Source organism: Gymnodraco acuticeps, unplaced genomic scaffold (assembly GCF_902827175.1).
Source record: "Gymnodraco acuticeps unplaced genomic scaffold, fGymAcu1.1, whole genome shotgun sequence".
Classification (NCBI taxonomy): domain Eukaryota; kingdom Metazoa; phylum Chordata; class Actinopteri; order Perciformes; family Bathydraconidae; genus Gymnodraco; species Gymnodraco acuticeps.
In genome coordinates this window covers 2,528,812-3,101,709 of record NW_022989800.1, presented here as the reverse complement: position 1 = coordinate 3,101,709, position 572,898 = coordinate 2,528,812, and the positions used below count along the sequence as shown (strand labels likewise).

The window sequence follows — 572,898 nt, the reverse complement described above, 5'->3', positions numbered from 1 at the left end:
GCTTCGGCACAGTGATAAATGCTTCCAACAGAAGGTTATACATTTCAGAGTGGAGGATGTTTCGCCACTGCCACTGTTTAGACAGGCCTTTATGGGGTAATCGTCACAACGGTAATTATAATTCATTATTGTAATGAAAAGGGTGAGGCCTGGCTCTCTCCTGCATAGCTCACACGGCATCACTGTTAATAATGGGGAGCTTATCATGGCTGTTCTGACATTGTGAGACGTGGTGTGAATGGGTGTTGCATGGCTGTGGACGAACAGGCGCAGTGAGAAGCCTGGACTTTGAAAGTTGGTTCAATAGGAGTTCTGTAAGCGGTGCCATTGCAAAATTAAATGAAAACAACAATGTGGGGAGTCTCGAAGAGTCTGTTCATCTATCAATCTCAGGATCCATCAGCAATCGGTCTGATGATTATTTAGCCTCTGGGAGCAATGGCCAAAATGTCTTTGGTTTCGGTGTACCTGTCTGATATCCGTATCACTAGGCCACCAGGGTGGGTGGAGGAGGACGGGACTGAGCTGACCGCCCAGGAGCACAGCAGAGGACCAGGAAGGGATCTCGGGCGGACGGCCCGGGGGCAAGGCAGAGTTCAAGGAGGGGTTCTCGGGCGGCCGGCCCGGGGGCAAGGCAGAGTTCAAAAATGGGTATTCGGGCGGACGGCCCGGGGGCAAGGCAGAGTTCAAAAAGGGGTATTCGGGCGGACGGCCCGGGGGCAAGGCAGAGTCCAAGGTGGGGGTTATGGAGGGGCGAAGGCCATCGCGGGCGAACTCAGGGGGCCGAGCATGAGGACGACGACCGCGGCCGGGAAAGTCAGGGGGCCGGGCTCGAGGGCGAAGGCCGTGGCTCTCAGGGGGCCGGGATCGAGGGTGAAGACTGCGGCTCTCAGAGGGCCGGGCTCGAGGGCGAAGACCAGACAGCTCCGGAGGCCGGGCAGGAACCGGTGTCGGAGCTGGTGGGACAGGCCTCGGCAGGATCCCCCACGGAAAAGGACCAGGACACGGGATTGGCAGGACCCCCGGCAGGAGAGCAGTCGGCGGGACCTCCAACGGGACAGGACATAGGATTGGCAGGACCCCCGGCAGGAGAGTAGACGGCGGGACCTCCAACGAGACAGGACAAAGGGTTGGCAGGAACCCCGGCAGGAGAGTGGACGGCGGGACCTCCAACGGGACAGGACAAAGGGTTGGCAGGACCCCCGGCAGGAGAGTAGACGGCGGGACCTCCAACTGGACAGGACAAAGGGTTGGCAGGACCCCCGGCAGGAGAGTAGTCGGCGGGGCCTCCAACGGGACAGGACAAAGGGTTGGCAGGACCCCCGGCAGGAGAGTAGTCGGCGGGGCCTCCAACGGCACAGGACATAGGATTGGCAGGACCCCCGACAGGAGAGTAGACGGCGGGACCTCCAACGAGACGGGACAAAGGGTTGGCAGGACCTCCAACGGGACAGGACAAAGGGTTGGCAGGACCCCCGGCAGGAGAGTAGTCGGCGGGGCCTCCAACGGCACAGGACAAAGGGTTGGCATGACCCCCGGCAGGAGAGTAGTCGGCGGGACCTCCAACGGGACAGACATACGATTGGTAGGACCCCCGGCAGAGGAGTAGTCGACGGGGCCTCCAACGGGACAGTACATGGAGTTGGCAGGACCCCCAACGGACCAGGACATTGGGTAGGGACTTGAGACGGGACTCGAGAGGGGAACCAAGGGGGAACTCGAGAGGGGAACCAAGGGGGAACTCGAGAGGAGACTCGAGAGGGGAACCAAGGGGGAACTCGAGAGGGGACTCGAGAGGGGAACCAAGGGGGAACTCGAGAGGGGACTCGAGAGGGGACTAGAGGAGGAACTAGAGAAGGGAACTCGAGAGGGGACTCGCGAGGGGAACTAGAGGAGGGACTAGAGGAGGGACTAGAGGAGGGAACTCGAGAGGGGACTCGAGAGGGGACTTGAGAGGGGACCTGAGAGGGAACTGGAGAGGAGACTCGAGAGGAGACTGGAGAGGGGACTCGAGAGGAGACTGGAGAGGGAACTGGAGAGGGGACTCGAGAGGGGACCCGAGAGGGGACCCGAGAGGGGACCCGAGAGGGGACCCGAGAGGGAACTCGGGTAGGAACTGGAGAGGGGACTCGGGTAGGAACTTGAGAGGGGACTCGGGTAGGAACTTGAGAGGGGACTTGAGAGGGAACTTGTGTCGGTCGGTACGCCGACAGGACACGGGGAGCTGGCGTCGTCTGGGGAGCCAGCAGGAGACGAGGTGCTGGAGTCGGCCGGTACGCCGACAAGACTCGGGGAGCTGGTGTTGGCTGGAGAGCCAACAGGAGACGAGGTGCTGGAGTCGGCCGGTACGCCGACAAGACTCGGGGAGCTGGCGTCGGCTGGGGAACCAGCAGGAGACGAGGTGCTGGAGTCGGGACCATGACTGCTGGAGCCGGTACTTGAGCCGGAACCATGGCTGGAACTGGGGCCGGAACCATGGCTGTATGGGCCAGCTCTGGTGCAGGGACCACGGTTGTAAGATCCAGTTCTGGAGCCGGAAACATGGCTGTAAGGTCCGGAGCTGAAGCCTGGATCATGGCTGTGTGGGCCGGTTTTGGAGCCGGAAACATGGCTGCTGGGGCCGGCACTGGAGCCGGAACCATGGCTGCTGGGCAAGGAACCGGAACACGGATCCATGGCTGTGTGGGGTGGTACTGGAGCACGGTACCATGGCTATGTGGGATGGTACTGGAGCACAGAACCATGGCTGCTGGGTCCGGCACTGGAGCCGGAACCATGGCTGTTGGGGCCTGTACTGGAGCCAGAACCATGGCTGCTGGGGCTCGGGCTGCTAGCCTGGCCTTGCGACGACTCCTCTTAGCAGCCTCCTGAATACTCCGTGGACCTCCATAAGCCTGACGAGTTCCGGAATACGACTCCTGGACAGGAGCAGGACCTGGGGCAGAAGCACGGGTTGACTTCAGGCGGAACCCACCAAGGCGTATGGTGCCAGGTTGGGAATTGGGAGACAGGGAGTTAGCATGCCTGGAATCACATGCTTGAAGGAAGTCCAAAATCCAGTCAGGTAAAAACTCAACAAAACATGGTTTCTCTGCTGCCAACCGGAGCGCCTCTACCAGAGCGGCCCTCTTCTGCCGAACACTGGACGCTCCCTTCCACCAATCGAAGCAGCAAGCCAGATAGAAGGTTAAATGCTGTAATTCAACCTCCCATGGATCATCTGCTGGGTCCATTTTGTGGTCGGTTCGTTCTGTCACGGTAAAGCGAAGGAAGCAGGACCCAAATGCAGATTAAACTGATAATACCTTTATTTCAAGGATAATGAAATAGAACTTGGACAGACAGAACACTCACCGGTGAACACAGTCAACAACGAAAGACGAACCGACAAAGACAGACAGAAAAACCAGAACTTAAATACACACAAGACTAATCACACAAACAAGACACAGGTGAGGAGGGAGGAGAAAACACAGGGGCCACAGGTGAACACAATCGGGTAATCAGACACACCAGGGAAACTAACGACAGGGAACCACAGACAGATCCAAACAAGACAAAACACAACGCAGACAGAAAACCAAAAACAGATCTAGACAAGACAAAACACCACAAAGACAGATCGTGACACATATACATAATTGATTACCAACAGGTATTCTACAATGACAGTTAAAACAACACTGGCTGCAATTAATGTTTTATAGTTTGTCCATAAAATGTCTGAAAAACACAAAAATCATCGTTGAAAAACTACAGTTAAGACATAATTGCTATAGTCCACAGTTTGTGATGTATGGGCATGCACACATGCTTCCTTTGTTCTCTCCCCTGTTTTCAGCGAGTCTCTGTAGTATACTCTTCACTCTTTATCATTCTCTACATCGTCCCTGTGCTTGTGCTAATCTTGTTGCTTCATCGTTGAGGAGGGAGTGATGACCGAGGACTGTTTGAAAGTGAAGCTGCCTCAGAGAGCTCTGCATTAAACCTTTTCCCTGGCAGCTCACACTCTATCTCCAGTTTATGCCCACAATACAGTCCCCTCTCTCTCTATCCCCCCTCCCTACTCCCCCACTCTTCTTTTTATAAAGGTGACAGCTGTTTTTACCAGTGGTCCACATGGTGTTGCAATCATTATAAAGGGGCTGTATATGCATGCAAACGCTGGAATTTATCTTGCATCTGTCACGGTGTGCTGTGAAGAAATCCGCTCCACTTTATTGGACTCTTCCTTTACACAAGTATACATTGTTAAAAACAGAGTTAAAGTTGCGTCTCCCTTCCTCTCGCTTTCTGTCTGTCTGTATCTCCGTTGTCTGGGTGGTCGGGAGGTAATAGAAACAGTAACTGTTCAATCCTGTCGGCAGGCAGCAGTCGCTGTGAGCACCCCCACCTGCTCGTTAATGGTTTAGAGAAATAAAGCAGTCGTAAACGTGCACTCGCCATCGCCATTACACTAAAGTGTCCGCAGTAAAAACACACACAGCTCCAATCAGCCCCCGCAGGTGCACCAGGTCACAGCTGGGAGACATCTAGAGGTGCGCTTAGTAGGTGTAGGTAAGGGAATTTGCATCTTGTCTCTGCCTTGTGTCCGATATGGAAATTATGAGGACATTGGTTTTGTTGAAGGAGTACCTGTTAAGGACATGTGATGATTATTGGAGACATCTCTGAATAGCCTCTGAGTGGTGTCAAGAGTTTCTGTGCTTTGCCCAGTCTGCTGCTTTGCTCAGAGTCTTCCTCTGTAGTATTGAACAGAAATACTAACAGGTGTATATTAGGACAGCAACCAAAAGGTTTATGGGATTAAAAATCCAAGTTTGTTTAATTACTTCATTCACCTCTTCCATTCAGTTGACTTCTCCTCTGTACATAGTATTTGTCATAACCACACCCACATGTAGACCAAAACATTTTGTTTGCTGAAAAAGTTTCCCCTAGTCCAACTCACAATAAAGACTTCTTCCATTGCAAAGAAAAATAACAAACAGTGCAGTCTTTGTATGAATTAAGTATATAAATGAATTGGATCTTAAATATATTAAGATCAAGTCCAGGCGAAGCCAATATGAGGCTTCAGGAGTTTGAGTTAGAGAACTCAACTTGCAAGGTTTTCCATGCAAACTTGAAAAGATTTAAAAAGCAGAGACCCGCTCCATCTGCTTCACTCAGACTTCTGTAACCTTTACTGGCCTTTTAGCTTTAGTCAACGTTTTTAAAGCACTTTAGCACAGAACAACTGTGGATTTTGGATCCCTGTCTCTTACAATGAAATGGTTAAGAAAATATCTCTGTGCAAGCGTTATGGACAAGACAAACAATTACAGGAACCAATGATTAGATTATTGTACATACAGCCATGAAAGTATAGTCGGATTGACTTGACCCTTTAATCTACGACAAAGCTCTTTTCATCACTTTTGCATATTCTTTTGAATATGCACTGAGCGGACATGATTTGTAGAGAAATGGTGTGCTTGAGTTGTCTGGATTCACCTCAAATCTCTGAGATGTTGTGGTGCTTTATTCAGCACAAGTTACAGCATGGAATATGTCATATGATTCTGCTTTGTGCGTCACACAAACACTACTATATACTGTATGCAAAGTGATAACACGACAGGGCTCATTCAAAGGCCAAGTGTTTCCCACTTGTGTAGCCTTTCTGAAGATTGATCTTGATACAGAAATTAGAGCGAGTGAGACAGAGAGCCTTTAAAAAGATAACCTGACAACCGTGTCCTCATCATCCTGTGTGTGTGTGTGTGTGTGTGTGTGTGTGTGTGTGTGTGTGTGTGTGTGTGTGTGTGTGTGTGTGTGTGTGTGTGTGTGTGTGTGTGTGTGTGTGTGTGTGTGTGTGTGTGTGTGTGTGTGTGTGTGTGTGTGTGTGTTTATCTACTCTTTGTGATTGTGTTTAGGTGTGCAACACTGAGACAGAGGGGGTTGTCTGTGTTTGGACTGAGGGTCATCTCTATTTTGACAGCGGGCTTTGACAGCCAGTAATTGGTTTCCTTTTCCATGCCACTCGAAGCTCCAGCAGAAAAAGCAATTTTAGGAGCCAATCAATTCAAATTCCAGCTCACTAACGATAGAGAAGCCTGTACAGCTTTAACCTCCCATCGCTGTCCAAGAGATAGCTAGGCCGATAATCTGCTCCTGTAGCCCCTCAAACACGACCCCAGTTTACACACACAGGCACACACCCACACACAGACACACACACTACCCCTGTCTTTCTCACGCCATACGACGGGAAGGTCTCAAATCTGCCTTTTCTTGAAAAGCAATTGCGTGTGATAATAGAAGTTTATACTGGAAATGGTTGGGGTGCATATTTACCCAAAGGCTGACTTTATCATGACACAGGGTGCATCTCTGTTCATGTGTGTCCATGTTACATACACATAAACCTATACACACTACATTTTGCACCCAATAATGCTCCAATCATAGCACTCAAACTTTCACACTGCCATTAACAGGCATGCACACACAAAATTGAGCACACTAGTATACTGGTACAACAAAAATATATACAGACATGTACACACACACACACACACATTGTTTGCCTGCTGGCTTTACCTCTCTGAAGGTAGGAAACACATCATTTAACCAAACTGGTCAACTGAGAACTAATTTCTCTTTTGTAGTTACTGCCTGAGGACCCTAGGGTTTGCCGACTTTATATTGGCAATCAGCAGAGCCCTGACTCTTTGACAACTTAGTTTGGATTTTGAACACTGACTGATACCTGATGTACTGCCAGTGTATCATCGCTGTGCATCTGGACAAGAGAGCAGGTCATCAATCACCAGGGTGTTGTATCATATTAGTCAATGACAATGTGCATCCTCCATACTTTATTTGGTATTCTTTCAGTTACTAGGAGGTTGGCTTTATGAATCCATCAGCTATACCTATTTGGCATGAAACTATTTATTCCAGCAAAAACATTGCAGTCATTTAAATGCTTGTTGTCATTGTCAGTGAGGTTATTAGACACATTAGTCAGGCACATTGCCCAGCTTATATTACCACGTCACTTTTTTTTCCTCATTAAGTCATACACTCTCCCTGTGCTCTCCACCTCGCCAACTTTTCAGTCACCTCCAACTCCCCAAGCGAAAAAAAGTTGAAGCTCTCATGTCGATAGGGAACAAATGCATAATACCCTGGTGTCAAGGATCTGGGCCCATGGTCTTTAAGTTAGTTCAAACCCCTACACAAACTAATCTATTCATCTGCTTCGGGCCTTCTGCGTCTAAAGTTAAAGGTTTTTTTTTTGGGGGCGGGGTGTCTATCGTCTCAGTCTGTCTCACTCTCCTTCTCTCGGTCTGTCGTTATGGTGAAAGTGGCTCGGCCGCAGAATCAGTGGCTTTATGAGCTCCCAGGCTCCTGTCACCGCCTCGATAGCTGTCACGCTAACACCCGCGCCACTATCATTGGAGCACTTATGGGCCTGTCACTCACCTGGGAGAGAGGGAGCAAAGGAGGGAGGGAGGCGTCGAGGGAGAAGAGTGTGCTAAGGGAGATATGTAGAGGAGAGGGGAGACAGAGGAGGAAGAGGCGGAGCTCGGGATGCTGGGAGGAAAGTGAGGTAAAGACAGAAAGGCAAAGATAAAGAAGGAGGGGGATGGGAAAGGAATTCAAAAAGAGAGGGGGCGAAGCAATTGAGTGGCATTAAATGATGAGGTCATCGAGACATGACAGATAAAAACTCAAAGGTTAATGTAAGAACCTGACTGGAGTCCCAAACACCTCACATGTAGTTAGTGTCCCACTTTCTCCTCAAGATGTGCTTCAGTGCACTTGACAACAAAGCAAGGGCCGTTTGGACATTAAAAAGAACCATCGATTGGCCGTACAGGACGATGTAGTGGGAGCTCCCTGAAATTACGGGCTTGAGCTAAACAGCATGGTGTGATTCTGAGGAGGAAAAAACACATTGATAGCTCCAGCCGTTGTTCCGTCTGTGGGAGGCATTCGAAATGGACACACACAAACACACATAACCATAAAGGTGTTCAATTTGAAATGCAAAGATAATTCCTAACAGATTGACATGCATCCACATTCACAGGCCAAAAAAGAGCACACATTTGTACCTATTGGTGAATATAGATCACATCAGGCATCATTCACAACCACATGCAAACACTCACATACCACACACACACACACACACACACACACACACACACACACACACACACACACACACACACACACACACACACACACACACGCCTACATAATAAGGTCGGTATCAGGGCATCAGTGAATCACAGTGCTCAGCACCGTGGTTGACAGAGCAGGCTGCAGACACGTTCCAGTTCGGCCCTTCAACTGACTGCAGAGCCACTCAAGTGAAACTCTATTACAACAGCTTCTCCAGCCACGATCCATCAGCCGCGACACAACAGGCCGCGTGTCAGTGCACGGTGCGCAGTGCACAGGCGCATGCATGTGCTTACAAAGACAGATTGAGGTTTCATAAAGTACAAGATTCCTGGAAGTGTTGCTCTTTATGTTGCATTCCTTTGACACCATTTTTATCTGCAAAACGTATGACAGCAGTTGTTGCTGCTTTTTCAGGCGCCATGTAGATCGTTATCAGATTACATCCAATCAACACCTCCGAGTGAGGCATGTCTTGCATGTTTTATCATAAAGTGGTACATTAAGTGACAGCTGTTGGGGTGAGACATTTGGGAAACTGAGGATAAAACTCTGTCAGTGACAGGATTTTATGCTATTCTTACGTATGATAACTGTTAGTCTATATTATGTCATTAAAGACATGGTAGAACGGTAGAACACACACACATACACACAGGCACACCCAAAGGTAAAAAGTTGACTCAAATCCATTTCCCCATCTGTGCATATGCTACCTTTTAACCTTTGGATATTTAACGTTTTCACTTTATAAACTTAGGTTAAGATCTACAAACAAATACTATGAAGTTGCATTCCATGAACAACTTTGTTTTTCAATGGTTACATTAGCCTTTGAAGACAGCTACTCTCAAATAACATTTAACATAAAACTTGAATAAAGGAGCCCTATTATCCTAATTTTCAGGTTTCATATTTGTATTTTGTGCTCTACTGTGACATGTTTACATGCTTTACACTTTCAAAAAGTGCTTCCTTATTTTTCTTATACTGACTGTGCTGCAGCATCTCTCACAAACAAAACAAATCTAAATCGGAATGAGAAACACAATATGGATGTGCTGTAAAAACGTACAAGATAATAATGATAAACATTTCATTTGTTCGTGTCTTTCAGGCAACAGACGGAGATGCAGGCACTTTTGGGATTGTGCGTTACTACTTCAGTGACGAGCCAGACCAGTAAGACACGGCTACATGCTCTTAAACAGTCCACACAAACACACGCTCACATAAATGTTTCATTTATTTGGCCACTAGTGAACAATTATACCGCACAATTCTTGCCTCACAGCCTCGCCAGAGACAGCTGAGCTACAATGATGGCTGGCGTTATTCTCTGTGCCTTCTCTCTTCGTGCCACACATTTACAGAAACACACACACAGAGTAATACACAATGACGTATTCTGTTCTTCATTATCTTTAGAAAAAAAAAACACTATCAGTTTGGCCCTTTATATATATATATATATATATATATATATATATAGTCTATGGTTTGGCTGCTTACATTTTAGTTTCCCTGTCTCCCATTACTGAGCATTCTTACTTAAGATGGTAGAGACACAGCTAGAGAAAAGTCTCCATTAGGTTTATCTTTTATGATGGCAATAGCATTACATTAAAGTATTAAGTTACAATGACAAAAACATCTCATCATAACCCTCCACATAGTCTTTTGTAATAACCTGTCTCTAATTTCCTCTTATTTGCGTCTCACAGGTTTTCCGTGGACGATGAGACAGGCTGGGTCATCCTGCGGGCCGCTCTGGATTACGAGCTGATGCGGCGCTTCACGCTGACCATTCTGGCGAAGGACGGCGGCGGTGAAGAAACAACGGGAAGGATCCGTGTTAACGTTTTGGATGTCAATGACAACGCTCCGCTCTTCCAGAAGGAGGCGTACGTGGGCTCCCTGAGAGAGAACGAACAGGCCGTCCAGCCGGTGGCACGCGTCAGGGTGAGGCGGGTTTAAAACAAGCTCAGACAAAGGCTCAGACTACCCTTGTTACTCAGCAGTTATCTGACCTGTTTATAGTGGATGTAATATACCCTGTGAACATAGCCCTGTGACCGTCACTTACTTTAAGACCAGTATAAACAATAATAACAGACCAAAATAAATGTACGACATTTCTAGACAGACATTCTTTTTTTTATTGATTTAAAGGGACAGTTCAACCCCATTTGGGGAAAAGAATATCCTTCTACTTTTTGTCAATCTTAAATTATTTTGGTGTGATTTGCCAAGTGTTGGAATCATCTCTACAATAAATTGGGCTAAATAGCCCAAAAAATGGTTTTCAAGATTCAAAAACATTCAAGAGCAATGTCTCTTCCCAGAAATGATTACCCTGTTACTCAAGATAATCCACAGACCTTGTTTTTCTTTTCTTTGTATCAAACTTCTCCCGCCAACTTTTTCACTACGAAGCATCCAACTACTCATGGATGCAAATCTGTCCTTAACGGTGGGGGAAGTTTGGTAGAAAGAAAATATTTCCTTTATGAAACCGCTCTAAACTGCATTTAAAAATACACTCATGCACATTAATAGGTATAGCAAACTGCAGAAAGTCAAAGTGTGTACACATTCACATGTACAGTACAGGTTTTGCTGCCCTCCTTCCATTTGTTCTCTGTTTCTCTGTGTTGCTATGTTCATGCAGCAGTGTGTTTGTGTGCACTGTATCCAAGAAGAACAGGTCAGCGCGGTGTGTTGGCCATCAGTCACTGCCAAACAAAAGGCAGAGGTACACAGGCACAGTTGTAACTAATGGCTCAGCGTTTCTTTTGATTGCGCCCCGGAGAGAAAGACTATTAAGCCCCTCGTGGCAGCGGGTACAGCAGTGGCTTACCCCGCCACGCTGCACTCTGGCGCTTGCCTTTGCATTGTGGGAGCTGAGCTGATGACTGGGCTCAACGCTTGGCTCACTGTGTTTGATTAGTCTGAGCTAACCTTAAACGCCGCTGATATTAATACGCCGCCCGAGAGGACCAGAGAAGCCAGTCGCACAATTCTGTGTCAGCGATTTTCCCTCGAAGCTAATACACACAAACACACACATATACTCTGGAAACCAAAGAGAGCAGGAGGGAAAATATTGATATTGATAGAAGTAGAGGATGTGTTGAGAGATAAAGCAAGAAAGTGCCTTTGCTTTATTCTTTTTAGAAACAAATCCTTCTTTTACGGTCCTAATGCTTTCTAACAGCTAAAACTAATTTCATTTTCTCCCCACTTCTTATTCCTTTTCTTCCTCGCCTATTGGATTTGTTGCCCCCTAACTCCTCTTACCTTAGCGGTAAAGGACCGTCAAATATGAGACTAGTTGTTGAAATTGGATATAGGAAGGCAGTCTGGAAGAGAAAAGCCACAGTTTAGGAAGTTGTGGGGGAAGAAAGGTATTGCTTACTCAACACTTTGGCATGGCATCAGAGAGTAGAGATATGCGTGTTGTGGTGAGATACAAGTGAGTGTTTCTGACAACCTGTCCAGCCTTTAATGATGCCAGTGAGGCCCAGTAGACTCTCCGCACAGCCGGAGGACTCATGTACAAGTTCCTGCCAGATCCAGAATAATGAGGGGGTGTCATTATTGTTGTTGATGTTGTTGTGGATTAGCCCCACAAAAGCATAGCTTCATCTGTCCTCTGCCATGCTTAGCTTGTCTCCTCTCGGTTGGTGTTCCTCCAGCATTGACGCCCGCGCCACTAATAGCCAGAATCAGCTTTAATCTGTCCAACAACATGCCGCTACTGACTGACAACCTCCTGGCTCCACACATATGCACGGACTCACACCCTCACATGCTGCGCGAATGTACACATATAAATATTAACACTGTCTACTGCAGCATCTGTCCCCTTACACTGCCCGTCCTCATGTCTCACTCAAAACTCTCTGCCCACCCCACAGGCTACAGATGACGATTCTCCACCCAACAACTTCCTGACATACACCATCACTTCAGCCTCGGCCTTCCTCAGTTACTTCAGCATCGTCATGGTGGAGGGCTACGCAGGTACTCTCACTTTTTTGGAAACTGTCCACAATCTTTCATTTTTATCTGGATAAGGATGTTTAAACAAGTTCATTTGTACAACTCATATCAGTGATGTGGTTTCCAATGTCCCCCGAAGAAGATAGTCATTTGGTTTCCCCAATAAAACGAGTGTTTTTCAATCAATTGTATGTTAGATTTGATATGGTCATAAATAAGGTTATGTGTAACAAATTAAAATCCTGAATCTAGATTTAAAAAACGTTTTATAAATATGATAGAATAATGCAGAGAGTCATCCACCACTGAAATTAGTTTAGTTCTTACATTTGTAATCCTGATTTCCATACTCCTTCACTCAGTTCTTACAACATTGTTAAATATACTGGATTTAATTAGAGAGAGACTAAAAAAAACATTTAAACCTCTGATTTTAACTTGTATAAAAAAAATGTAATTCTATGTTTATTTTGGTTATCATACCATTTGCTAAAATATTATGCTGTTGCAGGTCGAAGGTAAACATAAATAGCCCAAAATCCCACTTTCTATTTCTATCTCTCCTTCCATCAGTCATCAGTGTGACCAGGCCTCTGGATTATGAGCAAGTTCCCAAAGGGATGGTCTACCTGACAGTGATGGCTAAAGATGGAGGAAACCCCGCCCTCAACAGCACCGTCCCTGTCACGGTGGAAGTGATTGTAAGTACAACCCTGCAAAATATGCATGGTAACACTTTTAACATTAAACAACGCTTACTTGTTTTGACTGCTTTGTCATGATATGCAACCACGCCAAAAGTCAAGTAGCAGTGCAATTTTAAATGTGGAGTCAGCAGCTGCAGACACAGAGCACCACCATGCAAGGACATTAGTCTTTTTTTCATGACACCTCTCTCATCTGCAGAACACTTTCCACCAGCCTTTGAGATTAAAATATAAACATTAGCAGTCTGCATTCATATTCCAGCTGTGAGAGAGCACTTTTGACAAGCTGCTTCTTTGTAAGTGAGAAACAACTCCCACAGGCTGTGGTCAAAAGAACAGCTTACCTTAAAAACAAATACTTGTCTTCTGTTCTCATTATAAATGACAACATCTGGTGTGTTAGTAGGAAGGTTGAAAAACACATTCAAATGTTGGATGTGTAGTTTAGGTCTCAGGAATGCTAATACATTTTCTCTACTGTTGTGTTTTATTGATTACGTATCATTGTTACGTAAAACACCTATTCACAAGTCCTGCATTAACTGTAAAAAAGTTAATATTGATTGCATAGTATCACGAATAGCAAGTATTCCCTGTAGTTTGAAACCATTCCAGTATCCTTGTTAATGTTGATGTACTGACAGCTGTTTTTTGTAAATGAATAGTTATGCTACTGACATGGATCAGGTGTTAGTTTAAAGCGGCCCTATTATGCTAATTGTCTGCCTCTAATGTGACATGTCGACATGCTTTAATGTTCAAAAAGCTCTTTATTTTTCTCATACTACTTCTTTTTACCCTCTGTTTGAAATCAGTCCGCTCTTATTTGTTAGCTGGCTGGCTCTGTTGTGATTGGTCAACCGTTTAGAGATGTCCCGCCCTTAGCGTATCATGTACAATGTGGTGCAGCGCTAGCAAATAGAAGCGCAAGCGTTACATAGTGATGATACTATGTTACCGAAGTTAATAAAAGAGTCCACTGGAGGCGTTTCAGGCAGGGGGAGAGAAACTCCCTTTGGAGGGAACTTTGGGATTTTAGCCTTTGCATTTACATGCACAAAAACCTATATAATAATAATAATAATACTACATGGGATTTTTATATTGCTTTTCCTCATGTTCAAAGACTGCTTATATAACACAGTACTACTACTTAGACCTCAGCCTCCTGTCCAGTGTCATTTATCATCACATGTTCATGGGACAGTCTATTTCTCCATACAGTCCCTTTATAAACACATACATAGCTAATTGTTTATACAAACAGTTTATTACATTATATACAAAACAAATAGATTGTCCTGCAGTTGACATAGTCTTACATTTTCATCATAAATAGATTTACTGTTCTCCATATCAGTCAAATGATCTCTCGTTACCCAAATGCACTTCAAGGGATAAAAACGGATCCTTTTTTTATCAAGTCGCCTTAAACTTACGGTGTAATACTGAAGTTAGGCTCTCAGTATATGGCTTTGTGTTTGATCATAGCCTTTCTGCAGGAATCATCTTGTATGTTTTTTGGTTCAAGAAAGGTAGCCAAATAGTACAAAAAAAAAACTTGTTTGTTGGTTGCTCTTTTCCTCTTAGCTGAGAATCTCTCCAATTTACACTTTCTTAAATATATCTTCAAGCGTGGTGTTTTTGCAGGAAGTATTTAATGACTCTCGGCACTGCAGCAGACACTCCCAATTCAAAGGCAACATCTCCAAACTTTTACAGAAATCTTCTCATTTAAGTTCCTCTCAGATGTAACGCTGAAATGTAGCCTGAGACTTGGTAGAGGAACTAATGTAGCTGTTTCATCATGTGCACTGAATACAAATTAAGATGTCTTCATATTTATTTCAATGCCGATACCAGTGTGTGACAGAGTCAGCAGCCTCGTCCACTCCTGACCTTCACTTACATATTGGATTTCACAATTGTTCCTTTCTCTCTGAATTATTCTAAGTTCCTTTTGATCCATGTCTGACTTCAGCTTTTGTTTGCAGTTTTATCACACTGTGCCGCTATCAGAGCTTCCAGTTCAGTTGCTTTTGTCATTCTTATCACTAAATGTCTTCTTTTAAGACACTAGAGAAAGTCACAGCCGTGTTCATGAACCCACAGAGCAACAGAGATACTTTAATATATAGAAGTTGAAAAAAATAATGAACTCTGCACAAGGTTCTGGGCTCTTATTCCACAAGATATTATGTTGCTTGTTTGCCCAAACACTTGGTTGCATTCACTTGCACTTTTACTTTTGTAGATGTCATGTTATTTGTCTTTTCTCATGTTTAAAAGATGTCATGATGTTGTGCTATTGCAGTCTCCTGTCTCATGGTTTCGTTTGAATGCTTTTCCATGTTCTCTACACTATGTAAGGCAGTGCTAACACCCTGTAATGCATGTCTGATTACAGATATGTATGAATGTTTTCTGATAGTGTTGCTTTTAATTAGCCAAAGGCTGTGAACTGATCATGTCTGCTTGCTCTACGCGACTGAACCAACATGTTTTTATTCTTACTTTATACACATGTATGACACATCAGATTCATATCAAGTTATATACCATGTTTCATATGAGTTTGAATATTTTGTTGGTCCTACAATGACAAATTCACAACACCCTATGATGCATATTCAACCGCCGCAGTTTTTTTATAATGTATCTTATCACTATAAACTGAATTTGGCATCTTTTTAATGAGAAGTCTATCCCAGAATAGAGGACGAGAAATATAACAATATAATCTGCGTATAATTAAAAGTTTCCAACTTGATGCAATCCATCTAAAGCATTTGTAATAGAAATGTGTTGTACATCATGTACTCCAGCCTTTTTCAACAGACTAGGTGTTATTTTTCTGTATTTCAAATAGCGAACACGAATGTTGATCTTTACTAAGATACAATAAATACGGCAGTAAAAAATATAATGAGCAACCAGAACTCATAAACAGCATCTCTACTGGCTCTCACGCTCATCTCCCCTGATGGAAATCCATTATGCAAGTAACTTTTAGTCATAAAAGAAGAAATGACAGAGTAGAATAGATGAATCCAGCTGGAATATTCCTGAATATTATATGCAAGGACAGTACGCAATATCTATACGCATCCTACATGAGGGATAAATATTGTGTGAAAGAATGAAGGCAATCTGCGCTGGAATGCAAAAGAGATTGTGTATTCCTTCTATGTCTCCCTCTCTGTCCTCCACAGTGTCGTGACTCACACCACAGGGGTTTATCAGTGGCTGGCAGCATCACACACACACAATGCTTTACACCAGTGTAACACAGAGCCCCGATAGATAATGGTGCCAGTGACTGTTGTTAAAGTGTTAACATTTCTCAGCCGCTCACGCAGTGGGGAGTCTCTCTGTGAATAGCCACACAACTGGATGAGTTGGTGTGAAAAGATTCTAATTCAACGAGTGGGACGTTGTGAGAAATATATAAACGCTCTGAGGAAGGCTGTGTGACAGTGGATGCTGATCCATGCTGTAGTCATTCATCGCTGTCAAATTACAGCTCTTGATTACCCTTTGTTTTACGTAATGACGTTACTAATAATGTTTGAAATGATTTTATTTCAAATGCGTCTTTGTTTTTAATATCCACCTCAGCTTTTGCACTAATACTCTTCTTGTCCAGGTCTAGTTTGTTTTCTCTCCTGCATTACTAAAGCAGTGAATGTGATTAACTACATTGCACAGTTTGAGGCTATAAATCCAACTGGCCCAAGAAGATTTCAGTTTAATCAGCTGACTGGATGTGTCTACTACTGCTACGACAGTTTTACTGCTGCTAACATGTTGTTCTTCTTAATGTCTTGATTCTCAAATAGTGTAATCTCATTGCTAATTATAAATGGCCGACTATTCAAACAAAGCTTTTATTTTATGGGGAATCAATTTGAGCTGTTGTTGATGTTTCTACCTCCTCCAGGATGAAAATGACAACCCACCAGAGTTCAGCAAGCCGTCTTACATCGTCAAAATCCCAGAGAACATTATTGCAGGTGAGTCACTTTACACTATACATTTGGGGTAACAGTTTAGCTTCTAGAAGGCATTTCCTGGTGCAGGACCAACACAGCACTTACACACTCCAAACACCATGTGCAGCACATGCAGTCCCCTTTTACTTGAATTGCCTCTCTATTAGCATATTCCCACTAATGGCTCTGCATTCCTCTTGGGGGCATGTTGTTTTGTATATGCTTCCCCTGGCCTCTTCCTCTTACTATCTTATTTGTTATGATTTTGCATAATGTTTTAAATTCTCTATCAGAATGCAGGATATTGGCTATTCAAGGCAAAATCACAGGCTGCTCTATTCATTCTCATGCATGCATTCAGAAGAGTCTTTTATCCCAGACAATAGATTAGCTTCCAGTCGCTAGAGGTAAATGAGATGTTTGACCGCCCCTTTCTCTCTCCGAGCTCCAGCATACGCCGTTTATTTTTGTTTCTCGGACCCGCTTTAAAGGGGCACATAGCTGAGCGGCTTGGGCCAGGGCTGAGGTTCAGGGGACTGTGGCTAAAGTGCTTGGCCCCGAGCTGCGGGCCTCAGGCTCGGGCAGCAAAGCTGAGCTCAGGGCTAGCCTCTCATCCCCCTGTCTGCCTGGGTATTGATCAAGGCTGTGCCAAGTATAGGCTGTGCCAAACAAGCCAATAATCCACTAATCCATAAACCCACTCACTGCCATGCCATGAGTTGAGCTGTGGATGGGGGCGGAGAAGAAATTAGCTCTCTGAATGCCATTTCAGTCTGTCTCTGCAGCTAGACTTCACATATGTATTCCATGACTGTCTCTCAGTTCACTTTATTTCTTTATTTCTCCCCCTCCACGAGTTGTAACTTTCTTTCTGTCTCGCTCCCCTTCATCCCCCGCTCTCCTCCACAGGGGCGACAGTGCTGCTTGTGAATGCTACTGATTTGGACGCCTCGCGGGAGTTTGGCCAGGCCTCACTCATCTACTCCCTGGAGGGCTCCTCTCAGTTCCGTCTCAACTCGCGCTCAGGTGTGTGTGTGTGTTCCTGCTTGTACAAGTGGGTGCATTTACTGAAAGTGTACTTGTCATTGGAGATCTGATTCCATTTATCTTTCAAATTAGATTTTTTGGCCTGAAAATGATTCTTTCATATCTGTGCTTATTTACATCAGTGTCTGAAAAACCCTTTTTCTAAATCCTTCTTTAGCTCTTTACTTTGCTTGATGCACATCATGGCTGGGTTTATTCTAACTTTGAACTAAATTCATCCTGACACGAGACAAGATTCGCTTTGTAAAAACATATCTGGCCTTCACTTGGGTGTCCATATGATGTGATCCTGTGTGTGTTTCAGGAGAGATCACCACCACAGCCCTGCTGGACCGAGAGCTGAAGTCAGAGTATATTCTGATAGTCAGAGCTGTGGATGGAGGTGTGGGCCCTCAGCAGAAAACAGGCATAGCCACGGTAACCAATGTATTTCTGATCCTAGCCCGTGTCCAATCAATTATAATTAGTTATAAAGACATATTCTATCACTTTTCTATTAAATTATGACTTTCTTGCTTGTTGGCCACAATGATCAAAGGTCTTCTTATTTAGCTGACATCATGAATTAACTCCCACTTTCTTTAGGTGAACATCACCATCCTGGACATCAATGACAATGTCCCTATGTGGAGGGAAGATCCATACCATACCAACGTAGTGGAGATGAGTCCAATCAACACTGATGTTATCTCTGTATGTACACTAAGCCCAACTTTTTAAACTTTACATTATACATAGATTAATGGCTGATGGTTGAGAAAATGATAAGGTGTACAGTGCAAATAAACCGATCAGACTAATAAATATTAGCATAGAATTGATGGTTGCTGAACATCAGATTGAAATCATTAGTTTACTCTGTAATTTGATGTTATTACTCAGTTTGAAAACTTGTAGGCAAAAGATGAGTTTTAATTAAAAATAAACTTTGTTCAGAGTGATCAACATTGGAAGGTCATTAAAGACATAGTATACATGAAAAACAGATGCATGTGCACGCATAGTCCTTCATTCTCAATGAACAAATTGCCATAACTGCGTAGGTCATCACAAAGTAAACACTCTGATATTACCCCAAACTCTCTCATCGTCCTGCTGCTGTCTCTGGCAATGTGTTGTTGTTAATTAAGCCCTGATTGTCCATTAATTAAAGAGGCGTCAGTGAGTGTAATTAAGGGAGTCCGATTGCTAATTAAAATGTAGCCTGCAGTCATACGCATAGCAAATGATTCAGCTGCTACGCAGGAAAGAAGGCGAGAACCCATCTTGCAGAGCAGGAGAGAGCGGGATGGAGAAATGGTGAGGAAAGTGAAATGAAAGATACAAGTGTTACGCTGCTAAAAAGTCGCTACATTTTACACTCGGTCCTGATCTCTCGTAGCCATTCCTCAGTTGAGTCCATTCATGGTGCATCCAGTGATGCGACGCATAGCGTATGTGACTCTCCGTGCTCGCTGGACAGACTGTTGCCCCTCTGACCATTTTTTAATAAATCGGACCACCCAAGCTTAAAGTCCTGTAATTGGCCCCAATGTAGCCCTGGCCCAACCAGTGTTTCCATGGAGACAAGGGGCCACCTGCTGCGTTCTCCTGGAGGTGTCCAGCCAGGCGATGAATTTGGTGGCTGTGCCCAGTGCAAGGATCATCCCACCTAAATCTCTAAATGCCCCCCTACCATTGCCGCTGCAGGCCTTAACATTCAGCAGCTCTACACATACAGTACAGTCAGCCTCTAATATCTCATTTCAAAACACTATTCTCCTTTCTGCCTCTCTGCAGTCAGGCAGGGGCCACAGTTCAATAGACAAGGCTAATATATTTGCTCACCATCTTTTAATGTGCTCCGCTCAGGCCAGAATTGATTAGCTCAACTGGCCCCGGCCCGACACTTCCACACATCTTATATCACCTACCTTTGTGTGTGCAGTTGCTAATCAATGGGCCTAGGAGATGCCTGCCTACCATGTCCCCTAAATAATTAAATACCTGCAAAACCTTTGTTCCTCTAATGACCAATTAACCAGTTTCCAGCGTTTTTTTGTCAGTGCACTGAATAATTGATCAGCTCTTTAAGAATCAGCCAGTGTTTTTGCCAGGCTCCCGGCTTCACGCATTCATCACCCATTTCCACTTTGTGTCAGAAAAGTGACGTTAACATTTTTCTTTGCGCTGACTTATGTGTTGAACAGTTGGAAAGTGTTGTGGGTGGAGAAGCTCTAGGGGTGGGATAGGGGTGTTCTTGTTGCTGTAACAACTTATATTGCTGTTTCCTTATTGTGTATTTCCTCCTTCCTCCCCTTTTCTCTCCTTACATTCCTCTTCCGGTATACTACACTTTGCTTATACCTTTAGAATTCCTATATACAGTGCATTGAAAACATACCTCTGTGTTGGGAGTTTATTAAAACTTCACGGCAAAGAATATAAAGGGAGTATTTTCCTGTCTCTCATCTGTCCAGGTGTTGGCTGTTGACCCTGACAATGGGCTGAATGGGACAGTGAGGTACAGTATCAGTCCAGAAAACCCCTTCTACACCATCAGCAGCAGCACAGGGAAGATCCGCACCAGTGGGTTAACTCTGGACAGGGAGAGCTCCAACCCCAAGGACGCAGTACTCATGAGGACTATCATCATCTCAGCTGTTGACCGTGGGTATTCTGTGTGTGTGCGGTGGGATGTCAATTTGCACCCGTATTTGCCTTTTGCTGTGTAAATGTACCCGTCTCATGAAACACCTAAACCATGTAAGCAAGATTAAATCACTTTATGTGATCCTCAGCAGAGGGCTTTCAATTCTGACCGATTAACCTCTTTCTTCAAGCCTCATCCCTCAAGTTTTATGTTGACCATGAAACTTTTACTGTGGCTAATAAACCCCTCTGACCGGGAGATGTGGGGCGCGTGTGTCTTTGTGTTCTCTGGTGCCCTCTCCAGGTGGTACACCTCCACTGCATGCATCAGTGAGCACCACTGTGTTTGTCAACCTGCTGGATCTCAACGACAACGACCCCACCTTCCTCAACCTGCCCTTTGTGGCTGAAGTGCCAGAGGGACTGCCCATCGGATCCTCCGTTTTTAAGGTAAAATATAAGACTATATCCATTTCTGATGGAATAAAAAAAAAGAAGAATTATTCCTCTCATCTCATCTTTAATGAGATTGACTTTTCACTAACCTTCTCTACCTTTCTCTGTATCTTTCTGCTCCAGGTCCAGGTGGAGGATCCAGACGAAGATAAGAACGGATTGATAACAATGGCGTTACAGATGGGAATGCCTCGCCTCAACTTCGTCCTGAACACCTCCACCGGCGTCCTCTCCTCCATGGCAGTCCTGGACCGGGAGCAGATTGGACAGTACCACTTGAGAATCATTGCATTCGACGCAGGGAAGTTCCCCCGCACCTCCACTTCAACCCTCACTGTCACAGGTCAGAGTCTGTAGATGTGGCTGATGATGATGATGATGATGATGATGAGAAGCTGAGTTTGATTTCCCTTTTGCTCTCTCTGAAATTACCCTACATGCTAAACTGCCAAGCCACGATATCATTGGATTCTGATATGGAGAGTTACTTCATTATGACAGATAGTTAACCACTGACTTCTCAGGAGTCTGCTGAGAATGAGGCTACCACCTGCTGGTGGGACCTGAAAATCCATCAGGAAAGGGAAATAAAAAAGGCAATGTTCAAACTGAATTTAACATGTTTTTTTCGAATCAGTCAGAAGCATCAACATATCCTAAACAGTTTTGGGTCTTACTTTTAGCTTCACCAGGAAAAACAGGATCAGCACCCTATAGCTACTAAATATGTAATATCCTCTGTTTTAACAAGTATTAATATTCCCTGCACCACCCTGCTGCCTTATTTGTCCTCATGTACATCTATCTGTGTGTCCACATGTCTCTTTGTCTGTGTGTGTGTTTGTGTGTGTGGGTCAGTTCTGGATGTAAATGATGAGACGCCCACCTTCAACCCCAGCGTGTACAATGTTTCCCTGAAGGAGAGTGTCCCTAGAGACCACATTGTATCGCGCCTCAGCTGCTCTGACAACGACGCCGGCCTCAACGCCGAACTTAGCTACTTCATCACAGGTCAGAGGTCACAGTGGGAGTTGTGTTATGTCTGTCCGTGAGCTACAGTGTTGTACAGCTATTGGGAATATGTGCATGTACAGTACCTTTGTCCATCCATCCGTCTCTGTGTGAGTTTGTGTCAGCTGGGCTCCTCTTGCATGCTTCTTTTAGAATTAAAGCTGCACTGTATGTGCATTGGCGTATTTTACTTATATTCTGTAAATTAATTTGGAACCTTTTTATGGTTTGTATTTTTAGGTGGTAATCAGGATGGCAAATTCAGCGTGGGCTTCAGAGATGGAGTAGTTCGGACTGTGGTTGGCCTGGACAGAGAGACCCAGGCAGCATACACTCTGGTAGTAGAAGCTATAGGTATGTCAGTTTTATACAAATCCTCTTTATTTTTACACATTCTGTGTCTGCTTTTGTTATGACAGGACTTGTATTATTATGTTTTTGATCTTCAAAGCTGCCCCTTTCGACTTTTGCTCCACAATGATGTAAAAGAAAAGTGATGCATGCACATGTGCAGTGATTTCAGTGTGTTGCTCAACTGCCTTTGTTCCTGATTGAAAAGAAAGAACAAAAACTCTGAGGTTTTCCTGTTTTGGAAACCATTGAGTCAGGGTGGCTTATCTGTTGAGGGGGCCAGCAACACAAGGGAGAGGAGAAAAGGCAGAGATAATGTAAAACTGTGCAAGAGAACAGGATAACACATTTTGTTCTAATTCACAAGAAAAGTACCTGATGAGCCAACATTGTTCCAGTCAAGCTAATTTTGGTTTATTTTCACAAGATTAATGTATCTTTTAAGGTAACATATTAATACAGAGCCAGTTCCATTGTGTGTATACTTTGTAATGATGTATTTACGGCCTTAGCCTGTGAGATGTACAGCCATGAAATTAAAGCCAAGTCTATTTCCGGTGTCCTGGCGTCTACACTAAAATGTACCATTAACCTGAAGGATTGCAGCTGATGTGTTGGAATGCCTCTGCTTCTGCACATAGACAATGGTCCAGCGGGCAGCCGGAGGACAGGCACAGCCACTGTGTTTGTGGAGGTGCAGGACGTTAATGACAACAGACCCATCTTCCTACAAAACAGCTATGAGACCAGCATTCTGGAGAGTGTGACCCAAGGAACCAGCATCCTCCAGGTAGAAAACACACAAACACAGCTGAACACATTTAGTAACAAACTTCACTCAGCAGTCACACTTAAACATCATTTAATTTCATAACAAACACAAAGAATCAGAGTGGTATCTTTTGGCTCAGGTTGCATTTCTACATATAGTGCAGAGCTCTGCTGCAAAGAAAATCAATGCCCAACAACATAACCTTCTATAAAGGAGGACAAAATCCAAAAAAGGGTAAACCCTGCTACAGTCACTTTTTGATTTGATTTTGTAAACACTTGTTTAGTTGCAAACCTGCTCCAGCTAGCATTCAAAGTAAACACGTTATCTTCATGTACTCTTCACCCACAGCTGTTATTAGTAATGTTTAGCACCATCCATGAGATAGTCAGTCAGTCCGTCCTGAGATCAGATTTCAGTGACATAGTCAAATAAACAAGGCATGGTGATATGGGGCTCCACACTTGCTTCTGGCTGTGCTGTCTGTCGGGTTGGAGTCCGGGCTGTGTTTAGGCTCTCGCGCCAGTGTGGCCTGCGAAGCGGCGGTCGTCTGAACGAAATGTTGTATGAACGCCGATACGATCCTAGTCTCCTCCACACCTTCAGCTGCGGCTCGCTGGACCCGTTTCCCCCGCAGGTCAAACTCTCCCCGCATCTCGCCTCCGAGTCCCCGTCCGGCTCTGAGGGCCTGCACACTGCCAGGAAGGCGGCTAACCCCGCCAGCAGCAGCGATAGTCCCAGCACCACCATGATGGTGTATTCTGGGTCGTGGATATCTGAGGAATAGGATGGAGGCTGAGGGATGGTGGTGGTTGTGGTTGGGGTGGTTGTGGTGAAAATTAGACTGGACAGGGTGACATTTTCTGTGTAGGATGCCAAGGTGGAGTTGAAGTCTGAGACGGTGGTGTTCATTTTGTCTTGCCTCTGAATAAAGAAAACAACACTATTAGATTACATCACATTTGTACATATAATTTAGCTGAGGTTTTTATCCAAAGCAACTTGCATTCACTACAATATCATAGACATGCCTATAAAAGCATTTTAATGTGGGTTTAAATATCTTGCCTGAGGTGCCCCTTTACTAGTTAACCCCCTTAGCCATGTCCGATTGGAAGTTGATGTCAGGAGGTTTTGTGTGCAGTGTGTGTGTGTGTGTGTGTGTGTGTGTGTGTGTGTGTGTGTGTGTGTGTGTGTGTGTGTGTGTGTGTGTGTGTGTGTGTGTGTGTGTGTGTGTGTGTGTGTGTGTGTGTGTGTGTGTGTGTGTGTGTGTGTGTGTGTGTGTGTGTGTGTGTGTGTGTGTGTGTGTGTGTGTGTGCCACAGCCGCTCTCCGCGTCACTAGCCAAGCTGAGTAGGTTTATTTTCACTTTATTGGGATCATACTCAAGGGCTTATAATAAACATGCACAAATGTACACAGAAACGCACGCATGCACATGCAGATACGTTGAGTGTTTGGCATTTGCGGCAATTATGCAGCTATTAAATCAAGGACTACAAAACAGTCAATGCTTGACAGGCTTTCTTCAATGTAAAACAAATTGGGTTTATTAGAATGCCCCTTGTAAAATGAAAAGCACCCACCTCTACTACCCCGGTCTCCAATTATCCCCCCCCCCCAGCTTTCATTCCGTGCACCCCCATCTCCAGCATAGTAACATTTGTAAATGTCATCGTCCTTAATTCAGCGGAGACAAAGCATGGCTTATCGGTTTAAGGGAAACACATTGGGACGTGAAATTATTTTTAAGACCAAATGCCAGGAAGGCTGTGAAAAGGCCAGTGGAGCGGGATGGCTCGTTAGAGAGTCAGTTCATTAGTCAGCGCCTCCAAGCACATATGGCACATATGCACGCACACACACATACACACAGCTATTCAAAGACAAACTTTCTTTCTCACCCGCACACACACTGTAGACGGTGCTGCACATATTCGTGATTAGGCACACTGCTCTTAAGCTTGGCAGCTTAGCTGTAAGGTACCCTCCCTCTCTATCGCCCCACATTGTTGCTCCTCCAGATCTGTCTGCTCAGCGAGTTGGGAAACAGTCAAACTCTTTTCTTATCTCTTTTACCAGCACACTTCACATAACCTGTTAACATTTGTAAAGTTAATTTCTTTGTAACATTCTTGCATATTGTTATTTTTAGATTTTTTTACTTTAATCGCATCTTGATTGCTCGATGAAAGTATATTCACCATATCTTCTCTTCTTTTCTTTCTACATAGTGAAAGAAAATATGAACGGGTAATACACTAACAGTTTATCGATGTCAGATGTGTAGCCTCTATTTGTTTATATTCAAAACTACCTTCCAGATAAGTCGTAACTCAATGTGTACAACAGTCCCTTCTTGCTCTCTTAGACAATGTGCACTTGCTCAAGCACATGTCAAGCAGCTCACATGTTTGAAATGCTGGTTTTAGGAGTTTAACTCCAAAAGACTCCACAGCAGACATAACAAACTTTTAAGAATAATGGTATGGTACAATTAATGAGATTGTTAGCCATCTTTGACACTTAAGATTTGGAAAAACAACATCATATTTACCTCTAAAATGTTAAGAAATAAACAGTTCTTCTTCTGACTGAACCTAAAAGTAATTTGTCATAAAACTCATTAAAATAAATATACTCACATCCACACTTTAGGGACTCTTTAAAACAACGCCTTGCTTAGTTCCAGTAACTGAGGTCAGACCTTGGCTCCACGCACTTGTTTTCCCCCCTTAAACTGCTGCTTTCCCAGAGACAGAGGGGAAAACGCTGGGGAGGAAGAGGGCAGCAAGTAGGAAAAGGGGGTAAAATGTGGGGAACAGGGAGCAACATCTCACTGCTGTTTTAATTCCAGGGAGCCAAAGACAATACTGAGTTTCCTCAGCCATGCAGAGGCTTAGTGAATAATCTCTCAGTGCTTACACTCCACATGCTAACACTTACAACATCTGGCTCTGCAAAGTCGTCTTACAGTTTATACACCCCCTTTTATGGCCTAAGTGGTGCGGTCCGCTGTGTAATGCCCTATTCATCACTCCCCAATCTGACCCCCCAGCCCCTTTTCTCTCCCGTCTCCCCCTCCCCTATCCTCCTCTTTTCTACTCCTCTCTCCACATTTCTTTATAAAGCTAATGAGACTGAAGTTGGGCCCCTCTTCACAGGGGGAGCGAGAGAGAGCAAAGGAGGACACACAGGGGCAGGGAAGAGAGAGAGTGTGTGTGTGTGTGTGTGTGTGTGTGTGTGTGTGTGTGTGTGTGTGTGTGTGTGTGTGTGTGTGTGTGTGTGTGTGTGTGTGTGTGTGTGTGTGTGTGTGTGTGTGTGTGTGTGTGTGTGTGTGTGTGTGTGTGTGTGTGTGTGTGTGTGTGTGTGTGTGTGTGTATGTGTGTATGTTTGTGCGTACCTGAGTGCACGTACATGTGCTCGAGTCTCTCTGAGTGTGTGTCTCTGTATGCCATCGAATATGCACTTTGTGGGCACCTCCAGGGGGACTGACACATCCTCAGAGGAGCGGGCTGTGACATGCAGTCAGTCTCCTCCAGTGCCAGCGGCTCTGCGCCTCTCTGGATTCAGAAGTCAGTCTTATGACACGGCCCATTCAGCAGCAGCCCAGCATGCTCCACTATTTATCTGCTGTGCTCTTTGGAGCCGTGCTCTTTGGAGCCGTGCTCTTTGGAGCCGTGCTGTCTGCGCCGGGTTTGGGTTTTCTGGGCTGCTGCTGGCTCTCTGCCTGTGACACAGAGAGAGGAGTTCTGCCATTACACTGACTGCCAAGCCATGTTGGGTTGTTGTGGCAACAAGACACTGAGCACCAGTGTGTGTGTGTGTGTGTGTGTGTGTGTGTGTGTGTGTGTGTGTGTGTGTGTGTGTGTGTGTGTGTGTGTGTGTGTGTGTGTGTGTGTGTGTGTGTGTGTGTGTGTGTGTGTGTGTGTGTGTGTGTGTGTGTGTGTGTGTGTGTGTGTGTGTGTGTGTGTGTGTGTGTGTGTGTGTGGGGAATGAGAAAAATACTGATTTCTCCATCTTGTTTGTAGAAAGCATTGAATCGATTCATTCTTTTATGAAAAGTAATGTCAATCGCATGAACTTCGGGAGATCAACACACTGGTCAATTATTTCATAATTATATGCATATCTTGGAAGAACTATCAACTATTATCAGTCTGAAAAGTAAAAAATAACATTGTTATGGTACAAGTTTTTTCTTTTCATTATACTTTTTCAGTGGAACACTAAAGTATTTACAAAACTAAAAGTTTCCACAACAAACATAAATAATACTCATACATAATAAAAAAGATATAATGCAATAATTATGATTATTTAAACAAAAACAAAAATAGGCAAAAAGAAAAGAAAAGAAAAGAGACACAAAGAGTATAGATGAAAGTGTATTGTGCTACTTTATTATTAGAAATGGTTTCGTCATTAGAATGGATTATATTGTCTTTTAAGTTTGAAGAAAGCTGTTCCAGGTTTTCATGATCTGTTTAAAGATTGAGCTTGTGGTTAATTGCTATTTTAGTACTGTCTTCGCAATTGATTATGGTACCAGTTGCACATGGAGATGTATATTTTTCCAGATTTTTGTTTAAATATTGTAGTTTTGTTTGTTTGGTGTCTGTCAAGTTTTATGCAATAACAGCTGTTTGCTGGTGTTTGTCTGTCCAGGTTCAAGCTACAGATGCAGACCAGGGGGAAAATGGCGGGGTTCTGTATAGGATTCTCACTGGTAAGTTTTGCTTATCTTTGATTTTCCCTCCGTATGGCCTTCACATATGGTCTCCTCTCACAAATAAATAAGTGAAAGAGCAGGCTCCAAGTAAATTAAAGCATTACATTCATTTTGGTAGCGTTGGTAATCCACATATTCAAAATGGGTGCAAACCACAGAAACATTTTCAGAACATTGTGTTTTATTAATTCTTGAGGAATGGTTTGATGGTTGATTTCGTGTTTGGCTTAATGATGGTTAAAAGGATGATCATTTTTGTTTCACTTCCGTGCTTCGTTGAGTTGTTTTCCTTATATTCGTTTGTTGTATTTATGCTGCTATAGCGTGTAAATCATGGTGTAAATGCATGTTTGAATTTATATATACAGTCTATGGTTTGAATGTATGCCGTTGGGTTGGACCCCAGGAAGAATAGCCAAAGCTCATGTTAGTGCTAATGGGGATCCTAATGAAAAAAAAAAGAAAAAAAAGCAGTCGGTGTTAATAATTCAGATCTTACCACAGTAAATATATACCATTTGTGACAGGTTCTTAAATCAAGTTTAATTTTCATTGAAAGCCACTTAAATTATCTCACCCAATTTGCAAATGCCAATTGCCTCTAAATAATCTGTGTATCTACCGTCCATTTGTTTTTCTTTATTAAACAAGTAAACGGAAGAGCGTCTGCGAGGCCTTTTTGCTTTTTGCTTTTTACCTTACTAAATGGTCTAATGGTCATTGGAGCTAGGGGCGGGGCGAAACTCACGGAAGTGATTTCAAAACAAAAGCACTCGTTTGCTTGGAACTGTGATAATATTATAAACAAGGTGAATTTAGAGATCACAACGAAAACAGCCAAGACACATTTTGAGCCCTGAAAACTAATGTTATTAAGGGCTGTAAATATAACTAGAGAATGCAATTCCTGAAGAAATTGCTAGTGGGAATGCTTTATGCTGAAAATCTGATGCTAAACTGCTATGCTGAAATGTAATGTGTGAGAAGAAAGTGAAGAATTTAGATTAAAATGAAATGTGTAAGAAGAAAGTGAAGAATTTAGATTAAAATGAAATGTGTAAGAAGAAAGTGAAGAATTTAGATTGAAATGATACATGAACACAGGGGGCTTGAATGTGTGATGAGAGAAGAAAAGAAAGTAAAAAGGCTTGGAAAAGCAGCAGAATATTTGAACTGCAAACTTCTGAACTAACTTGATGGCGAATGATCTGTCGCCATGGCAACGGCATTTGATGACACCCCATAATACGCTTAGATGCGTTGATGGCTGCATTGTTACCAAACCTGTGAAGTTTTGGGGCGTTTGGAGCAGTTTCACTGAAGTTATGAGAAAACCGTGTTTCATGGCGAGCATTGTGTTGCCATGGCAACGGCATTTGAAGAAATCTCAAAACTGTCCCATAGATGTCTTCACGGCTGGACTGTTAGCACAAATGTGAAGTTTGAGCACTTTTGAAACATTTTCATAGGAGTTATAGCGACATCATGTTTTATGGCGAGGGATGTGTTTCCATGGAAACGGCATATGGTGAGATCTCAGATTTGGCGTAGAGCTCTTGAGGCATGGACCGGTGATATACAAGTGAAGATTGGGGGACGATTGGACCGTGTCCATTGGACTTATAGCGACATCCTGTTTTATGGCGAGGGCTGCGTTTCCATGGAAACGGCATATGGTGAGATCTCAGATTTGGCGTAGAGCTGTTGAGGCATAGACCGGTGATATACAAGTGAAGATTGGGGGACGATTGGACCGTGTCCATTGGACTTAAAGCGACATCATGTTTTATGGCGAGGGATGCGTTTCCATGGAAACGGCATATAGTGAGATCTCAGATTTGGCGTAGAGCTGTTGAGGCATGGACCGGTGATATACAAGTGAAGATTGGGGGACGATTGGACCGTGTCCATTGGATTTATAGCGACATCATGTTTTATGGCGAGGGATGCGTTTCCATGGAAACGGCATATGGTGAGATCTCAGATTTGGCATAGAGCTGTTGAGGCATGGACCGGTGATATACAAGTGAAGATTGGGGGACGATTGGACCGTGTCCATTGGGCTTATAGCGACATCATGTTTTATGGCGAGGGATACGTTTCCATGGAAACGGCATATGGTGAGATCTCAGATTTGGCATAGAGCTGTTGAGGCATGGACCGGTGATATACAAGTGAAGATTAGGGGACGATTGGACAGTGTCCATTGGACTTATAGCGACATCATGTTTTATGGCGAGGGATGCGTTTCCATGGAAACGGCATATGGTGAGATCTCAGATTTGGCGTAGAGCTGTTGAGGCATAGACCGGTGATATACAAGTGAAGATTGGGGGACGATTGGACCGTGTCCATTGGACTTACATCGACATCATGTTTTATGGCGAGGGATGTGTTTCCATGGAAACGGCATATGGTGAGATCTCAGATTTGGCGTAGAGCTGTTGAGGCATGGACCGGTGATATACAAGTGAAGATTGGGGGACGATTGGACCGTGTCCATTGGACTTATAGCGATATCATGTTTTATGGCGAGGGATGCGTTTCCATGGAAACGGCATATGGTGAGATCTCAGATTTGGCATAGAGCTGTTGAGGCATGGACCGGTGATATACAAGTGAAGATTGGGGGACGATTGGACCGTGTCCATTGGGCTTATAGCGACATCATGTTTTATGGCGAGGGATGCGTTTCCATGGAAACGGCATATGGTGAGATCTCAGATTTGGCGTAGAGCTGTTGAGGCATGGACCGGTGATATACAAGTGAAGATTAGGGGACGATTGGACCGTGTCCATTGGACTTACAGCCTCATCGTGTTTCATGGCGAGTGGTCTGTCGCCATGGCAACGGCATTTCATGACACCCCATACTACGCTTAGATGCATTGATGGCTGCATCGTTATCAAACCTGTGAAGTTCTGGGCTGTTTGGAGTATTTTCACTGAAGCTATGAGAAAACCGTGTTTCAAGGCGAGCATTGTGTTGCCATGGCAACGGCATTTGAAGAAATCTCAAAACTGTCCCGAAGATGTCTTCACAGCTGGACTGTTGAAGTCTGCTGCATGTCAGTTGGAGTGATGACATCATCGTGTTCCATTACACAGGTGTTTATAGTCAGGGCTGCACATAACTGGTGCGCAGGTGCGCATGCGCACCTCCGCCAAAAAAAGAGCACCGGGTCATTTGAAACAAAGCGCATTTGCGTACCAACATTGAGAGAGGGAGAGAGAGAAGGGAGAAGAGAAAAGAGAAAATAGAGGAGAGAGGAGAGATGAGAGAGAGAGAAGAGAGAGAGAGAGAAAGATATTTGCGAGTTGCATACATGTATGAACCATGATATGAACTCAGGGCCGGCCCGTAGCACTGGCTAGATGTTCGCCTAGGGCGCCAGATCTGTGGAGGCGCTGCGCTGGCAGTTCTGGGAGGGAAAAAAAACATTTTGACCGTTGGGGCTCTTCCTAATTTTCGGCCTTGATGTAACAATATTCATAATTAAGTAAATGTAACACCCTTTTCACCCCGGTTACACGTTTCATTTGACCTGTACGATGGGCGCTGTAAGTGATGAAAATGGGGGATGTTGGCTTATCTGGCGCCCGCAGCTCACAGACAAAATGCGAGGGAGGTACCAGCGCTGTTGTTATTAGAATCTGGTGCTAGCTGCTCTAACGGATATAATAAGAAGATGTTTCTACAATAATGTGGAGGGAGAGTCCTCTCCAGTCAGACTGAGAGGCTGATACTACAGCTCAGTGAGGTAAGGACTCTTAGTCTAAGTTCAAACGGTTTGGTCGCAATTTATGTAAACACATATTTCCAAGGCACTCCTTTATAATTATTGGGATAAACAGGTTTTAAATCATTCCAATGTATACTATAGGACAGTAACCAAAAATATCCTTTAAAACTGGAGAGATAAAAAAAAATGCATAAATAAATGTTAAGGTAAAATGTGAATGAATGAACAACACAAATAAAATAAGTTACATTCATTTGTTATTGGCTATGGTAGGTTATTGGTTATGTTCACATACTTATTTGATTACATCCACTTGTCTAAGATCACAACAGAGACTTTCGACCCAAAACCAGCTGCTGACTTGTGGATGCAAGCATCTAATCGCAGACTCAACCAGAGAGAAAGAAGTAGGCCTACATCATCAGCTACCATGTCTGACAGAGAGGAAGACAGTGAGGAGAACAGTCAGGAGGGAGTGATGACAGCTTGTAGGATTACTGCTCGTGCTAATGTTGTCTTGTGTTCACCTCTGCATGTGTGTTCAGTGTTCACCTCTGCATGTGTGTTCTGTGTTCACCTCTGCATGTGTGTTCTGTGTTCACCTCTGCATGTGTGTTCTGTGTTCACCTCTGCATGTGTGTTCTGTGTTCACCTCTGCATGTGTGTTCTGTGTTCACCTCTGCATGTGTGTTCTGTGTTCACCTCTGCATGTGTGTTCTGTGTTCACCTCTGCATGTGTGTTCTGTGTTCACCTCTGCATGTGTGTTCTGTGTTCACCTCTGCATGTGTGTTCTGTGTTCACCTCTGCATGTGTGTTCAGTGCCGTGTGTCTGGCAAATAAAGTCAAGACCCCCTCAAAAGTTACGGTTTATTTCATTTTAAGGATGAGCACCAAGCAACATCTCCAGGTGCTCCTTTGAGAACCAGGGCAAAAAAGTTATGTGCACCCCTGTTTATAGTTGAGCTAACGAGATGCCTAGACTTCAAAGGCTTCATTGTTCTGAATGAGAGATGAACCTCTTACATGTGAACGTTTTGTGGAAGAACCGTAACAGATATCTGTGAAATTTCAAAACGTGAAGCATGTCAAGGAAGTTGAGTATCTGAAGTGTAATTTTTGTGTAGTTTCGGGTTAATAATGTGGCCTTTTTGGTAGTTTAACTAAAGGTGTGCGGCTGCTACCGTGAGGAAATATCTGCCTGAAATTACAATGGGCTTCAATGGAGGAATTTTGGACGTTTTTGTCACTTCATGCCCTCAAGAGGCATTTTGTTGAATTATTTTTTGCTTAATTATTTGTCATTTTTCAAGCTACGAGATGTTTTCCTACGTTTATCATGAAAAATGATGTCCCAGGAATGTAGAGTTTGGGAATTATGGCAGTTTAAAAAATATATATGAAGGCACATTTCAAGATTTTCTATCCTCTAGCTGTGACATCACGCACTCTAGTTAATGTTAAAATCTGAAGAAAACCTCTAAAACAAGGTCTGAACAAATGTTAATATCTCTAAAAGTAAGAATCAGATTTAAAAGTTTTTGTACACGAATAATGTCAGAAAGATTTGTAACATTTTAAAGTTGGAATGAGGTTTCTGAGTGAAAGTATGAATGAACAGTTAGCAGTTGAAGTCGCATGAAGATTTGTTGAAGTTGAAGATTTCCTCCATTGACTTCAATGTTAAAAATGTGATGTATTATGGGATGTATCTCTGGAATTATGAAAGTTATGAATGAGAAAAGTAATAGCCATCGATTCCCGACCGAGCTGAACGTTTTGATGTTTGAACTGAGTTTCTGCGATGTTCAATGCGGGAGGAGAAGAGGGCCAAAATAAGTCGGCGGAATAATAATAAACTTTTCGTCCGTAGAATAACAGTTAGTTGGAATGCTGTTAACAGCATTCCCACTAAATAAGCCTATATCTAAAATGGACAACATTGTAAGGAGATTTAAACTACAGCGATTCTGCACTGCAGTCACCTCAGCCGTCTCTCGCGTTTGTTTTTTCAAATCAGCTGCTCTTCATTTTTTTCCCTGCTATATTCAATGAGTGATACAAATATTCTTTACCACAAGTTCTTAATAAAACTGACACTGTTGGACTCGGTACTAGTTTGACTTTTACCAGAAATAAAATGAAGTACTTTTACTGTGTACTTTGTGAGTAATCCTCTGTCAGAGTCCCCTCCATAGTACATAATGCATGTTTTTCTGCTATCTTTGATGAGTGATACAAATACAATTTTACCATTAGTTCTTAATGAAATTGATACTGTTTGACTTTGTATTAGTTAGCCTGCTACTAACAATACATTAAAGTACTTTTACTGTGTATTTTTTGAGAAATGTCAAAGTCCCCTGCTGAGAACAAAATCAAGCCACTTCTGCTAAGTTTGATGAGAGAATTATTTTTTGTTTCCATTAGTTATTCGTGAGATTGATCCTGTTGGACTCAGTACTAGTGAAACTACCCTCACAAGTACTATGAAGTACTTACCGTGTACTTTTCCAGTAATCCTCTGTCAATGTCCCCTCCCGACTACAAGAATGCATGTTTTTCTTTTAATAAGCATTAAAAAACATTTCTTCCTGAGACTGATATTGTTGGACATAGTATTTTAAGAGGATGGTAGACATGATATCAGCAATACTTCCAGTCAGTACTCAGGCAGCAGCATTTTACACCTTGGAAAGTCTTTAGAGTCTGGCCTGGATAGCTGGTCCCAACTATCCTTCAGCAAAGTGACACAGTTAACTGTAAAGTCCTTTTCCTGCACCATTTTAAGGCTTCAAAACAGGTATTTTTACTGTATGTTTTTGGAGAAATAACACAATCAATGGCCCAGAATTGTACTTTATAAACTATGAATCTTGTGGTGCTTGAAAAAATACACACTGGCTAAGCCGGCCAGGATATATATATATATATGCCTTTTTTGGAGCCCTTTTTTTCAATATGTATTCAAATGTCACTAGTTATTTAAACAAACCACTATCTGAGGATAATACAAGCAACCATAAAACGCCCTTTATCTAGAGAGCCATTGAAGCCCATGAAGAATGTATCCTTCCACAAATCTTTTCATCTGCTGTATTAATAAAGTTGCCACGTGTTTTCAAATTCAAGTTAAGGCACTATCTGTGCAGAACATTACAAATATTCTTCATTTGCAGTATTTTATTTTAAAAGTGTTCAGAAAGACTGCATCAATGATATGCTATATATCTATATAATATCAATATTGTTATTAACTTCAACCAAAGTCAATTTAAATAGTGGGCAAAAATTGGTTAATTGCCATGGATGTGGTGTTTGATATAGTTTACGTTCAATTCAAACTATTTTAGGCAGAAAAAACGTATATAGACTAAACCCTTTTTTAATAATTTACTATGATTTAGAAAGGTTTTTGTGAGAAATCATTTCAAAAGTAAACTTTTTTCCTTTTGTATTTAAATTTGAAATGTTTGCAGGACTTTGCACACAACATTATTAATGTATACATTTTTATCAATTTTTTAAAATTATGAATCCATTTATTTTATTGTATTTCCTTGAGGCTAGGGAAGATATCCAGCATGTAGTTCAACATGCAAATGTTGTAATACAAGTAAGTATATAAGTACAACATGGACAAGTAAATAAAATAAATTTAGTAGGAAGATGTGGATTTATTTTCTCTCACCTTGTAATTAAACAATCAAACAATCTATAATTTAGCTCTGACCTTCACTCACAAAAAACATTTTGTTGAATTGGACACATTTTTCGAAGCTCTATTGACTGACATGCAATGACTGAGACTGATGGAAGAATCTGAGAGGAATGAACTAGGGGCAGAGAAATAATCCTATTTAAAAGACAGCAGCTTCATAAGAGGCCAACAAGAGTGACAAGGGTTGTCTCTTTGCTGAAGGATAGTTGTGACCAGCTATCCAGGCCAGACTCTAAATACTTTCCAAGGTGTAAAATGCTGCTGCCGGAGTACTGACTGGAAGTATTGCTGATATCATGTCCACCATATCCTCTTAAAATACTCTGTCCAACAATATAAGTCTCATGAAGAAAGGTGTTTTAACGCTTATTCACAATAGCAAAGAAACATGCATTCTTGTATTCAGGAGGGGACATTGACAGAGGATTACTCAAAAAGTACACAGTAAAAGTACTTCATAGTACTTGTGGGAGTAGTTTCATTAGTACTGAGTCCAACAGTGTCAATCTCAAGAAGAACTAATAACAAACTCGAGAGACGGCTGAGTTGACCGCAGTGCGGAATCGCTGCATAGTTGAAATCTCCTAACAATGTTGTCCATTTTAGACAGACTTATTATATTTACAGCCCGTCATAACATTCATGTTCTGGGCTCAATATGTGTCTTGGCTGTTTTCGTTGTGATCGCTAAATTCACCTTGTTTATAATATTGAGTGCTTTTGTTGAAATCACTTCCGTGAGTTTCCCCCCGCCCCTCGCTCCAATGACCATTAGACCATTTAGTAAGGTAGAAAGCAAAAAGGCCTCTCAGACGCTCTTCCCTTTACTTGTTTAATAAAGAAAAACAGATGGATGGTAGATACACGGATTGCCTCTAAACCCATAAATTAGATTGAATGTTTTACTAAAATGTGTTTTCTCTTGCTCTGACTCTCCCTCTGCACACAGGCAACAGCAACAGTCTGTTCAGCATTGACAGGCACAGCGGGCTGCTGACCAGAGGCCGCAGGACGCTGGACAGAGAGACCAGCAGCTCCCATGTGTTGGAGGTGGAGGCCTACAACAGTGACGAGGGCAGCATGAGGAGCCTCGTCAGGGTGAGGAAGAGGCTGTAACAAGTGCAATTGTCATCCAGTTGCTTCATGCTTAACGTGTAGCATAATTATTTGGAAATACTTCTTTATTTCTATTTTTATATAGAGTTCTTCAAATTTAATTTTGTATCACTCTCTGGCATAGGATTTTCTATTTGGATTAATAATGTTTTGTTTTAGCTTCTTTTGATATAGCATAAATGTTTCTACATTTAAATGAAACATTTCTTGTATTTGAAAATGGTCCTGAGTCCCAAAAGATAATTTGGCAAGAAATGTGGACTTTATAGAGCCCCTTCAGTGGGCCTATAATGTTGGTACTATTACGTAATAGTTACAAAACAAGGCCCCTCCCAGAAAGTATGAATAGGTCACAAAGATGTTAATGTGCCACATATCCTTCCTCTGCAGGTGATCATTTATGTTGACGATGCCAATGATGAGGCCCCCGTGTTTACCCAGCAACAATACAACCGTCTGGGCCTGAGGGAGACGGCTGGTGTCGGCACCTCTGTGATTGTGGTGCGCGCCACAGACCCCGACACTGGTGAGTGCAGCCTCAGATCAATCTAAAGACCTGAGCGGAGGGAGTAGTGTCAATTCCTGTTGATCAGTATCTGCCATAACACTAAAATAAATATGTTGCTGACTGTGGCCACTTCTGCTCTGCAGGCACTCCGCAGTTGTTTACAGCTCACCACTTACCCTGACACATCCGTGTACCACTCCAAAGACCAACATCAAACCTCTTTAACACATCTGTTTAACACGTGTTATATCTAGTGTGCCTATAAGGCTTTTTGGGGTTTCCCTTTCCTGTAGTGTTCTATCTAGGTTTGTGTGCATGTAAATGGTCTGCAAAGGCTAAAATCCCAAAGTTCCCAAAAGAGGGAGTGTCTCTCCCACACTCGACCCCCCTGCCTGAAATACCTCCATTGGACCCCTTTGTTTACTTACTGTAGCATAGTGACATCACTACGTAACACTTGTGCTTCTATTGCCTAGCTCTCCAATCCATTGTACTTAATAGGCTAAAGGCAAAGGACATTTCTAAGCAGTTGACCAATCACAACAGAGCCGACCAGCTAACCAATCAGAGCAGACTGGGCTCTGGTTTCAGAGGGTGAAAAGAGGTGCTGCAGCACAGGCAGTATGAGAAAAATAAAGACCTTTTTGAACATTAAAGCATGTCACAGTGAACATTCTAAAAAACATGACAGTGTAGCACTCAAATGTGTCCCAATGGCTTTGATGACCTGCTTTGTCATGGAAATATGTCACATTTATTTATGTGTAATTTAATTACATGATGCTCTTTCATGTCTCCCCAATGCTGTATAACATGGGTATATACATAAACGTAAAAATTGGCATTTACTGTAACTGACATTTAAATCTTTACTTCTGCTCCACAGTACAGACTTCCTCTTTTCACTTCCCGTGGTGTAAAGTGTTTCTTAGACTCCTTGTGATACATCTGGTGCTGTGACATACATTTTCCAAAACATGAGAGCAAGCTTATAACTAAGATAAACACAACAGAGTGCCTACAACTGTGTTCAATCAAATATAGAATAGAGGAAGCTGTGCAAAATGTTTACAATATGTGTCCAGTTGTTTATCCAAGTTACTGTGTTACTACCTCTCACAGAAGTTTGCAATTGCATGTTTTCAGACTGGTTATTGTAAGCTTTTCCTATCCCTTCGTCCCACTCAGGTGATGGTGGAGCCGTTGCTTACGCCCTTGTGACCGGCTCAGACCGCAAGTTTGAGGTGGATGTGAGCACTGGCCTGGTAACCACTGTGGACTACCTGGACTACGAGACCAAGACCACCTATCTGATGAACGTCTCTGTCACTGACCAAGCCCCCCCTTTCCACAAAGGCTTCTGCACCGTCTACGTCACGCTGCTCAATGAGCTGGACGAGGCCGTGGCCTTCTTATCCGCCGGGTACGAGGTTTCGCTTCGTGAGAACATCGCCACGGGGACCCAGGTGACCCAGGTGCAGGCCCAGTCAGCTGACAACCTGAACCAGTTGACTTACCGCTTTGACCCTGACACATCGCCTTCCGCTCTGGCCCTCTTCAAGATAGACAGCGTCACGGTGAGTTGGAGGAGCAGTGGAAGAGGAGGAGCAGTGGAAGAAGATATCAATACAATGTACATTTTTGTTCACTAACAAGACTACACCCACCTTCTGACAAAAATGCTTCATCCATTAACCAGTGTGTGATTCAATGACACCTCTCCCCCTGTGATTTAAGATTGCCGCTGTATGACTGTAAACTGATCAAAGAGCTTGTTTGCTTTGAAGTCATTTGATTCCTTTTGTAGATGAGAAATGGGATGTTTTCTGTTGTGGTGACTTGTATGATACTGTTAGTCTATGGCTTTGTTACATTAGTAGACATCTATCTTATAGGATGTGACAATGTGTGTGTTGTTTCAGGGCCGTATCACAGTGACCGGCCTGCTGGACAGAGAGAAAGGCGATATGTACACCTTAACTGTTGTCGCTGATGATGGAGGACCCAAAAAGGACTCCACTGTGGTATGCTTTATTCTGAATTTGATTATTTAATCTCCCTTCTTCTGTGTACAACGTTCTTTTTAATACAGCGTGTGTCATGTTTACTCTGTTGTAGAAAACCTAATGGCATTCCTCTTTCTGCATTCTGATTTTATTCATTGCATCTCTCATTGGAAGTGCAGAAGGTAAGACTTCTGATCTTTTAAGATGGCAACATGAAATGTATTCATCTGCATGATTTTACTTTCTTTAGTTATTTCATATATCGCAAAGGTAAGTATTTATTTGATTTTGAAAGTTATGGAGCCCATATTTTATATTACCTCTATACAGGTTTCGATCACAATCCTGGATGAGAATGACAACAGTCCAGAGTTTGACATCACATCCGATACTTCAGTGGACATCCGAGAGAACACAGCCTTGGGGAAAAAAGTGGCAGTCGTGCTGGGAAGGGACAGAGATGCTGGATTCAACGGAATGGTGAGGATAACTAAAAGAAAGATGGAAACACATGGACTAGTGACAGATTTAATTATAATGTGTGGCTCTTAAACATAAATGGATATACACTGCTTTACAGCAATTAGCCAAATGAATAACATCACAAAACACAAACATATTCCCGGAACTGAAAACTATGCCGGATTGTACAGCTTTTAAACATAACATGTTGATTTAAATGAGGTCAACTACATCAACCAAGTATGTTTAAATGAGGAACTTGACTCTGGCATTTCCAATAACAAGTTCAGGAAGTTTAGCACCACATTTTTCTTCTTACACTCTGCATGTGTTACTTTTCTCCTAACCAACACAGCCCCTTGTGTCCCTCAGTCAAAAAACGCAGTTGCATTACTTGGGTATTTGTCTCCTCTTGGTTCTGTTACTCAATGAGGGGTCTCATTTGTGCTCCCCATGTATTCTTTAACATGTGCTGTGATTTATTCTGGATTTATAACCTGCACAGCCACATTAGGGTGATCCTTAAAATTGAAAGTCGGAAAGTCTAAGCTCCAACCCCCAGAATTCAATTCCGACTTTCAATTTTCAATTTTAAGGACCACCCTACGTGAGGCTAAACTTCAAGGGTGATGAGGGAGGGGTAAATATTGTTGGAATTTGAATAAAATTCACCAGGAGAGTTCTCTTGACGAGTATAACGAATTCCGGTGGCTGAAGCTTAAAATAAATGAATTCAAAAAATGTACCTCTCACGAAGGACCACCCTAAGCCAACAACTATCTTTCTCTCTCTCTCTCTCTCTCTCTCTCTCTCTCTCTCTCTCTCTCTCTCTCTCTCTCTCTCTCTCTCTCTCTCTCTCTCTCTCTCTCTCTCTCTCTCTCTCCTGTCTTATTCTGACTCATTACTCTCTCTCAGGTCAATTTCACTCTGGTGGCAGGCAACATGGAGGACGTGTTCAAGATCAAGACTGTGAACAACACCTATGGGGAGGTTTTTGTCAACGCTCCTCTGGACAGGGAGTCAGTAGACCGCTACCTGCTGAAGGTCAGGCAGCAATCCACATGTTATGATGATATCACTCGCCATAAAAAGATATATTTTCTGGTCATATACACATTTAACATTTAAACCATAACCTTGAATTACTGTCCAACATCAGCACAAAAATAACCCGATGCCTTGTAACACTTGTTTCATGAAAAAATACTTTGTTACAACATAGTGGACAATGCAAGTAATGTGTTGTAGTTTTCAAACTCACATGATCATATCAAAATATGAATATTAATACAAACATAAAGGACAGCACTGTGTTTTTATGAGGCAAGGTGCATGTCAGACTTACTTACTAGTATAAACCGGTGCATGTGTATGTTGTTACAGGTTCGTGCCATTGACGGTGGCTCACCTCCTAGATACTCTGACCACTCCCTCACCATCAACATCCTGGACATCAATGACAACGCACCTGTCATAGAAAGCTTGAAGGGCTACAACGTCAGCATCAGTGAAGTAGGGATGCATTACCACATTTTAATCTTTCTGTTATCCACACATGATTTACAGGTTTCTATTGTTTTGTATGTATCTAAAGCAGTGGTTCCCAACCTGGGGGGCGCCAAAGATCGCAGGGGGGGCGCCAGGCCTCAGATGATTTGAGGCCTTTTTAATTGATTAATTAATTTGAATACAAATTCAAGTTAGTAGCTAATAAAGACTATAAAAAGACAGAAATGTATAATTCTTTCTTTAATAGAAATGTTTCTTCTGCCCGTAAAGTGTCCAAACCGGGCTTTTCTGGATAAGCGCATTTTTAAAACATAGTCATTGTCCATGCTGGTTTCAGTTGGTTTATTTGTCACAGTTGCTCCGATCAGATCGGTCTCCTCCATTTTGTAGATTATTTACGACTTTTGAATTCACATAACCACTTTGGTAAAATCCGGCTTCCTTTGAGCATGTGTTTTAAACAGTTTAATCCCTTTGTGAATTGTTTCCACTTGCGCCGTCCTTTAATGTCTTCATACAGCGGGAATCCAAATGAATTAATCCTGAGTCCAATAACCATCAAAGTCACTCCAATAGTGCTCCTTAATTACGCTTTTGTCCTCCATTAACAAAAGACTTCACATTCATCCAGTTTGTGACAGTAGTTGTAGCATTTTGAGACTTTTAAACTTTAATTACCACTGTTGCGACCCCCCCCCCCCCCCCCTGTGTGTGTGTGGGGGGGGGCGCAACTTCCAACAGGAGTCATTTGGGGGGGCTCTTGGGAAAAAAGGTTGGGAACCCCTGATCTAAAGTAATGTGATCAGTTCTAATTTGTGATCACATGGTTTGTGTTTTTGGCCTTCTTTGTATTATGTGTATTGTAGAATGTTGGCGGAGGTACATCAGTGCTCCGTGTGATAGCTACAGACCAAGACATCGGGCCCAACGCCATGCTGTTCTATTACATCACTGCTGGAAACCAGGACCTGACCTTCCGCATGGACCGTGTCACCGGAGAGATGGTGACACGGCCGGCCCCCCCCGACCGAGAGCGCCAGCAAGAGTACCGACTTACTGTCACTGTGGAAGACGACGGCACGCCACCTCTGTCGGTAAGATACAGGCAACAGCAACCAAAACGTTCATTGACCAACTTAATACACCCTTTTTCACAAAGTAAAATCCAGAAACCTCTACAAAGGGATGACTTCCTCTTGGCAAAGAGGGGTCATTTGGGGGACTCAGCATCACATCTTCTAAAAGAGCCCTTCTTTCGCGGTTGTTGTACAATCTGGAAGATGTACTTATTCCTGGAAGGCTGTATATCTGTTACCTGCCTTTTCTATACCTGCCTTAAATCAAGATACAGCATAAATTAGATATGAAACAAACATGCCCAGCAAATTAAATGCAATGGTTGGTTGATCTTCTGTAGTAACTGATCAGCTGTGAAGGCACAGGAAACAACTTAGTTTGTAAACAGGAAAGCCACAAGTCATATTTCCATGTCGCTTTTCCTGTTGTCTGTCTCATTTTAAAGGCTTTTGAAAACAGGTTTATGTTGCACCTGTATTCGTTTTTAAAACCGTAAGATGTGTAGAACCAACCTATAATAATGCAGCTCTTGTTAATGTAAGATATAAAATCAACTGTAAAAAACTGGAGAGGAAATATCCAGCAACAGCCCCCCCCCCCTCCTCCCATCTAGCTCTCTGTCTCCTCTCATAAAGCAAGATACCAAGATTGTTTTATCATTTTCTCCCCTCAATGCCAGTCTCCCTCTGGTGTGCACCATCTTAGAGGCACACAAGCAGAACAACCTTGTTCCGTCTGTAATGGCTCCCTAGGCATGAAGTGCAGCACAGCCTTGTGTGGTGATAGTTTTGGAGACCCGCCAGCTGAAAGGAACAATGATTTCAAAGACTAGACACATGGCTTTAAGGTTTTAAGAGCTCCACTTTATTATACAAGCTACAACCAACGCTATTCAAATGCAATATAAACTGTGAAACAAAAAGGCTATTTCAGCACTCCTCCATGTCTGCATCCAATGCAAGCTTTGCACAGTATAAAACACGCTTTCAAACATTCAGATGCAGAATTGCATGCAAGTATGCACACACAGACCACCAAACCACAAACCTATTCTTGAAACTTCAACCCAATTACACACACATACACACATACTCAAATTCACACATTTAAAAACCTTGATTACTCTTTATCAAAGAATTCAAATTTAAAACAGAAAGATACCCTGTCCTACTTACCTGCTACATATCATTTTGAGATGATTTCCGCTGAGCACCTGCTGTACACATTTAACCTCAATATGAAATAACCACCAGTGGTTTCTCACAGTCACACGCAGCCTACGTAATAGGCATTCACATAACAGTCATTACCAATCACTTCTTGTTCTCTCTCAATCGACCTCAATATGATATGGTTAGCAATTTGAATGCCATTAAGCCATGTTTGCTTAATAGTATTTACTCGTTAACATCACATTGCATGCTCACACATATGAATGAACACTTATATACACATCACATCTATGATACTGTTTTCTTATAGCAATCTGTTACATTCAGGACAAAAATAATCATCATTTTATTCATGATCTCTTAACTTTACATGAGCAGGAATGAGATTCATGAACAATTATTAATACAAAAACATTTGAATGTTTAAAGCCACTGTGAAGTGCTGCGTTTCTGATAGTAGGAAGTAATGAGAGTATTTAGAGCAGCAGAGCTGACAGTAACTGAGGTAGCAAAGAGGGAAGAGAAAATAAGCTGGGGCCTAGTGGAATGATACAGAGGAAGTCTGTAATGCTTTAAAAACACTTTGTATCCTCCTTTGGTATGAAGCTATTGAAGCACTTTGCTATAAAGATAGGGATCATAGAGAGCCTTTGGCAACTTACTAGAAAAATAAATATGAATTGTTGTTTCGGTCCTTTTGGTGTTCCTAATGACCCCTTGAAGAGTTTAAGTGATTGTCATTATTTATTGGCATTGGTAAAAAAACTAGTTTACTCCATTATCTGACAGCCAGTGATAAATAATATGTATTCAACGTCGTAATGTAGGAATCATTATGTTTACCAAATCCTTCTACGTCTTATATTATTAGATCGTTTCTTTGACAGTTTCATCCATCAAATGGATTATGTCAATTTGGTCACGTTATTGAGATTATTGTCATTTACTTTCTATCACATAATTGTATGTTTGGTTGTCTTTGCATCCGCACCACAGACAAACCGCACCAGAGCAGATTGGGTCTGCACCAGATTGAATCACAGAGCGCACACCAGCCTAAATAAACGACACAGACAAGCAATATCATACTAGGTGCTCTTTGAATCCACAGAACAAGTTTTATCCCTTTTGACATGCCACCCCTCACATGGTGGACCCCCATCCCCTCTGGATTTTTCTCAAGCAGCGGGCACCTGTCGGTCCCGGAGTCATTGTCAGTGTGTAGAAGTAACATCACACACAAACCAATATCTCAACTGCACACCGGCAGAAGTATGCTTTTGGCCTCCAGCTGTTGTTGCAGGTGGAAATAGTTTTTAAATAAAAACCGCAGTCTGATCCCTCCAGCGGTCCAGACAATGTACAGACGAAGATCCCAGCAGAGGTTATTGTGAGACAGCTGATAAGGGCAACATCCCACCGGAGGCAGCAAGAAGAGGAAGAGAGTAGCAGGACTGTTTCCAGGTCAGCAGGTTCCAGCCCCCTTTAAACCTGCATGAAGTCTTGAGTTTCAAAGATGGTGTCTGTAATAGAGAATAGAGCATGTCAGAGAGAGCATAGAGAAGGCAGTGGGTGATCTACGTGCATCAACCCACACAAATGAACATTTTATGTCTTTGTGCTGATCTTTGAAAATGTAGATATGTGAGAGTTAACATCTTAAATACTGCACTTCCTGCCCGAAAATAGGGACAAATCTTGTCAAAATGCGCACGATAGCATTTCTTTTTCCACTCCTCTTAGTACAAATAAACAGAGACCAATAGGTTCCTCAGAATAAGATATTTTTGCTCGGAACCCATTGAAAAGCAGAACAAAGAGGCCTATTGTTTTTGTTGCGAAACATTGACGATAAGAGGGAACTGCTGCAAGTTAAATTCCTCAAAGCTAAAGGTCAGTGAGCCAAAAAGATGACCAAGGCAGCTGAAATGTGGATTCTATCCATGTTACACAGAACCACAGACAAGAAACAACGCTTCTGGATCATTTTGAAGACTGATAAAGGAAATAAGCTTACACTGCAAAGATAAAAGATATCAGGGGTTTGATGGTTTTATGAGTCAATTACATACAAACATAGATGTAGCTAGATATGAAACCAAGAATATTCTATCAGGACCCAATGTTTAAGGTCACAGGAACAGCATATGCCATGGTTAAGGGTTGGTTTTCAGACTTGTTTTGTTCTTTCCTCTGTACCATCATAGACACGGCTGCCAGGAAGCAGGGCAATCCAGCTCAGTATGCCTGGAATGTCTGCACAGGTGCCCCGGGAATCGGTAGAAAAACACTCAGAATTGAAGCTCTTCACCGTAACTAATGTTTCAGTATTATTTCAAGTCGAGTCTGAGCGAAAGGCTGAAGGGCCCATTAGTGTTAAATGAGAGTGCTGATGGGTGGAGAATGACTTACGAGTGAGGCAAGACAAGAATTCAGAGGATGACAGCGTAAGAAGGAGCTTTCAATTGTGTGGAGGAGCGAAATTAAATTCCTACACAGAATATTTGTTAGTCATATAAGACTCAATGCAGCTGGTTTGAGTGTGAGCGTGCACTTTTGCACAAGAATGTGCGCATTCTCCCCGCCAACACTTTACCACACGCAGGATGTTTCAGCAGAAGCGCAAAGCCATGGTTCTTCTTTGATTGCATCACATACCGGTTGTGCATTTGGAAATGAGTATTTCCAGAACTCCTTGTGCAATACTGTTACGTGCCTCTAGTCAAGTACTTTAGTCATTGTAGTATCAAACAAGAATGTGAAGGAAGTCAAGTGTATGCATTCAGAGTGAAGTCAATAAGTTGTGACTTACGATTAGATATAGTACACACTCACAGCTTAACTTAAAGTGAGTTATCTCATATGCTGGTTTTTATTGTGTTATGATGCTAGTCATAGTGAGATTTTGGGGAAAACTGAACATAATAGGTTAGAGATTGGTATGTGCCAGCCTGTGCTGAGTCATTTAGGCTGCAGTCAAAAAGTATTTCTAACTGAGTGGAATGTGCTGGAAGTGGCAGCCGTGATAAGCACTAGTCGAACTCTCTAAAGCAGGGCTCTCCAACACGTCGATCCGGCAGCTTTTCAGTAGCTCGCCGCTCGATTATCGATTTATAGCGTAGTAAGGTTGCTTCTTGATTTTTTGGCCGCGGCAGGACAATAACGTTTTTTATTTTAGAAATGTTTCTGTCACACGAATATCAAATTGTTCGCTGACGCAGAGATCAAGGAACAGATGTGACAGCGGCACAGCGACACCACACACGGAGCAGCAACACCAGTCCAGAACCAACAGCAGAATGACCCGCTCTGAATCAGGCCTGTGTCGCTGCGGCTCAGAGACACACAGGGAGGGATTTGTGTTTTTTTAAAACACTCGTTATCGTCATGTCAGGTTTTTGGTGGATTTAATCAAGTCTTGGATCGCAGAGTATGAATGTCCTCTTGCTATTTTCAGTTGATAAATACTTGTGTGAAGTTTGTGAAGGCAGGAGGAAAGCTTCCGCGATCACGTCTCCTCTCCGTTCCACCAAACCCCGCCCCCTCCCTGAAAATAATGAGTGACAGGCTGATAGTGACCCGATAGAAACTTTATTATTCACTTAATCACTGATTGAGATATGATGAAGCTAATTTAGTCTCATACATTCATGGGAGTAAGACAACAGTAAGACAGAGAATGTGAGTGTGCCCACATGCAGTATTTTGGTTTTTATAATGCTGTTGTCTGCTGTGTTCAGACTCAAGTCATGTGTGTGATGCCACATTGAAGACATTCAGTGTCTTTTTTTAACAGAAGACCGTAGCTAGAAGCTGCAGCTAGACTGCAGAAGTATTCATTTTTTGTTTTTGAGGATGGAACAACTTCACACACAGATATAGGGAGGCTAGACCTACACAATTTATTTATTATGGTTTATAATTTCATGTCAAGACGATGAAGAAGAAGAAAAAGATGTCTGAACTGTTCAGTGTCAATCCTGTGGAGATGGAGGTTATACATCTCCAAAGTCATGTTCAGCTTAAGTCTCAGCAAAACTCACAACATTTCTGGAGCCTTGTAGACCCAGAAAACTATAAGAACATCACCAAGCAGCACTGAACATACTGCTTTATTTGGCTCTACAGACCTTTGTGAAGCAGCTTTTTCTGGCATGAATGTCATGAAATCTAAATAAAGAACAAGACTGACTGATCAACATTTAAATGACTATTAGAGTGAACCTAAGTGGGTCCAGCCTCTATGGTGGACTCCATGCAGTGCCATTCATCTCACTGACTGTACAAAAGAGTGAATGCACTTATTTGACCATAAGTGCATAAGATGCTTGTAAGGTGGCGATTAAGGACATGTATGTGAATTCTCAGTGAAGTACTTACTATGTGGGCCATAATAATATGTGAGACATTTTCGTTTTCTTGGACCTTGATGTGAAGATTTTTGATAAGCTTTAGGTATCAATTTCACACGTGTACAAAAGTATAGCTTAATTCAACTGATGAGTGCTATGTGAATAAATGTAAGCGATGTGATGGAAGTAGCTCTTGGCCACTTTCATTTTTTCAAAGTAGCTCTCAGATGAAGAAAGGTTGGAGACCCCTGCTCTAAAGGCTAAGGAAAAGTGCCTCAGCGCTTTTTTATCTCCTTCAGATAGGGAACACTGGACCAACCTTTTTCCAAAAGAAGAACAGAAATTGGTCACAACTTCTGTTTTTTTAGAAAAAGACATTTCTACTCTTCTACTGCAGCATTAGTGTCCATGTCCATAAGCTTGTATCAATTCCTATATTTTGGCCCTAGTATCGTGTTCCCTTTAGTATGAGTTGCTTTTGTTTTGTCGGGTTGTATATTTGTGTGTGTGTGTCCTACCTTCTATTGGGAAGAATACATCCCCATGTGCAGGAGGAGAGAGGGGGGTTCCGGGCTCGGACAACAGGTGGCGTCCTGTCTCTGAGGATTGCCTGGTCATGATTTGAGAAACTGTCCGGGTCTTAATCTGCGGAGATCCTCCAAGAAACACAGGGTTCTCATGTCCAAGAGCCTCACTGAAAACATGCAAAGAACACACCACAAAAGGGAAGCATAACGATGAGTACGACATTGCCAGAATGACCCAATAAACTGTTTCAACACTTATCTGTTGCTCAAGACCTCAAATACTCAAATTCTTCCTGTTGTAAGCCATTAAACTGTCCCCCACTGCGCTGTTAAATAAGCCATCAGATTTTCCGCTAAATAACATCCATTGTTACATAAAATGACATACTGTGTACAGCCAATTAAAGACTGCCAATGTTCTGGCAGAAGTCCTTTTTGTAGTAGTGTTATGTCTCAAAAGGACTCTAGTAATGATTTGTTGATTTACTGAAGCTGTTTCTAGATCTTTACCAAACAAAGGTTCATGGATATGATGCTTATTTTGGTCTAATCTACCTAGTGGAGGAAAACGGTTGTCTGTATTGGAATATCCATGTACTCAGTGTTATTATTCTGGAACGCAGCTGTGTTTTGAACCTCGCCTAGACTGTGGGAAAACGTACCTGTCCATCCTCACCAGCTCCTGTGCACCTGTGAGAGAGGAAATAGGAAATGGGCCATTGTGAGTGAATTGAAACGGAGCGGAACACTTTAGATAGAGTGTGAATGGGCTTCCTAATGTGTGTGTGTGTGTGTGTGTGTGTGTGTGTGTGTGTGTGTGTGTGTGTGTGTGTGTGTGTGTGTGTGTGTGTGTGTGTGTGTGTGTGTGTGTGTGTGTGTGTGTGTGTGTGTGTGTGTGTGTGTGTGTGTGTGTGTGTGTGTGTGTGTGTGTGTGTGTGTGTGTGTGTGTGTGTGTGTGTGTGTGTGTGTGATACTTACGTCTGCTCGAATGGCTGCTCTGCCTCTGTTTGTACACAAGCACCATAATAAGAGGCAGGAAAAGCAGAGTCAAGATGAAGGCTGCTATGGCCCCGGCCACTGGAGCGAAGCCTTGGGGAAGCAACAGAGGCTGTGTGTTAAACCGACAGTATACCCAGCCAGTCATATATTTGCTATGAAGGCTTGAATAAGGTGCCATACCTCCAGTTTGAGAGGGATCCTGGACAGTGCAGTTTAGAGATCCATTGCTTCCTGGAAAGAAAAAAAGACAAATACATTGTTTCTCACATGTAGGAAATCACATTGTAGGATTAGTCTGGGTTTTTTAATTGCAACATCAGCAGTTTATAATATGATAACTTACTACAAATTCACAAAGGGCTGGGCAATATAAAGAAAATCATATATCACAACTTTTTTTGATTGATATACATTTTTGGACGATATTCTAGTATTGTCAATTAATGCTTTCTCAAAATATTTACACAGAGTATTTAGATAAATTATCATCAGTAATGTGGATTTAATGACTAAGAAGGTTAAGCCAATTAAAATAACTTTTGGAACAGGATGGTAAAATATGAAAATTACTTAATGCATGAAAAGACAACACTTTGATATTACGATATCCAAAACCAAGACAAGTCTAATATCACCATATTAAAGTGATATATTTCCCAGCCCTACATTCACACCCATACATTTGATGTGCTTACGTGGTGTTACTTGGAGGGTGATGTGGCTGTGGGGTCTCTGCACGATGGTGCCGTGTTTGTGGCCCTTCTCTATGTCCAGCACCATACAGCAGTAACGACCTTGGTCGGCGTGGGTCAAATTCTGCAGAACGACCCAGAAGTTGAGCTCTGATGATCCAAATTTAAGCCCTGCCGGCAAGCTGTGGTTGCCATGGTAATGACCGCCCACGACAATATGGCGCGGGCCCGTCCGTCCCGTACACTGCTGCTCTCTGTGGGGGGTGTAGAGCCAGGCATGCTTCAAGACATCGCTGTGGTGCAAGGCGGCTCCTTTCTGGGCGCACACCATCTGGACCGTAGCACCCTCGGGACAGATGTAGTTCAGGTGGGTCGCTAAAACACTGAGGGTGGGGTGGGCACGGGACATCTCGCCTTCACCTAAAGAGAAAATACATGTATGAAAGGATGTAAGTAAATCCTAAGACTGTTTTATCAGCTTTCATTCCCTCGGTTAGACCTTTTAATCAGACCTCCCTGTCTGTGTACCACCACTAAAAGCTGTACAATGAAAAGGTAAGAGATGATAATGTTTTAGAACCTGCCAATCCTGGTGAAGGACGTGCTGTTTGTATGCAGTAAAAGCTACAGGAAGTGCCTGCAAAGCTCAACACAGGGAAGCTATCTTTATTAAAAATTACAATTATAACCAGAGGAAAGAACTACATGGCTTCTAGATTTTCCAAGGAACAAAATCCAAGAGACTTATATTCTGAATCTGCATGAAACATTACATACCCTTGGAATATTACAGCTTTCTGTTTGGTAAAGATATAGCCCTGATAACATAAGATACCCTTAAACATTCAAACAGGAAATTGCTTGGTAAATCACATTTCCATTCAAATGATTTGGTTTTTGGTTTGGCTTAAGCTGTGTGGGATCAAGTTCATGACTGGTACCACGGGTCGTAACACAAATAACCACAGTGCAAAAACTAAATAAAGCAGCTAGCAATCTCCACGTGGATTCAAGCCGAAGTCAGACAATTTCCCATGGGCTATTTCTGCACACGACGTGCGTCCTTGATTTCTGTGCATTTTGAGACAGCACAGTATGTTTCCAGTTCTGTTTATTCATACCGTGGTTAAAGATAGTATGCTGGCTAAACTAAATAAACTAACCCCCAGTGGGATATAAATGGCCTGTTCCTGTCAGAAAGTGACACGCAAGCCAATTTATACAAGATCTTATGTTAAACCAGGGAAATTCTTGATCTTGTTGGACTGAGGTTTTTGTTTTAAAAATGTCTGCAATAAACACTGACGGTTGCTATGTGGTATCATGCAGGGGGGTTGCAGAGAAATAGCTCTTTGGGTTTCAGAAAGCTAAGATTATCTGCACATACCTTTTCTGTACATTCAGGAAACCAAAAAGTCAGCTGTGAGATGTTTCTTTACGCATTGCACAAAACCTCTCACTCTGACATGCAACCTTTAACCACATCCTGTTCTGACTTCTTTACTGTGGCAGTAGAATGGACCAATAGATGAAGTCTTTAATGTGTGCGCTTAGTGGCTTTGCGCTTAGTGGCTTTGCGCTTAGTGATTATTTCAATAAAGCAACACAATTAAACAAACATTTTCTCTGGTTAAGTCTGAACGCACTCTCCACACATAAATGCAGTTCAACATCATGCCCCAATATTACGCAGACCACAATAGAGCCTCAACAGACATAATGACTGACTTATATCCAGGATGAAAAGCAACAGGACAACTCTCTGTCTGCTTAAATAGATCAATACCATTCTTTGTATGCAACAGATTGTGCCTTAGCATCCAAGAATGCTTAGCACTGCAGAAATGACAGGAAGGCTTTTTGTGAATCACAAGTATATATGGGGGTGGACTGCATGCAAATGTAGTTTTGCAGTTTGCACCAGGGATAAGAGATTTTGCACCAAAATCTTGTGTGACTGGTGAGTGCCAGGAACTGGGGAGTGGACTTCCTTCCGGAGTCTTCCCAGTCAAGGGAACACTGCTCCCACTCCTCCATCTCTGGCTCCATACCACTCAAGACTACATTTGAAGGGCTACAGCTGCTGTTACATGCACTGATCATTTTAAACAGATTGGACCTCAACCCACACCTCAATCTGTAATGATGGCACTGCAGGTGTTTTCAATCTTCCGTCAAAAGGCACAGTACATGCTGCTACATCACAGATTGGACAGCAACAAGCTTGAAAGTCTATTTTACAGAACAACAGTCTTTTGTATAAGCCAGAAGAAATGAGGAAGCACATAAGTTGTTTCTGTATAAATGTCAACAGTAGAGTAGTTGCTTTTCATTCTTCTGATTAGGAGATCCAGTAGCTGCCCACAAAATGACCTTTGCTATTTGATTAGCTCTGCAAGTCTTCATATTCAGTATGCATCCGGTGTATTTGTCAAACAGTGAGAGGTAAGGGCCGTGTTCCTGTGTGTGCTTTGAGCGCTGCAATAGCCATTGTGAACTAGGAAAAGCAATAGGAAGAGCAGGGAGGGCGATTAAAGTGAAACTGTTGCCCCCATGGCTGTTCCGGCCTGTGTGGTGGTGGGACAATGGGGGGGAGGAAACCCTTCTGCTCTCCTGTTTCACACCCGCCCTGCCCACCCCCTGTTTCCTATGTTATCACCCTTCAATGGTTTGAGAAGCCCTAATTACACTTGGAGATGTTTCAGAATCCGGTTTATATGCAGAAACACAGAATATTCTCTGGTGTATTCCGCATGGACCAACAAAACATTACTACAATAAAAAAAGATGTATAATTCAAACTTTTAAATACAAAAGTTAAGCAGGAATGTGAAAACTATATTAGTGAATGTGCAAAGGTTCATATTATTTACTGAGTTACCAATTTGAGAAAAATACAAACAAAATAAAAAAAACATAGATATGCTACCTTTGATATTCTGTTTTTTGTTGCTGTGTTGTTTGAATAGACTTTGCCTTTGCTCTAAAGTGATGACTCCTTTAAATGCACAAATTGAATTTGAAAATGTATGCATGCAGTTAATTCTCACTTAAGCCCGAGAGCCAAACAAAGTTAATGCTAGGTTGTCAGCTATGAAACCCCGTTATACCCATCAGATGTATTTCAGGTATGGGTTACTGACAAGACCAGACCTTATTAAAATATGTTGTATGTTCCTTTTATCAAATGTTGTGCCAATTTGGGTGGGGTTACCACAGTGTCAGCACTATCTCAACTGTGGCGCAGTGGATAGAGCCTTCGTGTTGGGATCAGGGGGTCACAGGTTCAAACCCCACTGCAGTCAGCATGTCGTTGTGTCCCTGGGCAAGACACTTCACCCCAAATTGCTCCTGTGGGGATTGCCCACAGTATTGAATGTATGTAAGTCGCTTTGGATGAAAGCGTCTAACAAGTAATGTAATGTTTATACCAGGTGTAAACCGACAGCTTTGCTTCGCCTCGGTCTGGAACAAACAGGACTTCTTCTACTTGTGTACACCACACATCTGTGTTTTGGCTGCATTATGGATCTAAGTTTCCTCCTCTGATCTCGGCTCTCAGGATCCTGATAGCCCCTCAGGGCCCAGAAACAGGCCTTCCTTTGTTTTAAGCTTGAATGCCACCTGTTTAGGAAATGCTGCCTCCGACAGCTTTTACATAGCAAAATAGCCTGAGTGAATTAATTAAACATGTCTTTATATATTTGTAAAATACAGAGTTTAACCATTTATACTTATTTTTTGCAAGAGTAGGTTGTATTCTCTTCTGGTTTGAAGAAGTGGAGACTACTAACCAAAACGTACTGGTAAATCCGCTGTCCTTTCACTTGCATCACTTCTCTACCTGTGTTTGTACAAGCTGCCCCCACATGCACCTCAAACTCCACCCTCTTTCACACCTAATGTAATGATAATGATTATCTAACTCATTACAGGGTGTTAATGAAACCAGCAGGAGGATCCCAGATTAGCCCTGACACAAACAAACACACACACACAGAAACTGTTCCAGAGTTTCATTTAAAGCTTGTGGCATCTTTCTGCAACAGGAAGTGATCAAATGTGGCACTACAGGCTGTACCTGGTAAAGCAGCGTTCAGTTATTATGCTCCAAATATCTGGAACAAACTCCCAGAAACCTGCAGGTCCGCTGCAACTCTGACTACTTTTAAATCCAGGCTGAAGACTTTTCTTTTTGTCGCTGCTTTTAATTGAACTATTCATATCTTAGACTGCACTGTAACTTTTATTCATGTATTTTTTCTTTTAATGTTTATTTTAATATCTTTTCTTTTTAATGACTGATTTTAAATGCCATTTTCTTAATGTCTTTCATTTTTTGTAAAGCACTTTGAATTGCCTTGTGTTGAAAAGTGCTATATAAATAAACTTGCCTTGCCTTAACGTGAACAAGGAAGTTGTTAAGGGTCAATGATGCCGGTCACTATTCTCAGGTATCCATGACATTCAATTACAGTCGTTTGATGAGTCTTTTACTTTGGGAGCCAATTTGCTAGAAACCTGTTTGTGTTTGTGTTCTTTAAATAATGGGAACACTCAGTTTCTCATAGTTTTAACCTTCCTGTTCCTCTAAATGTTCTTCAAACATTTAGCCATTTCACTTAAGGGTTGTGTAATGACAGCCTAACATGTTTACAACATAATTGTTCATTTAACTGTTGCAACAAGGCAGCGGAAATATTGTTTTGAAAGTGTAAATGGCCCTTTTTGTAATTTGGAAACACATGCACGTCCATCATTTCAACAAAGTGACTTAATTGGTATCAACTAGTTTGCCAGCTTCCTCTCTCTTCATGGATCCTGTCTGTTTTTTAATAATGTGATGATGTTGTTAAACTGTTTCTTTTAGAGACACACATTGGATTGTTACTAACCAAAGATAGCTGTTCCTCTGTTTTGACTAGAAGCAGAGTCAAGGCTCTGTGAGTTACTGGCAATGGTGTATCCTTGGGCTGTATAGATAATCACCAGTGTGGGAGACACAACGTTACCAGAAGGCCACTGGTGTTTGGGTATTTTTTAGTCTTACTCACTGCATGTCAAACATCAGACACCTTAAAAACCAACACATATTTGTCAGACATTTACGTTTTTAAAGATCTTACAAGGTCAAAGAAGAAAGAGGGGGACTCCCCTTCCACCATTATCTTCCTATTAATCATGCACATGCAGTATGCCCACACAACTGCTGCACATAAACACCTACAGACTGTGTGTCCCGGGCCAGGCCCGTTCCTGTCGACTATATTGATGCTGCACTCTTTTAATGATTTATTCATTTAGTACAGGGGATCAATGCAAGCTCTGACAGAACAGGAGGAGAAGCAGTGTAAAATGCGAGAGTGAGCCTAAGCATCCTGTGGACTTTATTGAACATGTTTTGACTGTGCTATTGTCCTTCAGGGAGTTGTATCTAGACCAAGGGGAAGAGACTAGAGGTGCTGATTATTGCCCTGTTTATCCCAAGTCCTGTTTTGTGGAGGAGAAACCCATTATTGGCAGGGTGGCACAAACAGCTGTTGTCTTATAGGCTGGAAGGAAGGAAACCTCCAAACAAAGAAGATACAACAGGCCAAAGGGAGGGCACTGTGAAGTCCTAAAGTTAGATTTTAGTCTTTTTATTGCAGCCTTCAAGTTTACAGGCCTGTATAAATATCTCAAAATACAATATACTTTAAAACATTACAACACAGTCTTCAAATTAGTTTTCAATGGGCATCTTAGTACCTGCAAACATTTTCTTTAGATTTTGTCCATGATGGGTCAGCCTAAATTTCAGTAAACACCATTAGTTGCCTTTGACGGACTTATCTCCAGAGCTTATCTCAACAGACCAAATCCTAAATCGAAAAGTGATAACCTCAGCGAGGTCTCCGAGGCGTTTGAAGTGCAGCAGCCCGGAGGCAACAGCTGTTTCTGACTTCTCCTCCTGCGTCAGTTGCCTCAACATCAAGCAGTGCCAAAGTCATTGAAATAATAAATTCCCGCATTTGATTAGAGCTCCCACGAAACGCGAGATTTCTGTAAAATGTAGCAACAACATTTCAGTCGGAAAATGTAAATTACTGGAAACCCCTGAACGCATCCTGTGTAGACGCACATAGCGTAGGAAAGCGTTCTTGATACATGTTGTGTACGTCGGCTAAGTTGTGTATAGGTTTACATTTCCGACCATTTTAAGACTCCTCAGTCTAAAAACGACAACGACCACTGTCTAATTTGCTGCGGTGTTATAAAGCTAAGTTTAGAGTGGCTTTACACTCCACTACATCCCATGGGGTGGGGCTTTAAAACAGCTTCACACCAGATGTTCCGTCTCAAAACAACAACAGCAGCGACCGAAGCAAAGCTTAAAACTGTGTTCCCGGCATAAATGTTTACAGAGACAACATGCATGTCAATAGAATAATATAAATATGCACGTGCAGTATTGTTCTTCTTAAAAGCATGCAAAATGAGCCAAATCACATTCGTGCACTTGGCTACGAATAAGTCAGACAAAAGTTTCCGTCTGTTAAATTGACCGAAGTTTCAGGTAATATTATGTGAAATAAACGTGATGGCTGTCTTGACACCGTACAGATCAGGCGAATTGAGTTTCTATTGGAAGTCAATTCATGAATTTGTCCCGCTATATTTCAACGCAACTTGCACTTTTACACATTAAAATGTACTGAAAGATAACTTCATCTAGGCTATCTTTAACCATGTGTCAATGAGTTTCGTTCCGTACCAAAAACAAATACTACTGTTCCCCATCAATGAGCTCAGTTAATTGGTTTGTAGAATTGTCAACAAGTTCCCACATGCCATGCCGCTCAGTTAGCCAGTTTTACAGCTCTAAATAGATGAGTGATCTTTTCGAACTTACCTCCACTAATGCAGAGCAAAACTGAGAAAACCCAAAAAACGGACTTCTTTCCCCAGAGTGATGTCCGACAGAGTAGTCCCCTCTCCATGGCTGTCTGGATGTTTAATTAAAAAAAAGTAGCAGAAAAGTGTTTGACTTATCAACTATAACTGGCTTACTGGAAATCTTTTTTTCTCTCGCTTAAACTATGCACACTCTGCTAACGCTACACCAAAACACACAGAAGTGGTTGACATTCCCTTTTCTCAAAGTTGACTTGATCCTTCTGAACTTTGAAGCGCAAAGCAACGTGATACCAGGCATCAGCTCCTCCCCTTCTGTCAGTCTCACTCTCTCCCTCCCTCCCTCCTTGTGCCCCACCCCCATGAGTGTAGCAGTGATGAAGACAACTTTCAAAATCGAATTAAATACATAATAATTACACCGGAAAACATTCTTAGTCCTGGTTTTATAAAAATGTAATTTGATAGGTACTTTACACAAAATCAAGAATTCTGAGTGTTGTTTTTAAAAATCGTGGTCATGAAGAGACGTGTTGAAAATAATGGTTACATTGAGATATTCTAAAGTTTAGTTTAAAAGCGTAGACCTCACTGTTCAAAACGTTTCCCATAATGCAACTTAATTTATCTTTCAATAGAGCCCCCAGTGTAGTAAATGCCGAAGCACTTTTTGATAACATCACAAGAGGTATTTCTTGACTTGACAAAGCTTCTTCAGAATGTGTTAGTCTAATTCTAATTATTTGTCGTCTTTCACTCTCCTAAACACTCATGAACATACAATTTACAGCTTATTAATGTTGTGACATTCCAAGACCTGTTATACCTCTAACCGTCACAGCCAGTCAGTTGGACTGGGAGGACAACTCGGGGGGGGGGGGGGACAAGGAGGTCCGACTGGTGGAGCAGGAACTGATTTAAAAACCTGAATTCCACATGATGATACTTTTGCTTTTGTATTAACATTTTTAAATGGTTTGAAATGACTTTTTAGTTATACACTTCTGTCTTCTTTCCACTTACACTGCAGATTAGCAGTGAACACTGCTAATCTTAAGATTTCCTTTTGGTTTTCTCAAGATATCTTCCCCTGTGTGTCACAAAGAACACTCCTACTATCTTTTCTCATCGTCCAATGTTAAATGAACCCTCAAATCATGTTTCAACATGCACATAATGAGTGAAGACAGCAAATCCTGTGTTTCCTTTCTAGCAGAATACCTTATACTGTAAGTCACAATGGCCGTGAACACTATCAAAAAAACATAATTAACAGACAATCTTGCTGGTGTGGGGTTTACTTGCTTGAGCTTTACTCTTTAATATGATGATAAATCACTGTAGGATCTTTCACATTACAGTGATGAATGGACTACATGTTCACACTTACACTTAGCTGCACACCCAGCTGACACCCTATGCTGAAATTGGAAACATATTGTCAGCTGAGTTTAACACAATAACCCATAAATAGTAGATGCATCAGTAAAAGTTGTCTCTGTTTCTCACACAGACCTCCACCACCATCTATGTTCACATCGTGGATGAGAACGATAACGCTCCAGAGTTTCCGGAGGAGGAGTACGTCACGGTGTTAAGTGAGGGTCCGGAAACAGTGGGTGCCACCATCGCCACGGTAACAGCCATCGACCCAGACGAGGGTCTGAACGGCACCTTGAGATATGCTATCGCTCAGGGAAACCTGATCCAGACCTTTAATATAAACAACATCACGGTGAGACACAATGACTGTTATACTGTAGTTTTACTTCTGCAATAAAACACACTTTTTGTGTATAATGTGTTTGTGTGTCTGTGTGTGTGTGTGTATTTAGGGGAGGATTACAGCCGTAAAGGAGCTGGACTACGAGATCAGCAAAGGACACTACGCGCTGGTTGTTACAGCAACAGACCAGTGTAAAAATCCTGCTCTTCGTCTGACCTCAAGCACAACAGTAAATACCAAAGAAAAAAACACCTTTTAAACTATTGACTTAAATAGGTTGAACATTTCAGAGCTAAGAAAATAAATGCTTAATTTTTATTTATTTATTTCTAACCAGAGAAAATCAACTGTCAATGTTGATTCTCATTCAGCTATGAAAGGAGCAAGAATGCTAAAGATGAGTTGGTTCCTGCTACTCCAATGGTAGTTTGCTATGGTTTGCAAACAAAATAATTGAACTGACAGGACAGCCAAGACATCCCCTTAAAACTTTGTAAACTAGCTTATTAGCAGTTATTGGTTTCTTGTAAAAATAGAGAGATTTAACAACAATGGTTCTCAACTGCAAGAAATCCCAGAACTTTTAATTGAGGACTGTGAAACCTGCAGAAACTCCAATAGAACATGTATATATGTGCTCAGTTCAGTTGATGATTCCACAATCCATTATCTCTACTTCACATGCATAGTGAAGTCCTTTTAGTTTATGTGTAATATAATGTGTGCATCTGGATCACCAGCTCCAACATTTGAATTGAATTTTCAAGTGGGGAAATCCTTTACATATACAATTCTCTCTTCCTCATTCTTTAGGTGCTGGTAAGTGTCCTCGATGTGAACGATGTGACACCAACTTTCCCCAGAGCCTTTGAGGGACCCTTCGAGGTGACTGAGGGACAGCCGGGTCCTCGGGTCTGGACTCTTAAAGCCAGCGATGAAGACTCTGGGCTCAACGGGAAAGTGGAGTACAGCATCACCGGCGGAGATCCCCAGAGTTAGTACCGTATTCTCCTGTATTCTGTAATACTTCTATTAAATCCTCACTATGTGTCCCTAAGCCTGTCTCTTTCTCTCTCTGTCAGATGAGTTCATGGTTTCTCCAGTCGAGGGGGAGCTTCGGGTGAGGAAGGATGTAGAGCTGGACCGAGAGACAACAGCCTTCTATAACATCACCGTCACAGCACGAGACCTGGGCACCCCGTCTCGCAACACCTCGGTGGGCCTTCATTACACAAACACACACAAACACATTCAAGCAGCCGCACTCTCGTCAGATCCTCTTTAACAATCAGGATCTTGTAAGCTTCACTTTTGTGCTGCAATCGGCTGGCAATCCTGTTTCTTACAAAATATGTTCCATACATTCTAATACATACAATTAGACCACATTTTCTAATACAATTCGAAGAAAACTTGTGTTCTCATGGAGTAAATGGAAATAAAAAAATATGCAAGTACTTATTTCATGTAACGTGAAATAAGTACTTTGTTAGGTTTAGTTAGAAAAACATCATGGTTTGGCTTAAAATAAGTATGTTAATTGAAAAATGTAAACATTGACATTTGGTTTCACAAGGGACATGAACAGCTGTCTCCTGGGTGAAAGTCCTGTGTTTGTTTTACCCAGCCATCCCGCAAAACCTCTGTGATACATGAATGTTTGTGGAGTGTGATGACGTATTTGTGTGTCTTTAAAAACAAACACAGTCTGGGAAGAAATGACTTTGCTTTAAGTGATAATGTAGTATCTTTGTGTGAGAACGCAATTTTTAGGAGACAAGATACATACACTACACGTGTAAATATACTGAAGTTAAATGTATATTTTATGTTTCATTTATGAGCAGTGTCACCAAGACATTTATTTTTTGTGTTGTTTTGTGAACTGTCATGAGTTTGAAGTTGTATTCTTCTCTTGCCGTGTTTTTTCTTCAGGTGGTGGTGGGAGTCAATGTCCGAGACATCAACGACAACGACCCAGTCCTCTTGAACCTGCCTTACAACACCAGTGTGAGGGAAGGAGCCACCATACACACCGCTGTGGCCCGGGTCCAAGCCCGAGATGCAGACAGCGGACGCAATGCTCTGCTCACTTACAACATCACCGCGGGCAACCAGGATGGAGCCTTCTACATCAATGACACGGTGAGAAAAAGGGGTGGTGTGTTTTAAAGTTGAGTAATTTCAAAACCCCTGTCCTCCAGTGTTTTCACTTTTCACTATGCAGGCACACAGGCTCAAAACTAAGCCTGATCTTAATTTACTTAGAAACATAAAAATCTGACCTTGACTAATGCGGTAAAGCTATAGCAGCAGGTGGTGAAAAAGGGGAAGCACGGTGCGAGACATTTCTCGTGACTGGAAGGAGCCAGATTTAAACGTGCATTATGCTCCATGCTTTAATGTTCAAAAAGCTCTTTATTCTGATGGTGCAGCATCATCTTCTTTCACCCTCTGTCTGAAACCAGAGCCCAGTCTGCTCTGTCAACCACTTAGAAATGTCCCGCCCCTTAGCCTATCACGTACAAAGTGTTGGAGCGCTAGCCATTAGAAGCGTGAGTGTTACATAGTGATGTCAAAAATGTTATGGAAGTAAACAAAAGAGTCCAATTGAGGCGTTTCTGGCAGGGGGGTACGAGAGAAACTCCCTCTGGAGGGAGCACAGGGATTTTAACTTCTGGAGACCATTAACATTCACAAAAACCCACTACAGGAAAGTGAAAAGCCGAAAAGCATTATAGGGCCTGTTCAAATGTCTTCCAGCTACCATTAATGTTAAGTCTGCACCTAACACTGCTACACCATTGCTAGACACATTTGTGGACTCACAGAATAAATATATACCAGAGAATACTGATACCTCATTTAGAGCTTTAGAGAAGGTAAAACACTTGTACCGTGTTAGCATCAGGGTTTACATGGGCATTATGAAATAAAACATACTGTCATACGGAGAATGAATCTGTAAGCACACTCACAGCTTCCCTCTTCCCTTTGTGTCTGTCAGACAGGTGTGGTGCAGGTGAACAGACCCCTGGACAGAGAGCGGGTGTCAGAGTACAGACTCACCATCACCGTCAAAGACAACCCCGAGAACCCCCGCATCGCTCGCAGGGTAATCCCACTCTCATGTGCACACATACTGCTAGAACTCACACCTGTTTTTATAACAGAGAGATCTTTGGTATATTTTCATGTCACTTTTTTATGAATTAATAACAGGCAGTCTTGAATTTCAGGGGCTACTGTAGTAAAAGTAATACATTGGATTAAAATCCCTTTTTACTCCAAAATATTTTTACCATAATGTAAATAAGCTGCCTTAAAGGTGGGGTAGGTAATTCACTTCAGAAACACTTTGTGTTATATTCCATGGATTGCTCTTAACATCCCGATAGCAATGAATAAATTAAATGCTTTGACAATAAATATATACAAATATTTCATCTGTGGAAGCCGTAGCACTGTAAAAAGCACGACCAATCATTTTAGCCGGCCCGGCTGAAGTAACTGGATGGCCTACCTGCCTGTCAGCCTTCCATCTGTGCACAAACTTATCTCGTGCCCTCATTGGTCATGTGCGCGTTCGTGTGTGTTGGAGGAGGGGCTCTGTAAGGAAGTGGCAGATTTGTTCCGGTTGTGTATTTTCAAATTCTAGCGCACTCGAGCTGGTTTCTCCATTCTTACCTACCCTACCTTTAAGTCAAGCAATACACAATACTCATTGTACAATGTCATATTTATGTGGGGATTTTCTTCAGATTTTCTACAGTAGAAGTTAATTTTTGAAAAACTGGATTTTATACATATTTCCTTTTGCAGGCGTTTTGTCATTTGTGACCTGTCTTGTACTATTGTGTTTTTTGGCTAGATTGTATGGGCCGTGTCATGTATCTTCCTAATTATAAGAATGTGAATCACACCTAAAAAGATGAGAACCACCCAAAATACAGCTGCAAGGTTTTTTCTATAACAACAATGTGGCCTGCTTAAGATGTTGCTTTTGTGGGAGAGGTGAGAAACTGTTCTCAATCAGAGCTGCAGGTGAGGCAACCACTAGCACTGTGAGAGCAGCGTGCAGCACAGAAACTGCAAAACACATCAGCAATTTGACTCTTTGAGTGCCAATGACTACGTTTCACTCCTCCTCACTCTTGATCTCCTGTTTACACATAATCCTTTGCTCATATCATTGTTTATTTTTCCTTCCACTCCGCCAGGATTCAGACCTCTTGGTGATCAGCATTCTGGATGAGAATGACAACAGGCCCGTGTTCACCAGGACCAGCTACAGGGCTGAGATCATGGAGAACTCGGCAGCAGGTAGCTCTTTCCCCTGGGGTGGGGGCAATCTGTTATGCAGCGCAGGGCAACGTGCCAAGCAATGTCTGAAACACTGTCTACTCCACTTCCTGACTTTGTTTACATGCGGCTTATATTCAGAGACAGGTTTCTTTCACCATGAAAGTTAGAAATCAGTTGGAGACAACTGAAAACGTTTGCATTTGCGATGAGCAGTCAGTGAGATTATTATTGCATAATATGAGTCATAGTTTCCTTATTATCAATTATAATGGCAATTTGTTTATATAGAAAGCAAAATGTGCATTTGTGACAATTCTAATTTAATGCTTGCTGACTTCTAACCTGACTGTGATCATATAACTTCTCCACCTGGCCCTCTCTGTCTCTCCCGCCCTTCAGGCAGTAAAGTATCAGTGTTAAATGGGCCAGTCCTGGCAGAGGATAAAGACATCGGACCCAACGCTGTAGTGAAGTACCGCCTGCTGGGAGCAAGGGTGGACCTCTTCACTGTGGATGCCAATTCTGGTAACATTATAACTCCTTAGCAAGTTGACAGAGAGAGTCGTTTGGATACAGTTGTTAATGTCTCTGTTTCAGGTGTGATCCAGGTGCGTCAGGGGGCTCAGTTGGACCGCGAGGCGTTTCAGGAGCCTCGTGTTGAGCTGTTTCTGGTTGGGGAGGACATAGGTGGTTTAAACATCAGCGTCCCTCTCACAGTCACCATCCTGGACCAGAATGACAACCCCCCCATCTTCAGCCCGGCCAGCTTCAGCGTCCGACTCCCTGAGAACAGCCCCACTGGTGTGTGTTGGCTCAGGCCTGACTAAGCCTCTGTGTGTGAGAGAGAAATATGTATATCAAATAGTTTTTCACTCCTTAGCTTTAAGTTCTGTCTCTGAAAAAAAAGTGTTTTGAATGATCACAAATGCAACAATGGGGGCATTTGGGGATTTTTAATGTTTTTAAATTAGAATGAGTAGAATTACACAATGAGTAAAGGCATATTGCATAAATTCTGGCAAATGTTTTTTTTTTATACATTTTGGGACTTAGTAGTGGGAATAAGTGTATAAAAACTGTGTAAAGAAATACACAAACTCGACCCTTAAAGATATTCGCCATGTAACCCCTTAGCCAGCATTCTCTTCCAAAGTGTTTAACTCTTTTCCACTAGATTGAGCTTTTTTCTCATGTTTGGCATGTTGGGCAAATACATGCTATTTTTCTGGTTTCCCCTCGGGACATTGCTGCTGTATTATAGAGCACTGCAGTGTTGGATGATATGCATCAAAATCACTATTGATGCATATCATATACATCCCAGACTGTGAAAACTATTCCCCCTGGCATTTAGTATACAGAATATCATGCATAATAATAAATAATTTTTAAAAGGTTTTCAAATAATAATCAACATTGACATTTTGTAGGGGCGGTGTTGGCGAAGTCCTTAGGGACTTGGCTTGGCAACTGGAAGGTCACCAGTTCAAGTCCCGGAAAGACCAAGTGCTACCGAGGTGTCCCTGAGCAAGGCACCGTTCCCTACACTGCTCCCCGGGCGCCGTACATAATGGCAGCCCACTGCTCCTAACACTAGGATGGGTCAAATGCAGAGAAACCGTTTCGTTACATAGTACCTGTACTACGTAATGACAATAAGTTGAATCTTCAATCTTCTTCAATTTAAGGGTTCTGAACATAAATAAATATTTAGCTTTTTGCTATTTTTGAACACCAAAGACACTTTTTTAGGTTACAAATTTAAAGTGATTAACTACGATTATATACTCTAACATACATTCCTCTCTGTGAAGGTTAAAGGTTTACATTTAAAAAAATGTGTATAAATGGTCATAAAAATGCAAATATGTGTCCCTTGTCTCTCAGGTGTGGTGGTGACTCAGCTGTCTGCCACTGACGCTGACTCGGGCTCCAATGGCTGGCTGACGTATCGTCTGGAGAGCGGTGCTCAGGACCGCTTTCTGGTCGATTCGCTCTCTGGCACCGTCCTGGTCGGCAACACCACCCTCGATAGAGAAGAGCGCGGGTCCTACCGCCTGGTTGTCATGGCAACCGATCGAGGCACTCCCTCAATGTCCGGCACAGCCACGCTGACGGTCATCCTGGACGATGTGAATGACTCCCGGCCCCGTTTCATAGAGCCCATCACCATGATAAACGTCAACGAGTCCACACCGCCGGGCGTGGTGGTGGCCACGCTGACCGCTGAAGACCCTGATCTGCACCCCCGACTGGAGTATTACATCATCTCAGTGGAGGCCAAGGATGATGGGAACAATGCAGTGGATGGCCTGCAGGAGTCCTTCGGCATTGATTTACACACTGGTGAGAGACCTCAACCAGATTCAATGTTATCGATATTGTTAGATATACTGAATAAATACATTTTATTTTCAGGGGCAGTGTTCGTACGCAACCCAATCAACAGAGAGCTGGTAGCGACGTTCGAGATCATTGTGTCGGTCCACGACAATGCCAGCGAGGTTATTGACAAATCAGGAAGTGTTCCTAATGGTAAATCTATTTTCTAACATGAAGCTTATCTTGCGTTTCATTTGTTTTTTTCACTTTGCATCGCTCCAATCTACAATCCTTTTTCTCTTCAGCGAGACTCACCATCAATGTGTTGGATATAAATGACAACGCCCCTCGTTTCCGGCCCTTCGGAGTGACCAACTTCACAGAGCAGATTTTGGAAGGAGCTCAGCCAGGCACTACACTGCTCTCAGTGTCAGCTGTAGACCCCGATAAAGGTCCCAACGGCCAGGTCATCTACCAGCTGCTCCACCTGCCCCGGGGGGGGTACGTCAGACTGGAGGACCCCTCTACTGGTATGACACAGCACAGGCTAAAAACTTAAACAGCAGAAAATTATCAAATACTGAATGTTATGTCATGAATGTGTCTATATAATTTTTTGTTTAATAGAGAAACATTGTGTTGCATGTAAATCAATGTTTTTAGTGTGATTGTTTTTAGTGTAGCTGCTCAGGGACTGCAGTTGATATAGCATATGGATCAATCTGGCATAACTCTGAGTGTTTGTCTCGTTTGTGGAATAATAATTTTGAATATTTGTATAAGTCGCATGAACCCTAACTGTAACCATCACTGTCTTACAAATGTCTTAGGTAAGATTGTAGCAAACCAGACGGTGGATTTTGAGCAGATTCAGTGGCTGAATTTCACGATTCGGGGCCGAGACCACGGCACTCCTCCGAGAATCGCTGAGCTGCCAGTTTATCTGCGTATAGTGGACGTGAATGACAACAACCCCGTCTTCCTACAACCATCCTACCAGGTACTCCACAGAATGATAATTACATTGTGCACACCAAAGCACAATCAAAGATATTTACATTATGGTAAAAATATTTTGGAGTAAAAAGGCATTTTAATCCAATGTATTACTTGTTATGACTCTATGGCTGCCATCACAGTTTACATTGTGGCCTGTCATGGGATTAGACCTGTGTAAAAGTGAAATTAAAATAACTACCAGTAGTTAACTTGAGACAAGACAAACCAAAACTGGTTGTACTCTATATGTACCTTTGATAGAACTTTAGCAGGTATATTCTTTTTTCAAAATGAGTTAACAGAGAACATTGTTTGTTGTTTCATTGTTGCAAGGTCATTTTTAGCCAAGTATTCTGTCAGAAATACTTTTTTCATATAAAAGATTGGCTATTAAACAACATAACTCAACACAAGATCATCACAAGTCATATGTTTCTGCATCTGTGTTTGTAGGAGCCCGTGTTTGAGAACGTGAACCTGGGCACCACCATAGTGCGTGTGAGCGCTACTGACGCTGACTCGGGCCTCTTTGCCGTCATTGAGTACAGCCTGGTAGACGGGGAAGGCAAGTTTGCCATCAAACCATTAACTGTGAGTTAACCTAAACACAACACATCAGCCATCACAACTACACCCTACTCCCGATCAGAGCTGGGCGTCAACATTGAACATCATCCTGCCGGGATATGAAAGTTTAAACAAAGCATGCTAAAGATAAAGACTCCATTAACTCCATGCTCCATTTCTGTCACACTCTCAAATAAATATCTTGATGCAAACACCACTCCCATCAGCCTGTACTTCCTTCCTAATGCTCCCCTCTCCTCTGTGTCAGGGAGAGATCTACATCCTTTCCCCTCTGGACAGAGAGACAAAGGATCATTACACTTTAACCGCTGTTGCCCGTGACAACCCCGGCGGCACCTCCAACAACAGACGAGAGAACTCTGTCCAGGTAGAGATCAGAGGCGTTACTGACACAAGAATATATAATATAATGATCTACCTTTTTTGAGTTAGCACTTAATACCATCTACAGTGAAACAATGAGTAAAGGAGAGGCCTCAATATGCCTGTAGAAAATGGGTCTTACGGTCCATAAAAAACGTGTTCTACTTTGATTACATTTCTGTCATCTGTAAAGGATGTCGCTAAAGTAGAAACCTGCATTTGTGGCTGATAAATAAAGGTTGTTAACATTACAATTCAAATGTATTTAGGCCCAACAATACTGTATTTTTGAGGAAAATACTTACCATTGAAAGTTTAAAAAGTATATCAGCTTCTATATCAAACTGTTTAATAGTGATAAGCTTTAAAAAGGCTTTTCCTACATTATAACCTAATGGTAGGATTATTTCGTATTTTAAACTTGAACTCTGTCCTTGCCTCTCAGGTCCTGGTGACAGTTGTGGATATCAACGATTATCGTCCACGCTTTTCGGAGCGAATGTACAACACCAGCGTGTTTGAGAACGAGCCCAGTGGAACGTCTGTGATCACAGTCAGGGCGACGGACCTGGATGAGGGAGAGAATGGAGCGGTGCTCTACAGCCTGCTGGGTGCCCACTCAGGTCTGAATACATTACTATAAACCTAAATGAACTGAATATTCTCAGTGAACTGATCTTTGAATGTATACTTATCCACTTTATTAGAATGCAAACATCCATTCATGTTCTTTACGAAGTATTTTGCTACTGGAAGAATTGTTGCTCTCACTTTGAAATGATGGTGTATTCGTGATCCTTCTCTGTAGACGCATTCTCCCTGGATCCAAACGCGGGGCTGATCCGCTCTCGCCGCCTGCTCCAGTCTTCTGAGCGTTTCAACCTGACGGTGGTGGCTACAGATCAGGGGCGCCCCCCCCTGTGGGGCACTGCAGACCTGTTCATTGTGGTCATAGACGTCAATGACAACAGGCCAGTGTTTGTCCGGCCCGCCAACGGAACCATCATTCATATCTCGGAGGTATATGCATTCATGTAATCCTTTTCATTGTCTTCTTTTTTGTGTGTCGTAAGCATTCTTCCTTCATTTTCAAATTGCAGTCAAAAACCTTTCTCTCTGTAACTAAAATGAACCAATCGTATGTTTTTGTTATCTGCTTTGCTTTGTGGGTCTCATTGCAAAATTGAACACCAAGTAATGCTTTGGTGCTTAGAAAATAAATCAGTGGCACACTGGGATTAATCAAATATACATTTGACCTGAAAAAAGTCAATGATGATGACTCAAGGCCTAGTGTTTGAGTTTGACTTTTTAGTTCTGCATGGCTGATGAAGTTATTCATTAGCTGGTCAACATAGTGTAGCATTCAGCTGTTGAAGAGAGATGAAAGCAAAGCAGAACTAAAAGAAGAGTAAATATTAAACTGACCTTCATCAGGACACAAACATGGTATAGAAATATACAATGGGATGATAATGGGCCTGCATGTCCACTGGATATAAACCGCAGCTGTTTGCTAAGTTCTCCATATAAACTTAATGACATTTGTTTCTGCTTCCCCCAGGTAACCAGAATTAACTTGTTCCCGGTTTAAATTCTATAATTACTCCTACACTTTCTGCAATGACATGTACAAATATCTGTGGGGCAAAGAGTTCAGATTAGACTGACATTTGAAACACCATCTGTAAAACCTGTAAACCTTTCTGTAAAAGTTGACCTCTAAGATCAAAGATGGCAAGTTCACACTGACACTGACTGTCTTTTCTCCTCCATGTAGGAGCAGCCCCCAGGCCTGCCGGTGTACGAGGTGCACGCAACCGACTCTGACGAGGGTCTCAACGGGGAGGTCCGCTACGGCTTCCTGCAGACTGGAGCCGGGAACAGAGACTGGGAGAACTTCCACATCGATGCCACGTCTGGAGTCATCACCACTACTGTGAAACTGGACCGAGAGAAACAGGCCCTCCACAGCGTGAGTTTGTGTGTAAAGTGTGTGCAGTTGATTAAGTGCTTCGTTTTATATGGCTCTAACTAAGTGAAAACGCCTCTCTCAGTTTATCATTGTGGCCCGGGACATGGGCCAGCCCGTGCCTTACGAGACCACTCAGCCCCTGCAGGTGGCGCTGTTGGACGTCGATGACAATGAGCCCGTCTTCCTTAAACCGCCGGTGAGAAGGAAGCTCCCAGAATGCATTCTAATTTATAAACATTCACAGAGCTGCCGTTTGTGACGTTTTATTTTCACTCTGTGTGTGTATGCACTGCAGCGTGGCAGCTTGCCTTACCAGAAGCTGACCGTGCTGGAGCATTCCCGCCCAGGAACTGTGGTGGGGAACATCACCAGAGCTGTGGACGCAGATGAGGGCACCAACGCCATCGTCTACTACTTTATTGCAGGTGAAACAGAGCCCTACAGGGGCAGGAACATGTTTGATTTTCTTGTTCATGTTAAATCAGTTTAAGTATTTACGTTAGTCCAGTGGTTCCCAACCTGGGGTGCGCGCCGCCCTTGGGGGGTCGCCAAATATCGCAGGGGGGGGCGCCAGGCCTCAGATGATTTGAGGCCAAATATCTTCTTTTTTTTTTCTTTTTTTTTACATATAGTTGTAACGCAATACGTTAGTAGCTATTATAGGCATAAAAAGACAGAAATGTATAATTCTTTCATTAAAGGTGGGGTAGGTAAGTTTCAGAAACCGGCTCGAGTGCACTAAAATTTGAAAGTACACAGCCAAAAATAATCCGCCCCTTCCTTCAGACTTCCTTACAGAGCACCTCCTCCAACACACATGAACGCGCACATGACGTCAGCAGACTGGTGAAAGTGGCTGCCTGTTGCTGGCGAGTCATTGAAGTACTGCTGCAATGCACGCCCAATGAGGGCACGAGATACATTTGTGCGTGCACGAGATGGAAGGCTGACAGACAGGGCGGCAATTCAATCCGTTTAGCCGGCCCGGCTAAACGGATTGGATTGCCCGTTGTACTTTTTACAGTATTACGGCTTCCACAGATGACATTTTTTAATGGATTTGTTGTCAAAGCACTTAAGATATTCATTGCTATCGGGATGTTAAGAGCATTCCATGGAATATAACAAAAAGTGTATCTCGAGCCGGTTTCTCAAACTTACCTACCCCACCTTTAATATAAATGTTTCTTCTGCCCGCAAAGTGTCCAAACCGGGCTTGTCTGGATAAGCGCATTTTTAAAACATAGTCATTGTCCATGCCGGTTTCAGTTGGATTATTTGTCACAGTTGCTCCGATCAGATCGGTCTCCTCCATTTTGTAGATTATTTACGACTTTTGAATCTACATAAACACATCGGCAAAGTCCGGCTTACTTTGAGCATGTGTTTTAAACAGTTTAATCCCTTTGTGAATTGTTTCCACTTGTGCCGTCCTTTCATTTCTTCATACAGCGGGAATCCAAATGAATTAATCCTGAGTCCAATAACCATCAAAGTCACTCCAATTGTGCTCCTTAATTACGCTTTCATCCTCCTTTAACAAAATACTTCACATTCATCCAGTTTGTGACAGTAATTGTAGCATTTTTGAGACTTTGAAACTTTAATTACCGCTGTTGTGCCCCCCCCCTTGTGTGTGTGTGGGGGGGGGGGGCGCAACTTCCAACAGGAGTCATTTGGGGGGGCCCATGGGAAAAAAGGTTGGGAACCCCTGCGTTAGACAATCTAAAAATCCTGGAGATCAGGCGTAGAGAATAACATGATTTTCATGTGTGTCCTCTTACTTTAAAAACCCAGGAATATTGATAATAATATATCCATCTGTCTTTCTTTTCTATTTCAAGCTGTTTCCTTCAGTGTTTTTAGATGACTCACATTCTCTCCATGTCTTTCTCCAGGGGGGAACAGTGATGGAAACTTTGGCTTGCGTCTGGATGGAGAGCTGAAGGTGCACAAGGATCTGGATCGAGAGGAGGTCCCGGTCTACTCCATCATCATCAAGGCTTCCAGCAACAGGAGCTGGACCCCTCCCCGGGGCCAGAGGGCAGCGAGGACCAGAGCCCTGGACCCTGCCCGGGACCCCAGCCTGCTGGAGGTCCGCATCGAACTGGAAGACATCAATGACCAGAAACCACGCTTCACTAAGGCCGAGTACACTGCAGGTAGTCTGCGCTCCTGTGTGTGTGTGTGTGTGTGTGTGTGTGTGTGTGTGTGTGTGTGTGTGTGTGTGTGTGTGTGTGTGTGTGTGTGTGTGTGTGTGTGTGTGTGTGTGTGTGTGTGTGTGTGTGTGTGTGTGTGTGTGTGTGTGTGTGTGTGTGTGTGTGTGTGTGTGTGTGTGTGTGTGTGTTAACCAACATAACCGTCCGTCTTTGCTTTCAGGAGTTGCAGCGAATGCCAAAGTGGGCTCAGACCTGATCAAGGTGGTGGCTTTAGATAATGACATTGGTAACAACAGCTTGGTTCAGTACCACATCGTTACCATCCGCTACTTCCAGTCACAGAGCAATGGCAGCGAGGACGTCGGCAGCATCTTCACCATCGGTGAGTTTAACTTTGATATTAAATAAATGTTTACCTCTTACTACATGGCCTGAAAATAATCTCGGACAGGTAGTATTGGAAGCATGACAAATAAGCAGGGCAATATTAAGTTTAGGCAAAACCAACAACACTTTGTCAATGCTTTCTGACTTGATTTTTAACAAAAATGGAGCACACAAGCAGTATTAGGCTTTGGATACACAGAAAATACTTGTTATTAGGATAAAGTGATTGTTTTATGGGGAAACTACGGAAAATCACCACACTTATGCTATTTCATCATCACATATATTAATTTATTTTTAATTAGAATTAAATACATATTTTCAAATGCATCATTGGCTTAACAAAGACTACAAAATATAGCTATAAAGACTAAAGTCTATCAACATGAATTGAGTCTCACACTTAGGCCCTTTTTGCCTGATTTTACAGAAATAATACATAACATAGAATGCAGTCCCACATTGTAATAGTCTTTTTACATTTGAAGGGCATGTTTGCCATTGAATCCAATAGATTTCTTATCAGGAACCACATACTACCCCATGATTTCCCACAGGTTTGACAGATGGTATCATCCGAACATACGACCTCTTCACCGCCTACAACCCCGGCTACTTCCAGCTGGAGATTCTGGCGTGTGATTACGCCGGACACAGTACAACCACCAACGTGAACATCTACATTCTCCGAGATGACCAGAGGGTTAAGATAGTCTTCAATGAGATCCCTGATGTGGTGCGGGAAAACCAGGAAGATTTCATCAACCTGCTGTCCAACATTACTGGAGCCATTGTCAACTTAGATGACATACAGGTAAAGACATATACTATATAAAGCATTTGTATTCTTTCTGTTTTTGTTTATCTCAATCTTTGTCTCAATCTCCTTTATGCAGTTCCATGTGGACAAGAAGGGCAGGGTCAGTTATGCTCAGACAGACATGCTCATCCACGTTGTCAACAATCAGACCAACACCATCCTAGATGTTGAAAGGTAAACCCTCCTGATGAAAATATTGTTATTCACTGCAATAGATTGTGTTGTGGCCTGAGTTTAAATGTGTCCTCCTGGTGCTCCATGTTTCACAGGGTGATCCAGATGATAGATGAGAACAAGGAGCAGCTGAGAAACCTGTTCAGGAAACATACAGTGGTGGACGTTCAGCCTGCCATCAGTGACAAGCTGCCCGACGACATCACCACACTACAGGTCTGCGAGGCCCGGACCCCCGCAAACCTACAGGCTGCTGACGATGTGTGTTTTTAAAACTTCTTCTCCTTTTCACAGCTGGTCATCATCATCCTGGCTGTTCTGCTGTGCTTGGCAGGAATTCTGTTTGTCACAATGAACTGGCACTACCGCAGAGTGTAAGAACCCTTAGGCAATCCTGCATTTATTTTGAGTCATTTGAAATATGCTCAGTCATGGTAAATGTGTTTATGCTGTGAATCTGATCAACATGTTTACCTTCTCGTGTCTGTGTTGCAGACACGAGAGGAAGCTGAAAGCCATAGTCGCAGGATCAACAGGTGAGAGGCCGCTCCGCTGGGGGGGGAGGGTCCCAGCAGCTGTTAGCTTCAGGATGTGGCTTTAACAGCTCTCAGCAGATGTTCAACATGTCAGTTTACTGCTCAGACTGTTTTTCTTAAACGTATCTGTCCTCTACTATCCAGGGAACCAGGGTCTGATGGATATCCTGGACATGCCCAACACTAACAAGTACTCTTTTGAGGGGTGAGATAATAGCTGCATTCTCACACTTGTTTGAGACATATTGCCTAAAATGAATTCCCACCAAATACAACGAAGTGTTATACAAGTATATAAGTTATACAAGTTAACAATTTCTTCAGCAAATTCAACAAGAAAACCCCTTGTAAGAAAAGAAACTGATGGTCCAACTCTGATCCAAACCGTTCTCTCCGCTGTGTTTATGACATAAATAACAATGTACAATAACAAATCATATCAAACTGGAAAATGGTTCAGAAATTCCTGCAGTAATTTTTCCAGCACCTTTGATTTATTAGCTCTGAATATCAATGAAAGGTAAAAATGTTTACTTTAAGAAGTTTGATGTTCTGTAGCCAGGCAACAAGCGGAGACTCCAAAAAGTCAATGCACTCAAGCATGAAATATTTCCAACCCCCCATAAAACCATGTATTGTTTTAACAATGTGTTAATTAGTGAGATTTAAAGAAGCTGGTTTGCATTGTTACAGTGGGAAGACAAGTAAAGCCTCTCCTAGCTGTACATGTAGCATACACACAAAAGGAAAGGGTATCTAACTTCTCATTAAGTCCCATAATATTAGTCTTATACAACAGCTAAAAACTAGCTTGTCATACTGCACCTGCATTTTGCAGGGCTAATCCTGTGTGGCTGGATCCGTTCTGCCGCAACCTGGAGTTGGCTGCTCAGGCGGACCACGAGGACGACCTGCCGGAGAACCTGAACGAGATCACGGACCTGTGGAACAGCCCGGCACGCACGCATGTCAGTACCAACGTTAATCTGAGGTTGTTTATACAATAAAACAATACCCTGAGAAACGGATGTAACCCCATATAAAGCTGACGAAAGCATGTCTCTCCCACAGGGCACATTTGGTCGAGAGCCTCAAGCGAAGCCTGAAGATGATCGTTACTTGAGGGCAGCCATCCAGGAGTACGACAACATCGCTAAACTGGGCCAGATCATGAGGGAGGGGCCCATCAAGGTAAGATACTTGTATGTCATAATATCCAAGACACCCATCAAGACTTCCAAATCCAAAAGCCTCACAAAACGCTTTGAGGACATCATCAGAGGAAATACCTCCTTCAGTGTGTCCTAAGAAGTATACAGAGAGACTCCAAGGACAGAAGACAGGAAGACGCTCCTGCAGTGGATTCTCATTCATGCTGTGTGTATCAGTGAGGGTGTGTGTAGCCTCTGTTTGATCCTAACTGCCATCCTGTCAGGGTTCCCTGCTCAATGTGGTGCTGGACGACTACATGAGGCTGAAAAAGCTCTTTGCAGCCCGACTGGTCACAGTGTCCACCAGCCAGGGTGATCAGTCATCCGTCACTGAGGTGGGCGAGGGTAACCTGATGGTGTCTCTACACCTGCTGCTGCTGTGTGCTTCCTGTCTGACACCTGCGGAGAGTGATCGTCCCTGAACACACCTTCCATTTCTCCATCTCTGACACTCGCCGCTGTGACTTCTCACTACTGCTGCTATCTCTGCTCCCTCGAGACATCTCGTTTCTGCTCTTATTTAAACATGTCAAGCTAAGAATGGTGTGCAGTAATTGAACCCATGTCTGGCAAGCAGTGTTCTTCTCTGCTGCTCTATTGTTTCTCTACATTTCCAAGTTGTTACTCCAAGTGATCTGATTTCTCTCCACTTTGTCCAGCTCTTCCTCAGAGTTCTCTCTTACAAGCTACCATGTTGTCAATCAATCAAACCAGAGGTTTTCAAAGTGGGAAGTGGGCCTTCCAAGGGGGTGCAAACTGTTTAAGTTGGACATTATACATATTAATTATCAAAATATAAAACATTGAATAGTCTACATTTATTTGATTTGGTTGAAGGACAGACTTTTTTTATGTATTTATTGTTGTCTGAGGTCATGTTCAACAGCAATATCAGGCTCAATAGTTGAGTGTCCAAGGGATCAAATAACTGAATTAGCCAAGGCCCAAAATCTCAGCATTCAAAACCCCGGGTATTTACTTTCAGTGCGTGAGTTTATTCTCCCTCTCCTCCCTCCACAGCTGATCCAGAGCGACCTGGACGACGATGAGGACGAGTGTCTGGGCATGGGGGGGGGCCGTGGCACACTGCGCTTCAAGCACAAGCTCCCAGTGGAGCTGAAGGGTCCCGAAGGAGTGCACGTGGTCCACGGCAGCACAGGCACCCTCCTGACCTCTGACCTCAGCAGCCTGCCAGAGGACGACCAGCGGGCCCTGGCGCGCTCTCTGGAGGCGCTGAACGCTGACGGGGGGCTCTACGCGGAGCGCAACGCCCGCACAGAGTCAGCCAAGTCCACCCCCATGCACCGCCACAAGGACGGGGACACCCTGTCCCAGAGCCCCCTGGAGATCACAGAGTTATGACTAGCCGAGGCCTCGCTGGTATGAGCTCAAGCATGACTCGTGTGTGTCCTTGTGCCTCCACACCGCCTCTCTGACGTGGACTGGGGGAGGAGTGTGTGTAGTCTAGGAAACCTCATCAGCCAACCTCAGGGCATCAGGGAGACGACCTGCAGGAAGACCCACTTACCATTGGGTTGGATTGAGCGGGTCTTATGTTAGGTGGTCCCACATTAGGTGCTTCAAGAGAATAAAAAAAGACCATAAGGAAATTTAAAATCATAAGCAGGGCACTTTTTCTTCAGCAAGACAAAAACAAACGGGGTCATCGGCTTACATCCAAAGAGCTGAGTCTGAATCTCCCTGTGGGAGCAGCTTGTTGAACCGGGACCTTATAATCGTCTAAAGGTGCCTCACTCTCACTAATCCTTTTGATGTCATACCTGGACTGCATACACAAGCACAAATATACATACTCAAAAAAAAGCTACACACACTCAGACCAGCGGATGGCCATCAATGGGACTTTGAGAAAATGTTGCAAATGTTGTTATCACGAAATTATAGATGGATATTTAATGCAGACAGAGCACTTCGAGTATTGTCCCCAGAGACGCTCACACCACGATCAAGAGAGGCCTGTGTGCAATTGTTTAAGTACTTTAGTAGTTAGATTTTATGGATGAATGGCAAAAAGAGGAAACACTCCAGGACAATCGGAGGATGGTGCAAGAAGAATCAAACAACGTCCAAGACTGGAGCTACATGAATTTAAAAAAAATACAAAACTTTGAATGTTTTGGGATACATTTGATATCAAAGGCCGTTGGTAAGGACTCGTAGATGGAATTTAAAAAAAGTATGAATTATACAATTTTTATAGACATGAAGATGGCATTGTGCCCACAGAGACTTTACACTGCCACCTGAAGGACTAAAAGAGTCATGCTCAAAATGAGCAATGTTTGCTTTATTTTTTTATTTTCTAGAAAATGTGATGGAATAAAAAATATTTTTGAAGAAAAATGCTGGCTTACCAAAATAGGTAGGGAATGCTTTTGGATGTTTGGAGTATGTGTATATCGTGCTATGGTGACATGTTGTTTCTGATGAGTGGTGTGATTTTTAAGATTATTTTTTTATATTCCCATTTGTAAGTTTTGATTTGTTTGTCATTGTCCTGAGATCTGTGTTGGGAAATGTTGGATGATCTGTGATAATAAAGAAGAAATATGCAACGGCCTTTGACCCCGAGTCAGTGGGATGATGAGTGGCAAAGAACAACATGGAAACTGGTGCCGCGGGAAATTAAAAGATCCACAGACACCAGGAAGTCTGGGAAAATAAGAAACTGTAATTACCCACCGCAAATGTGTCTCATAATAAGGAAAAAGCCTTGTTCCTTACACTCAATTCAGTGCCTGAGGCTGTCTTGACCCAGTGTTACAGATTGGTAAATACTGCCCTCTAGTGGTTGTTACGGGTCAACACTTGATAAGTAAGAAAAAAAAACTATATTTGTAGCACACCACTCCATCACTTTATTGTTGCCAGGTTACATACAAAAGTTTTCATTAATAATAGCTGTCTTCACTGCTGTTGGTCAGACGGCCCGGGCTACTGCTGGCGTCGCAGTCGCAGCGGCAGCGGCAGCGGTAGCGGTGGTTGGCGGCTTCTTCAGGGTCTTATTCAGCTGGAAGGAGACAGAAGCACTTTTTATACAGTCTGTTCAGGAAAAGTCTGTGTGTGCGGAAGAGTGTTTTGGGGGGACTTTTTTTATATTGCTGACATTGCTTTAAGGTTCTAACATCAAACATTTAGCGATAAGTCTGCACTTTAACATTGCTTGCTTGAGGCATGTTGGATCACTACTCACCTCTTCAAACTTGTGGATCTGTCTGATGAAAAAGTCTCCGTACCGACGAGCAACTTTGGTGTCGGCGATGTGGATCATGTCCTGTGTAATGGATGCAGAAGAAAAGCTTTAGAAAAACAGTACTACCACTTCTACTTGAACCAACATAACAGTGAACAACATCAATTGTAACTGTAAGTAGAAAAGTTATTACAGAAGATTACACACCTTGTCAATGTAGAAGTCGACCTCAGAGGCAGACTGGAACTCTCCGTCCAGAGCCGAGACGCCGCTGGTCCACACCAGGTTCTTCATCTTGTGTTTGAAGACGAGCAGCTGAATGCGGAACTCCTGCTCCGTCATGTCCAGGAATCCTGCCAGCTTGGAGACCGGCATCGTGGTGTAGAGCTTCAGGAAGCTGAAGGACACATTGGGACTTAGATGAGTAAACAGGTCTACAGAGACCGTATAAAGCAGGGGTGGGGAACCTTTTTCCTCTCAAGGGCCATTTCCATTTTTACAACATCCTCCGAGGGCCGTACAAATTATTGACCTCAACGTCTGCTTAAAAACCTAAAATCACAGCCCATTCATTTGGCCTTTCTTTCATGCTGTGCAAAGAAAAAGCAACCTCTTAATCCAGATATTTGACCATGACCCGTGGCATGACCACAAAACAGAAATATATGGACACAAGATGTGTGCAAATATATTTAGTTTCATATCCATGTGGACATGATTTAAGTGGGGGGGGATCTAACCTCATCTAGGGGGTTCCAGGGGCATGCACCACCAGGAAGATTTTTTTTTAAATGTTGAAGTTCAAAGCATCAATCTGGTGCACTTTGAGAGTAAAATGAATAGATCTATGGAAACATCTCTCAACACCCAGATGAAACGGAACTGGAAGCAGATTTTTTTCTTTATGAATATTTGACAAATCACTCAAACTCTATTCTTGTTTATTAATAACAACTTATTTTTACTGTCATATAGTATTTTATACCTGTTTACTTTATTCTCTTATTTTTTGTATAACTATAATGATCATATAAAGATGTGCCTCCTTTACCTCACTGGTTGGAGAAAAAGCTTGTTTAATTATTTTGCGGTCTAGATTTCTTGAATTTTTTGCGCGTTTTTATAAATTACCTCGAGGGCCAAACCAAATGGCCTCGCGGGCCGTATACGGCCTGGAGGCCCCCCACCCCTGGTATAAAGGAAAAGGATTGAGGGGGCGGAGTCTAGAGGAGAGATAAACTGCATCCAAAATGTTTTTGCCTGGGTCCTCTATGCATTACATCATAGGTTCCCTGTGGAGTCTAAAGAGGTGCACAATAAGACGCAGTGTGCCAGGTAGGGTTGGGAACCGAAACTCGGTTCCAGATGAGAACCGATAAGAAAATGCCGGGTACCGGGTACCCATACAAAATACACAATTTCGGTTCTGCTTAACGGTTCCTAAACGCGGTAGACCCTGTATTCCAGCGGGTCCGTCTGCACCGCGGTGCTGCGGTGACCCGGTGGAATACAGGGCGGACCTGGAGAATCACAGAACGGCCGGTCGTCAGCGGGCCGTTGACGGCCGGCTCGGTACGCTGACGGCCGGCACCGCCCTTCATTTTTTTAAACGGCATCATATAAATTGCGCTGACAGGCGACAGAGGTCCACAGTTGCCCCGCAGCGATGCTCCCCCGCCCTCCCGTAGACATTTCACGAGCTCAGTCACTTCATAACACCAAAGATAGGTCGCGGTAAACACTCTGAAGTGAGGCTCCACTACACTAAAAAAGAAAAAGAAAAGGCAAAGTGTAATGCCTGTTAATAGCTTGCCACAGGCATAGCTCAGTTAAAATAAAGCACAGCTATTGTGCAATACATTTGTATTGCATGTATATTTTTTAGTAACAATTTCAGTTAAAGCTTTTAAGAATAAATATATTTTTGTTATCTAAACGTTTGACCTCTTTATTTTACAATTTTGGAATCGAAACGGGGAATCGATAAGAACCGGAATCGATAAGCAGAACCGGAATCGAAATCGATACATTTCAAACGATACCCATCCCTAGTGCCAGGGGAAGATGTTATTAATGATGGTATGCTGTACCTGCGGATAGTGGAGAGCTGGGCCTGCTGCTGCACCTCCTCAGCGAACACCTTCAGCTGCTGCTGGAAGGGCTCTTTGTGGTAGTTGGGGTGCACGTTGTCATAGTTTGGCACCACAGGGGACAGGAACTTGGGACAGGCGAAGCTGAACTGCTCCTCAAACACCTGCAGGTCTCTGAGATAACAAAAATAGAACATGTGCGTCAGGTTGCTGCCTAAGGGTGCCACAGTAAATACCAACACTACATTTAAAACAACTTATTGGAGCTATACGTTTAGACCCACAAACACACAGATACATGTTTTTCATTGTACAGTGTCATAACATTACAGTTCATTATCAGGCTTTCTGACCAATATAACAAAAATCAAATATACACACAAATTAAATGAAGGCAATAAACATTGACACAGTGAGACAAGTTGCTCCATCACAGTGCCATGAGTCGCCCTCTCACCCTTTCTGCATCCTCAGCATCTTGTCTCCGTACTTCTCCCTCAGCTGGGTGTGGATGCTCTCATCGATACGCATCGGGTACATGGTGAGAGCGATGGCCAGCAGACCATGCATCTGCTCGTTTTGTTTGTTAACCTAAAAAACACATCATACAAGTATTATGACACCTGTTTCAACTCAAATACTATTGTCCTCAGGGGTTTAAAGACTTCAGAGAATTAATGTTTATGCATCACAGAATGTTGGAGGAAATCGACGACTACATTTCAGCTTTAGTCCAAACTTAACAACAATGAGTACTTTTATGAACATGGAATTCATAGGAGATTCCACAGCTAAAGCTAAATACAAGTGTTCTAAGAAGCACAGCTGTGACTGACCATCTCATATTTATACGTGGACCTCTGGAACATGTTTCTCGTCCTCTGGATGTAGAGCAGGATGTTGGCAAATACTCGAATGGCATCCTGGTAACGCCTCATCATCAGGTAGGCAAAACCCACATAGTAATAAGTGGTGATCTGGCACTCAGGCACACGGGAGTACATACTCTGAAAGACAGGGAAGTAAATGTATGAAGGGATGCACTCTAAACCAAGAGATCATAGGTCAAAGAATACTGAAAAAAGATCTATAGTGGGCTCAGCGTATTCTGTAGTATCATTATTAGTAATGCTCCAGTGTGTCAGTCTCTACTTTCAGCGCCTTACCTTCTTGTTGAGCTCGATGTTCTCCAGGACTTTGATGGCCTGGTAATAATCCCCGAGCAGAGAGTGAAGTCTCAGCAGCCCCACCAAGCTGAAGTATCCCAACATCTTGTACAGGGAGTGACGCCCGTACTCTCCGGCCACACTCTCTGGGTCTCCTGCGACACACATAAAAAACATGTTAGCTGCCTGGTGTGACACACACACACACACACACACACACACACACACACACACACACACACACACACACACACACACACACACACACACACACACACACACACACACACACACACACACACACACACACACACACACACACACACACACACACACACACACACACACACACACACACACACACACACACACACACACACACACACACATTTTCTCAGAGGAAGCAGGAAACAATATAGGGAACTTTAACTGCACATTTAAATAATTCAGTATCTGAGCTTCACCATATATTGCCATCTACCAATGTCTACAGAACATCCTCTTTACCTCCGCTGGTGTAGATCTCCAGCTGGCGGTTAATGTTGCTCTTGTCCACAAGGGAGTGGAGAACGTTGAGGACACTGTGGACGTTCCAGATCTTTGGGTTGTTTCTCAGGAACTCGATCTCCTCCTCTGACTTTTTGGCCGTCTTGCAGCGGTACTGACTGAAGGACTGGAACTGTAGGGGAAAGAGTGTCATTCATATTGTTGTTGAATAGAATATATACCTGCTTTCTTTGTGACATTGACCGTATCAATAAGCATAAAAAAGAAACCATGAGAGAAGTATGATGAAGTCAGTTTGAAATACCGCACATCTAGTACAAATCCTGGAAAAGACTGGCAACTACTATTCGGTCTGGTTTTTATTCTTGCGATTCTTACTTGTGTGCGTATGTGTTCTGAACTGAGGTAACATTACAACATTTTAAATTGCAGTGTACCTGGTAGATGAACTCATCGATGATGTCCCACAGCCATTGGTTAGGCAGCTCCAGGGGGGCGGGGCCCTCAGCATCTGTTAAAGTCAGGCACATTCTCATTTGACTTGTCATTCATTGGGCGTTATTTTACACTGATAATACAGGGGAGAGGGGAGAAAGGGTTGTTCTGGTTACTTACTGAGAATGTAATTGAAGAGGTTGCAGTAGTTGTAGTAAGACTCAAAACGCTGGTCCAAAGTTGGTCCACCCTGATGATGAAAGAAACAATGCTTAGAACAAAATACTGAAGATGTTTTCTAACATTTGGAAGGCTCATTAATCTAGATGGAGATTTGTATTGATCGGTTACTCACGCTGACTTTAGCATAAACGTGTCTGTAGTACAGCTCCTTATAGAGGATGAGGAACACAGCATCTGTAGGAGGCAACAGGCGGTCAATGACATTCAACATTTTCACCATAGCACTTCAAATAGATTTAAAAAAATCAAAATGTACACACAGAGGGCAATATCCAGCACATGGAACTGTCTAGATATGCTTAAAGGTGGGGTAGGTAATTTTGGAGAAACCAGCTCGAGTGCGCTAGAATTTGAAAATACACAGCCGGAAAAAATCTGCCACTTCCTTACAGAGCCCCTCCTCCAACACACACGAACGCGCACATGACCAATGAGGGCACGAGATAAGTTTGTGCACAGATGGAAGGCTGACAGGCAGGTAGGCCATCCAGTCATTTTAGCCGGGCCGGCTAAAATGATTGGTCGTGCTTTTTACAGTATTACGGCTTCCACAGAAGACATTTATTTATGGATTTTTTGTCAAAGCACTTAAGATATTTATTGCTATCGGGATGTTAAGAGCATTCCATGGAATATAACACAAAGTGTATCTCGAGCCGGTTTCTAAAACTTACCTACCCCACCTTTAAAGAAATTATTTTTTAACATAATTTGTCTTATTTCCTCAGCTAGAATAATGGCCGATGAATAAAGGTTACGAGTTGGAGAAGGTGGGCCAAACTTCACGAAAATATCAGATTTAACTTCAGTACATTTCTCACACTTTTTGTAAAACAATTTAAGAATGATCAAATAAATGTTACAATAAGAAATTTGATGTCTATGCAAAAGGCAAAACCAATATAGGTGAACTATGACAAACTCACCATTGCCAACCAGTGCTGCGATGGCCTCAGCCTCTGGCCAGGGAGTATTCTTGAAGAAACGGTCAGTCAACTTGTTCCAGCTGCACAGGATCAAAAAGACAAGGATGAGATGCTCATCACTCACAGTCTTAACGTCTCTTAAAGGATGCAGCAGCATAACCACCACAGGGAGAGTTGAGTTTACCTGTTCTCGTAGACGTCCTGGATCTCATAGATCTTCTGCTCGATGCTCTCGCTTGACACACGGTTGGACTGCAGCTCATAAACCTTCTGGTCGATTAAGTCAGAGGTGGTTTTGTGGAAGTACTGCAGAAAGTTCTTGATCACCTCTGGGATGACACTGTAGGTCTGCTGCTCATACTGCCTCTCATAGGCCAGGTCAGCTTTGGGGTCACCTGCAAGGAGATGGGAGAATGAGCAAGAGACACCAACACAGAGAGGTGATCTCATACATTTAGATAAACACTTGAGGGTATACTAACCGGTGTGCAGGTCGGGGTCGTTTGAGAACGCGTACGGATCATATGGTCCAGCAGCAACAGGGGTCTAAAACATAATGTTACAGATGCTCAGTTAACATCTGTCAATGAGGCAGTCATTATAATCATTGAGAAACTAACCTAAAACGCTTCCCTTTACCCCAAAAACAACACAACGTTACATAAGTGATGTTATGGTTGTATTCTCTTCAGAGACCAGGCTACAACAATCAATAATATCATGCTGGCTCATCGAAAGCTAACGTTACTGTTATGCCGGTGTTGGTAAGCTAGCTATGCAGTTAGCTTTCTAGCTAGCTAGCGGCCTACCGCTGCTTGGCGTATCGTTGTTATTATCATAATAACATTTATATATCTTTAAAACAACAATGTATACTGACTTCCTCCTCCTCTTGGTACGACATGGTGCTGTTTTTTAGTCCAAGCTCATATGACGGTGGAGTGAAAAACGAGGACGTGTGCTCGTTTAGCTAAAGCCGCTAAACCACGCAGCCGATGTGGAAAGAGACCGGAAGCGGAAAGACAAGGCCGTGAAACCACGAGAAAAATAATAGAGTGAAGCATTGTGGGAGATTGAGTGTCTGGAATATACATTAGAATCGTTGGGTCCGTGAACAGGTTTTGAGCGTTGGGTTTGAGATTTATGTTTTCATTTCTGTACTGCAAATGAAAAAGTGGGTTACAATTCCTTCAAAAAGTATGAAAGATAACATTGTGCTGGTTGGACAAAAAGAACGAAAATATTTATATATTTAGTTTTGATTTGTTGTGGTCGCGAGCATCATTGGTTTTTATGTTTTGTCTGTATCCACACACGTTTTGTCTGTATCCACACACGGTTTTTTGCTCTCTGAATAGTCTGAATAGTCTGTACTAACCAGTACAGACTGTTTGTGTATTGTGGTGACTTAAATGATTGTGTGGAACTTTCTTTGTAGAATGTTATACTAAACTGAGAGAGAGTCGATAGCACTCTTCGACTTGCTTAACCTCCCTTATTTAAATATCCCTAAATGATTTACTGCCGTTGAAAAAAAGTTTTCAAAAAAGTGTGATTTAGAAAAAGTATAGCGTTCAATTGGGAAATGGTTATACAATTATAGCAGCTCATAGAATAGAAAGTAAATGTGAAAAATGGAAATGGGTGAAGGTATTGTAGTTAACATGCCCATGGATGTGAAAGCTTGTAATTGCCTTTGCATTCCGTCAGGTGGCGTTATAGTAGCAATGTAGCCGACCAATCTCTCCATTAGCCTACTATAATGAAGGCACATATTTGTGAAAACTGAAGTCAACAAGAGCCTTTAGAATCAACCCTAAATTAAATATGCCTCTTCAAATATACCTTAATATTGATCATTGTATTAATATAATCACAGCTCTAGTGCAATATGTGGTTTAAATAACCTACATTTAAATTGCATGTTGCTAAATTTGTGTTACTGATATGACCTATACCAGATTGTATATTGTTTGTGTATTGTGGTGACTTAAATGATTGTGTGGAACTTTCTTTGTAGAATGTTATACTAAACTGAGAGATAGTCGAGAAAAATCTAAATTGTATATTGAAGTGCGTGTGCGCGTATGTGTGTGTCTGGTATGAGAGTGTGCGCGCAGACAGTATTCTTCTTGCTGAGGCTCCCAGCAGACAGTATAGCCTGTCTGATCCCCTCTCTCGAACATCCTCACAACAAAAGTATATTACTTGCTGCTGTTTTTTAAGGAGAAGCAAAATAAAAGAATACCTGACGTGTTTGCCTCAGCTACCAGCAGCAGACGCAGTCCCTCTAAACCTACACCTGACGGCTATACGGAACTACCTGCATCCGATAAGGAATCTAGTCGACAAAATCAAGTGTGGAGGGAGGGGGTGTGGAGAAAAGAAGTCGAATGGGAGAGAGGGAAAAGGGAGAAGAGACATCGAGGGAGGGGAAAAGGTCAGGGACACGGGGGGTTTATCACACTGCCAGAATTAAGGAGAGTGTCTACACCAACGGTTTGGCAGTCGAAACCAAGGAGACGAAGTGAAATACATCAGCAGTCCAACACTTACTGTTTTCCGCAAGCACTACTGTGGATTTTTAAACCTTATCGACAACTTCCAAAAACTATTTGTGTGCTTTGTTGAGGTCCAGGCAACACAGAGGACACTTTTGGACCGTGCGTAATTTGGAGTGTATTGCCACACTGCGTCAGGATGCACGTCTGCCCGCTGCTGTTCATCCTCTGTCTGCTGTGCGCTGGACGCGCTCAGAAGTTCTCTGCTCTCACGGTAGGAAGAAGAGCCATTCAACTTGCAGAATACGTCTCACTAATGTCCAGGGTTAAAAGAAAGTATTTGAGTAAAGGATATGCTCCTTCATGCGTAATATTTCAGAAATCCCTTTTGTCAAGGTTTTTTTTTCTTAATCAGTAAGTACATATGACAGGCATTTATCCTCCTTTTTGTATTTATTGTCAGTGTTACCTCTGATAACTTTTATTAAAATGATCAAACTTTTATTGAAACTATTTAACAAACATAATTATATATTAACAGCATTATGGTCCATGCAGACACTATGATTTTTAGGTAATCTCTCTTCAAGTATTTTAATGTTTCACAATTTTTTCATATCTGACAGATTTCAGGCTGGTTATAAAATAGATTAAAAAACCTAATAGATTCCGAGGAAGTACTGGGAAAAGTTTAAATATTTAAACTCCATTTCACTGTGTTTTAAGGTCTCTGCAGGCAGAGGCTGTAATCTGTTCAGAGCCTCGACCTGCCTGCCTCCCTGTGCTGCTGAGCACTCTCCTGTAGTGCCAGGGCTCTGCAGGTTACTCTGCCAGTCAGCAGGTCTGCTGCTCCAAAGCACATGGCACTGTTTACAGCAGCAGCAGAGCTTTGCATATAGAGTCCATTCACTGCATGAGAAAGTGCATCTTTAGATAAGGGGAATTTCATGGCCACTATCAAGTGCAGGTACAGTGCTGAAGGAGGAATAATAGAGAGCGGAATGTGCACTGTCAGAGCCTCCCCCGGCATCGTTATTTATGGTCCGGGTAAGGATGCCTTAATATCCAATTGGAGACAAATGGCCATGAGTCGTTAACCTGCAGGTGAGGGGTCGGAGATCCTCTCTCCCTGACGGCACTATGGAGATGTGGAATGTGGGAGGAAGTGTTGTACTGAGCAGATGCTCCCCCTGTATTTTCACCATGACACACACATTTACACATGTATGTTTCTTTATTGAGATGGCATGGGTAATACTTAGCCATTTGTGTAAAGTTAACACAGATACGACACAGAGTCCACACTTCTCAAGACTGCAAGAATGAGAAACCTATTTATTTTCATTGCAGTGGTAACTGTGTCTGCGTTATACCTCCCCACTGTGGTTCATTTGTTGGAATGGCACATGGAGCGCTGAACTTTTTTTTATAGTACTTTGTGCGAGATTAATTGCTTATTGTATGACACAGGAGAGGTTATTGTTGGTTTCAAGGAAATGTCTCCATGTGATATTTTGTGCATATTTGAGGTCGAACAGGCAGTTAAATATATGGATGAATGCCCAGGTTATTCATGAGGCAGACTTTTCCATGGTTTATGGAAGTCTGAAATAGTATTTGAAATGATGAGGGAGCATTGGCTGCCTCTCTTTCAAACCTTGTGAAAGCCATTTCAGTATAACATATGGACTCCATTGCCCCCTATGCTTTCACACAATTGTGCACCTGCTCAGTGATTTTTCTTTGTCACTTGACTATCACTGGCCTTTCACACCCCCTTCTTTTCTTCTTAACATCTTTCACAGCAATTAAATGGCTTTTCCTTTGATTGAGTTAGTAGCCTGGTTAAAGGCTGTCACTTCCTTCCCTTTCCACCATGCTGGAAACTAATGATCCCCTTTGCATCCTCGCGTCCACGCAGGAAACTCCCGCCAAGGCCATTTAACACGTTTGCCATGGCTCTCAGCTTGGGCCCCTATTGACCCTGCGGGGCTGTGGTGTGAGGGGCCTCTCGGGGCGCTGGAAGCGGGGGCCTCCTAGCCCAGAGGGCCCTTATCAGCCCACAATGTGCTCACTGCTGGAGTCTCGCCTTCTCCGTACTCCTTTCAATCCCACAATGCTGCAGAACCAGGGGGAGGTAATTGGATTTGATTTGTATGCTGGTTTGTCTTGGAAGAAGAAAAAAGTTTCCCTTACACTCCGCCAGTCTCGCCCTCTCTCGCCCGTCTCTTGTTCCTTCGCCAACCTCTTGTATTATTTGAGCAGATTTAGAAAGCATCATCCAAAGAGAGATCACGCAAAGAATACAAAAATATTCCTGAAAACAGAAAAATAAAGAGAAAGAAAAACAGAGATGGAGAGCCAGCTGTCTGAAAGTGAAAGAGTTGAGTCATGAGTTCTGTCTTCTATGATAAATCGGGGTGTATGCTTGTGATGCATGTTGCCGAGGTGTAGACCATCGATCACTCTCCACCATGTTGCTGTGCATGGTGATGTTGCTGGCCTGGAGAGGAAGGAATGAGACATCATGGGAATGTCAGGGCTCTGCCGCGGCCTCGCCCATCCATCACCACAGGCCAAACACTAAGAGATGTGCAACCGACAGCTAACTGCCATTAGCAGTACACAAGAGGAAGAGGTCCTCAACACACCATCCGTCTCACGCTTCTTCCTCTCACTGGCTCTCACATCTTATTTGTTCTCCTCCTCTAGTGTGGCCAACTGTGCTTTTGAAATAAACACTTGATAGAGAATCTGGGTGGCGGAGTTCATAACTACACTGAACAAAAATATGAACGCAACACTTTGTTCATGAGATGAACTCAAAGATCTAAAACATTTTCTATATACACAAAATAACCATTTCTCTCAAATATTGTTCACAAATCTGAAAAAATCTGTGATAGTGAGCACTTTTCCTTTGCCGAGATAATCCATCATATCAAGATGCTGATTAGACAGCATGATTATTGCACAGGTGTGCCTTAGGCTGGCCACAATAAAAGGCCACTCTGAAACGTGCAGTTTTGCTTTATTGGGGGGGTCTGGGGGGGTCCGAAAACCAGTCAGTATCTGGTGTGACCACCATTTGCCTCACGCAGTGCAAAACATCTCCTTCGCATAGAGTTGATCAGGTTGTTGATTGTGGCCTGTGGAATGTTGGTCCACTCCTCTTCAATGGCTGTGCCAAGTTGCTGGATATTGGCAGGAACTGGAACACGCTGTCGTATACGCCGATCCAGAGCATTCCAAACATGCTCAATGGGTGACATGTCCGGTGAGTATGCTGGCCATGCAAGAACTGGGATGTTTTCAGCCTCCAGGAATTGTGTACAGATCCTTGCAACATGGGGCCGTGCATTATCATGCTGCAACATGAGGTGATGGTCGTGGATGAATGGCACAACAATGGGCCTCAGGATCTCGTCACGGTATCTCTGTGCATTCACAATGCCATCAATAAAATGCACCTGTGTTCGTCGTCCATAACATACGCCTGCCCATACCATAACCCCACCATGGGCCACTCGATTCACAACATTGACATCAGAAAACCGCTCACCCACACGACGCCACACACGCTGTCTGCCATCTGCCCTGAACAGTGAAAACCGGGATTCATCCGTGAAGAGAACACCTCTCCAACGTGCCAGACGCCATCGAATGTAATCATTTGCCCACTCAAGTCGGTTACGACGACGAACCGGAGTCAGGTCGAGACCCCGATGACGACGACGAGCATGCAGATGAGCTTCCCTGAGACGGTTTCTGACAGTTTGTGCAGAAATTATTTGGTTATGCAAACCGATTGTTGCAGCAGCTGTCCGAGTGGCTGGTCTCAGACGATCTTGGAGGTGAACATGCTGGATGTGGAGGTCCTGGGCTGGTGTGGTTACACGTGGTCTGCGGTTGTGAGGCCGGTTGGATGTATTGCCAAATTCTCTGAAACGCATTTGGAGACGGCTTATGGTAGATAAATGAACATTCAATTCACGGGCAACAGCTCTGGTGGACATTCCTGCTGTCAGCATGCCAATTGCACGCTCCCTCAAAATCTGCGACATCTGTGGCATTGTGCTGTGTGATAAAACTGAACATTTCAGAGTGGCCTTTTATTGTGGCCAGCCTAAGGCACACCTGTGCAATAATCATGCTGTCTAATCAGCATCTTGATATGCCACACCTGTGAGGTGAGATGGATTATCTCGGCAAAGGAGAAGTGCTCACTATCACAGATTTTTTCAGATTTGTCAACAATATTTGAGAGAAATGGTTATTTTGTGTATATAGAAAATGTTTTAGATCTTTGAGTTCATCTCATGAAAAATGGGAGCAAAAACAAAAGTGTTGCATTTATATTTTTGTTCAGTGTAACTGTGTTTTGTCCACACTGTGTTCTTGGAGCTTTATCGTCAACATGCAGGCGCTCAGTTGTGTGCTTTGCAGTGGACATCTAGCAGGATTCTGGGCGGCTGAATTAATCAGTTTGGGTTGTCAGTCTGCTGGCTTGCGGGGGCTTATGCCGACCGTGCTGGTGTAGTGTGTAGTAGTACGAGCCGCGGCGAGACTGGCGGACCACCACCAACCATAGCTGGACGCACTCAGACTCCATCAGAGCAGAGACTGGCTGCAGTCAAACACCCTCACACCAGCCTGTCACGCCTGCTAGACTTTATGTGAAGGGGTGAGCTGTGAGCGACAGAGTGGAGGGTGAGAGGAGGTCAACGCTGCACAGGGATGTCCTAACTGTTGTGGGAGGACAGGGGGAGAGGGAGGGGGGTACCGACGGGAAACTGTCAGTCAGATGCAATGAAGCAAACAATCCAAGAAACTCAGAGACACTAACAAGCAGGGGCAGGGAGATGTTAAACTCCTAGTGTTTCCAGATGAATGGACAAAGAAATGTTTAGCTGGAAAAAGAGAAATAAAGTGTCCCTATTACAAAGCACTATAATAATGAAAACTGTTGCTTAGTTAATGAAAGTCAATTTGGCATTTGTTGGTCACCCAAGTTGGTTAGAAGTCTTCAAACCAACCCCTCTCCCATTCAAAGACAGGAATTGACAGTTTCTTCAGGAATTAAGTGTATATTGTTTAAAAACAGCATACCTGTCATCCAGTGGTACCCAACCTGTTTGGCCCTTAAACAAAAGCAATTTCTTCATTACAGATAGTGGCCTTAATCTGGAGAAGAAAGGGATTTTTGTACCTCTCATATTGTTCAATTTGAATGATTTCAGAGGCTAAGAAACTCGTTTTCCGGGGTGTTGGCCTAGCAATTAAAGATTTGGTAGGCAGCTTTTATTTTGGGCAAACATTCCATAATAACCTTTCACATTATAAATCATGTTGTCGGAAAGTTATGTGCTTCCTCTTGTTTCCATGTCAAGCCCTTAACAGGACTCTTCTCGGGTCACAGGTGACCAATCACAGGTCGTTTCGGAGAGACAGCGTTCCTTTTGCTGTTCTGCTGCAGAAGAGCATACGTCCTTCAGATGGTGAAAGCGTGATAAATGTTTGGAAATACTGCAGAAAAAGTTGCTGTTGCACTCCAAAGCAAAGGCATTTATAAAGGCAATCAAACATGTGTCAATGTCGGTGAAGCACTTCACAGATTGAAGGGAAATGTTGCTAACATTTGAGCTTTCTGCCAAAGGTTCAAGGCCGTGGCTAAATTACGTCGATGAAGAGCCTTGGATCCAAGTAAATAATGGCTGGATGAAAATCTAAATTTGGATGATGTGAAATGAATTACTTATACTATAAGATATTTCTGTATGAAGTGCATGAGTGGTAGGCTTAAGAAACCATCAATTGGGATTCTTGTTCATAACCCCCCTTTCTCTCTGTCCCATTTCCTATCATTACGTTTTTGTTGCTATCAAATACAGGCAGGAAAAGCCTTGAAAAACAACATGACCCCCATCGTTTTCTTTTACTTTCACATCTTGTGAACCCTCAGATTTAACTTGGGACCTTTTAGCGGATCCCAGACGACTAAAGGGGCTGAAGACAAACATGAACCCTACTGCTGTGCCCAAAATAAATGCAATACTTCATAAGTTCCCTTTAACCACTGGAAATAGAAGCATTCAGCATTCATATACTGTTAACCCCAAAGGAGGAAGAGGGATTACTCTCCATATTTCTGTCTAGAAAGATGGATGAGTCTTGAGACTTGGACACAGGCTGTTCTTGTGAGGCAAACTGCTTTCCAGGATGCTTTTTGTCTTCTTCTCATGACAACACATCATTTTAAAAAGCCTGGGAAGTAAGAGCTTCTAAAGAATAAGTGTTTTGAAAAATATTATTCAATTGAAAAGATTCATCTTCCCCTCCCTCGCGGCTCCTCTTCCGATGTGTTTGAACGGGCCTCTCCTCTCTGATCCCCCCCGGGAAGATTTATGAGTGGGGTTGACAGAGTGGGTTGTAACCCCCCCCCCCCCCGGCCCAGGGCGATGCTGCCTTCACTGCCAACCCTCTTCCAGGTGCATGCAGCCCTGCAGCCCTGCTGGTCTGAGTGCAGGGGGCTGCCATCAAACGTCATCTCTCACTTCATTTGTAAGATGTCAGACATAACAAATTTCTTTATTGGTGATCATCCCACCCTTTTCATGGATGTGTTTTTTTTTCTTGCCATACTTTATCTTGCCATGCCCTTTCTTTTGATAACGCATAACAGATTTTTATGGCTTACCTTTAATTGAGGGCTTTGATTCTCTGCTTTGTGCCATAGATTGATGAGCTGTGTGCGTGTACATGTGTGTGCATCCACTGAATGAAAAAGGACAGTTTTTCTTTTGTGCAAATGTTACCATCATAACAGAAGTCAAAAAGAGAGCAGATAGGTGTTACTCTTTAGATATGACTGACTTAAGACAGCACCTGCGTCAGCATATAGTTTGTTTTTTTCCGCTCAATCCAGGTCATTATATCACCCAAATGAATGAATCAAGCAAACTTTATGAAAACCCAACACTCAAACTGTAGCAGCACAAAGCTCCTTGACATCTAGTTGATTCAGCCACTCATCATTCAACGTCTTTTCATTCATTGTAGCAGTCACAGCTTGTTGCCAACCCCCTTCACCACCGCCGCCGCCCCCCATTGTGTGGCCTGGCGAGGGGGTTTCATACCACGGTGGCAGATACAATGGTGGCATTGACACAGGTGATCCGATGCGTACAGCCAGGAGTCTCTGTCCTTGTTTCTCTTTTCATGGCTGAGTAAAACATCCTCAGGAGCGATTCCAGGTGAATACATGTGCAGGTGTTGGCACAGACAAAGAGAAGGGGAAGCGTCAGTCAAGACTTCTCCAGCCCTTGAGACGGAGACAAAGCATGGCTGCACCCTGACAGGCGTGTAGTAACACACTGCCTCATCTCTCTGTCTGTGTGTTGCAATGCTTTCTAGTGTATTCATGGGAAAAAATTGCTTATGAATGTCCTGATAAAAGTTGAACAGAATTAACCATTTGTATGGCTTTGGAAATGGACACCTGTTTTTATAGAATGCATTTTCTCCTACACATGTCAAACCTTAGTCTTCATGAATCCCTCCAGTATCCCACCTGTTGTTGTTGAGATTAAAGTGTTTTCATTAATTTCCCAGTCTTATTACACAACTGTTTTCTTACTCCTGCAGTTCCTGCGGGTGGATCAGGACAAGGAGTGCAACATGGAATGCAGCGGAGCTCCTCGCAAGCCCCTGTGCGCCTCCGACGGCAGGACCTTCACATCTCGCTGCGAGTTCCTCCGAGCCAAGTGCCGCGACCCCCAGCTGGAGGTCATCCGAGGGCCATGCAAAGGTCAGGTCATGAGTCACGCTTCAGCGCCGCCTGCCTCTCTCGAATGCGCAGAGGGGGGTCACAGGAGAAACTTGTGGCTTAAATTCATTTCAGCATAATTGATTCTTTGAGTGCTGGGACGACGAGTGGGGTTGACACAGTGAGAGCTGGAGGGGGGGTTTGTTGCTCCATGGCTGGTTTCATCACTTCACACCAATTGTACTGATAAAGAAATCGTATGTTGATTTGTCAAATGAATTAGATTGAATGGAAATGATTTATTTATACTTTGTTAGAAATTCGAGGACCTACGACTTCCTCAGTGATATGAAATGGCTTGTGCTTTCTAAAATCAAATTATTATGCAAAGTCAAGGGCATCTGAATGAAATCTCTTGACAATAATTAATGGCTTCATTTTCAGCATACTAGATGTAAAGCCGTATGTATGTGACCGATGGAAGAGTGGAGATGAAAAGCAAAATGGGAAGGAGAGCCAATGAGGTCAGGCGGCTCACAGACTCCCTCATTGTTGGACCCTTACACCCCAATGCTGAGGGCCCGAACCTTCTCACCCCCGCCCCACTGACTAACTCTATACTGCGACTTCATCGCTCTACAGACTGGGGACAATGCCCCATTCTTACACATTTCAATATTATATCACTAATGCAGGGATCGAGTGCGAAAGGGTTTGCTTAAAAAGAAGTCTCCACGATTTTATGCCCGTTCTGGGTCACTATGGCGACGTCTCTAAGCGGACATCTGGATGTGGCGGACAGCGCCTTGACACAGAATAGAGGATTCCAGCTAGGAAGCTGAAAGGGACGAGAGTCCATGAAAGTCGTATTGTATACGTCAATAACATCGGGTCTATAAGAGCTCGGGCCCCCCTCTGCTTCTGGAGGGCCGGGGTGAAAGACACAGCACAGAGATGGGATTGTGTTTGAGGATGGTGAGACTGGTACCACATTTGTTTTCTATCACTGCGCTTGAATGATTCAAGTGTCCTGTCATTTTTTCCACCCGTTTTTTTGTCCGAGCCCCCAGAGAAAGACGATGGTTTGGGGTTTTTCCACTGCAGCTAACTTTAGAGCTCCTCAACTTGCTGTTTTCCTCCATCCGGAACATCCAGTGACAATGATACACACAGAGACACACACACACACTAGACTGAGAGAAACCAGTGCACATTCCCCTGCCTGAGTCTAATGGCTAATCTACTGTTGGCTCTGCCAGCGCCATGCAGCCTCCTGACCAAACTGTTTTTTAACTTGGCATGAGTCGTTGTTTTAATGTCATCTGAACCTGCCAGGCCCTGACTGGCATCTCAGCTTATGTGTCACACCAAGTTCCCATCAAACCCATCGCTGCCCAACATTTCCTGAGAGTTTGAACAGCTGGTGTTTTGGCCAGGTGAGATGAAGCAGCTGTAGAATGACAGGATGAGCCATGGCTTTGACAGAGAGATGCGAAAATACATGAGGTGCTTATAGGTGAAAAGTTGCTGACCAATATTTATGTCGACAAATAGTTAGAGGACATCTCGAACTGTACAGAGCAGACGGTCGAGGTTTTTAAACAGACATTAAGGAAGGGTCATGTTTTCCTCGTGCATCAGCCCTTTTCTTGGGTGCCTGGAATGTTCTACAGGAGCTCAGTAATGGCTTTACCACCAGGCACTGAGCAGGCTTGTCTGACTTGCTCCTAATGAGGCCGGGGGTGTTGGTTCTATTCCCAGCCACACAAGTATCGCACGCTTCCGAAATGTCTTGAATTGTTTCCCCTCCATCTTTCCTCTCTCCCTGCATATTTATTTCATTCCCCACCATCTGTGAGATTCAACAAATCTTCTCCTGACTTTTCAAAGTATGTGGGGTTTAATAGTTCATAGAAAACAGTTGAGCTGTGGATGGAATCATGGATTTCTGTGATATTTAGTGATACCGGTGATTTGTGGTGCTCCTCAGATACGTCCAGATGTGTTGCAGAGAAGAAGTACACAGAGCAGCAGGCCAAGAAGCTCTTCCCGCAGGTCTTTGTGCCTGTGTGCAACCCTGATGGCACATATAGCGAGGTAACAAAAAAACTCAACATCAATTATGTTCGTAACTTCTTTTTTTAATATGAGGCAAAGCTCTCAACTTCTGAGACCCCTGCAGGAATTGAATTGTATATTATGAATTTATTTGATTTCAAGGCAGATTTCACTATTTATGTTGTGAATGTTATTGTGAAAAATGGTGACATATTATGAGAAAAATGTAATTCTTGAATCCCATGTTTACACCGTCCAATATTTTATTCTCCTAGATTCCAGCTAGTGCTGACTTTGTTTACATGCTGTTTGATTACAGGTTCAGTGCCACAGCTACACTGGATACTGCTGGTGTGTCAACCCCAACGGCCGACCCATCAGTGGCTCAGCAGTGGCCAATAAAAAACCCCGCTGCCAAGGTGGGTAAAAAAAAGTCTTATAAAGCAAAATGTAAATAGTTATGCACACTGTATTTACGCATTTTGTAACAAGACCGATGTATGACATGAAAAAGAATGGCTGATCTACACCAGTACGCGGTTTCTGTAATTGTGTAAAACAAGGACGATAAATTGTTGTGTTTGTGGGGGGTGTAATCGTGAGTCCTGTGGGAAAGTGGTCAGTGACTGGACTGACGGCCACAGGGTTGGAGGGGCCACCCGAGGACTGAGTGTTGCTCAAGGCCTGGAGCTGCGTGTGTGTAAATAAGACTGGTAGAAAATCCCTGCTGCAGAGTTGAGCAAGAAAGCTAAACTGTAAGGAATGTAAGTGTTCTCCGAGGATGCCAAACAATCAAATAACCAATGCCACATGTCGGCCCCGTTCGTCTCCATGGGGCTGCCTTGGAAGTTGATGCCGTCTTGATAGTGAAAAAGTGCCAGAGGTAGCAGCAGTAGATGTATTGTTAGTATGAAAATGTCATAAAATGCATCTTGATCAACATGCAGTGTATTTAGCCACTTCCAATTAAATGTATAACATTTGGAAATACTAAATGTTTTTTTGCTGTGTCATTCCCTACATTACTTGATTTATGCATTTTTAATATTGATGATAACATAAAATGGGTGTGTGTTGTTGAACTTTTAATTAATTTCAACATGTTGCCTTGCAGCTTCAAAACAAGAGAGAGCTACTACAAGAGAGCCAGGTAAAGCAGGTGAGCCTTTTATTCGAGAAGAAAATCCTCTCAGGGACACATTGAATCTTTTGCATGCATGCTTTTATGTTTGTCTGTGTGTGTATCATCTAAGCATGCATGTACATGTGAGTGTGTATTCATTTGTTTCTCTGTCTGTTTGCCTGCATCTGTGTTGGAGATGTGCAGGGCGGGTCTCCTGTTAAGGCTTGCCTTTCTAATATTTTTTCAATTTGAGAGAGTGCGAGCAGCCCGAAGGCTGATATAAAAGCAGACTGCAGACTAAGGAGAGGCTGGGGAGAGCTTTGATGCACACCGACGGCAGATACAACAGCCTGCTGTCTTTAGAACAGCAGGGAGCAGCCAGAATGAAGGAAAACTGACTTTTCATTCTCCTTCTCTAACTTGATTTATCTTGGTTTCCTTCTTTTTCAGCAAGGAACAAGGAAATGTTCTCACTTAATCCACTCTTCTTTCTCTCTGTGTCTCATCAACATTTACCCCTCTTCCAGATATGAGACCACTCGACTCCAGATACTGTATTTCTTTCTCTCATTTTGTAAAAGATGATTTGTTTAACTGCTGTTACTTGAAGGCTCAGAAAGCTAACGTGTAATTTGGGTTGATTCCAATTCTTTCCTTATGTGATCGTCTGTGTATGTTGCATGTGTGTGTGAGAGAGAAAGTATGCATCCAGTTGTTTTTGTCACATGGATTATTCCCGTCAGTGTGACGTTTAGGTCTTTCTCTCTGTAAACACTCTTGGGTATAGTGTCTGTCTGAGCCCAGCCAACTCATTACACATAGATCAAGTGGGAATGCAACATTTGAGAGAGGAGGAGGGATGGTGGGAGAGGGAAATAACTGGTTGGATAAACAGGGTGGTGAAAAGCAGAATAAACTGTAGATTTGTGGTGTGCCAGCACTGAAAATAGCAGCGATTGCATCAATATTTGGATTCAGCCAAAGTCCTTCAGTACCGAAGCAGTTCACTGCAGCCATAGCTCCTCTTTTATGATCAGAATATTGGTCATGTTAAACACCAAATGCTTTGCCCTAAAACCCATTTTACAAATTCATTCACATGCCGGAATCATATGCAGCCGACGACTGACAAACAGCAGTTAAACTAATGCCGTATGACCACAAATAGCGCGGGGGTTTCCTGGCAGATGCTAAAAGAGGTGTTACAGTCATGTAAACGGCCGCAAAGTAAAGATCGGTCATTAGTGGTTTATCGTAAATCCGCATCATAAATACGCTTTTTGAAATGGCATTTCCATCCGTTAAGTGAGCAGGGTAATAACATGTCTGCCCCAGTCATTCACACTGACTGTATGTATTTTTATCCACCAAGCATGCTTAAGAAGATGAATGGCTGGCTTAAAATACTTGCATTTAATGTAAGATCCTGATTTTGCAATGGAGAATTCATTGTTAAAGCAAATGAGTTTAAGCTGGAGCCACCCATTCTAGATGCCCTGACTCATGCACTAACAGAGCTTTACTTTGAGCAGAATGAGTGACCTACACTGAGGTTAACCACACCTACAGCCTTGGTTTTACCCTAAGCGTCTCAAGACCTCCATCCCCGTCTCCCTCCCACCACAAATTAAACAAACATAGTCCAAACAAACACTGAGCTCGATTCTCCCACTGTTAATTGGTTTCTCTCAGACTTGGCTACTGGGTTCTTCACCCCTTGTATCTCTCCCACCTTCAAATAGCTCTCGTGACTCAAATGCAGGCGATGGATGGATGGAGAAAAGCATCAGGGGCAACTGCTCCTCATCTTCTCATTTATTTTAACTGACCTCAATCTGTCCTCCATAGCATAATCATCTCCCTTGTTGCATGAAGGGAAACCATGGGAATATATGACCACTAAACTTCTGATTTTGCTCCCTTTTTCTCTTACTGTAAGACACACCTTCTTTCAGCTTTCAACACACACACACACGCACACACACACACACACACACACACACACACACACACACACACACACACACACACACACACACACACACACACACACACACACACAACTCTCTCTTTTTCCTTCTCCTCTCCTCTACTTCTGATTCCATCCTTCTTAGCCGGGCAAAGTGCAAATCTCACTCAGTTAAGTGTTCTTAAGCTTACTCTCGTAATTGTAGTCTCCTTGCAAATATTCTCCATTCTAAATGCAGATGAGACCGGCCTAGTGGTGGATCCGCAGCCTGCCGGCGACGAAGAAGGTGAGATATTGTTTGTGCGTTTAATGCGATACCACTGAGTGACTCAATTGTTAATTGTTAGGATGTTTATGTATGGAAAACTAAAAAGACAACTTCAGCATGACTTGTATGCTCTTAAGCCTCCATAAGTTACTGGTAATGCCATCAAGCAAGCCAGTAACAAAGAGCGGCAGTCATGAAAAGTTGTGTCATTCTATAAGAATTTCACTTTTAGCTTTTCTTTTACTTATTTACACAAGGTATTTACTTAGGTGCTTAGGTACACATGCTTAGCTTTGGTTAATTCATGCTTCAAATCCACTACATGTTGGGAGAACTATTGTGCTTTCTACTCAGCTAAATTATCTAAAAGCTTGATTTACTGGCTACATTTCAAAATTAAAACATCCCCCCCATGTAAACTAGTTCAAGGGGCCCTATTATGCTCATTTTCAGGTTCATATTTATATTGTGTGCCTCTACTGTGACATGTTTCTGAGAGCCCAGTCTGCTCTGATTGGTTAGCTGGCCGGCTCTGTTGTGATTGGTCAACTGATTAGAGATGTCACGCGCCTTAGTGTGTCACGTACAATGGGTTGGAGCTCTAGCCAATAGAAGCACTAGTGTAACATAGGGATGTCACTATGTTACTGAAGTAAACAAAGGAGTCCAATGGAGGCGATTTTAAGCAGGGGTGGGCGATAAACTCCTTCTGGGGAACTTTGGGATTTTAGCCTTTGCAGACCATTTACATGCGCAAAAACCTATTTAATACAGTACAGGAAAGGGAAAACCACAAAAAGCATAAAAGGGGCTATTTAATATCAGCTCTAGCTCAACAAGCTGCAACATTCAAATGTTTTTTAATTTAAATAATCTACAAATATAAACCTCTCAAAAGGGTAAATCTGTTTTAAGGGTTGAGTTTAGTTATGATACTTAAAATAAGCTAATACATCTGTGAGTATTTTTATGTTATGATATCCGTTGAACTTCAAATGGTAGAGAAACCACTTCCTACATTTCAAGTTCAATTAAGATACTCTCCATCACTGTGAATTGGAAGCAGATGATCACATTGAACTAAGATGCACTTTTATATTGTGAAGGAATTGTGATCGCCAGATAATACAGTGGGCTACTTGCAGACTCTTGTCGCTGCTTTATTTCTGGTCACAGCTATCATATACGATGTATTTCCCACCTGCACTGCAGCAGTTTGAGAAACGATAACCTTGATGTGCATTTTACAGTCTGTGAGTTTTGGAACCCCCAGCTTTGGCTCAGATGATATACGAGTGTGTTTTCTATTGGAGCTAATAAAGCTGTCTTGGTGATTTCTTTCAGACATCATTTCCCAGTACCCCACTCTGTGGACGGAGCAGGTCCGCAGCCGACAGAACAATAGAACACGAGCACCATGTGAGTTTCAAAGACCATTTTTTATTTAATGACGGCGATCGGGTGGTAGCAAACCTCAACTGAAAGCACGCTCTGTGTTTTTTCCGACTTGTGTGAGCAATCATGGTTTGAGGCTGTTCTTGTCTTTTAAGGACAGATGGTGGGTTGTGAAAGCAATACATCTTGGTGTTGGAGTGCGTCAGGCTTGATCTGCTTCTCTGTGGTTCCTCGCGTTGCAGCGTATCTGTAATTATCAGCACATGGCACAAACACAGGATCTCCTATTCTTCTGCCTGGTCGCTTCTGGTCTCCTCTTACACACATGCCCGTTTATCTCATTGTACAGATCAGTTGCCTCTTGGCTCTTAGGGGAAATATGTGGCTTTCCGAATAAAACAATGCTATTTTGAGGCTTGCCTGGAGATGAGAAGCCTGCGTGCATTTGTGTGTGAATACCATTATCATAATTTACAGCCAATAAAAAAACCCTGAGAAATGCAGCATTGATGGTTTTGATTACCATGTGCTCTTTGGGGTATTGGGGTGAAGAAAAAACACCCGCCTCAACAAAGAGAGCCCATACGGATGAACTGGAGCGAAGAGAGTCGGTTGAGAAAGCGGGGAGGCATTTCATTTGGTCGCTTTTGTGTGGGTAAAGAGCTCTAATGAAAATAAACAAAGAAAAGGGATATTCATAATCCCGCAGTAGCTTCCGAGCCTCGAGGGCGAAGCAGTGAAGGGAGGGAGAGATTGTTGATGAAAGGCCTCATGGCCAGAAGAGCAACTTTCATCCCTGAGTTTAATGCTCAAATCTCAGTTGGAGAGCTGCACGGCAGAGAAGGAGGCTGCTGCGGAGGAACGTCTGATTAGATCCTGCTGAGACTCTGCAAAACCCCATGGAAGCCGCTGCATTCTCCATACGTACGGATAAAAGAAAGGATCATGAAGCATTGCATTTTCCCCTGGAATTCTGAACATGTAAACATATAGATCCCTGGTGCCTTACAGTACCCTGCAGTGGTGTGTCAGTGAGTGTGGGTGTTTGGAGGCGAAGGCCCCGACTGACCACCGCTATGCGTTTGTCTTGTCTGTTTCAGGGCAGCCGTGTGTCCAAATATTTACTTAACTTGGGGCATAGGGAGCTGTACTTAGTCATTAGCCTGTTAATGTGCGTAAACAGTGCCACGGGGGGCTGATATCACAGTCTACACACACTGTCTCAGAGCGCTCCACCCCTTTGTCTTCTCCAGCCTCCTCCACTGCTTCAGGCACGTTAGAGTGTAATGAGAGAGCAGTGCATGTATTTAGTTTTAAACAGAAATTAATTTAAACACACTGTAATTTGTATAAATCCAAAATGTGTAAGCCATATCTGATTGGAAGTCATTCTTAACATTAAACAAACCCTCTTCTTCACGTCAAGTGTGTGTGTCTGGGGCGTGTGGTTGCCAAGTCACACAACCAAGACCACCTAGGTGCATGCTGTCTTTATGGGTGGTGAGTGTGTGTTTGGATGACCAACCTCTGCCTCCCACTGATTCCTTTAAAGAGATGCATTGTTTATTCGACTAATCGATAAGTGGATCAAACAAAAATGTTTTCCTACTATGCTAAGAATTATTCTTTAAAAAAGGCAGAAAATGCTGTAGCCTCTCACATATGAAGATTTCCTGCTTTTATATATTTTTAATATGTTTTGGGTTTTGATCTGACGATCAATCTAGAAAATATTTAGCACACATATCCAAATAAAAAATGAAATACTGGTTTCCAGTCCTCATCTCTGACCCCTCTTCCCAGCCTCAACATGTGACCAGGAGCAGCAGTCCGCCCAGGAAGAGGCTAGGCAGCACAAGAACGATGCTGTGTTCATACCCGACTGTGCCCAAGGAGGACTCTACAAGGCGGTCCAATGTCACCCCTCCACCGGCTACTGCTGGTGTGTGCTGGTGGACACTGGACGGCCCATACCTGGGACCTCCACCAGGTGGGAGAGACCTCACCTATGGTACTTTCACCCTCATTTACACAAATTCTTTTATTGCTTGGTTCTTTGTGACAGACAAACCAGACAGTTGTTAAACAGGTAAGAGATCATTAGCGAACCAAACACAGAAAAATTGACAATTGAGAAAACCTGGGTGACCCTGCTTCATGACCTTTGTTGGAAAATGTGTAAACTAGACGTACTAAGGCGTAATTGAGCATGATCTCTATTGCAGGTCCAACAACCATGTAAACATACCTCTATTTAGAAGAAACTGTCAGAACTCAAGCAATAAAAAGAAAATGCACATTAGTCTGCCATTAGCAGACGGATAGACATGCCCATTGGCCATGAAACAGAGTGACTCAGTGGTCTGCAGAGCGGCAGGTCAAAGGTCAGTCAGGCTGGCATAGTTGGGCACTGGTACACTCTTACTGAGCAGCGAGGCTGGGTATCAGATTAACAAGGCTTCAGGCAGAGTGCCAGACAGCACATTAGCACACATATGGAAGCGTGGATTTCCCCCCCCCCCCCCTTGTCTCCCCTTGTCCCAGCCCAGCTTTTGGCCCAGTGGCACGGCGGCAATCGAGGTTCCGCCGGCTCGCCAAGGGAGGCCGTGACAGCTTCCTTGTGTCCCACGCTCCCTGTCTGCCTCTATCTCTCATTCTCACCCTCCCTCCCCCTTTTTCTGTTCCTCATCCAAGCCCCAAATCCTACCCTGCTTTGTGGATGTGATTCACAGCCTCTGGTTTGCCACAAAACAATTATTTGAATCCCTGAGATTTAACTGTACACCGGTAATTGGAAAACATTGCATTCCGCTCTGATTGTACAAACAGGATAGTTTTACTGAAATTAACAATGTGTTTTATCCATTTCATTTCAAGTGAATTGGCATTTTCTGATGTGGCGTATTCTGTGTCACAGGTATGAACAGCCAAAGTGTGACGGCAATGCCAGGGCCCACCCAACTAAACCTAAGGACCATTACAGAAGCAGACATCTCCAAGGTAGGTCTCTAAATCCTGGACCCAGTCTCTGTTTATCCTCTCTGCTCAGACCACATGGAGAAGTTCTTCGGCAGTCGACCTCCAACTGCTACCGTGCTTCCAAGGTTGTGATAACATTGCGGGTGTGTGTGTGTGTGTGTGTGTGTGTGTGTGTGTGTGTGTGTGTGTGTGTGTGTGTGTGTGTGTGTGTGTGTGTGTGTGTGTGTGTGTGTGTGTGTGTGTGTGTGTGTGTGTGTGTGTGTGTTTGTTGACATCATTAGCACTGTTGGTCAAGGAGATGCTTGATAAAGAGTTGAGGATTGCCAGATACCGCCCCTCAATGGTCAATAAGCACGGAGACAGAGACGGATTGGGGGGAGGATTCATCTCAACTGACATGGGAGATGAAAGATAGTGGGATGATAGCAAGGAGGAGAAACAGCAGGCAGCAGAGGTAGAGATAAATGGATAATAGGATGCCAGAGACAGATAGTGATAGAAAGACTGACAACTGTTTGGATAACTTAATTGAGTTGGTGGGTGGTGGTCATGGGGTGGGCTTAGGTGTAACGGGTGAGACTATGTTTGTGGTCAAGAATGCAGAACTTAAATCTTTCTATATTCTAGTGGTATTTACAAATGGGAAGCACTACAAATGGATTAAAGGATCGCATCATTTTGAGGGAAACTTTAACAACAAAGCAGCACTCTGTGTGTTCTTCTAAGAAAAACAACCAAAGTAGTATTTTCAGAAAATGCTACCAAAACAATGATGTTTACACTCAAATGATAAAGCAGGAGGTTGCATGGGTCAATAGAACCTCAGACTATGACATGAACACCATGCGTTTCCCATGTATTACCATGTTGGTTTCGCTTATACATGACCACCTTCAATCGTTAATCGGAGTCATGTATTTCTTTTTCTTTTTTTACCAAAACCCTGTTCTTCACCCTAACCCTAATCCTAACCCAAACAAACAATAACCTTATTGATATTACATAACTAAATGTATTGGTTTGGCATTGATAAGATGTGTCCTGTCAATGTGGGGTGTTAGATCATCAGTGTTATTTTTGAAGGGCCATTACACAATGTATTTCAATTTGAGGGACTTTAATATGCTTTGTTTTATGGCCATTATTCCACCAACTGATCTAATGCAGAATCATACAAGCACTTTGCTTAGCTTTACAGTGGAGCCCACATGAATGATTAAAACTACTAATTAAAACAACTTAGAACAAGCTTATTGGTATCTTACTATACCAATTTAAAAAAAAAGTTAAAACTGTTAACAAAACCATTATAAATGTCCACTTTATTTTGCTGAGCATCTTCCAATTTTAACTTTCACCAATTCCACTGACCGTAGTTTGCACTTTGACAGTTTTACAATGCAGTGGATGGAGTGCCTTTACCTTTGTTTTTATTACATTTATAAATATGCAATGACTTGTCCTCCTCATAAAACCAATGATAGGCAAAGTAGAGTTATTGCTCTCAGGTGCTGAATACAACCAAATCACAGTTAAAAGCTTAACAGTGCTTGGCAAATTTGTTGTTTTTTTGGAGGTTTGGTAAACATGTTAATAATCCTCCAGCAAATGAACAGAGCTGCCACTGTTCCCGTCCCATCCACGAGTGTTTATGTAAGAATGTGCCTGGCCAGAGCTGCCCTCTGCTCGCAGGTGCTGCATTTAGCAGCAGAGCAGCACTCTGTACACTGGCATCGAGGACTTCTGTACAGTGTGTATTAAACATTGGGATAGACAGTTATGGATGAGTGCTCCTGAGACTAACACATGTTACTCATCTTAGCCAGTGGCACTGCTGGTGTGTGTTATTGGAAGATATTGAACAGGAATAATTACAGTGTGTAACTGCGGAAAGTGTGAAGTGGCGATGGGGTGGAGAACAGCCACAACCGTCCCATGAGAAAGACTTGAGGTCCCAACCAAACACCTCCTAAACACATAGTGGAAGGACAGAAAACAATATACTCCTTCAGCCATGCAATCACCTAACACACGCTCAAACCAGAACACAGACTTCATTCTATACGTGTCAAAAAACCTGCACCGTATCAACCAGGTCTCCCATTATAAAACACGCACGGTCAAAAAACACAGCGTCTTGTTTTCTTTATGAGCAATTGCGTCAACGGCTGTAAACCGTGTTACTGTATCAACCGGGGATAATTATAAATGTTGCCTTCACATTGCTGCAGCCCCATTTGCTGTTGAAGCGCTGGTGTTGAGAGGTTTATGGGGCGAGATGCGAGAAAGGAGAACTTTGGAGGAGGAAAGCGGAGAATTTGGCAAGCTTTCTCCCCAGAGCGGGGTCATGGGATAGCACTGGGTCAGCCATTGGGAGCTGCGGCTGTGAGTGCTGACAGGACTCTGCCCCATGTGGCTCTGTAGAAAAACACTGCTTCTTATTGACAGTAGCATACGGGCGCACACATGCAAACATGCACTTACTGGCCAACTTTTCACAGGCAGCAGATATATGGAGGCGTATGAATACTGGTGCTGACCTTAGCTTTTCAACAAGAAAACTCTTTAATCACTTGAGGCTTTCTTAACTTCATTCCATCCTGCAGCTGTCAAATGTGGGCATTACATAATTATAATCATTATGGAGTAAGACAGTAGTCTTATTTTGCTGCAACCATGAAGGGAATGGAAAATGGCCTCAATTTCCTCTGAATGACAGCAGGAACATTTGTGTCCTTTAGCTAAACGACATCCAGACAGACATAAGCTGATCTGTCCCGCCACAAGAAAAATCTTCTGTTGCCAGAGGACGGGACTGTAGCCTAACCTGATGGCTTCCCATTATGAATGGAAAACTGCAGACATTCACAGATTCCTGCAGCATTACGGAGAGGACGTGCGCTCTCCATGAAAAACACTAATCCTCAAACAAGTCCCACTGCATCCCACAAATCTCTTTTCAGCCAGATAAAAACACTTTGCCTTCTGAGGGTGCAATTGTATGACTGTCTAGACAAATGTACCACAAGAGCCTCCACAAGGCACCGGTTTAGCCATCAACAGGTGGTCGGATATTTTACTGGGCTTGGACTAGGGAGGGCCCACTAAAACTTAGGCGCAGGTCTGTTCAATATGTAAATGAGGCTGTGGAACAGTTTGGACATGTGGATGTTTCAACCCCCTTGGCCCGGTGCAGACAGCTAAAGCTCCGCGCTAGTTGTGAAAGGTGGAGTGGAGGTGGAATGGAGGTGGAGAGGAGGTGCAGTGTCGGGTGTTTATGCCGATGCTGGTCGCCACCTGTTAGAGAGGAGCAAAGCATGCTATTATCTCCAACTCAGGAGAATCTGGCCCCGCAGGCCTGGGCCATAAAAACAAAGTGTAGCAAACTGGAGAATTTCTTCTTCTCCACAGGCAGAATAGCAGAGGGAAGCCGGACTGTGAGAAAGCAGAGGGGAGTCGAGGAGAGGAATCTCTCTCAGGCCTGCGTAGCCTTCAGCTCTTCCAGAACAGGCTCAGCCTCCTCACTCTTAAAACTATATGGCCACACGCACAATTACTATCATTAGGGTCTTTCCACCCCAGTTGTCTCTCATTTTAATTTGTTTTCTGCCGTTCTGCGAGTAATAATGCTTCTCTGTTGGTTTTAGCTTGGTAGGTAATGATAGATTTTAGTCTCTTCTCAAATAGTAATCCCACCTCACACAGAAGATCAGGTGTTGAGTTGTGTCTCTGGATGCATACCTTTTAAATCCGACATCCCTCAGACTAAATCCAGGACCAGTGTCTGTCAGGATTGTATTTGGACCCCTTGATGTCTCAGGTGAGTCTCAGGAGCTTCTTGTCCATACATACAAGATTAAGTAACATCTTCTCTGCTCCAGCTGTCAAAGCCACTCGGGGGCCTCCAGCATGATTGGCAGGTACCCTCTTCCTCCTCCAGATAAGGGGAGGTTTGACACTTTATGAGAGGGAGTAAAAGACGACTCAGAGAGTCATGTTTGGGTTTATTTCCCTCCTCTGCCGTCTTGTTCTCTCTAAAACTACAGTGCCTTTTACATGACGTCCCTCCCCAAACATTTATTAGGCCACCTAAGACTGCAGCATTCCACATTGTAGTAATGCTGTTGACTAAGGGATACTTTTTCCATGTTTGCTGACATATGAGTACATTTATTTCCATATGATTCAGGTATCTGTGGTTTTATTTTCCAGGCTGTCCTGGGGCAAAGAAAACAGAGTTCCTGACAAGTGTACTTGACGCGCTGTCAACAGACATGGTGCACGCCGTCACAGATCCAGCATCAGCCGGAAGGTATGGCCTTCGGAAATAGATTTGTCCATCTTACAATTATTAATGGACACCCGTGGGTTTGTTTGTGCTGTGCTGCACCTGATTTTAACAAAGCTTTTGATTGATCTCCAGTGACAATACTTATTTCACACAGTTAGATAAAGTGATTATTAGCTCATGAACTGATATCTGTCATTTAGGATGGCAGAGCCGGACCCCAGCCACACCCTGGAGGAGAGGGTGGTCCACTGGTATTTCAGTCAGCTCGACAAAAATTCCAGCGGGGACATTGGAAAGAAGGAGATCAAGCCCTTCAAACGCTTCCTGCGCAAGAAATCCAAGCCAAAGAAGTGTGTGAAGAAGTTTGTGGAGTACTGCGACATCAGCAACGACAAGGCGCTGTCTCTGCAGGAGCTGATGGGCTGCCTCGGGGTGACCAAAGAAGAGGGTGAGCTAAACAACACGTCTGCTTGTGTTCTCCTGCAGCATATGTATCTTCTCACTTGCACATTGAGGGATACAATTGAATCATGACCGCAGTCAGATGATATATGAGAAACAGGGATGCAAGGTTTTTATTTAAATTGACTGTTAAATATCCCAAAACTGACACGCATTGATCGTATGGTTGTTGAGGGTTTTTTTCTGTCTCATAGGGGCCAAGCCAGGAGAGAGTTTACCTTCCAGTAAACTAGTAAGTAAACCATTCTTCCTATACTAGTGGATACAATGGCTTCTTCTGCAGTCCAATAGTATCATTGTTTTATTTCAAACTGTCAAAAGTGCGAAGAAAAACAAAGGCATGTTTGAAACTCACTTTAATTTCCTCTCCTCAGAATCCCTCGAAGAAGCAAGGCTAAGCATCTGAGATTTCCCCTCCAGCACGGAGTACCTGCCCTCACCAATCGGCAATAATGGAAACCATAGTATTTGCACTTTGTACTTTAAAATAAAAATGTAAATTCACTTTGTAGAAATAAGGTATTTAAACAGACTGCTGAATCTGTGAATGATGTAGTTAGCTTTTTATGTCCTGACAAGCAAAAATTATTTAACACATACAATGTATGTGTCATTTGTGTGTCTAAAAAGTATACTTTTTAGAGTTGTACAAGTTTTGATGTTTGATGTTGCATTTTGTGCCCCTTCCCCGAGTGTAATTTTCTCCTTACTTTGATGATGGTAATACGGATATATGGATAGTTTGCTACAATAACTTAGACCACGCCATCTGACCTATAGCTTCTTCTCTTGTGCTTTGTACAGCAGTTTGCAAGAATGTTTTAAACAGACATCATAAAAACGTCCTCCATGTCCACATGTAATCGTGTTTATTAGAAATAAAGAACTCTTTTATACATTTTGTTCTCTGTGCGTCTGCCAGTCTTAGTTTATCCGAGGTTAATTGGGTAAGCAAATTCCTTTGTTTCTCTCTAATCCAATTAGTGTTCCTAGTTTTCCTTCTCATTTCATAAATCATGTCATGTCGGCCGTTTAGTGTTTTCTCGCTGTGTCTCTAATAAAACACCTTGTTGACACAGTCTTTATGGGCCAAGTATTAGTCATACATAGCAAACGTCGTGTATCATCTTATTTTCAGACTCTTGCCAATTCCCCTGAGGCAACATTTGAGAATTGGAAAAACGGATGGTACTTATGTTTGTTCTCGTCACAGATTTCCCACGTAGACTGAAGACAGATAAATGGTCCAATTTCTGCTGTGTGTACTACGGGTGCCCATTAAAAGGGTGTTATATGAGCCTGTGCGTGAGTGTGAACATGTGTATTTGCATAAGGTATACTTACATGTACAGTATACAGTAAATGTACACTTGAGCAGTAGCTTAGGTGTGAATGGATTCTTTCTTAAAGAACAACGCTCGGCTCAGGGCTGCCTCGGCACATTACACTACTGTACATTGTTCATGCCTGATTATGTTGGGTCTTCTAAGTGGTATGCCGTGGCTTTTCACACAGAAAGTCCCCTATAGTGCTGAGCGACTGACCTCAGACTGACCTGCTCACTCAGGCAAAGCCTCTAATTTATGATTAATAGATCAGCCTTCTTTCTGCGATATAATCCAACCAAATGGTCTGGTTTTAACACCCCAGGGGAACACAGAGGAGAGATTATGACTGTCTGCTCTGAAATGGTGGATTAGAGATGGATAACCTATGGCCTTCTTAAGCACTTTCACAGCACAGTGAAAGTTAAATCTGAAGCAACAAGTGCTCCCCCTGAAAACCCACTCATAAGAACAGCCTATCCAAGCCTTAATGCATCTAAAATCATTCAGTGTTTAATATGTTCTTGCTAAAACAAAGTCTTCTCATTATAAACTTGCAATTCAGCTCCATCTCATTGCTACATGCCTAATTTACACCCATGTTCCTGCTCTAAATCCCACTGAAGGACCAAGAACAACATTTGCTTTTCCCAAACTGTTAATGTGGCTGTGATGGTTACAGGTGTATGAGCGCAGAAGCTTACTGCTGCTTTCCTCGTCCAACAAACTGCTCAACCTTCCACGAAACCTCCAGCCAACCTCTCGACTGCTGCTGGAGCTCCAGCACCCGCCCAACACAACGCTCAACCCTTGTCATGTGTGATTTCTACTCCCCTGGGCTGAGATGCACGTAAACACCTTTTACGATTTGGCTGGATGTCAACGCATGGTTTTCTGAATATGTTCCCCTGATGGCTTGGACTCTTGCCTGAACTGATGGAGTAGCTGAAGAAAAGCATCCAAGCCTTTTGGCCCGGTTACCAGGACACTCTCACGATTGGCTCAGCCTCCCCCTCTCCAGCTCCTCGGTCCTGCGTCCTCACTTCTCTCCCTCACACATGCACAAACACACTCCCTGAGCACAGAGATACCATTGAGCGGGATTTGTGGGCATAGTTTGTGTGCTTTAATGGCCGAGAGGAGGCACCCGATCTCACCACTGGCAGGCCCCTGGGCTGTGGACTCTGTGGAAATTACTGTCAAAAGCCATCAGGGCTTTATAGTCTCTGGCCCTTAGAGGGGCTCTGGTCTGTGGGTAAACAGCGTGAGGAAGGCCTGCACCCTGGGACCCTCTCTCACGCTCTCACTGCTTCCCCTGGTGTGGCCCAAACACCCCAGCCAACGCCGCAGGACATTGCCGGCCATAACACTCAAACAAATTAATTGCTAGAGGAGGTGTGACTTTGTAATGGATGGGGTGCAGAAGAAAAACAAGTGGTTTGTAAGGGGCAAGGCGCGCTAACACAAGGAGCCTTTTCACAAACTGCCTCTCTCCTCAAAATGACCTTATTGGTTACGGGTCAGCAATAGTTTGATATTTTACACATATTTGCTTTGCAGTTAAAAATGAAATAAATCTTCCGACTCACATTTCTGTATTATATAAAGGCTATGGCAGATTAGATTAGCATAACGAAAAACACTTAGCCTGGCTCGGTCCAAAAGTTAAAAAATGTTTATCGTCTTTGTTTATTCGTACATAACCAAATAACAGCTTGTGCTTTTTTTATGAGCCAGATCATTTGGCTCAGCTCAGCGATAAGAGCCGGCTTTTCCAGCTCCAAAATGGCTTTTCATATAACACTTTTAGACTTCTGACTTTTATAATTTAGTCAAATTTAACACTAATATGATTGGTATGTGTGCCCAATGCCCATATAACACTTACATTTGTCAATGTAATTATACCTAACTTTATAATTTCCTAAACACCATCATTTTACATAGAAAAATCTCACGATGCTTGGATCTTCATTTGATTGCCAAAGTGAGACGTTTCTTATCAAACAATAAAGTTATAGGATCATCCTATCATTCTGCCTTATATTAATTGAACCGAACCATTACTTGTGTTTGTTCAAGAGTGGGTCTACTCCTTGGCTGTATGGGGACCGTTTTCTATTCCTTTTTTTTAGACTAAACAAAAAGTTATCATGATTATATAGTAATCTTAAAATGCTTGTTAGGCATTTTAATATTCTTTCAATGCAAACACAACTAGACCTTTGTGCAAACCACATAATATGCCATCAATGGTTTTGTCTTGAATAGAAAAATGTCTAAAAGAAGTACTGTATATATTAAAAAATTATACATAGATATACGAGCCATCTAAATATTTTTCCTATTCCGTGCATCAAATGCCTAGAAACTACTGTTGTTTTCCAGATTGCTGCTCAGTTATATCAGCCTTCCTGGCTTGGGAGCATTCAGTCATTCCTGACAAACAGCCAACGGAGCAAGATAAAATGATATGCTGGAGATAGAGTGTCTGCAGTCCCCGGGGGAACAGCGAAGGGAACGTCATCCCCTGCGCTTGTCGGGTGAATTGTGCAGCTTTTCTCATTTATGTGTTCCAGCTGAATGGGGTAGCTGCCAAGTTCAGGATCTGGCCTGCCATCAGAATTTCCCGGCTTGATAAAGAGACTCTTGTGTGAATCATGGTTAATAGACAGTGGGACAGAAGAAACTGTGATTCTGAGAGAGTGATATGGGCAATTAGAGGAGTGAAATTTCCAGTTGACAAGAGAAAGAGCTGTGTATGTGTGCATGGCCTTCACACCTCCAAACACCCACTAATTGGACCACATTGACAGAGTAAGTAGCAAACAACTGTGAATTGCAAATGAATAATGTCACAGTAAGAACGTGTGAAAGTGTGATATACATGACTGAGCAACCACAAATCTTTGACATTTCTGTCCAAAACAGATCTTTACATCTGGACATAACAATATCTGCTTTCATTCTTGAATATTTGGGCGGATTAAAACCTCTGGGCCTGGGAGCTGGAGGGGGGGGGGGTGTGCATGTGGGGGGTACTCGTTCTTTAATCTCATTCTCACAGTGTCTACCTTTGACATAGCAGTATCCCATTTGAGCCTGACCAGGGCTGAGAGGGAGCGCCGTGAGGAAGGGGCAACGATGGGAGAAAGGGAGAGAAGCAATGAGGGGTACTGGAGGTATAAGGAGGGAGGGAAGGAGGCGGGGGGGGGTCTGTCTGTTGGGCCTAAACCCAAGGGATTAACGGGGTGACTTCTCCTCTGGAATGTTCCACTGACAGCCAAGACCCGCCCACCCACAGCTGCCTGCTACAGGTGCACGGCAGAGGCGAGGCGGGTGGTGGGTGGATGGGTGAGGCTGAGGTGGTGGGGAGGAAAACAGACTTCCATACCACCGACTGACAAGTATATCAATAAACAATTAGGCAAAATATCCTCTCGATAGTGTTTCAAAGCAATCTCAGCTGTGGTGTGGAGAGATAATACCGCCTTAAAAACTTCAATCTGTGCCTTAAATCCTAAAATAGTCAACAACTCAAAAAACAAATAAGCTACAAATTCGGATCAAAATGCTCACAAACAACTTTCTAAGCAGCTTTAAGAGCCAGCTGAGCCTGTGACCTTGTAAATGTAGAAACTCCTAAGCCTCCCTGAACAAGCTGAATAAGTTACAGATCAACCTCTCTCACACACACAGACACACACACACACACACACACACACACACACACACACACACACACACACAGACACACAACACACACACACACACACACACACACACACACACACACACAGACACACACACACACACACACACACACACACACACACACACACACACACACACACACACACACACACACACACACACACACACACACACACACACACACACACCTCTGTGGATCCTGACACCAGAACAATGCATGTGTATCTCAGTCCAGTAATTTAAGCATTGTGCTGTATACAAAGCAGACATGGCAGCTTTCAGTAACACACACAACAGTAGGTGAATTCATTGGTCCACCATAATTTATGTTTGGGAATGTACGAGAGCTTGCTCATGCTTGCTGCGCTGCACTCATAAGTATTACTTAGCATGCATTGAAGACAAAGGATACATTTTTTGCACTATTATTTCCACGTTGAATGAATTCCCTCTAGGTAAATGCAACACTAACACCGTCAGGTTGTGTCAAGTAGTAAAAAAGGACAATAAACACTGCTTCTGAGCTGTAACAATCCCATCTTCAGAAGCAAGGTAAAATCCCTCACAATGTTCCCTTTGAAGCCGGTGGGATTCCTGTAGGTAGTGTGAGCACGATTGTGCTTCTAAGATGTTTGATTGATAGAGGGTCTGTGAAATCTGACTCTTTGTTTTGCTCTCTCTGTGGTGACCTGCCCTGCCATGTCTCTCCTGTTTTGAGAATGGTAGTCTATCCAAACATCAGGTGAACACCGGGGCACAATACAGCGCTCAGGTGGTGGGACTCCAGCCTCTGAGAGGTCAAAGGTCATACTCCGGGGTCATTCTGACATCCAGGTGGATGTTCTGGTTTCTAAGATACCAGAAGCAAAAAAAACAAAAGGAAAAACACAGGTGGGGTGAAAAATATGTGATCTTGCAAATAATTGAAGATGTGCATGTTACTTTATATAGTCCACTTTAATGTCAATTTGATGTGGGCTTTGCATTTTCAAACTAGAAATTGTAATTTCATTCATCCGTCACCAGCCTTATGTATATCTCTACAAGTATCAGATGGATTGACATTCAATTGTGTTCATGGTTCTCAGAGGATACATAGCTACTACTGACTTTCATGAGTCTCTTCATGTCTAGCTCCACCAATGGGTGAAAATTAACTGAAACATCTCAAAATGGACTTCATGGATATGCAGAACAATGTATAGTAGCCTATAGTATTCATGTTCCCATGCAGGTGATTAATCATATTGACTTAAATTATCCTCTTCCTTTTTGATAGCACCTTTTATGAATTAGACGTTAAGGATTGCAGATAATGCAGATTAATTATATTGTAATTGCTGATTCAGTACCAACATTTTGCCAGAGTTATCAGTTGATTTCGTATTTTTTTCATTTCTATATCCTTATTTTACAAGTAGCTTACAACAGGAAATGAAAGATCTCCACACCTGTATCAAATTCAGTGTTCTTTCCGATTGAGTATTCTAAAACCGAGGCTACTTCAAATCTATGGTGCCTTACAGTCTTTGCAATTATAGAGGATGGATTGTCAGTTGGCCGCAGTAGTGAGGAAGATGGTATTGACAAAGCAGGTGTGTCTCTGCCACCCCACCATCCAGGCTGTTTTGGGCAGATCATGCAGGCATGTGTGCAGACCACCGGGCAAGGCTTTGTACTTTCCCTGGAGGAGTCTGACTGTTGAGCTCCGGGCTTAAAACAAGTCCGGGATAAAAGCTGAGTAGGCTACTCATCGCATAACTCTCCTCCAGTCACTCACTGCCACCAGAACAACACAGAAGTAAATTAATAGATCTCTAAATCACAACAGTCACAAACAAGCCAGATGCAAGAAGAAAGCAAGTCGACGGGCCAGCAGTAAACACATCTCATGATCATTAATCCTGCTAACTTGCTCTGCATCTGCTTGGTGCCCTCTGTTGTTTATTGGTCGGAAGTCAACTCCTTCTACTACATCAATATGTGAATCTACCCAAATTCTAGCTTATCACATGAATCCTGAGTGTAATATGTATGAGTAAGACAGTGAGCGTAACTCCTCCTCCTCGCCCGCCCACTTCCTTCCTGTCTGCATATGGTTCTCATGCTACTCTAATCTTTCTTCCTTCTTTTTATTTAATAAGGTGATTTAATGATTTATTAGTTCTGCAGAACCCAGCAAAGCTACAAATCATGAAGGCCTTGTGGTCACATTGTTCAGACGTGGGGAGCAGTCAGCCGCTGTAATCCGCGCTGAAATGCCCCTGAAAGAGGCTCTTGTTGCCGCTCCCCCCCCCCCTCTCTTCACCGGCTAGAAAACGTTAGAAGTCAGGTTATGTGAATGTCCAGTGTCAGAGGCCTGCTTAAATGGCATTAGTTTTGAATGTCTGTATCAGAGAAAAGACTCGCCATTCTACCGAAGCTGCCTCAGATCTGGGAGCTGAGAATGGGACCGGGGTTAGATAAAGGGACAACGCTAAAGAAAGGAAGGACTTATTTCTCAGCAAGTCAAAGGAAAACCTGCTCACAGATTGGTCCTTAGTAGGCTCAACTATTGAAATGCTGTCTATACATGTCTCTCTACATGCCAGTATTCAGAACGCTGCTGCCTGAATCCTCACTAACACCAAGAAAGTGGACCACATCGTCATGGTTCTCAGATCTTCGGCCTCATGTTCATCAAATAATTATTCTACTGTTTTAACTTAATGGTTTAGAGCCAACTTACTTTCCTGTTCTCTCTCTCTCTTCGCTCTGTTATGAACCACCGCATTTAGATCATCTGGGAAATTAAGTAGAAGTCCCTAAATGCAACATTGAACATGGATACATTTAGTTTTGAGATAACTGCATTTGATCTGGGAATGAATGTACATTTTGACCTTTGCCAATTAAGACAACAGCCAGAAGTTAGCAGGTGTTAGCCGGGTTTTCGTCAAATGGAAAGGGTCTTTGGATACAGATTGAGAAAAAGTCAAGAAAATTAGCATTTAATATGCCAAGGAATGTGATGTATACAACATATGAAACATATAGAATATGTCGGATTAAAATCGAAAGAGTTGATCATAATATCTTTTACTACTCAAATCTGTTTTCTACCCACCACCTCTCCAGTCTGACTGAAGAGCAACAGAGGCTTGGTGAATCCTCCCTTAAAGGTAGACAGGGGATGTCAGCGAATGGCAAAGCATGTTATGACAAATTAGACGAGGCGATTGTGGCACTATAATGGCATGATTATTGCACACAAAGCGCTTCTTTGAGAAACATTTTTTTTCTTCTTAACTTGGCAAGGGATTCATTCACATCCTTTCAGAGCAGGTCCTGGGGAGCCACTGACACCCCGACCCACCATCACACATCACCCTCCACCCCCACCGCTCCCATGCCCCCCACCACCATCCCTATCAAAGGCTGATCTGAGGACAGATGAAGGGGAAAATGTGATTTTGTAGAAAGGGGTCTGAGAATAGAAGTGAGTGCAAGTGTTGATGGAACTGGGCGATTATGAATCAAACAAAAAGGCTGGTTGAACATAATTCAACACATTTCTGAATGTACTAGGCTGAGAAAATAGAAAAACGACTGTCAAAGAAAATGATGCACAGCTTGAGGTCACTTTTGACCCTTCTTTATATATTTATGTGCCAAAACGGACATAAATACAAAGCAATGATAGAAAAAAAAAACTTTTTAAAGGAGTTAAGAAGGACAAACAAAAAGGTGTGGGGGTGGGGGATGATGAGGATGATGGCGAGGATGAGAGATGTGTTGTTGAAGGAGACAGCATCCGAGGTGTCAAAGCAAACAGGACTAAGCACAGGGGCCACAGGTGTGCAGTGTGCTCGCCTGACTGCAGACAGGCTGCGGCACAGACAGCCCGAAGCGCGCAGCGTGCATACCACACAGCCGGGGGCCCGGACTGCCCGGCCTCTCCATCCACCTGGACGGGCTGCACAACCAGCAGAGGAGGGGAAAAAAGCCAACACACCCTTGTTGTGAGGTTCAAAATGACACATTACAACACAGAGAAAAAATGTGAGGGGCCTTTTCCCATTAACATTGAGATGTTTGTGTCTCGTATATAATGAGGGGATTAAAGATTACCGGTACGAATGTTTTGTATTATTTTCTCCCTTACTTAGAAACAGATTTTTTGGCTTTTCCCAAAAGTTACAAAGTTAAGTTTTCAGGGAGAATTCTTTTTCTAGCAAGGCTTTTTTCTTACCAAATATAAATGTAAAAGTATACAAATACATAGAATAAATGTGATTTACCCTTTATTTTTTAGCGCCTCTAGATAACGCTGTATGTTAAAGAGTGATATATAAATACAATTCTTTATTATTATTGAATTACTTAACTATCCTGTTATTTTCCATGAGAGAAATTAAGCAAGATTACAGAAAATGTAATCAAATTATTACTAATTATTGTAATATTTTACAAATATATGTATGTAATTATTCAAATGTACGTTAAAAGTTGTGTTTTCCTTTTTTATTTGACCCTAATAGGAAAATAGACTGAACTGCTGTATTTATTGTCAAAGAGACCATACAAATAGTATTTTCCTGTCCTGCCAATATTTCATCCTTGACTCACGTCTCCAGTTCCTAAACCTACACTTCACCTGAAGCTTTCAGTCTCAGACTTTTTTGCGCTCCAGCACTCTATGATGATTTCTCTCTCCCTCTTTTCTCTCACACTCCTTCTTTTTCTCACCGCCACTCTGCGCCCCCCCCCCCCCCTCCACCTCCCCATCCGAGGATAAGCTGTGGTTGGGCCCTGACATCCCAAGTAATTTACTAAGTCAACACAGAGTGAAGAGGGCCCGTGTGCTGCAGAGAAAGACCCTCTATGCAACCGCCGCGGTCCCTGAGGAGACATGGCACACCACAGCACAAGGCTGCCATGTTGGGAATCATTTAAAAAAGACTGAAAGGACTAATATAAAATATGTATGTAAATGCAAAGTAAATAGATAATGAAAATATATAATTTATATGTTTGAAATGTTTACTAATCCACACAAATGGACAGTTTATCAAACATTTAATGCAATAACTAATTTCTGCTCTTTTGGCACTTCAGGTCTATTTTATTGTGCACATAATCAACTTTGAAGTTGATCATTTTGATTTGTATTCTTCTGGGAAATGAGAGAAGAGTTATGAGATATTTCAAGAGTAAAAGTGGTCAGTAGGGTGAAATGCATTAGGGCCCCTGTCCGGCACCAACAGGACCATGTGGTTATGCAGTATTATATTACTCTAACTAATGGTCGTGACATAAAGTCATTAGGGAATAGGCTTGACCATTATCACATAAATCGAATGCAATGTTCCTGAAACAATATTTCACCAGGTTCATGTTAAGTTATAAAGTAAATAAATCTGGATTGGATCTTTTCAAATAAAACAGAGGGACCCTTGTCTCAATAATGTTTTACAAATGTTCCTAATCTTAACAAATAAAAAGACACTATCATAATACATTTCTTCTTTATTCATATTTACATACACTTAAGTGTAAAGAAATGTGTTAGAAATGTGGAAATGTCTGCTCTAAATAGAACAATTACTCCAATATACGGATTAATACTAGGAAATGTGTAAGAATGTAACAGTTCTGTAGACTATAATTGATACGAGGCAAAACCCTGCTCATTTACTCATATAGTGAAGGTCATACTCAAAATTAAGTTAAATTATGCGTGAACTCGTTAAGATGCAGTCAACTCCAATTACACGCACTACTTGAACATGAATGCACACCACACACACACACACACACACACACACACACACACACACACACATGCTTGTTCAGGTGCAGCAGTCCACTCTCACTGCAGGCTGTTCCTTGTAAAGGGGCCTTGGTAATCACTGTGTTTGCTTTCCCATTAGGCCACTCTTCAGATGTGAGGGCTACCGGGGCCCTTCACTCCCCGGGGAGAGCTTTTCACTCCTCTCCAAAATGCATTATGAAGAATTAGCCACATAAACACCTGCACATTAAGAGCCAGACGACAACACTCACCGGAGGCTAGTTACCTCCAGACAAAGTTTATCTTTCACCCAAATGCCCAGAGCATCACTGGATTCAGAGTAGAGTTGCCGAAACCCGCAAAATAAAGCAAAAGTCGAGACAACTTGAAAGGATATGGCGTTCCACTAAACTTGAAGAATCTCGTTTAATTTGGCATATTACTCTCAATGAATATAAGAAAGCACTGTGTAAAGCGAGAGCAGCCTACTACTCTTCATTAATAGATGAGAATAAGAATAATGCAAGATTTCTTTTCAGCACTGTAGCCAGGCTGAGAGAGAGCCATAGCTCGATTGAGCCTTCTATTCCCATAGCACTCAGTAGCAATGATTTTATGTGCTTTTTTAAGGATAAAATTGTTACTCTTAGAAACAAAATTAATGACCTCTTGCCTTTGACCAGTATAGTGTTATCAACAGCTCCCGGAAACGTAAGTTCTAATATTACACTAGATAGTAAACTAGAATGCTTTTCAGCCATAAACCTTGAACAATTAAATTCAATGATTCTCTCTTCTAAACCATCAACGTGTATGTTAGACCCAATTCCAACTAAGCTGTTGAAGGAAGTTTTTCCATTAATTAGCACTTCTTTATTAAATATTATGAATATGTCTTTATTATCAGGCTATGTTCCATAATCATTCAAAGTAGCAGTGATAAAACCACTTCTTAAAAAGCACAACCTCGATCCAGAGGTTTTAGCCAACTATAGACCTATTTCTAATCTTCCGTTCCTCTCAAAAATTCTTGAGAAAGCGGTCGCAAAACAGCTGTGTGATTACTTAAAAAACAATGATTTATTTGAAGATTTTCAGTCTGGCTTTAGAACACATCATAGCACAGAGACAGCTCTGGTTAAAGTCACAAATGACATTCTAATAGCCTCAGACAAGGGACTTGTCTCTATTCTTGTCTTGCTCGATCTCAGTGCTGCATTTGATACTATCGACCATGATATCCTATTGCAAAGACTAGAGCACTTAGTTGGCATAAAGGGAACTGCTTTAGGCTGGTTTAGGTCCTATCTATCTGAACGCTCTCAGTTTGTACGTGTCAACGATGAATCTTCCACGCAAACCAAAGTTAGCCATGGAGTGCCACAGGGCTCAGTGCTCGGACCTATTTTGTTCACATTATATATGCTTCCGTTAGGCAATATCATAAGGAATCATTCTGTAAACTTTCATTGTTATGCGGATGATACTCAACAATATTTATCAATCAAGCCTGATGAAATTAATCATCTAAATAAAATTCAAGACTGCCTCAAGGACTTAAAAACGTTTTGATGTTAAACACGACCAAAACTGAAGTTATTGTACTTGGCCCGAAGAATCTACGAAACAAATTATCTAAAGATATACTAACTATGGATGGCATTAATTTGGCCTCCAGTGAGACTGTAAGGAATCTTGGTGTTATATTTGATCAGGATTTATCCTTTACCGCCCACTTAAAATCAATTTCAAGGACCGCCTACTTCCATCTACGTAACATTGCAAAAATCAGGCATATCTTGCCTCAAAACGATGCAGAGAAACTAGTCCATGCATTTGTTACTTCAAGGCTGGATTATTGTAACTCCTTATTATCAGGGTGTACCAAGAAGTCAGTCAAGTCGCTTCAGCTGATTCAAAATGCTGCAGCTCGTGTACTAACCAGAGTTAGGAAAAGGGACCACATTACTCCTGTTCTGGCTGCCTTACACTGGCTCCCTATAGAACACAGGATAGAATTTAAAATTCTTCTTCTCGCCTACAAAGCCCTTAATGGGCAGGCGCCATCTTACCTTAAAGAACTCATTATACCCTACTATCCTACTAGGGCATTGCGTTCCAAGAATGCAGGGTTGTTGGTTGTTCCTAGAGTCTCTAAAAGTACACAATGGGAGCCAGAGCCCTTTCTTATCAAGCTCCACATTTGTGGAATCAGCTTCCAGTTTGTGTTCGGGCGGCAGACACCCTATCCGTTTTTAAGAGTGCGCTTAAGACCTTCCTTTTTGATAACGCTTATAGTTAGGGCTGATTACATTCAGCCCCTAGTTTTGCTGATATAGGCTTAGTTTGTTGGGGGACATCTTACTTCTTCCTTCTCTCTGTCCATACCTGTGTACTCTCATGTTCCGATTAACCCAGCTTCCCCAAATTTCTTTCTTTTTGGTGTCTATATACGCCGGGATCCGGAGTCATGGATAATCCTGCGGTCCTGTGTCCTGGATCGCGAGCCCTGGATCTTGAGTCGTGGCTGTGGTCCTGGATCATAGGTCCTGGATGGATATCCTTGTGGATTCATCTTCCTATTATACACACATGCATTTCCAAACATTTGGACTACCTATGTTGCAAATGTATTATCTTTTCAATTTACACACGGCATCTATTGCACGTCTGTCCATCCTGGGAGAGGGATCCCTCCTCTGTTGCTCTCCCTGAGGTTTCTCCCATTTTCCCCTTTAAACTGTGTTTTTTTTCCGGAAGTTTTTCCTTGTACGATGTGAGGGTCTAAGGACAGAGGGTGTCGTATTGTCATACTGATATTCTGTACAAACTGTGAAGTCCACTGAGACAAATGTAACATTTGTGATATTGGGCAATATAAATAAACATTGATTGATTGATTGATTGATTGATTGAGTTGAATATATACCTCAATGATTTTCACTTTCCTCTTTCCAAGTGCCCTTGAGCAAGGCACCTTCCTGTACAGCTGCTCAGCAACCGTGTTTTTACTGTGAAGCTCCCAGGTGTAGTTACACCAAATGCTGCTGAGCTTGCAGACTCAGTACTACAATCCTTAGATAAATACATGTTAAAAAAAGGACTTGCTTGTCTGAGTTCAAACTTCTTTTGGTTGATTTTGTCCGAGTTTGGTTTCAGTTTCAGCTTGGCACAAAGAGAGTTGTTCTGATTCAGTGGCAAACACAATACAGGTGTTTGCTTTAGATTCCTTTTATATGATAATTTACGAGTTTGTCTGGAGAGAGGTGAACACAGATGCTTCAGCGCCAGTCATGCGTGCACTGTGGGTCATCGCCGCTGCAGATGTTCATAAGAGGTGGATTAAGGGAGATAGAGGCATCTAGGGAGGTGATGGAGCTTTCAACGGTGAGGGCCCAGAGAATTTACTGCCCGGCTCACCATGGACAGAAGAATGGGTTACTTCACAAGCCGAGAGTGGGCTTTATGCGGTGACGGACGATGAGTCAAGAAGAACCTCGTCCTGAACTCAGCGTGGAATGTTTCATTTACAGTCGCCCACATAGACACCCCGGCCTGTACCTCGTCTGCCAAGACACAAGAGGGATAGGGATTTTAAACAATGTAGATAATTCAGAGCTAAAACTTTCCCCCCCCCCACTGTACAAAAGGTTCATGTGCACTCAGATAATATGCCTTGCTTCCCACACACTCCCGGTTACTCTCTGTTATCTCATGTCTCTGTCTCTATGCTTCACCATTGATTTGTCATCTTTAAATGATTCCACCAAAAGAATTCCAGGCCCAAACTCTTCATGACATCGCTTTTAACAAAATTATTAAAGACAACATTTGCAGTGTAAGCAAACAGGATTTTTACCCACAAACCTTTCCTTGTGTACATTACATGTTACGTATTTAGTTTACACCCTGAACCTTATGGTTTCTCAGGGTTAGAGACAATATTTTGACTGTAGTAATTGCAGTATAAGAAATGCAATCATTATAGTTGTCAATGAAATCAGGTGTGACGCTCACAGTTGGCGCCTGAAGATGGAGTTTCGAGGTTGCCATGTTGGGATTGAACCCAGCAGAACCAAGGCTTATCTTTGTGAAAACACCATAATTTATGTTGCAACTCTGATGAATGTCTGGCTTACACCAGCTGAAATCAACACCACGAAAGAGACTTCAACCCAGGTTTGTTTTTCCATGCTCAAGTTCAAACTCCCCACTTAATCCATCCGGTTCAAGATGTACGTTTTACGAGTCCTTGCCGACAGTATGCTGGATCAAAGCCCACCGTCTCAAGGTGCGTACTTGTTTTGCCCTCAAGAAAATATCAACATTCGAGAACTATGGGGCTAGATTATGGCTCTGTTTACCAATGATGTAAACTGAGTAAACCGTGTAGTGTTTAGTGTTGGTCAGTGCTTGGAAGGCTTCTCACTGGGCTAGGTCATGTACAAGCCATGGTCATCAATCACAAACAGCAGGGACTGCGTAGCGACGAGCTGGCGAAAGGACTTGACGGCTTGACATGACTTGGCCTTCGGTGCCTCCTCGAATTCCAGGCCATCGCTGACTGAAAGGATTACTTGCATAATCTAATATTTGGTGGCACAAGAAAGCATTCATGCCTCATTTTGCTAAGTTTATATTGGCTTTTTATATGTGATTTAGTTATGTGTGGCTTCCCAATCCGCTTCCAATTCTGATATTTGTCTTTGCATATCATTAATACTTTTAAATGTGTCGAGAACATCCAATTTACCTTACTGAGACCTACCTTATGAAGTCTATTCATTCTCTAGGCAGTACAAGCCCTTATTCCCCTATGCAAAGCCCCTATTCCACGCTCTCGATTGTTGTTGGATAACTCTTCCATGCAAATAAACTCACAAAAAAAAAATCCTCTGTCGTCTGACTGTAATAGAGCCAAGTTAGTGAGTGATGTAACCATGCAGTGCCACAGGGTCTTTAACTTGGAGCAGGACCAATGGAACACAATCAACAAGCCCTCTCTTAAAACACTTAACTAGAGTTTAAATTGTGGTGCAAGTTGTTTTGTGTTTGGTGATATTTATCTGGGATGGACATGAGGTAATTATTCCGGGTTAAAACAATACAACCTGTTATGAAAAGCAGGAAATCTAGCTCTTGGCTGTAGTTTGTACTCACTTGAACTGGCACAACTCGATGGTAAATTATTTTTGTCGAGTTGTAACAAGATCATGAAGTTTATGGTATTGACATTCTTCAATGTTGCCTTTAATGACTGGTTTTCTGAGATTACATGTTACTTGTTACATTACATGTTACTTGTTAGACGCTTTGTGATGTGATGAATACTTATGTTTTGATTACTCTCAAACTTGTATTGCATCGTCTTAAGGTTGACTAAGAAATAAACAGTCATGATAAAGCTGTGAGAGTAATCTGTTATGCTCTACCTTTGCCATCTTCTTGTGTGGAACAGAAGGCAAGTTGTTACGCCATGACCCACAGCGGTGAGTTTACATAGCTCAGATACCCAAAGAGATACCAAGGCCTCACCCTGTGCACATCGCTGTCACATGGAGAACTGATAGGAACTAATCAGTAAATGGCGGTTTTAACTGGCAGGGGGATCTGACGTGAACTGGACCTCACAGAAGCTCCACCATGTTGTCTGAAGGTGGAACAGATTCTATCGAAACAAAACCTGCTTCCGTCCACTGTGTGGGCTGCTTTTAACAATCACTTTTTATGATTCAGTTTTACATAAATAAACATCAATGTAAGCTCAAATGTTACTCTTGTTAAATAAGGCCTCATTGCTTTTGTGTTTTGTCTACTTCTTAGCAAAATAACAGCCACAGTAGCAGCTCTGAGAGGCTTAACTTATGTACAGCGTTACTTTGAGTTAAATGCTAGTTTCAGAATGCTAACATCATCGCAATGAGAGTGCTCAGCTTTAAACATCAGCATACTTTACAAGGCTTTCATTTCTCAGCATGCTAACATTTGTTCGTCAGCACCAAACAGAAAGAACTGCTGAGGCTAATAGGAATGTCAATTGTTTTGAGCAACATTTTATTCTATTTGATAATAAAAAAAAACCTTGACAGTGTTGCAAGATGGGGACCCAAGATAAAAGTGGCAAACAAATAGAGCTCCAAAAATTCCAAAACAGATCTGGATTTTGAGATTAAGATAGATGTCAACTCTAATGAGCTTTATTAGTTGAGGAAATCAGTATACAAATATTCTATTCTAATACAAAACGTGTGTTGCTCAAACAGCTGGTTACCAGGCCTTGTACAGTATAGTGCTTGAACTGAGGTAGAACAAAACAATGACAAAGCTTTCCAAACTATTTCTCTCAGACATTTTAAGATGCATACGCTTCTGCAAGATCATGCCTTGAACTTTACAACTTTTAAAGATTATTTGATTGATTATTGCTTTTCTGAATTGACATTAATCCATTAACATTTGGTTTAAAAGTTTTCCGAGTCTAAGCTCGATCAATACTACTTTCATGTCTGTACAATAAATATAAAACTAAAGCCAACAGCTAGTGGATGTAGCCTACATAAAGACTGAAAACAGGTGTAAAACAGCAAGCCTATCCATCTCAAAATATTCTTAACAGCACCTCTAAATGGGTCACTAATTGATACATCATAAGATTTGTGTTCCATCTGGACCAAAATGGGTTGTATTGGCATTGATCGTGAATGTGTCATAGGGCACTGCCTACTAGCCTTTCTTACAGTTTTGCCCACAAATCATACGATATAACATTATGAGCTAACATTTGGGCTAACTTTGGAAGTGTCGGTAGGCGGATTTAGTTACTTTAAGACAGCATAGCTGTTATCCCACCAGTAAGCTAAGCTTAGTGTTAGCACAGGTTTCCTATTAAGCGTATATTGACCATCTCATCTTACTCTCCGTAAAAGAGCAAATTAGTTTTCTTCTTTTGAGGTTAACCATGACAATAATAGTATTTACAGTAGCAAAAGATAGATTTTTGGCAAACTCACAGTTTTTTGATCAATAGCAGCAATTATATGTAAACATGTGTGAAACAAAATGCAGGTAAAGCTTCACAAATTAAAAAAGTCCACATGTGGCTGTTGTGGGACGCTGTTAGCGACAGTGTATAGGGGTTTCCACGCAGCGCAGAGAGGTGACAGAGTTTCTATGGTTGGCTCACCACACAGACCTGCTCTGTCCATGCCCGCGGAGCGTCGGGCTCCCTGCGTCAGAACTGGCCTTGGAGAGAAGGGCTATATTATGGGGCCTTGGCCCCTTCCTCTCCCCTGTAGTTCACAACTTTTTCACTTCAAGAAAATGTCAGAGATGGAGTTTTTTATTTCACCTTAAAAATTTCCCTTTCTAATCACGCGTCTCAACCCCTGGCTCGAGCAGCAGGGAAACTCACCACCCTGTCGTGTCCAGAAACACGTCTGTGCTATCAGCCACTCCATCAAAAACTATTTGCCATCCAAACACAGCGATACATTTATTCTGTGCTGGGACACTGATTTAAATAATCGTCTGGCTGTACCCTTTTAAATACCTGTGCTGATATGTGATACTGGGAGGATTTACATAAGTGCTTTGTAGGCCTGGACAGGAAAAACATATGCCCAATAAAGACATCAGAGTCCTCTTACCACCTTTCCTCATGACATCTCTCAGGCCTCGTACTGCACTGGAATGGCCCTGAATTTGTTTGTTTTTCTAACTTAACATAATGCGAGCTGTAGTGTACCTTCAAAGTAGAAAGGACAAGCAGTTATAGAGGATTTAAGATATCCAACGATAGAACTTTCCCACAGCTACTCTAGCATTTCTTAAATGGCTCCATGTGCTCCACAGCTTGACCTTTGACTCCCTCTATTTAAGGTGTCATGTCCTGGTCAAAGGAGGATATCATTCAGTATAAAGCAAGACTTTAACAGTCTCCAAGTACAGTTCAGTGCGCTCATTGTTCAAGTATGTGAGGAGTGCTTCACTAAGAGGAATTTGCAAACATTTGCTGCACATTATCTTGTTACAAACACTCCTAATCCGCACTCTCTCCCTGATAGAGGAGAAAGATAATTGCTCCTTCTCGGGGAGAGATTCATGGCAATTGTTTCTCTTATTGTGTCAGGTCCTGTTTGCCAGATTCATTGTACCTTAGATAAACTGGTTGATTTAATGTTTGTTCGTTGGCTTCTGAGATGAGAATACAATGAAATAACAGTCTTGGGAAAGAAAATGCTGCAGAGAGATCCTGTCTGCTTATAAATTCAATGACACGCAAAGTTGCAAAGGTTGCGGGTGAAACGCCTCAGGAACAAAAGGTACAGTGGACTTTCGCTCTATGATGGCTCTGGGAAAACAGCCCTGAGTCTTTGTTTGCGCAAAATCAAACTTTAATCTGGAGCTTTTGATAGATGTAGCCTTTTATTTCAAATGTTTATGAAATACCCAACAACAGTCTTGTGTGGTCCTTTGTCTAATGAATCACGTACGCCTCCTGTAGCCATCAGATCACTGGCCAGCACAGTGTTCATCGGGTTGTGTGGTTTCTGAAAAGGCGAGCACATGGCGGGCTTGGGGCATAACAAGTGGGTTTCCCTCCGCTTCGGGACCATCACATCTGTGGACGTGGGTGCCATGGGAGGCTTCCAGTCCCAGCTCTCGGCTCCACAGGCCAGCTGTGTTGGTGCTGTCAGCCTCATCCTCCTCCGGTCCATCTCCTCTGGGCCACATGAGCTCCCACGGAGGGCTTCAGGAGGATTAGCACACCAGAGGAGGGGATGAAGGGTTCAGGAGCAAGTGTTCAGGGGTCAGCCCGGGGTTTTACATTTGATCTCCCCTCGAGTACAAATTAATGTGTTCTGATGTATTATTTTGATTGAACCGGCTTACGCTGATATGAGCCTCAGTTCTTCAACCTATCAAGTGTAATTTGTTCACACAAAGGCTCACAGTGGGGATTCTGTTTGTCTGAGGGGCACAACATCACCTGAATCTGGAGTTTTCCTGTCCAGTGCAACTGAAGAGAGAGCTTTAGGTTGTTTTGGTTTGGGTTGACGGATGGGGGTTTGGTTTGGTGATCAAAACCCGCACAATACATTGGTTTGCCTCTGGTTGGGTCTACGTTGGGTTACGTTGAAACGTAGTCAATTACTTAATACAAATGTATTGGACATTTTTCTAATTAGAATTGTAACATATTCGATAAAAAAAAGGACTCTAATCTGAATACTTTTGGATATCTGTTAAAACACTTACACTCAAACTTATACCTAAAAGAACTATAGACGTAGCCAAAATATAAATGCGAGCTCCACAAAATTCAAGAAATATAATTTTTCCCAAAAATAATGTAATGCAAATAAAATGTATTTTGTATATTAGAATGTACATGTTGTCGAAATATACTATCCCTACAAAAACTACGGGTATACGGTGTGTATTCTATAAGAATACCTTGACAATGTAACTCAAATCTAATTACACATGTTTTTAATGTAATCTGTGCTAATTATAGTTACTTTTTTATATATTTATGTAATCCAGGTTACATATAAGCAGTTATTACCCAACCATGGAATCAAGAGTTTGCCCATGCCTTTCCTAAATAAGGAAACTTGGGCAGTTGTGTGCACATTCAATCACAATTCTGTGTGGACAGATGGATTGTAATGCCACCCTAAGGGCACTGCCATAATTCCACAGGTGAAAAAACTTCAGTTGATTCTGCAAATAAAGAGGCCTCTTAAAGTTGCACACCTGCGTGGAGACTGCAGCATTTCATAGCTTAACCTGCATAGCCTGTGGTTATACTCCTATGAACCCAAACCCCAAGGCTAAATATCTCAGCACAAACTCATCTCAGGAAGATTTGATGCCAGGATCAGATGCTGATCAGACATGAGGGACGTTTAGACAAGAGAGTTTGCTTTTCCTGAGTCTGTGTTGCAACTGCATTGTGATAGCTTTATTGGATCTCTAAAGCCACGTCTACTGGTGTTCCTGTGTGCAAGAAAAAACTTGCACCGACAAAAAAGCTTCCCTTCTAAAGGAGGAAAGGAGATTTAGTTGTTACAGCCAAACCAGCCTTTCATGTCTATGCCACCATCTTGATAAACGTACATAAACAGTGCACACTGGACAAAGGACACAACAAGTGACATAGTATGTTGGTGCTCCATGACAACAGAGCTTCCCTTCACTGGATGGTGCTCTCAGATGCAGGGTCGGACAACAGACTTCCTCTCTACGTGTGCATCAGTTGTACGTGAGAGGGTAGATAAGGGACTGTTTATTTTAAAACATCCAACCACCCCCCTCCCCCTCCCAACCAATATGATTGCCACGATTGGTACATTTTGACTAGCAGTTTGGAAATTCCATGTTGTGTGCAAGGCCTCCTTTCATGTATTAGGGGCACAAACAATACAGTCTATATTTCTTACAATACAAGACCATTTTCAACAATGTATTTATAAATGAGAGATGTTGTGGATTTTTCACAGGTTTACATGTCATTAAAAAATTAGAGTTGTTAGGATAGAGATGACAACAATATGCTAGATGAGCTCCCCAACACTCCCTTGTGGACACACTACAGTAGCATTCAGTTTGATGGTTCTGAATGTTGGTCTGTCAGTCCATTGCTTTGATCCAGGCTGAAAACTGCTTAGATTCTCATCAAATGTGGCTATTCGTGGTGCTAATGGATGAACCCTAATGAGTTTGAATATCCTCTGACTTTCCTTTTGCACTAACATGAGTTAAACATTTGGGATTTTCTGTTTGTTATGTTACATATATGTTTTAGAATGGTTAATGTAGGCAACTTTGGAGAAACCAACAAGGGCAAGCTAGATTTAGTTATACCAAACTGAAAAAAATCCATCTCTCCCGAAACAATCCTTCAGTTCCTCACACAACTTTTCACAAAGAATGTCTTTGGGAAGCTCCACTGAGCCACATTTGTGCTACCCGAAATTTTCTGACCCAACTATTGTTGCACAATGAACATCTTTGACCAAAAGAAGAAATGTCAGTGCCCTTCAGTACATTCTTTGTGAGACTGTTGCTCAACTCTGTTGCCAATAACAAAGGGCCACCTTAAGGGTTGTAACAATAAACTGTTTAAGATGAATGCTCTATTCTGCTGTTTGGACAAAAACAGGGCAGAGACCAGAAAACCGCAAGAGGAGGTGATATTGTGTCATCATTTAAATCTGATTGAGAAACAGTCTTCATTTTATTAACAGATGTAGAATTCAGTTTAGTCCATACTCAGCAGAGGCTGCCGGGTAGCGTGGGTGTCCAGTTCTCTGCAGACACGGTCAGGGTACGATGTCCAAGTCATACACAGCTCAGACGTGCGTCTCCTATGAAAAGATATGGGCCATTTGAGACTCCCCATAATGAGTCTCTCTTATATGGACTTTGACACTTTTACATCTACACATGAAATGCAGCCTGTCCTAGGTGGTAAATGATGTCTTTCAGACTTGTTTCTAGTTATTTATGTTTTTCTCCATCTGAAGCCCAAACAGACACACATAAGTTATCTCAAACTGCTATAAAATACTTGAGGGTGAAGCAGGTGTAAATATATAAATATGATAAAAACTTCACATCACATTCACGCCAACAGTGCCCCTTGAAAAATCCTCTTGGGGTTACACAGGGAGGGGGGGCATTTTCCAAACAGCTCCCCCAGCTTGTCACACAAGACGCATAGACCATCTATTGCTTTAAATTCTCCATGAGAACTTGGCTGAATACATCACACTGCATTCATAGGTAAGGCAATGCTAAATCAGGTAATTTAGACTGATGTCTTTATGATTTGTAGGAGTATAGCATGGAAGCCACTGCCAGTCTCCCTCACTTGCTGGATAAACAGAAATGTGTTCAGCTCAAATAAAATTTGATGAGGAGATAATTTTGCGAGCCTGTAGTATAAAGGTCTCTCTCATATGCAGTATGAGGTGCTACACTCTGAGGGCAAATCAACCGAAAGTCTGGAGAGGTAGTTCAGCACACAGGGGACAAGATGATAGAGAGAGATATGGCTGATCCAGTCGACCAATAGGGAAAGGCCTACACTGGTCCACATACCGTCTGGCGTCTGCTATCAAAATATTATTATTATTATATTATTATTATAAACGAAAATGAGTAGTCGTGAATATTATGAACTGAAACTGAAATAAAAACAATATCCTTAGGAAAAACTTGACTAAAACATTCTTGCCTGGTTTAAGAATCAATACAAATAACATAAAAATGAATGTATTGTCATTTGAGTTTTAGTTTCTTAGTAACACTAAACACATACAATAAAAGAAGATTGCATACATTTCCGTGAACTCTTGAGACATTTAATTGACCTACAGGAAATTGTGCTATGTCACAATTGCTTCACAACTAATCCCTATTGTTTTTTACATGCAGTCCAGTAAAATGAAGAACTTGAATCAGATCAGATCTAACTAAGCTTTTCAGCTCAGGTCTAATGTTCAACAAATGGGGATGGAATGCAGGAGACAAGGTCTCTTCTGAGTGTGCCAGTCAAAACTTTCATACCCTGCTGAGGACACTATACGCTTCTCACAATGGGTCTGGTCTTTCTAAAGAAGCCACATTTTACGAGTGCTTTAAAATGAATTGCCCCGTGTATTATTTAATCAAATGTCAACATTGGATAAGTTAAGTAACCGTAAAGAAAATTCCAACAACATCAGACAGTTCATTCAACATTTTTTGGCATGAACAACTCTGAATCAAAGCGAAAACCCACAGAAACAAGCCTCTAATCTGGGATTTCATCAGGAGATAAATCCTGGAGCTGCTCCACTGACAATGAATTGGAAACTGACATGGTGGATTGTGCAGTCTGAGCTTTTGCTCTCCACTAGGTTTGACAGTATCTGTAGACACTACCAGTTATGAAAGAAAACATATCTGAAAAACCCTGTTAAACCCTGGGACCTGCCAACGGAAACTAGTTATTAGTCAGTGTCAAAAGCAGTGACGAGTTATATTTCTTGAATGCAGCTTTGACGATGGGTTTCGCTGGACATTTTTAATACATTTAGAACAACAACTGCTTTCTGTCTCAGGAACAATGACTTCCCATCAGACCTAGCTCAGATTTGAACCATGGGTGAGATGAAGTTGAAGTGTTTTAGATAAAAAATCACTTGGGGCATTAAAAATAAGTCTACGGTTTCAAAACACCTAAAACCATTGCAAGCCTTTCTTTTCAAAGGACATAGGAGTATACGCTGCAGATAAAGAACAGATGCATTTTACTGCCAGTAAAAGTCTCTTGGAAATAAAATGTAATTCCATAATATCCCTCAGATACTCAGGAGCACAGATCTAAGAGATCAACTTGTGAGTGCTCACATGTGAACATCTTTTTTTCCCAAAGTCAAGTCAAGACTGACAAGTCCCAAGTCAAGTCCCAAGTCAAGTCCCAAGTCCAGACTGTCCACTTCTAAGTCAAGAACCAAGTCCAGACTGTCCAATTCTAAGTCAAGAACCAAGTCATGTCCCAAGTCAAGTCCCATGTCCAGACTGTCCAATTCTAAGTCCAGAACAAGTCATGTCCCAAGTCAAGTCCCAAGTCAAGTCCCAAGTCAAGTCCCAAGTCCAGACTGTCCAATTCTAAGTAAAAAACCAAGTCAAGTCCCAAGTCCCAAGTCCCAAGTCAAGTCCCAAGTCAAGTCCCAAGTCAAGTCCCAAGTCCAGACTGTCCAATTCTAAGTCAAGAACCAAGTCCAGACTGTCCAATTCTAAGTCAAGAACCAAGTCATGTCCCAAGTCAAGTCCCATGTCCAGACTGTCCAATTCTAAGTCAAGAACCAAGTCCAGACTGTCCAATTCTAAGTCCAGAACAAGTCATGTCCCAAGTCAAGTCCCGAGTCAAGTCCCAAGTCAAGTCCCAAGTCCAGACTGTCCAATTCTAAGTCAAGAACCAAGTCCAGACTGTCCAATTCTAAGTCAAGAACCAAGTCAAGTCCCAAGTCAAGTCCCAAGTCCAGACTGTCCAATTCTAAGTCAAGAACCAAGTCCAGACTGTCCAATTCTAAGTCCAGAACAAGTCATGTCCCAAGTCAAGTCCCGAGTCAAGTCCCAAGTCAAGTCCCAAGTCCAGACTGTCCAATTCTAAGTCAAAAACCAAGTCAAGTCCCAAGTCCCAAGTCCCAAGTCCCAAGTCAAGTACCAAGTCAAGTCCCAATGAAGAGACATTCATTTATTTGTGTTCAATTTTTTTAATAGTTTTACATTTTTTGGCCTGGGATAAACTAATCAAGTATCTTCAAGTCGAGTATAAAGTCATCAAATGTGTGATTTAAGAGATTCAAGTCTGGATAAATGTGTTAGTACTGCAGTGTGGCATAGTGATAGAGGTGCTGTTGTCAGACACAAAAGGCCACTTTGAACTCTCTTTACTCCGTCTTTTGTTGATGACAGAATACCTGGACAAAGGAGTTTCAATCAGAGGACCTGCATGGGAATCCCCTGACACGCAGCAAGAGGAACACAGACATATGTAACAATAAACACCCCCTAACCCCCCTCGGAAATTGCGGAAAATCAACAAAACCCATAATGGGAATCCTGCTTCTTTTCAAGCAAGCATCGGAGTGTCTTCTGTATGATATCAGATGTAGCTCCTTTGAAGTTGTAAGCTCATAATACCTAAATGGGAAAAGGCTCGGGTTTTTTCCATGCATCACAGAGCTGACAACAGATTCACTCCCTGGCTCTTCCTCTCACACATACACACACAGTCCCACATATGACAACACCCCTTGTTTACCCTTCTGACTTCCATCCCATGCATCCTGTTTGTGGCAGCATCTTCTATTGTTCCCGTATGTGTGTACCTGAGCAGGTTCAAAACCTCTAGCACGCTCTTTCCATTGCTGCTGTTCAGAACAAGTAGAATTGAAGTGATCCGTGCCCGTTGCTTTTGTTTTGTTATCAACATTTGGCCGCTTTATCTTTCTTTAAGTGGGCGGAAAAAGAGGAGGGAAGATGGAAAGACTACTGATAAATGCAGAACACAAAGAAGAAGCCACACAAAGAGAAATATCCTGTGAGAGCAAGATGTGGAGTTAGCATGCAAGGTAAAAGAGTATATTTGGTTATTTTTAAAAAGCCTGGTTTGAGTGAAAAACCCACTCTTGCTTGCTCAATAGAGTACAGCTGATGTCACCCTGAAGGAAGTGCTTTGAAGGGGATGGGGGCAGAGGGACATCACAATGCAGCGTTGTATGCCAGCAGCATCACAAGGATATGACGCTATCCCTGTGAGGAGTGGGCTTCACAATGCACTATATATAATGTGAGCATCTTGATGTGGGGGGCCTACCATCAAAATGATGGGGATGTGCTTTTGCAATCAGGGATAGGTAAACAAGTGACTTAGCTCCATATCTCCGTAAAAAATCAGCAAATAGCACGATAAGCTGCAAAGTGAATGGATACAGCAGCTTCAGCTTGCACCCAATGTAATTAATTTTACATTTATATAAATTGTACAGCCTATCTACCAACAATATATCCAAATATTAAATGAATGTCACAAGATTGAAGTAGTGTGACACTGCCCTCTAGTGTCTAAGGTTAATAGTTTGAAATTAATTGTGTGTTATCTGTGAATAATGCGCCTTAATTAAATGTATACAGAATGCAAACCACACGTTTTTTAGCAGACAATTATATGATTTAGCTTTTATTTAGAATTCTTTAACAGCTTTATCTTTAAACAGCCATATGTGAGTGAGTGAGTGAGTGTGTGTGTGTGTGTGTGTGTGTGTGTGTGTGTGTGTGTGTGTGTGTGTGTGTGTGTGTGGTGTGTGTGTGTGTGTGTGTGTGTGTGTGTGTGTGTGTGTGTGTGTGTGTGTGTGTGTGTGTGTGTGTGTGTGTGTGTGTGTGTGTGTGTGTGTGTGTGTGTGTGTGTGTGTGTGTGTGTGTGTGTGTGTGTGTGTGTGTGTGTGTGTGTCAAAGAGACATACTCACACAGGTGTACACCCCTCCTGGCATTTTGGTATTTCCTTTGAACTCTGGCTTCAAGATAGCTGCAGATATCAGCATGAAATAATCTCCCCACCTGTGATGCAGTGCAAACAGCAGCAGTAGGTGAATAGTCTGCAGCCTACCTCATGTTGATTCTATGATGAGGGCTCAATCATTCCCATTTTCACTTGTTATCAGATTATTGACAACGAGAGCAAATGCTTCCTTGGTCGCATCTACTGTAGATGAATCACAGCTGAGGTGGAAAGTAAAAATAATGACTCATATTGTTGTGAGGAAGAGATTAAAAGAATGAACAAATGAGATCAGTGGCATGATTTTATGAGGCATATAGGGTCTAAATGGCTGAAATAGTCATATTGCAAAGTAGTTGCACCGATGTTACACTGATAACAATATTTAGACAAAGTAAATACATGAATGTTAACTTTAAAAAACATTTTAAGATACATCTGTTGATTCTTGACATTAAATACAGTTTGTAGGAGCTTTTAAACAAACCATGGTCGGTATCTTTTTATTTTGACACTTATAACCTTATAACTGACACTGAAGTTCATTTTTGCAGAAAAATCTTAAGTAATTTGCAATTGTACTGTCATACATTTCACTTTGTGGACTTGTTTCAGCCATTGAGTACAACAAAGTATGGAAAGTACTCAAGTAAATAATGTACTCAGGGACTGTACTTAAGAGCAATTTTGAGTAAATTATTTTCTTAAGTATTTCCATTCTCTGCAACCTTACACTTTAAAATAAGGATTAGGCAGATATTGTACTTTACTCCAGTATTCATTTTTTGATACTTACTGTGATGTCCACAGCCTCGCAGGGTAAAGCAATAACACTGCACCCTCACCTCCAACAGTGTTACCTCATTTAAGTTGCAGTCATCCACATCAACAATTAACACCTTTTGACCCTTTTGATTTAAATAGTAAACTGTTTATTTGCCTTACACCTGACATTATTTCATTTATTTGCAAATATTTTAGCACAGGTATGTGTTTGTATTCATAATGATGAGTTACCGTGGTCGGTAGGTTACTTCCTGCAGCAAAAGGCTTATTGGGGACAAATTGGGACAAACCATGTGCTTCATGTCAAAGGGGGGATTTGGGTGTCTGAGTCTTTTTGTATTTTCTTCATCTTAATTACCCTTTGTTTTGCTATTAGGTTTGGCCATGCCACTATATATGTTCAATTTTGTAATTTTGGCAGGTTGGTTTGTTCACTTAACACCTGTTTAGTTGCTGTCATATTTATTACAGTCATTTTCTGTTGACCACTTCATAGGCCTATATTGAAGACTTGTTTTTTCAATGTGTGGGTTAATAAAGAAAACTGTTTCTTCAAACAATTCCTCTGTCCTGTTGCCTTTCTGCTTGATCCCTGACACATTTTTTGCAGATTAAGAATAATAATTTTAAAAACATAGTCGGCAGATAATGATGATTTGTCATATTAGATCATATTGTATTGATCACAAAGGGTAAATTCACTGGACACTGACACTAAATGCGGATACCATTGACCTAATGTTCAGCGTCCAATCAGATCATTCAAACACATCTTTCAATGCTATGAGTGTCTTTATTGGTAGATCTTTCCTCATCTGGTCCATAACAATTATATATCGCTATAATTCTTAATATTTCTCTTACATAATCTTTGGCTATTTCAGCCAACAACATTCTATGAATATGGGGACATTATGTGTTACATTCAACCACTGAAATACGGTTCTGTTATCACATTTTAATAATTAAGAAACATTATTACGATGGCCCTGAAGTGCAAGACACCACAGCATTTCACAAAACGCAACAGCATTTCACAAAACACAACAGCATTTCACAAAACGCCGCAGCATTTCACAAAACACAACAGCATTTCACAAAACACAACAGCATTTCACAAAAGGCCGCAGCATTTCACAAAACACCACAGCATTTCAGAAAACTCCACAGCATTTCACAAAACACAACAGCATTTCACAAAACACAACAGCATTTCACAAAACTCAACAGCATTTCACAAAACTCAACAGCATTTCACAAAACGCCGCAGCATTTCACAAAACACAACAGCATTTCACAAAACACAACAGCATTTCACAAAAGGCCGCAGCATTTCACAAACACCACAGCATTTCAGAAAACTCCACAGCATTTCACAAAACTCAACAGCATTTCACAAAACGCCGCAGCATTTCACAAAACACCACAGCATTTCAGAAAACTCCACAGCATTTCACAAAACACAACAGCATTTCACAAAACACAACAGCATTTCACATTGGACGGAAAGGGTATTCCTTAGGGAGAACACTTCTTGTTTGTGATTGGACAGAGCCAGCCATAGAAGCACTGCTGTGATTGGTTGTTTTTGCTGCCAGTCAAGAAATGACGCTTCGTGATTGGCCCAACACATCAGCCGTTAGCTGTTAGCACACACTCAGAGCTCACAGCTCCTCATATCTGTTCAGAAACTGGACAAAAGTTCAACATATACAAAACACAGACTGTCTATATCATGGTGAATACAGTCGCTGCTTTATTTATGTCTGTATGACGTTGTTGTGAGTGTGGACGGAGCAGCTACAGGTTAGTTTAGCCTGATCGATCCGATTCCAATAGGATTTACATGGAGATACGGCCGGCCCGCCCCCTCTCCAGCGTCTTGTTTGAATGACAGGAGTAAACACAGAATTAATGCTTTATTAATTCATGGTTTTTAAGGGGCTTATCTCCATGTAAATACTATGGTAGACCACCCAATATTCGCATTGCTCTAATCGCTCGAGTTTCACCGCGGCTGTCAGCTGTGTTTGCTCCTGTCATTCAAACAAGAGGCGCGGAGAGGGGGCGGGGCGTATCTCCAAGTAAATCCTATGGGAGATACCAACTACAACAAAATGAACATATTTGACCGTGATTTAATTGTAATACACGTTTCAAATTGATGCCGAAGTAACTACATACTGATAACGGTTAGTAAAAACCATGAATTAACGCTTTGACAAGTCTGCAGATAAGACGGCAGGCGAAAAGCTTTTAAAATGCGTGTTTTCTGAATGGAATCGGATCCATCAGGCTAAACTAACCTGTAGCTGCTCCGTCCACTCTCACAACAATGTCATACAGACATAAATAAAGCAGTGACTGTATTCGCCATGACACAGACAGTCTGTGGTTTGTACATGTTTAACTTTTGTCCAGTTTCTGAACAGATATGAGGAGCTGTGAGCTCTGAGTGTGTGCTAACGGCTGATGTGTTGGGACATATTTCGCTGTCGGGTGTTGACCAATCACGTAGCGTCATTTCTTGACTGGCAGAAAAAACAACCAATCACAGCAGTGCTTCTCTGGCTGGCTCTGTCCAATCACAAACAAGAAGTGTTCTCCCTAAAGGAATACCCTTTCCGTCCAATGTGAAATGCTGTGGTGTTTTCTGAAATGCTGTTGTGTTTTGTGAAATGCTGTTGTGTTTGTGAAATGCTGTGGCGTTTTCTGAAATGCTGTGGTGTTTTCTGAAATGCTGCGGCGTTTTGTGAAATGCTGTAGTGTTTTGTGAAATGCTGTAGTGTTTTGTGAAATGCTGTAGTGTTTTGTGAAATGCTGTTGTGTTTTGTGAAATGCTGTGGTATTTTCTGAAATGCTGTAGTGTCTTGCACTTCAGGGCCACCGTACTTTATAAAGTAATTTTGTTTCTGTTTTTAGTGTCACTCAAATTCATTTCCCTACTCACTCTTTGTGTTGCTTTGCATTTAAATGTGACACCTCAGCAAAACCTTGAAGGTCCCATGTCATGCTTTTCCGGTTATTACCCGTCCCCTTGTGTGTTATGAAGGTTTTTATGTAAACGGTCTGCAAAGTCACAAACCCTGCGAGTAAAACTCTAACACAGAAAACACCTGTCTATGCTGCCCCAGAACGCCTCGTTGGAGATTTCTCTTTTTCTTCCTGGGTACAGTGACGTGCCCATACCCAAATGGACCCATTGGTCCAAATGGACCAATCCGCGGAGCCGTTACGTCCGCGGAGCCGTTACGTTAACGCACACACACACTCAATATTTTCTCAGCTGCAGCTCCGCCGATTTCTCCTGACCCCTAGTTTCCACCGGGTCCGTCTGCGGCGCGTTACGGGCGCGTTGCGGCTGCGCCGCGGCGTCCGCAAGAATCGCGGCCACTCTAGTCAATGGGTGCTATTCCACCAGACGTGCCGCGTTACGGCTCAGAAGCGTCCCAGAAGCGTCTCGCCACTGGGCTCCGCTCGAAATAGGATTGAAGTCTATTTTTCGACGCGACGCAGCCGTAAGGTAATGTCGGGCAGGAAGTGAAACGGTGACAGCATCCTATGAAGGGCCGTGTAGGCCAAAATTCAAACTCACCTCGCACACACACTACTGAAAACCTCTGGCCTTGCACACACACTACTGAAATACTCTCACATTCACTACTGAACACCTCACACACACACTACTGAAAACATCTGAGTTTGAATTTTGGCCTACACGGCCCCTCATCATAGCATCCGGCCCATCCCCCAAATAAACTAATTTGCAGACCCCCCTTCACATCACTATATCGTCTCCACAACGACATGCACAATGGACGACGAAGTTTTTATATTGGAAGTGGAAAAACACTTGATTGTATATGACACAACGCATCTTTTTTACAAGGACAACACCAGCGTTCTCCTTCAGTTTACAGACACTGTGTGTAAATTATATAGAATAATTATGATGATGAATGCATTTTTTTTACCACTAAAATACAGCAACCCATCTTTGATTCATGTTGTTTTTAACTGGACTATTACAATTATTATTAATTATGTCTGTAGTCTACAACACAACAAAATAGGAAATAACAACAATAAACACGATTTAAACAGACACAAAAATAAACCATTTAACTATGTAGCCTACTTATTTCTTGTAGAAGTACAAATGTCCAGGAAATATGCCCAAATCAACAAGAACTGCGAGCCGGCATGCACGACACTCCGCTTCCGTAATGCTTCTGAAACGCTCGTGAAACGCGTCCGGTAGGGTATGACGCCGGAGGAGGCCGGACCAAAACCGCGCCGCAGCCGTAACACGCCGCAGACGGACCCGGTGGAAGGGGTGAGGCGGCGGGACGCGGCGAGGCTGTGTGTCGGTGTGTGAGCACACACACAAACTCCCAGCCAGGCTGCGGTTGTGTGTGTGTGTTCGGGCTGGTTTCGGGCTGGGTTTTGCTGTGTCTCGCAGACGGCCACTGGGCTCAAGGGTGGGAGCTCCAACAAGCCGTTTAGGACAGAGAGTGAATACACATACTATACAGAGATGCTGTATGAGAAACCAATGTGATTTTGGAAAATTGCACAATATAAATCTATTTTTAGTATACCTCAACAATGGAATTATGATCAGTAGAATGTTGCAGGTCAACCAAATGTGGTATTCTTTACAACCACCAGGAGGCGTCATTCATCTATTACTCGTCTATACTGTCCCTAACATCTCTCTAATCTCTATTTCCAAGACAAAATAGATACAATTCTACTGAAACAGTTTGTTAAGGAGTAACCTTAAATGAAGGACTATGTTATGTTGACAAATACAAAAAGTGATTGATGTAGGCTACTTATTGGAAATGTGATTTAAAAGTTGAGTGTGTACAGAACTGGGATTATAGCCTCAAACTCAACCCTTGTACAAAACAATATGAATTTCTTGATGTTCAAGTAATTGAATTGTTTGTTTTTATGTGGCGAGTGTTTTTTTCATGATTATAAGAGGCCATGCTATATTATTGCCCTGGAATCTCCTATACTCAAAGTTGATCACATATCTCTGGGTAGCCTAGACTAATACTAGAATAACAAAAATAATGGTGTAAATAGCATAATAATATGCCCATCATGGCATGTGGTATTATGCAGATGAATTTAGTAGGCTACATGCCTGGGCAGCTTCAGTGAGGACTTGAATGGAGGAGATTAGTACCAGATGTTGGGTCTCAGCAGCCAGCCAATCAGGAGGAGGGCCGTTTGGTCTGTGGGAGGGGCTCCGGCTCTCTGAGCTCAACATTTATTCTAACAGGTAGTTTATAAACCAAACTCGTCAACAGCAGCAGCAGCAACACTAGCAAGACAGTGACTAACGAAGTCTGAGCGGAGGACGGTTTCTTTAACAGCATCTTATTTCTGGATATGCCCTGACGCCGCTCTTCAGCATGCTGAGCAGGAAGGGGTCTTGTGCGGGGATGATGAGCGCTGCAGCCGGGGTGGACCGCAGCAGGGTCGGGGAGAGGCTGCAGGCTGCTCTGGCCGGGCTGCAGGAGCTTCATCTGCTGAAGGACAGACAGAGCGACATGGTGAGCTGGGCTCTGAGGATGGACCGAGAGGAGCCGGTCACTGCTGCCCACACCGGCCCGGAGAGTCTCATGATGATGGGGGCCGAGGAACAGCGCCTGGAGGCAACCCTAACAACCCTGAAGCAACAGCTGGTAGGAAGCAATTTATAAAGCCATAAAACAAAATCATTAAAATGCCTCTCAAGAGATACTAATCTGCAGGCAGTTGGTTGGTGTCACCATAATTGTGCCTTTATTATACATTTTTAAAACGATTGCACACTTTTTTTAATTGTTAATTATCCTTGGAATAAAGTCGTCAGTCAGCTGATGCTCATGTGCATTCCGTCTTCAATTATTAGCAGTCACACTTTCATGATCTCAGCTGGGGGTAGGAAGTAAGATAGGTGTCATAAATCAAGGTTCACTGCAGGACCAAGAGGACTTTGAGTTGTGTATGTGCGCGCACACAGTGCATGTGCAGACTGCAGGGGGGCAAACCTCAATCATTAACCACTAATGCCAGGGAATCTAACAAAAAAAACCTGGTACGTTTTTTAAGGTGGTTAATTTGCTGTGAATGACAGTCAGTCATGAGAGGCCCCTGAGTGGCCCCTGAGTGTTTGAAACAACTGGCTGAGTTTTCCGTGACAAGCTTTTTCCATGAAGGCTGCTGTTATAACCACAGGAAGTGCAGGGATTAAGGTGCTCGGCTTGAATTTAAGTAAAACTGGGAATAATATACACTGTAAAGTATATGACAACATATGGTTTTGTTTTACATATGTGCAAAATGGTTCACACTCACATCACCCCATATTTAAGAAAACACCACCAGCTAGAAATAGCCTTAATGGCCCAAAAACACTTTCCAATAGCTTGTTTTTTGCCACAGTCTGAAGGAAGTCAACCAAACTAACTCTATTTTACAAGAGAATAAAAAATGGAGTAAATAGTGAATTTTGCAGGCAATGACCCCAAGCCCTTATTTTAAGAGCCACTGTAACAGTAAATGCCCAGCCCGAGCTGCAAAGCAAACAGTCCTTCATCCCAACCCCCAAGCTTTCCTCCTCTATTAGTTTACACAATGGCCAGGCCCTCGCTGTGGGGGAGAAATGAGTTACCCACCACTGCTTCTTCCATGCTCCCCCATGTCCTGCTGGGGTTAATCATCAGCCACAGCTGAGACTCCTTTGTTTTTCTGATAGCTGTACATTAGAGCATCTTTATCCGAACAACAGGCCCCTTCTTAATGTAATTATAGAGTTGCTAACGTGCATTTACTAGGAAGTTTCACTTGTTCAAAGAAATCCTGTGCAATCACCTGTATTTTTGTGCATGAGTAACTCTATTGCATAACCATAATCATTCGTGAACTCCCTTCCAAATCAAACCAGGCTTGCCGTTTGTTTCACGTTGTATCACACGCTTTTGGGAAGTTGGCTAAAATGTTGTGTGTTGTTTGTTTTACAGTCTCGTCTTCGGAAACAGGACGTAGGCCTTAAATCTCACTTGCAGCAGCTGGATCAACAGATCAGTGAGCTGAAGCTGGATGTGAACAAGGCTTCCACAGACCAGCTGGAGAGTGACAGCAGGCCAAGTTCAGGTGTGTAAGCAAACACTGGCACTAAAAGCCCTACGCTTGTTTACTTTATAGCGAGTCATAAAGCATCCACCCAAGATTCTATCACACGATGCTGAGAAAAATACTTTTTATATATACACATTTTACTAATAATACACATTTTTTTCCTGCTCTTTCTCCAGGTTTCTATGAGCTAAGCGATGGTGGCTCTTGCTCATTGTCCAACTCCTGCACCTCTGTGTACAGCGAGTGTCTGTCTTCCTCCCAGACGAGCCTTCTCCTCCTTCCCACAAGCCCTGCTAATTCCCACATCGGCCAACAGTTACAAGTAGACGTATGCCGGCGGCGTTCTGCTGATGAGAGCACTTCCCAGCCCAACCCTCCACGGGCCACCGGCCTTCATCTAGGCAGCAGCAGGATCAGAGCAAGCACCGAAAAGGCTCGCCCAAGGCCTGTGTCCACAGGTAACAAAACCTCTCAATCTCTCATGTAATAATGGGAATCACACTACTGTTGTTACTCAACATGCACATGTCATTTTTTAGGGTTGTGTCTAGCTGGTAGCCTGAGATGCGCAAACTCTTGTGAGACTTGTTGCCTTGTCCATTCAAGGTCAATTGCCCAACCGCTAGCATCTCGCAAGAGTTTCGTAAATTCCGGGTTACCATTTAGAAACAGACGCTTTTAAGGGATTTGAAAGGCTAATCACATTTTTGTGTTTGTGTTTATTAGGTGATCTCGATAGGATGATGGGCCAAGGACTGAGCCACTACCGACCTGTCGATGCAAAGAAACCCCCAATGTGCTCAAACCTAAAGACCTCCACAGTGGACTCCAAGTTCCACAGCAACCTGGTGTCCCGCAGTGGGACGGAAGTGTACCACTACCCCAGCCCCCTGCACGCTGTGGCTCTTCAGAGCCCGATCTTTTCCCAAGGGGGTGACCCAGCCACACCTAGACTTCTTGAGGGCCAAGCAAATGGTTCTGAAACCCTCCAGAGGACGCAAATGTTTTATGACACCAAAACCCTGGGTTACATTGACAAGCTCCTCCTGCGCAGCTCAAGCAAAATCCAAAGTGACTCAGAGACTCTGCAGAGACACAGTGACTATCACAGGAGGCCCACTGAGGTTTTAACTGCATTCCCTGAAGTGTCTCAGAAAGAGGTGCCTGTGGTGAAGCCTCCTCCAGCACAGACCACAAACATTACCCCACATGATAGCAACCAGAAGAGACACTGCATGACATTCCCTAGCCAAGAGCCAGCTGATAACACACACCACAATCAGTCAGCGAAAGCCCCTGAGCTTTCATACCGATACTCCTATCCTGTTGCCAGTAGGGAGTACAGCTCTGATGAGGTCACCACTTTATCTCTGAGGAAGAATGGTAAACCCAGAGGAGAATATGCTAGTGGAGCAAGAAGCAATTCAGAGAATAGATTTGGGGATCATCTAGGGTCAATGCCACAAGAGAGGAACGGCTATAGGCAAAGATCTACGATGGCCCACAGCTCGAGCATGGAGGAGAGTCAAACCTTTCAAGTTCACACTGCCCCCACAGCTTCCCCTGAGTTTGTCCACGCTGAATTTGTCCCTGCTGGGTCACAGAGGGTCAAGGTGAGACAGGCGGACCGTAAAATCAAAGCCCTGAAATTGAAAAGGAAAAACACAGAGAAGCCTCGAGCAATCAAGCAGCAACATGGCTGCTCCTCTGGTGAAAAGACCAGAGAGGGCAGCGGCGCAGCAAAGGGGGAACAGAGAAGATCAGGGAAAGGAAAAGTGACCCAGAAAACAAGCATTTCTTACACAGAGGAGCGCATACAGGGCTCAGGCTCTGACTCCAGCCACTGTAGTCCTGGACTCATGAACACCTACAAGGTCCATGCAAAGCCACATCCAATCCCTGCTGTCACAAAGTCCAGCAGAAGCCGCAAAATGCAGTGCCCAGAGTATGATCAGCCTGTGGAGCAGAGGAAGAGGAGGCAGGGGGCGGCCAAATGGCAGTCAGAAGTGGAAATGCTCCAGGCCTCGTATGTTCAGCGTCAGAGGTCCAAAGAGTCCCAGGTTCAGGCACATGGAAGCATGAAGATGGTCCGCAGTATGAGTGCCAGAACCGGCCAGTGGGTTGGACCTCCTCGCCCCTTCCAATCATCCATTTCCTCTAACTCTTTCCTCCAAAATCTCAATGCCAGATACCCTCCAGCAGCCTTTGTCATGTCCTGCCACTACCCACCCAGATGTGAGTCTGAGTACTCAGCCGAATGCGCCTCACTGTTTCACTCCACCATTGCAGAAAGCAGCGAGGGGGAGATGAGCGATAACACCACCAACCGCTTTGGTGATAGCGAGTCCAGCCAGAGCTCCCAGTCTTTCTCGGACTCTGACAGCAGCTTGTCCCTGGATGAGGAGGACCAGGTGGGAAGCCAGGAGGAAAAGGGCCTGGTGTGGGCTGAGGCTGCTCTGGGGCCCACCGCAGCTGGACAGCCCCTCCAGCAGCTCCCACGGCCCGAACCATCAGCCTGCCGCATCAAAGCTTCCCGAGCCCTGAAGAAGAAGATCCGTCGGTTCCAGCCGGCCTCCATGAAGGTCATGACCCTGGTGTAGAAGTGTTCCCCCTGGGCAGAGGGAGAACTGTTGGGAAAACAGAAATCAAGGAAAATGCTTTCAAAACTGTTTGCAGGTCTTAGGGCTCAGCATCTGTGCACTGATTGTTTTGTTAAAACTAAAAAGATAAGTTATGTTATGGTTGAAACTGAAACTGTACAAAATGGTAAATCGTGTAAAAGCATGTTTTAACAATTATTACTTAATTTGTAAATATTTATCTTGTAATTAAAGTTTCCCATAGCATGTGGCTGCATTTGACAATTCCATGGACATTTATGTCATATCATTGTATTTACCTGAAAAATAAAAATAATTTCTTTAAATATCTCAAATACGTGTTCATTTTCAGTTAATCTGTTAATTTTTCTTATTAACTATATTAAATGTATTTCATATATGCTGGGTTAGTTTGAGTTTGTATGTATTAGTTACTTTTCTTTAATATGTTACCAAATCCAAATCATATGCTTTTCTCATAGACTGTATATATATAAGTAGGTGAGTATATAGTGAGTAGGCAATGTCAAATGAAATCTCATAGTCCAACCCCTATTTTGTTGACTATTAGGCAGACATGTTAAAAACAATCTCCATTTAATCCTCAAACGTCCCACTGAGAGGGACCAATTTAGCACTGATAGTGCTAACGGCTCCTTATCTGGTTTCCTGCCCAGCTGTTGGTTTAATAAGTTGCGTCTTCAACACCAAACCCAGACAGTCTTGTTTAATTAGAGGGTGAAACTTATCAGCCTCAGTCATTTAAATGTAAGTAAACACTTACACCAAAGTACTAAAGCACACAGTCACACTCCTACAATTCACAGACATTAAGACGATGGCAGCAGAAGCTCAGGTTTCTGAGGAAAAACAGTTGGTGTGTATGTCAAGGGACACATGGGATTTAGAAGGAATGACAAATGATAAGAGACTTCTCATTTCTGAGCTGTCATGAAGAGATTAAAAAGCGGGCAGTTGCACAGAGTTGCCCAATAATCTCATTAAAAAAATCTGCCTTGGTATCTTTCCATTAAAATTCTTTCAAAGACGGGGTGAGCAAAAGGACACTCGTGAAGGTAAGCAGTCCCTGCCTGGCCTTCCACACATCAGCACGCTCTCCCCTGGTCAAACATAATAATGTTATCTCCCATCAGAAAGCTCTGACCTTAAAGTTCCCCAACTAAGAAGCTTATAGAGCTGACAAACATTTTCAGCATTTCACCAAATTCTTACTTTGAAGTTTTGTTCCTTGCAGATGTAATCACTTTTAAGTCTCTTGGATACTTCCTTTAATTTTCTCTCTTTTAACTAGACATGTTCAGTTAAAGAAAGGGCGTCATTCTTTGAATTCAATTTCTCACTAAAAAGGCATATGTTAATTCAGCAGCACTCTTTTCTATTCTCATCAAAACACGAGACAGGTCTCGAGGGCACACACATCAAAGATAGCATTTTGGGTTTAGAGAGTTACAATTGAATCAACCTATTAGGATTTGTACAACCAGCTGACCCCTGTCCTTTGAGAAAGAGTGGTCGGTGGGATTAGTGCTGCTGTTTTCGACCCGGCTCAGAGTGATCATGACAGGCACTGGACTTGTCTTTGATGTTGAATATAGCTGGACCATGTCGGCTTGACCTTGGGCGCTGGGTGACCTTTGCAGCTGTAGGGCTGGCTCATCTCTGAGGGCACCTCTCCCCACAATAGAGGGGTCAGGGGCCTTTTTGTACCCGCGCTGTCTCTGGTTTTGTCTTTTTTGTGTTCAACATTTCTGCTATTTGCTTCCCTTTGACTGGTTGTTTGAGCTTGTTGTAAGAAAGTGAGTCCACCTGTCCAGCAACACTTTCTGATACAGTTTATATCTTTCAAAATCAATACATTGATCCAGTATATTATAGGTAGAGGAAAGTCTTAATTGCTGCATATCTTGGCTCCTACCATTGCCACCCACCCTAGATCAAGGGCAGATGAGTTAATTAAAGATTAGATTAGATAAGATAAAGCCTTATTAACACCATGTAGGGAAATGTAGGTGTCATTGTAGCAACATCAGTGACAATGAAACAATTAAGAGAATAGGTAAGAGTACCAAACACACAATGACAATGAAACTATAACTGTAACACATGTTTTTTAACTGATAGGCTACTTTATTCATAATTTTAGATTGCCACTGTGATAAGTTGCTGTAATGATTTAGTAGGGAATTTGGCCAAGTCCTCTGCTCCTTTTAAAGGTATTATTATTATTAGACTCCTCTCTTTATGCAATACAAATGTTCTCACAATTGTTGCTGAACTCTGATATTTACATTTTCTTCTGACAAAGACTGCCATGTATAATTCCAATGTACATAATTATGAATACATATTGTATTTAAGAAAAATCAAATGCATTGTTCATTATATTTTTATTTTGCAGAATAAGGTCCCTAACACCTACATAAAGTAATTGGATGATGGATAAAGCTAATTCAGCTAGGGACTGGAACCTCTCGGGGGGCGAATTTGAAACAGCAGGTGAACAGGTGCACACCTGCGAAAAGCATTCGGTCATGATATTTTATAGGGTGTAAAATTGACTACAGTGTGGGGCGTTCATGAACATACTCCCTATGGATGTCTGTCAAGTCTTACTGGAGGACTACAGGTGTCGTGTGGGATCTGATTACACAGAAGTGCTCTGACTTTGGCATCAAATAAATGAGAACACATGGGCCAACGACTCGCATCTAATCAGGATCCCACAATTTCAGCTGACACCACAACCGCAGATAAAAGTAATTGAGGCGTTTTAACCTTAACAAAGACTGAGCCGTGATGACTTTTTGACAGAGATCCATGAAGAGAGTTGTATTTTTATTTATTACACAACAGTCTGGATACTGAAAGTGAAATGTAAACATAGGGTGTCTAAGCAGTCATGGTTCTGATAGTTCACACTCAGCTTTCCTCACACGCTACTTCTAAAACAGTCTGCAGAAGAAAACGCTCCAGTGAGATTTAAATAGGTGGAAGTGTCGTACCAAACTAATTTAAGTAGGCTACTTGGACAGGTAAACAGTGAGTTAATGCAGAGAACACATGCCTCTGAGCTGCTTTGGACATTGATATAATTAAGTTCACCTACTCTTTCTCTGCTAACACGCACCTTAATTGATTGATCAACATTTTATTCACATCTCTAAGGTAATTAAAAAAATATTAAATCCAGTAGTTGTCAGTAGATTTACCAATTTTGTGTAAATTCTACATCTACAATAAAGAAGAACATGTGAGAAAGTGAAAGCAGAGAAAGGAGTTCAAATAACAAAGGGTGTGCCGCAGACAGGTGTCGATTAAACTTTGACTTGGTTCACTTTAGGTCACAGTTGGGGGAGGGGTTCTCATTTTACGTGTGCATGAGGTAATCCCAAAACACACACATCCTTCCCAGTCTGCCTCCATGCGCAAAACACATAATACCATCAAGCTGTCTGTGTTTTCTCTTTTCCTCAGTCTATGTATTACTCAGTTTTTCTTATATTTACAATAAGAATAACATTGCTTGTCTTATAATTGCCTTCAGTTCATTGTCTGTGTATCTTCACCCTGTAGTCATAAATATTTTCGACATGACTTCTTGAAGCTGTGTTGCTTCCCTGATGCGAAAACTGGAGAGAGGGTGCTGCCCGGGCCTCATATATAAAATGAGGATATATTATGTTGACAAGTGGGAGCTCAGGAACTCATTACCACCCCGATGATAGGAGCTTTCCACTCCTACCCACAATGCACTGGAAACACAGAGGTGGCCGCTTCTCTCGGTTCCTGTGTTTGGCATGTTAAATATCCACATTTACTCAAAGAAACATATGAAGTTGTTCGTGACTTCAAACAGGGCTTAAAATGACATGCTATTTTTTTTAACTGCAAAATTACAAAGTGTATTACATTTACATTGCAATAAAGTAGTGATACAACTGAGATTCACCCAGCTCCTCTGCCTCCCTTTACACGGGGGATGGGCTCTATAGTGTGTGAGGTGGCTTTTGTCCCTTTGCTTACTGTACATATGAATGGGGTTGGACCGGAATGTCCAACCTCATGAATGTCAACTGTCTGCGTCCAGAGTTAAAGAGGCAGCTTCTCTGGTTGTGTCCAAGAGGACAGTGGAGATAGAGAGCGGGGAGAAGAGATAGAAAGCGAGGGAACTGAACAGGAAGAGATGAGCTAACTGAGGACAAGTGTGGAAGATCGAGAGCAATTGAGACAGAGCATGAAGATGAGAGAAATTGATAAATTAGGGAGATGCATGATGTCCCATCCCTGCAGAGGCTTAGCAGGCCCTTCCTCAACCACCACCTGCCCCTCTTTAAGCACATCCTGTCATTTAATACCTAATCCCTTCATTCACTCCAGTATGTTTACTAACCATTGTCTCAACTCTCTTCAAGCTGTGGTCAAGAGGTGGTTCAAGAGTTCGCAGTGTATGGGGAGCACGCACTCGCAGTAACAGAGGCCATTGTGGATTTATTCGCTCCTGCCAAGCAATTGTCTGAAACAGAGGGAAATCCCTGTGAAATCCCAAGGAGTCTCTGGGCCCTGGCTTTTGAGGCCAACATCAGAAACCTTCGTTGACAAGAACAAACCAATATTTAGGGACAGATCATTGAACCACAGTGCACTGACATGCCCTGTATTACCAGCGAGTTAAATTAAAATATACGTGTTTTATGTTTTTCTACGTATCTAGCCATCACCTTAATCATGATGTAATCATTTAATAAAGCCAGTATGCTTTCAACTGTAGTTCTTTGCTAGGGCATTTAACAAACAAGCTAGGGTTGAGTTGTTAAATGTTTTTGCTTTATTCATGATGACTTTAAAATGACAAGACTAATATATTTTTCCTTTGCATGGCTCTTCTCGTCTCAGTCTTTTTTGTCTTTCATGAGCAAAAGCTGCGGATAGAACATGGTCCTGTTTTCGTTACCATGTCTGTCTTGGTTTGAGGTGTGCTAAGCCGATACTAGGAGCCGCAGATAAAACCCTGCAGACCACTGATTGGTCAGAGAGAATCCTCACATTTACAACATGAATAATTGTTTGTACAAATTCAATATCAGTCAGTGGGAACTTCCACTGGTTGCAGAAATAAGTCGGATTCTATAGGAGTCAAAATTGAAAATGATCTGATTCATCTCCTGATTTATTACATCAGTGAACATTTTCCTTATGACTTTATTGTCTGAATCACTAGTGTTTAGTCTTCTCCTATGTGTGCATTTTTTCCATGGTGTGCATTTTTGTAAATTATGGTCCCATTTGTAGTAAAATAGGAATTTCTATTTAAAAAAAAAGTCATCCTAATCCGTCCAATGTTAAGATATTTCAAGACAAAGGAGACCAAGCATGCCACACACAGATGTGGCCACATTTAAGGCATTACTTACTCACTGGTGTGTGGTTAGTAGTGCCCAAAGGAAAAGAAAGTAGGGAGAGCAGAAAGCAGAAGGCAGTCATGCTCCCAAATAAACAAAACAAAAAATGGTTGGGCAACAACATTATACAAATGAATAGGATCTAAAAAGAAATAACAGACATCTTTCAAATATGTGAATGTACTGGTAATTGTCTGAAACATGTTGTTGCTACTTTGAACTCAAACTTTATTTTATTTTTTTAAATCAGTAAAGCTGTCTCTTATAACAAGCTTTCGTGCTTGGGTAGGCCAAAATAATCACTACACAGTCTCCCTGCAGATTACTGGAGTCTACACAAAGTGTGCAATTTTCAAAGGAAGACATGAGCTCCTGAAGGACAGTGGCAAGTGCATTTGTGATTGAGATGAATACAGTGTTTCCCCTTGTATCAGTCCCAGTGTCTCTGTGAGGATGTCCTGGCTGTTTTATGAGCAGGATGTCCTGTGTCAGCTCAGAGGAGTGCCTCTCTTTTGTCAAGCCTCTGGCTCTAAGCGGCTAAATTGAACTGCCCCTGCCCCACATATCCTCAGAAAGCTGTAACTATCTCGCTTTATCTTGATTTTTCTTTCTACTGCGGGGCTTGTCCACTGGCTCACCAACAAAGCCACCAAACCTCAGTATCAACAAAAACAAGCCTTGACTCTTCTGAAGTGGTGTGTGTGATCTCTGAAGTGGGACATCAAAAGAGTGGGGAGAGTGACAGCTGGTCCTCCTCTTGGTCGGGCCCCCTGATAAGATCAGAGCGACAGGAGAACATGGGACCCAACAGGTACCTCCCTCCCGCCACAGCACCCGCTTTGCTGCTCCCATATGGCCCCTAACAAGTCCCTCTTCAACAAACATGTCAATTCCCTCTTGACTCCTCAGCCTTTTTTATTGCTTCCTAAAATGTGAAGGTCAGATTCTTGAGCATTTATTTACATTGAAAACATGCCGGTGACAAATGTGTTGTGAAGTGAGAATTCTGTGTTTATACTATCAATATTATTACTTAATTATTTCATTTGTATTGTTATCTTGTTTTCTGTTTCATGTGTATTGTAATATTGAGTTTTTAGTGGGAACAATTCATTTATTTAAAAAAAATGAAAAAATATATCTCAAAAATACACACAACAACAATACACATGTATTTATTTTCTTATCACATATAGTTAAATGCTGATTTGTATCTTTTTGTTGGAGCTTTTCTACTTATCACTTCCACACTGTTTGTCTGCCCTTCGTGTTTGACTGCTCTGCTTCTCCCAGCAGCCATAAAGCCGTTGGGAGTGTGCTCACAATGACCACTTGAAAGCTGGGGCTTCCTCCAGCTCCCAGCCTAATGGACTCTAGCCTAACACCTATAAAAAATGTTTTAGCAAAGACTCCCACTCGTCTCTCTGTATTGCATGTGCTCCAGTTAAAAGACAGGCTCAGCTGGCATGTCTGAAAGGGTCAATATTCTATTAATTTTATGAGTACGACCCTGTTTGTTAAGCTCACAGTTTTATGGCACCTTCGTCCTCTTTTTTCACTTCCGTGGTTTTCCTTTTCAAACTGTGTTTTTAATTGCTTCTTTTGGGATGTAGGAGGGAGAAAAAAAAAGAATCATCATTTTTCCAAAGCATCGTAGGCCGTCCAATTAAATGTAGTCAGCTGGGGGAAATGGTTTGTTGTGGGGGAAACTGCAGCATTCCCTTGGGGTCAGTGGTTTGCTGTTTGGTTTGTTTGCCTTTGTCTCCCATGTATAGTTAGTGGTTAGCTTGTGCTCCCCCATGAGGGACAGGTCCCAGCTCACAGGTGTAGTGGAAATTATCCATAGAGAAACTGTGGAAGATAATAAGGCTCAGTACAACCTGAATTAGAATTGTGTCTCCTTTCTATCCTCTTGTATTGCATTTGGCTATATTTCATTTATGGTTTGATTTTTCGAGGCAATAAGCAAACAAACATGAAACTGCAAAAAAAAGCAAATGTAATTTCACTCCACCAGCACCCTGCAGGACACCCTGAGGTCCTATCTCACTGCAGGGGTCAGGGGTCATGTAGGGAACAGACTGATCCTCCGTGCAGTATTAAATCTGGTTATCTATCACAATAAAGAAAGACAGGTTCAAACAGCTGTCACCATCAGACTAACCAGAACCAGTTTAGCTCAACATAATTGGTATAAATACACGGGTTATAATATGCTTTTAAACTCGAACATGTATACTGATATGCATGACAACCGAGTCATTATTAGGGAGGGGAAGTTTACACCAAAATATTTTGACTTACCAGTCATGTGAAACTTGATAATCACAAGCTAAATGAGGGCAAAAGTTTGAGATGTTGCATGGTATTGTCAGTTGTGTATGTTATACTGATGAATGGGTCTTTGAAACATGACACAAAAGCAACTCATGGGGGATGGATGGCCTTAACCCTTTGTACTGTGGTATTAGGGAAAGTTGAAGGGGAAGGCTTACAGAGAAGAAATGGATCTTGTTGTGAGCAGGGGTAAGAGGTATTAAGACAAGATTTATCTGAGTGGTGGCTAGGTTCAACAATCAAAAATGTAATCAGAAAATCTTATTGTCTGTGTTTGGTTGATTTTGCAATACAAAATAAACTATTTTCCAGTGGAAGGCAATGGAAAATGTTATTTTCTTTATTCTTTGTGTTGATTTTGAAAGGGTAAACAGTGTTTTTTCACAGTGGTTCCTAAAGGCAACATATGGCAAGCCTTCCTTTATCTGCTCCCGACTGTTAGCACCACAGCTTCCTGGCATAAATATGTTAAAAGGGTGGCAAGTGAACTTCCCTTTATGGCTCTCAAGATAAACATTAACACCTGACAGTGAATGTCCCTCTAGATAAACCAAAGATTAGTTTGTTTGCCATGATAGCAAAGATGAAGGGGCTTCTCAATGGAGGTTGATGGCTATGATTCATCACATTAAAAGCAAAGAAGTGGATAAATCTCACAAATCTGGACCACAGCTCCGTGAGAGGTCCCCCCCAGAGGCCTGGACGATGACATGTGGATGATGTGTTTATATGGGGTGTGTACCGAGGCAGTAAATCACCACAGGCAGTGTGAGGAAGGATGACAGTATCCGGGGCCCCGTGTGTTTTTAGAGAGAAGGGGGATAGTTTGGGGGTATACCCTGTCACTTTGAGAGAGGTTGACCTGGCAGGTTTGACCCCGGCGCTCCTTTGAACAGGACAACCCAGGGTGTCACTCTTGGCCAGTTTGGTGGGAGATTTGCACATGAAGGGCAGAAGATCTCAGAGGAGGACTGCAACTGAGATCCCCCCATCTTTTTTGACATGCGTCTTACATTAAAATAGAAACAGATGAGGTTCACATAAATGAAAACACTTTTCCTTGGAAAAAATGATGTGTTAAGTGTGGTTTTACTCGTGCCTTGATGAGGTCAAGTTTTAACATCAAAGCATTGCTTAACCACTATCTAACTTCAGTTAACCATATGCTTAGTTGGCAGTGATAGGTTGTCTATACAGTTCACAGAAAAATTATAATTATTAGATTCAGGTTCATGACAGGTTCATGCATAGAACATATACATTATATGGGATCGATAAAAGGCTGTAAAATAGCCCTACAATCTTGTTAACACTTTGTTAGTTCAAAGTACTGTAAGTGATTCGTGGGTGTCAAAACATTTGATGAGATTTTTCTTTTTTGTTGCATTGGTTAATTTTGAGAGTTGGGCTTTGTGTTTTCTATTTGTCCTAAATTCGCCAAAATGTATCATTACATAATGCCTCATTGCATATTCAAACATAACATTTCAGAAAACGTGTAAATTGCCTGAATGTTAGAAATGTTAGAAACTAGGGAAGCGCCGTAGAGATATCTTTCAGTTTAATGTTGTCACCCTATTACCTGTTTGTTATCCCACTCAAACTGAGATCAAAAGCAGCTCTGTTTTTCCAAGTGCTAATTTCAAACAACATAGGTTTTATAGTTCAAACCAACAATTATAGTAGTTTCCGTGGGAACACTACACAATATGATCTCAGTTAGGATTATGTAGTCACGCTATATGGCGCCACATTAGAAATGCCATAACCATTAGATAATCAATAAATAAGACAAAGGATGACAGACAGGGTGACACAGGACTCAGAGGCTCCCGTCAGGCTGCTCTCCAGCACTCATTCAGTACAGTTTGACATCATCACGCTCATGGCTCCACAGCGGATCTATTCTATTGATCAGTGTGGGTGTGCTCTACTTGGATCAATGCCCATCCTCTTTGCAATCTCTGCCAAAAGTATATCCTCCCTAAATGAGATCGATGACAGCAAGACATCCTGCACAGGATGGGCATATGGAGGTGGATATCCTCCTCTCTGGTCCTTGAAGTTGTTAAAGCCAAAAGAGATTGGGATAAAAAGAAGGGGAAGGATGAGACAGTATGGGAGAGCTTTGATACTGGCTCTGCGTGTATCTGGCGTCCAGATGACCTGTGCTTGCAGAGCAGATTAGCTTTGACAGTTGTTTCTGGAGAGAGGACGGGGGTAGGCGGGGGGTAATCTAAAGCTGTCTGGAGATCCTCAGCCATGCAACATTAAGGCCAGAGCAGGTACGCATGTGTCAAAAACCCTCCGAGCCTTATCTCAAGAATCCAATGTAAAAGGCCATGGAGCAGATTAGAGTATTTACATTTAGTGGAGATTTTTATCCTGCACATTCCTTCAGAATTAGGCATGCTGCGAGCCAAGAGTGGATTCCTGTCTCACACAAATGTCCCTGCAGCGAGAGGCTTCTTATGTCAGCGGTGGGACAGACAGTGCATAAACTAAAACTCCACGACCTCACACCGAAGGGCACTGCTTGGGCATATCTCAATGTGAATCCACCTAACAAACACCCAGGCTCTCCAGGAGATCCACTGTGTGTTGTCATGGCAGTCCTCCAAACACAGTAGGGATGTATTTAGGGGGCTTTGTATTTCCTGTGTTTACCAAGCGTCTTGGGCAATCCTGCAGTGAGGCACAGGATGCTGGAGTCTTTGGATTCTCTGTTGGTGGAGCAGCACACACAGGCAGAGAAGGGAAGCTAATCTTAGATGACAATAGTGTGCAAGGACTGAGCTGTTGTGTCACTTCTACATCGTACTGGCTAGAATGCTAATGCCGCTCTTAGCCTTCCCTTCATCGCTTCTTACCTCTCACATCACATCCATAGGAAGGACTCAATTCGGGACATTCTTACGAGGGTTAGAACATCTTGGTGCCATAAGAAGATACCGGGCTGTATTTATAGCCGGATCTGCCAGAGGACAGTAATCTGACCTGTTTTAAACTCACATTAGCTAATAAAACCCAACTGCAATCTGGGCTGGAAGTGTAAAGGGGCTTTTTTCCAGGTGTTACATCAATTTCCCAAACATTGTTCCTTTTCACCAAGCAAGTATATGCACCAGTAATGGACTACTGTAAATCCTTAGTGTACCATTGGGCTGACTGGAGTGGCGGCAGGGGAATAATTGTCATCAATCACCCATATTGTTAACATCAGATCAATTAAGAAGGGATGCGTGCTGGTGTTTAACATAATGAAAGGACAAGCCCGCTGCCTTGTTGATGAAAAGATCTTTACTGGGAGGCTGTTTCTTAACACACACGTCCATATGGTGGCTTGAGCTCCCACTGGAGAAGAAATTCTTACCATGTTTGATTAAAACACCAATAAATGACCAATGGCAGATTAATCTGATACCATATCAGTAAAGAAAACCTCTTAGCTCAGGTCTGTTTAGCATCATATTATTGCAAAGTAGTTCTTATCTTATCTTGTAATTGTGAACATGATTTGCATTTTAAATCATGTCTCATCTGTTGGCTCTATTACTGTTAGATAGATTGCAACAGTGTTTGGTGTAGTTTTTTCCACAGTGAAACACAAACTTCCCTTATCCTTTGCAAATGTGCCACATTAAAAAAGACATGGGTGAGTCATTTCTAAATCTCTTGAGATCTCTGTATACCAGTCCTTTGCGAATAGGGCTTTAGTATTGATGGCATTTAAATCACAAATAAGTGAACATATATCAGTGGCGTTATTATGTCGTTGCACACAGAAACCTTAAAGCTGCATCAGATTGAATGAAAAGCACATGATGAAAATTAAGAATATTTTCCAACCCACAGAAATCAGGAACCTGAGAAACAGTGAGAGAAGTGTAGGAGTTCAACAAAGCACGACTTTTCCTAAGGGTGTATACGTCAAAACCAACATTAATAAGAGGGGTTGTAGAAAAGATAAGGCAGAGGAGGACAATAAAGAGTTGAAGTGAGGAAAAAGAAAATCAGATCAAAGAGTCAGCTGACTTTTACTTCACTACACATTCCTGGTGCTCTGCCATTTCCTCATAGCAAATCTGACATGGAGCCCCCTGCAGAGTCCCATCCTTCATCCCTGGATGAGTCTGCTGTCTAATGAGGGGCTTAGATTCAGAGCCATTACTTCACCACTGCCATTCCCATCACGCTGTTCAGCCGCTCTGCTTTTGCTTCTTTCTACTCTACTGTTCAAATTAGACTGACAAGCAAGCACTTAAATGCAGTTTTTTTTTTGTTCTCAGAAGTGCCTAGTCATTATAAATTGTACGAGTATTGTTGAGACTACATATAGCGTGACACAAGAGGGGTTTGAACTGTATCAGCCTCAGGCCACTGTATTATAATACAGAACTGGTTGCATTTTTGATTTAACACGATTTGCTGTCAGAATGAATATGCACAAATGGGAAGACCTTGTTTCGATGTATTATCCTCAAAATGAACTATGAAACTGATATTTCCAATCAGACTGTAGTGTAGATTTATCAGGAAATTAATATTAACAAGGATGCATTTAATCAGCCAATTTTGTTCTTCAAAATGATTTGATTTCACTCTATAATGGACATTATGCATTTCCACTGCTAAAGCTACCCGACCTGTACTTATCAATATTGCACAATTGCACCCATCTAGTTGTCCCACTAAAGTGATTACAGGGAAAGCAATGTGATAAGCCTGTGCTGTTCTAATGATAATACTAAGATAACAGGTTCCAAATGCAGGTTATCAGCATGTAATTACATACATACTGTCAAAGCAATGAAGAGAAAGCATATCGGCAAATGTATCCAATCTGTTTTCTTTTGTCTTTTTCTGAGTTGAATGGCTTTTTTCAGATTTTTCAAACATTTAACAAATTATAGCAAACAAAAAACCAAAGACAGCCCAATTCCTTATCGTTCCAACAATTAGCAATCAGGGGGCCCTATTATGCTTTTTGTTTTTTTTGTTTTTTTTGGGTTTTGTACCTCGTCCCGCGGGCCCACCACCTACGGGAAACAACGATGGGGTCGGGTGCGCTGCAAGAAGGGTGGCAGTGAAAGCGGAGGGTCTCGACGGACCAGACCCGGGCGACAGAAGCTGGCTTTGGGGACGTGGAACGTCACCTCTCTGGGGGGGAAGGAGCCGGAGCTTGTGCGGGAGGTGGAGCGTTACCAGTTGGATCTGGTTGGGCTCACCTCTACGCACAGCGTCGGCTCTGGAACCTTACTTCTTAGGGGTTGGACTCTATTCTTCTCTGGAGTTGCTCAAGGTGTGAGGCGCCGGGCGAGTGTGGGGATACTCACAAGTCCCCGGTTGGGTGCTTCATTGTTGGAGTTTACCCCAGTGAACGAGAGGGTCGCCTCCCTACGCCTGCGGGTTATGGGGGGGGAAATCTCTGACTGTTGTGTGTGCTTATGCACCCAACAGCAGTTCAGAGTATACAGCCTTCTTGGAGACCCTGGAAAGAGTCCTGTATGGGGCTCCTGAAGGGGACTCTTTAATCTTGCTGGGAGACTTCAACACACATGTGGGAAATGATGGAGACACTTGGAGGGGCATGATTGGGAGGAACAGCCCCCCTGATCTGAACCGGAGTGGTGGTTTGTTACTGGACTTCTGTGCTAGTCATGGATTGGCCATAACAAACACCATGTTCGAACATAAGGATGCTCATAAGTGTACGTGGTACCTGAGCACCCTAGGCAGAAGGTCCATGATCGATTTCGTTATCGTATCATCGGACCTGAGGCCGTATGTTTTGGACACTCGGGTAAAGAGAGGGGCGGAGTTGTCAACTGATCTGGTGGTGAGTTGGGTCGAGTGGCGGGGGAAGCCTCTGGATAGACCTGGTAAGCCCAAACGTATTGTTCGGGTGAACTGGGAACGTCTGGAGGAGGCCCAAGTTCAGGAGGCCTTCAACTCACACCTCCGGCGGAGCTTTTTGGGCATTCCTGTGGAGGTTGGGGACATTGAACCAGAGTGGTCGGTGTTCAAAGCCTCTATTGCCGAAGCCGCGGCGGGGATCTGTGGTCTCAAGGTCCTAGGTGCCTCAAGGGGCTGTAACCCTTGAACCTCCTGGTGGACACCGGTGGTCAGGGAAGCCGTCCGACTGAAGAAGGAGACCTTCAGGGATTTGTTATCCCGGGGGACTCCCGAGGCAGTTGCAAGGTACTGACAGGCCCGAAGGGCAGCAGCCTCATCCGTGGCCGAGGCAAAGCAGCGGGTGTGGGAGAAGTTCGGAGAAGACATGGAGAAGGACTTTCGGGCGGCACCAAAGTTGTTCTGGAAAACTGTCCGACACCTCAGGAGGGGGAAGCAGGGAACCATCCAAGCTGTGTACAGTAAGGATGGGACGTTGTTGACCTCAACTGATGGAGTGTTAGGGCGTTGGAAGGAACACTTTGAGGAACTTCTGAACCCGACAACTCCGCCCTCTATGTTAGAGGCAGAGCTGGAGTATGACGGGGGATCAACACCAATCTCCCGGGGGGAGGTCACTGAGGTCGTCAAACAACTCCACAGTGGCAAAGCCCCGGGGGTGGATGAGATCCGCCCAGAAATGCTGAAGGCTCTGGGTGTTGAGGGACTGTCATGGTTGACACGTCTCATCAACATTGCGTGGAAGTCGGAAACAGTACCGAAGGAGTGGCAGACCGGGGTGGTGGTTCCCCTTTTTAAAAAGGGGGATCAGAGGGTGTGTGCCAATTACAGAGGCATCACACTACTCAGCCTCCCCGGGAAAGTTTACTCTAAGGTACTCGAAAGGAGGGTCAGGCCGATTGTCGAACCTCAGATTGAGGAGGAACAATGCGGATTCCGTCCTGGTCGTGGAACAACGGATCAGCTTTTTACTCTCGCAAGGATCCTGGAGGGGGCCTGGGAGTACGCTTATCCGGTCTACATGTGTTTTGTAGACTTGGAGAAGGCGTATGACCGAGTTCCCAGGGAGTTACTGTGGGAGGTGCTGCGGGAGTATGGGGTGAGGGGGTCTCTACTCAGGGCCATCCAATCTCTGTACTCCCAAAGCAAGAGCTGTGTCCGGGTCCTCGGCAGTAAGTCGGACCCATTTCCGGTGAGGGTTGGCCTCCGCCAGGGCTGCGCTTTGTCACCAATCCTGTTTGTAATATACATGGATCGGATTTCGAGGCGTAGTCGTGGGGGAGGGGGTCTGCGGTTCGGTGGACTAAGGATTGCACCACTGCTTTTTGCAGATGATATGGTTCTAATGGCTTCATCGGTCTGCGACCTTCAGCACTCACTGGATCGGTTTGCAACCGAGTGTGAAGCGGCTGGGATGAGGATCAGCATCTCCAAATCTGAGGCCATGGTTCTCAGCAGGAAACCGATGGACTGTCCACTCCAAGTAGGGAATGAGTCCTTACCCCAAGTGAAGGAGTTCAAGTATCTCGGGGTCTTGTTCTCGAGTGAGGGAACAATGGAGCGTGAGATGGGCCGGAGAATCGGAGCAGCGGGAGCGGTACTGTAGTCGCTTTACCGCACCGTTGTGACGAAAAGGGAGCTGAGCCAGAAGGCAAAGCTCTCTGTCTACCGGGCCATTTTCGTTCCTACCCTCACCTATGGTCATGAAGGATGGGTCATGACCGAAAGAACGAGATCGCGGATACAAGCGGCCGAGATGGGTTTTCTCCGCAGGGTGGCTGGTGTCTCCCTTAGGGATAAGGTGAGAAGTTCGGTTATCCGGGAGGGACTCGGAGTTGAGCCGCTCCTCCTTCGCGTCGAAAGGAGCCAGTTGAGGTGGTTCGGGCACCTAGTTAGGATGCCACCTGGGCGCCTCCCTAGGGAGGTGTTCCAGGCACGTCCAGCTGGGAAGAGACCAAGGGGTAGACCTAGGACCAGGTGGAGGGATTATATCTCTTCGCTGGCCTGGGAGCGCCTTGGGATCCCCCAGTCAGAGCTGGTTGATGTCGCCAGGGAAAAGAAAGTTTGGGGCTCTCTGCTGGAACTGCTACCCCCGCGACCCGACCACGGATAAGCGGGAGAAGATGGATGGATGGATGGATGGGTTTTGTACCTTTCCTTTAATGTCCTATACAGGTTTGTTGTGCATTGAAATAGTCTACAAAGACTAAAATCCCATATTCCACTCCCCCCTGCCTGATGCTTGATAGGCTAAGGGGCAGGACATCTCTAAGTGCTTGACAAATCACATCAGAGCCTGCCAGCTGACCAATCAGAGCAGACTGGGCTCTGGTGTTAGACAGAGGGGGAAAAGAGGTGCTGCAGAAAATTCCTTTTTGAACATTAAAGCATGTAAACATGTCACAGTAGAGGCACAAAATACAATTATGAAACCTGAACATTAGTTTAATATTTCCTCTTTAAAGAAAAAAGTGTAAAAGACTGAAAAACAAAGAGAGACAGCACTAAAACTGTGTTTTATCCTTTAGCCTCCTAGATAAAGATCACATCCCTGTGGTGAGCAAACAGTATTAAACTCAACATTAATATATATAAGAACGAATAATATTTTTTGGAAAGTGAAGGTTATGGGCAACACACTTCACACAGCTCAGAGAAGAGTGTGTTGGGCTTTGAGTCCAGAGCAGTGAAACGAGTTCCTCTTTACACACAAACACAACTGTCTGCGATGAGTTTTGGCGTGAGGCTCCTACCTCATGGTGTGAGGTGCTTTTTTCCACTAACACCCTTTCACCAAATGTCAACTGGCAAATAAGCCCAGCACCCCCCCCCAAAAGAAGACCCTGATTAGGCTGACCCTTCTCTTTATATAGCACAGGAGGCAAGAAGATGCTAAATGAAGGTAAATAAAGAAGTAAAGACCTTTAAATGGTTGCAGCATTGAACAATACTCATCATTTGAAATCCTGCAAACACACAGATGCAAAGGAAGACACACACACGCGCTATCTGCATGACAGTTATCTTATTTATGGTTTGTTTTTAACACAAACACGCAGACTTTGAATGCTTGAAATTTTATCATCTAGCAATCACAATATGAATGGAGACAAGCAAGTAAAGGATATTTACGCAAACATATCATCTGCAGCACAAAAGATCCTCATCTCTGACAAGATAAACACACAATGTGACCAATGAGACTCTGGTAAGTGGACAGCATTCCTTCATTGGCTTTTGAACTTTCTCTGCTGCAGGCTGTTTCCGCTACTTCAAGACTACTATTGTTCCAGTGTGGTCATCAACAATGGCCTGGGTGTGTGTGTAGCTTGTCTGCAGCTCCACGCTCCTCTGATTCTTGTTTCGCCATCTGAACAGGCCTGAACGACACACCCCACGTCAGTATTGCTCTCCCACAAAGACCTGTGTGAGAGACCAAGACATCCACAACGCTCCACTGGCAAAGGACAATTCAATCCAAATAGAAGCTGTCATTTAAGTAATGCATGACCGCTAACCAACAAAATACAGTTTAATTTTGAGAGCTGAGGGAGAACAAAAACAGGTGGTTGTGTAATGCTTTTTTATATCTATATTTCTGCAATTAATTCACATTTTCACCACCTCACACTTTGCCGCTTTAATTCAGCTTCTTGGCAAGTAATGACCCAATTACCTCTACTCAACATGTTCACATAGGACAGCCAGTCACTGGGTTCAGCCCCACAGGTGTCCAGAGTACAAGCCTAGCAACATCAAAAGACATCTTTTATGATCTTTCTTATGGTCTACTAGATTTGCCTATTCTGTTTACCAGAGACGTCTTTCTCAATGCTAAACGAAGCATCTTCTAACAATGTACTGCAAGTCCAGCTGGCTAAAAAAACAACCTGCACAGGCCTTTGGTTTCACACAATAAGACATAGTTGTGTTGTTGTTGGTATTTCATAACTCTTTATGCTGTACTCTGCGTGACATATTGAGTCAGTTTAAGGACACTCAACTGAGTGCATTGCAAGAAAAAAAGGAAAGAAATGTGGTAAAGAGAGGGAGGTAAAAGTACAGGTTATGAGGCTAATTACATGTTTCAGGGACAGGCAAACATTTTCCCATGAAGAGCCATGAGAACTCATTTGTTGTAATATGGCCACTTTCAACAGATTGTTTGCAAAACTGCCTTCAACATGTTTACAGTATAAGTATGTGGTATTAAAGTGGCATACTCAAAACATATTGCAAGTATTGTATTAAATGTACATTACGCCGGGTCATTAGACAAAATACACAAACATTGTATATTAATGTAGTGCTTACTGTGGGTTTACTTTGTATTTGATAATATGTCGTTTTTTATTTGTGTGCTGGTGCATTCACAGTTTAGTTCCTCCTCACCCTGGCTGACATTATACTAATAGGTGTGCTAATGAATTTGGCTGGTAAGAAGACCTGCACACTTTAAGACTTCCTTGGCATATGGCTGCTCATCTTTGCTCCAGACAGTAATGAATAGCAGTTTAACACTCCAACTGCGCTACCCAGCAGAAAAACAATGCACATCCGATTGTTTACAGCATCTCATTTGTGTCCAAGGCCTAGGCCGTGCTGTTCATCCTGCATCTGCACCTCAGGCCTATCAGTCTGAGGGGACTACCCTCCCCCCTGCTGCGTCCACTCCTTGTCCAGTGTTCCTGGAAGACCGCAGAGGAGTAATCAATGAGTCATGTGTCCTGATTACAACCAACTCCCTATGGGGCATCTTCAAAGGGCTCCAGAGGAGAGGGAGTGAGGGAGCATTGCCCTCCATGGGGTAATTACAAGTTTGGGCTCCATAGTTTCTGCTCCTTTTTCTGTGGGGAGTCAGGCTTAAAGACAGACCAGTTAACAATTCAGCCAGTCCTGTTAGCGCAGTGGGAGGCGCTTTCAACCAAAGATCACCGACTGGTGGGGCATGCCATCCAAAATTATACAAATCCCCCCTTATGCTCACACAAAAACACATGCTGTAGCACACTGCTTAATATGAGATTAACAAATGAGGTGACCACTGAAAAAGACAAAACTAAGGGGAAATTACATCTTCAAGGTTGGTGCAGCTGAGTACATGCCTGCCTGCCTGTCCCAGGGAAACAAGCTGAGTGTTTATGAGTTAAAAGGGCCATAAAACTAGACAAACACAATTAAGCACTGTCTGTCTGGATGCCTCCTGTTTCTCTCCACTACTTCCACCTTTGGCTTGTCCAAAAATGCTCGCACATTTCTTTCCTCAATAAAGTCTTCATTTGCTTAGATTGGAATACCAAATCACGTGATTGTTTTGCTTGTTATTGTATATCATACTATCTCAGGACTGAATGAAGCAAGCAAAACCAGTTCTCCAAACAGCAGACGTCATCATGGTTTTAATGTTGATATAGTCAGTTTGTTTTTTCCAGTTTCGTAACTGTCAGCACTGCAACTGAAAAGGCAATAGAGTTGTAATTAATGTGATTACAGTTTGATCAACTGAATCCAGTGTAATGCATCTGTTGTCTATTTAGATGTGATCCCTTATTATCATTATGACTGTGAAATTAAGGTTAATTAGTGTTTAAAGTGATGACTACATGGAAAGTTCACCAAGAGGAGTGGTAGCATGGAGACAGTGTGGCTGCTGGTGTCTTTGGGTTAAGACTCCAGTAAACCCTGTCTGCACGGGAGCAGAGAGAGAGAGAGAGAGAGAGAGAGAGAGAGAGAGAGAGAGAGAGAGAGAGAGAGAGAGAGAGAGAGAGAGAGAGCAGATCAGAGACAAAACAGTCATTAGCTTCCTGTAATGATGGAGAATAATACAGCAAGTGTGTGTGCGTGTGTTGTGTGTGTGTGTGTGTGTGTGTGTGTGTGTGTGTGTGTGTGTGTGTGTGTGTGGTGTGTGTGTGTGTGTGTTGTGTGTGTGTGTGTGTGTGTGTGTGTGTGTGTGTGTGTGTGTGTGTGTGTGTGTGTGTGTGTGTGTGTGTGGTGTGTGTGTGTGTGTGTGTGTGTGTGTGTGTGTGTGTGTGTGTGTGTATTCGACTGAATAAAACCTGGGTTATGAGTGTCAATTGGGGGGGGGGATTCCCATGCAGACTCTTTAGGTTGTAGGTCTTCCAAATTAAAGTCCCCATTAAGAGACAAGGCACACAAAGCAGTTGTGCTGCTTGCATATTGTTGGCAATAAAATACGTTATTCTGCTGTTCTGCACTCATACACATTGGTGCATGTGTACAAATAAACACCAAGAAAGGTTCAGATTAATATGTTATCCTTTCAATATATACATCTATGAGTGTATTTTTTTTACTTTGTTTGAAAAACATTAAAATATGTATTTACATTTGTTATACTTCATCGGAATAAATAGTTGATTGATCTATTTGAAAACACATTCCAAGGTATCTGGTCATTGCAACGCAATCCTATATTTGAACATATCCATGTACATGTGGTGTAGGGCTGCATGCTTCACATTTAGTATAAAATGTAACACAACCAAGAAGAATCCATTATCAGCTACTGCCCTCTTGTGGACAAACCCTAAAAATACCACAGTCATTTTGCCCTCCCCTAGTGCTCTCTAGGGTTTGATTGATTGATTGAAAAGTTTATTAACAGCTTGTATATTGGGTACAGTACAGTACAGCTCAAAACATACAATTGTTAAGGGGATGCAGACCAGAGAAAGACTTTCGTCTTAGACTTGTTTACATCAGGGTCCCCCATTTCCAATTCATCATGTCCATTTCCAATTCATCATGAAGTATGGATATTTTATATTGGTATAGCAATATTTAATACTCAGACTTTGTATTTTATTACATGTGATACATTGTATATTAATAAGGGCTGTTTTGTGACCTGTAGTCAACTAACAAATCAAATGTGTAGCAGTTTGTAAATGCATTCATTCAAATGTATGCAATAATTATGTGAGCTCAATAGAAGCAGTACAAAAATATAGTTTATTTTTCATTATATGCTATCTACATATATATATTCTGAGATAAAATGTCAAGGTAAAGAATGTGTCTAATTTTAAATACAGTATTACATTAGGCTTTCTTAAAAGCACTTATTTTGAAAACAAACTGGTAAAAAAAAACACAATAAGGAAAGAACCTTAAAATATTGTGAACCCAATGTTCAGTCATTTATAGGCCTACTGGTGGTCTGCTACTCTGCTTATAATTGGTTCAATACAAAGGTTGCTAAATTCGCACATTTACTTGTTATGTTATTGAAGTTATTAGGGCTTAAAATAACCGACTCTATTTCTTTCTTCCATTAATTGTTTAAGCTTCTACTGAACTTCAACAGTTATACAGAAGCAATACATTGTGCTTTAAAGTACGTTTATTATATTATATTATAACGGTAGTACCAGAGGTTAATCTCATTGCTTGTCTAAACAATGTCCATCATGCGCGCCTCTAAATCCTTATACTGAGTCACTTAGCTGTTATACCTGACCACTCAATGGAAACCCACTCTCTCCCAGTAGGGTATGATATTTCGGTGTGTCTGACGGCCCGTGAATGCAGCATCACACCCTAATTTTTCCCAACATCCGGGACCTTTGAAGCCGCTAGTGTGTGTGTAAACTAGGTGAGGAGGGCAGTGGAGAGCGGTGGAAAGGCGGACTGATGACAGCTGTCAGTGTGGACAAAAACACTACTAATCTCTGACGAGAAGCCGAATGGCTCGCCCCTAAACCTCCAGGAGAAAAGGGACAACTCCTTGGCAGTATCGCGGGTTATTTAAAGGTGTCGCGAAGGTAACGTTATATTTTTGGGATAGGGAATAAGACGGGAGTATCAGTGCCAGTTTGCCCTGTCTGCCTCTCAGGAGAGTCGAGGTTAGCCCCACTGGCTATCCAAGCTAACTCCCAAGCTAAAGTGGTCAGCTAGCCTAGCCTTGACTCCCAGAGATTGTGTTCGGTGCTGGGGGTCATTGCTGTAGAAAGGACATGTGTGGATCCATGGTGTGGATATGTCTCGTTTTTGCTAAGCGCTAGCTTCAGCGGTAGCGGAGGAAGAACCTAGAAGGGTAGCGAACTTTTAAATGAGGGTTTTGTTAAGATGAAATGCTAGTTAGCACTCTTAGTTAGCTTACCATTGAACTGGCTAATTCTAGTCAACGTTAACGTCAGTATAATTAGCTATTGTTAGCTAAGGCTAACAGGGCATAAACCTTACTTTGGCGTAACTTTGCTAGCTAAGGTGAGTATATTACTATCCGTTTACCCTAATGGACATGGGACTGTACTGGAAGCTTTGGGAATGTTTGGAAAACCGACCGCGTAAGCGCCAATGACTCATAAAGTTAACCATAGCTGAAGTTGAATGATTAACGTTAACTAATAGTTACGCATCAACCTGTTTTGAATTGACAAAGGATTATCCGTATTCATTTGTTTGTTAGCCAGCGTTTCTGAAGGGGTCACACTGGTTATTTTGAGCTATGGATCCAAGGGTTTCAGATCATCAGACGTCTTCAAGGAGTGCTCATGCTTCGCTTGGGTCCTCTGACTCAGCTGGGTCTCAAACTAGGCGTTTTCCCCCTGTCTTTACCAGCCAGCCGCGGTGCTCTTTTGTCTGGGTGATCTGCAAACTTTGATATTTCCTGAACGTCTATCAAATACATACCATGTGGATGATGCAGAATACTATAATACCATCTAATGATAATCAGGTTTCAGATCAGTTAAAAATGTATAGCTTAATGTTCTTATACGATCCTTAGACCTCATTACCTGTTGTTTAACGTAATGCTATGTTTGCTATAAAGCTGCAGTTGTTCTGCATGCCATTTAAAGATTGGTTGATGTCAGCCATAACTGATCCAAAGCTATGTAAGAGCCATTCATAAGTGTGGTTGCTTGAATGGAAACAAGAGATGGGTAGTGTGTTGGTTGTTAGAGAGATCAGAGTGCATACAACCGTACACAATAAAATGTTGAAACTGGAGAATGGACCTGTGCTATTATGTTCGTTCACACATGGCTTTGTTTAAGTACCATTCATAAGTGTTCTTTGTGTTTCTTGTTTATCCTCGTAGGTGAAAACACACAGTTCTGTGTATCTTCTGGACTTACACGTCATCGCTGGAGCTATAGTTGCAGGCAACATGGGGACACAAGGCTCTGGTAGAAAGCGTGCTCCACTGAAAGACCGCTTCTCAGCAGAAGATGAAGCCTTGAGTAGCATAGCCCGGGAGGTAAGAACAAACTGCATCACATGTCTTTCCATTTTGGAGCAAAGTACACTGGATCTAGGCCATATTCTTCATCATTGTTCTATTCATGCATTGCTTAATCCATGCGAATATGATTTTCTAACTCATTGTCTTGATTATACTCATTTAGATAATGGTTTAGGCATATGTAGAGGAATGATTTGTCAGTCTCAGATGGCCTTCATTTGTTCAGCAGCATCATCATATTTTTAACAAAAGGGAACATGGCTACTAGATTATTGGAACCATTATGTGCACTCAGGGTTGGCTGACACTGCACTGTGGATGGAAGAGAAACCTTTTAAGATCAAATCTATGTGGAATGTATTTCCAAAGATAGATATGTATATGTAGGCTGTTTCCGGGTGCATCGATAGTCCATGTTGTGTCATTACCTTAACCAAAAGAGTGCTTTGGTGAGTGTTATACTATTTAATTGTGTCACGTTTTTCTTGAAATGTATGAAATTGTCATATTCGTAGATAGAGAAAACTATCCAAATAGATTTTGAGCATTTAACTTAGAATACTTTACAGTTTATTAGGATTTTTCTTTCAGACTTGTTGCTTTTGAGCACACATGGATTATTTCTTAAACAGGGAGCAGGTTAGGAATGACATACAAAGTATAACCTAGTAGATATGTCAACACCCATGTTAAGTGAGACAGAAACAGGTATTTATTACGCTATCAATTATGTTGATGTGTAACGTGGTCAAAGTTGGGTCAGTGGGCTTTGGAAAGCTGCTTAAATGTGGATATTCAGGTCCTGTTGGATCATTTGAGTTTCAGCCAAAGTGAGTAGAGACAGCTGGTTTGGACCAGAGAGAGACTGACTTAACTTGTAGTGTTTTGGTTTGGGGGGGAAAAACACTGGCAGAGCAGAGAAGCAACCTAGCCTGTAACGACATGCCCTGGGATTATTCCATTTAGTCAAACCGCAGGGCTGCCATTCCTTTGCCTTTCTTTCAGAGTGAGTTCACTAACATCATGAAATGGAAAGCTCAGTTTTCAGAGTGTAATGACCTTTATGCTAGTGAGGTGAAAAAGCCACCTTGTTTGAAAACTTTAGATTTTTCAAATAAAACACTGGTTAAAACTTGAAATGCATTCATATTTGCACTAAGAATGCTTGATCCATCCACTAAGCACAAGGCTCCATTTGCTCTCTTTATAGTCATGCAGGCCAATCATAGAAACATGAGTCATCTGACCCTCCCAGTCAGGTCCTAAATGTGAATCTCTTTGTGGAGCGAAGAAAGATTAGATCAACTGTTCAGGGAGTTCATTGGGTCAGTGTCTAACGTGTTGCCAATCAAAACACTCCAAAACAAACATTCAAATCACAGCAGCCTTGTGTTGTCCGTTGCTGTTTAAGAAACAAGGCTCAAGCCTGCCTGTGCTTGGCACGGATCACTGCTGAGAATGACTGTGAATTTGAGCCTGCACCGTCACCAGCCCTCTCAGTTCTGAGGCCTCTTACATTACTGGGAGTCAAACCCTTTGAATACCAGCAGCTTGCTAAGAAATATTACAGTGTTGAAACTAGATGAACATCTCATACCTGTCGCCCAACTGATTAGGATCTAAGGGAAGCGCCATCGGCAATCATTGAAGCAATCATTGACTCACTTCAGTATACAGAGGGTGTGTGTGGAAGCTATAGTTCATAGTTCATATTCTCCTATTTGTGATATCAACAGGTCATTATTGCAATGGAGAGTGAAACACTTTCATTTCCGTGTACGGTTAGGACACTGTTCAGACTTCAGAAAACAAAGCAGCTATGTAAGCTTCCTTCTGCAAATGATGGACAAGGACTATCACATTGTCCTGACTTCCTTCCTTGATAATGCAAGCTTTCTAACGGTATTTGGTTTTAGTTTTTTTTTATACATTTAAAGTGTATTTTTGTTGTTGTACTAAAAGCAAGCAATCGAGGACAGTCTAATGTCATTTTTATGTTGGACAAGGGACTCAAAGGTTAGTCAGTTACATATGTTGTTGGTCGAACGCACTTATTGTAAGTCGCTTTGGATAAAAGCGTCAGCTAAATGCAATGTAATGTAAAAAAAATGTAATAGTGTAGAGCAGGGGAGTGAACCTAGAGTGACTGCACTGGCCTTTATTTAAAGCTATCTATGTGTTTAAACAAATGTAATCAAATTATTAGGAGCCACTTTTACTAACTTTAATGCTGCGGTGCCTTTTTGGTGATCAGTATGTAGGGAAAGTTGAGTTGAATTGGCAATAAGCTGTGTCTAGTTATTGCTAGAGAGAATTCTGAGTTGATGTATTATTGAGGATCAAACACGTATCAAACACTTTCCACTGATATATCTATTGTAAGCTAGTTTCCTTTTTTCATTTGTAGAGCAATGAGCTCATACATACAGCAATAATGAAACTGATAATGCTTTTTCTTACTTACAATTTGTCCTTTTATTGGTTTGTAATGTTTGTTGAACACTGCACTTTTTGTTTCAGTTTTAAAATTGCAGTATACTGTTAAAATATTTGAATAGTTCCTTTTTCTGTTGATTACCTTTATCCTGAGGTCTTACTTTTTTAACCAACGTTCTTTTACTTACAGATATTAAACACCAAAATGGATGAATCCATACATGTCATTGGAGCTACCCTAACAAGGGTATAATTATGAATTGATCGTACTCTAAGTGCATACGCAATTCAGTGTTGGGAGGGTTCCAGGTGATCTCATGTTGGCTTTCTGGACTTTTATTGCTCAGAGTGCTGGAGGTGTGTGTGATGGTGAACTTCTGGTGCTCAGGTTACCCCTCCTAGCCCCATGATACGGCTGGGGGCCGGACGGTCCGGGCTATAGATAGGACGGAGACAGAGAGCTCAGCTGTGCTGCTGTGAGAGCGGGTCACACTGTCAGACAGCTCAACAGGTGCAGAGCACAGGGACAGCCGGCGCTCTTCCTCATGTGCTCCCTCTTCTTCAGACAGCTTTACTTCCCTTTTCACATTGTATAAAGTTTCATTGTATTTTTACATGCAGTTTGTTTTCTTATCTTATTCACACACAAAACGAATCACAATTATTTAATGATACAGTATTTCCTCTTTCATTCTTTCTCAGTGAAGAAAATGACATTTAAAATATGGGTTTTATTCTGTCATTTGAAAGTCATGGTTTCACATTTTTGGAAGGAAAGTTAAGTAAGATCAAAGTCTCATTCTAAAACAAGATGGATATTATAGATAACTAAAACTATATTCTGTCTTAGTGCATTCTGATCACTTCCTCCTCATGTTGATATCTTTCTAACTTAGCTTCAGTAACATGTTTGTCTGTTACTAAATAGTTTTTAACATTAACGAGGTTGAAAACTCCCTTTTACACAACACTAGGTGTTCAGGCAAAAAATAACATGAATTTGTGTGGTTGTTCCGCGTTATATAAAACAGTATTGCAGGCTAATATTGAAAGAGGAATAGTCTATAACCCACAGGCCTTCTATTCTGGCAGAGCAGAAATTGCTGGAATGCTGACAGTGTTTGTCTGCAGCGAGATACTGTACACACCACACGCTGTATTTATGGACTGTCTTTTAGTAAGCGATAAGGCTTCATGAGCAAGTGGGCCATTCTTTGTTGGTGGGATGTTCAGAATATGTAAGGAATGTAAATGGTAATACGGACGTAATGGAAGGTTTGTCTGCAGTCACCTGTGTGACTCCTCAGGGCTGTGTGGGAGCTCGCCTAAATTAGCCTTCTGTACTCTGTCAAATGAGCACTTGTTATATTCTGACTTGTCGCAGTCAAAAATATGTAGTCCCTATTGTCACAGGAGAGAGGATTGAGTTCACTTTGGCTTGTTTGTACTTCCTAATGTTAAGCTACTGTTGTTGCAAAATGGCCTCCATGTTTACCGACCCAGCATAACCACACTATTGTGACGCTTTGTTTTCTCTTGATCCTGTGCTTCTCTGTCAGTTTGTTTGTGCACTACTGGCATCTCCCCTGTGAGGCCTTTAAATCAGCCCTCCTGAAACTGATGGTTAGCACATGTTGTTGGTGATGAGGCATCCCAAGCATTCACTGTGGACAGGACTTACAGAGCCGTGGCTCACACACGAAACTGGTCTACAAGGGCACACAGTACAGAATGAACTCTGTTGTGCTGAGTAGAACATTTTACAGAGGAAAAATTCAACTTCTCAGGTGGACACAATATGTGGATGAGTCACTGTCGTTGAGTTACCTCAAATGTATCTTTGGTTTTCTTAACTGCAGTTCCGTGATGGACTAAATATATGGTGATACCGGTGATATATGTATATATATATTGGCCAACATTTTTGCTAGTTTTTCTCAAAAGAAACTATTTTCTATTACAGTAAATACATTTTGTATCAGTAGAACAGGTATTATAGACTTGAATCATTATACTGATGCTTCACATAACTGCCCTTTCAAGCAATATTTAATATCCAAGAAAACAAAGCAGTCAACAATAAATTATTCAAACAATAAACTGTACATCCGTACCATAGATGAGAGCAACCCATCCAGGTACTTTCCCTCTACGTTATACGCCGCTGCCCTTTTTGGGTGAAAATATCTCCTGTCCTTTAACTGGTGGTAAATACAAATTCTGAGGTCTTTACCAATCCCATAAAAAAATTATGAAAAGACTTCCATTTGATATCTACACGGAGCCCTGATGTAATAGTCCATCAGGCAAACAATTACACATGTCATTGTACATCGCTGATTGGCGTCTATATGCCAGAATTGAAAGCAATAGATTTTTTTTCAATCTAAGTGGCACACACTTAAACTGGGATTTGTCAGTTTATATTTTAATGCAGCTTCTACATTCATTACCTCGACTTTTCATATTTTACAGTTAACTTTGAGGATTGACCTCATTAGCATAATAATTTAGCTGTGATGAGGTGTTTCCCAGACATATGGTATCGACAGACCGATTCTTTGTTTTCACCGGAAAGTGGGCGGGGCCATCATTTTGCCGCTGTTCTTATCTATAAAGTCAATGTCCTCATGAAAAGGTTTGTTGATAAAGTACTTGTCCAGGAAGCTTGGCTCTTTTTAGGTCTAGACAACCACACTTAAGCACACAAGGAAATCAACGTCGGCCTTTTCCACGTTTTCTTACAGGAAACAAATGACTTGAGTACTTCAATGTGATCCTGTGAATTCTCCAGTTTTTTTAATGAAGCCCTTTGTGTTTATCCCTTGCGCTTGTTGGGGCGTGACTCAGGGAAAGGCTTGTTTATCATATTTCTCTCATGGCTAACAAGTGTGTTCATGTTTTGTTTCACAGGCGGAGGCGAGGCTTGCAGCCAAGCGGGCGGCTCGGGCCGAGGCCAGGGATATTCGAATGAGGGAACTTGAACGGCAGCAAAAAGAGGTATACAACACGAAGTGGACGTGATTCGCTGAGATGCACTGTCACCATTATTCAACTCATCGAGCCAGTTTGTGTAAAGCCCCACAACTGCTGCTGTTAGCTGCACATTCTACATGGAGATGGAACTTTATTTCTCCTATTTTTGTATTTGTTGAGCTGCTCTTCTGCCTTGATAGTCACCGGTGCAGAGAAGCTATTTGGCTTTATGCCTTGAGAAACACTTTTAGATATATCTGACTGTACACATACCCACAGTAAAAGTGCTGCATGTCCACAGATGAAACCAAACGCTCTATTCTTGAAGTGAATGTCACCCCGTTTTTTAACGTTTCAGCATTTCTTTAAGTGAAGTATGATGTTTTTCCTGGCACTTCCTCCCTCTGTCCAGCGTTCTTACCACACGTCATCCAGCAGTAGCAACAAAAAATGGGGTCAGATCCACCAGTGGATGGTAGGCGAGAGTATTGCACTAGCACAGCCTGTTGTGTGGGATTGAGTCCCAGTCAAGCCTGACCATAGAGCTACACTTGACTCACAGACAACACTGAACCTCACTGTGGAAATGTGCCGCAGCAGTGCGTTTGCTTCAGAGACGCTGTAGTGTGTGGCTGTGTGTGTATTTGTAGCGCCAGCATTGGCCTTCGACTTTCTTTAGGTTGGGTGAGTCTGCATGCAAGAAGGTGCTTTGTGTTACTCCTCTAACTCCAGGCTACTTAGAAAGGATGGATGCTTTTGAATGTTTATGAACAACCTTTGCATGGGATTTATCTTTATGCGTGTTGGTGTTTTTACAAGAAGCAGAGATTTTCATTTTGTGCCGTTATGTTGCCTTTTGGAAAAAAACAGATGAGACCAAAATGTGCAATATATAAGCTGTTGTTGTATATCATTAGTCTCGCTGCAGGATAACATTTCCAAATGTTTATAACAACCATTTGGTTATACACATGATGACCGAAGTAGTTTTGCATGGTTTGGGCTTTTGAATAGCAACTGCTGAGTTTTGCAGCGACCTTACTCACCCCTGAGCCTCTCTACTTTCTCTCTATAATCTTTTCAAACGTTTCCTTCCTCCCTCCAGGCTGACTCAGACAAAGCCAGAGGCTCTAGTAGTAGTATATCCAGCAGCAGCAGTCATCGCCGGGTCTGTATCTCCCCAACACACTTCCTCTTTGTCTGTATTTCCTGTCTTCTTTCCTCTTTAATTCTGCACTTAATAACTCATCACACATGTTCCTCTCTCTGTCTGCCTTTCTGCTGTGACTCCATGTTTCCACATGGGCAGGGGCTGGATGATGATGTCATGTCGGTCCGCAGCTACAGGGTGCGTAATGCATAATAAACCCCTGCCAGTTTTATTAAGACTGCTCTCTCATAGATGTGATGTGAGAAAGCCATTGTTCTTCTTAGGAATGCACTTATTAAAGTAAAGCATTTGGGTGAAATACTTGTATTGGTAGTGTTCATTTGCGTCAGTCTAAAATAGTTGGCCAAGTTAAGATTTCCCCTTACCTTTGCTTCTGTTTTTTTATTTAAAGTCAACCTCATCATCAGTACGGGACGTTGGGTCTAAGAGTCGATCCAGTTCCCTTAGAAGAGATCCGTTGGTGCGTTGTGTATGCATGTGTGTGAGATGATGTGTGGATTTTGGAAACTGAGTGAATACCTGGAGTCTCAGCATGTACTTCAGGTCTGGCTAACTTTGTGGTGCTAAGCAGAATTCACTTAGATGGATGACCTAGGATGTGCTTAGAAGCTAAAAAGATTTTTGATTTAATGTTTATTTCGTGTGTTTTTTTTATACGCAAGTTACCTTGGTCCCCTTTCATATCAGACATTCATTGATTAGAGTAGGGCTGCTCAATTAATCGTATTTTAATCGCGATTACCATTATGGCTTGCAACGATTACGAAAACAACGTAATCGAAATAAAACAATTATTTTTTTATTATTATTTTTTTTGGTTTTTCAGTTGAAATATACTTAAAGTTCAGGGTAATCAACTGTTCAAAACATACTGTTTCTCCAATAAATGGATGTTTTCAAAGTCAATGAATAATCGCATTTAATAATCGCAATTACAATTATTGACCCAAATAATCGAGATTATGATTTTTGCCATAATCTAGCAGCCCTAGATTAGAGATGAAGTTATATCTAAAAGGAGATGTAACATTAAGATTACTTTTTTTAGACAATCATCTGTTTTTCCACATTGAATCTCTCCTTATCTTTCTAAAGGGAAATGCAGTCTTTCTGTAGGACACTACATTTGATTTAGAATTGTAAGCATTTAAAGACCTGGAAATGTATGACAAGTCATTAGTGCATTTATCACCTATATGTTGTCAAAACATGCCAGAGCTGTTTTCAGCACTATTACTTAGGGAATGTCTACAATAGTTCATACAAAAATGTGATGTTGCATTCTGTAAGATCTTTATACAAACCTTATAATGGGCACAGTGCCTCTATCAAAAGCTTTTGTACCTTTTACTGTGGCCTTGGTAGGGTGTACAAAACAAATGGTTTGTTTGATCTGTAGATGTGTTGGAGGACTTGTTGCCTGTTGAACAACTAACCTATTGTTAGTGAGGAACACGTGTGTTGCCAGTGAACAGCTAACAGCAACCCAACAGCCTATCAGGTGTTTGATCTTCTGATTATAATTATTGTGACTCCTGTCCTCTCTTCAGTCTGATGCCCTCTCCACTAGCTCCGCCCTCAAGACTTCCCGCTCCACTGTATGTACCTGTGTGATCTGTTGATCACTGCTTATACGCTTCTTCAAGTCATTTTGTATACTTGTTTCTTTTCCTTTTTTTAATCATTTTTCTCTGGGCTGATTAGAGTTCTGTGTACAATGACCTGCAAGGCCATAAAAGGTCTTCATCCAGCTCCTCGAGGAAGGACCTCCTGGTCAGTTTACCCCCGTACTGTTTTCTGCTGCCTTAAGCATGGAGGCAGTGGAGACTAATAATAGTGGCTTGCGGTGGTGATTTACTGTTGATCGACTTTGCCCCTGATAAATATTGACTATTTGTTGTGAAGCAGATGTTGACCGATCCGTGTTGAAAGTGTCTGAATAATGTATTAGTCTGACACTTGAGGATAAATATGCCATTGTTTGGTTGAGGTCATATTATGTCACTACCCTTCTAGGCTGGACTTTACCACGATCAAAGGAACTACACCAGCCTCACGAAGACCAAACCAACGCCTCCGTCCTCCACCTCCACCTCCACTTCCACCTATACTCCTCGGGTCGGTCCCCTGAAAGTCCTGTCCAACATTTTTACACAAACAAGTTAATGTGGTTAAAGACACTCCGTGAAACCAGAGTCGGTTCAGGCAGTATATTCGTACCTGCATGGTCTAGTTTATTGGACAGTTATATGCGTTACAGCTTGTTATATAACTGCGATAAGAGATGTTGTTTGTGTTATAACATAATCAAATAAAAGAGGGTCATTGTTTGCAGCTAGTGTAGCTCTCTATGATAAAACAGTTCTTGTGATCATTTGACTTTATGTAAAGGACTTGCTTTAGGTGGTTATCCTCCATCTGTATTAAAACAGTCGATAGGGACATCGTCACATGACCTCACTTCTCAACACTTTCCACGGTAAATATAAAAGGGTCTGCAAACATTTATCCTGTTTCCACTTCCGCAGCTCTTTAGTCTCTCTCACTTCACATTCCCACTCCAGCTTTCCTCTGTCCTCTAATCTGACATTTCCCTGATCCCATCCTCCCTGACAGGCCACCACTTCCTCCTCCTCCTCCACCACTGGCACGGCGCTGCCTCGTAGCTACAGCATGGTCAGTTTCTCTCTGCACGCCTCTGGTTACCTTCAGCATTTCACATTCTTCCTCTCTTGTGGCCACATACATCTGATAGGATGCCCAGGTTGGCGGGGACTTTATATATTTAGCTCCTGGACACAGAACACTTGTTGGTGTCCAGACATGTGTGCTTCACTGAGATAAGGCAGAGGTTTGCATGAAGCCAGGGCTTTTGTTGTAGAGCACTGAAATAAATGGCCTACTTGAAGTTGGAAATACAGTGTTTCTGTTTATTGAATGGCCCAGATAAAAGTCAGTACACCAAATAAACTTAGCTACTACGTCAAAGACTCATGTGCCCTCTTGTGATCTGCTTCATTGTCTCCCACGTGTGTCCTCAGGCCTCTATTGGCGACGACGCCGGCCTTTACGGCTCGGGGCAAAGTTCAAGAGCCGTAAGTTGTTCTGGGTGTTTGTTAAACAGCGTTTTAGTCACCACCACTGCAGCTAAACTAGCGTGTTTTGCCTGTCCTCCTCCCACCACCACAGCCCTCTGAATTGAGCTGGTACTCCTCTGGAGCCGGCTCCACCCGCAGCAGCCCTGTGGTGAGCACCTAAAAACCACCGCCCTCCTGCATGGTTTCAACAAACACCACACGCTGGTGCCTTTCTATTAACACGCTTATCATACCCCCATGCCTCACTCCTGCTAGGGACATGTGTTGGTCAGCCATCCCGACCAACTTGCTTTAGGGATTAGCATTTTTAAATTGAAATAAAAGTGTGTGAATTGACGATTTTTTGTTTTTTGTAGCGAGGCAGATGTTGTCTTGTCTCCCTTAGTGCTGCTTTTGACATATGGTCCTAATTGCATGAATTGGCATTACTTTAAAGGGGCCCTATTATGCTAATTTTCAGGTTCATATCGTAATGTGTGTCTCTACTGGGACATGTCTCCATGCTTTAATGTTCCAAAAGCGCTTTATTTTTCTCATACTGCCTGTACTGCAGCACCTCTTTTCACCCTCTGTCTGAAACCAGAGTCTGCTCTGATTGGTCAGCTGGCCAGCTCTGTTGTGATTGATCAACCGCTTAGAGATGTCCTGCCCCTTAGCCTATCACTTACAATGTATTGGAGCGCTAGCAAATAGAGAAGAGACTATGTTCCGGAAGTAAACAAAGAAGTCCAACTAAGGTGTTTCAGGCGGGGGGGGGGGGGGGGTGGTGGTGGTGGTTGGAGAGAAACTCCTTCTGGCATGAACTGATGATTTTAGCCTAGAAGACCATTTCACAAAAACCTATATAACACATTACAGGAAAGGGAAAGCCCCAAAAAGCATAATGGGGCCCATTTAAGAGTGTTAGCGTCTCGGGAGCAATCCAATATTCAGTTTAGCACAGTGCTATCTATTTTCTATAGATTGCTGTTTGAACAAGAAATGTGTGTGGGTGTTTGAGAAAGCCTTTGGCATGCAGCCATCTTACATTACTTCAACTCCTCATCTTGTGTGTGTGTGTTTTTATATGTACGTGTGGGTGTTCCTCTCAGTCTTCTTCAGATGATGACACTGTCAGCAGCGTGTCCCAGGAGCGTGTCAACCGAGGCCGCAGGGACAGTGTGGTGAGCTGTAGGGACTGATGCTGTACTACTAGTTGATAATCTAATAATCAAACCTTTTTTATTTTATTAAAATAAGCTGCATAACAGCCTCAGATTAATACCTCATCATTTGTCACAACACAACCATGCGTTTTGAGTTCCCTTAATGCCTAATCTTTGTTTCCTCCTACGATTCTTCACCTTTGGCTCTCTGTTATTCTTTATTTCTGTGCCTCTATCCCTCTCTTCTTCATCCTGCGTGTGTTCCGAGCAGTCGTCTGACTTCTCCGACATTAGTGAGTCGGCTGCTGATTATTTCAGCCGCACCAACCGAAGAGGCAGTATTGTGTCTGACCTCGATGATCTGAGCATTCCAGATCTTGACAGTGTAAGTTTTACGACAGCGGTTTGGAGAGTGCAGTGTGCAACCCCAGAGATGCATGATTACAAATAACACTTGGTTTTCAAAACTCATACCACAGTGTGTTTTTATGGACTCTACATAAGTGGTGTAAGAGTACAGCTGATTTGGCTGCCGTGTTGCAGCAGCATGGATGTGGAAAATCTTCTTTAATGGAGTGTGAATCACTCAGTGTTACATTGCTCGTTTGGTTGTCAACTGTTTGTGGTCTGTGAACATGCAGCACTTATCCCAGCCGTGTATTAACTCTTGGACTAACTCCCTGATTTACAGACGAAGAAACGGCTCCAGGCATGACAACACAGGACGCGTGATCTCAAAATAATCTTTTATCTATGTTTGAATATTTCTTCTCTTTCTTTCAGCTGGATGAAAAATGTGACAAGCAGTATTCAGATTTTAGTCGGGTGAGTGCACCATCATTTATGCTTTTTACTTTTACTCAAACAGGCAATGAAGCGGTCAGTGGGTTTAATCTCATACTGAACTATAAATAGATTTTTGTAATGCCACATTAGGAAGCTACCAAGTAACCAATCAGGGATGCAAACTTGTCACCTTTCGGCGAAATTCGCCGTTTTGAATCCAAAATAGGTCGTTTGTGTGATTCATGTAGCTCTGCAATAAAAATATTGTTGGGGTATGGGGGGGTCTGGGACCCGGAGTAATCTGCGGCCGCGAGCTGTTATGTGCCATCATGACACGCATGGTGTTCTTTTTTTATATATTATAATGCAGCGCGAGCTGTGTGCTCGAGTCTTCCTGCCTGTCTGCTCTGCTCATGGATGTATTAAGGCTCTGCTGCTCCGCGATGATGGTCTAGCTTCAGCAGCCACATGAACTGTGCGGTCCGGAGTCACTGTGGTACAGACTGGACCGCTGGTGAACAGCTGTTAGAACGGGCCGTTCAGGTGTTCAGAGCAGAGCTCCCTGTCGGAGCTGCAGAGCGTGATGTAAACTGAAAAGTTTTTCTGTCGCAATATTATCGTTGAGCTAGCTAACTAGCATACATTGTCACTATCTGCTAACGTTAGCTTTAGCCTTCGTTTTCTAATAGTTTTTTTTTCATAGGCTATAAACGGAGGTGGTATAAGTACACAGATCTTGTACTTGAGTAAAAGTAGAAGCACTCAGATCTTGTACTTGATTAAAAGCAGAAGTACTCAGATCTTGTACTTGATTAAAAGCAGAAATACTCAGATCTTGTACTTGAGTAAAAGTAGAAGTACACAGATCTTGTACTTGAGTAAAAGTAGAAGCACTCAGATCTTGTACTTGAGTAAAAGTAGAAGCACTCAGATCTTGTACTTGATTAAAAGTAGAAGTACTCAGATCTTGTACTTGAGTAAAAGTAGAAGTACTCAGGTCTTGTACTTGAGTAAAAGTAGAAGTACCAGAGTGTAGGAATACTCTGTTAGTAAAAATACTGCATTCAAAATGTTCCTCAAGTAAAAGTAGAAAAGTATTCTCATCAAAATATAGTGAAAGTAGCGACAGTAAAAGTAGTCACTGTGCAGACTGGTCCATTTCAGAATACTATATATGATATGTTTTATAATGATTGATCATGAAAGTGTTCTCAAAGCTGGTAAAGGTGCAGCTAGTTTGAATGACTTTGTATTCTGCAGGGTAGCTTGTGGATTTACTCCAGGTGGAACTAAAGTCTGATTCAACACTTGATTATATTTCACATCATTCATCCACATCTGTAAAGTAACTAAAGGTATTAAATACATGTAGTGGAGGAAAAGTACACCATGTACCTCTGAACTGTAGAGGAGAAGAAGAACAAAGTAGCAAAACATTGAAATACTTAAATAAAATACAAGTATCTCAAAATTGTACCCAAGTATAGTACTTGAGTTTATGAACTTAGTTACTTTACACCAGATGCCATAAAGATAGAAAGACTAAGCCTTGCACAGAGGCATGAAAATACATTTTCAAAATGCTCAACAGTGCTGCCAAAATTATAAACTGACTGCTACACAATTAAAATAAATGCTTTTCTATATTTCTACTAGATGTGACTCTTTAGCGTTTCTGTTATTATTAACACTGCTGCTTTAGTTGTTCTGACTGCTAACATCCTGTTATTCCTCATTTTAAAGCCGATATTCCGTGGGGTCGGGGGCTCGGGTCCTTGTCACCTTTTCCATACCTGATGAGTTTGCATCCCTGCACAATACAAAAGTATTATCTGGGTTTTATACACAAAGTTTAGTAGCAAAACACTTGAACACGTGACAGGAGGATTTCAATTTGGGGGGGTCAATTAAAAGTAGGGTTTTTTTGGTACTTGGTCAGTGTACTACAGACGATGGCAGTCTTGGATATTAGTTTATTGTCTATGCTTGATTTAGCACATTCCCACCTCTTAAACCTGCTGTCAGAAAGCATTTTCAGAAGAATAACAGAAGCCTGTATCTCTGATATTAAAAGCACCAGAATCCTTTGACAACAAAATGTACTGCGCAGATCCCAGAGATGAAAAGGTTCTTCTTCTTGTCTATTAACAACTGGAAGAGCTTTTACATACTCAAGTCAGCATTCAAACACAGAGGCTTCCATAAAAGATGCATCATCAGGTTGCTGGTTAACCACCGCCTCGATCGGTTAGTTAGTTAGTTAGTTTAATTGTGTGACTTTGATTCATCTCAAACCAACCACGTAAAACACGAAAGTACCGCTTCAAGCGATCAGTGCGATCACTTTGAGAGCCCGGCGGCATCACATGATGTTGTGAATGTGTTGCATTGTGCAGCAGTTTGTATGTGTTTTTGTTCCTGACTAATGTTCTGTGGTTTTCTGTCTTCTCAGCCATCCTCCCGATGCGCCACCCCAGGCCTCTCAGTGGCCGCGTTGGCGTCGCTGGGCGGCTCGTCGTCACGGCGGGGCAGCACGGACACGGGGAGCATCTATGACGCCGACACCAGTCTGAGTGAACTTAGGGTAAGGTGTACAACACACACACTGTCACCCTTCTATTACTGCAGCTGAACAAACTGGAAAGAAAATAGCATGTGGATTCAATTTGACTTGCTGTAGTTGCCATAAATCACATGATCATCAAGCTAAGATGCTAATTCACATGTTCTGTATATATCTGTCCCTTCTTCATATGAAGCTCCCACAGCGTTTCTTCTGTTGTGTCCTCCCTGCTGTTTCTGCTTCTTTCCTTACGGATGTGACATGTTCCCTGAGGTGTTCCTTATTTCTGGGTGCGCTGGCCATGTGTCTGCCAGCTGGGTTGTTTTTGCAGCACGGGTGCTTTGTTATCTCTCCTTGATACCCCCCCCCCTGACTCTCTGATACCCCGGTTCACCCCAACCATTCCTCCCATCTGCTCTACAGGATATCTATGAACTTAAGGACCAGATTCAGGATGTAGAAGGGCGGTACATGCAAGGGCTTAAAGAGCTGAAGGTAGAGGGGCTTGAGCTCGCAGCATGCCTTCTCTTTTTCTCTGGGAGCAGTATGGCACCACTACCACCCCCCCCCCCCCCTCCTGTAGCTCCTAACACCACAGCCCTGTCTTTGCGTGCTCCCAGTCTGAATTACGTAATGATCCTTCTTTTTGCATGATCTTCCCTCCACTTCCTGTTTTGATCCAACTCACTGCTTGTGGCCTGACACGAAGACACTCCCACAATTCCACTGGGTTCAAAGTTGTCCGCAGAAGAGTTAAAATGCTCCACCTGCTGACAGATAACAGTCATGCACAGTGTTGGGTGGCCTTCTGGCTGTCCCTTTCACTTTCTCATGTGTCTTTATAGATACAAGTAGTTTACTAACCAATTAGTCCTTGTTGGCTTGTTCTTGGTAGAGTTTGACACAGCTAATGCACTTTTAGCTTTAGACTCTTTTAGATGTTATTGTCCACTTTTGGTTCTCTCTTTCAGATCCCTTTTTCACACCATCGCCTTGTTTCACTAAAGAAAGTGACTCGACGCATTCTTATAACTGCAGGATTAACTCGCACCACATTATTAGTCCTCCATTTAAAATAGAATAATACCACAAATGGGTTAGAATGATGCCTTAACCTATTCTTACATTGGGAAATACAAAAATACGTGTTTAGTGTGTGTTTTTCATGATTAAACCAGAAACCCCACCTGGTGCATGTTCTGTAGGTGAGCTGTGCTTTTACTGCTTATTAACATGCTCCAACCTTTATCAGGAGTCACTTGCAGAGGTGGAGGAGAAGTATAAGAAAGCCATGGTATCGAACGCACAGCTGGACAACGACAAAGGCAACTTCATCTACCAGGTGGACACACTAAAGGACGTCATCGAGGAGATGGAGGAACAAATGTCCGAGATGAAGAGGGAGCTGGAAGACAAGTCAAAGGTAATGCATCTTCAAAGAAAGCTTATTCTAAATCAATGTCATTAAGGTACATTTACAAATGATCATACGTCCGTGTTTCCAGGACCTAGAAAGACAAAAGCACACGTGTTCGGTCCTGCAGCATAAACAAGACGAGCTGAAAGAGGGAATCCGCCAGAGAGATGAGCTTATAGAGGTAAGACTGTTTCTGTGACCACATCACACTGCTCTCCCTCAGCACTGTGAAAGGTGTCGCTGCAGAGGAGCCTCTGTTCTGCAGGAACTTGATAAGGATTGATTGGCACCGGCCTGCCTCTGAGGGTCCTCCCTTTTCCCTTCTGACATTCAGCTCCGTTTCCTATCTGACTCTGAACACTATCATTCATTGCTTTCTCAGCATTTTCTCCTCAATGGAGTCTCTTCTTACCCGTTTCACCTGCTCCTATCTCTCATTTCTGTCTCTCACATCAGGGTTTCCGTTTCCAGGATAACCATCCGGCCCAATTGTCCTGGTTATCTGTGTTTTTGTAACTATTGCTGCCTCAGGTTGAGCCGTTGATCCATGTTTGGTCCTTACTGCAGCGGCCAAGGTTCAAATCTGACCTGGGCCCCTTTGCTGCACATCGCCCACTCGCTCTTTTCCATTTCTGTCTATCTGCACTTCAAATAGAATGAAAAGCCCCAAAAATGATCCTTAAAAAAGTGTAAACATTTGATCAGCCGGCTAAATAAAGAATGATATCACACGTTATGTGATATTTTTGTTGAAAAGCAGGTTGCTTTTGCTTATACATTCAATTCCAAATCGAGGCAGGCTCCATGGAGGAGGTGGACCCTTTGCAGAGCAGACGTTAATATTTGCCAGTCTCTCTCTCTCTCTCTTATTTACATTTTTCACACGAGGGTCCTTTAAACAGAAGTTGCCAATACGGAACTCTAACAGACTTCATGGCAATGAGAATACTGACAGTTTGGTTTCTTTCTCTACATGGATTTGGTATGTTGCTGAGCTTACGTGACTCAATCCCAAGCATACTCAGTTTCCAGTTGTTAACTAACCCACATTACCAAACCAAGTAAATAAAGCACATTTTACAGAACTCGGTCCAAAAACAGCCAGTTAAAACATTCTGCTAAAGACCCTCTTTGTTACGTCTTTAATAACTGAGGGGAGATTTTCCCGGTTAAGAAAAGCAGTAATCACAGCAGGACAACGGAGACCCTGATGTGTCTGTGTTTATGTACATATTCCCTTGTTTTGTCTTTGTTCCATCCAATATTTCCTATTCTCTTCTTATCCTGTATTGTGCCGCCTCTCCACGCCGCTGCAGGAGAGCCAGCGAATGCAGACTAAGTTAGACGCCCTCACCAGAGAGGTGTTTGACCTGCAGGAAACCATAAACTGGAAGGACAAAAAGATCGGGGTAGGAGGTCCCCTCGGGTGCTCTGACAGAGCATGGGGGGCAAAAGAGGGCTGGGCCTTTCCCGACCTTTAGACACGGTGTACCCCCCTCTTTTGCCTCTCATGCTGTCTCTGCATGATGGAGACCCTTTAGGCTTTACCTGGACATGTTTACTCTCACAGTTTGGAAGTGTGCATGTCCAAATAACAGCTTTTGGTTTGGATCCTGTGACCCCGGCTAACAATGCAAGCGCACCAGCACCACGTTGAAGCTTACTGTGACATAGTACACATAAATACTACATAAATGTAGGATAATCAAGTGAATTACAATTGTAAAGAAGTAGTATCCACATATTCAGGCATGATATGCATGGTACACGTGTGGATCTGTTAATTTGTTAGGTAATAGAGGTCCAAGTAAATAAAGCATAATGATTATATTGTTAATTTTAGAAAGTCAAACCGATCTACCTCCCAACATCTTCCTTCCCTTTCCTCCTCCACACCTTTGAACGTTGTCATCTGTGTGTTTGTTTCTACATCCTCGATGTGCATGTGTGTGCACGGTGATGTCCTCCTGTAGCACGTGGTGTCGCATGTCTGTCCTCCAGAGTCCTTCCAACTTCTCCTCTGCCTCTTTCTCCTCTTCCTCTCCGTGTGTGTGGCCAGGCCCTAGAGAGGCAGAAAGAGTACTTTGATTGCGTTAGGAGTGAGAGAGACGAGCTCAGAGGTGAGCTTTCTGACATCAAGGGGAAGGCCAAAGCAGGAGAGGTACGTCTTCCTTAAGGGAAACAACATGCTGGCCAAAATCAACTTTTTATGTATTCTTCTGTTGGAACTAAACAAGTTATGCACTTCTGCTTCTTTGTTTTCATTTCATTTTATTTTGTAATACTTGCTGGTTTTCCCGAAGCCATGTTGCTCACCTGACCCTGCCTGCAGTGCACTATGGGACATTAAGGCTGCATTTGTTATTTATTGAGTGTATTGTCAATTCAAATGGTGTCGTCTTGCATATGACTGCACAACAGATATAGAATGCTTTTCTAAAAACTGAGACTCGACATAAAGTGAAAGTATTCTGACAAATGTATTGATTAGGAAAATCCTGACACATGCTGCTTTCAAATAATACAAAGTGTTTTTATTTTGGGCCTTTAGGGTTTGGTTAATGCACCTCCAGGAGGGTACATTTAAAAAAATGTTGTTGACATTTCAATATACTACAATATACTATATAGCAGCAACCGATAATTAACTGGCATATGTTGTAGCAGATACAATAACCACTGCTACTTTTATAAGTGTGTGTATGCTACAAAAATCATGAGAATTACGTCTTATTACTAATTAAATATGATCTGTGTCATCACAGATAGCTCCTGTGGCATCATGCTGCTGGTGGAGATGAAAGGCTGCTTGATTTCTGCCTCAAAGTCCACAAAAGTTCAGCTAATTTTAAGATGCATAGCTAATTGAGCAAAGCCGTCACCTGCAAAAACAAAGTACTCTTTAACCCACTCATAATAATATTTCTTTAGCATAACTAACGGCATATAGCTGTACAGAGCAGACTGTGTGAGTTAGGATAGGGCAGGGAGTTGGCTGGGAGCAGCGCGGTCGAAGAAGTCACATCTCAGTGAGATCATGTTCTCTGTTTTACAGGACTCTAGTCAAATATACCCTCACTCCTCTGTGGCCTCTCTGATCCAAAGTCCCTGTGTGTGTATGGAGCTCATCCTCATATAAACGGTGACCTAGAGAGCAGGGAAATCACAACTCAGCCATGCTCCACATTATTATTATTAGACGTCGATAATATGCTGAGATTAAATAATTACATAATAATGATCAGCCAGTCATATATTGTGCATCTATATATTGTGCATCCTTACATTTGACCAAACATAGAGCAATGACTTTTCAGTACTTTGTGCAGACCCTTGTTATTTATTTTAGGCTGTACTTTTGCAAGGGTTTACCTAATCAAATCACATTAATATTCCAAAAAGATTGCACATAAAATTAAATGAATAAAAATAAGGCATTCAATTAAAGGAAAAACATATTCATTGAAAATGTTCGTATACATTTTAAAAAGGATATTCCGGTGTGCAACCATCTTACTACTAGGTAAAGGCTTTACAAAAACTCAAATTAAACAAAAAATAAGAAATGTAAATGTCTTAAGTGAACTACAAATACCCTTTTAACAGAATAACATATATTACTCATGTTGGGTACCTTTAACATACCTATTAACAGATTTTCACATGGACACTCTTCAACCTCTGACACACAGATGACTCTATGCTTATATTATCTTTGCAGTTTAACAATACTTATAGGACAACATTACAAAGCATGTAAGGTAACAAATAGGTTGTTTCTTTTGGATTTTCTCCACAAAGTAGGCTATGTTTGGTGGGGGGGGTTTGCGTTATAGAAGAAGTGAGCCGGTCCTCAGTAAGGTGTGTTCTCTCGCCACAGAAACACGGGCTGGTCATCATCCCCGACGGAACACCCAATGGAGATGTGAACCACGAGCCTCTGTCCTCGGGGATCACGGTGGTCTCCCAGGAGGCCGCGCAGGTGCTGGAGTCTGCCGGGGAGGGTCCTTTGGGTGAGTCACGGAAAGCATTCTGTTTACACACGTTCCTAAATCTAAGAGGTGTGTAAAGCAAGACCGAGTCCTTAAACCTGGGAAATGCTAGCAAGTGGCTAACTGAGACTTTTAAACACATTAGCCACCTTTAGCTTGGCGGTGGTGATGTGAAGTCATATGACCGTGATGTAGTTAGTTTGTAGCCTAATGGGAGCCTTTTTCTCTCAGCTGTTGCATTTACACTTTAACATTTGAGTGTGTGTTAAAATCTTAATGTGTGGAGATTACACGATAAGTCAAACAAGTCATACAAATGTGTTTGCCACTAATCTTATCTTCTGATATACACAAATACAATCTTTGTTAGCCCTTGCGAGCTAACTTCCAGGTTGGCCGAATATATAGTCATCCCTGCACCACTTCATTTAGATGTAAGACATTTATAAACAAGTGACTGTTTTAGCACGCTGGACACACTCCAGTTCACTCGGCTTGACTTCTTAAATTGCCTGAGCTTAATGTGTTTTCCATCTTGTCCGTAGATGTCAGACTACGTAAGTTGGCGGAGGAGAAAGATGAACTGTTGGCTCAGATCAGGAAGCTGAAGAACCAGCTGGAGGAGGAGAGGCAGAAGCACTCAAAGATGGACAGCGCATACACAGACGGAGAGAGGATGGAGAACGGTACAGACCTGCACATCATCGAGATGCAGAGTAAGTAGGTCCAGCACAACAACACATTTGAACACTTATTTTTGTATTTTTTAAACTCACCGGTTGGTGTTTCTGTCTGCAGGAGATTCCAACAGACAGATGAGTGAATACAAATTCAAGCTTTCTAAAGCAGAACAGGAATTAGGAACAATGGAACAAAATGTAAGTGAAAAGAAAAGCTCTTTTCAAACCGATTTCTAAAAGTAGTACATTTCAGGGCTCTAATTCATCAAGTCTTTCTTTTATGTGTCCGTTTTCCAGATCAACAGACTTGAAGGGCAAGTGTCCAGATACAAGGCATCAGCTGATAGTTCAGAGAAAGTAGAAGACGAACTCAAAACAGAAAAACGGCGACTTCAACGAGAGGTAAAGACTTTGTCAAATGAAACGGTAAAAGAAGAAGTTTAGAGTGTAACACCCCCCCCCCCCTCTGTTCCCCCGCAGCTGCGCATGGCTCTGGATAAGAACGAGGAGATGGAGATGACCAACAACCACCTAGTGAAGCGCCTGGAGAAGATGAAGGCCAACAGGAACGCCCTCCTGTCGCAGCAGTGAGGCAGCGTCACCACAGAAGCCCTTAAACTCGCACCTCAGACCTCTGACTGCCATATTGTGTCTGGAGCACATTTCCATTTTTAGCCGTAACACTTTTGAGATTTGTAGCTAACCAAAAACACTTTAAAAACGAAAAACAAGGTGTAGCACAGGCGACAAACGGAACTGTGTCTTCTCTTTTTTTGTTTAAAACGGAAGCGTTGGTTTTGCCTGGCAAGCCGCCGCTGCTTTGGGAGGAATGACTCGGAAACAAACTAATACAACTATTAAGTTGCTGGGAGATACATCTGAGGAAATCTCTAATCACTACTTAATCTTCAGAGCTTTGTACTGCGTCTTGTTATCCACAGATCTCCTCTCTGGCTGGGTGCTTGGCTGTACTCTTTGGTTTTTTTGATAAGTTGCATGAATGAATATTATGATGCTTTTTAAACTTTTCAACTGTCACGGCTGCTCCGCCCCGCCGCACCTTCCCGGCTTCCCCTCACAGTGAAGTGCCTTTTCACACTCGGAGATCGGGGGTCCGCACGGCTCCACGGAAAAAACAATAATCGTTTTAACAGGTACAGAATGATGTATTTAAAAAAGGTGCAGTCATTATTTGCAATGTATGTAGAACCAACTGTGTCTGCTGCGGTTTCATTGAACATGTTCAAATATTTAAAAGATTTCTTGAGAATAAATGTAATTTACAGAACTGTGTATACAATCTGAATCTTTATTTTGTTCAGTGTGCAGTTTGGCTTTTTACCGTTGTAGTATCATTATACTCTGTATTGTTCATTTTGCATTGGTTTCCGGAAGATGAACCCTCAGTTGCTATTTCATAAGACAGGAAAATACTTTTGCAGGTTCTTCATTTAAAGCAGGCATATTATGCTGTAGCTAGCTCCACCCGCAGCAGCCCTAAAGGTGAGCACCTACAAACCACCGCCCTCCTGCATGGTTTCAACCAACACCACACGCTGGTGCCTTTCTGTTAACACGCTTATCATACCCCCATGCCTCACTCCTGCTCGGGTCATGTGTTGGTCAGCCATCCCGAAGTGACTACCTCTTGCTTTAGGGAACAGCATTGTTCAGTTGACATTTAAAAGGGGTGAAATTAGGTATTTCTTTTGCAATTCTGCAAGTTGTTGTTGTAGCAAGGCTGAGGTTGTCTTGTTTCACTTAGCGCTGTTTTTGACTTATGGTCCTGATTGCATTACTTTAAAGGGGCCCTATCATGCTCATTTTCAGGTTCATATTTGTATTGTGTGTCTCGACTGTGACATGTCTCCATGCTTTAATGTTCAAAAAGCTCTTTATTTTTCTCACACTGCCTGTGCTGCAGCACCTCTTTTCACCCTCTGTCTGAAACCAGAGCCCAGTCTGCTCTGATTGGTTAGCTGGCTGGCTCTGTTGTGATTGGTCAACCCCTTTAGAGATGTCCCGCACCTTTACATAGTGATGTCACTAAGTTACAGAAGTAAACAAAGGAGTCCAATGGAGGCGTTTCAGGCACTGGGAGTGTGTGGGAGAGAAACTCCCTCTGGAGGGAACTTTGGGATTTTAGTCTTTGCAGAACATTTAAATGCACAATAACCTATAACACACTACAGGAAATGGAAAACCCCCAAAAGCCTAATACAGGTTCCTTCAATTTTCCAGGCTTAAATGTGTTACAACTTATGATTACGTTAAAGTCCATAAAGTGGAACAATTAGCTGCGGTGTTTATTTCCTCCACACTTCCTCTGTGTCTTAGACTGAAATGTAGCTGCAGTAAAAGCCCAGCTAATGTGCTGGCACTGTGTCGGTAACCTTATGGGATGTGTGACCCTGATTCACTTTTTCCTGGCTGCCTGTCCCAGGTCTTACTTTTAGAAAACCATGTGTAGCCTTGGCACATTTGAATGGGCTTTTTAGGATTAACTATGACATCATGGAATATGGTGTCTCTGCAAAGACACATCTGGAGCCTTGTTTTACACAAAGTATTTATTTACAGCACAAATGTTACATAAAGGAGCAGCATGTTTGGTTGGACTGAGTATCCGTTAACACCTCTCAAACACTTTATAGAGGTCGGGTAAGTTGGCGATCTGCAGCACAGTGCCGTCCTCGCTGAAGTTCTTCGGAGGACTGAAGAGGGTTCGGAAATATTTGAATATGACGTGCTCGACTTTCCATCGCCATGAGTTCACCTCAGCCTCCTGAAAAAACATCACGTCAGTTCTTTAGCATTCATATTATATTGAATCAAAGGAAGTGAACAGGACGGTTGGGAGTATGAGGTAGTTATCAATAGAGAAGCAGGCAGGAGTATGGGTACAGGCAAAGCCTACTGCTGTGGAGGGGCAGGGGAAAAATGTATGTTTAAGTGTACGCTACATTTAGAATACTCACAGCACTCTACTTGGCGTTAGACAGCCTTTACTGATAAGATAACTTAGGCAGTTGCATTGCTCTCTTCAAAGCCACCAGACTCCATTGACAAAAACAGTCATTTTATCCTGCAGAACACAGACGCTGCTGGTCTGCCGACACCTTGTTTGGTAAGTGCATTTGTGTTATCAAGCTATAACATAAACAAAATAAGTGATGGAAGAAGCAGTACACCAAAAACTCCTGTCTTCTGCGACGTTAAGTCTGTTAATGGGGATTTAAAGAACGAAGCTTTCGTTTGTAAGTTGCTTGAGTTGTCCCATTGAAAAGAGAAGCCGTCTAGGGACAAGGCATACTTTTCTAAATGAAGACACACTAAGCTAATACTGAATGTTTTTTTAAAAGGTGGCTATATCACACTATGTTGCTGGCACAGTCAATAGAAGAACATTTCTTAGCACTCCCAGTATTCCTGTCTGTTTCTCCAAATATGAGGCGTGCAAGCCACCATCCATTGTGGGGAAAGCACTGACTAGGAATAAGTACCTCATACAACCCTACTTCAAACTATTCCTCAAAAATGCGGAGTCCCCACCTGCTCCTCTCCGGGCTCGGCCTCCAGGATGTAGCGCTTCCTGATGGAGTAGAACGTGCTGCACTCCTTACCAAAGTCTCTGAAGCACTCTCTCTCATTGTCCCAGTTCACCTGCACAACACCACCAAGCACAAACCTTCAGATACAGTTCATCTCCAGAATCTCACCATAACGGCACAGAGAGATACTCACCTCAGTGGCCAGGCGCAGGATGAACATGGGGAGACCCTCCATCACCGGGGTGTACTTGTCGAGCAGTAACGGCAGCCCAGTCAGATTCCCTTCCTAAAATGTACAAAGATCAGATTTAAAGCATGTGTAAAAGTAGATTGATAATGTCATGTTTTGCTGACAAAGAATCAATTCTTATCTAAGAAATGCTCTATAGTTCATTAAGCACCTTTTACTTTTTCTCATGTAGGAAACGGGTGGAAAAGTTGTTGTCAGGATCATTTTCATCAGTAATTCTTATTCTAGTCACAAAAGGCTGAAATGCAACTACTGCATGTTTTAAAAACAGGACAAATCTTTTTAATGTTATGTTACATTCTAATAACTAAATGTGTACGTTGTGTTCAGACAGGGTATATGCAGGAATCCTGAAGTCAAATGTAATACCTTTTTTAAAGACCCTTTCCATACATTTTAAGACCTCATCGCCACTTCGAGTTCTAACCGGTTACACACTTTACTATATACAGTATGGATTGTAAGATAGCACAACTAAACAGCTTGTGATAGAACAAAGCACAAGAGAATAAATTGTGTGACTAACCCAATGCAAGGTTTATTAGAAAAATAAACCATTAGAAAGTATTTGATTTAGGCATTGTTCCCAAGAGATAAAAAAACGATATATATGTTAACACTTTTCTCGTTCTTAATATAGACTATATTTAGGATCGATATGTACTTTACTTTAAAATAGCAGGTCACTGTGACCGGATATAGTTCGGCTTAGTGAACGTGTGTCTCTTCCTTGGAGGAGCGGCATCGGCCAGACTCCGCTGCTCCTCCGTGTGTCAGCGACTTGCAGTCAGGGGAGGCACGGATTGGCTATCGGGAGAGTCGGGACTTAAACGCTGCGGCTTTCTGGCTATTACTTAGCCTGTGGGACCGGACAGCTTTGATCCCCATCGACAGTGGCGATTCTAGAGTCGGTGGGCCCCTCGAACCAGCTTTCATCACCATCAGTGGCGCCCCAAAACACTCTTTTCTCCCCCCCCCCCCCCCCCAGGCGGAGCAAGGCAACGAAACTTAAAATAAGAAGCAGAATTTTACGGCGCGCTATGCATGGGGCCACCTTGAGAGGGTTTCCCGACATGTGGTTGCAGTAAATTAAAGGGTGTTTCTTGTGGACCTTCTTAATACCTTGGAAAATGCCGTTTAATAGCCTTAATTTTCGCTAAATTGATTTATCAACTTTTAATACTTTTTAAGACCCCGCGGACACCCTGTTAGAGGACATTGAGAATGGTTAAACTCACTTCACCAACCAAAAACATATTTTTTCAGAAATTAACTCAAAAAATAAAGTATCATACTTAGAAACGTCCCTCCGGTATTCCAATCCATAGAAAGACATTTGCAGGGAAAATGTATTTGGAGACTTTGTGTGTTTTTAGAGAATTATCTTCCTGACAGACAATCACTGTCCTAATACCACAGACCTGGTCTATCTCCACAGAGAAGTAGTCCCCCAGCATCTCAGTTTTCTTCTTCAGGAAGTCCACTATGTACCGAGCCAGGCCTTCTTTAGGGCCGTCGTCTTCTGTCCAGCCGCTCTCCTCAGAGTCCAGAGCCAGCATGGCCAGGTCGTAGAGTGGAGCTGGGGTCTGAGTGCACATTATCAGGCATATCGATCAGAAACTGCACAGTACATACTAATGATTCTCAAAAAACAGTAATACTTACTGATAGTCTTAATACACCAAAGTTCCCGAAGTCGTAGATGAGTATTTGGTAGAAAAGCTCCTGGCTGCAGCAGAATAACAAATGAATCATATGGGAAATAAAGTAGCCGACTGAAACATGTTTTTTTTAACGGGGTTGCATGCTGTACTTCCGAGTCTAGATCAAAATAATCAATATCAGTTTAAGTGTGCGCTATAGTTAGAATATTTCCCCCGCTTTACCTTGCCATCAGACAGCCCTTTCAGACAGAACTGAAGCTGTTATGCTTCAAAGACGCCAGACACCATTAACAAAAATGCTAATATTACCTTGTAGAATACTGGAGTTGCTGGTCTAATGCTGCCTCGATCAGTAAGTTAGTCTGTGTTTTTGTGTGATGTGGTAAATCCGGTTTGGTAAAACACACAAAAACAAAGTGATCAAGGCAGCGATACACCAGCAACTCCCGTAGTCTACAGTGTTAATATTACAGTTTTTGTAGATGGAGTCTGGTGGCTGCGAAACATACAGGATGTAGTTTCCCAGACTGTCTGAAGGAGGGGAAATATCCCAAACTGACTTTCTTTAGGGGGATAAAATAAATTGTTCTGCTGCCCCCATCAACCGTTTACAGCAGTGGTTCCCAACCTTTTTTGCATCATGTACCCCTTGAGCTGGTCTCCATTCTATAAGTACCCCCTCACTCATGATTCGCCTACATGTTTTCTTGTGTTAAACCCTTTGTAATCATATTCAACCAAACTCACTTTTAGCCGTTTCAACTGCTTATATTAAGAGCTTTTAATGAGACACTTGTGCAGGACACCAGGCTTATGCAAATTCATTTTCAAATGTTTTGTGTGTGGAAATATATTGCAATCCCTAATCTTTCTACATACCCCCTTACAATCCCCTCAAGTACCCCCGGTTGGGAACCACTGGTTTACAGTACAGTATACAGTGATTAACAGTTTTAAACTATTCCAACTACTAACAGAACAGTGAGCTGCTGTGGCTCTGACCTGAGTTTGGTGGTGTTCAGCAGGTACAGTTTGGTGTGATGTTGGATCAGAGTCCACTGAGGGTTGACGCAGCCCACAAACGAGTGGTTCTGCAACATTTCTTGAAGGCCTGGAGGAACAAAAAAGTGCATACTGAAAAGAGGGAAAATGTGTTGATGGGTGAATGAGCAGAAAGTTAAATCACTGAGATTTGGAGATGGGAGTGAGCTAGACAGCAAGGAGTCACTCCTAAAATGCTACAGTTTATCGGTAACAGATGTTTTGTTTACCTTTGTGTGCATTCTCAGTGATCTCAGTTCTGAGCTCTTTGATGCTGGACAGTTTAATGGCTCGTCTCTTGGGTGTCGCTGCAACCGTCAGGTCCTCCACTTCCTCCACCTCCTGCTGCTGCTCTTTCCTGGGTCGCTTCCTGGCCACACACACACACACACACACACACACACACACACACACACACACACACACACACACACACACACACACACACACACACACACACACACACACACACAGCTGTTAAACCTCCAGAACACACTCTGCACCCTTGTACTCTCCACACTCCCATGGGTTTGCAGTGGACACACTATAAGACTTCACAGGCTGTGAAATTGTTTAATGGGCGTCACATATTTGTATTGTCCTGCCACAATAAAAGTACAAGTTAAGTCTGCATCAATTCCTTTTTCAGCCACATGGGGGCAGGGGATATCCACAATTTGATGACTTTAAACTTGCCATATGATCATTTGATACAGTTTTAGGGACTACAGTAAGTTAACAAAGAGTTGCAACATCAAACAGGGAGCAACATTAGCATTCAGTCGTGTTTTCTAGCCATCTGATGACTGGACCTCCATTGACCACTCTTTAACTAGTTTGTTTGTGTTTACCAACTACTGAGAGAAACATCTTAGTCTTTAGCTGCTCAATGACTGTCTTTGTTCACCAGCTAGTTTACACTGCATTTATCAAAACCATTTCGCAGGAAACTGGTTTAATTACATTAGTGAGACTTATAAATGAAATGTGTTTGTCTAAACTGAAACAAGAAGCTAAAAGACGCAATGAACCCGTGTGGTTTCACAAACTCCTTTTTGTATAACTTGATTTTTAGTTTGACCTTTGAACAGAGTCTGCCAGGTCTCCTCCTCCTCCTGGCTCCTCTGCTTCCTGCCGAGTCAGGGCCTGCAGCATGTCTGCATCGTCCGTCTCCTCCATCTCTGTCCTGTCATGCTGGGCACTTCTGCTCGCAGCCTCCCTGCTGCTGGGTCCGGCTGATCCAGGGTCAGGGGCCGGCTTCTCTTTGGGCTGCAGGAAGGCGTCCAGCTTCTGAGCGCGGCAGTCGGTCCTCACCATCTGATGTGCGTAGACTCGATCGCTGGACTCTGCCGCGCCGCTGGAGGACTTCCCCTCGCTGCCGCCTGCGGCTGAGAGACCCGGCAGCAACGTCTGCACAAACAGAGATATGTCAGAGTGTATCCTCACCACAGCTCAACACTAACTTTCAAAGCCAAACAAGACCAGGCATGAGGTTTTGGTTGCGGAAACTGAAAATATGGTTGCCATTTTTCACCTTTTATTCTGGGTGATTAAGATACTATGTTTTTATAGGTTGGCTTATTGATAATAATCAGCGTTAAAACAATGGAAGCTTAAAACTGCAACAAACTATATTCTTGGTAGTCTGTGTTTTATATGATAATTTACAGAATTCGATTTTTTTGTGAAGTTTGCGATTTTAGCCTTTGCAAACCATTTACATGCACTTAAACCTTTATAACACACTACAGGAAAGGGACAACCCGAAAAAGCATAACAGGGCCGCTTTAAAAGTCAGTCAGAGTGATGGCAACTTAAGAACATGAGTTTGTTGGCAATTATTCAAAATGGTTGCCAATGGCATCCTGTTAACCGAGCTCAGGCTTCTTATTTCTTGCACCTCCAAGATCAAATGGCAACATATAAAGTGACAGATGATCTCTGGGTGGAGTTATAAAAAGGTTAAGGTAATAAAAGCAGGTCAGATCTGTCACTGTGTTGACAGAGAGTCATTATCATACCTGAGTGAAATATGTGCGAGAGGAGTTGGAGCCAAGGAGTTTGCTCTCGATGTGCTTCTGGACGCTCTCTATGATGCTGTCTTCGTGCAGGAAGTGCACCTCGTGTTTTGTGGGATGGACATTCACGTCTACGTTGTGCGGAGCGATCTCCAAGCTGCAGGGATCAGAACGCACTATTGAATGTCAATTTCATTCACCCACGATAAAAAGCCTTGCAGAAAACAAACACATTAGGTCACCTGAGGTAAAGAAAGGGGTGTGTGTTCTTGGGAAGGTAAGCAGCATAAACTGTCTCGATGGCCTTCTTCAAAGCAGCGGACTCCACCAGGCGATCTGTTACGTCACAGATCACAATCTCCATTCAACACATTCTTAATAAGTTTAAATCATCTTTGCAGGCGAGACACTTTTCCAGGGATACGTACGGTTGATGAACAGGACCAGGATGCATTTTTTCATGGAGTAATTTGCGTTAGAGATGTGTCCTTTCATCTTATAGGCGAGCTTCTGATCCTCACAGCCGACTTCGATCAGCTCCCTGGGAACATGCCACACAGCCGCTCATGCAGTCAGCGTTAAGGCGAATAAGAAGTCATGTAACTACAGAGAGCATCTAAGCATTTTAAAATAAATACCTGCTGACTGCATTGCCAAAAACTCCTCGAATATTATCCACTACAGAGGCGTTGGGTAGGGTCCTCACATCCGCCACCGTCTCTCCTTGCTGGAAAAACATAACATAACAATTATTGTACTAACAAAGAATATGTATTTGTTGTCAGTGCAGCATCCATACTAATACAGAATTTATTTTGAGTTTTTTGCTCAGGAATTGTTACAAAAAGAAATAAATCTCACCTTTTTGACGGAGAAACTCTTCCCTGAATTGTGTATGGCATACCTATACAAAGGATTTGATATGAGAATGATCAAAACACAACGAAAAACATAAAAACAGCATGAATCACAAGAAAGTAAGAGTAAGATGGCAGACCTGCTGACCACTTCCACAATCCGTGAGTACTCATCTCCGGGGCTTTTTAAAGCTTTCCTCCGGGTGGACACGTTATAGAAGAGGTCCTCCAACTGCAGGCAGGGGGGGGCACATTATTGAAGGTCACGAAACATCCACGTACTACATTCTGTTAGTTTAAGAGCTCCATGGACTCACAAGAATCTGTGTGCCCTGGTTTCCAGCACATGGTTTGGGAGGGCCTTTCAGTTTGCCATCGCTGTAGTTGGCTCTGCAAAGAAATCCATACATCAAGAGAGGTCTGAAATCCTTTATGTCCAGTGGTGTAGTGGTCATTGGACGCGGGGGATCGCCGTTCCCCCACTTATTTGGAGCCCCCGCTTTTTTGAAGCATGATTTTTTTGGAATATTCTAATAAATATAAAATCATTGCCAGTGTTATCAGTTGCAATAATGACGAAAACATAATACATTTCACAGTAATTATAATAAAAAATAAAAACGATGTATATGTCGTAGCCGCTACATTGTACTGCCATGTGGTTAATGCTTGTATATGCTGCTCATGCTCTTTCTGCACATCATGTATTTATTTTTGCTATGTATATAAATGTCATGTTCTTAAATGTTGTATGTGAGGGGCTACGGATGGAAATGAGCTCAAAGCTAAAATCCGGCATTGTTTACGTTTTAAAGCATTATTTGTTTTAAATGTTCATCAATTGTCCCTCTTCAAATAAACGATTAAATTAAATGAACATTTCCTTAAAAAATTATGATTCGTCATCACGCTCGTGACCCCAGGGTGACACCACCAGCTCGCCGCCCGCCGATTTTGCAGCAGCTCTTTCCCTCAAGAACGCAAACGAAACAGCTCTATAATGGCAGGCAAAAAAACGTTACTTGACTTATTTTCTAAAAAGAATATCATTGTTTGTAGCCTTTATTTAACCAGGTGAAAGCCCCTCTTTTTCAAGGCTGACCTGCAGAGAAGAAAGAGGCTAGCAGCACCGAAGCTACAAGTGAAGCTGCTACTAGTACTACATCATCAGAAGGGCCGCCTACTGCAACTTAGGCCTATAAATTGTTTATGTAACTTATGTGCCAGTGTGTCCATGGTTTTCAGTCTGTGTGTGTGTTGAGCGCAGCGCCGTCTGCTTTTTGCAGTACAGTAACTAAAGTAGGACTAAGCATACCGGTAATTTCTGTAGAACTGTCCCGTTTTGTGAGTGCACTGCGCGCGTGCACACTTGTGGCATTGTTTGGGATGACCTCATTAAAATAGCGTCCACCCAGTAAAAAAATCCCCACTACACCACTGTTTATGTCTGTTATGAACCATTTAAAATAAGCATACCTGTAGGCACACTTGGCATCAGCTGTCTTCGTTGTTATGGTCACATGGGCAACATGGCTCACACTAGCAAGGGCCTGCAAAACAAAACAGACAACAACACATTGATACATACTGAATTTATAAATATCTTACAGCCTTAAGGGGGGTTCTGCTGCAGATTTACCTCTCCTCTGAATCCATAGGTGGTTATAGCTGATAGGTCCTCAAATGTCTGCAGCTTGCTGGTGGTAAACCTCTCACAAACTATTTCCATATCTTCTCTCTGCATCGGAAATAAAAAAAACAGCTCGGTAAGAGGAAACTACAGGATAAAAAGTCAGGGACACAGTTTTACAGAACTCACACAGTGGGCGAGGGAAAACAAGACACTGAATCCAAATCCAAACTGACAGGGGTCATTCAACACTGACTCACCGAGACCTCACAGGTCATGTGCATGCCCGGCGCCGTGGGAGGGCCAGGCCCTCCCATTTGACATTCCTGCCCTCCCCCAATAAACACGATTTTATTATTTATAAAAATTAAAAAAATATTTTTATTTTTATTTTTTTAATTATAAATAAACTGTGAACTTTTATGCTACGATGTATGTGATGTCAGATAGTAGGCTACTAAAACAAAAAAATCGCAGGCTACGTCAAATAAAGGCATGTGTCTGTTGTGATTTGTGATTTGTCCACATGTAGACCAATCACAGCGTCACACTCTGCCGCCTATTCTGGATTTGTTTATTGTGCATTCTGTAGACTCCCATTTCTGTTTGAATTACAAAATGGACATCAGAAATTGGCTCAAAAGGTCTAAAGATTTATTAAAACGAAATAGCGATGAAAGAACTGCAGCCGATGGACCATCGGCTGCAGTTCTTTCATCGCTATTTGCTATTTGCTGCTGCAACGGCAGGTGCAGGGTCGCCAGCAGCACCATCGCCGATGGTGCTGCTGGCGACCCTGCACCTGCCGATGCAGCAGCACGCTTGACCTCGGCAAACCCCGGGGCTGAGTTAGCGAGCCCAAGCCTTGACTCATCAAGGCGGCCGCCACCAACGCTGTCCTCTGAGGCACAGCTCCTTGTTGCCCCTACCGTCACCACCTGCGTTGCCACACCCTGCACCACACCCGCCAGCATCCTCCTCCTCAGTGCCGGTGCCTCCACTACAGACGCTACCTTGCAGCACATCAACAGGTACTATTGGGCCAGCAACCGCTCAAAGACCAACAGCCCCAGATGATCTTGGGGTTAATAAACCCAACCAGGTGAAACTGGATCGTTATCCAGGGAGATTGTTTTCAGGAAAGAAGCGCACTTTTGCCGCTGCATGGTACAACAACAGACCATGGCTTGAATATTCGTTAAGCAGACGCAGCCTTTTGTTTCCCCTGTAGACAGTTTAAAGTGAATACGTCTTCATCTGATGCGGCTTTTACTGTCAAATGTTTTTGCGACTGGAAACACGCATTACAGACTGATAAAGGACTGCTAAGGCATGCCGCATCAAAAGAACACATTTCATGTGAGAGTTTGTGGAGAGAGAGACAGATACGCAAGGAAACAAATAAGGAAATAAGTACTTTGGTTCAGATCAGCTGGCACGGAGCTGTTATTACGTGTCAGCTGTTGTTGATATTATAGCTTTTTTAGCTGTCAACCAACTCCCTCTCAGAGGTGACTCGATTCACTCCACAGCATGTCCGAGTGCAGTGCATAGGAGAATAAACCATGCCCAAGGCGGGCTAAACAGCTCATCGTCTCCGTCTCTATTTCTCTCCGAGTGCAGCGATGAGGAAGCTGCCATCCTTAACCAGTGTGCCTTGCTCGTGATTTACCAGTGTTTGTGCTGCCACGCACACAATGTTTCAAAGTGGTTTCTATGTTGCCCTTTATTTGTGTATGTATTTACGATAAGTGTGCGTCTTTACACGATGCTGTTGGCCTTGCTGTTTGATATATATTGTGCCGCAGGCCCGCAGCACGTGACTCTTTTGTGTGCCCTCCCATGAAAATCATATGCCCTCCCTTTAGATTTGTTCTGGCGCCGGGTCTGGTCATGTGGTGGATTTTCTCAAAAATAATGTATGTGAAATATTTATATTAAATTCATGGGACCTTGTAAAATCATAAAGCTGCACTCCATTCACTTTTTAGTTGTGAAGTTTTGGAGGTTTTTGTATTCCAAGCCTCACCAATTTCTTATTTTTCACACGATTTGCTTACGAGCTGTATGGAACATCCATGAAACCCTAGGGATAATCTGAAACAGGTGTTCATGTCAATATTTGTTGCTGAGTATTGACAGTACTTCAATTAATAAAACATATTTTCTTTATATGAAAAAATAATTTTTCAATTAAAACATTATTTACACTAGTTTCTTTTTTTACAACTACATTTATAATATGTGGCATAATAAAGTAAAGCTATCACATCTAAACAAAAAATCGGAAATGCATTAATAATCGAGTGCCACAGACATTGCTAAATAATCTTCCGAAGTTACAAGACTTAAAGATATTTAAGGTGTGTGTGAAACAAATTTGGGTAATTCTTTGAAACGAGGAAGTGCTATTATTCTTTACATTTTCAAAAAAAAGAAATGTTAAATAGGGCTAGCATATTTCATACTATTCACTGCCTTTGATATAACTAAGTAAGAGGATCCTTTTTTTAAGTGGTTTTATTTCATAGGTTGATATTTGCGCAGTGCTAACTTCATGGTTTTCCATCTCTGTTTAATACTGAGCCAGTTGTCTGCTCTCATCTTAAAAGATCACACTTTTCATAAAAATCTACCACTTGTACATTCAATTTGCAAACCATTTTTTGCCACCACCCAAGCAGAGGTGTTTCTTCTTCACCCACCCTGATGCCAGTTCCGTTGTCCTGAATCTGAAGGAGCTTCAGGCCGCCGTCTTTCACTGTCACCTGAATGTTGGTGGACTTGGCATCCAAACTTGCAACATGCAAAATAAAAGAGTGTTATTAAATAAACAGATATCTAACATGTTCAGTGGAATTATCTAGTCAGCAGGTTCACGTGGCTGTCGCTATGTTACTGGTGTGTTGATAAGCAGATTTGCTGAAAACGTGATGTAAACAATGGTGGCTTCTGCCATATTTTGTCCCTTTCTTTTCCCCACAAGTCAAAAGGCTAACATTAGGCACTTTATCAAAAATAACTGGATAGTTTAGGTTAACTGTTAGACAGTCAGTTACCAGTTCTCAATCAGTTCTTTGACGGCGTTGGCAGGACGCTGGATAACTTCTCCGGCTGCTATCCGGTTGACAACAGCCTCGTCGAGCCTCCGGATAACACCTGCCATGTTCACAGTGCTGCCGACTAACTTCAGGGTGAGTTAAACAGCAGGTAAACGCTGGGAATAACTTTACATGTGCATACAAATGTATATATTTAGGCTTACATTTAGAATTTCATCTCTGTAAGAAAAATAGCATGCATGGGACCAGAGAGGCGAAAATAGGAAGAGGTCTTACTCTGCTCCAAATATCAGTGAAACAGTGAAAGTCATCATGTAAACGCTTAACTTTCTGAATTATAACACAAATTGTAGAGTTATGGAAAAGGTTAAATTGAGTAATTTACCCTTAAAAAAAGGTGAAATAAAACTAAGTGTATTCATTTATGTAATGTAATGTTGATTAACAAAGATGTTTCAGCTACCACTCTTTGGTGTTCAAGTGAGTTATCTTCTTAATTATATATGATCTTTGATGATTCTGCGCGGGGAGGCAGCATGTGGGCGGGGCCGGTTAAAAGTCTTCTTCTCTGGTAGATATTTTTGGAACTTCTAAGCTTTGACATTTTCACAGCGCCAGATGATGGTTAATAACAATAATGTGTTTTGTCTTCTTAGACACATCTAAAGTAAGTCGTTTGCCTACAGAAAAAAAGATTACATTTTCCTCAATATAGTCTCTTTAAAAATATTTCTGTGTACACAATTTAATATACATTACATTTTAAGCATAAGCTTGCCATTTCTGCTGTAGTATCACAAATTACGTTTTTTTGTTTTGTTTCTGGTTTGTTTACCACGTCGTTTTATTTTCTTATTGATCTCTTTAAACTGATAAAACACTGATCACACAGATACGTGTTTGTGTCTCTGGCATGTCCAACTCTGGAATGAAGTGGCTACTATTAATACATCTATATGCAGATTAGGGCTGCACGGTATTGAAAAAAACTGACATCGCGGTTTTTTCCCCCCCTGCGGTATATATTGCGGTTTTTTTAACCTGTTAAACCCCAAAGTCCCGGCGGGTACTTTTTTTTTCACGACAGTGTCTCAGGGGATCGTAATATTTAAGAATCTATTAATGTGTTATACCAGATTAACGGAAATAATCTCAGCTAATTGACGATACAAACCATTTTATACCAAAACAAAACACAAGTCTCATAAGAAGCATCTAAATGACCCCTGAGCGAAAAATGCTAACGCACTTTGGCACAGAACTCAAGATAAAAGTACCCTTATTATTACTTATCGTAGCTGCACTCAGGGCCGTATCCACCATTGAGGTCACCGAGGTCCGGACCTCGGTAATTATTTCCGAGCTGCGTATACAAAAACGTGTGAAATAACGGCACTAAACGGGGTTCTTTGTAGTACTTCCATTTACTGACAATGTGGGCGCTGCATAAGTACGTAGCCTCGATTAAAGCAAACAGAAGAAGACGACATGTATCGTATCAACAAACTACCGCAGCCCGGACTTGTATCGTAGCAGCGGAGGAGTGATGTGGTATCTAGAGATCTGAGTCCAGCGGGCTACTTGTGTTACCTGTTCATCAGGACATCATATGACCAGCAGATCCTGTGTGAACGCTCTACGTTAGTCAGTGGACGTCCGACAACATGCACACTAACTTATGTTGCAGCTATAGGCTATACTTTGGTTTAAATTGCGTGCATAAACTAGTTAGAGAGCTAAAGTTAATTACATTCATCCAATGTCAGAAGGATTACCTTTTAACAAACATTGTAATGCTTTTATTTCATTTCAATTTGATTAAAACATTGAAGATATAACATTGTATTGTTTTCTTTTTACACTGACTCAGATATAATGAAAAGACTACGTCAGTCGAAGCTCAGCTTTGATAAGGAAGAGACAGGACAGGCAGAGAGAAAGAGAGAGAGAGAGAAAGTGATGGAAGTCAGGGAGGAACTGCAGGTACAGTCACACACAACAATGTAGGCTTAATAACCCCATCTATTTATCTATCTATCTTCATTTACAATATAGACAATAGGCATACTTTTAACAACATACATCTATTGCAGTTATGATGTCATAATAACATACAATTGTATAAAACACATTTTGCTTACATCTTTGTTCTCTTTTGTGAATCAAACAAAACATATTTTTATTTAAAAAATAATGCAAACAAGTGAAATGAACTAAATTGCTGAATTGCTTTTAATTCACTGGCAGGAGCGACAAGTGAGGAGGAGCAAAAAGTGAACAACGAGGGAGAGATTGAACAAAGAGAAAGAGTAGGACAGAGAGAGTAATGAACAGGAAGAAGACAGAGAGACTCAAGAAGATGGAAGAGAGGCTGCAGGTTATGGAAAGGAGAGAGACATGGGAAATGAATGTTGACAATGTTTTGTGATCATTTTAGCCTCTTCTGCATGTCCAGATCATTAATAGTAACAATCAACTGATTGTTGTGCATTACACTGTTACGTCCCCACTAAGGTCTAGGGGACCTGGAGACAATAACATACAACCAATAATTAATGAGGGAGTCAGCGTAACAGTTTACAAAAGGTTTATTTTCTTAACCCAGAACCGAACAGACATGTAACTGAAACCTTAGTTGGTGAGGAGGAGGAGGAGTCAAAGGATTGCGCCAAACAAAAGAAACAAGCATAACAAAACCAGGCCTATCTCTACATCTATCCTTTGAAACCAAAACTCAAACAAAAACCCTCACTAACTAAACTACAAAGACTTTGACAAAACAATATACAGGGGTGGCAACAATCCGCTAACCTAGTGTGTCTAAACATTAGTTAGCTACGTGGCGAGAAATGTACAGGGTACCCCAGACTTACCTAACTCCTCCACCTCTCAACACACTTTCAATAAGGTCAGACAATACAAAGAAATTTAGTGGCTAAATACTGCAGGCTCCTTCATCAGCAACAGGCCCAGAGTGAGAGCGAGAAGACTTCCTGGGTGCCTCCTTTATGGTCGGCCCTGGCTGCTGATAGACCAGCTGAGGGTGAGAGGATCCAATCAGCCATCAGACTCAGGTGCACAGGCAGATACCGATCAGCTGCTGATTAGCTGTGCAGAAGACAGGGAGAAGAGAGAAACACAGGAGGGAAGGAAAACCACACCAGTACAGCCTGCCTGGCACGTAACATACACTTTCAAAAATAATTGATGCTGCAGCCCACTGACATGGTTTGAAATCAATATATTATCCAATTTGTGACCCCCCCCCCCCGGAACTTAAAAAGCACCTAACTAGATCATGAAAATCCCAAAAATCACGGGGGAGCAGTGTTCGAATTACCCATTTGCTTTCGGGGGAGCCCTATTTTTCAGTGCACATCCTGCTACTAAATATATCACACGCACACTCTGTTGACTAGCGCAGCAGCGCGGATTCGATCAATTGTTATAAAATCACTCTGCTACTACAGACGGTGTCACTACGCCGGCAGCTGTGGCCGTTGTTGAAGCCTCTTCAGGCTCCGCATCGGCAGGCCTCTCCCTCGGTGTGGAGCTATCAAACTCGACCCTAACGCCGCTGACAGCCGGCCAACTAAAAGTTGTTCCGTTCACGTTGTCATTTTTAGACTCCTTCGCTTCTTTGCTTGTGAATCCAAAAGCTGCGACGCTTGGCTGTTTTCGTTTTGCCATATTTTTTATTACAAAGCCAGAGTTAAAAAAATATCAACATGAACATTTCAAATACTGCGCCGGCATTGCTACCGTAACCATAGCAACATAAGTAGCGTAAAGAATGCAGCGCCACCGCGTACAGATGGCAACACCCAGAAATATTCACAAATATAAAACAAATCAGAAACTGTAATGAACAATGACTATTATTTATTACAAGAACTGTTATTTACAGAAACTCAACATTTCTAATCTGTGTGAAACAAATATGCACGATTATTTTGGGCTCCCCCTATTTATCTCAAAGTCGGCCTTCAGGGGAGCTCCCTCCCTCTTCGGGGGAGCCAAGCTCCCCCTGGCTCCCCCCCATTTCGAACAGTGCGGGGGAGGATACCCCCGAACCCCCCTAGCATGTTTGGACCTCGGTATTTAGCAAATCCTGGATACGGCCCTGGCTGTACTTACAAGATATCCAATTAAAACTGAGGTTCCACAGATTATTTAGGTATATAGTATCATCACTGAGTGATCTGAACTCGGACAGGGGAAGCAAACACAGACATCACAACACGTACCTTTACGTAGCTTCGAGGGGAGATGTCTCACCGTAGCTGTCAATCTGAGCAAAAGACGTGTTCAATGGCATTAAAACGAGAAAGAAAAAACGCGGCTGAATCGGTTAATCCATAGGTTTTTAACGTCTCTGTATAAAAAAAATGATTTAATTTATAATCCATAATTCCATTTTTATGTAAATATCGCAGAGCAAAAGTTAGCTGCTAATGGTAGCCACCATAGTGGCTGCTGCTTCCGGTCTTGGCGATGCGGAAGTCTCTCACACACACATTACCAAATAAGGACTGTGTGATTTCCCCTCGATTCCATTGGCTCTGACGGTCAGAAAGAGATGTCACATGTCAAAATCCAGCAAGGTGGGCCAGAGATATGGAAAATCCACCCAAATGGCCCCAAAAGAGGTTTTTTTGTGTGCTAAATCTGTCTAAAAAGGTCAAATATCAGGGGAAGTTCTACACACACCAACACATGAACAAATAAGGAGTGAGAGTGACGACGCGTAACCAAAACCGGAAGCTGCATACCACCAGGGTGGATACCATTAGCAGCTACCTTTTGTGATCCGATTTTTACATAAAAATTGAATTATGGATTATAAACAATTGCTTCAAAGCCACAGATACATTATCAACCTATGGATCAACCGATTCAGCCGCGTTTTTTCTTTCTCGTTTTAATGCCATTGAACACGTCTTTTGATCAGATTGACAGCTACGGTGAGACGATCTCCCGTAAAAGCTCCGTAAAAGGTACGTGTTGTGATGTCTGTGTTTGCTTCCCCTGTTGCGAGATCGGATCGCTTAGATACTATACTTAAATAATCTGTGGAGTCTCAGCTTTAATCGGATATATTGTATGTGCAGTTTCGATAAGTAATAAGGGTATCTTTATTTTTGAATTCTGTGCTAAAGTGCGTCAGCATTTTTTTTTTTTTAAATGAATAAAACCGCACGTCCCTGAGGTGTGAATACCGCGCATGCGCATACCGCGGTTATCGCCATGACACGGTATATCGTTCAGCCCTAATGCAGATGATACTATTCTCTTTCATAACACTCCGTTCGATGTCTCACTATGGGATGCGCCTCATCGCGGAGCAAACAGAAGCATCAATCTCATTACGCCAATCCTGATTGGCTGGTGATCTTGACGTCAGCATCAGGGAATTCACCCACTATAAGTAGCTTGCGCCACGACGCATGCGTCATTCAAACACCTCTTCTCGCTTCAGAGCACATCTATATAGTAGCCGGACAAGCTTAACGGTCCACAGACTGAACCCAAATATAACAATTTCGGTCGACGGGCGCTCGCCGGCTACTCCTTCTGCTTCGCAAGAAGACGGTAATACTAACGCCAGTTAGTATTAAAATCGACCTCGCCGTTTCTTTCCCCGGAAAGTAAGGTAAGGTTTTGATTTTTCTCAAGCTAGCTACGCACCTGTTGCTAGCTAGCTTCCCCTTACTACCGACACCACGGTAGCGAGGACGCTTTTATTTTTCTCTCTCACGGAGAAGAAAAGGATTAGAAGTATATTGACACACCAGTCAATATTCTTTGAGAACAAAGGACCCACACCGTCCCTTTTTCTCCGGATTAAGGACGGGTTGGTAAACTTTTTCTCTCAACGACGTACCTGTTACGAGCGGGTCCTCTCCACGCCACGAGGCGAACAAGATGGACGCCTCTCCCCCTCACACCAGAGGAGTCAGGGACTCGGAGGCTCGGTCATGCGGCTGCGGGTTGAAGATAGCAGGCACAGACTCACACCAGGTCTGCTCGTCCTGCCTCGGGCTGGAACACGCCCAGGAGGCTATCGACAACCCCGGCTCGTGCGGGCATTGTGCCCGTTTCACCCGAAAGAGCCTCCACCGACGGCTAGCACACCAAGCTAGCTTGTTGGAACAGGACTCCCTCATGTCCACTGATTTGCCGTTTGGCAATCAAGACACGGGGGCGTCCACCGCAGAGACTGAGCTCCTCACTGTGTCGGTCTGGGGCTCACTAACAGCGGCAGCTGCGGAACCGGGATCCCACGCCGTGTCAGGCCGGGACCCGGTGGCGGCAAGAGACGCGGGAACGGAGCCCGACGCCTCACCAGGCGGGAGCTCACCATGGTCTCGCCCGCGGAGGATGTCCTGGAATTAGACTACATGGAGGACGAAGAGGACACCTCTGAGTTCCTCCTGTCTGATTCGGATGAGCAAGAAGAAGATATCTTCATGTCATCGGCTCAAACGGCAAAGCCGGGACCGATGGCTGCTCTCCCGGGCGATGGCACACCAGTTTCGCCCTGTCTGAGCATGGACCTGCAGGCCGCGTATCAGCGCGCTGCGTCCAGGCTAGACATCCCGTGGCCCGAAATGGCCAAGGAGACCGCCAGGTCCCGTTACGAGGGGAAACATTCTCCCCAAGCAACGAGGACAAGGAGGCAACTCCTCCCGGTCTTCCCGGAGATGTTGGATGAGGTGTCGGTCTCGTGGAGGGACCGACCCTTTAGCAACAAGGCCCCAATCCAGGGTGCCTCCTCCCTAGACTGCGACGGTATGAAGAGGCTCGGCCTGCTCCGCATACCGCCGATGGAACTGCTGGTCACCAAGCAGGAACCCCACGCTGCCAGCGAAGGTGGACCGTTTCCAGTCGACCATGACTGAACGGTCCTACAGAGCCGCAGCGTTGTCCGCCAGGGCTCTGAACGTTTCCTCACTGCTAACCGCATACCAAGCGGAGCTCTGTGAGGATATGTCGAGTAATCCTGGACCGGCCGTTCTGGACGAGTTGGCCGCGGTCACAGACATTTGTCTCCGTGTCCAACGCTGCGCCGTCCAGGCCACGGGCAAAACAATGGGGATCATGGTGGTGCAGGAAAGAGCTAGATGGCTCAACCTCACCAACCTCCCAGACCGGGAAAAGGAGGATGTGCTTGACATGCCCATCGTTCCCGAGGGGATTTTCGGCTCCGTTCTTGCCTCCATGCAGAGGAGATGCGAGTCGAAAAAGAAGGAGGACGAGGCCCTCCACCTCTGCCTCCCTCGAAGGGCCCAGCCGCTGCTTTCGCAGCCCTTCGTCCAAGCTGCCCCGAACCCTGCTCGGTTAAAAAAAACGAAAACGCAGAGGTCGCAGTCCGCCCCGAGTCCCCAGCCCAGGCAGGGGACGAGGGCGAGCTGGCCTAGAAAATCTCTGGTTCCGGCTGCAGCCCAGGCGCAGCCAACCCAGAAATTCGGCCAGCAGTCGAGGAAGAAGCGAGCGGCGTGACAGACCCTCCTTCTCCCCTCTGTGACAGAGCTGGAAGTCTACGGTTCCCCAGCTCTAAATGTGTTCCCGCCGCCTCGAGAGATTTCTCAACACCATCCTCAAGTCCGCATAAACACATGTCACACACTTATTGATTTTTCTGTCATAATTTTTTTTCCGCTGACGCATCCAGGCTTCAAGCCAAGGGCGCAGCTCGAAAAAATGAAAAGAAAAACAATAAAAACAATAAACAGTCCGTCAACTGTTCCCCTTCTGAGAGCAGCTACGGCCTCTCTCAAAGGGCGGACAATTGAGGGGTCTGTGAAGGCACCACCGTCACGCGCATGCGCAGTGCCGGCTGGGGCTGTAAAGGCACCACCGTCACGCGCATGCGCAGTGCCGGCTGGGGCTGTAAAGGCACCACCGTCACGCGCATGCGCAGTGCCGGCTGGGGCTGTAAAGGCACCACCGTCACGCGCATGCGCAGTGCCGGCTGGGGTCGTGAAGGCACCACCGTCACGCACATGCGCAGTGCCGGCTGGAGCTGTAAAGGCACCACCGTCATGCGCATGCGCAGTGCCGGCTGGGGTCGTGAAGGCACCACCGTCACGCGCATGCGCAGTGCCGGCTGGAGCTGTAAAGGCACCACCGTCACGCGCATGTGCAGTGCCGGCTGGGGTTGTGAAGGCACCACCGTCACGCGCATGCGCAGTGCGGGCTGGAGCCGTAAGGGCACCACCGCCACACGCATGCGTTGTGTCGGTGGGGATTGTCGAAATGGGGCACCACAGTGCTCAGACACTGGAGGGCCCCATAACACAACAAATAGAGACTCAGAGGGGAAGAGACGTGACATCTCAGCTGGCTCTAAGGAGCATACAGCGGGAGATGCTCACGACATCTGCTTGGGTTTCTCAAGACAGTTACACGGAGCTACAGACTCCAAGTCACCGTCACCCCCCCTCGCTTCTCGGGCATTCTGCATTCGCAGGCCTGAGGAGAGTCAGCCCATATTCTGGAGAGAGAGATTCTCTCACTCCTAGAAAAAAGGGCTATATCTATTGTACCAGCCGAGCAGAGTCAGGGCGGCTTCTATTCCAAGTACTTCCTCGTTCCCAAACGGGGAGGGAACGGAATTCGGCCAATACTTGATTTGAGGCCTCTGAACAAATATCTAAAAAGATATAAGTTCAGAATGCTCACTCACACATATCTGCTGCGGCTCGTGCGACAAGACGACTGGTTTACATCAGTCGACCTGAAAGATGCATATTTTCACATCCCAGTATATTACCCACACAGGAAATATCTGAGATTCGCATTTCAGGGGATCTGTTAGGAATACAGAGTACTCCCCTTCGGTCTGTCTCTCAGTCCAAGGGTGTTTGTACGATGTACGGAAGCCGCGATAGCCCCGTTAAGACAACAGGGTATTCGCCTGGCGACCTACCTGGACGACTGGCTGCTTCTCGCACAGTCGGAGCAGGAGGCTGTTACGCAGACAAATGTCCTCGTAAAGCACCTGCTCAACCTGGGTTTCATAATAAACACAGAGAAGAGCATGTTGTGCCCCGCGCAGACTATACTCTTCCTGGGTTTACGCCTGAACTCGGTGCCCTTTTCAGCTCGCTTGTCAGCGGAAAGAGTGAAAGCTTTCAGAGCTTGTCTCGCTCTTTTCCAGCTGCGCAAACCTGTTCTCTTCAGATCATGCCTGCGATTGCTGGGGCTCATGGCGTCAGCCATCCTGGTCGTACGACTGGGACGCTTACACATGAGGGAGTTTCAGCGCTGGGTGGCCGCCCTAAAACTAAAGTGATGGTTACTGTGAAATGCGTAATGGCACTGCGCCACTGGCTGCACCCGACTTTTCTAGTACGAGGTGTGCCTATGGGTGCTGTCCTTTCACGGAAAGTGGTCACCACGGACGCATGTCTGACAGGTTGGGGAGGTATTTATGAAGGTCGCCCGGTGAGGGGTCTCGAACAGAGACCTCCAGCGGGCGCACATACATTACCTGGAGCTTTTAGCGGTGTTTCTCACCCTAAAACGCTTTCTGCCTTTCCTCAGGGGACATCACGTCCTCGTGAGGTCAGACAATACGACCACAATATCGTATATTAACCGCCAAGGGGGTTTGCGTTCTCTCCAGTTACACACACTGGCGCGCAAACTGATCCTATGGAGCGGTAGACGTCTCCTCTCTCTGAGAGCGACGCACGTACCGGGAGTGATGAACCTCGGGGCAGATCTACTGTCCAGAGGTATATCACTTTATGCAGACTGGACTCTACATCCAAGGATTGTGAGCCAGCTGTGGGTGCTTTACGGCAGAGCCGCGGTGGATCTGTTCGCATCGAAAGACAACGCTCAGTGTCAGCTGTTCTTTTCGATGCGCGATCTAAATGCACCGTTAGGCGTGGATGCACTCGCGCACGATTGGCCCCCGGGCCTTCTGTACGCGTTCCCACCCCTGGCTCTGATACCCCCAACTCTGGCCAGAGTGAGAGAGCAACGCCACACACTTATCCTGATAGCTCCGCACTGGCCAGCTATGTACTGGCTAGCGGAGATATATCAGCTGCTGTGCGGGCAGCCATGGCAGCTCCCACTACGCAGGGACATACTGTCCCAAGCGGGGGGGGGCGATCTTTCACCCACACCCAGAGCGCTTGGCTCTATGGGCCTGGCCCGTGAGTGGTACAATCTGAATACAGTGTGACATGAAGCTGACCCTGGCAGCTGCCAAGTGAGCCAGTGGCACTCATGCGCTATCTGTACAGTCTTCATGCACTCAGTTCGCCCCAGGGCAAACAGAGTGTGGTTGAAGCCCAACCCTGCCTTTATCTTAAGGCGGTTGGTTCAAGTACCACATTTGACATTGAGGCATCCTCCCCGCCACTGTATTCCTCCGGGGAACAGCGGCCGGATTTGCCGTGTCCAGCCCGTGCTTTACGCACGTACAGGGACAGATCAAGGGTGCTTCGTCATAATGACCAACCCCTTGTGTCCTGGGCTAACCCTTATAAGGGCAAGCCTGTTACTAAGCAACGGCTCTCCCACTGGTTTGTGGAAGCAATTGCTTTGGGGCCCATACGAGTCAGAGTTCGCAGGCACCCTCGGGTCCGCGAGCTCTTTCGACTCAGGGTCTGGCTGCATCCTGGGCTCTGTCCAGGATGTCTCCCATCCAAGACATTGGTGCAGCGGCGAGCTGGTCCTCGCCGCTCACTTTTGTACGCCTCTTAACAGGCTGGACGTTCTGCTCCCAGTGTGACTCAAGCAGTGCTGGGCACCTGGTTGAGTCAGAGCTCTACCTGTTAAGTTCTGGTTGGTTTGGTGATTTTCGAGATAAGCTCGTCTGACAATACGGGAGCTACAATTTCCCATAGTGAGACATCGAACGGAGTGTTATGAATGAGAACTATAGGTTACTTACGTAACCCCAGTTCTCAGAGTAACATGAAGTGAGATGTCTCACCAGACGGCCCTCCTTGCTATGGTGAAGCGAGAAGAGGTGCTTATTTTGAATGACGCATGCGTCGTGGCGCAAGCTACTTATAGGGGGTGAATTCCCTGACGCTGACGTCAAGATCACCAGCCAATCAGGATTGGCATAATGAGATTGATGCTTCTGTTTGCTCCGCGATGAGGCGCATCCCATAGTGAGACATCTCACTTCATGTTACTCTGAGAACTGGGGTTACGTAAGTAACCTATAGTTGTGCACTGTTGCCCTTGCATTTGAACGTCTGCGGTCTGCTTTTGACACTTTTCAGTCACACCTGTTCCACCTCAGGTTGATGTTAAATTCAGACAAGACAAAAGTCATGTTGTTTTCCAATAAGAAAAAGTTACCAACTGTTCTTCCCTGCATCATGTCTGCACAGCATAACCCAATTGAAGCTGTTAACACACCTACATATACTTAGCAGGGGCGCTGGAAGCAGGGGGGCCAAGGGGCCACTAGACATCACTATAGATGAAAACCTCTGCTTTAAACCTCATATTGACAATCTTTTAAGGAAACTGAAATTAAAACTGGGATTCTTTTTTAGAAACAATGCCTGCTTCTCCACCAGTGCTAGGAAACGGCTTGTAGCTGCCACATTTTTGCCGGTCTTGGACTACGGGGATGTTGTGTACATGAACGCCTCAGCTCACTCCCTTCATCTGCTGGACGCCGTTTACCATGGGCCTCTGAGGTTCATAACCAACTGTAAACCCCTCACACACCATTGGACGCTGTACTCTTTAGTTAACTGGACATCATTATCAATGTGCAGATCTCTGCACTGGTACAAATTAATATATACCTCTATGCTTGGACTGCTGCCCCTCTACATATTCACTTACATACCACACAAGTACAGTACAGACTACGATCTCAAAATGACATCATCCGTCCCCTCAGTACGCACAGAGCTTGGGGAAAAAGCCATATCATACTCTGCCCCCTCGACCTGGAACACACTTCAGCAGGAACTTAAGCTGACCAGTTTGATACCCATCAGAGATTTTAAACTCATTTTAAAAAAGCTGGAGAAATCATCTGTGGATGTTTGCACCTGCAATATCTGACTATATGAATTTTCAATGACTACGTTTTACGATATTTTATTTTATTGTTGCCTCTGTGTTTAGTGTCCTGTCTGTCTGTAACTTTGTGTGGTAGTGTTACCACTGAACAGGTCTCTTGAGAATGAGACCCTGTGTTTCAATGAGATGTTCACCTGTATAAATAAAGGCTAAATTAAAAAAATTATAATAATAATACACTTTATTGATATAGCACCTTTCATGCAAGATGCAGCCCAAAGTGCTTTACAGAGTAAGACAAGATAGCGTATAAAGAGTAAGGAACATCATTTAAAAAAAAGTTATAAACAAACAGAAAGAGTTATATCACAGAACCATAAAACAATAAAACATCAACAGTGATACCACTATAATTACCCCAAAATCTAAAGCCAAAGGGATAGGTCCCTAATTTACTGTTCAAAATTCCAATAGAGTTTGCTGTTTTAAGATCCAATGGGAGGCAGTTCCACAGTTTGGGGCCATAAAAACAGAAAGCAGCCTCCCCAGAGTAAAATACTCTAGGTACCTCTAACAGAAAGACATTGGATGATCTGAATGCTTGTAAGTTTGTAAAATTAAACACAGTCACTGGTATATCTAAGGTCACGTAAAGCCTTGTAAATTATTAAAAGCACTTTCAAGTCAATAATTGTCATGTCTAGGAAACTAATAGTGAAAGTGTATTCTTTATGTTAGTTTTGTCATGTCCCTTTGCCCTGTGCTTTATGTTTATTCCCTTAATTAATCATCCCTCTCATTTCAGGCCTCCAAGCTCCCCGCCCCCTTCTGTCTCCTGCGTCCTTGATTGTTTTCCCCGCCCTGATTGTTTCCACCTGTGTCCCCTTTACCTGTGTATATATTGTGGTAGCTTCCTCCTGTTCGTTGTCAGTTCGTTGTCTTACTATGACCCACGTTCCTGATGACCTCACGGACTTCCCACGGATCTACCTCATTGATCACTTGCTAGTTTTCCTCGAAAGAGTATATTTGTTTTGATTACTGTGCTCAATTCCAGTAAAGTCTTTATTTTTTGAGAACACTATCTGTGTCGTGCAATTGAGTTCATGCCTCAGAGTCTCTCCTTGACAATAATAAGATCAAGTCAATTGTCCCTGGGAAGATATCTTTAGCTTGTCACAATAAAGGTCTGAGTTTGGAATCAATCAAAGATCAATACCTGTCATAACAAGTATGCCTGCCAAATGTAGTGAGCAGTTCATCACAAAATGGATATTTGTCCACTTATCACCAATGTCTGACTTTATCTTTCAATTGTTAACTACTGAAGATGTTGGTGTATAGCAATAACAAAATGAAAAGTTCAAATTCCATGTCGGTAAATCTGTATGTAAAACTCTTCTTCCAAATCCCTTGGTTTCCATCCCACCAGATACTAAAACCTGTTTAGGCAAAGCCATTTGTATTTATTATCTTAAGTATGTGCAAGAAAAAAAGATCAAAAGCGAAAAATGGTTTACACTTTACTGCATTGCACATATACTTCAAAGGGATTCACTGTAATCTTCCACTGTACACGTAGTTGGCCTGACCAAGTATTTCTGCATTCCTCACAGAGCCAAATGTCTTTTTGATCTGCAGATCAGCAGAACGGTGGTCCAAAATCCACAAAAATACAAGTGGTCTCAGAAGTATCTTTCTGAGAATGTTTCTTAAAATGAACACTAATCTATGCTCCACTTAGTCTCTGTGATTGTTACAGAAGCTTTTGAAATTATGTTGCTAGGCTGCAGAACTTCGGCCTCAGGCAGGATGACCTCAGCAGGATAACATTCTGCGGGTAGGCTGTCCGGGGTGTGGCGCTGTTTAGATGTCATGACTGGCGAGAGCGTCTCAATGCAGTCCAACCTGAACGCACTATCCTCAAATACCTGCATGCAGAACATATAAAATGAGGAAGGAAGTGAGTAACACATCTGAGTTAAGTTTCTACCAGTCTAACTGAATCTTAAAATAAATGTAATGTATGTGTTGGATTAAAAAATGACACTATATGAAAAAACATGGAGATTTTGTTTAAGTCGATTTTACAACCCTTTTTTAAGATGTGAAGGGACAGAGATTGTTAGGGGTGCTGTGATAATACTCTCCAACCCGACAGCCCCTTAGAAATAATTATTTAAGACTCCATGTCCATAGTAAGAACCATTTCAATTTAAAGTTAGGAAAGCTTATTTAGTTTTGTGAAACTCAAGGTGAGAAACAGACTAACCTTACCATCTCATACAGTAACATCATACTTCTGACCTGTTATTATTTTGGATTTTGCTAATCCTACGGTGTCCCAGGAGAGCATCTGAACAAAGGAAACTCAGCTATAAATCTGGGTGTTTCTGTGTAACCTATTCCACATTTTGTATAAAAGCATAGGCTTGTAGCAACCAGCCTTGAGAGCTAATTTGGCACAGTTAAGTAGCTCAGCTGCTTGTTATGCTGCTCCTTGGGCCTTTGCCAACATGAATTCCGACAGATGAGACGCGATAACAGCAAAGAACGCAGCCTGAAATGTTACTCGAGTATGTAAGAAAAAAATTACTTTGGAACTGGTACACAATGACAGAAATGGGACTCTGATCAATCCATGTCCTACTTTGTTGCATCAGATGATCTGCTCATTCTGCTCTGTGCAGCCTCTTCATGTAACGGAGGTGCACCCACAGAGATACGAGTGACATCACTATGATGTCACTCGTATTTCAGTTCATGGACTTTAATTCAATCCAGATGTGCGCATCGACGCTGTTCTGGTTTAAATTCCTCCACCTCTCATCTAGGCCGAGGGAAATTATCGGCCATTGTGTTTTCTTTGCTTACATATTGCAGGGATATGATTTCATCCTGAGACGTGTCCCTGACTCTATGTGGGACATTCCAGTTTGTGCTGGAGCTGCAGGATGTGACACAGGATACATTACAATAGAACTGGAAGCAAACAAAGTATTGGAAGGAAGGAGACACTGTAAATGTAAAGCAGTTGCTGTTCCAGGTTCTTCATTTACTGTGTTGTCAGGCAGCAATTATGACGTCAAGTTATAGGCAGCTATTCTCTTGTGTAAATGCAGGGCCGCCCCTGGCCAACTTGTGGCCCCACGCAAAGTTATATGATGAGGCCCTCTGTGTCGCGAGTGTCGACGGGGTGGGGGGCGGGGGGGGTGCTAGTGGAGCCGCATAAGCGCGAGATGAGGCCCCCTCCGCGAGGTGAGGCCCCACGCAGTCTGCGTGATCTGCCTGTATGGAGGGGCGGCCCTGTCTAAATGTACTCTTTGATAGGATGAAACTGTAAACAATGTCTTCAACAGAGTGCCTGGGTGGGGTCAAAACTGATTGTGTATCTCATAGGTCAGTAAAGGCCTCCTTTTTGGCTCCTGTACTCTACTCTTAGCCTTTTTGTGTCGCCTTCCACTGAAACTCAAATGGCAACTAAAGCAGCCATTCCTGTATCGACCTGCCACACGCAATGACACACACACACACACACACACCAAACACACTAATGTGATTACACTCAAACGTGCAGGTGCGCACAAGCATGCACAGGTACATGCATGCACAATAAGCAGAAAAGAAAATCCTTAATGTGACTGAAGAGGATTCTTTGAAATGAGAGTATAAATCTTTCAGCACACCCTTTTATAACCCACAGACGCACAGAGGAGAATGCACTCCATAATACACCAACACTGCCAACATGCAGAATGACATGCAAATCAGATACAAATGCAAACATGCTGCTCAGTACTACGTCCATTGTGGGGTAGTGTTTGAAATGAACAAATGGTGTTACTGACTGAAATCACAAATCCTCATCAATACTTGCATGAATGTAATACAACAGTTGTGTATGTGCGCTTGTGTGTGTGTGTGTGTGTGTGTGTATGGTGTATGTGTATGTCGGTACCTGGACAATGTAAGCCTTAAAAGTATTAACCCAATGATACCTTACATTGTAATCATTAGGCGCATTCACACTGCGGTACTTTTCCCACAAAGGTTCATGTGAACTTAGTTCATGTGAACTCTTTTATCGCGTTCATACCAAAAAGAGCCGGTACTAAAATTAGTTAATGTGAACCTTTTTACCCCCTCGAAAGTCCCTGGAGAGCAGGGACAGGCGGCTCTCTTGTGAGAAAAGAGCTATATTTCTGATTGGCTGGGCGGATTGCAAACCACGCCCCGTAAAACTCCCAAAAAGTTTTGTGAAGCCGCCATTTTATTATCCTCGCATTCTTTCACACACAGTGACGTCACGAGCTACCCACAATGCAACACGCGCCATATAAATATATATAAATGCGCCATTTTCCTGGAGGTGCTAATATCCTGGAGGTGCAAATATAAACAGCTAGCTAACTAGCCAAGCAGAGCGCAGTAGGTTTTTTTTCTGAATTAACGACCGAAGAAATCGCTGCATGTCTTTGGATTACATCTCTGGACTTGAGGGGTATGCTTTAGGTCGTTACCAGCGTAAACTAGAGCTGTGTGGGTTGTTACAGACTGCCTGCAGATGTATGGAAAAACGACAGTGGCCTTCGTCGATTTTGGCTGCATCTACGTCTAATTTCTGGAAACACCAGGTGAATACCCCACTTGTCACAATAATATTATCATGCCATTGCATATATGTGGTATTTTAGAGTTGACTAGATATTGATTAAGGCAATAGACTATGATATTCAGTACAGGAAGCTTAGCAACACCTAGACGGTGTACGGCTGCATGCACCTCGCGTAAAACGGCGCAGACCGGAAGTACGGTGTCGCGCTCGGCCCAATACCCGTATGTGTGTGTGAAAGAATTAGCATTATTAGCATTAGCCCAGCGCAGAAACGCAGAGAGACTAACTTATGGCAACACAAAATAAAACATGGGAGCGGTGGAGATGAGGAGGTGTCGGCGTTCTGGCGATTTACTCGGAAGGCTTCAGTAGAAGCTGCTGGGAGTCCCAGCAGCTTCTACTGAAGCCAGTCCCCAACTCCGGGGACTTCCGGCCGGGGACTTTGGGCGGCAGTATACGCCGTGAAGTGGTTTGCGGCCTGCCAGTAAACCCAAAGCAGAAGAAGAACAAGTGACGTCAGCGGCTTCATTTGCCTAATCCACCCCCAGGGACTTTTTCCAGTGTGAACGCGAACAGCAGTTCATGCGAACTAAAGAGTTCACATTAACTAAGTTCACATGAACCTTTGTGGGAAAAGTACCGCAGTGTGAATGCGCCTATTGGGTTAATAATTTTAATTTTAAATCATCAAAAAACATATTATATTTTTGTAATAAATTAATTGAAATAAATTAAATTAAAATGGTATAGTAGACATAATTATAATAACTCAAAATGAATAACAGTAAAGAATATAATTGAATCATTATATTATTTGAAAATAGAAATAATGTTTTTTGGTCCAATTTTTATAAACAGATACATATAAAAAGCTACTGGATTTGTTTCAAAATGCAGTAGCTTGTGCAAACTGTCGATAAAGGCAATACCACGTGTCACTCACACTATTGTGCAACTCTTTTATAAACAATATGTGTGGAAATGGATCATGTTAATAACTCAGCTTTGGTTGACTGACTTTGTGAGTTTGTATAAGTCACTCACATAAGGGAGTTGTTTAAGTGACTCGAGTAAAGTGCATTTGGGTGAGTGACTCTGACTCTGTACTAACCCAAATGCATCTTAAGGCCCTGACACACCAGGCCGATTTCGGCTGTTTTCGTAAGTCGGGAGACGAAGCGTGTCCTGTCGCCCAAACTCAATTTGGTGTGTCCCGCACCGTCGACCGTGACACGCCTTATTTGGACTGCCTGTCCCGATCAAGCCCCCAGGAAGTGCGCCGGACTCAGATGAAAATATTCGTGCTGGCCAAACGGCGGTACTACACTTCCGTTTGGTTGCCAGGCCCGGAAACACTTTTTCCCATTGACTTACATGGGGAAAGAGTGGTCTGTAACTCGTTGGATAATTTTTTTTAAACTAAATAAACTACCCAGTATGAACACTTGTATAGCCCTTATTAAAAACATTCGTTCCTCAAGTTGTAATAATGTGCTAATAACGTTATTCTGAGAGTTATTTCCCTCTGCATTATGAACGCGCATCTAGCCCACGGGACCGCGCCGCCCGGCACGTTCATGTTACGTGTCCCGACCAATCAGAGCACACTGTGCTCACAGGGAGGGTGGGGGCTGAAGCTATTGGAGCTACAACGAGCCGTTAAAGGCAGAGAGTGAAATTCAGTGAATACACGTAGTTTACAGAGATGCTGTATGAGAAACCAATGTGAGTTGCGTTTATCTTTACCCATGGATGCACAATAAGAACGGATCCATATCGTCTTACTGCCATCCCACGGAGCTGTAATAATGGATATATTGCACATGTTTGCTGTAATTCATTATCATACTACATGGGCTGTATGATTAAATCTTGTACCGTAAATGTTGTATTAAATAAAGTTAATATTACCGACATTATTAACGTCCCTGTAGCTTCGTATTGCACTAAGAAGCTTATTGCACTGTAGGCCTATATAAATATACAGTGCAATAATTATTTCATGCTAAATGAAGCTCTGTTGGATATCACTAGATCCTGTTACAGCGTAATATAAGTACATAACGATTGATGTTTACATTAGCATCATTACTAGCTAGCCGCTAGCTGCTAACTGCCGCCTCGTTCATATCAAATCCATGATAACAACAATCCATTACCATGCTGTCATGAACGCGCGGTGCTGTTACGTGTACGCAAATTGACGTGCTTGATGTGAACGAGCATTTTGGTTAAAGTTGCGCATGCTCTATGAGCGCACATACGGGTACTTCTCAGGCATGCTGGGTAATCTGTGACGTTTCACTCTCTCAAAAGGTGGGCCATTTTATCATCATGCGCTAATAGCAGCTCTCATAGGAATGAATGAGGCCCCGCCTCCCACGCTGTATCCAGTTCTTATTATACATCCATGGTCCCGATGCATGGCCGATTCAACATGTTGAATCGGCCATGCATCGGGTCTGGCAGTCAGACCAAACAATCACTCTGATTGGCTGTTCAGCTAGCGAATCAGTGCATGAGAAGCGAAACGGAAGTGAGGGACGTAAACAAACGATTTAAGAAGGCACACACAGACTGATATTCATTTTCATCTCATCATGGCGATCTTGAATGACGCAAACGAAGACCTGCTCATCACATTGATCCAGGAGAGGCCAGCTCTGTACGACATCACAGAGAAAAGGTACTCGAACCGAGTAGTGAAAACCGGACTCTGACGAGAGATTGAAACGCAACTTGGTTTCTCGGGTAAGATTATCTTTTTCATCAATTGAGCTCTTTAGCAGATATTGTTGGCTTTTTATTGTTTGCCAGCGTACAGTGACGTTAACGTGAAATGTAATTTGTTATTTCAACCTTGTGTTTTGTTGTTATCTTGTTGCTAGCTGTGCAGTTTGGCACTGCATATAGATATTAATTGGACATGCTAACTAGCCACAATGGTTACATCGTTTATTTGTGTGCTTCAGAGAAAGAGCTGAGGAAGAAGTGGGATTCTCTGCGAACCCAGTACACCCGGTACAGGAGACTTGCCCCTTCGGGTAGTTGTGGAGCACCAAAGACGGGCAGACAGCAGTGGATCATAACCAGGCTGCAGTTTGTACACGCTATTTGTTGTTGTTTATATCACGCAGTCTGTTCTTCTTCTCTGTCTTCCGGTTGTTGCCTATTTTTAATGACGAATACACACTACCGCCGCCTGCTGGTAAGGAGAGTTATTGCCACTCACGCACTGAAGTCTTTGCGGTGTGTTCCCGTGCGACACATGGCCAAGACGCAGGAGAACACCGCGACGCAACAGCCGACGTCGGCGTCGGCGAGTCCTCTGGTGACTGCTTGGTGTGTCAGGGCCTTTAGCTTAAACACAACCAGGCAGGAACCATTCCACACCTCCATGCTGATGTGTGTCTATACATACCACACTGACAAGAGCCTGTTGTTTCCACTGCTTTGGTTTTGTATCACATGTGTGTTTATGTCTAGTCGAACACCCCCACTCTCCTCTGTCAAAGCTGTAGAAAAATCACTGCCAGTGGACTCAATGACAGAGGAACTGAAGGGTGTACAATATCTCTTAGCGACACAAGGTGTGGAAACATCTTTGGAATTTGTCATGGCCTCTCTAAGGTACAAATATAGAGCCTGTCTTTCCTCTACTGATAAGGGTGGATCCTCACACATTGACTAATCTCAAACCAAATTCTCCTTTGGCCTCTTTTTAAATCACGTAAAATAATATTGTGATCTCAGCTGAATCACTGTAAAACAGGTTTGGTAGGTGTATTTATGGACTTTGTATCATGGCCAGTCGTCCCCACACTACAAGTAATAGTCTCTAGTCCATGTGTTTCCACTTGTGCTTATTGATAAGTGTGTTAATTCATCATCCTCTCGGTTTGGACTTCCTCATCTCTATGAGGGCCATCTAAGTATTATCTCACCTCTTTGCAAACTTCCAAGACTTCCTGTTTGCTCCATAGAATGATGCATCGACAAAAGCCATTCTGCAGCTGCTGCTCTTCCTTTTTCCTTTGCTTTCTCATCCTCTTCCTTCTCCCATGACAATCTTCCTCCTCCTGCTCTCCTAATCATTAGAGTCTTAAGACATTATAAAAGATTAGCACACAGTTTCCCAGTTGAAAAAATAAGTGGTGGTTAGCCACCAAAGTAAAAGTACTTGAATGGTGGATCACATCACTCCTGTTCTGAAGTCTTTACACTGGCTTCCTGTGTGTCAAAGAATATATTTCAAAAATACTGCTGCTGGTTTATAAAGCACTGAATGGTTTAGGCCCAAAATACATTTCTGACCTCCTGCTAAATGATGAACCATCCAGATCTCTCAGGTCTTCAGGGACTGGTCAGCTTTCTGTCCCCAGAGTCAGAACTAAACATGGTAAAGCAGCGTTCAGTTATTATGCTCCAAATATCTGGAACAAACTCCCAGAAACCTGCAGGTCCGCTGCAACTCTGACTACTTCTAAATCCAGGCTGAAGACTTTTCTTTTTGTCGCTGCTTTTAATTGAACTATTCATATCTTAGACTGCACTGTAACTTTTATCCATGTATTTTTTCTTTTAATGTTTATTTTATTAGCTTTTCTTTTTAATGACTGATTTTAAATGCCATTTTCTTAATGTCTTTCATTTTTTGTAAAGCACTTTGAATTGCCTTGTGTTGGAAAGTGCTATATAAATAAACTTGCCTTGCCTTGCCTTGAATATAGATAGATAGATCTTTAATTTGTCATTGTACAGGTACAACGAAATTACAATAAACTCAAGGTGCCAACACGCAACAACAAGACAATATAAAAACAACAAGACAATATAAAAACAACAAGACACTATAAAAACAATAAATGGGACTTAAAATAGACATGATAGGGAATATGTACATAAATAAATAATAAATTAAATTGCATGATTCCCCTCGTATTGCACGGAAGGCTTATATAATTTAAATATTAGCAGCGTTTAGTGCACATATGGCCCTGGGAAAAAAACTGAACTTGAGTCTGTTTGTCCGGGAAGACATGGTACGGAAGCGCCTGCCTGAGCGCAGCCGTACGAAGTGCTCGTTACCCGGGTGGTGTGGATCCTTGAGGATTTTGACTGCCTTCTTAAGGCAACGAGAGCTGTACAGTACCTCCAGGGAGGGGAGGGGGCAACCGATGATCTTCTGGGCCGAGTTGATGACCCTTTGGAGCGCACCCCTCTCTGCGGCTGTGCAGCTGATGCACGCAGATACAGTAGGTGAGGATGCTTTCCACGGCGCAGCGGTAGAAGGACACAAGCAGATCCTGTCTGAGGTGGTAATTCCTGAGTATTATCAGGAAGTAGAGTCTCTGCTGTGCCTTCTTGACGGTTGCCGTGGTGTTGGTCCTCCAGGACAGGTCCTCCGCCAGGTGAACACCCAGGAATGTGATCACTGATACTCTCTCCACACAGCCTCCATCAATGTACAGGGGCTGCATGACGGTCTTCTTCCTCCTAAAGTCAATGATAATTTCCTGGGTTTTCAGCTTGTTCAGCTGCAGGTTGTTTACTTTACACAACGCTAGCAGTTGCTCCACCTCTTCCATGTACGCGGTCTCGTCACCCCCTGAGATGCAGCCCACCACGGTGGTATCATCAGCGAACTTTATGATGGAGTTGCTGGTGTGGGCGGGGACGAGATCATAGGTGTAGAGGGCATATAGTAAGGGGCTCAGCACGCAGCCCTGTGGTGATCCGGTGCTGAGACTGAGGGACGTGGAGGTGTGGGTGCCAATCCTCACTCTCTGGGCGGCGATCAGACAGGAAGTCCTTAATCCATAGACACAAGGAATGGGATACTCCCAGGACTGATAGCTTGGTCACCAGTCTGTCAGGGAGGATGGTATTAAATGCAGAGCTGAAGTCCACGAAGAGCATCCGTGCGTAGCTCCCCCTACTCTCCAGGTGAGACAGGGTAGAGTGGAGAGCTGTGGCGATGGCGTCCTCCGTGGACCTGTTGGCCCTGTAGGCGAACTGGTGGGGGTCCAGACCGGGAAGGAGGGATGAGACGATGTGGGGACGGACCACCTTCTCAAAAACTTTAGCAGGGGTGGAGGTGAGTGCCACTGCACGGTAGTCATTTAGGCAGCCGATGTTGTTCTTTTTCGGCACCGGGATGATTGTGGATGTTTTCAGGCAGGATGGGACGATGGCCTGGGACAGGGACTGGTTGAAGATCTTGGTGAAGATCCCCGCCAGCTGGTCAGCGCAGTCTCTCAGCACCCTTCCAAGACAGCTGTTAAAATAATTCTACTGACCAAAGATACAATTTATCAAAACTTTCTCATTAATAATTTGTAGAGGGAGTCAGCTCTATGGTAGAGGCTGTCCTAAATGCTAACATCAATATGTTAATATGTTCACAAAGGCAGTGCTTATGTAGATAGCAGTTATAACATACCATCTTAGTTTAGCCTGTTAGCATGCTAACTCTAACTGAGGTTGATGGGGAAATGATCAGCTTGGCATGTATTTAGTCATCATCCAAAGTTTTGGACAACCTGATGATGGCCCAGGGTGAAAAGTCAGGGGATCAACCCTATAATACATTAGGGAGACATGAATATGTGAACCAAATTTATTTGCAATCCATCCAGTTGTTGTTGAGACATTACATTTGAAATCCCAAATGTTAGGTAATTGGATCCCCAAAGTTGCTTAAATTTTTTTATTCTGGAAGTGTTCTGTGCAAAATGTAATCGAATTCTATCCAATAAAGTTGAGATATTTTTCAGCATCAAAAACCTGTTGATTGATATTTTCACCCCTTGCGGCTCCCATGGCTAAAAACTATACCTTTTGACACCTGTGCAGACATGCGGGTGCCCACATTAAAAGGCAACCTGCCGACACGTGTCAAACCTCACCCTTTTAATGAGGCTTTTAATTTTCCAAATACAAAACAGTGTGGTAAGTTTTTGCTTTGATGCAGTTATCCTTATTTCTTCTCCTGCTATGAGTTTAATATTCCATTAGCATTAGTTCCCCTGAACCAAAAGTCTAAAGATTAAATTAACCTACAATGAAGCACAGTTTTATTGTTTTACTAAAAGTGGGTTTTCTAATGTCCTCTTTAGCATTAATACATGCGAGTTTCATATATACCTCCACCCATTATGATAAGGTTAGTTTTTCAGAGTAGCATGGGCCAAAAAATAACACATTTTGGAGTGGATGGCAGATGGCCAAATAATTTTTACTTTTGTTAACATTGCGAGAAAAGGCATTTCCTTGGGAAGGGGAGAGGTAATCAAGTGTCGTTTTGCTTTGAGTTTATACAGTGGATGGTCATAGAAGCCCAAACCTCTCAGGTTGGCTTCTGTCACATCTGCATGTGAAAGATGTCAACAGTTTCTCCTTTTTTTCACATTACATGTAAAAGCACAGCCCTCAGTTTGATGAGATAGATGTGAAAATGGAGGATTTGAATAAAATCCTCTTTTAATTGTCACATCAACCACACAGTGCCCAGGAGGTGAACTGGTGATAAACTGGCGAACAATCTGTTGACCTTAGAGAGTGTCCGACACAGTAGAAATGTTATATATTAATCCTTTGAATAAACTAGACCTAATCCACAAGGCCTCAATGTGTACACAGTTATAATACAGTATAATCTACTATTTATTCCAATACTGCATCTTTGTTCACCTTCAACAATAACAGTTCATTTCGATGGAGATTATGTTATCACACAAATCTATCAGTTACCCTTTATGCGTTTGATTGATACATTCCTGGAGATGTTTTTTGAACGGGAACTTGGAAGGGATCCAGCTATGATCATGTTTCATAATCAAACCTGTCAGTCAAAAACTAGAAGGAAGGGCACTAATGCTAATACATTTTATTGTTTGCCATTTTTCAGAGCCACATAGTTAAAAGACTAAAGACATAAATGATTTGTAATTGCTGCACTCAGTATGTAGTTTAGCAAATATCTGTGAACTCAGTTACACTTTATTGTCATGTTTATATTCTTACTGCTCCTATGTGTGCCTTGGGTGGTGCCTGAAGGCAACAATGAGGAATTGTCTTCAAGTCTTCACTCGAGCAGCAACATTGCATCACTTCCTTTTCTTTAGTCATCAGATTGTATCCTGCCGAGGCTATTTGAAGTCTTAGTGTGGTGCAACAAGTTAAGGAAAATTACTTTATTTGGTCATTCATTTTCTCTCTCCTTTCAGGTTTTAACTAAATGTGTGGCTCAAGCTCCGATCTTGGATATACTGACGGCCTTCCTCCAACTTCAAGGCTAGGCATACATGGCAGAAGATTGTTTTCCTGCAGAAAGGGGTGTGAGTTGATCACATTCGAGGTTAACATTGTTGCCACACAAAATGCCTAACTTCACTCTTTACTTGAGAGATTGGTTGTTTGATTTACAACTTTAAATGTGGTTCTGTTCCCTTGCCACTTCTGGGCATCTGATAAGGTTTTGCTTTTGAAAGGTCTGATCATTTTTGGCTAGCCATGCCTGAGTGCAATTATATATATATCCTTGTTTAGGTAAATTGGGCAGGGTCCCTGGGCTCTTTGGTGTCATGAATCATTGGATGAGAAATAAATAAGCAAAAAATCATAATTTTTCAATAAGTGATCAATATGTTGGTTGAGTAAGGTTTAGTAGGTATATTTAGTAAGGAGCAATGTAATAAGCGGGTTATGTACTGCAAGCTGCTCTTTTTTACAAAATGTATTAAAACAGAAACAACAGAAACTGAACAGGCAGATTCGAAGGATTTATTTATTTGGAAATGTTATTTTAAATACAATTAAATCAAGTTATTTTGGTAAAACTAATGAAAAATGTAACAACAAAAAAATATTTAAACTTTTTTTTTTTTTTTTATGTTTTCAAATATTATTTTTTAGAATATTTGAGGCCCTCACAGAGGGCCTAGAGGGCCCTGACGGCTCGCCACTGGGTTTTACACATTAATGAATATGAGCAGGTATATTAGGCCTCATATCACCTTAATGATCCACTTAGCAGTATCGCAGATGTAGCAACAGCCAGCTGGAGATCCAGTGGACAGATTACACATGAGCAGATTTCAGCCTGCTCAGCTGCCTGAGACAGGCATGAACACAGAGCTGTGAAGAGCAGAAGTCAACTGTCTGTGTGGAGCTAACGTCGAGGCGGGGCGACATTTATCGACGGCAAGTCTTTCTCACTCTGTTTGCTGTCTCCAACATTCTCGCCAACATGCATCAAGCATGACAATAAACTGGTTTAGCTGGGTGACGGGGGAAAAGTAATGTAACAGAAAACTTTCGACGAGTCCCACCTGGATCAGAAGCACGGCGCAGCGGCAGAGAAAAACATGGGGAAGAAGGCAAGATGACGGACTTAACGTTTAACCAAGGAGAAGCGTAAAGAGCCAATAACAGTGTGGTAAGTTCACAAAATAACTACCATATTATTTACGTGGTTTAGGATAGAAAGTTGTACATCTGTTACGTTTATTTGAATTCCGATATGTCATCTTGCTCAGTGGAAAATTCGTTTGTCGATACAACATTGGACTTTCAAACCTTCCGTTGGCTAACCACTTTATGTGTCAGTGTGTCGCCTCATTAATTTTGTTCTATTTTAAAGTTATGTCATTCGTGTTTGTTTGGGTTTTTTTGTTCGGGTTGTTACGTTTCCACTTGGCACTTCGTATATTAGTGGCTTTACAATATAAACTTGCAAATGGAGACTTGTGCTTTTGGCCAGAGGGAGGAGCCACACCCAAAACCCATCTGTCCTGTGGTTAGATTCCTTCTCCACTCATTCATTGTGCTGAAACTACTTTAGTTATTTTATACTGATAGGAATCCTCTAGGCTGCATCTATTGTATGGAAGATACAGACCTGAAAAATAATGAGCATTATTTAGCTATAGGTCTGTGTCGTATGGTAGCAATGCATGTCATAATATTAATACGATCAATGTCTGTTCTTAATATCACAATATGGCAAATTAATGCAAAAATAACATGATGCTTAATCAAATAAAAACACTACATTTTACACAAGTTAACACAAAAACTAGAGTTTCCAGTTTTATGGACAACAGAATTATGTAAAATGATAGGATGTGATCATGTCATAACTTGATTCCTAGAAAATACACGAGTAAAAGGAATTGATGGGGTGCAGCTGATCATTCTTTCTTGATCCAATAAGTTGGTCAATGTTCCCTTGAGATGTCAATGTTATGATTTATGTGTTTCCTATAGAGATTTTTCCCTTGTATATGATAAGATAAGAAGTACTTTATTGATTCCAATTTGGGAAATGTTTGTGTTGCAGCAGCATAAAAAGACAAGGCATTGTGCATTAGAGAAATTAAAAGACTAGAAATGAACAATCCAAAATGTAAACATCTCAAATAAAAATAAAATAGCATTAAAAAGTAGAATATATATTGCAACATGTGTATATATATATATATATATATATATATAGTGTGTGTGTATGGAATATTAAATATTACATGTAATATAAATGTACAGTGTGATTTTAAGTCCAGTTATTAAGAGAAGCTATGGATCAGAGAGTTCTCTGCCAGCCAGAGGTGATTTGTTGTACAGTTATTGCAGTGGGTAGGAATGTTTTCCTGTATCGGTCCTTGTGACAGCGGAGCTGCAGCAGTCTGTTGGAGAAGGAGCTCCGCTGTCTGTCCAGCTGCAGGTGGAGAGGGTGGGTGGGGTATTATGTTATACCTGTTCTTCTGAGACACAGGAACCAGAGACATTTGGCCATTTTTGTTTAAAAAGTGTTTTTTAACAGTAAAATTGTTTTAGATCTAGTTAAGGTATAATTCAGAACTATATTGCTGGTGTTCTTGTTGAGATATCTAGAGAAACTGAAACATATTTGTGGTTTTAAAATGATTAATACAATGAATGTATCACATGACTCTTTTTGCTCTAACCTTCTCTTTAGACTTCAGTATGGCACATCGTTCTCAGTGTTCCTCTGCCGGGGATAACCCCCTGGACCCCAACTACCTCCCCCCTCACTATCGGGAAGAGTATCGCTTGGCTATTGACGCTCTCATTGAGGAAGAATTGGAGGGATACTACCAGTTTCTCCAAAAAGCAGATGTGGTGGACTTCTTGGCCTCATCTGAGATTGAGTATATCTCGAGCTCTGTTCAGGTGCCTCAGCAGAGCAACAACCCTGAACAATATTATCAAGAGGATGAAGGAGATGGCTCCTCAGACACTTACTGGCCGATTCACTCTGACCTGGACGTCCCAGGCTTGGACCTCGGCTGGCCTCAGATGCACCACTTCATCGGGCCCACAGAGGTCACCACTCTGGTCAACCCCCCCGAGCCTGACATGCCGAGTATCAAGGAGCAGGCCCGGCGACTTATCAAGAATGCTCGGCAGGTAGATCTTTCACTTTCTATGAGACTTCCTGCTTAAGTTGTCAGTACAGTGTCATTCTCCTGACAGTGTGTTTTACAATGTGTTTGTTTGCTTCTATCTCCTCAGGTGATTGCCATAGTGATGGACATGTTTACTGATGTTGACATACTTGCGGATATTCTCAATGCTGCTATGAGAAATGTTGCTGTCTACGTCCTTTTAGACGAGCAGAACGCACATCACTTCGTCAACATGGTTTCTAACTGTAGAGTTGATCTACAAAGCATTCAAGTGAGCACATTTTCCTTCAAAAAATCTGTTAAAATAACAAACAGAAAAGGCTGATTACACATTTAAATTCTATTAATGTTTCCCTTTTCTTCAAATGTGCGAACCTGGAAAGTAGAAGTAAATAACTAATTTAACTGAAACTAACTCACTAACTAACTTACTGACTGCATTGGGCAACAATAATGTGTTTTTCAAAACTGAATTAGTTTAGACTGACTAACAAACTAATTATGAAAACACATTATTGTTGCACAATGCTGCACTGGCCTTTGTCCGATGATCTGTAGTTTACTTTGAGTCACTGTGTTGCTGCAGTTACTAACCCACTTGAGCACCAAACAGAGCTGAAATAAAGTCCCCATCAAGTTTACTATTTACTTCTGATTGAGAGTAATTTGCTAAAAACAACAGTGACATGCTATATCTGTGCTTATATATGTCATTCATTTTCAAAGACTAATCCTCAATTTAAAAAAAAATGGTCTTGAGGCTTAGAGCCACAGACAGAGTAGGAAAGTCACGTAATGAGTCACAGGATAAGTTGGCAAAAATATAGATTAGACATATCCTTAAATTGTCATTCTCTGCCCATATTAACGGAACTTGTTGAAAAAAGCAGAAGTGCAGTGGGTACACCACAGCTGTTGCTAGAGGTGACTCCCTCTTACAAACAAAGACAACTTATCAGCCTTTCCTTTGCCAACATTATGTGGCTAGTGCCCTTTTAACTGAATTGAGATTACTTTTATTCGAACTGAATTGTACTCTTTCCAAAAGAAATTGAGCAAACAAAAATATACTTAAGAATAGACCGTTTTTTTTATTGATAGAAATCACAGTAACAGCATACTACTATGTAAAGCAACTTGAGATGGAGCCCTTTCGTTTTGCTAAAAACAATGCTTGGACTGCAATTAAACATTAACACCACTATATGTAAACGTGTGTCTTGATATTTATTTTTGGGTTATGTGTGTCTGGCAGCTTTTACGCGTGAGAACAGTGTCAGGCATCAAGTACCACTGCCGCTCAGGGAGCACCTTCACAGGTCAGATGATGGACCGCTTCTTGTTGACAGACTGCCGGGCTGTGCTGAGTGGAAACTACAGGTGAACACATTTAAAACTGCCACAGAAAGCCACGCCTCTACACTTGCATACCACACAAGAATTTGAGTGATTGATATATGTTTTTATGAATACATTTAGTTAGTTTCTTTTTGTATAAAATGTGTATGTCATGAATGGAGTGCTTCTGTTAATTCATACTTATTGTCATGTCTCTGTCTAGCTTCATGTGGTCTTTTGAGAAGCTCCACCGCTGTATGGCACACCTTTTTCTTGGACAGCTCGTTACGACCTTTGATGAAGAGTTTAGGATTCTTTTTGCTCAGTCCCAACCACTGATTATTGAAAACCTTGCTCCAATGGAAGAGTTAAGCCTTTCACAAAAGAGTCAATATCCAAGAGAAAGAACAATGTACAGAGAGACAAAGAAATTTCAGTCACTGGACACCGGTCATCCAGATGAGGGGCTAAGGCATCCTTACGGTGAACGCATGGATTTGAGAATGATGGCCCTTAAAAAGCAGGAATCCTTGCAAGGCCCTGCAGACATGCACAGTAGATTTACACCCCAGCATCCTCGCATGGATCCATCTTTTGATCAGGGCCCTTCCAGAATGCCCACGATGGAAAATCCTGCCTTCAAACGTCACAGTTATGCTGAAGGCAGTCATGGTAGATACTCTTTGCCATTCCTGCAGCAACAGGGAATGCCAGAATCTGAGAAACTGGGAAGGCAGTTCTACAGGGGGCAGCAGCCTGGACCAGCCCCAGGAAGAGAGGCAGATACCGGTGCCAATGAGAAGTTCTGGAACCAAGACTTTTATTCGGCAGATCCTAATATTGAGCCTGGTTTACCTCCAGAGGTCGAACCAGGTGATAACTTTGACCCTGTGCTCAACTATTTAACATCTACCAGGATTGCCGAATTTGACAAAGGCTCAGAGGAATTGCAACCTATAGCAGATTTTCCGTTTGGTTCATCTCACCCTAGAAGATCGAGTCTAGGCAACCAACAAGCGTTTCAAGCGTCTCCCACCCCATCAAATCCAACTGATCAGAAGCAGTCTTTCCAGGAGCCTATCGCTGACCGCAAGGATCCTTTGGTGAAACGGGGGCTAAGAAACTGGAGGATTAGCTCATTTCTAAGTGCACATGATAATCCAGAAGAGGAAGGCCTGCCATCAGCACCACTAAATGCACAGGATCCATTTGAAGTGCCCTCTAACCCCATACAGCAAACAGCAGGCATAGATTTAGCACTCCCAAAAATGCCTAATTTCAGAGAATTTAGGGTTTCTGCAATACCAAGGGCAAGTCAGATGCCAAGTTTTGTCACCACAAGACAGCCAAGGAAATTGCCTGATGAAAACACTGCAGTAGCAGCGGAAACAAAAACAACACCAACACCTTCAGAATCCTCATCATCCACAACTGAAGTGGAGAAACTAGAGGACGTAGAACAAAAGGAACCAAAAATGTCTGGCCTTCGGAGGGAGGAGTCGTTCCGTCGGAAATACAATGCAGCTATACCGAGGAGCTCTAGGCTAAGATCCTCTATGATATTCAGCTCTCTGGACCAGAAGAATACTGCTCCAGGTAACCAACAGGATGAGGAAGGAGACAAAGATGAGGCAGAACAGACAAAACTACCTTTTGTTTCTCAAGTTATGGGACAAAGGAGGACTGCAAGAGAACCTTTTGAGTGGAGTCGTTACATGAAGTCAGCCACCTTTGAAAACTCTGCCACAGACCAATCCAAACCAGATGATGGTAACAGTAAGCCAAAGGATGAAAATTCAGAGGATCTTTCAGAGGCACAAAAAACATTAAAACAGCCAAGTGTAGAGCAAGCAGATTCTTCACAATCAGTGCCCCAATCCAAAGCTTCTGAAACTGAGCTGCCAAAAACTGATCAACCAGTAGAGCCAACCAAACCTTTGCTCACCGCTCCTTTGTATGTAGACATGTCTGATCCTGATAATAGGCTCTTGTTTTTCAAAGAACTGGCAGCAAAACGCAAGGCTACTAATTCTGCAGAGGCTGAAAAGAGCAAAGAGAAGGCTCCAATGAAAACACCAATTGAGCTGAAAAGCAACACAGCTGTTGAAAAGGGGAAGCCTGTACCAAAAGAAACCTCAGAAAAGATGGCTGATGCTTCTATATCTAAGGGTTCAATAGATAAAAATGCTAATGCCAAGGATGCAGGGAAACCAGTATATACAGAAGCGTTCAAAGCAGCCAGTCTATCTTTGGATGCCTCCAAAAGCTGTAAACAAGAACAAACCAGAGTTGCAACTGATTTGGAGAAGATAGAGCTTAGTAACAACCAAACAAAAGCAACTCTGCCTGTTTCTGCAGAAACATCAAAACCTCAGAGCCAATCACCAGAAGAGCCAAAGCTGTCAAATCCTGATGTAAAAACAAGTAGCTCCAGCCACCCCCCTACACCAACAAATGCCACTCCAGCTAGCGTGCAATCCCTTGCACAAGGTACAGATAAAAGTAAAAGCCCCTGCCTTGATTCTAGCTCGAAAGAGTCTAGTTCACCCACTCCCAGTTCAGAGAAGGTCCCACCATCTTCTGAATTAGCAGTATTGGATTCAAACACTCCAAACCATGAATCCCTTCAGTTAGAAACCAGCATTTCTTCTGACCCATCAGGCCAAAGCTCATCCTCTGAACAAATCACTGGTTCACAGATCAGTCCAAGTCCTTCTTCGTCTAGCCGTGCTATTTCTTCCACTTCATCAGAATCCATATCTTCTAGTGTTACCCAGAAAGACTCAAGCTCAACAGTAACTCCCAGCATATTGTCCCCTAATGCACAGGAATCTGTCAGCCCCTCCCTGCCAGCAAACTCCCAACTGACGTCACCTGATACCATTTCAGCAACTGACTCTGCACATGTGGAATCTGACATTTCTCCTGACACATGTGCTGCTCGTTCAGAGCCAAACAAACCTTCACTACAGTCCCATACAAAGACAGACTCTGAAGATTCAAGTGCTCCTACACCTTCTGAAAAAGATGTCCCGGAATCAGAAAACAACTCTGTTCCTAAGGGTGTTGGAAAGAAATCTGAGGTTCTTGGATCATCCGAGAATGTCAAAGCCGATAGCACACCTCCTAGCCTTAGCCCCTCATTGCCGAAATCTTGTTTACCTAATGTATCTAACCTAGAAAGCAAATCCAAATCTGCTAAAAATGAGACAAATACTCCTTCCCCTTCCCCAGCAGACCCTCCACCCAAACATTGTCCAGCAGAACCAAGCTCTAACGCTTCGAATTCAAAAATACAAGCCACCCCTCCCTCAAAACTTAACCTGAAATGTTCTGTCACTCCTCCTGAAACAGAATCCTCTTCAACTCCTTCTTCTCTGTCACCTGAGGCTGAAACAACAAAGGGTGTTGGAAAGGAATCTAAGGTTCTTGGATCATCAAACAATGTCAGAGCTGATAACAAACTTGCTAGCCTTAGCCCTTCATTGCCTGAAACATGTCTACCTAATGCATCTGACCTAGAGAGTCAATCCAAATCTGCTCAAAATGAGACTAATACTGCTTCCCCCACCCAAGCAGTCCCTCTACCCAACCATTATCCAGTAGAAACCAGCTCTCCTGTCAACCCAGACTCTACTACTAATGCTTCCCAGTCAGAAAGACAAGCGGCCCCTCCCTCCAAACTCAACGTGACAAGTTATGTCACTCCTACTCCTCCTGAAACAGAATCATCTTCAACTCCTTCTTCTCTGTCACCTGAGGCTGAAACAACAAAGGGTGTTGGAAAGGAATCGAAGGTTCTTGGATCATCAGAGGATGTCAAAGCTGATAGCAAACTTACTAGCCCTAGCCCTTCATTGCCTGAAACATGTCATGTATCAGATCTAAAAAGCAATCCTTTAGAGCCACCTGTACCTGCTAAACATCTGGACAGTCAGAATGAAGCAAGGAAAGAGACTGAAAAGACTGACCCTGTTGCGAAGAAAACTGGTGATACCAAGGCAACAAATAAGGTCAATAAGACTAGTACACGGGAGTCGGTTGGTAATGAAAAAACGAATGAACGAGTAAGCCAGAACAACTGCTCCGGAACGCCAGAGATCACACCAGATGTTCCTTCGTCACCACAGTCCAAGCAGCCAAAATCTAGCCAGTCTCGCTTCCAATCATCAACAGCCAACGTGATCTCAAGCAGCAACCTCAGAGACGATACAAAGCTGCTTCTAGGGCAGATCTCTGCCAATAGCCAAAGCAGGAACGAGGCTGCCAAAGAGGCTCCTGTCACTGATGATGAGAAAGAAGACAAAGCTGACAAAAATGCCAAAAGGGAGAAAGAAATAGGTATCAGGTCCCTTAGCAGAGGGCAGCCGAAGTCAATTGAGGAGCGTGACAAGCTGTTGGAGAAGATTACACATATGAGGAAGGAGAGGAAAGTTTACAGCCGATTTGAGGTATAAACACAACACCATTTTTACTAACACCTGTTTAAATGTAAGTTGTGTTGCTTAAGTTGTTATTCATTTTGTTTCTCTATTACTTTCACAGATGGCACCGTAAATGGAATCGTAAGAATGAACTGAGCATCAAGTGTGTGTAGAAAGAAAAGATTACATTTTAAAGCTGAAATGATGACCAAGAAATGTTTCTGACCAATGACATTTTCTGACCAAAGACCTTTAGTTTGTTTTCTGCAACAACAAAAAAAGCATATTATGCAAACAGGAAGGGGACCTCGAGCTGGCTTTAACTGGTAAAACTAGCAGTTCAACAAATGAATAGAAACCTGATTTTCCAATTGTATTACAATGACCAACAAAACATGAACATCGACTACGTGTGTGTGATCTGATGATTAATGATGTGTTTTTACTGACTGCATGGGTGAAGTGCAATGTTTGAAACAGGATCTCTGTGATGACGTCTGTCCTTTCTTTTTTTAACGGCACTGACAGCCATTACATTAAAGTATGTTGGTTTTAAAAGTGTAATAGATCATCTTTATAGTCAGAGTCTGTAATATACTGTATTTGATATTGTAGTTTTTCACAATCATGTTAAACAAAGATACTGATTATTACGAGGGTTTGTGAAACTAGTAAATAAATACATTCATATCCACGCAGGGCTCTTGTTTCAGTGAAAATATGTTAATTTTAATATAAGCAACAGTGTCAACCATATTGTGGTATTTTTGATGAATTGTTTATCAAACGAACAAAATGTCATTTGTTATGTTTAAAACCAAAGCTACATGCATGGCTGGATTCCACTGGGGCAAGTGACTGTATATGGTGTTATCTTATGTAATTAGCTAGAACCAACTCTATTTTGTCTCTGAAAATGTGCTTTTTTTCAATGAACACATGTCATACCTGTACACTGAAACAAGAAAATCTGAGGCTGCAAAGACTACACGACAGTATGTAAAATTGTGCCTTGAAATACTAGATGTATTGAGTCTGTCTTCAGCAGCACTTGCGCTTTGTAAATCAAATGTCTTCAAATGGTGGTGTTATCCTGTCATGAAATTGCCAAAAGAAGGTACTATGAGAAGCAGCGCTGGTTTCGTTGATAAAATGTGGCTAAATTGAGTAATTGCTGTTTAGATCTTTTTCAGATCTTACATAATAGGGAAATCACAGGTCTTAATTATAACATTAACTATGACTCCATTATAGTCAAATGTCCCATTTAGCCAGCATAAACAATAACACCCTGAAACGTATATGGAACTTAAACATCATTCATTATTTACTCCTGTAATTTTTCTAATGGGATAGATCAAAATGGGTTCTGTCAAAAATAACTACTCTTTTTTTACTTGTCTCTAAAGAATTAATAAATTGTTATAACGTGTGTTGACAGTGTGTGAGTATCAAGTATTAATCTTGAAATGTTTTGGCTCTATGAAACCTGATGTACTTATATGATTCTGTTTTCTTCAAGGTTGTATCTTCTTGGTCGAATGCACTTATTGTAAGTCGCTTTGGATAAAAGCGTCAGCTAAATGCAATGTAATGTAATCTTAGAAACTAATGACATACACAAAGATTGTATTGGTTTAAAACATGATTAAAAGGTCAGTTGTCAAATATGGATTAAATAGCGTATCTTTTCTCTTCTTCGGCTTAATGAGAGGATCCATTGAACTGCAAACAATCATCTGTACTAGAACAATTTAGATAACATGTTATGAGGTTATCGAAGCATGACTTACTTTGATTTCCTCGCCTACACAAGGCATCCCTTCATCTCATGAATCTTTCAACCCAATGACCTTTCCTCTAGCACCACCCTCAGGACAAGATTATCCATAACTAGCAGCATGCAAATCTCTGAACACGTTCATACTCGCGAGAACACTTCATTAAAAAAATGCTTAACAATGTTGTCTTTATTCAACCTAAGAGAGCAAACGTGTGTCTATTTTAACCCTATGGTATGATGTTGCCTCCAGGCAACATACCCATTTTTTGCCTTTTACATTCACACAATACATCTCAAATGATGATGCAATACTTTAAAACTGAGGCAGGACCATAAGGAACCAATAGTAGTGTTTGAATTTGTCCCATGACTGGCGGCCAATTTGAAGACCCTGTTTGCTGCCTTTCCCTTATTATACATCCATGCGCCTTTCCCACAAGGATCAGCTCAGCCATTTCTCTCCAAGAAATGTGTCTAAAAACGTCATTTCCTGCGCATTTCTTGTCTGGAAAAAAATGAGTAAACCTTCATTTCTAATAGTTTAATATACTTAATTTGCTAACTTGTTAAAATGCAAATATTGCCTGGAGGCAACATCGTACCATTATGGTCAATTGTAAATGTTACCTTGAGGCAACACCGTACCATTATGGATTCACCATGATATTGTGGTATTGTGTGTTTAGGTATAAACTGTTCAAAAGCCATTCATCATAGATCTCTACAATTTAACCAAGATACATTTGATGTTAAAGCGAACCCAACGATCTGTGCAAAGATGGGATAAGAAAAAGAAAGAAACATTGCAGGTTACCGGCCCAAGTGTCGTGCATGCATACAATAAAAGTATGGGATGAGTGGATCTTCTAGACTCGCTGATTGCTCTACAGAACAAAGATCAGGTCAAGGAAGTGGCATCACAAGATCGTGTTGCACATGATGGGTTTCACTCTAGTGAATGCGTGGCTCGTGTACCGCAGGGACTGCAAGGACTGCGGCATCCCCAAGAAATAAGTGTACAGCCTGCTGAAATTCAAAGCTTAAGTTGCAAGTTGTCTTTGCAACGAGAGGAAAGTCTTGAAAAAGAGGGGGAGACCATCTCATAATGTTGACAGAGACCTGGCTGAGAAGAAGCACAGAGGTTCTTCCTCATCAGTGCCATCAACACATGTGCATCAAGACCACACTGACCATTGGCCTGTGTGGGTGGAGAAAAAGGGCTGGTGCAAATACCCTGGCTGTAAGGGTGAAAGTGCAGTGATCAAAGTGTGTCACGTACCTGTGCTTCACTGCTGACAATAACTGCTTCATGAACTCCCACAAGCAGTGAGTATATTTTGTCAAATGGCTCAATAAAGTGTGATGAAAGATGCCTAGGCTCTTCGCATATTTATTCCTAAAGGTTGTTTCACAATGGTACAATGTGCCTGCAGGCAACATTCAGACATGTAATCTTGTTCAAATATAAAAAATAACGATTTTCACATTTTAATTGGCATGTAATTTAACCTGTTGAGGCTATTTAGTATTTTCCATGTGTTTTTAAATACATTTTGATCAAATTTGAAACAATAACTCTCTTTTTTCATAATTTACCATTATGGTACAGTGTTGCCTCAAGGCAACGCACCCCAAAAAGTACCCCCAAATAATTATGTATTTAAAATGTCTTTAGATTATGTTTATTTGGTCTATTATATGACAAAAAAACACTCCAAACATTTGTTTCCCAAATGGCATCATAGTGCGTACCATAGAGGGTTAAATCTGCCAAACATCACTTGAGATGTATCATGCCTTGTGATCTTATTTACAAAGAACTTAATGAGGCAGTGTATATCTTTTTTATTTCAGTTCAATTGACAACAAAATGTGTACCCCTCCATGAAGTCACAATTCAACTACTAAACAACACTCTTGGTGCTGGGTGGGGGCTTTTCTCGCAAAACACTATAAGTAACCCTTTAAGCTCTTTATGTAATTGAAATTGTGCACAGTCACATGCTATGGCATTGGTTATGAAAGAAGGACTCCTATGCTTCATTAGAAACAGTGGGCTTCTTGTCTCCGCTGCTTACAAACGTCTTGATAAGCTTGTGCTGCATTACACTAATCTTTAAAGAACATTCTCTGCCCAAAGAAACAACAGTTTGAAGGGATGCTTTAAAGACTAGTTATTTTGTCAGTGTTTAATTTATTCTTGTTGCTTGTCAGGGCTCAGTATACGTTTATATTAGAATGACTTTAACCATAAGGAGAGTTTACCATATCGCAGCATTCAGCTGGTATGCTTTTGTTGTGAAGAATCTCGCTGCTAAGGATGGAGAGCAGTTACCACCAGGAATCTTTGTGTATGGAGGACCTTGGAAGTACCTTACTTTTTTGAATTTGGTGAGTACAATAACATATAAAGCACATTTGTTAGACATTTTCAACATTAAGTTAATGGTAAATGATAAGTTTGCTTTCAATATTCCAGTTATTACAAATGTTATTCTTTGGAGTGGCGGCACTGAGTGATCTACAAGCTGGTAACAAGGCAGAGAGTACTCTGAACAGATGTAAAGACCTTCTCTTCTCTGTCTTTGCATTCCCTGTTGGCACGGTGAGAAACACAAAACACTTCCATACATTGTTAACCATAAAAAAAGAATTGTGCTACACATTAACTCCCTATTGTTCTGTGTTTTTCCTTTAGTTTGTTGTTGTACTTTTCTGGACGATCTTTGCCTATGACAGAGAATTAGTCTACCCAGCAACCATTGACACTTTCTTTCCTCCCTGGATGAACCACGCTATGGTGCGTTAACCTGTATTTTTAACAAACTTATATAAAAAAAATCCTCATTCTCTTGTTATAATCCATCACTCTCACTAATGAATTATCCCCACATTGTTTTCTCAGCACACACTTGTCCTTCCTTTTTTACTCGGAGAAGTGGTGGTGCAGCCTCACATCTACCCACAGACAAAGCATGCACTGCAAGCATTAGGAGGTGTGGGTGCGGCCTACTTATTTTGGTAAGTGTTGAGTCAGCACATTCTGCACAATCATGACAAAAAAACCTTTTATTAGGCATATAGTGAACACACATATAGCGGAATCCTTCTTGATTTAACATCTTTCATTTTAAACATGACGCAGTCTTATTATTGTTTTAATGCAGCTAAAAGTAAATCAGTGTCTCAATGTGTCTAATTTCGTACTCTTACTTGTCTGGACTAGTCCATTGCAGAACCTTGAGGGGTAACTTTGAACCTTCAGTTGGCTCACATACCTTAATGCTACCTTTTTTAAGTAATTGTTTGTGCTGTTACAATCTTCCAATCAGTGTTGTCAGTTTTAGTGGGTGGAAGCTATGTGACTAAATGTTTCCACAAGAAAAATTGTTCAAGAGACAAGACTGTACAAGTTGTTCTGACAGATACAGTAATGCAGTTTCACTTTTTTCTCTCTCTTAACATGTTCTGCAGGATTATATGGGTGTACTTGTCAGTGGGGATTTGGGTGTATCCCCTTCTTGCACACTTCAGCACACCTGGTCTGGTGGGCCTCTTCTTTTTCAACATGTCTGTGGTGGTGTTGCTCTACCTGCTAGGAAACAAGCTCAACAGCCGCTTCTGGAGTAAGACAAATTAAGTTTATAAATGGACAAAAACATAGGTCTACAAGTTCATTTGTGTTTAATCTCTCCCTTTTGTCTCCTTTACTCTAGGTAAGGACGTGACCAGTGGTGGACACTAACTTTACATTACTATGTACAGTTACTCAACATGATATCAAGTTATATTCTTCAGTTCAATTTTGTCATACTTGTACTTTGCTAGAGTATTTACATATCCTGCTACTTCTGCTCAAATACATCTCAGCTGAAAATATTGCACTTTTTACTCAACGACATATATCTGATAACTTAAGTTATTTTGAAGCTCCAGAATAAGAATACAAAATATAATGACAAAACAAAAATGTATCATGTTACTATAACATAATTGATCCCATCGCAAAAGCTACCAGGCAGTATATATAAGTACTTCAAAAACAAGCCCCTTCTTTACCAGCTGCAACATCGAAGTGATGAACACAGTATACATCAATAATGATATTTAAATAATAAAGTATATACTAATACTGAATGAATGCTTTTACTTATGGTACTTTGTGTTATTTGAAGCTTGTTCTTTACTTTCTATTCAAAACATTTAGCTAAACGCTACATTGTGTAGCTAAATGCTACTGTTTAGCTTAGTGCTACTGTCTAGCAAGCAGTAAACAACTGTTTAGCATTTAGCTTAAAACCTAATTAGCAATTGTCCATCTGTTTCAAGTGTGGCCTCAGCTGCTGTTCAGGAAAGTTATATAATCTCACTTAAAATTGTCTATTATGGGCTGAAACTGCGTACAACAGCTAAATTACACGTCAAGTTTTAAGGTAAAATTACATTTTACAGCTCAACAAACGGGTATTAAACATGACATGTACACTTGAGTAAAGCAACTTAAAGCAAGCATATAAAGCAAGTTCTACTTAAAAGCAACTTCACAAGTTATGCCTTTTTCTATGTATTCATTATCAAATGAAAAGAGATGAATGTTGAATGTGTGATATCAGTGGCTGTTTTTCACAAAGTATACAGTGAGGCAAAAGGAAACAGTTAGTATTCACCATCAGCATCATCATCCATTATAGGCGCCATTCACTTCTCCTCCACACAAAGGGGAGGACATTCCATAATGGTTTTTCAATGTCATGTTTGACCTGAATAAAGTGCATGTTTTCCATTATCATGGAACATCTGGAGGCAGGAATCGCTTGACTTGTGGTATCCAAAACAAAATGCAGAGTAGCCTTGATTTGGTGTCATCACAACTCCAAGGATAAATCCAGGAATAGCAGTATGCTGTCAATATATTGCGGTATTTGGCCTTGTTTTTTTATTTGAAAGAAGATCAGGGACCACGCAAGTCTCTGTAGCATTTAAGATGGTGGAGATAGTTTGGATCTGCATCGACCAATCCAACTGAAAGGATCCTTGCCAACAATTGCACGTCTTCTTCGCTCAGATCCTTCTGCTGAAGAAAGGAATGTTAAATATGTCCTCTCAGTTATTGTAAACAACAATCATTTAACTTAGTTTGGTGACTTACTTTCTTGTTGTTGGGAAGGGATTCAGATAGTTTTCTTTGAGATTTAATTCCCTGTCAACGAAAAATAAGTTTGATTTCTGAGCAACACATCTTATTTCCTACTTCCTTAAACTGGTAAATTCTCTAGCAGCTGGGTGCAGTCTTTAAATGTCTATGTATTTTTCTAAATAAAATTAAAAAAACATAAAACAATGTACAAGGAGAATGTACTTCTGTATTACTCACCTCTTTGAGTCCTTTGGAAAAGCACATTATGATGAAGAGGAGGCCAACAACCGTCTGAACATGTTAAAAGAAAATACATGTCAATATTACATAAATGACAGTCCTCTTTGGATAATTAGTTGACATAAAAGGAATAAAGATCATGTAAAAGAGGTTTTTACTTACTCCCAGCAATTGCAACATTTTTATTTCTCTTGGTTCTTTCCTGCTTCTGCATTGATTTGTAACTTATGAGTGAAAAAGTTCCTCCTGCTCTGAGACACCACAGTGCGTAGGTTCAAAGGGAGAAACCCATGAAAAACCAGCAATACAGGAAACACAGGATTTTAACAAGCACCTGTTGTTACACCTGAAAGATGTTAATCATCAGGCACATGGGATGTTACGCATAAGTCTGCGTAGAATGGGTTGTTATTGTGAATAGAGGGCTATCATTGCCTGTCAGTGTTAACGCCGTGGGATGTTTTGAATGTCTGTCACCTGAAAATAGCAACAAAAGAAAAGAGTTACGAGTCGACTGGCGCATGATCTATGACAGGGGTGGCCAACCAGTCAGAGGTTAAGAGCCACATTTTTTCTATGTTACTGCAAAGAGCCACATCAAACACATAGTCACTGATACCGCTTGTTTCCGTTTTTTTGTTTTCTGGAGACAAGATTTCAACCACGTCACTGATGCATCTTTGTGGCATTGGGATATATTTTTTTTAAATCCTCTGGAGCAGAGAGAGGAGCTGTGTATTATTGTTATTGATTAATGCATCAGTGTTTCTTAGGGTCAAAAACACTAAACTCACAACTTAAAATGAAAGCGTTTAGTTTATTTAATAAAAGAGCACATGTTCAATGTGAAAAGTGACAGTAGTTATAGATTATTTGCAATTTGGTGCTATATATATATTTAAAAAAAAAATTATATATATTTTTTAAACACCTTGAATTTCAGGGGGGGGGGCGCGGGGCTCCGTTGGCGGGGCGCAGCGCCCCTCCAAAACAATGGTAGGGGAAACACTGGATATTGTTTAATCAACGATAGGTTTCCCCCCCTCAAAGGTGATTGGTTCATTGCATCACAGGTATTATTTTGATTGGCTCTTGGGCCACATCAAAATTAGACGCGCTGTCATCCTCTCATACTGACACCTGACACAACACATACACACCGGGAGCTGGGACGAAAGTAACACGGGACGAAAGTAACGGAGCGATTTTATCCGAGCCCAAACAACTTTGACCGGCCAAATTATGTTAATACTTAACAGACCTACTAAATATCAGGTTTAACTGTCAGGAGTAGCTAGTGTTGTCACGATACCAACATTTTGGTTTCGATACCAAGTCAAGAATTGCGATTCAGATTCTTTTTTGATACTTTTCTTAAAAAAAGGGAAACAGTCTTAAATGTAATTATTGTGGTTTATTTCACACCAGAACCATAACACCAACTTTTAAACAATGAGAACAATAAATAAAATAAATGACAAGATTTCCTATTAAATAAAATTAATTAATGAATACATTTCTCACAGACAGGCCTCGTGGTGTCCGTAGGCTTGCCCTCACTGTCAGAGATATAGCTCAAATACTTCCAAATTTCGCTTCTGGCGTCTTTTTTGTCAACAAGCCGAGGCGCAGCGGCAGCTGCACTCCCACTTGCAGCCATGCTTCTCGTTTTCTCACATGCTCTGGCAGCTAGCGCGTGCACGAGAGAGGGGAGGCACTTGAGCGTGCTTGAGAGGGGAGGGACTGCAGGCACGGCTGCAGTGCAGGGAGTGGAAGCAGAGCGCTGAACACACACGGCTCTTATTAAAACGGCGCTTTCTCACCGGAGTACTTTCCCCGTCATTCTTAAAGTACCGATACTAATTAAACGGAGGAATCGTAACGTTTTTAACGGCAGGGTATCGCGGTACCTTTCAAGTATCGGTACACCGTGCAACACTAGTCAGGAGTCAGTGTCTCTCCCCCAAACTCACACATATACAATTCGATATGAACTGAAGAGCCGCATGAAACTAGGCAAAGAGCCGCATGCGGCTCGAGAGCCGCGGGTTGGCCACCCCTGATATGATCTCAGATTGCAATGCATCATTGAGAAACATTGGAAAAAACACGAGTTGAATCACCACCCTTCCATATAAATTCCATACCTGACCTGTTATAGAAGTGTATTGATTAAGGAAATAATGTATTGGGGTTAAGATGTTCTGTAAACACACTCTTTAACTTAAAATAGTCTAGCTCACTTTTAATAATAAGTGTAGTTAAGCAATTTACTTGTGAGTACAGTTTTGAGCTACTTGTATTGTACTTGGCCTATATTTAATTTCACTTTATACCTGACCTTAAGTGCATTGATTGAAAGTAAAAATGTATCGGGTTAGATTTAACCCTATTGTCATTGCACAGAGTACAAGTACTGAGAAATGCAGTTTGCATCTAACCAGAAGTACAAAACAAGCAGAAAGTGTGAGTTATTCAAGTATTATATGAATATGAATATATACACATGTGACAGAACGATGCTGATGTATTTACACAATGAACATTATAAGGAGGTATAAACATGATTAACAGCAGTATAGAATTTTTTTTAGAAAATACACTATGGATCAAGTATAAAAATATACATTATAATTCAGACACTATCATCAGAATAAATATGAGTGTACTATAGACCGTTATTGGCATTTTAAATAATATGAGATAATAAGATGTTCTGTAAAACACTGTTTAACCAAAAATAGTCAACCTTCATTTTAATTGTAAGTGTAGTAAAGCAATTTAGTCATGTGACAGTTTTAAAGTACTTGTAATGCATTTGAGTGGCCTATATTTAATTTCACTTTATACATTTACTCAAAATTTAAGATAGAACATTGTAGTTTTTACTTTTGACAATGCATTTATCCTACTGTTCTAGTTACTTTAATTTCAATTGAAAATATAAAATACAATACGTTGGTATAAAGTGTCAAACAGTATGAGATCTTTCAATTAAGCTCCACCATGGACCTGATCCAAATATATATATATATATATATCTTAACATGTAAATACATCAGTCTAACAATCCAGAATCTATAGAGGATACTCGCACAATATTTCAGTGATTCAGGTACCTTTATTAAAGAAAGTATTTGATGTTTACTTATATTATACTTAATATTGTATTTATTAATTGTTAATTACTACAATAACAGATAGTTCCAATCTCCCCAGTTAGAAGCAAATATGAGTTTAGTGTTGTGCTATGGTCAAATCAAACACTTGGTCTTTTGATATTCTTTGGGTTACTAGCAGGTTACTAGCAGCTAGTATTGAATGAACACATGACCTCCCTTTTTCATAAAAACATACGGGTTAGGGATATATTATATGAGTGATATTTTTTAAACGTCCACTAGAGGGAGACAAATGTTTCAAATAACACATTACCTTATTCTTATTGGACATTTTTAAGATTGAATCGTGTCTTTGAAAAGCAAATTAGATTCAGCAGATGAATCCTTTCAGTAGAAAATTGCAAAAGGTCAACAAACATTGTTAGACAAATATGTATATTATAGTACAGTTTAAACACTAGAACTATTGTGTTTACAGTGTAGATCAAATCAAATCAAATCAAGTTTTATTTATATAGCACATTTATAAACAATTTTTGGTCGAGCCAAAGTGCTGTACATAAAATAAAAATAGCCTACAGTAGAGACACTTTACAGCAAATACAACAGCACAGATTGTTCAGAATATCAGTATGAGAAAAACGACACCCTCTATCCTTAGACCCTCACATCGTACAAGGAAAAACTTCCAGAGAAAACCCAGATGTTTAACTTCACTACTCCATTGTACCTTTTTATATTTGAAAAATATTCTTATGTTACCTTTAGCATTATTTTTACTCAAATAATACAAAGTAGTACGTTATTTTGCCGTTTATATGCGTGTATGTCTATTTTGTGTGCTTAAACTAAAGTGTGTGTACACACAGCTGCAGAGGGGCGCATGCGCGTGTGCCCATCTAGAACATTGTGGATGCATCGCGACATTTCTCAGTAAAATAAAGTCAAGTGTATGTGAAAGCAGGAGCATCTCCGGTTACATTTCTGCACTTTCAAAGTAAAAGTCAACACACTTATTCTTAAACTAAACTATTATTTAAAAAGGGTTAATATTATCAAGAGAGTACTCTCAGTAGCTAGTGAAACTGGAAAACACATTCGTTTCACGGTCCTGTACGGCTCACCGCTACGCTACTACAATGTGAGTTTTGTTTCTAAGGTAAAAACCGGATATTCAAAGTCTTAGTGTAGCTAACTTGACAGCTTTCTTCACCAGTCCTGTACAGTAGTTGTTGACAGACACCGGAGTGGAGGGATTGGGGAGGATTTTCTTACAACAAGCTAGCAGTTGGCTTTTAATATTAATTACTCAAAGTATGTGCGTTTTTAAAAGTCGGACCAACTAGTGAGCAAACCCTGGAAGACAATAACATTGTCAAATCTGGAGGGTTTGGTAAGATTGACTATTTTCCTTTAATGTCAGTAAACTGAACGTAAGGACCACCATGTACTTGATCAACGTTACTGCTTCACAAGACGTACATTAATAACATATATTTAAGTTATTTTACATAGCTGTGCAACCACCTTAATAAGGCTAATTTAGATGGGATGTGACTGTCGTTAGCTTGCTAACATTACAACACTGTTGGAGTAAAGCTACTCTATCAATGTTACCACGTGTTATACGCTTTTATTGAAATTATTTTTAACTGCCATTCCTAACTGTTAAACTATTCTGTTAACTAAAGCTAATTATAGTAAGTCAAGTTGCCTCGGTCATTATGACTGATCATCAGGGTAAACCAACGTCAAGAGGCATGCTAGCTGTCTGTCTCCGAGGTGCGCCTGTCAGAACAAGAATACTACTTCCGGTTAGAATATTAAAAACATTTCTCAGAAGAAACATGGCAGTTACTGTTTTTTATGATAGCCGTCATAAATATGAACTCTTTTGGATCTATTGTTAATCTGTTTAAGTACAATATTTTAGCAGTACATGTTCAAGACATGTTTAGCCGTTTACTTTAATTTAGAAATCCAGACGCCCCAGACGGAAGTCGTGTGGTTCGGTGATTTAAGCTTAACTAATTTAACTGTAGCTTACTTGGCTAATCTGTTTACATATGACTTACCTGCTCTGGGTTCATTATATTTGTAATATTTATATTATTACATCCTGAAGGTATCAAATAAGCTATTAACAAGTACGCGAACAATAATGTTAATAGCCATAACGTTAAGTGGCTACCTTGCTAGGTGAAACCAGATGAAGTGTACCCTGCACCCTGAAGTGTCTGAATGTGCTCTGTAACGTTATATTAGCCGAGGTGTCTCTCTCGTTTTCACAGAGACGGGGATCCTGCAGGCCTGCATAGCCAAAGGGGGAAACTACAATGCTGTGCTGGGGAAATGCTTCCTACGGACAGCTAGGCTTGGGTGGGATTGATGAAGAGATTGTGGTTGAGCCACGAAAATGTGAATTCTTCCACGGGAAGAAAGTGTGCGATGTGGGGTGTGGCCTCAGACACACAGCCTTCCTGCTGGAGGATGGGACAGTGTACACCTGTGGCTGCAATGACCTGGGGCAGCTGGGCCATGAGAAGTGCAGGAAGAAACCAGGTTGGTGATGTACACATCTTATCATTATTTGTATTTTTGTATGATACCACTTGGAGAAATAATTAATCTAATTTCTCTTTGTGTCCTATTAGAACAGGTAGTGGCCCTGGATGCACAGATCATACTGGCGGTGTCCTGTGGAGAGTCCCATACACTCGCCTTGAATGACAAAGGGCAGGTGTTCTCTTGGGGCCAGGGTTCAGATGGGCAGCTGGGCCTAAATAATTTTGAAGAATGTGTCCGTGTGCCTAGGTGGGCTCATTTTTAAGATTGACTGATTTGATTGTTTTGTGTTAAGACTTAATTAAAACTAGTGATGGCTACATAGCATTTTTTCATGTCCGATACTGATACCCCAACTTTTATTATCTGACCACATCAATACTAGTTGATTAAATCTTTTCCCCTTACATAATATCAGAATCAGAAACAGGTTTATTACCAGGTAGGTTTACACTTACGAGGAATATTCTAATGATATATCTGTATGGAGGCACTTTGCTAAAGAAAACCGTCAAATAATTATTCTACTCTAAAGAAAATACAAATCCACAACATGACTTGGTAATGCTATAAGTCTCCTTTTTATTTAGGCGTTTTCCCTTTTTGACAAGCAATTTTCATTGGTCAGCACCATTCAAAAAAGGACATTTAAAGTACAACCTTGTGCAAATGTATTTAGAATAACAAATGAATTATAATTCCAGTGTAAAATACTCAATGACACATTTTGGCAGATAGTTTATACTATTTTAAAATATATCTTATCCAGGGATTTTGGTCATGATCAAAGTGATTACCGAAATGTATCAACATGTTCATCTAAATATCAAACTCACTTTATTAATACCATTGTGCTACACATGATGAGATCACAAAATGTTTGTAACAAACTATGCTTATTTCTTTCTTCTTCAGAAATATCAAGAGTTTGTCAGATATACAAATAGCTCAGGTAGCCTGTGGGTATTGGCACTCCCATGCACTTTCAAGAGGTGAGGATGGTTTGTACCAACATAATGCACAATTATTTCAGCTTATTATGTTTCCCACATCTAAAGACATTCTACTTTATGTCTAATTCTCCTCATAGGGGGCCAAGTCTTCTCCTGGGGCCACAATCGATATGGACAACTTGGGCTAGGCATAAACGGACAGAGCGTCTCAACGCCCCAAATCATTCAGTCTCTGCAGGGCGTTCCTTTTACTCAGATATCAGCAGGCGGGGCTCACAGTTTCGCCCTCACTCTCTCAGGAGCCGTGTTCGGTTGGGGGCGCAACAAGTTCGGTCAGCTGGGTCTCAATGACTGCAACGGTGGGTGGTCACACCTCTAAATTAACACTTCTACCTGTGAGCACTTAGGCCATAAAGTCAGACTCATTGTCAGATTGTCTTTTTCAGATCGCTCTTACCCAACCCTGCTGAAGTCCCTCAGATCGCAGAGAGTGATTTATGTCTCCTGTGGAGAAGATCACACCGCAGCACTGACCAAGTTAAGTTATATCGTTTTTGATTATTTGATAAACCTGAAGTGTTATGTGTGTCAGTGAGTTCATATTTTTTCACAGCCTTTGCCTTATTCTTTTAATATATACTTAAAACAAATAAGTGTTATTATTTTTCCAACCATCAGTCCCGATTGTAAAGATGATCTTTCTTATAAAGCTTAAAGGTAGGGTAGGTAAGAATGGAGAAAGCAGCTCGAGTGCTAGAATTTGAAAGTACGCAGCCGAAAAAAATCGGCCCCTTCCTTCAGACTTCCTTACAGAGCCCCTCCTCCAACACACACGAACGCGCACATGACCAATGAGAGCACGAGATAAGTTTGTGCACAGATGGAAGGCTGACAGGCAGGTAGGCCATCCAGTTACTTTAGCCGGGCCGGCTAAAATGATTGGTCGTGCTTTTTACAGCGCTACGGCTTCCACAGATTACATTTTTGTATGTATTTATTCTCAAAGCATTTAATATATTCATTGCTATCGGGATGTTAAGAGCATTCCATGGAATATAACAAAAAGTGTTTCTGAAGTGAATTACCTACCCTACCTTTAATTGCTGAGGTATGGGTTCACAGGTACTCCACTTAGCGTAGCCTATAGCTTTACAATAGGCTAAGGCCAATCTGACATATTTTAAACAATTAAAATTGTAGTCATATTGTTAACCACTCATTTTTAAATGAAGGTTAACCTAAACAAGTAAGTAAGGGCTAATGTCTCATTAGTTATAACATTGAATGGCATAATTAGGCTAAGTGCAGTAGGTCAAAGTTCAAGATATGTTTTCTTAAATGCACAAAAATGAAGCAGGAAATAGAAATCTAATGTCTCAGAATCATAACAACAATGCCAATTTCATATCAATTAAAAATAAAAAGAACACTATGCAAGTGCACACAAAATGTAAAAATAAAGCAGTGCATGTTCAAATAATGTATGATAGAATATACCGTAAATAAATTATTAAATACATTGTTATAAACTAGAAAGTAATTGCAAATGAAAAAACTGAATGAAACAAGGAATGTAGCATTATGATAAGTATACATCTACAGTGAACAGCTGTAAAACAGTAATATGAGGAAGTAGTCCTTTAAAACCTAATAGATGTCTTTACAATTGGGCAATCATTTTAACATGGAGCTAAAAAAGTCTCTCCCCGTATTCTATCAATAAAACAGGTAAGAAATGCTATCATAATTAATATGAATGAAGAAAATAACTAGAATTAGGCTATTAAGAGCTTATTATGCACCATTATGTTTACCAGCTGAATATTTCTGTATCTAAGACTTGCAGATTATAACATATCCTGTGAAGCCATGTAGCGTTCTTTAGCTGTTTCCTATTAATGAATAACCAGATTACATCCTGTATGCTTCTCACTCAGTTCCAGCCCTGTATGCTGTGGTGTTTGTAAACACTTTGCCCTGACAGTTAAAACTGGTGTTTCTGCTTTTACAGGAAGGAGGTGTGTTTACATTTGGAGCGGGAGGATACGGACAACTCGGACACAACTCTACAAACCATGAAATCAACCCGAGGAAAGTGTTTGAGCTCATGGGAAACGTAGTCACGCAGATTTCATGTGGAAGGTAAATCGACTGTATTTTTTAACACATTTTATTCCAAATATGGAGTACTTACTACATTTGTGTATTGATGTCAATGCGCATAATGTAATATAAATAGCCAGCGTGAAAGGTAGATGGCTATAATGGATTTCTTTACCATTTTGAAAACAATTGTACAATTATTAGGCAGCACACGATGGCCTTCACGCCCTCCTGTGGAAAGATGGATGCTTTCGGGCTTGCTGGTAACGGGCAGCTTGGTACCCGCTCCACTTGCAACAGAAAAAACCCGGCCCCTGTCAAAGGCCCCTGGGGATGCTCCAATTCTTCAATGGATACAGGTGAGACACTTTAAATAAAGCTACATGGAGTATTTTCTAAAAAGTAAAACAGCAGTATTTAAAAAAACAAACTCGCAGATCACAAATCTTAAATGTAAGGAAACATTTGATGTAATGTTATTATAAATATTTGCTGGATCTCTAAGATGCCACGTTGTACTTGTACTGTGTAGATCCATCCCTACCTCCTCATCTATTCACACGTTTATTCTTGCTGTCATTACATAACATTGCAGACTCGGAGTCGGGCTACTGTGTCAAGAGGATTTATGCAGGAGGAGACCAGAGCTTTGCTCACTATTGCACGGCCAGTGTAAGTGTTCAGGAGTTATTTAGTTGAGGATTCTAAGAGCTGCTTACACACCAAAGAATTGCAAGATTTTCATTACTTTTAACATGCAAGCCTGTGATTTGGTGAAAAAAGGGTGCATGAAAAAAATGTAATGTCAAAATAATTATTTGTTTAAATTAATTGGGTTTGCATTACATGTTTGTTTTTAATAATGTAGCCATGTTTATAAAGACCTATAGAGGAGCATGAGCTTATTTGTTGATGGGTTCAAGTAGAGCGTCTTCTATATTATTTTTAAACAGTCGAAATTTTAATGGAAAACCTTTTCGATTTTGCACATGATTTTTTATTTTTTTTTACAAGTCTTTTTATTTCATCATAGTACAGTCATCGATGCCATTTCATTTATATTGTAATATCACAGTACACTCACTACACTCAACCCTCCCTCCACCCGCACATGCCCACACGGGCGAAACCAACCATGCTTATCAATATAACTTAAACAACAGAGCCATGAAAATAAACATAAAACGAAAAAAGAAAAAAATGATTGCACATCATTTCTGATTTGATTAAAATCTCTTTTGCAAGTTAATTTAATTTCCTCAGACTTAATGTTGTTGAAACTCCAGGACAAAGACGATGTGAGGATACCAGACCCCCACAGGAGGATCTGCACCTTGAATCAGGAGATCATACACAAGTGGTGCAACTACTCCCCAGGACGACTCCCAATAGAAATCTCCAAGTAAAGTCCTCTCCTCCCTCAAACCTTGTCTAACATGTTATTGTTACTTTTAGTTCATTGTGGACATTTACAGTTGGACACTTTTTCATGATTGAGTACCTTGAGGAGATCTTCTCATTAAAAGGTGTGCTAACACTAATAACTTGCCTTTCATGATTCCTTCAGTGAGATTGAACTCGTGTTCTCCTCAGCAAGCTGCCTCAACGGATCATTTCTCTCAACCAGGTGACAGAACCATTCTCATCTACAGTTATTATCTTTTTAATTCAATGTCTGATATACAGTATGTCTTAATTGACGATTACCGGTGGTTAACTGAAAGTGTTAGACATAGGCTACTACAGAGATTATGCTGTATGGATTTTTTATCTCGACCCTCTTCGTGGTTTTTATTCAAGGTCATATTCATGTCAGATTTACATTTCCTTTTTAATTAGTGGAGGTCATTTTACTTTTTGGATTGAGTCAGTCTCATATTAACTGACTATTTCTTTCACACAGTAATCCAGATCACTACAGCACCAGCAGTAAATGTTCTGGGGTGGATCTGAGCATGGCTCGCCTCCTGTTGCACAGAGTGGTCCAACAAGATCACCATGAGATCGCTCAGCAGGTCAGTGATCACAAACAAATCCTGTAGTTGGGGCACCTTATGCACTAGTTTATTGCAATAATTACATAATAATTGTCCATGTACGTTTATATAAGACTGTAACAATATTTCTCAGATTTGTTGAACTGGGATTGTCACGACTTTAAAATTCTCATCATTTTTATTTTGTGCCTGGAAATAGTTGGATTTAGTTGAGATGAGGATAGAGCCCTGTACATAAGTAGCATCAGTAGGTCCATTTCCCCTTCTTATACATGTACATAAAGTTATCTTATGTGTATAATTAACATGGTATATTTATTTCATTTTTTCGTTTAAATATCACAGTTATCATCAATACTTGTGATACACCTAATACAAAATATAGATTATTGTGCCTTTAATTAACTTTTATACCAAGGCTTTTTTTGGGCACCTCCCTTGTTGGGGGGGCCCATGGTTATTATTTTCTTAACTCCGCCTGAGTATGTAATTATTGCACTTTGCCCCACCAACACAGTGTTTATCAAGCAAACACAAGAGAAACATTTATTACTAATTATGAAATCAATAATAACACACCTTTATCTTTTCCTCTGCCCCCTCAGATTGCTGCCAGTCTGGAGAAGAACCTAATTCCCAGACTAAGCAACTCTCCTCCAGACATTGAAGCCCTGAGACTCTACCTCACTCTCCCTGAATGTCCTCTCTTCAGCGACAGAAACAATTACGTGACCATCGCTATCCCATTTGCCAAATCCCTCCTCAGTCTGAAAGAGACTCCGCTGAAGGTGCTAGGTAGGATGAGGATTGTTTACCCCACACACGGTGCAACCATTTCTCTGCCGCTTTCTGCTTTTTCACTCTCTGTTTGGTCTTGTATTTCCTTCAGGAAACTGGTGGTCTACTTTCGAGCCCCCTGTCTTCCAGCGGATGGTTGAGTTGTACAAGGGGGTGGTGGTTTATCTGCTCCAGATGCACAAGATGGGCATTCCCTCGGTGGAGCAGAGAATCTTCACCTGTTTCCTGGACACGTCCCTCCGGCTCCTGGAGATCCTGCACACGGTGAGGAATAAAAAAAAACTAATCCAAGCATGTGTTCTGCAGACAGTACAATGTTAAAGAGGCCCTATCATGCTTTTGTGGGTTTTCCCTTTCCTGTAGTGTGTTATACTGTATATGTTTTTGTGCATGTAAATGTTCTGCAAAGGCTAAAATCCCCAAGTTCCCTCCAGAGGGAGTTTCTCTCCCACACACTCCCCCCCTGAACTGACACGCCCCCATTGGACTCCTTTGTCTATATCTTCAACATAATGACATCACTATGTAACACCCCCACTTCAATTGGCTAGCGCAGGGGTTCCCAAAGTGGGGGTCGCGAGACCCCGAGTGGGGGTCGCGAGATGATTACAAAATTAAAAAATATTTATTTATTTTCTTTATCAATTTTTTTTTATTATTATTAATAATGTGTGCATAGACATTTTTCAGGAGCGGACTAGCCATGTGTATAATTTCCCCGCAACGAGGCTCCCCCTTTGACAATCCACTAGCACAGTGTTTCTCAAACTTTTTCATACCAAGGACCACTTAACCAATAAAAAAACATTCACGGACCACCTAACTCCACAAATATCCAAAAACAATAGGCCTGCTTACCAATCCAACAGTATATAACAGAGTAATAATGACAGCTTAACCTTCTCTATATCGCCTCGTTCACACATTAAATCAACAATACAAATACAACTACAGATTATATAAGCATTTAGTTCAAATGCGATTTAAAATGCTCAGGTTTTACACCTCTTATGAAATGTAGACTACATTTATTACGCAGTTTATGTCCGAGCCAACAGACTCACAGATCGTTGGCTACTGAGAGATATGCAAAATACACCGCATAGTACGACACAAACCTCCGCTGTGGATTTTCAAAAATAAAATACAGTAAAACTATGGTCGCAGGCCCAAGTTTAACTCTCTGAGGCCTGCATGGTCGGCCTACAAAACAAAAATAAAAAAACGTTTATACAGCCCCAACAACAGCCACTGATCATCAACAGACTTCATACAATGCTTCATCGGATGCATATATTAGATAATAATCTATCTCACTCCTAACATCTAAATCTACTTTCAGCATGGATAAATGTTCATAAAACACATCCATTGTTTGTTTTATACGCTTCTTGAAATCCTAAAAAACACATCGTTTTTCTAGAACAAATTACAAATCGCCTGTTAATGGTACAAACAAGTGGCAAAATGTGTGACGAAGGTGTTGCGCTGGGCTATATCATGCAATCGAAAGTGAAACTTAAGCTCGCTCCATTGCGGAGATATTCCCGCGAGAGTGCGGAAAACTCTGTTGACAGGGGGTCGTTATTTTGGGGGTTGCGGGCTGAAAAGTTTGGGAACCCCTGGGCTAGCGCAATCATACATGATAGGCTAAGGGGCGGGACATCTCTAAGTGGTCACAACAGAGCCGGCCAGCTAACCAATCAGAGCAGACTGGGCTCTGGTTTCAGACAGAGGGTGAAAATAGGTGCTGCATAACCCAGGCAGTATGAGAAAAATAAAGAGCTTTTTGAACATTATTATTGAATAAGTCTGCAGATTCTAATTTCTACTTTCTGTGTGTAAAAAACTGACCTAAGGTCCAAAAAATAGAGTGTCGATAACTTCTAGTTCTACTGTTGTTTCAGGTGAGCGAGAGAGCAGGACACATCATTGAGTACGATAAGTTCTACATCCATGAGTTGGATGACCTGATAGACATCAGAAATGACTACGTCACATGGATTCAGAGGCAGATGTACCCACTGGTGAGTCCACTGTTGATGTCAGATCCACAATTAATTTAATTACATTTGTCTAGGTTAATTCCCCAGTTTGAAACATTGATTTATGCCTCTGTATCCTCAGGGTCAAGATGGCGTGGTGACTCTGTGCAGGTATCCCTTCGTATTTGATGCCCAAGCAAAGACCACGCTGCTCCAGACTGACGCTGTCATACAGATGCAGGTGATAAGGAGCCTGTATCTGAGTGGTTGAAACATATTAATGTGTCAATCATTCATCATCCCCCTTTCTTTCTTTATAGATGGCAGTGGACCAGGCACAGATGCAAAACTTCAGCTCCATGTTCATGCCAGCGGTGGAATCAGTCAACCCGTGCCTCATCCTCATCGTTCGGAGGGAGAATATTGTTGGAGACACCATGGAGGTCCTCAGGAAGTCCAAGAATGTCGACTACAAGAGACCCCTCAAGGTCAAAGCTGTTATAATTGATATTACAAATGTTGTCGCCATTTCAATTGAAACATCAAATGTGCTGCCAATGCTCTAATGTATGCGACGTTCACGGCAGGTGATCTTCGTGGGAGAAGAGGCCGTCGATGCTGGAGGCGTCAGAAAGGAGTTCTTCCTCCTGATCATGAAAGAGCTGCTGGATCCAAAATATGGGATGTTTCGTTACCATGAGGAGTCCAGGCTCATCTGGTTTTCAAACAAGGTACTTACTGTGTAATTAGGGTGAATGCTGTTTACAGCATTCCACTATTGTTCTTTTTCTTCTTGTTGTTCTTCTTGTTGTTCTTGACATTTTACTGATAGCAGCCACCGTTTTTAAACTATAGTTAGAAATGTAAGAGGTTTATTTCTCATTCAGAACAATGGAAAGGCTCTCCTTTCACTGCACATCACCATGGTAACCTTTGATCTCTGGGCTCACACTCAGCTGTTTGATAACGTCATCACCTCAAACACAAACACACAGACTGGAGTTTAACAGACTGTCTCAGCCAGAGTTCTGCATCGGGTCGGGTACCCGCGGGTACCCGACGGGTGACCCGCAAAAAAGGTGATTCGCGGGTGGTATTTTTTCAAACGCTTTTTTCCGGGTTCGGTTCTGGGTAAAACAAAGATGATGCGGGTCGGGTCGCGGGTATTGCATAATAAATATATTAAAATAATAGTAATTTAGTATAATGTTTAAATCCTCAGACCTCTCCCCCGCGGGACCGCGCATAATCATAACCTCTGCAGCGCATCAATCTGCTGCTGTGTGCGCCACATTCGAAATGGCTGAGGTGAAGCTCTCTAACGGAGAATACAGCATTTTCAATAACACTTCCTCAAGAGCGAAATCCAACGTCTGGGAGGCTTTTGGTGTCATCCTAGATGGAGAAAATAACCAACATCCCACGCTTTTTGAGACAAATATGCAACTGCGTGTGTTAATAATTGCACGTTCTCACTGCTCATATATGCGGGTTCGGGTCGGGTTGCGGATCTTGTGCTGACGGGTCGGGTCGGGGAACTAATTGGCAATATGTGCGGGTAGCGTGGCGGGTTCGGTATTGCACGTCGCGGGTGCGGGGCGGGAGCGGGTCTTGAAAATCAGACCCGTGCAGGACTCTGGTCTCAGCCTATTATTATACTGACTTCAGACGTTCCACATATTTTATACATTATTGGTGACGTATGCTTTTAGTTCAAAAGTTTGCAGTTAAAATATTCTGATGCTTCTCAAAGCATTTTTACTTTCTTTTCTCTTCTTAATACACATTAATTCACTACTACGTACATTTAATATCTAACTCCTTCAACCTACTTTCAGCTACAGAAACCATTCAACTATTAACTTATTCAGCTATTTCAGGACATTGAGGCTATACATTTTGTTATTTATACCTTTTTTAAACCTTTTCTTTTAAATATTAAGCTTCTTCACTGTTTTTCCTACTCTTCCAGTTTAACATTTCACTTTCCAGTTTTCAACAAAGTCATTGCAATGCTTTTGAGCTGTAACAATTTGATTCAAATCATTTCACTTTTCTGCATATCTGCGCTAAGTTCAGCAACACACTTACTTGGTTTTTGTAGCTAAAAGCAGCTACAGAGACAATTCAACTAATAACATATTCAGCTTTTTCTGCATTTTCAGCTAAATTTAGCAACAAATGTACACAGTTTACAGCATTCTCACGCATTTTCAGCAGGAAATGCATTTTCTAGTTCACCTTTAGCATGCTCATGCAGCTATAATATCTCTGGCTGTAGTTAAGTGGACTCTTAAACATCCCTCAGCAAAGGGGGACTCTGAAGTAGTCGTATTATGAATGTAATGGTAATAAGTAGGGATGCACGATATTGGTTTTTTGAAACCGGTACCGATAACTTCCTGCTTCTCAAGACCGACACCGATAATTTAAAAAAATGTACGCCACTAATTATTTCAACGCGATTAACGCATGTGTATTTTTTTTCCTCGGCCGCCCCGTAGTTTCAGAGCGCATCGAGTTTAAAATACCATCTACAAGCTGATGCTGACAGCCCCGCTCCTGTCGCCCGCTTGTGGCAGACCACACTTCCACGCTCACCGACAGGCACCGACTGGCCATCTGGAGGACCGGGAGGGTGTGTGTATGTGTGGCCCGAGCGAGCGAGAGAGAGACCTTACGTGCATTGTTGTTGTTAGCATCTGGTGCTAGCTAGCTGCGCTAACGGATATACGGAGCTGTTTAAATGAAAACAGAGGAGCGACATTTCGCCACAACTGCGCCGAGCACTTGACTTTATGCAGGAAGCCAGACAGTGGGACATTGTACGAAAAGTCAGCACACTCAGCACGGATAGTGCGCAACATGATTGCAGCGTCCAGGCAGCTCCGGTTCGAGCATATGCCTTGAGTTGCGTCACAGCCAGGCATGAGTTAGGGAGCGCTGGATTTGTGAAAAACTCCCCTCTTCCTAAACCACTAATACCACAGTACTGGCAAAACGGGAGGAGCCGAGTGAAAAACAAGCGCCCCTCATCCCAATCCACCCACACCGCAGTATTTTTTTCTTTTTTTTTACCCAAAAAATATATTGTATATTATCGGGGCTATTAATACTGGTATCGGTTTATCGGGATGACGTCATAATTCCTAATATCGGACCGATAATTATCGGGCCGATAATTATCGTGCATCCCTAGTAATAAGTAATGACATATCCTGTTTGCATTTTTTACAGTATTTTAGTTTTCTTAAATACTGTATAATCTGAATTTGTAGGATTGATTATTTAAATAATTGGAGCTACCCAGTATTTTTATTATATTTGCACACTCACAAGACTGCATACAATCCAAAAAATCTCCCAAAAATAAGAAAACCTCCCCTCAAATGAAGGAAGAAAATAAACCGTAATAAAAAAAGAAAGCCAAGTTAAAATAATTGAGGTAAATAAAACATGATGATTACCACACACAGCATACATTCCTCAATTTCCCTTTTTGTTTGCCTGTATTTAGATGAATGTAAACACCTTGACTCTGCGCTCTAACTAACCCTTTGACCGTCACTTGCAGACCTTTGAGGACATCGACCTGTTCAACCTCATCGGGATCGTCTGTGGTCTGGCCATCTACAACCTCACTATAGTGGAGCTCAACTTCCCCGTGGCCCTTTACAAGAAGCTCCTGAAGAAGAAGCCAACACTGGAGGATCTGAAGGAGCTCATGTCAGATGTGGGAAGGTCAGATCATGTTTATGAATGTCAGTGTGCCGTGGTATTTTCCTAACTGCGTCTTAGATGCTGCAATTAATTACCACAGAGTGTGTTAATTAAAAGACTCACCAAATGTCCAATGAAGAAAATAATGTATAACATTTCTGTCTCTTTATCTAGGAGTCTGCAGCACTTACTGGACTACACAGAAGATGACCTTGAGGACACTTTCTGCTTGAACTTTACAGTAAGGTGTACTTAAAAAGAAAAGAAAAAAATACTCTCTTTGGTGGATGAAGTTTAAAATAAATAGTTGGTCTATACCATATCAGCAAACTCCAGAGATGGCAAAAGTACACACATCCTTTACTCAAGTAGAAGTACAGATACTCGTGTTTAAAAAATACTCTGGTAAAAGTAGAAGTACTGACTAAACTTCTTTACTCAAGTAAAAGTAAAGAAGTATGGGCTTCGAAATGTACTTGAGTAAAAAGTACCCATAACTACCAGCTGTTTTAAAGAGTAACTGACCTCCCTTTATATTAATAGAAAAATAATGTCATTGTTAGCTAATGAATGTTTCGAAGCTGAATAAAAAAAAAGATTACAAAGTTTTCATTGGTCCCTCTTCTTTAGAGAAGACTAGGAAATGATGGATACACGGATCGTGTTCAAATCAAAGGCACGCAATGACTCTAAATAATAATGATCATGCCACAAAATGCAGATTAAAACTAAAATAACGAGCCTGTTTTGAAAATGTAAGAATTAGAAAGTACAGGTATTTGTGTTAAAAATGTAAGTAAAAATAAAAAAGTCGTCAGAGAAATAAGTCAATTCAATTCAAGACCTTTATTTATCCAGGTAAAATCCCATTGAGATCAATGATCTCTTTTTCAAGGGAGACCTGCAGCAGTAGGTTCCACAAGAAGACATAAAAACATAAACAACAAGTAGTGGAGTAAAGTACTGGTACCAGAAAAATGTACTTAAGTACAGTAACAAAGTATTTGTACTCCATTACTTCCCACCTCTGGCAAACTCTAAACACATTACCTTGTTTTTACAGATCACAGAGGAGAACTATGGTGCTACAGAGGTCCTGGAATTAATACCCAATGGCGAAGACATCAATGTCAATAAATCAAACAGGTAAATTGTTGACCCGGTAACATTTAGATGACAGGAACAATACCACTCACAGGTCATACATCATACACCATGGGTGTTTCTCAATCTCGAGTACGCTTGCTTGGTAGCACATGTCTTCCGAGCGTAATGCTTCAGAAGCGAGGCAAGAATACTTCCTGGCATTTCGGAAAACAAAGAGTGGAACAGGTGAGCAAGTATGCAGGTGTGCGTCATATGAGATGCCCCCCCCCTTACATTTTCCGCCACAGATTTGGGGAAATTGGTCCGTGCGCAAAGCATTGTGGGGATTTTAAGACCGCAGAGTCTACACATGTGCAGCCTCGAAATGTCTCCAAACGAAGTACGCCGGGCTCGGTAGAATTCCAAGTATGCTGGACATTGGAACAGTACTTCGGCGGCACTCGATGACGTAGTATGCTTGAAATAGTGGCTCTGCAGCAGCTTTACTCGCGATTGAGAAACACCCCATATGTAGGTGATGCAGTAAACAACAATTATACCATGTGTTTTGTAAATCTCCTTATGTGTTATCTTTGTGGAATCAGCTTAATCATTTTAATTGTAAAAAATAATCTGCTCATATTGATGTTTAACTATTGCATTTCACTTTTAAAAATCCCTTTCTTCTTCCTCTAGGCAGGACTTTGTCAATGCGTACGTAGACTATGTGTTCAACACATCAGTGGCTCCGCTGTTTGAGTGCTTCCACGCGGGCTTCCACAAGGTGTGCGGTGGAAAAGTTCTCGAGCTGTTCCAGCCGAATGAACTGCAAGCCATGGTGATTGGGAACACCAACTATGACTGGACGGAGCTCGAAAAGGTCTTCTTTTATATAATTGTCAATGAAAATATTTCAGCTCTTTATTTTTGGACTTGTGAAACTTCAGATGCTCAGAGGGGCAAGAGAGAAAAACACAATTATAAGTCTGATCTAAATTGCTTTCTCTTCTGTGGGGGACTAAAACACAGGTCTCTAGATTTAACTTTTTTTTCTCCTGAAATAGATTGACTATTTTAAATAAATCTTCATTCTCTTAATACATAACTGAAACAAATGTAAACTGACCTGAAAAATAAAAATCAGACTTAGGAAATGGATCCAGTTTTTGTTTTTTTCTCTTGCCTCAGGGATTCCAAACTACCCTTGTAAAAGAGGGCATATTAATGGGTGTTGTATGACACCAACATTTAAGAACAAATTAAGTTTCTATAACTCAATTAAATGTTTCCTCTTACCTGTTGGAAAGTTATTTCTCCAAAATGTTTGATAACCTTAAACTTAAAAATGGTGTTACATGCAAACTAAACTGATAATGAGTATCCCATTTGAAATATTACCAATAACTTATGTCTTCCCCTTTCAGAGTACTGAGTACAAAGGGGAGTACTGGGCGGACCACCCCACCATCAGGCTCTTCTGGGAGGTGTTCCACAGTCTACCTATAGAGAAGAAAAAGCAGTTCCTTTGTAAGTGATACCTACCTAATGGCGCTTTTCCACTGCAGCGCGTAGCACGGTTTAAGCGGGCCGGGCCAAACCAGGCCCGCTTTTTTTTGCTTTTCCACTGGGGTAGTTCTGGCTCAGGGCTACTTTTTCTCCTTTTTTCTGGCCCTCCAAAATCGAGGTTCTTACCGGGCCAACAACCGGGCTGAATATGCTAAACTAGTGACGTAAACACTCTCGACTGCTGAATGGTAAGAGAGAATCGAAAATGCACATATTTTACCGCAATTTAATTGTAATACACGTTTCAAAATGATGCCGAAATAACAACATACTGATACCGGTCTGCAGACAAGACGGCAGGCGAAAAACCTTTTTAAAATGCGTGTTTTCTGAATGGAGATCGGATCGATCAGGCTAAGCTAACGTTGTATATGCTCCATCCACACTCACAACAACAGCCTACAGACATAAATAAACCAGCGAATGTATTCGCCATGACACAGACAGTCTGTGGTTCGTACTTCTTTAACTTTTGTCTAGTTTCTGAACAGATATGAGGAGCTGTGAGCTCTGAGTGCTAACAGCTAACGGCTGAGGTTTTGGTTGTGGTTCGCATTGAAGATGACGTCACTGCAGTTTTACGCAGCGTCGCTCCGCCCGCCGAACAGCCGATCGCCCCGCCTACACTGCGTTACTATAGTTACTACCCCAGTTCCTAAACTGTAATGGAAACGCAGCATGAAGTGAGCCTGGCCTACCAAGGCCTAACCATACCGTACTATGCCGTGCTAGGTCCTGCAGTGGAAAAGCGCCATTATAATCAGAAGAGCCGCTGATTTGGCTCATGTGTTTTGTGTTTAGCTGGACACGTTTATTTTTATTTAACAGGGACAGTGCACATTAATTTACATTCCGGTAAATGTGCCAGTTAGCCAAGAAGCTATTTTTCATCTGTAGTCCCTGGACAGATTTAAATTAAATATTTATCTCTTTCCCCAACAGTGTTCCTCACAGGAAGTGACCGCATACCCATTCTGGGCATGAAGAGTCTGAAGCTGGTGATCCAGCCCACAGGTGGAGGAGAGCAGTACCTACCTGTGGCACACACCTGCTTCAACCTGCTGGACCTACCCAAGTACAGGAGTCTGGAAAACCTCCGTGATAAACTTCTCCAGGCTATAGATCACAATCAAGGCTTTAATCTCGCCTGATGGCCTCGAACTCCATGTCCAGACTGCAACCACATTCCCAAATGTTTTGTTTCGCAGTCTGACTTCTGCTGTAAGAAATTGAACACTGGGTGGAAAGAGGAGGAGGCCACATGGCAATAGGAGTAATTAAGAGTTGGATGTCTAGACTATCACAGGTAATCTTGACTTTGATTCTCCAGCTATCTTTTTCTCATTGCATTACAGTATTTTATGCTCTTATTACAAGTCGATTCACATTTTATATTGATCTTGTAGATATAATTTCATTCATGTTTGGATATGGCAAGTGGGATGAAGCAAACTACTGGTATGGACTACAGGGAATGCATACAGCAACAAAAAAACCTGTAAAATATAATAAAATGCAGTAGTCGCAAAAGAAAGTAACATTTTAAGCTCCACTGTGGTAGTAGTTGCTGCATGACTACTGCAGTGATTCATATAGTATTTTACAGGAGACGCTGATGTTGTGTACACCCCCTGTGCAGTAGGACAATGTACACAACTCTTTATGTTTGACTTAAGTTCTAATGTGACAATTGTTTGAGAGTGCGAGGCTTTTGCTTTAGATCCTGAGTGGATTTGATTGGCTGTCAGCCTTAAACAATCCACACATAATAGTACAGCCACTGAAATAAATGTGAGTTACTTTGGGGATAAAATGCTGTCCTGTTGTTCAAGGCTTTTTTAATCATCTGGATCATTTGATAATTTCAACTTATTTTTGGCCTTTTGGTATTATTGCTGAAAGTTAATGAATCAATTAAAATTCAAGCATTTTCCACAATTCATTGTATGACATGTTAGTGAGTTTAATACCGCTCTAATGTGCTGTTTGCCACAGCATGAGTGATGTTGATTTGCTCCCTTATTAAAAAAACTAAAAAAAGATTCCTATCAAGAAAATTGAGTTCAGGTTTACATTTTAATGATAATTCATGCGCACATATGGCCATAAAGGAGGCAAATACGGATATCTGTGTTGTCCTGTTTGTACAGAGCTTGTCATTTTAGTTTCAGTGGGGCAGTTCATGGTGGACCAGCTGGTAGTGGGAACCACAGGAAGGACAGCGCTGGGCGTCTCCCGCATGAAGCCAGAACCACACGATAGCAGTGTTGTCTTCCTCACCTGCAGAGGATTATATTTGGATTTCCCTGGTTTGTAATGTGCACATTCATACAGATCATTGTACTTTGCTTTAAAGGGCAAACTACGACTGAACAAAGAATCCCAAAAATGTAGAAAAGTGGTCAGAACTGCAAAACTTCATCCCAAAGAAAACCTCACACAACTTGTGCAGTATAATCCAAATTGGCCCACCCAGTCGCATTCTCTCTAATGACTAAATTGATATAAAAATGAAAATGTTGGAGGTGTTTCTTTAATATACATCACTTACAAATGCAGCCCACTATCCTCTGGTTTCCAATGCTTGGCACAATGTGAGGGTCCGCTTTGGTACCAGCATACTCCTTGGGCTTCAGCATACTGTAGGGATCCTGTATGTGTATTCATATGCGGTAAGTACATGTAAGGTTCAAGCACAGTATTCAAGTTGTGTGTACAGTAGCCTACCTTCCCCTGTTTAAGGGCCTGCAGGGCACGCCGCTCCAATCCAGTGGCCTGTTCGTCATCTGTCGGTATTCCTAAATGCCAACATGAAATTGCCTTTGTTAGTTAATACATTGTATTTAACTCCAATTTTGTTTTTCAATGGGAAGTAAATGCATGTAAAAATGTTGGTTGTGCTGTGTGCACATTACAGTCAGGAGGCCAGTGTAGTTGAGTGCAAGTGAAACTGCACGTCTGCAAAGGAAGCCACCCACTCCACCCTGCTGCTGTCCCATATCAGGAAACTGGCATTAAACCAAAAATACGCCAGCCAGAGGAGGTGGGTCTATCAAAGGCCTTCCACGAGTTTAAGTCCAGATGACCTTCATGTTATTTATTCAAACGTTATAAAGTTACATTAAGGCGGAAGCTAGTGATGTTTCGGTGCTACATAACCGTCCCACATGACAAATGCACCACAAACAGAGAATGTATTACTGCGTATTAATATTGTCAAAATGAAATCTTATTTATCCTCTCAATAAGAAAAACAACAGCGTAGCGAGCTAATATCGCACTGCAGACATCGCATTTGATATAGCTTTTAGGCCACTTGACTGCGCAATAAACAAAAAATAACTTTAATACAGACAAGACAACCTCCTTCATGACCACTGACAGGGAGTTTTACCGTACCCCATGTGCCTGACTTGCGGTTTAAAGTCTTATTTTCTCGGTGATAAACACACGTACCTTTCCCTGAGGACATGGCACGGTGGAGCGGTCTAGCCACCACATTGCTCCTCAGCCTCAATGTTGTTTGTGTACAGGCTCGAAGAAGAAGACGTCCCGCCATTCTGGTCACACTTTCAGGTATCCAGACTGAACTGCGCTGGACTGAAATGACCCCGACAACCGTCTGAGTGACAGGTGCGCGGACCAAAGAGAGCAGCAACGTGGCTGTTCTAACCAATCAAATACGTAAAAAAAACATGTAGCGTTAATGTTGCTCAAAACTGATACTGATTATACAAATAAGAAATAACATAGGCTAATGAGAATTAAAATTGTCTCTGATATTTGCACAAATTAAAAGTACGCTAATTTTTGAAAATGTTCTGCCTCTCGACATTTTCTTTGTGAAGGATAGACTACTTTCAATTTCCTGACACCCCTTTTTTTTCTCTATCAGGAAATATCACCGAGTTCAAAATAATGCTTGTTTAGCGAGAGTAATGTGTGGCAAAGTGGTCACATAGATATATACTTATGTAAAGTTACAATATTTGCCTTGAAGAGATTAATAGAGGTAGCCTACTTGAGCCATGTCACTTTCTATCACTGTAAAAAATACAACATGAAAAGACAGAGCTGCACTGTGATGCTGTGTATATCTGTTACACGATCACAATATATATATATATATATATATATATTTATTTATTTATTTATTTCAGTTGAATGAGAAGACAGAAGTAAGAAGATTATGCAAACGTTAAAAAATAAATCAACTGGGGATTGATGCTCCTTGCTGCTCTCCTCCAGGAGGAGGCGCTGCAGGACACACGCACAGAAGTGGTTTGTGAAGGTTTCCATGTGAAGAACCAAATCAATGTAGAGAGATGAAGCTGCTGTAACATGTAAACACATTGTTGTTGAGTGTGTTCAGAGTATATAAAGACTGGGTCCCGCTGTATTGCTCAGGCTTCACTACAGCGTCTATTCACAGGCGCGATCCCACTACTGAGCGGCACGGGGGCTTTGACCTGCTCCGTGTCCGACCTGGGCCGGTTCCCCCTCCTTAGACGACCTGGTGGTCCCGGGCTCCCCCAGGAGCACCATACCGATACCGAATTTAGTGCGGATACCCGTTCGGCATAGTCCCTGCAGCTCAGAGCTCCTTAGCTCAAACGCTCCTCCAGCCTCAGCCTCCCGGTAACTGGGATTACAGGCGCGCGCCACCGCACCCGGCGAGAGGACTCTGCACGAGAGAGGGATTGGGGTTTGGAGACGTGACGTCATGTCTTGTTTTGTATCATTCACAATGATATTCTTCCTCTCTTCATCAGTTTCTAGCTTGTTTATCAAATTCATACTTGAGTAAAAGTACAAGTAGAGTGTAGGAATACTCTGTTACAAGTAAAAGTCCTGCATTCAAAAGGTTTCTCAAGTAAAAGTACAAAAGTATTGGCATCAAAATATACTTAAAGTATCAAAAGTAAAAGTATTTATGCAGATTGCGTCTTTTCAGAATATTATAGCCTATCAGTTTCAATTATAATGATTGACATAGCTGTGGGAACATGTTTCAAATGGGGGGTGCTGTGGGGATGACACCAGGGCCGGTTTTGACCAATTTGCTGCCCAAGGCAAGATTTTAGCTGGCAATGGTTTAGCTCTACAAAAGACCACTACACTACAAACAGAGAAACGTATTGATATGGTGGACAGCTTATATAAAAAGGCTTCAAATGTATTTAGTATTGCATGAACATGTTTTAATTGGGGGGTGGACTTCACATCTCTAGGTGGGTCCGGGGGTGCCCCCACGGGAAGATTTTTTTTAACATTTTAAAGTAAAATGCTTCAATCTGGTGCACTTTGAGCGCCCAATTACTAGAGACATGATCAAGGAGATACAACTCTAAAACACCCATATGAAAAAGATCGGTTTGCATTTTAATAATCAAATAAATATGTGAAGTGAACATAACCGATAACCTACCATAGCCAATAACAAATACATGTAGGCTAACTTGTTTTATTTTTGTGGTTCATTTATATCTTATTTTATCAGTTAACATTTATTTATTTATGCATATTTTTAAATCTCTCCAGTTTTAAACAATATTTTTGGTTTACTGTCCTATAGTATACATTGGAATGATTTCAAACCTGTTTTTATTTATCCTAATAATTATAAAGGAGTGCCTTGGAAATATTTGTTTACATAAATTGTGATCAAAACATTTGAGACCCACTGAGACAACTTAGACTAAAGTGAACTATCTAAACACTCAGAGTCCTTTACCTCACTGAGCCTCTCAGTCTGACAGGAGAGCTCTCCCTCCACATTATTGTAGAAACAGCTTCTTATATCCGTTAGCGCAGCAGAAGCTAACAACATTCCCCGCCGGTACCGGTGCACCCCCTCTCTCTATCTCTCTCTCTCTCTCACGCTGGCTTTGAGCTGTGGGCGCCTGATAAGCCAACATCCCCCACTTTCATCACTTACAGCGCCCATCGTACAGTGCAAATTGAAAATGTAACCGGGGTGAAAAGGGTGTTATAGTTACTTAATTATGAATGTTATTACATCAAGGCTGAACATTCTTCTTCTTTTTTTAATTATATTTGTATTTAATCTTGTGGAAGTGCAGATCCCCTGTCCTCCACCAGGGGGTGCTGCAGCACCCTCAGCACCCCTACTTCCCACGGCCCTGATGATTGATGCATTAAATTGTTTATCAAAGCTGGTAAAGGTGCAGCTAAAGTTTTAATTACTTTGTATTCTGTGTATGTGTTACACAATCACAAAATATATATTGTATTCGATGTGTTGTCAGTGGAATGAGACAACTGTAGGAATACTCTGTTACAAGTAAAAGTCCTGCATTCAAAAGGTTTCTCAAGTAAAAGTACAAAAGTATTGGCATCAAAATATAAGTATCAAAAGTAAAAGTACTTATGCAGATTGCGTCTTCTTAGAATATTATGTAGCCTATGTTTCAATTATAATGATTGATGCATTAAAGTGTTTATCAAAACTGGTAAAGGTGCAGCTATAGTTTTAATTACTTTGTATTTTGTGTATGTGTTACACAATCACAAAATATATATTGTATTCGATGTGTTGTCAGTGGAATGAGACAACTGAAGTAAATAGATTAAATGCAAACGTTAAAAAGAAAACAGCTGGGATTGATGCTCCTTGCTGCTCCCCTCCAGGAGGAGGCGCTGCAGGACAAACACACAGAAGTGGTTTGTGAAGGTTTCCATGTGAAGAACCAAATAAATGTAGAGAGATGAAGCTGCTGTAACATTGGTGTTGAGTGTGTGTGTGTTGTCCCAGGTGTGTGTTCAGAGTATATAAAGACTGGGTCCCGCTGTATTGCTCAGGCTTCACTACATCGTCTATTCACAGGCGCGATCCCACTACTGAGCGGCACGGGGGCTTTGACCTGCTCCGTGTCCGACCTGGGCCGGTTCCCCCCTCCTTAGACGACCTGGTGGTCCCGGGCTCCCCCAGGAGCACCATATCGAAACCGAACTTAGTGCGGACACCCGTTCGGCATAGTCGCTGCAGCTCAGAGCTCCTGAGGTGAGCTCAAACGCTCCTCCAGCCTCAGCCTCCCGGTAACTGGGATTACAGGCGCGCGCCACCGCACCCGGCGAGAGGACTCTGTCTGCACGAGAGAGGGATTGGGGTTTGGAGACGTGACGTCATGTCATGTTTTGTATCATACACATTATATTCTTCTTCTCTTCATCATTTTCCAGCTTGTTTATCAAATTCAGCCGATGATTTGTTTTGCTTAAATTATTGGGAAGTTTGATATAAGAACATTTTCAATTAGACAGGTAGTTTATGCCTAAAACTATATTTTGTTGTCCTGAGTCTTTTCCAGTTTTTATCAAGAAAACAAATTATAGGTTTGAATGTTTTATGTAGACTCATTTACTTCTGGTGAAGTCTGACGACTGGCATACATTTATTGCTAAAACTGAAAGTTTCACTTTTAATGCTGTTCATGATTCTTAGTATGCACATCTTGACATTTGTATATTAATAAGAACATGAGTGTGTTTTTTTACATTGTACTTTAGTCCTTGTGAGTTTAAATGTATAGATATCCGTCAGTAGCTTTTCACCAATTTCTCAGTAATACTAATAACATTTAATGGATGGTGGCTAACTGTAAAATAAATTAAATAAAAGATGAGAAATATTAAAGTATCCCTTTTTTGTTTATTTTGTGGATTCAAATGACAGGTCTGACTGCAGAGATTGATGGACTTTATTGAACTTTAAGAAGAAGTTGGTGATGAAGGTGGAGGATGAGGAGGAGGAATAAAGGTCTCTGATGCTCGGCTCTGGATCAGCTGCTGTAGATGGAAGTCTGTGAAGTCCAGGACCTGGAGGAAACCCGAGAAACTGGAGGTAGAGTTTGACGGAGGTTGAAGAGGGAACAGGGTTTTAGCAGTTAGAGGTCCAACAGGCGGGAGGTTTCCAGAAGAGGTTTTAGGTGGAGCATGCGTCTGCAGCTTCCTGCTGTCTGCAGGTGGAGGCTGGGTATGAAGGCAGTTCAGATCTGCAGCTGGAAGAGGGGGGAGAAGTACTCAGATCTTGTACTTGAGTAAAAGTACAAGTAGGAATACTCTGTTACAAGTAAAAGTCCTGCATTCAAAAGGTTTCTCAAGTAAAAGTACAAAAGTATTGGCATCAAAATATAAGTATAAAAAGTAAAAGTATTTATGCAGATTGCGTCTTCTCAGAATATTATATAGCCTATTTTCAATTATAATGATTGATGCATTAAAGTGTTTATCAAAGCTGGTAAATGTGCAGCTATAGTTTTAATTACTTTGTATTTTGTGTATGTGTTACACAATCACAAAATATATATTGTATTCGATGTGTTGTCAGTGGAATGAGACAACTGAAGTAAATAGATTAAATGCAAACGTTAAAAAGAAAACAGCTGGGATTGATGCTCCTTGCTGCTCCCCTCCAGGAGGAGGCGCTGCAGGACAAACACACAGAAGTGGTTTGTGAAGGTTTCCATGTGAAGAACCAAATCAATGTAGAGAGATGAAGCTGCTGTAACATGTAAATACGTTGTTGTTGAGTGTGTGTGTTCAGAGTATACAGAGTGTATAAAGACTGGGTCCCGCTGTATTGCTCAGGCTTCACTACAGCGTCTATTCACAGGCGCGATCCCACTACTGAGCGGCACGGGGGCTTTGACCTGCTCGGTGTCCGACCTGGGCCGGTGCCCCCCTCCTTGGACGACCTGGTGCTCCCCCAGGAGCACCATATCGATACCGAACTAGTGCGGACACCTGTTCGGCAATATAAAATATGTTACATTATTATATATTCAACTAAACCAAACATCATGTAAAATGTAGTCTTTTAATACGTATCTTTGATATTTTAGGACATTTTTATAGTAATTCTTACATAGGCTACTTTTACTGAAATAATATTTTTGGTTGCAGTGCCTTCATTTCGTTGTCATTGCCGGTACTGCTGTGTAACACATTAAAAGGCTCAGCTGGAGCTATTGTAACCTTCAAATACAGATAAGCTAAGTAAGGTCTGAAAAAACAAGTTAAGTTAAGTTAAGCTTCATCGAAATGCAGTTCAAACTTAATTTTTCCAAAAATAAATTCTAACAGTTTTTATCCATAAAGTATTTGTTCTCATTTGTTTCCTATCTTGTTATTCATATTTGAATATATGACTTAAGATAAGAGTTACTTTTGAAGTATCGTTGACCTTCATACTTCAAACATTACAGCTTTGGCTCAATTATAAGTTAGGTTTGATAAAAGCAACACAGCTGGTCTTGAAGACATTAAATAACGCACATAAGCAAAAATAATATACTGCTTTACTTTAATGTTTCCAACATAATGAGTTTGACAGCAGCACAACGAAACACACATCATTAATTATACACCAATAGCATTTATGATCCAGTCCATTGTACGATAGCGAACATAATTAACAAAGGAGCAAACATAAAACATGATTCACATACTCTCATGTGCTTATATTTCTTTGACAAAGTATTTTCACGAGATACATTTAAAGCTCACAATATCCAGTTTATAATAAGTTTATTGAGTTACAATGGACCATATTCACAACAATTCACAGTTAGCAGGTCCCTAACTGAATTAGGACAACAAGAGACAAAACACAAACATTTGAACCGAAAGACACAGTTGGTTCATTTATATTTCATAGTTTCTAAACTTCTGCAGCAGACTAGATGGGGAGTCAGTGGCCCAACGGAAACGCCGATGGCAGTAATCACCTGAGCAAGGAATAGAAAAGTCAGTCAGTTTTACATAGTTTAATACAGTCAGAGCAATACTCTTGGGTGATACATTACAATTAATGGATAGGAACAGTTGAGATACCCAGGCGAGTAAACTCTGCACTCTGGAATGATGCTAAAAAAACTGGATAACATGAATGTAAAGTCAAACTGTTTAAGAATTTCTAGACTATTTGATGTTATTATCCCTCCTTATTTAAAGGTATTACCTACAGTGGAAACAGACAGGATTACCAGTAAGAAACCTAAGCAATATACTGGTGTGGATAGGGGCATCAGGAACAAAATAAATGTTGCCAGCTAAACAAATAAATATCAGTTTAGGTGTATGCTATATTATTATTATAGACAGCCCATTCAGACGGGGATCTAAAGTAGTTATTTAATCTATTCAAAAGCCACCAAACTCCATTCATTTAAAAAAATGCACCTTGCAGGACAGGCAAGTTGCAGGTCTACCCCTAACTTGTTCAGATACTTTGTTTTTTTGCGGGAATTTAGTGGTCACACAACTGTAGATGCAGTAGTACTCCTGTATTGGTAAAATTGCTGTTTTTGAAAATGGAATTTGGCTCTTAAAAAATCATAGATAATTGCTTTAGTTTGTGTCTGTTTTGCTGTTTCACACAGAGGTGAAAATATTCTACATATAAACTAATGCTGATTTTAGGTGGGCCTGCCCTGTCTGTTTCAAGTGGGGGCGTGCTGACAGCCATCTCTATAATACACTGACTCTTGTTAAGTACCTCAACCCCAATCCCTTTGAGCATTATGTGACTACTAAACTAAAAATGCTAAATGCAATGTTGCAAAATATAATTGTTTTGCCCTGCCGATACATTAAAAGAGATAGGGTTTCGATACGTTTCATTAGAGAACATTTCAAAATGCACTCACTTGCGGATGACCTGGCTTCATAAGGAGGGATCCTCTGTTCTTCTGGCTCAGTCTGAAGGTCCTCTGCTTGGGAAGCAACAGGGATTTCTGCATTTGAGGCCTCCAACATTGGTTCCTTCTTACTTCTCACAGCCCAGTGCATTGACTGCAAACACATAACCCAAATGTATTGGTATAGGCTTTCAAAGTTAAACAGATAACACAATACTTTTTTACTCCTCTACAAGAGTCAATACATTACATACAGTTTTCACAGAGTCATTCAGGGCCTGCCAGTCATGAAATGGAATAGCAACTCCACTTCTTCCCCAAATGTCATAGTTTTTTCTTTTGGCTTCATTGCATAAAACCTCTTTGGCTTCCTGGAGCTTTTGAAAATCAGCCACTGTCCAAAAGAAAGAAAACAACAGGTTATGAGATGGAACATTATGCTAACCAATTAGTTATTTTTGCATGCAGATGAAAGAAGCCCTACATTATCATATGTTGCTTTGAAGTCAGAAAGAAGCATTAAAAGGCAGGTTTGTAAGGTAAGTTGTAAGAAATGTAATCAAAATAAAAGTTGTGTTAATCTTTGCTTTGCTTATATAATGATAAAAGTGTGTATGCATATACCTTTTTTTTTTAAATTTGTCAACATTTGAAAATGTCTAGCAGTGTATGTCTAGCATGTACCTGCTGTTGGACTGTCTAGGTGTTTGTCTGGGTGACATGCCAAGGCTCGGATCTTGTACTCATTGAGAATCTGTTCAGTCTGCAAGGGAAAATGTTGAATAAAAAACATGAACTTCTAAATATTTGAAATTGGGGAATAAGTCTATTATTTTATTTTCCAGCGACATTAAGCCCAGAGTAAAAACACATGAATATACACGCATTTTGTCCCCCTTTTCATTTATTTTGATACATTCAAAAAGTATCGATTATTTAATGTAACTCGATATTGTCATTGCAGTTACTCTACTGATAACGCTGTTGTAATCATCACGTTCGCATGGTAAAGAACTACAAATACAGTGACACAGCGTACTCAGACCCTGATGACGCACGAACAGATCCTGTGACATCTTTTGCTGAAGCATCAACAGGTCTGTGTTGAATCAGGCTAACCTCTGGTGCATACATCATTCATGAATCCAAAATATAACAGTTTACAAGTTACTAATCATTTGCGGATTACCATCATTCTTCGGTATCTTTAACTTCTGAACATTTGAACCAGTAGGTTTTGGTTTGTTGATTCAAACATCATAATTTCACCCAGCAAATAGACTGGTCCTTAAAGCCCCTGTCTAGAATTTACCGAAGACAATTCATCGCATCCTAATAACCCGTAGTAATCCTCCAAGTCCTCTGGTTTGCTGTTCAGAATAGCCTCCATAAAAATGTAATAAGAAATGTGAAGATTTGTGTTCTTGTCAGTCACGGAGAAGCTCTGCTCTCTTCGATCACAAATGTTCGGTTCAAGGACTGCTGGTGGGCTCCCCCTCGCTGCTGCTGTGGGTCACACACACTGAGTATATTCTTAAAGTTCAACTTTCTATTACTTTTCAGCTAACTTTGGATAATTAACCAATAAACTGCCAGATGGTTAAAATGGTCAATGAAGATCTATCCTGAGTTGTGTGGAAAAGTGTCCCTTTACCACATGACGTATGCTGCATTCAAGTGTCTAAACGTAAACTCCTCACTCAGCTAGAAATGTCGAATGACGAATAAAAAGAATTTTTTTGTTCAGTATGCAGTCTTCAGTAGGCCTATATGGCACACATTATATGTTACTGTGTGAAAAACTTTGTGGATGTTTTGGATGATTGTGCTATCATAAGTACCACATGGTATACATATGAGTAAAAATGAAAATTGGTGAGGTTGTGATTAAAAAATACACATGTGATACAATAATATAATAATATATTAATAGTAGTAGTATTCATTTATTCAGCCTATCCACATATTCGTGTCCAATTAGCCAAGTATTACTATTAGAATCCGAATATCAGTTTTCAGTTATCCGAATAGTAGTATTACTATCCTAATATCAGTTTCCAATTATTACAAGGACGTTTTAAATCAATTACGCATTTTCCCTCTGCCTTTTTTCATACAGTGTGTGAAGGCAGCAACATTTTGTTATGGTTTTACGTCATCGACGTAAAAGGGGGAAGTTCCAGCCGGATTACTGGTGGAGAATGAGTCACGTGCGCTATGCAAATGAGCCAGCTGTCGGAGAGGAAGGATCTGCTCAGCGGCTCTGCGGGCTGAAGATGGCGGACGAAGAGACTCGTCTCGGAGCGGCCTTTTCGGGCGCCTCAGATATGGAAGAACCTGCCGCTAAAAGGTCGAAAATCAGTACAGTAACTTACCATGGAGTTAATAGCGATAAAGCAGATCAATTATCGTGCGTCTCCGGGGCCACCGAGAGATGGGAGGCGGCGATGGATTGTGCTCAGCCCGCGGAGAAGGAAGCGAAGCCGGTGATGGCGGTAGAGCAGGCCCCAGCAGAGCCAGGCGGAGACAACAATGGCCTGGGACTCAAACCAGCAGTGAAATTAGACGACAGCGCTGTACTGGGAACAACTGAGGAGGATGCTGGTATGTAAAGAGACGGACATTTAACAACGTTTTATGTTTTTACGCGACTCAAAGTTGCCAGAGCTTGTTTTTAGCAACTTAACCGGTGGGTTTGAAACAAATTATAAGTTAGCGTTATTCCCGAAGTTAGTTAATTTAGCTAGCTTACTTAGTAAAGGTGTGTGGGCGTTGACAGCTTTGTACTATGAATTTACTTCTCAAAACGATACGTTTAACTTTTCTTTGTCAAAACTGAAAGAGGAAACTGTATGTGGCACACATTGTTGGTATTTCACGTATTAACTTATTCCTTCACTGTACTTAACTATGATAGCCACTTAGCATTTGTTAGCCGGTTTAACTTGTATATGTTCTATTGACGTTCACTTAGATAGGTTCCCACACTTACGTTGTTGCCATGGGTAATGGTTGTAAATGATCATAGTGGTTATTAGAGATAGACGCCACTTATCTCTAGTTTTAATTTTACAAGCTTCTCCATTCTCAGTTTTCCTCGGACATGACGACCTCCCCTCTAACGGTCTGGCTGTCACACCGGACCACAACAACGAAGACGATGACAGATCGTCTCACGCAAGCTCCAGCGACTGGGCACCGCGACCGCAAATAGGTAACTTAGTTAGGTGCATTTAGGGACAATCTTTGCCTGCAGCTTTGAACAATCATCTAACGTTTTTATTTAGTTGTACAAATAGTAAATCGTTCAAACTACTTTCATACCTCTCATACTGAGATGTTGTATTTCCCGGCCAGGTTCCTACGCATTCATCCAGCAACACATCAGAGAGACAGATCCGAGGACCATTTTGAGAGATTTGCTGCCTGAGACTGAACTCCCAGCCGATTTAGACGACATGACATTGTGGCAGATCATCATCAACATCTCAGAACCTCCGAAAAGAAAAAAACGAAAGGATATTAACACCTTAGAAGATGTGGTCAGGCTACTCCATGAAAGTAAAAGGATCCTTGTGCTGACTGGTGCAGGGGTATGTATTTACAGTATTATAATACAGATGTTCTGTTTGAACTACCTGCTGGACTGAATACATAGTGCCAATGTTCATGATATTAAGTCAGTATGCATGTATGGTTTTCTTGCAGGTGTCGGTGTCATGTGGAATACCAGACTTTCGCTCCAGAGATGGTATTTATGCACGGCTGGCTGTAGATTTCCCTGATCTTCCAGACCCTCAAGCTATGTTTGACATTGAATACTTCAGAAGGGACCCAAGACCCTTTTTCAAGTTTGCTAAGGTTTGTTTATTGCCCCCATCTGCTTTTGTGCAAATCTAAGTTGAAATTAGATTGACGTAATAATATAATAAAATGCGTTTAAAAGTATGTATTGTGTACAAATGAATCATCACGTACATTTTTGCAAGGTGCTACAGAGAGTCTTGTGTTTACATTGTGTTTTAAAATAGTATTCAGAACATTTGAAATACTTTTTATTTAGACAACTTTTTGAGGCCTCATTAAACCCATCCCTTGCATTCATCGGGGGAACTTCTACTACTTTTGCTGCTTTTGTAGTCACTTAACCTTAAAAGTACCAGTTTTCCACCAAGACTAATATCAACCAAACCTAATTGATAACAAACATTTAAGAATATAGCGAGCTTTGATCTCATAATGCATTTTCCTTTTTTTTTGCAGGAGATCTACCCTGGTCAGTTTCAGCCGTCGCCTTGTCACAAATTCATATCTATGATGGATAAGCAGAAGAAGCTGCTGCGCAACTACACCCAAAACATTGATACATTAGAACAAGTGGCTGGAGTTCAGAGGATTATCCAGTGTCACGGTAAGTCTGAACTAATAAACAGATCTTGTTTATATTTATATAGTTTGTCATGTTGAAAGTCACTAATAATCTTTTTTTTCTCAGGGTCGTTTGCAACTGCTTCCTGTCTCGTCTGTAAACACAAAGTGGATTGTGAAGCTGTAAGGGAAGACATCTTTAACCAGGTATTTATTTATGAGGAACTGATCTGATATCACATGTAAACATGCAACAACATTTCATGGTTATTGCATGAAAATACTCTGCAGGCATCTTCCATGTGGAATCTTGCAGGGCTCGAAGAAGTGGATCTGAGTACAGTTCCTTTGTATCAAATCTTGTTTGCTATACTCTTGATGTCGACACTGGTTCCAACACGAGATAAAATAAATACATGTATTATTTTCACTGCAGATTCAACAGGTTAAACAAATAACCAAATGTATTGCTCCACAGCTTGGAAGTCCATCCCTGCAGTAGAAATTGGTTATTTAGATTCAACACAAGTAACTTGATGCTAGAAAAGTTGCCAAGATTAATGGTGGAAACATTTATTAGCTTCTCATGGTCAAATGCAGAAATGTTATGCTCATAAAGAAATGCATTTATTTGTTTTAAAATGTGTATTTTGTTTTGAATGCTATTAACATACATTCATCCTGCAGGTTGTCCCTCATTGTCCACGTTGTCCAGATATTCCCCTGGCAATCATGAAACCCGACATCGTCTTCTTTGGAGAGAATCTTCCAGAAATGTTTCACAGAGCCATGAAGCAGGATAAAGACGAGGTGGACCTCTTGATTGTCATCGGCTCCTCGCTTAAAGTCCGACCAGTTGCCCTTATCCCAAGTATGTCTTGATCTGATGAAAGTTTTCAATTGTGCCTTCAATAAAACCAAACATACAATAAGTAACTGTTTTCTCTTTGTCCCATCCAGACTCCATTCCTCATGAAGTGCCTCAGGTCCTGATCAACAGGGAGCAGCTGCCTCACCTCAACTTTGACGTGGAGCTGCTCGGAGACTGCGACGTCATCGTCAACGAGCTCTGTCACCGGTTGGGTGGAGATTTTGAGCAGCTCTGCTTCAACACTTTAAGACTGACGGAGACCACAGATAAACCCCCGCGGCTACCGGAACAGCCACCAAGTGAGGCCTTGCCTGCTTCCAGCGACGCAGCTCAGGAGGAACAGAAGCAGCACAGTACAGACTCAGTAACTAAGCCTTCAGAGGAGACACACAGTCCGAATGTCGCAGATACTGCCGGTAATAATGTCACACCTCCAGAGCCTTGTCCAAATGCCCAGTGTCCCAGTGAGGAGACGGCTGAGCCTTCAGAGTTACCGGCAGAAGGCGTGCCAAAAGAAGAGGCCGCTGAAGTAAAGAGCCACACCTCCAACCTGGAATTCCGAAGACGATGCTGGATGAGTCGGATCAACAGAAGTCCGATCAGCAAACGCCTTGAGAGTGAGCTAAAGACTACAGCAGAGATTAGACTGCTTACTATAAGTCTATTTTTTCATGTATTAGAAATTGAGACGTATATGTATTTATACATAGGTTTAAATACAACCTAATAATCAGGGTTTACACATCCCAAGTTTTTAGCTCTACTTTGTTGTGGTACATACATAAACACAGAAGGAGGAATTAAGTTGTAAGATAAGTTATAGAATATAAATAACAAAAAGAAAGTTTACAAGAAATATTAGTACATCAAAAAAGTTATAAGGATATGAGAAATGACTTTGGGGAAGAAAATGGATATATGTGCTGTATATTAGAATTAAAAATGGGAATGCGACTGTTATGAAAACAGTTTTATCCCTGAACATGCGGTTAATACTTATATTAACATGTTAATACTTATATTAACATGTTAATACTTATATTAACATGTTCAAATCTTCTCCAGATGTTTATTGCCTCACTTTAAATTGTTCTTGTTATTTCCCTACAGCCGGTCAGTACCTGTTTCAAGCACCAAATCACTATATCTTCCACGGGGCGGAGGTTTACTCTGAATCTGAAGATGAGACATCGAGCTCCTGTGGGAGCGACAGCGATGAGTCTGACTGCAGCGGAGACGGGGGGGAAGAAGACAGCGAGCTGGAGGACGCAGACACACTAGCAGCGGATGGAGAGACACGCCTCGGAGACACAATACAACTCACTTTATCCAACGAGGCCGCGTCGGGCGCGCAGACAGACAATACTCCTGAAAAGACTCAGAGCACCGTACACCTTTAAAATGTAAAGTCGACAAAGCACTAATTGTCTTTTCGTATATTTTTTGAATCATCAACCTTACTATTATTTTTCATGAAGTTGAAATTGTGTGACAACTTTGTGAATATGCAGCAACTTCTCTTTATTTTGTATTGCTATTTGGCCACATGCATTGTCTGAAACCTCATACTGTATACTACTTACTAAATAGAATGCAGTAGTTATTCTTTTCTTATTGAAGATTTCTTCCCATCTAATCTCATTTGTATACACATTGAGTAATTCTTCTTCTGAGAGATCCACTGTAGACACTAGATTAAGCTTTAATTCCTAAAATGCAGTTATTACAAGCAAAGACTTCCTTTGTCTTACTCCATAGAGGTAACTCAACTGTGGTCTAATTATGTGTTTTCAGAGTTGGTTATGTTACCATTGGGAAACATGTAAATATGTAAGCCCACTGCCTGCTAAATAGTGGGTACTATGAGTTTCGGACACATACATAAATCTTCAAATGGTTTACTTGCCAATAACGCATTGTCTAACTTGCAATATAAAAGTCAAGCACTGCCTTTTCATGAGGGTAAATGCTTGGAAGAAAAAAAAGAACAATACTCTTTCATTTCAGACCAAAGAACACTTAGCACCACGGTTATGTTGTCATAAGCTTTGTATGTTAAACCTGTCATTTGACTCTTGGAGAAAAAAAAAACTATTGAAAAGGTGTTCCTTCCGACATGTGGCAGCTACTTTTTACGGTCAAGCCTCTTATTTTTGTACTCTGATGTGACACATACTCATCAAAGAGTAGATGATAGTTTATATCTGTACAAAGTTATACTAAGTTGTATTATTAAGCCTTAGGAATATATTCAATGAGTTCACATTGAAAATGGCACTTTTGTTCCTTTCTTATACAAGCGGTTTTGTTGCCCATGTTTTTTTTCATAAGATATCAAGTTATAATTCAGAGGGGTCTGCTGCCTGTAAAGATAAAGTGTTGGTACGGAGAAATGTAAGCCAATGTGTTGGATAATGCTCTACACCGACATATTTCACATGCCATTTACAAGGTAGCCTTATGTTTTGTTTATGGAAATATGTTTTTTACATCCTTATAGTTATCTTGTCTTGGTTCTCAGTAAAATTGAATGAAAAACACTACCATCTCTTTTCTGTTATTTCATACACACCAACCATGTGTTCACATCAATATCTTCAATGTGGTGCAGGCATAAATAATGCGCCACCTAGCGCCTTAAACCCCACACTGACAGTTTACTTCACTGTACGGGGCTTTGAAAGAGCATGCATATTGAGTGAGAGACAAATACGGGGCATAACGACTAAGTTTAATTTGAACAACTAGTATTCTGAAATAGGTGTATTTTTGACAGCAATACATATGTAGGGATTTAACTGCGTTACAAACCATTGTGGCTAAACGTTCCTAGTTTGCGCATGCGTCGTAAGGTATCAATCTAACATGTGGCTATAATATCAAGCTAGTCAATCTGTTGACATTCATATTAAGTCTTTTAAAACGCTGTACACGACCCAGTTGAATACCGTTGACATAAATAAAGCATATAAACCTTCTTTATTCTGCTCAGTCTTTGGAACTACATTTCCCTGTTTCTCTCAGCTGTCCGGTATTACGACGTGTCGTAAAATTCAGCTAACAGCAAAACCGAGATGGACACCACAAAAGACCCCTGACAGTTTTTAGTGTTTATCTAAGTGTTATAAACAAATCTTAATGTAGCGAAGGTAGGCTTCAGCACGCAGGACTGGTCTTGGACATGGAGGATATGGAAGATGACAGCTTAGACACAAAAGACGACCATAACCACAACTGTTGTGCGAGCAGCAGCAGCAAAGTCCGCACGTATCTGAGGAGCCAGCTGTCGGGTGTAGCGACGGTTCCGCAGCCAGCCTGCCCATTGGTGCCGGGTGGAGAACCGGGGACGCGACGAGGGAAACTGTGGTCCGGCAGCACCGGGGGGTCAAAGTTCATGGACTCGGATTCAGGCAGTGAGAGCAGCGAAGTCAGCGAGACCGACTGCACGGCTCCGCCAGCCGCTGTTGAGGGAAAATTCACCCTGGAGTCTACTTCCAAGTTCCGTAAGTTCACATTCAGCAGCACCGTGTCAACAGGGCCTGGTATCCCGCAGTCCCCGAGCAGCTCCATGCAGTGTACTAACATGTGTTGACTGATGCGTTTGGCTTACAGTTGGTTTGTTAGCCTTGGTTGTTTTGACCAGTAGGCTATTGTGTTTTTGACATAAGTAATGTTCAATCTTACTACTACTCCATTTTCACTCAGTTCTGAATGCAATGGCTGTAGAAGACTACCGGAAAAACCACTGGCCAAACCTGGAGAAGGCAATTGACCGTCTGCTGATCCAGAATCCCACAGACCACATCTCTGTTTCCTATGCACAGATATACAGGTAAGATTATAATGGTAAACTCACTTTAGCTAGGCCTCATTTCCCTGTAAATTGTGATTTTTGATGCCTCCATGTGCACCACTACTTAATCTAGTTCACCTGCAATCCTGGGTTTCTGAGTTTTTGCCTTTTTTGTCTTTCTTGCCCTAGTTACGTCTACAAGTGTGTTTGTCAGCAGCACTCTGAGCTCCTCTACAATGATCTGATAGTAAAATTAACCAATCATCTGCAACAGGTTTCCACCCATCTACAAGTAAGCAGATACAAATAGAAGGAAATTATCATATACAGAAATGGTAGCATTTGCTAACACTTTTATTGTTGTTTTCAGGCGAGCCCACCCGAAGACTTCATTGAGAACTTTAATGTTGCGCTGACGCAATACACAGCTTCTCTTCAGTGTATAGTTCCTGTTTTTATGTACTTGGTAGGCATCTTTTTAGTTCAGTGTATTTGTAGTAGATTTTTGTGCACCCAACTATATCCTGGTGCTACGGTGTCACTTTTCTTCTCAACAGTTTTTCATGTTCCATGTTTTCAGAACAAGTTCTACATCGAATCAAAGCTGAACAGAGACCTAAGGGAGGATCTGATGAAGCTGTTTGCTGATTGCGTAGCAGAAATACATCTGAGCACACTGATGCGTGAGTGCATTGCTTCATTCAAAGCCCTTATATCTGTCATGATATTTGAAAATGGTTATTTTGCTTGTTATTTTGAACTCAACTTTCCATTAACACTTGGTAAATCAATGGCATATGTTTGTCTCAAGTCATTGTGCTGTTGTCTTGTCTTTTATCATGTATTCTTTTCTTGTTCAGCTCTTCTCATCAAAGCTCATTCCATGCCGTTTCAAGTGCAGCCATCTACCATGGCTAGTGTGGTTAAAGGCCTCTACAGCCTGCGACCAGGTAAGCTGTGTTTATATGTGAATATCTCCCCCAGGTTTCAAACGATGTGTTCTGTTTGTGTGTCTGCGTTGTGTGTCAACAGCATACGCCTACAATCTTGTCTTTTGTGAATGTATGCTCAAGGACCTATCATGGTTGCAGTGATTCACAATTTAAAAATAATATATTTTACTAACTATTTTACAGTTGCTGACTGCTCCCTCACTCTCATCAAGCTATAGGCTGTATGCAGAGGTGGGAGAAGGACTCAGATTGTGTATTCAAGTAAAAATACCAGAATGTAGGAATACTCTGTTACAAGTAAAAGTACAAAAGTATTAGCATCAAAATATACTTAAAGTACCAAAAGTAAAAGTAGTGATTGTGCAGATTGGTCCATTTCAGAATAATATATGATGTGTTTTCTAATGATTGATCATGAAAGTGTTCTCAAAGCTGGTAAAGGTGCAGCTAGTTTGAATGACTGTGTATACTGCAGGGTAGCTTGTGAGTTTACTCCAGGTGGAACTAAAGTCTGATTCAACACTTGGTTATATTTCACATCATTCATCCAAGTCTCTAAAGTAACTAAAAGTACAAAATAAATGTAGCAGAGTAAAAGTACACAATGTACCTCTCATTTGAAGTGGAGTAGAAGTACAAAGTGGCATAAAATGGAAAGACTCAATTAAAGTACCTCTTTTTTTTATACGTGTTAGGAGAATAAAAAAGCTGCACAACACATCTATCTTACCTTTGGTTTCCTTTTTCAGACTGGGCCAAGTTAGCACCGGCTCTCTTCTCCGGGTTTATCCCGCAGATCAACCCTCCCGCTGTGGAGTCTCTGCTTCCTGACTACGCTGCTCATGACCAGAAGTTACAGATGGATCTCTCCATGAATGGATTTCCGCGGTGTGTTTTCTGAGGCATCACTTCTAGAAAGTCAAAGTCTGAACATTGACACATTTTTGGGAAGGTCTTCTTTTTACTTGAATACTGATGTAATGTGTTTTTGTTTTCCAGAGGTGACCAGTCTCGCAAGCGTGCCAGCGAAGACTCCTGATAGCAAAGCCGGAGTCCCTGCGGAACTATTACTGTGCCTCCTACGTCTTTATCACAAGTTGGCTCACTGCACTAGGTACAATGTTGACAATGTGTCAGTCTCATCTCTCTCGACTCAAGGTCACAAAACACTGTGAACAACAACAAGGAGAACATGAGGGGCTGTTGGGCAGAAGCTTAATCTGACTGCACTAAAACAAGCACACAGACTTCCATTAAGGTGCTTCCCCTCTGTGATTATGATGCATCCTGCTTCAGTATTCCTAGGATGTCGCTGTGTGAGTCTCTTCATGTTCTCCTCATTTGAAGAGTGCCTTCATGGGGCCTTCTGATCGGATATCCCCCTCGAGGGATAGGCCGGTGATGGGTATTTAATTCCTAACCTTTAACATGGAAGAGTCTTTTTGATAGACTGGGCTAATCGAGACTTTCCATTGCTGCTAATAATACTGTCCATGTGATAAACTACAACTCCCTCAGATTCACACACTGTGTCTGTAACCTAGTGGCTTCACTCAAAACAAATGAGTGTTTAAAACAAAAAGAGAACCAAGTCATTGACCTCAACTCAACTGAATCTCTTCCTCATGTTGCCTTTACTGTGTTGGTAAACCGGATTGTATTATCCCGTTACGCCAAAGAGGATTTGCAGTTTTATTTTCCTTTTGTATAAATATGCATTGGATTCAAGCTGGCATTGTTAATGTTGTATACTGTCTTGAGTCACTGAGCCATTTAATGTTTTTATACTAGCAGGTTTTCAGTTTTGGTTGACTTGTTTGTCAAACTCTAACTTTAAACGTACTGTTTTAGCATTGCATGCAGGAAGGGCAGGGACTGCCATGTAGGACATTACACTGTTTGCCACAAAGCTTAAACATCCACAGATTAGCCTTCTTTAATTTCTTGACAATTTACCCAAATCATCCCGATACTGTAAGTAAATCCAACCTGATGCATGAGTTTTACGGAATGAATGATATGCAAATACTGTTTGGTCCGTGTCAGCCGTACTTGTAAGACATGTAGAGCCTGTTCATGATGTAAATAGTTGTTGGTGTTTGCATAGTGGTCAGTGTACCCTAGCTTTTTGTTAAATGATTCACTTGAAGTATTTGATACAAGGTCTTACACTGTTTTAAGTGTACATAGATGCTCAGGCTTGCTTTTCCTTTCCCGCGGTGGGTCTTGGTTATGGTTCTCATTGTCTTTCAAATAAACACGTTTCATTAATTGTTGGGCAAAGAGGGGATTTTGTTTTTGTACTTTTCAAGATTTAAAATCTGGGTATTGACAGACGGTATTCTTGTTAATAAACATATACACTGATACCAATCGGATAACATTGTTTAATAAACAAGCTCTATTCTTCACTATGAGGAAGTGACATGAATTGTTTGACTTAATGCAACATCAGGCTTGACATTGCTTTCCTAACTTAAAAAAAATTGAACAATTAAATACATGGTTATACATTTACAGATTTGTCTTCTATTAATTAAATACAAAATCAGCCTGCAACCTACAATCTTAAAAATGTACTCTATCTAAACGTAGAGCTGAATTGAATGGATATTAATTGATCAATGGCACGGCACCCAATCCAATTATTTGAAGCAGTATCAGTTCGATATCAGTATGTGTGGATCCCGCAGTGCTTGTTGAGATATCCCTTTCTCTTAAAAATGATCCATGTGAAAACTGCACCACAGTGAATAAAATGTAACTTGGCTCAAACACTGTTAAAAATCTGTTGCAAAGAAATCTTTTTCCAAAAAAACATTGAATCCAGTCACAACCACTGCCATAACTTTTACTACATTATTTTTTATTTTATTTTTTATACAGTGCAACACACATTTCAAAGTGTATTATTGCTGTTAATCTGCTGTGTGAACCTTAGTGTCTGGGAGGCTCCACAAGGGGCTTCTAATTCTGTAGGATGGCGGCCTGTGACGGAGCACTGGAGGAGGAATCTCTTTACAGCAGCCCCCCCCCTGGCCAATGAGCTGGGACGCCACCCTGAAACATGGGCCAGGCCTCCCCAAAATAACCTGCGACTACTGCGCTGACAAATGTTGCTACTTGTGCTGGTGACAAGTTACCGTAGCTACACGGCTCCATATATTCCCGTAAACTCTCCAAGGTGAACTGTGTGGTAAAACCGGGAAGGTTTGGCAGTTGCTCGTGTCCAAGATTTTTCCCAAGTGGCAGCCGCCGGAAGACCGGAATCTCCCTGTTTGAGCACAGGTGCACTCTGAGGATTTACCAGGGGCCGCTGGGGCTTATTCTGAAGGTAAAACACACCACCCCCTGATTTAATTGTTCACAGATTCCTTTTGACTGCCTCATATGCTGTGTATAGCCTCAGAAAACCTCTGACATTGAGCCTCAGTAGGGCTGGAGTCTATTTCTGTGAATGTTAAATTGAATTATCTTAACCTGCCGGTGTTTATCCAGGGGCCCTTTAATCTGCTCACTCAGCACTGTCCCACTTATGATCATTATAGTTTCTGATTTAATAATAATTGTTGTGGCTCATCAGAATCATGATAACAAGGGCCTTGCTTTTTTGTGTTGATTTTCTTCATGTAAACTGACCCCTCGCTATTATTAGATATGACTCGGTGGGCTCGGAGCCTGTTTGCAAAGGATTCATGTACACAACAGCTGCAGCTTCAGGTCCGTTGGAAGGGCATTGCTGCCTCTCTTATTGTGCTGATTTGACTGTCAGTAGCATATGTGTACCCTATCTCATGTCTGGACTCAAGAACTTGCTCACGCCGAGTGTCGAAAAGTTGTGTGGAGTCTAAACGTCATATAAGAGTTGGTGCGAGGTGGAGGGGTCCCATCAGATCTGCTCTCAGTGCATGAAGCTGATACCCTGTCTGGTTAGAGGAAATCTGGAATTAGGTTTAAATAAAAAACTATTAATACCACATATCCCCTGCTTTTAACTTCAGTCTCTGCTCTCATGTTCTATGTTTGCTCTAAATATTGCAGCCGCAGGGAACGAAACACGATCTTTATTTTGTATTTGTTTAATTGACTGAGGTCTGCATCTTTGACATGTCAGTGAACTAAAAGACTGTTTCATTCTATGTACTGCAACCTGCATTCACTTCATTCATTACATTACTGCTCATTAGTATATCTTACTTCCTAATAATTAATCAATTTCCCAGAGTTCAATCAGGTTTTTATTTGCTTGATATTCTAAATGTTTAAAAATTTAGTTTCCTATCAAAGCAGATAACCAGTAACAAGTAACCAGAGAAGTATGTTTCATATTTCCGATGTCGTCAAGTATAAAGTCCGGAGCTGCTCCTTTAAAACATATTTAATAGGGAAAGACTTTAGGGAAGTTCTGAGTTCTGAAACGTAAATACTTAACGAGAGTTAATTTACTCATATTTTGGGAATTTCTTATCGAGGAATATGTATGCAGTTTTCAATTGGGCGAAGTTCTCCTTTAAGAATGTGGATCTTGTGCCTTTATAGAATTTCAGCTTTTCTGTCTATCTAAAAATGTATTATTTGATGATAGATAGCCGGGCACTTTCAGTAATTTTACGGTTATGTACTTTCATTGATTGATCCATAACAGTGAGCATTTACATATTTCAGTTGGTTACATTACCATTGAATTGTAATGCATGGCGTGGTTATAGGCTGTAGTGGGGAAACGGAGAGCATTTTCCTATGAATACTTGTTTTTAATGTAATTTATTGACAATCTTGTGATTATTCCCTCAGCATGCAGGAGAACAACATCGAGCAGCCCCCGTCACTGTCTCAGCTCCTCAGAGAGAACTACCTGGCAGAGGCCCGAGCCCAGCAGCGCCACAGCGAGATGAGCCGCTCAGACGCTTCCTCCTCACGCCTCCAGATCTACGGGTCGCTGAAAGGCAAGGCGGAGGACTCTGGGGCTCACAATGATCCCACATTCACAGACCTGTCAGCCTTCCTCAGCCAGGAGGAGCTGGATAAGAGCGTGAACCTGGCCCGGCAGGCCATCGGACATGAGCCTCGAGAGGAGAGGGCAGAGGTCAGAGCCTCTCTCGCACCATTAACCCAGTCCACAAGCCCCTCAGCCTCTTCCTTTGAACTCACATCTGTTCCCCTGGCCAACCCCTCTCCTGCTCCTTCCGCCGCCCCCTCCATGGTGCCCTTCACCCAGCCGGCCCCTGAACTCAAAGAACTGCAACACACAACATTCACACCAGACAGAAAGGTGCATAAAGCGTCCGCACGGCAGGAAAACATGTCCAGGAACGCAAGGGGCCCCGGTGAGGGGTTCAACGACATTGAAAGGTCGGCGAAGAACGCCCCGTACGGCATGGAGAACCAGTCCAAGAAGGAGTTCCTCAACAAGGCAGCAGACTTCATCGAGGAGCTCTCCTCTCTCTTCAAGGCCAACAGCTCCAAACGGGGACGACAGAGAGGGAGCAAACCCCACCGGAGCAGGAACCAGAACAAGAGCCAGGTGGATGGGGAGGTGTATCCCCTCGGCCCTGACGACAGAGAGCGCTCTTCCATGCCCCTGGAGGTGGAGGCAGAGGTGGTGGTGGAGGAGGAGGAGAGACCAAGCCCCGCTGTAAGCCACCAACCAGAGGCCCAGCTGGACTCTGGGATTGGGCACGTGGAGTTTCAGGACAGCAGGATTACTGAGGAGGAGCAGCAGTGTGATTCTGTTTCCCAGGAGGCACCAGAGGAGGCAGAAAGCTGCATCCTGACAGACACTCCGTACCCCGCGGAGTCTGCGTCTGAGCCTCCTTGTTTCATCCACAAACTGAAAAGCAGGGAGGTTGCAGAGGGCAGCAAGGTCCAGCTGGATTGCATTGTTAGGGGACTCCCTGTGCCTGAAGTCAGGTAAGACAAACCAGTGCTGAGAGTACTTCTTAGTGTGCGGGAAATATAATACAGCAGGACATGAGCCTTAATTTGTCTTATTGGAATACTTTGAATTGCAGAAATGCCAGTGTGCTTTACAAGTACCATTTGAGAACAATTATGTTTGGAGATAATGTTATGAGGGTTTTAGGTTTAGGTGTCATAGCAGGGATTCTAATTGGTACAAATGTATTTCCTTAAGTATTTCCTTTTAATGCTGCTTTCTACTCTTTACTCCACTACATTTATTTGACATTTTTAGCTACTTTACAGAATAAGGATTTTACATACAAGACACAATAAATCTTATAATATAATACATCGACTTAATTGACCAGTGATATATATATATATATATATATATATATATATATATAAAAAGGTGTACTACATGGCAAAAGATTCAAGGAAAATATACAGTTTCAGTAATAGTAATCAGTTGTGTATCTAACAGTTTAACTCTCACAGCAACCATTATTCTGAATTATAGGTACTTTTACTTTTAAAACTTTAAATAACATTTGCTAATAATACTTACATCATTTTAAGTTACAATTTTAATGGTGGAATTTGAAGAAAATTGCCACTCGGATTGAAATGAAGGACCATGCTTCACAAAATATTTCTGCTATCATGATCTGTGTTAAGTTAATGTAATAGGCATTGGTTAAATTAGGTAAAGAAATGAAAGATTTGAACAATTGTTTTGAGATTTAAAATGAAACGTTAGAAGAAACTGATTTGTTAGTCCTACTTCCACAACTTAACTGAGACTTTTAAAAGATTGATTTAAGACATTTAATACCAGTTCAGGCCTTTAATTTTGATTAATTACTTCAATTCCTTTAAGACTTGTTTAAGACCTTGGTATACAAGAGCCCAATATTATTATCTATTATAACTTATATCTACTGGCTGTGCCACCTAGGTCTGGTAATATACAGTAATACATTTCAGTAGACAAGTGGCCAAAATATGTTTTTAGGTTTAGTGTAAATGTTTGTCCACCATTCTGTATAATATCCAAATCAGGATCAAATGTATCATGGTTTATAATCTTTCATGTACAAATATAAGCAACCAAAAATATATATCAGAGTTTTCAACAATCAAATATGCATGTGGGCCTCAACAGTACAGTTTTGGTCAGACTTGAGTGTTTATGAAGTGTTTAAGATGCCATGTCTGTTCCTTGGCCTGAGCTGATACTGAGGAATTACAAAGCCTTTTGAGAATTGTGACCCAAGATGAAGAGTGTTACTTTCTTGGGGGATCCTAACAGAAGTTTGACCTGAGGCGATTGCCAACAGCTGATTCTGAACGGTGTGAGTGTCTGTTTTTATGTCAGGGTTATGTCTGGGACAAATAACATTTAGCTGTCATTCGTTCTTTAGAAGAATACCGTCATATTCCAAGGAAGGGCCATCCTGAATAATGACCATTCACATTCAACCTGGGCCAAAATAGGAGAGGAGTGAACACATCTCATTGCAGTTAGCTGCTTTTGGAAGCAGGGTGAGCAGAGCACATTTTGAGGAAGAACATGGAGGTAATTCACTTTTATTAATGCTTGTCTTGTGGCAGTTTAGTTAGGTATTTGCTAAAACCCTGGCTTCATCACGAGGACAACAAAGCCTTGAATAAAAGTAAAGCTGAGGTCTCAAACTATGGGGGCATGGTCTTGTTGGTCTTCCAACATTGTTGAGCCACTAACATATGTGAGTGTCCGGGGAGAATGTAGCTCTTGGCCATTTTTAGCCCGGCCTGACAGTGCGAGCTGTAGTCGTGTCAGATAATGGATCCTACTGACAGAAGCTGGAAGACTGTGGTAAGATAATTTATACAGTTATTGTTTAACCATATGGTCTGTCCCAGTGTCTTACACTTGACATGTCTGAAGATGTGAGTTCAATTTTAGTGTATTCCAATGAAAAAAAGGTGCTTTCTGTTAACAAAACGCTCTTTTGATCGACTTTGGTGTGATGTTGTTGCTTGTTTCTCCTGCTACTGCGTTAGTAACTATGACTTTACTGAGTGAAAATAGAGTTGTCAGGTTCATATTTCCCATCAGTTTGCAGTGGTGTGCTGTCACCGGTGTGTCAGGGCACAGCATTGTGTGTTCACTGAGTCTATGTTTAGCGCTATGCGTGCTTGTATGCGTATGTGATTGGGTCAGCCAGTCAGAGCTCCCAGGCTCCAGAGGGAATCTCCTCTCCGGTTCTGAAGTCCAGAGGGAAAATAGCTCAGACAGGTGCAGATCACAGATCAGCCACCAACTCTACTACTAATGCTTTCTTTTTAGACCCTTACTCATTAGGAATGACGTAGCTCAGCCGCTGGCAGGACATTGACAGCACAGTGTTATAGCCAAAGTATCGGAAACAGATCTTTACCGTGTTGTCACTGGAAACTACACTTTGATTTCAAATGCAATAAGGAATGAATTCCTCTCCATGCATAGAGAAGCAATGGGGAGCCTAGTTTGTGTTTTGATACTGTGAAAAACAGCTTTTAATGAAATATACAAGGACTGTCAAATGAATAATAGAACTTTCCTTGGATGCTTTTGTCTATCACCAAAGAAACTGTGTGTGTATTTTTGAAACTGACTTGAACAAAAAAAAACTCTGTTTATTGTAGATTTAAAAAAAATGAAATGAAAACAATGATATCTCATGAACGTATATTATGTACATTTTTCAATGCAAGGGCGAAACAAACAATCAAAAAATAGACATCGTAGATAAATCTGTGTTTGCTATCACAACTGTTGGGTTATTTTCTTATTGAAAAGTTGGAATTATTAAATAGGACATATTAACTGTGTCTCACCATGTCTTTTGGCTGAGTAAAAGTAGTTGAGGAATAGTTTCTTGACCCTTGGAGTTTTATTTAGTGCATATTTAGATGAAAATGTGAGTCTGGTGGAAGAACTCGATGTGATTTATGATCGTCTGATGACGTCCTGTCAGAGAGTAACACCTCACCTCATTCCTGCATGTTTATTGGCTGGATTTCATAAAGCACCTCATCTGCTCAAAATAGATTTGCGTAGACGTCGATGCTTCTGCATTATGTTGGAAAGAGAGAATTAAAGGTTTACTATTAATATTTAAAATGAATAAATAGACTTTTGTCAACTTAAATTCCAAAAGAGTGGATGCTACTTGGTAGGAATCATTTCTGTAATTTAATATCAGCCAGGTCGGACTGTAGTCGGGTTTCCTTTAAAGGGGTCATATTATGCTTTTTGGGGCTTTCCCTTTCCTGTAGTGTGTTAAATAAGTTTGTGTGCATGTAAATGGTCTGCAAAGGCTAAAATGTCAAAGTTCCCTCAAGAGGGAGTTTCTCTCCCACCCCTGCCTAAATACCCTTCCATTGTAGTCCTTTGTTTACTTTCGTGAAATAATGACATCACTATGTTACACTCAGGCTTCTTTTGGCTAGCGCTCCAACAGATTGTCTCTAAGCTGTTAACTAATCTGACTGGGCTCTGGTTTCAGACCGAGTTTTCAGACCTGCAGCACAGGTAGTCTGAGAAAAAGAAAGCACTTTTTGAACATTAAAGCATGGAAACACGTCACAGTAGAGGTACTAAATACAAATATGAACCTGTACATTTGCATAATGGGGCCCCTTTAATTGGAAAAAGGCAAAAAGCAACATAAGAAAACACCAGATTTGATGGACACAACACATTCTAGGTGAGCTGTTTTGTGCTCCTTAGATATTGTAACATCAACAGTGTGTTGAAGCACCTCTAAACTGGCACGCTGGCGTTGCTTCTTGTCTTACAGGGAAAGGGATAGGGCTTGGTCATCAAAACATTGTTCTCTTAGCCAGCATAACTCCACAAAGTGGCAGAAAGCCAGAGGCACTTTTAGAGAACTGGCACCACATGAAAGCAGATTCTCAGAAACGGTGTCAGAAGGTTAAGAGGAGGAAAAAGATAACTATGAAGGGGTTTTTCAATTATATAGCAAGGATATCATGAAATATCCTACTATATTCATATTTAAGTCATATAAGAGAACTATAACTTAAGTCATAGACAGGTGACCAATAAAAGTAAAAGAGCTCATTGATATGTTTGGAAAAATGTAAATGTTCCCTTTGTTAAAGCTGCATGGACACTTAATACTTTATTCTTCTGTTTTATTACTTGTTTTTACATTATGTCAGGTTGCCATACTAAAAGGAAAACCATTTTATACAAATTCACACTATCCACAACGTCATGTCCACATGCAATAAGGAACAATATAGTTGTCCCAGTAATTATACACATCCAGCCCTGACAAATAGGAATGGAGTAGTTATAATATCCATTTAATGCAATATCAAAGCCTTTATTTTGAGATTTCTCTGAAAGGTTGACAAAAAAGGGGTTTCTCACCAAAACACATTGCATGTAAACTTCAAGTCTTATTAGTCTTATATTTGCAAAGCTGACTTTTAAAAATACATCAAATAACTCATCTACCTCTATTAATAAGTTCAACGCTTATGCATTATTGACATCCACAAAATCTTTGACACTATACAACTGATGTGCGCTACTTTTTAAGCATCATACCAATTACAACAATGTCCATTATTTGAAAGCCACAATATACCTACGGAGTACACTTCTCAGAGCCTAAATGTATGTATTATCGCTATTGTGGAACATTTTATAGTTTTACATTTTTGGTAATGGTTTAATTGTCCAGCCATTGACTCTCCTATAAAACCCTGCTTGGTAGCGCTACTACAGGTTAAAAGCTCCATAGATAAGTTTACAGCTTTAAGGATTTCCTCCAACATTATTGCATATGGAACTTTCTTTAAGTAATAACATGCTAAGTGTTTCTGAGCATTTTGTGCTTTCTTTTTGAATTGAAGATGGTTCTGTGAGGGCAAGGAGCTGGAGAACTGCCCGGACATCCAGATCATCACAGACGGAGAGCATCACTCTCTGATCATCGCAGAGGCCTTCGAGGAAGATACTGGGCGCTACTCCTGCTTCGCTTCTAACTTCTATGGCACTGACTCCACGTCAGCCGAGATCTACGTCGAAGGTGGTTCTCCTGGTTCTTTTTCATTAAAGCTACTTAAAACCACTTAAAACACTGAGTGACGAAATGTGTTTTCCGTAGGTACCTCCTCTTCGGATTCTGATGGGGAACAGCGATTTGAACATGTAGCACAGTGAGTTTTTATAATTATTACCAACTTTGAGTGTCATCTACCTTATTGTAGCACTAATCGAGACATTTCTGTGATTTCAAAGGCAGCAGAATAAATCTTCTCCATCATCGAGCCAAGCTCTTTCTGCGGAAGAGGAAGACCCTCCATCATCTGACCCTGCAGCAGCCATCGAGGAGCCAGCAGAGCAGATCGTCTCTGCACAAACTAACCAAATAATCCCCGAACCTCTGCTACCAGTGAGGACACCAGCCACCATACTTTCAGTCGTTGAGCCTTTGAATGCATCCGTAACACCTTCAGCACTCCCTGTTCAAGAGGAACCAACATTGGAAGAGCTAATAGTGTCGCAGGTGCAGGTGTTTCCTACTTCATCTCCAGGCGAAACAGGACTTTCAGAAGCCCAGGAGGTGTCTGTTACATCTCCTCCTCCTCCAGTGGAGACGGCTGCAGCAGAAGCTCTATCACTGCTCCAGAACTCAGTGGTCTCCTCTGTGCTGTCCCCTCCATCACAAACACTCCAGCCTGAGGTAGAAGAGCTCAAACACTGCCTTCCTCTATAACAACAATGATCACTTTTGTATATGTATATCAACCTGCCTCTGTGTTTGTCTTTAATCATCAGAGTCAAACCTCTACCTACACCTACCCTCAAGTGTTGAACGGCCAACCTATCATGGCTGCCCCTGTATTCACAAAGGTAGGGATATTTTCAGATGACTGTACACTGCTGCTGTCTGGTATGTGTACATTAATGTAACACTCCCTGTGTTGTCCCTCCAGAGCCTGCAGGACCTCCTTGCGTCAGAAGGCCAGCTGGTGGTGCTAGAGTGCCGTGTGAAAGGGGTGCCGTCACCACGAGTGGACTGGTACAGAGATGGAACATTCATAGAGGACTCTCCTGAACACAGGATCCTGCAGAAAAGTAAGCTCTGCCACACTACTGTCATATTGTGGAAAGTGGTAATGTTTTTTGTATTGGTGAAAAGGACAAAGGAGGTGAGATGTAAAACTACAGTACATAATAATAGATGGAATCATGAATATAGACTAATGAGACAAAACACACAAAATCAAGCCAATAAAACAAGCTGACAATTAGTAAAAGCACTTGTTGTTTCAAAAGGGTGGTTATGTTAGGTGTCTCTGTATGTGTATGAGTGTATATTTAACTCATAAAGAAGAGACAGGCAGGAAAAGGGAAGCCTGAGCAAGTAATAATGATATACAAATTAATTACAACTATAAAAATAACATGTCATTCCTTGTTTCATATTCGTTTTTCTTAATTGTGAATGAATTCAAATGTAAAGACTTCATTGTTTCCTAAATAAGTCAATTGAATACAGATTCTTGCAGTTTAATGTTCTCTAAAACCTTGGTGTTGCTGGGAAGAACATAGTAAATAAATAGTGATGCTTAATTTAACACAATACTATTATGTTTATCGCCTTATTGAGTGTAAGAACTGACTTTCATTGCAAGTAAAAAATAGTTTTTTAAATGTACTCTTTTCTTCCAAGGCCTGATTTTGTAATGTATGGACTAAAGGCGGGGTGATGAGTCCTAAGAGCTCAAATATATGCATAGTACTTTAAAGGAATTTCAAATACTGTAAACTGTATATTGTCATAAAAGTTTTGAAATGTTTCTGTCATAAATACAATTTTTTTATTTCTTAAGGGAAAAAAACGAATGAAAATCAACTTGCATCAATAGTTTATGCTTTCTGATAACTGATAATAACAATTCTCTGAGAAGTGCAGAATATTTATTGCGTTTTCATAACGATAATGGTTTTTGTTTCTGTTCCAGAGCCCAGGTCTCCAGCTGAATCAGGTACACACTAAATCCTCATCAGTCACAAGATGTTGACTGCACTAAAGCAGCTGCCTGTCTGTATATGATGCTGCAGTGTGTACATATTAATCTGCAAGTGTTTATAGTCCTTGGCGAGAGCTCCTGCTCTTCTTCAGTAAACCAGGGCTGCTGTTCTCTGAGTGTGGACCATATAAGGTCGTCTCTCATCCTGAGTGAAAACACTATGGCAGATCACTGCAACTTGCCTTACTGTAGCTGCACACACACTCTCAGTAACCTCACTGCAAGGCATCCGAAACACAAGTCATGTATCTTTCTCTGTTTAAAGTTAATAAGATACCATGCCAATTGATTATGTGATTATTTATTTATTTTTTACTACTTCTAGAGGACATATGCACTCTGGTCATTGCTGAGGTCTTTCCTGAAGATTCAGGGATGTTTACTTGTACAGCAAGCAACAATTATGGAACCGTGTCCAGCGCTGCAGCACTGAGGGTCACAGGTAACACTTAAGGTTTACTTCCAGATTTGATGTATTCTTATAAAAGTGCAATATTGACACCTGTAATTCTCATCAGGCAATCCCAGCAACAGTAACCATGTGAGGCCTTCCAGCAATTCGATGCTGGAGCCAAACCGAAGCCAAGAACCTTCCCCCGCCCCCCCTGTAAACCTTCAACCAAAGGTTAATATGACCACCAGCGTCAAGCCCCACTCCAGCACCATCCGCCTGGACCCTCTCATCTCCAGCAGCGTACGCCTGGACCCGTTGAGCACCAGCACCCTCCGTTTGGACCCCCTTGGATCCAGCATGCTGCGCCCAGACCCCTTCCGCTCCAGTCTCCCCAGCCTGGAGCCCTCCAGCCTCATCAGCAACTTCAACTCTCGCAGCACCAGCACCCCCAACTTAGATCCTATCAACCTCCATCAGAACCATCCTTCACCCAGTGGAGCAGGTGCAGAACCACAGAGCAGCAGACAGGCGCTCTCCTACCTGAAACCCTTCACTTATCCATTCTCTGTTGGGACGGTAGCAGAGCAGGAAGCGCCCACGCCTTCAGTGACACCACCCGACACCAGCGCCACAGTGAAGGTGACCCCTAACCATCAGAATGGGAGCCTCATCGTGCTGCCCCTGCCCGACCCCCCTCCAAACTCCTGCCTGAAGACTCGAACGAAACCCAAACACTCCCGCTCCGGGTCTCGGCGCGTCCACTTCAGACTGCCGGAGGAGGAGGAGCAGAGTGACACGTCCAGCAGTCAGTGTGATGAAGACCCCAACATGTCGCTCAACAGGGAACCTCCACCTGTGCGGGCTAAACCCAAACTGTGAGTAGAGCTGATAAAGAAGCAGATCAGACTTTCAGCCTTGTGCTGAGACTATGAAACCAGGATGTTTCAATATACTGTATAATATTAAATCATGATATCATGCTAATAATACATAGGATACGATCGTGAAAATTATCTAGCAAATTGTCAATGAAACACTCTTATTTGATGTTGTAATAATTAGCCAAAAAAGAGACAAAGCGCACATTAAACAAATGAAAGATGACTTTGATTGGAAGTATTCAAATAATTAATTAACATTCTTTATAGATATAGCAATAATATCATCAAGCAAAGACATTATCCTCCAGGACATTGAGAAAAAGCTTTGACTGAGAGACGACACTCAACATTTTTGCACATCAACAGGTACCGACAGTCTCCAGCTCTGCAGCTCGGATAGATTCCTAACTTTTTTGACTTAAATATAATAATGCAAACAACTTACATTAACAAAACATATTTTAAAAGATTAAGCTCAGCCCAAAATCTGTAAATCCAATGAATTCAGATAAAGCATTTTGCATGCACTGTCAATTCTGAGAGTTTGGGGTGTTTTGCTTAGAAAACATATGTTCTTTGAGACTAGTGGAAATGCAACATCCCAAAAAATGTAGGAGTCTACTAACATGGTCTATTTGCGTTCGTAGATGTATTACATAGTGGATCATTTGCAGTATTAAACAATAGAAAATCCAAACAGTTGTTATTCAAAACTTGATAAATGTTTTCCCTTAATATAGATATTCAACTGACTTTGACTGGAAGTATTAAAATAATTAATTCACATTCTTTATAGATATAGCAATAATACCATTACCATAAATTATTTTGGACACAATAATTGGAAATGGAAAATGCGTTATTGTTAAAGCCTTTCTGTCAGAATGGTCTAGAGCAGTCATGGTATAGTTATAGTATGATTAGTTATCCATATTGGGTCCACAGTTTGTCAGTATCAAAGTAGATCAGCTGGGCTGTGTTGAAGTTGGGGGGGGGGTCCTGCTCCTCCTCTGGCTCATCTCACCGCTGTAATCAGATGCAACTCATACATGAACACAGGCGGACTTCAAATGTGGACCTTTCAGCTTTCAAAAACTAGGGATGGCGTTTTCTATTTGTAAGTGTACTTTTATGCGTTTATGTTTATCTAATATATCAGATAATGCTGTAAACAAAATCTTGAAGGGTTTGATTAGCTGCTATGTACCCGTTATGCTTAAAATACAAAGATAAATATGACAATTTATTTAGCGTAAGCTTAATTTGCAGTAATCCTAATAACTAAAATAATTACCAGTTAAGTATGAAAGCTGGAAATGCGTAGAGCTTGTTTTGCAGGCTACTTGTTTGTAGTCCATACATGGGCAGAGTGTTCTTCGTGCTGACTCTGGCTCAGTCCTGCTGGGTTTATAGCGTGGACTTAATTTATGAGAGCAGTGTACTGAGCCGCTCTGATTCTCACCATGTATAGTGTCGTTTTTTGGCTGTTCTTTAAATGTAGTTTTGCTTTGATCAACAGGGACCCGACCCAGCTGCGGATTCTGCACAACCAGGTCCTCATGGAGCAGCAGCAGGACCCTGAACCTCAAACACCCCCCCACCCTCTGTCCCAACCTCTGTCCCAACCAAAACCTCAGCCTCAGCCCCAGGCCCAACTTCAGCCACCATCTCTGCCCCAGCCTCAGTCTCACCCCCTACCCCAGACTCTGTCCCAACCAAAGCCTCACCCTCAGCCCCAGCCGCAACCACAACATCAGTCTCAGCTTCAGTTCCATCCCCAGCCTCAGTCTCCCCCACACCCCCAGACTCAGTCTCTGCCCCAGCCTCAGTCTCTGCCCCAGCACCAGTCTCAGTCTCTGCCTCAGCACCAGCCCCAGTCTCTGCACCAGCCCCAGCCTCAGTCTCTGCCCCAGCACCAGTCTCTGCCCCAGCACCAGTCTCAGTCTCTGCCTCAGCACCAGCCCCAGCCTCAGTCTCTGCCCCAGCCTCAGTCTCTGCCCCAGCACCAGCCTCAGTCTCTGCCCCAGCACCAGTCTCAGTCTCTGCCTCAGCACCAGCCTCAGTCTCTGCCCCAGCACCAGCCCCAGCCTCAGTCTCTGCCCCAGCACCAGCCCCAGCCTCAGTCTCTGCCCCAGCACCAGCCCCAGCCTCAGTCTCTGCCCCAGCACCAGCCCCAGCCTCAGTCTCTGCCCCAGCACCAGCCCCAGTCTCCCCCACACCCCCAGCCTCAGTCTCACCCCCAGGCTCAGCTCATGACCTCCTCCCTGGTGACCTCCCCTCCACCTGCCCCACAGCTGAAAACAGCTCCACCCGTCAGCATAGCTCATGTAACCCAGATGAACACCATCCATGCCTCCCACCTCAACCTGACCCCTGCAGCTCTCGCCAAAACTCCCCCTACACCGCAGTTTTTCTCTGCTTTTGCACCAAAGTTTAGCGCAGCCTTAACAGATCTGTCCTCGGTCACTTCTCCTGCTCCCTTCCTGAGAAGCACCCACGCCTCCCTCATGAACCTCACCCCCACCTCTCACTCCTTCAGCTACGCCCGGCCTAAAGAGTTCATAGCAGCCCAGAGCTTCTCCCCGGTCAGGAGTCCTTCCCCGACAGAATCTCCGGTCCCTCTTCTCCAGGAACTGGCCGCTGAGCTCAACTCCTCCTCCGCCAGCTCCCCCACCCTCCCGCCTTTCTCCCCCCCATCCGGGACCTTCACCACCAGGGTGCTCAAGTCTCCCACCAGCCCTCAGTCTCTCGTGTCCTCACCCACACCTCTGTCGCCGCCCTACCTGAGCAGCATGTACGCCATGCGAACCCAGTCGCCCCTCCAGGCCTCCTCTCCCACCTCCAGCAGCTCCACCTCCACCTCCAGCCCCATTCAGAACCCTGTGGCGTTCCTGAGCTCCGTCCTGCCCTCCCTGACCCCGACTCAGCCCACCAACTCTATGGGCCTGCCCAGGGGAGCTCCCATGGGGTACGCCCTCCCCTCTCTGACCAACGCTCATCAGATTAGTGAACTGTCCAATCTTCTAAAACCTTTTTTCCCTTCTGTCTCCTCAGGCTAAAAAAGAGCATGCAAAAGGCACGCATCCCGTCATATGAAGACATTCGGGAAAGCAGAGAGAATATCCTCCAGGACATTGAGAAAAAGCTTCGACTTAGAGACGAAACTCAACATTTTGCACATCAACAGGTAACAAGCAGTCTCCAGCTCTGCAGCTCGGATAGATTCTAACTTTTTGACTTGTAGAGACGTAGTTGGTCATACATATATTAATACAATCAATTTACATACACAACAAATATTTGACAAGATTAAGCTCAGCCCAAAATCTGCAAATCCAATTTATTCAGATAAAACATTTTTGCATGCACTGTCAATTCTGAGAACTTGGGATGTTTTGCTCACAGAGCATATTTTCTTTGAGACTAGTGGAAATGAAACATCCCCAAAAAATGTCTATTTGCGTATGTAGATTTCTCCACAAGTAAGCATTACATAGTGGATCATTTGCATATTTAAACAGTACAAAATGAAAACACTTGATAGGTGTTTTCCCCTTAATGTAGGTAATCAACTGTGAAAGTTTCATGGTGATATTTATCAAATTAATATTTATTTCTTTTACACCTGAGTTATGTAAAATGTAGGGAATTTTACAACGTGAGGGTTTTGTTTATACATTCAACTTGTAATACACTAAATGGTTTTCATAAATTAATATAACTATTCAATCTGGAGTTTCTCCTTAAAGGGGTCCTATTGTGCTTTTTGAACATTAAAGCATGTAAACAGTAGAGGCACAAAATACAAATATGATCCTGAAAATAAACATAATAGGGCCCCTTTAGATACATATAAAGTGGACTTCAACATCCATTACATCCCTGCTCAGATAAAACTGAGTCTACTGTGTCTATTGATCATCATGTTTGTTGACACGTATATATGTATGTTGTCACATTTTAACTAACCAACTGTTGCAATCAATTTATTTGATCCTTTAAAGGATAAATGTTACTGTATATTAACCACAACTGTGCTGCATTCTCATTTGTCTCCAGGTTTATTCTCATGTATTCATGTTGAAATGAATACATACGTGTCAGATGACAAAAGCATTGACTCTGAGGCAGTGAGGGACTTGATTTTATTCAGCATCAGCCATCATTCCCTCCCCAGTCATTCCTTGTTATGTGTCTATGTAGCTTAACAAATCACGCACGCTCTTAACAATTAGTGTGTGTGTGTGTGTTATTGATGTTTGTTGTAGAGTGTGTGTGTGTGTGTGTGTCTCAGTTGGTGTTCATCATCCATCCCTATCCCTCTCATAGAAGCTGAGTAATGAGGGGAAAACAGCGAGCAGACCCCTTGGACCAAACATTCCTGCTACTGCCTTTACCTATGATGAGGTACAAGGACCCCCGTCCCAAGCACGGCTTTGCTCCAGGCTGTATGGGTTAATAAAATGTGTCAGAACAAGATTACGACACTCTACTCTAAATACCACGGATAATAAATATCTAATCTCGCATTCAAGCCTCTGCACTAATATAACCTGCACGAATAATCTCGTAAAAATAATTGTAGGGTTAGAATGCATTAAGCTAATGAAATGTCAGTTATCTTGCGTGTAGTGGAGTTATCTCCAGTTTCACTAAACCATTTCACATTTCCCCCACTGAAGCTTGCAGCCTCTTTTTTCTGTTTGCGTTTCAGATTTGACCAAAATACCAAAATGGAAATCTTTCTTCTTCGCAACACAAAAAAGTATTTTTACAAACTGTCACACTTTTTGTTTACTTCCTTAATAAGCTGTATATTCATACTATAATTCTGTTAATTTTTAATAATTAGTTTGCAAACTGGATATGGATTGCTAATATACACTGAACAAAAATATAAATGCATCTGGGGGGGTCCGAAAACCAGTCAGTATCTGGTGTGACCACCATTTGCCTCACGCAGTGCAACACATCTCCTTCGCATAGAGTTGATCAGGTTGTTGATTGTGGCCTGTGGAATGTTGGTCCACTCCTCTTCAATAGCTGTGCGAAGTTGCTGGATATTGGCAGGAACTGGAACACGCTGTTGTATACGCCGATCCAGAGCATCCCAAACATGCTCAATGGGTGACATGTCCGGTGAGTATGCTGGCCATGCAAGAACTGGGATGTTTTCAGCCTCCAGGAATTGTGTACAGATCCTTGCAACATGGGGCCGTGCATTATCATGCTGCAACATGAGGTGATGGTCGTGGATGAATGGCACAACAATGGGCCTCAGGATCTCGTCACGGTATCTCTGTGCATTCACAATGCCATCAATAAAATGCACCTGTGTTCGTCGTCCATAACATATGCCTGCCCATACCATAACCCCACCACCACCATGGGCCACTCGATTCACAACATTGACATCAGAAAACCGCTCACCCACACGACGCCACACACGCTGTCTGCCATCTGCCCTGAACAGTGAAAACCGGGATTCATCCGTGAAGAGAACACCTCTCCAATAGGGCTGAACGATTAATCGATTTTAAATCGAAATCCCGATTTTAAATGATGCGATTATCAAATCGCAAAGCCTGCGATTTTTTGTTTTTACAATTTTTTTGTATTTTTTAAACAATTTAAAACAATTTTTTTTTATTGTGTGTCAGTCATCCACACCAATCGGAAGTGCTGTGCTCCACATGTACCAGCCATTGTTAATCAATCAGAAGTAGCCCATGATAGAAGGTGATAGACAGATTGATCCAATCACCTGCCAAGTGCTTTTGAAAGTGCCTGCCCTTTCCAAATGGCTTCCAATGGAGCTTTCCTAGATGGTTTGGGGAAACAAACCATTTGAATCAGGTTAGTAATGCTCCATCACATGTTTCTATTACAGGGTGAATCTTAAACTGAAGCTTGACTTTAAAGCAACCCAACGGAAGTTTCATGTAACTTTAGTTTTTTCACTCGTAGCTCGGGCTGCGGGGGTGCTAGAGACGGGAGCACGTTGATACGACCTTCCTAGCCGGAGTTATGCAATAGTATGAAGCTGCAGCGTCGGAGGCTGAACTCTCAGGACCGCACTCCCACGACCCTAGTTGTTTTGCGTATTATGTTGTGTACTTACCATAGACTGTATATATAAAGTAACATATTATATCTTATATTATTAATATATGTATATAAATAATTCTGATAAAATGTTATTCCAGCGTCAATAAATGAGTGTTAAACCCAGTGTGTTTAGTGTACAACATCACATGTCATTTCACGGTTTTCAAAACGTTAGCCACATGCTAATGCTAACCGGAAATGAAGAATCTTCAGAATAAAAGTGTTAAATTAATAGTTAGTGAACTTTCGGGTTTTTCAGAATAAAACTGCTTTAAATTAAAACCCTGTATTTAATTTAAATTACGTCATATCAACATTGAAACATTGAGGTTTGGGAGGGAGGAAGGAAGATTAGGATTAGGTAAAAAGGTAAAAAGGTAGGGAGTGGTTAGGGTTAGGATGGGGGGAAGGGAAGGGTTAGATTGCGCACTGCATTGAAGGGCTTCAGGCGTTCATGTGAACGTGCTCCGTCACGTGCCACCGTGACGTGCTCCGTCGGACCTGTGTGTGCGGTTCTACAAGTGCAGTCCTGTAACTGCTGTCTCCGACGCTGCAGCTTCATGCTACTCGAGTTATGGCCATATTTTACAATAAACTTCCGTTGGGTCGCTTAAAAACAAATATCGCAATTCGAATCGTAATTGCAATATTTGTCAGAAAAATCGCAATTAGATTTTTTCCCAAAATCGTGCAGCCCTACTCTCCAACGTGCCAGACGCCATCGAATGTGAGCATTTGCCCACTCAAGTCGGTTACGACAACGAACCGGAGTCAGGTCGAGACCCCGATGAGGACGACGAGCATGCAGATGAGCTTCCCTGAGACGGTTTCTGACAGTTTGTGCAGAAATTCTTTGGTTATGCAAACCGATTGTTGCAGCAGCTGTCCGAGTGGCTGGTCTCAGACGATCTTGGAGGTGAACATGCTGGATGTGGAGGTCCTGGGCTGGTGTGGTTACACGTGGTCTGCGGTTGTGAGGCCGGTTGGATGTACTGCCAAATTCTCTGAAACGCATTTGGAGACGGCTTATGGTAGAGAAATGAACATTCAATTCACGGGCAACAGCTCTGGTGGACATTCCTGCTGTCAGCATGCCAATTGCACGCTCCCTCAAAACTTGCGACATCTGTGGCATTGTGCTGTGTGATAAAACTGAACATTTTTAGAGTGGCCTTTTATTGTGGCCAGCCTAAGGCTGCAGCCACACGAGGACAAAAACGACCATTCGGCCACACGAGGACGACCGCATATGGCACTAAACGACTGAGGAAACGATAACGGGTCCCAAGGTAGATAGAACGGCATACGCAACGCTCTGGGGGGTCAAACAGCTCCGTGTGTGCGCCCTATACGATCATTTTCTGATAATGATTGCGCAATAGCCCCGCCTCTCCCCACCTCTGCTGCTCACCTCCGCGTACCCCGCGCCATTGCTGATGTGTTTCGCCACCAACAACAACAACAATGGCGGATCGCAGAGTTGCTATCGTGCTCCGGACGCTACTGACCATGCTACAGTTCTTTGTGCAACATCTACAGCAGACTTACACATCCGGGGGGATCTTACTCGCTGCTTTTGTGGATATATACTGCAGCTTCAGCGATCATTTTCTGATAATGATTGCGCAATAGCCCCGCCTCTCCCCACCTCTGCTGCTCACCTCCGCGTACCCCGCGCCATTGCTGATGTGTTTCGCCACCAACAACAACAACAATGGCGGATCGCAGAGTTGCTATCGTGCTCCGGACGCTACTGACCATGCTACAGTTCTTTGTGCAACATCTACAGCAGACTTACACATCCGGGGGGATCTTACTCGCTGCTTTTGTGGATATGTACTGCAGCTTCAGCGATCATTTTCTGATACTGCTGCTCACCCCCGCGTCAAAGTAAACTGCACACTGAATTCAGATTATGTATCTTTCTCTCGATATGGACATAAACGCGAGTGAAGTCTAATCTGACAGGACGGAGACACCTCTCAAACTACCTAAACTAGTTATAAATATGTTTATTTTTACTGTCGGCCGGGTCACTCATTACTGGATCAGCTGCTGCATGAGACAGACACTGACGCTGTCCAAAGAGAGGGTGGAAAAAGAGAGGCTCCATGTATTTTTATTATTATATTATATAGAGTCGTTATTCATTTGTTTTAAAGCTCAATAAATAACAAAGAAGACCTTTGACCGGCACTTTTATAATTTTGTCGGTAGGTTTAAACTTTAATACACGTTGACTGGCGAAAAACTCTGCCCGGTTCCCTCGGCCCCCACCGCGGAGAATAAACAGAAGGGCAACCATGACAACCATGCTTCTTCGCTGCTTTTGTGGAGGAAGTTACAGCGCCACGTACAGGCTCCTGCATATGTACTGCAGCTTCTCCAGCGGTTGGAGCTAAACGGAGCGGTCTCGTGTGGGCAGACACTATCCGGATAACTATTGCGTGTGGACGGAAGCTTGTTTGCGATTGCGTTTGCGTTAATCCTATGCGTTTAGCCGTTTTCGTCCTCGTGTGGCCGGGGTCTAAGGCACACCTGTGTAATAATCATGCTGTCTAATCAGCATCTTGATATGCCACACCTGTGAGGTGGGATGGATTATCTCGGCAAAGGAGAAGTGCTCACTATCACAGATTTGTTCAGATTTGTGAACAATATTTGAGAGAAATTGTTATTTTGTGTATATAGAAAATGTTTTAGATCTTTGAGTTCAGCTCATGAAAAATGGGAGCAAAAACAAAAGTATTGCATTTATATTTTTGTTCAGTGTAAATTGCAACTCATCATTACAATACCTTATTAATTGGTTAACACATCGTATTAAATCATGTATAAACAATATTTAGATATATAATTTTTTGTATCAAAAAGTTAATATAGTATATAACTTTATTGTTATTATTTTAAAATATATAAATTTTATATATAATATTAAATGATTGTACTTGTAATTGTTTATTTCTTGCATCAGCTATGATATACGTATATCATTTCTAAAATAATGATTTCATATTACACAAACCAAAATAACCCAAATTACAGCATTACTAATAATTAGTAAACATTATTCATCATCATAACATTGTTAACAGTAAATTCATTATGAACTACATACATTTAATACCAAATGAAATAAAGCCTTTCATTAAGTAAATACTGTCTTTACATTTCACACACTTTTCACAGGTTCATCTTCTCTGTTCACTGTTTTACCTTCAGCCCTATTTTATGGTTGGATGAGCAACATGTTTTGACCAACCAGGAATGATGCCGTCAGGCAGATGCAACTGCATGATTCTCATCATCTTGTGGTTTAAAGTCACAATCTGTACCTCTCTGTTTGAATTGCAGATTGTTACTTTAACGGTTGCTAAATGATCAAAGATGCACGTTGTCTCATGTTCCTGATTGTTGCATTCCTTTCAGAAGCATTTGTGTCTTATCCCAGTTAGTCAATCGTCTATCTAGTGCAACGTGACTTTTTTGTTGTTATTTTTTCTTTTCCAAGGAGTACAAAGTGTCCAATTTTGAGCAGAGACTTATGAGCGAGATTGAATTCCGTTTGGAGCGGACGCCGGTGGAGGAATCGGACGATGAGGTGCAACACGATGACGTCCCTACAGGGAGATGCATCGCGCCCATATTAGACAGAAAACTGAAGAACTACAGGGCCATGGAGGGCGTGCCCGTCACTTTCTCATGTAAAGTAGTGGGAATCCCTTTTCCAAAGGTGAGAGGTCAACCGTATGCAACATGATCTGTCACGCTCATCCTTATCATTTTATCATCCACATCCTCTGTGTCTCAAAAGGTGTACTGGTTCAAGGATGGCAAGCAGGTGTTAAGGAAGAACGTCCATTACAAGAAAATAAGGGAGAGGGACGGGACCTGTGCTCTTCACATAGAGACCACCACCCAAGACGACGATGGCAACTACACCATCATGGCATCTAATCCTCAGGTGATACTTCACACTTCCTGTTTATGTTCTCAACAGTTTCCCTCCAGCTGCACTTCCTGATGTTTGATATTTAATGACCAACAGGGACGGATCAGCTGCTCGGGTCATTTGATTGTCCAATCGGGACCTCCCCGAAACCGAATGACACCTATTAGCTCTCAGAGGTGAGCAGTGTGCAGTGTGAGACGCAGAGGTAAGAAGACTTGCAGCATGAGGAACCAGCCAAGTTCTGATCTTACTTCCTGATAATAATCCTATTTAATGATCAATACAAACGTGTTAGCATACGCCACAATTAAGTCTATACTGGATACATGTCTAAGCTGGTTTTTGGCCCCATAACTGTGTTGGCAGGAAGTAAATGGCTTTAAAAAAAATTAAAAATGCCATAAAATGTACCTAAACCATAGCAAATAGATGTAGCCATTAATAATTATTAAAAAAACAACAACATACATGTATAGTTCTGTTTTTAGTTTGCGTCTTCATTTAGTTACTTTCCCTATTTATTTACTCTTATTACATTTTCTTTCTTTAATATTAATTATAACATGTAGTGACACATGTTTTCATTTACTAATTTATTTGAGATATTTATGTTTATTTCAGTATTTTGCCCCCTATTTATATTCTTCAAACTTATCTATTTCTGTTTTATTTTGCCATGTATTTCTTCTTCTTCATAATACAAATGAGGGTGCTGTCATTCAAAGTGTGACCTGGGGTCATTTTATCTCCTATGGGTTGTTGGAGGCATGCATGGATGTACTATACTTTGGTTCCGTCCTCCATACATCACATGCTGCTCACCTTTCACAGGGTGCGAGCCCGCATACAGGAAGTTGAGAGTGAGCAAACCCAGGAGCGCTTTTTCCAGCCTCACTTCCTCCAGGCTCCGGGGGACATGCTGGCTCACGAGGGCAGACTATGTAGGCTAGACTGTAAGGTAGGCAGCAGGTCCTTAATGTAATACAAAAGTATTTCATGTTTGCCTCACCTTCCTTTAACATTTCGATGTGCTCCAGGTGAGCGGCCTCCCTAACCCAGAGCTGATGTGGTTGGTCAACGGGAGGCCAATCTATCCGGATCTTCTGCACAAGATGCTGGTGCGGGAGAATGGCGTCCACTCTCTGGTCATTGATCCTCTGACGCAGAATGATGCTGGGACATACACGTGCATTGCAAGCAACAAAGCAGGGCAGAGCTCCTTTAGTCTGGAGCTAAAAGTTATAGGTAAGGGCTGGAAACAGTCAAAGAAAATGAACAAATTACTCATCATAAGCAAATCAGTTATTTTGACTGTGATGTGGCTTGTTTGTAAGTTCCAGTAATACAATGAATGTCCGCTGTAGAGAAAGAGATGAAGCACTCGCCCGAGTTTGTGGAGAAGCTGCAGAACATGGGTATTCCTGAAGGGACTCCAGTCAGGCTGGAGTGTCGGGTGGTTGGTATGCCCCCTCCACTCATCTTCTGGAAGAAAGACAATGAGACCATTCCTAGAACTAAGGACAGGATCAGGTGAGTAGGAGTAAAAGGCTTTGTGTCGGTATCATGTACTAAAGGCACACGTATGAATGTTATGAAGTGGGGTTGTATGAGGTGCTTATCCGTAGTCGGTGTATTACCTACAGTAGATGGTGGCAATTAGAAAATTAAAGTACCGGTTTGGAAATAAAGCAATGTACTGCATTCGACGAGGGCAGTTGCAAAACCCATTTTAGTCAATGCTTTATTTAGAATAATTGATCTTCTGTACCTTCCTGTCAGACAGCCCTCTCCAACAGGGAACTGAAATGTTATCTATGCTTTCTTCAAGCCACCAGACTTAACATATAGAGTGATTTTACCTTGCAGAACACTGAGATATGTTTTGATGCTGCTCCAATCCACAGCAGTACATTGCTAAGCTAGTTGCTAAACTAGCTTATCCTGTCTGTTTCTCTAAGCTTGGGGCTAGAAGACATGCCAGCTACTGTACCTTTTTAAAACCCCATGCCTAAAAATATATTTAATAGTTTCAAAGATCTTTATTGGAATTGGAATGAATTCTCCATGATCTGTTTATTTCAGCATGACACAGGATGCAACAGGATATGTGTGTCTCCTCATCCAGCCAACAACTAAAGAGGATGCCGGCTGGTACACAGTATCAGCAAAAAACGAGGCTGGAATTTCCTCCTGTACCTGCAGGCTTGATATCTATGGTGAATATCTTTTATAGCTGTAAAACTATCAGCTTTAATAAGAATGTTGCCAAATTTTGTAGTTTGTCACTCGAAGTAGTAATACTAGCTATCTGCTGCGCCTCCAGCACAGTGGCATCAGAGCATCCCTGCATCCATGAAAAAAGCTCCGCGCACAGGCAGCTGCTACGCAGCTCTGACGGGACAGGGGCTCGACATCAAGTCAGCTTTCCCCACGTCAGACAACAACCCCTTCCTGTTCTCCAGCTCCCCTCGTGAGGCCATGCTGGAGAGCGAGGAGCTGTGAACCTGCAGCATGGTGAACCTCAGGGCATGTGCTGAGGCCTCCCTGAGTTTAAACCAGTAGAGCAAATTGTCATGTGCTTTGTGTGATGCTTTTGAAGAAGAAGAAGAGGAAGAATCAACTTATTGTCATTACGCAGTACAGGTACTATGTAACAAAACGGTTTCTCTGCATTTGACCCATCCTAATGTTAGGAGCAGTGGGCTGCCATTATGTACGGCGTCCGGGGAGCAGTGTAGGGAACGGTGCCTTGCTCAGGGACACCTCGGTAGCACTTTGTCTTTCCGGGACTTGAACTGGTGACCTTCCAGTTGCCAAGCCAAGTCCCTAAGGACTTCGCCAACACCGCCCCAATTGATACACTCATGAAAGAATGGCAAAGAAAGATTGTGTTAAAGCGATCAGCACTGATAGTGGGTTTGTCACCATTCCTATTTACTCAAGTCGAGTGTTTCGCATACAGAAAAAAAAAGTTTTGCAAAGTCTTAGCTCATGAGCCATCAGTGGAATAGTGTTCTATGACGTTTGTTTTCTACATCATATTAGCTATAGTAGCAAGGGAGTTGTTTTAACATCAGTTCTTAAATGTCCTATTGAAACCCCCCTTATTTTTATTGCGAATAAGATACCTGTACTGGTAGTAATAGTTTATTTTAAAATGAATATAAAAAATAGGTTAGAGTATAGCAATGAACATTTTAATGTATAGTGTCATTTAGTGCACTTTCTTTAAATGGCTCCAGCAAGGTGGGATTCTTTCTACATAAGCCTAAATAAGTTGTTGACGTTCATCACTAGTTGATATTTTTGCACCATTTTTCATGTGCATGCATGCCAATGGCTGATGAAGATGTCATACTGTATCCCTTAAAAACACTGTCTGCTCACGGTCATAATAATACAAATATGGTGATTTCATTCTTCTTTTACTGACAACGTTGTATCTACATTTGTATCTACATTTGTATCTACAGTTCCAAATGTATTACCTGAGGAATGAGACATAGGAGACTTAAAAGCTATTTGTTTTTTGATAAAATTGTTGGCTTTGCTTTAACTCCAACATTTTTAAATGAATCTTAGAGAAGTTATAATTTAACTTTGATACAAAAAAATAAATTAAACATGTTTGAAACATTGAAGAAAAGTTGTAAAGCACATACTCAACTGATGTAAAGTTGCACATTGTAAAATAGTTTTGTCCTTCTCAGAATAAAGTTATATTTATTCAAATGAGTGTTTTCTTTGCTATAACATGTGGTTATAATATAAATAACCTGCAGTCATGTTTTCAAAATGTTCAGCGAATGATGAAGTGTTTCATTGCATCCTTCCTTTTTCTAGAATCAAATAAGGAAGAGAGATTTCAAATGTTTTTGAAGTTTGCTCTAAAATATACATTTCTACTGTCACCACTAAGAGCATTTATTGATTTGATAAAGCCCAGACATAGCACATATACTCATGTGTTGTCTTTCAATACATTTGGAAAGGAATATAACTTATGTATTTAATACAAATTTGCACTTTTTACACCACTACATTATTTAACAGCTTTAGTAAGTAAAATACATAGATTAATATTACAATATATAATCAACAAATGCATTATCATTCATTCAATATATTAGATGTATTAATCCCTTGGTGAAATGTAGAGTGTGTAGTAAAGATTAGCTTCTACAATTACAATATTATAACACAAAAACAGCATTTCATTTTTTACAATATTATAAAACATATAATACTGAAAGGTTTTTTTCTGCAGAATTAACACTTTTTGCACACTGGGTATATTTAGTTGCTAATACTTTAGGATTGAAATAAATATTTATATACAGGACCTTACCTTGTAACACAGTATTTCTATACTGTGGTATTACTTCTTTTTTTCTGAAGTAAAGGATCTGAGTACTCACTTTGTTGTAATGAGAGCCCTATTAGCCTGAACCGAAGCCAAATGCAAAACAAATAGGAAAACTCAGAAGCCAATTAAGCATTGCTAATCAGACCAATTAGAGGGGAAGAGAGTTCAAATAGGCATAAAATTACATTCACCTTCCGTGACCTAATTATACCCGGAGCCTCATCCGACCAGCTGCCAGGCTTACTTGTCAACTGGCTGCTGTGTGTGTGGCTGGGTAGTACATATCTGAGGCTTTACATGAGATGGCTTTTGTTTTTTTTAAAATCCAAAGTTTGGGATTTCATTTCCTTGAAATCTTTTATTATTCAGAGCACACTTAGACAGAAAATTGCCATGATGTTTAAAATTTGTTTTTACATTTTCTAATTGCGCAACTTGAACTGCAGTCTGGACACATTAATAACAGTATTGTTTTAAGTTTCTTACAAAACCGGCAATTAAGTCCACACAGTGGAAATCAATAGAAGTGGCCCCCTATTTTTCTCAATGCTTCTTAATTATAAGCTTATCCACACTGCTCTTTTACATTAATCCTGTAATGATAATGAGATGTATCAAGTCAAAGCAACACATGCAGAGAAAATCCTTTTTTACACTTTCTCCCGTACTGAAACATACGCTTTGTGCCCTAATCTCCATTTCTCCATAAGGAGAGCTGGATTTACCAGGGTCCATGTTTCTGTCAGAGCAGACGGTTCACTCCTCAGTTGTGACATATGGCTTTTGACAGAGAGCATGTCTCAGACAAGCCAATCATGTGAGGGGTTGCACACAAAAAATAGGGTGGAAGACACGGAAGGGCCGGGCCACGTCTGAGACGAGGCCCTCAGACAAGACAAGCAGCAGCTGGCAAACTACATCAATCTGTAATCAATGAACCAACTGGTAGATGGGATTATATGCCTAATTGCACAGCTAACCAGTCCATCCCAAAATGAGCAGACAGCATCAGCTTGTGTCCATGACCCAGTACCAGAGACGGGCATTATTCTCGGCCTCCGATAGCGATTAATCATTCATAACCTGCCTCTACAGCCAAGCTTTGGACTGTCAGGGCCAGGAGCTCACAAAGGCTGACGCAACAACAGATAAGACCCTCCAGCACGGATACAGAGTCTAAAAGTGCTCCATTAGAAGTCCACCATTTACATTTCACTTCAACGACCAATACAAAAGTATAACTCAAAATGTATTTCACTTTCAAAAGTCATATATTTATTTTTTGTCTTTGTATTGTTTTATTATTATTGTTTATTATTATTTGTATTTATTATTTATTTTAGTTTTGTCCTGTTAGTCTGTACAACACACTCTTACATTTTGGCTACACGGTCTGTTTTGGTTATAATTGTGGTTTAAATATTGTACCCCTTCAAGGGAAGATCATCTATGTATGGCTAGTAGCTTTGAAGTGTTCAATCTAACCTATCGATGTACCAAATATCTTTTCAAAGAAAGAAAAAGAAACTTTGAAAAGTACTTTTTACAGTAGATATTGTAACATATTATTATTAATATTGATGCAGTAATGTATAAACATTATTTAAATGTTTAAACATATGTAGCCGGCCAAGATGATTGCTAATTTGCACTGTTGTGGATTTTCAAATTCTATGATAAAAAACGTTTGGTTGTCGTAACTGTATACGGTAAAAATGTTTCTATAAAAGTATATTTGTTAGGGTTATTACGGGTTAACGTCAGATTTTTATTCCACGTTTTACAGTGTAAACTGAAGTTTATACCATTGTAATAAATCCTGTTGTGCCATAAAATGAACATACAATTATCATACATATTATATTTAAATAGCTTAAGATAATAGATTAATATAAAGGAGTAAAACTTTGAATATTGTACCCCAAAAGGCACTGGATTGGAAGGTATTAATGTTTATCAAAATACTCCAAGATTATTTTACTTAAAAAGTTCAGGAAATGATCGCATTCTGTTCATCTTTTTCTCTGAATGTGATGGAAATGAATGTTTTTGTGTTTCTGTGTTTTTACAGTAAACAGTCCCTCTTCTCACATCCATCCTCCTATTACAAAATACAATGTCGGCAGATGGGAAGGACCGACAGACAAATTATTCTGTCTGCCTCATTTTTCTCGGACCACCACACAGATCAATTATTTATCTCACATGCGCTTCCAAGTACAAAAGGAACATTAATGCATCCCACATACTGTGATTCCTTAGGACCCTCATAGTGGTGTATAAATGTGAATTTAATATTTCACCTGTTCACAAACTGCTCTCTAATCTCTGAGCAGTAATCTGTACACCATCATGGTCCATATTGTCAGAGCCATAATCCCCTGATGTGCTTCTAAAGGCTCTCAGGTTATGGGCCACACTTCCACTTCTGTTGCCTCGGGCTAATCTCAGATTATCTTTATTTTCACATGCAGATCAGTGAAAGGCACTTCCTTATGTCTTATGTCATTCAATAAAACCTTAAGGACCTGATGCCAAGGGGCTTCCAAACATTCTATCAAATGTATAAATAAATGTATTATTAAGTTGTAATTATTTTGGACACACATGACAGCTTAATGTAACAATGATATATGATCAATTGTATTAACATTCCCTTCAATAAATGTTACATTTTAGAACTTTTAAAATACTGAATTATGAAAATGTAAATAATGAACAAAAATAATAATTAAAACTTTCATTTTATTTTCTCTAGTTGACTATTCTTATTATTTTCTCTACTTTATTACATTTCTTCTTCACTATAATACATATATAAACATAGTAGGAGTGCTTAAACTGCATTATATGTAAGCAATTGTAGTTTTTTGTTAAATCTTGCAATAAAAATAAATAATTTGTTTATGTTTTTATTGTTATACAATAAGGTTGGAACATTTCAATCCCTTCTTTGACAAAGTAAAGTGAATTTTAAGAACAAATCAAAATAGCCTTGGTGTTTTTTTAATTTGCCAATTTAGAAGCATTGATATAGATTTCATTTAATAGCTAATAGCTGACATTAATTGTATTACATCATTTGTTGATATTCTGTTTAATTAAAAAAAACTAATAAAGATTTAAATCATTAATAGTCCATTTTAAGATTTGTATAGAATAATGCATGTTTAACTGGTAAAAGCCCACACCCTAAGCCCTTTAAAAGTTTGTTTGCACAATCAGCTGTGGTGAGTTGTGATACCAGATGGTAGATTTAGGTGTTTGTGACACATGGCCCTGAGTGAAGCCAGAGAGCCCAGCCCAAGATAATTGGAATTTCATTAAGGTTTTGTTTGTGTGTGTGTGTGTGTGTGTGTGTGTGTGTGTGTGTGTGTGTGTGTGTGTGTGTGTGTGTGTGTGTGTGTGTGTGTGTGTGTGTGTGTGTGTGCGTACTGAATGTGCATATATGTGCTTGTGTGTGTGTGTGTGTTGGTGTGTGTGTGCTGAGAGATGGTTATGAGTCTGCATGGGTGTGTTCCTCTATATGCAATATTAAGGATGGAAGGGGGTGGGGGGGGGGGACTCCACCTGCTGCCACCTGTTCATCAGCTCCATCTTATAAAAGCTGCTCCCTCTCTAGTCTCCAGGACCACAGACACCTTGGACTCTGCAGCCTGTCCACTATCTGGAGTTACACACATCTGAAAGGACACATTGAGGAGACCTGAAGTTGAAACTGGACACTAATACAACTTTGATTCTTCAACCAGAAACCATGAAGTCTAGGAGACCCAGCTGCACCGACTCCGGATCCGTGTCCTCGGAGGTAGACCCCCAGAGCCCGGAGAAGTACGAGACCTCCACGAAGCGACGGATGGCTGCCAATGCCAGAGAGAGGAAGAGGATGGAGGGTTTGAACACAGCCTTCGACCGCTTGCGTAAAGTGGTCCCCCAGTGGGGCGAGGACAAGACGCTATCCAAGTATGAAACCCTGCAGATGGCCCTCAGCTACATCCTGGCCCTCAACCGGATCCTGACAGACCCCAGGAGACACAACGCTCCTCAAAGGCAGTGGCGGGACCTGCAGTTGGACTGTGTGCAGCCTGAGAACTACGCCTGCCTCAGAAGGTACGACTCTCCCGCTGAGCAGGACTACATCTCGTCCTTCTCCTATCAGTTCGATGGACATCAGCTCCACGCATAAACTACTGCCATTCGGCACACGACCAGTCATGTTGTTGGATGTGAGTGACAATGTGAAAAAGTCTCCTTCAATCAAGGAGACAGTAAATACATTTGTATTGCATTATTTTGTATTTATCTAGTTTTTGTATGATCAGAAGGAATTCTATTTCAGTCTTATTTATTTTTGTTAGAATAAACCCAGCAATGTTGAGCATTTTTTTGTTCAAGTTATAGAAATGACAGAAGTGTAGTGTCATTATAATGCCCATGAGCTTGTACTGAAGATACAGGAAGAGGGCATTTTTTATCAGTTTTTTTGATACAGCCCTAAAAATGTTGTGCAATGTTCAATGGATTCTGAGAAAATCATTGTGGTCTAAGTTGCATTGTTAAAGTCAATATGTAACTATTTTGTCAAAGTGTAAGTACGTGATTGTAGAGTTAAAAATTGATGTTATTTTTCACATGCAGACTTCTATTTTGTTGAAATATAGTTTTTTGATCAAAAATAAAAAACATATTTTGTATGAAAAATAATTTCTCGTGTTCTCTTTTGAATATAATTTGTCCTAAGTGGAATCATCCCATTCAATTTCTGTGGAGTCAACTGTACGTAATTACTTAACATGCTATAAGCCAGTTTATAGAAAGCAAATTTCCAATATTCCATATTTTCCTTGCATCATTAAAAACCTTTATATCTGCAAAATATAAACCTGACACACTAAAAATCCTAATAGTTCTATTTACTGAATATGCATCCTTCTCTAATTGCAATCAAATATTGCTTTTATTATGAGAGAGCTCTGGCATTTAACCCCCATAATATCACATTGTGTGATAATACAACCTAAAAACACGGGTTGTCAAGGAGGAAAACTCATTTACAGCACATCCTTTGTGTTGTGGGTGTCAAGAGTAATGGCAGGTCATGTCTGCTCTCTGCCTCGCTCCGCACCCCGGGGAATAAATCAACCTTTTGTCCTGAGCTCCTGCACTCTGAGATAACACTGTTTTACGTCAATGGGGAACCAAAATAAAACATCTAAAATAGGGGTTGACAAGTACAACCATATTGCATTTTCAAATGTTCTCTACGACATATTGGATTTTAAAAGTATCAAACTTATGTACGTGGGCAAGCCAATGTAAGCAGAGCTGCACCAGGCTGCCATACGATCGCCCATTGTTGGAGACACGGCTACAGTTTTAAATGGCAATCATCAGCCGCTGAAAAGTGATTGTTATGAATTTGAAAAAGTTTGAATGGTGGCACAAGCCGCAGCAGATTAAGGAAGCCTGTGTGCCAGATCCTGCCCCGGCTTCAGAGGGGGGGCAGAAATTAAACTCTATTGTGTGGTAATGGCTGTGTGTAACCGCTCTGTTCACAGCCGCTGGAGCATGAACGGCCATAGCTGGACCCAAACTCTATCTGCATTAAGGATACGCCATATGCATTATATCCTAATATTAATAATATTGGGAATAGCTTTTGTTTTTAGATCACCTTATTATCTATTCTGTCTGGTTTAATGCCTCTAACTGCATAAAATAGAAAGATAAGAATATACAGTGGGGCAAAAAAGTATTTAGTCAGCCACCAATTGTGCAAGTTCTCTCACTTAAAAAGATGAGAGAGGCCTGTAATTTTCATCCTAGGTATACCTCAACTATGAGAGACAAAATGAGGGAAAAAAATCCAGAAAATCACATTGTCTGATTTTGAAAGAATTTATTTGCAAATTTGGAAAATAAGTATTTGGTCAATAACAAAAGTTCATCTCAATACTTTGTTATATACCCTTTGTTGGCAATGACAGAGGTCAAACGTTTTCTGTAAGTCTTCACAAGGTTTTCACACACTGTTGCTGGTATTTTGGCCCATTCCTCCATGCAGATCTCCTCTCGAGCAGTGATGTTTTGGGGCTGTCGCTGGGCAACACGGACTTTCAACTCCCTCCAAAGATTTTCTATGGGGTTGAGATCTGGAGACTGGCTAGGCCACTCCAGGACCTTGAAATGCTTCTTACGAAGCCACTCCTTTGTTGCCCGGGCGGTGTGTTTGGGATCATTGTCATGCTGAAAGACCCAGCCACGTTTCATCTTCAATGCCTTTGCTGATGGAAGGAGGTTGTCACTCAAAATCTCACGATACATGGCCCCATTCATTCTTTCCTTTACACGGATCAGTCGTCCTGGTCCCTTTGCAGAAAAACAGCCCCAAAGCATGATGTTTCCACCCCCATGTTTCACAGTAGGTATGGTGTTCTTTGGATGCAACTCAGCAATCTTTCTCCTCCAAACACGTCTAGTTGAGTTTTTACCAAAAAGTTCTATTTTGGTTTCATCTGATCATATGACATTCTCCCAATCCTCTTCTGGATCATCTAAATGCTCTCTAGCAAACTTCAGACGGGCCTGGACATGTACTGGCTTAAGCAGGGGGACACGTCTGGCACTGCAGGATTTGAGTCCCTGGCGGCGTAGTGTGTTACTGATGGTAGCCTTTGTTACTTTGGTCCCAGCTCTCTGCAGGTCATTGACTAGGTCCCCCCGTTTGGTTCTGGGATTTTTGCTCACCGTTCTTGTGATCATTTTGACCCCACGGGGTGAGATCTTGCGTGGAGCTCCAGATCGAGGGAGATTATCAGTAGGGCTGAACGATTAATCGATTTTAAATCGAAATCGCGATTTTAAATGATGCGATTATCAAATCGCAAAGCCTGCGATTTTTTTTAACATATTCTTTTTGTTTTTACAATTTTTTTATTGTGTGTCAGTCATCCACACCAGAAGTAGCCCATGATAGAAGGTGATAGACAGATTGATCCAATCACCTGCCAAGTGCTTTTGAAAGTGCCTGCCCTTTCCAAATGGCTTCCAATGGAGCTTTCCTAGATGGTTTCTGAGTCAGGTCAGTAATGCTCCATCACATGTTTCTATTACAGGGTGAATCTTAAACTGAAGCTTGACTTTAAAGCAACCCAACGGAAGTTTCATGTAACTTTAGTTTTTTCACCCGTAGCTCGGGCTGCGGGGGTGCTAGAGACGGGAGCACGTTGATACGACCTTCCTAGCCGGAGTTATGGCCATATTTTACAATAAACTTCGGTTGGGTCGCTTAAAAACAAATATCGCAATTCGAATCGCAATCGCAATATTTGTCAGAAAAATCGCAATTAGATTTTTTCCCAAAATCGTGCAGCCCTAATTATCAGTGGTCTTGTATGTCTTCCATTTTCTAATAATTGCTCCCACAGTTGATTTCTTCACACCAATCTGCTTATCTATTGCAGATTCAGTCTTCCCAGCCTGGTGCAGGTCTACAATTTTGTTTCTGGTGTCCTTTGACAGCTCTTTGGTCTTGGTCATAGTGGAGTTTGGAGTGTGACTGTTTGAGGTTGTGGACAGGTGTATTTTATACTGATAACGAGTTCAAACAGGTGCCATTAATACAGTTAACGAGTGGAGGACAGAGGAGGCTCTTAAAGAAGAAGTTACAGGTCTGTGAGAGCCAGAAATCTTGTTTGTTTGTAGGTGACCAAATACTTATTTTACCGAGGAATTTACCAATTAATTCATTAAAAATCCTACAATGTGAGTTCCTGGATTATTTCCCCCCATTCTGTCTCTCATAGTTGAAGTGTACCTAGGATGAAAATTACAGGCCTCTCTCATCTTTTTAAGTGGGAGAACTTGCACAATTGGTGGCTGTCTAAATACTTTTTTGCCCCACTGTACATAGAAAAACTAATTAGAGATGACATACATTATATAGCTAAAGTATTAATTAGTTAATCTGTTTAACACATTGTTGACAACACTTAATGCATATTGTCTACGTGTTGCTTGGGGATTGTTTGAAGAAGAGAGGCCGAAAACTGATACAGATGGTCATAATGATTCAAACGCCACGGCAAATGTTTGCATACTTAATAAACGCTTCCTGACAGTTGGCCCGTTGGAAATCAATAGATGGCAGAGTCAAAAGTGTGTAACGGTAACGAGGCGGTGACACTGCAATTACACTCCTCATTAATTCAGACACAAGCCGCAAACAGTTGGTGACAACAAAAATAATCGAAGTGCAATTAATTGATTTCCTCAATGGGAGCAGGTTATTGGATGAGTTGTTAATCAATAGTGACAACAATGTGCTCAGCATGGAAGTAATTGAGAGGGCAAAACTATTTGAATTGTCTTTTAGCGGCTGAATTATTCCGCCATTATGCAAATTGTGCTCCAGCATATCAATAGGTGAATATAAGGGAAATACAAATCTATAGAATGAATTTCCTTAGTGTTTTTATAATTCAGCTCGTTAGTGCCAGTTTAAAGATGGGTTGTTATCATAGTTTGTACATTTATTGTATTGAACCAAATTGCCTATTGCTAAGATGAAAATGATCAAATCAAATCTAGGTGACTTTGTTTTGGGAAACCTTGCTGTGGTGTCCATGCACAACAGGACACACGCACGTCATTGCTGTGTTTGGTCTCAATCTCAAGGCTACAAAAGCTCCAGAAGCAGCTCCTCCCTCAACAAAGCTTTTGTCATCCACTCTTTATAAACATCTCTCCAGCAAGTGTACAGAAACCACTCTGCCTCCCTTCCCTCTTTGATCTGAATACCAGCAGTCCACTGAGGGACACACAGGTGTGTAACAGCATGAAGTGCCTGAACAACCGGGCCGACAGCCATCTGACCGGGCAGGTGGAGCTGGACAGCATGGGAAACGAAGCCTGGGTCAACCACGGCTACTGTGGCTCTCCTCCGGCCCTGCCTCGAGCTGTCAGCACCATCTACAACCCCCAGCCCCTCTTCCAGGGCTCTATGGACAGTATGTACAAACTGGACACCCCAGGCCCGTTCCCAGAGGAACCAGCATCCACCGGCCAAAGTCTGGTGAAGAAACCAAGAGGCTGCTGCTCTTTTATCAAAGGTGGGAACTCATTCAGTTTACTTCAGTATTTATTCTGTAATATGTACAGCTAGTTTAATCAGCATGGATAGATGGATAGCATCAAAGATCTTGACAAAACCCTTTATCTTACAGGAAACTTTCTCTGGTTCTGTAAATTCAACTGATGTGATTTTAGTTACCTTGCATTTTTGTGGACGATCTCGTTGGCTAGTCAATTTAGGCTTGGTTTTTAATTGCTAAACAACTTTATGTCAACACCAGATCAAAGTTATTTTGCATGAAAGGTCTTTAAAATAACTTCTTAAATCATACAGTATCATAAGAAAATAAATCACTGTAACTTGTCCGTAGGCTTATGGGGCACAACCTTGACTGAAAACACCTCAAACAACAGAGAACTGTTTGTCCGAACCACGCTACGGGAGTTAATGGTCTATCTGGTGTTCCTGGTGGATATATGTCTCTGTAAGTATTCTACTGTCCTACATTTTGCACTTTCAATGTGGATGTCTATCCTTTTGCAGTTGTGGTAGTCTAACAAGCATTTTCATTACAGTCTTTGTATTAATATTAATATTACCAGAAATGTGATATTCGAAGAAAAGTTGAGAAAATGTATTTAAGTTTAGTTGTACATGTGTTTACCTGGATTGAATATAATAATAATAATAATAATACATGGGATATAGCTCTTTTCCTAATGCTCAAAGACGCTTTACATAAAATCAGAACAGAAACAAGACAAAGAAAACAAAATATATATGAAACTAGTGGAAATTACATCAAAATTAGTTCCAAATACAAACGGTTTGCTTTTCCTGCATGAATGGTCCATAATGTGCCTCAAACCCTTAATGCATCACAGTGTATTTCCATTAAGTGAATTGTGCATCAGAAATGCTTGTTGATCAATTGTTAAATGCTTGTCACGATGTTACTGCTTAGGGCACTTTGGACTGCTTATTTGATTTGCCATCAAAAGCTTCCCCCATGCATTAATGCCTACCACAAATGCCCTCCCCACCCATCTGCCTGAAAGCATTGTCCAGCTGAGCATTAGGGGTGAAAAGGACATGGGTACTGCTCCATTGCCATTTAGCGATAAGAGCATTTTGCCTCATCTATTGTTGCTTTGTCTGGGCTAGATGTACACTGTTTGAAGAGGCTATTTACATCAGGCCGGCCTGTTCTCTCTTCAAACAAATGACGGACTCTAATCTGGATCTGTTTGACCGCAGGGCCGTAAACACAGTAATAAGAACAAGTCTTCAATAAGGCCTTGCGTGTCTGCTTCTGAGTTGTCTTATCTTGGACTGTTGAATAGAGCCACATTTATAGCCGAGCCTGTGCAAAGCCAGATAGGAATCAAGGGCCGGCCGTTAACAATGTGCTTACGTTGTCTTTCAGTGACATACGGTATGACCAGCTCGAGCACCTATTACTACACTAAAGCCATGACGGACCTGTTTGTGAATACAGCCAGTGAGAGTGGAGTTAGGTTTCAGTCCATTAGCACCATGGCTGACTTCTGGACTGTGAGTTTTCCTTTAAATCCATTTCCATAATTATTACCAAAGTGAAAATTCAAAGAGAAATGACAATATGAAATGTCTTCTGTGTGCCTTTCAAACGCAATCCAATCTCTCTTTGTATGAACAGTATTCCCAGGGCCCGTTGTTGGATGGCCTCTACTGGACCAAATGGTACAACAACCAGTCCTTGGACAGCGGAGACCAGTCGTTCATCTACTATGAGAACATGCTGCTAGGAGTCCCCAGAATGAGGCAGATCAAGATCATGAACAACTCCTGCAAGGTCCACAAAGACTTCAGTGATGAGATATTTGGCTGTTTCGATGTTTACATTGACAAGAAGGAGGATGACCTTAACTTCGGACTCATCAACGGCACCGCGTGAGATGTTAACCGTTTTCTTCACAGGATTACTTTGGGTCTCCAGTAAGATTTGAGAACTACAGCAATATTTTCTTCTCCCTCTATAGGTGGACCTACCACACAGAGAAAGAAATCAAAGGTTCTTCCCACTGGGGCTTGCTGACCACATACAGTGGAGCGGGATACTACCATGACTTGGGTCGCACTAAAGAGGAGAGCACCATCGTACTGCAGGAACTGGTGGACAACCTGTGGCTCGACCGAGGAACCAGAGCAGCCTTTGTTGACTTCTCCACTTACAACGCAAACATCAACATGTTCTGTGTCATCAGGTAAAGAGCAACGTTGACCCTCTCAATTTTACCCATTAGTTTATACCCATGCATTGATTGACTAAAGTTTTATCCACTTCTTTCAGGTTGGTTGTTGAATTTCCTGCGACTGGTGGTGCAATCCCTTCCTACCAGATAAGGACCGTGAAGCTAATTCGCTACATCACCAACTGGGACTTCTTCATCCTCGGCTGCGAGATGGTCTTCTGTTTATTCATCCTCTACTACATTGTAGAGGAGATTATTGAGTTGCGAATACACAAGTTCTCCTATTTTAATAGCATCTGGAACATTCTGGATATTGTTGTCATAATGGTAAGAAAATGCCATTTTTATTTCGTTCGAACAAGTCCTTTTGGTCTCAAAGAATAAAAGTTATTTTCTTTCTTAGCTCGCCATCGTTGCCATTATATTCAATATTTTCCGTACCATAAAAGTGGACAACCTGCTCGGCAAACTGCTAGAAGAACCCGGTATCTACGCTGATTTTGAATTTCTGGCCTTCTGGCAAATGCAGTACAACAACATGAATGCAGTGAACTTGTTCTTTGCATGGATCAAGGTAAAGTATTGAAATATTTCACTCTAACACATAGTTAAGGAAAATGATCTAGCACCATTGCAAATACTGTGTGATGTCATCTTTAGGTTTTCAAGTACATCAGTTTTAACAAGACCATGACTCAGCTGTCTTCCACACTGGGTCGCTGTGCTAAGGACATCTTGGGCTTCGCCATCATGTTCTTCATCGTGTTCTTCGCCTACGCTCAACTTGGATATTTGCTCTTTGGGACAGAGGTTGAATCTTTCAGCACCTTCGTCAAGTGCATGTAAGAGATGTCTGAAGTGGATCAGCAGGAAATATTTTAATAGAACGACTGATCATACAATTATTTCTTACATTTTTGTAGATTCACACAGTTCAGGATCATTCTTGGAGACTTTGATTACAATGCCATCGACCGTGCAAACAGAGTTCTAGGGCCGATCTACTTTGTCACCTATGTGTTCTTTGTTTTCTTTGTTCTACTGGTAAGTCATTTTGTTACATGAGATGATTGATTTAAAAAGATAAAGATGATCTTCTCCTAATCTCAATTTCGTTTTTCAGAACATGTTTCTGGCCATCATAAACGACACATATTCTGAAGTGAAGGGAGAGCTGTCATCGCAAAAAGATGAGCTCCAGATTACAGACATCATCAAACAGGTAAACACAATGAGACTCATGTTCAAAATGGGAGAAGTTTTCCACAGGTAACAAACAATATGCTTTTTCTTTGTATTCCAGAGCTATATGAAGACATTTACAAAGTTGAAACTTAAAAAAGAGAAGATATCAGATGTTCAGAAGGCGATACGCTCTGGATCTGGAGAAATTGAATTCAAAGACTTCAGAGAAACTCTGAAAGAGTAAGTGAACAAATATCAAAAAGAACAGTATGTGCTAACTTCAGTGTTAAACGTAACCCTCACCGCTCTGATGATCTCGCAGGTTGGGACATGCTGATCATGAAATTTCTGCGGCCTTCTCACGGTTTGACCATGATGGGAACCAAATTCTAGACGAGGACGAACAAAAGAGGATGACAATCGAGCTGGAGGAAAAGAGGGTTTGTGTGAAAGTCTACAGAGTTTTTACTTATTTCAATAAAAGACACAATTATAAGAATGAGTTCATGATAGTGCTACCCATTTCTTTGTCAGGATGCTCTTAGCGCTGAACTCAACAATCTTGGGATAAATTACCAGAAAGATGTACTGGAGAAGCCTCCTGTAACATCCAACAACCAGAAGAACCACTCCAGTCCTACCTTTGTGGATCAGGAAGAGTTTCTAAGGTTTAAACAGTTTTTACATTTATGAAATGTCTTCAATTTTCAAAATGTCTCTACAATGGATGTTAACCAATAACTAAATAACCTTTCTCTTACCATGAAAGACTGGGAAGACAGGTTCTCCAGCTTGAAAGCTCTGTGGCGGGCATCACATCCAGGATGGAGCTAATTATGGAGAAACTGGGATTACAAGAGAAAGCTAAAGGGAACAAAATGACACTGACTGTAAGGAAATACATCATTAAGTTGTTCCTAAACCTTGTTGTATGCATCTAATGCTTTATTTAAAAGATATTAGGGTGCATCAGTTGATGGAGAACACTGAAAGGAATATTGAAGCTATGTATATTAGACAACATTTAATTCAGCGTATCCAAAGTGTCTTACAATAAGTGCAATCAACCTTGTAAATATGTATTTTAATGGCCAGACGCCTATGACGGAAGATGTCTAAACTTTCCATATATATGTATCTTACTTCATAGATATTTTGTTCTTCAGAAAATTGGATTAGACTTTCTCTGTTTTGTTGTTATGAATTTAACATTTTCAACTTTTGTTTACCCCCATCCAGAGTGATGACACGGCCTCGGATGGGAGCGTCCTGGTTTGTGTGGACAGAGAGACGAAGACTAAGACGTCATCGAGGAGACTGGGGGTTCCCCCTAAATCCACATTCAACTCTAAAATATGAGCAAATAGCTTGATACAGAATAATGGGTTGCATGGAAGTCAGCTGACATGTGAGGATGAAAGAATCCCAACGTATTTTGCATCACAACTTTCCAATGTTCAAAGTCAGTTAAAGTCACAATCTGATCAAGATCTGTTTCCTGTTTTTTGGTGATAAGCAGAAGTAGCAGGTGTTTTTGGACCTTTATTACAGATCTCTATAGGGTAAACGTTGGCAATATATTTGACACTCTGCTCCAGCTACTCATTTCATGGAAATGTGTAAATACTGTATAAAAACAATTTTGAAATTCCTTGCTTACGAGGTTACTCCCCTAGAGCTAATATAATAAACTGGTTCAGGTTGAAGCTCAGATATGTAGAAAACTACAATGTATGTTTTAGATGAGACATGGATGTACTTCTACGTATTATTAACGTTGTGTAATATACATTATTTTAACAGTAGGTTAGAAAAGTTGTGTAATATAATCTGATATTATGCAGGGGATGTACCACCTAACATTAGACTAAGTGACGCTTGCTTTGCTTTAGTCATTTCATGTTTATCAATGTTCAAGTTCTATGACAGTTGCTCAAAAGCTTTTGACTTCCTTCAGTTAAGTGAGATGTATAGCTATAATAAATAATGTTTCATGTTTATATGGAATTCATTCTCCAATAATAACCCTGTTTTTGTCCAACTCCTAGGCTGACGACACATTATGCTGTAACTTAGCAAAACATAAATTCATGGGCCCATGAGTAAACCATTGCCAATTCAGGCAATCTGTCACCCCACCAACTCTAAACATCTCTGATAAAGGCCCTCTTTGGCCCCAAAATACAAAAAAACAAAACATATTTCCATTAATTACATAGAATGAACCCAATGGAAAACATATTTTAAAAATGAATCATTCATGTTCAATATACCCAAAATGTCTGCCAAGAAAAGGTAAAAAAAAAAAAAAAGCAAATGTTTTGATGCCGCCTAGTTTATGTAACATTGAGAAAGTACAAACGTATGCTTTGCTTTCAGAGTGCTCTAACATACAATGTATTAGTGTCCAATAAATGTAGAAAAAAAACAGGTTCAAATGTTTCCTTTATTTAAAGTCACTTATTGAGTTTTCCTTTTTAAAATGGAAAATTGATTTCATCCTTTATTATTAAACATCACCTCTATTGTTCAACGTATATGTATTATTGTCATAAAACCAAATTGCTATTACATTCAATATTTGAAGCAACAAATGAATTACATGTCGTAAGCGTGCAGTCTAAGCTGAAACATCACCGGCTTCCTGCTACAAAATGGCACACAAACTTAAAAATGGGGGAATCTACAATGAAAAATGATTTTGGTTTGCAATGGAGCCTCTGCCAATGATGTAATTTGAATTTACTGACACACCAATTAAGGCTTATTCACAAATCATATTGCTGTAATTGTATGATGGCATTTCTACCTACAGTATGTACATTGTTTCGTAAGTTTCATGAAGGTTCGTTAACAATGTTTATATTTACACCCTCAGCCAACATGACCTCTGTTTAATAGTTACACAAAAAATCCTCAAGGTCTAATAAACAAAAAGCGAGAGAGTGAGCTCACAAGGAGTGTGATATACTGTACAGAATGGCACATATGCAAACAAAAGCCAAATGGCAGGACGTCTTTGTGTAATCCTTTTGTCGCAATAGATTTTTTTAAATACTGCTAATGTTCAGCAAACACTGAGGAAATTTAGAGGACTCAGAAAGATATCCGTTGCTCTGACAAATCATTTAAGAAACCTTCAAATTCATGAAATAAAACATCCCATTTCATAGTTAGTCTAAAACATTGGACAATTCGTCTTGACATTGACTAAAGAACAATATTTTGATGTCAAACATGATGCAGTTTTCGTCATTAGGGGCTGGTCTAAGGTTGTTTGCAAAAACTCCCAGCTGATAGAAAGAAATGACTATAAATTAACTGAGGTCCTCAACAGGAAGGAAGAACATATTCAAGATTCAATATCTCTCCAGGAAACCAGCCCCCAGATTCAGCACACAGTTAGTTAGCTTTACAAAGATTGGGGGTTAAGCTGATTTTACAATATTTTCTCTATATAGTGAGCACGTGCTGTAGCCTTTACTTCGAGACACGGGATTACAAATGAGGCTAAAACCCATCAAAAGTCTGTAAAGAACATGCTGATCACTCCGATATAAAACATGAAAAAACATAATTTTTTTTGCTTTTAGAGATGTGTATGTAACATTTGTTTTTGTACACAAAATGCACCCAATAGATACCATGTCCCGCTTAAATCTCAAGTTTCTTTACGTATAATGGAAAGGTAGACTCCCGTTCCAGGGCCTGAATTCACAAAGCTTTTTTCATATTTATCTAAAACAAGCACCACATTTCTATCCAAAGCAGGTTGGTTCATTTTTGTGGGTACGGTCAGTTTGTCGTCATGTTGACCCGCCTAATCTGTACCAAAAACATTTTTGACAAACTGACATAAATCACAAAAATAAACTGCAAAGCTTGAGTGGAATTTTGTACACCGTTTTATAGAATGACAGACCAATGCCCCAAGTTTGACGATAGAGTAAACATATTGACGAGTTTGTAACAAACACTAAAATATTAAAAAGCATATTGGCAAACAGAAATCTGATATTGCCATAGTTTGATAACTCAATATTAATATTATAAAGTTTGAGGTTTCTAGGGCTTGTTATCCTCGTCATGTTCCAGTGAGCAGCTGGAATAATATGATGGCTTTTAGTAAGTGTGCTTTTAACCCTAAAATAACATGTGTATGTTATACATTTTTAGTTATGGAAGGGTTACAATTGTTTTTTAAGGGGCCAAACACTTGTGTCCTTTAACGTTTATTTTAACAAATGCAGTCGTTGTATTTAGCTCTACTTCAGGAACCCCAGTGCACTTTGAATTTGTAATAATCAACAAATAAACATTTAAAAATTTGAAATGGAAACCGACAATTTACACACAATTCTTAAACTGGTTGTTAGGGAGCAACTCGTGTCTACAAAGGCTTTGTGAATATGGCCCCTGCCCTTCTTCTCCTACAGCAGGTGTTCAGATAGAAAGAGTGCCGTGTGGTTTTAAAAAGGGTTGACAACATCCTCTTGGTACTACACTTCTGTTGGGGCCAGCTCACTGCGTTTGGTAGCCAGCCATGCTGAAGTTGGCCAGGTTGGACATGACCTGTCCGGGGGGGGCTGCGGCCTGGGCCGACTGAGACCCAAAGCCCTCCACCCAGGCTGGGGACTGAGACTGCCTGCAAAGAGGCCACAAACATCCAGTTAGTATGACTGTGGTGACCCCCCATCGCTAATTGAGGCACTTAATGACAGAGGTGAAGAAAATAACTTCTATCTTTGATCTTTATTATTAACACAATTTAAAACCAGCCAGACTAATGTTGCCATGTTACTCCTATCATTCTGCGTTGCTATAGAAACACACTGACACCGTCCAGGTGTTTGTTTGTTTGTTAGTGCAAACACAGGACAAAGAATATCAAATAAAAGCTTGTGAATTAGGTCTTTAGAGTCCACTACATAGGTAAGTCTTCTGGCTGTGACCATGTCGTCACATACTGTTTACGAATGAATTGAATACACACTAAAACTTACTCTACTCCAAATCCTTGCTGGTTCCACGTTTGGCCGTACATACTGTAGGAGGGAACTTGCCAGCCATTGGTCACATACTGCCCGTACTGCTGCTGCTGCTGCTGCTGCTGCTGCTGTTGTTGCTGCTGCTGCTGTTGTTGTTGTTGTTGTTGCTGCTGTTGTGGCTGTTGCTGTGGTTGCTGCTGTGGATTCGCATAGACTTGATTCCACTGCCCCCACTGACCGTACTCAACCTGAGTGGAGACGGAGAGCTAAAGAGTGAAAACATGCCTTGAAGGTCACAAATTAGAGGACTGCAGCCGACAAAAGTGGCTCCAATGTAATCCTATAGGGCAGGGATGCCCAACCAGTCGATCGCCGGGAGATTCCCAGTCGATCGCGAGATGTGTCTAAAAATAAAACAGCAATATTCTGTTTTATCGTTAATGTCCTGTAACATAATCTTCCTGTGCCAGAATAATGCACTTGAACGCATCAAAGCTTTGTGATTGGCCGGCGTGACCCCATGTGTCGGGGCGTGGCTGGTGGGCATTGGGCACTATTTAGCCGACGTTGTCCCTCCGTGTCAACAGGAGTGACAGTCCGCACACACACAAGACCGCAATTATGGCAGAAGCAAAAAAGCCCAAAATATAGAATTCTCACTCCGAGTGGGAGGATGATTATTGTTTGTTTATTCCAATTCAAAGTCCATCTGTCTCATCTGCAATGCGAGCGTGGCTTTACCAAAGAAGGGTAATTTAGAGCGGCATTTAAAAACGGTGCACACACGCTACGAGACGGAATTCCCTCCTAATTCTGCCCTACGCTCTTCTGTTCGTTTCGTGCATATGTAACAGAGTTAAACATGTGAATACATCATTATAAGTTTGTGAATGTTTAATTCATAATAAGTTGTGAATTTTAAGAGAAGAGATTGTTTCATTTCATATTTTAAGTTTTGTTTCCCGTGGGAACACCGTCCCGTTGCACGTCTTTTTTTACTTCCGGTATGTATTTTCCACCCTCCGCGGACTGGCCATCTGTAGAATCTAGAGAATCACAGAACAGCCGGTCGTCAAGGGCCGGCTCGATTCGCTGAAGGCCGTCACCGCCCCTAATGTTTTATGTTTTTCAAAGGCATCATTGAAGTTGCACCGACAGAGGTCCGCCGTTTCCCCGCAGCGAGGCTCCCCCCCAGTTGACAGTTCGCTCCCTCTATTTGGACTGGTAGATCTCGGCAGACTGGCAACTTTAAAAGTAGCTCTTGGTTCAAAAAAGGTTGGGCACCCCTGCTATAGGGCAATAGTGCACTGTCAACGTAGTTCTACCTGCATTAATAATGTTTTTGCCACAGACAGGCCTTGATTTTTAGTGTCTGACACTATGATCAAAAAGGATCCTACAGAGAAATAAAACCTTTTTCTTTACTTTTTTCTTCCATCCTGTTTGTTTCTTATAAGTCATTCAGACACAAAAATACCCTGGTGATCCTTCAAATCTCCCATTAGATATAACTACTATGCTCAAGAAGGAAATAATACAACAAATACTGCAAGGCCAAATGAACATCAAAAATGTAATATAACATTTTTAGTCTGTTCATTTTTTTTCCTTCATTTTGCAAATCATATTTCTGTTTCCATTTCTGGGTTGAGGCTATGTCCCCCATGGTCTAGGGGTAAAGACGCCCTCCACCAACCTCTAAGAGAAATTTGCTGCACTTCCTTCTTCCTACCCATCAACTGTTTTCCTGTCGTCAAATGCCCATTAAATAAAAATCTTATCAGTTTTATATCAATGACATTTTCACTACCTGAGGTGGAGTTTTTGCCATATCAGGAGATTCTTTCCCCCAGAAGCACTTCACTATGTGTCCTTCAATGGCTGTGCCGTTCACTGAAACAATGGCATGGGCAGCGCTGTCATGGGTGGAAAACCTTGAAAAAAAGAACAGCAGAGCAAATTTGTCAAACAGGATCTCTTTAAGATTATTAAAACTGAGCTAACGTTTTAAAGTAAAGACAAACATAAAAGGAAAAGGGCTATTAACGGCGAGTCATCGCCTGAACGGCCTGTCATTGAGTCAGTGTGTTTGTGTTGACATCTAGAGGCCAAATGGTGCAACAGACTGAGCTTTACCTGATGAAGGAGTATCCTTTCTCTGGGAACACTCTGATCTCCATTATTTGACCAAACGGGGAGAAGGTCTGACGCATCAGGTGTTCTGAACGAATCAAACAGAGACAAGCTACATGTTAGTCCTCAGGCTATTTGAGTGTATGATAAGTAATAACTGGAGCGTGACTAAGGGCTGTGGTGATGCATCTTTATAGAAAATGACACTTGCCTGATAGTCCCAACTGGATCCCTCCACAGTACACGGTGCAGTTCTGTGGACTGGATTGAGACACGACGTCATCGAACCTCAGCTGCTTTGAGCCATCTGAAATAAAAACAAACAACACTCATGAAGGGAGGATCCTAACTTTATACGCAAAGTTTATAATTAAAACCCACATCTCTTATCTACAATTGTTGCTTATAATCAAGTGGGATGTATTACAGCTCAAAATAGAGCCTGGTATGGTAACATGTGTGTCTCTTATCCGGTCTGCTCTGGGCAGAAGTGCACTGGGCATACTGCCAGACTTGCGCCAGATAAACTAATGTGAATGATTAAAAGGGAAAAGGAGCGAGGAGGGGTCAGTCTCACAGTCTGAACAGCAAATCCACTTTTATGTCTGTCTGCTTGGATATGTCCGTGATTGTCTTTAACAATATTAAGGAAGTAGTTCAATTGCTCACTATGCTGGCAAGAAAAGCCGTTATGTTAATGTGGGCCTCCATGTGGAAACCTCTAGAGATGTGACTCGGGGAATAAAAACAGAATAGGGAACTATATCGAGAGGATGACTCTGCAGGAATGAAAGACACTGTGGGAATCTCTTGGAATATAACATCATCTGGTTGGATGTGGATAATGACTAAGGAAAAAAAGTGGAGTTAGGACACTGGGCAAGAATATGATCCATGTAACGCATTGTAAAGGTTATTGCAATTTCAAGTTACATTATGCCTAATTTCTTTATTGCATTTATTAAAAAATAAATAAATACATGAAACAGTCCTCTTTAATTATGGTTTGCATAATTGGCTTTTTGGGAAAAATGCAATAAAAAGTAAACATGTAAAAAAATAAAAAAAAACATTTCCCTACAATCGTGATGGTTCAGTCCGACTAGAATCGGCATGGCAACATGCCCACTAAGTGAAACCCTGTGTGGGTGTGCAGTGCTATGCAGGGACTTACTGTCCTGGACACTCTTCGGAGCCGGTGGTTTACGCGTTGCCCAGTTGGTCCTGATTTGGCGGCCTCCGAGCCACTGCCCCCCCATGTTATGGATGGCATTCTCTGCATCCTATGAATCCAAAACAAAAGGAGTTACCTCTCTGGATAACCATGAATCTCTAAGAGTATCTGTACCGTAAATCCGTTCTTAAAATATACACAACAGTTTGTATTTAAGTAATATTGAAACTGGTGATGGTTAAGAAGGAACTATGTAATGTTAGATGATACAAGGAGTTGCGGCTTTGATAACTGATGTTCAAATGACTGTAAATGCAGTAAAGTAGGATAATAAACAGAAAATAGAAATAACCTTCAGTCTGTGTTCTTGCACTGGAGCCTTACCAGTTTGTTGTAGAAGGACACAAATCCATACCCCTTTGATTTGCCTGTCGTCATGTCCTTCACAACACGGGCATCCCTGGAGGGAAACGTAAAAAAACAAAAACACTTCAGTACACTCTCCGCTTTAAACACTTAAAACTAAAAAGGAACCACGCATAACACACTGAACTGAATCCTCTGCTCTGTCCTACATTCATTTCATTAGCTATCCTGACCTCGTGCTGAGCACTGACTCGCAATATAAACTCAAAGCAACAATAAAACAAGCACAAAAACATGCAGTCTAGAGTATTGTTTTTAAATATTTTCAGATGTAAAATGGAAGTACTGGAGCACCACTTCTTGTTCAATGTTTCTCAACAGTAGGTTACTCATTTCAATTCACAAAAAGGAACCAGATTATATAGATTACCATGCATTGTTAAAATTGGACCTTGGTGCTCTTCCTACAAATAGAAATATATAGAAAATATCAAAAGAGAGTAAAAGGAATTAAACGGCATACATGGCCTGTTAACAGATTTCTTTTTTTCCCTGGTCATTTCTTTATCACCAATATGGAGTTTGGGGAGCTGCAAATTTCGAAAAATTGACATTTTCAGAAATGTTGGAAGAGGTTCATTGCACTACAAAAACAACACTATGAAAATGAGACAATTTAAACATAGATTAGGAAGAAAACATAGAGTATTGGGTTGTGTTAATCTAGGATAGATTATGTTAATACATAGCATCTACAAATAGACAAATGGAAGGAATGGAATAAATAGAGAAAAAAAACTACATCTGAGTCTCCAGAGTGCACAGATCCTTGCTGTTAGCCTTCAAGCTCCTGTCCAATCCTATGAGCATTTCTGTAAAATAACCAAAGGGCTATTACTTCAATGAGACCCACAACTAGAAGCTGATCAGGTTCATACACACAGCTTACTTTATGCTGACAAATGATCTACTTACCATACCCTAAATATGCAGAGTTAAGCAAGAGTAGGCTACATTTTGGCACTTAAGTCTACAAGTGAGTCACTGAAATAAAGCAGTTCATAATTGACAGGAAATATATTCAATAACGTTAAACTTAGCAAAACATATGATAGCAAGAGTTGGTTTATGGGATAATGGTCCATCATTAACTGTGTTTAAATGCATGGATGCCGTGAATTTGACAGAATTGGAAAATCAAGATGAAACTAAAATGAATTGGTCCTCCCGAACCTTCTAAAGCGTTAGACGTTACTTCTCATTACTGGTCACAAGAGATACAATGGACTCTTCCTCTTGTGTTCATTTGCTAATCCCAGATTACATCCAGAGTAAAGCATAACAATCCCAAAACCAGCTCATCGATTTGTCTACCTGATCATTACCAACAAAATAAGTGTTATTATAATTAGGTATTTGCAGGGCTAGACAAATATGAGTAGCATCAATGCTCCATCCGTAGTCAAGGCCTGTGTTGTGTAAGCTTTTGTTTCCCCATTTACAGTTTGAGTCCCTTTCTCAATATGATCGCTCATGTCTCCTTTGGTGCATTTAATTTGAATTTACTTAATCTTATTCTTTTGGGTAGGGCCCTTTATGTATGTTGGATATCTAGCAGTGGAGAGATAATAGGAGAAGAGGGGAGAAAGAGGGGGCAATGACATGTAAGAAAAGAGGGATGTGGCCCCTTTACCAGGGTGCATCAAGTTTCATACAATATCAAACCATTGTTTTTATTCTAATATAATGAAATGATATGAGATCAGAACAAGCTAGTAGTAACATGATAATAGACAGACAGTTGTTTCGGAACACAAATGTAGAGAACTATTGATATTATAAAGTATCTTAATATTTGCAAACTTTAGAAAAATGTTTGCATTAAAATTATTTTATTGCACGTAAAATAAATAAATAATAAAAACTTACGAGATTTTCCCAAAAGGTATAAAGGCAGCCTTGACATCATCGGTGGTGATCTCTGGGCTCAAATCACCCACAAATACATGGAAGTGATCTAGATGAAGATACAAACAAAGAAACCATGTAATACTCCCTGTTCAACTTCATTTCAGCAGATTAGAAACATCATTGATGAACACTTACTGGAAGTGTCTTTCTTTTGGCTACTTGGAGTAGTGGCCCAGTTTACTTTGACCTCCTGTAAGCAAAGAGTTCATAGAGTCTGAGAAATGTTCAACAACACACGCAGGTCAGAATTCAGAAACCGTTGTGTGTTGATTTAAATTGTAGACCAAAAGAATTGTCTTACCTTTCCCAATATCTTCCTCCCATTCATGGCTGCAAGGGCTGCAGCAGCATCTCTGTGTTCATAGAACTCCACAAAGCAATAGGGATCATTGCTTGTATGCTGCAAGAGACAGATAAAACACAAACGTTCAAAAGGTGGGTAGTAGAAATATAGGCTGCAGCTTAAATCAATGTCTATTTGTATTGTATTCAACAGTGGTGGATTTTTACTATTGGTTAAAGTATACATTGTTGACGTGGCCACCCTCCAAATGTAAATGTCATGGGAAGGAGACATCAAAAGTAAAAGACATGCATGACGGTAAACAACCATGGCTGCTTACCTCTGTGATCATTTTACAGCTTTTGCAAGGCCCGATCTGGGTGAAGAGCTGCAGAATCAAAATCTCTGTTACATCCTTGGAGAGGTTTCCCACATACCTGGAGGGAAAAGAGTGGTTTAATGTAATGAACGCTGGTCACGGTTACAGTTGAACGATTATCCAGGAAACACTGAGGTGGTACAGACTGTAATGCGTAGATATTCTAGGAGCACGTCGCTTATTTCGAGTATTTACGTTACCTTGGTATGGTGAGTTACTAATATGACGTTATAACATTAACGTTAGCTTGACTTTCAAGATGGCCCAACGTAAGTGAAGGCTAGCGTTAACTTCACCCGCGGTTGACGCTTAACATACAGATTAAAAACACATTCGAAATGCGTAATATTTGCATGTTATCTTATGTAAGCGTACCTGGCGTTAGTAAAGCGTTAGATGTGTGTATTGTATGGTGGTATTTGCCAGGGTTGTAAAGTCAGCGGGTAACGTTAGCTAATTTAGCCACCGGTTCCCGACCGTGGCGAAGCTAACGCTACCGTGAGACATTTAAAGATACTTACAGGGTTTTGGGGTAGCTGTCGTCGTCCATGGCCAAAGCCGACAACAAACGTTAACCGAGTGCTGTGTATGATGTCAACGATCTAGTAACAACAACTAGCTAACTAGCTTAGCAGCTAGCTAACCGGGCGCCAGGGTATACGTCACGCTGGGAGTCCAGATAGCGAGCGTGCGTGGGCGGGTGCGTGTGCCTGAAGAGCCCCGGTGAGGTCAGGGTGAGGTAACGAGAAGCTCTTACAGTTTTAACAGTGTAAATCATAAACCCCGTAATACAAATAATTTGTTTAAGTGATTGGTTTATAATTCAATACAAACGCTCAAACAGATTACACATTCACTACCTTATTTATCACATTTAGCAACGACTTGAGGTGATTTTTAAGACTTTTATTTTGAAGTGGAAAGGTTGCGCTTGTTTTACTCACCGGTGTTCGACGGTTCATGGCAGTTTCTCGAACCATGGGGATCTTTCCGGATCTCTGTGGGCACATTCATGTTTGATTCAGATATTCTGTTTTATAGCAGTATGATTCCAAATATGTATTTTGTATTGTTTTTTTACTTGAACAATAATTGCAGTAACTGAAAGTTAGAAGGAAACATTAATTACTGTATTCCCAAATGTTTTATTGTATATTAGCACTAGGGAGCGCCAGAGACAGCTACTTTTACACTGAGTTACTGACAGATGCTGTTATCTCGAAGTGTTTTTTAATGAAAAGGGCAACAAGTAAGATTTCTCCTGTGCCATTATTCTATCAAATGTCCATCAAGAATACTGAGAGTTTTTCTGCAGTCACTATTCACATCAAGTCGTAAATGTTCCAATTTCTGTTGAGCAATACGTAATTCCTTAATCCCCTTAACCACCACCTGACCTGAAGCAAGGACAGGTGGTGGTTAGCAGGTAAATATAGTCTTTTCAGTGATGCCCCTTGGTGCTATAACATAACATATTTAAAACAAAACATGTCACAAAGTATTCTGGCAACATGAACCTCATCTCTGAATGAAGAATCTGATAATCATTTTTCAATTTGATTCATCACTGTATAATTGAGTGCAATGACTAAATGCATGAACTATTGTGTCACATATAAATGAACAATGTTGGACTGACTGGAATTTAATCTGCTACTTCTCACTATATAATAAAGTATACAAATAATATTCCTTTTGAGAAATGCTTATTGAGTGGTGTTAATATATAATCACCTTTTATAGTACTTGGCTCCAATGGCTATGTTATATAGGTTTTGTTTTGGACAATTTGAACACTTTTTTAAGGTATCCAAATCAATATTCTACCACTGCTATCTCTGCATCTTTGAAAAACCATGTAATGATTTCAGACAGTCTCCAGCCAAGGCAGTATGAGTTTTTTGACATTTACAAATAGTTCTCGTCTGAGGCTGAATGGAGTGTTGTGAATTAAGAAAGATTTGTCAATGGGGGTGTCACAGCGCCCACACTGTCACACACCACAGTTAACTATTGCACAACAAATTCAGAGTTCCCTTGGACAGGATGTATCATGTATGCCTGTTGTTATGAAGAATCTCGGGATTCCCTTGACTAATACACAGAAAGTTGTTCTCAAGCGGGGGTTTGGGGACGCACAGGGGTCCATGTTTGGGTGTTCAAAGGTGTATATGGTGATGGTTTCCAGAGGGGGAAGGAGTACTCAGATCTTGCACTAAAGTAAAAGTAGAAGTACCAGAATGTGAATACTAAGTAAAAGTCCTGCAATCAAAAATGTTACTCAAGTAAAAGTACAACAGTGTTAGCATCAACATATTAGAAAGTAGGCCTACCAAAAGTAAAAGTATTCAGAATGCAGATTGGCCCTTTTCAGAATAATATATATTATAATATCATTTAATATAATTATTGATCTGTTTAAGTGTTATCAAAGCAAAGGTGCAGCTAGTTTTAAAGACATTGTATACTGCAGGGCATCTTGTGAATTTGCAGGTGTAACTAAAGTCTTATTTAAGTGTTGATTATATTTCAAATAATTAATTCAAAAAGAAAAAAAGTATTAAATAATTGAAGTGAAGTAAAAGTACATGATTAACCTCTGATTTGTAGTGGGGTAGAAGTAGCAAAAAATGTAAATCCTCAAGTAAAGTAGGCCTACAACAAGTCCCTCAAATTGTACTTAAGTACAGTACTTGAGTAGATGTAGGTTACTTTAAACCACTCATGGTTTCCCCTCCAACTGGAGAGAATATGTCCGTTATATGAAGAGAGCATGGCTTTCTGAGAAATTAAATGCACAACAGAGGTTTAATACGAGACTATGTTAGGGGGTTTGCGACATAACAGCTTTGGGAACCCATGCCACCGTCTCCAGCGCTGTCCGCCCCCGACATTAACCCGGCTATTTCGAGAAACTTCCAGCCCACTTTCCCACGTCACTTCAAGGAATCTTTAAAGCGTCCGTCGCCTGCATAACATGTTTCAGTACTCGACAGCCAGCAATATGAACGGCATGAAGACACAGTCACCGACACTGACAATGGCCAACAATGACAGCGACCCTCTCCCTCTCGGCTGGGAAGTCAAAATTGACCCTCAGACTGGATGGCCCTTCTTTGTGGATCACCATAACCGCACGACCACCTGGAATGACCCGCGACACGACACGAAGAAGGTAACGGAGCGGCGTGATAAAGTTTGTCAGTGTTAGCGGCTAGCGGCGGTACAACTCTTTATTTCTCCGTCGAGCAGGTGTTATGATTTGGTATGCTGTTAAAGACGTGCTACATCACTGTTGTGTATTAATCTTGTTGACGGTAGGCCTTGTTGGGAACCGTCACCTCCCCCTCACAGACAGCTCAGACGCCTATTATAATGGGTGATCACCCCCGTTATGTTCCAGTGTCATGATCTAACTCTATTATTACTCGATGACTCACCATGCAGTATGTAGTAGACTACCTATGATGAGCTTTAGGTATTTCAATGTCGCTTCTTTCATGGTGAAAAACACAGCGACGTCCAGCTCAAATTAAACTTTTTGCCTTACAAGGATTGAGGCTGGTCCTGTTTACTTTGGCCTGTTTGGAGTATAACTGTATGATAGACGCTGCCCGCATATCATGTTCTGCTGGATTTATTACATGTTATATAAACATAAAGGTCTACGGAGTAACCCCAGTTGGCTGAAGTTAACCTCGCAGGCTGCCAGTTGTTAATCTTTCGTCTCACAGACAGACACCGTTGTCCAAAGTTAGTGTCCCAAAGAATCTTCTGGAAAGACACAGCTGTCAGGGGATAAAATTGGTGCAACGGTGCTGGCAGTGTGAAGTGTCCCATACAGAAATGGCAGAGGGCAAAGGGTCGTTAACAGCTACTTCATAACTTTATTTTCGAGCGAAAATGCTACTGGATTACATATAAATGCAGTTTTCTGTTATGTAGGCTTCATTACTTGGAGTTAGTGGGTAGATCATTACCATTTTTTAAAATATAACATTGAGAGGGTGCTGAAGCTCTGAAGCAGACTTGTTGCTCCATGGCTGTTATTAGCAGGTGTCATGTTACTTGGTACAAAAAAAACAATTCAAAAATAGTTTTTTTGGATGAAAATTAAATGTTTTCCTGTTAATTTTAATTGTTTGAAATGCTGGCAAGTATGGATAGTATAATTATTTCCTAATAATTGAGATATAATGCTGTGATTGATTTCCTGTTTTTACAATTGTTTCATTAGTAGGTCCCCAATAAGGAGTCACTTTCAGTTTGATTATTAGTTGTGTACATGTATTCTCAGATGTATGTTCTTTTTTATATGATTAGACTAGAACAGCTGCTAGTCGAAGAATAGGGAAAAAAGCAGTTTTTCAGCATAATATTATGTAAACACAATTCAATTATTTGACTCTTTTATAGGGGAAAGTGGTCAAACAGTGTAGAAAAACAGTTCCCGCTCTGTGTATGACATAATTATTATGAACTAATAACATGTTAGTTTAGAGGGTGTGCCAAAATATTGTGTGCCAGGTGAAAGATATCACTGTGGTTGTGGAGCAACATATCACACAGAAACATAGATTTTCTGACTGGGAATGAACCTTATTCCATGTTAATCAGAAGTTTATTTCATTTATGAAATACTCAAAGAGGTGATACATTTAGCATCCCCCTGTGGATGTTTCACATTTGAACCTATAACCTCTGCAGTTATCTCAGGACTGAGAGAACTTTCCTATTAAAAATACTTACGTTGTTTGTATTAACGCACATGTTTGTTTAGCTGGACAGATTTAGATAATGTTGAATTTATGAAGGTTCATTTGTAAAGGATACATAGAGGAAATGTATGTTACTTATTTTCCTCAACATTAAGCAAAGATTGCTTGGTTAAACAAAAAATAATCTTGCGTTTTGTTAGTTTGAATAGTTTGTATGACTTTGTATTGCTTAAAATAAGAAAATCATCTTCTAACATATTTGATTTCTTTGATTAAGGGATTATAATGTCAACCAAGTACGTATTGTTTACAGTGGTGATTTCTAAACTTTGCGGTTAAATTATTTCTTATGTTTAATCTAAGCATGTCTTATTTAGTGGCTTTCCTTATTGCTCTATCATGTTATTTAAAATAAATTCATTATTGATATTATAAATATATAATAACATATATAATAGCAATTAAATCCATATTCTATTGGCTCAATTTCAGGTCAGGGAAGTGTCATCAAATGGTCCCAACATACCACCAGAACCCAGCCCTCAGGAGACTCAGAAAACCTTTGTGAGGGAGATGAAGCACCCCATTTTGCGCCCAGGTTACGTCCCTATCCCTGTCTTCCATGACGGTGCAGAACTGAAGCAGCAGCAGCATCCATGTTATTCCTACATCCAGCCAACTATTGCACAGAATATCCAGTCGGACGGGCGGACACCTTCCCCGACGCCGGGGCTCCACTGCAGGCCCAGATCACCCCTACATGGATCTACAGATGGCTGCTCCCCTGAGCCTGGAAAGGCTAGCTCGCCTGTTTCACAAACAGCAGAGGTAGGATTTGAGTACACATGCTGCAAAAACATATATTTTTTGTGTAAAATAAATCCGCAAATACTGAATTTTTGTTTCAATTCCCAATATTCTTAAGGTTTACACTGCCCCACATCAACAACCCTCACGCCCCAGCAGCACTGGTTTTCAAGCAGGTTACATCCCCATCCGTGTGATCCATGAGGGTGGAGGAAGTCAAACACCAACACAGGCTCAGTTAAATCCCTCCGTCTACTCTCAGCGCATCCCCTACCCAGAGCACCACCAGCCCCTCCATCGCCATCAGACCGACGAATGGCCCGGCTACTCTGCGGCAATGCAGCCTCCCCGGGAGAGAGCTTCTCCGATCCAACATCGAGATGCTACTTCTATTCACCTCCAACCTCATATTAGATGCCAGTCACCTATTATAACGCAGGTGATGGGAGAGAGACCGCAGGTAATTATTATTTTTGTGTGTTTACACTGGGATTTTCTTGATTTTAACGTCAGTATGTGTTGACCTAAATTGTGATGTCATCTTTTTAAACTTCTAAGGCTCAGCAGCATGTCCTCACTAGAGACCCGCCCCAGAAAATGGAGCAGGAACAACACACCGCTCAGCAGAAACCCGAGAACACGCAGCTCCCCCACCCATCGCACACAGAAGTTGACTTCCAAAAGCCTCAACAACCTCAACAGTTCCAACAGCCTCCACCTCCGCAACCTCAAAAGTTCCAACAGCCTCCACCCCCGCAACCTCAACAGTTCCAACAGCCTCAACAGTTCCAGCAACCTCAGCAGTTTCAGCAACCTCAGCAGTATCAGCAACCTCAGCAGTATCAGCAACCTCAGCAGTATCAGCAACCTCAGCAGTATCAGCAACCTCAGCAGTATCAGCAGGCACAACCTCAATCCCCACAGCCTCAGTATCCTGAACAGTTGCCGCAGCAACAGTTCCCGCAGCCGCAGAAAGTGGAGCAACCACAACAACATACTGCAGATATCAAAGTACAAATACCTCCCAAACCCGAGGCCGAGGACACAACAGTTGTTCCCCCAGAGGTCCCACCTGTGAAGGTTGAGGCTGAACATGCTGCTCAGAGCCCAGTGCATCCAGGCTTGGCTAAAGTACAGCAGATTGTTGCAAGGGTTGCTAAACTGGAGCAGGATGTGAAATGTTTTGAGGGAAAGAAGAATGGTAAGAAATACTTGTTACTGGAGGAGCTGCTGACCAAAGAGCTCTTAGCACTGGACTCTGTTGACCCAGAAGGTCGTGTAGACATACGGCAAGTGAGGCGGGATGGAGTCCGGCGTGTTCAGAACATACTGGAAGCACTGGAGCAGCTGGAGGAGCGGCCATCTAGGGAAATGGCGATGGAGGGAGACAACCAGATGCAGAAAGGAGAGCCCAGAATGATCTCCAAGGAGAATGTAGAGCTGGCAAAGGAGATCTCATAATGACTTCACACTGAAGAGGAGAGCAGGATGACCTGCTGTATATTTGATAGTGAACAAGTCTGTTTCGGCTATCTCTACTCCTCTTCTTTCTACAGCATTTGTGGAAGTTGCATGCATTGATTAACAGTGTTGGTATTTCCTGCCATTCAGCACATAATTGATGGTAGCTCAGTGCAATCATGTTTTCAAGCCAATGTTGTTGCCTTCTATGTTGTGCCAACTTCCTCATAATAAGACAGCGGTCATGGTCAAGGTGTTGTCAACAATGTCTAGTCAAATTGAAGTTGAAATAAGAGGCCTTTATCAATAAATGGAAGAAGAGTTAAAGTATTTTCTTAAGAAGTGTTATGTGTGGCTGTCTTTTGTCTTGATCATATATTGTATGCAGCTTTTCTTAATCCAGTCAGAAAATCGGTTAGTACAAAAGTGCAAACATTGGGCTTTAAAGCAGAGCTCAGTCAACAGAAAAAAGCATTTCCCCCCTTTATAGCCACATGGTCGTGTTGGAGCTGCTTTGTCACAGAGCACAGTGAATATGTTTATTAGATGCTGCTTTTTGGCGCATTACTGATTTTGCCGTCTTTGCACTTTGCCATCATTGAAATGTATCATGCTGAAAGATCATGGGCACTTCATTTGAAATATACAAGTTACACAGGTTTTGATTGATGTGTTTGAGTGTTTGTATGTGCATTGGTTTACTTGTTATTTCCTTATATAGTATTTTGGTACATTTATGAATGTGTAAGGACAAGTTGAGGTCAGATGTGGACCTTACTCGAGATGTCGGACAATCAGCACCTGGAGGAATCATAGTTTAAGATTGTCAGAATGTATAACCACCACAGCCACAATCTGTAACAACGCTGACACAACCCTTCAAAATGTCAACTGTGAGAAAGTGCCCGGTTCTTAAAAAGATGAAGCAAGGAAATTCCAATCTGTAATTTAAAAAGGTTCAAAAATATTCTTAAGATCTCACTAATCAGTTGTGTCCTAATTTGTCACTTTGATAATCAGGTAGGGTCTCTGCCGAACCCACCCTTACAAAATGATAGATTGTGGTATAGTGTTTGTTATTCACTGTTTATGAATAGCAGACTGATGCATTGTTGAAAGCAAATCACGTTGGTATGTTTGAAAATAAAATTTATTTGACAAGGATTTTGACTAATATTTGGGTTCCCACAGATTCTGCAACATTACTCACTGGCTATATAATTCATTATTTAAATGGTATTGTTGTGCGACACCTTTGGATTTAAAGACGTGTCCTGAAACAGCATTCAGCTTACTTCTTATGTCTGGCTTAGTTTTCAATAGTAAGATTAATGTCTCTGTCTGAGATCAGCTGCTCCTTTCCTTTTCCCTCAGAGCCCAGCTGAGTCATAACAGAACATTTTTGCTGCCTTATTCCTAATCGGGTGTGGACAGCTAAAATGTCTGGTATGTTTTGTGCTTTTATGTAATATCAAAATAGGCACATCATTCCTTTTTTTGATGATTGTTTTGCACTTAATCCCACTCATTCAACTGGGATAAGCCCGCTGTCTCTAAAACAAAGTGGCTGAAGCTGTGATGTTTTGCTATCTCTGACAAAAAGTATCAACATTTTTTTACTTGAAGGCAAATGCCGGGTAAAAGCTACATTCCTAGTTATATCACATTTATTTTTAATTAAAAGACAAATAAAGCCAATCAAAATTTACATTCTTATTTTCACTTTCTTCAGAATGAGGAGTCCAATTATCAACATAATTGTGTTTTCAAGATATAACATCATATAATGAGTAAAACATATAATTAACAATTACTGCATTCATTTAAATTATGTAATAGTTTAGTATATTCAAATATTTTTATTTTTGTATGTAGGCCTACGGTACCTGTGCCTTTTTGATGACGGGACAGATCACGTGTCATTGTTTAGAGCAGGAAACTGTCGGTTACATCTTGAACTGCACACAGCAGCTGGGACACCTCACTCATTGATGTGTCTTTGCTTTTACTCTCCCCATCATGACAGCGGGAAGGGCTGCTTTCAAAGTGGAAAGGGAATTGTATTAGCATTATGCTTATAAGTGAAATAAACACATTCGATAAGCATCCAGCTGCTGCCGCTAGCTCGCTTGGTGGCTAGCTCCCGTAGCTCACCAGCCTGAGGGGGACGAGCTAACCGTGGCTAGCCAGTCGCTCTCTGGCTAGCTACAGTCAACCTCCAGGACGTGGAAGTTCATTATTACCAGTACCTGGCTGCGAAGACAGATAGTTATCTGTGTTTGTGGCACATAAAGGGATAACATGGAGCTATTCCAAGCCAAAGACGACTACATTCTCCAGAGCGGGGACCGTGCTCTGTGGTGCAGCCGAAAAGACGGGACCATGACGGTCAGACCTGGTACGTACTGATGACAGCTTTCTGTACCGCAGCCGCAACCTGACACTAACACTCCACTTTATGAATATTAGAGTAAAGTAATGTCATATACTTCTTATCCTGTATGATAAGTGAGTCTAAACACCTCATTGGGTTAGTCTCATCTCCTGATCGTTATTGGCACTCACTAATCTCTGATATAAACGTTATCATTAAATTGGTCTCATTTATCCAGCTGCGTCAAACATAACAATTCGATTATTTTCAAAGATAAGATAGATATGCGCCGTTTCTAAGTCTTGAAACCATCGTCTAAGCTTTCATCCCCGGAGTGGCAACACCCCAAACAGATTTCAAAGTTCTTGCTCTGCTCCTTATCTTCAATTCTTCTCTTGACCAAACAGACATAGTACAGGGATGTAAGGAGGGCAAGATAACCTCATTTGAGCTTTCATGATATACTTGATTCATGATAGCTTAGTCAATGTACTATTCTAATCTGGTGTATTATCAGCAAACTATAATGTCATTCTAATGTTTCAAGTAGTGCAAACTATACAGGTACAGGCATGTTAAGTGTTTGAAGCAGCTCCTGGCATTACACAATAGTGCGTAACAGATTACTGATGCTGTGGCTCACAACTTTCATAAAGAATTTGTCATGATTTCCTTTTTGTATGAAAGATTGTGGGAACTGTTGAAAGAACTACTGAACTAAAAGAGAAGTTTCATTAGTCACCAGAAGGCAGTCCTGTGTGTCGGTGGAAGTGGGATGGCTGTGCAGCCACCCTGAACAGGGTTTTAGTTGCACCACTGTTTCATTATTTAATTGGAAAAAGGGTTTCCACTCCACTCCCAAGCACAGGATGAAGTTGTGGTATCATTCTTATATTATGGTTTCCACAGGCAGTTCCTCTGTCCATGAATGTTTCTGAATGGTGGAACAGGAAGAGTCATTGTCTGACGCTGCCTACAGTTCATGATCTCCACCCGTAGCCACACCTCTCATACTTCTCCACTATTTATGTTTAATCCGTCACCAATGCTAAGCATTCCAGGTTCTCCTTCTGGTCACTAAGTTTGTGGAGACAAAATGGAGATATACAAAAAACATAGACAGAATAACAGACCTACATGATTCATACAGATTAAATAAGATTCCACTATCTATCTATTACAGCATTCACCCCAGCTGCAATTGAAGAACAAGTCTTTAACTTTTTTGAGTGGTTAAAATACATTTGCATTATAACAGGAAGTCGCCTAACCTCAACTCTTTCTAGGCACTTTCTGTTTGGTTAGTGTGAATATTCAGCTGTTTGTGAAAGGAAATGTGCTGCTTTAATCTTAAAATAACTTGAGACTCCAATAAACTAAGTGGCCTACATTGCCCTGTTCTTGTTTGTGTAAGTATTTAACCTGGCTGCCTATCTGGTCTGAAGCATATTTTGCTGAGCTGGCTTTGCTACACCACTGATCTGTTTAATTTTCATGTTTCTGTCTCAGCAACCGACCTGTTGTTAGCCTGGAATCCAGTCTGTTTGGGCTTGGTAGAAGGTGTCATTGGAAAGATACAGCTTCACACAGGTAAGTGGAGAGTGAAAAAAACATTTCACCATTTCACCTTTATCTGCTTTTTGCTTTTTCACCCGTATTTCCTGTATATCTGTGCGCAGAGGATGGTCCAAATCAAATCATTCAGTCTTAGATCTTCTCTTCCTCAAAAGAGAAGGTGTTAAAGTATTTTGAAATGTGTGTACTTCTGAAGATGTCATGGTAATTATTCCACTTCAGATTTTGTATGGCCTCTGTCTGCCTCAGGGTAAGAACATTAAACATTATACCCTTCACAAGAAAATATATAATCAAAGTTATTTTAGTTATTGAAATGGATGAACATGGTTTGTATATTTATTTACCACGGGTCCATATTACAAAATCTGCAGCTAATTGCTGGTGTTCAGCTGCTTTTTTCACACCTCAAAATGTGAGGAATTCTGCACCCCTGACGCAACTCCCCCTTCTTTTTTCTCTCATGTTGGCAGACCTTCCTCTTGGCCTCGTATTAATCCGCCAGAAAGCCCTGGTGGGCACCCTTCCAGGCAACCACAAAGTCTACAAGATCACAAAGATAGCAGTCATTCCTCTGTCTGATGAAGAGCCCCAGGAGCTGGAGCTGGAGGTGTGTACACCAACACCGTAATGAGACAAGAGGATCAGTGTCCATGTACTTGTGCTCTAATTATTGCACTCAGCCCTTTTGGCAATCACTTAAATGGTGCTTGTGAGATGACTGAATTGCTTTTCATTATTTAATATCCAAAATGTCCCAAAATACCCTGTATGCATCACCGTATGATTAATCTCTGATGTTAGTTGTAGTTTTTTTTATTTTCACCCACACATTCAGAGTAAAATCACTGCAATAGAGCTCAAAGAAAGTGGAATATTACTAAAATGTCAGTCTTTCAGGGAAACTTCATGGATGGTGAGACAGAGAATTATTTTCAAGTGAGTAAATACGGAGAAGGATGATTGTTCCCGGATAGGCTTTTAGGCCCCGTCTTGTGATTTCCTCCCTGTTTTGCCTAGAAATACTATAGCTCAAGTAGCTTTTAGATTGTTTACTGTGTTGGTTCAGGAGAAATAGAAATATAGAATACTGGTTTTTTTGGACGTTTGTTGAAATGTTTATTTTTTGTTCAAAGGTGGTTTTAAATGATAACAACCTCACCAGATTGACTTTATCTTTCGTAATATCCCTGATATCTGTATTTAATTGCATACATTGGATGGAATATCCTCTTTTTTAGCTTTGCAAGAAACATCACTTTGGAATCGACAAACCAGAGAAGCTGGCCCCGTCTCCCGATGACTCAAAGTTCTTGATGAAAACCTTCAGCCAAATCAAATCGAATGTGGCTGTGCCCATCAAGAAAAAGGTATTTATATTGTTGTACACTTAAGTACAAATGTATTCCATTATCCTCAAGCCTACACACTACTTTCTCAATATTTCATGCTTTTAATGGCCTTGAATTTCTCTTGGGATTTTACTTTCTTTGGTTTTTCAACTTCCCGCTCTTTTCTATCCACACACCCAATCCAGTATGCCCCTGCCTTCCAGGTCAAGGAAAACAAAGAGAAGGAACGTCTGGAGAGGCGGCTGCTGGATGAGCTCTACAAGGTATTCATGGACTCTGACTCCTTCTACTACAGCGAGACCTACGACCTGACGAACACCGTGCAGCGCCAGGGAGACTCGGAGAAGTCCAGCCTACCCCTATGGAAACAGGTGTGGACACGTCTTGCAGCTCATATGCATACCTCCAAAACTGTTACATCTGATTGACAGTTGTATTCTTTCTTTGGGAAAGGTGGATGACCGTTTCTTCTGGAATAAACACATGATCCAAGACATTATTGACCTCAAGGTAAATTATTCCTCCATAGAGAAGTATTGTGTCACAGTTGTTGTTTGTTTCTCTCATGTTAGATTTAAAAAAAAATCCCTTCGCCCCTACATTCTTTACATTTGTCGGCTCAAAGAGCATAGCTGGTCCTGCTGTGTTAGTGTTGCAGTTGTATATTTACCAGAGCTTTATCAGAAGAGTATGAAAATACTCTGTGAATATAAGTGCTAACAGTTATGCAAAATACACAGATGTAATATTCAAATATACGTGGTATGCAAAGTGCTTCCTTACCAAACTCTCAAACAGCATTTTTATTATCTTGTCCTGATGTTGCTTTTCACTTTTGCGTACTCCAGGTGCCAGATGTGGACTTTTGGGTGATTCCAATCATCCAGGGCTTTGTACAGGTGGAGGAACTGGTGGTGAACTACAACGAGACCTCTGATGAGGAGAGGAGCAGCCCTGAGACGCCACCTCAGGATATCACCTGTGTCGATGACATCCATCCCCGCTTCACCGTGGGTCTTATCTCCAGACGCAGCCGTCACCGCGCAGGTAGAGCTACAGTTTCTGATTGTTCGGCCTACTAGTCTAGTTGCCAGCATTCTGAACACAGAAATGTTGAGGACCCCATGTTTTATGTAAAAAAACTGTATAGTTCGAGTCCCCAGCACATATAAACTGTTGCATGCTAACTTGCATATGCATATATATGCATATGACATTTTCATGATCAAAAACTGCAGTTTTACCAGAAAGTGTTTAATGGTAAACATGGAGTACAAGTATGGCCACTTTCCGGTTAAAACTCCCAATTTGGATCCTTAGAATTTAAGAAATTGATTCAGCATCCTCATAGCCCTCAAAAACATTCCAAAATTGTCAAAATCGGCCAATGCATTTTTTTAACTATTGTCTGCATTGGCTATAACGCGATGTAATGCTTATTCTATAACACATAGGTGTGAGCAAGCTCTCTGATTGGTCAATAGGCGTGTTTGATTCCACGATCAAACAACGATCAAATAGAACGTGCCTTTTCACAACAAGTCAGTATCCCTCCGCGTCTGAGAAAAACAGTATACCGTTGGGCCGAAAAGCAAACTGCCTGCAGTTTGCTTTTCAAACTGGAACAAGAAAGCAGCGGAGAAGTAAGGGGGCAGAAACCCTCATTTTTACACAGCGGTCCAGACATAGACATCAAACGGCAAAACATATTCAGTGTGCAGTTCCTTTGGCATTAGGGCAGGGATATCTAGATACTTTCCAAGGTTTGACATCATTAATTGTGCTACTTTTAAAGCAAGCAACGTTGTTTTCAAATCTGTAATCAAAAAGGTCCGTAAAAACACTATCGACCAATCAGATTGCTTGATTTGACTTGTCAGTTTTATAAATATATTTAAATTTCTTCCGTTACGAAACAAACTTACAAAGCATAAGATGGAAACATTTAAGACCTCCGGGGGGGTCTTACTATGGAGGAGTGGATTGAGCAGTGCCTATCTCCAGAAAAAAAAGCACATAAACGACGACATGCAGAGCTACGTGAAGAGCAGGTAGACCAACTGGAGAAGTACCACCATTCAAAAGCTTTCTGATGCGGGTCTTGAAACAAAGCAGAGAAATGATGACCGTTAGTGGCCACAGGTACGAAAGCTCTCTCCAGAGCTACTGAAAGCCCAATCTCGGGGACCGGAGAAAGTGCGATAATATATTATTTACTATAATTATATTTTATCAATAACTGTAAGCGGGGTAGCAGGAGTGTTTGATCAGCTATCGTTACCATAGGAACTACTTTCTAGGAACTACTTTCTGACGGAGATGAACTCAAGCAGAAAGCGTAGGTTTGGGAGCAAATTAGACCACATTATGACATTATTTTACGATATTGTTGATTACAATGATAGTTTGTGTAATAGAATCGCAATCATACACTTGAGGCCGTTCTTGAACGTCATTATTGGTACTCCAGTACAGGCTGCTTGCTTAATTGCTTAATTAACCCACTTTATGCTAATTGTGCAAATTGTCCAACATATACAGGTTAGCATCCGGGAGTTTCTAAGTGCTGAGGACCTTTACTAATCATTTCTAACATAGAACGTCGGGGTACTCAGCAGTTCCTGGTTCACAATATGAGCTGGCAACTAGGCGAGGAAGCTCATGCGTGAACTGTGATTCACCCCAAATATATGGCTTGTGTCAAGTCATTAGGATTGATTGTTCCCACATCTATTTAGAGTTTCTTTCACAAGAATGAATCTTGTCAAGTGATGCATAATCTGTGTTCTAAATAGTCTGACCAGTGTTCATGCATTCTTCTTTCCCAAAGGGATGCGGTACAAGCGCAGAGGAGTGGATACCGATGGCCATGTGGCTAACTATGTGGAGACGGAGCAGCTGATCCACGTGCACAGCCACACTCTGTCCTTTGTGCAGAGTCGTGGCTCCGTGCCCGTCTTCTGGAGCCAGGCGGGGTACCGCTACAATCCCCGGCCCCGCTTAGAGAAAGGTCAGCAGAACTACTTTATCTTGATTACAGTTCTATAGAGGGCGTGTCTCAGGTGCTTTGTGTAATATTGTATTGTAAGCTTTTTGAAAACATTCTTTATAGTTGTATCTTTTTATAAGAAGACATTTTAATCCTTACTAGGGCTGCACAATTTATATATTTTAGTCATCACAATATTTTCTATATTGCACTTAAGTTAGTTAAAAAAAAAACACACTGCAAACATAATCACACTATTGATGTGATTATTTTATTGTTCAATTTGTTGAATAATAGAATGTTGGAAATGATTTCCATTTATGTTTTTGATTCAAAAAGAAATGTTTTGTGTAGCAGTAAAGCGAAAGCAATGCCACACTGAGTCTGTTTATTCAACACTGTTGTCGTGCCCTATTCAGTACCAGAGTTCTCTTTGGGATTTAACACCTCTAGTATATTCGAGCTGTGTCTTACAAATGAACAAATATAATTATCTTGTCAGTCATCCATTTTTGCTTTTTCTTGTCTGTGAAATAATGTTTCGGCTGCGATTTGGAGAAAACGGTGGTTCTTTCTCCTAAGTTAAATTAATGCACACGTTTGCAAATTAGATCAGTTTACGTTTCAGTCAGATTCAGTAACGTTGAAATGATTTGTATGCATGTTTTGTTTGATTTTTCAGGAGAGAAGGAGACCATGTCCTACTTTGCTTCTCACTTTGACGAACAGCTTAAACTCTACAAGAAGCAGGTGGGTTTGCTTTGCCAGAGTGTGTGTGCGTGGGTATGTGCATAAGATATTTGTTGACTACTAGGATGCATCAGTCTTGTGTGAGAGATGCCTTTTTAAAAATGTATCGGCAATGTTACTCTTTCAGATGTGAGATACTATGTGCTTCATGTCTAGCATACCGAACACAATTGTTGTCCTTCCTTAAAGGTTCAGCATCTCATTGTTCGCGTACAGTACACAGGGCTGAATGACCACATTCTTTATCATCTTCTTCAGGTCATCATTAACTTGGTGGATCAAGGTGGACGGGAGAAGATAATCGGCGACTCATTTCTGAAGCAAGTCCTGCTTTACAACAACCCGAACCTCACATATGTTTCGTTTGACTTTCACGAGCACTGGTAAGAGAAACACTTCCCTCAGCAGTATAAAGTGAGTGTAGTTGTCCTTTTTGAAACCACATTGTATTTACTTCCCCTTTATTCTTTTTATATCCTGTGTTTCAGCCGAGGTATGAAGTTTGAAAATGTGCAAGTACTGACCGATGCGATCTCTGATATCATCACAGACATGAAGTGGGCCTGGTAAGTGTTTTGTCAGTGTTTTTGTAATTTTCAGAGTAATGCTGATATCATGAACTCTTGCTTATATTTCTCTATTGATTTGTTTTGTAAGAGAACTATAATAGGCTGCTAATATTTGGTTAAAGATTGTAACTTTATGATTGCATCCTGTTATAAATGTATCTTCCTCCATCAGGGTGGATCAGGCCGGAGTCATCTGTCAGCAGGAGGGCATCTTTAGAGTCAACTGTATGGACTGCCTGGACAGGACCAACGTGGTGCAGGCTGCTTTCGCTCGGGCCGTTATGGAACAACAGGTCAGAATTATCCTTGTCTGGCCAAAAAAAAACCTATATTTATAGCTTCTGTTATAGCTTGAAGGTGCTGCTTATTAAATATAATGTACTATTATACTTTACTTTAAAGGGGACCTATCATGCAAAATGCACTTTTGTACATCTTTTATACATGAATATGTGTCCCCGGTGTGTCAGGGAACTCACCAAGTGTCAGAAAACACAACCCTCTCTCTTTTCCTCCATACCCAAATCTCTAAAAACGGGGCTGCAACGGATCTGATACAAACTGATCCACATTTGAAAATTCTCTGACGTCAGAAACAAGGAGCTCCGCCTATATGGGCAACTCTCCACCTATCAGGGGAATGGGGGGTTGCCGTGGCATGGTAACAGCATGGTAGCAGCATGGTAGCAGCATGGTAACATGACACTCGTGCCTCGCCCCCCTGCAAAGGAGCTGTGGTCAGCTGCAGCTCATTTGCCACAGAATCAGCCCTTGTGAAGACAGGGCTGGAAAGAGCAAATAGAGCAAAATGAGGCATGGCTAAAATGCATGATCTGTTTGGTATTTTGAAAAAAAAACTTCACAGACATGTTTTGTATAGGTATGGCCCTACAATATATTATTCAAATATGGCATGATAGGTCCACTTTAAGACTGAAACTTGCAGTGTTCTTTATAAAGCGTGTTCCAAGCGGATTCAATGTAAATGCTCCAAGTCATTGTCCCGGGAACCCATTAAGAATGTAAAGAATGGCAATAATTACATATTATTTTAAAATATATTATTTCATTTATTACTATTGTTTTCAGAGTAACTACACATTTAACTCTGTTGAATATTATGCATTTTTAAACAATGATAATATAGAACAATCAACATCTATTGTCTAAAACTGGGACTACAAAGCACTTCACCAGCCTGATTCAGCAGACTGACTTGGCAGCATGAGTCCTTGTCTGTTTGTTTGTTGGCCTTTTACTTGTTGTTTGTAGAACAGATTACTGACATCTGCATACATTTGCTCATCAGATCAGACACACTGATGGCAGATCTTGGATGCTTGTAGAGCAAGATAGCGGAACAGATCCCTAGTGCTCATCGACACAACCATAGTTTGTACACCCATAATCAGTTTTAGCTTTCTAGAATTCCAGCAACTGCACCATATTCATCTCAGATTACATTTAATGGGAAGACACGAGTGTAAATTGATCTGTTTAATATGTAGCTAAATATAGGCTGACATTTCCCCTGGCTGATGCAGTGGTAGCTGAAATGGATGCGTCACCATGTGCTCAAACCGACAGCATCCCTAATGTGTCTCATCCTCCTGCAGCTGAAGAAACTGGGTGTGATGCCTCCGGAGCAGCCTCTGCCTCTCAAATGCTACAAGATTTATCAGATCATGTGGGCCAATAACGGAGACACTATCAGCAGACAGTACGCAGGCACAGCAGCGCTCAAGGTAACAGCATTGTCTTGGCACACGCATACACTTTGCCTAAAGAAACAGCAATGAAGTGAGATATTTTTTGACACAGTCAGTTAAGTGAATTGTTTAAGCTATTGAGGGATAAGCTTTCTCTGAAAGAAGACTCATAAATCAACAGAGCATATTGTAATTTAGTAGATTAAACAAATCAGAGTCACAAATATGGACTGAGCTGTTTGGATTTATAAGGATAGTTTGGATGTTTTAACACAGACGGGTGTGCTGACAGGAAAGCAAAGCAATGTTATACCTTATAAACTCCTTATTTAGAATATTTTCACCTCAACTTCTAACAGTCCTTTCCATTGAAGACCTGAAGCCTTAATCTTCCATTTGTGCCATCTTCAAAGCCACCAAATCCTATTGATAAAACCAGTGATTTTAGCTCACAGAACCCAGGAGATGCTAGTCTAACCCCCAAAACACACCAGGAGCGTCTGCGTCGCGTTACGGCCGCGCCGCGGCGGTCGTAAGGATCGCGGCCACTCTAGTCAATGGGTGCTATTACACCACACGCGCCGCGTTACGGCTCAGACGCGTCCCAGAAGCCGCTCGGCGCAGCGCTTCTCTAAAATTAGGATGAATCCTATTTTTGCCGCGGCGCAGCCGTAAGGTAAACTCCTCCCCCCATCCCCCCGTAGTCTTTCAAGTAGGAGAATACATGCCAGCGTTCTCCTCCGGTTTACAGGCACTGTAAATGATATATATAGAATAATTATGATGATGAATGCATATTTTTTTTTACCACTAAAATACAGCAACACATCTTTGATTCATGTCGTTTATAACTGGAATATTACAATTATTATTAACTGTGTCTGTAGTCTACAACACAACAAAATAGGAAATAACAACAATAAACACGATTTAAACAGACACAAACATAAACCATTTAACTACGTATAGCCTACTTACTTGTAGAAGTACAAATGTCCAGGATATATTCAAAAATCAACAACAACTGCGAGGCTGCACACACGACGCTCCGCTTCCGCAACGTTTTGAAACGCGTCTGGTGTGTGTTGTCGCAGGAGGAGGTCGCAGCGTGGCGCAGCCGCAACGTAACGCGGCGCAGACGCTCCTGGTGTGTTTTGGGGGTAATGCTGCCTTGAACGATTAGTTAGTTTATGTTATTGCGTGATTTTGGAGTCATTAAGGTTTAAAACGGATTAACCAAATAACACAAACAAACAGATCAATGCATCAGTAGACCAGCAACCCCCCCTGATCTGTGAGGTAACATTAGCCGCTTTCACACCAAGTACTTTGCCGTACTTAGTGCCCAGCACGGAACTAAGTACAGATCGCGTTCACACCGGAATAAGTTCCCTGAGGGAAGATTACGCAAATGAAGCCGCTGACGTCACTTCTTCTTCTTCTTCTGCTTTGGGTTTACTGGCAGGCCGCAAACCACTTCACGGCGTATACTGCCACCCGAAGTCCCCGGCCGGAAGTCCCCGGAGTTGGGGACTGGCTTCAGTAGAAGCTGCGGGGACTCCCAGCAGCTTCTACTGAAGCCTTCCGAGTAAATCGCCAGAACGCCGACACCTCCTCATCTCCACCGCTCCCATGTTTTCTTTTGTGTTGCCATAAGTTATTCTCTCTCCGTTGGTGCTCGGGGCTAATGATGCTAATGCCAGCAAATACAATGGCGGCTTCACAAAACTTTTCAGTGTTTTAAGGGGCGTGGTTTGCAATCCACCCAATTGAAATTGGTACTTTTTTCTCCCCAGGATAGTACCATATATCTATGGATAGTACCACCTCTCTAGCAGGGACTGAACATGGGGGTAAAAGGTCTCGGAACTAAGTTCTCTTTTTGGTGTGAACGCAAAACTCCAGGCACTAACGGAACTAAACGGGAAAGTGTGAACGCGCTTATTACAGTTTTTTCAATGGAATCTGGTGGCTTTGAAGAAAAAATACAAAACAACTTAGTACCTGATAAAACCCCCCCTCTGTATGATCTGTTTTCAGGGAGACTTCACCAGGACGGGGGAGAGGAGACTGGCTGGTGTGATGAAGGATGGCGTGAACTCAGCCAATCGCTACTATCTGAACCGCTTCAGGGATGCTTACAGACAATCCGTAATCGGTATGAAAAAAAACACACAAATGATATAATATATATTATAATATAACTATATTTGAATCCATGTTGTCCCAAGACTCTTCTATATCCTCTGGCTGTCCCTGCAGACCTAATGATGGGCCTGCCAGTGACGGAGGACCTGTACTCCATCTTCAGTAAAGAGAAGGAGCATGAAGAGAAGGAGATCGAGAGCCAGAGGGGAGCACAGGAGCAGGTCGGCCTCCTGCTGCAGACCTACATGCAGCTGCTGCTGCCTGACGATGAGAAGTTTCACGGAGGCTGGGCCCTCATCAATTGTGACATGAGGTTAGTAGCTAGCTGTCCTGTCTTTTTCTGTCTATTTATAATGTGTTTTCAGTATTTTCTGACGGGCTCTCTTCACGTTTTCTCATTACCCACCAGCCTTGTTGATGCAAACAGCAAAGACGTTGACGTGCTGCTGCTTCTGTCTGACAAAGCCTATTACATTGCTTAGTAAGTCTGACATTAAATTCACCAAAATGTTTCCTTACAGATATTCCTATAGATTAATACATGTTTGCATCTTTTTTCTTGTAGCTACGATGAAGAAGCAGATAAAGTCAACCAATACCAGCGCCTCAATTTAGAGGGATTGGAAAAGATCGAAATCGGTAAGAAGTTACACTCAAAGCAGAAGTGAAGGTTCTTCGTGTTCACTCTCTCTCTGAGTCACCCAACACTTCCCAAAAGTGTGCTTAACAGTTTCTCACTAACCTTTCGGCAGTATCTCCGCTCATGATTCACGCAAGGAAATTCATGCAATAAAAAATGAAGTTACAAGTTGTGTTTTCTTTTTTTGCAGGTCCAGAGCCTACTCTGTTTGGGAAGCCCAAGTTCTGCTGCATGCGTTTGCATTACAGGAGCGAAGAGACCAGTGGATACTTCCACACGCTGAGAGCAGCCACACGAAACCCTGAGGATGATGGGAAAGGTAGGATGTCATTTTAAAAGTGATTTAAACACCCAGAGAAGCAAACTTTTTGGATTGTAAATTGTAAATACTGTTTGAGACTGACTTTGTGACATGTTTTCAGACACATTACAATGCATAGCAGAGATGCTTCGCATAACTAAAGGGACCACAGGGCTGGACATGCTGGTGGTTGAAAAGAAGCTGGAGAGGTGAGTACTCATTTTCATTGATCATTTTCAACCATGTGCTGCACTTTTAAAAGTCTGCTATGATGTTAACATATCTGCGTCATACAAATGTAATTAATTAAAATATCACAATGACCAAATCATTCAATAACGATTTAACCCCTGTAAATCATGCTTTTAACATACACTGAACAAAAATATAAATGCAACACTTTTGTTTTTGCTCCCATTTTTCATGAGATGAACTCAAAGATCTAAAACATTTTCTATATACACAAAATAACAATTTCTCTCAAATATTGTTCAAAAATTTGAAAACATCTGTGATAGTGAGCACTTCTCCTTTGCCGAGATAATGCATCCCACCTCACAGGTGTGGCATATCAAGATGCTGATTAGACAACATGATTATTGCACAGGTGTGCCTTAGGCTGGCCACAATAAAAGGCCACTCTGAAACGTGCATTTTTGCTTTATTGGGGGGGTCCGAAAACCAGTCAGTATCTGGTGTGACCACCATTTGCCTCACGCAGTGCAACACATCTCCTTCGCATAGAGGATGGATTATCTCGGCAAAGGAAAAGTGCTCACTATCACAGATTTTTTCAGATTTGTGAACAATATTTGAGAGAAATGGTTATTTTGTGTATTTAGAAAATGTTTTAGATCTTTGAGTTCATCTCATGAAAAATGGGAGCAAAAACAAAAGTGTTGCATTTATATTTTTGTTCAGTGTAAGTTGCAACTCATCATCAGTTCAGTGTAATATCACCGTTTTTCAATGAGGAAAAATATCAAAAGAATTAAAATAATTCCAGTTAGAATTCCATTAATTTTGATGCATGTTTTATGCGGGGTGAGATTTAAAAAAGCAACAACAACCTCTTCTTACCTTTTTTTTATAGGACACATTTGAACCTATTTCAGTCCCGGTCATGACTGCCAATTATTCTTTCAGTTTCACAATGTTTACCCATAGCAGTTTGTTTACATAACTGTTTTATAAATGTGGGGTCTTTTAATTAAAAGAGACACTGAAGAGATAGAGCATTTAGTGTTGACTTAAACTAGGGGGATTTATTTCTCCAGTCTGTGATATGTCATTCATTAGTAACAACATAGATTTGAAATGCATTCCATCAAACACATAAAAACACAATGTTTGGAAACAAGGAAAATAGCATGTTTTTTTAGCCCCATCGTGCAAACATTACTAAATGTCCAGTGTGCGAAAAAGTACACGTCGCACCGTCCGGGACGTGTTATTTACAATATCGGACAAGTAGATCTTTCAATTGATTTGTCCGGTGGACAAGTGACGTTTTTCGCCCTGATTTATTGACAAATTATTGATAAATTCAGTTTACAAAAGGCAGAACTCATTCGCAAATTGTACGTGTCCGCCATTGTTCGTTTAGAAATGTTAGTTTCGGTTCTGCTTGTCGATTCCTAAGGAAATGCATCTCGCCACTTTCTGTACAGTTAGACCGGGATTAATAAGAGTTGTGAGGACAGGGGGCGGAGGCCGAGCCCCGCGGACCGCAGCTCTCTCTCTCTATGCTCCGTATCAGCTGATCGCTGCATCTCAGTCAGTCAGTCAGTCAATCAGTCGTGAGCAAAGTCAGCGTTTAGCTCCTACAGTATGTTGTTAATATTGACCGCCATTTCCTTTATGAAGTAAAGCAGCCTCCCTGTCTGTGTCCTCGCGCTGTCCTCACATCCCCGGACCCCTAGACGCGGAGGAGCACAGGGATGTCAGTATTGTTTATGAAGCAGGGTATAGAAAGTACATTATTGAAATTAAAATACTATTTATTTACTTTTACAAACAGTGAGCAGCTGGGCAGCTGCAGCATGTGTATTGCAGGACATGTGTAAGCGTGCAAGCGTCTTTGAGTTGTAGAAAAGCGCTAGGCCCATAAATATAATGTATTATTATTAGGCCAATGTGTTGGACATGTGTGGTTGGACTCTGTCTCACAGGCAGTTTGCAGTGTAACATCAGAGGAGACTGGGCCAATTGTACATTCTCAAACTGCACCACTTAGAACTAACTAAACAATGCAGAGATTATTTTTATATAATTGTATTCAATAACCGTAAGAAATTAAACAGTATGAAGTGATTTGTAAATAGGAATACAGATTTGACTTAATGTTTTCATAAATATATTTTTCTCCCAGTTTGTCATGGGACTTATTTTTACCCTCTCAAAGAACCGGAATCGAGAACCGAAAATAACCGGAATTGAAAAGCAGAACCGGAATCGTTAAAATCCAAACGATACCCAACCCTTTGTGTGATGCAGTAAAATCTTACCGCTCACTTACGTTAGCGGTGTCGTAAAAACCGTGGGAAAATGTAAAATACGATGGCCAAGAAGAAGATTCCAGTGGCCCCAATTTTTGTCCATTCTGGACAAGTGAAAAATGTATTCGGACAAGTAAATTGCCAAACTCACTTGTCCATGGACAAGTACTCTCTAAAAACTTTTTCTCACACTGATGTCTTAATGTGTTTGAAAATAATATAACTACAATTTTGAAGCCAAGGCTCTTGGGGGCGGTGGTGGCGAAGTCGATAGGGACTTGGCAACTGGAAGGTCACCAGTTCAAGTCCCGGCAAGACCAAGTGCTACCGAGGTGTCCCTGAGCAAGGCACCGTTCCCCACACTGCTCCCCGGGCGCCGTTCAAAATGGCAGCACACTGCTCCTAACACTAGGATGAGTCAAATACAGAGAAACAATTTCCCCACGAGGGATTAATAAAAGTCCATCTTAGATCAGGGGTGCCCAACCTGTTTTTAACCAACAGCTACTTTTAAAGTTGCTAGTCTGCCGAGATCTACCAGTCCAAATAGAGGGGAGCTATATGCCATACATTTTTGCATACATTCACAGTAAATATTTATTCAGTATGATAGCTGTCTAACAGAAGTTAAATTCATTTCTCACTTATTCTGACAATGTACTTAACCCCAAATAAAAGAACCCAATAAAAAGAGTTGTTAAATAATAGTGAAGTCACGTTGTAATAACAATAACGAGTTTTTTTTTTTTAGCTTTGCCAAAAGCCACTGTGTCAAGTGTACCCGGTCTCAGTACCGACCGGGCAGGGGGACGGATCAGGTAGTGACAGTCACTACCCGATCCGTCCCCCTGCCCGGTCGGTACTGCGCATGTGCGAGATGCTCCGCCATATTGGACAACTCCGGACGGCAACCCAAGATGGACACTTGACACAGTGGCTTTTAGCAAAGCTCAAAAAGAGAACTCGAGAGAGATGAGTTATTTTTATTACAACGTGACTTCACTATTATTTAACAACTCTTTTTATTGGGTTATTTTATTTGGGGTTAAGTACATTGTCAGAATAAGTGAGGAATGAATTTAATTTCTGTTCGACAGCCATATGCCATACATGTTTGCATACATTCACAGTAAATATTTATTCAGTATGATAGCTGTCTAACAGAAGTTAAATTAGTGACTGCAGGCTGCTACGTGTTAACCACACACACCTCTACACACACCTCTACACACATCTCTACACACATCAAACTGCCTGATTACTCCCCCTTTTATTAGTTTTATGACGGAGATGTCCAGTCACCAAGGCGCATGATGTGTGTGTACTCAGCTCAGCTCTGTGTGTTCGGTGTGTTTGTGTCTGTCCGACACCGGCATTTGTTTTCAAATGACCATGAACAGTAATTTACACACATCTGGCTAACTCCATAGGTAGCCTATATGCGGGTGTTTCCAAAATAAATTAGTTTAATCTTAATCTCGATGTAGTGCTAAATGCTGTCGGACGTGCACCAGAACGAACGTAACTATCATATCTTCTGTAAACAAATGCCAGTGATACACACACACACACACACACACACAGGCGACTGGACATCTCCTTCATAATGCGCCTTCTCCTCGTTTTCACAGCATTCACTGGATTATCCGTAAATCATACAAACAAAACCAAAACGTTGATTTATCTGTTTTCCCGTTTTGGTTTAAAAACTGAATAACGTCGTTTTTTTGGTTTTCCGTTTTTCCGAAAAACCAAAAAACGACACCGGTTCTTTTTTAAACGTTGTTAATATGTTTTGGATGCATATTGTTCTAGTATTTGTTCAGGCTGTTACATACAATTAGCCTCTGTTGCTGCTGGTGGTGAGTAAATATTCAAATCAGTTAAAATTGACAACCGGTCTGCGACTTTTTTGTATCTGCCGGTCCTTGGCACAATAAAGGTGGCGCCGCCGCCAGGGATTTTGGGCCCCATGAAAAGATATCACATTGGGCCCCACCACTAGGCCCAGGCCACGCCAACCAAGCACAATTGCTGTAACCACACCTCCAGAACCCAACCGACTCATTTATACTTTAAATAACTCTACCGGCTTGCATCTATCTTGTAGTCCAATACTAACTGCACAATATTTACTGACACTGAGCGGTGAAAATATAACACTGTGCAGACTGCAAATTCTACTGCAGTATAATTCACTATTTGATATAACACTAACATTCCTGACAATAGACCTCAATAGTCATCTTTTATGGTGTACATGCCTTTTTAATAAAAAATTTGAATGGAACATTCAAAAATCTAAATAAATATACATGACCTCTTAAATTAAAATAAAGTGAACATTAACAGTAACACCAATATTATCATTTATAAAATGCTATAACAAAAGAAATAACATAAGCACCAGATTTTTTTAATTAAATATACATACCAACTACAAAATAAGCGGGTATTAAAGTGTAAACGGACAACAAAACGGATATGGAAATGAAAAGGCCTATCACCTATTCTCAGTCTTTTTCTCATCATGCATCTTGTGTGTAGTGATCCAATACCGTTACCATAGCCTTGCCCTTTAACAGTTATTACTGGTTATTATTGGGGGCGGTTTTGGCGCAGTGGTTAGAGCGTTGGTCATCAGATCAACGGGCGTTGGTGAACTCCAGTTCGAATCCCGCCTCGGCCGCCACTGCGTCAGGCCGTTGTGTCCTTGGGCAAGACACTTTACCCGCTTTTGGGTAATGTCCGCAGTAATGACTCTTACATGTCTAATATGTGTAATGTGTACTTGTAAAGCGCTTTGAGCACCTGTAAAAGCGCTCTAATAAAAAAATGTAATGCATTATTATTATTATTACGATCAGCCTTACTCACCAAGAGCCCAGCGCCTAACCTTCTTACAGGCAAAGTCACTGATCAAGTCCTTGAAGTCCAGCTTTCTAGCCAACTGGCTTTCAATAGACAGCATGGCAAGACTGCAAAGCCTTATGGGGGACAGGGCTGCGGAGCCTAAAGATGGATCTGTGGGTCCTGGCACCAGGGGGAGGGACAACTGATTTAGTATGAATAGCTGCTAAAAATGTAACTGCATTTATTAAATGTCAGCTAAAAGAGGAGTGAAATTAAAAACCTCAGCATTTTTTGTGAAGATATTAACAGTACTTAATGTCAGCAAAACATTACAATTATTATTTACAATGGACTAAGCTTAGCTAACGGACTAATTTCCACCACTCATAGACCACACCCACCTCTTCTTTTGAAAAACTGGGTGACATACTGTTTTCTTTCTCTCCTTTCTTTTCTTTTTTGAAAGCCTGACTTTGTTAGTAGTAGCCTCCTCACATGCTCATTCTCTGCTGCTAGGAAGAGCGGTGCCGCGCAGTGTTTGAAGGCAGGACCAAACCATTACATGTAAATAGAGGGGGGTGTACAGAGGCTTTGGATAATTAACTTTTGGAAGAAAATAAGTGAAATGAATCGTAAGTTTAGTGATTACATTATCAATATAACGTTATATTAATGTTAATTATTGATGATTGATGAAAAGTTACTTACATTTTTTTTCTTAATGTTCTAAAAATGTTTGGGGCCCCTGTCAGTCACGGGCCCTTAGAATCGTCCTAACTTTTCACCCCCTTACGGCGCCCCTGCCCACTCACTGTCCACCAGCCACCACCCCCCCCGATACATGGGGTCACGCCAATCACAAAGCTTTGATGCGTTCAAGTGCTCAAGATTATGTTATAGGACATTAACGGTAAAACAGAATATTGTTGTTCTATTTTTAGACACATCTCGCGATCGACTGGGAATCTCAGTCGATCGCGATCGACTGGTTGGGCATCTAGATGTAATGCCTGATATAATACAATACAAGATTGTATGCTGTATTGGCCGAATATTCAAAAATGTGGTTTTACTAGGTTTCAATGGCTTCATTTTTGTTCTAGCTGTCTTTCTTTCAGCTACACAGTTAATTATTGACTGATTATAAAAGACCCACATGCTGGCCATCAAAGCACAACTCTTACTTTGTTATGTTTCTGTGTTCCAGGCGGCAGAGTAAACCTCATGAAGATATAATGGGCATCCAGAGCAAACCTGCTGACCAGGTGACGGGCAGCTCTGGTCTGGCTCAGGGCAAAAGTTTCCTCCTCAACAAATTCTCCTCCCTCAACCAGAAAGTCAAACAGACCAAGACAAACGTAAACATTGGCCCCTTCAAGCCCCTCGGTAGGCTGGGAAACTTCTCTAAACCCGATGTTAAAGTAAATTTCCTGAAACCAACTATGCATGTCAACCTGTGGAAGTCAGACAGCAGCTTGGAGACATCGGATAACAACCCCGCAGCAGCCCTGAAAGACATGGCTGACGGCCACTCTGAAATCTCCGACGACTCTGACTCCTATAATTCCGACACAGAGCTCCCGTGTTCTGGCTCTTTAGAAAACGTGGACTATGTTCTGCCCAGCTGCGGCATTGTAGCATCGCACCCCCGACTGGGCAGCCGCTCGCAGTCTATCGGCAGCGTGGAGCTAAATGTCCCCTCTGTTATCAGGGTCACTGGCTGCGACGGGAAGCAGGAGAGCCCCTCTCAAGACAGCGATGACAAGTCCCCAGGGGACGCCTCGGTGGCAGAAGAAGCCATTCTGATCGACTTTGGTACTCCCATTGATGCCTACTGCCACCAGTTTGTCCAGGATGCACAGACCAAACCTGTGGAGGTGTTTGGAGAGGTCCCACCAGCTGCCGTCCTCACGGTGCCTGTGCAGAATAAGACCCTAGCAGACTCTGAGAAGCAGCCCAGCTCCGAACCGCCGGCCCCGGAGGAGCCCCAGCTCCCAAGGCCCTCCAAGCTAGATGTCGACTCCACTACCTCCAGCGCCAACCTCCTCTCCGTCCAGAAGCCCAGCTCCGCAGCCTCAGGAGGCTCTCAGAGGAGCCTGTGTTCCCAGATGGAGGGCAGCCTCTGCCCCTCACCCGCAGACAGCAACGGCAGCCGAGTAGTCTCCCCCTTTGCCAAGATCAAGAGCTCCATGGTCCAGGTGGCCAGCCTCACCCAGGCGGGACTCACCCAGGGCATCAACTTTGCCGTGGCGAAGGTCCAGAAAAGCCCGGAGCCAGATACTGTCAACGAAGCCCAAGAGAACGAGCTGAAGGCAATGTTTACACAGTGCCAGACCAGGATCATTCAGATCTAGTGCTTTCCTTCTAGCAGGATGTTGTAGTCGTGTAGAAGCCTCCTGTATGGTAGCAGTAACAAAAGCTTGCACTTAGCGTCACTACTCGGCCAAGAAATGCGCTGTTGAATTTGCCCTTTAGTTAATCCTGCCTGTGTTGATGACTATTGTACAGAATTTAGAAATATAAACCACGGCCTAACATGACAGTGACCATGTTTACATGCACATACTTATGGATTCCTTACTCTTAAGAGAGCACCGATTGTCTTGTCTAGCTTTTTCATCTAATGACGGTTAGCTCATATCCATTTTTGCCACGCAACATGCGCAATGTCAGGAGTTATGATTCCCATGTTCCAATTTTATAGAACATTTGATATAAATAAGTGTATGTACATCCAAATACTATATAAATCTAGAAATAGCGCTGCCGATTAAGTAAATAGTTTGTGAATTTTCCTATCAAATTGCAAGGAAATTATTATCATGCTCAACTTAAGACATAAATAACACGTTTTTAAGATATTTTAAACCGTACGTCCAAAGTGGTATGCAGAGTATTTTTGTGCATGTAAACATGACACTAAAGTAATTATACCCACAGTGCTTGCATGTGAGGTTAAGGCTAACTGATTTTAACGAGGCAGGTTGACAGTAGCTGTACGTTGAAAGACCAATCTGACTTTATCTTATACTGTACGTCACCCTGTATGTGCAGGTCACTTATCGGCGTTTGTGATATAGACCTCGTAATAACCTTCGATTTGTAACATGTTGTTGTAGAACCCGACCAAAAATCTTTTGGGATTTTCCTCAAAGGACAATTGTGTGTTAACGCTCCTTTGCATAGCTGTCAGAAAGTAGCCAGACGACATACTGTACGTAGTTCTCCTATGTAAAATCAATGTTGTCACGTGTAACTTAGAGGATATACCTTTCTAGAAATCATGACTATGTTGATATGTACAGTGAGTATCGTATCTGTTCCCTGAGTAGAGCCTTCCTTTAAAGCGTTTTTGTATTGATGGTAGGGTGGCATCTTAACGTGTTCAAAGAGGTATGAGAATTATATTTTGAAAGGAACGCCCAGCACTGTCCATGCTGACCCTGAATAACCAGAAAACTGCTGATTGGAAATTGATTTTGATAGATCCGATAATGGTTGTACTTTATGAGGGATTGTTTGAGTCCTCGGCCAGCGTTGTACATTGACGTCGCATGTCAGGAGAGTAGCATATAGTAGATATATATGCAATTGCACCCATCCAATTATTCGAAACACTGACGCTTTATGCACTCCCTAAACTGAAATCTTATTTGCCTTAACAGGGAATTGAAGTGGGATTATGTATATCAGGTATTTATGGCAAAATCTACCTTTTTTTAAAGTCCATTCTTTACATGTTACATTGTCGTACTGTATAAAAAAAAAATCATGTTCAGGGTTTTGTCATCAAGCTTTATCTAGGGATATTTCATCCACGGGCACAATCGTTCTCCATGGAAATGAGCGGGTTTTTGGACATGTAAAGCAGTGGGTTGGAGTGTGTATGCTGCTGGTATTTGGGAGTCCTAGTTATATTTATATGCTATAAAGCCGTAAACATTGTTATACTGTACATGTCGTTCCGTTAACCTCAAATAGAGAGGTTTCACCCGTTACTGTCCTCCTCCACCACCTCATCACGCTGCTGTGTATATCCGTGTCTATCTATGATAAATAATATTAAGATTTGCTTCAAGATGAAATATCCCAAGATAAACGGTCGCACGTTTCATATTTTTGTGTTATATTTGCGTGTTTTCTTCAGTTGGCTTGCTCGCCAGCAAATACTTGTATATTTGATTGACTATAATTATGGTCAGGGACATTATATAGTTATGACCTGCTGATAGAGTGTGGTGCTGCCAAAGCTTTAGGGTGGAATGCAAAGTTTGAATGCAGAGGTTGGAAGGTGTTTTTCTTTTTTTAATATTAACTGCAGGACATTGGAGCAGTTCTCAAGCAGAGCAGAAACGTATTTCTGTCCCAAACTTGCTGTGTTGCTAAAAGGAACAATAATCCTCAACATTCCCGATATAGACCACAATGCAACAGTGTTGGTGTCTGGTTTTATATGCAACAGATGGCATAGCTCTATGATCCTATATTTGCTGGGTGAGATTTCTCTCCTTTCCGTTTTGTTTTTACACCAAGTGCTTTGCAACACCTCTTGATTTTTTTGTCTGTGGTTGACCTCCCCTCTTAATAGGACCCCTGACCATGAAAAAAAAACATGTGACTAGAGGTCTTAAAGCATTTGATTTGCACTGTTTTAGCACATTTTCTAGCATTAGTACCATATCATCTGAATGTCCGTACTCATTACTTTCCTCTTTACCAACTGACTGTTGTTTTCCACGGTGTACTGAGATTGTATTGTATATTAAAGTATCCTATTTATTCTTATCCTCTTTGTGTGTGTTACTTGATAACAAAATATCAATTTGTTTAGGAAGATATTCCATTGGAATAAAAAGCGTTGCATGGACAGTAAGTCTCCAGCATATCAAATCCATCTTTATAAAGATGGAAATGAGCTAAATGTATAAAGAAATAATTCAGACTGTTTAAAGTGAAGGTATATCTAAATCTCATTTGCATCTCAGTTCTGTAAATAAGTTGAATACGACAAACCATGACATGAAAAACATCTTTATTACAAACTTTTTTTTGTAGGTATCAAAAAGAAAAACAGAAGGCGTCTTGTTTCCTCGCGGTGTGATCACGGCTCGTTGCCGTTCAGACACTTCTGCTGCTCCACGCGGCTCCTGCGCAGCACCTCGATGTGTTTGGCCCTCAGCCAGCTGTCTGTGCACAGAGACGTCAGCCCCAGGCTCAGAGACAGCAACCTGCAGACACACCGTCAGTCAGACACAACTACACCAAACACTGAGAACAAAACAGTTTCCTGGCCTCCGTCAGACAAACACTAAGTCAACGTATTTCACAACTCTTTAGGTTGCATTCACCCTTGAAGTGAATGTCCCTGCTTATGTCATATCTGGCATTTACATTGTTGGTCATGATGTCTTGTTTAACACTTCTTTGAAAGAAGGCTTTATATACTGTTGTTTATTATTCTCACTAGATCAAAAGTTAAGCAATGCCAAAAAAAGGAGCTTATATAAACATAATCCTCGTGCATCGACACGTCTGGCTTTTCAGACTGATCGATCATTATAGCGGTGTTATTGATAGGGTAGGGTGTGAGCTGTAACCTCAGCTCCCATAAAGGACCCTAAAGCTGTATGATCAACATTATTGGTTTTAACTTTTGCATGCATTCTATTATATCGGGCTTTCAGCCAAGAGCCCTGGCTTCCAAAGTCTTTTCGGTACTTTTTTTATACCATATCGAGACACTTTGTCACGTTAGAGCTATAGAGCAAACACATGCCATTGTCCTGGCTGTTGTCTTATGCAATGCATCAAATCTAATCATTGACATCACAGACTTCTAAAAATCCCTTAAACATTCACTATACAGAAAATACTTCCTTTTCTTTGGTGGCATCATATAAACACACTAGCATTTAAATGGTTTGGATTTCTAAAAATCAATGAATATTTGGTAAGGACAGTTATATATAATTCATATCAACTTTATGGCTGTATTTGACCCAGAAGTTCTTTCTCCTCATTAAATGAAATGTAGGTGGAATGGTTATTGACAGCCCACCTCGACACGACCAGCATACTGTGGAGGTCCTCAGCGGAGACGCTCTGAGGGTCGTCCTTCCTCATATCTACAAAGTCATCCTCAACTGACTGAGGACAGCAGAAAGGAAAAGGCAGTTAAAGGACACTGAGGCGGACGGATGATAACTGCTAATTCAATGGAAACACACAGGCCTGATGGGAACAACTACCCTTCAAAACAATTAATTACACTGACTTTGATTTGTGACTGCTGCTTATTTCCCCATGGCTCTCACCTTTGTCATTTCGTCAGAGATGCTGTAGTCCAGCAGCCGAGCCACGCTCAGGTACATCCTGAACTTGTTGAGCTGTGAAGCCTGGGGGTGCATGTGCAAGCTGCTCAGATACTCCTCCATGTTGGGGGGCGCGACCTGAGACTGTAGGTGTATCTGGCAGTCCGACTGTGGAGATAGAGGAAGAAATGTTGGCATCGTGTAAGGGAAGAACTTAACCTTTTTACAGGTGTTGCTATGCAGATCAAGCTCTGCCTGCTGTGTGCACACGCTTATTCTGACAGGCGTGTGCACAGGCATCAGGCCAGACAGGAGCAAAGCGCTCTGACCGTGAAGCTCTGCAGCAGCTGGAGGGTCAGACTGATCATCAGCTGATAGTGTTCACTGTAAACACAGGCGGGCACATCTAACCAGCCTGGGAGTTGTTTACGGCGCGCTGCCCTTCGCTGCACGACTAATAGAGTGCCGAGCCTGCCGCCTCTCCCAGGATTGCTCCTGTGACACACAGCTGCCGCCATGGCAACACGTTAGACCAACACACAGGAATAGCACACGGCACATTCCTCAGGCTGTTCGCAACAGAGTGAGACCCGGGCTAAAGCCTCCGCCGCCTGGGTTGTTGCTGCGGCCAACCAATGACAGCGGCCGGAGACAACCTCCAGCGTCAGACGCGTCTCACGAGAGGCTGCAGGAAACCTAACCCCTCCCTGGCCGTGCCGTGAGATTTTTTTGTCCTGAGGTTGCACGCCCCGTCCCTCTTTGTCCTCACCGGCAGCAGCGAGCGTCCCTCTGACGCGGTGAGCACGTTAATATTGCAGGGGAATTCCATCTGGTGGTAGTTAAAGTCATAATCAACCTTCTGCCACGAGATCAGGTTCCCCAGGGCCGTGATGTTATGCACACCTACAGGACAAAAACAAAGAAGAGAAATCTGGTTTGTGTCAGGACACTCAAATCACACTAACAGAGTCCGCAGTTGGACATTATCTGCAGCGGTCGTCCTCTCAGTGTCGTCCCCTCGTGGAGATGCCTCACCTGTCGTGTCCAGCTGTCCCTGCTCCAGCTGGATCTCGTCCAGGAACAAGGAAGTGTGTTTGGCCAGCTGCAGGGCTCCGCTCACTAGCCGGTTGGCCACATAGTCCTTCTTTGGCACGAACTTCATCTGGTTCATATTCTGGAGGCTCATGGCTAGATAGAACGACTGCAGAGGGGGAAACATCTTTTAGTGCCTTACATTTAAACCCAACATTAGTGGATAGAAAAGCAGTGGCGGTTGCTTGGATTCACTCACAGAAGGCACCAGCTGCTGGATGACCTGGTAGAGGCGTTCAGTGTACGAGGAGACCGTAGGACAGCCACTCAGGTTCAAGGAGAATTTTCCCAGAGGGAGAACATCCCTTCTGCTGTACCTACAAGAAACCAACCATAATGTGGAATTAAAAAAACCTCTTTTGGCTTTCAGGAAGACACAAAACAAAGATAGGACGGTTGAACTGAACTTCACATACACGTTAGAAATGAGATGCAGGATGAGATACTCGGCAGCCAGGGCATCTCCCAGCAGGATGTGAGTGAAGTATGTGAGCAGCTCCGCCCTGACAGCAGCCATCTCGCTCAGGGTGGACGATAAAACTGAGGAGGAAGGACAGAGAGTTACAACAGGTCCCTATGGTAACTGAAGGCATGTGTGCTTTACTGTGGAGGACATTCACAACATTGTTACTCTTGTTGGACATCCCTGAACTTCAAAATAATGGCCCCTTTGTTCTGCTTCCACAGAGCAAAGGGCCATAGATCATTTGACTTACTCGCAGGTATGATGAGCATTTGTTTAAATGTGGGTTTTCATAATAGCTTAGTTAAGTGTGGCACAGAGAAAGCTATTTATTAGATGTCACAATCACCATTTCAAACTTATCATATTTCATTTCATCTTAACACAATTAGTTGACGCATCATTTCAGCACTAAAATAAACGCCTACTTACAGCTCTGGAAAAATATCGAGGCCACTGCAGCATTATCAGTTTCTCTGGTTTTACTATTTATAGTATTAGTTTGAGTAAATGAACATTCTTTTATTGTATTCTACAAACTACTGAGCACATTTCTCTGTGTTGGAATTCAGCAGACACTGGAATGGAATGGCTGCCATACACGTAGAGATTGAGATTTAAGAACAATTTGGAGTGGTCTCCTTATTCTTTCTGTAACGATCTGAACTCAAAGTGTACAAAAACACAGCATAGTAATTAGTATCACAACGCATCTACACACTGTGTAATTCAGCATGAAAAGGCACTTTGTATACATTTGATGATTTTTGAATTTAAAGTACTTTTTTCAACTTTTTGAAGCGGTGCAGCTGGACTCAGATGATACATGAATACAGTGTAGGCAAGAGAAGGCAACATTTGTCTAAGGATGTGTTGTCCTAGTGATCATAATCCAAATAGTTTTCTGTTTACATATCACTTTTCACCACAAAGCTCCCGTGTTGGTTTGGTATGAATGGCACATTTCAACAATCCTGTTTGCTGAGCTATTTCAAAAGATCCACTTCTACTCTGCACTTGCATTTCAAAACATGCAACATGTGTCAAAGCAAACTTCTATAAAGCAGCCCGTTACACGACACAGATGAATAGCAGCTAGGCTTGTTTACATCTGTGTAACAAGTGTGGCGATGCAAACTGTTTGCAGCAGCAGTGATTCCCCAGAGTTTGTTTTCCTCATTAGAAAATGATATACATAGGAAAGGTATACCCGCAAAAAGCGTAAAAGGGCCTCTAACAACATGAGGGGATGCAAATATTCTTGATACTGGCATTTGCAGTCGTGTGCACACAAAACCACAATGATGTGTCCTTACAGGCACTGCTGTCCTCCAGGGTGGGGGGGAGCAGGGGGTTGTTGTGCGGCAGAGGCTTGGCGTAGAGCATGTGGAGGCGAGGCACGAGCGAGGCCGGCGGGCAGTGCACCCTCTGCTCCTCCGCCGTCTCCATGGAATCCGCCGGGTCCAGGAAGGAGGAGGAGGAGTCTCTGTGTGAGCACGCCAACAATGAGCAGCAAGCACGCAGATCAGCACTGAAGGGAAAGTAAACTAAATGCTGTGTCTTACTTCTCGACGGCCAGAGCGCTGAGAGCGGGGCTGACGGAGAGGATCCCGTAGACCTCCAGTGTGTCGTTGAGTTTGAAGCCGTCCCATTCAGCGTACACCTGCCGGAAACACACACCTGTTACAGGGTATATGTAAACCTTTTAAGACCCTTTCCATACATTTTAAGACCTCATCGTCACTTTGAGTTTTAACCGGTTACCTTGGCGACACACTTGACCTCACATTGACTATATACAGTATTGATTGTCCTTCCTCCTTATCTTCCAACCATTTGGACGCAGACTTGCATTTCCCCATAACGATGTTGCTTTAACAACCGGCGTAAACGGACGTTATCAAGCGGTGAGCGCGCGATGTCCTGTTCAGATGACGTCAAACCCAACGGGATGCCATAAATAAACTACACAGAATCACACTACACACCTACGCCATGATTACATACAGGCACACTGTAGAATACAACCTCTTTGGACCATTCATATACTTATTGAAAACAAGCTACAAAATGTAATACCTTGGAAAATGCCGTTTAATACTTTTTAATAGCCTTAATTTTCGCTAAATTGATCTATCAACTTTTAATACTTTTTAAGACCCCGCGGACCCCCTGTGTTAGCTTCTGCTCTCCACTGGAGAGTCTGCTGATAACAGTGGGGTCTCTGAAAACCCTCACTGAGACTTTCCCGTCCATATCATGGATTTTCTTGAAAAAAACGAGGCTACAATTCTGTTTAATTCATGGGAACGTGCAACATTCTATAACTCTACACCAAAATTCAAATGATGAAAGTGTGATGAATCTGCAGTTATTATTAACACCCCTTTCCCACAAAATACAGTTTTTAAATAACCCTTTTCGGACTAATATACAGTCAAAAAGTGTTTTTTTCCAAGCTATTATAGGAAGATCTGTGATCAAGATATACAAACTACACAAAATGAATATGTGGTTGCAAGTGAACTTGAACTTTTTTGGGGTAAAACATGATTTATTTCCTGATTTTGATTACTTTAAAACATTCAGCAACAACTCTTTACATAAACACATGCTGTACATTTTAAGTTAAGGGTTTCAGTAGTTGAGTACACATTTTAACACAATTCAGTGCAAACATTTAATTGGGGAGGATAAGATATATTTATTTTTTTCTTTAAGTATTCGAAGTCGAGCTATAAGACTTTAGCCAATCCGGTGAATTCAGTGTTTACAGAAACAGAGACCAAAGCATACACACCTTGACGAGGCAGGAGGGGCCTTTCTCTCCGGGCAGGGGGAAGTTGAGGTCGAGGTGGGAGGCAGGTGCCGTCTGGTTGGAAGGAGCTTCTGTCTCCCGCCGCTTACACTCACCGTTGCCATGGTGTTCTGTGGGACTCTGAAGACCTGCAGTGAGACAGGGAACAGTCTACATTCATGGCCAAAAAACACACACAATATACTGTAATTGTTACATATCAACATATATATATATAAATGTCAAATAAATCAGAGCTTTGTAATTATTTACAGCTCATCTTTCCGTCAACCTGTCTCTACCCCTGCTGCAGCTAGCAGTGTCCTACAATCTCCCAGAGTGCCTAGAGGCAACCCTAACATCACTAATACGTGTGTCAGAGGAGGAGACACATGCTGGAGCAGATCAAGGGAAAGTCACTAATTGATCATAATGCAGTAAAACACTACCTTCCAATGTGAATTTGATTGGTTGCAAAATGTCTTTATGGGAACAAGACAAACACTTCTGTTTACACACCAGTATGCTGTTCCCTCTGCTTCTGCGGCTGTGTGTCCATGTCGTCGTCGTCTTCCTCGTAGCTGCGTTTCTGTCTCGTCGGAACATAAGAGGTGGACGGAACCACTCTCGCTTGGCTTGAGCTGGCATAGCTGTGCGACAGAATTAAGGAACAACTAGGGAGCAGTTTTCAAAAACACTTGTTGGGTCCAGCAAAGAACAAAAGACCAAATCCTGTTCAAGGGAAATCACCATTTTTTAAATGCACAATTTGGACAAATAAGGATATCTCTTTCACCCAGGGACTCTCTCCGGGGATTGGCACGCAGTAGAAAGTCTGTCTCTCTGCAGTCACTGTGTTTTTGGAGTTCAAATCCACCTGGAGATAGAAAATGTTTTCTGTTAGCAAAGCTGAAGCTACATTGAGGTATGTTTAATATCTCTTAGTGGAGAGGGACTTACCCCACATTCCATCACATCTTTGTACTTCCCGCATTTCAACACCTGAGGATAGCCAGAAAGTAAAATGAGATGCAAATGTGATGACATCCAGCACATTATCAATGTGATTGTAATTGCAAATATCTGCACAGGAGACAAGGAAGCGCTTACTTTTGCCTTTGTAGAGGGATCAACAGCCTCATACGCTCCCATGTAGAACTCTGGATCGAACATGTCTTGGATTAAACAGCGGAACTTCACCAGGCTGTTGGGCTTCATGTAGTGCAGTGGGACATCGTTCAGAGAGGGGACCTGCGATAGAATAAGGACTGGTGTCAAATGCAGGAACTGAAACAGCCTTTGACATTGACAGGCCTCTTTGAGGAGTTTACAAGTCGAAAGGATCTGCAAGCTGCATTACCCAGGTCTGAGCGTCCTTCTCTTTCAGGTGATCTTTAAAGAATTCAACCGCTTTCGCCTCCCATCCAGAGTTCGGATTGTTCTGGGAAGCAGCTGGAAACATAAATAACAAGAGCATTATATGATACTTAAAGTGACAAAATCATTAATTGGCCAGAATATTAGAAAAAGTTGTATCCAAAAAAAGATTATACATTTATATGTCAGAACCATGTACATTCAAATATATAAAATGAAGGACATACAAGATATAGCATTGTCCTTTCAGATTGGAACAGTAGAACAATAGGCCAATTATTACTATTTAATTAAATAAAATGAATAATTAAAAAAATAATGTATATGGATAAAATACATCTGAATAAGTTAAATAAAAGAAAAATGAAAATGTTTTATTTCAGTCTAGAAATGTTGCATATCGTCCCTTCTTACTTATCTTTTTAAACCTTTAATAATAGAATACCTTGGCTTTGAGAATCCCCGACATTGTATGGGCTACAAATATCAAATAAAGTAAGCATGGGATAAAGATAGAAATAATTATGCGTGTAATTTTGATGGAACAATGCGTTTCTGGAACAATAGTTATTGTCATTAAGTGTTTAGAGAAGTTAAGACCGTTTTACATTACTTTAACACACTTTAGACCCGTGAATGCCTCATGTTGTGAATGGTTGGATGTGTGCACACAGGTCTACAAACCAAACTACACACCCAGCACTTCTTGTAAAGAAAAGTGAAACAATGCGCTCATACAAGCTGCAACAAAGCAGCATCGGCAGTTAAAGCACACAACTAAGTTATTAGCCATTTCTGAATGATTGAAAAAGACTACAAGGGATGAGCATGGTAGTTAGCATGGTAAGTAGCCATAAAGCTAACTAGCTAGGTTCACGCGTTAAAGTTAGCTGTCAAGGAGAGAAGTTCCGGTGTGTCTCTTACCGAACATCCCTTCAACAACACCGAGAGGGTTGTTAATCCAGTCATGTGTGGTAGGCATTGTTGGCCACTGACAAAAATGGCAACAATATTTTATTTTAAATAGCAGAGTAAAATCTCTGGGAAAACTCTATTTTGTTGACTTTCGGCACACACCGGATGGCAGAAGTCAGGGCGGGAAATTTGCGTCACCAGTCGCTCGTTTGTTTTGTTTACAGGGTCCATCCGGAGCACGGAGCTATCACACTTTCTGAATTACTGTGCCTCAGTGGGTTAGGTGATTTGGTTTGAGGTTGCCTGTAAAGTGAGACTAAAAATAATAAACTTTTTATTTTAAATGATTGTAAATCAATAATATCAGTTTGTTATTTAGCATATTTAAAAGGTTATAATGTCACCTCGGAGCTAATCTCGTTGGCCTGTAGGTGGCAGTAGTGTGTGAGAGTGTTTGGTTTTCCTACAACCAACGAAGTGCTGTCAAAGGACCTGCACGATTTCCGCAGATCTACAAACGACGTGTCGCGCTGTGTTAACTCTGTTAATGAGTTGGAGATCTTTGAAAATCTGTGAGGGCAGGGACAAGCTTTCCCTGGACCTGAGCGTTTTCTGCCTGCCTGCGAGTGGCTACGTGTAATTCAAGGGAAAATGGCAGATAGGAGAATTAATAATGTTGCCAACACCAGTGCAAATTTACTGTTCAGCGGCGCTCCGGAGTTTAACTTCAACCTGCCTTTCATGCCAGTGAGTCAGGCCACTGGTCCGGCGGTATTGTCAGGAGGTAAGCAGCAATACCGACTGAGAAAATGTCTAAACATTAGCTGTGTCGTTAGCAGGCTAAGCTAACAGCTAGCCCAGTTCCTGTGCTGCTTTAAGCGGTCATTTAGTGTAAAAGAAGGTTAAACCGCGTGTATGAGCTGACTGAGAGGTTAGCCTGTTGACAGTGATGTGTTCTGGTCAGACTGTCCTCTGTCTGATGTGACATGAAGAGGATGTGAAGCTATTTGGGAGTCATATGATCAAAACATGTCCTGTCTTTAAATTGGCCACATCTTGCTATCTAAGTTATTTTACAAGTCCGTTTCTATAAAATCTATGAGCCATTAGCTGCTGTTTGTTTCCGCTTCCACATAATCCTCAATGTAAGGTCCGTGTTGTGACAGCTGAGCTGATGTACTGTTCTATAGAGCTTAGTTTCATCCTCCAATTCTAACCAGTTTATTAAATACATTTGACAGAAAAAGGAACGTTGATTAATAATGTAAATGTGTAATCACTGATTTAAATGTCTTTACTGTGAGAATATGATGCTTGTAAATTGAGTAAAAATCAAACATCTTCATTAGGAGAAAACATGACATTTTAAGATGTCACCTCGGCCCTGCATAATTCTGATGTCCATTTTCTCAAACGTTTACCTGGGCTGTCCGTTGAAGAATCACAAATAAATGTGCTAAACTTCAATTTTCTGTTTTGATTTAATAGAAGACTCGACTGATGTTGGAGAAGAAGACAGCTTTCTAGGACAGAGCTCTGGGAATGGGACAGCCCCCTCTACATTCAACTACTTTTCCAGCCCCTCAACCAGCAGTGACCCGTTCGCAGCCATCGGCCAGGCACCATGCCCCCCGCCGGCCCTCTCCGCAGCCCCAACATCAGCAGGGCCCGTTTCTGTTCCCAGCAGTATGGGCATGGCTCCGGTGGCCCCTCCAGCTTCACACATGAACCCCGCTCCTCAGGCGTTTGGCAATGCAGTTTACCAGAGCCCTATGGGCCGTCACACTCCTCCCCCCGCCTCAATGACCCCACCACCTCCCCAGATGCAGCAACAGAGTCATAACCCGTACCGACACACCACCAGCAGCAGCAGAGCCAGTCCCTATATTCCATCTCCAGAGGTCCTGCCGCCAACACACACACCTCAGCAGAATCCATACTCCCTTGGCTCTCCGCCGCAGACATTCCCTATGTCCGGCCCCTCATTCACAAAGGTACATATCAGCTTATCAGTGACTGTGTTGGTTTAGCTTTTTTTAAGATACTTAAACTCATACTATCTCCACTGGGCGTAAGCCTATTGGAGATAATGTGTTCTGTTGTCTCTCTGTGTGTCTTGTCCATCAGCCAAATAATTAGTTTGCCCTAATTTGTGACTGTAAATTCAAGGAGTGGTTACAGGGATTAACACTGTTTGAATAACCCAGTTTATTTGCTGTTCTATACAATCATTGACTGCAGACTTCTCACTCCCCGTAACAGGCTGATCAACAACTGCTTCAGTAGTAAATGAGAGTTTCTGAAAATCACCTAGCCTTAAAACAAGCTATAGATTTCACATGTTGACCTTGAACTGAAGCATCTGCAGATTCATTCCAAGATATGGATAAGTTGTGATGCAGTTAAACATATATATAAGACAACTACATACCAGTGAATGTTATCTTTGTTGTCAGCTGGATTTGAAGGGAGCTGAGATATGAGAAAGTGCACTTTTCTAGTTAGGTTAATAAATAAAACGACCTTCGTGCCTCAAATAACATCATAATCAGTGAAGAGGAGTTTATAATTAGTATTCCTTCTTCAGCCTCCTCCCACACAGTACCAAGGGCCTCCGCCTCCACCCACCGCTGCCGGAGCCGTGGTTCCTGCTGGTCCCATGATGCAATACAACTACAACATCTACGAGCCTGTTCAGCCTCACTGGTTCTACTGCAAGCAAGTGGAGTCAAAGAGCGTCTGGCTTCCTTTCAGCATCATTGACTCCCTTCAGCTGGAGGAGACGTATAACTCAGGTGAGGTGACTCGTGCTAATTTAGTGGGAATGTTTCTCTACAGAGAAATCAGAACGTGTTGGTGCTCTTAATGAAACTGTGATCTGTTCTGATGCTTTTATTCTTCCAGTTCAACCAGACCCAGAGAATGTGATCATACGTACGGATGGAGGGCGTTACGACGTGCAGCTTTATGACCGCATGCGCTCCTCGGTGTTCTGGGAAGAGGAGCCCACGGAGGTCCGGCGCTGCAGCTGGTTCTACAAGGGGGACACGGACAGTCGCTTCATTCCTTACTCTGAGGAGTTTAGTGAGAAGCTGGAGGTTTGTACCACTACTTCATTGATCCAGAAACAGATATTGTGTTTATCAATCATTTACATTTTTCATCCAGTCCTTTATCGACTCTATTGTGTTACTATGTATTGTAATGTAGCATGTTTTTAACTTTAGGGAGAATATAAGAAGGCTGTGTCCACCAACCAGTGGCACCGCAGACTGGAGTTTCCATCTGGGGAGACTATTGTCATGCACAATCCGAAGGTAAACCATTGTTGGTTATTGTACAAGGTTGTGTTTGTGATAATAAATCCTATTTGTTTAAAAGTAAGTACTTTCCTTCCATAGGTGATTGTGCAGTTTCAAGCATCCTCCATGCCAGATGAGTGGGGCACGACTCAGGACGGGCAGACCCGGCCCCGAGTGGTGAAGAGAGGGATCGATGATGACCATGATGAAGTGCCAGACGGTAGTGAAGTTCCCTTGTGCCCATCTTTATTTAATTTTAGAATAAAACTACATTTGTACTATGTCAATAAAGCTGCCAGACATCATTAAAGACAGTGAAGTCGCATTACAGTTTAATGAATGCTTTAGTTTGGGCATAAATCCTGTTAAAGGCACACAACAAATATGATGAGGAAAAAGACACAAACAATAAATATATAGATATTTATATATAATTAAATAAATCAAGTCTACAAAAGTCATAGCAGATTAAATGTTGAGGTATCATGTTGTGAATGTATTGCAGCCTAATTGCAAACTAACAGTTCAGGTTATATGTGCAGATGTAACCATGGCGATAAGTGAAGGTGTAGAAGTAAAATTCAACATTTCCAACCTGTTCATCTTTTCCAGGGGAGCTCCCGTCAGTGGATCATCTGGTGTTCATGGTTCATGGAATCGGTCCCGTGTGTGACCTGAGGTTCAGGAGCATGGTGGAGTGCGGTGAGTGCCAGACAGTCAGGCCTTTAGTCAGTGAATCTCCTCCATGAAGGTATTTATGTGTTTAACTGAACAATTCCTTTGTGCTTTCAGTGGACGACTTCCGCAGCGTGTCTCTGAAGCTGCTGCACAGTCACTTTAAGAAGAATCTGGACGAGCAGACCATCAGCCGGGTGGAGTTCCTCCCTGTGCAGTGGCACACGGCTCTGCATGGAGATGCTACCGGGGTGGACAGGTGAGGGAATACTTCACACCCAAAATGACCATTTGTGTATCAAAAACTCAACATGGGTCTCTGGAACTTCTCAGATGCCTCCACAGTGAATGATGAATCCAAAAACAGAGAATAGCTGTACAGCTGGGGACTATTTTATATTGTGGAATAATACTTAATTGGTGCTGTTGTGACTCAGCAGCAGCAGGACATTGTATAAGGTACAGTGTTTGGGTTCATTGTAATGAAGGAAGTGAAACTAAGTTTGGTTTTTAGTCTTTTTCAAACAGAAATTGAGCTCTTTGTCTCAGAGGAATAAAACTTCAGCCCACACAAAAAAGACATCTTGGTTTTGGTATTTTGGTGGCATTTGTAAACATTAAGAAAAACATAATACCAACAGTCCTGCCCTTTAATCTTCTTTCTATTGTAATATTTGATCAATTATAATCTCATTTTTGTTTCTTTCCAGGAGGATCAAGAAGATCACGTTGCCAAGCACTGGACGTTTACGTCACTTTACAAACGAGACTTTGTTAGACGTGCTTTTCTACAACAGTCCCACTTACTGCCAGACCATCATGGACACAGTTTCCCACGAGATTAACCGACTGTACGCCCTGTTCATGCAGAGGAACCCCAACTACAGAGGTCGCATATCAGTTGCTGGACACAGCTTGGGTAATAAGGCAGCAGATGGATTAGCTTTCCCAGCACTGGCATGTGTTGTTCCTTCTGTTTTTCACCTAGATTCCATTTCCTCCTCAGGTTCTCTGATTCTCTTCGACCTGTTGTCAAATCAGAAGAACGCCTCCTCTGCACCGACCATGCCAATCATACCCACTGCCAACGGAGAAAGCAAACAGGTCATTCACTAGTTAACATGAATAATGTTATATAATAATAATGTTCTTCAATACATAAATGTGAATTCTGGCTCTCGCATCAGGTGGCAGCCCCCGTGACGCAGGGAAACAATGCGGCCACCCCTCCAGCTGTGGGAGAGGAGCCAAAAGAGGATGAGGAGGAGTTAGAGGATCTCTCCGCCATGCTAGAAAATCTGGGCTTGTCTGAGTACAAGAGCACCTTTGATGAGGAGAAGATTGATGCAGAATCTTTTGTAAGAACAAAAGCCTCCTTTGCTTTTTTGTCATAAAGTCAAAAACACTACATTAAACAATGTCTAAGTCCAGACATTGGTGTAATACATTCACAAATGTTCACTTTTATAAGTTGCTGATCGTCCCTTTTTCCAGCTGATGTGTACAATCGACGACATGAAAGAGATGGCAATCCCGCTGGGTCCCCGGAAAAAGATCGCCAAGTTTGTCAAAGAGAGGGAGAATAAGCAGGTAGGTTAGTCTCTGCAGTAACCGTGGAGACTGCAGACAGACGGTGACGGTTAACATCACTGTCTTTGTTTCTCCTCCGCAGGCTGCACGTCAGGCGGCCCGGGAGAAGAAAGCCGAGGTCAGCCAGGCTGCGGCGCCCCCCCCACCAGCTGCCGAAGCTCCCCCCGAGTCCTCTGTGCTCCCAGTGGGCAACAGCATGCACGTCCACGTCGACTACGACTACTTTGAAGTTGGCACTGGACAGGTAACTGAAGGCGGACGTTGAAGCTGATCCTGAATTTGAATTGATTGATTAAAAACATGTGTTGCTCTGCAGGTGTCGGTGGTCTACCACGCTCTGGACTTTGAGCCGATGAATTTCTTCGCCCTGGGTTCTCCCATCGGCATGTTCCTGACGGTCCGAGGACTGGAGAAGATCGAGGAGGCGTACCAGCTTCCCACGTGCAAGGGGTTCTTCAATATCTACCATCCGGTATGCAGCTCTTCCAACTTTTCTATCCTGAAGCAATAACTGCTTCTCAGCTGCAGACGCTCCAACGTTATTTTGCTTTATTGAGTTGTATCACTTTTGTATCGTTCTTTTTTGCAACTCTGTCCAAATAAGGGTTTACCGGATATCCCAGAGCTTCATTTATAACGTTGACATTCAAACATTTGTACATTCTTCACATGTCTGTTTGTTATTTTCAGTAATAGTTTGCAGTTGCAGATACAGACAGGATTCTCTAACATGTTTACTATTATAATATTTGTAGAATTAGATTTAAATGATCCAAACATTTCCAATTGCATTAGGTTTTTGTAAAGTATAAAAAAGCCTTATTTCCTAAATGATCACTTTACTCATTACATTTATCATTCAATTGAATCCATATTAAAGGAAGTCATGCGTCTTTGGGAGTGTTGTACATTTCATATGGTCACTGAAACCTAGTCATTCCACCTTAACCTGACCTGCCCACACATGACTGAATGAAATATGAACTAAACGCTTTAGGGCTGTGATGAAAGCAGGGAAGCTGAGTCACTGTACGCTTTACTATCTGATGGCTTTATCGATGACTCGTTTCTTTCAGTTGGACCCGGTGGCCTACAGGATTGAACCCATGATATTACCAGACATGGACTTCAAGCCTGTGCTGGTCCCACATCACAAAGGGAGGAAGAGGCTTCATCTTGGTACGACACTCACTTGTTGTTCATCTCTGCTTGCATCGAGCCAGATAAATACACCGCAGACGTTCCTTCACTGTAGCTTCTAGCAACATCAAAAGGTCACTCTTAATACTTTGTCCTGACAGTTACATGTCTTTATGCCAGCTGAGTTGGTTAGGACGAATTACAAAGACACTATTCTTACATTACGATGTGCCATGTCAAAAATAAAATGTAATAACAGACGGAACAGTACATCATTTAGCTGTTGCAGAAAAGGGTAAGCTGAAGGTCAAAATTAAATGTCCTTTTTTTTTTAATCAAAATGAACAGAAAGAGTAAACATAATGTGGATGATCGGCTCTTTCCCTCCCTCCAAATAGATCTTATAATTGGTCAAATAAGAAGGCATGTCTTTGCTTTGATATATATTGGTATAAAAAAGTACTTCGAACATCATTAGCAAAACGTTTCAGAGCAGATGGATTTAGTAAAGGATCCTTTGTGTTTCAGAGCTGAAGGAGAGCCTCACCAGGATGGGCTCGGACCTGAAGCACGGCTTCATCAGCTCCCTGCGGACCGCCTGGCAGACCCTCAACGATTTTGCACGCGCTCACACTTCCTCCGCTCAGCTCCAGGCTGAGCTGGCCATGGTAGCCAATCAAATCGAACAACAGGAGCTGCAAGCGCGGGAGGGGGAGGCAGAGGGTGAGGGGGACGGTGAGTGTCTCTGCTTTGTGACTCTTCAATCATGTGATTTGTTTATCTGTTTAACTCAGTGTGGTTTCTCACAGAGCATAAGATCAGTGAGAGCCCCGAGCCCCCCCGAGAGGAGGAGCCTCAGGTGAAGGTGGGGATGCTGAACGGAGGCAATCGCATCGACTACGTCCTGCAGGAGAAGCCCATCGAGAGCTTCAACGAGTACCTGTTCGCCCTCCAGAGTCACCTCTGCTACTGGTACGCAGATCTGACCTTCCTCCAGGCTTTATCCTCGTCACGTTACCTGCTCCAGGCTGTAGCTTGTACCTGTTTGCAGAGTATGTAATAACACTTGTGTTGTTTTCCAGGACGTCTGAAGACACAGCACTGCTGATTCTCAAAGAGATCTACAAGACCATGGGGGTCCATCCAGAACAGTTTGCACATTAATCAACTAAGTCTGAAAACGATTCCCTTTGGTTTATGTCATTTCATTTTTCCTTGATTTAGATTTTTCTAATTTCTCTTATTTTCTATTCTTGTAGTTTATTGTATTCAGATGAAGAAAACAATTGTAGTATGCCATTTGTCTTGAATTATGAAAAATAGAAATGAGCTGGTAGATTCAAAGACACTTGACATGTTTGATATGACATTTTTATAGTAGAATTATAGAACTGGGCAAGTTTACTTCAGATATTTATCTTCAAATCAAATACTTACAGCAGAAATGACTTAGCAGCTGATACTGTAGCCTTCTGTATTTTATTTAATGTCCACCATTTTAAAAAATAAATCATTTCCTCGCATAAGCCATTTGTGTTTGAATGTGTACATGGAACAGGTCGCAAGGAGACTGTAAGACTAGCTACACAAAAGCTGGAATATTAGCAAAAGATCCGAATGAAAGACAATGAGTACAGGACGAGAGGCTTTCAGTGAGAGAAGATAAAGCACTTCTCTGCTGCTCTCCTGTACTCTTTAACACCTCGCCTCTAACCTCCTCTCATTATGAGATGCAATACAAAACATTTCATGTCACTTTAAGCATGTAGGCACATACGACAAAAGTATTCAACTATGAAACAAAGGAATATTAGAAAAGTATTTACAGGAGGGGCTGTAACATTCAAATTCTGTCCAGTATTAGGTATAATGTTCTCAATGGGCATAAATCTTATTAATGTAATTTAGACACTAACACTGGTCCACATATAGGATAGCGCTGCATGCTATTAGACATCTTTGATCCTGGCTCTTTCATTATTTAACCCACATGCTTCTGTTAACCTCATCAGCAAAGGAACATTGTGACCGATCGTCACATAAAACACACACAAAGTTCCCTTTTCTTTTTTTACGCTAGGCTGAAACTACCTATAAATATAATGCTAACAGAACAGCATTCGTCTGTGCTGTTAAAGCAAAGATTGTAAATTGCTTTTAAGCTCAGTAGAACTATACTGGTTCTTGTGGTGTCAAAGTGCAACTTCTTCATTTTCCTTTTGTCGACAGCTAATAAATAGTTCTTTCTTTCTGATATAAAAAACACACTCTACATGAGTCAACAGCTGCTTGGGTTTGATCTTGTTTGATTTGTTTGTTAAATGAATGAATCAACTGGAAGACAGCTGACTACTGGCTGAGGTCCATTCAGCGGCGAAAGGTAACAGAGCAGAAAAAAAGATAAAAATTCAAGCTGCAAAATTCAGTCAGAAAAATTATTGCCAACTATTTAAAAAAAATGCACTTAAGCTACAAAAACAATTGGCAGATCAATCATTTATGAAAATAATAATTGTTGCAGCCCTTGTGAAAACTGGTTGCAAGTCAGGTGTTGCATTTGAAACTGGCATGACATGCATATTGAATTGTTGCCAAAAATACATAAAATATGTTATTTCTACTTCAGCAGGTTAAATATTACATATTGCTTGTTAGCCGTGTTTGATACTGCAACGTCGTACCGTGTTTTGAAGTTTCACATTGATCAATGCTTGTTTTTGTACATTCATTTGTCTCCAGCTGTGCGGTGAAATGGAGAAGGATCTGTGTAAACATTTCTTTGCTGTACTGCGATTGTAATGTCCGCACCTCACAGTCGTAACGAAGGAATGGTGATGGGAATGTGGAGGCTTCAGTCTTCTGATTTGCTCTGAGTCTTGTAGGCCTGCTTGCGTAGGTGAGCCTCGATCTCGTCGCGGAACACCAGCATTCCGAGGTGGGAGTGCGACGCCTCGTTCATGGCTTTGGATTGGATGCACATGCGGTACTGCTCTGGGGTCAGCTCGTCCGCACACTGCTTCTCGTGCCACAGGTGGAAGAGCCCGGACACCGGGGTCCGGATCACGATGAGCTCGCTCCGGAGATACTTCCTGTACAGGTGGACGTCTTCCACACCCCAACCTTTCACTTCAAGATCAAACCCGCCTGGAGGAATACAATCCAGTTTCAAGCCAGCAGCTTTTACGAGTTATTTAGTCATGATGAATTCACTAATCCATGCTTACCAATATTTAGGAAATCTGAACGATACTGACACGTCATTCCGAAGCCAAAGTCTCTCCAGAATCCAGCATCTTTTTTGTGAATCTATTTGAAATTAAAAAAATGTAATAAAAAACAACTTCACAAGTTCTCTGCATAGTTGGTTTCATTGAAATGATATTAAAATATTATGTCAATCATGTTGTAAAATGATTTTCTTTGAGCTTCGCTGAGCAGAGTTTGACACTAGAGGGCTGTTTTCACCGTCATCTGCAGGAGGGGAAACGTTCTGTAACCCGGTTACTGTACATAATCACTTTTTGCAAAGGTTTGCCAGATTTTTCTTGCTAGCCAATCAGAGCAGACTGGGATTTTGAGAGGGGGGTTTAAAGAGACAGGCGCTTAAAGGAGGGTTTTAAACACACAGGTCTATTCAGGCTGAGTTTGAAAAAAAGCATTTAAACAGGTTTGAGAACAAAACCCAACATCCTGAAAATGAGCAAAATAACTCCCTTATAAATTTGAGGTTAAGATGTGGATTTATGAGCTGATGTTGTGGAATGACAAGTAGTTAAGAAGCCCATCTTGTATCCAGAACTTTTTTAAAGGATTTTGTGTTTGCATAATCAGAGGTTCTGGATTGAATTTGGGAAAACAAGTAGATGCAGTTGTAAGAACTTTTGACAAAGTATTCAGATTTGTGGAAAATCCATTTCTGATGCAAATGATAATGGAAGCCAGCCTGATTCTGCCTAAAACATGTGCACAGGGGATCATTGAAAAGCTTTGTACAAATGTATTTAGAGATCAATGTGAAGGCTTTACCAGTTGGAGTTCAGCCGGTGGAGCCAGCTCCGCATTTCCATAGACGATGGCAGGATTGTACAGACTGAACACTACTGGATAGAAGACTTTCTTATCTATAAAACAAACAGGTCATTTAGTATATTCAATTAAAGCTACATTGTAACGGTACATGTAAACAAAATAACTATAAATACATAATCTGAGCAATAACACATGAAGACCTACTTGGAGCAGCGTGGAGACGACAGGTGTTCAGGAACTCGAGTGTAAAATGGATGTCAACGTCACAAAAAAACATTAAGACGTCGCCTTTCTTCCAGGCGTGAGCCCCGATATCCAGACCCCGACCTCTGGAAAACTCCTCGTCCACCGGGACCAGGGTGTAATTTGAGAAGCTCTCCTCTCTGAAACACAACACATGTAGTAGATTTGAATTACCACGACTCATTACTATCACAAAACCAGCAAAAGCACATCTTAAGTTATTTCTCAGTGAAAGGACACACCTTGACATTTTCTCCAAAGATGATTCCACTTCCTGCAGGCCTTCTGGCCCGAAATAAACCACCGTGAGATGGACTCTTCTGTCCTGCTGTATGCACACCTCTCTAAAAACAAATACCATGTAAGGAATAAAGAGAACACAAAGGTTGTGTTTGATTGCACAATAATGATGTGAGTCTACTGAATACAAATTTGCATGAACATGCTGGGTCGTGTCTGTCAGAGTGTCTGCTGTACTCTCACCTGAAGTTGTGCAAGAACTGTGAGAAAGTATCTACTCTGCCTGCCAGCGGCACGATGATGTTGATAATCATTGCTGATGTCTCTACGGAGGTGCTCCTGACTTTCATTAAGGGACCAAAAGGTCTGAAGAGCGTGACGTGGCGGAAGCTGCTGGACTCCTCTTTGGCGAAGAACAGCTCGTAAAGCGTCCCTTTGTCTCGCTCTGTCCTGTACATTCCTGTATAATAAAAAAGAGCTTCACTGAGAACACAGTAACAGCGATCATTCACTGGTCCGTAGTAAGGTAGATCTTACCTTCAGTAAAGTGACCCTCTGTGTAGGTCTGTCTCTGCATCGGCATGTCTTCCTCCACTCCATCCTCCTCGTCGGGGTTGTTGATGATGTCCAGCGCGGCCTCCATCACCTCCACCAGCTCGTCCCTGCGGTCTTTGCGGACAGGCTTCTCCTCTGGGTGCCGTGTCAGCCCCATCTCCAGCTGGTACACTTTGGATGAAGTGAAACTCTCAAAGGGCACCAGGGCGTACTCGCTGGGGAGGCGTGCCCCCGTGTTGACCTCCGCCTTGTCGATCTGAGAGTGCAGGTACTCCAGCAGGTCTCCAGGCTCTTGGTCCTTCGTCTCCGTAAGGCCCTGCACCCCGGGGGGCTCCTTCTTGTCCTGCATGAGCTTTAGCTTCTCACCCATTTCCTGCAGCTCCTGCTTGAGCTGAGCGATCTGCCGCTTGAGACTAGCGGCCCGGTTCAGGTGGCGCTCCTCCTGCTCCTGCAGCAGGCCCTGGTAGTACTCCTTCCCGTAGGTGTCCCCTGCTATGCCGGGGGGCAGGGCCAGGCTGGCGTCTGCGGAAGGGGTGCACTCCAGCAGGTAGGCGAACAGCAGCAGCACCAGCAGCAGGAAGAGGCCCAGAAAGAGCCAGCGGAACCGGCCCTGGAGCGACAACCCCCGCCTGGGCATCACGCTCACATACAAGCTATAGCTGGCAAGTCTGCATTCCCTTTCCCCTCTGATCACATTACTCACTGTGTGCTTCTGCACATCACCTTGAAGGTCTGGAAGGGTCTCTATGTCATTTTCTGTGATGGTCTTGTTTCTTGGCTCCACTTTTCATACATTTGTCCTGTGTGAATCCCTGCGATGATCACCTAGGTAAAGAAAAAGGAATTACAGAAATTCACAATAAGACAACAGTTATAAAAAATACAGGTAGCCATTTGTGAGGACTTAAATAAATGAAATGAAAGAAATGAGTATGATAACCAAATAATGAGACGCTAACACAACAGTGTGTTACCAGTCAAGCATCATTATGAATGACCCATCCAGCCAGTAGTAGTCTTATTCAGTCAATGAATACAACACTTTTCTTTAACAACGTGTTAATACGTGTTCGACTTCTATGAATATTTCACCTTTCAACGATTCAATAATAATAAATCAGAGCTGAATAAACACAGGCAGAAGGAATTAGCCACACCTGAGATCGAGCACACGGAGACTAGCTCTCAGCTAAATAACAGAACAGAGGAAAGCTGGTGGGGGAGCTGCACGGCAAGCTCCTGAAGAGTGACTTCCGGTTAGCCGGCTTACCTTTCAAAATAACAGCATGACTTTTTCTACTAAAAGCGTGGCCACTGAGAAGCTCCTTGTGGAAGAAAATGATCTAACAAGATTACCAAATGTTTATAACAACACAATTATGTTCTTAATGTTTTGTGATGTATATGCTACACATATTGTTTAAAAGAACAGTCTTTAATCCTAAGTATGTAGCCTTGTAGAACCTCTATTATCCACCACATACCACACACAATTGTGTCTTGAAGGTCAAACACTAAAGCCTACAGCTCCAGCCCTTGGCACACAAAGTGATGCTGTTTGTCTTCCCGACACTCATTGTCTTTCCTGAATGGCTTTAATGAAAAGCAGCAGGCCCCTGAGTCCAAAAGGCAAGAGCTGGAAACCATTGCTCTAATGTCAAAAAAGCCACAGTAGAATCAAACCCTTTTAGCTTAACAGGAAAGCAAGAACAACTATTCAAAACACTTCCCCTTTTATGTCCAACTTGTACGTGCTACTTTCTCTTAACAAGTGTAATGCCACACCTAAGAGAAATCCAGCAGTCTAATGTGTCGCCCAAAAGCATAAAATACATTTTCTATATGAAAAATGACTTTAGATATTTTCAATATAGTATCTAATTCAATCTTATATTAAAATAGACACAAGTATTACGGTTTTAACCATTCAAAAAAGAGGAACTAAATGTCCTAAATGTGTCTTAGCTTTGCCTTCTCGTAGCTGCCAATGAGAAGGATGAAAATGCATGCAACACTTGACTGGCTGAAAAGTGTCAAACTGATATCATCAAGGTTATGGTGTAAACGCATCATATGAACAGACCTTGTGGCAGTGCATTGATAGAGACTACACATTCATACACCAACAGGGACTCCTACATTATAGAGACATATCTGAACTGTTGTTACTAAAGTTAACTACTTGAGCAGTGAGTTTTGTTAACAATAAGTCACTTACATGATATTTAAATGAGTGATTAATATTGTGTTTTACTTGGAGAAAAAAAACATTATGTTATGAACTTTACAGTGTGTTTAAATATGTTTGGCAACTTTATTATCTTGGTTGATCAATTCTGCAACTTAATGTGCAGTCTGCAAACATTTTACATTTGACGTCGTTTTGTATCTGATCATCACACAGTTTAATTAGTGTTACTTCACAGCAAAATGTGTGCTCTTACTTTGAAAGATCGAAACCGGAAATTGGCACGATTCTCCAGTTAGCTTAGCGACGTTCGGAGATTGCCTGCGCTTTCGGGTTATTGTATATCTGTTAGAGAGCCTGCTAACCCGTGATTGAACGGTAAAAAAAAAAAACTCACCTAATTCAGTCTTTTTCCATTCCTGCCCGTGTTTACAGCATTGGCTTTAGTAGAAAACCAGCAGCCGAAGACAGCCTCTGTTGCAAAATGCCACGGAGCAAAGAGAAAAGAGTGAGTGGGTCATAGTTTACTTCCGGTCAAGAGTTAACCAATGAGAGCTTTGTTTCGAGTGTCGTCATTAAACACGTTGAAGCCCCTTGTTCATCATAATAACCTCCAATACTAAGTAAAACGTTATAATTACAATCATAATTACTTATTCTTTTTTATGCTACACGTTTGTTTATGAACATTAACACAAATACACTGTAGTTCTTATAAATATGAATTACAAGATTAATTTAAAAATAAGCTCTTTTTATGTTGCTTTTTTCTCCTCTCTGTCCTGACTTGTCAAACCAACCCCTTATCTGTGATGATAAACTAGCTGACAACTCTGAATTGAATTACTCATGAAGAGGAGACATATCACTTGTTTGTTGTCCCAAACATGGGATCTGTTATCATAACGCAAACCATCAAATGTTCCCATAGAGTTCTATTTTAAGTAATTCATTCATTTCCTTTCGTTAAGAATCATTAAGGGTGGCAGGAGTCTGGTGCTTATCGTAGCACACATTATGTGGAAATCACTGAGCCACCATGGACAGGTCACCACTAGTCCACATATCTATTTGTATAATACTTAGATAGGGTGACATGCATTATATTTTGCCTACCAAAGAAACCTTAATTAAAAACGTTATCTTAGGTATAACCATTTTTTATAAACAATAAAGTGAACAAACTATTTAAATGTAAGCTGATATAACACTGATTCAAAAATCTAAAACCTGAAAAACTAAAACCATCATCAGATTGTCTAAACAAATAGTTACTTACAGCCAAAACAAGAGTTGAGTCTCAGTTGCGATTAATAGGCGGCACATAATGTTTACATAATTTAGTGAGACTGATTATTCAAACAAGAAATGGCTCCAATGGACCAATTCTTCCTAGGCAACTACTGCACAAAATTAAACATTATTTAGAAATAAAATCCTGTCCCAAAGTGCACTAGGACCTTATATTGTAATATAAGACTAAACCTTATAATGGTATAAACAAAACTAAAATGTATGTGAACCGCCAATCATAAGTTAAAACAAAATCATTTTGAACATTGTAAAGGTAAAATATTAACATTAAAGTAATCAGTAAACAGAAGCTTACTATACATTTTTAGAGACATGAGGAAAATACCCACACTGAACATTTGTAACGTTTATTATTAATTGGAACTTAATCAAATAATAACAACATAGCAATGATAACACTCATTAGTTTACATAATCATACTTTTTCCACAAAGATTGCCATTACAGTGAATCCAATAGTGAACTGTAGTCTCATATGGGACATGGTCACGGTCTACATTAAGTGTCGGGTCCTTACACTGGAGTAGCACTCACTAGTTGATATTTCTCATGTAAAAAAAAAATATATATAACAAGAACAAAAGCAAGAAAACTGCTCACTGATCATGTCTGTATTACTTCTCTTTGGCAAGAACAGCTTTGAATCATCTTGTGGGAGAAACACAAAATGGGTCTTTGACAATTTGAGGAGCACAATCCTCTAAAGTAGAAACTTTACATTTTCAGAACAAGTTCAGCATTTTGCTGTTTGTCCACTCAATCCCAGCTGTCTACAGCAGGTGATGGTAAAGACGTCCCCTTTAATTCCTGGGCTGGAACAAGATCTTCACAGTTGCACATTAATATTTGGAGGCTATTGTAGAAGCGGCACAGGCACTTAAAAGACATTGACACTGGCATACAATCTGGTACAATAGTCATGCAGTGATACAACATGGCCAACATGACCCGTGAGGTAACAATTAACATACTGAGGAGCTGAATGAAGCGTGGTCTACATTGATCCTGCCGCTTTTGCAGCAAAAAAAGACCTCAGTTTTAAAACATTGAATACCCCGTGCAACAGAAATAAAAGGGAACCAACTTTAGCATCAGATTGTAAATGTACAGTCTTATAGAAATATACACATCTACCAATCAGTCATATTTTCTACAGTGTTGGTTTGTCTTTAGCTATCGAGCTTGTCCACAGCTTTTGCGGGTGAAGGCAAAGCCATCCAGTTTGCATAAACACTATCATTGGCATATCTTGTAAAGACTGGATTAGTGGCATCATGTCTGTTGAGGGGTACCGGGCTCTTCTCAGGCCAGTTCGGGTATGACATGCCTAAAAACGAGAACATATCATTTTTCTGCACTCAGTGAAATATTAACAGCGTGCAGACAGTAAGGCTCTCAAATCAAACTCTGTAGTGCCTGGAAAAAGCCCGTTGAAGTAATGGCTTTGTATAGGTTACTGTACATAAAGCAGAATATAGTGTTGTTTATTATTTATTAAGTGTTTAACAAAGTGTTGGTACAAATGTATCTAGCTATAATGTTGCTCATGCCCCTTTCTGTAACTGTTCAAAAATGCAAACGAACAATAAATCCAATGTGTTCTTTACTTTTTATCGTCACCTGAGAGTTGCGTTCAAAAGCCTTACTGTTCCTCTGTTCAGCATTGTGAAACATTATAGATCAACAGCTAATATACATTAGAAAGTCAGGAAATGTAAGACAATCTTGAATTTAAAAAACACAGTGAGTGATTGATTCGACAAGGACCTGTTTCAAATGTTGCACACTGTTTCTACCAATGCAAACACATAATGGAATGATGACAATGGAAATGTGATGGTGTGAAAACATTAACTCATAAAAATGCAGACTAAGCATGAGTATGAGTGGTGCCATATAAATAAGAAGTAATGGTATGTTCAATATTTACAAATGTAGCATCATTTTGGTCAGCATTCGTGTTACATTAGAAGCAGGTCCAAGTAAAACAAAAAAAGTCAAGACACAAGATCTTTTTTACACTGAGCCCTCTCATTTACGATGAAATGGGAGATGTGTCAGCATTAATCAGCAAAAAAGGCATGCCTAGATCACAGTCACGCACACTTGACTACGGAAAGGCCAATCACAACTTGCCAAAAAAGAGAGCTTGTGTTGTGTGTCCTGTTTCTAAAATCTAGTAAATGCATGGGAGATTCTACCATAGAGCTTGTTTTCAATCCATGTGGAGGGGAGGGTGCGAGGGAGAGGGGCGTTATTACAGTCCACTAGTGGAGTGTCCTCTTCAGAGAGCGCGTCGTCGTACAGCAGGGCGTCGGCAGGCGTGGACGCCGCCAGGTCCAGGTAATCCTGCCAGGAGCAGATGAAGGTGTGATTAGGCTGATTACTGAGGCGGGGAAAAACTGCACGCTAAGTCTGAGGGTGCCCGTGCTAAAGGTCACATGCAGGGCAGTGACGCACAAGTGGAAGAAAACTATTGTATGTTTAGACATTAATGGAAATATGAAAATACAAATCTGTGATGATCAAATTAAGAGTTTTTAAATCAACATTTCTTTGGGTTTTGACCAAGTTAAAAGGTACACTTTTAAAAAGGGAATCCTGTATACATAAAGGTATATATTAAACCTTTATTACTTTTATATAGGTAATTTCAATTTCTTAGATATCTTATTTATTTGTATGTAAGTATAGGGGTCACCCTTAAAAATGGCTATCCATACATTATACCGTTTGCAAAAAATAGTCCTATATATTATTTATAGAGCTGACTACTATAATCACACCATTTTTATAAAATGGTTTACAATATCTAAAGCTATATATTTTTGGGGGATTTTGTTTAATATAAAATGAAGCAAATAATGTTCAGAGCTAAAACAAAGACTGTGTTCACAGTGTTTTATGTGTGTGCAAATATGATTTGTAGGATTTTTGTGAGTTTACTTTACAAAAGCTAAACATTTAAAAAAATACATGTCTTTCTATTATTTAAATGTGAGACTGATTTGTTAAGTTATGAGTCAATTATATGATATTTAATTATAATTTCTAGCAATATATACACAGTATATCAGTTTGTGTCAATGCCTTTTTAGTCATATTATATAGGATAGATTGTATATATTGTGTGTTAATAAATATTTGACATCTGCTGACAAAGACCCTGTGGAGATCACTGCAAATACTTTCGACTCTTTACAAGTGACACTCCCACTGCCTCTCTATGATAACAGGGAAGAAGCCTGTTGTATTCTGGGATGTCTGCATTCCCTCGTCCTTAAATGCTCTATATTTAGCTCACCTCAACATCAGGAGCCTGACTGGTAGCTCTGTGATTATGCTGCCCAAGGCCACATTTTAGCAGTGCTCCTCAAACACTAATTATGGTATCTACAGCATTTGCAAAGAGTGACAGATCATGGGTAACGCAAAACATATGTGTAACTCTAAACAGCAGTACACGATGTTTACCAGAAATGCTATACTGCTAACTGTAGGCCAGCTGCAATTCCAATAGGAGTGGAAAGAAAAAAACCTGCCAGAGCTCAATGGTGCATCGCTAAAGTTGTGTCAAAATTGCACGAGTAAAGCCTGGAAACAGACTGATTAATAGCTGCTTTCCTGTGGAACAATATGAATACGTTATCACAATGTGTTGTATAGCTTCACCATACCCGACTTTTCACCATCATCTTTTCCAGTTCTTTGCTGATGTCTGAGAAATGCTGCCTCTTTTCTGGTTCTTGTTTCCAGCATCGAACCATGAGGTTGTACCTGCAGAGGGGAAACGTTTTACAGTGAGTGAGATCATTGAATCCTCCGTAACAGTAATTGTCCATGACTTTCTGTCTTAATGTGGTGGTTGGGATTTATTGCACTCTGTGGAGAGAAAGTGGAGCTCACATTTCCTCCGTGCAGTTCTCTGGCCTCTCCATCCTGTAGCCGGTCTTGAGCAGGTTAAAGAGGCGTTCAGGAGCGATACCTGGGTAGGGATTTCCTCCTAGTGTCACTATCTCCCACAACAGCACACCAAAGGACCAGCTGGAAAAAGAATAGGAGTTCATAAGAATGTTTTGATAACACATAATGGAAATTCTTAGAGGGATAATTGAACAATTTTGGAAATATTCATTTTTGCTTTGGGAGTTGGATGAGAAGATTGATACTACTCTAGTATCTGTCTGTTAAATATAGAGCCGTTCGATTGGTATAGCAAGGCTCTGACTGAAGCTAGCAAAAACTGCATACCAGCACCTTTGATTCTCACTATTTTAATATATTATATCTGATTACATTGTGGTTTTACAAGGTTTTATGTGTTTGTATTGAATAAACTACATATAACATGTTCATTTGGGAGCTTTTGAAGTGCTGGTGGGCAGATTCTGTTAACGTTGACAGATCCAGCAACCCAGTCTCACGGCATTTCGTGTTATCGTCACGACATTTAATCTATTGATTCGTGTTCACCAACACGATTTCCCCCTTTTTTTCGTGTCACACAGAACAATTTTAAAAGCAATGTATTTCTATTGGTAGTATGTTTCGTGCCTGCAACACTTATTTTTGTCCGGTCGGGTCGTGGAAGCTGTGTGGTTCATAAAAACATGTTCTTACTCAATATCAAGCCACAATTATTGTTTTTATTTTAAATCTAATAAAAAACTCCTGTTCTGGCTGCCTTACACTGGCTCCCTATAGAACACACGATAGAATTTAAAATTCTTCTTCTCGCCTACAAAGCCCTTAATGGGCAGGCGCCATCTTACCTTAAAGAACTCATTATACCCTACTGTCCTACTAGGGCATTGCGTTCCAAGAATGCAGGGTTGTCCCACAGGATTGTTGACATCCTTGTGGATTCATCTTCTTATTATACACACATGCATTTCCTAACATTTGGACTACCTATGCTGTAAATGTATTATCTCTTCGATTTACACACGGCATCTATTGCACGTCTGTCCGTCCTGGGAGAGGGATCCCTCCTCTGTTGCTCTCCCTGAGGTTTCTCCCATTTTTCCCTTTAAACTGTGGGTTTTCTCTGGAAGTTTTTCCTTGTACGATGTGAGGGTCTAAGGACAGAGGGTGTCGTATTGTCATACTGATATTTTGTACAAACTGTGAAGTCCACTGAGACAAATGTAACATTTGTGATATTGGGCTCTATAAATAAACATTGATTGATTGAAGCTAACCAGCTTCTGACTGTAGCTTCAGATTTATCATAAAGATATGAGAGTGGTGTCGAAACTCTCATCTCACTCTCAGCAGGAAAGGGATACATGAATAACGTTTCGTGTAATATGCTATTGGTACTCACACGTCACTTTGTGTTGTGTAAATGTGATCAAACAAGGACTCTATTGCCATCCATTTAACAGGTATACGGCCCTGGAAAACAGAGGGAGACATGGTTAGGTTTTCTATTATCTTTATTTAGAAGATGGTTGTAAATACACAGGAAGTACTTTTCTTTACCTTGCTCCTCTTTACATACGAGTCCTCTTCATACACGTCTCTGGAAAGGCCGAAGTCTGAGATCTTCATCTTTCGCCCTTCGGCTACCAGGACATTTCGTGCAGCAAGGTCCCTGTGAACAAGCTGTCGGACCAAAATGCTCATTTAAAGAGACGTTCAGTGCTTACACAACAAAATACATTTCATTGATATTTCGCCTTTTATTCTTATACTGAGACTTCAACTACTTTCAACCCTTACACTTTAACTTCATCTTGAACATCTTTTAGTACTTCGATTTTGTAGCTTCTTTCAGTGTATGTATTTGGAATGCAACTGCTTCAGTATTTCGACTATTTTGAATGTGTTCCATACATTTGCTTTTGGAAATTGAGTATTTTCCAGTTTGGCAAATACCTTCATTTCTGCCAGGTATTGCATGCCTCTGGAGATCTGCCATGCAAAGGAGATCAGGTCACCCATGGTGAGTGCTCTGTCGTCTGGGTTCTCCAGATAGCTGGAGTTTCTGTTGGAGTCTCTGCTCATGTAGCTCGGGCCAACTTTCCGACTGTCGCGCAGGAAGTTGCGCAGCGACCCAAACTTGGCGTACTCCACGATCAGATACAAAGGACCTATTCAGAGAAAAGCAGCACTTAGAGAGTCCATGTGCAACACACATGTCCTGGGAGGATAGCAGGAGTGAGGCCTTACCGTCCTGGCTGCACGCTCCGAACATCTTTATGACGTGTGGATGGTTGACTTGCTTCAGTAAAGTGAATTCTGACAGCAGGTCACGCAGCTCGCTATGGGAAGCGTTTTCTGTCATGGATGAAAAGACGGGATTGTAATGAAAAATCCATTCATCTCTACAGACATTCACTTCCCATACATCACCATTAATTCCCCACCTTGTCTACTCTCTCTCTTACCTTTAAGCATTTTCACAGCCACAGTGGTGTAGCCAGCTTTTCCTTTCAGCCTGAATGCTGTCGCCTTGACAACTTTCCCAAACTCTCCTTCTCCTAAAATCTTGCCAAGTACAAGGTTCTTACGAGGAAACTCCCACTTAGGATCCTCCTGTTGAGAAACACATTGATATGTTCGAAACCAGTTCACCACACTTTGCTGAATAAAAGTGTCACAGGCCCAAAATAAGCAGCTTACAGGCATTTTAAAGGTGTCCGTCTCGATGGAGTCCTGCGAGCCGCGGCGAAGGTTACCGGGGAAGCTGATGGGGTAAGCCTGAGCCGGCCGGCGGAAAGTCATCTCAGCGGAGGCGATCGGAGGCTTGGGAGAGTTCTTGTGGTAGCGGTGGATGAAGTACGAGGACAGGAGGATGGAGATGATGAAGGAGAGTAGCAGAGCCGTGGCAATGATGGTCTTACACATGTCGTCACATATGGCCTCTGCAGGAGAGCATGTTGCACAATACTGTTATTTTCAGAAAAGCAGCAATGTATTTCTCTTTCTTTTTATTGAATTAGGAACACTTTATTATCATTAGTCAGGGCTGGGAGATCATTCAATATGATAATTGATCACAATTCAATGCAATTGTATCTTATTAAGTTAAATATAGCTAGATATAAAGATACACAATAATGTAATTGATAATAATAGGCACAGACTAACTCAAATGTCAGATAAATCCCGCTATTATATTCATCTGAATATTTTGTATTTGTGTGCAAACATGTAAAAATAGTCACTGTATCGCTGGTAATCTTTTATAATTCATTTTGCACTAATGTTCTTAATTAATCTAGAAAATAGTTTTCATTTGTCAAGTCTATAAATCACAAAGGAGTATACAACAAAAATAACCATCTACGTATTATTGAACTACTAGAAAACATGTAGAATCATCATATATCCTTACGGAGATATATATATAGTTATGTAATATTTTGACCAAGCCCTGTTGAAAGTTGTGTTTGATTTATGGCGACTCACCCTCAATATCTTCCTTCTCACAGAAGCACCTCTCAGAGTAGCAGTAGCAGGTCCCATAGCCAGCCTGGATCCCATTCCTCAAGCCTCGTTCATGACCTCCAGTAACGGTTTCCTCTGCATAGACAAACAAACAGTCAAAATGCTTTTATTCTTAGATTTACATGTGATATGGATGTGTTTTACAGCTTTACAACAAGCCATGTGTTTCTTACTTGTACAGTCTTGTGGACATATGGACGGATCTTTGCTCTCAACTGCATCGCAGAAGCTGTCCGGACATGTGCGCAGGTCAGGGGAGCAGGTGGAGTAATTTTCAGATATACCTAGGACATAAACACAAAGGAGAGAAAGACTGAAGTGCAAAACATTACCAGATGACAACAAATGTTGGAGTCTTTTGCTGCGAATCCTTAATTAGAAAAACTGGAGGGGAAAAGTACCACTAACTCTTTTAAATAGTGATGGTATTTAAAATGTATCAATTTATACAATTAACAGCAGCCAATGTATTTTAGGTTTGCCTCGATAATAGCCATAATTTAAGTCTTTAAAAGAAAATGTATCAGCTTAAACAACAATAGATGACTTTGGGGACTTTCTGTTGCCACCATGTGGTGCTGTTAGTGATTTTTCTCATCGAAATTAAGAGCACATTTTCCCAAATTCTTGCAAAAAGGATGTTAGTGGTTCTGGTCCTTTAATTTGTTCCATTACCACCACTTAGGGAAACATTTGGTTCTACTTAAATGACTGTAATGTCTCATAATTAATGTTGACATCATTCAGTGAGGAAAATATGTTATAAGGGTTCATAAAATAAAAAGTACCTTTCTCAGAGCCTTGCCTCCACTGGCATCTCCCTGTTGTGGCCCCCAGGCCTCGGACAGACTCACAGTCTCCTCGCCGTCTGTTTGCTGAACATGACAGGAACCGCTGGCTCTCCTGGCTGGCCTTGTTTGCTGTGTACAAAGTGCCAAAAACACACATGGTTAAAGACATTTGGGAGTCTTCACATGTGTGCCTGCGGACCTGCGGTGGTGCTGAACGTAAGGAAGTGAAACACTAAATAGCAGCCAGTGATTACTGTTTCCAGAGAACTAACTTAATATACTTTGCTGTTTACTAATGTATATTAAAGATGAGCACAGATTACATTAGGATTAGAAGAATTAAACCCTATCTTTTTTAAACCTAATGATTTTTTAAGTGGACTGTTCTCACCTTCAGCATCCAGTATGATGTGGATCTGCGTGCTGGCCTCCAGCTGTGTGTGCTCCTCCTGGGCCACAACGATGTACTGCAGGTCCTCGCACTCAGGCCTGCGCAGCGCCTCCGTGTCGTTCACATAGAGCAGGCCCCACATCTCGTCCGGGGCCTGGGTGATGCCTATGGCTGTGTAGCAGGACTGCACCTCCACTGACGCGTTCTTATCGGGCACCTCCAGCCGGTATGTGACCCTGAAGCCATCGAACTGCTGGCAGTTTTCCACACAAACTCTGCCGACCTGAGAGCAGATGGGACATTTTAAAAGACAGTAGGTGATTTAAGTGGAAGGTTGGCACAATATACCTTTTTAGACTGCTTTATTACAGAGATCTTGATTTGTATCTTTTACTGAGCCAGCAGATGGCAGTCTCTCAGTGTTTTTAGAGGTGAGTCAACACTTTTTTAGCTATTAAAATTGCTATATATAGCTAGTATATTTAACCTATATTCATCACTGGGACATTTTTGGCTGTGTCAATGCATGTGTAATAACATTTGTCAAGGGTGTGAATTTGTTCATTGAATTTTGGAAGTTCATCCTCAGCTCCAATAATATATCCATAATAAACTGTCTAGCTAAAATACAGACCCTTAAGGACAAATATGTCCCCATCGAACCCCATTAAATTCACAATTCAGCAGTTTTATTCAGTGTAGAAATACTACATTGTATTGTGTTAGGCTGTAAATGTAAAGCACTGGCTTCAAAATTGTAGTTTTTACGATTTTCTACAAGATTGAGTCTCATGTTTGCCCTACGGGACAAATGCACAAAAAAGAAATCAATGTTGCAAATCATTGCCATATTCCAGACAATACAAAAAAGATCGAATCAATTAAATCTTGCAAACTGGCGTTTAAAGGATTTAAATTAATGAATGTTTGGTAGTGATGATTAGGACTGAAGTTGGTTTAAATAACTGAAAGGGCGATATAATCTAAATGTATATTTTTGGAAGTATTTAAGGGGGACTTTTTTATCCTCTAGTCTAAGGACATCAAAGCAGTTTTTTTTAAGTGAAACAGAAGGGTAATATAAACTTGCATCATCAAAACAAGAGTGCTTTAACCCCCTGTCGACATTTTCTTTGTTGCATTTTTCACATCGAGGTGTTCTTTTACCAAGCCTGAGCCCTTCAGTTGGATATATTTTACTTCATCTTTATCATCATAAAAAATGTTGAAGTGATGCCAACTACAATTGATGTGAGTTACTAAAAACCTGAAAACAATTTGAACCTTTCCTATAAAAAAATAAAGGTTAATCTAAAAAGCATTCATGAATACCTGAGCATAAAGAGAAGCTCTGCGTGTTAATGTGAACATATGCGTGACGTTGTTGAAGCGGATGTGCACAGGTAAGATAATGACGTTGAAGTGCAGCAACACTTTTCCCTCCAGCCCGGGGTAGGTGGTGTCATTGACCATGAAGTCCAGCTGCACGGTGCGGTTCTCCGTCACCACCAGGTTCCTCTTCAGGACAAGCTCTAAAATAAAGGGGCAAACATGAGTACTAAAACTACAATGATCATAAAATCAGATGATTTTTAGTAGCCCCTGGGTCACTTACGGTAGTCGTGAACGGTCTCACGAATTCCTCCAACAGCAGCTTTCTTTTCACTGAAGGTGCCTTTAATGTCAAATGTTTCATTTATCCATGTGTCATTATTGAGCAAGGTCCACACATATTTATTGTAGGGCTGGTCAATCGGGAAGATGGGGGTTAGATCCCTGTCGAAGACAAACAAAGCGCCAAAAGACCCATCCTGGAAGAAAAAATTAAAAATGTGTAAAGTCGATAATATTAGCCCACATTGTGTCTTAAAAACAATAACAACTGATCAGATCTGTATGCAGTGAGTGACTGGTGAGAAAAAAAAAGTCGGGGGATCCTTCTTCTGCTCTAAAAATGTCTCCCATGTGTTTAGGATTTAAAAACATCTGATAAAATTGTTAAGCTAGGATATCATTTTTCAAAGTCATGGCAAGCACATTTTATTTAAAATGTCTCTGTATCGGGAATTTTTTGTTTGTTTTTGTAATACTCTTTTTGGCCACAAGAGGTAAAAAGCAAATCACCTGGCTTTGTCTTTTTCATCCACTTGTTTTCAGAGATGGAAAACTAAACGAAAAGGTCACTTTGAAAATTGACCCAGAAAAAGCAGGTTTCACAGTTTTTCACTTTTTTTTCAGTCATGAACTTAGAGAATACCATCAAAAAGAGATGACAGATTTTTTCTCTGTGTTTTATAAGTCTCCTTACCTTTGTTCGATTAAAGCTGATGATGATATCTGCCGTGTCTGTCCCATTCACATAGGGTGCGTTATCGTCCTCATCGTTGACAAACACATCCAGTGAAGCGTCCAGCTTGGTGATGAACGTTTCTGTCCGGACTGTGCAAACCAGCAGGAGTCGGTAGCATTCACTCTCTTCACGGTCCAGAGGAGCCGTCACCACCAGCTCTGTGGTGTTCTCGTCCACAGCAAACGGTGCTGGGGTATCTGTGGACAAGAGAAACACACTAAATCAGGTGTGTGTGAGTGTATGTGTTTAAAAATCCACCGTCTGAAATACAATACATTGAGTCAGAGATGGTATGGGTTTCATTCAAAGCAGGACTACAAACTCTTGGTAAACAAGTTCACATGGCAACTAAAAATTACAGTAATGGAAAAGTAGCATTTTGCTAAAATGCTTCCTAGTTTGATGGGACAGTTCACCACAAAATCAACATATGTTTCCCTTTACCTGTATTAGTATTAAAAAAAAATACATTTGAGAAAACTAATATTCAAATATATATTAAAATGAATTTCCTGCATTAAACTGCTCGCAACAATGTCTGTGGATCATCTTGAGTAACTGGGTCGTGATTTTTGGGAAAAGATTGCTGTTGAGTTTTTCAAATGTATTCTTTTGACGCTTTGAGCACCACAAGCCAAGTACCATCTGGTTCCATTATATTGAAAGAAGGCAGACATCTCTGCAGCTGATATCTTCAATCTTAATATGTGTGTTTTACAGCAATACCATTAGCCACCATAGGCTACTGGTACCAGACCGACAGCTGTAACAACAACATTAGTGTTTAAATGTGAGGATAGTGCCTTTTTATTGCTTACAAATAACATATTTATATGTATGAGAATGTGAGAATGAGTCTCTCTTTATTGTGTCTGACCTGATTCCACATGGTAAGAGACGGTGTAGTTGGGGCAGACGTGGAGTCTGGTGAGACGGCGGAGTTGTCTCAGGGCCCCGGGGAACCTGTTCTCCATGATGTGGGGGTTGGACGTGTCTCTGTGCGGGAAGCATAGCTCCTTCAGATCAGTCTGAGCGCAATGAGGCAGTGTGGCGTTGACAAAGTCCAGGGTGATCCGAGTGGGGTTTTTGCACTGGGGCTTCTTGGAGACCATGGCTAGCAGGACCAACTTCTTTACGGACCACGAGGGTTGATCTGAGCCAAAAACAAAAACAAGCCGCGTTTTAATCTCAGACAGTGCTCTTTTTGATGACTAAGCTCTTTTTTATGCCTGTATGCAATTACATTATCATCGTAGGCAAACGAAGCCAAAGCATTATTAGTATGCAAAGAGCATAAACGTCAAGAAGCTAATTTACTCTCATGTGTATGGGATACCTGGCACTGTAAGGCGAGTATAGATTAAAATTCTCACTGGACAAGGCGAAATCGTTCTCTTCCAGGGTTTTGTTTAAGGACAGTATCCCAGTCTTGACGTCCAGGTGGAACCAGGAGCTGTGACGTATGGTGGAGCTCGTCCTGCATAGGTAGTAGCGCGGCTGCTCAGAGTTGCTGTCCAGCATGGCGTGGACCTGGAGGATGGGTGTGCCAGCCACCTGGCCCACGTACACCGTCTCAAAGTACTCCTTCTGAGGGAAGTACAGCCCTGTTGCTCCTGCAGGAAGAAGACATTAACAGATGTTAAAAAACAAGCAGCAGTGCACCACAGGGGGATTTCCCCTTGAAAGAGAACACTGTGATAACTGGAAATAAGGCCTGACAGTGCAGCTGAGTGTTATTACAGAGCAGTAAAACCGCAGTTATCAGGCATCAACAATACAATAGGAACAATACCCACTGACAATGCTGTCTGGCCACTGACTGGAAATGAACACATACATGGATTATGACAGGTTCAGTTTTTCCCCTCTTTCATCTAGCGGAAATTGAAAGGAGGGGCTCAAATGACACTTATGCTGCTCTTTTAATGAATTTCTCATACGGTCAATAACATGTGGTTTCCGATTCTCCTTGTGTTCACCTTGAGATGTTTAATTACAAGGGATAACATGATACGAGGGTGAAATGAATCATTACCTGCCAAAGAGGAGTGTGTATGTGTTCATGTGTGTTGCGGAAATCCATAAGAGCTGTGGCAGGCTGTGCGTTTTACAGGAAAATGGAGATGTGAGTGTTCCTCCTGTAATTATATCCCTGTTATGTTCCTCTTTGATGACGGTAGGCAACCATTTAGGGGACGCACTAATGTCATTAGCAGACAGCAAAACTAGATTTTCTATTTCTGTTGTTGCAGTTGAGGCCTCGTCTCTGGTTTCAGACATTGATTTAATTTTGTGGGGGTTGGATGACAGGAGGCCGAGCTGATGGATAAAATGTGGCCGTGCTTCCTGAAGGATGGAGATACACTCAGCGAGGCTGCAGCCCTTTTATTAGACGTATTCCTGAGACAAAAACAAACAGCAGGCCACTTGTTTGTTCATTCTTGTGGGATTCAGTTTCATGACTCAGATTTTAGGGATGGTTTTCATTTTGCTAAATTTCTCGCAGTTAAATAAGGACCATTCATACTTGTGTTTGAAATAGTGTTTCCTTATAGTTTGTCTCGAGTTGTACTTGTTGAAAGCCAAACATATACAAAATATATTTACAAAACAGAGGCAACAGATTGATAAGCAACAATATGTGAAAATAATATGACAACAAAAAGTAATTTACATATTTTAATAATAAACTAGGCTCGATTTTATTTAGTTTTTCATAAGACAGGATATCATTTAAAGTCAATTTAGGATGTTTTTGATAAAGCAGATGATTTCAGAGCAACCAAAGAGCATAACAAGAAGAATAATTATTCTCTTAAGTGAAGCAATATGTATTCTATGACGCACATCGGAGGATGAATGATAATGTTGTTCCTCACAATAAACCCATTTTAACACCAAAGATAATACTTCGATAATAAAAAAGTACAGGCAGAAACTAAATGACTCTATATGGATGGATGGCCTTAGTAGAACGACAATGTATAGCACACTTTAAATATCTTAAAAATGTTACATTCCGCAACACATGCCATCTGAATGTACTGGAGGTAACTTCCATAATAATATATAGGAGTTCCAGGAGCAGAATAACACAGTATGGTTTTATGTTGTGAGAAAATATAGGAAGCCAAATAAAGATAGTTAATCCAATCTCAGTGTAGATCTCCATATGTATACTTAAAGTGACCATTAGAGGGAGCTATTATCTTACTGACACATGCACAAACAGAAAGCAACAGCTTAATCATTATCATGATTCATTATTTGACTAATTCTAAAAGTGTATTCATTTAATAAATTGCAAAAGATGCTGGATTAAACAGCATCTTTAACAAGCTAGAAAAATACCCGTTTCAACAGCCCTTTGCAGATATCCTACACATGTCAGTCATGAATCAACACAGCAGACGACAGCAGCTCTGCAAATAAAACCAGAGGGTCCACCGCGTTAACCAGCGGGAGTTGAATGCATTTATGAATGTTGGCCTTGGCCCGAAGCCACGGAGCCTGTGCGACACAATTTGTTTATATCATTCAAAATTCAATTTCTCTCCAGGACTGAAGCCAAGAGAAAGCAAGCAGTTTATATCAAAACGAATTAATTGGATGGATCAAGCAGGCCTCTCTTAGCAAATGGCATCTTTGCCATGATGAAGATTTTCCAAAAGCATGACTCATTAGCTTCCCTAAATGATGAACAAGAATGACGGTAATATAGCAATGATATTTCACCTCAGATAATATGCACCCTTACCGCACACACAGGTTTTTTCTTACAGATTTGACATACACCTGAACAATAGGCTGTTTTGAGGACAGCCTTGACCTCCCATAACTGAAAGTGTGTAAACACTACCACCATAAGCAGACCTTTTACAGCCTTTACACCCCTATAAAACTGATGCTGAGCTGCTATACACCGTGTCATGTCTTCAAAAGCCGGAGTGAGTAATTTAGCAAACAAAGCCGGTGTTTGAACAGGAGGACTCTTGTAGCAATTTGTGTTTAATAGATATCATGTACTGCTGAGTGGATGGTGAAATTGAACTTGTACGTCACCTCACTTGTTTGATGAAAAAACAACAACAATGGAATAAACCTCTCACTCGTTTACACACGTATGCCTTTGACGATGGCAGATTTCTCCAAATTAATTACGGCCTGTGTCAGTTCTGTCTCATATTTTAACCGTGGAAGGACAAAAAGGACACAAGCTCATCACAAAATCTGTAACCATGTGCCACAGAAACAGTATGTCTAGGACTGGTTGGAACTGATAGGGTAGGACGCCCTCTCTCCGTCGTCCCAGACAAAGACAGGAACTCAATTAGCTCAATGCGTGCTTCGGCTGATAGATTTACCAGCTATGAGCTCATGTGCCAGCTAGACTAACCTAGACTGCCTCTATGTCTCAATGAAACAAAACGTTTTAACTCCCACCCAGACGTCCTCACTGAGCATCCTTGTCAACGACATGGCAGATAAGGAAAAGTGACCTGGCCTCTTTATGATTCATTCCTTCACTAATGTTGTTGGTAGGCTGGAGCTGCGGTGAGAGCCCAGTCCCGTGCCCTTTTTCCTCTCCCAAGGTCAAATTGCGCTGCATCTGTCCCTGGTAACGACCCATTGGAAATGCCATGTATCTGGCAGCAAGACCAATCAATAACCGTACTAATCAACAGTGATGCTGATTGTTTTTGTACTGATGAGACAGACGGGGAGAGAGGCTGATGGCTGCATGTGTGCAATCATCTCCGCTGCTGCACATAATACGGACCCACTTGTTTAGATGCACGGCCCGCACAAATATCACATCTACTGTTCATTTCACAGGCACAATTTAGCCCATCGATATCCTCTTTTTCAAATAATCCATCAGCTTTTACAAAGCAGCTGTAACCAGCAGCATCCACACAGTAATATCATGGTGATCTAAATATAATAAATATCATAATCACTCTGGAATCCTGATGGCTCTGCTCCCAAAGATGTAACAGCTTTGGGAATGGTCCTCTTCTAAAATTCAATTAACTAAAAAGCTGCACATTGAGCTATAATTCAACTTCTGAAAGCTATTATTGATCATAATGTTTGGAACTCTCTCGCTCTTAGTTTCCTGTGCCAGTGTGCATGATTGCTTCATCATATCACACTGGATCCATCACCTGGATTTTAATAAAGGTCTCATTGTGATGCTTTTCAATCGCAAAACAATGAGTCGTAATGAGAATAGAAAGTCATTTCCTGTTAGGATGACAAAGCCATCAAACTTTTCATCAGAGTAATATGATATCTGATATCAGTTCAGGGGAGGGAGTCAGGCTCCAGGTAAATTACTCAGTTTACCGCGATGCATACCGTAACATAATAATCAATTACAACATAATGTAATCCAATCATCCTTCAGAGGATACAAGAGCTGAGATTCAATGAACCATGTTCATCAGTCATCAACCAATCTAATAAACATCTCCTCAGGGGTTAGCTCCAAGTACAAATTTGGTTTAAGAATTCCCGTGGGAGTGACAGTGGCATCAAATATTGAACATGTGGTACATCATGGACCTCCTGACTGAGTTTGACGCAGTAGTCATTAGAGTGCTTTGATAAAATATCTCTATCCTAATCACAGCGGTGGTACAAAGCCATCAGATTCACTGATGGGCACACAGATGTAGACAAAGACATTAGCTGCCTGTAGAAAAATACATTAATGTAATTTTATCGCATAGTTAGTTCACCGCCATTGGTTTCATAAAGGGTTTCATCAACTTCCCCAAATAACTGCGCCCAAAAAGAATGATCTGTGACCACTGCCAAGTGAGGAGGTTTTATTTGTTCCCAGGGAGGGTCCAATGTCCCGCAGTTCAATATTCTGTTTACACGTCACATTAACTGGCCTGTTTGTGTCCTTTTACTTTGAAAGTCTGTGAAAGAAATTGTCAAATTTGTAATGTCCTTGGTGCCATCTGAACGACAGAGGGTTTTTATGTAAAAATGTCACTCAAACGCCACTCAAGCGCCACTCAAGCTCTTGTTTGGGTTAGGTATGATCCACAAAACTTACCAAACCGCAAGATAAGTTATGTTTAGACTAACACATGTTCAGACATACAGACAGATGGATGTACTATGTGCAAATACTCCAAAACATAATGCTTCAGGTCTCTGCTAAAAGGTATGAGGTAAAACACTATGGGAACAATATTTTTTGTTGTTGAGTTTTTGTATTAAAAAGGTACAATTTTACCCGCAAAAGCACAATGTAGCCGAGCCCATTTCTAGCACTCTACAACAGTAAAGTAGACTTTTCAAGGTTTTATGTTGTCAGGAACATATGACCCAGGGAACAAAGATAAAAGACCCCGCCAAAGGAAATAGACCCTTTACAGCTTAACAACACCAAAGTCATGCTAGCTACTCTGTGGTGCTGCCATCATGTGCTAACTATAGTAACATTATGCTAACATGCTCAAATGACAATGCTAATACACTGTGATGTTCAGCAAGTTAAATGTTTACCATGTCGAGTATCATTGTGTAGCATGATAGCGTGCAAAAATGTGCACTAAACATATATTTGATTCAACTCTAAGTATAGCAATCGTCAACATTGCTATCCCTAGAGCTACACTGCTAGCATGGCTAAAAGCCGCTAAAGAAATAAACATAAAATAATCCAATTAATTAAATGGAAAATGTTGTATCTGTGGGGCTGTACTGTATTACCACATTGCACTACTAGCCGACTATGTAGCACTTAATATTCTCAAATCTTTACCACTTTAAATCTGAAATATCATGCCGTACCTTAAATAAAAAAGGAACTATAGCTTTAGCTTCTTACGGCTTGTTACATTGGAGAGACAGCAAGCTCATTTCGTGGCATCTGCAGGCAGTGGCAAGTCTTTCCGGCATATGCCACAGAGGCCGCTACTCTGTGGTAGCTGTGGCAAGTCCTTCCGGCATATGCCACAGATGCCACAACTTGCCGAGGCATCTGCCGCTGCTCAACGGGAGTTGCCACAAGATGCCAGAGCCCTACACACGGCGGCGTGCGTTACCGCTAGGCGGTGGGCGTGTCTGAAGCTTGGGGATTTTTTACGAACAACGCGACCAACAACCAATCACATTAATGTCCCGCCCCGGACATACAAAGCAAAGCATTCATGCTACATCCATGCTGGCTAAATATACTGTCTATGCTTGCTAGCTGTCCATTCAAACGAAGTACACTGGATATAAACTCCCCAAATAGGCGAACACCTACCAGTTTCACCCACTGTCTCTGCCACCTCCCCCCATGCCTGGCTCCTCCGGTTTGTATCCCTGTATGTAAAGAGGGACTGGTCATATAGTACCGCCACGATCATTTTCTCCTCCATTTTTTGACATATGGGAAATAACTGCGGTCTGGCTCTCCCAACATACACGCGGTTTGATTGGCTTGCGCTTGTAATGTCAGATTTGAATACGCGGGATTTGATTGGCTGACGCCTCCGTCGAGGCGGCAAAGGTAGAACATTGCTCTACTTTTGCAGCGAGCACCGCGAGAGAAGCTACGCTTTGCTCCCACAATGCAGTTCGGCGAATCGTGACGTCACCCCATTCAAAGTGAATGGGCAGAAGCGTTGAAGCGGCAACGCACGACGCCGTGTGTAGGCTCCTTCTGGTTTAGGGTAGCTGTCACTCGCCTTCCGTGGCAAATGCAGCTATTTAAACCCGTATTTATCGTGTAAAATGTCGCTGTTTTGGCATGACTTTATCAAACTGATCTGTACACAGGACTGATGATCTGTACACAGGACTGATGGTCCGATCTCTATTTTTTTAAACATTATAATTTCTATTCAATTTTACTTGGAGCATGGTTTGCTAAAATAAACAAACGTGCTATATTTATGATGAAATATTGGCGAGTGAGGGTTGCAACGCCCTTGGCCATTTTCGCTTCTTGAGGGGAGTTTCCACTGCTTGCTACGATAAACCAGGTGTATGACTAGTAAAGACAAATAATTAACAAATACATATCTGTATTGACACAGCAACGTGTACAATGGTGTTATTAGACTTGGCTACAGACTTAGGGCAGCTGTAACTGATTGCAGTTGCCACTGCTAGTGAGATGCTAAGGTTTACTTTATAAATTAGGCAAAGGACTTATATTTGCCCCATGCCTTCAGCAGCAGCAGGCCATTCACTTTGATTTGATCCAGTTATGAAATGTCATCATTTCGACAATAAAGAAATGCTACATAAACGTTATCTTGCACGTTTTATCGAACCATCTCCGTTTCTAACTTTCAATATATTTAAAAAGAGATCTCTCTCTCATCTGCGTGCGGGGGCGGGGCCTCACAGACATGCTGCTGCGCTGTGCACACAGTTCTGCCGGTAATGAATATTAGGATACATTTTGTGAGGAAACTTTTCCACCAATAATTCCAATAAGTATTCCAAATCACTTCAGGTTTACGAAAGTAACTGTATTCGGATTAGTTGTTTTTCAAATGTAATGCGAGCTGAATACAGTTAGGCTACTTGGTTTTTGTATTCTGATTACGTAACTCCGTTACAACCCAACCCTGTGCACAGATCATCAGTCCTGTGTACAGATCAGTTCGATAAAGTCATGCCAAAACAGCGACATTTTACACGATAAATACGGGTTTAAATAGCAGCATTTGCCATGGAAGGCGAGTGGCAGCTACCGTAAACGTTCTCTTACTCTGGCATTTGTGGCAACTCCCGTTGAGCAGCGGCAGATGCCTCGGCAAGTTGTGGCATCTGTGGCATATGCCGGAAGTACTTGCCACAGCTACCACAGAGTAGCGGCCTCTGTGGCATATGCCGGAAGGACTTGCCACAGCTACCACAGAGTAGCGGCGTCTGTGGCATATGCCGGAAGGACTTGCCACAGCTACCACAGAGTAGTGGCCTCTGTGGCATATGCCGGAAGGACTTGCCACTGCCTGCAGATGCCACGAAATGAGCCAGGCCCTACTGTTACATTGTGTGTTTCCACATCAGGTTTCACAGTGAATCCAATGGATTACAGTATGGAAACAAAGGGAGGGACGTTGCTTTATAGGATGGAGGGCACTGATCTTCCTGCGCAAATGGAAGTGAATCTCTCAGAGCTTCTTGCACTCGCAGCTGCTGGAAAGGGTGGAGTGAAAGGCCGGTGGAAAAATAAATTCCAACGTGTTTACCCACTTCAGTAAAGTGAAGGAGCAAATAAAAGGACACAGGGTGATGCCAGGGTTGGGCTGGCAAAGGAGGGGCATGCAGCAAGATTCTCGTTTGGCAATAAGAAATAATGTTTAAATGAGCTTTCCCCACAACAATCAAAAGTGAGTTATTATAATTAACTTGCAGATTAGATTCCCATATTTAAAAATCTTAAAGCTGCAAAACACACCCTGTTCTGCAGTGTCACAGGACCATGTGGATTTAGATGAGCTGAACTCAATCTGTTGTGTTGTTCATTGTTTTAAATGATGGGTCAAACACAGCGCGCTCCACTAGGCTATACTGGAAAATAACTTGTCAAGGCCCATGTGAAACGAGAGGGCTAAATGCCCCGAGGGCGAAATTTCAATCAATGTCTCCTTGTCCTTTCACCAACGCAAATTAGATTCTACCCATGCATGAGAGGGAAGTGTGACCCTGAACTGACTAGAGGATCAGGCACAGAGCTTTGACAGGTAGGAGCAGCATCCTACAGACAGACAGCGCAGACAGCAGAGCCAACGCTCCAGAGTTAGGGGTTGGGACTAAGCCTCAGCAATAAAAGTAAAAACAAAGAGGGTGGTTTCTTTCCATCAGGCATTTTATAAATAAAAAAACATTTGTCCAGTTTCGTCAAAAACTTAGGGTTTGTTGCCAACATTTTGGTGATTCAAATGTGTTTGCTCAAAACGAGGAGCTATAAATGCAAATAGAAATCGAAGTTTCAAAGGCTGAAACTGATGCATTAAAGCTCTGATTCTGATCAAACCTTTAAGGACAATGCCACTATCTGAATAGATATAGCAGCATTACTTACTTTTATTGAGAGGACGGAAACTGAGGCCAGATGTTGTGTACCCCATTTTTTTAATAAAAAGCAATAAACAATTTTTTTTATATAAGACAAACTCTGCAGCAAACAACTCATATCATGCTTTTTTCACTTATACTTGTGACAGCTAGGGTAGACAACTGACAAGATTTATAATGCATCCATAGGCAGCACAAAAAAGATGCTTTACTAAATCAAATAATGTAATAAAGAAGGAAATTAAATAGGAGCATGGATCACATGAGATGTATTGGTCTTGTCCTTCTCAAAAGAAGAAGATGCTGATGAAAATGATCATGTTAATGCAAGGAGAAGGAGGAGCAGCTAAACTTTAAGAGGATGGTAACAACGCTTCCTCTAGGATGTCGGGGGTCATCACGGGAGATCACCGCTTGGTTAAGGTTTCAGAGGTCACAGGGCAGAGCAGGGTCAAAGCTACAGTAGCAAGGTCACGGTGGAAGGTAAACGGATCGATGCTCTTATGTGAAACATCTGTGGCTGTTCTTAGGGGAAGTGATGGATTACACAGAAATGTCTGTTAAGAGGATTTGGTTCATTTAAATAAAGGCGTTCACCAGGTTGAGTCATAAAAGGGACTATTGAGTTTCAACTCCATAAAAAAAACCTGTTATATTCTCCCTGACAGCAAAAACTCAAATCTTAACAAAGCAATGACTGACCAGAAGATTTCAGATTCCAGCGATCTTTTTGAACATGATAACGAAGGAACCTTTTTACATCCAAATTTCAACCATCTCCATAATCTCTCACTACAAAGAGGTGTCCCAGCCTTTAATTCACTCTAATTGATTTCCTGAACTGCCTTACTTAATGTTACTCCTAAGTGCATGGCCAAACAGCAGCATCTAAAAATGCTGATTACTCTTAGTGAACGCTGATTGCCAATTTCCTTGTTTGATTACCTCAGCAAGAATCACTTAACTAATGAGTTACCTGTAACCTTGAAAAGTGATGATGCGAATAACACTAAGTATATATTTTTTTTACAGTCTTACCATTCCTTAGATTTAAAAAAGTATTAAATGATTTGTGTGGTGATGAAAACGCCATATCGGATACAATAAGTGCATCACTGGCATATAACACTAGTTTAGTCCTTAAAAAACGTATAAGGAAGTGAAGATGAGTAAATGGTGGAAACAGTCAGAATATCCTCCAAAAGTGACACAAGATCATCAGCTTTATCGTCATATGCAGCTAAATCAATCTGATGTGTCCTTTTGAAGGCAGTTAACATCTGACGTGCAATCTGAGCGTTGTGTACCTGTATAACAGGCGATATTTTCCTAAAGAAAACAAACAGCCAGTGTTTGCCCAGAGATAGGAGCAGCTGCTGCACACCTGCCTGCAGCTCGCCCTCTCCTCCTCTCCGGACCGGTGTAGGTCTTTTGTTGCAACAAACAGGCAGGTGAGGAGCGACCGCCTTTGCGTAGGGTGTACATTTCAGCACCCGTTTAATTACCATCATGTCCTTGACATGTGAAATCGAACTGGCCCAACTGCGTTTATCTATAAATATCAGGCGTCAGTGGCAGTACATGCAGAACAAAGCCGAGCTCAGATGTAAATGTATGCAGGGTGTGTGATGGGAGCATCATGTCTACAGTAAAGGTGATGGGAATACATCTCTTGGGCATCTGTGCACAAACTCCACTGTCTGTCACAGTGAACAATTAGTAAAGAGCATTACATAGAACTGTGGCACCTTTAACATTTAATTAATCATTTTAACTGAAGGAAAGTGCTCTCTTGGGCAATAACGTAGGCCTGTAGTTTTTGAGTACTGTAAGCCCAGTTGTTCAGGCACTGGCCTACTCACATGAACATTGACACCATTTTTACATCTCATTTCCACTAAAACATGAGTTGATAATATTACTTTCACACTCTACAAGTAACATCTGTTAAGACTAAGTCCAAAAACAAATCCAGGAATTTGACACAATGGCCTATATTTGGCCAAGCTTCACATTTGACTGCCACACAGTGTGAGATTTGCACACTCCTGAGCTATGAGAGACACTTTAAATATAGACGGCATGGCAGGACAGTGTTGGTACAGTTGGGCAGTGGGATTGTGAACGGGATTATAATATTATGGTATACGGTGGTATTCATTTGACTCCAGGTTCCAGTGTGCCATACCACGCATAACATCCCCAGCGCACAATGCAAGGATCACTTTCTGCAGCATGAAACAGTGCCGGCATTGAGCCAGTGCCATTTCAGAATAGTGCTTGGAAAAGCCTTACAATTCACAGCAGCTTCCAAACATGTTGCAATTTAGTAAAAGCCATTGTACCTCTACACAGGAGAAGCATATCTCATGTGTATTTGTTAGTTACCATCTAGACTTCAGGTCTACTGGGTCTGTTTGCAGCAGCTCAGACATTTTGTATCTGTAGGCCTATTTTTCTTTGGTTTTTGATTGTTTTCAAAAACAGTTATGCAGAAAATCTTACATTTTGAGGAAATAAAATGCATTCCAAACCAAATATATCGTTTTTGCTGTGCTCATACCTCAAGTAATTGCCTTTCTGACTGACAGAGATGAAGATGCTTAAAACTAAAACTGATGATGTCAGATTAAGAGATAATGTCTTAAACAGGGAAGATGATAGATAATAAAACACAATTGAAATGTTTTCCTATGATTAACATGTATGTCACATGGCTAAATATTTTGGTTATTTATATTGCATGGTTTTAGTTTTTTATATACTTTACCTTTAGGTTTGATTAAATTGCAGGTTTTAGAAATCATGCAGTATAAATAAATAATAATAAATAAAAGTAATTGATTATTTGCCATGTGACAATTAGTCTATACTTTTTCTTAATGAAATTATTCGTATTTTTTCTCTTTCTTTTTTCAAGTAAGCCACTTTAACCTATATTTAAAATCTTGTGACCCATCAGCATGTCTAGCAATAAAGCTGATGATGAAGCTTACCCCCCCAGCAGCAGCAGCACCACAGCGATGTTTCCCCGAGAGAAACCACAACTTGGCCTCATCTTCGCGAACCATAGGTGAAAGTTTCTCAATACAAATTAAAGTTCCTTTCAGCGACGAATAATAAAGAAAAAAGCGATAAAAGAAAAGCAGGTGTTACGTAAACCAGAGAGTGTCCTGTGCGCGGTTCCGGTGAGGGGGATGCGGTCCTCAGTGTCCCGCAGACGGGCTGCTGTGTGCGGCTGTGTGTGTGTGCGGCTCCGGGGCTGCTGCGGGGCTGACTGGCTGTCTGTCCAGGGGGAGGAGGCTCTCTGCTCCACTCTCTGCTCCACTCACTGCTCCACTCACTGCCCCGCTGCTTCCTGCAACAGCAGGCAGCTCAGCATCTACAGGAAATTTAAGAGCATAATTTAACAGCAGGTCAGTCACCTCATTAACACTCTGCGTGGGGGAAAAAATATTAACAATTGTCATTAAATGGGTAATGGTGCATTTTAAAGGTGCAGACACTGCTTTTTTGTAGCAGGTGCGTTCATTTTAATCACTGCTTTATTGGAACAGTGCTGTAATCATTTATGTGTGAAATAAGGATGATTTCTCAAGCACCTTTAACATTAAGATGTTAACTCCAGTGTCATTTGAGAAACATTAGATGAACTGCCAGTGGGGAGGTGACAGGGCTTTTGGCTGCATGGTGAACCTGCTGAACTGCAGCCCTCACAATCATGTGGATTAATGAGACTTGACTAGCATACACGTGCTTTGTTTTTCTGCTACTTAAGTACTATTTTAAAAATAATTCAGTATTTCTTTTTGATGCTACTTTATACTTTTTCTTTACTACATTTCAGAGGTTCATGATATGCTATTTAATCCACATATATTGACCAACTTTAGCTCATTTAGAGATTCAGATAAAAAAAAAACTATTCAACTATTGAAATATTATGTATAGTTATGGATTAAGCTACACAGCACTATATAAAGTAATTAAAACCAGATCCACCTTTATTTAAAGAGGCAGTATTATGCTTTTTGGGGTTTCCCTTTACTGTAGAGTGCTATATAGCTTTTTTGCATGTAAATGGTCTGCAAAGGCTAAAATCCCAAAGTGTCTCTCCCACACACTGAAACGCCTCTGTTATATTCCTTTGTTAGCTTCTGAGACATAGTTACATCACTACGTAACACTTGCACTTCCATTGTCTAGACCTCCAACACATTATATGTGGCTAAGGGGCGGGACATCTCGTGTTGACAATTCACAACACAGCCGGACAGCTAACCCATCAGAGCAGATTGGGCTCTGGTTTCAGACAGAGGGTGAAAAGAGGTGCTGCAGCACAGGCAGTACGAGAAAAATAAAGAACCTTTTGAACATTAAAGCATGGAGACACATCACAGTAGAGACAGAAAAACAAATATGAAACCTGAAATGAGCATAATAGGGCCCCTTTAATACAACAATTGTGATCTAATAAAATAATATGAATGATTCTGAAAATGGCTTTAATGCACAATAAGAACATGTACTTATATTATATTTTGCTGATAATACTTACATTATTTTACTCAAGTAATTTTCTCAAATGTAGGACTTTGACTCGTAGTGGAGTATTTTTAGTGTGGTTTTACTTACTTTTTACTTCAGTAGGATATATACAATTCTTCCACCACTAATACCACGTAGCTAATACCACTAATACTTTACTTACTTTTTACTTCAGTAGGATATATACAATTCTTCCACCACTAATACCACGTATAATACCTTATACCTGCCAGAACAAAAAGAGCAAACAGTTGAGTGACTTTAGGTCTAAAGACTGCCTGTCGTTTAAGTGAGGGATCTCTCCGTGACAGGGTGGTGTGGAGTGATGCATTGCTGCAGCCTCAGGGCAGGACACCAGTCAGTCACACAGCAATCGCTCTCCAATCAATGTCCCTGCATGGAGCAAAAACACTGGAGCTCACTGGGCTGCAGAGGGACAGCAGGGCTTCTCAGGAGCTCCAGCAACTTTCACCAAGTGGAACAAAACAATGCTGTTATATTTCACCTGCTGTCTTTGGTTTGCTCAATATGTTTCCTGGGTTTAAAAAGGAAGACAAATGTGAGGAAACCATAGACGGTATATATGAACAGGAAGAAAGCTTTATCAGAAGTAAGCAAGACCTAAACATTTTTTTAGATGTTGTCAGTTTATATTTATAGTAAACATGTGTGTTGAACATCTAATAATATCCAGATTAGCTGTTTAAATGTTTATCGTGTAGGCTCAGCCACAAACAATGTTGGGGATGATATCAGTAATACTGGACACAATAAAAAAAAAATCATAACAGAAACAATCCATTAGCCTTATACAGCTTTTTGGGCTACATTGAGTTTTAAGTTACGTCCAGTAATTTACACGGAATTACAATTTTCTTTGTAACAAATAAAAAGGACTGTAAAAAGCACCAGAAGTATTGTGTAACCACGTTTGGGAATACAATTGTGCTTCCTAGTTTGAGCATGAGAGTAGATGGCTAAGAAAAGTGTGTCCATGTATTATTAACAGCTTATAGTTTAAGAGGGAAAAAGACTCAAGGCCGTTACTTAATGTTTCCGTTAAGGTTTCCGACATGATAAAAGTGTTATCGAGCCATCCCTAAAATAAAACCCTTTAATTACATTTAAAATAAAGTTATTGCTTGAAAATGTCCACTTTCTTCAAGATATCATGTTTTTTTCAAATGTGAAATTGACGTCAATATGTTAACAGATACCCAAATGGTCACTTACACGATATAGGAGGATGAATGTAATGCTGCTCTCTGCATCAAGGGAGAGCGTGCGGATCATTATGTGATATAAGAAGCTTAGGGGTCTCAATGAGAACATTGCATCTTGGATAAAGTTTCCATATGACAGACTATAGGTATCAAGAGACATAATGCTCAACAAGAATCAATAAAAACAAGGAAATGTTGTGGTGTAGTCATGGTATGTGGAACCACAATGCTATCTTATGGGCTTTTTATGACAATGTTACTGTATCATCAGAAATGTTATCTGAAACATAAGCACAATGCTCATCATCTCGGCTGTCTAGACCTTGCTATGGTGACCCTTAAGATTTTTCTTGGGATGTTTCTAATAGAGCTCATTGTGCTGTTGTAGTTCCTGTAAGTCTCTCAGAATGACTCAGCTAAATGCTTACATTTAAATACAAAGCTTTATCAATGCATGCAAACACACAAAGATATTTTTAGACTATTGATTTTATTTTCATCTCGAGGAGATGCGTTTCCATTTCTTGCACAGTGGTTTGGAGAAAGCAATTATGGACTAGAGTCCTGTTCAAAAAGGCAGGATGCACCTACAGGGATCCAGACTGTTCATAAGATAATTACCAAAATCACTACAGCATATTACACCGTTACTACGCCATCTGAGCAGTGTGTAATATGATTTCACTCTGGAAAGCAGCGTGATGCTGTCATTTCATTAACTAGATGTTCATTTCATGATGTACACATCACCTGACCTGATGCTAAAGTCACACAGCATGTTCAATACTGTCATGTAAACAAAAATATCAATAAATCACTCAATACTCAACCACGTGGAAACGTTATGTTCAAAAAATAAGCCCCTTTTCAGTAGGTGAGCATGTGTTGAATATCTAAAATGTGCTCAGGCTCTTGAAGGCGGCTCGTTGTGTTCTCTGATGAATTGGATTTCTGTCATTTCCCTGATTTTCTAATACAATGAGTGCAAGAGGTGTCGTTCCCATTAATGACACTCCTTTGTGAGCCGTGCATCTTGACCCCTATTAAAGTACTGTCACTCGGACAGCAGATGGTATCTGCACACGCACAGAAGGGGAAGGAGTGGCCATGGCAACAGACTCATAATGGCTGGCCTGGTGTGTAGTGGAATCACTCGGCCTCATTTGTTAAGTACCACCTCAGTATATTTGATTTAATCAGTCTATTCAGTGCACAAAACAAGTGGCATTAAATAAATCCTCAGCTGCCCACACTGACGGTGGAACAAACATCTTCTTTAGGTTTTCATACATTTTCATCATTTTTGCCTTCATGCAGCCAGTGTTTGATAATATTTTTTAAGCATTAGTACAACTCAATTGTACATGGGTAGGTTGTACATTACTGGAAAGTAAACCAAGCCAAAAACAGTCGGACACATTTCCCACAGAAGTTATTGTATTCCACATACCTTACAATAAATAGTGATTGTTAGAGTTGAACAATAAAATAATGTTATCTACAGAATGTAAAATAGGACAGATGAGCATCCTAGTTTATATTTTGAGGAAGAATTTCTTCCTGTACAGCAGGTAAGCGATGAGCACCCACAATGCAGTCCCCCACAGGCTTTGGAAGAGCTGCTCCCAGTGGCTCTCCTGGAAGCGCATCTCCCAGCTGAACGGGAAGTAGAACCCCAGGAGAGTGTGACCAACATATACAAAGATGGAGTTCATCCCTGAGGAGGAGAGGAGAAGAGACAAAAATAAGATCCTATCGAACAAGACTCTTTAGAGGAAATCTCATCCTACTTTGTACATTTGTAAAACACATTACGGATAAAACAACTGTATTGGGGGAGGCAGTGCAAAAGCTTTAAAAAGAAAAGTTAAACTTTACTTCAAATGCTTATCTCTGATTCTGACCAAAACCTCAGCTTGACCAAATCAGTAATAACAACCCCTACAAAGCTATCAAGCCCATTTTAGAAAACCTTAACAATATTAACCACTGCTGAAGAAAAGTTCTACAATATACAAACCAAGGCTGCTAAAGGATTGTTACTACTGCAAATAAACAGATAGCTAGCTTTGTGTGCCTCTTCCACTCTGACATTAGACTCCTTTAATATTAGCTACAATAGCTAATCCAGGGGGCTAATTACTGTGTTACTAATTTCTTTGGTCGAACTCTAAGACCAGCATTTTAATAGTTAATGTATAACTGGAATGGATCCTTTAAACCTGTAAAAACATGTTGCCATTTTGAGGCAGCGTAGACAAGATGTATACAACACTTACACAATATCAGCTTGATGATATAGCAAACTTGATAGCAAATAGTTGCATTTTATTTTTCCAAATGTAGCTGCTAAATGTTCCACTATGTTCAGCAGTTAAATTATTTTAATATAAGATAATGGTCACGGGATAAATGCGAGTGAGTGCATAATTGCAAATAGTCATGTGTTCAATCGATGTAAACATTCCCATTATAGCTTTTTTAATAAATTAGCAAGATGTCTAATCGTGAGTGTTAACATTTACCCCTGTATAATACATGTCATTCTTTGCTAGCGTTTAAGCAGTACCTGGGTATATGAATGGCTGCCCGCCCCACCAGCCTTTGATATCAGTGACATAGTACATGCCTCCCAGCAGCAGGAAGGAGACACTACCCATACACAACACAAAGGACAACGACCTGCGGAAACAAACCATCAGCAACACTTTACAACAACAGCAACATTTTACTCTGTACATCTGGCCATCACTAAAGTTGTGAACAAGGGTGTAAAAACACTGGGTCTATCAATCCTGTACTGCAGATAAATAACACCCAGTGGTCTCGAGGCACTCCAGCAAACTGTCCCGCAGTTTGCTGGATTGGTCTAAGGCATCAGCAGTGGATCCTTGGCACGTGCCCCGTGGAGCCGTGCCAGCCAGCCATGTCCCTGTCTGTTCCTAAGTGCAAGAATGTTTGATGTAATACCATCTGATGTAAAATGGCTGCCTCCCGGAGCCTCCTGGCTTTTTTTATTTTTTTTTATCTCCGCTGAAGTGGGGCCAAAAAGGACTCTTAGCTGGGAGTTAATTACTTCTAGACATCCAGGCAGGGACTCGTACTCAAGGGCTCAATAACCTGTGTATGATGAACTGCCTATAAAAGCCAGGCAGGTAATGGCGAGGGATGAGCGCAGCGTTAGCAGGAGGCCCCAGTGGAACATCATGAAGAATTTGCTTACACATCACAGATGAAATGGTATTCTTCCTGCTGCAACATTAAAATGATTCACTTCATATTAAGGGGAATGTGGGAGTGGAAAGAATGCGCAGGTCGTAAAGTCGTAAAGTCTGAGGTTGTTATTGCGCTGTATTTCATGCAAAACCATTACAAACGTGCCTTGTTTTACCAAAAAGGCATATGATAGTTTGGGAGCGGTTAGACTACACCGCGGTTATGTAGATGCTTTTCCCAGAGCCTGATCCCATTCCATCACACAGAGCTGGTAAAATGTGTTGTGAGTGACTAGAGAGGATAAAGCAAGCATCCTTTATTTTCCTGGCTGTGAGGAAGAGTGATCATGTTGGGAGGATGTATAACCCCTCCACCTCACACTCCCGACAACGCGGGTGATTATTTACAGTCGTAGCTGTCGTTAGAGGTAAGTAAACGTGTGTTTTAGCAGCCTTGATTTGTGCCTGTTGGAAACACATCCTTTCTTTTGTGAGGAAAAGTGGCTGGATTTAGAGGGTCAGGAAGCACTTACCAAAGGTTTTTATTGACAGGTATAAATCCTCCATCTCGCGTGCACTTAGAAAGGATGGCTGCAGAGATTCCCTAAGGATGGAAATGAAACAGATTTCAAATCGATGGAGGGCGATAAAGCGAGCAGTATTGGGCTGCTAAAACGTGAGGATCAGAATCAAGCAGAGTCCGGAGGATTAACCGATTATCTAAAGTCAGATGCAAAGTCCATCAAGTCACACACACTATATCGGACTACAACAGGCCAATATGTCCACGCTGGAATGTTATGCTCCTCATAGACACCCCCCCTTCAGAGTCACACCCATTTGAGGTGGACTCCACGGTCAGTTATTAACCACAGTACTGAGGAATAGTGTATGATCTCATGGACTCTTCATCAATGAGAGCTGTTACTGCCTCATCCATTTACCTTTACATATCATTTAGATACTTGAGGATACATTCTGTGCTCCAGAGAGAAACCCAGGGCAGTGGTTAGAATCCAAACATGCTTGTTAGGTGGATATCCATCATGTGTATAGATGACAGAATCGATGGTGTGGAAATAGCCTAGCCGGGGCTGGATTGAGTCTCCAGGCTATCCAGGCAGCAGGATGTGGGACGGGGCTGGTATGTGGGGCAATCGCTCAATTTCAATCTCTCACTTCTCGAGCCTGATCGTTGGATTTTAATTAACAGGGACTGTTGTTTATTAGCAGGAAGATGCATGGCCGCCCCTGGATATCAATCTGCTGTAGAAATAACAGAACAGAGAACTGTGGCGTAAAACCCAGCTTGTCCTTTACTGTATCAACACTTCTTTGTGAACCTCCTGTGCATAATATCAATCCTGTGGTTGGATGCCTGTAGAAATGAGCTCCCTCCTCCACTGTGGAGGCCTGCTAATGTCAAGAGCACATGTCTGAAACAAGAGGCTTCAGCTCTGCTCTCCTCCCTTCTGAGGCAAAATCGTATTAGAAAAGTCAATGTGAAGAGAAGGCAGATCGCTAAAACTAATTTTGCTTTCTTTGTCGCTGAAAAACATTTAGTGGGATTACAAATAGATTCAGCTGAAATTAAAGAAGGAACCAAAGCAGAACACATATGCTGTATTTACACTTTACTCACGGTCTGTATCTCTTCCCAGAATCAATAAAAAAACTCCAGCTCTCTCTGTCAACAATTGCAGTGCGAGAAAATCTATTTTATTGTTATTCTCTATTTCAGTTAACTGGGATTTTACGTCCCTGTATTGATCCATCTCTAAACACTGTATGATCCTGAATATAACGTCACAATTTTGAATATCATCATCTATGAGACATTACCAGGTGAACCCATGGGGATACAGTGGCGAAACATAAAAGCCTAATGTTTATTTATTTCCTGTTGTGTTACTTTATCACTCTGTGCCTCTGGGAGAAGCCAAATGGATCTAATTTATTTCACCTCCCTCCAGTCACTCGCTCCACAATGATAGTCAATAAGATTTAACACCCGGAGACATAATGGGGAGATTTGTCATTTAGGAATTGAGGTTAATGATATTACATTCTCACAACAGAATTTCAATTGATTCTCACATGTATGAGCAGGATTCTTCCTGATTTACAAACACAAAAAGACCCATTCCTCCAGTGCTGGATTTCTTGTATTGGATTTAGTACATAAATGTTAAACCTATTACAGTCTTATTCGGTTTGTTTGTATCTCTGTCTGTTAGATAGTGCCATAACTTAGTGTAAGGGTGAAGCATGAGTCAAGGAAGGTTTGAGCGGATCAGGATCGTGGGGCAGGTGCACCATTTTTTTTTCATTTATGTAAATGTGAATGCATATCATGCAAATAATAAATGTTAGTTTTGGAAAAATATCCAGAATTATATGGTGGGTGCAATTGCAGATTTGCATGTCATGGCAGACTGGACTATTTATTATTTATTTAGAGGTCTGGTCCCTCTGCCCTTCTAGTTTGATTATAATAATGTTGTAGGACCATATATATATATATATATATATATATATATATTTATTTATATACTGTGAGCATGGCTCTGGGGTTGGGGACCTCCTTTTATTTCCTATAGCAAGAGCATTAACTTGATTCTTTCGCGTTTAGTAAAAAGTTTGACGACTGCTAAATATATTGGCTTACAATTTGGGACAGACATTCATTGTTCCCAGATGATGGATCTCTATTTGGTTAACCCCTTAGTTCTCATATCGTGCCACCATGAGGTCAAAATATGAATTGTAATGACGTTGGTGATCCTCTGGCTTTCCATCTAACACCATCCCCAGGTCAGACATTTGCATTAACCTCAGATATACTTTCTATTCAGTGCTAATAAATACATTTTAACATTCTCCCAAACTATACTATAATGATGAACATGGTAAACATAGTTGCTTAACATTAGCATGTTGTTACTGTGAGCATATTAGCATACTCAAAGCACCATTGGGCCTAAATGCAGATGCACAGAGCTGCATTTCTCTCTGTAGTGTCTTCTTACATGCTGAGGAGTTAAAAGCTTTATATCATTAGAAAGTAACGACTGGAAGAGAAATATTATGAAGGCTAAAAGCTCTATTGAGATATTGCATAGATGCAGTAACGATAAAACAAAGTTAATGGATGGAATTGTTTACTTAATTTTAGGAACCTTCAGTCAGGTTTAATCACATTGGTCAAACAGTCACACATGCCAGTCAGCAGAAACCAGAAATATCAGAAAAGGCCCAGTAATTTATACACAAAAACTTCAAACTAATGGGATTAAACTAAGTGTTTTTCTCTGACTGCGTCTACTGGCCTCTTTTCATCATGCCCAGTTTCAAAGGCTGAGTGAGGCAGCCAGCTCCTCCGGCTCCATCATCGCTTCTGGCCACAGCTCCGCCGCTTCAGGATGTCTCCCTCCACAGCATGCAGGCTCATGCAAACTAACCCCGTTCTGCAAACAATCTCCTGTAGCGTCTCACTGTACTGTGCAAACAAACACGCAAAGCTCAGCAAAGCCTTTCCTCCTGGATATCTGTCAATCTCGTTAGGACGGACTAACAGCCTCCTGTCACAGGTTTAGAAATGCAAAACGGGACGTCTCATATAACACTTGGCTTCTGCCTGTGGGACACAATCCCCCTCCAAATGAAATAGATGCCAGCTTGCCTCTTCTTGTGTTGTGAGACCACCCAGAATAAACAAAGCTGCTTTCTGAGCTGATAACTACCAAAATGTGTGTTTTTATTATGGGTTTGAATGGATTTTTATATTGTTTCTGTTATACCAAACTGTCCTACAGTCACATGATTTGTCTTTAAATGTTTATTGAGACTTAGTGTGCAGCTATATGATTTAATTGTGCTCTTTATTAGATGCTGCAGACTGTAGTAGACATTGAATAACTCTTCTAATCTGCAACCACATGTAAGGCACCGGCAATGAGAGACAGTGTTACCCCCCCCCGGGGCGCTGGATACTCATGACTGCCCGGAAATACAGCCACACATGGATGTTGTTTAATTGTACTGAGATCACACACATGTCCTGGACTAAGTCCTGCTAATGAATGGCTTTGCCAGCGAATACCAGAGTGGCTGAAAAACATGTTGCAGTCTACCTTCATGGCGAAGTAAAACAGCAGGACCATAAAAGTGCTCAGCCCGGTGTGAGTCATAGGAGCAGGACAAGGTGATTTGTTGTCTTGGTTTTAAGTTATCAATTGACTTTTATACTCTATACTTTCCCAGCTGTGTTTCAAACCCCCACATTATGCAACGTACCAGGATGACGGCCCACACGAGGAATCGACAGAGGATGTAGACGTTTTTCCCCCTGTAGAAAATGATAATTTTCCCAGCCTGTGGAGAAGGAGGCAGAGATAAGCAGGGACACCACAACTCATTTAATCCTACATTTAATGAGAAATACCATGTAAACACCAGTAACGGGTGTGTGCATGTATTTGCCCTTGGGTAACCAAATATGCCTGGGATGTCAATGCTGTGTCCCTGACGTGGCGCTCACATTTCTCCTATCCTGTTGAGCCAGATGTGGCGTGTAAGTCATCCACACCCCCTGATTAATTTGGTGATGATGAATATGTTTCAGCTGAGGATATTAGCACGGGCAGCACAGAGGAGGGCAGCGGACAGCTGGCGTGTCGTCTAAGACTCGCTGACGGAAGGGCTCAGTGCTAACCGCCCACCGGGAATTAAGCAATGTGGCTGCTTTTGCAGGGCTACTTCCCACAACGCAAATTATTAAAAGTGACGCTGTCGCCGTCAGAAGCTCAGGTCTAAAGACCAAACGCTCTCTCCTCACTTTCTGACAACATTTTGTCATTAAAAGAGGGCAGCTGTGCACTTGCAATTAGGCGGGAAAAAGGTACTTAATTTAAAAAATAAAAATCTCTACCTGCATTTTAACTCAATATAACACAGCATTTAAGGCAAATTAATCAACCAAAACAATTTATAGAAGTTGTGTTTGCTTTAGATTGTTCTGAATGTTAGTTCATTTTGCAGGTGTACAATAAGAAAAACAGGATTTTATAAGCTCAATCAAAAGAGCTGGCACCTGCAACATAATCTAAACATTTGAGCCTGTCTTGTAAGGGAAGAGAGAACATAATTAACTGTAGTCTCACTGTCTAATATCAAAGTCTGAGCATTATAGTCCATCATTGATCCTCTAGTTCACATGTGTCAAACTCAAGGCCCGGGGGCCAAATCAGGCCCTTGGTGGATTTCATTTCGGCCTGCAGGATAATTTCTAATTACTATTAGATCTGGCCCGCCGGTATATATTGCACGCACACCTTCACTCAATCCTGAGGGTTTTCTCAGCTCAGAGCCCAAACATTGATGAACTTGCACCCGAGATGAGATGCCAAGTATCTGCTTGAACTAGCATCACAGCAGCAAACTGAGTTTTAATGGATGTTTCCTTCTGCACTTTTTCTCTCACGACAACAGGGCATGTTTGGTTTTTTGAAGCTGTTGTTGGCCTGTGGAAAAATGTAATCATAAGAAATGACTCCGGAAAATCTGCAGATAGAGCCATAAGAAATGAATGCAACTGATGATTTCATGTTTAATGCTGTTTTTATATAGGCAATCATTTAAGCTTTGTTAGTTCCAGGTTTAATATGTGCAATAAGTTCATTTCAATACGTTTTGCAATAAACATTGAACCAGTCCGGCCCTCGACTAGTACCCATTTTTTTATTTTGGCCCACTGTGTATTTGAGTTTGACACCCCTGCTCTAGTTAAAGAAGCTCTGGAACAGAAATGAAAAATATATTTGTATAATTGTACGGAAGTTATTGATTCTTTAGACTAGTTTCTGCCAGTAGTTTTTGACCAGTAAGCCTTTACATAACAAGCTTTGGTCAAATATGAAGAAGTTGCTGCTCTCAGCCAATCAGAGGCCAGTATTGCAAGAATTTAAGGGAGTCCCCCCAAATCACAGAAAAACTTACAAACTTAGAGTTTCAAAAATATATGAAAAATGAAATGTTTGATATCATCAAACTAATTATCAGTAGCCCTTCAATTAGCATTGATTCAATACGATAAACCATCCATTTACTAAACAAAGTATAATAAAAAGCATTGTGCCTATTAAAAGCAATAGTAAATTAAGAACCATCCAACAACAACAGAAAAGTATTGACACACAAAAACGACTCAAAACTAGAAATACTCTTGTACCACTTGTTGAATCACACAGGTCAAATGAATAAACCATCTTACCTGCATCCCCAGGAATCCTATGACAACAGAGTTTATTGTACCCAGAAGCCCCTCTGGGTCAAAGGGCTGCGTGGAGCGATACAATTCCTGAACAAAAGCAAGACAACAAGGACCAGCAAGGTTGTTTTAATACCACCTGCACGATTTTAAGAAGAATTGGTAAAATTATGAAAGGTGTGTGTAAAAAGATCTTACTTTGCATGTGGGGTATCTGTACATGTTATCCCCAAACATCCATCGGTCAACGTATCCTGCTGCGCCCCCAGTGCAGTTTGGGTAAAGACCGTCATCCCCAATTCCACCAGCTCCCAAATACCCTCTGATAACAAACAATACAGTTAGCATTCGAAAACAAGGCATTCTAATAGCAATGAAAAAGTAACAACATAACTATAAAGGATTTAAAAAAAATTATTTTATGAGATGATTTAACCAAAGAAAGTTCCTCAGGCCACATTTTCAATGTGAGAGATTTAGTTTAGTTCTTTATTTGAGCTCAACAAGATGTTGGAGGAAACACAAGAGCTCCTATTTGAACCAGCAGTATTGTAACAGTGATGTCATGCAGGGTCACGTAAATGGGGGGAAAACGCAGACAAAAAGCAGCACTGAGCAGAAGACGCAGAGCGAGGAAGATGGATCCTCTGCCTCGGCTCCTCTTATTGCACATGACAGACTGAGATTGGCTAATTATGTCCTCTGAAGCATCCACCACAGGCCCATAAATCACAGAGGTTCATAACACCAGCGACTCAAGGTGCACACTCACACCTCTGCTGCAGAGCAACAGCCCCAACGGGAGATTATTTCAGCATGGGGGGATTTACACTTTAAGCATACGTGTACAGTGGATTTATGAGTGGATGTTGCTTGGTATGTTATGCAACAGTGGAAGCCGTGCTGGGACTTACGTGGGGCAGTTGGGTACAGGCAGAAGCAGAGTGATGCAGAGCCACAGAGTCTCCAGCAGGACGATAATCAGCCACTGTGGCCAGTACAGGACCACGTCCTGGACGGGGTTCCACCAGTGATGCTGCAACACACATACATCGTGTTAAATGCACAATACTATTGTCTGCCATTAGGGGTGTTAATCAAAACAATAACAAAAGACACGTTTGGTAGTGTCATGAAGTATCGTAGGATCATAGGTGTTTGCCGGGGCCAAACACAACATTTAAAAATACATGTTTTTACAACGCAATTTAGCTGAACATTGGATGTCCCTGAGAGGCAGCGATCCGATTTGTTGCTGATGTTTTCCCAGTCTGTTATATCTCTCACAGGCTCCGCCCTCTACTGGACTCTATGGGTACTACCTTATCATGCAAGCATTCACCTACTGAGATTTCTATGGACGTAGCCGGCCCCGGGGCGGGCCTACCTGAATGCGTGCGCATCTCACTTCCGTATAAAACGAGGCCTCGCCTCCTGACCAGTGTTGCCAACTTGGCGATTTTCTCGTTAAATTTGGCGGATTTCCAAACCCTCCGGCGACTTATTTGTGTCAAAAGCGACTAACGACTAATCTAGCGATTTATAATGGTGTTATTAGCGACTTTTCTGGTGTTTGGAGACTCACATTGTTCTGCAGTTAACGAGCCGCGGGTGCTGCCGTGAGCCCCGCCTCCCTCCCATAGTACTCACAGGCGCTCAGACTGACAGTTGCCTGGCCGCAGCAGAGCTGCTGCTGCAGTCAGAGCAGAGAGGAGACAACCACACTCCCCCGCGTCGAGACTGCAAATGAATTGCGCATGCGCCAACTGCCAAGCCGTCCTGGTTTTGAGCGGGATTTAAATGTTGAATGTAAATGTTTCTTCACTCACTTTCACACTATAATAAATAACTGCCTTTGCTTTGCTTTGCCTCACACAGCCTCAGTCACTCAATCACCTCGTCCACTGTGTGTGTGCCTCTCTGTGACAAGCTAAACATCATGGCACAGTCTAAATTGTATTCCCAAAAATACAGAAAGGAGTGGGAATCAAACCCTGAGTATAAAGGATGGTTGAAGCCATTTATTGGAGATGACACACGGGCATACTGCCTTTATTGTAAGGGGGATTTCTATGCCAAACTGTCATGTTAAAACCCCAAAACATACTCAAAAGGCAAAGACATTTCTGATCTACTGTTATGGGCATAGATATGTCTCATAATTATTTGTGTGAACATAAAAATAATTTGTGTGTAAATATGTGATTTGTAAATGTAAAACAACATCCACAAATGCATTTAAAAGATTTGCAAACTCACAAATACATTTGCAAGTGTAAAACGGATCTGCAAATACGCTAAATATGTTCACAAATTAAAAAAAGATCTGTGAATATCTCTTTAACATTTACACCTTTCGATCAGGCATTTGTGAATCCATTTTGTATTTGTGGACCAAAAATGCGCTTGCGGATCTCAAATCTCTGTTCACGGATCTCAAATCTCTGTTCGCGGATCGTCTTTTTACACACACGGAATTTTGAGACATATTTTCCGCCGGTCTCGGCTCAAATCTACTCGTGTCACTCGGTTATTTTCGGAAACCACGTGATGAACAGCGGAACGTTAGATGCATTCTTCATCATCATCATCATGTTATAGTCAGGGTCGCCCCTCCCTACAGGCCAATCACGCAGGCTGCATGGGCCCCGCCTTGCGCAGGGGGCCCCGCCCAGAGGGCCTCAGCTGCTGTGCTCAGTTCTCCGCGCACCCACCGCGAGAGTGAGAGGTGACAAGGGGAGCACGTCTGTAACCCGACACCGTTGCAATTAATCGACATCTAACCAATCACGGCTTTGATACGGCCACGGAGGTGAAGAGATGTCGGTGAAAAGACCGTTTCAGTCCGGCTCAAGCAAGCAGTAGCGTGGCGTGGGGAAAAATGTAGGGGAAGCCCATTTTTTGGGTCGGGGGGTGGTCAATAACGTAACCAGATGAGTGATTACAGCGCCCGGTATCATTTTACACACATTTGTATCACACAGATGCAGGACTTGCACACGCCTGTTATCTAACCGAAAGGTCCGCACGCACTCTCCAGCTGAAACTCTCCTTATTAATTTAAGCATTTTACTTATTAATGTATGCAGACAATCACACAATCTATGTGATTTTTGGATTTACCGTGCCTCTCAATTGCCCGTGACAGGTTGGCAAGGTCGATTAATCCTGAAGTTGCCCAAGGATTGTTCAGGGAGCACGAATCCTTGTCAAAAAGAAGACATGTCCAGCAAATTAGACGCTGAAGTTTAGCGCTTCCAGTTAGCCACTCCGTGCGGACATAATTGTCCTCATTGAACGTCCGATTCTCTCCCTTTTTCCTCTGCGTACACACAGCTCGAGTGCGGGCATTTGCCTGTCATCTGATTTAATTTTTAGTTGCTGCTGTAGCGGAAGTTTAGTAAAGTTATGTTTGATTAAGTACGCCAAATCTCCACCCTCCATAATGCTTCATTTGCTTGATAATTTCTAACGGCGGTGATGACAGTTACAGTATTAAAACTGATGTTGATGTGATTTGATTGGATGGCAGTGTCCAATCAAATCGCCAGCCGCCAGCCGCCTCTGAAGGGAAGCAAGAGGCGGCTAGCTTCCCTTGGCATGGCCCTGACCAATCACAGGTTGGCAGGGGCATCACGTGGGCCTCATCTGATTGGTCAATCCCTCCATTTTTTTTTCACCAAGGGAAGCTAGATTCGGCTGGCCTCCTCTCGCAACAGTGAGTGCAATCTACTGTTTCACCATAACATCTAGAGGGGCGCTGTTTGTTTCACTCTTTGTAAAATACTCAATGAGAATGGGGGAGAGCCGGGCCGGCAGCAACACACAGCAAAGGAGAATTATCGAAACAAAACAAAGTGTTTTTATTTATTTATTTAAATTATAACTACAATCCGAAAAAACAGGGGAAGCCTGGCTTCCCTTGGCCTCCGGGAGAAAACGCCACTGCAAGCAAGAGGGGAAAAAAACAAAACATGAAGAAACTAGAGCATCACTCGAAGGTGGGTTATTGTATGAGTCAAATGTACAACTTGCGAATGTTGTATAAGTCAAATTGCCAATTGTCATATTAAAACATCTGCTGCAATTCACGACATGAAGAAGGCAGTCTCTGCAGAGCATGTAGGCTAATGGAGATGCAGTTATTTCCAGCATTCTTTATTTACCATTAATTCAAGTCTTATGCCTTTTATCTGCTAACGTACAGGAGGAAGAGTGATAAACGGTCTGTCTAGTTGGCTTAAATAACAGTTAAAGTTTACAGCCTAAAAAACATGGAGCATTTTTATGTCAATTTGCACATTTCATGGTGATGCTCAGCCTCTCCCCTTAACTCCTAACAGTCATCATCATGTCAACCACAACACAGAGAAATACTGATAGCAATGTGTGTGTAGTTGTTGATGCATTGCTGACAGAGGGAACTAGAATACAGATTTAAGAAATATCAGTTTTTGAGCATGTCATAAGCATGTTTTGTCTTGACTATATTACAACTATATTATAATAAAATAATATAGTATTTATATTATTGAATTTATTATTATTAGTAGAAGTAGTTTATTTGCATTAATTATATTTTAATCTTTTTGAGGCTAGTATTTGGCAGGAAATGCAGACGTATCACCTGTAAACGCATACTGAACGACATACATGCACATTTACCATTTACCTCACTGTATAAAAAAGTAACTGTGTTGATAATAATAATAAACAGGAATTATATTTGCAAAGTACTTTGTTTCCAAAACATTTTTTTTCACTCCTGTCGGTTGGGGGAAGGCCTCATCTCACAATGTCGCTTGGGGCCCCAAGTTGGCCAGGGGCGGCCCTGGTTATAGTGATACAGTTAGTTTGGTTCAATGGTTCAATATAGCATATAGCCTATCGAGCACTTTCGTTGATGTTGAAGTGCAGGCTATACGCCACTTTCGGGTCCCGGGGGAGCAGCTGGCAGCGAAACAGCCCAGATAAAACTCTTTCTTCATTGTTTGTTGTGTATTCAGTCAAGCGGGTCGAAGTTACAAAGCACTTCACATCTTATTAATCGGCCTAATTTTACCTTACCAGTGCAGTAATAAAGTAATCTGTAGAAAAGCACCGTATTTAGGTCAGGGTTATGGTGATGAAGAATGCATCTAACGTTCCGCTGTTCATTTTAATACAAAAACAGAGCATTAAACAAACCATCATGCTCTTACTTTGAAATCATGCGGAAATGTCGTCATCAGCAGGCCATCACGTGGTTTCCGAAAATAACCGAGTGACACGAGTAGATTTGAGCCGAGACCGGCGGAAAATATGTCTCAAAATTCCGTGTGTGTAAAAAGACGATCCGCGAACAGAGATTTGAGATCCGTGAACAGATATTTGAGATCCGCAAGCGCATTTTTGTTCCACAAATACAAAATGGATTCACAAATGCCTGATCGAAAGGTGTAAATGTTAAAGAGATATTCACAGATCTTTTTTTTATTTGTGAACATATTTAGCGTATTTGCAGATCCGTTTTACACTTGCAAATGTATTTGTGAGTTTGCAAATCTTTTAAATGCATTTGTGGATGTTGTTTTACATTTACAAATCACATATTTACACACAAATTATTTTTATGTTCACACAAATAATTATGAGACATATCTATGCCCATATACTGTCGTCTGGATTTAACTCCGGTGGTTTCAAGTTTTGATCCTTGAAGGGTTGGGAACGTTTTTTGCCTACAGCCGCCATTACATGATATGCAAATTAGGCGATGACGTCATTTAGTGACTTCTGGCGACTTTTCGGACAGCCAATAGCTACTTTCCTTACTATGAGTTGGCAACACTGCTCCTGACCATCATCCTTTACTCTTCAGCGAGCGGAGGTGATAGCCTAGCATTGTCCTACACTCCCCGCCCCTGCTGTAAACCCCAGTATAGGGAGCCAGCAGGTGGGCGTGTGCACGTGAGTGGAATAAACCGTGTGCTCTCAAAGCACTGTGCGGGTTCAAGAGACGCTATTGCCGGCGTGCTGTTGTCAGAAAACACACCTTGCCTGGTATAATAGCTCTGATTAATGCATTTCACCGTTGAATGGGAAATACAGCGTTAATACGTGGGCGCGCGGCCCTCGTGAGAGTGGCCGCGGTACGTTCAGGGACCTCCGCAGGGGAACGGTGGTTTACGTTTGTAAACTCTAGTTCTAGAGTGATGCTTATTTACAATTTTCATTTTAGATTTCGTTCGAATACATCCTAACCGGACATTTAAGACATACCAAGTCTACAGATATACAGTTAGTAACAGAGTCTAAAATGCGAGTATATACATAGATGGGGGGGGGAAGCTGTCCATTGTACGACAGGTTGAGATTTGTACCATTACCGGGGCCAGTTTTGCAATGCTCTCCCCCGAAGGTGCTCTTTAAGAGAGGTTTTGAAGGTAAGTATAGTTTTACTTTCTTTTACAGTTGTGGGAAGAGCGTTCCACCTTGATGTGGCATAATTGCGAAACGTGTATTCCCCCTTTTTTGTGCCAAATCTGGGTTTCACATGATTTGTGGAGCTCCCTCTGGTGTTATGATCATGGTATTCCTTGACCTTTGGGAAGAATTTTGACATGTACATGGGTACCACCATAGAGGTGTGGGTGTATCTTGTAGACCAGGCCCATTGCAAGTAGCTGTACTCTGTCGTCTACTCTAAGCCATCCTAGGTTGTCAAAGTGGGCAGAGGTGAGGTGGGTTCTAGATGAAAGGTCAAGCAGTAGTCTGACCAGTTTGTTTTGCGATGTTTGAAGTTTTATTTTTAGCGCCTTGGAGGTGCTATGGTACCATGACGTGCAAGCATAGTCATAGTACCCTTGAATGAGTGCTCCTGCCAGAGTTTTCACGGTGTTTTTGTTTACCAGAGAGGAGATCCGGTATAGGAATCTAGTTCTTTGATTGACTTTTTTTATTACATTGGATGCCATTTTGTCACAGGAGAGGTTTGCCTCAAGAATAGATCCTAGGTATGTAAGGCAAGGCAAGGCAAGTTTATTTATATATCACTTTTCAACACAAGGCAATTCAAAGTGCTTTACAAAAAAGGAAAGAGATTAAGAAAATGGCATTTAAAATCAGTCATTAAAAAGAAAAGCTAATAAAATAAACATTAAAAGAAAAAATACATGGATAAAAGTTACAGTGCAGTCAATTAAACATTAAAAGAAAAAAGTACATGGATCAAAGTTACAGTGCAGTCTAAGATATGAATAGTTCAATTAAAAGCAGCGACAAAAAGAAAAGTCTTCAGCCTGGATTTAAAAGTAGTCAGAGTTGCAGCGGACCTGCAGGTTTCTGGGAGTTTGTTCCAGATATTTGGAGCATAATAACTGAACGCTGCTTTACCATGTTTAGTTCTGACTCTGGGGACAGAAAGCTGACCAGTCCCTGAAGACCTGAGAGATCTGGATGGTTCATAATTTAGCAGGAGGTCAGAAATGTATTTTGGGCCTAAAACCATTCAAAGCTTTATAAACCAGCAGCAGTATTTTTGAAATCTATTCTTTGACACACAGGAAGCCAGTGTAAAGACTTCAGAACAGGAGTGATGTGATCCACTTTCTTAGTGTTAGTGAGGACTCGAGCAGCGGCGTTCTGAATCAGCTGCAGCTTCCTAATAGATTTTTTAGTGAAAAATGTAATTTCCTTCTTACTTGTGACAATAATGTCACCCACTGCAACTGAAAAGTCGTCGGATTTGCTGAGATTATGTTTCGAACCGAAGAGAATGGACTCTGTTTTATCCAGGTGTAATGATAATTTATTATCGGCGAGCCAGGTGCAGATTCTGCCGAGCTCGGAGCTGAGGGTTTTTTCAACCTGCAATCTGCTCCTGTCAGAGACCAGCAGGGCTGAGTCGTCCGCGAACAGGAACAAGTTGCAGTCACATGCTGATGACATGTCATTTGCATAAATTAGGAACAGTAACGGACTTAATATGCTTCCTTGTGGAACACCACAGCTCACTGGGAGGGGGGGGGGACAGAGTACCATTTACCTCCACCATCTGTTCTCTCCCCTCCAGGTAGGATTGCATCCAGCTCACCGATAGTTTATCAAAACCAATTGCTTTTAGCTTGTCAATCAGAATGGGGTGATTGACAGTGTCGAAAGCCTTTTGTAGGTCCAGCATCACCATGCCGCAGTACTTGCCCTCGTCCACCTCTTGTTTGATGTGGTCGCTCAAATAAAGAAGGCATGTGTCAGTGGAGTGGGATGTTCTAAAGCCAGATTGAAATTCATAGATATAGTTTATTTTCCGCGAGGTACTTTTCGACCTGTTCATATACTATTTTTTCCATGACTTTCGAGATGGAGGTAAGTATAGAAACAGGGCGGTAGTTGCCTGGGTCCAATTTGCTGCCCTTTTTGTGCAGGGGGGTTACTCTTGCAATTTTGAAGTCTTTGGGTACTTTTCCCTGTTTTATGGAGAGGTTAATTATGTGAGCTATGACTGGTGAGATGGCGGTTGCTGTGTCTGAGGAATTTGGAAGGGATATTGTCGTGGCCAGTGGCCTTGTTAGATTGGAGGGCGCTCAGTTTAATGAGTACCTCTGCTGTTGTTACCCTTGCTAGACTGAAATCATCTTTGCGTACCCCTAGGTTTTTGTAGTAGTTCATGATGTGATCTACCCCAAAAAGCCCTGAGTGGGAGGGTAATTTATTTACAAGAGTTGTGGCTATGTTTGTGAAAAAAATGTTCAAGTACTTGGCCACATCCAGTTTGTCTGTGATGAGCCTGTTATCTGTCTTTATGTTTAAGTTCGAAAATCTCGTTTTGAGTTTTTTACTGCAGCCAAGCTGGTTATTGAGTAATTTCCAAAGTTTACTGGGTTTATTTTTGTTTTCCTCAGTTTTGACATTGATGAAATTCTTTTTGGCAGTTTTGATCATGGAGCTTACGTCATTTCTTAGTCTGTTTCTTTCAATTTTTAGTTCAGTCACGTGGGCCTGGAGTTCACTGCTCGTGCTTTTGGAAAGCATTAACTGACTTTTATGAAACTCAGAGCATTTTTTGTCTCTGGTTTTCATGGCGGTCAGTATGCCGGAGTGCATCCACGGCTCAGCGCGATTTTTTTATCCTGGTTGTTCTTAGGGGGGCCAAATCAGTCCAGGCTCTCCAGTTCTAGGTTAAAGGCCTCGCTAGAGTAGTTGTTGATACAGAGTTGGAGTTTATTCACACGTCACATACTACAGTGGGTAATGTTTTCAAGAAACATTGAACAGTGCTGCCACATGTGACACAGGGAAAAAAGAAAAGACACTGAACCCTTTCTTTGCCATTATATAAACATAGTGTTGCTACAAAAGTATAAATTAGGCTTACTAATAAGACAACTCAGATCTGAAGCTACTCAGGAATCTGCTGCCAAAGTGCAATAAATAAGACAAAATTAATAGAATCAAACCCTTTTTTGTAGCATTTTAGTAGAGTATAAAAAGAAATGCCTTTAAAATAGGATGCAAGCAACACTAGTTTCTTAACCTGAATTGATAGACTATAATCAATGTGAACAGAACAGATCTTAATGTTTGCATTCTTATACCATTTTGTACAATAATTATCATGACTAAGTTCAAACAAACTAAAACTTACAGCTGATTAATAACGGTATCTAACTTGAGTTTTTATTATATCAAAAACCTGTTGAAATGCTTCTGTTATTTTTACTGTCCCCCAAAAGCGCGCCGGCAGCCTCCAGGAATGCTTCTTTCACAACTTCGCCGTCTTTAAAAGACTTCATGTGTTTCGCAAGAACGTGACTGACACGTAAGATGCTATGGTAGCAGCCTTGCTCTTGTTGTTGGGCCTGGTGAAAATGGACTGCTGTGCATTTAGCTGTCCTTTCAGGCCCCTCCCCTTTTGGGAGCGTAGGACAGAATTAGGAGGGAATTCTGTCCCGCAGCGTTTGTGCACTGTTTTGAAATGCCGCTCCTAAATGACCCTTCTTCGATAAAGCCACGCTCGCATTGCAGATGAGACAGATGGACTTTGAATTGGAATAGATACAAAAATAATCATCCTCCCACTCGGAGTGAGAATTATATATTTTGGGCTTTCTTGCTTCTGCCGTAATTACGGTCTTGTGTGTGTGCGGACTGTCACTCCTGTTGACACGGACAACGTCAGCGAATTAGTGCCCACTGCCCACCAGCCACGCCCCGACACATGGGGTCACGCCGGCCAATCACAAAGCTTTGATGCGTTCAAGTGCATTATTCTGGCACAGGAAGATTATGTTACAGGACATTAACGATAAAACAGAATATTGTTGTTCTATTTTTAGACACATCTCGCGATCGACTGGGAATCTCTCCGCGATCGACCGGTCGATCGCGATCGACTGGTTGGGCACCCCTGGCCTACGAGTACAACAGAGTACCGTTCGGCTACTCCCTATCCCCATGCACGTTCAGTGAATGTGTGGCCACTACGCTTCAACCGCTGCGCGCCCACGGCATGAGAGTTTTCTTTTACCCAGACGACCTCATAGTCATGGCCGGGTCCCGGGAACAGGCAATGCTTTGCACAGCACAATTGATCACACACCTAACCAAATTAGGCTTTGCGATCAATTGAATAAAAAGAGCACCCCCATACCTCACCAACAGGCGTTGTAGTTGGGAGTGGTGTTCGATGCAGGCGCGCTACGCGCCACTCTGTCAGAGAGCAGAAGTGCGTCCCTTCTCCGGGCGGTTCACAGGCTGCGACAGGGGGCGACAGTGACAGTTTTAACTGTCATGCAGACTTTGAATCTCATGGCGGCTGCTCACATTGTGGTCCCGCAGGGGTTACTGCATATGCGCCGCCTGCAGAGGTGGTTCTCCAGCCTGCGTTTGGATCCCAAGAGGCACAAACAGCGGCTGGTGACCATCCCCCCCTCAGTGGAGGGCAACCTCCGGTTCTGGGGGTCTCCCGGGCGCCTCCGGAGGGGGTCTCCACTGGGACGGGTAACCTCCTACATCACAGTGTTCATGGGAACAGGATGGGGAGGGACCTGCCTGAAGAGGGCTATAGGTGGGCGCTGGTCTCTAACGGAAACATGACACAGCAACCTCCTAGAGCTACGGGCGGTAGTGTTAGTCCTCCAGCATTTCATGCCCCTAATTCAAGGGAGACATGTCAAATTGGTCAGGAGCGACAACAGCACCACAGTGGCTTATATCAACAGGCAGGGCGGAGTCCGCTCCGCCGCCTTGTTGGCCACAGCGGAGAGGCTGTGGTTGTGGGCATCAGAGGTGGCTCTGAGAGCCCTTCGTATCCCGGGACTGAAGGACAGGAGAGCCGACCTCATGTCGAGGGGCGGCCCCCTGCCAGGCAAGTGGGTGCTTCACCCAGAGGTGGTGAAGCAGATCTGGCCCCAGTTCGGGAGAGCGGAAGTGGATCTGTTCGCCAGCCGGCGCAACGGCCACTGTGCCCTGTGGTTTTCCATGGCCCTGAGCGACGACCCGCCTTTGGGGGTGGACGCGTTTGCACACGAGCCATGGCCAAGGAAGCTGCACTACGCCTTTCCACCGTTGCGTCTCTTTCTCCCTCTCCTGGGGAGAGTGAGGCGAGAACGTTTGGCAGTCATCCTGGTAGCACCGGATCACGTCGGGGCTCCGTGGTACTCAGAAATGACGCAGATGAAGGTGGGCCAGCCCTGGGTGATTCCCCAGTTCTGGGGGGCAATGTCTCAAGAGGCAGGTGCAATCGGGGCGTTACCCACTCTGGGCCGTCCTCTCCAGGCTTGGCTCCTGAGAGGGACATGCTGAAACAGGGTGGATTGTCTGATAGCGTTATTCAGTCTATCCAGGCAGCTAGAGCGGGATCCACCAAAGCCTGTTACAGGCCAAAGTGGCTGGGATTCCAGCGATGGTGTGAGGAGCGGAAAGTGGAGCCCCTATCTTGTGAGTTGGGCTCTATTTTTTCCTTCTTACAGTTATTGGTGGACAGAGGACTAGCTCATTCTACTATAAAAGGTGTATGCAGCAGCCATCTCGTCCTGTCATGAGGGATTCAACGGCAGGTCAGCCTTTTCTCATCCACTGATGTTGCGGTTTTTACAGGGGGTCAGGAGGCTGCGCCCAGTAGTGTGCGCCTCCACCCCGCAGTGGGACCTGCCGCTGGTGCTCGAGGCTTTGGTCACAGAACCATTTGAGCCTCTGGAGCTCTCCTCTCTGAAAGCACTGTCGTGGAAGACAGCATTGCTACTTGCCTTAACGTCAGCCAAAAGAGTGTCCGAGTTAACCGCTCTGTCGGTGCACCCGAGCTGTTTACTGATTCGGGGTGACCGGAGCGGCGCGACACTCAGACCGAACCCCTCCTTTGTGCCCAAGAACCTAAGGAGTGCGTTCAGGTCGAGGGCTATTCAGTTGGGGGGATTTAGTCTTCCACCCCATGGTGGGGCCAGGGAAGCTAAATTACACCTCCTCTGCCCGGTGCGCGCGTTAGCATGTTATGTAGAGCGCACCGCTACCCTGAGACGCACTGAACAGCTGTTTGTGTGCTTCGGGGGCGGGGTGACTGGAAAAGCTCTGTCCAAGAAACGCCTGGCAGGCTGGCTTTGCGAAGGCATTGCACACGCCTACGAGCAGGCAGGGAGAGCCTGTCCCACGGGGGTCCGTGCGCACTCCACACGAGCTGTGGCTGCATCAACAGCCTTATTCAACGGTGCGAGTGTGGAGGATATATGCACGGCGGCGTCTTGGTCAACGCCAGGCCCCTTCATAAAGTGTTATCTCTTGGATATGTCTGGCTCTTTCTCAACGTCTGTGTTTGCTGGGGCAACACAGGACTGGTGAGGAAGGGGGGGGGCTGTTGGTCAGTGGGCATCTGACCCTCTCCCCGGGCGTAAAATGCCCTTACGTTTCTCCGGACCCCTGGGGGGTCGCGGGGGACGTGGGGTGCTCTGGGGTGCTCTGGGCCCTTTTCAGGGCTGGAGGGCTCCCCTCGCCTGCCTGGGGGCAGGAGGGGGAGAGCCCTCCATACTATAGTCCCTACATACTCTGCACGGGGTCAGTGTTTGAGTGTGGGGACATAGGGGGCACTTGCATTCTCCCCGTGCTCTTTAGGGACTCAGGAGGGAGAGTGCATAGTGAACCCATACAGGGCTGGTTTTTTTTCCCTGTCTGCCTATAGGTGGATGCAGGGGAGCCCTCAGCACTGTTTTTTTCGAGCACACGTTTTTTCGCGAGGCAAGCGCGTCATGGTGTGCTCTATCGGCCGCAGCCCAGACTTCTCCACGGTTACAACCGAGGGAGAGGTGAGTGAGGCGCAGTGGCTGCTAAAGCCGGTCAGGGACAGTGAGGTGGAACGGTGTGCTGGACGACAGTGCGTGCATACATCGGGGCTCCGCCCACTGTACCCATAGAGTCCAGTAGAGGGCGGAGCCTGTGAGAGATATAACGTCGGGTTACATATTGTAACCCTTGTTATATTAGCACAGGCGGAGCCCTCTACCTTGGAGGCACTGTCTGTCCTATACCGCTTGCTGAAGAGTGGTGTAGGATGATGGTCAGGAGGCGAGGCCTCCTTTTATACGGAAGTGAGATGCGCACTAGAGATGTTAAGATTCACCGATTCGCATCGGTGCACCGGCATAAACGTTCAAGATGCGAGTGCACCGGTTGAAAGAGTGCACATCGGCTACAGTTTGGGTTGAACCGGGTTGAACTCGCGATGCATCGATTGCGTAGCGTCTTTGCATCGGTAAAAAACCGATTCATTCATATAAATCCCCTAATCTTGTCAACGCTCAGCAGAGACGATTTTTGATATTTGCTTCGCCACTACGGAGGCCGAGAGTCTCAGTTATCAACACACACGGAAGTCGAGGAGAAAGAGAAACACAGCGCACCAAAAAATACCTACAAATCAAACGTTTGGTAACACTTCGGATTGTTCAAGAAAGACGGTGTAATAGTCCTTTATGCTAGGCTATATAGTTGACCGCAGGTCATGGAGAGTAATAAGGTATCCGTAGACTTTTGTATGAGGTATCTTTATTACTTAACAGGTCTACAGCCATGATACATAGATCCGTCCTAGATGCGGGCTTGCATACACACAGTATCACTCCGCAGCCGCACCCCATCAGTAACGTCCTGATGGTATATGTGCGCGGCACAGACGGTCAACTTGAAAAATCGCTCGCAAATTGTTAACGATGCCGAGCCGATTTAAAGTACACAAGTAGTACGAGGAACTTAGCGACGCACATGCAGAGTCGACATGGGGTCTGCGGCGAAAAGAGAAACCTCAAAGTTAGACATATGAGTTAAATCACTCAGTGAGGTGTTCTGTCAGAGAGAGTGGTGTTTAGTTTACAGCAGCCTGTGACGGCCAATAATAATTTAAATGTATTCCTCACTGTAAGCAGTTATGAAATACCTGTTTGTGAAAGGTTATTTGTATTATTTATTGTTCATATAGAACCCACCGCTTTCTGCTCACTGGTGAGTTAGCTTATGAATGAGTGTTAAGCACATCAGGCTGGCAGCTGTATGGGCATTGCTCTGTTATTTGCACATTGTTAATCATGAGCAATGCATCCTTACATTGTTTAAGTGTGAGGTGTTATACAATTGTACTCTGGAGAGCTTTTAAAGGTAAAAAAATAAACGGCATGATGGGATGTGCAGTACCAAATATGTAAAGCACTTTTTTGTTAATGTATGATTTGCTGCATATAAGGAATAAAACAAAAATCCTCTGTCGTACCAAATTGAAGTATCATTATTTTTGCATCGTGTTGAATCGCATCGTATCGCACCGAATCGCATAATGTTGAATCAAATCGTATCGAACTGTATCGCAACAGGGGTGAATCGTATCGTATCGCATCGCCTGGTGTTTCAACTGTATCGTTAATGTATCGTATCGTGGCAACGTATCGAGATGCGCATCGCATCGGCCTCAGTGATGGAGATGCACATCCCTAATGCGCACGCATTCAGGTAGGCCCGCCCCGGGGCCGGCTACGTCCATAGAAATCTCAGTAGGTGAATGCTTGCATGATAAGGTAGTACCCATAGAGTCCAGTAGAGGGCTCCGCCTGTGCTAATATAACAAGGGTTACAATACGTAACCCGACGTTTCTCTGTTAACTTAAAGTGGACCTATCATGCTATATTTGAAACATATATTGTAGGGCCATACCTATACAAAACATGTCTGTGAATTTTTTTTTCAAAATACCAAACAGATCATGCATTTTAGCCATGCCTCATTTCGCTCTATTTGCTGTATTCCAGCCCTGTTTTTGCAAGGGCTGATTCTGTGGCAAATGAGCTGCAGCTGACCACAGCTCCTTTGCAGGGGGGCGAGGCACGAGCGTCATGTTACCATGCTGTTACCATGCTGTTACCATGCCAGACAACCTCTCATTCCCCTGATAGGTGGAGAGTTGCCCATATAGGCGGAGCTCCTTGTGTCTGATGTCAGAGATATTTCAAATCTGTATCAGTCTGTATCAGATCCGTTGCAGCCCCGTTTTTAGAGATTTGGGTATGGAGGAAAAGAGAGAGGGTTGTGTTTTCTGACACTTGGTGAGTTCCCTGACACACCGGGGACAAATATTCATGTATAAAAGACGTACAAAAGTGCATTTTGCATGATAGGTCCCCTTTAACATCCATGCTATTAGGACATTTATAACAGGTGGCAAATGATCCGCAGACATTGCCTCCAAGGATCAATGAGACACGGTGAGTAACACCAGTAAAGAGCAGTTTAATTTTTTGTATTTGTATTGGACTAAACTGACACAATTCTCTAGGATTTAAAACATTTTGGGATTACTGAAATTAAAAAACATATAACATAGGTCCTGTCATTTTCAGAATGTTTTAAGATGAAATGTTAAATTGTACGGCTTTGATGTACCCAGGAATTCAAGGCGCACACAGTGAATTAGCTGTTTATAAATGTTTTGTTCCAGGCAGGACTTTTTTTATCCCCTGGTGTGTAATGAAAGACTAAAGTGAACCTGACAGAGCTGCTCACCGCTCGCAGTGGAATTTCTTCATGGCCCCAGAAAGTCTGCAGGAGAGACAGGACAAAGTAGGTGAAGCCCAGACGCTGCAGCACCCCAGGGATCCTCAGCCAGGACCAGGACACTGCAACACAGTCAACATCATGATCCCTCATGCATGCTCTGATACTCAGTGATGAATATATGATCTTACAACTCAGGTACCAGCACAGATATATAACTATTCCTGCTGATGTGAGCAAATTATAAATCAGGAAATAGACAATATTGGACACGTGAGCATCTTCTCCATCATTCCATTCCATTCCATCTTCCTGAAGGAGGATGACGGACAGCACCGTGGATGGTGTCAGCCTACAGGAAACAGACATGTCAAGAACGTGGGAAGCAAATAAAAGATTCCCAGTTATCTCTTTGTCTCGACAAATTGGGGAGGATAAGATTGGCTTGTGGTTGAGAGATTGATGGTAATCTACACATTAGTTAATTGAAAACCTTTTTGCCACACAAAGTGCCATGAAAACAGCGTAATCCCATTAATTGATCCAAGCAAATCAAATAAGAGGCGGAAATGTCTCCTTTCACAGGAAAAGAGGAAGCTCTTACTTATGACACATTTGTTAAATATGCAGGTCACACTCCCACCATGAACATTTACTATATCTGTTCCCCCACAACATATATTGTGTAATATTATATAAAAATGTATCTTGAAAGTCTTACAGTTTTAAAGAGAACTGCTTTTCTGATCAATTTATTTAAGTTTTTTGTGTGAAATTGAGACCCTTTTTGATGTTCAATATCATTTAAGAAGTGAAAGCTTGGCTGTCTGCTTCCCATCTCTGAGCACTTTCACTGATAGATTAAACAAAAATAATGATTATGTGGTGGAAGTGAGAAGAACAGACTTAAACCATCAGAAAGTCTAGCAAATACTAGAAAAGTTTCAAAAAGATGGGTTTCTCATCGTCTGAAGGCTTGTCTACTGCCGGGGTAAGAACTCGACCTTCTGACCTCATCTTTATCTGACTTACGTAACGTCCACACGGTTCCGTTGCGTGCTTCAAGGGAGACGCTTCCCATTCACTTTGAATGGGGTGACGTCAAGCTTTGCCGAACTGCATTGTGGTTCCGTCTCGTCACTTTGCATCCGTTGCTCGCGCTGAAAGTTGAAAAAAGTTAAACTTTTCAAGCGTCGACGGAAGCGCCAGCCAATCAAATCATATGCCAGTACAAGCGCTAGCCAATCAAACCGTGTGCTTGTGTGTCCGGGGCGGAAGATTCATGTGATTGGTTGTTGGTCGCATGCCAGACTGGCAAGCTTCAACGCGACGGAACCGTGTGGACGTAGCATTATCATTTCTTGTAGCTTGTCACCATCCAAAAACAATAAAAAACTGATGAATAGTCAGAGATCAAACTTTGAAAACACTGTCGTCTTAAGGTAAATAATATTGTTGTATGTCGAAAACGTCAACTTCTAAGGATTTAAGAGTAACAGCCACATTTTTAGCTTCATCACACTACGTTTTGAGTTAATCTAATGGAATGTGAAATGTAACCATTAAAATAAAGTATTATGCAAGTGCTTCAATAAAGGGACAAAATAAAAATATATTGGAGTTTCAAGGTCTCTGCTTTGACAATGATTTGTGCATCTAACCGTAGCAAGGTTTATTTGAAATGACTCATAGTTTCTGTCAAAGGTTAACACCTTCTTCTGTCTCGTCTGACATTGAAATGGTTTAACATATTGAGCCGATATGACTCCATTCTCTTATTAGATCAAACCCTGGGACAGAGCTGCAGAGGACATCCTTGGAGACGGAGGGCAGAGCTGCAGTTTATGGTAAAGTCAGTGTGCTGTTATGCCTCCAGCCTCCACAGCAGCTGCATGGGGCTGAAGAGTGTAACACTATCTGTTTGTAATTGTCCATTACCGCAGCGCTTGTTTTTGCTCAATCCGCTGCAGTTAAACGTCCCCCGGTGCTAGATTTTTAGACTACACACACAATAACAATATTTTTGTTAACCCAGTTACGCAGACATCCACCCAGGAAAGTCCATTAGCGCTGGGGAGGGCTAATGTGTGAGGGGCGCCCCGTGCATCCCCAGGTGGACAATGAAATGTGGATTTTCAGCCAGCTTCCCCTTCTATAACCCCCGACACGGCCTTGCAGCTTTGGCTTTTATCACAAGTCTGGATTTAAACATATACTAGATCTTTGTCACTTGACAAACTGCAGTTTTCTGCATGTTATAAATATACTAAAAATATGTAGATTACTCCTTATTATAAGACATGGTGTTTTCATAAACAACAAGTCTTCTAACAATTTCTGAATTCATAAAATATCTGTTTTGCCTTTGAAACAAGTAAAATGCTGATGATTACTCCTATAACCCAAGCTATTGTTAAAAGACGTCTTGTTTTGCTTTGACCATTACATGCATACAAATTTATTATGATGCTCAAAGAGCATTCACAAGGTGAAACCATCAAAAGTATTGCATATTTTGTCGAACTATGACTGAAACATTTACTTGATTATCAAAGTAGTAGCTCAATAATTTTCTCTTGATTGACTGATTGATTAACCTACAAGCTACACGTAACTATATGGAATGCATCTTGAAAAATCCTTGTGATAAAATCTGCTTCAAAATATTTAATACAACAGCAAATGTATTGTTTGCCTCTTTCTGTGGTTCAAATGATTCTGAGTGCTGTACATGTGCAATTGGACATATTATTAGACCTGCCAGCGTCTATGTTCATTTCCCCCTTATAGATCAAATCAAAAAGTACAGAACAAACACATCCACATATAAAGTATTTGTTCCATTAATAATTGAGTGCTGCATATGTCTCACGTACGTGGTCCGTCTCTGGGAGAGTAGTTGAGGAAGCAGAAGCCGAGCATCAGCAGGACGACTGTTCTCCAGGTGATTTTGCGCAGCAGCTGCAGGCGGCTGACTCCTTTCCTCTGCATGGATCTGAGAGCCAACACCACCGAAGTCCCAATAATAAACACAAACCTAGAAGAAATAACAATAAAACACGAGTAAGACACAAATAAATATGCATATTTAAGTGAATTATAATGGGAGTGAGAATATATGACAGTCCTCTTGTATTATACTTACCATGGCATGACAATGTCTCCCAAAGTAAGGCCTGCAACGAATCCAGAGGCAAACATGAATATGAATAGACACTGATACTTGTATTTAATGCCATTATACAGAGTTCTTGACCTTTCCTAATCTCTTCAATCCAAAAGGACTAGGAGGTGGATTAAGAACAATGTTATGTCCCTAAATGCTGATCAGTCATTATCTTTCTATTTCCAAAAGGTGAATAAATATCTACACTCCTGTGACAGAGGCAATAAGGAGATTAATCAAACCGCGCTGAAATCAATACACACTTGTATATGTGGCAGACAGGCTATTATAAGATTTAAATTGAGAACACCTCTAAACACTGACATGGATTTACTACGTTTGAGTGACATTTTAAACTTTTATATTCATGGGGAAAAGGGACGCAGAATTCGTAGCAGTCATTCCCTCACTGCCCCCTCCCATATTCTCCCAGCTCAGCTGCCATTTAAAATCTCATCCCTCCTTCCCCTCGTCTCCTCCCCGGTTGTTAATAACAACACGGATCTATGGATCGTGCCTTTTGATTTGGCTGGCGTGAGGAATGGCATCCTGTGTGTTTGGTTTGAGACTGCATTAATCATAATTAGTGACAACAGGTCAGAAAATGCTGCAGACACAATGAGGAGATTGCTGCTGTTGAATAATTGCCTCGAGTTCATGCACTCATTTCATATCTGGCTTGAGTTGAAAGAAGGCATACATAAATGTTACAAGTATAGGCAGACTGTGAGCTGTCAGTCCTTTCAGCTATAGAGGGTTACAGGAATGAGTCCTTAAACCAGGAAATGAGTCAGCATTTTCGCAATTTCTGTTCCTGCATCTAGAAGTAAATGTTTTTTTAATGGGCTTTTCGTTGGATGCCGAAATAAGGTCTGTGGTGAAGAAAAAAAGACAATTCCTAACAAGTGGTTAAATTAAACTACATGTCATCATGCTGAAATATTATTACGTTTTTCGGTGGTGACGTGATTACATGCAAACACTAGATTTTTACTTCTGGCGATTGCATTTATGTTTCTAAATCTCATTTTTTTTTTCCGTGTTGGAACAAAATGTGAAAGTACCATAAACCTTTATATGCCACATAGTTTATTTTTTAGCAATAATCCAATGAGCCAACAAAATCCCTAATCATTGCTTTTATCAGATCTATATGATAAGGGAAGACAAATAGTGTTTTTTGCATGTAAATGGTCTGCAAAGGCTCCCCCCAAAACTCCTCCATTGGACTCCTGTTTACATTTCTGTAACATAGTAAGATCACTATCACTCGCGCTTCTATAGGCTAGCACTTCAACAATTTGAACTTAATAGCCTAAGGTGTGGAACATCTCTAAGTAGTTCACCAACATCACAACAGAGCCAGCTAACCAATCAGAGCAGGCTGGGCTCTGGTTTCAGACAGAGGGTGAAAAGAGGTGCTGCAGCACAGACAGTATGAGAACAATAAAGAGCTTTCTGAACATGAAAGCATGGAGACACAACATATTAGAGGCACAGCATACAAATACGAACCAGAAGATGTATATAATAGGGCCCCTTTAAGATGTATTTCTGTGCATATCATATACTTAACCATTCCATGGTGCATGTTGGAAGAACCAGTAGCCTCCCCCACTGTAGTTCACAAACACCATCACTGTCAGGGAAAACCTACAAAGACACTACAATGAGTAAGCACTATAGCACGCTGTTGAGTTATTCAGCAACAATTGGATTCTTTTCATTCAGTAAATGATGGAAATTAGGGTTAAATGTGTTTTGAATTCAGCATAACTGTGTCATATCATAGCTGTTTTCTTAAAACGTAACGTATACATCTGATACAATATTCGGTTTTGAATTACATTTAAAGAGGGGAGGGGAGGGGCTTTTTTTATTCTGTCACACTCCAAATGCAAGGTAATGCAATCTAAGCATTATGAATCACTCAGGAAATGAGCACTTGTCCTCTGGATCTCCTCAAGCAGGAGTGCTGACTAAAGACTTTGCTTCTAATATATGATACACTTTATGCTTTAGCACTGGCCAAGGCTGCTGAAACACAGCACACGTGATGGAGTGCTTCACTGAATCAGACACTGGGGGAAAAAGGTGTTTGCGTTGCATGTCAGAAAACGAGTGGGGGCCATTACACAACACAAACTTGGGTGGGTAAATATGTATATATTTGCGTGGTCTGGCTATAGAGGCAGATTCAATTGTTTAACCATGTTAAATACTTGAATTTAAGCTTTTAATCCAAGTTTGATTCAATAAAAATAAATTAGACAATAAGATTAGGACAACCTCTAAGAAATAGACTCTCTGATAAGATGCACTGTACTGCCTCCTCTTGTTTTTCTGCCCAGATTGAATTAAGAGGTGCACCAAAGCCATTACTGCTCTTTTAGCCCCAACCTGCTGATACAAGATTCTAATCGGCCACTATCATCTCAAAAGGGCTATTAAAGTAAGGTAAACCTGGCTGCATGTGTCCGTGTACTAATCTCTCTCACGCACGCACCCATCTGCATGCCGGCTATCATTTAAAATTTGACGAACAAATCCATTAGTCGCCATAGTGACAAAGACACAGGTTAAATCTCTGGCCACATGGGAGCCTGGTGAAAGTCCTTGCAATACCAGGGCTTATTGGCCATTTATTTAATCAAAACACTCTCATTGTGAATGAGAGCTCTATTTTAGGTAGATTACATTTCAAAGGCAGCACACAGGCGTCACTGGTGTCTGCTAATTGTGATTAAGGGAAACTATAAATGATTAATATGATGGGATCTGAGATCACTTTCTTTTATGTTGCACCAAAGTTAATACAATATCCAGGTTAAAGCTCCACAGGCTTGTTTCCTGGTGACTAATCAGGTTGAAGTTGTAAATATCCCCGTGAAGCTCTCCAATGAGAATTTGTCACGTCGGTAATAGACTTTATTCATGCCTCGGGAATCAGTATATGTGATTTATAGCTAACGGATTACAGATATACATGTCTTTCTCGCAGCAGTGACAACTGGTTATGACTCACTGATAGACGCTTATGGACTTCTTTGATTTGAATCACTGTACATGCATTACCAATTAGAGTGTTAGCTTAGTACTTTTCCCCGTTGCAAATGGATAGTTACACTCTATCACTGCAGAGTATTGAGTTACCTTCTGCACTGGCCATATCAAATACACTGACATCCAATCTAGTCATAATAAATTACTGCTTGAGTGGGAATGCCAAGGTTCCTTTTTTTTTGTGTGGCCAAACATCAGAGCATATCTGAAACTGAATCGGAGGAAAACTTGGAGCTTAGTAAAAAATAAGGAACGGAATGAGTCAGCCACCTGGTGTTAAATGCAAACGACAATCCATTGTTTTGCTGTAATAGTTGTTCCTTCTGTTGTATGAACTACTGACGGTGCGATTTCCCACAGCAAGGGAACTGGTGACAGGCTTTTAGCAGTGTGGCACAAGATTAAAATGCAAATCCTTTTAGAAAAATTAACGTTCAACCGTACCCCACTGTTCTCTGTATATCATGTCAGTGGAGCCTGAGCAATGATCAGAAAAACCTTTCAGCTCAGGAGAAAAGCATTTTGCCATCAGAAATGTCTCAGCATTTATGGTAGATGATGTGTCTGTTCTCAGCAGAAAGTTGTTACTTATCAGGGAGTATGGATCATAAGTCACAGGGCTGAGGAGGCAACGCAGCGTTAATCTTGAGTGCTGAGTCACAGTTTGATTAAGTGTGTTGTCAGTTATGAGAATTTCCAGTATTACCTATAAGGATGTCAATATGTGACAAGTATCTGTAACCCCAGAGAGACATTTCATCTAATAAGATTGCTCAGCGGCAAACAGCATAACAGAAAGAAATGAAATCAAAATGTAGCCTTTCCTTGAACCTTTTGTAAAATCTGGTTTAAAGGGTCCCTCTTCTGCTCATTTTCAGGTTCATATTTGTATGTTGTGCCTCTACTGGGACCTCTTTACTTACAAGCTTTAATGTTCAAAAAGGTCCAACCAGAGCCCAGTCTGCTCGGATTGGTTAGCTGGCCAGCTCTGTTTTGATTGGTCAACCACCCTTAGCCTATCACGTACAAAGTGTTGGAGCGCTAACCAATAGAAGCGTGAGTGTTAAATAGTGATGTAAAAAATCTTATAGAAGTAAACAAAGGAGTCCAATTGAGGCGTTTCAGGCAGGGGGGGATTCACTCTCTCTGGAGGGAACGTATGGATTTTAGCCTTTGAAGACCATTTACATGCACAGAAATGTATATAACATACTACAGGTAAGGGAAAACCCCAACAATCCTATTGAGGCCCCTTTAAGGGTATTTAACCAATACCGCTCCCAGAGTAAATAATACAATGTGGTGTTTTGAATTCAGCCCATATGCACAGTGGTTTCAGATGGCTTTTCATCCAAAAGGAAGCCACAGATGGAGAAGATGCCAATTGTCTGCTGGACGCTGCCTCTGTGCTGCTGGATTTCCTCTCGTTCTCTATTTTGGCAGGAGATCTATGGCCGTGTGGATGTGTGCTGATATGTCGACTGTATTATTACATCAATTATTTGGCTAGGGGGAGGTCAAAGCCACACCAGCATCCTGTTTCCAGAGAGGCGTGCTTTGTGTCTACCCCCAGGCCACAATTAAGGCTAGCAGGGAGATTCAATCACATGCATCACTCCTGTCCAACAGGAACACACTGTTCCAAACCCAAGACGCTCTGATATCAGAAATCATGCCCAAAGCTATACCGCCTGATAACAAAAGCTTTGGGGGAGCATGTGGCCAGACTGTGACCCCTGTAATTATTCATTATGATGGGCCTGTAGATCTTTATCATGCCTCAGACTGCTCCAAAAGGAATTAGCATGTGAACGAGCCGCATGTGGTGATAGACTGATAAACAGGATGGTTACTGATGGCGGACATACCCTCGGAAAGTGTCCAGTGAGAGCAGACGTGTTGGTTTGGCTTTAGTGGTATTTTCCTCCTCTGCCTCACAAGCCTGTGCCTCATCCTGTTAGGGTAGAACAACAAGATGTCAAGTAATTTAACACCATTTTTGTACATACACATCTTAGCAAGAATCCTTATAGGACCAGTTTGTAGGATTTAAGGGCATTTATTGGCAGAACAAATATTTTCATTTGCATATAACCACCTGAAAATAAGAATCATTGTCTGAATGCCTTTATATGATTGTGATAGCTGAGATATACAGAACATGTGAGGGAAGAGAGTGGTGTTTGCATTGTTTAAATTTAGCGTATTAAAGGGGACCTATCATGCAAAATGCACTTTTTGATGTCTTTTATACATACATATTTGTCCCTGGAGTGTCAGGAAACTCACAAAGTGTCAGAAGAAAAAAAAAACCTCTCTCTTCGTCCTCCATACCCAAATCTCTAAAAACGGAGCTGATCCAGATTTGCGTCCGATATGACGTAAATTACGTCATATCGGATATGCGGACCCACGGCACTGTCAGAAAGTTGCCATCAGAAACAATGCCTGATGTGTTTTGGACGTAATATGGTCTTTGTTTACTGTGACGAAGGTAACTTTGTCACAATGTGGACTAACGGCTTCGGGCCTTGTATATTGCACATGTATTTTATTTTGAAAAGTGTTCCCCCTCCCGTTCTTTCTGTTACTCCTGATTATGTTCACCTGGTGCCCTGTGTTGTCTCCTCCCCCCCCCACCTGTGTCTAATTGCTCCCCCCTCACCTGTGTCTAATTGCTGATTAGTGGGTGTGTATTTAGGCTCTGTGTTTCCTGTTTGGTGAAGGCTGGTAGTGTGGGTGAGATCCTTGTGACTGGTGACTGTGGTCACCTGGGCAGCAATATTGAGGCTGTGTATCCTGTACCACAGCGATGAATAAATGCCCACACCGGGTTATATTTGAATTCTCTGCCTCTGCCTCCTTGCTTGGTCGGTCAGCTTCACATTTACACTCAGAGCTAACCTGTGCTGGAGAGAGTATGTGTAAAAAAGCAGGAAATAAAAAAAGGAACTCACCTTGTGGTAAAGAAAAAGCATTTGAGCTCCATACTGTTTCAGAAATAATCCTTGATGCGGTTTGGAACATGATGGCATTTAATCACGGCAGAATTTAACTGTATCTGCCGGGTAATTCTGAGCAGGTATTAGCTCCCCCTCCTCCTTTTTTATTTTTTCAAGCTAAGGACCCCAAATCAGCGTTTCTCTAACAGGGCTGGAACAGAGGGATATGAGGGGTGTCTAAAATGCATGATTTGTTTTGAGCAAAACACATCATAGACATGTTTTTATATATTTATATCTGAGACCCATAATATATGCCTAAAAATTGCATAATAGGAGACCTTTAAAGAAATGTAACAGTTCTTTTGGCCACTTTGGGACAGCGGTAAAATTATTTATATTAAAGACAGCAGAAAAACTGAACAAAACCATAAGCTGAAAGATGCTAAACTGCTGCGTAGCACTGAAAGGAACTGCAGAATCAAATGATAACATTGTGTCGGTTTGCCAATATGTGCGAGCCCTTCCTCTCTCACGTAGTCATTTGATGGAATGTTGATACAAAAATATTGATTAGTGCTTGTACCTTTAAATAATTAAGTTTATTTTCTCTTAGGAGCCCTCATGTTGCTTTGAATGCTAACAGTATATATATACTATATATATAATAGCTCTTTTAATAGCTGACGGGTTCTGCTAATTGACATTAAGTATGAAATGATCCTCTTCTGTAGAAGTAAATTATTATTATTATTATGTTAGAATTACAGTTCTGTCTCCTGTCGGGATCACATTGATGTGTACCCTTCGTTCTTTAACTTTTAGACAAGAAAAGTAATCTTATGTTAAACTTGTTTGTAAATGTTACATAACTATAATTTTCCTGACATGTAAAAATGTTGAAAAAAACAAACATCCAATTGCCACAGGGGTTGGAACTCCTTAAAATGATGTTGGCCATCTTTCTATCCTGGGTCATCCTCTGTGTGTCGGCGCCTCTTTTTCCCCTCTGTCTGTGAAGGCAGCATTGAGATGACTCTGGCCTGTTGCCCTTTCGGTTGGATTAGCCTGACTCGCTGGCCTCCACGCCGGAGTTTAAAGAGCCAGAGCAGGAAGACACCAACACTAATATGTTATGATGGATCTGCATGCCAAACACACAACATATGGAAGACACAGACATCTTGCTTGGAAGAATGAGAGGGGCCATTCATGCTCACCAAAATTACACAGCAGCTCTTGCCATCAAGCAAGATGATTGGACGGATATGCGCTCTATCTCTACCATGTAAGTCTGCTATACAATTGGCTCTGCTAACATTTGTATCAATCATTCCATTAGTGTCTCCCAAACGTCTTGATGACTGGAGTCTCAGAGCCATTTTGGAATGCATCCCAGGCTGCGTAGTTGGCCAATGGAAATAATGCAATGTTACTGTTGGACTAAGGCACATTATATATTTGAATATAAAGAAAGCAAATCATTTTGTGCAGTAAGGAAAGGTGGTGCATTTTGTGTGCAGTGCTCTACTGAACACTTAATATCCAGGAGATAATGGGCTAAACAAAACTTATGAAATACCCACAATACCCATAAATCTTACATTTATATGTTCATACTGAGATGTTTAGGATGTCCAAAATGTAGAGTTGATATTGATGAGATTTCCACTAGTTTCATTTGATTGGTTTATGATTGATCCAAATACAATCAATTAAATCTAATACAATAATTAGAAGCAGAATTGTACTTACATTATCCACTGAGTACTGTGAGCCTTGGCAGCAAATGGACTTAGTACATTCGGAGGGGCAACGCCTCCTGTAAATGAGAGGTTTTAGCTCAGATGGAGAAGTACTCAATGCAGGAAGATATTTTCATTGTGGATGATGTAAAAAACATATGGGTACCTGAAGATGTAGGGTGCCACAGCAAATAAGAGAGCGATTACGCCCAGTAAGAGAGCTGCTACCAGGAGAGCTGGAATACAAAAAAGGGAAATTGTTTTAGACTGCGAGCCTGTACGTCATAGTCTGTCTGGAAGTCAATGTCAGGAGCTTTATACTGTACAACTTTGTCAGAATAGGATCTGACTAGGAATAAAAGGCCTGATTAGCAGTCCAAACTGTCTGCTCCGCTCGCCTCTGGACTCCCTTGTGGCTCTCTGTCATTCAACCAGTGTCAAAGGGGATCCCTCAAGTGACAAACAAGGACCTAATGGAAAACTCTCGGTCTATCCATCTGGGTAATCTAACCCTGCAGGCGTAGAAAACAGAAAATGTAAGGCTACACTGGGACAAGGACGAGAAAAACAAAGACAGAGGGAAAGAGCTGGTCTGCCTGAGGGCATCATTGATAGGAGTGGGGTCAAGATGAGGTTTGTAGTAAGGCACAAACAATGCAGATAAGATGTATTGTATTTGTTACAGAACAAATTAAATATACCTTCTTGAATTCAGGCTTATTTACTGATTATTTAAGGAGCAAAAAGTGTGTTTCCTGTTTCTGTTTCACGTCATAATGTACAAAAATAGACCTTAGTCCAACAAAAATGACAATGTGATTTGTATCTTATTTTTTTGCAATCAAAAAAGGCAAGTCTGCTACATCATGGTTCACCCATCCCAACCAGCAGCATTGAATAAACATTGAGACACATTATAGGAGTGCTTCTGATTATAAAAATAACACAGAGATAGCAGTATAGCCTTCTTGCGTCAAAGCACTGAAATAATGGGGAAGTAAGCTCGTATTTGTCTTCGGTGGAAAAACAAACAAGAAGCAGCCATTTTAACCTGAGCTGGATCCACACTATGATGAACAAAGAGTGGTCACTTAATCGCCTCGGGAAAGTCCTGGCATCTCTGCTGCCCACTCATAAAAACACCATAAAGCTCTCAGCACATGAAGTGACACAACACTGGATCTCTGCAACAACCTGCTCGCTCTTTAGTTAAGTTATTGCCAGATAAATAGAAAAAGTAATAGAGGCATTTGAAAACAGCTACTTCAGCTCATTGATACGTCTGTTAAAGTCGCACAAACACTTGATGGCTGTCGATATTCTGGATTTCTTTGTGAGAATTAAGCAGGTGACTTGTGGTTTGTGGTACAATGCAGAATATAGTACTAACATGATTAAAGGGTGGATCTGATAGTGGCTGCACGGAAACATATCCTTGAAGAATACCGCACCCATCAAATGACCTCATGAAGCCCCACGGCCAATCAATCGGAAGTAAACTTTGATATTTCCTAGCAAGGCAACTCTAACCTGTCTTGAGCTGCTGACCAGACCATTACTTAAACTGAGCAAGTCCTATGGGGAGTTTGTATAATCACTGGTCTGCAGAGCTAATGAAAGCTCATCATACTGTGAAGGGGGCCGTCATGCTGACCATATATCTGCTTGGATAATGGCTACTTGGCCTTAAAAGTCTGATCTACAACATAATCTGCAATATTGTTAAGTAGAGTGTACATTATGGAGAGAGAGACGCTTTCAAAATCCCATTACGCCCTAATCCTTCCACACTCCCTAATGTATTACCCACAATCCTCCACGCGCGGAGTCAGGGCCTTCAAAACAAACAGAAAAGCTTTTCTTTTATCCCTTTTCAAGAAGGCATTTCTTATCTGATCAATACACATCATGTCCCAGGAGATGCGCGAGTATTGCTACTCAGTAGACGTGGACAGGGCGAGTGATTCTCTGCTGACTCGATTAAGTGGGGAGTGGATCAAAGGCTTGTCTTGAGCGTGGACCAAGGTTCATTTTCTGTCACTGTGGCTTAAATCATAACAGTCAAATTGTTCTATTAAAAACTGAGCGACTGATTACTGAAGGTCATCATCATGTTTCCTTCAGTGTTGTTCACTTACGAAGGTAGACGTTGTTTGGGATTTTATCCACAGCGTCAGTGCAGCTGGCAGACTCGGACATCTGGATCCAAACAGAGTAATGACCACCTTCCCCATACGTCTGACTCCACCTGCATCCAAAAGAGTGAAACACTGAGACACACTACCCTTAAAAGCACAAACAATTACAAGATGTTTTATTTGATCCACTGTGAAATTATATTCCCTTAGAAGCATTATGAAATGTGTTCTTTTATTCACTTTCTGCCGTTTTCTCTAGACCTAACTACAATCTCTGCAAGCTCAGCAGCACCCCCTAGTGTCTGCTGTCTTAAAGTGCGTCCCCCTGTCCTCTCGTCATGTCCAGTTCCAGGCCACCAAAAAACATGCATTACATGCTCATATTGATCCACTGTTGGGATGACATACTAGCTATCACTCGGAGTGTTTTTTCAAAGGGGAAAAGGAAATCAATGGCAGCAGTCTAGTTAGAGACCTCAGCATTGATCTAAGAAGCGCATCAGACCTCTAAGAGGGTGAAAAAAGGCACCAGAGGCCTGTCATGTTGCAACCGAATATCTTGCCCCGTGTTTACAGGTGACCCCAAATGGAAACCTCTGACTTGTCAGTCGTGGTTGTTTAAAAATATGGCAACTGTCTCCTCAAGTTAACATCCCCGCAGAGGTTTCAACAGGATATGCACAGCTTTGACGCTTTAATGAGCCCTTTTCATCAATATTGGAATGTCAGGTCTTATTAACCCCAAAAAGGCTGCTGATCGATACCCGGTGAGGTGGTTTAAGGGAGGGCATCACTCAGGTCCAGAAAGCAGGTCAGGATTACTCCCCCAGCCCTGTAAATAATCTCACAGACTGCTGAGGCAGTCATCGGATGCCACCACACTATATCATGGCTGGAAGCCAGAGCAATACACTCCCACAGGCAGTTAATATGCGTGAACAGGAAACTAATCAGCATTTTTAGGTAGTTTGATGTGGTTGATGCTTTGTTAGAATGTTTAACTGGTTACCTGCAGAGTGTCGCATTCCTGGACTGTGAGTCCACTTGCATAGTCAGAGTGAATTTTGTGCTGATCACCACAGATGCATTGTTGTTGTTGGGCTTCACGGTGACCAAATGCTGGTACAGACACTGAGAAGGGAAAACAGGTGAAACACAGACTTAATGGGATGGAATGGGGACATGATGGTTTAGGATTCACGCATTTTAAGTTGTATTTGTCAGATACACAAGTAGAATGTGCACAAGTAGAATGTGCAGTTGAATGCTAATCTTTTAGCAGCGTGCTAAAGAAATAAATACGAAAAATATATTATTATGTAACAGGTTCATTGTGCAGGGCAGTGCAAATTATTTAAAATATATTTACTTCTCTTGTTCCAAGTTGAGTAAATATTTTGGTCTTCACCTGTCATTTGAACCTTTTCCTTGTGAATTGCATCCACATGTCTCAAAATGTCTTTAAAATTCTCAAAAGAACACACACAACTCTTTTGTAGAACTACTTACATTTCCTTCACAATAAAACAAAAACTTAAAACAACATAAAAAAAGTTAGGAATTACTGTAATTGAGGTCAGAAAAGCAACTTTTTGTTACATCAAAAAGTGCAGAGAAATAGTAGACTAGATCAGCTTTAAATGTAATGTCTGCTTTTTCTCTTAGACAAACCCCCAAAACCTGAAGAGTTTAATATCCTGCCATCAGGGGTATCTATACTTCAGATTTTTAGGAGATTCAACCACACACTAAATATGTTGGGTTTGAAAGACAGTGGAAATGACCAGGCAGTTGAGGTTTTCATGAACGATGCTATTGGTGAGAAACTTAAACCTCAAACTTTAGTAAGTTTGCTCACTTATTGATATCTGGATCAACCTGGACAAACAGACAGCTGGAAATTAGAGGCAACAGAGAGACCGTGTATATATTTTTGATTTACCTTGTAGCAGTGATCTGATGTGTAAAAGACCTGCACTTCTTCTGCCAGCTGGTTGTGAAATATTAACAAAGCCTGGTCCATTTTCAGAGTGGGCCCTGCATAGATTCAAAGCGGCACTGATTTACGGTGTACACAAAGCTTTTTGTACATCATAAATATAAAACACAAGGGTGTATCAGGTCACCGTCATTATCAAGATCATAACACAGACTCAATATTATCGACAGAGTAAGTTCTCATACAACTGACAGGTCTATTTGTCATAATTGAATGTTTACCCCGATTATGAAAAACAAATATTGATTGACACCAAAAGCGGAGAGTCTAAATATGTTTGAGGCATAAAGTAACTGCTCTTGGAATCCTGCGTCAATCTGTAACTACAGGAAGACTATTGAGAGTTAAAACACTAGAAAGACCCACTAACACTGTATCCTAGAAGACTAACCTGATGTTAAGTGTCCTCCATAACTGCTTGTTACAAGTATTAACATCGTTAGACTTGCTTGAAGTGTCCTGGGCTCCATGTTGCTACTTGAAAACATTGGCTACCACTGCTCATCTTTACAGCACTCACACTAATAAAACGGTCAAAGGGCAAAAGGGACGTTGTTGGTTTAAACCATAGGTTTAAACAGTTTGTGATGCGTTTATTTGAATAATGTGTGGGACAAAATTCGTCTGCAATTCAGTTCTAGAAATGATCAATAAAAAAGCATTATTGATGCAAACTTCTCAATCTCAATATTGTAGGCATCAGAGGGATTAGCCATATTTCCAACCACATACAACCATCTGACTCTAATCTAATGTTTTTGTCTTAATCACAGCCTTCCTTTCTAACCTAAACACTGAAGCATTATTATCATCTTCCCCACCCAGCCAACTGTGAAATGTTGATCACTTGTCACATCCTCTGCCTCTCCTCATTTCATTAAGCAGTTCATTTCCCTGAGCGCTCGCCGTGACAGATGAGTTCACCGGGGCAATCTCGCAGGAGCAGCTCATTAACCTCTGACATGAACTCCAGTGAGCTGAAGAGCAGCGTCTGCTTTAAAATATGCCGTCTTGTTAAATAGAGACATCATTAACTGTGCTATTATGCAAAAGTTTTAGTTAATGTGCTCCTATAGAAGATATGAGGGTATCAAAGGAACAGCATCTTTCATCAAACACTGTGGGTGCAGCAATGTTTGCTGACACAATAGCTGGCCTCATGCATGCCTTGTGCAACACATGACAGTTTATGATTAAGCTCGTGCTATCAGCAGGGAGGATTTCTGTGCAGGCTTCTGCACGGGCAGCTAAGCAGGACCTACAGCTCATGTGTCAGACTGGATTCCAGTCACTCTCACTGGCTGCTCCACAGATCTGTGCAACAGGGAGCTGGAGCTGAACCTCTTCTGTGCATGAAAACACTCTGCAAACATGGTGAGTACACAACCTCTCTCCAGTGTGTGAGGGCTGCCTAATGCTCACACACCTGTTGCCATTTTTAGACTATGAGATTGACTAAAACTAATCTAGAAAATGTTTTATAATGCAGATAGATATATTTGACATGTGTCTGTATCATTCTGAAAGGATAAGACTGACATATGCACATGTTCCTGTCTTTGCACTAAGCCACCGCATGTGATAAATAGACATGGGTTGAGCCAGTGAGTATTGTCTGTGTGCTGCCCATTCGCTCTACTGATAGAGCAGATTAGAGTGTTGCTATGATACCTGTTGATGTCATTACTCTGTTTCAGGCTTTGATCGTGACATTTGCTTGCTCTGGTTTATAGGCATGACCACTCATCTGTGCACAAAGCCTTCATAAGACCCCTCTCGATTGCACAATTAAACAAAAATAGGGAATGTTATAAAATGTTGACAATGCAGTTAACATTTTTTGTTTCGGCTGTTTGAAACAAGCCACTCTAAATCCATGTGACCCTGCATCATGTGTCAAGATTAGGACCTGAGTGACCAAACAGAACCCCCTCCCACCACCACAAACCTTTGAACCAGCTAGTTTTTTAAACCAGGAATGCAGCCTCTCATTGTTTCCAGATGGGATCCTGTGCAACCAATCACAGTTTGTGTTTGTGAAGCTGCCCCTCTCAGATCTGCTGTAACTGTTCCCTCTGCTCTATACCAGGCTGGTAAAATTCAGAGTCTGACTGAAGAGGAGAGGGCCCACCTTCTCCCCCTGCTACGCAACGCTCAGTGGGTGGAACTCGGGACACGGGACGCCATTTACAAAGAGTTTATTTTTAAAGACTTCAATCAGGTTCATAATATAAATTCCATATACCTAGTAACCATTGTATATTATGTACTGTATATGCATGACTTCATTGTGTTATTTTCTTTCAGGCTTTTGGTTTTATGTCCAGAGTGGCTTTACAAGCTGAGAAGATGGACCATCATCCTGAATGGTTCAATGTCTATAATAAGGTATTAAAGACTAATTATGATTCATGCAAAGGAAATTAATTTACAACCCTAAAGTTGTAAATATACAGTGTATGACTTTAGGGCATTAGTGGTCATCAGTCAATAGGCTGCATCACAGTTAGACTCCTAATTCGCTTTCTCTGCCGAAGAAGAGTACAAGTATGTGCCAAAGCATCAAATGCATAAATAATTTTTAATAATCTGCAATATCATGAAAAACGTTATGTTTGGAAAGCACTGTCTTTTTAGTTGACTCAACACAACTCCTTCCTGAAAAATGTCTAAGCTTAGCTCACACAGGTGTAGTGTAAGGTGTACAATGAGACATTCCCCACAAGAAAGTGTTAGCTTGTGAAAAACGTGTGTTTCACTTGCAAATGCAGTACATTAGTTGTTAGCTAACGCAGGCAAAGTCCAAAACTGTACTACTTTGGTTCACTTTTACTTACTACCATCGCTTCCTGACCTAAGCAGATCTTTTCTGCCCGAAAGTTCTGAAGAAGTCTGTTCTTGTGAACTGTTTAGCGCCACACTAGACCAAACATCCATGAGGTAGACACAGGCTGTTAGCTTAACCAGCTAGTAGCAGGTTGTCACAGTGTAGCATTTAGTGGCTAAAGAGCTCCGTATTTCCTTCAGGGGTTGAAACCGGTTGAAACAGAGTTAAAATAGAGTAAATATTGAACTTACATTCATTAGGTGGCTTGCAAGCCTGGAACATGACTGAGTGCTAACCGTGTTTGCACAACAACTGTTTGCTAAACAAAGAGTAAAGTGATTATGTCGGTGTTGTCGACAGCTTGATGCTTCAAGGCCCAGGTAAAAATAAAAATACAATAAAACCTGAGCAGGGTTGACAGTTTTCATCGTCTACTTTAAACGTACTTGCTTAAAACATTCAAATGCACTTGGGCTGCTTAGGGCCTTCACTTCAGCTGACATCAGGCAGGGATAGATGGTCACTAAATATTTTTTCTCCTTCTTTTGGCTTCATTGTAAGTCAATGAGAAAGCTAGGGATGAAAATGCTGTATTTTGGTTTCAATTTGAAGTTTTCTGATTAAAGCAACATCTTTGAGCTAAAGGAGACACAATTAGATCTACTAGTAATTTTCTAGTTATATGCTCCTTTTTGTTTAACAGGTCCAGATTACTCTCAGCACACATGACTGTGGGGGGGTGTCCCAGCGAGACATCACTATGGCCACATTCATTGACCAGGCATCAATGATGTAAGACACCTGCATCGTCAGTCATTTCAACAGTGGAAAATGAAGAGCTCTTCATTTATTGATTTCACTGAGAAATTGCTGAGGATGTGACCTGCAAATCCAAAGAATATGTTACCTTCAGTGAATTGTGAATGATGTAGCGGTAGGTCGGTGTAGACTACAAATGGTCCAACGTGGTTAAAAAACTATTGTGTTGCTGGTTACGCATTTGATGAATAAATGAGATTAGAAGCTAAAGGTAAAATGATGTTCACACATAACATTCTTAATATTAGTAATTTTTCAGAAACCATTCAATTTATTCCATTAAACATTCATATGTGTCCCTCTGCCACAATTAGTGTATTATGTGCCAATTATTTTGTACTTTACAGTTTAGTAAATGTTATTTTCTGTCGAACTAAAAAGAAAATGACCAGAAAAATTATAAGACTGAATGCATTTGATTGAAAACAACACTGTAGAACATCCACTGTGTGTGACCATGATAATTGCTTAGAGTGGTATAATTGCGTGTGGATCATGTGCAAAGGGGAAAAAAATCTGCTACATAAGATGCACTGTCACATGAAAACAAATCCTTTAACCGTGTACATTCAGAACTACACAAAATGACTTCACAGGGGTGTAAAACAGTAAAAAAAAAATACCATTACAATATAATGCAATCCAGTTAGCAAAAACTAAAATGATATATATTATAATAGTTGAGTTAGTTAGTTGAATTGTTTAAGACTGATGTAAGGTTGTATTTATTTAATTGCATTACAGCTACACTGTCCACCCTGTGCATGATTGAATGACCCATGGATACATGATGTCGCCGTTATGAAGCCAAATCCCTGAGGATGTTACAGAAAATCTGCTATGACGTCATGAGTTCAAACCTCTGAAGGCACAGAGGTGAACGCTCATTATTGCTACATAATGTCACCATCTGCAACACAATTTAGATTTTCTCTGCAAAATTCCTTTACAGTATGTAGTCATTTTCACTTAAAACAGGATGTTGCATTACACGGTTTTATTTAAGAGACAATTATTGAGGATATTTCTCCATAAGCAAACAGGATGAGTCATTGCTGGAAAACTGTTTTTGCACAGGCATGAGTATCCACACCGTTACTGGGCACAGTATTGAAAGAAGGATGGATGAACACATGATGGTATGAGCTACAATCGTTAGTGGGTATGTCATCAGCCATTTAACCAGGTACTGACTAATAGCTTGAAAAATCCCGCACATGTAAAAACCTAAATACATTCATGTCTAATCTCTTTAAAAATGCTCAGTATGTAAAACACAAACGCTCACAAATTAAGTGATTAATACACACCCAGTGGTTAAATTACACTTACTAACAAGGCCGATATGTCATTCAATACTATGCTTCTATTGACTTAAAACATTTATAGTAGAGCAGTCCTCATTGTTTCACTTCACAAAAGGAAAAGTTATATATTGCACAAACATGGAAATAATTTCAACAAGCAATATTAGGAAAGCAAATAAAAGAACAGATGTTTTGGTGTTACAGAATGCATTGTTACATTGTCAACTGTAAGTATGTGTACATATCCTGCTGAATGGATATATTTACATTCAGACAGGGCAGAGAGTGGGTTTCTCCCAACAAACAATTGAATCGATCAGTCAAACAGTTTATCTTTATTACAGTTTGTATGCCCTTACATTGTGAAGATTATGTTAGACAAGAAAAAAAACACTTGCCCTCTTTGAAAGTGTTTCAGTGGATGAATACATGACATTTTCATTGAGTAGAAACTGAGGTAGATTGAATTAAGAGACAAATTATTAAAAACTAGAGTGATAGACAAGTGACTCTATGCAGACTTTGCAGATTATTGAGTTTAAACAGGACCAGAGGTGGAAACAGCCTTCAGTCTAGTGTGTTTGTTTAATTTCCTTTAAAAGCTAATGTGTGGAATTCCAATTAAAAAGCCCAAGAGTCCAATTAGTTTTGGATTCCATTTGCGGTTTAACACAAATATATATTCGGCCTTGTGGCTAGTTCTACCCTTTGTAATTCAAACAACAATTGTATACATTATTAACTACATTAAACGCTCCCACTATCTAAATCATTCTCCCTCTGTCTACAAATCCAACCACTGTAGATGGATCACGAAAATAGTCATCACAATAAGTGCCATCAAACAAAGGACATGCGTGTTCATGCTCACAGACACACTTCTACCATAACATCAGAACTGTAGGTTCAAGTGATTTACAGATTACCCTGATATGCTCTAGTCGGGGCATCGTAGAGTTTTTACATTGTAAAAGCTGTCTGCCAGAATTGCCACATGATGATGATACCTTTGAGCCTCCACATATATAAAGCACTGCATCAGGTTTATGCTAGAGGGCAGCACAGCGTCACTAACAAGGGTTCAGTGGTTTTTGCTGAGTCATGGCAGTCAGGCAACAAGCTGAAATGTTCCGGCAGTAAAAGAAAAAAAAAAGGAATGGTTTTGCTATGCAATCAGTAGAGATTATGAGAAACATTAGCATTTAACACATGCTAAAATTGAAATGAACTGTTAAACATTTAAAACAACACAAACAAACACACACACACACACACTTTCACTAGATACATGATAAAATCAAATGCTTTTGGAACAAGTAATTTCTTCTCTCTGCCTAAACAAGCGATTTCCCTCTGGGCTGATTATATGACTATGGCTTGTGCTTTAAAGATCTTTGCAGATGTTTTCCGTATGGTGTAGGTGTGTAAGATAAGGCAACCGTTGACGATTAGCTCGAAACTCTAGGAGGATGCGAGCGTGTTTCCCTGCGTGCGGTGGGGGCGGGGGGGCCCATGCAGCTTCAGTGGTGGGCTTTGCCGTTGCCATTCATGTGGCTGGTGTTTGACAGGGACACCTCAGTGCTGTAGAGACAGTCCAGGAAACCTCTGGAGATCTCCGTCACCATGGATCTGTCTGGGATGGACTGGGCCATGCCGTAGATCGCTCCCTGAAACAACAGGAAGACACAAGGGAGTTTACAACTGCTCAGTAAGTGTTGCAGCCGTAATGAACCTAGAGCCAAGGTAAAACAAATCGTACTTGGTAGGTAATGTTAGTTATGTGGTTATGTATGTCACCTGATAAGACTGGGCAGCGGGGCAATTGTTGAATTGCGAGAGTTTTTTTTTCAAGTCAAAATCTTTTGTTAATAAAATACCTTTCTTGACCCAAGACCGCTGGTTGGTTATTGCTTAGGTTTGCGTGTCGTCAACCTTGCTCAATATATGATAGGAAGGTTTGGAAGACAATACATTAATAAAGTATAAAGACACACACACACTCCTTTTGCACAGAGAGATTATGAACAGTTTGTGGTTTGAGAGCATTTCAGGAAATATATGATTATTTACTATTCTTACTAACCTACTACTTGTACTTGCTTAAGGGTGTTACTACTTTTCCCAGCAGCATACCTTCCAACACCGCCCAGAAATATATTTTTTTTAGCTAAATACCCCCTGGTCTATTTGATAGATTTTAATGCTCTAAGTTGTGAAACTGCAGCTCCGACAATAATTAGGGGATAAATAAAAAAACCTAATAATAAAAAAAAAAGAATGAATCAAATATACTAAGTCATTTAAAGAGGTTTTTGCTCCATGTATGGTCCTTCCTTTCATTTCTGTTATTCAACTGTAGATGATGCTTCATTCCCTGGTGTGCTCTAAACAAACCTGATTGGCATGAAGCCGGTTTGGGCCTGTTGGGTGGAGTTCCCACTCCATTTAAAACTCAAAACACAAACAGCATACGCAGTATGTGCAGCAGGAAAACAAAATGCCACGTGTACTAAGAACATGGGACACAATAGATAGTGGCAGACATATTTGACATGCTTTGTCATGCCTCACAACAAATGAAAGTTGTACTCTCTCACACTTGGCACCATGATAGGTGGAAACAAAGAACACACACTAGAAGGATTCTCTCCTTAGTATTCTCAGGTTTCCACCTAAAGTCTAAAGACATGTAGGTCAGCTGAACAGGTGATTGTAAGTTGACTGGAAGTTTGGATTTTTCGATTATTTGGTAGCTTTTATTTTCTGAAAATATTTTTCACTGGTGTGAATTGTGTGTTTGAATAGCACCACACCAAAAGGGTGAGTTAAAGATCTTCAGATTTCAACGCAGTATATGTTTAATTTAACTTACTTCTTTGGAGTGGCAAAACATATTTATTTATGTAACCGTACTGGAGCAAATGTGACACTTTTTTAAAACAAATCTATTTTTAAATGCTTGGTTATATAGAAGATCCTCTCAAGTGTTTGTTGGTGTATATTTTGTATACTTACTACTGTACTGTATACATACTTTCTATTTATATGAATTTACTACTTAAACATACTGTATAGTCAGGGTATTATTGCAGCATGAACAAGTGTGTAGCAGAGCTCTCTCACCATTCCTGTGGTTTTCTCTTTGGGGTTCTTCAAGATGATGGCGACCTGCTCTTTGACATCATGGACAAACTGATCGGCGACGCCCTTCTGCGTGTGTAGGACTGTGCAACAAATGTGGATGCTGTGAAAGAGAACATCATCGAGTTGTCAAACTCCTGACTTCTAATGAAGTTATTCCATTTCTTGAATATTTCTTTCAATACGTACCTGGATGGGTACTGCAGAGTGTTCAGATTCCAGCCCTTTGTCGTCAGTGCGTTGGACAGACGGAAAATATCAAACTCATCGGAGCCTATTGCCACAACCGACACCTCGGGGTCCCCAAACACAAACACACCTTTAATCTTGGAGGTTCTGTCAACAAAAGAAACACAAAGTTATTGAAATGGTGCAAGTGATCATTTAAACAGTAGTTTTTAACAGATCTTGACCTGTGTGTCTTACTCTGTTTTGATTTTGCGAGCTGTGCTAATGATCTTCTTGGTGGCGTCTATGTATCCGTTCTCTCCTATGTGCATCATGGTCGCCCAGCAGGCGGCGATGATCCCTCCGGGCCTGGAGCCTGCCACAGAGGGCGAGGCGTAGATTCCCCCCTGCCAGTCTGGAGCCACAAAGTACTGGTAGTGCCGGTACTTTTTATCACTGTAGAGGATCACTGAGGAGCCTTTAGGGGCGTAACCGTACTGGAGAAGAATGTAGAAACGCAGCATTAGACTTGCAATAAAGTGTGGCCTAGAGGAGCCAGTATATATGTAACACTGGTCTTTAAACTATATGATTAATCCTTTATAAATAGTGAAATGTTTATTTTCTGGATTTGTTATAAGATGTTTTTTTCTTAAGTAGGCAAGCTTCTCACCAGCATTAATTTGGAGTGAATCAACAACCACTCCTTACCTTGTGGGTGTCTGCAGAGATGCTGGTTACACCTTTTACCCTGAAGTCGTAAGGAGCCAGTGGGTAACCAGCCTTGGCCATGAACACAATGAGAAAACCTCCCAGACAGGCATCCACATGCAGGGGGAGGCTGTAGCGCAGCGCCAGCTGGAACACAGCGAGGGAAAGTATAAGAGACTTGGCTTTCTTCTTCTCATTTCAGAAAATGTTCTAGGGGGAATGTGTCACTTCTCACCTTGGCTACTTCTTCAATGGGATCAATGATTCCATGTGGGAACTGAGGCGCCGAGCACACCAGCATGGCCGTGTTCTTGTTGATGGCTCTCCTCATAGCCTTGAGAGAGAAGAAATATGGACATAATTAATGTCTATGAGAAGAAGTCAATGAGCACATGCTGTGTCTGTGTATTCTCACCTTCACGTCTACTTTCATGGTTTTCTTGTCGAGCGGAACGTGAACAAGCTTCATCCTAAAGTAATGCGCTGCTTTGTCAAAGGCTGCGTGGACACTCAAAGGGGCAACACTGCAAAAAGTAGAAAAAACACAAAAACTAATGTTACAACTTCTGTAAAGATCAGTCAAAAACAAGCTTTAAAGAAATGATTGGATTCACCTCTTTATATCCATTTTAATCAAGGTTGACAATCTATTACTTGATTTGATTAGTGGTTTAAAACTCATGTCTTTTTACTTTATTTTGCTCAACAGTTGGTCTTAATTCATTACAGATTGCTGGACTTTATTTACGTGTGCCTGTTACCTGTGTAAGGTCTGATGATTTTCTTGAATAATCCACTTAGTGTTTGTTGCAGCCACTAGTGTGTAGCTCACGTGTTGTGCCATAAGGAAGTAAATGTCCTAACAAAAATGAAGTTTTGTTTGCTTGGGTTTTAAAACTGATGAAGTTGGCAACATAAATGTAACATCATATCGCAAATAAAGGCGATTCATTTCCTATTAGAGGTTTTTTTCTGTAACTTCTCTAATTTAAAATGTAGCAATGCAATTCTTAATTACAGCCAAAAAAATGTTACAATAACATGGAAAACCAAATGCTCTGTACTAGTTGGAATTTAAAGACATATCAGTTGAGAAATAAAAATAAAAGCTTTTACAAGAAATGTCAACCCCTTACCAATTTTATGACTTTGTATTTTAAACTCTTCTTAACCCTTTTTTGTCAATCTCTTTTTATGATGTAACTACGTTTTATCATGACACAACATAGTCTCTATTCCTTTTATTTATCCAAACTAATATTGAGACCTTTCAAAAAGGGACGGTTGCATTGTCTTGTCCTTTTCAAAATATGAAACTGATTTGCAGACACAAATATGTATAACCAAAAAACGTACTTATCAACTATTTCTAATAAAGCTCCACTTACATTTCAGGGTATTTGATCCCACGTTCATACGCCATGTCTCTGTACGCCTTGCAGGCCATCAGTATGCTCTCAGTTCCTCCTGAAGTGACCTGGACAAAAAGGCAGAGTTGTTGAAATGCTTTGGATCTATCCATCCTTAGTTCATACAATGTGAAGCATATGATGAGGATAACTTACTGCGCCGCAGGAGTTTGGTCCACCGTGGAAAAGTGTGCAAGACATTCTGACAACCTCTGCCTCCATCTTTCTTACCCCAGGAAAAATGTCAGGGTGAAGTGGGTTGCTCCATGCGAAATCTCCATATACCTAGGAATAAAAGAAAGGAATAAACAGGAGTTGTTTGTCAAAAATGACAAAAGAGAGTTCAGTCGTATCCTGCTTACTGTAGCTAACACTAAGAATGCATCCAAGTTCAACCTTGGACTAGTTGTGCTTGGAATGCCAAAGTCCAGAAATGTATACAAAGATGCATACCTTCACCAGGAGATTGGTCAGAGACTCATCCCCCCAGTACACTGTGCCCGAAACAAATCCCTTCTCCCACTTCACCTCATCTGCAACGACACAAGGGATTTCTCGTAAATATGCAAAAAGGCAACAGTCGGTAATGAAATATTCTCCAGGAAGTCTAAGCTAGACAGATAGTGAAGGTCAGGAATGAATGCCGACTTACTCAGAGTCTCGTACTCTCTGATCTTGTCCAGCACTTGGCTCTGGGAGAGGCCTTTAGAGGGCAGCTGCTTAGTGTAGCTCATCCCTTCCTTCAGAGTACACAGACTAGCAGACATGTCATCCAGAGCCTTGTTGAGCTGGGTCTGGATCTGTTATACAAAGAGGAAAACAACAAGTTAGATAAAGCATGTTATTCCCAGAAAGGAGTTATGGTGATGTAACTGTTTATCAGACGTGACCAAAACGTGTCTGTACTATCTACACTTTTTGTACCATTTTGATAAAGTGAGTTTCATAATGACCAGAAGTAGCAGACTGTTATCACCAGTGCATGATGTAACTTGTGCCAAAGGTCTCCCTCCACCCCCCACACCCTCTGCAAGCTGTACTCAGTCATCCATGAGTGACTCAGTGCACATCTGCTCGGAGAAGAAGGAACTCATTTACCACTGATACTTACTGTTGCGCCAACAAAGGGTATTTTTCTGACGAGTCGAAAGCACAGCTTCTTGATTCGCGACAGGAGACCTGTAGGCCAAAGACACGAGGCAGCAGCTGTGGTGAAATGGGCTCACACACTCATCCAACCACAAACATTAAACAGCTGACTATGACCTATAATCACTCGTCAAGACCAGTGCTCTATGAATAATGAAGCCGTGTTCACAAAGCATTTCATTCTGACCCTGAAAGCACTGAAGACATAACGAGTCCTCCACGAAGCCTCACTTTGTCCAAGTTTCACTCTCTACGAGCTGAACAGGTGGAGCTGACCTTGTTCATGAGGAATTCAACCACTGATTGATTGATGATAGCAGATCTAGAAAGTCTTGTTGTTAGAATGTACTAGCTTCAGAATAACAGGGAAAGTTCAACTCAAAGGTAGTCACTAAGATGAGCAAGAAAGCTGCAGAGAATATGAAAGTGAATAGGAGAATGGCGGCCAAACTCCAATACGGGAGGATTCTGCCTCATTAGCAAATATCTTTCTAGAATTTTTCTTAAATCTTTCTGATTTTGTCAGATTCATGACGTGTTCTCAAACCACAGAATTGTTTTTATCTTTATTCTTACAATGATAAATCCCATTGTTCTCATCCATTAAAAAAACACCTGTGACAGCTGATCCTAACTAGCAGGTAAACACAAGCACCACTTAAGGGAACAGACATCTTAAAGGAAGTTGGAGAACAATTAAGTCAAGAACACCAGGCCATACATAACAAAAAAGTCATTAGTATTGACGTTTTTTTATTTCTACAGGAAGTGAACTTCGTACGAGGATGTTTTTTTACCTAGTGTCAGAAGTGGAAGCGTAATAGCATATATAGAATCTAGTGCTCAGTTCAGTAGTGTTTACTCATTTTAAAAGATCATAATGCTTTGAAAAATAAATAAGTTTGTTTTTTAAACTATTGAAATTTGAGTGAAATCCTATATAATACAACTAGAAGAAAACGTTCTAACCAATTATTTTTGCTCAAAAGTCAACCCTCAAATGTTGTTGAATAAGGCCAAGATGACTCAAGAAGCTTTGTGAACATGGCAATTTTCATGAGTTATCATATCTGATTACCCCCCCCCCCCCCCACTTATCAGTCGTGTATCATGTGTAAATGATTACTTTCTTGCTCGAAGAAGAAGCCTTTGATCCAGACGGCGCCCAGCGTGGTGATGACCGACGCTCCGATGATCTGCCAGGGCTCCAGGTCGGAGCAGTGTGTGTTGACCTGCCGCCGGCCCTGATCCAGGTACAGCAGCACCATCTCCCTGTACACCTCCAAGGCACTCTGCACAACCACATACAGATACCATGTGAAACATTAAGAAGAACAAAATAACTAAACATCTGCCCAGTGACACAATCATGACCACATTGTAAAAAAATAAAAAATTCAATTTCAAATTGTTGTTAGATTTCTTGAGACAAGATGAGGATATTTGTACCTGCATTTCACATGTTAACTATGAATGCATGTATTATCCCATAAAACACTGTTTAAATGATCCAACAGTCAAGCCCTAAATCCTTAGTCTCATCTCTGGAAATGGAAAACTGAAGTCCAAGTTTGCTTGATAAAGATTGAACTAGTTATTCCGAACCCAAAAATATTTTTTAGAAATATGAACAACATTACGCCAAGAAACAGAGACACATTTCCAAGAACTCCCTTTCAAGAAAGAGAAACTTTGTAAACTACTGACTTTAAAAAAGGTACAAAAACAACCCCCAACGAGAAGCTATATTCACAGTATGTCAAAGTCAAATGTCCACAACACTCAAGTATTTATCATTCAATAACACAACCCTCAAATATTAAGATAACTATAAGAATCCTAATATGGTTAGCTATGAATATTTATATTAATTCAGGCTCGTATTCAGTTCACATATCCCAAATGTTAGTACTTACATCAGAAGACATTGTCAGACCTATCGGGGTTCAGTTCCTCCTAACACTAACTAAAACTGTCGTGTTCTCCAGGTGAGAGTGAGAGAAAGCTCAGCTGCCTGCATGTCTGTCAGCAGACTCCTCCCAGCAGCTAGACCGGCAACAACACATCCAGCCAGTGAGGGATGTTTTGCAATAAATCATGCTTCAACAAGACAGGAAGTTCCTCTCAACAAAGTCAGATTTTAAGTTATATTTTCAAAATGTAATCCTGATCACAAATTAACGCTGAACCCTTTGTTATTAATCTGAATGTGAACGGAACTCACAAAACAATACCTGAGCCTAGAGGCAGCAATATGACAGAAACTGACTCACGCATACCATTTCACAAGTGAAGCAAAGTAATCTTTCCACTATCTCTCATCTGCTGTGTTTTTATTACACAATAGCAGACCCTTTTGATAACCTGGAACCTTGTTTTCTCCACCTCAGCCACAATCAGAAGCTTAAGGTTCAAAAGACATTATATTAAGTAATAACCCCAGTCTGCGCCGCCTGATATAAACATCCCATAATAGCACAATGAGGCAAGCTCTGTTGTGCAATTGAAGGTTTTGAAACAATGTGTTGTGTTCAAGTACTTCAAAGCATAATTGACTAACAGTGAAAATGCATACATTTAGCTTGATGATGAGGATAATATGAAATATCCAATATAATATATAATATAATATTCAAATCATTTAGTGAATGAATGGAGGGCTGTCAGTGAGAACAGGAGTCCCCCCCCCCCCTGCTTAGTCTATAGCTGTCATACCTGCCTGTTTAGGTAACATGTTCTTATTCAGGTTGGACTAGATCAGCTGAACAGAGGTGGGGAGAAAAAATCCATTACTATGTGTTGACGGTGAGGGTTTGGGTTTTCATGATAGGGATCGTGTCTGTGAGTAAAGGTAGCATGCTGGTATGAAGCACATTACTGGTGGCTGTCACGTATCTGCCATAAAGGCAAAGATTAAACTGCGTTATCTCACATCAGTGCAAAAGGCAAGTCTGATCCTTATCCTGTTTGTTATCCAACTCACTTTATGTCTACAGGTTCGCCTTCGGGTCCTTTCCCCACAACAATTCAATGCTGTCTTTGCCTCAGGAAAAGTGATACAGAGTTCACACAAAGACACTTGCTCCAGTATTGTCCCACTTATTGCCAAACAGTGGACGCCCATTCCTTTGCTCCCCCTCGTACAACATTTGGCTATTCTGTAAGGAGAGCTTTTGTTGTCTCAGAGAGTAGGTCATGTTCTCATGGAAATGTACTGGGTGTGAGGTGGCTGCTCCTGGATACATCAAGGAGAAACAAGACTGTGAGCAACACCGCAAGTCAAACAGGGATCCAGAAATCATTCAGGGGGAGATCATTACTTATTTTCTCTAACCGCTTACAAAGCGTCAAAGCTGTTGTGTCATGATTTGACATTTAGCCCAAAAGTACGCTTTTAGAGATACTTCTTCTTCCTCAAAATGATCTGCAGGAGTCCCTGTGACACACTTTGGATAAACATGTTGCACTGACAGACAGCTGTTATGTGTCAGACTAGCCACAGTAGTGCTGAGTCTATGGTCTGGTGTCTACCATCAACAAAACTTGATTCTGCTCCTTTAAGAAAAATCCCCCAAATCTGAAAAGCTCTCTGGTGGCAGTACTAAAGTAATGCTTTGTTTAAGCTTCCTGCAGGTTTAAGTATGGCAGGGTCTGGAATCTTACAGTGGCTGGCTCCTACAATAAACAATAGGAAGGAGCTGCAAACCCTACACGCTGACATAGATTTAGACTTTACATGAAGTCCTGTACAGGAAGCACCTTTAACACTTTCTGTGAATGTCTTATTTTTTCTGAAAACATACTGTGGCTCGTGTTATGCAAAAATATCCCATTACAGGAGGCTTTAAAGTATCAATATATGTTAAAGGTTTCTTCAAAAACACCCTGAAATCTGAAGACCAAGGCTTTCTTAATAGGGGTCACAGTCAAACACACTGTTTGTGGAGGTGCAGCATCACTAAGAGCAACACTAGGCAGCTCGCTAGCTCACTTTACTATTGGTAAACAAGTCTTGGTCTCTTTAAGCGTCTTGTAGCAGCCCTGCCACCGTCCTGAGTGTAAAAACAGAAACAAGTGAAGCAACACTTACCCAGTAGTCCATGTTGTCGAGGCAAACTCTCGCTGAAAGTCCTCTTTTTTGTCTGCTTCTCAGGAAAGTCACCTCCAGCAGCCTGCCTTCGAGTCTTCGGCTCTCATCTACATGCTACTAACAAACACAGCAGCAAGCTATTAGCTAACCCTGATTCAGGAAGTGCCCAGCAGCCTGGTAAAGCTGCGCCCGCGCGGTCTGAGCATGTGTAGATCTAACAGTGCTGCGGATCACCACGAGACCGCTGTGTGTGCGGGGCCACATGGTTTGTAGATCTACCACTGAACAGACAGGAGTGGCGCACGTTTTGACGTCCACAACTGAGTGAGTTACCAAAGAGCCGCATCATATGCTTTTCGTAAACTCCAACACCCAGTCATATTAGTGCATTGCAAATAAAAAAAATAAAAATAACATAGCCTAATCAGATTTGTTTCAAATAATGAGGTCGAAATTCATACAATATCGTTTTTAAAGTAAGGCCTATCATTAATCGTTAATAGTTGTATCCATCAACGTTGATGAGCTCACACAAATAATGTATCTATCTAAATTAATACATTTACATATCTTAATAATAAAAATCCACCTTTTTTGTAGGAAGTTAAACACTTTTAATCAACATAACTTTAATAATAAAGTTTATCTGTAAAAAGTTTAGAAATTAATTCAGTTTCTACTGGAATACTCTGTTCAACACCATTAATTAAATGTCCTTTATCCTTATGTTATGTATCGCCTACATAATACAACACAATGTTCTAGAAGATTGTTGAATTCTATGAAATTGATATAAAATGATGAATGATAAATGATTGATATTTCAGTTATTCTTTAATGGCAATCATGACGAATCGCGTGGTATTAAGTTACTCTTTGAGCGACAAAAACATGTTTATGGTTGTTAAATATACGTTTAGGTACCATAGACGTCTCTAGAGCATGTGGCAACTGAACTGTGAGTTCTTTGTTAAGAAGATGGCGATAAGTATGTGGCATACAGTTGTGTAATGTTGTTCACCTATACCATATGTTTGACGTTACATGAATGCATCGTCTGCTGCTGCTTTTGTAATAAGATTAAATGTTGTTTTCTTTTTAGGAGTGTAAACAGCGCCTCCCAGCGGCTGAGCTTTGGCACTGCAGCTGACCCCCAACAACAACATGAGGAGGACACATGCTGCACCTACAAAGCTCTTCTCTAGTTCACATAGTTTGCGTTCTTTTGAACGGGGTCTTTTTTTATGTAATATTAATGCTGAAGCTACTGACACAAGGGAGAACACTGCTGTGTAATATTAGTCAAGTAACAACTTTTATATTATAGATTGATTAACATTTTTCACTCTTTATTTTTCTCAGACTGCCTGTGCTGCAGCACCTCTTTCCACCCTCTGTCTGAAACCAGAGCCCAGTCTGCTCTGATTGGTTAGCTGGCCGGCTCTGTTGTGATTGGTCCACCGCTTAGAGATGTCCCAATCCTTAGCGTTTCATACAATGTGTTGGGTGCTAGCCAGTAGAAGCAGGGGCGCCGTAAGGGAGTGAAAAGTTTGGACGATTCTAAGGGCCCGTGACTGACAGGGACCCGAACTATTTTAGGACATTAAGAAAAACATGTTCAACCCTCCTATTGTCTTCGTTCCCCCCCCCCAAATTTCATTGAACACCCTTTCAAACTGTAAATATTGTATCAGACTACTGGTGTACATGAACAACTGCAGTAAATATACAAATAATTGACACTGAACATGTATTGCGTGTGCCAGGTGTGATTCACATGGGGGGTTTGGGCACATAAGGGGGGGAACACATCTAGAGTGTGTGTGTGTGTGTGTGTGTGTGTGTGTGTGTGTGTGTGTGTGTGTGTGTGTGTGTGTGTGTGTGTGTGTGTGTGTGTGTGTGTGTGTGTGTGTGGGGGTGTGGGTGTTTGTGTGTGTTTTATCGGGAACACCATGGGTGTTACAAAGTTGACTAAATCATCCAAAATTCAATGAAAGTGGTGATCAGCAATTGTATAAGTTCAAATGTCTACTGTGAAGGATATCATAAAGCCTTGATGCAATCGAATCTGAAACAAAAAAGTTATGATAAATCGGTCAGATTTGACCCGAAGACAACAGGAGGGTTAATGTGATATCTTTACATGGGGCCCAAAATCCCTGGCGGCGCCCCTGAGTAGAAGCGTGAGTGTTACATAGTGATGTCACTATGTTGTTGAAGTAAACAAAGGACTATAATTGAGGTGTTTCAGGTAGGTGGGGGGTTGGGAGATAAACCCCCTCTGTTAGGAACTTTGGGATTTTAGCCTTTGCAAAGAATTTACTTTTCCAAAAACCTATAAAACACAACCTATAACGGAAATGGAAAACCTCAGAAATTCGCCTGAGGGGCTTAGAGTGTTTTATATGAAGTATACCTGACTATCATCATCTAAACAGGCAGGTCTGTGTTGGTTAGGGTCCAAAGTACTAAAATGAGCCTTGATGATGCATCATGCTCTATATGCACATCTTAAAAGGACCAAATGAAAAATAAAACCTAGTTTATTAGATAGATAATTGTAACTAAGGTGATTTAGGCTAATTATATTTTCTTGGGATTGAAAACTAGCACATTTCAGAGTTGGCTGCCTTACTCGAACAGTTGATTTCACCAGTAATTTTAATTTAGAAAATATAATTATAAAATTACAATGCTGGAGGTCCACCAGGAACATACTTACCTGACATAGTAACTTTACCATTCAGCAAAATTATTGATTGTGTAAAATTGACTCGGTGGCAATGCAGAATTCTTGAAAATATAAGATATGTATATCCTAAATATTTTCAACAGTCATCGCAGAACTATTGAATTTTACGCAAGACTTTCAACTAAAAGCCCGCAAAAAAGTATTTGTAAATGAGATTGTTTATATAAAGTTAAGTCGATATGGTTATCTTTGATTGCTACATTTTTATTTAACATTCACGTACTTACATACATACGTACATAAATTAGTAAAAAAAAAAAAAAAGTACACTTGTCCTTCTTTGAGTCACTAATGAACTCAAGGTGTAACATCGTAAACAGGCTATCAGAAGAAAGGAAAAGCATGGTGCATTAGTTTAGGGGGTGAAAGAGGGCGACGTGCAGCCACAGCCCTATTCGTGCTTACAACCTTTAGAAAAGACAAACTGTGTCCATAGGACAGCTATTCCACTGTAATTGGCATACACTGTCTTCTAAAGCTGAGGTGAGCGGTACAATGCATTGCCTGTGAAAGGAAACTCCAAAGCACATTAAAAGTGAATTACTTATTGTGTAAAGTGTGTTCGGGTCATTCCGGTCACGACGCGTGCACCTCTCCAAAGCGCACACGTCTCCAAAGGCGCACTCCATACTTTCTAAAAGGCAGTCACATTGTTGAGGGGTTTTACAAGAGGTGTACATATGGCATCCGGGTTGCAATTAAATGTTTTTAAGATGTTTTTTCTTTCTTGAAGAAGTTTCCCTTTTTCCTTTTCTCTCTCTCCCGGCAGCTCTTTGCCAGGAAGAAGAAGAGGAGGGGGGCACATTGAATGGCTTCGCTGCTAGTTTGGGATGACAACAATCTGGTCAGCGAGTTGTTGGACTTTGATTGCCCCCCTCAAAACGTCCTTCAAACAAAAAGCTGAAGACGAAAATAAAGCCCCACCTGGTACCTCTGTTTGCTAAAATAATAATAAATAGATTTCGTATTATAAATAAGCAAAGGAGACTGTAAAGTGAAGTGCTAGAGGAAGTATTAACCAGGAGCATCAGGCAGGTATCACCTGCTCGGGAGCTTGCTCAGTTTATTGTTAAATATTGTTAAATCACTTTTCGTAGCAAGTCTGCTCCGATATCTGCTATTTCCACAGCAACTGCGCGCTTGTGTTTGCCTACACTTTGCATAACAAGCAGGACACTACAGCACACTGATAAAAAAATCAAGGGGAGACACTGACAACTCCAAACCCACACCTGTCCACGATATCCGAATATGGATTTGGCACAAATGATTATTTGTAAAGTGGTAATATTTAGTTTACTTTAGACTTTCCGTGCCTTTTATAACAGCAAAGCACCATCTCGTATCTCACTGGTATATTTGTCCAGTTTATTGAAAGCATATGGTTATCAGATTGTTCCCAAAACACATATTTAGACAGAAAGTTAAGGAGAGCTTTTTGTTATCCTTTGTTGGCAATTGTAAATCATGTTTGAGCTCTGCCACACTTCCCCTCCCCCCACCGTCACGACTGAAACGTGTCTGCATGTTGTTGACATATAAAAGTAATCTTTAACTTTCTAAAAGTAAAGTTACATTATTAAATCTAATGCGCACCCAAGTTGTGCCAATAGTGGACATGTTTTTGGAGATGTCATAACGCACACATATAGGATCACACTACAGCAGAAATATAGATTTTATTGTCGTGTCACACGACCAGAGCCTTTGTACTATCACTTCCCGCAACGGGTTTCACCCTCTCATATACTGTGTGTTTGGGGGGCTCATGCGTAATTGTCTTTATCCAACAACGTGAGCTTTGCGCTCTAACGCAATAAGCAACTGTTTGTCCAAATCTAAAGGAATAAAAATGACTTTTTCTTTGATATAGATCCGAGTTTTTATGCAACCAGAGATGAGTGGCTTTTTAAAAAAAAATGGTGGCAAAAAAAAGAATACAGCAGTTTAAAGTAATTGAATGCCAACAAGTCATGTGATATGCGCACACTCCAAAAATATCCAACAGCATACTCTATTTTAAACAATTATTTTCAAAATAATCGTGAATGTAAAGTTGTTTTTAACCTCCATTTTTAGGTATGGTGAACTTGAAGTTGATTTTGGAAGCTAGTTTTGGCATATTCCAATGGACACTAAGCACCCAGCATGGCATGTGCCAATAACATGAGTGCGTAAAATGTGCCATTTCAAGTATCCATAAAGATAAAGATCCGATAACATCTGCAAAAGCAAACTCACACTTCATGTTAAAAAGTGTTTCTGGAGAGACATAGACTGATGAGTTAAATATTTGCCAAGAACTCCATTCTTATTCCAAAAATGTGCGCAAAAATGGTACGAAAATCATCCAAGTGTATTACTGACAGGATGTTATAACAATTGGAGTATATGGAAGGTTTTCAGGGAGAAGCAGAACATCGGTGATCCTGAATGATCACTGATTTTGAAGTCACACTTTTTGGAAAAAGTAAAATACATTTGGATGTCACTCAGGCTATAACATAAAGTTCTGCTTAACCTGCATGGCACTTTATACCACACACATGCACTTGATTGAAAATGACAAAGAATACACAAAGAAATACAGCAGTGTGAAGTCTGAGAGTGGGGGGGGGGAGAAGGTGAAGGACGCGCCGCCTGGAAGCTGATTGGCTCCTGACAGGCGCTGTTGATTCAGGCGTCCTCCGTGCAGAGAGATAAGATAAAGGCCATATAAAATAGCAGAGATGCGCATCTATCCCTCACTGTCAGCTGCACAGCTCCAGTGACCGCTGACTCCAGCTCCAGAGAGGATTAACGAGGGCTGCATCCTTATCCAAGCATCACCTGTCAGGTCAGTGCAAATATACCCATCCATCCTAAAAACCTGCACTAGAAAAATACGTTTGCTCATAGATTATTATTTATAAACCTGTTAAAAACTCATGGAAACTATTTTCAGAAGAAGAAACAATCTTAAATTACTTTTTACTTTAAGTTATTTCACTTGTGTTAACCTATCGAACCATATATTATATGATTGTGGTTATGCAAAAGAGTATTCATTATTTCAATTATATTCAACCTCAGGATGTCTCCTAAAGTTCTCTGCGCCTCCACTGATCTGCACACATCCAGAGACGCGGTGACGCGCAGCAGGTTTTCTCCATCTGCAGCCGGTAGCACTGCAGAGGACTCCGGGGAGAGCTTCTCTCGGAAAGCCCAGCCTGGCACAGGGGGGGAAGCCTCCTCAGGGAAACATGTGAAACAGAGAAGCAGAGGTGAGCCGCGGGGCCGGCGCAGAGTGAAGGCCAACGACAGAGAGCGCTCCCGGATGCACAACCTGAACTCGGCCCTGGACGCGCTGCGGAGCATCTTGCCCGCGCTGCCGGAGGACGCGAAGCTCACCAAGATCGAGACCCTGCGCTTCGCCCACAACTACATCTGGGCTCTGACCGAGACCCTGCACATGGCCGACCAGCGGGGGTACCTGCAGGGGGGGTCAGGGCTTAGCAGCCCGGCCAGTGTCTCCTCAGCGGAGTGGGACTCACCTGCAGAGTGTGCGACCTCAGCTGAGTGTGACCAGAGAAGCTGTTACCCCCCCTCTCATCACATGAAGTGTAACATTTTATCAAGAGATCCATCCAGTGTGTTCCCGGTCACCTTTTATATCGAATCATTGTGTGGTGAAAATGACCAAAACTCTTGGCAGTGACTCACTTTTGATGAACAACTCTGAAAACATAAAACTGCATTTCTCTTTATAGTTGAACACTTTTAGGCACGTGTCTCTCCCACACATAAGTTCAGGGACATCAGAGCAGGTGTTTCCTTTCAGCAACCAAGGGCAAATACAAATACATGAGATCCTAATTGGTCACTCACTCTCAAGCTTCTGCCCAATCAGATCTTACAAAAGCACCTTCACTGAGTTCACAAAACAAACATATACAAAGATGATCATAAGTGTCCTTTAAGATCATTTCGGTTGTTTTTGGCATGATTTCCGGACCATGTTGCACTTCATTTTGAAAAGCTCTTTACTAAAGAGCATGAAGCACATTCAATGATTAAGGCAGACAAGACAATTGCTGTAAGATAAACTTATTTATTTTGTAATGACATTCAAAAAGGTATTTTGAGCTGCATAAAAGTCTATTTATTTAATAAAATTGTAGAAAACATGTGTCAAGAAGTGGTTTTTCATTGTTTCCATGATTCAAAAGAACATAGTGAACATGTACAAGGACACATATTATTCAAACGCCGTGGCTGTCATTGGAAAGTTAAAAAAATTCTAGGAAGAGAAGAAATGAACACCATTATTTCATATTGATTTTCCTTTTGTAGTAAAGTCAATGTGCAAATCAACCTTTCTAAAGATGTCGTTTTTTCTCGTCGTGCCTACCAGGGACTGCTCTGAAACATAATGCGAGAGACCAATTTAAAGTTTTCCGAGTAGCATGAGCTGCTAAATGCTGTAATGTCTGGGATTATGTCATGCTGTCGGAGTGGAGCGTAGTCCGAGGCGGAGCTCAGCGCTCTACTTGGGGAACACGGTGACCACGTCGTAGCCCTCTGGAGGCGTCACTCGCTCACGTGCGTGCTTCTCGCAATAAATCTGGTCCTCCACAAAGAAATGTCCCTTCTGTTTGAGGTTGACGTCGCAGTCTGTGCAGGTGTAGCACTCAGGGTGAAGGAACTTGTCCCTCAGCTTCACCACCAGCCCCCTGAAAGAGAGAGGTAAAGATCACATTTCACTTGATGAACACAGTTCTTAACTTCATCCAGACAATTATCCATGAACTGGATTTCAAATATTTGGATTAGCTTTCCATGTTATGTGCACTGTGTGAAAGGTAAGGAGCAAACCTACATGGGTAAAGGTGTTTGGACAGAAGAACATTACATCGATATATGACTGCTACAAAATTGTATTCCAAAATAATTGGCATCAATCGGATTCTTATAGACTTCAGACACAGGGTTTCCACTGACATACAGCTACACATGACCTGCTTTGGTGTTGTTATGCCTCTATGACACACAGACAGTAGAGAGAAAGGTGAGGAAACAAAGAGAGACAGACACAAACCTCAAGTCCAAGCCATTATGTTTCTGATATACTGCTAACTATGGCAGGAAATGGTGTGAAGTCAGAATCTAAATAAGTACTAACCTGAACCAAGGCAGATCATATTGTTATTATACTACACATGCAATTTATGCAAACATTCAAGATTGTAGAAATGAGGAGTTACATTTTTTAAGTTTAAAATGGAGGTCTGATATCATTTAAAAACACAAAAAAGCACTATATTAATTCTGACAAGAAAATAGATACAACACTTAGACTTCAAAAACAACACACCATTGAAATGATAACCACAAAGGGTTTGTAAGAGTGTCTGGACACATCCATCAGTAAGTGGACCTGAAAAGGCTCGATGAGTGAACACAACATTCACAGCTCAACCAGTCTGGTCCTGCCTTTGTCAAAGTATCCGCCTGAATGCTTTTTATGATCTCAAACCTGGTTTGCTGGCTTTTTAAGAAAAAAGGGATCCAATCCCAAAAAACCTTTCAAACACAGAACAATTAAAAGAGAAGAGAAATCCCCCCACCACACACTAGTGGATCAGTAAAAGTTGATCGACGATTATATTTGAATGAGTCAATAGATTGTTTAGCTTTCTAGGAAACCCTACATGTGCCTTTAAAAAGGATATTACATCTCAAACAGGAACTCAAAGTAGGTTGAAAAAGTAGAATAGAATGTAGTTTAATGGAAATAAACTATTTCAAGGCGACTGCTGCCACAACACTTTGGTATTGGTAGTAACTGAATTCAGCCACAAGGGGGAGACAAACTGCAGAATGTGGAGGATGAAACCTTCTTTAATGGCCACACAGCCCACACAGTGAAACGTGACCTAGTTCTAGGAGCAGTGGGCAGCACCCGGGGAGCAATGGGGAGTGGGGGGACGTACGGTGCCTTGCTCAAGGGCACCACGGCAGGGCCCAGGAGGTGAACTGGGACCTCTCCAAGTATCAGTCCTGGCGACCTTACGGCTCCCAGTCCAAGCCCCTACTGACTGAGCACACTCCAGCAGAGACAACAACCTTTTGTGTTGCGTCACAACATTGTGGACATTTTAAGTGTAAAAACACTACGCAAGATTAACAGCAGGCGTCATTGAAAGTAGCGTCTAGAGATTAGATTCCGATGAAGCCATAAACACTGCTCTACTTCCTCAGTGTTGCAAATCATTACTGAGGAATCAGAAAGTACTTACACAATCCCAGATCCACATTTGTCACAGGAGGGTAACTTGTCCATGTTCCCCACCGAGGATCCCATCTTTGTTGCGGGTGCTTTCACACTCCTGAACCCGGACGGTTTATCAGGGTCACCTACACACACACAATGTATACATCACTTACATTGACTTACATGCATTTCCTGGAGACTTATCCTAACCTTAACCAACACATGCCTAACCAAGTCTTCACCCTAAAATGAATGATTCCCCTCATGGGGACCTCCAATTTGTCCCCATAAGGGAGGAGGGAGGGAGGAGGGAGAGGACACACACACACACACACACACACACACACACACACACACACACACACACACACACACACACACACACACACACACACACACACACACACACACACACACACACACACACACACACACACACACACACACACACACACACACACACACACACACACACACACACACACACACACACACACACACACACACACACACACACACACACACACACACACACACACACACACACACACACACACACACACACACACACACACACACACACACACACACACGAAACATTGTAAAGGGGAATTGCTGGACTGCTCTTTGAGGAATCTGATGCGTACCTGTCTCGAGGATCTCCTGAAGCACTTTGAATGATGCAGACTGTCGGGGGGGCTCGTCAGACTCCTGGTTCTCCTGCAGCATCTTGTACACTTCAGAGTCTGCGACTACAGGGGGCATCTTGCCCGCCTGCGAAGGATCTGAAGCAGCTCTGCAAAGCAAGAGTACAATTCAATCGGTCTGCAGAGGTCCAAACCGTTGTACATGTACACCATAGGACTTACAAAAGAATTAGAACATTTCAGTAAGTACCCAAGAGAGTGGAGATCTTACACATTGTTTATCTTCTCATGGTCTTAAAGTGGCGTTTAGTGACAAATAGTCAAATTGAGTGATTACCTCATCTTTACTAGACCTTGTAAAAACATGTTGCACCCAGCCTATTCAGGAGCTGGCCTTAATCTGTCAAACTCATCTAATCAGAAAAGCAATAAGAATCAACTCATAGCAGCAGTCAGAAGCAGACTAATCAGCCACCTTTGGGTTGGCAATAGAACGATTGATCATTGAATGCATTGTTATTCTTTGAACAGCTTTAATGTTAAAGATGAACCTATTGTTTGATGGAAGATGAATCACACATAAGTCAGAGGCGTGTGACTGAGCTAAAGCACGAGGGCAGCCTTTAGGGCATGGAGCACGCTGTTAGACTTTGACCTGCAAACAACGCACTGCTGTGTACGGGGGCAGGAGCAACGCTATTCAAGACGCCCAATCAAATATGTATCGTTTTAAGAGTACCCTTTATTTGAGATGTATTTCATTTGCTATATCTTGCGTGAGATTGGCCTTCATACTAGGAACTGAAGCACTTTCTCTTGCCAAAGCATTTCATTGACTGCAGAACAGGACAGCTTCTGGTCCACCGCTGCCTGTTTCTCCAAACCAGAGGCGTGCCAACCCTCATCTCCTGTAGGTCAGACTATACAGAAAACAACGCAGCTCCAAAACACCCGAATATCCTTTTCATCTGGATCCAGTCTCCATTAGGACCACTTGATATAAAGCGGTGTCTCAGGATACTGTTACAGCCTGTTTCTGTTTTGTCAAAAGGTCAAATCATATGTCCACCTAGTGGAGACCTCTGAAGTCCATGGAATTTGCAAGACTACAATTCCCACAGAGCCAGCCTTTTAAGACACGTACTGTATATGGGCATTCCGTGTGGCAACAGCTACGAGACACAGTTCTAATTACGCTCAAATATAACAGTAAGACAGACCATCTATGTTTTCTATTTGGTTTTACTTGTGGCTGAGCTCATTGGCTATCACGATGGTTTTCACTTCGTCCACGGCCTCGTTGAAGTCCTTGATGTTCTCTGAGGAGTAGAGACCGGAGGGGCTGTTGTACTGGTTGGTCACCACTGTGGGGCCGAAGCCGCTGAAGGGCAGAGCGCTCCTGTTGTGGGTGGAGCCTATGTGTTTCACCTCCTGTAGAAGAAATGGAAAATGGTACTGTTCAAGCTTTTTGTCAGTAACCAAGCATCGAAGTAGTGAGCGCAGAGATTTGTGACATAACTCAGTCTGAAACATGCAACACCCGCGGTGCAGCTCGATGCGACGGTGGTCCCTACGTTTGACGCCTTCAGATGTCACTTTATCATAAACTTGCACATGTAGAAACATGCAGATGACTTCCTGTTATGACATATTACTCAATATCTGAAAACACCCAACCTCCGGTGTTTTCAACAATGAATACAAATGTTTTGCATCTGCACATTTAAAACTGTTCAGCTGAAAACTATTTGCGTCTTGAACTGCTGCTTCCAGTTTGACTCAGTCACACATCATTTAGCAGGATAATGTAGACTGGGGATTTGGCCTTAATTATAGCCAATGCTTTTTAAAGGCAATTACGACATGACACTGGCATCCCATGAAAGTGGCGCATGTAGCTCATGCTTCTCAGTGGGAACACGGAAATGCCTCCACAAATAGCTCATGCTTCAAGCATCTGACAATAGCAGAATATTCCAGAGTCTGAAACTAGCATTGACCAATAGCCCTAAATGTAAGAAGCATTGTTTTAAAGTACTAAAACAGTGAAGTGACAGACTCCAAACAAGCTTTCCAAACATGTGGAGTGAGAAAAAACATCTGTGACCTGTGACACACACACACACACACACACACGGCCGACATGAATTCACACTTTGGCTGCAACTTTCCGCTCAGTGGGCAGGAACTGAGGCTTGCGTCAGAGTTGGCAGATAAACTACCGTCTCCTAGGAAACCTCCTGTTGGGAAGTAAACAATGACTTCATCACTGGTAGTATAAAAGAAAAGAAAAGCAGCCCACAAGGTTCTGTGGGCGCGGTGGGAAATGAACGTGCAGGCTTCCAGAAACTCTATGGCTACCTGGAGAGATTCCAGTTACAGGCTGAGTTAAAGAGGTATTCAAAGACCATTCTGTCTGATGTCGAGATGCTGGACACACACCTTTGGCTCTGCTGACAGATTCATCTTGTACGGATGTGATCTCCCTTCCTCAGATGAAAGCGGGGACCACAATTTAGTTTCTGACCTGCAGAAAAGAACAAGGACAAGATCACAACATTATCTTACTAGCTTTAAACGCAACAACTTATCTTGTGTTACCTGTGTAGCGGCACAGAAACATCCCATGCCTGTGTATTTCAATGCAACAGACCCTTTGCATGTTTATCATTTAGCTCCGACAGCTCACCCAACCCTGCATTCAACACATTCCCTCTTCATTTCAACAAACACATTTGTTTCAACCTGCCCATTACGACACCTCTGCTACTTGAAATCATGGTATGATGTCCTGCAGTGACACAGCGCAGATTTACAACACAGCTTAGCATTCACACACTTCTCAAACTCGAGTGCAACAAAAGAGAGACTTAAGCAGGATGAATAACCATCACGTCACTCCCTGAACACCTGGATGGCAGCTGTCTCGTATTACTCCATGCAGATCAGACTGGCACATGTAGCTACGGCCCACCTGTCTACGGAGAGCACCATCTCCTCGATGCACCCCTTGATCTTGTTCTGCGCCGCCAAGTGAGTCATGGGCTCAGTTGGTTCTCCGTCGATCGCCAGGATCATGTCTCCAATACACAGGTTGGCCTGGGCAGCTTTACTCCCTGGGGTGACCTACAACACAGGAGACATGATTAATGATAGGAAAACACAACTCTTTGTGGGCTGTATGGGAGCTGGCATACTTACCCTGGAACTACAACAATAACTCAAATGATAGGTCAAGAAAAAAAATAATAGCACCAACTTTTTTGACAATTGACAAGTAAAATGCTGTTTTTAGCCACTTCATATGGAGATGTTCTGCTTTTCAATGTTTTATGTAAAATATCAACTTAGATTTGGAGAAAACAGGATGGAAATGTCTTCATTTATTGATGTTTTATAGAGCCAGCGATAATATTTCGGCAAAAATAAAATGTATGTAAAATATCTTGAATCATTAATAGGTGTAAACCACACCTTTGACTCACTGTACAGTCAGATATAACTTTATAGTCTGAAATCTTGTTTTCTAATCAGAGCTTAAATCGTACATAGTTTAACTCTGACCTTCACACACATCTCATTATTTACAGTAAACACAGTAGACACTCGCAGAGGTGTTTCAGATAGAAACCAGCATGAAGCAGAGGGAGATTCCAGCTCAGTCCTGGAATTCCTAATCACGTTTCCATGGGTGGAGTTAGCGACCACGGTAACAACATTTATAACAGGAACAGCAGCCGACACTCAGGCGAAGTACACAGAGGAGGCTCATACTCTGAGCCACTACTGACACAGGACTGTATGATGTGTAATAAAGATTTGCATTCATTTCTGTTGTGAAGTAACAATGGGTTGAAAAAGCTCGAAGAGGCGTTCAGGGACACTCAGGGATGTCAAAAATAAGATTATTTCACCAACATAATGCTTTGAAATTATGACTTTTAAAATAATTATGACAGCTAAAAGTTATCAGAAAGTCTGCAGACACTATGAAATACCGGTAACGGTATACTTACACTACAGTGTTGTTTAACTTGTAGCATACATTTAAGTTTACAGTTAAGTAACGTATAACAAAAACACAATTCACCAGCAACCGAAAAAAGATATCTCAAATAACATTGTAACTGAAATAGGGAAATAATGCTACAACAAGTGCTCGAATTAAAACGCTGCAGTCATTAATGTCAGTAGCTGAAAGTACAATATGCCGACACTAACAATAACTCACGTTAGCTACATGTGTGCCATTAGTTTATTCTCTATGAAGTAACGTTAGCCTTTTGTTAACACCAGCTAACTTTAAATAGCAGTGTGTCCTCGAGAGGACACAGCGCGAGGTGAGACCTTTTGTCGGCACAAACCCAGGTGTGGTTACACTGAGTTATGAAGGAGCAGCTAACAGTAACACTTACCCGGGAAATAGTCAGGGGCTGCTCGAAGTCCTTACCGCCAACCAGCCTAAAGCCCCAGGGTCCAGGCCCCTTCACGACTACCCGGAGAGGCATACCGTTAATTTAAGTTTTTAACCGAGTCGTTACGGTGTTTAAAGCTATGCTTCAGACCACCAGTTCACTTCCTACAGCATATGACATGTGCAATGATCGATAGGCAGAGTTAGAGCCGCAGCATGAGAGGAGGTGGACCCTCAGGTTACAGTCCGACGAGTAGATTTTGAAGTTTCCACGCTGATAAGTGAGAGTACACAGATCGTGTATTGAGAAAATGGATCACTCCATATTGTCTATGGGGAACTGACCAGACTTTCAGGGAAGTCAGGTGATTTTGTCCTAGTGGAAGAAAGAGCCCCAAGAACAGCAGCAACCTTTATATAACCATCCATTTGTCTTAAAGTTGCACTGGGTGTTAATGTTCCCTTAAGACAATACACTTGGGCACTGTTTGTTTTTTGGAGTCAGTCCCACATACAAATGACTGCTGCTGTACATATTTCATTGAGTGTTAATCTTCAGGACTGCATCTAAAATAGTGTCCAATAAACCAAAAACACACTCCTGTTTGAGTAACATTAGTTAAAAAACTGCAGTGCCCAGCTGAATTAAGGTATGTTGGTAGTTTAAAAATAAATAAAAACGTAACAATACATTTTGAAGTTAAACATCGAAGAGTGGAGAGCAAAGCCAGAAAGTGAGACAAACTGCATTGTTGGTTTTGGTCTATTCTTGGCATCTATTTACAACAAGAAAATAGGTTAAAGTCTGACTTATCCCTAAAATTAAGAATAAAATGTTCTTCACAATCAAAAATGCCTCAGACCTTTGTTTTTGTTCTGTCCTGATAAAATAAAAAACAGGAGAGAAAATGTTATTTCCCCCCCCCCCCTCTTCCCCATTATTTTTGTAAGGACTCCTGTGTGTTATCACTTGATTCAAAAATCAATGTGTGTCGAGAAAACACTGGCACATCAACACCAGACATCTGGTACTTAACAGGCGCACACATTATTTTGAAACTTTGTTTTGAACAAATGTTTTCACCCACAATAGTTTGTATTTGAATGCTGATTGGGGGCTGCAGTTGAATAGCCTCATTTGGAATTAGATTTTTTTTTTCTTAAACTGACCCCAAACCAGCAAATTGCACAATAATTCAGCAATCATTTGATACATGGTTAAGAACGTAAATAAATGTTTTAAGTTCTTATATGACCATCTCTTAAATAATATCTTAATGGAGCTTAAATAAATATTCACAGCCAAAACGGCCATTTGGGAGCTGTGTTTTCAAAGCTTAAATGCATGTATTTGAAAAGAAGTGTTCAAATGACTTGAATTGTACTGAACAACGTATTTGTAAACATATGTGTTGATTACCTTTTTTTTTTGTGTTGTTGATTGCGTCCCCGATATAATTAAATGTATTATTTAAGTATTTTCATTTCATTTGTTATTCCTTCTCCGTGAAACAATGCGAGAAAAACAACATGTTTCTTCACAAATTAAAAGTAACACAGGGCGAGTACACACACTTTGGTTTGAATACTTACTTTAAGTGCTTTGAAAATATGCCATTTTATGTTATACTTTTCACCTCAATGAAAATAAACTAATATCGGAGCAGAGTGATCCCTCTTCACGATTTTCTCCTCTCAGATGAGCTCCTGTGTTTGTTTTAGGGATGTCGGCCTGCCGGTACGTCACCGTGTTTATATGCAAGCTTACCATTTATGGTAGAGCTAAATCCCAGGATGTGGAATGTGCCGCTCCCAAAACTTGAATTCCTGCCAGAGGATCTCTGTTGAAAGTGGAGAGAAAAAGCCCTGACCGAATGAAACACGTCCTCTCTTGTGGGCTGTACTTGCACCTTTAACAGGCCTTAGGGCAGCCACTGCAGACTGTAGGGCTTTAAAGTGAAGCACTTAACAATGCATAAGATCAAGTCAAAAGAAAAGTATCTTTGTTATGGCAGTACAAACACAGCTGTCAACATCAACACACTAATGGGATGTTACCCATCTGACAAAAATAAAAATGCCATAAGTATTTATGTACTGACAATGCAGAAGGAATCCTAACATCTATTACAAGCTTATTTCGCCCTTGAACAAAAGAACATTACAGCTCCACCTTAAGCTCACATGAATGTGCGTCTGCTCATTACACAGCCACAGAGAATGTGTCTTTACATGCTCATACACTTTTATACTGCTGCATGACTTAACACCATAAGCATTTATATAAAATAACTTTAAATGTACCTCTACCTTGATATCATTCAGATCTTTCTGGAAATCAAAACAGGCAACACACCAAATGGTTTAAACGGTTTATTAAATATTGCATAATACCGAAGTCACAGCAGTGTATAGTTTATTTTAATATTGTCAATGTAACAGCACTGCAAAATGAAGCAAACAAACCAAACCTGTTGCAGGTTGTGCGTCTCAAACTAGTCCATTCTTATGATTATTAATCATTACGTTTAAAGCATTGTGTCACACTTTTAGGTACTTGCAAGTTCTTAGCAAAATGTTCTCCCATCACAGAGACTATAGGACTAATGGGGAAACCATGGTTACATTAAATATGTCATGAATACATTTCAGTGATACTCCCACAGGAATGAATGAAAATGAGGCACAATTTCGCATCTAACATAAGGCATTATGATCGTCACAAATGGCAGCGTAATGTTCATATGCGTCAAACTTCCTTTGCTCGGTAATGCTCCACTCTGTGCTTTAGCAAAAAAATCCTTCAGGTAAATAAACTGCTGCAAGTGACAGCAGTCCTTTTTTTATTTTACATATTTACAATCCTTTGTGTGCCATGCTGCCTAATAGTCTGCATTTTTACATATGTATGCATTGCGCCACATTCATATATTCATACATTCATACATCCTGTGAGGTTTTCTGGAGCACGAGACAATCTAGAGTGAGTTGTGTTGTGACTAAATGTATATCAATCCATCAGATAGTTTGTTTCTTTAACACATTCATGCTGGGCCGGAGTTACACAGGAACAAGAATGTTTAGCCAGCAGTGGAGGGAAATACATGCTTTGTGGTGGAACAAAATACCTGAATATGATATCAGTGCTATACAGGCAAACCCATAATGCAGCGTATTGTCTTGAGAAAACATTCCTTTGCTATTGTTGGCAAAATTGTCAGTGGTGACAGGAAGAACCTCCTTAATTTGTCTCAACAGCAAACACTGATTGCTGCTAAATTTTGTTAAATGACTGCACTTTGTCAATTGTTAAACTTCATGTATCACTTATGGTAGCCACAAACAGCTTCAAACCATGTTCCAATCAGGTCAATGTTTATCATTGCTGCACAGCTGTAGCCAAAACATAATAATAAACAAAACAAAGATATAGTAAACATACACTTTTAGATTTAGTGAGAGCTACTGTTTTATCTTTCAGAACTTCACATTACACTAAAAAGAAAGGCCTTCTGATAGTCTGGCACTGTTTGATTAGACATGTGTGGATTGGGGAAAATGATCCAACTTCAGTTCACTCAAAAATAAAAAATACATGTTATCTCCCTTAACTGTAATGCTATTCGTCATTTCAAATGTAGAGTTTGTGAGATGCGGAGTGTTGCAGATTTCGACCGTAAAGATGTCTGCCTTCTCCCTAAATAACGGAACTAGACGGCACTCTAGTGGTGCTCAAAGTGCCAGAAAAATAAAATAGAAAACATCCGACGGAATATCTCTTTACAGAAATCCTGTTTTGGCTACTCAAGATTATCCACAGTCCTTATTTGGAGCAGTTTCATGAAGGAACTACTTTCTTTCTACCAAACTACACCCAATAACCGTGTCGCCACGCAGAAGGAAGCTAGCCTGAAAAGTAAACATAATGGCATCTTCTTTGGCTAAGCTATAAAGTTAGCTAGCTTGGATGAGAGAATGAATCGTGAATCGTCCATTAATAGATGCAGGCGTAGTGATAATATAGAAAGAAAATAGTTCCTACATAAAACTACATGGTCTTTGGATTATCTTGAGTAACCGGGTCCAGCTTTTTGGAAAGATACCTTGCTTTTGAGTTTTTGGGCACTTTTAGCACCACAAGCGTGCCATCTCTCTCTCTCGATTATATTGGAGAGAAGGCAGACATCTTTACAGGTAATGTCTCCAACTCTAGCCCCAAAACCATCTCGATTGATACAGTAAAAAGCATTACAGGTAGGAGGAAAAACCTGCATTTTAGGATTTTGGGGTGAACTTTCCCTTTAAAATAACACTTAGCAATCACCATACAAAAAACTGCATCCCTCTGCAAGCCTGAGCAGGTCGTAACACGTGCTAAAACTGATTTTCAAGTGCTATTTGAGATTGATGAGCACAGTGCAGCGGTTGACGACAACAAGGAATTTGATGAAAAAAGGAGCAGAGAAAAACAATGGCTATCATTTTTCCATCTGTGCGTGTAGAAGGTCTATTCTGACATGTGGCGTGTGTTACGGGACGTGATGGTGCAGGAGATGTGGGAGCTCTGTTCTCGCAGGAAGACGGCTCTGATGCTCTGATAGCAGAACTCAAAGCCATCTTCCAACAGGGAGTTATTGAAGCTCAGAGAGCAGACAGTCAACCCTGTCATCACTGCTGTTTGCTTAAAGCTAACGGTGGCTAACATTCAGGCGATGGCTGATCGTGTTTCATGCTCCAATTTGATGGATTTATACAGTGCATGCTGACCTTATTATTTAAATCATTCCACTAACTGTATCCAAGTCATAACATATGAAAATATGTAGCCATATTTGGAAGGCCTCTTAAAGTTTTCTGTACACATTTACATAGCTAAAACTAACATACAATCTAGTCAGTAAGGGCGTGGTAAAATTTCAAAATGCTTAAAAAAAAATCACCTTTTTGGCTTTACTTAAAACATGATTTAGTTCTTTTTGTGATTAATCTACTATTATGTTGTTCGGTGGAATCTCCCTCAATGACCAAACAGGAAGTTAAGTGCTACCACGCCTGTCTGTAGTTGCGTTGGAGCAAAGCGTTTACCACCAGCTACCTTACAGGCTTCACCCATCAGCAAACACTTCTATTAAATGACAAATAAATAGATTCTGAAAATATAGGATATGCACATAGACGGGTTCTCTTCACTTTTATCAGACATGCAACACAGTCCTGTATTTGTGTTTGCTGTGGTTACTTTGAAAAAGAGAAGCTAAAATCCCACTTTTTAAAGTATTAATCGTAATATATAACAACCTTTAAATAGAAAATAAAGGCAATACTGAACTGGTATCTATAGCTTAAGGTTACACCGAGTTGTAATGATTGAGATGTTCTAAAAATACTGACTTCTTGATGATTCATGACATGTAACAGAAAGTAAAAGGTCATCAAACACAAGGCTGATTATTTAAACTTCAAGAGGACACTCATTTTAAAGGGGACCTATCATGCAAAATGCACTTTTGTACGTCTTTTATACATGAATATGTGTCCCCGGTGTGTCACCAAGTGTCAGAAAACACAACCCTCTCTCCTTTCCTCCATACCCAAATCTCTAAAAACAGGGCTGCAACGGAGCTGATACAGATTTGAATTTTTCTGATGTCAGAAAAGGGGTGCTCCGCCTATATGGGCAACTCTCCACCTATCAGGGGAATGAGAGACCGCTCGAAAGCGCTGGAGACACTGTAGTACATATGCCAGGCCTGTAAGTGGCGCTGTAGTCTGCCACAAAAGCAGAATCAGCCCTTGCAAAAACAGGGCTGGAAAAGAGCAAATAGAGCGAAATGAGGCATGGCTAAAATGCAGGATCTGTTTGGTATTTTTCACAGACATGTTTTATATGGGTATGGCCCTACAATATATGTTTCAAATATAGCATGATAGGTCCACTTTAAGTAATTTTCTCAGATCTAAAGTAACATTTCCTGTTGGACATGTATATAAAATTCATACATATATTGATCCAAACACTGTAGGTTTTCTTCTGGAAGCAGAGGCATGGTTTGTACTTAGCTAATCATAATAAACACCTCTGTTCCTGAAAGGTAGCTCATGACAAACAGCTCTAAACACACGTCCCATAAAATTACATTCTGAATCCTCCCAAGTTGCGTTCATGAAATAAGATCCACTCTTTAATCCATACTCTGCTCTGCTGCCGGCCTCCGGACTGACGTGCTACGTGAACACTCGTACTGTATATTAGATGGACAACATGAAAGCTATTATCTGTACAATAAAAGCTACTTTATGGTAGATTTTCACGGAGAAATTCCACATGTGGAGACGGATGATTTCTGTCAAGAAGTGTGTAAATTGTGCTCAAGGTGTACACCGTGCTGAGGTCTAGGCAGTGAGCGGCCTCTCTCTCCGCCCCTCTCCGTCTGACATACCTCAGGCCGAACCGATCACTTTCCCAGACAAAATGGATTCGCCCGGCTAAATGACTTTGCTAACCAACAGCCATGCGCGATAGTAATGACTTCCAAAGCTTCACAGGCCACCATGTGTTACAGCCGACATTTTTACAGTTTCACCTCCTTCACGTAATTCCCGGGGAAAGTCCCAAACAGTTTCGTCCTCTTTGAGGTACCTGGAGAGAAAAAGAAAGAGAAACATGGGTCAGGCAAAAGATAGTAAAGGGATCTTTTTCTCAGATTTAATAAAACGTTTAAACTGGTTATTATACAGTGTCAATTGAACACTGATGTCTGTCTATATGACCAACACAAGTTAACAAGATCATCAGCAAGAAGATTGGCTACTTTTATTCAGATATTCTAAATGCCTGTCACTGGGTCAGTTTATAGAGAGCAATACATTACCAGTGAAAGGGGCCCTATTATGCTAATGTTCAGCTTTAATTATTGTATTTTGTGCTTCTATTGTGACATGTCTCAATGCTTTAATGTGAAAAGCTCTTTATTTTTCTAATACGGCCTGTGTTGCAGCACCTTTTTTTCACCCTCTATGGAGATAAATCTGTAGGATTTTAGCCTTTGCAGACCCTTTACATGCATACAAACCTATTTAACACACCACAGGAAAGGGTAAACCCCAAAAGGTTAAATGAGTCCCCTTTAAAAGGAAGCAGGAGGAGATTTTTCATTAGGGATTCTTATTCTTGACATTATATATTTTGGTTATGGCTGTTACTGGGACAGTTCCGGCAGAGATAAAAAAAAAGGGGGACCATGAGAGAAAACAGATAGAGAAAATTGGGATTTGGAAGGATTCAGAACCATGTCTTTTTTCCACTAGACTGGTATGTAATATGTCTATTTGATTTATGAAATGAATTGCGAAATGTGGTTCTACATCAATATATACATTTAGTTGGTGACTTCAACAAAGAGAGCTAAAGCTTTAAAGCTTTCACCAGGTGAAGATCTTAACGACACATCCAGAGAAAACACTTCTGATTTTGAACACAGGGGGAGTCAAGATCAAAACTAAATAAAAGTTCCTTTGGTTGCTTTAGGCATATCTCAAATTAAGTGCAAAGCCTTACGTACATTGCACTTAATCCTGTGCTGTCATTCTCTAGAAACCCTATATGGAAGGATGTGACATGGTGAAAACGACTCTACTTCTGCCCTGAGCATGCACACGTGTACAGTCCTTTGCTGTCATTCAGCAGAAACCCTATACAGATTAATGTGACACAGCGAGTGTAACTGCGTCTCTGAGGAATGTTTCCCGAGGGCCCAGGCACATACCAACAAACCAACCGTCATCGCACTTCTCCATGACGCTGACGAGATCTCCCTCATGCAGCTCCAGCTCGTCTTCATTCTGAGGAACGTAACTGTACAGGGCCTGGAAACTGGAGCAGGATGCAAGGAAACATGTTGCAAAAATGACAAATCATAAAATGTAAAAACTGAAATTAAATAACAAAAATAAATATGTTGTGTAAGTGAAATACAGATGTACTCACATTCCACAGCTCAGACGGTTGGGCTCCGGGCTGCTGCTGTGGGACAGGGGTTGCTGGGAAATGATGAGAGATTGTTTACTGGGGTGGGGGTGCAGTCGATTGACAGAGTCATGAGGGTGGTGGGACAGGTTGCTGCAATACCTCACCGAGGTCTCAGCTATATTCAAGATCTCATTACACACTGCCTCCTAGTAGGTGAAGTCGTCAGAGAAAGACAGACAGCGGCCCCAAAGGAGTCCAGTTAGGAGGCCCCCGAGGTGGGGGAGGTGAGGAGTTAGAGGGGGGGAGGGATGGGGGCGAAGGGCGAGACAGGAAGGTAGGCCCAGTAAGTAGCAAGGCAGAAAAGGAAGTGATCCGTTAAAAGCCGGGAGAGAAAGGAGAGGAGACGTTGGTGGAGCCCAGGAGGAGAGGCATGAAAAGAGCATGTAGACAGGAAACATGAAATATTAGTTCACTTTTTTACAGGATACCATTCATTATGAACATGCAGTGTTAGGAGGAAGATGATAGGTACAGCTTACAGGAAATAGCTTGGGTAAATATACTCATGGAAACTTTGTCTGTCGATTCAATATGAAGCTCAAATGAATAGCCAGTTAGATGAGCTTAGCATAAAGACTGAAAACTGGTGTACTGTAACGATTTGCAGTTTAACAGGGAGTTGTGTGTATGGTGAGTGCCAATGTTGCAAACTAAGCAACTTATAAGACCCTTCTAGGGTCTTTCATGTTTAGGTGTGTAGCAGTTAACCTCCAAATCCAATGCTTTTTGTAAAAGATAAACAAACAGAAAACCAATGAACATGTTATGATCATTTCAAAACTATAGTGGCACTGATAGTTGAATTCTATAAAATATGGACAAAAGCAAGGTTAGCTGTTTCCCTGTTTTCAGTTATGCTAAGCTAACCACTACTTCCAGCTTTGTACTGAAATACAAAATGAAGACGACATAATGAAAGTTAAGGATGATATGAGTTATATGAAAGGTGATGGGTTAAATGGTTATTATACAGATTATGAAGTCATTTAACAAACTACTTAATATTTAATAAGAAAACTCTGCTCCGCCTTACCGCTAACGAGTTGACATTGTTGTTGTCTTGGATGTCAAACAGCATCACAGGGCTTCTGGAGCTGCGTCCATGATGTTCAGCCTCATTCCTCACAAACTGCAACACAAAATAAGTCAAATCAGCAAGGACATTACAAAATAAAAGGTTTTCTCTAAAGCTCCGCACCATGTATCCACCTGCTGTAAACTTCCAACACAGTCTCACAGCATTTCGTGTTATAGTCATGAAATTAATCTATTGATTCGTGTTCACCAACACGATTTCTCCATTTTTTTCGTGTCATACAGAACGATATTAAAAGAAATGTAAATAATAACAATAAGAAGGAAAAACAGATTTAAAAAAATCTAGATGTCAGTATTCTGAGGCTCTGAGCCATTTATTTTCCTCACGGACGGCAAAAAAACTCCGACATTATACAATTTAAAATAAAAGGGTTAGGCTTAGGGAAAGATATTGAGTAAGACATTTTTTTTAACGAACCACACAGCTTCTGGTCTTCCAAGACCCGACTGGACAAAAAGACGTGGTGTAGGCACGAAACATATTACCAATAGAAATACATTGCTTTTAAAATCGTTCCGTGTAACACGAAAAAAAAGGGGGAAATCGTGTTGTTGAACACGAATCAATAGATTAGATTAATTTCGTGACTATAACACGAAATGCCGTGAGACTGGGTTGAAACTTCATCATACTTGAGGTTACAGACAGGTTGCATTACCCTGTAGGTGAACATTTCAACCTCGCAGCAGCTTTTGAAACACAAGCTAACATGTGAAACCTATAAATACTAACTAATAAATATGTCACTGTCCTAAATAAACTTCCAAACTCCAATGGCATCACACCTCTTCAAGGCACAACAACAACATGCAACCAAAGACTGGATTTTATGAAGAGGAAGACACTTGAGCTCTCAAATAAATCCTTTTAATGCCAGAAAAAGGGCTCCTATTCCTCTTATAGCTAAGAAACCTAAAACGTACAGAATATAAACACTGAAAGAAACTGTAAAACACTTGCATGTTAGTAGCGAACACTCCATAACAACAACATGCAGACTTGCAGCTTTAAGCCGTGTGCTTATTCTGTCTCCATATTCATCCTAAAATCAACTTCTGGTTACATCTAAGAGTTAGTCCAATTTCCACACACAGATATCAGCTTCAGTACTTCATCAAACATCTTATTAGAGAATTACACTGTGGCCAAAGCCCATGATGCAACACTGCACACCATGCGGAAGATACCTCTGCAGGGCTATTTCGCCTGCTGCCCGGGGCTGCGTGGCCCCTGTCCCCCTCTGTGCCTTCCCCCTCTGTCAACTCCTTCTCCCCCCTCAACCAGCCCTCCAGCACCGGCCCTCCGCAGGGGCTCATGCTGGGACGGAATCGAAGAAAGTCCTCCCCCTGAGGCGGGGTGAACGTGAGGAAGGGAGTGGTGGAGTTGGGTCTGGGCGGGTAAGGCGGGGGGAGAGGGGAGGCGGATGGGGAGGCCATGGGTGAGATACCGTATGGGCTGCCGCTGATGAGGGGCACAGGGCTGGCGGAGTAGGGCGGGGGCAGGTACTCGCCGCAGCGATATGACACGGTGGGCAGCGGCGGCAGGGGAGGGGTGGGTGCGGCGGGGGGGCTCCCGCCTCCCACAGTCAGGGAGATCCACTCAGAGGAGATAGCGTGGACCTCGGGGGACACGGAGCGGCGGGGGGAGCGAGGGAGGGGCAGGGGGGAGGTGGTCAGACGATTACGGTACAGCTTATAAGAGCAACGTTGGAGGAGATGGAAACGAAGAGGGGATGAGAGGAAGAAAAGGAAACGGAAGGTGAACAAATATTTAAATTAAAAGGGGGGGGTCATGGTGAACATAGAAGAGAATTCACAGATTCACAGATTTGATTCCCACTCTTAATGTACCCGTAGGGTTCCTTACTTGAGGGGAAGCATTCAGGCTGCGCTGTGGCGACTGGCTGACAGGAGGGTCCAGGTAGTCCACGCCATTTTTGATGCGGGGTCGTTTGTTCACTTCTACGTATGTGACGGGGAAGATGCCTTGGCGATTGGTGCCGGCGATTTTCCCTTCATACCAGTTTTCATCAACTCTGCGAATCAGCGTGATCCTCTCCCCCTGCAGACGCATATTTGTTGGTTGAGAAACATGAGTAACAAAGGATAAAAGCAACTAGATGTATACAAAAATTAAGAGTTCCTTAAATGTGTTTCTGATTGCTCTTCTTCCCCCCTCCATACCTTTCTGAAAGACATTTCCACCACCGTGTCCCCGTTGAAGTTGAAGCGTGCGAGAGCCTCTCCGTATTCCAGTACCTGCACTTGGGCACTTTTCTTTGGCTGGGCCTTCTCTGTGGGGGGAAGGAGCTGAAGAAAGCAAGAAATAACGCAAGTGATTACTGAGTAAGAAAATCAGAAGAGAACACATTGTGCAGTAGAGTGATTATGCAAGACATCTCCAACACTGCAATCGGGTAATACAAATGATATGTATGGTGAAATAAATGTTAATGATGAACTGAGAGAAACACTATTTAAAAAATGTAGTTGCTCTTCTTACATACCTCTACGTAACTCTGAGGGAAAATGCCAACTCTTCCGTGGTGTTCCCCTTCATACCAGTTTTGATCCACCTGTCGAATAATGAAGATGATGTCTCCCTTCTGAAACGGTAACTCCCTAGAAATGTTCCAAAGAGATTAGTTGTAATGAAAAAAGGACCATACAGTTTTACGTAAAAATGAAGCAGTCCCGGCGTCGTATTTGCACTTTGATGCTACTTAGATACTAAGGCAAATCTAATACATATATACCTCAAACACATGTGTTATATAGAACATCTTTGATGGCCCACATATAAACCAATTGCTATTCAACAGAGACATCACGCAAGCAAGTTTGTGTGCATTGCACTCTGAGTTCTTCTGAGTTTGGTGATTATGATTCTACTATTCTGAACAGTGATTTCCTGCGATTGTATGATCTGGCATAGTTTTGTCAGATGTAACCCCGCCTAGAAGATACACTTTTAATACAAGACAATCATTATTTCAGCAAGGTCTGCACAATTGTAAAATCTACTAAATATGCTCATATAATAGCAGCATCTTAAATACCTTTAGCCGTCATGCAATGACACTCAACATCTCTGCAACAAAAACATTTTTGGTGAGACTCTTAAAAGATGACTCACTTTAGAGTTTCTGCTCTGAAGTCGAAGCGAGCCATAGCTGGAGTTCTCTGAAAAGATATATAATAAAAATGATTCACTCACTTAAAATGTACAACATCATACCTGTAGATTCTATTGTTAAAATCGTAAAGTCAGTTTAAAGACTGAACCCTATTATTCCATTACACCTTTGTCCCTTTTTGGTAACTATACTATGATGTTTGTGTATTGGGAAAATATTTTCAAGGAATGTGTTGTGAGCTGTAAATCTGCCTGAGTTGTCCTTCCTGTGCCCCGTGAGAACATTACTATTCTCACGGGGCACAGGAATGAGGTGCTTGTGACTGACTGGGTTACTTGTCCTCTGGAGCATGTCCAGTAAGAAACTACCGGGGGTTGTTTACTGTGAGACCGGTCTGCCAAGGGAGCAGGCACACCTCAGTAAACACAACAAGGTTGCAACTGATACCAGTGACATGGAAATAGAAAAATAGAGTAGAGAGTACTTTTTGTGTGCAAAAGGCAGACATTTGCAGACATTTGTCTTTTTATCTCCCAAACGGTACATTCAAGCTGCAGTTTGTAACTTTAATAAAGCTTTTTGGTCATATACTGTATGACCAAAACTGTCCCTACATTCTGACTATGCTGAGGCAAATCATCTATGTACTAAAAACAAAATACACACATTTCTGTGTGGATGTCTTGCTATACACTCATTTATTTATTGTCTAGTTTTCTATATTTGAAGACGGGGATATTGAAGTGTTCATGAAATGGACTTTACTGTCTCATGTTGAAGCTGTATTTGATTTTTTTGAAAATATTGGGGACAATGTAAAACACAATCTCAATGGTGAGGACTAAATCAAGGTTTTAAAAAAAAAAGAAACAGCTAAGATATGTATCTGGTAAACAGTGTGTAGTCTGGATATTTAGTGATAAGTTCACCAACTCATATTTTGATTTCCATCACTGCTCTCCTCCCTGTGAGTTTTTGACCCAGAAGAGAAAGCCATCTGTGTCTGTAGGAACCCCTCTGTCAACCCCCCACACCCTGACTCACACGCAAACTGACCAAGCATCTGCTGCTTTTTTCCTGCTTACACAAGGATAAGAGATGGCCCTGTATTGTACCTCTACGCCTGATTTCCTCTTCTCCGTGTTATCTGTGATGTTGAGCAGGTCTCCGAAGCGCTCGTTGGTGATGAACTGGTGGTGCGTGGGGACATTGCCTGTGTGTCGCCTTGACGCCGTGTCGGCCTCTTCCTGTTCCCGCTTCAGCCGCCGCTGCTCCTCCAAGATTTTCTGTCAGGAAACCAGACGGAAGTGTTTGTTCCCTGCAGATATGGGTCTCCTCTGCTCTTTTATTCATTAGACACACTCTTTGTTATGTATAATAAATTATTTCCTCATTCATAACACAGCTCTTTTGAATAAAGCATTGTCAGTGGGGTGTTATTTAGGAAAGTTTGGCTTGAGTTTCAAAAAGTTTACCTCTTTGTCCCCATGACGCCTCCGCATTACTTCATCCTGGCTCTCCCCGAGAACTGGGGAAGAGTCTGAAACAGAGACAGAAAGAAGATTACGCTGTGAAGATTTTTACTCTATAGGCAAAAACATCAACAAAAACAAATGTTTTCAAATAGAAGATGATGATATTGCAGTCAACTCCTTAACTCAGATGAAAAAAACAATACAACTATGCATGCCTTGAATGAACACCATAATCTCAAAAGAAAAGCACACACACACACATCCAACAAGCCAAATGTATTCCTGCATGCACGTAGTAATGAACACAGAATGATCCGATGTGTGTTCATGGAAAAATAAAATGCAGGAAAGGAAAATATGAGACCTACTGTGTCTAGGCCAAAGGAAAAACATGACATTACTGATCAACCAACCATCAGTTAGTTTACTGAAGTTTAGCTAGATATCTCCATGACTTAATTTGTCCCCCACACAACCAAAGATGTTTCATCCTGTTCCCTAAATAGTAACTATCAATGGCTCAGGTTTGTGTCTGATGCGAAAAGATATCCAATCAGGGAACATCCTGTCAGGCTAAAAAGAAACCTTTCATGGTGAAAGAATGAAAGATGGCAGATGTAAGTTGTTCCCAAAACAGAAAAATAAAAACAGATACATACATGGTGAGACATCAATTTGAGAGAGCGTATGCAATGTTATATAGAAATATCACGCTTAAACATTACAGAGGAATGCTCGGAGTTTAAGGCAAAGCTTTTACAATTTGATGTAATGAACAAATGACTCATTGTAGATGTTAAAGAAGGCAAAAAACACTTCCCATCTACTTTTATCTCACACCGTAATGATGCAATAAAACAGATTTGCAATAAAACACAATTGCTCTGTGTCGATGTAATGCTTACGCAGGCACTAGCACTCTTGCATACAACTCAAATCTGATGTCACCAGGAGATATATACATTACCAAAAGCTGCCTGAACCTCCTACAGTCACTGAGGGGTTTTGATGCGTTTGTGGGGACCGTACTCATTCAAGTGAAAGATGGGAGAGCACCAAACAGCACACTGACACAATGAGATGGAGAGGCTTTCTTGTCACTTTGTAAACACAGCACACAGACTACAGATGGAGGGGGGGGGGGGGGGGCAGGCGGCGTCACTTTGTGGAGAAAAAAGGGACACAAGGTGAAGAGAGAGTCGAGATGAATGAGAGATCACAAAAAGGGGGGGGAAAGAGTGGTGAAGGGATGGAGATAGCAACCTCTGCGGTGAGCGGCCGGCGGCTGCAGGAGGTTCCCGTTGGCGTCCAAGCCCTGCCCGTTACTCAGATGGTCCGTGGGGCTCCCCTCCCCGTTCCCCAGCCTCTCCAGGACCTCCAGGGAGGAGAGGCGCTGGGGGATTAGGGGCCTGGGCTCGGGGGAAAAAGCGCTGGGCCTCTGGGTGCTCGTTGTCACCTTGGTGGCTAACAGGGTCCTACGACTTTGGTGGGATTGCAGGTTCTTCCGTAACCTGAAAGGAGCGGGGCCCATGAGCAGGAGGTTCCCGGGCAGCGTGGTCTTCTTCTCCACAGGGGGCGGCCTCTCCTGTTGGCTGGTGGCCTGCTGCCTCTCGTGCCTGAGGATGGTGGTGAAGCGGGTGTAGGAGGCGGGGCAAGAGCCTTTGCATTTGCTGGGTTTGAGGAGTTGATTGTTGAGGTGGTGTAGCAAATGGTGGTGGTGGAGATGGTTGTGTTGCGGAGATGCTGGAAGCTGCATGGAGGGACTCTTTGATACATGTTGGTGGATCAGTTCTGGGGCTTTACTGAGGATCTGCTCGACCTCCTCCTCAGTGTTACAGGGTGAATCACTCCTGACATGTCCTTCCTGTGAGGAGGCGCTCACATCGCCCGGTGACACGGTCTCCTCCTCACATCTCTTGCCCTCTGCCTCCACTGGGGTGCAGCGGTCCATCTGGGTGGCGTTAGTTACCAAAAGGGACTCCGCTGACACTGCAGAGGCCATGAAGAGCTGGGCGGTGCTGTGGTCGGGGCTGTGGCCGGAGTTCAGGGTGGGCATGGAGGAGGAGCGGCTGGGCGCGGAGCTGGACCGCTGGATGATCATTTCAAACTCGCTGACCCGTGACGACACTGCCTCCCGTGGAATGTCACCCCCGTCATCCGCCTCAGACCTTTCACCCCCCTCGGCTTTTGACTTCTCGAAAAGAGAGGCCAGGTTGCGGACGCTGCCGTTGGGGCTGCAGCCGGCCGAGCTGGGCCGCTGGATGTGGTGCATGCTCTTGTACAGGCTGGAGAACTCTGAAGCGCCCCTCCTGATTGTGGGGGAAACATTCCTGAAGCGGTCCCCGCACTCTGAGCTGGAGTCTGCATAATGCTCGCTCTCCCTTTCCTCTGCTCCGGAACAGTCTGTGTCACAGGGCCCCGTGTACAGCTCCTCACAGCTGTGGGCCTTTGGGTGCCGGACAGCTTTAGTCCTGCTCTCCTGACTGTCACCACTGGGCGGCAGCAGCTTGGGCTTGAATTTAGAGGGCAGGATTTGGGGTATGCAGGCTTTGGCAGCAGAAAGAGGCTTCATACTCTTACACTGGCTACCTATTGCATTACTGGCAAGAACCGATCGACTATTTACAGAGGAGCAGGGTGAAATTATATAGCCATTCCCACCTTTATAATCCACTGGCAAGCATGCAGGACAACAGAATAAACAACATATTAGATTACAATGGTCACAGGATCACACACACTAGAACATAGTCAGCCACATTTGTAAAGTAAAGTCTGAGTTAAATTAAAAGTAGATGAGAAGAGAAAGCACACTTGATGCTTTGTGCATCAAGTTATAGATGTTAGACAGCGTGGTGCTGCAGTGAAGAATTATGCTTTGTAAAAATGAAACATGGGGAAATGTAGTGTCTAACACATTCTTGCAATATCAATATCACTGTTAACAGAAATATAACAGTGGAACATAAAGTATTAAAACAGCAATATGCCATGAAATGTTATGTGATGTTGGAGGTCGTATAGGAACACGGACTGCGGTATCAGTACACTTAACAAGAAAATAAATACAATCATTTCAATCTTTTCTGCGTCTTATTCATATTTTTTCCACAACATGACACCTGACTGTCCCTCTTTAACATCCTACATATATTCTTTTTCTACTTTTAGAAATAAGACAGGCGGCTGCAGTGATAAATGCCCTGTAGCGCCCCTGTTAATACACTGCTCCCCTACACGGTCGTAAATTAAAAATGTATCCTGAGTCAACCTGCCCAGTAAAATATGACTGTCAAACCAAAATACTACCCTCAGTTCCTATATGCAGTCTATGATCAGTTCCTCCCGATTGTACACTCGTGACAGCACCACAGATGGAACCTGGAAGTGACACAACACTTTCACATGCTGTGAGACACTTCTGACCCATCTGTCATATCTACCGGAAAAAACACACACTGAGGAAGTAAACTAGATATACTACGGCACTGCAAGTAGGGAGTCTGATAAGCCCTTGAGGAAGCTCAGTTCTTCAAAGGACAAAGAATAAAACAGATATTTTCTTAATTCAGGAGCACAAGACAGAAACACATGATGAAGAGTTCGGTTTCTAGCACTTTGGGCAGAATGCTAATAAAGGAGCGTGCTAGTCAGTTGACTGTGCCCAGTGCACTGAATATTCCTACTTTAACTGGTTTAAAGCAACTGTCTTTATACATCTTTTTTTGTGGAAATTTGCAAAACTTTTTCTCAGAGTGGACCGTTTTTAAAGTGACATCTGCTGCGTGTCTTCCTAGACGTAATGTAATGAGTCACACTGTCCCTTCCTTTATCTACCTTACACCTCTCCTCCCCCAGCGTTTCTCTCCCCGGCCATGTGCGCAGGCATTCCAGCCCCTGACCTCACTCTGACAGCTGACTTCCTCATGCCTTCCCACCCTCTTTGTCCCTCCTGTTTATCTCACCCCTGTCTGTTTATCTCACCCGACCCTCCTCATCCATCCCCTCTCTGGCCCTCCGCTCCCTGGCGCTGGAACGCTCTGGAGTCTTGCCCTAAGCCTGCCTAGCGACTGGCGGGTCACAACTGGAGCAAGAGGTGAGGGTGGGAGGGGGGTGGTGGGGGAAACTCTCCAAGGTTAGCTTCCATCGACTTAGCAGGACAACCTCACTCCCTCAGTGAGTTTTCCAAAGCAGATGGTCGGTACTTGTTTGATGGAAACCAATAATAAATCAAAAGAAGCTGCAGGGGCGAATGAATGCTTCGATGCTGTGAGGTCTGGGAGCAAAAGAAAAATGTGTGGATTCCAATGGAAAGGTAAACGGAAACACATGTATCCCTGTCTGAGCGGCTCGACGTGTCCGCTGCTAATTGGTTCTGACTCAGCAGGAAAGACCTTTAATGGCCCGCTGTCCGGTCTAGCTTCCACATCCATAAACATACACACACCTGTTCACTGGCACATGTACGAAGTGGCTCTTGTCTTACCTTTAGAGGAGGAGGAGCTGGCTTGGCGCTTGTTTAGGGCCCGTAGACCTTGTAAGGGGATGTCGCCGCCCTCCAGGACACTCTTGTAAACATGGCGTTCGCATTCTGGAGCGCCGGGCTCACTCGAGGATGATCCTCCGTCCTTCTCCACCTCACTGTGTCCAGACTTGCTTGAGGAGCTAGACAGCGGTGAGAGGAACGCAGACAGCTAGTTAAACACAGTCAAATTCATTCAAAGGAGTTCAGTTACATGTGTTTTATGATAACCAGAGGCACACAAATTGGGTAACGAGCTCTCATATGGTTCTTGTTTAGCATATCTTGAGGTAATTCCGGGCTTAGCAGACTTGTGGGAGACAGAATAATCAGAAACAGAAAAACTTGAGCAAGAAAAGTGCAGAATTGGGAGGCTGTTGAGAGAAGGCATTAGCTACCACACATATCTTGGCATTCCAGGGAGGCCAAAGGGACACATTTCTAAAAATATTCTCTGAACATTCCCACATGGTGCATCAGCTCCTGCCATGCACCTGTACAACTGTCAGGTTTACTCTCTTTCACATGCCGCTCACATGTTGCTCACGCTGCTCCTTTTGTTCGTGCAGACAAACACGGCCGTTAAACTGACCGACTCAGGTATCATCTAAAAAAACAACACATTTTCACTTGCGTCAGGAAATGTATTTTCCAAATGTTTTTTACATCTGCAGTTTTTCCAAGTCTGCACAAATGTATGGATACATTACTCGCCTTGTTCACGACCTCGACACAAAAAGCTCTTTAATAGCTGTGTGAGCGCACGGCTGACTGCGGAGAGCCGTTAAAATCCTGTTGGTTCTAGGTCACTTTTAAGAATTCACATAAATGCTAGACAGGAAGTCAGCAGGACAGGAGCCATGCGAGGTGTAAGGACAATCTCTTGGGAAGGTTCAGGTTAAATCGACAGTATGCCGCCTGAATGCTATAATGAACTGTAATGTTTATCTGGAATGATGAGGAGCTCATTTAAATGCCAATGGCTGAGCATATCACCACAGCTTTTATTGTGAGGCCATACAAACAATTTGCGATCACTAAGCAACGCCTGAAAACACACATTTTTACTTAATTCATTCATCTACTGTCACTACACTGACACATATGGTTTTGCATTTTACAATTTTGATTATATATAAACAAGAATGTTCTCTGATTTCAAACAAACCCCAGAGAAGAAAAAAACGCATCCTGCCATAAACATATATGTGCCTTTGAAGGAAGTTAGTTTATGACTTGAGGTTTCCTTTGAGAAGTTTGGTTGAGTGAACTTCCACCAGGAGCCTCTTCCTTCCCAAATTACCAACAAATCAATGGATTTAAAAAAGTGGGATTCTTTTCTCAAACACTCGGCCGCGATGACATAATGATTGTAGCAGATGGAAAGTCCTGAGCAGAAATGGAGGCAGGAAGTTTATGTTCCCTGAGCTGTAGCGGAGACGCTCAGTCCTAAATTCCTTACATTTTATTACGCATTCAAAAATAGAAGATGTCAATCTCATCGGACAAAAACAAGAAAGATCAAGGGCTTGCTAAGCTTTGTTTTAGAAGCAGCCAGCATCCTCTTTCATAATCCAGTTGCCGCTCACCGTTCACACACACACACACACACACACACACACACACACACACACACACCACACACACACACACACACACACACACACACACACACACACACACACACACACACACACACACACACACACACACACACACACACACGCACACACACACACAGAAGAAGATAACGGTTTTTAAGTTATACAGCAGCTGAGCGAGTTCCCTCTATCCCAGTGACATCCAGGTTGCTGTCTTTAAATACCTCTCCACATAGCATGCATGCCTCCAACCTACAACTACCCTGCCCCCTTAAAAACACCATGAAATAGAGACAGAGGACACACTGTTCTGAGAGCTTTCTGCCTTATTAACAGGATCTCCTCAGGAAGCAGGAGTCCCCCCGCTGAGGGTGGGCGAGCTCTCCAGGGTGGAGAAATCTCTTGCTGACATTTATCCCCATAACATTCCCTAAATGATCATCAGCATGCAGGAAGTAGGAAGCCAGATTCAAAGTATTGGATTAAAAAGGAGGCATGGACTTACTAGTGCTGCAGGTCGGAGGCTGTTTCCAGGGGGCTGAAAGAGGGGGCACTCTGCAACAAACCAAACAAAGAAGTCATTGATAGATCCACAGGAAGGTCTCCTCCAGCTAGAACAGAGGCAGGCGCATTAGCTATGGTCAGATTCTCTCTTCTTTTCCTCTGCGCCGCTCACTCTCTGCTCTGGGTTTATGTCTCGAGCAGCCGGGGTTCTTAGCTTCTCTGGACTGGCTTGGCATGGAGGAGTAAAGCGTGTGTTTTGGCCTGCATGCAAGTTGGAGAAAACAAGCGGCAGTGAGGAGAGTGAAAGGGGGGGGGGGGGAGTGGGCGTGCAATCGGTCAGGGGGCGCCCATGCGGGGAGGGGGCTGTCACAGGCTCAGCCAATGGGCTGCTGTCTCGCAGTGAAGCCGTCTCTTTTGTCTGGTATTGAGTCACACATTACCAGTGGACCAGACCGGGGGACAATTAACCAGCTGGTGGTGTAAGCAGGCCGAATTACACACACACACACACACACACACACACACACACACACACACACACACACACAACACACACACACACCACACACACACACACACACACACACACACACACACACACACACACACACACACACACACACACACACACACACACACACACACACACACACACACACACACACACACACACACACACACACACACACACACACACACACACACACACACACACACACACACACACACACACACACACACACACACATTGTAGAAACAGATCATAACAATGTTATAAAGACAAAGAGCACAAACACATTATACAAAAGGAAATAAGCTGCAAGCACGAAGTGAGTGAATAATGTTTGAATGGACACAAAAGTAAAAGTAGTGCGTGTTTCCAAGCAGATATTATCCTCAAAACACTGGCGTGGTCTCTCAGCGTGTTAGCACCCACTAGCATTTTGAATGGTTTAGTGCAAACTAATTTTAGCCCACTGTTTCTGTTGCTTTCCTCTTTTCAGACGTCACAGCAGGTAAAAATAACAGACGTGACACGGGCACTATGAATAAGAGCGCAAGTGTTGTTTGCAAATACGATTGCACAATCCCCATCCCAGCCAGCCTGGCCCTGCTGTTAATACCACATCCACTTCCCCACGGCGCGGCCAAGGCTCCACTTCCACGCACCGATGTCCAGACAAGGAGCATTCTCCACAGCCACAACATGCCTCTGCACTTAGTTGCCAGGGCAGGATGATCATTTATAACCTTTCAGAATAAATGCCGATCTTTACAAGAGCAGAACATCAGGCTGCCAGGTCTATAGTCTCATCTATTTATAAAGCCAAATGTTCCATGTCGGCTCGGGGGAACACGCCAGTGTCATTGAATAATCTGCAGCTCTTCCTCCTCTTGTATCCCCCCTCTTCAACTGATATCAGGGGGAGAGGATAGTGTCCTCTTGCATCCCCCTGGGTAATTGGGCTTAAACACACACAGCATCAGTGGAAAGTAAACAGGAAACAAGCATGGAAGGCTCTGGAGTAAAGGAATCTTAATCTGGTTATTTACAAGATGCCTGATTAGTGTCACATAATGAACTTTTTCTTTATATAAAACAGTTTGAAACGAATCCTACTATGATGTCCTTTAACATCCCATAGCTGTGAGACATTTTTTAGGAAGTTTATGACATAAAAGGAGGACATAGAATAAAGAGATATGCCAAAACTGTTATCAGATAAAGACACACATAAAGGATGGACCTCTCTTAAAGCGGTGACATATCGAAGCTGTCAATGGACAAGAGCGCAGGCCTCGGTGAGTCAGTGGAACACCGATGACAACGTTTCTGCAGAATTTCCTGTGCATGTTTCCTAACAGGTGTCTACTCAGAGCCGCTTTCATATTCAAAATAGCGATCATGAGTAGGTCATGGTAACATGAATCTCATTCTTTCCAGACAACACCGCATTTGTGTTGATATGTACTCATGAAAACAAACAGCTCCCCCAGTGTGAAGGGCCTGTTATAGCCGTGAGCGCCCCTCCCCTCATCTCCGCTAAATGCTTAAAGGTAACAGGCTAAGTGTGCAGCAGAGGTTAAATATGAAAGCACAATGAGCTGGCGGGCTTACAGAGTTGCCTCCTTTAGAATATGTCAGGTGGCGGTGGATGGTGTGTGTAACTCAGCGCTGAGACAGTGTGGCAGCAGCCCCCCGCGTCAGCATATGCCCGACAGATGGAGTCACTCTGTCGGGTGCAGGGGGCTGAAATGCTCTTCCTGACCGGAGCTATGCGTGGAATTCCAGCTAGCCATGTATATCGATGAGCCTGTATTTGACCGTAACTGTCACCAAGTGTGTTTTCGGACTTAACACAGAACTTGTTAATATTAATCAAGAGGACCATTACTGTGATTAATACACACAGGTGTCAGTCTCACTCAGTGGCTATTAGGTGACTGGGAGTGGCCGCTGCTGGACGAGGAATGATGATTTGACAGGAGGGGGATAAAGAAGAAAATAGTGCAGTCTTGTTGGATTATCTACTGTGTAATTTACACTAAGCTTGCTCTTTAGAGGCATTTAGTTGACAACTGCCTAATTAGCAGTGGGAAACCACGAGAACATGTTCTAAAGAAGGAACTGTGAATACTGTCAATATGCTTAATTAGTAGAAGTTAATAATAAGTTAATAATCTTTTTTTATTTTAATTATACGTTTAGTTGAAGTTACAGTGACAACAAATATGCTGTCTCATTTGTTAGTGGTGAGATAATATACCAAAACATTTCAACTTAAAGGAGTTTACATACATTTTAATCAGTTTTTTTAACCAGGCAATATGTCTCTACCTTATTTAATTTGAGTTGACTATAAACGTCCTGATCAGAACAAGACCTAACTGAAGAAGAAGAGAAAACAGTCTTAATTTAGTCTTTAGAGTGTTTTTGCTGGTTTTAGTTTACTCAAAAATATTGTATTTTTATATTAGTTTACGTTTGTGTCTGTTAGAGGAAAGGTGTAATGTCAAGAAGCAGGTAGCTACATATGCATACAAAATACATTGTTTAAAAACTGTGCTGTGTTTTCTTTTCATATTATACCAACAAATAAAACTGAAGGGAGTTTACATAGATTTATATGGGTTTTCTTTAACAGGCAATGTCATATCAGTTCAGTTTTTCTTATAGGATAATGTTTAGATTGTTTTGATTGCTTATACAAACCTGATAAGAATAAGACCTAACTGAAACAGAGCCCTGAAAGGCCTATCCCTCTGTTAACCCACTGAGCACTGTGGTCAGCAGCCATATCACCCCTTCAGTAATACAGACTGAGTACCGATATGTCAATCAAACTCCAATGAGCCAGAGTGTCTGGCTGGGCCTTAAGGTCAAATACTGCGCATTCCAGGTGCAGCTTTAGAAGTGACTTTGACATTAAACAGGAGCCAGTCATCAAGCCTGGCAAATATCCAGGCTGCCATGAGACAGAGTCTGCCCGGTCGCCTCCACTGCTAAACCTCCTCCACATATACCCTAACCTGGAACAGGAGACCCTGCCTCTGCGTCTGGCTGATGCTGGACATGACCTCATGTTGAGTTAGTGGTGCCACCTCATATGATCCAGGGTGTGGCGGTGAGGAGAAGCAACATCTGCTTGTGGGTGGCCAGCGCCACACTCAGCTGGTGCCAACCGAGGCCCCTACTGCTGGAACATGCCTGTGCCTGTTTGGGTATTTTGGTTAATAAACCAGATAGCAGACAGGCAGCAATTATTATATCAAGGCCCTGGGATTCTCTGGAGACTGAAGCAGCCTCTCCAAGTGAAGAGTGACTTCTGAACAGTGGTGGAATATAGCCAAGTACCTTTACTCAAGTATTGTACTCTCAAGTAGTAAGTACAGTAACGATTTTTGTCCTTAACTTTATAACTAGGTATTAATCCTTTTACTTCTTCTCCACAACATCTCAGAGGTGAATATTGTAGATTTAACTATGTTTCTTCTAGTAACAGCTTAATTTGATATTTGAAGTCCCCTTCCTGTCCAGTGAAAACCATGGAGCTTATCTCCAGATTTGTTGAGTTTGAATGTTTGTGATAAACTGAAAGAGGAAGTGCTCCTTTATGGGATGAGAGAAATATCCTACTTTTAATCTAAACAATTTGAAATGCCTTTAAGAAGAGTTATGAAAATGCAGGGCTGATTTTCTGACACAAACCCTCAATTGGTACATAGGGGTATTTGAAGGAAAGTGAAAAAGCTACAAATATTTCATTGAATATGGAGCATTTCTATAGTTTAAACTATATACAAAAGCTGTGATATTAATCCAAAAACATCACATAAAATGGTAAGATACTGACAGGGTAATTTTTTTAAATATACCTACACAACTTACTACTGCTTATACCTTGGATACTTCGATTAGCTGATACTATTTAGATAATTTGACTTAGTTAAGGATTTAAATACAGAAATGGTACTCTTAGTATAGTGTTGTGCTTTACTTTTATTTTAGTAAAGGATATGAATCCTCCTTCCACCACTGCCAGGCTCTAAGTGTTATGATGTGTTCTGTAGCTGGCAAAGAGCACATACAAAATGAACAAAACAATGTCTTTCTCTTGGGTGTTGAGTTAACAACATTAAAAAACAGGGATGCCACAGTTGGCAAGAGATACAAGAGCCTGTTGTAAAGAAAATAGGACCGTGAAAAACAGCACTGATCATTTAAGTGATTCTTCATCATGGACACCTACTGGAGTATTACGAATGTTAATCAACAATCAGCCTAAGTAAATATTAGTTATTGAAATGGCACAGATCTAAAGCCACAGATAATGTCAGAGCGTTTTCTGTTGTCTGAGCTGTTGCTCACTCAGCATCACAGACAGATACATTGCTGACACTTTTAAAGAGGTCTAAAATAGATCTTTATAGAACACAACCAGACACAAACATTCTTTTAAATTGTATGAAGGGATGATAAGGAATGAAAGCATCTATATAAAGGGCTTTAAAAAAAAGATTGCTGATTGCTGAAAAAATAGGGATGCATAAAATCAGTAGGAGTCTCATTAGGTCTCACATGGTAGTACATTTAGTTCAAGAGGAAACACGTTTCCTCTTATACATGCCGTCACTTTTTTGATGTGCTTAAGAAATAAACACAATATTCAGAAAAATATTGCAAGTGAAGTTGGGAACTGGAGTATCCTTACAGACAGACACAGTTTGTTTAGGCATTATTTGAACATGGATGTTATCACATGCAATAAAATATACTGCCATGTTTAAGACAGTGACCACTTACCCCTTTCTCAAACTCCATCTCTGAAAAGAATTTATACCAAGGCTCATTCTTTACATTTACATCTTCTGGATTTACATCCTGAGTCTAGGGGCACGGCAACGAGAAGAGGAGGAGAGAGACAAAGAGAAGACAGTTCAGACAGGACAGAAAACACACCAAGAAAATGAGAATAATACATATTATATACTGTATACTGTTTGGCTTATGTTTGTACCCAACACCAGAAATGATCAGCAATACTATAGGTGTTTTCATTAAGGAAGCTAGCTACGGATCACAGTAAATAAAAGGATAGGTTCAAATTTATTATTTTCGTCGAAAGACTATTAGTTATAAGTAATATAAGTAATAGTTTGCTACTTTTGAAAATCGCCTAATGCTTTCTTGCAGAGAGCTAGATGAGGAGATTGAAACCACTGTCGTCTGTTTGATAAATATGAAGCTGCAGCCAGTTGCCAATTGGCTTAACACAAAGACTGTAAACGGGGGGAAACAGCTGTAATCGTTAAAAAAATCCTCATACCAGCAGCACATATAATCACATTTGTTTAATCTGTACAAAAACCTGAAGTTCTGTTGTCCCAGTGAGATTGCTAGGCAACCAACTGACACTGAAGGAAGCCCCTTTTCCAGCCAACTACAGTAATAGTCTGGCACAAAACTGTAATAGTCACTTTAACAGTTCGGTTTTTGTGATAAAACAAACAAGGTCAACCACATGTTGTTTTTTTTTTAATATTATTCAGACAGGACACTAATGCAGCATACATTCCTAATATTAACAATAGTGAAACATAATTCTACTTAATCCGTGATTAAGATTTAAAAAGGTTCTTTCTTGGCTCATGCTACACCCCTATAGGTTAATTTGCTGGTGGCATCAACCTACTCATGTAAGTCTTAACAAGAAAGCAGATAAGCATATTACCCTAAATGTCAAACCATTCCTTTGATACAATATATACACATTGGTATTTGGTACAAGTACTGTATACACTGTATATTAATAAAGCTACAGATCACTGTACTTGCTTCTCTTATACATGCTAGTAATATGATTCCAAAGTACAAAGAGGGATTTTTTAATAAATGGCCTTAACTTTGGTAGAGAATTCATTTGATTTGATGGCTTAAGCCTCATATTAACCTCGGCTGAAGTTTTAATGCAATTTTGCAACTTTCCTATAGGAATTGGCTTGGACAGGAAGTCAAATGTAAGCCACCATGAACTGTTCCAATGGACATATGGGTATATCAGGGTAATGCATTAAAATAGGCCGGTAAAAAACCCTGTACCAAGTCAGGGTTAGAACTACATATTTAATGTTTTCATTTTATTCTTACCAACAGGCAAATACTGATGACGACCAATGAACACTACATTTTGAAGATAATCTTAAAATATATATTTTTGTGATGTCCTAAGGTAGTCAGTGCCAACACAACTTGAAGCTTCAGAGAATAAAAATAATAGACCTGACGTAGAAAATGACCGGCTGACGCAACAAGAACACTGACCCACAGTAAGTGAGCTTGATTGAAAACAACATTCTTTCATTATTGTGCAGAAGTCCCAGGATGAACTGGAGCGAACTCTCTCTAATGAGTGTGCCACCGGGATCCTGGCTAACAACATCTACTAGCTTGACGCAACAGACAAACAATCATTTCATAATCAACTAGTTAATCACAATACTGATCACCTCCATGTCCTATATTATGTAAGAAGGAAATGTGATGTGTGTGTGTTCTCCTTTTGGTAATTATAACACTGTAGATCTTGCCAATTATATAATTATATGTATATTATATTTAACAAAGCTCATCCTGAAGTGACAGTTCTCAAGGACACTGAAAAATGTCGTGTCAACTGATTTAGCGCAAACTGCTAAGGCTTGCGCTGAAAGTAAAGAGCGTTACACTTCCTCTCTATAAACACACACACAGGATGTATGTATTGTGTCTGCTCTGGGATCCTCTCACACCGAGCTGCTTCGGCCCAATAACCTTAAATTGAAGAAAGGAAGACAATGGCTATCCCTGTAAGTGATACCCCCCTGCTGCCAAGCAGGATCATCTGTCACCGCAACAGGACACCCTTTAGGAATGCGGTGCACATGGTGAATTCAGACTACACATAACGTCGCCGCCTGAGCTGTTAGTGAAGCTGCCACCCGGGAGCTCGGATACAGAGGTGGTAGGTGGGGGGTGTGCATGAGGGCACAGCTTACACAACATGCACACAGAGAGAAGAGTAGAGACAGAGAGAGAGGGAATCAGGCGGCTAACATACCGTTCTCTCCAGCTTCAGCACCGACGATTTCCCTGGCTCGTACTCGAAGATGCTCTTGGGCTCGGCGCGGTACTTCCTGGTGTCTACCTTTTTATCCGGGGGCTCCCACTCGTTCCTGTGGAGAGGCGGGTGTCAGGGAGGGTTGGGGTGTGGGATGGAAGAGAGCCAATCCTTATCAAGTAGTCTCCATGGCAACCAGCAGAGGCTAAGATGTTTTTTTTATTCAAACATGACGTGCGCCCTCATTATCCCCGCTCTCTCTCTCCTCTCCTGTCCCTCACTTCCTCTAATGATGATATGACAGAAAATCCGGTCGAGCCAAATTGGTAATTCGATAAGGTAAACAAGATTGGACCCAGTGACATAAAACAGAGCGTGTTATTTCCTGGGAGAATTTCTTACTGTAACAGGCAGCCAAGGCTAAATGTACTACTAAACAGACTGGAATGAGACTCTTAAATAGGACATCTAACACCTATTATGGCGTCACAATAAACACTTTCTGTAATGACATTCTTTCTGAGAGTCAGAACATCTAGCAGCATTTTCTTTACATGTTTCACAATGCCCCCCTACATACATAACACCGGAGGGAAGAGGAAGGTCAGTCCTCAACATGTCATCTGCAGCTCTAGTGGGCAACAGTTTATCCTCCATCACCTGTCCTCCATCATCACTCCATCACTCATTTTTTAGAGCAGATCATTTTGTGTCTGTGCTGACATGTGTATGTGTTTGAGGAGGGGAGAGACTAATCACACCTCCAGCACAAGCAACATGCTTGTGAACGCCGCCTGGGACAAAAACAACATCAACAACAGGAGGAAGAAGACATTGTTTTTTGACCTGCTGTGCACTCGGGCTGTCCTTGACTTAAAGAACACTTAATGTAGTTAACTGACAGATCTGTGAAACTTTACAAAGAATTGTGCGAAAGCAACCCTTTATGTCTTGTGTTAACCAGAGATGTGCTCATAATAAGTCAACAAATATGTCAAATCAAAAACTAATTAAACAAAGTCGAATAAGACTAAAGTGACCAATTATTCGACTCATTGGCTTAAAGGGCTTCCTAGCACTGTAGGGAAATAAACAATGCAAACTGTTCTTCAAAAGACAACGGTTTTTTCTGAAAGTGACTTTTAGGTCATGCTGTTAGAACATTTAATTACCACCAACTTCACAGCCTGGTTTGATATCACTGGAACTCTTTTAAGAAACAGACATACATATCATTTCTCTTCTTAGAGTTATATTCTTGGTGATTGATATCAGCATTCTGAGTTGTAAACAGCTCCTTTCTTTACTAACAATCCTGAACAGTGCTGTGCTTTTGTGTTAAACACCAAAGTGAATGTCATAAGGACGGTTGGAGCAGATGGAGGATGCTGACCTTTTGGCAGAGGGTTTGAGGGAAGAGGAGCGCGTTGGCACGGGCATCGAGCGGCCTCTTGAATCCATCTCGGCATCACTCTTAGAGCGCGGGACTGCTCTCACTGGAAACAGGCACACAAATACTGACGGTCATTGAAGCATCAACTGAAATATTACGGATGATTAAGAAGAGCGGATTGTGTTTGATTCACGAGTGTCATTTTAGACACTCAGCAAAAACACGTGGGTTTGCTGTCCTGGCTCCTAAATGGTGGAATGAGCTCCCCATTGACATCAGGACGGCAGTTAGCTTGCACATCTTCCGGCGCAAACTGAAAACTCATCTCTTTCGACTCCACTTAGAGCGATAGAACTATTAACAAAGCACTTATATACTAATAAAGGACTGGCTTACCTAAAGCCAGTTGAGTAGCACTTGAAATGTTTTTGCTCTATGAAGCCTGATGTGCTTATATGATTCTGTTTTCTTCAAGTTTGTGTTTTGTTGGTCGAATGTACTTATTGTAAGTCGCTTTGGATAAAAGCGTCAGATAAATGCAATGTAATGTAATGTAGATCATTCTCAACAAATACTAATAATGGATGATTTTGTTTTTGTATGAAAGCCAAAACTCACCATCTTCCAAGTAACCAAAGGGAGTGGGACAATCATCTGAAAGCAGGGGCAAACAACAGCCAAAATGAATTTACAACAATCTGTAATCTGTTACAGGAAAAATAATGAACATAGCCCAAACCTAAATAATTCACAAGGCATTAAAACCACTCTTTTCCTGTGTTTTCCTTCCTGCCTCACACCTTCCATTAGGCATTACAGATTCATCAAACACAATCAAAGTGTGTCGATTCAAAGCACTTTACTGGAAGCATTACTGAGCTCAAAAGGGATGCAAGCATCGATCAAGGCTCTGAATAAGTAATGCTTTGTACAGCAAAAAGGTCACGATTGCCACGTTCAAACTTATCTCTGAATAAGTAATGCTTTGTACAGCAAAAAGGTCACGATTGCCACGTTCAAACTTATCTCTGAATAAGTAATGTATTTCTGTGTGACATAACATTTAAAGAGTAAGTCTCAACTACACATTGTGGTCAAGTTTAGACAAACCAAACTTTGACCTTAGTAGATGAAGCTTGTTAGGAGCGGTACGCAGTCTGAAGGTTGTGTAGTGCCTGTAAGACCAGACACAGGGCAGTACAGACTAAAGTGCAGGTCTGCAGCAGCATCTAGTGGCCACCAAAGCACGCTACATCCAAAGACTGCTCATGCTCTTGATGATGGCGTTTATGACATGTTTGAAAAATAAAGATTATTCACATCAATCAATTATTTGATGGTTAACAGCAAATACAAAAAAGCCATGAGTAATTGCTACAATTTGTTAAGTGAAAGTAGAATGGCACTACCAGGTTTCGTGCAGCATCCTCCTCAACATGACTTATCAATGCTGTAATTAACCAGATAAGTATGTTTGAATCAAGAATGATTCTTAAAGCCTAAACCATTGTTTTGTGAGAGTATGAATTAGAAACTAACCCACAAATGTTATTGTTAATGACATGGCAAAACATTTAAGGGTTACTCCAGCAATTTGATATGATAATTCTATAAAATTGGGGGACTTACAAGAGACAGATTCTGTAAAGATGTGTGCAGCAGAAGCTGAGATATCCTGATTTTTTCCACTTAATAAAAGCTACAGAAACACTGACTACATTTCCCATAATGCAACTCTCAAATGCCAACCCAGTTTGTAACTACGAGTTATTTTCCAATCATGTGGACCATTTGCGTGTGTAAATCCCTCCTCCTTTCAAATCTGTCTCTATAATAAACTAGCACTGTTGGACTTCTTCAGGGTTCTTACTTTGAATGTGGCAAATTAGTGGACTGTCATTACATTACATTAATGTCCAATATAATACGTTAAAAAACTGTTTTTGTACCAGCAGAGATTTGGACTTGTCATAGTAGGAAAAGCCTATGTGTCACTAATAACGTAAACGATGACTCTGCTCTATTCAAGTGTGGCAGTGGGTCATGACAGACTGACAGTGAGCCAATACGAGACTCTGACACAGAAACAGCTAAATGGCATTCAGCCATCACTCATTTTATCCTTTTACACCTGTGCTTTTCTTAATGTCACATGTCATATTTTCTGTAAAATAAAGCCCTTTAAATCCAAAAGCTTAGTGATGTAGAAAATGTCCCAGGACAGCAACACAGGAAGTGTGCACGAAACCTGCAGTTCATATAAAACGGCGCTATGTTATGGAACGGATGTCGGGAAAGATTAGGTAAAAGCCATTCAAATACTTGAGGCCATCTTTAAGATATTTTGTTTTTCACAGGTTAAAACACAGCTCAAGTATTTGAAAGGGCCGAGGATGGCTGCAGATCAGTTATCAAGCCAACAAGAGTGGAGTCACTGTCAGCGGATACCTTTCGATTTCATCTGAATATCACAGTTCTCGGGGAAAATGTAGGTGGGACGGTAAGGGTTTTCCTCTATAGCCTCTGAGCACAGTGATGGAGAGACAGAGGACAACATGACAAACAAACATATTAACACACACATATAGAAACACACACAGGGCTTGGACAACAGCACAGGAACATGATAGACAAAACTGATCCCACATACAAAAAGTAGATTTGATAAATGTCTCTTACCAGGTATTTTGTGGATCTGTTTGAACATTGTCTTGTACCAGTCTTTGGACTTTTCTGTGTTCTGAAATGGAGATGTGGAGACTTTTCATTAATAGTTGAGGATGAACATGTACCTGAGAGGTAAATGAGAAAACAATTCAATGGTACATTTTTCTAAGTCTGATCTAAATTGTTTTCTCTTGTGACATATGAACAGGTGAAAAAAAAAGTTTTGGCAGATGATTTGTTTTTATAGGATAATTATTTGAGTTTGTTTTTGTAATACTAATTTGAGCCACAAGAGGCTTACCCCACGTTATAAATAGGAGTACAAGTATTCACACTGTCTTCAAAGACAGTTTCAATTTCTCTTTGCAATCTGAAAACAAAGTAAACACATATTGTGGATAAGCAGGTTTGGTTATTTATTGTAATCATTTAAACATACAATGTCACCCGCATAAAAAGGTAAATTACTTCTGTACTTCTTTTCCCCAGCTGTTGACATTTCTTGAAAAACTTAAAATCATTATATACGAGAAGAAGATTTATTTTCGTGTGAACATAAATTAATAACAAGAGAGAAAACTATTTTGATCGATTAAAAAAATGATTACCAAATCAAAGAAACATTTCAGAAATACAGCACAAATCAACAACTGACTACAGTATATTACAAACACGTTTGGTAACATGCTTTAAACAATGTTTTTTACTGTTACATCAAATAACCATTTATCATATGAACAACACACCCTCTAAACATCCGCAGTGAGTAGATTTATCTTCATCTGACAGGCGGTTGTGTTGCTTACCCGTACAGGCACAATGGGCTTGTTGACAGGACTGAAGTCAGGGGAGTGCAGAGACAGCCGCAGCCTCTTCAAGTCCATATCATCCGGACTGACCGAGTCCCTCCCCGGATCAGGGCTTTTGTCCCTTTCTGGGGTTGGGTCTGTGACAAAAACACATCAGTAAGCCAGACAAAAGTTCAAAGAGCATTTATAGTGAAATGACTCATGACACTGAAGTATTGCATTGAATTACAGGACATTAGATATACAGATAATGTGGGCTGCGTACAGCAAATGACAGGCGGGATGAAATTAAAATACAAGTATGAATGACAAATAAGTGTTGATGTGTGTTAGACCTGAGGCCTGTACTACGAAGCCGGTTTAACATAACCTGGATATGTTTGAGTTTACTATAATATTTATATATTATAATATTTAATATTATAATATCACCTTGCAGGTGCAGCTATGTGGCTTTTATCCTGGATAAAGTGTTTAAGTCATGGATGTTTAAAGTTCAACGTCTTCATATTTGTCTAATATTATAGTTTACTTTTAATTCAGGAAGTATGATGTTGCGCTGTCAGTATGCTTGTCCATGTTTGTGATTGGTCAAATGTTGCTAACCCCGCCCCTTTCATGTGAACGCGCACTCAGCCGGAGAGAGAAACCCTGGCTTGAGTTACCGAGTTGATAACCAGCGCCGTAGGGCCGCTTAGCGAGATCGCGCTTGTTTTGGGTTAGTTAAGCCAGATAACTCAAACATATCCAGGGTATGTTGAACTGGATTCCTAGTACAGGCCTCTGGTTCCAAAACTATAAACTTTATTACAGGTTTCAACCTATGGAAAATCTATGGGTACCGCATGTTATGTGCCCCTGATCAAATTAACATTTTGCCTTTTATACATATAATTCACTAGATTTTGCCTCACAGAATGTGTTCTGTACGACAAAAAAAAGTTCATTTATGATAATACAATATCATAAATTGAGGGAAATTTATTTAGCAACACTTGCCATTGCATAAAAGACTTGACATATATCACAACAAATTTGAAATATATAGTAGTTTCTTGTTTTTGCATGACTGCTTACTACGTGTCACCAAAGTCCTTTTCACCCCCTATTCTCTTGGAACTTTCTGTTGTTGTTCCCTCATGACAGTAAAGCCTTGATAACAACAGCTGACCCCGAGGTAAACACTGCATCACATTATGCAGCATGTGACAGTTGGCCGCATGAATGAGATGTGTCAGGTGTCAAGTAAGTGGATGAAAGTGTTAATCTTTATCTGGCAACGGACACAAAATGAAATCTAGTGTGACGCAGGTCTTAAATTAGCATCATATTAGAAAATAAACGACAAATATACATAACATAACTCGTAGCCTTGATGTTTCTGTATAGCCTGGGACATTCTTGTCACCAAATAAACGTTTCAATTATTTTCCAACACATTGACTCATAAAACATGACTCATTCACTTCATCAGGCATGTGGCATTTAGCCGGCTGTGTCAAGGCAGTGGGAGGGTGACAGATGCTTCAGTTGAGTAGAAACAAATATTGCGCTGTAATAAAACTACGACTGCTGAAATGAAAAATAAATTACAAATAGAAATCACCAAGACCCCATACCTTGAAAATGAGAAAGATGCTTTTGTTGCTCTGTGGTGAGAGAAAGAGAAGGACAAGCACAGTGAAATGTGACTGAACAGTGAAGCAAAAGTGAGACATCATGTGTGACACAGAACAAGACAAGGCTAATGGATCACAGAGTAACATAAAATGCACCAATGCATGCAAAAGACAGGTGTGCTCACCTCTGTTGTGGTGCAGCAGGACTATGGTGGGGTTCACTGTGCTCGTGCAGGGGTAAACAGAGCCGGAGGGAGACGAGACACAGTTTTGGATATCACTGGACCATAGAGCCTGGTTTGCTTTTATGCTCTCTGGTGAATTTGCCTGAAAATAACAGAAAGTACGCTGTTTAATTAATACAAAGACTTCAAAATAAACAGATCACACAGCTCTTATAGTAAGATCCTATTGGGTGAAAGTAAACGTACCTTGCACTGAGTGTTATTTACAGGTGGTAAATCAGCTGTGATGTTGCTGCCTTCCTCTGCCAATCCTGCTTTAGAGCTGTCTCCATTAATCTGGCCTGTCCAGTCACCTGAAAAGAGTCCAGAACATTCTCAGTTTGACAGCCAGCGCAGCGGGAATAAAATCACTTAGGATGACACTAAAAAGTACTCAGTATAACAGCTATCAAATAAATCTCCATTTCTTTCCGCAGGGCGTGAATGCTTTGCTTGGAGGTTTCCATGCACAGAGATGTTAATATGCCCAGGAAAGGGAAAAAAAGAAAAGATACTCCCACAGTTTTCTGAACTTTGTGGTCAGAACAAAGAGTCTATTCAGCGAGCTGCAAAGGCTGTTTGTTCCGATGGCCTTTATATTCTCTACAACAATTAAAGCATCTCCCCAAAAGCCTTGGCCGGCCTCCAGTCCGGTTCTAATGTGCTCCATGTAACAAACAGGCCCACAGTTGCGGCCCCCTGCTCCAAAGTGCAGTGGGCAGGCCGCAACAATAAAGCCCTTTGACACTCGCATGAAAATATGAGCAATCGGCCTTTAAGTCCACCAACCGAGCACACATATCAAAACATGACGACTAATATAATCCTGACATCCAAAGAGACCTGTGAAAGGCATGTGGGGAATTCTAACGACATGATGGCATTCTTTTTAAATTACGGCAACGTTCACAGAGTGTGTCCACATCGCACCGTGACGTGCCCTGTTTTCACACGGCCGTGCAACTGTTACTGTCCCACAAATATTCTTTCATCATGCGGAGAGTTGTTATGAAGCAGCTGTGGCATTCGCTCTGACTTACTTGGCGCTGTGATGACGTTTGGCTCTCGGCTGATGCAGCCCTCCTCGTCTATATGGACCAGGGTGGCCCTAAGAGTCACCACTCCTTTCCCTTTGCACACTCTGCTGGGGTCCAAATCTGAAGAAAACGAAAAATAAGAGCATCATCTCCGCAGCTCCTCATCGTTCTTGTTATATTTGGTTTGCTGGAAATCTAAGTTATTGCTACCTCATGCCCCAAATGACCGAAATAGAACTGTAACATCAAAACCAGGCCATCAAATTAATTTCCTGTCCTGTAAAACTAATACAGAGCTGGATGTGGAGCAGCTGGAGATCGTCCCATCTCAACACAGGTTATTAAAGTGACACCACGTTGTTAACAAGTGAGTTTTAAGAGTGTCATTGCATGTTTTCTATGAGAGTGTGAGGCGTCCCACTGTTGTAGGCCCTGAAAGATTGATGAGGCGAAGGGATATCTAACCTGCGGCAGGAATCAGGTCAGGAGAGCCTTTCATGGTCTTCAGAGGCGTGATCCGGACAGCGGAGACTGATCGAGGACCGCGTGGGGCTTTAATACAAACACAAAACACACACAAATCTCATTCAATTCATAATCTAGAAGTTGATAGAAGGAATTCAAGATGAAGAGAGAGCATACATCATTCCATTAAAAGCTTTAAATTAACATGTTTGTGTCTGCTTGTGTGAATGGATGAAGAGGTGGAAAAGTACTCCGTTATTTACTTAACCCTTAGATCAGGGGTGGGGAACCTTTTTCCTCTCAAGGGCCAATTCAATTTTTACAATATCCTCAGAGGGCCGTACAAATTATTGACCTCTGCTTAAAAAAACTAAAATCACAGCCCATTCATTTAATTCTGTGCAAAGAAAAAGCAACCTCTTAATCCAGATATCTCACCATGACTCGCGTATTCATGCACAGTGTGGCGTGGTGTGACCACATGCGTATGCATGCACGGTGTGGCGTGGTGTGACCACATGCGTATGCATGCACGGTGTGGCGTGGTGTGACCACATGCGTATGCATGCACTGTGTGGCGTGACCACCAAAACAGAAAGATATGGACACAAGATGTTTGCAAATATATTTCGTTTCCTATCCATGTGAACATGATTTAAGTGTGGGGGGGGGTGGGGGGGGGGGGGGGGGCTAACCTCCTCCAGCACCCCCGGGAAGATTTTAAATGTTGAAGTTAAAAGCATCAATCTGGTGCACTTTGAGAGCAACATTAGGAGATCAATGGATACATCTCTCAACATCCAGATGAAACAGAACTGGAAGCAGATTTCTTTTTCTTTATGAATATTTGACAAATCACTCCCCTTTAAACTGTATTCTTCTTTATTAATAACAACTTTTGTTTACTGTCATATAGTATTTTATACCTGTTTACTTTATTCTCTTGTTAACTATAATGATCATATAAAGATGTGCCTCCTTTACCTCACTGGTTGTAGAAAAAGCTTCTTATATTCGTTAGCATAGCTAGCTAACCAGATGCTAATAACAACAAAGTTATTGACTGTATGATTTGTATGACAGATGAACAGATCGCCACTGGGCTTACAACTAAAGACACAGACACGCAGAAACTGCGGCATGTGTACGGCTCCTTATCGGTACTGCAGTTTCTGAAGTGCTGAAGCAGCGTTCTGGTGCTCTCCGTCAGAACTGCACAGCTGTCAGTCGAGACATATACCACGTGATGACACGTTAGGCTCGTGTTGTGTTCAAGGACCCTGACCTTGTCCAGGAAAAACAGGCACTCGCTTGTTTAATTTTTTTGCGGTCTAGATTTCTTACATTTTTTTCTTTTTTGCGTGTGTTTATAAATTACCTCGAGGGCCGTACTAAATTGTCTCGCAATTTCTCAAGTGGGTCTTTTTTGAACCGGTGAGGTGGTTTTCTTATACCTCATTCACACCAACGGTGTTTCAGGGCCGGTTCGGAGCTGGAGCTTGAAAAGCACCGGGTTTTCCTGTTCACACCGCAGCGGAGCAGCCTCTTAGCTCCGGAATCCGGTTAGTTTCAAGCACCAAAAAATTGTCCTGCTAGAGCAAAAGCACCGCATACGTCACGCTTACGTCGAGGCGGGGGCAGGGGCGGGATCAACTCCTGAACAACAACAAAAAGTCCGCGTTTTATCCAGTTTGTACACAACGATGGAGAAACTTAACAAGCAGCAGTGGTGAAGAGACCAGCTACCACCTGGGAATCTGGTCTTCCGAAGAGGTACAGAGGAAGCTGGAGCACAATTGGCCATTGTTGTTGTTGTCGGTGTCAGCTGTGAGGGGTTTCTGCGCGGTTTGGCTTTATGAAGCAGGCACGCAAACGGCTACGTCATGACGCAAACGATGACGCAATGACGCAGCACCAGTCGGGCTCTGGGCGGTGTGAAAAGAGCCGGAGCTAAACCGAAGAACCGGTTCTGAACCTGAAAAGCTCTAGTACGGAGCTTGAACCGGGGTTGCGTTGGTGTGAATGAGGTATTAGAGTATCTTTGTAATTAAACATTTTTATCATTTCATATTCCAGCTATTCCTCAAAAAACATGTTTTGGATATCATGCCATTCAAATTTTAAATTGACATTTTATAAATTTTAAGAAATTGTAGTTTTTGTATTACTACCCCAAGCTTCCATAAGTGGGTCAAAAATTACCCGCATGCATTTTCTATGGAATTTCGTTTTTTTTCAAAATGTAAATCTTTTTCTTCTAAAATTATAAATATTGAAAAATGAAATATAAAATATTTCTAGTGTGAACCAAAATATAATACTAAATAATATACAAGTGATTTTACTTAACCAAAATGACAAAAATGGCATAAAAACACATTATTCTAATACGGGTCCTTTTTGACCCACTTATGGAAGAGTGTATGTGGTCCAGTCACTCTAAGTGCATCTAAGGGTTAAGAAAAGTAATACAACAGTATAACATTATTCTATTACAATTAAATGTTCTGCATTCAAAATGCACTCAAGTAAAAGTACAAAAGTATATCAACATATACTTAAAGTACTAAAACTAAAAGTAGTAATTTTTGCAGTTTGGTACTTTACAGAACCAAATATAATAAACGATTGTTCTATAATTATTGATGCATTAACGTGTTCATCACTTCCCTGCATGGTAAATGTAGGGTTTGATTGAATTAAAAGTTGATATTCTGCTGGGTAGCCTACGCTATAAAAACATATAATAGTTTATTAGTTGATCATTATTTTGAATTAATAATGTAAATCTGCAAAAATATTAGTACTTAATATTTAAAGTGAATGTAGTAGAGTTAAAACCATAAAGAAGCATGATGACAAAAGACTTTAGGGAGTTACAAGTATCTAACATTTCTTATTCGGTACAGTACAGAGTGCTTCACCAGCATTCAATTCAACCAAAGGCACTGAAACTACTCCAGACTGAGATGACTTACTGGGAGTCGTGGTCGGTCTCACGCCGCCCCCTTCTGGAGAGCCCTGGAGAAGAAACACAGGGATACAAATATTGAACTCAGTGTTGTCATGGAAAGCTGCTGATATGAATGATACTTTAACCTGAAGATAAACAAAGATGCTTGGTACAGCAACACAAGGCAATTTACATGTCACAGACAGTTGAATCAATACTGATGTTTGTACGAAGCAGTTAAGAAGGTAAATAAGCGTGAGTGTATTTTGACCTTTATTGAAGAGCTCATGAAATATCAGAACAATGTCAAAAATGATAAGCATTGTTTGTTAAGGCCAAAATAGCCTTATCAAAGTAACGTCTTTTTTGTCCACAACCTAAAGATATTCTGTCATAGAGGAGTAAAGAAACCAGGAAATATTCACATTTAAGAAGTTGAATTAAGAACATTTTGACAATTTCTTTATAAAAAACAATGTGACTACCAGCAGATATCAGTATATAAAAAGGTACGTTTGGTACCCGGGCCATTGCTTTGCTGCAGTCTGCCTTCAGCATGCAGTGTATTTTATTATGGAAGAGTGTGTGGCAATATTAGGTATACAGAAGAATCATTGAAAGGGCTGGCTAGGCTGTCGCTTCTACTGTAGGGAAAGTGGACGCACTGCAACCAATAGCTGTAATTGGGGACCGCATACAGCTAATGAAATTGTGGTAGTACAATGGTTGGGTTACACACTGAAATGAGATACAATGGTTCCAGACAGGAAGACGGTGAACCTCCAGTCATCAAATGTAGTCTATGACACACAAGCTTTAACTGTGTCATTAATAGAAAATGTATTGCTTTATAAAACAATGACAATCGGATGATGTACTGTCCAATCCGATTGCAGAAAAAGGAGCAAACAGCAAGACAATATGTTGACTGTGTCCTAACAATCTAATGTCACTGTTCCTCATGTGCTATTTCATCACGATATCTATGATCACAAAGCCAAACAACTATCTAATCAAGGATGGCAACAGCTGATACATGTGAAAATAATTAGGGAAGGGATTGTCTGTGGATTGTCTTTAAATCATTTTAACTACAATGGAGACTCTGTTATTAATCAAAACCAGAGGTGGAAAGAGTACTCAGATATTTTACTCAAGCAAAAGAAAAATAATTAGGGCCCCTTTAATGTGTTCATCACAGCTGGTAAGGGTGGAGCTCATTTGTATTACGTATATGCTGCTGTTGCATATCTTAACCTATAAATTATGGCAATGCTTTTTTATTAGTTGATTTATATTTCATATTAGCCAATAAATTGGATCTATTAAGTAACAAGTGAAGTAGTCAAATACATATAGAGGAGTACAAAGTATAATCTTGGGTTCTAAAATGTGTAAAGTATGAAGTAATGAAAGACTTTAATTAAAAGTACCCTACAAATGTACTTAAGTACAGTACTTGAGTAAATGTACTTCACTACCTTTAATCTCTGGCTAAAAACTAGTTAAAATGTAAAAAATTAACTGCGGACAAGAATTCAGTAGTTTACACTTTGGCGTGACAAGCTGCACTTTGCATGCCTTAAGTTTAGTTTGGGAGGAAGCCCTTGACCAATGAAATGAATATGAATCTGTGTTCCCCTTTAAGGACGGGCAGGAGGAGGGCTTTAGAGAGATCAAACATATGTTAATCTGAGCTGCATCAGTGGAGCATGCAGAAGGAACACCAGGGCCACCAGAACAGTGTCTGTGAAACACTTCCCACTGCTCCGCCGGGCCTCTTTGAGCTCAGCCAGCACCGCTGATTTAGGAGACGTCCCCGTTTCAAATGCCAAGGAAAGGCTGATTGAATTGACACAAAAACATAAAAAAAGCAATCAAACTGTCACACAGACGAACACAAATAATGTTTTTGTTTGCAGGCTATTGATAATGGTAATGGGAAAAACAGGAAACTCATTCGAATGTCTTCTAACTTGTGTGTTTGCTAGTTAGCGTGGGACTGCGTGTGCACTGTGTTTATACAAACGGCGGTAAATAAGCCAACCTGCAGAACAGGCAGGGGACTCATGTTCCAGCTGGAAACCTCCACAAATAGGCCCTAAATGGATGAGGGAAAATGGGAGCGATTCCAAACAGGTCCCCCGGGGACACCAAGCTAAAAACCTTTTAAAAGCTCTTGCAGCCTCTGAGCCGAGCTGTCCCAGAGCACCAGGAGCTCTGTATTTATTTCCCTTCTCTTTAATAAAGTCAACTTGCTTCCTGACCCCCTGCATCCCGGGGAGACAACGCATCAATGCTCTCATTTCCAAAACCATTAACAGGCATTCATTACACTGATCTCAACCCTACTTCCGTTGTATCCTCGGATGAACCCCAACATTGTAAATATACAGTATTAAAGGGAGTATTCAATCCTCTCACACACAGACTATATGATAGTTAGTGGGAAGATGACAGCTTGCAGCGTTCACCACACTGTATAAACACACAAGAGCAGAAATCATCCCTGGCCTTTTTAGGAAGAGATGCCTCAGAGCAGAGCCGTGCAAAAACACTCCTTATAATCAAAAAGGCTTTTAGATGTCCCTGCTTCACAATTTTACAATTCTCTATGAACACAAATGGATTTGATGAACACTCACCATTATTTATATTCTGTAATGGGAAAGAAAAAGATTATTTGCATTTGATTTTCTTTCGTCTATATGTTGCAATTTTGTATCCAAAATGTACACTTTGGATTGTTTCTGAATGTACACCTCTAAACACTATATTGGAGGTTTAGGAGGAACATTCCACCACATAATAAATACAAATATTGTTTTGGGAAAATATGACTAGAGATTGAAAAGATAAGTCCATCTGAATGTAAGTTTTCAAAGAAAATAACATTGCAAATCCAATCTCTTTGGAAAAAAACAAATCACTGAAAGATATTACAACACAGGATATAAGGGATCCATTCTGGTTAGATAGGGGGTATACATACAACTCCAATTACATTTATTAAAGTGTATTTGGACTGTAAACCATTTAATTGCTTAAGATCATGTTAATCATATACGTTTTGTTTTAACTCTTGACATCATTTAACTTTTTTCAAAAATATATACGTATTGTCATAGCATCAAACTATTGTGTGTATGTGTAGTTGTTGCCTGTCCTGTAGTACGTACAGTAAGACGGAGTAGCTCAACAGATACAACTATTACCTTTTTAAGGTTTAAGCTCACACTCTCCAAATGGGGATTCTTGGTAAACTGACACATCATGATCTGACAAATGACATGAGACCAACTCTCATAACAGTAACACCAGGACGAGAATCAAACAAGCATTTGAAGAACACAAAAATGGCTACAATGTGATCTCAGACATATTCTGGTTGTCTCTTGAGACTCCAAATTCTCACACCTGAGAGACTTTGTATAAACTTTTTCTAACAGGTGTTATTAATGCACTAAAATGATCAGTCAAGATTCCGGGAAATCCCAGCAAATAAACGCCCTCACCGTTCAAACCATTTTGATGAACCAGAAGCAGGAGTACACAGAAAAGGAAAGAGGATTCATCCCATTTGCACCATTACACACAGAAACATAAATCTCCCACCAAATACTCTTGGGTGTATCTAAAATACCTTCCAGAACAATAAACTCCCAAAAGGCTTCCCAACACATTACCGCAGATCTGGGGCGGGGGGCATTACCTTCTGGATGATGAGCACAGCAAGTCCTTATTCCACAATCATCAGGTCCCTCTGAAGCCTTCTGGGGCTCCGGCTGAGCTTTGAGGCTCTTGTTTGGGCGGGACAGGTCCCAGCATTAACCTTGACCCTCGCTATGTAGGGGGTCTGTTTGTTTTTGACAACAGGCGTGTCCTGATGGACTTGTCACCACATGCCACCTGGGAATGTTGCACCCACTCAACAACTGTGCAGACCACCATATAAAATCCTCCCACCCCCTCCAAACGCTCCGTAGAGACAGAAGACGAGAGACAGACCAACAATGGAGGACGGCTGGAATTCGCTACTGGATGACTCAGCCGTTCATCAGGTTTTAATACTTCAGTCAACCTGATGAAGTTACTCAATGAGCTTTACTGGTTCTATGCTAATGTGTGATTAGATATATGATATCAAAACATGTTCTGGACATGTAGATGTATGTGTATGTTGATACTCTAGTTTGAATAAAAACTGCAACTTTTTTGTCAATTAATATCAATATTAATGCTCCAGTTATATATTTAACGTGCCTTACAGCAATTAGATTGTCAAACCTCTCATCTAACTCTCGGAAAGAAAGAAAATAAGTGTATTCCCGCAACTATTGTTAAGGAATAATATTTTAGAGATACATTTGTTTCAGTACTAAACTATTTTTTGTTTTGAGAGCTGATACTGTACCAATGTTTTTTAGAGCAAGAAACTACAGAAAATGTTCTTTCTAACAGATCTTTCTCTGAAATTAAGCCCAAGCTAAAGCTGTGACCCTGAACACCTTCTGAATAGTATACAGTTGAATATTGCCAACCAATTTGAATATATTATTTACAAGAAACATTATCAAACTTTTAAATTACAGGTATAAATAAAACAGTTAAGGGACAGCCGATTTAATGTCACTGTGATTATAACGAAACTTGTATCTCTTTAGATGTTGGAAAAAACAAATGAATGTGACCCAACACATTTGTCTGACCCTAGTAGACACAGTATCTTATTTTTAATTAGTATAAAATAGATTTTTCCCGAACTGCTTTATGACTCCAGCGGACCAGAGCAGCAACAATCAGTTCATCTGAATCAGCCTCCAGCTTCTGTCGGTCCCTGTGAAAACTAAACAAAGGTGGGGTGGTACCAAGTTGAACTATGATGTATTTCACACAGGGGGTCTCTGTGTCGCAGTCAGAGGCCGCCTTAAAAGTGAGCTATGTTAACACAAAAGAGCTCTCTCCACACGCTCAGCTGTACTGTGGACGGACAGAAAGGGCTGTTACGTAACGCCGTTTGACTTCTGCTTTGTGAACAAATGGCAGAGAGGAGAGAAGCTATCCAGCGCTGAGCGTGGATCCCACCAAACAGCTCCAAACATGGCTCGAAAGGGCCGCTCCGGAGCAGCAGCTTATCCGCCTAATTGAGAATAGCCCCCCCCCCCCCACCTACCCCTCCACCCTCCCAACTCTATTCCATAAACAGTTTCCACGCTGGACGGCAGCCTGGGATTCTACACATTCCTCCAGGAAGCTATTTGAAGGTCATTTCAAACAACTGCAGCATAAAAGGAAATGTATGTAACATCAAAAGTGGTGTCATTATAGGCCTGAGAGCAGGATTACGCATCCATGTTGATAACGGATGGAGCTTAAAATGAATCTATATGAATATCAGAACATCCTTTGAACCTCGCCTAATGAAATACCACTTCATTTGTTTGTAGTGATCCAATGGTATCACTTTCACATTTGAGGATGTTTGTGACCTTTAGGACAAAAGTGTCCTTTTTTCGGAGGCAAACGAAGCTCCCATCATGCCAGCCAATGAAAGATGTGTCTCAGCGCTTGGAGAGGCTCGCAGCCTGCCAGCGTGTCCATGAGAAGCCCTGACAGATTTTGGACGTGACCATGGCCAGATTCCCGGGACAGAGGGAACACTTGGCTGACATGTGTGAGGGTCCTGGGGAGGACTGCAGTTACAGATGCTGTGTTAGAGAGCCAGCCTGCTTATACTGTGCCTACTAGGCTTTTAGAGGCAGTGTAATAAGAATGTCAGGGAGCTGACAGTGTACCCAGAGTGATACATCTTCACAGCAAAAGGCTCCAGGCTGCTCTCCAAGAGTGAGAGAGCTTGGCTCACAAGCCCAGGAGTGAGGATAAACATTCGACTGAATATTCAAGCAGCCCTGAGGTGTCTCTTTAAGGGGCTTTTGGTCGTTTTCTTGGTAGGAGCAATAAGAAATTCAGAGAAGCTTATGAGCAAATAGGGATATTTAACTAGTATGCACTATACAGTAAGTGATACATTTGGGAAATAAATCCACAATAATGGTAATATATCAATAATGGAATAGAGATTATACACTGCCATTTAATATTTAAAAAAAATGAAAAAACATGCTTTTAATGAATCGTTTTTGTAGGCTCCTGTACAGTTACGGTTATAGACTCACACTCCCCCAAACTACACTTAATTCTGGTGAAAGAATTTGGCAATTGGAAATGGTCTTTAATGGCATTTCAATCCTTGTTTAAAGGCCCATAATGTATTTGTTATGTCACAGTGACTTTGACCCTTTGACATTTGACCATCAAATTCAATTCAGGTCATCCTTGAGTCCATATCTTACTTTGAAGATATTCTTTAAGAGGTTGATGGGATATCACGACAGTCGTACTTAAAGGACAACCTTAAAATGCTATGACTGCTGATACATCTGGTGCAGGCATGGAGGCATAAGAAATGGCTGTATAACCAAAGTTAAAGATCATTTTGGCATTATAAATATAATCTTTTAAAAAACTTCTAAAGACATTGTGATAATGCCGTTCTCTTGAATTATTTTGTCCGCCATAATCGTGTTGTGAAGCTATTATCGTAAGTGCTCTATTTGCGGATATGAGTAACAGTCACTCATGATGCTTTAATGTCATCACTAGATAACGAGCTCAGCTGTGCACATAGGATTCCTCCTGGCTTAGATAACGGGCCGCACCGCACATTAGGTGAGCGGCGATGACAATCCCGCTCAAAGTGTTTCCTCATCTCTGCTGGATGTTTTGACTCCGACGTGGACAGGCTGCTCGAGTGTGCTCCCTAATATAACTCTCCAAGCGCCAATGTGACAAGACTACTTGATAATTGAGTCATAGGATATGGCGGCTAAACGTGAATATAAACAGCAATGTGATAATCCAGCAATTTTAAGTGCTATGAAGGTATCCTTGTGTGAAAGGAGCATGCAGCAGGACTCCATCATACGTCTATTTCTGGAATGCCTTCCCAGTCTGACTCCACCCGTCACACCCAGACACAAACGCAATAGGCAGCTCCGTCAATAACAGCCGGGCTCTGTAGGTGGCGGCACTCTTATTAGAGTTTCATTATTGTTTATCACATTTTGTAGTGAGTGATTTTCTAAACATCATTTGCGTCACTGTCGCTTGATCATTACGGTTTTGTGTGATGATGAGTGAGGAGGACGCATGCCGGTTATATTAAATATCTTCCAACAACTGCCGCCATAGTGTTGTTTTCCACCAGTTGCTGAGATGTAACACAGGGGAGAGGGGGGAGGTGGAGGTGTGGTGTTGGTGATGAAGAGTGCAGCTTAATCCATCACTAAAGCATAAATTGTCTTTTCACTGCCTTGTTTACACGCGTCCATGATCGGGGGGCTTTCTTTGTGCCACAGACCTTGAAAAGCCAAAGCATAACACTTCACCAACCACTTCAGCCAATGGCAGCAGATGGAGAAAGCGGAAGAGGGGGGGTTGCTAAGCAACCTGTTGTAACATTAACATTGAGTAAAAACAGAAACCTGGTGTTTGAAGCCATCCGTGATTCAAATTTTAAAAAAAAGCAAATACAGGGCTGTTTCTACAAATACTGTCACAAAAACAGGTCTGTGTCATGCTAATATCCAGCTTCACTAAGCAGTTGGCATGCAGGAATTCATAACTAATAATACATTTAAGTGATTTGAGGAAATATACCTTAAAAAGGATAAGAATATTATGAAATAATTTTGCCACTGTCCAAGTTAACTCTGTTTTGCACTTAATAAAAACTGTAATTAATGATGGCTAACTATTAGATAACACTCATTCTGAACACATGGGTCCAGTTGGTTTACAATATAAAGGCAATATCATTTCACAAGTCACAGTCAAAACAATTTGACAAAGCCAGCTATTTTGAAGACCTATGTGGTAATTCAACCTTAATTTGCAAATTGTAACTATTTCATATTTTTTAATATTCAAATATTCATTTTCCAAGTTGCCAATAATCAGATTTACAAAACAAATGGTGAACATGTTGAAACGCTGGGTGATCTGGAGGCCAGCCGGCAAATCTTTTACATTCAGTTTAGAGATTCACGTTTCCCAGGGTCGCTCCTTTCAAACACAGGGGATCTGTGTAACGTGACTCAGAACGAGCTTCGTGAAATATTAACCACTGCGCTGGGTTCACACCAACAGGTCGCATTCTTACTCCACAGGTTATCATTTCTGTTTGTCAAGCTCAATAGACTGAAATGCAACACTTCGACCTTGATTTATTGAGTCTCTTAAAAAAGCAAGATCTGGATGATAGTGGCATTCAAAAGTGGCTTTCAAACTTTAAGTGTTGTTAGAATATGAATCTGTCTGTACAATTACATTATTGACATGAATGTAAACACCTGAAAATGATTATTTTCACTACATTATTCTGTCTGATATTTATTTTCAGATTTTTATGAATCAATTGGCCATTATTTTACTCATCGACCAATCGACACATTGTTGCGGCTCTTCTTGAGAACTGAGGCTAGTTAAACCAAAAAAACTCAAATCAACAACAGCAAAAGTTGAACATTTGCAAATGATATATGGGGAATCGTTTCAACTCCAAAAAGAAAGTATTTGACTTGCTTTATTTGTACAACAATATGTACAAAAGGTCATATAGTGGTTTGGCTGCTCTTTGCGTGACTGAACAAATGGCTCAAGGCTAGGTAACATATGACTTCCATTTACACACACACCACCGCTGTGTAAACATCTACAACTCCTATGCTGACAAGTCATTAACCAGGAGTCTGCTTTATAACTACTACTGAACTACTACTATTGAATCAATTCTCAGTAGTAGTACTAAGCTGAGGGGACATTAAATCTGCCTCTAAGGGAATTCAAATAGTGTTTAATTAAGTGACAAAACACTTTACAAAGATGTGGTTGCAAATACACAAAGTCCTTTATCCTAGCGGAGGTCCTGTTCTCTCTTTCTAAGTAAACACTGTCTAGAACCACTATCTCTACTACATGTTTCCATGTGATAAGACACAGAGCAGAGTGTGTAAAACATGTGAAATGTTTTTTTTGTTTTGAAAATCAGTCTGACTGCTTTGCCCGTGTCCTCGTAGCAGATTGATGAATTATTTGTGTCCGGGTTAATATTTTATAAGCTTCTTTGGTGTCATGTTACACAGATCCCTCGGAGTGAAAGAGTCACCAGTGTAGTAAAATTATGAATGAAACCCAGGCAAGCAAGAGACATACATTTGCTGAGTTTCAGAGGAAAACAACACGGCTCAGAGAAAGTGGAGATACTTATTTCTGCTGAGGCTGATTATTTATTAAAAGAGATACACTGGTGAAGGTGTATGGAGCTTATTTTGTTTATTTATAAAGACTAAAAAGCTTAGAGAGCTTTTCTGTTGGATTTAATGACAGCCATACATTCCTACACATGTGAAAGCAGAGTGCAAGCTGCACTCCAAAATATACTACAGGGATTTGTTAAGATATAAAGGATATAACAAAAAATGCAAAAGGACTTGCATTGCTTTTTTAATTCTGCAGTAGCTTTATAGCATTAGAATAAGCCCAACGATCAGTGCTATTTTCTTAATGTATATTTCAAAATATGGTGTAGAACTTTTCTTTGTCAAATACTTTGGAAAGTAAAAGCCTATCTAAGCTTTGTAGCGCTGCAACATGTACAACAAGAGATGAGTATCTGATTGTCTAAGTGTGTATGTGAATCAGTTGTTCATGTCACATGCAGTTGGCAGACCTGCGTGTCGGACTAGAATATGAAGTCATTCAGGTCGACTGTCTCTGTAACTGCAGAGAATATTTGCACTGACTGAGCAGCTTCACAACACATCTGCTCAGACTAACACAGATATCACTGGAATAAGAAGTGGAAAATAGGAAACTGTTTAATTCCTTTACACATTTGCATCACTGATAATGAAATGCACCTCCAAACTACTGTACGTCTCCTACATTCAATTCCTCAATGCATGTTCACCTTCAAAATCATCCAATCAAAAATGGCCTAAGCTAGAATCTATCTCTGACAACATTGTGATAAAAATGACAGTGAAACACTATTCAATAAACAATTCCTAACACCTGCATGCATCCATTAAGTTGACGGTGCTGATGTCACAGTCTTATTGTATGCATGTGGAGTAGCCTGTAGTCTGCTCCCTATGATTCACAATGACAACCGTTAATGAGCCAACCTGCTACTTTAAAGAAACAGCAACACAAGAAACGATTAACTGTTATTTTTTTAAATTATACCAGACAGTATTTTAGCAAGGTGTAAAGTCAGACAGTGTTTAATTCCCAGGCTTGGTATTTTTTCTCTTTTCCCCTGGGCATTCATCCGGAGTGCGGCACCCATGGCGGGTCGCATTCCCACTGTATGGATCGCCTGTACTGCAGCAACTGTCCCAAAGCCAGAGCTCTGTGATGAGATGCTATATCAAAACTCATATACGCACTTGTGTTTGATAAAATCTGCTGAATCCACATTTCAAATAACAACTAATAACTAAATTAGGTGGTGTTGGTTTTGCATCATATGATAATTAAAAAAAAACATAGTCAGCTGTTCTGAAGCCCTGGTAAAATACATTACAAATGAAAATAATAGATTTCGGGGAAACATTAAAGAACCCCTGCATCAGTGATGCGGAGAAGGAACATGCTTACCTCTGTGTGATGGTAATCCAGTGTTATGCTGGCTGCTGCAGACACACTTCACTGAGCTGTGTGCGCCGACGGCTGCTCTCCACCAGTGTCCTGTCAGCGCTTCACCCTCACCGGCCTCAGCTGCGTCAACACCGCCGCACAACACCAGCACCGAGCACCGGGGGCTGGGCCGCCGTCCCTTCACAGTAAAAGCCTGGACTCAGTCATTTCAGAATAAAACCGAAATACATGTAGTTACATTAACATGTTTTGTCTTTAAACAACTTACCCGTTTATGTTGGCTACTTCGAAGCAGCTGAACAACACTGACATATTACCTTATTATAAAGTTCATGGTTAGCAAACAGTTAGCTTAAAACGTCCGGGAAACACTAGCATTATTAGCATTCATTGGGGTTTCCTGTTTCAGAGCACTTCATGAATTTAAGTTCAATATTTACTCTCCTTAAAGCTTGTTTTTCGGCGCTGTCCACCGCTGAGAAAATAATAACAGTGTCTTTAGCAGCTAAATGTTGTGCCATGTTCACTGGCATGGTTAACTTGGTCTGTCTGTAGGTGTGTTGTGCCAGGCCCAGGTTAGCTAACCAACACGTGTTCTGGTCGTTGTACAGCTTTTTGGCTAAAAAAAAAAAAAACTGTTGAGGCGGGAAACAGTGTTCATAGGAGCAGTGTGAGCATGTAATGAACCTAAACAATAGAGTTCAGGCGGTTCAGGCCCATGAATTTAAAGGTCCCATGTCATGCTTTTCTGGTTATTACCCGTCCCTTTGTGTGTTATGTAGCTTGTTATGCATGTAAACGGTCTGCAGAGTCACAAACCCTCAAAGTACACCCTGTAGTGAGTAAAACTCTAACACAGAAAATACCTGTGTAGGCTATGCTGCCCCAGAACGCCTCGTTGGAGATTTCTCTTTTTCCATTGTTTACTTCTTGGGTATAGTGACGTAATTGGGTATAGTGACGTAACCGTATACGTTATGTCCGCGGAGCCGTTACGTTTGGACCAATCCGCGGACTTCCGAATCCTCACACACACACACACTCGGCGGGACGTTGCGAGGCACACTGGGCTCACAGGGAGCTCCAACAAGCCGTTTAGGACAGAGTGTGAATACACATAGCCTACTATACAGAGATGCTGTATGAGAAACCAATGTGAGTTTGGAAAATTGCACAATATAAATCTATTTTAGTATACCTCAACAATGGAATTATGATCAGTAGAAATGGCCATGACATGGGACCTTTAAGGGTGCTTAAGCCTCAGTTGGGTTTTATCCATAGACATATATATTTTATCTTGTGGATATAAAATTCGATATAAATGTTTGCATATATATAGATAATTGACTCGGTTCCAAAATAGGCCTATTACGATTTATGGTTATCAAAAACTTCTCTTGAATGCATTTTGCCAGTTGTGTGGTCAAAACAGGTGCTTAATAACAACCATCCCGAAACATTTCGCTGGATTCCATCTGTACAATATTATTTATGAGTCTGACTAATACATTTGTATCACATAAGCTCAAGTTAAGTAAGCCTATATTGTATTTCTCATTATGAACACTGGATTTGCTCCATATCTCTTTGTCGAATGAGAGTACAGTATGAGGTCTAACAACCAATCACGTACTAACTCTGATGCTGTTTGTCAGTAAAGATTTTATTCTGAAAAAAATGCCCAGTCTCAGGCTTTATAATTTCTCCCAAAGCATTTCAAATGTCAGGTTTCATTTATATTCACAACAGTGAAATCATTTGTAAATTCATTTAACGGCTGCATGCTTAATGGATTCAATCAACTTGAAAAAAATGTTCACCAACACAGAAAGTGGCATCTGAAAAGAGAACATGGAGCGCCATCAAGTGACCAAACCTGAAATTGCACTATTGCACAAATTGCAATTTTATAATATTTATTATGAACAAAAATGACAGAGTGATGTAAAGCAAAACTGGTTTCCTTGAGATAATTTCTCTGAGTTTCAGAAAGAAATATACAGATACCCAACCAACCTGTAAGTCATTTAAGAAGTATAATTATTACATAATTTAAGGTAAAATAAAGTCAAAAAACCTTTCAATTAAATGCTTATAATACATAAAGGAATATCATAATTATCTTGTGAACTGAACCAAATTAACATCACTGGCTCTGTTAACAGAAGACCAACTACAAACCATGTTAAAATATCATAATTAAGATTTGAATTAAAACCAATTATTTCCCTTTTTTCACCAACATACTAAAATTCCAGGGTTACCAGAGCCAAACAATTATTCGGTAAAAACACTTACATATGCACTCAATATCACAGACTCAATCACACCCACAAACACATGTGCACACAATGAAACAATATGGGGGCTGAATTATTATGTTAGGCACTTTGATACAACATATAATAGGCAAAAAAAAGACACAACATTAAAAAAGTCTCTCTGCATGTAGGCATCTATTTAAGTCCTGATGTCTGTTTACAGAGGAACACACTGTCTTGCTAACTCCTCCCTCCTTCCTAAAATACTTTAAATGAAACCCAGCTAAAGTGGACATGTGTTGATCACCGCAGGCGACGAGGTACTGGAGGTGCTGAGTTTGTGTATCTTTGAGTCGGTCTTTGAGGAACTGCTCGAGTCGGGCAGGATATGTAGCGCTCATGCAGCATGTTTTCTGGCATCCTGCGAGAAAAACACAGTGATGTAAGGTCACTGACCTGATTAGGCTGTAGATATACAGTAAAGGGAGGGTAGACTGTGAACTCCCATTTAAGATTATCATCAAAAAAAGCAGTGATCACATACATCCAGCCTTTAAAACTAGTGTTTCATTAAAATACAAAGCCTTTTCAAATTAAGACTGAAGAATTGGGTTGCAAAATTGCAAAGCTTTTAAAGCCTCATTAGAAAGATTAACCTTTTAGTTATGGAATTCACAAATCCATATATATCCATTTAGAAAGGCTAAGAATGTTCATCTTCATGGAGAGTTTCTATAAAAATGTTGTTGAATACAAATCTGATAAATTCCTTCTACGTAGAGAAGAGACATACAAATGCTGCCAAAAGCCTTTCATTTAGAAAAAGAAAAGACATCTCTTTTAGTCATACTGTAAATAAAGAAATTACTCATGCTTTGCCACCTTTTATTTTTATGATACTAAATTATTACATTTGTGTTTTTTAGCGCTATATTTAAATTGTACTGGTGATTTTACATTCTGTATGTCTTTTGGGTTTGTTTTTTATATAAGTCATTGAGGGTTTCTACTACATCCTCACACTAACTTGATATCTCTTTCGTGTCATTTGTATTTTTGTGAAACATTAACCAACATGATATATAAAAATGCAGATACCCTGTCTTTGTGCATTCACATTACAAGATGTAGTTATGTGTAGACAAAAACGGAGTTATCAAAATGTTTGAATTGCAGATAACAGCTACTGAAGGGGAAATTCTGCAGGCTACTTTTAGCTGTAGTTATAGCTACCTTTTGTTCTACTTGGTGTTCCAAAAAAGATAAACACACAGCCAAGGTTATTTTCACTGTGTTTTATGTACTTTGTATTTTCTTTATTTAATAGTTATTCTTTATATAATAAAAGTCTCTGTTTTATTACATTTTACTACTTTGTACTATGTTTTAATTATTCCTTTTATATTAACGTACGTTTCTACTTTTCTTTATGTAAGGAAAACTGAAATGTGCCTGTATCTGAAATGTGCTAAGAAACAAACTTCCTACTGCTATTGTCTAGTTGATTGTTGGGTCGACTTGGTCCAAACCGAGTGCAGACTCACTTTTATATATGTTATATTATTATTAAAAACACTGGAATTCCACTAAATATCTTATTTTAATTGAGTCACGCTGTGTTGCATTTATATGCAGTAACATATGCTAGTTTTGAATTGTATTGTATCCAATATTAACATTTACAACTTGGTTAAATTGGAGGTAACTTACATCTGAGAAAATGAACGAAAACACACAAAATCCACGAAATCTCTCCATCATACGGGTTCAGTTGAATTCACAAGTTCATACCCACTGTCTCACCAAAGGTGCCAGCGCTAAACAATTAGCAAGAATTGCACCCACCCAGCATGCAATTTGTAGCACCCCAAACCTTCTTGCCATGCTGTGCTGTAGGTGATGGTTCACTTCCCTTTATTATGACCTTTGTACTGTTTATATTTAGTTTAGAAAAATCAAAGTTATTTCTTTAGGTTTACAGACGTACTGTTCACTACGATTCTTCATGCACAACCGTGATACAGAAAGACAATATAGACATCATATAAAATGTTCAACTGGAGTGCTGCAGTACACACTGTTATGTTACACACAATGTTTTTTAAAGAAATGAGACCTTTGTCATTTAACATCACGAGACTGCAGAGTTTCTGAGTTACAGGAACTCATAATAACCCCCCTTGAGAGTCACTTTGATGTGTCCTTTCGTTTTAAAATGTTCTTACTTCAAGTAGACATTTATAGGTTTACACAGAATGAACATCAATGCCTTTGTCGCTTTCTCACTTTGGCTTCCTTCCTTTCGCACAGCTGAGAATCATTGGTGGCTGACCATTTCCTCTTCATCACTTATTGTCATACTCTTCCCTGCATGTAGATTCTTTATCAGGCTGTTTGTTTCTGTTCTACTTCGCAAAAGCATCCACACTCTTATGAACTGCTATCCATTCTGTAGTTGGGGTGTCTTTAGTAGTGCATACATGTTTTATATATAAAAAACCTGATTACTTGAGTGTGTGTGGTCGTAAATTAAGTAGATAAATGAAGCCTGTCAGCTAAGTGAAATCCAAACTTTCAAATATGATAGAATATTGATTAATTGATTGATTATCGATTGTATATTCTCTTTTAATAGAGGGGAATGCCCTGTCTCTTTTGTTTTTATTAAGAAAAACTTTACAATTTGATTTCCAAGAAAGGTGTAATTCTTCTAATTAGTTATTCAATTAATTATCAAAACTGCAACAATAAATGCACGCTACCCACAATATATTTCTGAGATTGTATTGTTTAAATACAATTGTATTCAACTATATTGTTAAACGTTACATCAGTAAATTCAAACACTGGTCTTAAAACTGACCTCTCTGGGACCCGTGGAGGAATCCTAGGTGGAGCGAGGGGGGACGCATCAGATGACCTCACAGGTCGTAGAGGAGGAGGGGGATTATCTGCAATGTCCTTATGAAAAAAATGAAAATAAATTGAATGTGTGACGAAACCTGAAGCACTTTTCTGACAAACCAAACGTTCCACGTGCTTTGCCTTAACAGATACAACAATTAGATAGTTAATCAATTACTGGACACAAATGAGTGAATAAAAGGTTTACGTAATTGTTCAAGCAGAAATGCAAAGCAAACTCAAGTTCTCATTAGCTGGGAGGATTTAGTGCATGCCTTTACTGATTGTAACAGCAAACTGAAATTCTTTAGGTATTAGCCGATGGTTGGACAACACAAGCCATTTAAAGTTATCTCTCTGGGCTTCAGTGACATTTTGATGATATTAAATTCCTTCGCAGAAAACATTTTGCAGATCTGATTGAACTCTGAAAAGTGATTTCTGAGAAAACATTTAGCAATGCGTGCAAGCTACAAGGATTTCACAAGAACAAAAGTCTTTATATGACTATAAGTAGATCTGTACTTTAAAGTCTTTTAGGAACTGAAGCACTGAAGTAGCCAGAGACTTAATGCTATGCTCTTTTTCTACCTCACATGCAGTATTGTAGTGTGATGCGCGTTACTTGTTTGGAACGAGTGCAGCAACAGGAGAAAGAGAAGGTTCAGTGTGGTTTAGACACTAATGCAGCAATAAAAGCCCCTTATGGACCGTCTATATGTTGTTAAAGTATGTGTGAACATTGTGGTTTCCACGTGTACTGAAAAAGTTCTTGTTTGATCATTCGTCCATTCGTGCTCACCTCAAACTCAGGCTCTGTGCCGCTGCTGTAGCTGAAGGTGCTGTGAGTGCTGAGTCTGTTGCTCTCCGTACCTGATGTCAAGAAAAAAAAAGTGGAAGGAAAACACGTGATTAGATATTTCTGCGCGGTTAGAGCTTGTGGTGAGTTATGCTGCAGACCACTTCACCAAATGCGGATACAAATATCCAACAACAAAGACGTTACAGTTGTATAACATGTCAGCAGGGAGAGGTATGAGTGATCAGAGCCAGATTAAACTCAATAGACAGACTCATAAATCTGTGGGAATCAGAATCATGAGGCTCAGAAAATATTTCAAACTGTGTCAACATATCAGTGCCTTCAAAACATAAAACCAGCTCACCTAAAAACAACACAGATAAAAACCTTGAAATAAGAGACAATATAGCTTTTGCTGACTGTTAAGGATGAATGAAGTCTCCGATAAGAGGCAGCCATATCTTATCAAAAGCATGTCTTTTAGAAGGAACCAACGTTTGTCAAACAGGGAACTGCCTGTGTGAAATACTTCAGTTTCCTATTGAACCAATGGGAAAAGGCAATATGGGTCAGAATGAGTATTGAAGGGACATTTTATCCAAGGGTAAAGCAGAAATCTGACACATTTGGTCTTTGATTATTGATCCTATGATGACTTTAATCTGAGAAAATAGAATAAAAGAGTATAGAATAAACAGAACAAGAGTGAATCTCCTCAAGACTAAACCCCCTAAGCTCTTTAGAGATTTGATTTTGACGTTCTTTATCCCATTTGATCTAGTTTGGATTAATAAGACGTTATAGTTTCTGATCAGCAGGAAGACTTTCTGTTATTAAGTAATCCATGTTTTTCTCGCAATTGAGCGACAGCCCAATAAGGTGCTGGTCACGGATGACAAATCAATGTCCCAATATTGTGAGACAGGATGTTGGAATTATCAGTCTTTTTATAAAGTCAGAGAAGAAGTAGCAATGTCGCTAAACCCTACTTTGCTGGCCTATACCTCACACTTTGTGTCGTGCTGTCATATAACAGAAAAAGGAAGTCTAGTGTTGTGAAACTAAGTTATGAGATAGCGTGTCAACCATGGTCTCAGCCTGAACATCTGAGGAAAGCAAACCAAAAAGCTAATATCTCTCACATGGGATGATATGCTGTCCTATTTCCTGTAGGCAAAGGTAAAACAATTCTGTTATGACCTCTTTTGAGAAGGAGACAAGAGGACAATTCCAGCTCATTAAGAAAAAGCTTTAACAGCTTAATGTTTGCGCTTCCAACATCACAATGTGTTCTTCTCCTGCATCCTGTCTGAGTTTCTTTTCCTAAGAACGATTGCAACTTTTTTAACACAAACAAGTGAAACATTGAACTGAAGAGTGAATTATGGGCTGTGTCAATAACTTCTGTGCGTCATGTGGAGGCAGAACCTCCCACAGGTCACAAAGCAATAATCACTCGAATCAGTTTAGATAATAATTTGCCTCTTACATGCTTGTAATAGGAAAGGAGGAATGGAAGCAATGCAAACAGTTCCGAGCCAGAAACAAAACAAACAAATAATAACAGCTTACTGGATGTGCTGGACGTGCTTCCTGTCTTCCAGCTGCCTCTCTGGATAGGTGGGGCCACTGGAGGAGGGGGCCCCACCATGCTTGGTGCAGGCTCGTACACAGAACACTCTAACGCCATACCTGAGCCCCAGTATAAGTTCCTCTGCAGCGGGGCACTTATCTCATATTCTGAAAGGAGAAAAAACACATCTAATATTAGCATATTTTACAGGATGTGTATGATATCCGCTGTGTGATATATTACTTGTATTATCTTCAAGTAAGAAACAGAATTAGCTTCAGTAACTCAAATCATTTAAAGTATTACAACATTTTATTTTGGTAAGATCTGGCCATGGTGTAGTGGTATCAGGTGGGTTTTTAGACTACATGAAGATGGGTAGACCTTCTGCAGTCCTCATATCTATTTGGAGCTTGTACCACCAATTTAGAGACAGCATATAGATGTGTTTTTGTTTGGGAGATATACTACATATTAAAGTTGCTTTAGAGAATTAATATTCAAATAATAAACAGTTAAATTATTCTACCGAGCTCATTTCCACTCTTTGTTCTCTCTTTGTGACGTCTGGTGATGCTGTCTCGCAATCTCTTCAGGTTTTCCTTAAGACAAATAATAAAAAACACACACGTTAGATGTATTTATTGACCACCAAACAGAATATAGACTTAAATATTGTATAGTGTTTCTACCTGCTGATAGCGTATGGAGCCGGACCTCCGCTCATGGTCAAACTGCCAGGCCTTGAAGTCATGGACAGCATCGTCCACAGTAATCTCCCCCACCTTCACCCTCTCCTGCAGGGATATCAGCTGTCTCTGTCCAGGCGTCTTCATCCCAGCGTAGGGGTCGTAAACAGGAAGAGGAGCGTCCTCCGCAGGCCGAACTGGATGGGTGCACATTATTGTTATTAGTTATACTGTAGTTAACAAACATTGTTTATTTTCCACTTTGCATTTTTTCTTAATGCCTGGTAAATACAATACAACTGTGGTTTTTGGGATGCCTTGTACAACTGTTTCATGTAGAAAGCTACTGTAAGCTCATTGGTTGAGTTAAGAGAGAGTTCAATACGCCGAGTTAAAATGAACAAATGAGTCAACTAGCCTTTCAAAATAACTGCAGCATTACACAGTGGCTTGTGAAATTCCCCTCAATTACATTTACTTACTTAGTGTTGATAAGACATGGCCACCTTCCTCTCTTAGATAAGCTGCACAGCAAATGCATATACTGTATGTTGGAAATCGTTAGAATGTTTAAATGCTGGGGCAACATTTTGATCAATAACTCAAATAAAAGGTTTACGATAAGTCTATGATTCAATCACTAGACTGTTAATATGTGATTAGATAGAGTGGTGGAGAAAGTATTCAACTTTAAATTTACTCAGGTAAATGAGCAACAATATTAACAACAACATTTTATTATATAGTTATAATATAATTAAAGTACCACATTTAAAAGTAATAATTTTGTAAGATGGTCACTTTCAGAATAATAAGATAGTTATGCGATAATGTGTCTAATGTTGCAGCTGGAAAAGGTGGGTTTCATTGAAACAAGTAAAGTAAAGAACCTCACATTGTACTTAACTACAGCACTTTAAATGTTCTTATTTAAATTCCACAACAGTTTGGAATTGAATGTTTTTAAGGTTTTCACGAGTGAAATTTAAACAGACACTCAATTACTGAATGAACAGACAATATTTAACTGGTGTAAGGATATCATAGATAATGTTTACTATCTCTAAGCGGTTGACCAATCACAATAGAGCCGGCCAGCTAACCAATCAGAGCAGGCTGGGCTCTGGTTTCAGACAGAGGGTGAACAGAGGTGCTGCAGCACAGGCAGTATGAGAAAAATAAAGAGCTTTTTGAACATTACAGCAAGGAGACATGTCACAGTAGAGCCACACAATACAAAAATATGAAACCTGACAATTAGCATAATAGGTCCCCTTTTAACAGTTTTGCAATGATCTTATTAACTTGAAATATAAATGATGAGAACAACAGACTTATATAAACAATGTTAATTTTAATAATTTTAACTGTGCTTTACCTGCAGGATTTCCACTTTCCATCGTACTAGACTGGGACGTAGCTTTATCTGAAAATACTGTGAACAAAATGTAGTTATCTATTTTTTCATCTAGAAATGTATTATGATATCTGATGTGTAGAGAGAACATTTTAGGGGACAGCAAAAAAATAAACTGATCAGTACCTCTTGAGATGACAGTCATAGGCTTTTCAGGATCACTCACAGACTCCGTTCTGGGGATAGGGGCTGGGGGACGGTTCATGACTGCTGGATTTGTATCTACAGTATCATAGATACCCTCTGGGAATAGATTGTAAGGGTCCTCCTCTTCCTCAATTGGATCGAAATCATTAGGATTGTCTTTTTCATCTTCCTCCCCTTTAAGGTGCTCGTTGTTGTAATGGTTTTCACTGGCATGTGGTCTTGCTGAAGTACACATTGTAACCACATTAGATATTAAAACATTATACCATAATATAAATGATGCTATATGTATTCAAATGTTTACCTTCAAAGAACTTCCTAAGCATTGCTTCCTCTGGGTTCATCACTTCATCTGAAAATAACAGCATCATCAGCATGCATACATTTTGTATTGGTCATTGTGAGAGCCAATAGATACAAAGACATTAATCTTACATAGGTCCTCTGCACAATCAGGGTCAATCCCCAGCATGGACTCATATATGTCCTCTGAGCCCCCCGAGTACTTCATCATGATATCTTGAGGGTTGGTCGACATCATCTCATACACATCTGCAGCCTCCTCTGTGTTGATGGCGTCCTCGATGTGAGACTTGAGCATGTCCGCTGTCTCCTAGATTTGTTTGAACACGAGAAGCAGGCAGAAGGTGAGTCAAGAACCTGACAAGATCAAATGCATTGTTGGAAAACATAAGCTTTCATTACTGGACTTACAACAAATTCATCCATGAACTGTCTGAGATCAGAGAAGCCGCTCTTCTCTGCCAGCGTGTTTGGGTAGTCTCCAGACTTGTTCATCACGCTGTAAGCCTGCAGAGCCCCCGGACACTGAAGGAGAACGGTGGTCAGCTTCTTCAGGCCATATCTAGCAGCAAAGTGGAGCAGCGTGGGAAGCTCCTCATTACGCTGATCTGAAAGACATAAAATAATCTTTAATAATCGTATGTTGACTGATTAAGCTCCGAGCTTTCATTGGAATTGCAGATGTTGGTCAAATATTCTTTCAAATGTTTCAAATCCTTATACTTCAACAACAGCATATTCATATTTGTCCTCACATGCTGCCATGTTGTTTTCTTCAATCTGTCTAATTCCAAACAGCTGAAGACTAGTTGCCGGCATCCTGGATTTTAACGAGTCAGTAAGCATTTCGTCCAGTGCTTCAGTTGCATTGGTTGTCAAGTTGAAGGCCTGGATGGAAAAAAGGACTTACATAATCTGGATAGCTTTTAATATTAGTTAAACATCACTGTTTATGGTGCGACATAATGTCTAACCTGGCAGATGAAGTTAACAGGATCGGTGGCATTTTCAATATACCGACTAACTTCTCCCATATTGGTATAATATGTAACCGACTTCAAGCTGACACAGGACTGGTCAGTGTACATGGTGAGCAACACCACTCCAGCAGGCATATCTAGTGGGGATAAGAAAACAATACAGTCATTTTAAATTGTAGTTTCTAGATCTTGCTATCAACACTGAAATAATCATCTTAAGGTCACATGACCTCCTGGAGATACTGACCAGGTGCAGAAACACTTATAGTGTATTCATTCTCCACAGTGCCCAGGACTCTTTTTGCAGCTACATTTTCAGATGAGAACTCCACCTCTGGTACAGACCCATCATCTAGTTTATGTGTGAAAATGATGAAAAGTCTCTCCCGTTCCTTAAAATGCAAGAAAAGGGCATTATTAGTTTTATGTATCTCCTAAAAACAGGTTGTTATGAGTGGTATATATTCCACTACACATTTTTTGATACAATCAACTTGAGTAACAGAATGTAAATGAAAATCTTTTCTGTACTTGAAGGGTCAACATTAAGAAATCTAAATGTGGTATCGGCCAGGGTAAGTTCAATTAATATTTGTATACAGTACATTAGCTTCTCTCTCTGTCAATGCAGAAACCAGGTAGAAAAAGGTAAGGAGTGGCTTTGTAGGAAATTAATTATAGGCTGATTTATTTTTGGAACCACAGAATCTTTGTTTTTCATTATTTTATTGTAATGTTCTCTGTTGTGAAACAGAACACTTCCCTTATACTCAGAACATGTCCCCTGGTGATCTCAGTGTCATCTATACCAGTGTTTCTCAAACTTTTTCATACCAAGGACCACTTAACCAATAAAAAAACACTCGCGGACCACCTAAATCCACAAATATCAAAAAACACATCGTTTTTCTAGAACAGATTACAAATCACCTGAAAATGGTACAAACAAGTGGCAACATGTATGATGAAGGTGTTGCGCTGGGCGCAAACACTTAAACCTCGCTCCATTGCGGAGATATTCCCGCGAGAGTGCGGAAAACTTAAATTAATTGACTTATTTCAAATGTGAAACTTTACCAATATACTCACGGCAGGGTTTCCGTTAGCCGGTAATTACCGGTTTTTAGCTGGTAAAATTAATTCAAAACCGGTAAATTCAAAACCTGCCGGTCAAAATGTCTGGTAATAATTAGGGATGTTCCGATTGATCGGCCACCGATCATAAACGGCCGATATTCACTCTTGATAGTTTGATCGGGGCTCTCTATAAAGGCAGATCAGGAGAGCTGGATCTGATCGATATGGACATAAACGCGAGTGAAGTATAATGGCCCATCCACACAGCGGCGTGCGTTGACGCTTGCCGGCGGGCGTGTCTGACACTCGACCAACAACCAATCACATGAATCTCCCGCCCCTGACACACAAGCAGCAGTTTGATTGGCTAGAGCTCGTACTGGCATATGATTCGATTGGCTGACGCTTCTGCCGAGGCGTCAAAAGTTGAACATTGCTCAACTTTTGCAGCGAGCCACGCCAGCTACGCTCCGCTTCCCACGATGCAGTTCGGCTAAAAGTGACGTCACCCCATTCAAAGTGAATGGGCAGAAGCGTTGGAAGCTTCAACGCACGCCGCTGTGTGGACGGGCCGTAAAACCGGACGCGAGAGAGAGAACAGATCAGCTACTGAGTCTGACAGAGACACGCAGCTCTGCATGATCACCTGAAGCCCCGCCCACTGTTTAGCGAGCTACATGAGAAACTGACGGGCTGTCAGGAGGGAGAGGGGAAAAGAGAGGCTCCGTTTCTGCCGTGTTATTATTCAAAGTTAATGTAAACTTTTGAATAATGTACTTCATCTACTACAAGTAGTTTGTTTGAATGTAATAATTATGTTGTTTGTGGAATCATTTATTGAAAAATGAATCTGAATTTTTTCGATCTGTTACGATTATAAACTGAAGCAATATAAACATGAGCCCCGTGAACTGAGTTTTAAACATCAGCATATCTGCTCATAGTCCGGTAATTACCTGCTAACGGAAACTCTGCTACATAACTCTTATTATTATTATTGAAATATGACCGGTAAGTTTCAAATTTATCCGGTAAAATAAATTCTGCACGGACATTTGACCGGCGAGAAAAAATCCTAGCGGAAACCCTGACTCACGGACCACCAGTGGTCCGCGGACCACACTTTGAGAAGCACTGTATAACACCTTTAACAACCCCTTGTCTATAGGGCAGTTTTCAACTTTATACTTGATGACGTCACAAATGTTTAAGCCCTCAAGTTTTGGGACAAAGTTGTTCATGTAAACCGCAATCTAACTTTCTTAGATAATAGCAATAACATATTGGATTTTTATAATGAGCGTAGGTACCCTTTAATTTCCTCTCTTACTCATTTATATTAAGAAAAGTTGGCATTAATGTAGAATAGCTCCAGTCTTACCCCGCACAGAACTCTGTTTGGTTGAATTGTGAGACAGGTGAGGTGCGTGGGTGTTCCAAGTTCCTCACTTGTAGAATTCCCCGTGCTCACACCTTCTTCATGTTTCAGAACAGCCTTTTGTTGTTCTCTTGACACCGGTTCCTCTGTTTCACCAGTGTTGGGACTTTCAGGCGACTCGGCTGCTGTGATGTGCAACTCGGCTGCAGCTACAGATAAGCTTTCACTTTCTTGTTCCGCCTCCACTCGCCCACCTGTGACAAAAAAAAAGTTAGAATAAAAAATGTTTAAAGTTACTTTTATGACAACTTAATATTGGAGATACTCCAACTGTTCGGTAAACAAACAAAAAATACATTTTTCTTTGCTGATAGTTTTGGGTTTTATATGCTAAAGTTTGAGGTATCCATCCCAAAGCTTCGGTCCGTACTTTAATACAATCTAGTTGAGCAAATTGTTTATGGTTTAAACACTGAACAGGTTTTACTATTTCTATTTCTCTTTTCTTATGCATAAAAAAAAAACTCATGTAGATTAACCAGGGCCTTTTTTTGAGATATTCTCATCTTTTTTATTACTTCTCAGGTAAGTTGGATGCCATGTTTTTTTGAGTGAAATAACTCTTTAATTGATTGCATTTTGGGCTAAACCACACAAAGTGTGATGTCTCAAAAGAAACTAGAAGGAAGTGTTAGGGGTTGTGCGTACTGTCAGTGATGGACTCCATAACGGTGGAAACGTAGACAGCAGGTTCGTCGTCAGTGTACAGTTTCCTCCATCTCGGCCAGTCTTGGAAGCACTCCAGCAGCGCATCGTCATCTGTCACGCCGCACAGCAGCGCCACCACTCTGTGTGGAGGGTGAAGCAGTCTCTGAAGCGCTAGCTGCAGTTCAGGGTCATACAGCAAGTCCAGGAGCGCGCCCGTGAGCAGCAGCACGATGCACTTGCAGCTTTGGAAGTTTTCAAAGTCATATCCGTGGATCTGCTGAGCTGGGTCGATTGCATGCAGCAAGATAGATCTTTTGCGAAATTGTTTTGAGGATTTTAAAATCTGATGCAAATATGTCGCCCATTCCTGTGCCTCAGATGTGTGCAGAATTAACAGCTCATGAGCTGAAGCTGATTCAGGTTTTGCTGTAAAACAGAATATATTAAAGATGGATTAGAATATATAGTCCATGCATTAAAGGGGCAGGAGCAACTCAGTAGAAGGGTAGCTGGTTCAAGTCCCATAGAGGACCAAGTATTATTTACATGTAAAAAAACCTATATATAAACACACTTACAAGAAAGGGGAAACCAAATAAGCCTAATAGGGCCTCTTTAAAGAAGGAATTCATTAGAATGATTAGAATCCGCCATTTCCTTTTGAAACCGAAGCATAACAGTGGAAAATATGAATCATTAGTTCCCTAAACTGGCCCAACCACGCAAAATGAATAATCAGCTCAAACATTACACTAATGATACGACACTGGTCACATTATGTGTTGCTCTCCATGCTGCAGCGGGCGATGTTTGTCCTAGAAATGCTGCACAACATACCAGCTGTCCGGCTGGGAAATGTCAAGGTTAGAGAATGAATGTCCGATTTGTTTGATATTTTCAGAGCCCGGCCAACATGGAGTTGTGCAAACACTGCACTGTGTAAACACTGGTCAGAGTAATTTAGTTTGACTCATTACAGTGTTTAATCAGGTCAAGTTCACCTCTGTAAACGCTAACTGGGAGAGAAACCCAACATGACTATTTCACCTTCATCACAGTTCCCACAAACGACGGGGCACCGGCACTTGCCGTCTGTTTCTTAATGGACCCAAAAACATGATTACAACTTAAACGAGTGGTAAATTCTAAAATAGTCGATAGCAGATGCATTTATTTTACCGTACAGGAAGGCTAAGATGATTCCTTCCTCTTTTTATGTAAGCTAAGAAAATAATTGTGAATGAATGTTCAGTTAAATGAAGTTAAATGAGATCATTTCAAAAGGAAACATAACATATTCTAAAAGACTAATCAGTGTTATGTAAAAAATATCTTCTGGGTATATTTTACCTATCTGAAACTGAGTAAATATAAGGAATATAAGTCATATTTACCTGCTTTTAAACTTGAGACGGGTTCTTCCATGGTTGTGAAGTCTCAAATACCAAAAGAAATCACCCCACTATAAGCATAATTTGCCCAAATAAGCCTTTTTTTTTATTCCTCAAGTGTACTGTAGCGCTCTCGTCTTCACTGCAGACTACATTAGCTTTCAGCAGCTATAGCCCTTTGCTCAGTTGTATAAATAGCAACACGTAGTTTCCTGATTTTAGTGACACTGCCCCACTTCCTGAAACAGTTGAAGAAGTGAGAAAACGCAGCACAGTGGTGTCATGTCGTGCAACATGTCTACGATTACACACGCACTCGGCTGTCATTAGTCATTTGTAGACACTAGATTATTCAGACAGGGCACAACTGAAATAAAAAAAGATGAACAATTAAAGGAATAATTGCTAACCCGTACCATGTGGAACTTTGACAACACACACCACACACACACACACACACAACACACACACACACACACACACACACACACACACACAACACACACACACACACACACACACACACACACACCCCACACACACACACACACACACACACACACACACACACACACACACACACCACACACACACACACACACACACACACACACACACACACACACACACACACACACACACACACACACACCACACACACACACCACACACCACACACACACACACACACACACCACACACACACACACAGTTTACCTGGTCTGGCATGCTTTTCCCTTTTTTTTTTTACTTCCTCCATATCTCCAACAGTAACAACATGATTATGTGCTGACATAAAAGTTAATGTTAGACTTACATAATTCTACTTTTGTAGGCAATACAATTGATTTTAAACATGCTGATTCACCGTTACTGTAAGCGCAGTGGTGTTATACGTACATATAATATGAGCTTCAAATTTCGCATTAAATGTGGAAGTGAAGGGGATTGTCAAAGTGTATTTTTCTACTTTATGCTGTATATATTTTTATGACCTAACTAACCGATTATTATTAAGATTATATACTACAAACAACGTTTTTATGTGCTCAAATGGTTACTTAAATTGATCACACCCCTTTCCGAAGCACATCCACACACAAAGTATTTTTCTATGTTAAAAAAGCTGTTGAATCATCTGTATGTTGTCACTTGTACTACAAATAATTGTTCCTCTAATGTGAAATAACTGATTGCCTCAACACAAGGCACCACACTGATCCAACCACTAGAGGGTGGCAGACAATCACCCACACTGGCAAACAGCACGTCTCCATCACCAGTCACTATGCAGACACCTACAACAAAAAAGCAGTCTCTACTAGGCAGGTACCGCTATTAATATGTATACTACTATATGTATACTTAAGTGTTATGATATCGCACCATACTTCGGGTACTATATTATCCAAATGCATTGTATTGGTTAAACAAACTCAACATCTCTGACTGAAGAGAGTTGGATTGAGCGTTTTGACTTGACAGGAACTTGATTGGAGAAGGTTTTTCTTAGTCTTTATCCTCAGCTCAAGATAAAGCTGCCATGAAAGACCTAACTAAAGACAACACAGAGGAAATCTTGGAACGTTTAGAAGATGATTGTGATCTGCTAAAGGAAATGGACGTACCTTCTATGGAAATGTGGATTCAAGATTCTGTCTTGCTCTGGAGAGATGGACTTCTGCTGTTAAAGGAAAAGACAAGAACGTGACTCATTAATAGCGTAGTTGTATAGAAGTTTTTTTCTTATTTTACTTTGGGGGGCTGATTGTACTAGTTTATGCTCTATAGAGCCCTCAGGAATGTTTAGTTCAACTATAAAACAAAAAGTACAGAACATGGCATATACACATCTTTCATCTAACAATTGCACATTGTAACATGTCACAAGGAATTGCTTTTATTAAAAATATGTATTTCATATTTTTGATAAATTAAAAGATATGAAATTACCTGAGTACATTTTTGTGCAACTTGTATTAGTTAAATCACTGTTACTACATCATGAAATCTCTTATGTAGCTGACAGATTTTCTGGACTAAATTGTATTTAATTTACATCCACATATCGTACATCCTGGGGGAAATAAATAGATAACATGTCATGCATATTATAGATCTTCAAATAACTGTGGAGTGACTCTACACCTGTTTTTGAAAATTGACAAAGAAAATAATAATAATTGTAATAATACATCACTTACAAAGCCTTTTTTTATAGTTCTCAAGATGATTGAAATACTTTAGGATTCAATTAAATAAGTAAACTCTTTAATAGAGACAGAATAAATAAATAAATGAAAATAAAGATAATAATAAAAGGTTTTTTCAGCGAGGGAATATTAACATTGGTGAGGATTAGTGAGTGTCTGAAATCTCCCTCTACTGATCAATTAAATAGTATTTAAACATGATATAAGTACACAAGCAGGAGCAGATGAACAACCTCAATCAACAGACTGAAGTCTCACATTTAAAAGTGAGCAGATGGTTGTTAAAACATATTTATGCTGCACGTGAAAAAAGTAAAGAAGGCTTTAGGGAAGGAAAATGCCAATAAAAACAAGGCAATAATCGGTGATCACGATTATTGTATAAGAATGGATGGACCTGCTTGCAGGGATTTCTGCAGCAGCACCCAATACAGGGTTTTTTCACTTGCACCAACAAAACATCAAAGCATCACATCTCTTGAAGAATTATTTAAACAAACGGCCAGAACCGTGTCAAATCAAAGCCAAGAAGCTGTTCTTTGCTGGCTCACATTTGAAACCTTTCCTGGTTTATTTTGGCGTGATAATGTAAGTTTTCCCTGTCCTCAATCTTCACTTTCTTTAATGATAGTCAGGAAATCACAAAACGAGTTTATTCATTTGTGTAACCGTGAATTCCAGCCTTGAAATCAATTTACACAGCTTTGCCTCTCTCCAATAACGCAATTAGTTTTGTTTCTGCTATGACCTCTTCCCTCGACGTAGCCCTCTTAATGGCCGCAGCACAAGTTCACTCGCTGACTTCTGAAGAGCAAGGTGATCCATGACCTGCCTTTAAGTACAATTTCCTGTAGAAAAAGACTCCCCTAATTTCTTCTAACTCTGCCATTAGCTACCATAAGCATGACCGGTCCGTTACCTTTTGTTTGGGCTCCCTTGAAACCACTATCTATTAGGTGGCTCAAATCAAATCCCTGCAGCCTGAGTTTAATAAGAGAATATTTTCGCTCCATGTTTTAACCTTGTTATCCAATATCCTGTCTTTTTTAGTCTGGGGTGTGTTTGCAGCACACGGAGCCGAGAGCATGCGTCAGTTCACAGCACAAAGGTTCACGCAAGGACTAACAGCTTTGTGATATTCTGCTCTGCTGGCACTGGATTAGGCAGTGTAACATAGAGCAGGTTCAACACTTTACTAAACTCACACTGTTGCTTTTAATCTACCTAAGCCTAGATGTTAGCTGGACTGCTTCGCCAACACGAGACTGCTTGACTAAAAAAGTTGTTACCTTGTTGACTCATTGCGACTCTTAGAGAGATTAAATCATTGTTATATCAGACAGACAATAGTTATTTTTTATTTCAGTAATATCCACATAATGTGCCTCCTGCGTTAACATTTCCAAAAAGGATATCTTTTAAAATAATTGAAAAACATGTTTTGCTTATTTTACTAGATTATCTTTATTATAAACAAACATTTATTAAATAACCTAGGCAAAACTAATTACGCAACTTCTCCTAGCTAAATCATTGTTACGCTCATGATTTAGAAAAATTGATTTCTGGCAATTTTCTAAAGTCAATTTGATTTCAATAATTCATAAAAAATGGGGGTAAAAGAATTCCCCAAAGGTAATTTTAGAAGAATTAATTAATACGTTCAGCTTATTTTATTGGAATATTTTTATTAAACATGTATTATTTAGCCAACTTAAAAAATAAATAATGACTATTAGATTTTACATATTCTTTTTGCAAGTTTTATTAATTAACTAATTCTTACTCCATCAAGTCATCTCTTTTCTAGCTGAAATATGCATGAGAATAATTGATTTATGCCAATTTTCTCAACTGAATTGGATTTCAATAACATCAAAACAATGTGCCTTCTGGGTGCAAACATTGCCAAAGTAATTTTTGTGTTACGGAAGAAATTTGGACTTTAAAAACTGTTTCATGAGCTCAGGAAATGTGCTGAGTTCATGGAGAAGCGTGTAATCCTACAATGATGGAATAACATGGAGGAAAACAACTTTAAAACCGAAGTCTCCAAGGCAGGGGGCTCTAACAGGGGGGGGGGCAGAGTACTGTACATCTAATATGGCCCACATAATGGTCATGTTACCGTCTCATTTACTGTACTTCCCCCTGTCCCGGGAAAGCTCTACCTCATATCTGCACTGCTCTGAGGCTGTTTGGGAGACTTTTAAAGTGGAGGAAGGTAGAAACAAAGCGCGGTCCGAGGACATGGAGTGCAATCTTGAAATGGAAAACTGAAATGGGGAAAAGGGTCTCGAGTTGAAATGTTATTTGGATGATAGCCTGCATAAGAAAGGAACTGTGTTTGGTTTCTCATTGAGAGTCACCAGCAGGGCTCATTGTGATAAGAAAATAAGTCTAATGTTACCTGATCTGGTATAATGTGGACCAATTACCACTCCATTGCACTTCATTACAGGACTGTAATAGGGCCGGGGGTCAGTGCTTGAGATGGAGTGGCAGAGGAAAATTGAGTCGTCATTGATAATATGATAAAAACTGACAGTGAGAGGCCCCTCCAACAAATTATTGAAATTTACAGTTGATAGGGAAACACTATAACCTCATTTGGTAAGCAGCTGGCAAGCACTTGTACAAAGCAGGTCCTCTAACACAATGAGAGGCTTATATAGGGAGGGAAATCCTAAACTATCACAGAATAGTTTTAGACTCAAAGCTCATTGGCCTCTGGCTCGGAGTGTGCATGTATTCCGTTTTTAGAAATATCTCAAGTCACAAAAACTACACAGGATTTCTTCTCTTTAACAGGTGTATTGTAGAAGCCATTATAAGTCGCAACAATGACATTCTATTCGAAAAATGTTGCCGTCAAACAAACGAAGTCTGGCCGACAGTATTCTCAATCCTAGTGTGTCTCTAACAAAATATAAAATCTCACCAGTTCTGTTAACCACTCCGCTCGTGGAACTGCAGCCATTTGTTTGCCTCAGTTAAAGTGCCTCCATTTGAGGCCCCTTGAATAAATAAATCAAATAAACTACCGTCAGACATACATTTCCAATCCATCAAGGTAATCAGATTCTGTTTACCTGAATGGGAACTATTCTAAAATGTTATTAAAAACTTAAATGGAGTTTAGGTGTGGAATAACCAGGCACAGGAAATGATGAGCAAACAGCCAGATAAGATTCCAATTACTATTAAACAAGCATTGCATTGACTAGTAAAGAGGAAAATAGCATTGACATTTTCCACCGCTGCAGCTTCCACCTGACAGGCTTTGTCGTATTGAGCACGGAAAATTCTATACACTGTACATAGGTTTTTTAGACATGAGGTATAAGCTTCCTCTTGAATAAATACTGCTTAAAGGCCTGCTTTCACTTACTCTACCTTTGGGCAGCATCCTTTCGTGGTTAAAGAATACATCGGAATCATAAAACTATTTTTATCCCCAGTGGGAAAGATTGATTTTAGAATTAAATCAAAAACATATAACTAAAGTCAAACAAAAAAATATAGAAGTGAAGTAAGAATCTGCAATTAAAACATTGAATAGAAAATGATAAATGTTTATTTATTATAAGAAAATTAGGAAATAAAGAAAAACTGGGATAAATATATATCATTTAGATAAAGAAATAAGAAGAATAACAGTAGTATTGAAGTACAAGAGACACAAGGCAATATCAATTCAAATTCAAAATGTGTCTTTTCTATCTCAACATAATTTTCCTGCAGCATTTACACTATGTCCCACCATTGGAAATTCAAGGCCATCATGTCATTACCTTGTACTGAGGGAAATATAATTTATGAATCATTTGGAGTCCCAGTTAAGTTTATCTCAGACATCTAAATAGGCAATATATTGAATGCATGCTTCGTTGATCAAAACTGTTGTGGAGCAACTTATCGAGCGGCCATCTTTAACCACTATTTAAAGATCATTTCGCTTTCATCTACATTTCCACTCAGCTGAAATCACTTCGACATGATAAGACAGTCAATTTGGATGTCAGCCTGGGCTACAGTAATCACACTGGCCACTAGATAAGTGTGACTTTATTTATTTATATTGGGCCCTGTGCGTGTCTAGTTGAAGATAATAGTTTCAGAAAGTTTGCCAGCTGCCCTCATTGTGGAGCAAATGGGAAAGATTTCTGCTTCATTAGGATTCATCGGGCTGACAACGATGGATTCGTAAGATGAATCAACAAAAGCAAAAGCAACATTCAGGTTCCTGTGAATCTCTTTACTCTCCTTGTACTGGCTAAAAGACACACTTTGCAGCTTTAGATGTACTGTATAGATACATGAGGATAAAGATTAATACTCACTCTCTAAAAAGTCGCTTGAGTAAAGTCCCTTCATATTTTTTCAATATTTATAGGTGGATCTTTCTGTAAAACACCATTAAAAGGAAAGGTTTTCAATTTATCTAAAAACGCTGGTGGGTATAAGATGAAATCTACCAGCTGTCTTTGGAATGTAATTGTTATATGAAGGTAATATTCATAGATATCTTAATCCCCTGTTAATGTAGCTAAAAGGGTTATTGGCAACTACTGTATATGGCAAGTTTCAAATTGTCGGCAAACTGGAAAGGACATCTTGGATTTGATCAAACTGAATCAAATAAGAACATTTTCAAAAAAAATTCTAGTATCAGTATAAAAGGCATACACATGTTTTGCTTTTTTGTAGAAGATATAGCAACTGCGGTCAGCTGCTGATGGTCAACGTGATACAAAGCGCCATCCGTAATCAACATTTCCTTATCGTTTTTCACATTAGCTCATGTTGATCCTGAAAGCTCCATTAAACAGATTTCTTGAGTTACTTGCTCTCAACAGATGGTAAGGTCAGGTGACAGTCAGCCTCCTTTGCCTCTGAGAGAAACACCCCGAAGCATTAGTGTCCTCTGCTATATTTCAAATCTTGGACTCGTTGGAGTCGTATTTGGTGGATTTTTGATGATATCAAACTGGTCCGTCTCCAAAAGTTATCTGTGGCCTCGGAGAGACTATCGGTGACAGACTCCCTTTGTTTTGCTGGTTGGCACTATGCCAGCTGGGATTGTTTGTCCGAGTTAGCAACAGTAACACAGGGAGGTAGAACTCAGCGAAAGGTCACTCATCCGGCTGCTTCCATGACATATGACGGGAGTTCAATTAGTACTGTTGAAGGATTATGAAATATTTAATGGCATTTGTGCTTTAGATGTGTGCAGTGGAGGGTGTCTGGAATAATGAGAGCGAGTCGGGGGTTGTCTGGCAGCAAAGGTCTTGAACCATGTGAGACAATAGAACCATAGGGCACCACCAGACATCATTTAATGCAAATGTGATGATGACATTGGCTCTAAATGTGTTCTATTGGCACTTGGTAAAGTAGCTTGGTTGAACCGGCACTGGTATGGGTCCTTTCAGAGAAGGTTCCTTCACAGTTCCAGTGTGAACAGCCCATAAATGGACCCTTGTGGTACATTTCTTTGGGCTTTTCAAAATGTCAGCCAGCAATTCCTATACCTGCTATTGTGACGTTTTTTTCTGGAAGCCACCTGAGGGGTTCATAAAGCACTACATACACTGTATGGAGCGACTGTGAAAAAAGTCTCAGAGAAGCTTTAATTTTCAAAATAAAGTGCATACTTACAAAGATATTGCATTACAGGGCTGGGTATTACCACCACTGCTAGTGTAGCATGATGATTTTGCACTTCCACAATGAGGCACAAGAGGTCAGAGCTCCACTACAAATGCTATGAATCCCATAATACACATGCTGCTGTATGCTAGGCATGAACTATTCATCGTTATCATGAAGGCCACTGCCTGAAAGATGTCTGTTGAAATAAGTTTGCTTAAAACATCATTACAAATCCAATTAATAGTGTCATTAAACTAGATGGAAAGAGTGACAACATTGTGTGATTTGAATTCTTTGGAAATACAGAAAGCCTACAGCTGAATACCAGGTAGCTATCTTGTCAGTGATGTTTGAATGTAGACGTTAGTGAGGAAAGCTACTGTTGTGGGATTTACCGACTGTTATAATCAGATAGATCTTCATCTCAATGAGGTACATTTTTAAATACTACATCAATCATTTTAAATGTAATATGAAAAGCACTTTTTGAAATCAGTGTTTTTAGTGATAGGCTCCTGTTAATGTTTCTCTCAGTATAGTTCAAGTAAAGGAGGATTTCCCCCCTTAATTCAAAGGCCCCTGATAACATGTAAAACTAGCCCTTTCATTGAAGCAAAAATAGTTTTTTGACAATTTTTTTTAATAAATGTAAAATATGTATCATTTTCTTGCGTTTAGCGCTTGATCTATTTTATATTAATATGGTATGTGTTTATATTTCCATCAGAGGCATCATGCTGTATTCTGGTATTTTCTATTAGACTGCAAGGCACAATGTATATGTACACAATAATGCAAAACAGCTCTCTGTCATGGATCTATAACACTGCAATCATTTGTAGTTAAAAACTGACGAAAATACTTTATTCATCTTTATATCAATTGAAATCTGTACAACCGACAAAGAGAAGTCCTAGGTCTCTGTTCTGCAATATTGAGTGTAGCGATGTTAGACTTGCCATGACTCTAAAATAGGATACATGGCAAATTGTATCTGAAAATGTTTTAGTGTCAAATCCTAGACATAAAAGCTGAGGTACCAATGACGTCTGTATGTTTCAGATGTACAGTTACACAGAAAGAAACAATGCAGATGTGAAAAAAGGACTCAGACAGTGTTGAGTCAATTCATGAAGTGCACTTTTCATCATGGAAACTAAAGGTTATTCAAGGTAGTAAAGTAGGCCTCTTTAACCTGTAAGCAATGGCTTTTAAGACCATTTGCAATAATGATATTAGGATAAACTTGGAAACAATTTTTTTTAACCCAATTTACTTAGATATACAACCTTTTAAGGTAGCTTTACCTTTTAACACTAACATTTAAAAAGGGAATGCTATTTCATATACAAATGTTTTCCCACTCACTGAAAATCTTCTTAGCTTACTTACATTTAAGACAAATAAAAAAATCACACATACAGTAATGCTATACAATGTTAGCATCTCCAACATGCTAACAGTTATCAGGCTTATAATGTTGGTCCACATATCCTAACCCCACAGGAAAACATGAATACCAGTATCCCATTAAAGCTAATCTGTTGTCTGCTTTTGCCGTCAGAAAATGTCCTCCATCTGACTCCCATTCCCCCTCCACCATTGACGGCATTGACACTGAGAGGATTACGAGGTAAATCAATAAACGCCACCGGCTTCATGAATGAGTACAAGAAGTGTTACCTTCACACCAGGTTAGCTCTATTTACCTGTGATACCAATACTCACTGGGATCTCTAGAGTTAAGATAAGATGCCTCCATGCTTAACAATGCACAGTGTTGGTCAATGACGCTGTTGGTGAACATTAGATGTTAATGTTATCTAACACAATAGAGCGTTTTTGTATCCGGTTCATAACATTTTTTTGTCTTTAATAAGCTCTGTATCTTCTTATTTATCATACTTAGGAGAGAGAATGCACTCACTAGCCAATCAATACATGTATTCAACTAGATATTCTTCACTTTCTGCAGCTTTGGGAACTTCCACGCTTTTTTCTGTTGGAAAGTAGATCTCTAACTTTCAGCAAATGGCACGGGACAAGCAGAAGAAAGACGGCAGACCAGACAGACGAGCGTTCCACTCTCCAGCTCTTAACAAGCATAGTAATACATCAGTCAAAAGCAATAATTTTACTATTAATGAAATTCCAATTTGCCTTCAGTGCATTTCACGTTGACATTTTCCACATTGCAACAGTGCTTTGATAAAGTTTTTAAAATGCAAAAACGCATCTAAGAGGCTAAAGACCAGCCCGGGTGTCAGCGTGCCTGGCAGAGGACTATGGTACTTAATTTTTATCGCTGTGTGCCCGGGGCATTGAAAGCCTGAATGTTAACATTGGCTCCATTTTCATTATCATCATATGATTATGGATTTTACTGCATTTAGCTGATAATACAACTAGGAGCTCACCTTAAAAGAAGTTGCTCGAAGGTTTCATTTCTGCCCAAATGAAATTTTCATTTGACAAACAAGTATAATTAGGCTGCACTTCTTGTTCAGTGTCAGTCTGTTTTCTGATTGAACTTAGACCAATTTGCTGCCACTAAATGAGTTTGAATAATTTCCATTCTGAATGTCTCGGGGACATTAGCTTTAGGAGTGCTAAGTGGCCGCATGCTTTTTGAAGTTGCTGATTATTTGATGCCACCCCTGTCTACCTATACATTTTCCAGCTTACTTCAAAGTTAACAAGGAAAAAAAAGGCTCCACACAGCCTACCTTGGGAGTACAATGAGAATTTGAAAGTGTTTTTGGCCAGGTCTTGGAGGCAAAGGGAAAATTACTTTAATAAGTGTGTAATACACTTCGTTAGCTTCAATGCTCTTTGCTTCTTCACTTTATTTCTTTCATGTGGCCACTTTTATTGTATTGAATGAGTGGATGTGTTTCTGTTGAAACTGTACACCTAATAACTAATACTGCAGTATCAGTTTCATTAAACCAGATAATTATAAATTAACACATTATGAATTATGAAAATGGCTAGAGCTGGCTCTCTCATTGCCGCTCTGTTATTGATAATAATGTGACAAAGGGATTTTTAGTATACGTTTAAAAAGCGGTAAAGCTGGTTACTTTGAGTCATACCATAGCCTTTATCCACATGAAGTGTTTATTTCTTCCAACACAATGACACCAAATATATAAGGAGATACAGATTACCTACTATTAATAGCACTGTAAGTCTCAAGATGAGAAGCAGGAGCAGACCACAGTGCATGGCAGAGAAAAGTGGGGTTATTTGTATATTTACCCCTAATGGATTTGGTAGATGACCTAAAATCTCAGTAACAGCTATTTCAGAAGCGGTAATCCTATCATCCTAAGGAAAGAAATTATAAACAGCAATGTGGAGCGAAATTGAACGAGAGAAAAAGAGTGAATAAAGTGGGTGAGGGCAAAAGAAAGCGAGGATCACAAATAAGGCTCAATGTAGGATTGATGAGAGGAAATGGGGATTTTGACAATGTGATTAAGTAATGGTGGCAACATATGGGAGCGATGGCGATGTCAATGAAGGGTGGAATTACATTCCATTATCATAAATAAGGAAAAACCAAAGGGCATTTACAAGCTGGTGAGCCAAACACTCAACCCCAGATCCTCCAACACAATGATTCTGCTAGACTCTCTTTTGTTGGTTGCGTTTAAAGATTCATTTGTCAAGAAAATTGAATATTAAAAACACTTAAACATAGATATCAGTGCTGGGTTAATTATATCAATAGTGAAAAGGCTATTTCGTAGTAAAATATCCTGTCTCATGAAATGATCCATTTCTATTCTCCATGCTTTCCAGGGTGCCTAACCCTGGAAAGGAGCTCAGTGCCCAGAAACAAAAGATCAAGCTCTCCTCTGTCTCCACGTTCTCTAAGTGGCACTAAATAACAGCTAGACACAGAGCGACGGTGGTTTACAGTACAAGACGATTGAACTAACATGACAATGGGCTCAGAGACCACTACAAAGTGGAGCTAATGCTGTGGATTCCACTCAAAAGGCAGAATTACTGTGGATCCAAAAGGATTGCAGCACATCTGCCATTCATTTGCATTGTACTCGTTTTTCAAGGAATGAAATGACTCCAAACTTGTACAACAAGCTGACATATGCTAAAACATTAGAAAAGCTAAATCTTTAATCAAACTAACTCATAAACTACCCCAGAAATAATGTTTTAATAGCTGTTTTCTATATTATTTACGAGATGACATTATTTCTATGGAGGTTATACTGTGCTCTTTATGTAAGTCCACTGTGTTAATATGGCCTGATTGCAGACAAAGTACTAACAGTGTGTTTGGTCAAACATTATACATTCTTATTTTATGTCATACTAACATATATCTTGTAATTCTTAATTGTCAAAGATAACTATACATGCCCTAAAAAAATTAACATCTTAAAAAAACTGTTTTCTAAAGTTATCTATTTTTTAAGTTATTGCACTTAATGTTACAACAAACTATGTTTTTTGCAAGTATAAATCACAAATGCTGTTGCTCTGTCTTCCTGTTTTCCTTTTTTTTATGTCCATTCATTTGCTGAATTCTAATGAACTGAGGCGCCATGCAATCATCATTATGAATTCTGTGTCAGAAAGCTGTGAAAAACACTTCTGAACACTACAGTACGTAAGAGCACAGAATTTTAATTGACATGTTACATTTTTTATGCATGATCCTACGTCTAGAGTAATTCCATGCCAGAAAATGTTGACTTTTGCTGGTTTTTACATCTGCCATAATGATTACAGAGCGCCCCGGTGCATTGTGCAGACAGGCACATTCACGTGTTCTTATACCTGCTTTTGACATGTTGGTGCTGTGTGCCAGGAAATGTTTAAAACAAATCTTTTCTGAGGGCTCACTCTGTGTCAACCCGAAGAAACTTAAGTTACTGTGATTTGCCACACAGTCTCATAGGTTTACGAGAATTCAAACAAACTGACAGATGCAGCTCTAATGCCGAGTGAAAGATGTGAATGATATATATCCTTCACATCCCCTATATAATTATCCTGATTATTATAATATAATATATTATAATAGGGTATCATGTGGTTGTTCAGATACGAGTTATTTGTTCTTAGTAGTCATCTTTGTCTCAGCTTTTAGGGCTAGAACTAATCATTATTTAAGCCAATTATTCTCTAGATTGATAGTGTTGCCTATATCAAATGTCAGAAAATAATGAAAAATATCTATTCCAGTATTTCCAAGTCAAAGCTAAATCCAAACATATTCGATGTAATGTGAAATAAAACTATATATTTAAGAGGTTGAAAAGAGCATTTTCTGTCGAATGAGAATTAGTGTAATAATTAAGCAATTACAAAAATAGTAGGTTACAGTAGCATTTTTCTTTTGATTAGTGACCTACTCAAACAGCTCTTCCGGCTTCCCTCTTAAATTTGGTTTTTAATATCTATCCATTTACTGTTTTGTATGGGCAACTATCACTTTCTAGAACGCTGCTTCATTGTGAGAGTATCAGATATTGTGTGCAGGTAAGAAGTCTGAGCTGGAAATGACACCACATGGACTGTGTTGCTACTTTAACAACAATGTAATTAAACCGCATGTTTCTGAATGTAATTTATATAAATGTACTTATGCAACAACCTTAGTATTCTGAAACAGACTGTCAAAAGAAATTGCAACTGATACTTTGGGTTACTAGGAATGGATCATTTCACTTATTCTGACAGTGAATTCTGCCAAATGACCAGTGCATCTTCTACAATTTTTAAACATACACTTTATGTGCACTTGCAGTATAATCGCAACATGACATATCCTCATCTGGGTTTCATCCTCTACCATTGCTGACTAACCGTAATGCGAACAAAAAGTTTTTAGAAATAATTAGAGCAAGTAAGAGATGATTTGCCATCTGCCCTGGTAAGGATTTCATATGAAATCTCTCTTAACCCACTCCACAAACACAAACACCGCTAATGCCAAAATCAGATTCTAGTATCTGCAGTCCACAGTTTGCATCCCTATCCATAGGAAAGCAGCTTAGCCTTGGCAGCCATGTGAATTTCTCCAGTGGTAACAGGGTGCGTGAAACCTCTGAACCGAGCTGTTAGGAGCGGTAATGAATGAATAGGAAGAAACAATGCAAATGATTTATAACTGTAATTACTGAAGGCCTCAAAATCCGCCGGTCTAAGTAGCCTTTTGATCATTAAAAGCAGAGCCTATCACATGCTTATAGCTGGTGGGAGTTAACTCAGCTTCAATAACCATCAACACTCTGCCTCTATTCAGATCTATGGCTAAATCCCAGGTGAGTGGCAGGTGCCAGCTACAGGGCTGTTAGCAGAGAGCGTTTGTTGATATAACCGTGTTTTCCTCTCTTTGAGCGACTGATCTGCAAAGGTACACATAAAGGCCCTCCTTCAGCAATGTACACAGAGCACTTCGAAAGGAGTACATAAAAATGCCTCTCCCCCACTCCCTGCAACATTAAACAGTGTGGAGGGGGTGCTGTGGGAGGCGTGGGGGGAGGCTGGGGGACTCAAACAAACGCTGGAGAGTGGCAAGTTTGCATTTGCCCATACCAACAAGCTCCCATCTCATTAACAAACCGCTGAAATAAAAGAGTGCTTTTTTGGCTCACAGCTATAAAAAAAATTATCATAGTGATGATGTTCCTCAGCCGTCAACAGAGCTGCGATAACGTTGTTTGATGATGACTTTCCCATGAATGTTAAGCAGCCGCCGCGGCAGAGGAAAGGAGCTTATCAGCGTCTAATGCCCATCTCTAATTCCTGCCCTTCTTGAACTAGCCATTTTCTAACAGCGTTAACTGTCAAATTTACATCCCGTCTTAATGCCACTAAAGAGTACGGGGGATGAAGAGTAAATGACAGCAGTGTAATGAGGAAGGCAAGGCATTCCTACTTTCTCTCCCCCCTCTTTTTCTCTAAGGAGACAGAGATTTCCACAATATGGGGGCTTTTTTTCCTCCTCCTGTGCCACGGTGCAGTGATGGAGAGCTTACCTGTGAACTTACTGAAGGTGCGCATAACTTTAATTAGCATTGGGCTTTTATGTGAAAAAGGAATTATACATTTTTTCTAAAATTGCAATAGAATTAAATATAGGTAAACAGAATTCTGAAAATGACAGTGATGCACATAAGGAGACAATTGAGATCAAATTGTGCTGAGAAACTGCCATTGCCGTTCATTATCATACAGGATAGGGTTAACATGACTAGCAAACGTATCGTCGTTTTTTTTTGTTAGTGTTTTTTGTGCATTCCTTTTCATAATGCATAACAACTGGAAATGACATCCTGTTCCCAATCTCTTCAACCAACCACATTATATTTGTAGTCCTTGGTGCCCAATGCACATAATTAAAAGAAAACAATGTTTAACATCAGTATTTTGCTTCCGTACAACTAAAACAAATGTGTCTTATCAAGGAACTAACCACTTCCCTGTTTTTAAATTGCTATTTTTCCATTAGGTCAATTAAAAATGCTGAACTATTGCAGGGGACAATCACTTCTGACATTCAAATCAAATAAAGGCGAAATTGCCACAGCTTCATTGCTTTACATTGATAAGATGAAAACATTATACAGTATACGTAGAATGAGTATGGCAAAGCATTTGACCTATTCTCTTTTTAAAACTCTAAAATATTGATTAGGCATCCTAGACCTACTTGCCTCTCTTCTCATGAAGCCTTTGTTTTTATGGATAGTTGCTCTCCATTTATGCAAAGAAGACAAGTTGAACGTTTTCTAAAGTCTGCATGTAATTAAAGATGGCATTTAAGCCTCATACATTATCATCATAATTCATTGATCAGGTCGTATTTCCCATTATTCCAAGGCATTTTGTTGATGTCAGGCAAGGTAATGAATAGTTACGAGGGAACAAACACTGTTTAGCTACAAAATAAAACAAGCTCTGCAGATTGGATTATAAAGTAGACTGCTGGGAATGATTGAATATTGAAAAAGTAAACTGTGGAATGGGATAAATAATGGTTGTGTAAAAGCAAATGTGATTTCTTCATAATTGAATTTGGAATGGTGAACGATAGGTGCCATGTCATTGTGTCCTTTTACTCAATCAGTGGGGGAAATGCATATTCAATTTCCAATCTTCATTCTCGCACAACAGAAGAAAGGTTGTACCTTCCATCTTCGCCGTCATAATCAACCATGCAAGTGAACCTATGAATACGTAGGGGGGTCGGACTCTGGGAGGGCAGGGCCAGCCGAGATGAAATCTGCGCTCATCTGATTGGACCGTATAGCGAGTCAAACTGAGCTCATTTCATGCCAATCTGGTTGCCTCCAGTGAAACTATCCAAAAGGCAAGAGGCTACAGCGATTTGGAAAAGAAGAGACAACAGATAAATGGTGAAATGAAGTTGAAGGGGGCCTTCTTACCTTTGAGAAAGAAATATTTCAATTTAAATGTATCACTTCATCAGGGTAAAGTTCTCCAGCTTCGCGGCGCTGAGATTACACCAATTATACATCAAATGGTGAACTAGCTGCAAGTGAACAAATGCCTCGCGTGCTCCCGTTTAAAGGTTGGCTTTATGGCTGTTCACTTACAACCACAATTAGTCTGCCAGGTTGAGATTAAACACACCTTGATTCAGAGTTGTAGTGTATTAGTCAAGTCAAATACCACATATTTGTACATATTTGTATGTATAATCTGTAATAAACCTTGTGCAATGACATGTACATAATATGCTTTTAGTGGCGTATGGAGGTAGCAGAATGCATATACTGTGAATAAACTACCTTTAATATATGCACATTAATCCCCTTCTTTTTATTTATACAATCATTATTTCTTTTTTTGATCAGTAACACAACCCGGTAGGGCTGCTCAATTGATCGTATTTTAATCGCAATTACGATTTTGGCTTGCAATAATTACGAAAACAACGTAATCGAAATAAAACGATTATTTTTTTATTATTTTAATTATTATTTAATTTTTTGGTTTTTCAGTTGAATTATACTTAAAGTTCAGGGTAATCAACTGTTAAAAACATACTGTTCCATTTTTTTTTTTTCAATAAATGGATGTTTTCAAAGTAAATGGATAATCGTTTTTAATAATCGTGATATCAATTATTGACCCAAATAATCGAGATTATGATTTTTGCCATAATCGAGCAGCCCTACAACCCGGTAGACAATTTGCTGCCCAGCTATTATCTGTATATTATATTTTGTATATTTGTACCAGTAGTTCAGCTTGTTGTCTTTGTTTAGCTTTATGTCTCTGTGCACCCTCCAGTAAATGTTTCTCTTCATCGTCAATTATGAATTTTAAGCGAGTAGATTTTAGATGCTACTTTGGGATTACCTTTTCTTATGATTCATACTAAATAGATAGAGAATATCTGTTTTGTTATGTAACCACAACCATGTAGACAATTTGCTGTCCAGGTATTACGTTATCATACATATTATCATGTGTTTAGCTTGTTGTCTTTGTTGAGCCCTATGTCACTATGCATCCTTCAAAAAATGCATCTTTTAACCAATGATTATGAATTGTAAGTGTGTAGATTTGAGACACTGCTTTGGGATAACCTTACTTTTAAATACCTTTGTTTACCCCTTACTGTTATTGTTCATATTAAATACAGTACATATTGAATTCAACTATCAGAAAGTAACTCATCATCATTGATTTATTGCAGTTGTTGTTTTACCCCTGAACTGAATACCCTACAATCCCAGGCTAAATATTTATGCTATTCCAAAGGATGAAATGGTATATCAATAACAACATTTTAAGGTTTATATTTCAGCTAAAGGATCACCTGCATCAGTCCGGGTGAAGAAGGGGGCATCTGGAGGACACGGGACTGGTTTGTCTCCATCCCTTCCTCCCGCTCTGCAGTCTGCTGCCGCTGAGCTATGCCTGTGGGCACAATAGATTTGACACAAGAGTGCTGATGAATCTCATCAGTTTAATGTGTTTATGCTCGCTAAGCCCTAAAAGCTTATTGCTGTTCAATGGAGTGCTACAAAGTTACATAATTTCCCCCCTGGTTGTCTCTTAGCGCGCTGGCACCGCAGACTCCCAATAACATGGTGTACTCTGCAACCTGTGGAAAGACAGAGGCCACGCTGTGTCTCAATGATTTGTGTTATCGGCCAGAGAATAGACCTTGACAGAAATACAGATATTACTGGCTTTTTTTCCACCTTAAATTCAGCCCATGACTGTCTCTCTCCCTCCACATTGATCCCTTTTTACAGCCTTTTCACAGTAAGTACTTTAGTCTTATCTTCGCTGCTCCCACCTCGCCTGTCTCATATTCCGCCCAATAAGGCTGGCTGCCTATATGACAGCTAACACCCAGTATTAATTAAAATGTCATGCCTCCAAATCAATATTGTAAAACAGTTCAAACACAACTCATCACCTCTGCTGTGATAAGTGCTTTTGGGTGACAGGTAAGTCTAAAGAAAGAGATTCAGGAGAATGGTATGACGGAATTATCCAGAGAGAACATGTAACATTAAAATGTATGACCCCCCTATGCGTTACTTCATCACTCACAATTGCAAATTATCCACAGTGTCATGAAGTGTGCTGTGTTAAACTGACAGATCCATAAGTCAGCAGCAACAGGCCAGGAGGCTCGGCGCGAGAACTCTTTAGCTTCAGATGTCTGACTGCAATGCGTTAAAAGTGACTAATGCACACTCATTTGGGAAGGAGGCTGTCAGAGGGGGATTTATCAGTGCCGCTAAAATAGCTGCAATCCATCTGATTACGCTCATGTTAACTCTGCTCTGTTTGGACAAAAAAAGGAGGCAGGTTGTAACTAATGCTTCACAATTAGTGCAAATGTTAGTGCAATATAGGCTAGTGCAATAGAAAGCACAATATGTGTTACAAGCTAAATGCGTGATAATACTATTCCGAATTGAGGATTGTGGTGCAGCAGAAATATTCCGTCCGGTTATGCTAATTTCAGGTTCATATTTAGTGTCTCTACTGAGACATGTCTCCATGCTTTAATGTTCAAAAAGCTCTTTATTCTTCTCATACTGCCTGTGCTGCAGCACCTCTTTCCACCCTCTGTCTGAAACCAGAGCCCAGTCTGCTCTGATTGGTTAGCTGGCCAGCTCTGTTGTGATTGGTCAAACACTTATAGATGTCCTGCCGCTTAGCCTATCACCTACAATGTGTCGGAGCACTAGCCAATAGAAGCGCAAGTGTTACATAGTTATGTAATTATGCTACGGAAGTAAAGAAAGGATCATTTTGCAGA

General features: G+C 41.6%; 32 protein-coding genes across 72 annotated transcripts in view; 17 read left to right on the top strand and 15 right to left on the bottom strand.

Moving 5' to 3' along the window:
* The window catches only part of cdh23 (cadherin-related 23), a 221,556-nt gene extending 144,751 nt beyond the window's left edge, over positions 1 to 76,805 (top strand). For 2 of the 6 annotated variants that reach the window (XM_034226083.1, XM_034226107.1), the window contains 56 exons: positions 9,299 to 9,363; positions 9,906 to 10,143; positions 12,102 to 12,207; positions 12,760 to 12,887; positions 16,834 to 16,906; positions 17,795 to 17,911; positions 18,237 to 18,349; positions 18,518 to 18,625; positions 20,392 to 20,581; positions 20,868 to 21,013; positions 21,143 to 21,362; positions 21,878 to 22,030; positions 22,271 to 22,384; positions 23,023 to 23,171; positions 27,821 to 27,881; positions 36,296 to 36,444; positions 36,853 to 36,988; positions 38,159 to 38,547; positions 38,893 to 38,994; positions 39,156 to 39,158; positions 39,307 to 39,456; positions 40,354 to 40,482; positions 40,822 to 40,950; positions 41,814 to 42,041; positions 58,174 to 58,395; positions 58,496 to 58,615; positions 59,200 to 59,380; positions 59,469 to 59,602; positions 60,322 to 60,531; positions 61,394 to 61,501; positions 62,607 to 62,709; positions 63,091 to 63,216; positions 63,289 to 63,492; positions 64,579 to 65,037; positions 65,110 to 65,226; positions 65,319 to 65,543; positions 65,844 to 66,013; positions 66,466 to 66,603; positions 66,848 to 66,967; positions 67,409 to 67,586; positions 67,772 to 67,983; positions 68,744 to 68,938; positions 69,021 to 69,134; positions 69,234 to 69,363; positions 70,837 to 71,100; positions 71,318 to 71,479; positions 72,042 to 72,298; positions 72,381 to 72,478; positions 72,574 to 72,694; positions 72,773 to 72,852; positions 72,974 to 73,014; positions 73,159 to 73,219; positions 73,853 to 73,982; positions 74,086 to 74,205; positions 74,450 to 74,560; positions 75,246 to 76,805. In XM_034226083.1, coding sequence (XP_034081974.1) covers positions 9,299 to 9,363; positions 9,906 to 10,143; positions 12,102 to 12,207; positions 12,760 to 12,887; positions 16,834 to 16,906; positions 17,795 to 17,911; positions 18,237 to 18,349; positions 18,518 to 18,625; positions 20,392 to 20,581; positions 20,868 to 21,013; positions 21,143 to 21,362; positions 21,878 to 22,030; positions 22,271 to 22,384; positions 23,023 to 23,171; positions 27,821 to 27,881; positions 36,296 to 36,444; positions 36,853 to 36,988; positions 38,159 to 38,547; positions 38,893 to 38,994; positions 39,156 to 39,158; positions 39,307 to 39,456; positions 40,354 to 40,482; positions 40,822 to 40,950; positions 41,814 to 42,041; positions 58,174 to 58,395; positions 58,496 to 58,615; positions 59,200 to 59,380; positions 59,469 to 59,602; positions 60,322 to 60,531; positions 61,394 to 61,501; positions 62,607 to 62,709; positions 63,091 to 63,216; positions 63,289 to 63,492; positions 64,579 to 65,037; positions 65,110 to 65,226; positions 65,319 to 65,543; positions 65,844 to 66,013; positions 66,466 to 66,603; positions 66,848 to 66,967; positions 67,409 to 67,586; positions 67,772 to 67,983; positions 68,744 to 68,938; positions 69,021 to 69,134; positions 69,234 to 69,363; positions 70,837 to 71,100; positions 71,318 to 71,479; positions 72,042 to 72,298; positions 72,381 to 72,478; positions 72,574 to 72,694; positions 72,773 to 72,852; positions 72,974 to 73,014; positions 73,159 to 73,219; positions 73,853 to 73,982; positions 74,086 to 74,205; positions 74,450 to 74,560; positions 75,246 to 75,587 — 8,649 coding nt within the window. In that variant the 3' untranslated portion in view covers positions 75,588 to 76,805. Of the gene's footprint in view, positions 1 to 9,298; positions 9,364 to 9,905; positions 10,144 to 12,101; positions 12,208 to 12,759; positions 12,888 to 16,833; positions 16,907 to 17,794; positions 17,912 to 18,236; positions 18,350 to 18,517; positions 18,626 to 20,391; positions 20,582 to 20,867; positions 21,014 to 21,142; positions 21,363 to 21,877; positions 22,031 to 22,270; positions 22,385 to 23,022; positions 23,172 to 27,820; positions 27,882 to 36,295; positions 36,445 to 36,852; positions 36,989 to 38,158; positions 38,548 to 38,892; positions 38,995 to 39,088; positions 39,159 to 39,306; positions 39,457 to 40,353; positions 40,483 to 40,821; positions 40,951 to 41,813; positions 42,042 to 58,173; positions 58,396 to 58,495; positions 58,616 to 59,199; positions 59,381 to 59,468; positions 59,603 to 60,321; positions 60,532 to 61,393; positions 61,502 to 62,606; positions 62,710 to 63,090; positions 63,217 to 63,288; positions 63,493 to 64,578; positions 65,038 to 65,109; positions 65,227 to 65,318; positions 65,544 to 65,843; positions 66,014 to 66,465; positions 66,604 to 66,847; positions 66,968 to 67,408; positions 67,587 to 67,771; positions 67,984 to 68,743; positions 68,939 to 69,020; positions 69,135 to 69,233; positions 69,364 to 70,836; positions 71,101 to 71,317; positions 71,480 to 72,041; positions 72,299 to 72,380; positions 72,479 to 72,573; positions 72,695 to 72,772; positions 72,853 to 72,973; positions 73,015 to 73,158; positions 73,220 to 73,852; positions 73,983 to 74,085; positions 74,206 to 74,449; positions 74,561 to 75,245 lie in introns of those variants that run through there. The other 4 variants (XM_034226090.1, XM_034226097.1, XM_034226116.1 and 1 more) reach the window with 4 other exon arrangements.
* On the bottom strand, positions 23,227 to 26,108 carry LOC117552569 (uncharacterized protein C10orf105-like). The gene is made up of 2 exons (XM_034226148.1): positions 25,798 to 26,108; positions 23,227 to 24,077 (listed from the first exon to the last, which is right to left on the bottom strand). The coding sequence occupies exon 2, from the start codon at positions 24,063 to 24,065 to the stop codon at positions 23,562 to 23,564; it is 504 nt and encodes a 167-aa protein (XP_034082039.1). The 5' UTR covers positions 24,066 to 24,077; positions 25,798 to 26,108; the 3' UTR covers positions 23,227 to 23,561.
* On the bottom strand, positions 42,866 to 56,926 carry vsir (V-set immunoregulatory receptor). The gene is made up of 7 exons (XM_034226138.1): positions 56,659 to 56,926; positions 49,770 to 50,186; positions 49,255 to 49,305; positions 49,054 to 49,164; positions 48,738 to 48,765; positions 48,067 to 48,242; positions 42,866 to 44,719 (listed from the first exon to the last, which is right to left on the bottom strand). Exons 1-7 carry the CDS (start codon positions 56,744 to 56,746, stop codon positions 44,682 to 44,684), a joined length of 909 nt encoding a protein of 302 aa, XP_034082029.1. The 5' UTR covers positions 56,747 to 56,926; the 3' UTR covers positions 42,866 to 44,681.
* A 275-nt stretch (positions 76,806 to 77,080) lies between the features above and the next one.
* On the bottom strand, positions 77,081 to 83,846 carry eif3s6ip (eukaryotic translation initiation factor 3, subunit 6 interacting protein). The gene is made up of 15 exons (XM_034226130.1): positions 83,687 to 83,846; positions 83,289 to 83,352; positions 82,991 to 83,201; positions 82,807 to 82,886; positions 81,993 to 82,054; positions 81,818 to 81,887; positions 81,640 to 81,713; positions 81,203 to 81,374; positions 80,696 to 80,850; positions 80,366 to 80,536; positions 79,987 to 80,120; positions 79,530 to 79,703; positions 77,647 to 77,836; positions 77,440 to 77,520; positions 77,081 to 77,256 (listed from the first exon to the last, which is right to left on the bottom strand). Exons 1-15 carry the CDS (start codon positions 83,708 to 83,710, stop codon positions 77,167 to 77,169), a joined length of 1,752 nt encoding a protein of 583 aa, XP_034082021.1. The 5' UTR covers positions 83,711 to 83,846; the 3' UTR covers positions 77,081 to 77,166.
* Positions 83,847 to 85,237: 1,391 nt separating this feature from the next.
* On the top strand, positions 85,238 to 108,515 carry smoc2 (SPARC related modular calcium binding 2). Of its 5 annotated transcripts, none has more exons than XM_034226045.1 (13): positions 85,238 to 85,581; positions 92,952 to 93,114; positions 95,063 to 95,169; positions 95,450 to 95,549; positions 96,245 to 96,289; positions 98,428 to 98,508; positions 99,835 to 99,909; positions 101,689 to 101,875; positions 102,803 to 102,885; positions 107,077 to 107,176; positions 107,356 to 107,603; positions 107,812 to 107,849; positions 107,992 to 108,515. In XM_034226045.1, the coding sequence occupies exons 1-13, from the start codon at positions 85,507 to 85,509 to the stop codon at positions 108,013 to 108,015; spliced, it is 1,326 nt and encodes a 441-aa protein (XP_034081936.1). In that variant the 5' UTR covers positions 85,238 to 85,506; the 3' UTR covers positions 108,016 to 108,515. The 5 variants fall into 5 exon arrangements, with proteins under 5 accessions (XP_034081936.1, XP_034081962.1, XP_034081927.1 ...); XM_034226071.1 differs by having other exon boundaries at positions 85,239 to 85,581; positions 98,461 to 98,508; XM_034226036.1 differs by having other exon boundaries at positions 85,239 to 85,581; positions 101,689 to 101,896.
* A 32,074-nt stretch (positions 108,516 to 140,589) lies between these two features.
* On the top strand, positions 140,590 to 145,350 carry dact2 (dishevelled-binding antagonist of beta-catenin 2). Its single transcript, XM_034224431.1, has 4 exons — positions 140,590 to 140,975; positions 142,296 to 142,428; positions 142,590 to 142,871; positions 143,140 to 145,350. The coding sequence occupies exons 1-4, from the start codon at positions 140,703 to 140,705 to the stop codon at positions 145,011 to 145,013; spliced, it is 2,562 nt and encodes an 853-aa protein (XP_034080322.1). The 5' UTR covers positions 140,590 to 140,702; the 3' UTR covers positions 145,014 to 145,350.
* A 20,898-nt stretch (positions 145,351 to 166,248) lies between these two features.
* On the top strand, positions 166,249 to 189,451 carry lrrfip2 (leucine rich repeat (in FLII) interacting protein 2). Of its 14 annotated transcripts, XM_034225927.1 has the most exons (27): positions 166,789 to 167,291; positions 167,751 to 167,909; positions 173,244 to 173,330; positions 173,719 to 173,781; positions 174,412 to 174,474; positions 174,616 to 174,654; positions 174,869 to 174,937; positions 176,028 to 176,075; positions 176,182 to 176,250; positions 176,494 to 176,595; positions 177,094 to 177,153; positions 177,519 to 177,572; positions 177,667 to 177,723; positions 178,667 to 178,738; positions 178,992 to 179,105; positions 179,504 to 179,545; positions 181,959 to 182,090; positions 182,493 to 182,564; positions 183,322 to 183,492; positions 183,575 to 183,667; positions 184,803 to 184,895; positions 185,546 to 185,647; positions 187,367 to 187,499; positions 188,024 to 188,194; positions 188,277 to 188,356; positions 188,456 to 188,560; positions 188,639 to 189,451. In XM_034225927.1, exons 1-27 carry the CDS (start codon positions 167,154 to 167,156, stop codon positions 188,747 to 188,749), a joined length of 2,499 nt encoding a protein of 832 aa, XP_034081818.1. In that variant the 5' UTR covers positions 166,789 to 167,153; the 3' UTR covers positions 188,750 to 189,451. The 14 variants fall into 14 exon arrangements, with proteins under 14 accessions (XP_034081836.1, XP_034081902.1, XP_034081846.1 ...); XM_034225945.1 differs by lacking the exon at positions 166,789 to 167,291 and adding an exon at positions 166,249 to 166,467 and having other exon boundaries at positions 174,412 to 174,654; XM_034225955.1 differs by lacking the exon at positions 166,789 to 167,291 and adding an exon at positions 166,519 to 166,739 and having other exon boundaries at positions 174,412 to 174,654.
* A 1,258-nt stretch (positions 189,452 to 190,709) lies between these two features.
* Positions 190,710 to 202,485, bottom strand: mlh1 (mutL homolog 1, colon cancer, nonpolyposis type 2 (E. coli)). 2 transcript variants are annotated; one of them, XM_034226204.1, is made up of 19 exons: positions 202,229 to 202,485; positions 201,875 to 201,965; positions 199,179 to 199,277; positions 199,016 to 199,089; positions 197,857 to 197,929; positions 197,680 to 197,771; positions 197,544 to 197,586; positions 197,321 to 197,409; positions 197,111 to 197,223; positions 196,925 to 197,018; positions 196,686 to 196,839; positions 195,746 to 196,074; positions 194,895 to 195,034; positions 194,626 to 194,734; positions 193,625 to 193,688; positions 193,381 to 193,545; positions 191,903 to 191,995; positions 191,711 to 191,821; positions 190,710 to 190,943 (listed from the first exon to the last, which is right to left on the bottom strand). In XM_034226204.1, exons 1-19 carry the CDS (start codon positions 202,333 to 202,335, stop codon positions 190,788 to 190,790), a joined length of 2,196 nt encoding a protein of 731 aa, XP_034082095.1. In that variant the 5' UTR covers positions 202,336 to 202,485; the 3' UTR covers positions 190,710 to 190,787. The 2 variants fall into 2 exon arrangements, with proteins under 2 accessions (XP_034082095.1, XP_034082087.1); XM_034226196.1 differs by lacking the exons at positions 201,875 to 201,965; positions 202,229 to 202,485 and adding an exon at positions 201,830 to 201,847.
* Positions 202,486 to 227,887: 25,402 nt separating this feature from the next.
* Positions 227,888 to 237,726, top strand: fam83ha (family with sequence similarity 83 member Ha). Its single transcript, XM_034225897.1, has 6 exons — positions 227,888 to 228,300; positions 229,840 to 230,291; positions 230,397 to 230,561; positions 231,546 to 231,670; positions 231,852 to 236,079; positions 236,174 to 237,726. The coding sequence occupies exons 2-6, from the start codon at positions 229,848 to 229,850 to the stop codon at positions 236,183 to 236,185; spliced, it is 4,974 nt and encodes a 1,657-aa protein (XP_034081788.1). The 5' UTR covers positions 227,888 to 228,300; positions 229,840 to 229,847; the 3' UTR covers positions 236,186 to 237,726.
* Positions 237,727 to 239,976: 2,250 nt separating this feature from the next.
* On the top strand, positions 239,977 to 241,580 carry LOC117551747 (androgen-dependent TFPI-regulating protein). The gene is made up of 6 exons (XM_034224764.1): positions 239,977 to 240,226; positions 240,315 to 240,440; positions 240,534 to 240,635; positions 240,741 to 240,856; positions 241,310 to 241,461; positions 241,552 to 241,580. Exons 1-6 carry the CDS (start codon positions 240,074 to 240,076, stop codon positions 241,578 to 241,580), a joined length of 678 nt encoding a protein of 225 aa, XP_034080655.1. The 5' UTR covers positions 239,977 to 240,073.
* Positions 241,581 to 247,552: 5,972 nt separating this feature from the next.
* Positions 247,553 to 265,147, top strand: herc4 (HECT and RLD domain containing E3 ubiquitin protein ligase 4). The gene is made up of 24 exons (XM_034225868.1): positions 247,553 to 247,727; positions 248,626 to 248,896; positions 248,989 to 249,148; positions 249,815 to 249,891; positions 249,990 to 250,211; positions 250,299 to 250,390; positions 251,864 to 251,994; positions 252,160 to 252,314; positions 252,551 to 252,627; positions 253,242 to 253,357; positions 253,523 to 253,582; positions 253,859 to 253,970; positions 254,558 to 254,747; positions 254,842 to 255,014; positions 256,658 to 256,777; positions 256,878 to 256,976; positions 257,056 to 257,223; positions 257,323 to 257,466; positions 260,310 to 260,476; positions 260,630 to 260,696; positions 261,519 to 261,601; positions 262,238 to 262,421; positions 262,966 to 263,068; positions 264,050 to 265,147. The coding sequence occupies exons 2-24, from the start codon at positions 248,671 to 248,673 to the stop codon at positions 264,256 to 264,258; spliced, it is 3,135 nt and encodes a 1,044-aa protein (XP_034081759.1). The 5' UTR covers positions 247,553 to 247,727; positions 248,626 to 248,670; the 3' UTR covers positions 264,259 to 265,147.
* A 17-nt stretch (positions 265,148 to 265,164) lies between these two features.
* LOC117552455 (cytochrome c oxidase subunit 5B, mitochondrial) lies at positions 265,165 to 266,778 on the bottom strand. Its single transcript, XM_034225882.1, has 4 exons — positions 266,564 to 266,778; positions 265,835 to 265,905; positions 265,659 to 265,758; positions 265,165 to 265,387 (listed from the first exon to the last, which is right to left on the bottom strand). The coding sequence occupies exons 1-4, from the start codon at positions 266,664 to 266,666 to the stop codon at positions 265,275 to 265,277; spliced, it is 387 nt and encodes a 128-aa protein (XP_034081773.1). The 5' UTR covers positions 266,667 to 266,778; the 3' UTR covers positions 265,165 to 265,274.
* A 5,637-nt stretch (positions 266,779 to 272,415) lies between these two features.
* On the bottom strand, positions 272,416 to 275,456 carry dnajc12 (DnaJ (Hsp40) homolog, subfamily C, member 12). 2 transcript variants are annotated; one of them, XM_034225854.1, is made up of 5 exons: positions 274,958 to 275,456; positions 274,453 to 274,531; positions 274,023 to 274,162; positions 273,778 to 273,922; positions 272,416 to 272,856 (listed from the first exon to the last, which is right to left on the bottom strand). In XM_034225854.1, the coding sequence occupies exons 1-5, from the start codon at positions 274,961 to 274,963 to the stop codon at positions 272,774 to 272,776; spliced, it is 453 nt and encodes a 150-aa protein (XP_034081745.1). In that variant the 5' UTR covers positions 274,964 to 275,456; the 3' UTR covers positions 272,416 to 272,773. The 2 variants fall into 2 exon arrangements, with proteins under 2 accessions (XP_034081745.1, XP_034081739.1); XM_034225848.1 differs by having other exon boundaries at positions 275,081 to 275,454.
* A 498-nt stretch (positions 275,457 to 275,954) lies between these two features.
* sirt1 (sirtuin 1) lies at positions 275,955 to 281,547 on the top strand. Its single transcript, XM_034225837.1, has 9 exons — positions 275,955 to 276,372; positions 276,860 to 276,982; positions 277,126 to 277,361; positions 277,477 to 277,629; positions 278,032 to 278,179; positions 278,264 to 278,343; positions 278,824 to 279,007; positions 279,097 to 279,624; positions 280,118 to 281,547. Exons 1-9 carry the CDS (start codon positions 275,970 to 275,972, stop codon positions 280,405 to 280,407), a joined length of 2,145 nt encoding a protein of 714 aa, XP_034081728.1. The 5' UTR covers positions 275,955 to 275,969; the 3' UTR covers positions 280,408 to 281,547.
* Positions 281,548 to 282,037: 490 nt separating this feature from the next.
* Positions 282,038 to 286,126, top strand: cacul1 (CDK2 associated cullin domain 1). The gene is made up of 8 exons (XM_034225845.1): positions 282,038 to 282,510; positions 282,713 to 282,839; positions 282,990 to 283,092; positions 283,171 to 283,266; positions 283,381 to 283,483; positions 283,661 to 283,750; positions 284,503 to 284,641; positions 284,753 to 286,126. Exons 1-8 carry the CDS (start codon positions 282,189 to 282,191, stop codon positions 284,790 to 284,792), a joined length of 1,020 nt encoding a protein of 339 aa, XP_034081736.1. The 5' UTR covers positions 282,038 to 282,188; the 3' UTR covers positions 284,793 to 286,126.
* Positions 286,127 to 286,830: 704 nt separating this feature from the next.
* Positions 286,831 to 311,822, top strand: mypn (myopalladin). Its single transcript, XM_034225823.1, has 23 exons — positions 286,831 to 287,087; positions 288,548 to 289,663; positions 294,569 to 294,744; positions 294,823 to 294,874; positions 294,957 to 295,401; positions 295,497 to 295,571; positions 295,655 to 295,796; positions 296,687 to 296,710; positions 297,081 to 297,197; positions 297,274 to 298,024; positions 299,550 to 299,827; positions 299,974 to 300,062; positions 300,238 to 300,998; positions 301,085 to 301,217; positions 302,360 to 302,437; positions 307,650 to 307,871; positions 307,953 to 308,102; positions 308,187 to 308,266; positions 308,922 to 309,048; positions 309,128 to 309,335; positions 309,455 to 309,620; positions 310,173 to 310,306; positions 310,414 to 311,822. Exons 2-23 carry the CDS (start codon positions 288,549 to 288,551, stop codon positions 310,590 to 310,592), a joined length of 5,502 nt encoding a protein of 1,833 aa, XP_034081714.1. The 5' UTR covers positions 286,831 to 287,087; position 288,548; the 3' UTR covers positions 310,593 to 311,822.
* Positions 311,823 to 316,213: 4,391 nt separating this feature from the next.
* atoh7 (atonal bHLH transcription factor 7) lies at positions 316,214 to 316,642 on the top strand. Its single transcript, XM_034224750.1, has one exon. The coding sequence runs from the start codon at positions 316,214 to 316,216 to the stop codon at positions 316,640 to 316,642; it is 429 nt and encodes a 142-aa protein (XP_034080641.1).
* A 4,549-nt stretch (positions 316,643 to 321,191) lies between these two features.
* On the top strand, positions 321,192 to 326,955 carry pkd2l1 (polycystic kidney disease 2-like 1). The gene is made up of 15 exons (XM_034225797.1): positions 321,192 to 321,566; positions 321,900 to 322,013; positions 322,956 to 323,083; positions 323,208 to 323,461; positions 323,551 to 323,775; positions 323,862 to 324,090; positions 324,167 to 324,337; positions 324,424 to 324,605; positions 324,687 to 324,807; positions 324,887 to 324,985; positions 325,067 to 325,188; positions 325,271 to 325,388; positions 325,483 to 325,616; positions 325,718 to 325,838; positions 326,188 to 326,955. Exons 1-15 carry the CDS (start codon positions 321,293 to 321,295, stop codon positions 326,305 to 326,307), a joined length of 2,412 nt encoding a protein of 803 aa, XP_034081688.1. The 5' UTR covers positions 321,192 to 321,292; the 3' UTR covers positions 326,308 to 326,955.
* Positions 326,956 to 327,375: 420 nt separating this feature from the next.
* Positions 327,376 to 336,984, bottom strand: tial1 (TIA1 cytotoxic granule-associated RNA binding protein-like 1). Its single transcript, XM_034225812.1, has 12 exons — positions 336,764 to 336,984; positions 336,204 to 336,300; positions 335,882 to 335,980; positions 335,716 to 335,770; positions 335,539 to 335,626; positions 333,628 to 333,703; positions 333,244 to 333,352; positions 332,281 to 332,376; positions 332,073 to 332,157; positions 331,747 to 331,870; positions 329,952 to 330,184; positions 327,376 to 329,593 (listed from the first exon to the last, which is right to left on the bottom strand). The coding sequence occupies exons 1-12, from the start codon at positions 336,790 to 336,792 to the stop codon at positions 329,470 to 329,472; spliced, it is 1,215 nt and encodes a 404-aa protein (XP_034081703.1). The 5' UTR covers positions 336,793 to 336,984; the 3' UTR covers positions 327,376 to 329,469.
* Positions 336,985 to 339,124: 2,140 nt separating this feature from the next.
* bag3 (BCL2 associated athanogene 3) lies at positions 339,125 to 344,392 on the top strand. The gene is made up of 4 exons (XM_034224478.1): positions 339,125 to 339,417; positions 341,453 to 341,788; positions 341,886 to 342,227; positions 342,326 to 344,392. The coding sequence occupies exons 1-4, from the start codon at positions 339,220 to 339,222 to the stop codon at positions 343,226 to 343,228; spliced, it is 1,779 nt and encodes a 592-aa protein (XP_034080369.1). The 5' UTR covers positions 339,125 to 339,219; the 3' UTR covers positions 343,229 to 344,392.
* Positions 344,393 to 345,168: 776 nt separating this feature from the next.
* On the top strand, positions 345,169 to 367,771 carry inpp5f (inositol polyphosphate-5-phosphatase F). Of its 4 annotated transcripts, none has more exons than XM_034225771.1 (21): positions 345,169 to 345,626; positions 347,112 to 347,192; positions 347,651 to 347,787; positions 348,078 to 348,116; positions 348,419 to 348,547; positions 348,733 to 348,900; positions 348,983 to 349,039; positions 349,378 to 349,576; positions 351,360 to 351,539; positions 352,201 to 352,268; positions 352,527 to 352,651; positions 352,757 to 352,834; positions 353,010 to 353,130; positions 354,454 to 354,582; positions 356,587 to 356,704; positions 356,809 to 357,007; positions 357,104 to 357,175; positions 357,260 to 357,333; positions 357,525 to 357,653; positions 357,757 to 357,844; positions 364,194 to 367,771. In XM_034225771.1, exons 1-21 carry the CDS (start codon positions 345,530 to 345,532, stop codon positions 365,338 to 365,340), a joined length of 3,435 nt encoding a protein of 1,144 aa, XP_034081662.1. In that variant the 5' UTR covers positions 345,169 to 345,529; the 3' UTR covers positions 365,341 to 367,771. The 4 variants fall into 4 exon arrangements, with proteins under 4 accessions (XP_034081662.1, XP_034081656.1, XP_034081673.1 ...); XM_034225765.1 differs by having other exon boundaries at positions 348,715 to 348,900; XM_034225782.1 differs by lacking the exon at positions 348,078 to 348,116.
* Positions 367,772 to 368,001: 230 nt separating this feature from the next.
* mcmbp (minichromosome maintenance complex binding protein) lies at positions 368,002 to 376,143 on the bottom strand. Its single transcript, XM_034225738.1, has 16 exons — positions 375,951 to 376,143; positions 375,010 to 375,101; positions 374,760 to 374,900; positions 374,610 to 374,651; positions 374,437 to 374,526; positions 374,169 to 374,301; positions 373,653 to 373,798; positions 372,418 to 372,515; positions 372,169 to 372,338; positions 370,806 to 370,929; positions 370,589 to 370,706; positions 370,333 to 370,498; positions 370,067 to 370,200; positions 369,301 to 369,465; positions 369,045 to 369,133; positions 368,002 to 368,214 (listed from the first exon to the last, which is right to left on the bottom strand). Exons 1-16 carry the CDS (start codon positions 376,006 to 376,008, stop codon positions 368,088 to 368,090), a joined length of 1,893 nt encoding a protein of 630 aa, XP_034081629.1. The 5' UTR covers positions 376,009 to 376,143; the 3' UTR covers positions 368,002 to 368,087.
* Positions 376,144 to 376,392: 249 nt separating this feature from the next.
* Positions 376,393 to 384,174, top strand: sec23ip (SEC23 interacting protein). Its single transcript, XM_034225728.1, has 18 exons — positions 376,393 to 376,725; positions 377,430 to 377,935; positions 378,529 to 378,736; positions 378,846 to 379,039; positions 379,169 to 379,258; positions 379,343 to 379,463; positions 379,856 to 379,945; positions 380,036 to 380,177; positions 380,629 to 380,837; positions 380,925 to 381,022; positions 381,106 to 381,276; positions 381,413 to 381,508; positions 381,591 to 381,752; positions 381,825 to 381,980; positions 382,585 to 382,687; positions 383,177 to 383,383; positions 383,458 to 383,620; positions 383,731 to 384,174. The coding sequence occupies exons 1-18, from the start codon at positions 376,593 to 376,595 to the stop codon at positions 383,810 to 383,812; spliced, it is 2,931 nt and encodes a 976-aa protein (XP_034081619.1). The 5' UTR covers positions 376,393 to 376,592; the 3' UTR covers positions 383,813 to 384,174.
* csgalnact2 (chondroitin sulfate N-acetylgalactosaminyltransferase 2) lies at positions 384,106 to 390,431 on the bottom strand. Of its 5 annotated transcripts, none has more exons than XM_034225742.1 (8): positions 390,301 to 390,431; positions 387,698 to 388,540; positions 387,404 to 387,620; positions 387,163 to 387,264; positions 386,882 to 387,060; positions 386,675 to 386,769; positions 385,873 to 385,954; positions 384,106 to 385,792 (listed from the first exon to the last, which is right to left on the bottom strand). In XM_034225742.1, exons 2-8 carry the CDS (start codon positions 388,350 to 388,352, stop codon positions 385,500 to 385,502), a joined length of 1,623 nt encoding a protein of 540 aa, XP_034081633.1. In that variant the 5' UTR covers positions 388,353 to 388,540; positions 390,301 to 390,431; the 3' UTR covers positions 384,106 to 385,499. The 5 variants fall into 5 exon arrangements, with proteins under 5 accessions (XP_034081633.1, XP_034081649.1, XP_034081646.1 ...); XM_034225758.1 differs by lacking the exon at positions 390,301 to 390,431 and adding an exon at positions 390,160 to 390,258; XM_034225755.1 differs by lacking the exon at positions 390,301 to 390,431 and adding an exon at positions 388,873 to 388,947.
* A 1,117-nt stretch (positions 390,432 to 391,548) lies between these two features.
* On the bottom strand, positions 391,549 to 415,495 carry ret (ret proto-oncogene receptor tyrosine kinase). 2 transcript variants are annotated; one of them, XM_034224439.1, is made up of 20 exons: positions 415,245 to 415,495; positions 403,578 to 403,816; positions 403,082 to 403,357; positions 402,163 to 402,401; positions 401,470 to 401,665; positions 401,187 to 401,386; positions 399,855 to 400,137; positions 399,461 to 399,592; positions 398,846 to 398,956; positions 398,634 to 398,747; positions 397,845 to 398,086; positions 397,610 to 397,757; positions 397,392 to 397,499; positions 397,098 to 397,312; positions 396,702 to 396,824; positions 396,544 to 396,614; positions 395,124 to 395,261; positions 394,895 to 394,994; positions 393,419 to 393,566; positions 391,549 to 392,544 (listed from the first exon to the last, which is right to left on the bottom strand). In XM_034224439.1, exons 1-20 carry the CDS (start codon positions 415,304 to 415,306, stop codon positions 392,387 to 392,389), a joined length of 3,303 nt encoding a protein of 1,100 aa, XP_034080330.1. In that variant the 5' UTR covers positions 415,307 to 415,495; the 3' UTR covers positions 391,549 to 392,386. The 2 variants fall into 2 exon arrangements, with proteins under 2 accessions (XP_034080330.1, XP_034080331.1); XM_034224440.1 differs by having other exon boundaries at positions 391,549 to 393,566.
* A 2,997-nt stretch (positions 415,496 to 418,492) lies between these two features.
* On the bottom strand, positions 418,493 to 461,760 carry si:dkey-192p21.6 (uncharacterized protein LOC565246 homolog). The gene is made up of 18 exons (XM_034225695.1): positions 461,640 to 461,760; positions 458,505 to 458,599; positions 457,572 to 457,693; positions 456,563 to 456,672; positions 454,591 to 454,660; positions 454,435 to 454,501; positions 451,606 to 451,691; positions 448,251 to 448,327; positions 446,654 to 446,684; positions 446,385 to 446,545; positions 443,518 to 443,630; positions 428,417 to 428,538; positions 427,701 to 427,824; positions 427,506 to 427,592; positions 425,531 to 425,608; positions 421,768 to 421,838; positions 420,589 to 420,701; positions 418,493 to 419,736 (listed from the first exon to the last, which is right to left on the bottom strand). Exons 1-18 carry the CDS (start codon positions 461,668 to 461,670, stop codon positions 419,555 to 419,557), a joined length of 1,740 nt encoding a protein of 579 aa, XP_034081586.1. The 5' UTR covers positions 461,671 to 461,760; the 3' UTR covers positions 418,493 to 419,554.
* On the top strand, positions 459,770 to 462,746 carry pcbd1 (pterin-4 alpha-carbinolamine dehydratase/dimerization cofactor of hepatocyte nuclear factor 1 alpha). The gene is made up of 4 exons (XM_034225721.1): positions 459,770 to 459,935; positions 460,651 to 460,782; positions 460,869 to 460,949; positions 462,092 to 462,746. The coding sequence occupies exons 1-4, from the start codon at positions 459,933 to 459,935 to the stop codon at positions 462,182 to 462,184; spliced, it is 309 nt and encodes a 102-aa protein (XP_034081612.1). The 5' UTR covers positions 459,770 to 459,932; the 3' UTR covers positions 462,185 to 462,746.
* Positions 462,747 to 463,189: 443 nt separating this feature from the next.
* On the bottom strand, positions 463,190 to 474,364 carry sgpl1 (sphingosine-1-phosphate lyase 1). 2 transcript variants are annotated; one of them, XM_034225706.1, is made up of 14 exons: positions 474,183 to 474,364; positions 471,219 to 471,384; positions 470,055 to 470,122; positions 469,596 to 469,743; positions 469,397 to 469,476; positions 469,100 to 469,228; positions 468,923 to 469,011; positions 467,950 to 468,058; positions 467,770 to 467,868; positions 467,535 to 467,681; positions 467,082 to 467,320; positions 466,845 to 466,991; positions 466,638 to 466,758; positions 463,190 to 465,181 (listed from the first exon to the last, which is right to left on the bottom strand). In XM_034225706.1, the coding sequence occupies exons 1-14, from the start codon at positions 474,192 to 474,194 to the stop codon at positions 465,035 to 465,037; spliced, it is 1,701 nt and encodes a 566-aa protein (XP_034081597.1). In that variant the 5' UTR covers positions 474,195 to 474,364; the 3' UTR covers positions 463,190 to 465,034. The 2 variants fall into 2 exon arrangements, with proteins under 2 accessions (XP_034081597.1, XP_034081600.1); XM_034225709.1 differs by lacking the exon at positions 474,183 to 474,364 and adding an exon at positions 472,009 to 472,292.
* A 5,643-nt stretch (positions 474,365 to 480,007) lies between these two features.
* On the top strand, positions 480,008 to 480,631 carry neurog3 (neurogenin 3). The gene has a single exon (XM_034224735.1). The coding sequence runs from the start codon at positions 480,008 to 480,010 to the stop codon at positions 480,629 to 480,631; it is 624 nt and encodes a 207-aa protein (XP_034080626.1).
* A 377-nt stretch (positions 480,632 to 481,008) lies between these two features.
* pdlim1 (PDZ and LIM domain 1 (elfin)) lies at positions 481,009 to 488,555 on the bottom strand. The gene is made up of 7 exons (XM_034226189.1): positions 488,250 to 488,555; positions 486,809 to 486,960; positions 486,277 to 486,361; positions 485,081 to 485,265; positions 483,835 to 483,983; positions 483,213 to 483,330; positions 481,009 to 481,646 (listed from the first exon to the last, which is right to left on the bottom strand). Exons 1-7 carry the CDS (start codon positions 488,340 to 488,342, stop codon positions 481,460 to 481,462), a joined length of 969 nt encoding a protein of 322 aa, XP_034082080.1. The 5' UTR covers positions 488,343 to 488,555; the 3' UTR covers positions 481,009 to 481,459.
* Positions 488,556 to 490,607: 2,052 nt separating this feature from the next.
* LOC117552280 (sorbin and SH3 domain-containing protein 1) lies at positions 490,608 to 538,228 on the bottom strand. Of its 7 annotated transcripts, none has more exons than XM_034225636.1 (28): positions 538,102 to 538,228; positions 527,405 to 527,447; positions 524,427 to 524,513; positions 523,965 to 524,081; positions 523,132 to 523,238; positions 522,886 to 523,027; positions 522,701 to 522,730; positions 521,079 to 521,218; positions 520,285 to 520,345; positions 520,054 to 520,128; positions 518,224 to 518,259; positions 517,606 to 517,708; positions 516,213 to 516,327; positions 513,920 to 514,003; positions 508,616 to 508,665; positions 506,474 to 506,652; positions 503,251 to 504,660; positions 501,988 to 502,052; positions 501,628 to 501,798; positions 500,512 to 500,558; positions 499,883 to 499,997; positions 499,560 to 499,685; positions 499,243 to 499,437; positions 498,564 to 499,067; positions 497,311 to 497,406; positions 496,236 to 496,423; positions 496,015 to 496,121; positions 490,608 to 494,888 (listed from the first exon to the last, which is right to left on the bottom strand). In XM_034225636.1, the coding sequence occupies exons 3-28, from the start codon at positions 524,458 to 524,460 to the stop codon at positions 494,821 to 494,823; spliced, it is 4,365 nt and encodes a 1,454-aa protein (XP_034081527.1). In that variant the 5' UTR covers positions 524,461 to 524,513; positions 527,405 to 527,447; positions 538,102 to 538,228; the 3' UTR covers positions 490,608 to 494,820. The 7 variants fall into 7 exon arrangements, with proteins under 7 accessions (XP_034081527.1, XP_034081542.1, XP_034081534.1 ...); XM_034225651.1 differs by having other exon boundaries at positions 496,236 to 496,288; XM_034225643.1 differs by lacking the exon at positions 538,102 to 538,228 and adding an exon at positions 531,092 to 531,164.
* Positions 538,229 to 539,748: 1,520 nt separating this feature from the next.
* Positions 539,749 to 554,009, bottom strand: pik3ap1 (phosphoinositide-3-kinase adaptor protein 1). 2 transcript variants are annotated; one of them, XM_034226260.1, is made up of 17 exons: positions 553,738 to 554,009; positions 552,344 to 552,769; positions 551,639 to 551,889; positions 549,428 to 549,572; positions 549,175 to 549,317; positions 548,956 to 549,088; positions 548,612 to 548,808; positions 548,333 to 548,510; positions 548,202 to 548,249; positions 547,877 to 548,119; positions 547,712 to 547,768; positions 546,337 to 546,530; positions 546,174 to 546,246; positions 545,644 to 545,811; positions 544,072 to 544,142; positions 543,229 to 543,326; positions 539,749 to 540,786 (listed from the first exon to the last, which is right to left on the bottom strand). In XM_034226260.1, the coding sequence occupies exons 1-17, from the start codon at positions 553,766 to 553,768 to the stop codon at positions 540,669 to 540,671; spliced, it is 2,574 nt and encodes an 857-aa protein (XP_034082151.1). In that variant the 5' UTR covers positions 553,769 to 554,009; the 3' UTR covers positions 539,749 to 540,668. The 2 variants fall into 2 exon arrangements, with proteins under 2 accessions (XP_034082151.1, XP_034082158.1); XM_034226267.1 differs by lacking the exon at positions 552,344 to 552,769 and having other exon boundaries at positions 553,738 to 554,005.
* Positions 554,010 to 572,898: the final 18,889 nt, after the last annotated feature.

Coding starts and splice junctions, on each gene's coding strand:
- atoh7 (XM_034224750.1), top strand. CDS start 316,214: ATGAAGTCTAGGAGACCCAGCTGCACCGACTCCGGATCCGTGTCCTCG.
- lrrfip2 (XM_034225911.1), top strand. CDS start 167,154: ATGGATCCAAGGGTTTCAGATCATCAGACGTCTTCAAGGAGTGCTCAT. Junction 182,565..183,321: donor AAGGGCTTAAAGAGCTGAAG/GTAGAGGGGCTT, acceptor AACCTTTATCAG/GAGTCACTTGCAGAGGTGGA. Junction 184,896..185,545: donor GGAAGGACAAAAAGATCGGG/GTAGGAGGTCCC, acceptor GTGTGTGGCCAG/GCCCTAGAGAGGCAGAAAGA.
- tial1 (XM_034225812.1), bottom strand. CDS start 336,792: ATGGACGACGACAGCTACCCCAAAACCCT. Junction 335,627..335,715: donor CCAAAAGAAAGACACTTCCA/GTAAGTGTTCAT, acceptor ATCTTCATCTAG/ATCACTTCCATGTATTTGTG. Junction 330,185..331,746: donor TGGCAAAAACTCCACCTCAG/GTAGTGAAAATG, acceptor GTCTCCACTCAG/GTTGAGTACGGTCAGTGGGG.
- fam83ha (XM_034225897.1), top strand. CDS start 229,848: ATGGCACATCGTTCTCAGTGTTCCTCTGCCGGGGATAACCCCCTGGAC. Junction 230,292..230,396: donor TTATCAAGAATGCTCGGCAG/GTAGATCTTTCA, acceptor CTATCTCCTCAG/GTGATTGCCATAGTGATGGA. Junction 231,671..231,851: donor GTGCTGAGTGGAAACTACAG/GTGAACACATTT, acceptor GTCTCTGTCTAG/CTTCATGTGGTCTTTTGAGA.
- LOC117552280 (XM_034225636.1), bottom strand. CDS start 524,460: ATGAAAGGCTCTCCTGACCTGATTCCTGCCGCAG. Junction 497,407..498,563: donor GGCGAAATAGCCCTGCAGAG/GTATCTTCCGCA, acceptor TTTGTGTTGCAG/TTTGTGAGGAATGAGGCTGA. Junction 496,424..497,310: donor ACAATGTCAACTCGTTAGCG/GTAAGGCGGAGC, acceptor TTCACCTACTAG/GAGGCAGTGTGTAATGAGAT.
- LOC117552569 (XM_034226148.1), bottom strand. CDS start 24,065: ATGAACACCACCGTCTCAGACTTCAACTCCACCTTGGCATCCTACACA.
- herc4 (XM_034225868.1), top strand. CDS start 248,671: ATGCTGTGCTGGGGAAATGCTTCCTACGGACAGCTAGGCTTGGGTGGG. Junction 252,628..253,241: donor CTCACTATTGCACGGCCAGT/GTAAGTGTTCAG, acceptor TTGAAACTCCAG/GACAAAGACGATGTGAGGAT. Junction 253,971..254,557: donor ACCATGAGATCGCTCAGCAG/GTCAGTGATCAC, acceptor CTGCCCCCTCAG/ATTGCTGCCAGTCTGGAGAA.
- inpp5f (XM_034225765.1), top strand. CDS start 345,530: ATGGAGCTATTCCAAGCCAAAGACGACTACATTCTCCAGAGCGGGGAC. Junction 348,901..348,982: donor GCCTACCCCTATGGAAACAG/GTGTGGACACGT, acceptor TCTTTGGGAAAG/GTGGATGACCGTTTCTTCTG. Junction 353,131..354,453: donor GGGCCGTTATGGAACAACAG/GTCAGAATTATC, acceptor ATCCTCCTGCAG/CTGAAGAAACTGGGTGTGAT.
- pkd2l1 (XM_034225797.1), top strand. CDS start 321,293: ATGAAGTGCCTGAACAACCGGGCCGACAGCCATCTGACCGGGCAGGTG. Junction 323,462..323,550: donor GGACTCATCAACGGCACCGC/GTGAGATGTTAA, acceptor CTCCCTCTATAG/GTGGACCTACCACACAGAGA. Junction 325,839..326,187: donor GGAACAAAATGACACTGACT/GTAAGGAAATAC, acceptor ACCCCCATCCAG/AGTGATGACACGGCCTCGGA.
- ret (XM_034224439.1), bottom strand. CDS start 415,306: ATGAGGCCAAGTTGTGGTTTCTCTCGGGGAAACATCGCTGTGGTGCTG. Junction 397,313..397,391: donor CGGAGCGTGCAGCCAGGACG/GTAAGGCCTCAC, acceptor TTCTCTGAATAG/GTCCTTTGTATCTGATCGTG. Junction 393,567..394,894: donor AGATGATGGTGAAAAGTCGG/GTATGGTGAAGC, acceptor TGCTCCTGGCAG/GATTACCTGGACCTGGCGGC.
- neurog3 (XM_034224735.1), top strand. CDS start 480,008: ATGTCTCCTAAAGTTCTCTGCGCCTCCACTGATCTGCACACATCCAGA.
- bag3 (XM_034224478.1), top strand. CDS start 339,220: ATGTTTCAGTACTCGACAGCCAGCAATATGAACGGCATGAAGACACAG. Junction 339,418..341,452: donor CGCGACACGACACGAAGAAG/GTAACGGAGCGG, acceptor GCTCAATTTCAG/GTCAGGGAAGTGTCATCAAA. Junction 342,228..342,325: donor TGATGGGAGAGAGACCGCAG/GTAATTATTATT, acceptor TAAACTTCTAAG/GCTCAGCAGCATGTCCTCAC.
- LOC117552455 (XM_034225882.1), bottom strand. CDS start 266,666: ATGGCGGGACGTCTTCTTCTTCGAGCCTGTACACAAACAACATTGAGG. Junction 265,759..265,834: donor AGGCCCTTAAACAGGGGAAG/GTAGGCTACTGT, acceptor ATACACATACAG/GATCCCTACAGTATGCTGAA. Junction 265,388..265,658: donor GAGGATAGTGGGCTGCATTT/GTAAGTGATGTA, acceptor AATCCTCTGCAG/GTGAGGAAGACAACACTGCT.
- dact2 (XM_034224431.1), top strand. CDS start 140,703: ATGCTGAGCAGGAAGGGGTCTTGTGCGGGGATGATGAGCGCTGCAGCC. Junction 142,429..142,589: donor TGACAGCAGGCCAAGTTCAG/GTGTGTAAGCAA, acceptor CTCTTTCTCCAG/GTTTCTATGAGCTAAGCGAT. Junction 142,872..143,139: donor CCCAAGGCCTGTGTCCACAG/GTAACAAAACCT, acceptor TGTGTTTATTAG/GTGATCTCGATAGGATGATG.
- dnajc12 (XM_034225848.1), bottom strand. CDS start 275,158: ATGGAGGCTATTCTGAACAGCAAACCAGAGGACTTGGAGGATTACTAC. Junction 274,532..275,080: donor GATGCGATGAATTGTCTTCG/GTAAATTCTAGA, acceptor TTTCCCTTGCAG/ACTGAACAGATTCTCAATGA. Junction 273,923..274,022: donor TGAATGACTCTGTGAAAACT/GTATGTAATGTA, acceptor ATGTGTTTGCAG/TCAATGCACTGGGCTGTGAG.
- LOC117551747 (XM_034224764.1), top strand. CDS start 240,074: ATGACTTTAACCATAAGGAGAGTTTACCATATCGCAGCATTCAGCTGG. Junction 240,227..240,314: donor ACCTTACTTTTTTGAATTTG/GTGAGTACAATA, acceptor TCAATATTCCAG/TTATTACAAATGTTATTCTT. Junction 240,857..241,309: donor GGTGCGGCCTACTTATTTTG/GTAAGTGTTGAG, acceptor CATGTTCTGCAG/GATTATATGGGTGTACTTGT.
- mlh1 (XM_034226204.1), bottom strand. CDS start 202,335: ATGGCAGGTGTTATCCGGAGGCTCGACGAGGCTGTTGTCAACCGGATA. Junction 201,966..202,228: donor AAAGAACTGATTGAGAACTG/GTAACTGACTGT, acceptor GCATGTTGCAAG/TTTGGATGCCAAGTCCACCA. Junction 197,410..197,543: donor AGAGTTTCTCCGTCAAAAAG/GTGAGATTTATT, acceptor ATGTTTTTCCAG/CAAGGAGAGACGGTGGCGGA.
- pdlim1 (XM_034226189.1), bottom strand. CDS start 488,342: ATGCCTCTCCGGGTAGTCGTGAAGGGGCCTGGACCCTGGGGCTTTAGG. Junction 486,362..486,808: donor ATGGTGCTCTCCGTAGACAG/GTGGGCCGTAGC, acceptor TCTTTTCTGCAG/GTCAGAAACTAAATTGTGGT. Junction 481,647..483,212: donor AAATGTGGATCTGGGATTGT/GTAAGTACTTTC, acceptor TCTCTCTTTCAG/GGGGCTGGTGGTGAAGCTGA.
- sec23ip (XM_034225728.1), top strand. CDS start 376,593: ATGGCAGATAGGAGAATTAATAATGTTGCCAACACCAGTGCAAATTTA. Junction 379,040..379,168: donor AGTTTAGTGAGAAGCTGGAG/GTTTGTACCACT, acceptor TTTTAACTTTAG/GGAGAATATAAGAAGGCTGT. Junction 381,509..381,590: donor AAGAGAGGGAGAATAAGCAG/GTAGGTTAGTCT, acceptor TCTCCTCCGCAG/GCTGCACGTCAGGCGGCCCG.
- eif3s6ip (XM_034226130.1), bottom strand. CDS start 83,710: ATGTCGTACCAAGAGGAGGAGGAA. Junction 81,888..81,992: donor ACGTTTATGCTAAAGTCAGC/GTGAGTAACCGA, acceptor TTTCATCATCAG/GGTGGACCAACTTTGGACCA. Junction 81,375..81,639: donor TCGATGAGTTCATCTACCAG/GTACACTGCAAT, acceptor TTTCCCCTACAG/TTCCAGTCCTTCAGTCAGTA.
- si:dkey-192p21.6 (XM_034225695.1), bottom strand. CDS start 461,670: ATGTTCCAGGCTTGCAAGCCACCTAATGAAT. Junction 427,825..428,416: donor CCTGTACCCAACTGCCCCAC/GTAAGTCCCAGC, acceptor GTTTGTTATCAG/AGGGTATTTGGGAGCTGGTG. Junction 421,839..425,530: donor TCGTGTGGGCCGTCATCCTG/GTACGTTGCATA, acceptor TTCCATCCTTAG/GGAATCTCTGCAGCCATCCT.
- pik3ap1 (XM_034226260.1), bottom strand. CDS start 553,768: ATGGAAGAACCCGTCTCAAGTTTAAAAGCAG. Junction 552,770..553,737: donor CGTCTCAAGTTTAAAAGCAG/GTAAATATGACT, acceptor TCTGTTTTACAG/CAAAACCTGAATCAGCTTCA. Junction 545,812..546,173: donor AAAGAGTGGAAATGAGCTCG/GTAGAATAATTT, acceptor TTCTCCTTTCAG/AATATGAGATAAGTGCCCCG.
- mypn (XM_034225823.1), top strand. CDS start 288,549: ATGCAGGAGAACAACATCGAGCAGCCCCCGTCACTGTCTCAGCTCCTC. Junction 298,025..299,549: donor GTGCGGGCTAAACCCAAACT/GTGAGTAGAGCT, acceptor TTTGATCAACAG/GGACCCGACCCAGCTGCGGA. Junction 300,063..300,237: donor CAGTCTCTGCCCCAGCACCA/GTCTCAGTCTCT, acceptor CACCAGCCCCAG/TCTCCCCCACACCCCCAGCC.
- cacul1 (XM_034225845.1), top strand. CDS start 282,189: ATGGAGGATATGGAAGATGACAGCTTAGACACAAAAGACGACCATAAC. Junction 283,267..283,380: donor TTCCTGTTTTTATGTACTTG/GTAGGCATCTTT, acceptor CCATGTTTTCAG/AACAAGTTCTACATCGAATC. Junction 284,642..284,752: donor TCCATGAATGGATTTCCGCG/GTGTGTTTTCTG, acceptor TTTGTTTTCCAG/AGGTGACCAGTCTCGCAAGC.
- mcmbp (XM_034225738.1), bottom strand. CDS start 376,008: ATGCCTACCACACATGACTGGATTAACAACCCTCTCGGTGTTGTTGAA. Junction 375,102..375,950: donor TGTTGTTGAAGGGATGTTCG/GTAAGAGACACA, acceptor TTATGTTTCCAG/CTGCTTCCCAGAACAATCCG. Junction 374,901..375,009: donor AGAAGGACGCTCAGACCTGG/GTAATGCAGCTT, acceptor ATTCTATCGCAG/GTCCCCTCTCTGAACGATGT.
- sirt1 (XM_034225837.1), top strand. CDS start 275,970: ATGAGTCACGTGCGCTATGCAAATGAGCCAGCTGTCGGAGAGGAAGGA. Junction 276,373..276,859: donor AACAACTGAGGAGGATGCTG/GTATGTAAAGAG, acceptor CTCCATTCTCAG/TTTTCCTCGGACATGACGAC. Junction 276,983..277,125: donor GGCACCGCGACCGCAAATAG/GTAACTTAGTTA, acceptor TTTCCCGGCCAG/GTTCCTACGCATTCATCCAG.
- smoc2 (XM_034226036.1), top strand. CDS start 85,507: ATGCACGTCTGCCCGCTGCTGTTCATCCTCTGTCTGCTGTGCGCTGGA. Junction 85,582..92,951: donor AGAAGTTCTCTGCTCTCACG/GTAGGAAGAAGA, acceptor TTACTCCTGCAG/TTCCTGCGGGTGGATCAGGA. Junction 99,910..101,688: donor CAATAGAACACGAGCACCAT/GTGAGTTTCAAA, acceptor CCCTCTTCCCAG/CCTCAACATGTGACCAGGAG.
- vsir (XM_034226138.1), bottom strand. CDS start 56,746: ATGGAGAGGGGACTACTCTGTCGGACATCACTCTGGGGAAAGAAGTCC. Junction 50,187..56,658: donor TTTGCTCTGCATTAGTGGAG/GTAAGTTCGAAA, acceptor TTTTCTCTTTAG/GTGAAGGCGAGATGTCCCGT. Junction 44,720..48,066: donor TGTATTCTTCCCAATAGAAG/GTAGGACACACA, acceptor TCTCTATTACAG/ACACCATCTTTGAAACTCAA.
- sgpl1 (XM_034225706.1), bottom strand. Junction 469,744..470,054: donor TACCCTTTGTTGGCGCAACA/GTAAGTATCAGT, acceptor TTTGTATAACAG/ATCCAGACCCAGCTCAACAA. Junction 469,477..469,595: donor CAGAGAGTACGAGACTCTGA/GTAAGTCGGCAT, acceptor GTGTCGTTGCAG/ATGAGGTGAAGTGGGAGAAG.
- csgalnact2 (XM_034225742.1), bottom strand. CDS start 388,352: ATGCCCAGGCGGGGGTTGTCGCTCCAGGGCCGGTTCCGCTGGCTCTTT. Junction 387,265..387,403: donor CAGTTCTTGCACAACTTCAG/GTGAGAGTACAG, acceptor ATTTGTTTTTAG/AGAGGTGTGCATACAGCAGG. Junction 386,770..386,881: donor TCGTCTCCACGCTGCTCCAA/GTAGGTCTTCAT, acceptor TTTGTTTTATAG/ATAAGAAAGTCTTCTATCCA.
- pcbd1 (XM_034225721.1), top strand. Junction 460,783..460,868: donor TTTTTAAAGACTTCAATCAG/GTTCATAATATA, acceptor ATTTTCTTTCAG/GCTTTTGGTTTTATGTCCAG. Junction 460,950..462,091: donor GGTTCAATGTCTATAATAAG/GTATTAAAGACT, acceptor TTTGTTTAACAG/GTCCAGATTACTCTCAGCAC.